The 576,716-nt window shown below is 41.8% G+C and overlaps 4 protein-coding genes across 10 annotated transcripts; 1 reads left to right on the top strand and 3 right to left on the bottom strand.

Moving 5' to 3' along the window:
• Positions 1 to 123,417: 123,417 nt before the first annotated feature.
• IPO11 (importin 11) lies at positions 123,418 to 422,819 on the bottom strand. The gene is made up of 31 exons (XM_074952611.1): positions 422,687 to 422,819; positions 421,096 to 421,240; positions 412,229 to 412,372; positions 402,435 to 402,535; positions 387,117 to 387,189; positions 381,819 to 382,022; positions 372,556 to 372,688; positions 370,586 to 370,644; positions 362,501 to 362,549; positions 361,007 to 361,077; positions 357,320 to 357,512; positions 354,460 to 354,612; positions 354,096 to 354,139; positions 351,331 to 351,421; positions 342,747 to 342,794; positions 341,986 to 342,091; positions 325,406 to 325,532; positions 312,007 to 312,040; positions 311,768 to 311,808; positions 310,125 to 310,241; positions 299,571 to 299,684; positions 279,638 to 279,753; positions 278,200 to 278,276; positions 241,818 to 241,897; positions 234,328 to 234,408; positions 223,095 to 223,190; positions 211,271 to 211,384; positions 206,338 to 206,459; positions 148,456 to 148,551; positions 143,003 to 143,087; positions 123,418 to 125,013 (listed from the first exon to the last, which is right to left on the bottom strand). Exons 3-31 carry the CDS (start codon positions 412,364 to 412,366, stop codon positions 124,849 to 124,851), a joined length of 2,928 nt encoding a protein of 975 aa, XP_074808712.1. The 5' UTR covers positions 412,367 to 412,372; positions 421,096 to 421,240; positions 422,687 to 422,819; the 3' UTR covers positions 123,418 to 124,848.
• LRRC70 (leucine rich repeat containing 70) lies at positions 158,964 to 160,944 on the bottom strand. The gene has a single exon (XM_074953962.1). The coding sequence runs from the start codon at positions 160,942 to 160,944 to the stop codon at positions 159,019 to 159,021; it is 1,926 nt and encodes a 641-aa protein (XP_074810063.1). The 3' UTR covers positions 158,964 to 159,018.
• A 3-nt stretch (positions 422,820 to 422,822) lies between the features above and the next one.
• DIMT1 (DIM1 rRNA methyltransferase and ribosome maturation factor) lies at positions 422,823 to 433,996 on the top strand. Of its 3 annotated transcripts, XM_074952612.1 has the most exons (12): positions 422,823 to 422,961; positions 424,419 to 424,492; positions 425,065 to 425,151; positions 425,676 to 425,737; positions 425,840 to 425,933; positions 426,031 to 426,080; positions 427,205 to 427,328; positions 427,452 to 427,544; positions 428,569 to 428,633; positions 429,024 to 429,087; positions 430,728 to 430,834; positions 433,490 to 433,996. In XM_074952612.1, the coding sequence occupies exons 1-12, from the start codon at positions 422,901 to 422,903 to the stop codon at positions 433,530 to 433,532; spliced, it is 924 nt and encodes a 307-aa protein (XP_074808713.1). In that variant the 5' UTR covers positions 422,823 to 422,900; the 3' UTR covers positions 433,533 to 433,996. The 3 variants fall into 3 exon arrangements, with proteins under 3 accessions (XP_074808713.1, XP_074808714.1, XP_074808715.1); XM_074952613.1 differs by lacking the exon at positions 424,419 to 424,492 and having other exon boundaries at positions 422,845 to 422,961; XM_074952614.1 differs by lacking the exons at positions 422,823 to 422,961; positions 424,419 to 424,492; positions 425,065 to 425,151; positions 425,840 to 425,933 and having other exon boundaries at positions 425,694 to 425,737.
• A 2,888-nt stretch (positions 433,997 to 436,884) lies between these two features.
• KIF2A (kinesin family member 2A) lies at positions 436,885 to 530,646 on the bottom strand. 5 transcript variants are annotated; one of them, XM_074952606.1, is made up of 21 exons: positions 530,433 to 530,646; positions 498,213 to 498,307; positions 497,388 to 497,507; positions 496,775 to 496,829; positions 492,710 to 492,832; positions 492,029 to 492,129; positions 490,210 to 490,305; positions 489,215 to 489,269; positions 485,240 to 485,402; positions 481,084 to 481,174; positions 480,793 to 480,856; positions 477,236 to 477,327; positions 476,881 to 477,023; positions 475,875 to 476,079; positions 474,604 to 474,714; positions 459,122 to 459,189; positions 454,705 to 454,788; positions 453,065 to 453,215; positions 450,325 to 450,426; positions 442,961 to 443,096; positions 436,885 to 439,276 (listed from the first exon to the last, which is right to left on the bottom strand). In XM_074952606.1, exons 1-21 carry the CDS (start codon positions 530,494 to 530,496, stop codon positions 439,191 to 439,193), a joined length of 2,205 nt encoding a protein of 734 aa, XP_074808707.1. In that variant the 5' UTR covers positions 530,497 to 530,646; the 3' UTR covers positions 436,885 to 439,190. The 5 variants fall into 5 exon arrangements, with proteins under 5 accessions (XP_074808707.1, XP_074808708.1, XP_074808709.1 ...); XM_074952607.1 differs by having other exon boundaries at positions 436,886 to 439,276; positions 454,675 to 454,788; positions 492,767 to 492,832; XM_074952605.1 differs by having other exon boundaries at positions 436,887 to 439,276; positions 454,675 to 454,788.
• Positions 530,647 to 576,716: the final 46,070 nt, after the last annotated feature.

The raw sequence follows: 576,716 nt of genomic DNA, 5'->3' as shown, positions 1-576,716 counted from the left end.
GATCTAAGGCAAAGAGAGGTTAACAGGATGTTTTTCAAAGGTGGCTAGCACACAGGATGTTGGGTCTACTAGCTCGGTATAAACACAGACTGGGGAATTGGAGCAAGGAACTGTAGTGCTCAGTTTTGGATGTTGTTAATAATCAGGAGAATTTACAGAGCTTTGAATGGAGAGCCCAGAGCAGGAGTCAAGTTTACAGAACTTCTGGGTGCTAAAGATGCCTGGACACTAGCTGAGAAGCTGAGAACAGCCTTAGAATTTTCAAAAGGTGTCTGCCATGTTAGTCTCTGGTACCCAGCCACTGCTTTGCCAACTATCTGACACAAACAGCAGTATTTCTGCCCTATTTTTGGACGCTATACAGACAAGGTCTATGTGATGACTACTGTGCAATCTGAAGGACCCACACACACAGAGATCCAGGAAACATGAAAGCCATAAGAAATGCAAATTTTGCTTGGATGAGAATGCACAATTCATCAGATCATTGATATTAAGCCTGCTTGGAACAGCTGCTGGAAGAATGTTGCAGAATACTTGTTAGTGAAATGTACATCAGGTAAAGAGGTTTCTGCAGCATATTTTTACCCCAAATTGACACATTTCAAGGAAAGATACAGGAACATAAAAATCGTAGAAATGTTGGATTGGAATGGACCTTGATAGGTCATCTAGATGAGGGGCCTGCACTGAGGCAAGACTAAATATGGACTCCACCCTATTAATCACCTCAAAAAAGGGGAGATGAGGTGGGGCAGTGGCCCATTCCCCATTATACACTGGCCAGCAGATCAGCCTGGTTATGAGGGGAATACATGCTGCACCACTGTAATGGGTGTTACAGCACCCATGCTCTCCCTGTACATTCTGGAATTCAGGGAGGCATTGTACATTGGTCACTGGCTCTATATTGACTATCATGTAAAAGGTACAATTGAGCATACAGTTTGGTTGGAGATACTTTTCTGCAAAGCTGAGTTAACTAGGCTGCAGCATATTGATTTACGTTGTGGTGTGTGCATCTTTGTGACAGAAAAAAGACAAAGATGGACACTAACAACAAAATAAAAAAAGGTAAAAACAAACATTGCAGAATGCAGCATATACTGCAGGAAGTCCCTAAACAGATAGGATCATAGAAATGTAAGACTGGAAGGGACCTCGATAGGGTCATCTAGTCCAGCCCCCTGCACTGAGGCAGGACTAAGTATTATTTAGACCAGTGGTTCCCAAACTTGTTCCACCGCTTGTGCAGGGAAAGCCACTGCCGGGCCGGGCCGGGCCGGTTTACCTGCCACATCTGCAGATTCGGCCGATCGTGGCTCCCAGTGGCCCCGGTTCGCTGCTCCAGGCCAATGGGAGCTGCTGGAAGCAGTGGCCAGTACTTCCCTCAGCCCGCACCACTTCCCGCAACCCCCATAGGCCTGGAGCAGCAAACCGCATTAGCCATTTTGTATTTGTGCAACTAATTATTCCTTCCTAAGTGTAGTACTTTGCATTTGTCCTTTTGAATTTCATCCTATTTATTTCAAACCATTTCTCCAGTTTGTCAAGATTATTTTGAACTCTAATCCTATTCTCCAAAGCACTTGCAACCCCTTCCAGCCTGGTATCATCTGCAAACTTTATAAGTGTAATTTCATGTCTCATGTCAAGGAATCACATCAGGAACTTCCATTGATAGGAATAACTTGGATCAATAAACAACACACAGTCTCAGAGGACACAGTCATCCACATTATGGTAAATTCTGCCTGTGATCTGCACATGAACAAGAGTAACTCTCTGTGATATGAAGTCCAGGTATTGATGACACGCTGTTTGCTACAGGTGCACAGACACAGGGACAAACAAATGGTGGATAGCACTAGTCAGTATTCCCTATATGCATCCTCGAAGGGACCAGGGATCTGGGTCCCCTAAGAATTAGCAGCAAGCAAATATCCCTAATGCCTCATTCAGTACTAGCTGCACACTGTACTGAGAGGCTTATATATGAGTAATATCACCATACTAAATTCTTGATGTATGTTTTATAATAATAGGAATGTATAGCTCCTGCCACCAATAACTCAGCACCAGGCATAATGAATTGGTCTTGGTGCAAGGGGATCTGCAGCAGTTGAGGCCCTGAGATTGTAGTAGCTCCCACTACTCTGATACCCCCTGCCCTGTTCTATTGAAGGGGGGGGGCTGTGGTGCGGGGTAGGGGGGGTGAGCAGTGGAGTCCTTATACTACTATGCTCACTAGCATACAAGGGCTGTGGAATCCCACACAGGCTCCAGAAATCCTGCATGACAGAACTCCGCCACAGTGAGGGCTCTCCACAGCCACAGGAGAGGTGGTAGAATTTTACCCTTTGTAAAATAGCATCTTAGACCATCAAGAATGTTTACACCCTCAATAAAAATAGTAGCTAAAAATGATTTATATTTAGACATCAAAAGGGTTGAAAAATGAAGTGATACATTTCCAGGATGATTCAGAGGGATCCCACTGCATGGCTCCTATTAACCTTAATCAGAGAGCCATGTATAATAGCTAACTCCCTATGATTTATGCTGAAGATTTAGTACTGAAGGCTTTTTAAACTCTATCCTCAGCCACTGAGGGACTTTAAACTCTGAAATATTAAAATTAGAAAGTTTAAATACCAAAAGGATTCTGAACATTTTTACAAAACATTATCTAAAGGATACGGAACTCCCTCAAGGAACAGCATTGCAAGTCTGCAGCAATTACAAAGGACTTGCCAAAGCGATAGATGGCACAAACTACCTGAGCAATTAAAGAAAATTGGTGAAAGTAATCCCAGCCCTGTGCACTCTGAATAAATGGTCTTTGCAAAACAAACTCTGGGCAGGGTTGATGGAAAGAAATTCATCCCCAAATTGTGGTCACAGAGTAATTCCACAGCCCCTTCACAGCTACTATTCCAGACCTTGAAATAGCATTTGTACCCAAAAATCTGTGCAACCAGCAGTCATGATACTGCTCTTTCCTAAACCAACTCCAAATTGTTCCCATGCACTCAGCCATACACATTTGGTGCAGAACCCTGCTCGATCATTTGCAGTGGTTATGGAGTTCGTCCCTGTACCCATTCAAGAGCTGCCATTCCCCCAGCCCCCTGGTACATCAAACCTCTTAGGGTTCCATTCCATTGAGGTCTTCCACAGTTTGTGCTTTGCTGGGTATATTTATATGTCTTTCTCCTGCTTACTGAATGTGCTGAAAATAACTAGCTGAGCTAGGAGAGCCTGCCTGGTTAGCAAACTTTGCTTTACATTTTAAAAGAGCTCAAGTTCAGCAGTGTCTCAAGCCTGGGGTGAACCCAATGAAAATCTGCGAAGAATACAAGCAAAGTGGGGAAGAGAAGGGAGGAATGTCTTGGCTGAGCTGGAAGCTACCAAGAAAAGCCAGAGGGACATGATCCTGTTCTTCATTAATGTGAGTGATGGAGTGTATCAAGGATAAATGTCATGTGGGATCTGCAATGAAGCAACAAAAAGGAGGGGCAGAGGGGCATCGTCTCACCCACCTTATAACAGCAGAATATGGATGTAGCACATTTGACAACCTACCAATTAATGTTACAAATAGAGATACTAGGACAAAATACCACCCACATTGTTAGCTGCAGTACTTTGCTTCCAGTGTCCAGTGAATCCATAATTGAAGTTATTCCCTGTACCCAAAACACACATAATCTGATGAAGACAGAGGACAAAATTAAACAAGTACAGTCATTTTTCCCTTACCAGTTTTGCAATAAAATGAATGCCTTGCCTGGCTCTGTCAGTATCCAAATCTATATTAAAATCTTTACCAATACGTTTTGGAGCAGCAGTTTCATCTACCGGATAGAAGGAGAGGAAATAAAAGGGGAGAAGTGAATTTATATATATAGAAAGTGGTGTTTGCTTTTTAATTGTGCAAGAGACTGTCTCTCAACCCACCACAGTAAAATAGCCAGCATGTGATGCAGATAGATCAGACGACACACTTGTTTCCTAGCAAGCCAGATTTCTGGTGAGAGAACCTCTCATGCTCCTGGATGAGTTTGGACAAATCAACTAACATCTCTATGCTTCAGGTTCTCCATCTGTTTAATGAGGACAACAATGCTCACTTACTATTATAAAGCACTTTGGGAATGTCTACACGGGATAAAAGCCTCAGATTACGGTTTTGTGGGGCCCTAGCCAGAGCAAGTGGGGGCCCCTCCCCACGTCTTCTGTGTGCAATCCCCGCTCTGCCCTCCCTCCCAGCAGTCCTGCTGGGGAAATGGGGTCAGGGTGCAGGGGCTTCCCCCGCTCCCCAGCAGGAGCGCCAAGTGGGCAGAGCGAGGCAAGCTTCTGCGCCCTGACCCCGCTCTCCACCAGGAGTGCCGGGCGGGCAGGTTGGGGCCTAGGGGTGCCCTTTTTTCCAGGGCCCCCCAATTGACCATGCTCCCTGGGAATGGGCCCAATTGGCCCCATGGCTAATCCACCACTGAAGCCTCCACCCTCGCAGGGTCCCAAAGCTCTGGCTCCAGCCTAAGCCCAAATGTGTACACAACATTTTTTCTGCCCCATAGTCCGAACCCAATTCAGCTGACCTGGGCCAGCTGCAGATTTGTTATCCTCATGTAGACATACTCTCTGAAATACATACAGATGAAAATGTAACTTAAGTGCTCAATATTATTAATACAATGAATACAGGGTAAAATTTGTCCCTGTATGAAGGGTCAGGATAAAGTTTTTGCACCATTTAAATCCTCTTTTGGGGAATTACATGGGACTTGCGTAGGCTTTGTGCTTACTCTATGCATATGGGTGAATTTCACTGACAGAGAAATAGTCCACTGACACTTGTAGGATTCTCTACAATAGATGTAAATCTAGATCCAGAGCTACTACCTTTTCAACTCCCTGCACTCCAAATCTGAGATACTATTGGAATCTCTAACCTTCTCCACATCTGAATACCTATGTAAAATGCAGAGGGAGAGGGCATCAGGGGCATCCATCCCACCTTGCACAAGAATCACAATATTAATTCTTCCGCACCATGAACACAAGGATCAGAAGAATTTATCACCACAGGTGACACTAAAAACTCCACCAGGAGGGAAAGGCTGGGGAAGGTCAATTCTGCCCTGGCAAGCAGAACTCAGCACAGGGAGAAGTGTATCATGTTTAAGGGTGCAGGAGTGGCTACTGTTGTGTGTGCATTTTGTCTATCTCAGGTTCAGGGCTTCCCGAAGCTGTCATTGGCTTCTCTTCACACATACTCCATCCCCAACCATGGCTTATAATATAACCCCTACCACCATGCTACAACAGAGTCCTTAAAGAAGTTGTGTACCAAGGTTCAAACAGTGGACAATTACCATATAGTATATGCAATGCTACAACAGTGATTCCGATTCCCAAACAGAATTACTGTTGATTCAGCCATTTTTTTGCAAATTATACCTATATTCCCTTACTGAGATTGGGCAGTAACTTGCTTTCTTGAATACTGGCAGTGAGGTAGGGAAAGGTTATGCGTATACTTATTCATTCAATGAGTGACAAGTAGAATTGCGGTGGACAATCTGCAAAGGCACCTTCATCTAATATATGCTTCTAAGCCATTGAAATAGCCATGGTCTACTGATACAGAAAAAGTCTTTGATAGAACTATAACAATTAAAGATAGAAAAAACCTATTAAGTCATTCAGTCCATACCACTGCCAACTCAGAGCAGAATTTGAATGGATGTAATCTCATTCACATACAAAATATATTTGGTTCTAGGATCAATATCTGAAAATGGATTTAAAAACTCAGTTGTAACCAACAAACAGATCTATCTCCCTATCTTTCTTTCTCTAGGAACTAGCTGTCTTTGCTTTTTCCTATTATTTTCCTTGTCTTTATAACCCCTTTGCAACTGAGATGCATTCTGGGATACAAATGGGAAAGAGAACATCCAAATTAGTTGTGCGTCCATATGATATTTTATTTATGTGAGGGAATCCTGCTACCTCTCTTTTATCTGTCTTGGAATTAACAGGCAACTTCAGGGTCCTCTCAAGTTTTTAGGATTAATTTGAACAAAACAGAGTTGTACTCTATTCAAAGAGTAACTGGATTCATATATGAGAGCTGCATATGATTACAGTATTATTAATAAGTAGGAGATATTTGGAGGATTCTGATTACATTTGATTTGTAAAGGTTTAGTTCAGAAGAATGTAAACACTCCACTAAGATGAAAAGGTAGTTTATTATTTAATTTAGAGAGGTAAATGACAGATTTCTCAGCTTAAAAAGCTGAAAGCATTTAAAATGGTGGCAATGCACAATTAAATTATTTTCTTTCTTAATATTTTAATACACCAAAAAGCTGGACCTGTAAATTATCATGAAAGGTGCAAGATTGAAAACCCTGAGGACTCAAATGTGTTATCCACTGGGCAAACAGGACACAGCAATAAAGATAGTTATGCTAGTGCAAGTTCCCTCACATCAGGTTTTATGTGACTAACATGGCTATAATTCACTTCAACCCTTACTTAGATCAGTGGTTCTCAACCAGGGGTATGTGTACCCCTGAGGTTACACAGAGATTTTCCAGGGGATACATCATTTTAAATAGATATTTGGCTAGTTTTACAACATTGCATAAAAATCACCAGCAAAGTCAGTACAAACTAAAATTTCATACAGATAATGACTTGTTTATACTGTTCTATATACTATACACGGAAATGTAAGTACAATATTTATATTCCAATTAATTTATTTTATAACTATATGGTAAAAATGAGAAAGTAAGCAATTTTTCTGTAATAGTGTGCTGTGACACTTTTGTATTTTTATGTCTAATTTTGTAAGCAAATAGTTTTTAAATGAGGTGAAACTTGGAGTACACAAGACAAGTCAGACTCCTGAAAGGAGTACAGTAGTCTGGAAAGGTTGAGAGCCACTGACTTAGAGAGATCACATCTAGTGATACCAGAGAAACTCCATTTTATGTTCCTGACTTCCATTTTAAATATGCAAGAGTAAAACCACCATTAAGTGGTCACATAGCACTAAATAACAAATTGGCAGGAAAAGTGGTAAACAGATGATAACACTGCGAGGTAAATAGAATGTAGGCGAAAGGTCACATTGTAGAATTGGCGGGAAAAAGAAGGCGGTAAACAATGATTGACAGATCATGGAAATAACAGTCAAAGGGAATGATTGACAGGTGACCGTTAGCAAAGTAGGGTGAGGCAGCTGACAGAGGAGAGAGAAGAAGGGCACAGCAGAAAGGTTTGAGAGAGAGAGAGAGAGAGAGAGGTGAGAAGGAGGTAAGGGTGAGACAAAGGAAAAGAAGAGGTGAGCTGAGAGGAAACAGAAGATACTGTGCAGTCAGCTGAGTATGTCAGACTAAGGAATAGTTATAGCATAGTATAGTGGTGTTAGTGTGTGTGTGTGAGGGGGTTCATACAGATGGATGGATGGATGGATGTGTGTTGACTGTGAGAGGGATTTATATGTGTGAAACCAAATGAACATCTGAAAATTGCTGTCAACTACCTGTGAATGACTGATCACCGTAAGCAGGGAACAGCCACTTAATATAATTTCAAATTATAAGGCAATGTGGTTTGAAGAGTTTTAACTTGTTATAAGGGATTTGTGTTTAGATTGTTATTGTATCAGGGATTGTTACTTGTATCAGTAAAAAGGTGCCTTGCTTTGGAAAGAACACGGTTTGTGTCAATCATTTATTTATCGTAAGGCTGTATCTGTGTCCTCCAAATATTTCCTTAGCCACCCTGGAGATCCATACCTAATGAGATCAGATTAATTACATTCTGGTGTACCCTAAATCTGTTTTCGGGGTAACACTAGGGATGAGAAGGTAATTCAGTTTCCAGTTCCATTTAGTCACTGGCCACTCAAATTGCTAGCAAGATGCCAGTTCTGGTGGTGGTTTTGTGATAGGGGCATCTTTCTATTAATAATGGGACTATGACCACCAGCAGTGGTGCATTAAGATGAAATGGAGCTTGTGTTTTGTCTAAGTATTCCCAGACTTGAAGAAGAGCTGTGTTAGCTTGAAAGCTTATCTCGGTCACCAATTGGGTTGCCAGGTGTCCGGTTTTCAACTGGAACACCCAGTCAAAAAGGGATCCTGGTGGCTCCAGTCAGCACCACTGACCGGGCCATTAAAAGTCTGGTCGGCAGTGCAATGGGGCTAGGCAGGCTCCCTGACTGCCCTGGCTCTGCTCCCAGAAGCGGCCGGTGTCCCTGTGGCCCCCTAGGCACAGAGACAATCAGGGAAGCGCTGCGCACTGACCCCGCCCCAAGTACCGGCTCCACAGTTCCCATTGTCCGGGAACTGCGGCCAATGGGAACTGCGGGGATAGCGTCTGCAGGTGCAGAGGCACCTGGCTGCCCCTGTGCCAAGGAGCCAGACATGCTGGCTGCTTCTGGGAGCCGCGCGGAGCCAGGGCAGGCAGGAAGCCTGCCTTAGCCCTGCTGCGCCGCCAACCGGGAGCCACCTCAAGGGCCAGATTAACCTTTTGTGGGCCCAGCACCAAACATATTTGTGGGCCCCCATAGGGGCAAAGGAGCAAGGCGTGGGGAGGTCAGTCCTCAGAGTAAGGGGCAGGGAGCTGGGTGTGTGTGAGAGGGGTGCAAGAGTCAGGGAGGGCAGGGGGCTGGGGATGTGTGAGGTGGGTGCAGGAGTCATAGAATCATATAATATCAGGGTTGGAAGGGACCTCAGGAGGTCATCTAGTCCAACCTCCTGCTCAAAGCAGGACCAATCCCCAACTAAATCATCCCGGCCAGTGCTTTGTCAAGCCTGACCTTAAAAACCTTAAAGGAAGGAGATTCCACCACCTCCCTAGGTAATGCATTCCAGTGCTTCACCACCCTCCCAGTGAAAAACTTTTTCCTAATATCCAACCTAAACCTCCCCCACTGCAACTTGAGACCATTACTCCTTGTTCTGTCATCTGCTACTACTGAGAACAGTCTAGATCCATCCTATTTAGAGCCCCCTTTCAGGTAGTTTAATGCAGCTATCAAATCCCCCCTCATTCTTCTCTTCCGCAGACTAAACAATCCCAGTTCCCTCAGCCTCTCCTCAAAAGTCATGTGTTCCAGTCCCCTAATCATTTTTGTTGCCCTCCGCTGGACGCTTTCCAATTTTTCCACATCCTTCTTGTAGTATGGGGCCCAAAACTGAACACAGTACTCCAGATGAGGCCTCACCAATGTTGAATAGAGGGGAACAATCACATCCCTCGATCTGTTGGCAATGCCCCTACTTATACAGCCCAAAATGCCATTAGCCTTCTTGGCAACAAGGGTACACTGTTGACTCATATCCAGCTTCTCATCCACTGTAACCCCTAGGTCATTTTCTGTAGAACTGCTGCCTAGCCATTCGGTCCCTAGTCTGTAGCGGTGCATGGGGTTCTTCCGTCCTAAGTGCAGGACTCTGCACTTGTCCTTGTTGAACCTCATCAGATTTCTTTTGGCCCAATCCTCCAATTTGTCTAGGTCCCTCTGTATCCTATCCCTACTCTCCAGCATATCTACCTCTCCTCCCAGTTTAGTGTCATCTGCAAAGTTGCTGAGGGTGCAGTCCACGCCATCTTCCAGATCATTAATGAAGATATTGAACAAAACCAGCCACAGGACCAACCCTTGGGGCATTCTGCTTGATACCAGCTGCCAACTAGACATGGAGTCGTTGATCACTACCCATTGAGCCTGATCTAGCCAGCTTCCTATCCACCTTAGAGTCCATACATCCAGCCCATACTTCTTTAACTTGCTGGCAAGAATACTGTGGGAGACCGTGTCAAAAGCTTTGCTAAAGTCAAGGAATAACACTTCCACTGCTTTCCCCTCATCCACAGGGCCAGTGATCTTGTCATAGAAGGCAATTAGATTAGTCAGGCATGATTTGTCCTTGGTGAATCCATGCTGACTGTTCCTGATCACTTTCCTCTCCTCTAAGTGCTTCAGAATTGATTCCTTGAGGATCTGCTCCATGATTTTTCCAGAGACTGAGGTGAGGCAGACTGGCCTGTAGTTCCCAGGATCCTCCTTCTTCCCTTTTTTAAAGATGGGCACTACATTAGCCTTTTTCCAGTCGTCCAGGAACTCCCCCGATCGCCATGAGTTTTCAAAGATAATGGCCAATGGCTCTGCAATCACATCGGCCAGCTCCTTTAGCACTCTCGGATGCAGCGCATCCGGCCCCATGGACTTGTGCTCGTCCAGCTTTTCTAAATAGTCCCGAACCACTTCTTTCTCCACAGAAGGCTGGTCATGTTCCCCCCGCCCCCATGCTGTGCTGCCCAGTGCAGTAGTCTGGGAGCTGACCTTGTTCATGAAGACAGAGGCAAAAAAAAGCATTGAGTACATTAGCTTTTCCACATCCTCTGTCACTAGGTTGCCTCCCTCATTCAGTAAGGGGCCCACACTTTCCTTGACTTTCTTCTTGTTGCTAACATACCTGAAGAAACCCTTCTTGTTACTCTTAACATCTCTTGCTAGCTGCAACTCCAAGTGTGATTTGGCCTTTCTGATTTCACTCCTGCATGCCTGAGCAATATTTTTATACTCCTCCCTGGTCATTTGTCCAACCTTCCACTTCTTGTAAGTTTCTTTTTTGTGTTTAAGATCAGCAAGGATTTCACTGTTAAGCCAAGCTGGTCGCCTGCCATATTTACTATTCTTTCTACACATCGAGATAGTTTGTCCCTGTAACCTCAATAAGGATTCTTTAAAATACAGCCAACTCTCCTGGACTCCTTTCCCCCTCATGTTATTCTCCCAGAGGATCCTGCCCATCAGTTCCCTGAGGTTGTCAAAGTCTGCTTTTCTGAAGTCCAGCATTCGTATTCTGCTGCTCTCCTTTCTTCCCTGTGTCAGGATCCTGAACTCGACCATCTCACGGTCACTGCCTCCCAGGTTCCCATCCACTTTTGCTTCCCTACTAATTCTTCCCGGTTTGTGAGCAGCAGGTCAAGAAGAGCTCTGCCCCTAGTTGGTTCCTCCAGCACTTGCACCAGGAAATTGTCCCCTACGCTTTCCAAAAACTTCCTGGATTGTCTGTGCAGCGCTGTATTGCTCTCCCAGCAGGTGTCAGGGTGACTGAAGTCTCCCATGAGAACCAGGGCCTGCGATCTAGAGTCAGGGCTCGGGATATAGGGTCTGGGAGAGAGTTAGGGTGCAGGAGGGGGCTCAGGTTTGGGGCAGGAGGTTGGGGTGTGGAGCGCTTACCTGGGGCAGCTCCTGTTTGATGCGAGGGGTGCAGGTGGGAATGTGGGACGTGCAGGAACTCCCATTTGGTGCTCAGGGTGTAGGGTGGGATACAGGAGTCAGGGCATGGGGTGTAGGGGGCTGGGTATGTGTGGTGGGTACAGGAGTCAGGGCTGGGGTTGTGAGGGCAGGAGGGGGTGCAGGAGTCAGGGCAGGGGTCTAGGGGTGTGGACTGGGGTCGTTTGGGGGTGCTCCCAGCCCGCCACCCCACCCCCTGCCCTGAGCGGCTCACGGCAGGAGGGGGGTGGTAATGTGTAGGGGGAGTGCAGGGGTTCCGCCTTTGCTCTGCCATGCCACGATTCCACCCCCTGCCCAAAGACCCCCACACACTTCTTCTCCGCCCCCTCCCCCGAGTGCGCTGCAACCCCACTCCTCCTCCTCCCTCCTGGAGCACCAGCAAACAGCTGTTCGATGGTGGGGGAAGCGCTGGGAGGGAGAGGGAGGAGCAGAAATGCAGCACACTGGGGGAGGAGGTGGAGAAGAGGCGGGGAGGGGACAGCTTGGCTGCCGGTGGGTGTAGGATGGAGGCGGGGGGTGGAGAAGAGCTGGCAGGGCCTTGGACTGCAGCCCAAGCAGAGCGAGCCAGGGCCCCTTTGGAGCCTGGGCCTGGTGCCAGTGGCACCATTGTAAACCCGGTACTAGCCGTCTGAGATAAGCACCACCTGGCTGGAATCTGCACCCCAAACTCCCTCCCACACCCTATCTCTCTCCCAGAGCCTGCACCCCCTCCCGCACCCCAACCCGCTGCCCCAGCCCTGAGCCCGTTTCTACACTCCAAACCTCTCAGCCCCAACCCAGAGCACCCTCCTTCCCAGCCCCACCCCAGAGCCCACACCCCCAGCCAGAGCCCTCACCCCCTTCTGAACCCCTGCCCGAGCCCAGAGCCCCCTCCTGCACCCTGGAGCCCACACCCCCAGCTGGAGCCCTCACCCCCTCCCGCACCCCAACCCACTGCCCCAGCCCAGTGAAAGTGAATGAGGGTGGAGGAGAGCGACCAACGGAGGGATGAAGTGAGTGGGAGCGAGGCCTCAGGAAGGGGTGGGGTAGGGCGAGGGTGTTCGGTTTTGTGTGATTAGAAAGTTGGCAACCCTAGTCACCAACAGAAGTTAGTCTACTAAAAGATATTACTTCACCCACCTGTCTGAGTATTCATGGTAATTTAAAATAGGTCTGCTGTACAGCATGCCAGAACTCACCTTCAAATACTTTTAAAAAATTAAACATTTCCAAAAACATAGCATCACCACTGCAAGAAACAAAACCCAAATAGATCCAGCAGTGCATTACAAACCACCCCATCCATAAGAGATCAAAACCACATAAAACATGAGCAAAACCAACGTCAGTAAAACGCCACCGAAATCCACACACAATACATGAAAAGAGACCATCAACTTCCCTTCTAGAAGCCCATATAGAAACACATGAGAAACAATTCTGGTACTACATGCAGTTGAGAGTCTGTATTAATAAATATATGAAAAAGATAAGAACCGATGATACAACTCTATGAATTTGTAAAGAGAGGAGTCAAATTTTGAAAACTAGCATCACAACATTATGTCTCAGTTTCCCCAGAGTTACCCTTCCACATTTGCAAGGAAAGCTGAATGATGGGATTTGAAAGAATCATATATTCAGGGAGAGCTGGAATGATGTTCTTACTAAGCTGCACGGGTTTAAGGGAAGAGAAAATAATATAAGTTGAATTTACTGTAAAATTATTCATAGAATATATTGGAGTCACTGAAGTTCTAGAAATTGGGTCCAAAGTTATAACCTAGGTTATGCTGGAGACAACACAGGGAGGCAGGATCATACATGCATATGCTGTGGAATTTACAAGCATCCATCAATTTTAATGAAAGGTCCGGCCAAATATGGGAGAAGTTGCTATTTCAGAAATACCTGCCTGTATAATCACCCAAGTTTATGATTTTTCACATTGGGAATGTAATTTACTAAGTCAACTTAGAAATCTGAGAATTGGTACGGTTTCCATTTGCACTGATTGCCTTACGGGTGAGTCTAGAATAGTGAAAATACATTAATAAATACTGTGACATGTTTAAGAAACAGCATGGCTTTATCTCAGGTGACAGGATTTAACAAAATGATATATAAGAGAAGGGATAAAATTGAGGCGCTTGTATTAATTTGGGTAGCCATTTTATTTCATTTTTCATCTACAATTGCAGGACTCTGTCTCCTCCATTCACAACTTACAGTCTACTCAGCATGATGCTACTAGGTTAACTTTTTTTCCCCTTACTATTCTCATATCACTTCTTTAGTTATCTACATTAGCTGCTGATAAACTTGAAAGTTATATTTAAAATTCTATTTTTGGTGCTTAAGAAATGTTGTACCTTTGCCCCTTCTCTGATTTGATTCTTGACACATCCCAGTCACATTTCTTGTACTCAGTGGCTCCCCCACTTCTCTCTTTTATGGTCTCTACATATTGTATCTTTGCCCAGTTAGCCACTTGAGTGATAGAATGTTCTTCTGAGAGAGATTCACCAGGCTGACGCCATTATTTCTATTAAAATCAAATTGAAAACATTTTTGGCTGTTAAATTTGATTTCTGACTGTCATGTTAACTTTTATTTAAACTGGCCCAATTGATGTGATTGGGGAGAAGTGGAATATCGTCTTCGCCTTTGAGTATTTACATTTCTTTTATTATCAACTGTAGCTGATCCATTGCCTCACTGGTCAGTTAGTACAAAACTTATCATATGCAAAAATGAAAATAAGAAAACAGAACAAACATAAACTTTCATATTCACTTAGGGCCTGATCTTATCAGGTCCTGAGCACTTCACAGAATTAGGCCATCACTAAGTGGGATTTTATACAAGTCATTAATTTATATTTCAAGTCCTTTTCTTTCACTCTCAACGTTTCTCTTAAGGTCTTTGTATTTAAACATGACCTTTCAATTGACAGTTCATCTACACCTGAAGATAAACTTTCTTTTCCCTGTTATATCAGATAAACTGTCCAGTTCTTCTTCAGATTACATCAATGACAACTCATCTAAAATAAGTTTCCAATTCTGGTATGTGATGAAAACTTGAACTTCACACATAACCAAATAAGTTTGCAACAAAATTAATTCATTGCTACTAGACTAGAACAGATGGTTGAATAATAGATCAAGTATAGCTCCTCATGCATATCTTTAATCACTTTTTTGTTGATATGTTTTTACTATTTATGGTTATGTTTAATATGCAAAGATGGAAAATAATCCTATCCATTCCACAAGGTCTACAAAAATTATTTCTCAAAATGTTTTCCTTGAATCGGACTGAAAAATATTTCCCTTTTGTGAGTGATCACCACCCTGTTTATAGAATCATTGAACCACAGAAGATTAGGGTTGGAAGAGACCTCGGAAGGTCAACTAGTCCAACCCCCTGCTCAAAACAGGACCAATCCCTGTTCATCCCAGCCAGGACTTTGTCAAGACCGGCCTTAAAAACCTCTAAGAATGGAGATTCCACCACCTCCCTAGGTAACCCATTCCAGTGCTTCCCCCACCCTCCTAGTGAAATAGTTTTTCCTAATATCCAACCTAGACTTCCTCCAATGCAACTTGAGACCATTGCTCCTTGTTCGGTCATCTGCCACCACTGAGAACAGCCTAGAACCATCCTCTTTGGAAGCCCCCTTCAGGTAATTGAAGGCTGCTCTTCTCTTCTGCAGACTAAATAAGCCCAGTTCCCTCAGCCTCTCTCATAAGTCATATGCCCCAACCCCCTAATAATTTTCGTTGCCCTCCACTGGACTCTCTCCAATTTGTCCACATACCTTCTGTGGGAGTTGAGGGGGGCAAACTGGATGCAATACTCCAGATGTGGCCTCACCAGTGCCAAATAGAGGGGAATAAATCACTTCCCTCAATCTGCTGGCAATGCTCCTACTAATGCAGTCCAATATGCCGTTAGTCTTCTTGGCAACAAGGGCACACTGTCCAGCTTCTTATCCACTGTAATCCCCAGGTCCTTTTCTGCAGAACTGCCGCTTAGCCAGTCGGTCCCCAGCCTGTAGCGGTGCATGGGATTCTTCCGTCCTAAGTGCAGGACTCTGCACTGGTCCTTGTTGAACCTCATCAGATTTCTTTTAGCCCAATCCTCCAATTTGTCTAGATCACTCTGGACCCTATCCTCCAGTGTATCTACCTATCCCCCCACCTTAATGTCATCTGCGAACTTGCCGAGGGTGCAATCCACCCCATCATCCAGATAATAAATGAAGATGTTGAACAAAATCGGCCCCACGACTGACCCCTCAGGCACTCCACTTGATACTGGCTGCCAACTACACATTGCGCTGTTGATCCTGACGATCTAGCCAGCTTTCTATCCACCTTAGAGTCCATTCATCCAGCCCATACTTCTTTAACTTGCTGGCAAGAATACTGTGGGAGACTGTATCAAAAGCTTTGCTAAAGTCAAGGAATAACATGTCCACTGTTTTCCCCTCATCCACAGAGCCAGTTATCTCATCATAGAAAGCAATCAGGTTGGTCAGGCATGACTTGCCCTTGGTGAATCCATGTTGACCGTTCCTGATCACCTTACTCTCCTCCAAGTGCTTCAAAATGGATTCCTTGAAGACCTGGTCCATGATTTTTCCAGGGACTGAGGTGAGGTTGACCAGTCTGTAGTCCCCTGGATTCTCCTTCATCCCTTTTTTAAAGATGGGCATTATATTTGCCTTTTTCCAATCATCCAGGACCTCCCCCGATCGCCATGAGTTTTCAGAGATAATGGTCAATGACTCTGCAATCCCATCAGCCAACTCCCTCAGCACCCTCGGATGCATTGCGTCCACCCCCATGGACTTGTGCATGGCCAGCTTTTCTAAATAGTCCTTAACCTGTTCTTTCACCACTGAGGGCTGTTCACCTCCTCCCCATACTGTGCTGCCCAGTGCAGCAGTCTGGAAGCTGACCTTGTCTGTGAAGACTGAGCAGGGGTGAAAGTAACTTAAAGGACTTGCCGGTACTCCGGAGTCCTGAGCAGGAGGGCGTGGCCCAGACCAGAAAAGGCGTGGCCTCAACCAGAAGAGGTGGGGCCTTTAAATACCCAGGCCCTTTAAATCAAGATTTAAAGGCCCAGTGCTCCGGCTGTGGCTGGGAGCCCCCAGGCCTTTAAATCACCCCCGGAGCAACCAGCTGCAGAGGCAGCTGGGAGCCTCGGGCTCAGGGGCAATTTAAAGGGCTCCGGGCTCCAGCCACTGCTACCACAGCGGAGCTCTGGGCCCTTTAAATCACCGCTGGAGCCCTGCCGCCACTACCCCCGCCTCCGACAGTGGGGCTGTCGTAAATATAAAGGGAAGGGTAACAACCTTTCTGTATACAGTGCTATAAAATCCCTCCTGGCCAGAGGCAACATCCTGTTACCCGTAAAGGGTTAAGAAGCTAAGGTAACCCCGCTGGCACCTGACCCAAAGGACCAATAAGGGGACAAGATACTTTCAAATCTTGGGGGAGGGGAAAGGCTTTTGTTTTGTGCTCTTTGTTTACGTAGTTGTTCTCTCTTGGGACTGAGAGAGGCCAGACAGAAATCCATCTTTTCCAACCCATCCTAATCCAAGTCTCCAATATTACAACCAGTATAGGTAAACCAGGCAAGGTGGATTAGTTTATCTTTTGTCTTATGTGAATTTTCCCTGTGTTAAGAGGGAGGTTTATTCCTGTTTTCTGTAACTTTAAGGTTTTGCCCAGAGAGGTATCCTCTGTGTTTTGAATCAGAATATCCTGTAAAGTATTTTCCATCCTGATTTTACAGAGATTTTACCTTTCTTTTTTTTTTTTAATAAAATCCTTCTTTTAAGAACCTGACTGATTTTTCCATTGTTCCAAGATCCAGAGGTTTGGGTCTTTGATGATTTTGTAACAAATTGGTTGGGATATTATTCTCAAGCCTCCCCAGGAAAGGGTGTGTGTAGGGCTTGGGGGGATATTTTGGGGGAAGACGTCTCCAAGTGGTCTCTTTCCTTGTTCTTTGTTTAAAACGCTTGGTGGTGGCAGCATACTGTTCAAGGACAAGGCAAAGTTTGTACCTTGGGGAAGTTTTTAACCTAAACTGGTAAGAATAAACTTAGGGGGTCTTTCATGCAGGTCCCCACATCTGTACCCTAGAGTGGGCTCAGGTGGTACTTTAAAGGGCCCGGAGACTCCAGCCACTGCGGGGAGACCCGGGGGCTCCTTGCTTGGGTGCCACTTTAAATGGCCCAGGGCTCCCTGCAGCAGCTGGAGCCCCTGGCCCTTTAAGTCACCCCCGGAGCCCTGCCGCTGCTACCCTAGGGGCTCCAGCAGCGGGGCTCGGGTGGCGCTTTGAAGGGCCCTGGGGCTCCAGCCGCTGCAGGGAGCCCTGGGGGCGCTTTAAAGGGCCCGGGGATCCCCGCAGAAGCCAGAGCCCTGGACCCTTTAAAGCGCCACTGGAGCCCTGACGCCGCTATCCCAGGGGCTCCAGCAGCAGGGCTCAGGTGGCACTTTGGCTGCTGCGGGGAGCCCCGGGACCTGTAAAGTGCCACCTGAGCCCTGCTGCTGGAGCCCCTGGGATAGTGGCGTCAGGGCTCCAGTGGCGCTTTAAAGGGCCCGGGGCTCCAGCCGCTGCGGGGAGCCCCGGGCCCTTTAAAGCACCCCCCGAGCCCCGCTGCCAGAGCCCCTCTGGCCACTGCAGGGAGCCCCAGGGGCACTTTAAAGGGCTCCAGACTCTGGCTGCTGCGGGGAGCCCTGGGACCTGTAGAGTCTGGGGCCCTTTAAAGTGCCCCTGGGGCTCCCCGCAGTGGCCAGAGGGGCTCTGGCAGCGGGGCACGGGGGGTGCTTTAAAGGGCCCGGGGCTCCCCGCAGCGGCTGGAGCCCCGGGCCCTTTAAAGCGCCACTGGAGCCCTGCCGCCGCTACTCCAGGGGCTCTGGAAGCGGAGCTCGGGCAACGCTTTAAAGGGCCCAGGGCTCCGGCCACTGCGGGGAGCCCCGGGCCCTTTAAAGCGCTAGCCTGGGGAAGCCAGTCCGGTCCGGCACGGCGTACTGGCTCTTGCCGGTACACCGGATGGGACCGGACTGGCTTATTTTCACCTTTGAGACCAAGGCAAAAAAAGCATTGAGTACTTTAGCTTTTTCCACATCATTTGTCACTAGGTTGCCTCCCCCATTCAGTAAGGGTCCCACACTTTCCCTGATCTTCTTTTGTTGTTAACATACCTGTAGAAAACCTTCTTGTTGCCCCTCACATCCCTTGCTAGCTGCAACTCCAGTTGTGCTTTGGCCATCCTGATTACACCCCTATATGCTCGAGCAATATTTTTATACTCCTCCCTAGTCACCTGTCCAGGTTTCCTCTTCTTGTAAGCTTCCTTTTTGTGTTTAAGCTCACTGAAGATTTCTCTGTTAAGCCAAGCTGGTCACCTGCCCATATTTGCTATTCTTTCTGTACGTCGGCATGGTTGCATTCTGCGCCCTCAAAAAGGCTTCTTTAAAATACAGCCAGGTCTCCTGGATTCCTTTCCCCCTCATATTAGCCTCCCAGGGGATCCTGCCCATCAGCTCCCTAAGGGAGTCAAAGTCTGTGTTTCTGAAGTCCGGGGTCCGTATTCTGCTGCTCTCCTTTCTTCCTTTTCTCAGGATCCTGAATTGGACCATCTCAAGGTCACTGCTGCCCAGTTTGCCAGTACTTCTACTTCCCCTAGCAATTCTTCCCTGTTTGTGAGCAGCAGGTCAAGAGGAGCATGGCCCCTAGTTGGTTCCTCCAGCACCAGGAAGTTGCACCAGGAAGTTGTCCCCAACACTCTCCAAAAACTTTCTGGATTGTCTGTGCACTGTCATATTGCTCTCCCAACGGATATCAGGGTGACTGAAGTCCCCCATGAGAACCAGAGCCTGTGATCTGGAACTTCTGTTAGTTGTCTGAAGAAAGCCTTGTCTACCTCATCCTCCTGGTCTGGTCGTCTACAGCAGACGCCCACCATAACATCACCCTTATTGCTCTCACCTCTAAACTTAACCCAAAGACTCTCAACAGGCTTTTCTCCAGTTTCATATTGGAGCTCTGAGCAACCATACTGCTCTCTTACATACAGTGCAACTCCTCTACCTTTTCTCCCCCGCCTGTCCTTCCTGAACAGTTTATACTCATCCATGACAGTGCTCCAGTCATGTGAGTTACCCCACCAAGTCTCTGTTATTCCAATCACATCATAATTCCTTGACTGTGCCAGTACTTCCAATTCTTCCTGCTTGTTTCCCCGGCTTCTTGCGTTCATGTACAGGCACCTAAGATAACTAGCTGATTGCCCTACTTTCTCAGTATGAATCAGGAGGCCTCCCCTGTTGCACCCTTCTTCTTGTTATCCTCCCAGTATCCCACTTACCTCAGGGCTTACGTCTCCATCCCCCAGCTAACCTAGTTTAAAGCCCTCTTCACTAGGTTAGCAAGCCTGCCTGCGAAGATACTCTTCCCCGTCTTCGTTAGGTGGTTCCCATCTCTTCCTAGCAATTCTTCTTCCTAGAACAACATCCCATGGTCAAAAAATCCAAAGCCCTCTTTCCGACACCACCTGCATAACGACGCATTTACTTCCACAATTCGATGGTCCTTACCTGGACCTTTTCCTGCAAGAGGGAGGATGGACGAGAACATGACTTGCACCTCAAACTTCTTTATCCTTCTTCCCGGAGCCACGTAGTCTGCAGTGACCCTCTCAAGGTCATTCTTGGCAGTATCATTGGTGTCCACATGGAGAAGTAGGAAGGGGTAGTGGTCCGAGGGCTTGATCAGTCTTGGCAGACACTCCGTCACATCCTGAATTCTAGCTCCAAGGAAGCAGCACATTTCTCCAGTTTCCCAGTCTGGATGGCAGATGGATGACTCCATCCCGCTTAGGAGGGAGTCCCCGACCACCACCACCCATCTCCTCCTCTTGGGAGTGGTAGTCCTCCAAGCCCTAAGATGCACCCTATGCCTTCCAGTCAATGGAGCATCCTTCTGATCCCTTCCCTCAGATGATTCTTCCACAGCATTCTCCACGATAGTACCTGTGTGGAGTGCCTGAAAACGGTTTATTTCCTCTATCTGCATTGGGGGTACATGGGTTCTCCTTTTTCTTCTTCTGGAGGTCACATGCTGCCAATTTTCTTTCCATTCTGCATTGCCCTCTGATTCTTCAGCATGCTGTGCCTGCAGTACCAAATGCTGACTTCTATCCAGAAAATTTTCATTTTCTCTGATGCAACGCAGGGTTGATACTTGGGTCTCTAGTCTTTAACCTTCTCTTCCAATATGGAGACCAGCTTGCACTTCGTACAGACAAAGTCGCTTCTATCCTCTGGGAGAAAGACAAACATGGCACATCCTGTGCAGGTCACAACAGCTGATCATTCACTATTCATATAGACTTCCTTCTAAGAGCCTCTTCAGATGTAATTACTGCTCACAGAAGCCTGAAAGGCAAAAACTCTGTGGGAACTCCCCCCAGGCAAACTCCCTCTGTTGGCTTCTCCTCTGTTCTCAGCTCACTCAGTTCGCAACTGGCTGCTTTTTTAAAAGGCTGCTGGCTCAAAGCAGTTGCCTGGGCTCAAAGCACAATCAATCACTCTCAGCCCACCTAGAACAAAGCACTCCCAATTCACACTTTTCAAACAAACAAACACAGGGTCAAACAGTCCCTGCAACTAGCACTAGTCAAATAAATGGTCACAGCAGACGGACATTCAGATATTCACCCCACCAGCTCACAACACAGACCCCCCAATGCAGCACTCACCATAGCTCCTCTCAGACCATTCCCAGGCAAACTCCCTCTGTTGGCTTTTCCTCTGATTGCAGCTCATTTGGTTTCTTTTTTTAAAAAAGGAAATAAATCTAAAAAGACTTAAAATGAAACTGATTACACTGTAATACTATAGAAAAACAGCACATTGCTGTAAACAGTGTCAGAGGAAATATGGTTATATGTAACATATGTCCAAGTAATTTACTCATTGGCTTCAGGTGGCAATCCTTGCAGGGGTGGAGATTAAAAAAGTGTACATGCAAGAAGGACTTCACACCCGGAGATGGATTCCACACCAGATGCAAGCGGAGAGAACATTCTAAGTAGCCTGGCATTGCCCAGTGGAGTGATTTGTAGATCCAGTGGCCAGCAACCCCCCCTCAAAATTCCTGTCCACTCACCCACCCAAAACCTCCTTCCTTAACTTATGCCACCTTCTTTCCTTACCCCAGTGGAACCCACCCACTCTCAGTTGCTTAGTCCATTAATGCTTGTCCCTTCTCCTTACCCTTACTTAATGACCTTCTTATCTTTCTGAGAATCTCAAGCCCTCCATCAAAAGACCCCCTTACAGTCTCATACCCTCCAAACATACATACCCACACACAATCCCGTGTCACATGTATCTTCTTCTCCCTCTGGGGAACTGTTGTCATTATTCAAAAGTCCTGTCATGGTATATTTGAGTATGGATTATTGAGGAGAGAAACTGAACTGATCTGAGTTATGCTTCTGTTCTTTGGAAAAAGATACAAAGCTTATTCAAGCCTTTCGAGGGGGAACTAGGCCAATTTACTCTCACTACAAATCCTTTCCTCACTACATGCTGTTGTCTTCTTCCTGGGGTGGGCCAGAGGCTTCTATTTCCCTCTGTTGCTTGCAAGGTTTGGCAAGGGGGCTAATGGAAGGCCTGCTCTAACCATTATGGAACCCAGGTCTCATTCAAAAAAGTCCATTTAATCATTACAATCACTTCCCAAGAATGAATTGCGGCATTGTGAAATATCCAGTCCCACTCCCTGGGCTCCTGGTTGGCCTGGAGGGAGGTTACATAGCAGGCCACCAGGCTCCCCACAAACAAACACACATGACTAGAGATGGGTGAAATTTTTAGATGAATAGTTTCTTCACTGAAAAATGCAGTTTGGGTCGACTTGAAACTATTTGCAAATTTAACATGAATTTAGTGAATAGTTTCAGTCAGAAACTTTTTTTTTTTTGGTGGGGGGCAACCTAGATTCACAAAACAGTCAGAGAAGGTGGTGTCTATCTTACAACTTTTAGCCCCATGGTGAGGGCATTCATTTGGTATGTGGGAAACCCAAGTCTCCCACCTCTGAAGGGAGTGCTCTAATCATCAGGCTATTGGCTATTCTGAGAACAGACTCTCATTCTCTCCTATTGAAATTGTTCCACTTGGTATAAGTAATCATATTCATTGGAACGGGTTCTTGGGGCTTCCCCCTCTCAGGTGAGTATCCTAACCAATAGGCTAGTGAGTCATTTTCATACACATGCTCTCTTTCTTTCTGGCTCAATGACTATTCACGTATTTTATTGAAAGTGGAACAACTTCAACGGGAGAAAGTTGGAACTGCCAGCACACCAAAAAATCAGTTATTCACCTAGCTCTGCACCTGACAAGAAGCCTTGCCACAGTGGGTAAGCAGAAAAAGCTGAAGATAGGAGAGTGAATGATAGATGGGACATGGCTGTTCAGGGACAGCTGTGTACTCTGCAACTGCAGGAAGACCCTAGCTCCCAGGTCCCTTTAATGGAACTAGGGCCAGTACTGTATACTAATTCTCTTTTTATTTTCCTTCAGTGTCACTAACTGAAATAAGACCAAAGTCATATCTCTTTATCGGGAAATAAATAAATGGCAAACAAATATAACTGATGTATTAACTCACACTTACTTCTTTTAATCTAATGCAGTTGTTTTCATCCTTTTTTCATTTGCAGACCCCCTAAAAAATTTCAAATGGAGGTGTGGACCCCTTTGGAAATTCAACCTGTGCTCCGTGGACTCCTACCATAGAAGTCTTAGACTGAAAACTAACTGAACAGAATTCACCTATAAATGTTTCACATGCTCAGTATGGCATTTGACGCAGAGTGAGAAAGTCAACAAGGAGTCCGGTGGCACCTTAAAGACTAACAGATTAATTTGGGCATAAGCTTTCATGGGTAAAAAACAACTTATTCAGATGCATGGAGTGAAAATTACAGATGCAGGCATTATATACTGACACATGAAGAGAAGGGAGTTACCTCACAAGTGGAAAACCAGTGTTGACAGGGCCAATTCGATCAGGGTGGATGTAGTCTACTCCAAAGAGTGAGAAAGGGTACTAAACTGTGGGCTTCTATGGTAACGACAACATTTCTGGGTTTTTGACCTGTAGGTGGGGGTATTCACATACTTTTGATTGATCAGAAAAACAGAATGCCTTTTCTGGGATCTGAAACTTTATTTTCATAGTCACCTGTTGTGGATCCCTTATACCTAGTCTGTGAACCCGAGGGATCCACAGACTACAGGTGGACAACCATTGATCTAATGCCATGACATCACAAGGAGCACCCTAAAGGTCTTCCCAGCCCGGGCTATATCAAACATCTGCAGATAAACCCTCGTCATTTCAATTTCTTTTGTATTTTCTGCTGTGCCAAAATAAAATGAAAAAGATAAACTCACTAGAAAGGGAAGTGGTCATGCCTTCTTATCAGTAGCAGCCTTAAATACTTTTTAGGTTCCTCTTGAAGTTAGAATGGTGGATGCTACAACCATCCTATTGATTCTCTCTGGCTTTGCCATTCTTTATCCCCAGAAGAAGGCCTGAGCCCAGATTCTCAAAGATATCATAATCAGTAGAAATTAGGAGCCTAAATACCACTCCGGGAGCTGCACGGAGATCTGGGACCTTCTGAATAGTAACTTATCATCAGTGCCAGCAGGAGGACACTAGATATATTATTGAACAACACCAAGGACCACTAAGCAAACTGTTGAAAGACCAAGAGGTATGTACAGACGAGGGTACCAGACACTATGTATCACTTTTTCTCATCTAACTCAAGCCAAAACAATGTTGTACCCCAGCTAGGGTTGCCAACTTTCTAATTGCACAAAACTGAACACCCTTGCTCTGCCCCTTTCCCAGCCCCCTCCCCGAGGCTCCACCCCTATCCCACTGGAGCCAAGAATTTCGGAGTGCGGGAGTGGGCTCAGGGCTGGGGCAGAGGGTTGGGATGTGGGAGGGGTTGTAGGCTCTGGCTGGGGGTATGGGCTGTGGGGTGGGGCCGGGGATGAGGGGGCTGGTGTGCAGGAAGGGGCTTAGGGCTGGGGCAAGTGGTTGGGGGTGGGAGGAGGTGTGGGATGTGGGCTCCGAGAGGAGTTTGGGTGTGGGAGGGGGCTTGGGGCTGCGGTGCGGGAGGGGGTGCGGGCTCAGGGCTGGGGCAGGGAGTTGGGGTGTGGGCTCCGGGAGGGAGTTTGGGTGCAGGAGGGGGAACATGGCTGGGGCTGCGGTACGGGAGGGGGTTCCGACCAGGAGCAGGGGGTTTGGAGTGCAGGAGCGGGTTCAGGATGCAGGCTCCAGCTGGGCAATGCTTACATCAGGCAGCTCCCGGTCTATGGCACAGCTGGGCTAAGGCAGGCTCCCTGCGGCCCTGGCTCTGTACAGCGGCCGGCATGTCCAGCTCCTATGCGGAGGGGCCAGGGGACTCTGCGCACTGCCTGTGCCAGCAGGTCCCATTGGCCAGAGCTGCGGAGGCAGTGCCTACAGGCATGGGCAGCACACAGAGCCGCCTGGCCGCCTCTGTGCCTAGGAGCTAGACGTGTTGGGAGCTGCATGGAGCCAGGAAAGGCAAGGAGTCTGCTTTAGCCCTGCTGCACCACCGACTGGACTTTTAACGGCCCGGTCAGTGGCGCTGACCAGAGCCACCAGGGTCCCTTTTCGACTGGGCATTCCGGTCAAATACCGGACACCTGGCAACCCTAACCCAGCTATGAAGGAAAGTGAATCTGACAGCAACTTTGAGATGAAAAGGGCAGTGAGAGTAATGGCTCTGCCTTCAGCACTCAACCTATTATGGAGGAATAGTCATGCAAATGTAACATGCCTTTCACACTTCCTCTCTTTGTGGTGCCAATACTTAGTACTATAGCACTTTAAAAGTTCAGTTGTAATCAGTTCAGTTGAGTTGCATTGTAAGAACATTGTTCTTAATGAATTCGTTTAGCATTCATGTAATTAGTTCATCCTGTAGGTATTCCCTAGTAAATTACCACTGAGCAATGGACTTGTGAAGCATTACTTTTGTGTACAAGGAATGGGATTAGAGTTATTGTTATTGAGCTATGGTAGAGCAAATAAGCAATAGATTCCTTATTTAATTTTAGCATATTTTCCATCCCTTGTTTTTCACTTACTGTATTAAATTTGCCTTTCTACCCTCCACTGGTCCTGTTTGTTCTCATTAACAAACATGTAGTGCTTTTCAAATTAAACAGCCTGGCAATTTTGTACTTCACCAACTCAAATAATTACCTATGAAGTCAATAGGCTCAGCTGGTATTACACTGGAGTCCCATGCAAGATGTTGAGACATCTGATTTTTTTACATTTTCAGTGGTCCAGTTGAGTGATTATCAGCACCATAGCTGTTGAATTTAAGGGTCTCATTTCCTGCACTCACACATACTACCTTGATGGTGCAACCCAGACCTTGATAGACTTACCGTGTTCTGCCGCTGACCTTTTTTATTTGAAAATCCAATTCACATCCCCCTCATGACAGCAGATTGTATTTACTTTGGACCATCAGATCAATCCTATCCATGGAGATATTTTTATTTATTTATTTATTCATTTATTGCAATTTATATGTGAATGAAATGTCTATTTGGGAACCCTCATTTATGGGGTTGTCTGTTGTCCTAATCCTTTACAGTAAGTGGCCAGTCATTATTAATTTAATCTGCATCCATTGTAATGCTATTAATCATGATGTACTAATTTGATACCAATGTGGCTATCATAAATAATATATAATATCTCCACAAAACATAACTAGCTACTTCACTTGTGCATTAAAAACTGTTTGCCTCAGATATTTTATTAAATTTTGTGTCCCTGTTGCCAGCAGCATTCCGTAGGGAAGGCGAGCAGAAATCCTTTCCATGCATAGTGACTTAATGACCTTGTATTATGTATAAATTGTTCAGTGTTTGTGAACTTAACAAAGTTTAGGTGGATAGAATTTATAATATTAAGCGTGCTTGTGGGTGGCTAAATGCTTTTATTTAAGACTGATAACCCCCTCCTAAAACTTCTTGCAGCACTCCAGAAATTGCACTCCATGTGTGGCTGATAACTATAAAGCATTTCTGAACAAGTTAAAGTAATTTGATATCTTGAACTCAAGCACAATACAAAATCTTAACTGGGAGGAACAATTATCTCTCTTGATCCTAGAAAACACAGCAGACTTAACTGCATGCATTTGGCAAAATGGTATGCAAATTATATTTCTTCCATAGCACACAGCTTCTATGTGACCACATATACTCTCTGTAATACAGTTCTTAAGAGCATACATGTATTCACGCATACAGTTACACTTCTGGAATATAAGAGCATCATGTTTTTATTTACAAGGGTAAATTTTCATGTACCTTTTAAAGTTATTTTAATATCATTGCTGAATAATTTGATGTTTGCCAAAGGCCAGATCTGTTATAGCCTAGATCAAAAGACTAATGAAGAAAATATGTTAAAATATTAGTGCACGAGGGATTCTTTTTTCCACATTGATGCATTTGTTTTTTCTCAAAATACAGACATTAGGACTCTGATAGGTACAATACATCTAAAAGTATGCCAGCCCTGCAGTGTGTTTTTCGCCTGAGCCAAATGTCATTTTCCCATCGGGGCACTTAAACTCAGCATGAAATAGGCAGGCTACACTTTTAAGCTACTCTATATGTAGTGTGTGTGTACTGTAGGTAGCTAGAGCTTCAGAGTTCTGTTCTTGAAATAAAGTCAACTGCTGTATCCTTCTGTGAGTTTTCATTTACCAGAAGCAGGAATTACCCTGAAGCTGCGTTTTAGAAGTGGAGAAAAATTAAGTTTTTTTAATAGGTCTCTGTTCCACTGGGCTGGGCCATTAAGGGCCATGAAGCCTATGGGCATGGTCGCTCTGATTTGGGGGACCCTGAAATATAAAGGAGAATCTCAGCTTTCATTTTTAAAACAGAATTTGCTAGCCTTTTTCCTTGTGAAGATAGTTTTGAAAACATAAACTAATGCAATAGATTGCTAGGGATGAAAGGAAAAGACAACTGAGCTCTACTTCTGCAGCAGGAGGTTGAGGGGGAATCTAAAAATACAAATATGTTTTAAATTAATTTTAAATAAAAGCATATCCCAAACAATAATTTCACTAACCATCCCCCAAATCCGATGCCAGCCCTGTCCATGTGATTATAGAGGACAGAAATCAGTTGCATCTGAAGGAAAGGGAAGCAAAAATGTGTTTCTTGTGCCTGTCCCAAAATGCTAAGTCTGCCCTGCTGTTCTGTCTGTTAGCTGTGGCAAGACACTTGTGTGGTTTCATTCCTTAAGGGAAGTTTCTTCTGGTGGTGTATTGTGTGTTAAGACCCTGAGCGAGCTGCATTGTTAGGTTAAGTATCTGTGACTATCCCCATGTTCCAGCTGATTTCACAGAGCCGGCTGATAGAATGTACTGTATCATAGCTAGCCGTCTGTATGCTGCATTAAGCTCACAGCTTTTATAAATCTTTTCATTGCCATATTTGTGAAATAAATATTCTTAAGGACAACAAGCTGGTATGATTACCAGAGCTGGTTGCTTGCTCTCTTTATTTGCAGAAGGATGGTATCTCAGCCATCTGCTCTTACTGCTTGTTATTTTTCAGTCAGAGAAAGAACAAACTCTTTAGGGTCTAGTGGGCCTCTCTTTGAATCATAGGCCAGAAGCAAGTTTTATGGTAACACACTATGACAGCTTAGCAGACTTAACTAATTAGTGAAGTCAGCCATGCAATGTCTGGACTCGCTGGGTATTCCACATATTGCTGCAAGAGAGATTCAAAACACGACTCTTTGTCCAAAGCCTGGTGCTCTACCAGGAAGCCCAAAGGGAATCTTTTGTTCTGACCAAACCAGTTAGAGCTTGTATTAGCTGAAGGTCAAGTCATTCTTTTCATATCCGACACTCTCTACCAAGAACATGCTCTCTCATGGAATGTAAGCAGACTGCCCAATAACCCTTAAAGAAGAGGGTCAAAATAGTTACATACAAAATCTGTAGCAATAGTTTTTCAAGAAACAGAACTCCAGCTATGAGACTTCCTTCTGCAAGAGGCACCCTTTACTTTATGGGAATGGGAGATATTGTAAATCCTTGGGACTAATTCTCCTCTCACACACAGAAATACCTCTGTTGAAGTGAATGGGGTTGCAGTAGTGTAGATGAGTAGGTAAACATTTTTCTTCATGTAAGCAGAGTCAGGATGAGCTCCACCCTGACATCTGGTGGTGAGGTGTGGCAAGTTGTGGAAAAGAACTTCAGGGGCTGATCTCATTTGCATAGGCACACCCACCCCGCCTAGAATGAGGCCATAACTGCCCAAATGGTCACTTTGGCTGTTGTGGGATCCCCAGTGTCTCTGTTATTGGGGCGGGAAGAATAAATTGTTATTACCCTGATTATGGGAACTGTGCTTGGAACTGTACTTGGCCTTTTGTTATGATGGAGGGACTCACCATCAACTAAGTAGCACTCGCTAGGCAAGGGACATGGGTTCCAAAACTCTGTGAATGGAGAGAGGCTTGAGACAGGTATTTGTACCTGGTGGTGTGGGCCCCTTTGTGAGGGCCTGAAAGACCAATTGCACCTCTGTCTCTCTCCACTGTGGAATGTCAGAGCTAATTTTGGGTCTATTAAGAGTCTTGCTACAGGTACTGTGCTGAATTCACTTTGGCCTTATGGTGCACCAGCACTAAGGCTCCCACTACTATGAGCTGGAATCACTGAGAGCTGGAATCACTGAGCACTGTGTCAAGTAGTGGGGAGCCAGAAGAACTAGAGTGCAGTGATGCTGTTTGTGGATAGGCTGGCGGAGCGTTCATGAGACGGCGAGGTGAGCTGTGCAGAGCGGAGCCGTCCGTGAGACGGCGAGCTGAGCAGAGCTGTTCATGAGACGGCGAACTGTGCAGAGCGGAGCCGTTCGTGAGACAGCGGAGCGGAGCAGAGCAGAGCAGAGCCCTGTGGGGCAGTCAGCTTCAGGACACGGTGCCCCTTCAAGGTGCCCCTTCCTCTTTCCCCCACACACAGGCACATTTTAGCCAGACTGGGGAGTAACACTCTGCAGATGAACTTTTGAACTCTGGGGCTGGACTTTCTGAACTTTGGGTGATTTGTGGATTGCTGGACTCAAGAGATGTTTGGGTTCTGGGACTCAAGAACCCGAGGGAAAGGATGTGGCCCAATTTGCTGGGGTGTGTCTTTGCTCATGGTTTGGTTAATGAACACTAGTTGTGGTGTTTCCCCAATTTAATGCTGATGTCGTTTACCTCATGTTATTAAAGATTCTCTGCTACACCGAGACTCTGTGCTTGCGAGAGGGGAAGTATTGCCTCTTTGAGGTGCTCAGGGGGTGTGTAAGATTTTCCCAGGTCACTGGGTGGGGGCTCGAGCCAGTTTTGCATTTGCTTTGATGAGAGGGAACCACTGTGTACTGAACCCGGCCCTTGCTGCTATCAACTTGGCCTGGCAGAAGGGTTACATTTATTAAGGCCTTGTCTACAATAAAGGGAAAAGTCGATCTAAGTTACGCAATTTGAGTTACATGAATAGCGTAACTCAAATCGACGTAGCTTAGATCTACTTACCACGGGGTCCACACTATGTGATGTTGACAGGAGACGCTCTCGCATCGACTCCCCTTACTCTTCTCGATCCGGTGGAGTATAGAAGTCGACGGGAGAGCGATCGGCAGTCAATTTAGTGGGTCTTCACTAAACCTGCTAAATCAACTGCTGATGCATCGATCACCACAGCGTCGATCCTCCGGTAAGTATAGACAAGCCCTAAGAAATAATTCAGCATAAGCAATTATATAACCGTAATCCATGAAAGTTACAGGGGCAATATTTCTTTATTCTTGAACCTTTTTAGGCATGTGAAAAATTTTCAAAGCCAAGAATTTCTTAAGTGAAGTTTAAAAAATTCCTCAAGATGAGAACTCCTCATGCCAACATAAAATGCTCTGATGGATTAGCCTCTCTATACTGTAAGATTTCTTAAATAGTGAAATCACCCCCCAAACACTGAATTTCAGAAGGAACTAGTTCAATGATATGGAGCCTTGGAGATGAAGAAAAGTATGTATTTTTAATTTGTAAGTGTAGCTAAAATATATATAAGGAAATATTTCCACATTCATCATGAGCAAGGTTCATATTGACTTTCTCGGGAAATTCTAAATTGCATGTACACATTTGTTACTTATAGCATCAATAAAAGTATCCCATCTCTGTTACTGAAACAAAATGTTTAATGTTGCACAAAAGCCCACAGGTAAGTCCAAAACATGGAGACCTGGGAGAAGGGTTGGAAATGCGGGTGCGGGGGGGGGGGGGGAAGGAAGCATGGGCCATTATAGCAGGGACAAGAGAGAACACAGAGGGGAAATCAGTATCTTAGATGTCTGTATACTAATGCAAGAAGAATGGGGAATAAGCAGGAAGAACTTGAAATTCTAGTTAATAAACACAACTATGACATAGTTGGCATCACAGAGACTAGGTGGGATAATATGCATGACTGAAATATTGGTATAGAAGTGTACTGCTCGTTCAGAAAAGAGAGGCAGGGAAAAAAGGGAGGAGGTGTTGCCTTATATATTAATTAATTAATATATATTTATATATATATATTATGTTGCCTTATATATATATATATACACACTTGGATCGATGTTAAGATGGAAAAAGAAGACAGACTTGTTGAACGTGTCTAGGTAAGGATTAAAGGGGTAAAAAACAAGGGTGATGTCATGGTAGGGGTCTACTACAGACCACTTAACCAGGAAGAAGAGGTGAATGAGGCCTTTTTTAAACAACTGACAAAATCATCCAAAACACAGGACTTGCTGGTGATGCGTGACTTCAACTACCCAGACATCTGTTGGAAAAATAATACAGCAGGGCACAGATTATCCAACAAGTTCTTGGAATGTATTGGACACAATTTTTCAGTTCAGAAGGTGCAGAAAGCTACTAGGGGAGAGGCTGTTCTAGGTTTGATTTTGACAAATAGGGAGGAACTGGCTGAGAATTTGAAAGTGGAAGGTAGCTTGGGTGCAAGTGATCATGAAATGGTAGAGTTCATGACTCTAAGGAATAGTAGGAGGGAAAACAGCACAATAAAGATAATGGATTTCAAGAAGGCTGACATCAGCAAACTCAGGGAGTTGGCAGAGAAGATCCCATAGGAAGCAAGACTAAGGGGAAAAACTGTTCAAGAGAGCTAACGGTTTTTCAAAGAGACACTATTAAGGGCACAAGAGCAAACTATCCCATTGCATAGGAAAAATAGGAAGAATGGCAAGAGACTACCCTGGCTTAACCAGGAGATCTTCAATGATCTAAAACTCAAAAAAAAGTTCTACAAAAAGTGGAAAGTAGGTCAAACTACAAAGGATGACTATAAACAAATAATACAAGTATGTAGGGACAAAATTAGAAAGGCCAAGTCACAAAATGAGATTAAACTAGCAAAAGACATAAAGGGTAACAAGCAAATGTTCTATAAAAACATTAGAAGCAAGAGGAAGACAAAGGACAGGATAGGCCCATAAGTCAATGAGGGCGGGAATAACAACAGAAAATGTGGAAATGGCAAAAGTGTTAAATGACTTTTTTCTTTCAGTTTTCACCAAAAAGGTTTGTAGCGATTTTAGGTCTAACATAGTGAATGCCTGTGAAAATGAGGTAGGATCAGAGGCTAAAATAGGGGAGGGGGGGAAACAAGTGAAAAATTACTTAGACAAGTTACATGTCTTCAAGACACCAGGACCTGACAAAATCCATCCTAGAATACTCAAGGAGGTAACTGAAGAGATATCTGAGCCATTAGCAATTGTCTTCGAAAAGTCATGGAAGACGGGAGAGATTCTAGAGGACTGGAAAGGGGAAAATACAGTGCCCATCTATAAAAAAGTGAAGTAAAGACAACCAGAGGAGTTATGGACCAGTCACTTAACTTCAGTACCCAGAAAGATAATGGAGCAAACAATTAAGCAATCAATTTGCAAACACTTAAGTAACAGTCAGCATGGATTTGTCAAGAACAAATCATGTCAAACCAACCTAATAGCTTTCTTTGACAGGATAACAAGCCTTGTGGATAGGGGGAAGCAGTAGATGTGGTATATCTTGACTTTAGTAAGACTTTTGACGTGTGACCTTCTTATAAACAAACTAGGGAAATACAACCTAGGTGCAGATACGATAAGGTGGGTGCAATACTGGTTGAAAACTGTTCCCAGATAATAGTTATCACTGGTTCACAGTCAAGCTGGAAGGGCACATTGAGTGGGGTCTCACAGGGATCCAGTTCTATTCAATATATTGGAATTGGAAAATGTTCAGAAAAGGGCAACAAAAATTATTAGGGGTATGGAATGGCTGCCATATAAGGAGGGAAAACAGCACAATAAAGATACTGGATTTCAATAAGGCAGACTTCAGCAAACTCGGGGAGTTGGTAGATAAGATCCCATGGGACCTTTCAGCTTGGAAAAGAGACAACTAAGGGGGGATATGATTGAGGTCTATAAAATCATGACTGGTGTGGAGAAAGTAAATAAGGAAGTGTTATTTACTCCTTCTCATGAGAACTAGGGGTCACCAAATGTAATTAATAGTCAGCAGGTTTAAAACAAACAAAAGGAGTTGGTTCACACAGCGCACAGTCAACATGTGGAATTCCTTGAGAGGATGTTGTGAAGGCCAAGACTGTAACAGGGTTCAAAAAAGAGCTAGATAAATTCATGGAGGATAGGTCCATAAATGGGTATAAGCCAGGATGGGCAGGGATGCTATCCCTAGGCTCTGTTTGCCAGAAACTGGGAATGGGCAACAGGGGATGGATCACTTGATGATTACCTCTTCTGTTCATTCCCTCTGAAGCACCTGCCATTGGCCACTGTTGGAAGACAGACCAAAGATCCATCTAGCCCAGTATGGCCGTTCTTATGTTCTTTATATCAACCCTTTAGATAGTGGCATAGAGAGTACATTTATAAACTTTGCAGACAACACCAAGCTAGGAGGGGTTACAAATACTTTGGAGGATAGGATTAGAAATCAACATGATCTAGACCAGCGATTTTCAACCAGGGGCTGTGGCCTCAGGGGGGCCGCAGGGCCCTGTGGTTGAAACCAGGTGCCCCGAGCCCCAGCGCCGAAGCTGTCAGCCGCACTGGGAGCCCCCGCCCATCTTAACACAGCCCCTAGCTACTCCCTATCTGCACCCTGAGCTTCTCCCCTCACTTCACACAGCCCCTAGCTACCCCCTCCCTGCACCCTGAGCAGTTTTCAAACTTTTTGAACTGAGTCCCCCCTTCAAGCTATATTTTTTGTTTGCAGGCTGGGTGGTCCCTTAGTGAGTTAGAGGGTGGAGGTGGTGCTCCCTCTCTGGACCCCACTGAGTGGAGCTGGCTTGAGCCCCACCAGACCTTGCCCCTCCAAAATAGAAGTAAAACTATGCCTATGCCCAAGGGTACCCACCCCTGGCCTGGAGCCCCGAGTCCCCCTCCCCACTGGGTCTTGCAGTTTTTATAGCATGTTGAGGGTGGCCTCAACAAGGAAAAGGTTGAGAACCCCTGATCTAGACAAACTGGAGAAATGGTCTGAAGTAAAAAGGATGAAATTCAATAAGGACAAATGCAAAGTACTCCACTTAGGAAGGAACAGTCAGTTGCACATACACAAAATGGGAAATGCCTGATTAGTAAGGAGTACTGCAGAAAGGGATCTGGGGGTCAGAGTGGATCAGACAAGGTAGATAGGCAAGGAGCCAGAATTAAGGTTGCACTTTCATCCTTAATTTTGCCTTCCTGACTTTTGAGTGCTTGAGTTTTCCACCTCAAGTTGCACATCCTAACTTCTGAAAGCTTTATTCCCGAATATTAATACCATATTCCCCATGAGTGGCAGAGAGGTCAGCCCAAACATGTGTAACTACATGTCAATAAATTAAACTAAAACCACAGTGGAATCACACTTCAGTAGGTTTATCTGTTTTTAAGTCACTAATTAAATTTTCATAGATGATACATTTGTTAGTGCATGGTTCATATCCTTTGAGATCCAGACACTATTCTGGAGTGTTGTATTGCATAGAACACATAACGTGAGAGAAGAATCATGGCTTTTTAGGATTTTTCTTGTAATTTTGAATCCTAAATATCATCCTGTGTTCTCCCTTCATGCATAGGAACAACAAATCTAATAGGGCATAATGAGTACATTAGATTTATTTACTGATAACCAAACAAACAATTGATGAGTGCTCAAATCTGTCTTTTCACATTTAAGTTCTTGTGACTAACTGCATAATAGTTTTATCTGCAAATACTTGCAGTTTGTCCACACATACATTATATATTATAGAAATTACAGGCTTTGTGATTACCACAGATATTTTACTGATATTTTCACATATCCCCACAAGTTAAAAAGGAAAAAAAAGATGGCTGCAGAAAATTCCACTAGAAGCCTTTATGCTCATAAGCATTCTGAGCAAAACATCTTTTAGGAGGTTCAGATCTTTAAGAAAGAGGTGAAAAACATTGGGCCTCCAGGTCAGATCAGGCCTGCATGATGCATGTATCAGACATGCACCACAGATTCAGGTTCTGCAGAATGCAGAGAAAATAGTCACGACCAACCCCCAACAACACATGACATCAGCCAACATCCTGGATATCTCTAACACTGCTAAAGACAATCCCCTCTTGACCAAGGACACAGGTAAGATTTCCAAGCTCATACAGCTGGACCTCTCCGCAGCCTTTGACACAGTAGAATCAGTGGTGGATTACCATATGGGCCGACGGGGCCCATGCCTGGGGGCCCCGCAGGAGCACCGTCACGCTGATCCTGCCCCCGGCTGCTCTTCCACCCTCCCTGTCCCGCCCCTCAGCTCATGTTCTCTTCCCTGCTCCTCCTTCCGAATGGCTCGGCAGCAGTTCTGCAGAAAAGGACCCAGGGGTTACAGTGGACGAGAAGCTGGATATGAGTCAACAGTGTGCCATTGTTGCCAAGAAGGCCAATGGCATTTTGGGATGTATAAGTAGGGGCATTGCCAGCAGATCGAGGGACGTGATCGTTCCCCTCTATTCGACATTGGTGAGGCCTCATCTGGAGGACTGTGTCCAGTTTTGGGCCCCACACTACAAGAAGGATGTGGAAAAATTGGAAAGAGTCCAGTGGAGGGCAACAAAAATGATTAGGGGGCTGGAACACATGAGTTATGAGGAGAGGCTGAGGGAACTGGGGATGTTTAGTCTACGGAAGAGAAGAATGAGGGGGGATTTGATAGCTGCTTTCAACTACCTGAAAGGGGGTTCCAAAGAGGATGGATCTAGACTGTTCTCAGTGGTAGCAGATGACAGAACAAGGAGTAATGGTCTCAAGTTGCGGTGGGGGAGATTTAGGTTGGATATGAGGAAAAACGTTTTCACTAGGAGGGTGGTGAAACACTGGAATGCGTTACCTAGGGAGGTGGTGGAATCTCCTTCCTTAGAAGTTTTTAAGGTCAGGCTTGACAAAGCCCTGGCTGGGATGATTTAATTACAGATCGGTCCTGCTTTGAGCAGGGGGTTGGACTAGATGACCTCCTGAGGTCCCTTCCAACCCTGATATTCTATGATTCTATGACACTAAGCTGGGGGGAGAGGGAGATATGCTGGAGGGTAGGGATAGGGTCCAGAGTGACCTAGACAAATTGGAGGATTGGGCCAAAAGAAATCTGATGAGGTTCAACAAGGACAAGTGCAGAGTCCTGCACTTAGGACGGAAGAATCCCATGCACCGCTACAGGTTGGGGACCGAATAGCTAAGCAGCAGTTCTGCAGAAAAGGACCTGGGGATTACAGTGGATGAGAAGCTGGATATGAGTCAGCAGTGTGCACTTGTTGCTAAGAAGGACAATCACATATTGGGCTGTATTAGTAGGAGCATTGCCAACAGATCGAGGGAAGTGATTATGCCCCTCTATTCGGCACTGGTGAAGCCACACCTGGAGTATTGCGTCCAGTTTTGGTCCCCCCACTATAGAAGGCATGTGGACAAATTGGAGAGAGTCTAGCGGAGGGCAACAAAAATGATTAGGGGGCTGGGGACATGACTTACAAGGAAAGACTGAAGGAACTGGGGTTATTTAGTCTGCAGAAAAGAAGAGTGAGGGGGGATTTGATAACAGCCTTCAACTACCTGAAGGGGGCTCCCACAGAGGATGGTGCTAGGCTGTTCTCAGTGGTGGCAGATGACAGAACAAGAAGCAATGGTCTCAAGTTGCAGTGGGGGAGGTCTAGGGTTGGATATTAGGAAACAGTATTTCACTAGGAGGGTGGTGAAGCACTGGAATGGGTTACCTAGAGAGGTGGTGGAATCTCTATCTTAGAGGTGTTTAAGGCCCGGCTTGACAAAGCCCTGGTTGGGATGATTTAGTTGGTGTTGGTCCTGTTTTGAGCAGGGGATTGGACTAGATGACCTCCTGAGGTCTCTTCCAACCCTAATATTCTATGATTCTATAAGACAGACAGACAGCCTGTGTAGAGAGTGAGGTTCTCCCTGCCTCCTGCGTGGAGCTGGCTGAGCCGCCTCTCCCTTTCACTTCCCACTGTGTCAAGCTGGCCCAAGCCCCCTCTCCCTTTCCCTCCCCCAGCCAGCCACCCCCACTCCCTTTCCGCCCTCCCAGCCAGCCCCCCGCGCAAAGCTGCCCCAAGCCCCCTCTCCTCAACCTACATGGAGATACGATAAGGTGGGTGCAATACAGGTTAGAAAACTGTTCCAAGCTGGAAGGGCATATTGAGTGAAGTCTCACAGGGATCAGTTCTGGGTCCAGGTCTGTTCAATATCAGTGATTTAGGTAGTGGCATAGAGAGTACAGTTATAAAGTTTGTGGACTATACAAAGCTGTGAGGGGTTGCAAGTACTTTGGAGGATTAGAATTCAAAATGATCTAAAACCGGAGAAATGGTCTGAAGTAAATAGGATGAAATTCAATAAGGACAAGTGCAAAGTACTCCACTTAGGAAGAAACAATTGGTTGCATGCATACAAAATAGGAAACGCCTGCCTTGGAAGGAGTACTGCAGAAAGGGATCTGGGAGTCAGTGTGGATCACAAGCTAAATATGAGTCAACAGCGTAACATTGTTGCAAAAAAAGTAAACATCACGCTGGGATGTATTAGCAGCAGTGTTGTATGCAAGACACGAGAAGTAATTCTTCTGCTCTACTCCACGCTGATTAGGTCTCAACTGGAGTATTGTGTCCAGTTCTGGGCACCACATCTGAGGAAAGATGTGGACTAATTGGAGAAAGCCAGGAGAGGAACAACAAAAATGATTAAAGGTCTAGAAAACATGACCTATGAGGGAAGATTGAAAAAATGGGGTTTGTTTAGTGTGGAGAAGAGAAGACTGAGAGGGGACATGATAACAGTTTTCAAGTATATAAAAGTTGTTACAAGGAGGAGGGAGAAAAATTGCTTTCTTTAATCTCTGAGGATAGGACAAGAAGCAATGGGCTTAAATTGCAACACGGGTGGTTTAGGGTAGACATAAGGAAAAAGCTTCCTAACTGTCAGGATAGTTAAACACTGGAATAAATTGCCTAGGGAGGTTGTGGAATCTCTGTCATTGGAGATTTTTAAGAGCAGATTAGACAAACACCTGTCAGGGATGGTCTATATAATACTGAGTCCTGCCTTGAGTGCAGGGGACTGGACTAGATCAGTGGTTCTCAAAGCTGGTCCACCGCTTGTTCAGGGAAAGCCCCTAGCAGGCCGGACTGATTTGTTTACCTGCCATGTCCGCAGGTTCGGCCAATCGCGGCTCCCACCGGCTGAGGTTCACCGCTCCAGGCCAATGCGGGCTGCAGGAAGCGGTGTGGGCCAAGGGACATGCTGGCCGCCCTTCCCGCAGCCCTCATTGGCCTGGAGCAGCGAACTGCAGCCAGTGGGAGCCGCGATCGGCCAAATCTGCAGATGCAGCAGGTAAACAAACTGGTCCGGCCCGCCAGAGGCTTTCCCTAAACAAGCTGCAGACCGGCTTTGAGAACCACTGGAGTAGATGACCTCTCCAGGTCCCTTCCAGTCCTACAATTCTATGACAATTCATTGTACCTGAAGCTGAATGTGAATATGATGCACAGGCTCCAGCTGGTACAGGAAGTGGCTGCACCACCATCGAGCTTGTCTCATGTCCCTTCACTGGCTCTGAGTCAAGTTCTGATGCCAGTTTAAGGCCTTAGTTTTAATCTTCAAAAAAATTAATAAATCAAGACTCACTGCATCAGAGACCACGTTTCAATCTGTGAACCACAACAACAGCTGCATTCCTCGGTGACAATGCAGATCAGAAAGCCCAGGACAAAACTCATAAGAACTGGGCAAAAAGCATTCTCAGTCAAGGGGACCTAGCGATGGAACAAATTGCCAGAGGCAATAAGGCAAATCCAGAGTCCGGCCATCTTTAGGAAACATATCTTTCTCTTTAGCAAAGTCTTTCTACCATAAGTCTACCTCACGATTCAAAGCACTCCTTTTCCCCCCAAGCTCCTCCCAGCCTCCCCCACAAAAAAACAAAAACCCTACCTCAAGCAGAGTTCTGACCCCTTAAAAGAGAAGTGCCAAAGACTTCAGGCAGTCCACTAGGAATTTCATTATTGCTATTGATTTTATATGGAAGGTGCTCAGATACTACAGAGGTGGGTGGCAGTATAAAAATTGACAGATAGACAGACGGACAGACAGATAGATAGCAAACAAACTTCAATTTAAAAAAAAAGTAAGATTTTTGTTTTAGTAGGTGCGAAGAAAACCTTCTGAAAGGAGGGCTAGAAAGACCCATGTAGCAGCAAAGTCTAGTGTCCTTCCCCATCCATGTCCTAATACCTGTTCACTACTTGTGTGCAAGGGACCTATGCAGCACAGGCTGTACATGCTGCTAGCGTGCCCTCTCCCCCCGACATTTTCAGGACCCTGAGTTCACACAGCTGAAATGCTCAAGTGTCACTACAAAGAGCCACTGAAGAAGGGGTTTGATTTGTCCTTTAATATGAATCTGTTACTGTTGCCCTCAGGCAACTACATCATAGTGCTTGGAACAAAATTCTTGCTAATACTGTTAATATAACGGACTAGAAATTCACAAAGCCAAAATCTTTTGACAATTTGTCATTTTTTAAAAAAAGGAAAAGCATAACAGTGATACAGTAATTCCCAAGAAATGTTGGCATGCTGTGTGGGATTGCTGGACTATGGATTTCATTCATTTTGGACCAAGCTCTTGAAATTTCTTGAAAACCCCTGGAAATTCAAAACACATCAGCAATGACTTACCATCTTTCCCTAAAATTTAGATACAAAACTAAATTTTTAAGCCAGGTGGTGTTCATTTCTAGGATCTGTTCATTAGACTCTGCCAAAAAGGTTGATTTATTAGTTTGTGGATGAATGACTGAAATTTATAGAAGACAGCAGGGTGGCCTCCCCCACAGATGCTCGTTCTCCTCCTGGCTGCGGGGTCTGTGCTCTACTATTTGAACCTTCACATTAGCCAAATCCCTTCCTTGTCCCCCCAGTGTGAGATACATGCTACAGAAGGCATTTATCTCAGGCGTCTCATGCTGAGGGACAAGGAAGGGATTTGGCTAATGTGGAGGTTCAGATAACACCGTTTTGGGTAAATGGAAATATACTGCACATACTCAAATGTTGTAACAGTGGATCTATAACTAGGCTATTAGTCATTTTCCCAGGTACCAAGACAAGTCCAACTGTTTGTATAATAGGTCCAATGATCCTTTGTAAAGCATTTTCAGATCTATAGATGAATTATTGTAAATAAGTCTGGGGATATTGTTAATGATTTCTTATTTTGATGTTTAGGTACTTTTCTTCCTTCAAGGCCTTTCAACCCAAATATAGTATGGGCTTTGGCATACTTCCAAAAAGTACATGGAATGGGACAAAAGGATTAATTATTCCATCGCTGGGAAGCCCAAAATGATGTTCTGGCTCTTGTTTTATTGACTAAAGGCAAAAAAAAAAAAAAAAAAAAAGAAGTAGCAGCTAGTGCTCCATTGTGCAAAGCACTTCATTGATTAACCATGTTTGTATCTGAAAAAGGTCTGAGGCAGGAGGCGTGTGTTTGCTTTCACCAGGATTAAAAAGATGACACAAGATTATATCTATAAGGCAAACAGACACTGTCCCAATAGGACAACTGCTCCTTAATGCCTCCCAAAATAACCGACATACTGCAAAGTCATTTCTATCTTTCCGGACAAGATGACATAAAATTTATAAGAATACATCAACACTTCATAACATAAGGCTCAATCTGTACACGTTCCTTCCCTGATTCTCAAAGCCATATATGCAGCAGTGTTTACAACTAATATTACAGGATCTTCCCATGCTCTAAGAAGTGAAAGGACCGTTGCTTCATCTGTCATCCTATATCCATTTACTATTAATATTAAATACTAGGTTTTTTTTCTTTCAATAAAGTCTCAGTCCATTTTTTTCCCCTAAAGGGAGAATAAAAATCAAATATTGAAGTGGATCCTCACCCACTCCATGGGGCTTGTTCCCAAAGATTATTCCCTCTGTCACATTATTCTTGCTATCTAAGGGCCAAATCCTGCCCCATGTTTATGCAGAAGTAAAAGCCACGTAAATCTATTACTCCTGCATATGTCAGCTGTGCACTAGCTGGACCAAGCCTTGATAGGTCAAATTAGTGTGAAGTCCAACAACCTTTGTAACCTCAGTGAAGCTGCTGGAGAGAGAGAGAGAGAGAGACAGAAAGGTGTATGAGCAGACTCCTGAGCTGGAATGTTCCACCCGGCCCAGCCACATCACGCCATGCCACACCACACTTCACCCCAAATAAACTTTGTATCTTTTCAGAAGGAAGGATGCAAAAACTCTTTACCAAAGCAAGTCCCCATTAGCCTGATACATTTACAACAATCTTAAAATGGGCTTTTGAAAGCCCCTAAACATCAGGGAGAGGTTCAGATCCAGGGTTAGGGCAAAGGTATGTGTTACTGTATCCTTAAAGCCATAAAATTCCTTGTTCAATGTTATAAGATATTGACTCTTTCTGGATTCTTTACCTTTGTCACATTTCGGTTTCAATGAGCCCAATACAAAGAGAAGGGGTATATATAAAATTTGCATCCAGTTTCATATGTGCTAAAATACCCTTTTCCCCACCCTTGAAACGGACACATCTCTAATCATTACAATGTCCATTATAGGATTAATAAATGCATGCAAACCTTACTGAGACAGTATTCTCCAATCTGATCATCTGACGAGACAAAATGATCATTATAGATGGTGGCTTCAACTGAAAATGGGCACCTTGTTTTTGTAGAACTGAAAACAAGGAGAGGTGATTACAAAACACCTTGGTAACCCTTACAATCCTCAATGTGTCTCATTGGAGAAGCTTGCAATTATATTACACACACGGGATTTTCTGTCAGGCACTGCATGTAAGAGGCAATGTAACAGGTATTTGCTTTTTCAGAGAAATGACATTATTTAAGCTTCATTGATCAATCCAAAAAGGAAAAAAAAAGCCATGTTATATTTTAAAAGTGTATGCTGAAAAACTGGAACAAGATTCCTTCACCTAAATTTGAATCAAAAGATACTTTAGCAGGGGCACTCATCTCTCCTGATAGCAAAAAGAGCAAGAGGCTTAGCTCTGACATACCTGCTGAAGTTTTATGAAAATTGTGAAAATATGAAAATATTCTCCCCACAAAAAGAAAAGGAGTACTTGTGGCACCTTAGAGACTAACCAATTTATTTGAGCATAAGCTTTTGTGAGCTACAGCTCACTTCATCAGATGACTGTAGCTCACGAAAGCTTATGCTCAAATAAATTGGTTAGTCTCTAAGGTGCCACAAGTACTCCTTTTCTTTTTGCGAATACAGACTAACACGGCTGCTACTCTGAAACCTGAATTCTCCCCACAGTGTACATGTCATTTGTGATCTTTTGAATTGCTCTTTGCAAAATTCCTTGATCTGGTGTGCTTTTTTAACCTAAGTAATTCTGAATATTAAATTTACTTCTCAGAGATTTCAAAGATTACACTTCAGAGATAAAGAAAAAATTGTACATGAGCATATAGATTTCAAAGGGCTGAAGTGAGTCTTAAGCGCTGAACAGGCTTTTTGCTGGCCTTCTGCACAGAGTTGAATTTCATCCATATTAAATAGTGAAATAAAATTGTTTTGAGCACTTTGAGCTGAACTTTAGAGCCCTTGTTTGAAGCTTATTCCAAATATACCTAGTCCAAAATCCACAAAGAAAGAAAGCATTCAGAGCTGATTTAAAAAGCCAGTTTCATTCTTATCACTTTTTTATGTTGAACTGCTCAAAGTATTTTTTCCACTTCCCCTGTACAGCAGAAGGCAAAAGAATGCTTTCAGGGGATGTTTTATTTTAAGTCTTCCTCCTCTCCATTTCCCCCCTTCTTTAGATGATACAGACACATTTCAAATGGATAATTTCAATCTAGAAATTCTTCAAAACCATTACAAATTCAGTCTGAACCCCCCCCCCCCATCTATAACCTTCCCCATGGGAGGGGAGAGGGAAATAGGCTTTGTAATGTACCTTGGAGACTGTATTAATTTCTAACTCCTCAAAATAATGATGAAGCACATTGGCAGGGCACCGAAGCAAAGATAGCACTACGTTTTTTCTGTGCTCCACACCATTTATCAACAGAAGGCTTCACTCTCCAATGCCATCTAGCTACCACGTTTTTATCTTTTGTGGTATGGAAAGTAAATTATTGTGTACAGGGAAGAGGGTTTAGAGTACATCAAAGCCTTCAACCTGAGTTGTTACAATGTGTTCTGTATTTTTTAGTACAGGTTCTTCACTACTCATGCAATGTGTCCATTCTAGTAGTTATTAGCTGTTATCCCAAATGTTCTTTGGGGTAAGGTAACTCAGCAGCTGACAGCTAAGGTATTTTAACAGTGAGCACTATCGGATGAGAATACCCTCTGTGCTGAGGTTTATTGTAATCTTTACATAAATATTATTATAGCGACACCCGCTGGTGCTCAAGTGATAACAGTCCATAGACATTTCCAGGGATTTAGAGCTTAGCTCTGAAAGTTTGGGCTGAAGTTTAGCATTAAGGCCTTCAGTCCAGGAGCAATACTTCTGAACAAATTGTGAGAGAGACAGAGAGAATTTTATACAATTGTGTAGTGAAACTTCTTAGGATGTATTCTACCACCCTTTTGCATGGGGACTACTTGCAGTACTACTCAATGTAAGTGCAGGTGGTAGAACTGAGTCCTTATTGAATTTTTCTTAAAAAGAAAAATATAATAGGAAGTGAAACATTACAATGAGAGCTGCACATACATACGTGTGTGTGTTGACTACTGAATTAAAAAAAATGTCGTTTTTGAAATTTAATTTTCAGGAAACTGAATCCATAATGTGAATAGTTTCTTATTATTCTTCTCTAAGATAATATAAGTGATCAAGGAACTGAGCTTTAAAATTGTAGTAAGATGATCACAGAAATCAAAGATTTAGAGACACACAATCTATACTAGTGACAAAGGCCATTTTCCTGCCTATGCAGGATTGTTCCCTTATTAGTAGTGCTAATTATTTGTATGTTTTATAGCATAGGGTTGGAGACCCGTTATACTAGGTGCTGTACACAGTTATAACTAGATATGTTCTTTCCTGCAAAGAATTTACAGACTAATTTAAGACAAGACACTGTAAAGTCTTGAATGGAATGAAGAAAAGAAAGGAAATGGGAAGGGGAGTATGAGGATAACAGTGATACTTGTAAGTGCATTGTCCCAACTAATTTTGATCATCCAAAGCAATGGAGTTATTGTTACGTGGTTCAGGGATGGAGCTGTACCTTTGCCCAGGCTCTTCTTCCAAGCAACACCTGCATTCTCTCAGAGTGGAATCCCATGAGTCACCCGACATTTACAGTGGATTTACCAGGCTACAGCACCCCTGTTTACCAACCATATTACTTCAGCAGGCCTCATTGGGTTTGGACCCTGCTATAAGTGTGATAAGTATGAAACTGCAGTCACTAAGGACAGCCTCTTTAAAACCAGTACTATATATTTATTCACAGCAACATTAAGAGAGAGGAAAGGGTTAAAACAAAAGCCGAAATGCATATCATCCCACCCAAACTCAACCTATCCTTACCAGTTTATGTAGGTCTGATTTAGCTTTGGGCCTTGGAACCCAGGTGCAGCCATTGTCTCTGCAGACCATCTGTCTCTCTTGACTCACTGAAGGTTCAGCTTTTAAATTTCTTTCAAGGTATTTGTTTGAGAGTTCCTGCCTAAAAGCCTCTGAGGTTTCCATACTGGAGTCTTCAATTCATACTAAATTACAGATTACTTTCAGAGAAACAAACAAAAACTGAATAGCTTACACCCCTTGAAAGCTCTCTGACCACTTTATTCTACCTGTCTGTACCACTTGCTCCCTGGACAGCAACTCCCTGCTGTGAAGAGATCTCTCTTACCAAGCCCTGCTCCTGTGCTTGCTGATTCTGAGCAGCTATCCCTGCTTTCCAAACAGTTTTCTCCAGAAACCTAAACACATAATGGGGTCTGGCAAACAGTTTCAGTCCCCATCATCCAGGAGACGGTCTACTGAGGAAGATAAATCTTACCTATGATTACAGGCTCAGACAACACCTTTCACAGCCCATCATAGCTGGCTCTAGCCAGTTTCAGTCAAACCTATTGGTAAGCCCCACTCAGGAGGGTTTTTTTCCTTTTGTCATGACCTGTGGATTTTGGACAGAGGCCCAGACTCTCTGTCACACTTGGTGTTTGGCCAGGCTATATAAACTTAATTCTTTTAGCATTAGCTCAGAAGTCTCTTTCCAGGCCCTTAACAGTTTTGATTATTTTCCCTGAACTTCTTCAAGTTAACATCTCTCTGCTAATGAATTTAGAAGAGTTGTAGTCTGAAAATTAAATAAAAGTCTTCAAGATTTTGAATGAACACCCATAATGCACCAAGAAAAATACAAATTAAAGCCTTTATCCTGCGGTAAGATCCAATAGCATGGATTCTGGCAGCTCTGCAGAGTCCCATTAAAGGCCAAAACAGCAAATTTCATCACAGGATTGAGGCTTTGGACTTATCTACAGAAGGAAATTTCCCAGTATAATTATACTGATATAACTTCCTGTGTAGCACTCTTATTCTAGTATAAGTGTGTCCACACTGGAGTTATACTGGTATAACTACAGTGATATAATCAGGCCAGTAAATTTCCCTGTATAGACAAGTCTTTTGTTTCGTTTAAGGAATCTGCTAAAGACCAAACATACTGACTGTACATATTGACTATCCAAACTTTCACAAGCTAATAGGGAGCTCTGTAATCATAATCTTCTTAACCATTCCACACTGTAGAATTGAATTTGATCCAGTTTGTAGTGAAGCAGCATCAGCATAATAATCAGCTGTCTTTTTTAGGGTTGTTAATAACCAAAGGGAATAGTTTAAATCCAAAAAGAAACATACGACTATAGTTGTTACAACAAACTAGTACTTTACTTCTGCACTTCCTAGCATTTTCATAGGTTAGCAACAACTGCAGTTGTGACATAAGATGTCCAAATTCTAAATATAAGCAAAAGTGCCAGTCACACAGTTATCTGCTGCCATTTAGAGTTCTAAGAGCAACAATAATGAGATTAATATGACCACAATGAGACACAATAGCTTAGGCTGCTATAATTCTTCTTCCTGATAACACATCAGTCTAACAACCAAAACAGTGGCACTGTAATTCCAAGGTTCAGAAATAGTGCATATTATCATTTCATGAAAGAAAAGCCTTTGAGTTTTGGCACTCTTTGTGCTCTCGTCTCTGTAACTGAATTAATTAATGCAACTGACACTAGATACAAATTGATCTTTTGTGTTCTCATTATAGTACCAGATCTGCTACAGTTAAGGTTAAGAACTCCTTTCTGTTTAAAGAACAATTCTTCTACGTGCTCTAAAATACTGAGACTTAGTTGGATTGTCTTGAAATTTTCTTTGTTGCATGGGGAGTGCAGGATAGCATTAGTGATCCAAATTTGGGGTAATTTCAGCCAGAAGTTCCCAACATACAGACATTGGGGGGGGGGTGGAGGAGAAATAGCATTTTCATAAAGTCAACGGACTCTACCCTTTTTTGGACACATCTGGGACTCCAACCATGGGTCCCAAAGCTGATCTCAGTCACTCGACATTTAGTTCCGCTTGTACATGGCACCCACTGCCCCTTTCAGAAAAGAATATTGCAGATTGCAACGCACATATGCAGAAAGACTAGCTAAGAGGATTTCAAGTATGAACTTTATGGCACAAGAGAACATGTTGTGGCTATTGAACCTATGCTACAAGTAGTTACGGTAAGTTCAAACCCTACCCCGGATAGAGATCTGAGAAAGAGCTATAGGCAAGTTACTATTATCACCTTTGTCAATGGGGCTTTTTAGTTTGAGGGAATATAATCTGGATACAACAGATAATTCAGAAGTAGTTCAAACTATTTACAGAATGAAAATGGATTACATGTGTAAATGCTTGCTGCATGGTGTCAGGGGTGGGAAAGTGCAGAGAGATGAGAGAAGTTGATGTATTAATTTAGAGGGAATAAATGGGCCCAAAGAGTCAAAGTCTGTTTAACCAAAGTTCACAGTCTGTTAAATGGTATTAAAGATGCTAATAACTGGCCTCTTTTAGGGAAAAAAGAAGTTGGTTGAGATGGGCTGGAGATGCTGTTGTTGTTAAAGGCCAATCCCAGTTCCTAAAAAAGATAAGACAAGACAAACACACACAGGAGGGAAGAGAGAAGAACAGCAAAGATAGCAAATGCACTTTCTGTCTCTGGTGTCGATTTTTACTTGCAGTCTCATTGTTGGAAAAACCCATGCCCGGCACATAGTCTTATTAGCCGCTCCGAGACCTGGCAAACTTGTACCAGCATCAGGCCGTGTAGGACATTGGCTTTAGCTGCCTTTCTGGTCACAGGGTTTCAGCAGTGCTAAGAATATTGTCTTGGCTGGCTGGACTAGACTCTTATTAGACAGAAGCGAAAGCAAAGAGATAGGAAAGAGAAGAAACAAGCGGGGAGGAAAAGGACACAGGGGGAGGGATGGGTATGTGTGACAAAGTCTGACATCCGAGGTGGTGTTTGGGATTTAGCCAGAGCCAGTAGAGATGACAATGTCATTGGGGTCTCTCTCTCTGGTCAAGTCTGATCAGGATGAAGGCACAATGTTGTCATGCTGAGTCCTGGGGTCCCAGAAGATGGTGAAGGCAGCAGCCATGATGGTGATGCTTGCTCCTTCCCCTACCTTCAGTCAGCCAGCGTCACAGTACCCAGCTTCCCTCTCCCCTCAACCCCGCACACACACAAATGCTCTAATGCTCTTCTTTCAATGACCCTGTGATGGGGAGAGCTCCCCACATTAGCCTTGCAAGAGCTGGGTCTGGCTGGGTGTGCCCAATCATCTAATTAGGCTGCAAACAGGGAAGCTTTAGGCTGGAGACAGCTGATTGAAGAGAACAAGAATGACCTATAAAGCCAGGTAGCAGGCTACAGACTGGGTGGCTGAGAAAGGGCAGTCGTTCCCTGGGAAGAGGGAGGCATGTTTGGGGGTGCTAGGAAAGGCTACAGGAAGCCAGGCAGCAGACACTCCCTGGGAAGAGGGAGGAAGATTTGGAGCTGGTATGCCCAGAGAAAGGAGGGGAACCGGAAGTGTGGGAAGAAGCAGTGAAGACAGAGAGAGGAAGCCCAGAACTGCTGAGCATCTCTGGATGGAACCTGGAGAAGAAGACGGGCCCAGGTTCCCCTACCTGCAACCGAGAGCATGGCGTAGACCTGAGGCAGTGAATGGGAAGACTGCCTAGGACCAGTGATGGACTGAACCCCTCTGAAGCGGGAACACTGAGGGTTAGGTCACAAAAGAGGCACTGAGGGTCCTGGTGCAAAAGGAGCTGCAGACCAGAGGCAGAGTGATGGCATGCAAACCACGGATGGGTGTGTCTACCTCAGGAGCTAATGCCCAGAGTGACCAGGAGGAGGTGCCAGGGCAGCAGTGACTGGAGAACCCCATGATAGACCCCAAAAAGGAGTGATGCATGGAATAGCTCATCCCCTCATTATTTTGTTCACCAGTTAGGCTTACTTTCCAACACATCAACTTTGGTACATTCATTTCCAGTCCCACACGTCTCTTGTTTACCAGGCATGATCTTAACACAGTCCTCAAGTTATATCAGTAGGCCTTTTTGTTTGGACTAATTCAGCCTATCGTCCTTGTACACCTTTTCCCATCAACATGTGTTTAGGTTACTGTGATATGTTATAAACTTTCACTCCCTTTTTACATTTGAGCTCACAATTAGGCTAAATTTATAGGCTTACTCATCACAACATAAAGGAGCGTGGGGGATAGTGTTGAGATTCCCTCTAAAACCTCTTTCCACTTGGCTTCCCAAGAACTGAGTTCAACTCCAGCCTTCATCACTCAGGTATCTTTATTTGGCATACAGCAGTGCTAAACTGTGTTGATCACACTCAAATGCAGAAGTGATGGATGCAGTGTATGTCACAGCTCCAAAGTTACACAGAAACTTCTCCCTTTATACAGGTTCCACATCTCACTGCATTTACTATACATTGTATCACACATGTTTGGATTGGATTGGTTACTTTGCAGGAACAAAACCCTGTGCATCATGCGCTGTCTATGCACTGTCCATGCTTCGACTTCCTCTTTACTTGAGCTCTACACTCCTAATTTATTTTGTCCCTACTTATCTAGTTCATAGTAAATAGTTTCCTGAGTGTTTTGCCTCTTATCTTAGCTGGCTCAGACATTTTGTCTTCTTAGCCTACTGACCTATTTACTTATCTTATTTAACACAAACATTCTGTTTTCAACCTAATAATTTATTTCCTTCACAAATCCTATCTTCCCTAATCCTATCCTATTTCCTTCCCTAATCCTATATTACTCATGTCAGTCCAGGCCTCAGCTACAGATAGGGAAAAAGGGGGTTGGGTCAGCATTTGGGGAGTAGGATAAAGGGAATGGAGGAGGGGAGAAGGGTTGGCAATTAAGAGGAATGGGGGGAATTAGGAGTGGGAGCACCTATCAGCCTTACTTTCTTCCTTTCTCTGTGTGCCATGATCTGGGGGCCCTCCCACTCGGGAGGGGGGAATATTTGAGTCCCTCTCCCAAGTGCCCCAGTATCTGGGGGATCTCTGCTCCTCTAAGTGGTCAAAGCTCATCTCCCTGCCTCTTGTGCATGCTGGGATCTGGGGGCTCTGACCCTCTCGGGGTGTGTGAGACCCTTTCCCTGACATCCTCCCCCTCATGTGGGAGCCAGGATCTAGGGAGACCTTGCCCCTCTGGGGCAGGTCTGAGTCTCTCTCCTTGTCCCCCATGATGCGAGCCAGGATCTGGAAAAGCTCTGAGGTTACACAAATTGTATACCTCTGAAAATGAAGAAATACCAAGTTAATGTACACATCGTCCCTGTGGAGGGTTGGCTGGATGTGTCAGAGGCACAGTTGAGAGTCTGTGTGAAGAAGGGATGGGGAGACCAATTGCGAGGCACAGTGGGGTATGGGGCCCAGTTCTGTATACAGCTCAGGCTATATAACCAAGAAAGTGGGCAACCTCCCAGTAAGCTGCTGCCTGTGATATGTGTAAGCAGCAGCAGAGGGTTCCAGACCACAAGGAGCAACTTTTCACATGCTAACAGCTTCTACGGTGCTAATGGCTCAATGAGATGGAAAGGGGAGGGTCAGCAGGAAATATTGGCAGGGGGGCTATGTTGCAGGGGGATGGCGGGAACACAGGTGAAGAGAAACACAAGTGTCTTCTCTCACATGCTTAAAGTTACTGTAACCACCAAATAAAAAAACTGTCAACATTTTGGGACATAGACCACATCTGTGATTTCTCTCCCTGCCCTATCAGCAACTCCACCCTCCAGACATTATCACTATAATGAAGTATACAGAAGGTGGGGGGGACCACTTAGGAATCACACAGCATCCTTTACCTTTAGCTAGCTACAGTAGCACTTCGACTGCAATCCTACGGGATATTACATCTGCCTAAATTAACACTAACTCCTACAAAAAACATTTCTCTTTCTGTTTTAAAAAAAAACCTAGGAAATACACTGACAAAGACTTTTGTTAACACAGAGTTGAAGCTGCCTAGTGGTATCTTGTGCTCTCCCGGAACAGTGAGTTCAGTGCAATTCATGCTTCTGCAAATCGCAGGGGGTTGGGGGGAGAAAGAGTTAATGCTCACAACACACATACTCATGCTCTGACTTTGCAGACAGTGCAGGACACTCAAGTAATAGAGCATGTGATTACTGCAGGTTAGAGTCTACTGCTTTCTCTTTGCTATGGCAGAACCTGCTTAGGTGCTCTACACTCAAACTCTTTGCCTGCTAAATGTTATAGCCCTTTCACCCCTTTTACAGCTCCTTCATCCATACACACAGGATGCTATTTAACACTATAGGTTCACTCAACCATCATTAAACACACAGATCACTCTCATATCCCACCTTACTGTTGATAATCCCCATGGCAAAAAGACCCCTGTTCCCTATTACTGATAACCTACACAACACAGTGCTGGAATGATGCACACTGGGTCTCTCACAGTACACATGCATTTAGGGAGAGAGAATCGCTCAGACACCTCCCACAAAAGGGCAGAGCTCCTCATATCACAATCATGACTCTGCCAAACTGCTCCAACTAATTCCTCCACCATTCAGTACAGCTCCACTTAATACAGTGAATGAAGCTGAAATGCATGGAGATAATTCCCAGTGGCTATTGCCAGCCCCAGGGAGGCAGAGTTAAGCTTGTATGGGTGTGTACCATAACTCTATTTCCTGGTTTCCAGGGATCTGAGTTTTCCTAAACTTGATGTTCTGGAAGGGCACAAGATCCCACGGGGCAACCTTAACTGTGCATTAATGATGATTTTGGGCAATTACTAATACCTCCAGTTCATACACTTACCACTTTGTCAATAATTTCCAAGCTCCCTTTTTTTAAAGCCACTCAAAAATGTGGCATCTTTTCTTTCAGTAAATTAAAGCAAATGTACAGAAACAGTTTTGCCAATGTTTTCATAGGCAAATAATAGGGTGTAATATTGGGAGATTCCAAGTACCTTTCCCTTTTCACTCCATGGATTTATACAAGGAACAAACACAATCTAGTTCTAGTATAGTATGTGGCCTATTGTTCTTTCCATCAGTGAAAGGTTAGGGTAGAAAAGCACTATTCTTTTATATTCCCATATCATATCCCACTGAGAGCTGTGCAGGGTTAGCAGAGATTCAGTTTAAATAAAAGCAATTAAGTTAATTAAAGTACATACAAAACTTGCAGCACGAGAAAGTTGAGTATAATATTTATCATCTAGCTACGTTAGGGATCATCTAGCTACAGTGGGGATAACTACAATGTACATTTCTTACAGTTTCTCACTTACTTCAGCTTGGCTAGATTATTAGTGCAGGTAACCTATGACCAATAGTCATAGGTGATTCAATCTCCTTTTTGAATCAATCCTGTGGGGAGATAGTTATAGCAAGTGTTCATTTTCATTTATTGTAAATAAGTATTAATCATCAGCCAATTAGTCATTTATATTCTCTAATTTTCCTCAAAAAAAGAGTCACTAAGTCCTGTTCTCACAGCCCTTAGAAAGCAAAGGTACTGGTTTGGTTTTAGTTTAAACACTTCCCTGACAGAAAAACAATAGAGTAAAAATCAACTGGCCATTCAGCCTTCATGCTGGGATTCGGCTGTTCTGTTCGTGGATTCATATAAAATTAAAGAGGAAATAAATACTTGAAAGGCTAGCCGGAATACAAAAGAGGTTGATGTGCACAGAACCATTTGTGTGTACAGTTTGGAAAAGTTCACCTTGAAAATTTGACCAATATTTGTAATATGCTTTCAAGGGTAAAATTTTCAAAAGTGTCTATGTGACCTATGATGATGATGATGAGGTTGTAGATAGCTCACAGCAAGCAAGCGGAGAAACCGGTTTTCCCGACAGCCAGGAACTGTTTCTCACCCTGGACCTGGAGCCAGTACCCCCCGAACCCACCCAAGGCTGCCTCCCAGATGCGCCAGGCGGAGAAGGGACCTCTGGTGAGTGTACCTTTTAAAATACTATACATGGTTTAAAAGCAAGCATGTTAAATGATTAATTTGCCCTGGCATTTGCGGCCAGTACAGCTACTGAAAAAGTCTGTTAACGTGTCTGGGGATGGAGCAGAAATCCTCCAGGGACATCTCCATAAAGCTCTCCTGGATGTACTCCCAAAGCCTTTGCAAAAGGTTTCTGGGGAGGGCAGCCTTATTCTGTCCACCATGGTAGGACACTTTACCATGCCAGGCCAGTAGCACATAGTCGGGAATCATTGCAGAACAAAGCATTGCAGTGTATGTTTGCTGGAGTTCAAACAACATCCGTTCTTTATCTTTCTGTGTTATCCTCAGGAGAGTGATATCATTCATGGTCACCTGGTTGAAATAGGGTGCTTTTCTTAAGGGGACATTCAGAGGTGGCCGTTCCTGCTAGGCTGTTTGCCTGTGGCTGAACAGAAATGTTCCCCGCTGTTAGCCACAGGGATGGGGGAGGGGTGAGGGGTTAGCCACGTGGTGGGGGGTGGCAAAATGCGACCTTGGAACGAAAACACATGTGCTATGTATGTAATGTTAACAGCAAGGTTTATCATGAAAGAGAGTGTACCCATTGTTCTATAAAATGTGTCTTTTTAAATACCACTGTCCCTTTTTTTTTTCTCCACCAGCTTCATGTTTTTCAAGGATCACAGGATCTTTTCCTTCCCAGAGGCTAGCGAAGATTAGAAGACGAAAAAAACACACTCGTGATGAAATGTTCTCTGAGCTCATGCTGTCCTCCCACACTGACAGAGCACAGACGAATGCATGGAGGCAGACAATGTCAGAGTGCAGGAAAACACAGAATGACCGGGAGGAGAGGTGGCATGCTGAAGAGAGTACGTGGTGGGCTGAAGAGAGGGCTGAAGCTGAAAGGTGGCAGCAGCGTAATGAGAGGAGGCAGGATTCAATGCTGAGGCTGCTGGAGGATCAAACTAATATGCTCCAGCATATGGTTGAGCTGCAGGAAAGGCAGCAGGAGCACAGACCACTGCTGCAGCCCCTGTGTAACCAACCGCCCTCCTCCCCAAGTTCCATAGCCTCCTCACCCAGATGCCCAAGAATGCGGTGGGGGGACCTCTGGCCACCCAGCCACTCCACCCCAGAAGATTGCCCAAGCAACAGAAGGCTGGCATTCAATAAGTTTTAAAGTTTTAAACTTTTAAAGTGCTGTGTTGCCTTGTACTTCCCTCCTCCACCACCCCTCCCGGTGCTTCCCTCCTCCACCACCTCTTCCGGGCTACCTTGGCAGTTATCCCCCTATTTGTGTGATGAATTAATAAAGAATGCATGAATGTGAAACAACAATGACTTTATTGCCTCTGCAAGCGGTGATCGAAGGGAGGAGGGGAGGATGGTTAGCTTAGAGGGAAGTAGAGTGAACCAAGGCGGGGGGGGCAGTTTCATCAAGGAGAAACAAACAGAACTTTCACGCTGTAGCCTGGCCAGTCATGAAACTGGTTTTCAAAGCTTCTCTGATGCGCACCGCGCCCTCCTGTGCTCTTCTAACCGCCCTGGTGTCTGGATGTGCGTAATCAGCGGCTAGGCGATTTGCCTCAACCTCCCACCCCGCCATAAGCGTCTCCCCATGACTCTCACAGATATTGTGGAGCACACAGCAAGCAGTAACAACAGTGGGAATATTGGTTTAGCTGAGGTCTAACCGAGTCAGTAAACTGCACCAGCGCACTTTTAAACATCCAAATGCACATTCTACCACCATTCTGCACTTGCTCAGCCTGTAGTTGAACAGCTCCTGACTACTGTCCAGGCTGCCTGTGTATGGCCTCATGAGCCATGGCATTAAGGGGTAGGCTGGGTCCCCAAGGATAACTATAGGCATTTCAACATCCCCAACGGTTATTTTCTGGTCTGGGAATAAAGTCCCTTCCTGCAGTTTTTGAAACAGACCAAAGTTCCTGAAGATGCGATCGTCATGTACCTTTCCCGGCCATCCCACATTGATGTTGGTGAAATGAACCTTGTGATCCACCAGTGCTTGCAGCACTATTGAAAAGTACCCCTTGCGGTTTATGTACTCACCGGCTTGGTGCTCCGGTGCCAAGATAGGGATATGGGTTCCATCTATGGCCCCACCACAGTTAGGGAATCCCATTGCAGCAAAGCCATCCACTATGACCTGCACATTTCCCAGGGTCACTACCCTTGATATCAGCAGATCTTTGATTGCATTGGCTACTTGCATCATAGCAGTCCCCACAGTAGATTTGCCCACTCCAAATTGATTCCCTACTGAAAAGGTAGCTGTCTGGCGTTGCAAGCTTCCACAGGGCTATTGCCACTCGCTTCTCAACTGTGAGGGCTGCTCTCATCTTGGTATTCTTGCGCCTCAGGGCAGAGGAAAGCAAGTCACAAAGTTCCATGAAAGTGCCCTTATGCATGAGAAAGTTTCACAGCCACTGGGAATCATCCCAGACCTGCAACACTGTGCGGTCCCATCAATCTGTGCTTGTTTCCCAGGCCCAGAATCGGTGTTCCACCACATGAACCTGCCCCATTAGCACCATGAGGCCCCCATTGCCAGGGCCTGTGCTTTGAGAGAAGTCTGTGTCTATGTCCTCATCACTCTCGTCACCACGCTCATGTTGCCTACTCGCCCGGTTTCACTTTGCCAGGTTCTGGTGCTGCATATACTGCTGGATAATGCGCGTGGTGTTTAATGTGCTCCTAATTGCCAAAGTGATCTGAGCGGGCTCCATGCTTGCCGTGGTATGGTGTCTGCACAGAAAAAAGGTGCAGAACGATTGTCTGCCGTTGCTCTGACGGAGGGAGGGGCAACTGACGACATGGCTTACAGGGTTGGCTTACAGGGAATTAAAATCAACGAAGGGGGTGGCTTTACATCAAGGAGAAACAAAAACAACTATCACACAGAATGGCCCCCTCAAGGATTGAACTCAAAACCCTGGGTTTAGCAGGCCAATGCTCAACCCTCTGAGTTATCCCTCCCCCCAGTATTTCAGGCAGGACTGAATCTCCATTAAACTTTTCAAGGTGCCCCTGACAGACCTCACGGAAATGATTGTTGGCCATTGATTTCACGGAGGGAGGGGGGAGCAAATGAATACAAAACAAATCTGGTGTATTTCTTGTTTTGATCCACTCCATCTACCTTTTACATCTTTGGCTGGCAGCAGACGGTGCAGTAGGACTGCTAGCCATCCTCATCTCCTGGCTTCTCGACAGAACACAGTACAATAGGACTGCTGGCAGGACTAAAGAGAATGACCTGGTCGAGTCATTCCTATTTTAGTCCCTGCGCCCACGTCTGCCCAGGCACTCCTGACTGACCTTACCGAGGTGGCCAGGAGCACCTCGGACATGATGATGATGGTTATCAGGCCTATTGTACCATCTGCTGCCACAAGGCAATGGGTTGCTGCTGTGTAGCAATGCAGTACCGCGTCTGCCAGCATCCAAGAGACGTACAGTGACAGTGAGCTGAGTGGGCTCCATGCTTGCCGTGGTATGGCGTCTGCACAGGTAACTCAGGAAAAAAGGCGGGAAATGATTGTCTGCCACTGCTTTCACAGAGGGAGGGAGGGCCTGACGACATGTACTCAGAACCACCTGCGACAATGTTTTTGCCCCATTAGGCATTGGGATCTCAACCCAGAATTCCAATAGGCGGCAGAGACTGCGGGAACTGTGGGATAGCTACCCACAGTGCAACGCTCCGAAGTCGACGCTAGCCTTGGTACTGTGGAAGCACTCCGCCGAGTTAATGCATTTGAGCATTTTGTGTGGGGACACACACAATCAACTATATAAAAACAATTTCTAAAAAACCGACTTCTATACATTTGACCTAATTTCGTAGTGTAGACGTACCCTTAGGTTTCTAAATCATTTTTTGAGTATGGGACTTAGGTACTTTTGCCAGGATAATTAGAAACATGTCTTAGAACAATTTCATGAATATAATTATTTGTAGTCCAAACATTGCCATGCTGTGTGAGTACGTGGGAACCAGAAAGCAAAACTGACTAGAAACAAAAGTGAAGTTAAGTCATCTAGTTCCATTACATAAGATGAGTAAGAGGCAAAAAGGTAAACAAACAGCAACATGAGAAAAGGAAACAGGACTTTTAGTATTCTTTCATTTGTAATAAGTTAAGATGATCTTGATGATACAGGAGAGGAAACATGTAGGGTTCTCTTCACCCCCATCCAGCCCCCATCCTGCAAACGCTTATTACTGACTTCTCACAGCAGAAAGCACTATGTCTGCTAGTACAGTCAGGGCCTGATTTTTAAAGGTGCTGAGGACTCACAACTCCAGCTCAAGGGAATGGGAGCTGCAAGTGCTCAGCACCTCTGCAAATCAGGCCTTAAGTGTTTGCAGGATCAAGCCCATAATGTTTAGCCTGAGAGTGTTCCCGTAAGTATCTAGCTCTGGGTTTTATGAAACTCATATGGTAGCTTTTCAGTTCTCCTTTTTGGAGAAAACTAAACTCTCTCTATATCTTCCTGAAAAGATTATTACATTTTTGATATGCAGAAGTAAACATCCTCTGGTTTATAGAGCTTGATCCTGTAAGATGCTGAGGCACCACCCCACAAGGTGCTGAGTGCCCTGAACTCCCATTGAAGTCAGTGGGAGATCTGTGGGCTCAGAGTCTCTCAGGAAGGTGGGATCAAATACTTTGTCTGTGTTAGGGTTTAGTGTAGGTAACGTACTTATGTAAAACTGGAAAACTGTATTTTCTGCCCTTTAACTAGCTAAAGGTCATGTACTGTCACAAGCTTTAAAAAAAAAACCTGTTCTTTTCTTCCTCCCATTATTAGGATAATCTTCTTTAACACAGTCAGCTCCAATATATGCATGACCTCTATTAAGAGCAATGGCCCATGACAAAACTTAAAGAGATTTGTAATATATTATTAAGCACATAGATCATAGGACTTAATGAACTGTCGAAGATAATTTTTCAAGACAGCCAAAGGTCTTTATAAATGGCAACCAAACAAAGTTGTATACGGAGTGTGATATTTTCACAACCTTATTTTGAAGGCCATTTACATTCACCTCTTCCCCATCTTTCTCAACAGGGCAAACCCTGACCTCACTAAGAGTATGTCTACACTCAAGCTAGCGATGTAACTTCCAGCTTGGTTGGCATTCCTGGACCAGCTTAGATCAAGCCAGTGCACTAAAAGAAAAGTGTAGCTGCAATGGCAGGTCTGGCGGAATGAGCCAGCTGCCCAAAGTACAATCCCACCAAGGACCCTAAGTACTTACTCAGGCAGCAAGCCCATCCTGCCATCGACACTGCCATGGCTATGCTGCTATTTTTAGCGGTATAGCATGCGTACATCAACCAGAACTGAAAACTATACTTCCAGCACTACCTCCAGTAGACATACCCTGGAGCAATGCTATGTAAAACCAGCTGGAGCTCTGCAGTTCTGGCTCACTTCTGTGAGGTGCTAAGCAGTCTGGCCCGAAACCAGAAAGACTCGTAAGCATCAGCTTAACTTTAAGTCTGTGAGTTGTCCAATGTAAATCAATCAGACTACTCATGCATTTAAAGAGAAGCAGATGTGTAAAAGTTTTGCTTGGACTAAGACCACTATTCTCAGAACCCTGCAGGATCAAGCCCTGATTTCCACATGCAGTTGCAATAACTGCAGGTATAAAAAGTGTGCACATGCGTGTGAATGGATCTCTTCTCTTTTTCATAAAATGTGTTACAATGGACCTAACTGTGCCCTCAGTCTATAGGATTTACACCTGTGAAGTTGTGGCCAGAATCAAGCCCTGGCAGACTTAAAGCAATCAAATGCTGGGCCTGTGCAGGAGTTACATGCATGCCAATGCCTTTACATTGCAAATGAAAAATTAAACAAATAGTTTAAATCATTAATTTTCTAAAGTTTAATTAACTTTGACCAACTTTCCCTTTCTCCTAAAGAGAGCTGTTCTTTTGTAGAACTTGTCTTGGCACAAAATATAATTTCTAAAGTTAAAGGTGATCTGCAAAGGATATTTAAATTGGGTTTGTGCCCTTTTTTGTTTTTAGTTCCTGAACCTGCACAGATTTACACTGTATGGTACCCCACTGACTTTAGTGGGACTGTGAATGTATGCAAGGGTCCTCATTAGCGGATCATAGAATCATAGAAGATTAGGGTTGGAAAAGACCTCAGGAAGTCATCTAGTCCAACCACTGCTCAAAGCAGGACCAACACCAACTAAAGCAACTAAGATCTTGTTGCAGGATTGTGGCCAACAACAAAGAAAGGTCTACAGCAGGGATCATCAGCCTTTGGAATGTGGCCCATCAGGGAAAGCCACAGGCGGGCCAGGATGGTTTGTTTACCTGCAGCATCCACAGGTTTGGCCAATTGCAGTTCAACAGCTGGCAGAACCTGTGGACTGGTCGTGGTTCACCGTTCCAGGCCAATGGGGGCTGTGGGATTTCCCTGATGGGCCACGTGCCAAAGGTTGCCGATCCCTGCTGTAGACCTTTCTTTGTTGTAGGGCCAATCCCTAGTCTACAGGGTTGTCAGTGAAGGTTGTTTATCACCATACCCCCACCCCCAAGAAAACCTGGGGTATCTTAGAAAAATCAGGAACATGAATTCCAGATTTCCCTGGCTTTGGTGGAGGACTTTGAGAGACTTTTCTGTGACATTTATTGGGAGATTTCACACATTAATAGAAAGGAAGGGACTGCTGATTTTTGTTAACTTCCTTTTCTTCCAAGCATTCATTAGGCTTTGAGTCAAATGTTAACATTTTAACTATATCTATTGATTCTCAATAAAGACCCTCAGTTTACATTCCTTTGTAACTTGCCTTTTTGTAAACATTCATCCTTTGGCTTTAGCAATGGAGAACTTGAAACTCCATGCATTTCCCCAGTCAGAGGTCTCTTGTAATGTTTTGTTGATTCTCTTTTCTGCCACCTCAATATTACTGCTCCTAACTCACAGAGCACAGTCATTTGTGAATACAGTAAGACCTACCCTGGCACTTATTTGTTTTGGGAGATCATTTATCATAATATTAAATAAGGTTGGTGTGATAACACTTCCCTGTCATGTACCATTTTTAATTTTATTTATATATATATATATATATATATATATATATACACACACACACACACACCCATTCATTCTGTACCCATTCATTCTTCCCCTTATCCCTAGAGCACCTACTCCATACGAGCCTTTCCTCCACTGAATGTCATAAGCCCTTTCGATATCTAGAAAGACAGCTATCGTTAAACCTTTTGTGCCACATACATTTTGTATTTCATTTTCTAATTTAACAACATATTCAATGGTGCATCTTCCTCTCCTAAAATCACTCTGCACCTTATTTGTACTGCCATTGTTTTCAAGATAGGCAACCAATCTTTCATCCATCATTCTCTCCATAATGTTACCCAGACAGGAAATATGGGCAATTGGACAGGATGTAGTGGCATCCACTTTTATGGATAGTTTGCCTGGTTTTCCCATTGGAATTTCCACCCTTTCTTTATCACTCCTTTTTCCCATATAGTGTTGTACAATTCCAAGAGACCCCTCAAACTGCTTTCAGAGAGAGATTAAACTTTATGGTATGTATCTTATATTTACCTGGGGATGTATTCTTGCTGTTATCTATAGCCTTCTCAAGTTCCCACATACTAAACCATTAACTCAGTATAGTATCTTCCTGGTTACCCCAACTATATAATAGATCATGACTCTCCTCAATTAATTGTCTTTTATTCTGGGATGACTGATCAGGCTTAAGCAGTAACATCACAATTTCTTGGATCTCTTAGAAGGATTTTGCCAGCCTGTGTCACAATATTTCCTAGCGCTCCCCCAGGGGCACTGGGTCTCCACACTATTCTCAGTGAAGGCCAGTGCTTCAAAGGAAAATGGCTAGTGGTTAGATCACAGGACTGGGAGCAAGAAGAGCTAGGTTCTATTCCTGACTCTCTGTGTTACCTTAACCAAGGCATTTAACTTCCCTGTGCATCAATTTTAGAGCTGGTCAAAAGAATGGGAAAAAATTTTCTGCAAAAAATTTTTATTGAAATTTTGTGTCTTCCATTGACATTTAGAAACGATTTGAAATTTTCCAGCCAGCTCCCCTAACTGGGAAATAGGGATAACAACACTTATTCATCTTTGTAAAGTGTTTTGTACTCTTCAGATGAGCAGCACTATGTAACTAATCAAAACCCACGTGCTTGTAAGCTGTTTAGATTTTTCTACACACACACACACACACACACACACACACACACACACAGAGCGACATGGATTGTCCTTTTGCTGTATGTTTGTACATTGTCTAGTACAATGGAGCCCTGATCCCTTGTTGGAACCTAGAGGACCCATCTCAGTACAAATAAATTAATAATAAATAACAATAATGATGATGATGGAATGCTGAGTTGCCAATGTTATAATTTGAACTCGTGATTCCAGAGACTCTTTGTGCTTCAAGCCAGTTCCTGTACCACTGAGTTATTCCCTTAGCTAACCCCCAAAAGAAGACAGACAACCGCATACCAGCATGGAAGGACATAAGCAAGAAAATCATTTGTTAAAGGTATCTTGACTGTCAAGATGTAACATTAAACAGGAAACGTGCTCTGGGTTGTGATGTGATTATTAGGAACTTGAAGCAAGATTATTTTAGTCCACAGAAAGCTTGGAGAACATGCAGCTGAGAAGATGCTATAAATCAGTTTGGAAAAATGTGATTTCCCCACCAGCAAATGCTGCCAGAACAGGGTACAATAACTGGAGATTTGTATTCAGTATCCAAGGTGTTAATATATTTTTTTTTCTAGAGTTTTGATCTTGCAAAAGAAAGATCAAAACTATAGCTTAAGATACATATAAGCTCTCTCCCTCTCTCTCTAAAACTCTAGCTTAAGATTTTTTTTGCTCAGTTCATTTTGAAATCATGGTCTTAAGCTAGAGTTTTATATATATAAAACCACAAGCAAGATCAAAACTGTAGCTTAAGACCATGATTTCAAAATTAACTAAACAAAATAATTTGAAAAAGATGGGGGCACTCCTTCAGCCCAGCTACAGCCTCAAGGAAAATAAATAGCAGACATACCAAATACACCACTGACCAATCCCCTAATGCCTTGTCCCATTTTAAAAAGTTGAATGGGATGATCTGGGCAATCAAAGGCCTGTCAGCCTGACACTGATCTTGGTCAAACTAATGGAATAGCAGATATAGGCACATGACTAATAAAGAACTAAAGTAGGGTAATAGAAATAATTTCAAACAACACAGGTTTATAGAAAATATAAGATAAATATAAAAATATAGAAAACTTGTCAAACTAACTTGGTAACTTTTTTGATGAGATTACAAGTTTGGTTGATAAAGGTAATAGTGTTGACATAATAGACTTCAGTCAGGCATTTAATCTGATAACCACATGACATTTTCATTACACTAGAATGACACAAAATCGATTACATGGATTAAAAAAATGAGGGATCATCATCAATTGGTTGTGTTTCTAGTGGGGTCTCACAGGGATCAGTTCTCAATGCTGTGCTATTTAACAATGTTACCAATGAGCTGGAAGAAAACAGAAAATCACTACTTAAATTTGCAGATGACACAAAGATTGGGGGAGAGAGAAATTCTGAAGAGAATAGGTCATTGATACTGAACGATTGCTTAGTTAAGTCAGTCACAAGTGAATAATATATTGATTTAATATGCCCAAATGTAAAGTCAAGCATACATGGAAAGCAGCGATTGAAAAGGAATTGGGAGTAGTGCCCATTGAAACTCAGGATTTCTGATTTGCAAGACATTTGGGCATTTTGAAGTGTCTTGCGAACCAGAAATCTTTCAAAAAAATTGCTTTGGAAACACCAACACACAGTGTTTCTGAAATGAAATTTGCTTCCCAGGACCTGCAGCTGCTGAATGAAATTGACATTCTTGTCTGTCTTGTCTGACCAGCCCTACTTGGGAGTAATGACAGGTTTCAGAGTAGTAGCCGTGTTATTCTGTATTCGCAAAAAGAAAAGGAGTACTTGTGGCACCTTAGAGACTAACCAATTTATTTGAGCATAAGCCTTGGTTTTTCCTACGCCCCCCGCCCCCCCAACTGTTCCTTAGAAGTTCTTGTTAAACCCTGGATTTGTGCTGGAAATGGCCCATCTTGATTATCATACACATTGTAAGGAGAGCGATCACTTTAGATAAGCTATTACCAGCAGGAGAGTGGGGTGGAGGGAGAGAAAACCTTTTGAAGTGATAAACACCCAGTTTTTCATGGTCTGTGTGTATAAAACATCCTCACTGCATTTTCCACTTTATGCATCCGATGAAGTGAGCTGTAGCTCATGAAAGCTTATGCTCAAATAAATTGGTTAGTCTCTAAGGTGCCACAAGTAATCCTTTTCTTTTTGGGAGTAATGGTGGCTTATCAGCTGAACATGAGCTCCCCTGCAACAATGTAGCCAAAAGGGCTAATGCAATCCTTGGCTACATAAACAGCGGAATAGCAAATAGGAGTAGAGAGATCATATTACCTCCATTGAATACTGTGTCTAGTTCTGGTGTTCACAATCCAAGAAGCATGTTGATTAAATTGGAGAGGATTCAGAGAAGAGCCACAAGAATGAGTAAAGGATTGAAAAATATGCCTTCTTGTGAAAGACTCACAGAGCTCAGTCTGTTTCCTTAATGAAGAGAAGGTTAAGGAGTGAAGTGATCAGTCTATAAGTAGTTACAGGGAGAACAAATATTTGATGACAGGACACTTTTCACTCTAGCAGACAAAGGTATAACAAGATCCAGTGGTTGGAAGATCAAGCTAGACAAATGTAGACTGGAAATACATCTTAACTGTGAAGGTAATTAACCACGGGAACATCTTTCCAAGGCTTCTGATGGTTCTCTACCACTGGCAATTTTTAAATCAAGATTGGGTGCTTTTCTAAAAGATATGCTGTTGTTCAAACAGGAATTAATTCAGAGGAATCCTATTGCCAGTGTAATACAGGGGCTTGAACTAGATGGTTACAATGGTCCCTGTCCCTACTGGTTTCATAAGCATGCTGGCAGAATTTGATCTTTTTTTACTAATTTCAATAATTTTTATCAGTTTTAATTTTTAAGATTTTTCCTCTATTTTTATTTTTACATTTGTGGGGGGAAGGGTTGGTGTTAGAATTAGGGCAGCGCTGGTGGGAAAGAGCAGAGATCCCCGAGCTGGTGAGTGAGAGAGCTGGTCCATGACAGCAGAGCTGCAGAGGGCTCCCTGCATGGCCACAGAAGTCTTTCAGCAGTGGGGTGGCCTCTCCCACAGGCAAGGGCTTGTCCTCCTCCTCCTCCTTGCAGTCCTGGCTAGGAGTCTCTGCTCTGCCCCACCAAAACCACAGCCTCCCCACTCCCCACCCACCCCCGTACCTTATGCCTTTGGGGCTTGGGTATCATCAGCCCTGAGACAACACAGGGATCCATCTGCAGATCTGCTGTCACGGACATGCTCACTCAATCCCATGTCAGGAGGGCTGCAGAGGGCTCCTTGCATGGCCGCAGGACCAGCGACAACTGATCCCTTCAGGCACCCCGACTGTTACTGATTGATTTTGGGGGGTGGGTGATTGCAGTGCGTCAGCTGAAATCAACATTTACTGACAGTTACCAATTAAAATTGAATCCTGCCACGCCTATTATAACCATGCATTTACGAATTTGCAACGTGGAGAAATACATTATGGATCAATGCGCTAAGACCACTCAATATATATTCACTCAAAGACTGTACTGAATCTCTGCTGGGCTACACCTCTTATGTAGAATACCAAAAGCTATATATTAGAGATGTGGTGCTGATAAATCTATATTCTTACAGACAGTATGATACTGCTGCTCCTTTGGGCAATGAAATAGAGTTTTTCATCTTAGAAGATTTCAATCCTTCCCATAATTTATATAAACTGAACAACAGACCATTTCCAATTATGTGCATTGTGACGTCTGAGCAAGTGGTTAGCAAAATAACAGTAATGAAATCTGGATTCTGATACGTAATTGAGATCCCTCCCCAGAGGGAAGGGGTCAGAATCTGGCCCCTAGTGAAGAGATTACTAATAAGGAACTAGAATGAGTAAGACTATAATTTTGGTAATCCATCTGTCAGAAGTCACAGTGCCCAAAGGACTCAAAAGCATGGATATACAGCATTATTAAATACAAAGAAAGCCAGCTACATGTTTTTCCAGCAGACCTGATGAAGTTAATGTAATGAATCTTCTTCAAACTGAAATGGAAACCTAATAAATATGGTTACATTATCTTACATTGAGACTTAGATTTATTCTTATTTTCCTTTTCCCCATTTGCCTAAGGATATCAATTTTTTTAAACATAACTTTTAAGGTCTGAAAGAAAACTGGCCTAATCCTAAAGCTTGAAATAGCCCTGTTGCTGTACATTCTGCTTGATAATATCTGCCTTTTGGAGCTTTAACAGCTCATTTTTTCTGCAGTGAAGGTCATTACATGCCTACAAATAACTTGAGAATGGTTAGGCTGCTGGAACCACTGCCTAACCACAGCCCATCACCCTTACCAATATTGTCTTATTGTTTACTTGTACTCCCCCATCTGTTTGTATCCAGCTGTTGTCTCTTGTCTTATACTTGGATTTCAAGCTCCTTAGAGCACAGACTGTCATTTTGTTCTGTGTTGGTACAGCACCTAGCACACTGGGGGTCCGTGTTTATGACTATGGCTCCTAGGTGCTATGGTTATAGAACTAAATACATTAATAATAATAAATATCAATGTATTTGAATGTTTCACAGAAAGACATGTTTGTATTCATCTTAAGGTACCTAAGTGTTAAACAGAGCTGATAAGTGCTCTTCTATAAAGCAAGTATAAGTAAGTCCAACTCCTATGATTCTTTCTAAGTGAGTAGCCAAATAAGAACTATTACAAGTATTTTGTGATAGACTCTATCAGTACACTGCATTATGGTTACCTAGCTGAGATTTCAACCTCATGGGAATTCCACAAAGACTTAACTAAATGATCATATCTCTATTCTTTGAGCATTTGATTATCTAGTGCCATCATTTCTCCTTCACACATCAATCCACGAGGCAAATTAAGCCAGCATTACTTGACATGAAATTAGAAATACTGTGCATATACTCTAGATGAAAGATTACAGCACCATCAAGCATTACAGCACTACTAACACACCCATTTATGTATTCATTTTGCAGGATTAACTGGGACCTGAACGGTGGACAGGCCTTGGCTGAACCCTCCAGATATACACAGATGTCACAGTCATTGATAAAAGGAAAATTCTACCTTAGCATGAAAAATCTCAGTAATATTGCCAGAGACTGAGGATCACAGCCAAATGCTGCAGCAATGGTGCTGCAGTGTAACACGTCAACCACACAAAGCATGAAGACAACTAGTAGAAGATGAGATTTTGACTATCACCTTTTGAAAATAAATTAATTTGGCTGTAAAGCAACACTGAAGCTCTGTAGCCTACCCTTTTGATGATAACTCCAACTAGCCTAATAAATAATTTTAAAATGTTTCTTTGAAAGCAGATAGTCAAGTAGGAAAACTGGTTTTTGCCAAATGGTCAGAAGGCAGGTCAAAATATTAACTACAGCCACTATTTTCAATCTTGGGTTCCTAAAGTTAGGCACCTACATCCATATTTAGGAATCTAAATAAGTAGCCTCATTTTCAGAAGTGCTGAGCACCCAGCAGCACATACTGATTTAGCATTGCAGAACTTGGGGGAGCTAAGCTTCTTGGTAAATATGACCATATCTCTATGGATGCACATGCCTAATTTTAGCTTTAAATGTTGGCCTATGGCATCAAATGGTTCTCTCTTTACCAAAGTGGAGGTGCTAATTTACCAAATAGTAAACAACACTCACAAAGAAATAGTTTTTTTAAAAGTAACTAGTGATTTCTATTTTTTATAAACTCAAACTTTTTGTATCAAGAGTGTGGAATAGGAAGCGAAGTAGAAAAGAACACTTGCGCTCCAAAGCGGGAAAATAACAGCATAATGGCATCTGAGTGAAAACAAAACAAAATGAAATGAAATGAAATAAAATAAAATAAAAAAGGAGAAAAAACTGGGGGCAATTGTAGGATCTAGAATAAGCTACCAAATCAGAAGGAGAAGGTGGATAAGGTATTTTTAGAACAAACAACAGAATTATCCAAAGCACAGGACCTGATGTTAACAGAGGCCTTTAACTACCCAGATATCTGTTGGAAAAACAATATAGCAAGACACATACTGTCCAACAAGTTCTTAGAACATAGAGGAGTTAAGCAACTAGCCAAAGCAATCTTCAAGAACTCATGGAGGATAGGTGATATCCCAGATGACCGGAGAAGGACAAACATAATACCTATCCTCAAAAAGGGGAAAAAGGAGGACCTCAGGAAATATAAACCAGTCAGCCTAACTTTGATATCTGGAAAGACACTGGAACAAATTATTAAACAACCAAATTGTTCAAACCTAGATGATTATAAGGTGATAAGCAACAGTCAACATTGATAACCAATGATTAACCTTATCATCACTAAGGATGATAAGCAACAGTCAACAAGAGAAAATAATGCCAAACCAACCAAGGATGATTAACCTTATCATCATTAAGGTGATAAGCAACAGTCAACAAGAGAAAATAATGCCAAACCAACCTAATTTCCCTCTTTGACGGGGTAACCATAGTAGTGGATGGGGGAAACAGTATACAGCATATATCTGGACATTAGTAAAGCTTTTGACACAATCCACATGACATTCTAATAAGCAAACTAGAAAAATATGGTCTAAATGAAATTACTATAAAGCGGGTGCATAAATGCATGAAAGACTGTACTCAAAGAGTAGTTATCAATGCTTCACTATCAGATTTGGAGGACATATCAAATGGGGTCTTGCAGGGATCTGTGACTAACCCAATACTATTCAATATTTTCATTAATTACTTGGACAATGGAATGGACAGTATTCTTATAAAATCTGCAGATGTCTACAAGCTGGGAGGGATTGCAAGCTCTTTGGAGGACAGGATTAGAATTCAAAATGTTCTTGATAAACTGGAAATTTTGTCTGAAATCAACAAGATGAAATTCAATAAAGACAAGGGCAAAGAACTACTTGAAAGAAAAATCAAATGCACAACTACAAAATGGGTAACAACTGAATAGGCAGCAGTACTGCTGCAATGGATCTGGAGGTTAGAGTGGATCACACACTGAACATAAGCCAACAAAGTGATGCTGTTGCGAAAAAGGCAAACGTTGTTCTGGGATGTATTAGCAGGAGTGCCATATGTAAGGTCATGTCTAGATGGTGAGTTAGTGTGTGGCAAGCTGGGGTGTAAATCTATAGTGCATACACGTGCTGCACACTAACTGTCTGTGTGTAGCCTGCTGCCAGGTGCTGAACATTCCCTAGTGTGCTTTGAACCCATTAACATAAGTTGATTTTATAGCACACTAGGGAACATTTAGTGCATGGCAGTAGGGTTCACATGGATAGTTAATGGGCGGCATGCTACGGCACTCTAGATTTATATCCCAGCTTGCTGTGCACTAACTCACCATGTGACAAGCCCTCAGACATGGGAAGTAATTGTTCCACTTTACTTGGCACTGGTGAGGCTTCAGCTGGTGAATTATCTCCAGTTTTGAGCACCACACTTTAAGAAAGAGGTAAACAAATAGGAGAGGCCAGAGAAGAGCAACAAAAATTTTAAGGGATTTAGAAAACATTACCAGAAGGAAAGGTTGAAAGAATTGGGCATGTTTACTCTGGAGAGGAAAAGGCCAAAGGGGGACATGACAACAGCCTTCAAATATATTAAGGGCTGTTATAAAGAAGACAGTGATCAATTGTTTTCCTTGTTTACTAAGGGTAGGACAAGACATAATTGGCTTAGTTTGCAGCAAGGGAGATTTAGGTTAAATATTAGGAAAAACTTTCTAACTGTCAGCTTAGTTCAGCTCTTGAAAAAGCTTTAAATGGAGGTTTTGGAATCCTCATCATTGGAGGTTTTTAAGAACAGGTAAGACAAACACCTGTCAGGGATGGGCTAGGTATATTTAATCCTACTTCAGCACAGACGGATGGATTACATGATCTCTTGAGATCCCTTCCAGTCCTACATTTCTATGATTTTCTGATCTGACAGAAACACCTCTGTACACACTACAGTCTGGTACTTTTGACAAAAATATAATGGCTTAGTAGAAGTGACTCATTTCTAACAGAGAAGATTGAAGCAACACTTAAGGTGACAGCATGAGTAACTGGAAAGGGCTATCTGGGTATATTGAGAGATTGGACATTGGCATGAATTGTAACTCATTGATTTTGAGGATTTATATAACCTGCTGAGAGATTACACAATGATGAAAGCATTTAAAGTTTTTCTGAATATTAGGTATAACCCATTAATCCTGAGCTGTTACCTGACTTAATGATCTTTTCTTCAGGAAATCTCTTTGGTTTGAATTTTTTAGGTCAGTTCTTCAGGACTGTAATTTAAGTTTATTGGCTTCCTTCCTGCACTGAAATGCAAGTCTTTCTTTTCTTTAAATTCAGATGGGCCAGATATCAAGAGAAGATATCTCAGTGGACAAGAAAGGCATCTATATTTCTGGCAAAACAGAAAACAAGAATCAATAAACCTTTCTCTTTGTGCACAATCCCCTTCTCATCACTACTAACCTCTGAACACTTGTTTTAAGGATCGCTGCAGATTTGTACTCTCTGGGCAGAGACTCTACTGAGACCTGACTAAAAGTGACCTTACAAGCAGTACAGCTGTGCAGCTTTACTTATTTTCCAATCAAATCAAACCTCCTTCAGCTGGATTCCTGGACATATGGCACAACCATTTTTAATAAGAAGTTTTCCCCAATATAATGATTGGGATGGAAGAGTTTGAGTCTGGCAATAAATGGGCAAATTGACATGAATTATTTAGTAGCCCTGTTAAAAGTACAGTATTCATAATTCAAATGGTTGCTGTAGAGTCCTCTGCAGGGGATGTGGAAAAAGCTCATGAACAAAACAGCTCTGGTGTAACAGTAAATGGAAATCACTACATTGGATATCAAATCTTTTTTCTTTTTTCCACTTTACCTTTGGACTACCCAGAAACTTTCCTTTGTGCTAATGGTAGTGAGAGGAAAAAAATCTCTCAAAAGACTTCATGTCTGCCTCTGAATTTAGCCTCAATAAAAAAAAATAAATGAATGAATGAAACCTCTCACCATTGTAGGCCACTAGCTAGTGCTCCCACTTCAAAAAGCCAGTGGAGTATTACATCTAACTTATAATATCCTCTCATAGCCTTACTGTGCCAATCTGGTTATAATATGTTCTGTTACTCTGCTTAAACCAAGAAGTTCTTCCATCCCAAGTAAAAAACAACAACGGTTACTTGCCTTTTTATAACTGTTGTTCTTTGAGATGTGTTGCTCATGTCCATTCCATTCTAGGTGTGTGCGTGCCCACGTGTGTGGTCATCAGAGATTTTTGCCTTAGAGGTATCCATAGGGCCGGCTGTGGCGCCCTCTTGAGTGCCGTGCTCATGCATCGCTATATCACATGCCGCCGAACCTACACCCGCTCAGTTCCTTCTTGCTGGCAACTCCAACAGAAGGGCAGGAGGGCTGGTAATGGAATGGACATGAGCAACGCATCTCGAAGAACAACAGTTACGAAAAGGTAGGTAACCGTTTTTCTTCTTCGAGTGCTTATTCATGTTGATTCTATTCTAGGTGACTCACAAGCAGTGTCCATGGAGGTGTGCTCGGAGTTCACAGTCTTGCAGCTTGCAGCATTGCTCTGCCAAAGCCAGCATTGTCTCGAGCTTGCTGGGTAAGCGCATAATGAGATGCGAATGCATGGACAGATGACCAGGTAGTGGCCCTACAGATCTCTTGGATTGGCACCTGTGCCAGGAAGGCCGCTGATGACACTTGTGCCCTAGTCGAGTGTGCCATCATGATTACCAGAGGAGGCACCTTTACCAGCTCATAGCAGTGGCAGATGCAAGCCGAGATCCAGGAAGAAATCCTCTGAGCAGGGGGCGACGTTTTATTGTGTCTGCCACCGCAATGAACATCTGCACTGACTTACAGAACAGCTTTGTTCTATCTACGTAAAAGGCCAGCACTCTCCTGACGTCCAGGGTGTGTAGCCTGCGCTCCTTATCTGACATATAAGGCTTTGGAAAGAAGACTGGTAAGTAGATGTCCGGGCCAGCATGAAACTGGGAAACAACCTTGGGCAGAAATACTGGGTGCAGTCACAACTGGACCTTATCCTTGTAGAAGACCATATAGGGCAGTTCTGAAGTAAGCTTCCTGATCTCAGACACCCTGCGGGCCAACATTATCAAGACCAAGAATGAAACTTTCGAGGAGAGAAGCAGGAAAGAGCAGGAAGCCAGAGGCTCAAAGGGAGGCCCCATGAGCCTCAACAGCATGAGATTCACGTCCCAGGGAGGGAAGGGATCCTGGATGTGCAGGTAGAGACGCTCCAGACTTTTCAAAAACCTTGCTGTCATGTCGTGAGCAAGATCGACGTGACTTTGAATGGAGGAGATAGTGAGATAGGAGAAAGCCGAGATAGTGGCTAGGTGGACCTTGATCGATGACAGGGACAAACCTTGGAGTTTGAGGTGCATCAGATAATCCAGGATCTCCAGCAGGATCTGCTCAGCCCAGATATGCTGTTCCAAGGCCCATCACATGAACCTTTTCCATTTGGCCAGGTAAGTCGCTCTGGCAGAGGGTTTCCTGCTACCCCAGCAACACCTGCTGAACATGGGCTGAATATGTCCATTCATCCGCATTTAGCAATGCAGTAGCCAAGCTGTCAAGTGTAGCACTGCCAGGTTTGGGTGCAAAAGGCTGTGTGGTTCTGGGACAGCAGATCCAGCCAGAGGGGCAGCTGCAGCGGGTCGGCTACTGAAAGGCTCAGCAGTGTGACGAACCAATGCTGGCAAGGCCAAGTGGGGGCTATTAGGATAATTCTCACCTTGTCTTGCTTGATCTTCACAAGGACCCTGTGAATCAACAGCACTGGGGGAAGGCATACATCAGCGCCCCCGTCCACAGAATGAGAAAGGTGTCTGATAGGAAGCCCCGGTCCATCCCCCAGAGTGAACAGAACACTTGGCATTTTCTGTTCTGCCTGGACACAAACAGGTCCACCTGGGGAGTCCCCCACCTCTGGAAGATTATGCTGACCACCTCCAGATGGAGAGACCACTTGTGGTGAGATGAGACAGTCCTGCTGAGGTGGTCTGCTAAGACTTTCCTGGTTCTGGGCATGACTTTTTCCTGGTTCTGCGCGGCTATCAGATGAATGGCATGCCGCACAGAAAAATCCCAAAGGTGGAGAGCTTCTTGACAAAGGGCTGAAGACCTGGCGCCGCCCTGCCTGTTGATGTAATACATCGCAGCGCTATTGTCCGTCAGGATCTGCACCACCTTGCCCTTCAAGTGGGGCAAGAAAGCCCGGCAGGCCAAACAAACCGCTCTGAGCTCCCTGACGTTGATGTGGAGGGCCAGACTGGCCTGCAACCAGCAGCCCTGGGTGCTCAGCTCGCCCAGGTAGGCTCCCCCGCCCAGGTCCGAAGCATCAGAGACCAGGGTCAGTGACGGGGTCGCGAAGGGAACACCCTCCAACACCAACCTGGGGTCCAACTACCAATCCAGGAACAACCTGATATGATCCGATACCCTGACTACCCGGTCTAGGTCATGCCTGTTGGGGATGTAGACCAACGCCAGTCACACTTGCAGATGCTGGAGATGGAGCTGAGCACGGCTGACTGCATATGTACACGCGGCAATGTGGCCCAACAACCACAGCCAGGCATGAGCCCTGGCGAGCAGGTGACTCTTTACATGGAAGATCAGGTCCGACATGACCTGAAAACACTCCTCCGGAAGGAAGGCTCTGGCTCGCGTGGAGTCGAGAACTGCCCCAATGAACTCTATTCACTGGACTGGTGATAAGGTGAATTTTTTCTCATTTATTAACAGGCCCAGGTTGTGGCAGGTGGAACGGACCAGATCGAGGCTCCTCTGCACTTGCTCCTGAGACTTACTCTTAATGAGCCAGTCCTCAAGACACGGGAAGACCTGAACGCCTCGACATCTCAGGTAAGCAGCCACTGGCGCCATACATTTTGTGAACATACTCGGGATGCATGTCCATGTGGCTCTGGAGTGGTAGCACGGCCCAAACTGATGCCCCATGGCTTTTCTTGCCAGGTGCCAGGGAGCCGTGCTTCTTCATTTGTTTCTGGGCACCGGTGATGGGGAGCGGTGCCGGGCAGAGTCCAGTGCCAGGGGTGTGCTGTGCACTGAGGCCAAGGTACTAGGTGAGTCATGGTGGGATGGCTTGGAAGCCGGACGAAGGGCCACCTCCATGAGGAGAGCCCGCAAATGAATCCCGCTCTTTCTGAATCCGGGGTCAAAATTTTTTACAAATACGGCACTTGTCCTTCACATGTGACTTCCCAAAGCACTTGGGGCAGCTGCTGTGGGGGTCACTTACAGGCATAGGCCTGTGACAGTCCGCACAGGGCTTAAACCTTGGAGACTGGGGCATGCTCCACCTGGGGCAAAGTCCCTGCTGGAACTCTCACTTTTAACTCCTAACTACACTTAACAATAACTACTATAAACAACTATTTACAAGGCCCTAAGGCTCAAAGTCAGGAGAGACAAAACTGCTAGACCTTGCAATGCAAAGATACGTGCTCCGACTAACCACCATGGGCAGTAAGAAGGAACTGAGAGGGCTAGGGCCGGCAATGCCTGATATGCTGACGCATGAGTGTGGCCCTCAAGGGGGTGCCACAGCCGGCCCTATGGATACCACTAAGGCAAAAACCTCCGACAACCACGCACATGGGCGCGTGCACAGCTAGAATGGAATCAACATGAGCAAGCACTCAAAGAAGAACTAGAGAACATGTGACAGTCCCTGGGCTATTTGGACTAGAGAATACAACTAAAATAATAGACTTACAAACAGAAATATGGAGTTGTGAGGACCCATATTTAGAAACATGAACCAAACTTTTTTGTCCCCTTGTGCATAAGAAATTACTGCTGTGATTAACAGCACTAACAATCCTCTTAAATATATCCCTTTGGCAGCTTAGTTTGGTCTACAAAGAAACACTGAACTATCTGCTACAGCAAGATCAAACCTCAAGGAGAGACAGGCCCAGTTTAGGCTGAGGTTTTCTTAAGTGAGATATCACAGAGTAAGTAAGCCTTCCCATTTCCAATCATCATTAGTAATGGTCTGCACTTTGTGACTATAGTATGGAGGGTACTTGTGATTATGTTTTGAACTAACATAAGCCAAGAGGAAAATCTGTAAAGGGATGGAATTGTTACTTGATATAATTATGCTATAGTGGTACCTCAATAAGGCCCCAGTTCAGCAAAACACTTATGTCCAGAAGTGAAAGTAAGTCGGTACAGGCCAGTACGGCGTACCAGTAAGAAAGTGGCCGCTGATATGGGCCGGTACGCAGCCAATGTGGTCTGATTTAAGGACCATACCGGCATGGCTACTGATGGGGGGTGGGGCAAAAGGGGCAGCTGCCCCGCGGCCTGGCAATTTAAAAGGGCCTGGGGTTCCCAGCAGAGGTCGGCGTCCGGGGCCGTTTAAATCACCACCAGAGCGCTGAGCGGCACAGGCTGGGCAGTGCAGTGCTGAAGGGCTGGCTGCGGGAGTCTGGCCCCAGCCCTGCCCCTTCCACCTGAGGCTCCACCCCATTCAGGGGCCCAGAGCCGCCCCCCCACCTTGCCCAGGAGCCTGGACACCCTGCATACCAGTTAGTCCTTTAAGTTACTTTCACCCCTGCTTATGTCCCATTTAAGTCAATGGGATTTGGGCCTGAGCATAAATATAAGCATGTGCTTATGTGCTTTGCTGACTCACAAACTGGGAAGAATTAGCAGGAGAAGCAAAAATGGATGGGAACCTGAGAGGCAGTGACCATGAGATGGTCGAGTTCAGGATCCTGACTCAAGAAAGAAAGGAGAGCAGCAGAATACGGATCCTGGACTTCAGAAAAGACGACTTTGACTCCCTCAGGGAACTGATGGGCAGGATCCCCTGGGAGAATAACATGAGGGGGAAAGGAGTCCAGGAGAGTTGGCTGTATTTTAAAGAATCCTTACTGAGGTTACAGGGACAAACCATCCTGATGTGTAGAAAGAATAGTAAATATGGCAGGCGACCAGCTTGGCTTAACAGTGAAATCCTTGCTGATCTTGAACGCAAAAAAGAAGCTTACAAGAAGTGGAAGATTGGACAAATGACCAGGGAAGAGTATAAAAATATTGCTCGGGCATGCAGGAGTGAAAGCAGGAAGGCCAAATCACACCTGGAGTTGCAGCTAGCAAGAGATGTCAAGAGTAACAAGAAGGGTTTCTTCAGGTATGTTAGCAACAAGAAGAACGTCAAGGAAAGTGTGGGCCCCTTACTGAATGAGGGAGGCAACCTAGTGACAGAGGATGTGGAAAAAGCTAATGTCCTCAATGCTTTTTTTGCCTCTGTCTTCATGAACAAGGTCAGCTCCCAGACTGCTGCACTGGGGAGCACAGCATGGGGAGGAGGCAACCAGCCCTCTGTGGAGAAAGAAGTGGTTCAGGACTATTTAGAAAAGCTGGATGAGCACAAATCCATGGGGCCGGATACGCTGCATCCAAGAGTGCTAAAGGAGTTGGCGGATGTGATTGCAGAGCCATTGGACATTGTCTTTGAAAACTCATGGCGATCGGGGGAGATCCCAGATGACTGGAAAAAGGCTAATGTAGTGCCCATCTTTAAAAAAGGGAAGGAGGAGGATATGGGGAACTACAGTCCAGTCAGCCTCACCTCAGTCCCTGGAAAAATCATGGACCAGGTCCTCAAGGAATCAATTCTGAAGCACTTAGAGAAGAGGAAAGTGATCAGGAACAGTCAGAATGGATTCACCAAGGGCAAATCATGCCTGACTAATCTAGTTGCCTTCTCTGACGAGATAACTGACTCTGTGGATGAGGGGAAAGCAGTGGACGCATTGTTCCTTGACTTTAGCAAAGCTTTTGATACAGTCTCCCACAGTATTGTTGCCAGCAAATTAAAGAAGTATGGGCTGGATGAATGGACTCTAAGGTGGATAGAAAGCTGGCTAGATTGTCGGGCTCAACGGGTAGCGATCAATGGCTCCATGTCTAGTTGGCAGCCGATATCAAGTGGAGTGACCCAAGGGTCGGTCCTCAGGCCGGTTTTGTTCAATATCTTCATTAATGATCTGGAGGAGGGCGTGGATTGCACCCTCAGAAAGTTTGCAGATGACACTAAACTGGGAGGAGAGGTAGATACGCTGGAGGGTAGGGATAGGATACAGAGGGACCTAGACAAATTGGAGGATTGGGCCAAAAGAAATCTGATGAGGTTCAACAAGGACAAGTGCAGAGTCCTGCACTTAGGACGGAAGAATCCCATGCACCGCTACAGACTAGGGACCGAATGGCTCGGCAGCAGTTCTGCAGAAAAGGACCTAGGGGTTACAGTGGACGAGAAGCTGGATATGAGTCAACAGTGTGCCCTTGTTGCCAAGAAGGCCAATGGCATTTTGGGCTGTATAAGTGGGGGCATTGCCAGCAGATCAAGGGACATGATCATTCCCCTCTATTCAGCATTGGTGAGGCCTCATCTGGAGTACTGTGTCCAGTTTTGGGCCCCACACTACAAGAAGGATGTGGAAAAATTGGAAAATGTCCAGCGGAGGGCAACAAAATGATTAGGGGACTGGAACACATGACTTATGAGGAGAGGCTGAGGGAACTGGGATTGTGTAAGTCTGCGGAAGAGAAGAATGAGGGGGGATTTGATAGCTGCTTTCAACTACCTGAAAGGGGATTCCAAAGAGGATGGATCTAGACTGTTCTCAGTGGTAGCAGATGACAGAACAAGGAGTAATGGTCTCAAGTTGCAGTGGGGGAGGTTTAGGTTGGATATTAGGAAAAACTTTTTCACTAGGAGGGTGGTGAAGCACTGGAATGTGTTACCTAGAGAGGTGATAGAATCTCCTTCCTTTGAAGTTTTTAAGGTCAGGCTTGACAAAGCCCTGGCTGGGATGATTTAGTTGGGGATTGGTCCTGCTTTGAGCAGGGGGTTGGACTAGATGACCTCCTGAGATCTCTTCCAACCCTGATATTCTATGATTCTATGACTCTGGGTTAGACTCTCTCCACAGAAGAGACTGTACTGTACTGTATTGGGCTATTACTTTCAGAAAAACATTAACAAACTCATCCGAGGGCAAGGCATATGAGAGAGAGAGATTTTACAAGATGAGAAGTAATCAAGGAGCAGTAGTGATGTTGGGAACTTCTCAGGGTAGTTTGAGCTGCGGTGGTAGTAGGGGTAGTTGTAGAGCAAAGGAGCAATGAGGTAAAGAGCCATTAAGAAGATACCGCTGTCTCTCCAATGAAATGCCTGGATATTCCTAGTAACATAGAAACACTCCTGCTGAAAGCTTTCATGTGCCTTTTCTTTGTTAAACTGAACCATCAAAACTCAAATTCTAAAGCACTTATTAGAAAGATGGCAATGCATCAGTCAGTGTGAGGTGACTCTCATCCCCGGTAGCGTTCTGGGTTCTGTTAGCCTTTGTAATTTTTGCCAGTCACTTTTCAGCTGATTGAGAATTCTAATAGATAAATTTTCATTCCTTTCTCTACAGAATATCTGACCCTGAGTTTTCCAGAGAAGAACAGGCTCAATAATCTCACTACTAAAAGAAGTTTTGATTGGGGTAAACTTGGACTTGAGGTTGTTAGGTGACCTGCCACTGATCTGTCAGTGATATTGTTTAACAGGAGAGGTTAAAGACTCAGTAGTAAGATACTGGTGTCCAAAGTTGACTTTTGAGTAGAGGCCTGACTATAAATTGTTTGACTATAGGTTTCTGGCAGTTCAGGATCAAAGGACGTGGATGTGAACTATACACCAATCTTTGCACACATGTCTTCTGCTGATCTGCGCTTTTGTCTCCTCTCCCATATCCAAGAATCCAGCTGAATATTTCTAACAGAATTGTAAACAGAAAATAATCTGTCCCATCAGATTATTTAAAACTCAATATGTTAAAGTCTGTTACATTTCCAGAATACACTTTTCACAGCCCTATTTTTATGACATTAATATGCAAATGCTTTGATCGCCAAAACTAGCCTTATATAGTTATAATTAATGTAATACAAACATTATTCAAGTTTTATGACACATTGACACATGTAAAAGAATAGTTATTTTCTATATCTGCAAAGAAATGTAATTCATTCTCTTAACAAACTTTTAATGACAGTTTCCTGACACACTGTACCACAAACCTAGGAGATCCAACTTCTGAAAATAGCGATGAATCGCCTAGGGGAACTAATATTACCCAGCAGATAAGTAATGAGGAGGGCAGCAAAAGTTAGCATGTACACCATCAAGAGAAGTGTTCAAGAACTTCCATGATATACCCTTAATACCACAAACACAGAACTTTCTGAACTCTATTTTTCTTCTTCTGTTAGGGTCCTTGTTCGTCTCAAAGGGAAATGAAACTCCACATTTCCAGTAAGCATATTTTAAAAATGTAAATATGTGTAATTAGTCTCACTTTAAACCAGGGGTGGCGAGTTCTTTGGGCCTGTGGTGCCCAGGCTCCATCAATGTTTGGTGCCGGGTCTCTCCCCCAGCCCCACCTGCCACCCCCACGCATGTCCCCCGGAGCATCTTGGCCCTTCCTGCTGCCCCAGGACAATTTAAAAGGCCCAGGGTCCCCCGTCCGCCACCACTGGCAGTGCAGCGGGGCTAAGGCGGCTTCCTGCCTCTCTGCTCCGTGCTGCATCTGGAAGTGGCCAGCACGTCCCTGAGGCCTCAGGGGGTGGGTGGGTGTCTCTGCGCGCTGCCCCCGCCCCAAGCCGCTGCCAGACTGGTGTGCAGGTCACTTTCAGGAGCCAGCACCACCCAAGGTAAGCGATGATCCCCGCACCCTCTCCTGCACCCCAACCCCCTGCCCCGGGGGGGCGGGACTTGGACCCATTCTGGGCACCACCAAAAATTATCCAAACCTGCCGCTAATGCTTTAAACAGCAATACCTCACTTTTGTTTGCAGCATTGCTTGGAAGAATAGAAGGATGGTCTTTTGAAGAGCTGACGTCCCCAGGTGAACCAAGTCTGAAAACAAGTCATGTCATATCACTCACTCAAGTTAATTGGGAGATTCTGTTATGAAAGGCAGTAAGTCATAAGCAAAGGAAATAACTAATATCCACAATGGATCTGGATATTACAGAAACAAAATATCACTGCAAAACAAAGAACATAGCTATCTCATACATCACACAACAGACTCCAGCTCGGAAAGTCATAGGATTTGAACAGAAACATAGACAGAAAGCCAATGACAGCCACCTTATAATTTTGAATATTGAATACAAACAAATGTCTATATAGAATCATAGAATATCAGGGTTGGAAGCAATCTATAGACCAATAATTATTTACAAAAATTATTTGGCCAATAATTTCAAACAACATGCAAATGTAAGAAAAACATAATCTTTTTGCAGTCAATATGTGATCCAAAAAGAAAAAAAAGAAGGCAAAAAACTCAAGATGTCACCAATCCAGATCCCCAGCTTCCACAACATTTAGGAGTTCAGCAACCTTTCCTCACAACTGCCATTCTTCTGATTGTCTGGTCACCAGTCAACTTTCCAGTATGGTTTCACTCCTTTTAAAGGGCATTTCCTACTCAAGTTGAATAGTACCCTTACTCTACAAATAGCCATATTGAAATCAGTAGGGACACTAAGGGTATAGGGAACTATTCCTCATAAGTGGAATATGTGGTCCAATGCAAATTAGGGGCTTCATTTATAGACACTTCCTAATGCACTATATTATCTCAGCATAATTCCTCAGAAGATTTGGCTTCAAAATAGCCTGAAAGCCTCTTTTCACTGGAGCCAACTTAATCTTGCCTTCCTCCTCTTTACGCTCCCCTTGAGATCCAGAAATTTCAGTTTTAACTATTACAGCAGTGTCTAATTCTGAATACTTAAGGGAAAGCAGCCATACAGTTCTAAAGATTTTTCATTATGGTATTTCATATTCCTTTCTGAACAATACTTCACTGTGGGATATGCATTTACACAGAGACCATGAAATGAAAGGCTTCCCCAGGGGGTCAGAATGCTTCCTTTCCCCTGCAAAGCTTTACTGAAGGGGAGCATATCAATCTACAGTCATATGGCCTCCTACCCAACCATCTGGAAAAGAGGGGTGTAGCGAAAGAATGTATCTGGTAGGTTGTGAACCATAGGGAATGGCAAGGCATATTTCATTGGTCTCTGGCTACACGTGGGGGTCTCCCGTTGTCCTTATTCGGGCGTTCCTTCCACCCACACACCAAAAATGGCAAAACAGCTTGCACATGTACCATACTGCAATGGCTAAACCCCTTTGCTGCCTATCTCTCTCTCCTTGGTAGGCAAAAGCCACAAAAAGTGAGTTTCAGACTAACAGCCGTGTTAGTCTGTATTCGCAAAAAGAAAAGGAGTACTTGTGGCACCTTAGAGACTAACCAATTTATTTGAGCATAAGCTTTCGTGAGCTACAGCTCACTTCATCGGATGCATACTGTGGAAAGTGTAGAAGATCTTTTTATACACACAAAGCATGAAAAAATGGGTATTTACCACTACAAAAGGTTTTCTCTCCCCCCACCCCACTCTCCTGCTGGTAACAGCTTATCTAAAGTGATCACTCTCCTTACAATATGTATGATAATCAAGTTGGGCCATTTCCAGCACAAATTCAGGTCCCCCCCCCCCACCAACACAAACCCACTCTCCTGTTGGTAATAGCTTATCTAAAGTGATCACTCTCCTTACAATGTGTATGATAATCAAAGTGGGCCATTTCCAGCACAAATCCAGGGTTTAACAAGAACGTCTGAGGGGGGAGGGGTAGGAAAAAACAAGGGGAAATATGTTACCTTGCATAATGACTTAGCCACTCCCAGTCTCTATTCAAGCCTAAGTTAATTGTATCCAATTTGCAAATGAATTCCAATTCAACAGTCTCTCGCTGGAGTCTGGTTTTGAAGTTTTTTTGTTGTAATATCGCAACTTTCATGTCTGTAATCGCGTGACCAGAGAGATTGAAGTGTTCTCCGACTGGTTTATGAATGTTATCATTCTTGACATCTGATTTGTGTCCATTTATTCTTTTACGTAGAGACTGTCCAGTGTGACCAATGTACATGGCAGAGGGGCATTGCTGGCACATGATGGCATATATCACAGTGGTGGATGTGCAGGTGAACGAGCCTCTGATAGTGTGGCTGATGTTATCAGGCCCTGTGATGGTGTCCCCTGAATAGATATGTGGGCACAGTTGGCAACGGGCTTTGTTGCAAGGATAGGTTCCTGGGTTAGTGGTTCTGTTGTGTGGTATGTGGTTGCTGGTGAGTATTTGCTTCAGGTTGGGGGGCTGTCTGTAGGCAAGGACTGGCCTGTCTCCCAAGATTTGTGAGAGTGTTGGGTCATCCTTCAGGATAGGTTGTAGATCCTTAATAATGCTTGGAGGAGGTTTAGTTGGGGGCTGAAGGTGACGGCTAGTGGCGTTCTGTTATTTTCTTTGTTAGGCCTGTCTTGTAATAGATGACTTCTGGGAACTCTTCTGGCTCTATCAATCTGTTTCTTCATTTCCGCAGGTGGGTATTGTAGTTGTAAGAATGCTTGATAGAGATCTTGTAGGTGTTTGTCTCTGTCTGAGGGGTTGGAGCAAATGCGGTTGTATCGCAGAGCTTGGCTGTAGACAATGGATCGTGTGGTGTGGTCAGGGTGAAAGCTGGAGGCATGTAGGTAGGAATAGCGGTCAGTAGGTTTCCGGTGTAGGGTGGTGTTTATGTGACCTAGAATCCTATTTTCGACGTCTCCGACTCAAGGAATATTTCCAACACACCTCTGAACAACATACTAATCCACAGAGACCTCCCTACCAACACTACAAAAAGAAGGATTCTAGATGGACTCCTCCTGAAGGTCGAGACAGCAGACTGGACTTCTACATAGAGTGCTTCCGCCGACATGCACGGGCTGAAATTGTGGAAAAGCAGCATCACTTGCCCCACAACCTCAGCCGTGCAGAACACAATGCCATCCACAGCCTCAGAAACAACTCTGACATCATAATCAAAAAGGCTGACAATGGAGGTGCTGTTGTCATCATGAATAGGTCGGAATATGAACAAGAGGCTGCTCGGCAGCTCTCCAACACCACTTTCTACAAGCCATTACCCTCTGATCCCACTGAGAGTTACCAAAAGAAACTACAGCATTTGCTCAAGAAACTCCCTGAAAAAGCACAAGATCAAATCTGCACAGACACACCCCTGGAACCTCAACCTGGGATATTCTGTCTACTACCCAAGATCCATAAACCTGGAAATCCTGGGCGCCCCATCATCTCAGGCATTGGCACCCTGACAGCAGGACTGTCTGGCTATGTAGACTCCCTCCTCAGGCCCTACGCTACCAGCACTCCCAGCTACCTTCGAGACACCACTGACTTCCTGAGGAAACTACAATCCATCGGTGATCTTCCTGATAACACCATCCTGGCCACTATGGATGTAGAAGCCCTCTACACCAACATTCCACACAAAGATGGACTACAAGCCGTCAAGAACACTATCCCCGATAATGTCACGGCTAACCTGGTGGCTGAACTTTGTGACTTTGTCCTTACCCATAACTAGTTTACATTTGGGGACAATGTATACCTTCAAATCAGCGGCACTGCTATGGGTACCCGCATGGCCCCACAGTATGCCAACATTTTTATGGCTGACTTAGAACAACGCTTCCTCAGCTCTCGTCTCCTAACGCCCCTACTCTACTTGCGCTATATTGATGACATCTTCATCATCTGGACCCATGGAAAAGAAGCCCTTGAGGAATTCCACCATGATTTCAACAATTTCCATCCCACCATCAACCTCAGCCTGGTCCAGCCCACACAAGAGATCCACTTCCTGGACACTACAGTGCTAAGAAACAATGGTCACATAAACACCACCCTATACCGGAAACCTACTGACCACTATTCCTACCTACATGCCTCCAGCTTTCACCCTGACCACACCACACGATCCATTGTCTACAGCCAAGCTCTGCGATACAACCGCATTTGCTCCAACCCCTCAGACAGATACAAACACCTACAAGATCTCTATCAAGCATTCTTACAACTACAATACCCACCTGCGGAAGTAAGGTGCCACAAGTACTCCTTTTCTTTTTGCAAAAAGTGAGTTGGTGTTGCTTGGAGGAACAGTAATTTCAGTGTATTTTGCATCATAATTTATACTGTCCTGTGGGGGGAGAGAACTATTGTTCCCCAACTCCTCCTGCCCTCTTTAGCCACACACCCAGTTAGACAAATCTGAGAACTCTCCACAGCAGCTGCAGCTAGGAAAGAGAAAACTACCTAGTTGGGAGTCAAGAGTGACTCTTTCTCCCTTCTGCACAGACCTTCCCCCTCAACCCCTTCCCAAGTATTTCTTACGATTTCACCCTGTCCCATCACTCAGAAAAAGACTGCAAATGAAGCATTAAGAACTTATGAAAGTCCTTTTGTTTGTCATCTGCTGTAGGTTAACTTATTTCCACATGTGGAAGTTGTGAGACATTTTAAGTACGACATACATTTCAGTAACACACACACACAAAATACAGGTGCATCAAGTTGGTTTTATAGGGGTGCCAACAACCTGCCAATCTGAAGATTCCAACAAGGGACTCCACACAGGACCAAGGGCCCATCCACACGCTACCTCTGACATTAAAGTGACCAAGCAGCACCTTCCTGCAACCTTTTGGTTTTATTTTCAATTGCTTTGAATTTTTTTTAGATTGATGTTGGTGACTTCTATTTACAGAACCTCCCTTCTTTTAAAGTTCTACTGCTGCCTCATAAAAACCTTGTCAACATTCTCTGGCGAGACAGCCTGCGTACGTACATACGTTTATTCTCTGTGTGCTAATATATGGCATTTCTGATTTTATTTTCCCTGGTTTTTTATTAGCATGGACCTTTGCACGGTCATTTTTTCCCTTATCAGGTCACCTGCCTCCTGGCTTATTCCTCCCTAATTGGTAACTCTAGTAGTAATCTAAATCCCTCTGAAAGACTTGATTTTCATGCAAAGTTCACAAACATGAAAAAGGAGGAAGGAAATGAAAATATTAATAATTTACATATATCCAATTTTTATATTTATATATATATAATTTACATACATATTTTATATGTATTAATAATAAATACAAATATAAATAAGTAATAAAAATATATCTAAGTTTATTCCCTGCTGTGAGTCTGCTAGTGCGTCCTGTCTTCTAGGCTACTGCTCTGATATAAACTTGTTTAACTTTATGCATTGTGCATCTTTCCATTGAGGTGTGGGCCTACTCACAGTTCATAAAGCTAAGCCCTTTTGTAAGTCTTTACAAGACCTGGGAAGGCTTTAGACTGTACCTTTCTTTGGTGGCAAGTCATCTTTATTTTTGGGTCTTGTGCTAGGGTGACCAGATATCCCGTTTTTAAAGGGACAGTCCTGTATTTAAGCCCTCCTGCAGATGTCCTGACTTTTTCTTAAAAATGGGCAAATTGTCCCATATTTTCTCTCCTCCCCCCACGCATCAGTACTGGTGGGCCCTACTGCTGTCTGGATCCCTGCTCACCAGCCACCCACCCACCAGCAGTGAGTGGGGGGGGGGGGGGTCCAGTGGTTCACGGTGGGGGTGGGGGTGGAAGGCTGGTGGCGGGCCAAAGCTGCAGCGTGCAGGACCAACCGCTCCCCCTGCTGGTGTGTCAGCAGGGCCCCACCCCCTGTCCTGTTTCCAGCCGTCACTGGCTACGCACTGCGAGCTGCACTGGCTGGTGAGTGCGGGCAGGCACCAGGCAGCGGCTAGTTACATGTCGCCTCTGCTGCCCACTCATCAGCCCTTTACATGCTCCCCTTCTTGCTGTCCTCTCCCTGCTTTGCCCCTTCACCTCCTGCCCTGCTGCTCTTCCATATCCCCCCGGAAGGGCACGTCCTGCTCCCAACACTGTGCAGAGAACCAGTCCCTGGCAGGAGCACTCAACTCACCAAGAGCCTGACCGGCAGGCTCCTCCCTTCCCCCACCGCCTCTGGCTGGGCCGGAGCCCTGGGAAAGCCCAAGACCCTCCAGTCCGGGGTGCTGTCCAAGAGGAGCTGAGCCCTGCGTGTGCCAAAGCCTTGCACCGCTATGGCAGGGGGAAGCCTCTCCGCCCCTCAGCTAAGCTCTGGAGTGGCGGGGGGAAGTGATTTCCAGCATGTTCATGCCCCAACCTTGCCGGCTCCACAGCAACCCCCCCGGTCAGGGGCTTAGCACCCCCTTCGCCACTGCCTTGGGTCCTGCCCCCTGGGAGAATGGAGCTGCTCCATCCCATAGGCACCCTCCCCTCCTGAGCCACCTCTCTCCAAAGCCTCTACATCCTTAGGGCTTAACCCCTTCCTGCCCATGCAGTAGCCAGGTGACAGGAAGTGGCTGGGTTGTGCCGGTGCTCAGTAGCAGCCTGGAGGTGTTAGTTGCCTTTCGACACTGTGCAGGCAAGAAAGGACAAGTTGCTTCCAGCCACAGGGGAGATGACCTCTGCAAAGACATGGGCCATGTCACCCCTTCCCCCCCTCCTCCTTCCCTGTGGCTGGAAGCAGCTCCCGTCCCTTCCCTTCTGCACAGTGCTGAAAGCCTGCTGCTGGCCACATTCTGGTGTGAACCTTGGCAGAAATCTGGGGAGGACGGGCATGTGACTTTGTGTGCCCCGCCCCCCCGTGTGTTGCTTCGGGAAGACATGGCAACAGGTACCAGGAGAGGAGAGTCCATGCCAGCCAGGCATGGAGGGCGGAGAGCACCAGGCAGGGAGGGGTAGGTCAATCAGTCACACACCCCCATGTGAGAGAGGTGTACAGTTGTGGGGGGGGGGGGGGTGTCACCTCTCCCTGTGTGAATCCTAAAGCCTTAAGGATCAGAAGGTAAATAAAAAGAATCCACCTACACAGTATTTCTTTTTTACAGTGGTTCAGTCAACTTGATGTTAATTTGAACATTTGTACTGCATAGTTCTGACTGATTGCCAGAGAACTCACTTGAATAGGAGTAATTTTACCAGGTGTCCCATATTCAGCATTGGGAAATATGGTCACCCTATCTTGTACAGAAATGAGCACAGCACTGGAGCTTACAAATATCAAACAATTATTTGGAGATGATTAGATCACAAAGAGGAGTATAACTTCCAGTGACAAACAGAAAGAGCAAATGAAATTCTATGGAACAAAAATCCCATTTCCAAAGAAATGTTCCCACAGAGAACAAAAGAAACATGAAGTACACTGTTGTTCTGAGTTTTTCAGAAGCTTATTTACCAGTATTTACCTGCAAATATTTTGCTGCAACTCTCAAGAAAGAGGAAAAAAACGTAATTCTCCCTGACCCCCCCCCCAAAAATGCAGATAAGTGTTCACGATTTTACCCTTCAGGGGACCTGGGTAGTACACAGTAGAAGTCATTACCACATTGTGCATGCAGACATTACAGTGGCTCTGCCTCAAGCACCAAGGCTGTTGTGGAGGAAGATTATTGTCAGTGGACTAATTTCACTTGTTTTTGCACAAACGTGGGTGGTCCTCCCAAAATCTCTGACTACAGGGGCAGAGTCAAACACCATTTGTGCCAGAAATGAACCCCTGTCTGAAGTGCAGAACATTCCACATGCTGTAAGTTGTTCCAGCAGGAATACAAGCTATTGGAGAAAAAATCTACAGTAACTTTAAAACTAAATTCCTATACATCTGTAAACTTGGAAAATATTCCCTGGGGGAAAAAACAACTTTGTCAATCAGATTTTTGGTATGTATCTTAAACCTGTCAATTACCAATGAAATGTGATAAGGTACTTTCTAAATGCGCTCTGTCCTGAGGTGCTCCAGACAAACATGGTATGTCCACATCTCTCCCCAGCCTTGGGATTTCTAAAGCTGGAAGTTGATGTCACTTCTTTATGCCTCAGTTCCCTACCTGAAAAATGTGGTTGGTAGTACTCATTCACACACCCCCTTCCTTTGACTGCTTGGTATATTTAAACTGACATCTCTTGAAGGCAAGGACTCTCCCTTACTATAAGTTTGTATAGCATCTAGTGCAATGAGGCCAAATTCTCAGCTACAGGATGTCCTGCAAATCAATCAATCAGTTTCCCCACACAGGATCTTTAATACTGAACAAGAGTTTGTACTATGGAAGTATACTTTTTAGAAAGTATATTTCCTGGTCCTTGTTGGTATTACCTTGCAATACCACCCTAGTGCATTTATTATGCCCTCAGAAATGCTGCTTATGTATTAAGATGTAAAACTAGTAATCTTAAACACTGATTTCCTTGCTGATGCTCTTTGACTAACTGAAACAGTCTCTTTTAAAAAAATATAAATAAAAGGAGCAATATATATTCTTAACACTCAGAAAGTGAAATTCAATTATAAGTCTAAATGTTAAATATTATTTTTTTTCCAGCTGAATTCAAAACACAACTTTCAGACTCCTGAAGACTTATTTAAATTACCTCTCCCAACTGCTCTAGTGTTAGTGAAATAACAAACAACTCTAGGAGACAGTGAAATATGTGGCAGATATCAGGATCCAACCAGGGATTTCTGTAATGAGGAGGGATGCTGATCCCAAAGGACATACCAAACTACAGTCTCCCTATGAATTTCTTTGATGCTAGAAGGAATAACTTCTTCCCAGAGATTCCCAGTGCCAAGCTAAAGAGGGACCTTAATTCAAAGTTTCATGCTGCCAAAGTGAGAACCAAGCCAGCAACGACCTCTCCATGAAGATCTCTGCTATTGTATGCCAAAGACCCCAACTGCCAGTGGGAGTAGAAGGGCCTCCAGAGGCATACATCACCTTTAGCACATGATAGCTTGTTCCCTTTGTGTGGAAAGGCAACATATGGAAGCATACAGCTTGGCGTAGCCATTTCTCTTTTTTCACATCAACGTTTCTACCAACTGATCATTTCCAAAGTAAAGTTGGATAACATTAACAGCTACAGAAGACTGATCCTATCTAGAATGGAATTCTTGTCAGAGCTGACTCACTTGGCTGCTCCTGATTTCTTGTTACAGAAAGGCACCTGGTTGAAATGGGCAATAGTGAATTAAAATGAGTTGCATAACGAGACTAGACTTTATTTAATCTACATGAGTTTCTGTTTCATAAAGCATCTTTAACGTAGCATTATGAGCACCATCTGGTGTCTATCGCAGCTGAACTGTAAGCAGGGAAGATGGTAGGAGGCAGGTGGACTGTACAGAGCAGGAAAATAATAGCTTACTATTAAACTGTATAATGAAATAGCCTATCTATTGTGTTAATTGCAGTAACTATTGTAATGCCAGCCCTCCTGGGGTAAATGCCATTATGATTGCCAATTCTGTAAATAATTTGGCCAAAGTATAATAAAATACCTGACCTGGAAAAAATGCAATAGCTTTACTAAGGAGTTGTAGAAATAATTACCATGATTAAAAGAGAAACAGTGAATCTGTGATTTCCCGCAAGCAGTAGTATAAAAAGGTGGGAGGATATAACCCAGCCCGTTAAGATAAACCAAGCATCAGGCCAAATTTCTGTTTGTCACTGTAGCAGCTTAAGCTGAAGGCCAACTACCAATGAAAAAAAATCAGCCCTTGGCAAAGACATCTTCTTAACAGGTCTTTGTCATAATGCCTGAGAGAGCAGGTCTGGACGCTTGGGAAGCGTCCATGGGGCGCTGTTGCCAAGTCCATGAGCATGCCGAACCAATGCCGGTGCGATCATGATGACCCTGTCCTTTTCCCTCTTGATCTTCAGGAGGGCCTTGCTGATGAGTGGGATTGGCGGGAAGGCGTACATCAGGTCACCTGTCCAAGACAGGAGAAAAGCATCGGAAAGCGATCTGCTGTTGAGCCCCTGAAGGGAGCAGAACAGGTGGCACTTCCTGTTTTGCCTGGTGGCAAACAGGTCCACTTGGGGAGTTCCCCACCTCTGGAAGATCATTTTGATGACCTCCGAGTGGAAGGACCCACGGGCCACTTTCCGCAACTCCCATTGGCCATGAACAGCAAACCACGGCCAATGGGAGCAGCAGGCGGTCGTGCCTGCAGATGGTCAATGTAAACAAACCATCTCATGGCTTGCCAGTGGCTCCGACCTTGTCCCCATGGGTCCCGCACTTCCAGGCGGTTTATGCTAGCTTCAGAGGCTCACTGCAACCCTCCACATAGCCCTTCTCTCTCTAGGGCCAGGGATACAGTCTACTGAGCCCTTTTCATCCTCAGCCATCAAGGAGGTTGGTGAGAGAATTCCCACAGTCTCTGTTGCTCCTATGACCTCATACCAAAACAGTTTAGCCTCCTGTTTTCCCCTCCCAGGAGGTGTTTCTGTACTGGTGAGTTGGGGGGAACCTGGGCCCACCCTCTACTCCGGCTTCCGGCCCAGGGACCCTAATGGTAGCAGCTGTTGGCAGCCAACCTTTCACTGCCAGAGTTGCTACATTTCCCTGGGCCACTTCCCCACAGCCCTCCTGCTTATCCCTTCTTCACCCTTATCTTAGGGCTCCCTTACCAATGACTTGAGGGTGTCTTCATTAACCAGCCCTTCAGCCAGACTTCCTCTCCTCTGGCTCCCCTCTGCCTGACTGGAGTGAGCCCTTTTATAGTATCAGAGGGGCCTTAATTAGAATCAGGTGGTCACATTAGCTTAATGGCCTCACCTGACTCTTTGCAGGTTAATTGGAGTCAGGCGTTCTCATTAGCCTGGAGCAGCCCCTGCTCCGGTCAGTCAGGGAACAGAAAACTTAATCCAGTGGCCAGTATATTTGCCTTTTGCTACTCTGCCGTACCAACTGGCCTGGGTCTATCACATATCCTTTTGGGGTCCATTCTTAATATGTGTCCAAATCATCACAGTCATCTTTCTGGAATATTAAGTACAGCATTGTTTCATTCCCTGGCCATTATCTTATCACTTCATTTTTTTATTTTCCGCAGTCTTGAAACTGTCAGTAATCTCCACTCAGCCAGTTCACTTCTGCAGTCAGCTTTCCTCATACTCCAACACTGACTTGACAACTGTCTCATGTACACTGATTTTCCTTTTTATCAAAATGTCTTTAGCTTTCCAGATCTTGCAGTTTTCCCAAATGCAATAGTAGCAGGTTCAATTCTCCCTTTTATGTTATGTTCACAGTTCCATTCTATGATACTAGTCTTTCAAGATACTCACATTTTTCCACTTGTTCTAGTTCTTTGACTTCAACTTTGATCTTTACCTTTTCCTCTTATCTTCCAGTTGCCATAGATTTTGTCTTCTCCATGCTGCTCTTCAGTCAGAATTTCTGCTTTCCCAGTCTTCCTTGTCAGTTATTCTCTATAAATCCTCCTTGGTCAATGTATGAGGTCAATATCATCTGGGAACATAAGGTTATTCACTATCCTCTATTGTAATATGACGCCTCTCATTTCATTTTTTAGTACTACTGCCATTGTACTGCTTCCAGTACAAAGTTGAACAAAACTGGCAAAAGCGTGCATCTTTGGTCATCCTGAACCACACTACCAGCTTCTTGCCTACTTTCACCATGCCCATTGACTTGATGTAGGTATGTTCTATCAGCTTGATCAATTTCTTGGGGATCCCAAACATTCTGAAGACTTGTCATAACCCTTTCTGACAAATGCTGTCAAATGCCTGTTTCAAGTCTATAAGTTTGTTGTAATCATTACGTTGTGTTCTGTGTACTTCTCAGATATCTGTTTTATCACAAATAGCTGACCTACTTGTACTTTGTCTTAGTCTAAATCCAGTCCCCATTCCTCTGCAAGCGCAGCTTCCATGTACCTCTCCATTCTCCTCTGCAACATCTTGGTGTTTTTACTACAGAAAACCTGAAGTAATCAAACAAATTTTCCTACTAAACTTCTGACAATTAAAAAAAAATCAGTTCCTGACATCTAATATAACTTTCTACTTGTAACTTCAAGAAGCCTGGGGAAGTGTGAGAACTGAAATTCCAAAATTTCAGAAGTCCACACATCCCTAATAACAAAGATACACCTTAGTTGTCTGAAATGTGTATCTTTGATCTGATGTGTATTCTGTTTGGTTTTAATGGATGTCTTATTTCACTTCCTTGATTGTTCACAGGATCTTCCTTTCCTAAACTGGAGTTAATGCAACCAAACAAGCTGCAAGTCTTACATTCCTTTTCATGTCTTTATGAGCACTCCCCAGGTCATGCTTGTTTTATTCCATCATTATTCAAATTCCTGTAATGTTATCACACTGAATGCAAGCCCAAGAGCAGAAATCGTATTCCACCTCCCATAGATCAATTTTCATATTCTGAAAAAAATCTCACAATACCTCCTCTGTGGAACATGCATGTAATCAGCCAGGCTCCTGTACATAAGTTGTTTCTTTCTCCCTCTCACGATCGCAAACCAGGTAAAGAAGGAGATGCAAGACAAGGAAACAGAAGAGAAAGAATGAAGTGAGATGGGCACAAACACCCAAGTGAAAATGTAATAGAGTTTGGAAAAGTTGCTGGATTCCAGGCAGCTTTATTTTGTTTAAATTTTGTACCGTGCCCTATCAAGATTCAGACCAAAGGTTTTCAAGAGTGGGTGCCTAAAATTAGGCACCTACATTTCTATTTAGACACCTTAAGAGTGTCTTGTGTTTCAAAGGTGCAGACTACCAAGTGATCCTAGAGAAAGACATAATCAGAGCAGCATGTAGTGAAGACTAGTTTGGCTGAGACATCTTGAATGCAAGGAAGTGGGGTGGGTGTAAGGTAGGGCAGAGAGAATGAGGTGGGAGAAACCTAAATGAAGATATTGATGGTAGAAATAGCAAAGAAAGGATGGATTTATAGAGATGTGATAGGATTTAGCAATGACCTAAATGTGTGGTCTCCTGTGGTGAGGAGGCTGCTGTCTCAGGGTATGTCTACACTAGGTCGAATTTATAGAAGTTGGTTTTGTAGAAAGCGTTTTTATACAGTCGATTGTGTGTGTCCCCACACAAATGCTCTAAGTGCATGTAGTCGGCAGAGCGTGTCCACAGTACCGAGGTAACCATCGACTTCCGGAGGGTTGCACTATGGGTAGCTATCCCACAGTTCCCACAGTCTCCGCCACCCATTTAAATTCTGGGTAGAAATCTCAGTGCCTGATGGGGCTAAAACATTGTTGCAGGTGGTTCTGGGTACATATCGTCAGGCCCCCCTTCCTTCCCTCCCTCCCTCTGTGAAAGCAAGGGCAGACAATCTTTTTGCACCTTTTTTCTTGAGTTACCTGTGCAGATGCCATACCACGGCAAGCATGGAGCCCGCTCAGCTAACCGTCACCGTATGTCTCCTGAGTGCTGGCAGACGCGGTACTGCATTGCTACACAGCAACAGTTTATTGCCTTTTGGCAGCAGACAGTGCAATATGACTGGTAGCCGTCGACGTAGTCCAGGGTTCTCTTTTAACCGACCTCGATGAGGTCAGGGGCGCCTGGGCAAACATGGGAGTGATTCAGCCAAGTCATTTCCCTTTCAAGTTTCGTTTCATGGTGATTCAGTCCTTCCGGCAGTGCACTGTCTTTTAATCTGCAGCCAGCAGAAGACGATGGCCAGCAGTCATACTGCACCGTCTTCTGCCGAGCACCCAGGAGATGATGATGGCTAGCGGTCGAATGCACAGTCTGCTGCCAGTAAGATGCATAAAGATAGATGAAGTGGATCAGAACAAGAAATAGACCAGATTTGTTTTGTATTCATTTTCTCCTCCCTCCCCCCGTGAAATCAACGGCCTGCTAAAACCAGTTTTGAGTTCTATCCTTGAGGGGACCATTCTGTTGCTCGCAAAGCCACCCCCTTTGTTGATTTTAATTCCCTTTAAGCCAACCCTGTAAGCCATGTCGTCAGTCGCCCCTCCCTCCATCAGAGCAACAGCAGACAATCGTTCCGCGCCTTTTTTCTGTCCCCTTAAGAAAAGCACCCTATTTAACCAGGTGACCATGAATGATATCACTCTCCTGAGGAAAACACAGAGAGATAAAGAACGGATGTTGTTTGAACGCCAGCAAACATACACTGCAATCCTTTGTTCTACAATGATTCCCGAGTACGTGCTACTGGCCTGGAGTGGTAAAGTGTCCTACCATGGTGGACAGAATAAGGCTGCTCTCCCCAGAAACCTTTTGCAAAGGCTTTGGGAGTACATCCAGGAGAGCTGCAAATGCCAGGGCAAATTAATCATTAAACATGCTTGCTTTTAAACCATGTATAGTATTTTAAAAGGTACACTCACCACAGGTCCCTTCTCCGCCTGGCGGGTCCGGGAGGCAGCCTTGGGTGGGTTCGGGGGGTACTGGCTCCAGGTCCAGGGTGAGAAACAGTTCCTGGCTGTCAGGAAAACCGGTTTCTCCGCTTGCTTGCTGTGAGCTATCTACAACTTCATCATCATCATCATCATCTTCTTCGTCCCCAAAACCTGCTTCCGTGTTGCCTCCATCTCCACTGAAGGGAGTCAAACATCATGGTTGGGGTAGTGGTGGCTGAACCCCCTAAAATGGCATGCAGCTCATCATAGAAGCGGCATGTATGGGGCTCTGACCTGGAGCGGCTGTTCACCTCTCTGGTTTTCTGGTAGGCTTGCCTCAGCTCCTTAAGTTTCACGCAGCACTGCTTCAGGTCCCTGTTATGGCCTCTGTCCTTCATGCCCTGGGAGATTTTGACAAAGGTTTTGGCATTTCGAAAACTGGAATGTAGTTCTGATAGCACAGATTCCTCTCCCGATACAGCGATCAGATCCCGTATCTCCCGTTCGGTCCATGCTGGAGCTCTTTTGCGATTCTGGGACTCCATCATGGTCACTTCTGCTGATGAGCTCTGCGTGGTCACCTGCAGCTTGCCACGCTGGCCAAACAGGAAATTGAAATTCAAAAGTTCGGGGGCCTTTTCCTTTCTACCTGGCCAGTGCATCTGAGTTGAGAGTGCTGTCCAGAGCGGTCACAATGGAGCACTCTGGGATAGCTCCCGGAGGCCAATACCATCTATTTGTGTCCACAGTACCCCAAATTCAACCTAGCAAGGCCCATTTCAGCACTAATCCCCTTGTTGGGGCTGGAGTAAGGAAATCAATTTTAAGAGCCCTTTAAGTAGAAAAAAAGGGCTTTGTCGTGTGGACGGGTGCAGGGTTAAATCGATTTAATGCTGCTAAATTCAACCTCAACTCCTAGTGTAGACCAAGGCTCAGTGTTTGGGTGATTTATTCCTCTGGGCAATACAACATTCATCTTCGCCATGGTACTGAAGGTCAATAGGGCATAGGATTGTGTTTCAATTCCAAGCAATTTTATGGAATAACCCTTCAAGGCTCAAGAGAAATAAAGCTATTAGGGGTGTCTAACAGCCATGCACAGCAATGGAGTTACATGGAACAAGAGGAATATCAATTTCCCTCATGCTGTCATGTGGTTTGGAGCCTACTTCTTCACCATAATCTCTGACATGGAAGACACAAATGCTAGCACATGTTTAGCTGTCTGACCACACTACAAATCAAATGAAGATGTGTAAGTAAAGAATTTGCACCTGTAATTAACCATAAGTGAAAAATTGCACCCACAAAATTGGAGGCCAAACTAAGGACCTTTACAAAATCAGGACCTTCTGAAGTCAACAGGAACTAAGGTTACTCAGCATCTCTGACAAATCAGACCAACAGTATCCTCCTTGACCCTGGTTCATAGCAGTTCACTGGCACTGGGAGCAGAGGATGTGAGTGAGAGCAGTTTTCCTGGCTTCAGGATATGGCAGCATCTGAAGTTCCCCAAGTGTAGGCTGCTCCAGTACATTCTATGCTCTATATTGTGAAAACAAATAGTTTGTATACACTAATCCTGATGAAGTTTGACTCTGCATGGAGCGCAAAGTTTGGGTTTGATATAGTTTCTATGTATGGCCCTGTTTGAAATCCACTCAAGTATTGCCTGAGGTTGGCCAAATGCTTCACAATTGCTGGTATCCTGAAATATGTTAAAAGAAAGTGGTTCTTTTGGTTGAATATGGTGGATTTGTTGAATTTATGAAGGAAACATAAATTACTTTAAAGGTATTTGATGACAAGTCACATAGTTCTAAAACTGTACCAAAATATGCAATATTTGTACCAGGTTTGCTACAGTGAAGATTTGCTAGAGATACAGAGCAACCCTCTCCTTCCCCAGCACGTACTCCAACACAATCCATTATGAATTTATAATTGCACTTCTCCCTACCAGAAAAAACCTAAGATTTTTGTTTATAGTCTCTCACTTAATAAACAATATCTCTCTGATCAGTGACAGGGCTCTATTGAACAGATGTCTAGCCTTTATCAATAAGACTGCACAATGACAAACAGATCTCTCTTGAGCATCACAAAGTTTAAAGAATGCCCATAATATCCTGTGGAATAGCTATCGTGTATTTTCATGTTATTGCTTTTAAGTAGTAGTCCACACAATTATCTGGAAAAACCTCAGTTCACATTGCCTAATGCAGTGCTTTCAGTAAACACTTTCTCCATAGCAATGACAAGTATCCTACTGCTGGCCACCATTACTCTGACATTTACTTCAAACACTTCACCAAGATCATCAGAACTCTTTATTCTTGCTCCTCCAACTGCTTAGCTAATTAGCACTCATTTGACTGATTTTGGCACACAATTTGGGACTAACTTTTTCATTTTGAATCTGAAACCCCCTCTTGTGCTACTGTGGCTGCTACAGAGTATAAACCATATATTTTATAGTTATTCACACACTGTGAAGTTAAACTGTGGAAGTCAGAGAGACAACAAAATTCAAAAAGGGATTGGATACTTATGTGGATACCAAGAATACCCAGAGCTATCATAATTATAATGATACATTTTGTGGAAGGAGTTCAGGGTTTAAGGTAATCTCTATTAGAGATCAGGATGAGACCTATGTGTGACACATATTATCCCATATCTGCCTGCTGTGAGGGTTCTTGCACCTTTCTCTGACATATCTGGTATCAGTCACTGTCTGAGAACATAAGGACGGCCATACTGGGTCAGACCAAAGGTCCATCTAGCCCAGTATCCTGTCTTCTGACAGTAGCCAATGCCAGGTGCCCCAGAGGGAATGAACAGAACAGGTAACCATCAAGTGATCCATCCCCCGAGACAGAACATGGGACTCGATGGACCTCAGGTACGATCCCGTATGGCAATGCCTATGTTCCTAACTTTGTTTTGGCATTTTTATTTATGATAATTATTATTATTTTAATAATTCATTCCCCTTACAAATGTTCAGCTAAATGTCTGTGTGCAATTACAGATAGAGATGACATGTTATTATTAAGGTGTTAATATCATGAGTGTGGGATAATTGCATTACTCAGAACTAACAAAGGCAGTTATTCAGGCCATCCCAAACAAGTACCAAGAAAACATTTATACCAGACCGCATTGGGTGTTCTATGTATGTCACGTATTTTACAGAAAAACTGTTTTAGAGCATTTATTGGGACTTTTTAAAAATATCCTCCAACTGTAACACCAGCTGCACTAGTCACTATTTGCCTCAGACGGAGCCAAAAACCCTATAAAAGTGACCTAAAATTGCTTTTCTAGACGCATTTCAAAAGTCAGCCTTCCTCTGTAGCATGGGGCCCGGGTCACATGCAGGTTTATACGAGCGTAAATGGTGAATTCTCTGTAACTTGAAATCTTTAAACCATGATTTGAGGTTTAGTAACTCAGCCAGAGGTTAGCAGTCTATTTCAGAAGTGGGTGGGCGAGGTTCTGTGGCCTGCAATGTGAGGAAGTCAGACGAGATGATCACAAAAGTCCCTTCTGATCTTAGAGTCTATGAGTGTTAAGGCCCAATGCTGCTGAATCTTTCAAAGCTAGAAGCAAGTGTGCGGCTCTGCTGGAAATTTGGGACTGTCCCCAATAAAATAAAGCCCTGACGGGTCAAGGTTACCCTTAAGCCCTCCATTGGTGCAGACCTAAATATTCCCTACCCTGGGCCACGGGCTGGTATAATTTGGGGGGAAATTCCACATTGTGGTGAAAAAAGCAAATGTTTCTCTGACAGGTTGGTTTTCTGTTTGAAGTCATGCCTGTTTGTAGCTGCTCAAAAGTTTGGAATATTAGACAGTCCCAGGTAGATGGAGTAGAGGGCAGAGTTCAGATGAACCAGTCAAGATTCATGATAAATACAATTTGTTACATGGTAGTGTATATTAAAGATATACATATGTTATAAGGATATATATGCAATACACTGAAGAACCGTATAATTAATTGCCCCCTGCATCCTTCCCACCCCCAAAGAACTGAACAATTTTTCTGCCACCCCAAATTACTCTAGTCTGAGGCCCTCTTCAGGACTCACTAGATTCAGTCTTGAACCAAATCCAATGTCTCATGAATCATTTGGGCTAGAAGTGGAAGAATATTGACTTTCTTGTGGGACATACAACATATGCTACTAGCACTGGAAGGGTCCAAGATATCAGTCCTTGAAGCCACAATATTATTAGAGAGAGAAAATATTGTAGAAGAAACTTTACAAATTACATTCTATTTCTCTCCCTTCGTCATGTACAGTTAAGGTCATGGTAACTAAGGCACATGGCTTTGTGGGCAGAAGGATACACCTGATAATGTTTCAAACTCTCACACATTTCTAAAATATACATTTTGCATGTTGGTGGTGTGCTGCACAAAGATTTTATTAGTATTTGTTTTAACTGAGCAATTTCATTACTCATGAGTAATGGAGTCATCCCAAACTCATGCCCGTAAAGTCTTCCTGAGACAATTTGTTGTGTCACTGTTTCACAGCTAAATATTTTGTAATATGGAATTTTTTTAAAAGTAGCAGAACATAAGTACTATTTAGTCTCTATTTTAATAGAAAAGAGGCAGTACAATACAGTACCAAGACGAGATGACTCCAAGGGTGAATGGCACTGTCCATTCACCTTGAGAGAAGAACTTGAGTTCTGGCTGTGCAAGAAATCAGGGCCCACAGAAGAGCTAGTCTCCAAGCAACCTAACAAGTGCAGCTGGCATGTAGTGGCTACACCTCCTGTCTGGTGGGAAGTCAGCAGACAAGCTCTTAAGTCCAGCAGCTGTGCAATGGCTGCTCAAATCATCTGCCCATGGCTGTGACAGCTCCTGCCTTGCCCCCTGAACCACTCCCCGTTACTCAGCTCTGACCCTTGGCTCCAATTCCTGACTTCAGCTGTCACAGCCATGGGCAAATGATTTGAGCAGCCATTGCACAGCTGCTGGACTTAAGTGCTATCATTTATCAGGATAGAGAAACATTACTGCATATTTTGGGTAGCTGAACTTCTGTTACAACTAATTACAGTGAATGAATTATTTTTTCCTTCCCCATGAGTACTCTCACCTAGCAAATCCTATAAGCATCTCACTTACACTGCTTCTCTCCTTCACCATTTTGGTAGCCAAGACAGCAGTCTTTACACAAGAAAAAACTCCCTCTATTTTTAGCGGGAGTTTTGCCCGTTTGTGGATAGCAACTTTAGGCCCACAATGTCACTCTCTTTCTAATCAATTTTGGTTATTGCTGTAGTATTTATGAGATGTTTTGTGATACGTCACAAGACAAATATAGATATGTCACACACAATGACTCAGACACACCTACCGTGTTCTATACTTCACTCAATTATATTGATGTAACTGAGAGTGGAACTGGTCTCTGTATTTCAGATATTTGCAGTGGACATACTGGTGATACTTTGTTATATTGTGACATATTATGTAGGAATTCATAGGTTAACATGTGCCTCACTCTATTTCTCACATATCCCATATTTCTATATCCCACAATGTCATGTTCCCACTGCACCATCTGAACCTCTTTCTACACAGGGATAAAATACCCACACAGCTGGCACAGGTCAGCTGACTTGGGCTCGGGCTTTGGTGCTGAAAAATTACTGTGTAGATGCTTGGACTGGAGCCCAAGCTCTGGGACCTGATTTTTAGCCCCACAGCCCGAGCCCTGCGAGCCTGAGTCATCTGTCTCTGGACAGCCATGGCCCTGCTGTGGATCTTTTATCCCTCTGTAGACATATCCTATGTCACATCACTCTCTCTCTTGCTCCCATGGGGCCTGGTAAATGACTAATCTTCTTTAGAGGCAGTGTTAGTGCTTGGAGGCATTAGGTCTTTGAAATGCATAATACCCCTAAGTCCTGAGGGGCAGGAGTGTTGAGAGATGTGTAATATATGTAGCCAGAGCTCTACCTGGAGCTGATAGGAAGCCTGGGGCAGGGCTATGATCCTGCTGCTGTCTAAATAACCTTCCCGACCAATTTCTGGTGTCCCTTATGCTGTTGGCAGCAACAGCCAGTCACACCGCCCCCCCCTTACACACCCAAGGCCAGCAGGTGAATGATGGCTGAATCCTGTAACCTCTCTCCATCTCATTTGTTCATGCTGAAGCTGCCATAATTTGGCCCTAAACATTTTTTTAATTTAAAAGTACTAAAGATTATAAAGGAGACCAGGAGAGGTAGGTTGAGATAAATATAAAGGACTAACATGTATGACATGGCATTTTCCTCCTCAGCAATTCTTTGTCATACAAATCCTCTGACTCCTAAATATCTATGCATTACCAAGTTTCTCATATCATACACCACAAGTTAGAGAACAAACAGAAAAGGATACCTCAAAGTCGTACAGTATTTTGTTTGGTTATGTCTGCCAATACTTCTTCCAGTGATAGTGTGTTTCAGCTACAATATGATTTGTTACATAATGCCATAACCTTTATATTTTACACTGCACCCCAAGACAGAATAGATTTTTGTTTGGACTAAGCTATCATATTTATGGGCATTCACTTGTAGTTTTAATAGTATAGTCCCCAGCTTTATTGGAAAACCAAGATGAGTTAGCACTTCAATTTGACTAGGAAACTGCACACAAGGAGAGCATCCTATACTAACATGGACATGTTTGAACTATTTGAGGTTTTTATTACTGAAATATTTTATTGACATTTTCAAGTATAAACACAACTACTTGCAGTGGAAAGTAGCTCAGATTTTTAGATTAATATGGGATTTTTCAGTAAAAAAAAAAAAAAAGAAAGTGTAAAGTAACATACAAAAATTAAATTCAATTAAAAAACTTAAAGGTGATGGACTGACAGCTCTAGAGATTAAAGTTCCACCACCCAGTCTCTGTGTTTAAAAGAAAAAAAAAAGAAAAGGACAATAATTTATATTGTCCCAGAAGGAATCAGTTCTTGGTCTGGTTCTCTTCAATATCTTCATCAATGATTTAGATAATGGCATAGAGAGTAAACTTATAAAGTTTGCAGACAATATCAAGATGGGAGGGATTCCAAGTGCTTTGGAGGATCGGATTAAAATTCAAAATGATCTGGACAAACTGGAGAAATGGGCTGAAGTAGATAGGATGAAATTTAATAAGGACAAATGTAAAGTATTCCTCTTAGGAAGGGACAACCAGCTGAACACATACAAAATGGGAAATAACTGCCAATGAAGGAGCAAGGGATCTGGGGACCATAGTGCATCACAAGCTAAATATGAGTCAACAGTGTAACACGTACAAAAGAAACAAACATCATTCTGGGATGTATTAGCAGGAATGTTGTGAGCAAGACACAAGAAGTAATTCTTCTGCTCTACTCTATGCTGATTAGGCCTCAACTGGAGTATTGCGTCCAGTTCTGGGTACCACATTTCAGGAAAGATGTGGACAAATTGGAGAAAGTCCAGAGAAGAGCAACAAAAAATGATTAAAGGTCTAGAAAACATGACGTATGAGGGAAGACTGAAAAAAATGGGGTTTCTTTAGTGTGGAGAAGAGAAGACTGAGAAGGGACCTGATAATAGTTTTCAAGTACATAAAAGGTTGTTACAAGGAGGAGGGAGAAAAATTGTTCTCCTTAAATTCTGAGGATAGGACAATAAGCAATGGGCTTAAATTGCAGCAAGGGCAGTTTAGGTTGGACATTAGGAAAAATTTCCTAACTGTCAGGATGGTTAAGTATTGGAATAAACTGCTTAGGGAAGTTGTGGAATCTCCATCACTGGAGATTTTTAAGAGTGGGTTAGACAAACACCTGTCAGGGATGGTCTAGATAATACTTAGTCCTGCCATGAGTGCAGGGGACTGGACTAGATGACCTCTCGAGGTCCCTTTCAGTACTATGTTTCTATTCTAATAACTGACTGTTTTTGATTTGAATAAAGCTTGTAGATCAAGTCCAAGTTTTTTAAACTGGGTGCCTAAAGTAAGGCTTCCATATTTAGGCACCTATATAATGCTCTGGTTTTCATAACACCTGAACACCCAGAAGTTCCCACTGACTTCTGAAAACCAGATCACTCATTTAGGTGCTTAAATATGGACCCAGAAGCTTACGTTGCCAACCAGCTTTGAAAATCTTGGTCTATATCCTTGACACCTGTCCCTGAAACAAAGACAAACAAGTATAAACATGTATTAAACACGTCTTACCATAATGTAGTTAGAAGAAAAGGAGTACTTGTGGCACCTTAGAGACTAACAAATTTATGTAGTTAGTCTCTGTCTTTTCTTGCACCTCACCCTTTCTTTTCTTGTCTGTGTTCAAATTCCCTTCTCCCTTCTTTCCGTCAGTTTGCTTGTTCCCTCTCTTCGTTTGCCCCCTCTTATTTATTTCTCCAGGGCCCACATACTCTATTTTTTCCCCACTTTCCTCAGTCCATTTCCTCAAATTCCTACTCAGGAAGCCCTTGTGCTGGCTGCATTTACTTTCTGGAAGTGGGAGCACTCAAACTGCCCAAACACAAGCTACACAGTAAAACCACTCATTTGAGAACAAAGATTTGTTGTTTTGGAAATGCAGTGTCTAATGTGCAATTCTATGCTGAGAATTGACTCTGTAAAAGTGGCATTGTGGGGTCCCTGCTTATTGTCCGGATTTCCAACAAAATGTGTTTTGTTTACAAGTAAAACACAAACATTCACCATTGATTCCAATGGGACCTGAGAGCTAGAAATATATTGGAAGCTTTTGAAAGTCCCATCCTCTGGTTCTAACTGCCAACCCTACAACCTGCCCTGGGGATCTGAGGCTGAAGTGGGTTCTTTCCTTCTTGAGCATCAGCACTAACTAGAATTCTACAAGCTACACTAGACCCTCAGTGACAACTAGTACGCAATTGTCTTCAGATTATGGCCCCCAGAATCACCTGTGTAAGCCCATTGTCTTCAGTGGGTTCTCATGACTTTAACTAACTGGAATTTAGTAAACTACTGTGCGAATGATGCACAAGAAGGAAGAGAACCCAGTTTACTCTCTTAGCAGATTTCACTGGGACTACTCATGCAGTCGCTTGCTAGTCAATGGGAGGTTCACAGTCTGACTGTAGCCATCACTGACACAAGCTTAAGCTCTAATCTTATCATAAGTGTCAAAAGAAGCGAGTTTGGAGGTTTCAACTAAATTCTCACAAAACTACTGCATATCATCCAGAACTGGAGAAGCAGGGATATTATAAATTAGGGCTGAGGTGTATAGGCAGAGCCATATCGGGAAGCTTGTACAGTTTTCTGAGCAGTCAAGTCACACCATTAAAAATAATTTTTTTCCTTTTTTTTAGTAAACAGTGTTTGATTTCTCTTGTGATGGTCCAAGTAAATAATGAATATTCCTGTCTTTGTAGCCACTTTCTGTTAGCTCCATTGAGTTGGATCTTGGCAAAACATGTCTGTATTTGTGGCACATTCTGTTTTTTCTTGCTACCTCAGTTAACAGAGATGACTGTATAGAATATTGACATTGTATTCTATGCACCCTCAGACTCACGTGGATTTCAGGTACAGATTAACAAGTTTGGTTTGGTTGATTCTTTAGACGAATTATGTAAATTATTCTTTATACTATAACTTTAACGGGTAATTAATGATACGTGTAACACTGGCTTAAGAACTGTACATGGAAAGGTAGAAGTATTGCAAAATTAATGAATGTCTTAAACCTTCTGAATATGGCAAGCAGCGAAATACTAGTTTAACACAGTGCGGGAATCAGAAACAGCATCCTGAAATACATTACAGTAAATGATGAAAGAAGTTCAGAATAAAATATTAAAACAAAATACTCTGATATGCTCTGCTACTTTTAAATGTTCTATAAAACTTTAATGGAACGTAAGAATGCTAATAAAAAGACTGGAATAACATAAGTCTGATTTTAAAGCTATTTTCTGTCATTTTACCTCTTACTATTTATAACTGATTTACACAGTGTAAATTAAACCAGATTACTTTTGTTGATTCTTTATTGGTAATAACACATTATGTTCTAATTTAGTGAGTGACTTTTAGTGCTTACGAAAATAAGGAGCTCATACACGAGGTATAGTGGGAGTAGATGCTGTGAACACATTCCCATGAAACTCTGCCAATGCCCATACATCAAAGCATGCCCAGAAGCCCTTCCCCTATTCTATGTGTGGGCATATTCTGAACTAAAACAGTTAGTTTTGTGCTTTTTTGCCATGTGAGTAATCTAAGAACTCAGGCAAAGACCATTACATGCATTTCATCAGTGAAATGAATTTATATTTGAACCCAGAGGCAGTGCCTTAAACCCTTAGCCACAACTGTGTCATTTGTTGCAAACATAGGCCTTGCTCCTGCAAAGATTTAAGTAGTCCCATTGAAGTCAGTGGGATGACTCACAGTGTGCAAAGATAAGCACATGCATAAATTTTTGAGGATCAGCGTCATAGAGTCTGAACCTTCCTAGGAAACACTATTCAAAAAGGGCTCAGTTGTGCCTGGTCTTGCAGCGAGGTCTAAGTAGAAGAGGGCTAAAGGAGCCTACCTTTCTCCCCTATGTCTCTGTCTATGAGCACCGTCGCAGTTCCTACATACAGAGTGGCTACAGTTAATTTAGAATCCATACATCTATATAGAGTAAATCCAAACACTCTCTCCTGCAGTAGATAGCTGTGTGGGTGTAGTTCACCTCTCCATCAGCTATGTGGCCATGCCTCAGTTTCCTTGAGGAAGCCTGTCTTTTCCAGGCTGGTGGGGTGACTTGGCCCTCTGGCCAGATCAAATCTCCTCTTCTGGGGTAAATAAAAAGCCAAAACCAAAATAACAGTCCATCATTCCTTGGTTGGTGCAGGGGCTCCACCAACAGAACCTCGCCTTCTCTGGGCAAAGCAGTCCCTTTCCCTTTACTGGACATTGCTCTCTTCTCTGGGTCCACATAACCTTCCTGACTTGTTTAGTCTAGGGGTAGCTATAGTCCTTTTTTGTTTTACCAGGGCTGAAATATCTTCACCCTCCCATCACAGGGTTTCAACAGCACCTCTAGTTATCAGAGTTGGCTCATGCCCCTCAATTTACTAGGAATCTGGCTCTGGGACCCTAAACCATGGAGCAGTTCTTTGTCCTAACCACAAAACTGCCCTGTTTCATTGCTCCCCATGGCCGCGTCTTAGGAGGCAGTCTCCTTCAAGCCCTTCCTCAGGCCTCATCAACCGATCTCTGTTCCCAGCTCCCTCTCCACAGAGAACTATGTCAGCCCTAGAAGGACTTTTCCAACCCACCATTAGTCAGGGGGCTCTGTCCCCACACCCCTGACAATAGAAAGCTTTTCTCCCTGACCAGCAGGTCTTTCTCTGTCTCAGCAACTTGATCTCTGGGCTACAAATATGCAAGGAAAATTAGGCACAGGTGAGGCCTTGATTTCAACTCCTTTGAAAGGCCTCACTTACCCTGTAACACGAGCATTTTCCAACGCTCAGTTTCATGTACCATTGTGCAGCCTATTCACCTAACTTGGTTAAGACTCTTGAAAGTTCCTATGACGTTTGCAAATTTTGCCACCTCACTGTTCATCCTCTTTTCCAAATTATTAATGAAGATATTAAACACTGATCCTGATACAGAATCTTGAGGCACCCCTCTATTAGTCTTTTATCATGTTAAAAACTGACCACTTATTCTGTCTTTGTTTTCTGTCTTTGCCTCTTAGTTAGCTTCTAACTAGGGCTGTCAAGCAATAAAAAAAATTAATCGCGATTAATCGCACTGTTAAACAAAAATGGAATACCATTTATTTAAATATTTTTGGATGTTTCTACATTTTCAAATATATTGATTTCAATTACAACACAGAATACAAAGTGTACAGTGCTCACTTTTTATTTATTTTTATTACAAATATTTGCACTGTAAAAAAAGAAATAGTATATTTCAATTCACCTAATACAAATACTCTTTATAATGAAAGTTGAACTTACAAATGTAGAATTATGCACAAAAAATAACTGCATTCAAAAATAAAACAATGTAAAACTTTAGAACCTACAAGTCCACTCGGTCCTACTTCAGCCAATCACTCAGACAAACAAGTTTGGTTACAATTTGCAGGAGATAATGCTGCCCGCTTCTTGTTTACAATGTCACCTGAAAGTGAGAACAGGCGTTCGCATGGCACTGTTGTAGCCGGCATCGCAAGATATTTACGTGCCAGATGCGCTAAAACTTCATATGTCCCTTCATGCTTCAACCACCATTTCAGAATATATGCGTCCATGCTGATGACGGGTTCTGCTCGATAACGATCCAAAGCAGAGCTGACCGACACACGTTCATTTTCATTATCTGAGTCAGATGCCACCAGCAGAAGGTTGATTTTCTTTTTTGGTTGTTCGGGTTCTATAGTTTCCACACTGGAGTGTTGCTCTTTTAAGACATCTGAAAGCATGCGCCACACCTCGTCCCTTTCAGATTTTGGAAGGCACTTCAGATTTTTAAACCTTGGGTCAAGTGCTGTATCTGTCCTTAGAAATCTCACATTGGTACCTTCTTTGTGTTTTGCCAAATCTGCTGTGAAAATGTTCTTAAAATGTACATGTGCTGGGTCATCATCTGAGACTGCTATAACATGAAATATATGGCAGAATGCAGGTAAAACAGAACGGGAGACATACAATTCTCCCCCAAGGAGTTCAGTCACAAATTTAATTAATACATTATTTTTTAATGAGCATGGAAGCATGTCCTCTGGAAAGGTGGCCAAAGCATGAAGGGGCATATGAATGTTTAGCATATCTGGCATGTAAATATCTTGCAATGCCGGCTACAAAAGTTTAAATTATGTCAAGTGTTTTCTCTTTATCTGCTAGTTTGCTGACATGCTCAAAGAACCCTAACAGAGTAGAGAGGCACTGTTTTCCTTTAGTCATTTCCAAAACCGGATTGCCAAATGTACTTGTTGATTATTACATTGATATTCTATGGGGAGCTGCTCCGACTAATAATGGCAATAGCCCTGCTGCTCCAGGATAGATGGATGCTGGCTGCTGTGCTAGATGCTTGGCTTCTAGAGTGAGCAACTATGAAGCAGTGCACTTCAAGAACTGTAAGCGAATGGGGATCATAGCGGCAAGGAGCCAAAGAGCTTTATTGCATTCAAAGGAGCAGGATACTCCTGTGTGATTTCCAGAGCATTCAAAGCTCACTTGGGATCCTCCAGTTTGTGGGAGACACTGTCTCACAGGCTCTATCCAGGAACTATGGAGGGTGGCTTCTGATGGGATCAAGCTATTACTTGATACCAAAAAAGTACTTAAACTGCAGATGACCTCAGCAAGGTTCTTTTCACAGTGGGCAGGCCAGCACTAATGGTGAGGAACTAGAGATGACAGTTCTTTACTACAGAGAGAATTTATGTTTGCAGTGTTATTGCAGCCTGTTGGTCCTAGCATATGAGAGAGAAAAGGTAGTTGAGGTAATATCTTTTATTGGACCAACTTCTGGTGGTAAAAAAGACAAGCTTTTGAGCTACACTGAAGAAGAACTCTGTTTAGATCGAAAGCTTGTCTCTTTTACCAACAGAAATTGGTCCAAGAAGAGATATTACCTCATCCACCTTGTCCCTCTAAAAAAAAATTTCCGGCATTTCTCCATCTAAATTTATACAAAGTAGCCCATATGATATGGGTAAGAAGAAGTAGGATGAGGCCGAAGAGTTTGTATTCAGGCTTCTCTATTTTTATAGTTGTAGAAATCTGTTTTTTAACATTTTGTGCAATTCCATGATTAACAATCACATGAAAATACACACATGTACATGGCTAGAAAGCTCTGTAGGAATACTACCATGATGTGATGGGTCTCACTAGAGTGTTTTATAAGTTAGAATATGTGTGGAATTTTCTGGAGTCTCATTTATGAATTAAACACCATCTTTTCTTTAATATAGCAGACAGGCAGAGCTACCTGGGAAATAAAGTGGCAAATTTTGGAGGAGTGGAGAGGGGGGACCCACTTGTTAAATTTATATTTCAGATTGTTTTGGTGATCTGATGTGGCTGATCCATCTCCTTAAGAGGTATGCTTCTAAAAATATTTGCCAAAGCTGGTTCATTCTCTGCTCCCTTTAGCATTCTGGGGTGGAACTTTGAATCTTTTGATAGTTTCAGATGTCACTCACCTCTACACTTCTTATCTGTCCCCATAATTGCTTATTTCAAAAAATTGAGTTCTCTCTGATCTTCCTTTCAAGGAAGGAGGTAACACCTTTATTTTCATTATCTTGATCCTCTAACTCCCTGTCAGATTTTACAGAGCAACTTCCCTTAAATTGTGCTTCTGGGTATTATAAAGTTCTGTTTTGTCCATTGCTTTTTAAATCTCAATTTCAGGTCTCTTGTTTCCTAGAGGCAGTATGGATTTGTTATTTATCCTTAATATTGTTCTGTATTTCCATATTTCAATTCTTTCAAAAAGCCAGTGGCTTATTAAAACAGTGTCTCAAGGCAGGCATCACTGGCAGACAGGAGGAAACAAAGTTTGAGCCTTTAAATATACATGTGTATCTAGTGTTGTTGTAGCCATGTTGGTTCCAGGATATGAGTGAGTCAAGGTAGGCGAGGTAATATCTTTTATTGGGCCAACTTCTGCTCGTGGAAAGGACAAGCTTTCGAGCTTCACAGAGCTCTTCTTAAGGTCTAGAGAAGAAAACTAGAGTCTCCAAATTAAATATAAGCTCATTACCTTGTGACACAATGACATTACCTATAACTAAAGAAAAACCCATCTGTGCTGAAAACGTTGCAGATGTAAGGATTGGCAGGACTTGAGCCCCGGCCTGCAGGGCTACCAGGCAACCAACATTACCAGTTGGCAGCAGCTGTAATGTTGGCACCCCTTGTGACCCACAATCCACAGAGATTGCATTCCACAGGCAGTCCCACCTTGACTGATCTGAAAGACAGTTACCATAGTGATCCCCGATTGGCTCCTTGATCATATATAAGACCATGGAGTGTATCAGGAAGTTTTGAATCATAAAAGTTACATATACCTCTTTCTCACTTTCCTTTGGCAAGCACGCAGCATGGCCAAACCATTAAACATGGTGAGTTTGGCTGGGATTGGGGGAGGTGCAAAATGAGACAAAGGATCTGGGTGGTATCAGAAGGGGATCACCTACAAGTGCCTAGGGACACTATTCTGAATACTGGCACCATTTTCTACAGGCAGGGGTGATCAAAGCTGATATCTCACTACTGAGGGTAACCAAGGATACATCTCCTGCATGCATGCGGCTTCAGACTAGGTCCATATGCTGTTTGCCTGGTGCTCCTTTGGTTTCTGCAGAAGTAATTGCCAATTAACATGGCAAAGTTTCCTACAATAGGGGAAGAAACAAAGCAGCTCTGTCAAGGAACCTCCAGCAGAGGATTGCAGAGTACCTTCAGGAAAGTTTCCTAGCGATCTCTATGGAGGATTTCCAGGAGATTCCAGTGTGCATTAAACTTTTCTGCATGGCCCCACTGTGTAACTCCAGAGGGGAATGAGAAGCAGATGCAAACAGTAACTAGAGTGTTGTTAATGTCTATCCCTTCTCCCACTTGCACCATGTATCAAAATAAAGGCCACCTCTGCCTCATGTCACTGTACAGCATCAAAGCAAAATAAGTACTTACCAGAACTCCCCTCTCCTGCTTCAGGCACACCAGAGCTGGAGTACTGGGATTGGCTAGTCCCCTCTGGAGTCAAAAAGAGATCCTGGTTCGTCACGCCACCAGACAACCCTGTCACCTGTCTCACATCCTCCTCCAACTCGACCTCCTTGTCTATCACTTCATTCTTGGGGTTGACTCTGCTGGCCATTGTCTCCAGTCCCTCCAAAGTATCCATAGGGCTGTTGGTGGTGGCGTCACTGCCGAGGACAGCATGCAGCTCTTTGGAGAAGTGGCACCAGAGTAATGGTTGCCCTTCCTTGCCTTCTGGTATGGCGTGCCTCAGCTCCTTGATCTTAGCATGGCACTGCTGCTTGTTCTTTTGTGCTCTTTCTTCTCCATGTCACGTGCAATCTGCGCATAGGTAGCAAAGTTCCTATGGCTGGATTGGAGCTGCGACTGCACAGCCTCCTCTCCCCACAGACCCAATAGATCCAACAACTCCAGTGTACTCCAGGCGTGAGCATGTTTTCTGCGGAAAGCCGGCATGGTGAGCTGGGAAGATGCTATGTGAACTCTCCAAGCCGAGCAAACTGGAAGTGGAAGTTTAAAAATTCCCATGGTTTTAAATGGGGAGGGGCACATGCCTCTGTACCTGGCTGCAGGGCAGCAGAGTTGAAACTGCTGACCAGAGCAGTCACAATGGGCATTGTGGGACACCTTCTGGAGGCAACTTAGGGCAACATAAGCAAGCACAGTGTCTACACGGACACTGCCTCACTCTAATTTTGTCTCAAAAAGCTCTTTGCAGCTCATCAAGGTGGTTTTATTATGTTGGCATAGCAGGAGAGTTAAATCAGTGGGAGGAGCGTTGCAGTGTGTATACCTCCACTGTTTTGTCGACAAAAGTTGACTTTTCTTGACAAAACTGTATAGTGTAGACAAGGCTTATATCTTGAGGGATTAAGTTTTAGTCTTTTAGATGTATATTTTCACTTTTGTTTGCTTGTAACCATTTCTACCTTTATCCCTTTTACTTATTCCATGGAACATGGATTAATCACTTAGTCCATGTTCTTTTGTTAATAAGCTTGTTTTGCTTTCATTTTATAAATCGTCAGTGCTGTGTAAGTTCCGTAAAGCGTGTTCATCTAGAAAGCTAAAAAGTTGGAGTGTTTTATTGTCTCTGTAAAGGCAGTAAACCTAACACTTTCTCTGTAAGGGTCCAGTGAGAGAGACTGGTCCCTGCAGTAAGACGATTTTAGGGAGAATTCGAGGCTTAGTGTACAGCCTGCAAGGAGTAAACAAGTTGGGCAAAGCCAGGGTGAACTTTGTGGGCTGCTAGAAGGCTATTGGGGTCAGAGTTCTAGACCAAAGCTGTACAGCCACAAGACACCCAGGTTTACAAGGCAGATGGCGACCAAACCCTTTACTGACCTGGGTGAACCCCAAAACATCACATAGGCACACAGTCATCCTAACAATGGCAGACTGACTAAAAAAATGGCCCACTTCACCCTCATGGCACATGTGCCCTCCACAGAGGAAACAGACCAGCTCCTGGTGATACACATTATCTGTCTCCACAGACTCCCTCAATGGATTATGTATGACCAAGGACCACAATTCATATCATGGTTTTGGTGCGAAAATACTGTTGCTCAAGGTCCATGCTCATATGTCCTCCACAGACTAATGGCCTCTCTCATCAGGTTTTGGAGCAATACCTGCGACGCTTTATGAGTTATGAAAATGACTGGTCAGTTCTTCTGCCCATAGCAGGTGCGTACAACAACACTTACCATGTCTCCACCAGCCAGAGTCCTTTCTACATGAACTTCAAGTTCCATCCCCATCTCTACTTGACTGTACCTACCACCTCTACAAACCCCACAGCCCAGTGCTTAATTTGTAATGAAAGAGGTGCCGGGGCTTAAGCAATTAGGTGCTGGTGCTCAAGCAATATTTTTACATTCAAAACTGATGCAGCAAGCCCAGAGGTTACAGGGAAATGAACTGCCAAGCCTAGAGGTGCTGGGGTTCAGCCCTGGCACAAATTAAGCACTGCCACAGCCACACACTGGGTCTGGCAGGTCCAGGAGGAGCTTAAATCACATCTTGGGAATGCAAAGGACTACAAGTGACATGCTGACTGCATCAGGAAGGCTCAGTGTTTGCTGTGGGACAGAAGGTGTGGCTTTCAGCACAACACCCCCATGGGGACCATCCCTATCACAAACTGGATCACCAGTACCTTGGCCCATACTTGATTAGCCAGGTGATCAACTCTGTGACTGTTTGTTTGGCTCCGACTACACAGATCTTTCATGGGTCACTCAACGTTTCATATATCTTTAATGAAGCCATACACCAACAATCTCTTTGCACATTGAATACAACCACCTCCCCTGCCAAGTTCAGGTCCAGGATCATGACAAATATGTGGTCAACAAAATACAGGCTCCCTCTGGTATCTCACTGTGGGAGCCAGCATCCCAGGTCCATGCACCCGACCTAGTGGTAGCCTTCCATACAGTCCACCCAGACAAACCTTGTTGCCCCGACCATGCACCTCCAAGCATGGGGTGGGGGTGGGGTGATGTAGGGATCAGTGGGACTTGAATATGGGCCTGAAGGGCTACCTGGCAACCAACATCCCCAGCTGCATCCCAGACACTGCCTGTGACCCACAATCCACAGAGGTAGCACACCACAGAAAGTCCCATCTTGAGTGATCCAACAGATATTTGTCTTATCAATCTCCGATTGGATCCTTGATCCGCTATAAACCCCTGGGGCATACCAGGAAGTGTCCAGACAACAAAGCAGATCCCTAACTAGCTGCCACGACCACCCAGCTTCCGAACTCCTGTCTCTGACTTGGATTCTGGTTCCTGGAACCCGAACACCAATCCCAATACCTGGTATTGATCCTCAGCCCTATTCCTGACTCCATCTCTGGCTCTGACCCTTGGCTTGTGTGATGGGGTGTCTACCCCACATTGAATTGAGCAGGGTAAAGGTGGCCAGGTATTTACTCCACAGGCTGCACCTGGAGCAGGTGCAGGGAGCAGGAGATTGATTAGGAACAGGCAAGGCCATAAGCCAGCTAGCGGGCTACAGACTGGGCTGCTGTGGGAAAGGGAAGTCACTCCCTGGGAAGAGGGAGAATGGTTTGGGCTATAGAGGCGTGCAGGCTGCAGTCACTCCCTGGGAAGAGGGAGAAGAGTTTGGGCTGTAGAGGCATGCAGTCTGCAGTCACTCCCTGGGAAAAGGGTTTGGAGCTGGTACTCCCAGACAGAGGAGAACCAGAGTGGTAGGAAGCAGTCCAGGGAAGTAGCAGTGAGGACTGAGAGAGGAAAGCCCAGAACTGCTGGGTTGAGGGTTCTTGGACTGGAACCTGGAGTAGAGGATGGGCCCGGGTTCCCCTACCAGCCATTAAGTGCATGTCACAGACCCGAGGCAATGAATCGGAAGACTGCCTGGGACTGGTGATGGATTGTACACTGAAAGGGAGAATGCTGAGTGACCTGACTGGAGGGCTGAGTCATCAGGAGGATGCTGTGGGTCCTGAAGCGAGAGAAGCTGCAGAGCAGAGAGAAAAGAAAAGGAGTACTTGTGGCACCTTAGAGACTAACCAATTTATTTGAGCATGAGCTTTCGTGAGCTACAGCTCACTTCATCGGATGCATACTGTGGAAGCTGCAGAAGACATTATATACACACAGAGACCATGAAACAATACCTCCTCCCACCCTACTCTCCTGCTGGTAATAGCTTATCTAAAGTGATCATCAAGTTGGGCCATTTCCAGCACAAATCCAGGTCTTCTCACCCTCCGCCCCCCCCCCCACAAACTCGCTCTCCTGCTGGTAATAGCCCATCCAAAGTGACCACTCTCTTCACAATGTGTATGATAATCAAGGTGGGCCATTTCCTGCACAAATCCAGGTTCTCTCACCCCCTCACCCTCCTCCAAAAACCACACACACAAACTCACTCTCCTGCTGGTAATAGCCTATTCAAAGTGACCACTCTCCTTACAACGTGCATGAAAATCAAGGTGGGACATTTCCAGCACAAATCCAGGTTCTCTCACCCCCCCACCCCCATACACACACAAACTTACTCTCCTGCTGGTAATAGCTCATCCAAAGTAACCACTCTCCCTATAATGTGCATGATAATCAAGGTGGGCCATTTCCAGCACAAATCCAGGTTTTCTCACCACCCCCCCCCCAAACACACACAGAAACTCACTCTCCTGCTGGCAATAGCTCATCCAAACTGACCACTCTCCCCACAGTGTGCATGACAATCAAGGTGGGCCATTTCCAGCATAAATCCAAGTTTAACCAGAACGTCTGGGGGGGGGGGTAGGAAAAAACAAGGGGAAATAGGCTACCTTGCATAATGACTCATTATGCAAGGTAGCCTATTTCCCCTTGTTTTTTCCCCACCCCCCCACCCCCCCGACGTTCTGGTTAAACTTGGATTTATGCTGGAAATGGCCCACCTTGATTGTCATGCACACTGTGGGGAGAGTGGTCAGTTTGGATGAGCTATTGCCAGCAGGAGAGTGAGTTTCTGTGTGTGTTTGGGGGGGAGGGGGTGGTGAGAAATCCTGGATTTGTGCTGGAAATGGCCCACCTTGATTATCATGCACATTATAGGGAGAGTGGTTACTTTGGATGAGCTATTACCAGCAGGAGAGTGAGTTTGTGTGTGTATGGGGGTGGGGGAGTGAGAAAACCTGGATTTGTGCTGGAAATGGCCCACCTTGATTATCATGCACATTGTAGGGAGAGTGGTCACTTTGAATAAGCTATTACCAGCAGGAAAGTGAGTTTGTGTGTGTGTGTGTTTTTTGGAAAAAAGGGGGGGGGGTGAGAAAACCTGTATTTGTGCTGGAAATGTCCCACCTTGATTTTCATGCACGTTGTAAGGAGAGTGGTCACTTTGGATAGGCTATTACCAGCAGGAGAGTGAGTTTGTGTGTGTGGTTTTTGGAGGAGGGTGAGGGGGTGAGAGAACCTGGATTTGTGCAGGAAATGGCCCACCTTGATTATCATACACATTGTGAAGAGAGTGGTCACTTTGGATGGGCTATTACCAGTAGGAGAGCGAGTTTGTGTGTGGGGGGGGCGGAGGGTGAGAAAACCTGGATTTGTGCTGGAAATGGCCCAACTTGATGATCACTTTAGATAAGCTATTACCAGCAGGAGAGTAGGGTGGGAGGAGGTATTGTTTCATGGTCTCTGTGTGTATATAATGTCTTCTGCAGCTTCCACAGTATGCATCCGATGAAGTGAGCTGTAGCTCACGAAAGCTCATGCTCAAATAAATTGGTTAGTCTCTAAGGTGCCACAAGTACTCCTTTTCTTTTTGCGAATACAGACTAACACGGCTGTTACTCTGAAACAGAGCAGAGAGAGAGAGAGTCAGAGCAACGGCGTGCAAACCATGGAAGGGGGCGTCGGCCTTGAGAGCTAATCTCCAGAATGACCAGGAGGAGGCACCAGACAAGCAGTGAGTGGAGCACCCCGAGATAGCTTGACTCTGGCACTGACCATGACCCCCTGGCTTTGGTTCCTGGCACCCAAACTCCTGCCACTAGTTCTGCCTACCTTTACCCAGGATCCTGACATGTTGTATTATGAGGCACTGCCACTGAGAAAATAATTAGTACTGTAATTATCCTAAAAACTTAGGGGTTTTTTTTGTTTGTGATCTGCCTATGAGCAACATAAGTTATACTCAAATTTAAACATTATTTGAAATTATTTGTCAAATGTGTGTAACTAATTCTTGCCCAGCAGATTGTTCACAAGTAGGTCACTGTAAATATTTGATGTTAGGGTCATAGTCATTGGTTCTGAATTGACACACAGGCTACGTGGTATAATTTCTGTTCTTGACTAAGTAAAACTGTGAGAATCGTTTAATGGTGCAAACCCTGGAAAACTGATTCTAAGTTTCTGATTTCAATATAAAAATTATATAAAAAGTTGCTTTGGACATATTTGCTTTCCCCCCGATTCTTTCTTCCGTTCTTTTGCACTTGGTGTAAGTTTCCCATTGTATAACCAAAAATCCATATTTCATAGTATCAGTTTTAAGGACGTTTGAAAGGAAATTCTTGCACTAAATAATTTTTCTTAAACACAAATTATGTGCTAAATGCAGTAAAGCACAGCAGAATCTTAGCTAGTGAGTGGGAATTTAGAGGTGATAATCTGTATCATTGTCCTCTAACTGCCCCAAATAGCTTCAACAATAGATATTTGAACAAAAGTTAATTGTAGTCAGTTTTCTTCCATTCATTTTGCATTCCCCAAGAGTCAGCAAAATCCAGTATGTATGTGCAACTACTGTACCTTATGGAAAGTTTCTTCTGAAGCAGTTAAAGCTGATTATATGATGATTACTCATCATTATTAATTATAGCTAGGAAGCAAGATGGAAGTTGAGAACTTTGAAGAATTAGCAATTAATCATTTACTTTCTGAAGCAGCAGCATTCAAGCAAGACAAGTAAATGAGTCTGGAAAGCCCTCAAAATGTGCACCTTAATTATAAATATGCTGTATTTGCTAACTCAAGACATAGTATGTTCAGTTGTTCAAATCTCCTTAAAATCTCTAAATTAAGCATTATAAAGAGTTTGGAAATAAACAATCGAAAAATTTTTTTTATTAAACTATAGCTAATACCATTGAGTAAAGATCTGACAATGGATTTGTGATTATCTTGTGAACTATAAATGGAATTTTATAATTGTTGAGCTGTCAAAGAAAATGAAACATTGGTTATGCAGATAGGTGATGAGTCATGTCCATGTGGATAACTTGTCTGTCATTCAGTAGTCTTATCATAAAAGGATCTAAATATCCATGAAAAAACAGATTTTTGATGGACAGCTAAGCTACAGGAATAGACTCCATAAAGTAGACAATTTTCAAACAGTCAGGATGGCCTGGCCATGGTTAGAATCAATAGGATTTGTTTTTTTTAAACTTAACTGGTGGGCTGTTTACAACTTTTATTCTAGATTTATTTTCTTCACATTATAATTTAAATTCTATCCAGATTAAATGCTCTTTAAAGCAATGCCAATATGAAAATGCTAGTCCAGTTGTGGGTGTGTAATAGAATTTAATTATCAATGGAATTGCAGCGTGCTATACATGGCTGTCTATTTTTTTATTTATACTCATACAGCAATGATCCCACAATTACCCCTAGACTGTAAGCACTTTGAGGCACAGTGCCTAGCCCAATAGGGTACTGATCAGTGAGTAGGGCTGCTAGGTGCTATAGTAATAAATAAATTAATTAATAATAAAATAATGTAACTTGAAGATGGCAATACAGCACAATCATGATGAAATATTTAGCACTTATACAGATCACACCCTATTAGCAAACCAGTGGATGCCCTGAAATGAGAACTTAGCACACTTCCAACTGCCTCAAGGTAGAATATTCCTGCTGAGCAAATGGTATTGGGTGGAAATCATGCTACCGTTAAAAATGTATGGGTTTTGGTAAACAACTCTTAGTACGTACACTATATCAAAGCTTTTGTGAACATGGCAGTTATGAAAAGCAGGTCTCTTGGCACTGGTCATACCATCTCAGGCTGTGAGCCTGACCAATCAGAAGTTAAACAGGATCCAGTTTGATCAATACTTAGGAAGCTTCCAATGAAAAGTCAAGTGCCATAGAAAGAGGTGGTGTCAATTCAATACCTATAACAATACCTAGGTCAGTACCAAGTCAACATCAAAAACAGGATTTACTTTTAGGGAACAGTGATATAAGCTGGTGCTTGGGTGATAAGTAAAACCAAGAGTCTGGCCCCGGGCCATTAATGATCCAATAGCATATTTTGTAAGAACAAGGGTACTAGCCTTAGTGTCCTGGCCAAATTCCTTCTGTAGTTTCATTGGACATGCTTGTATCTCCAATTTCAAACAAACAATTATGTGGAGTGTTGCTATGCACTGTTAAATAGTTTTACCCCAAAGCTGGCTGTACTTTATTGACGGCCAAAATAATTACTGAATAAACAGCATTCAGGGCCTAATCATTCATGAGCAACCCGAGGTGCACATTAGGTTAGAAATGGAGCGCTTCCACAGCTTTTCACTGTGTTGATGGTCAGTGCAACAGAGATCTGTACAAAACAAAACCAAAACCATTTGTTCCCCCCCACAACAACTATTTCTCAAGATTCCAATTTAAAAACCAACAACAAAACTCACATATTTACTTGGCTACATGCTAAACTTCTTATTTAATCACACTGCTTTCACGGCTTCCCACTACCATTCGGATTATAAACTCTTTTGGTCAGAACCTTGTCTTCACATCTGTATGCAGTGTCCAGCATAATGGTCCCCAAACTGTGGGGCGTGCCCACTTAGCAGGGCATGGAGGAACGTTTGGGAGGGCCTGGCGGGGCCGGGCCAGCCCCTATGGGGGGTGGGGATGGAGTGCCACCCAGCCCTGCTCTGTTCTGGCCCCAGGTCTACTCCCGGCCCCACCCCAGCTGTGGTCCCAGCATTGGCCCCTGGCTCCTGACCAGGCCGCAGCTCTGCACCTGGCTGTGGCCTCAGCTGGTGGCCCTGACCTGGCCGCAGCTCCACTCCCGGCCGCAGCCTCAGCTCTGCCCCCCCAGCCTCAGCCCCAACTTGGCCATGGCTTCACTCCTGGCCCAGACACACCCCTAGCCTTGGCCCCTGGATCCCATCTGCTGTGGCCCCATTCCCAGCTCTCGGGAGAGGAGGGGGTATGGACAGAGGTAAGGGGGAACGTAATGTAAAAAGTTTGGGGACCACTGGTATAGCACATTGTTGGTATGTATCAGTTGAATAATTTTGCCCAAAAATTGGGGTTGGGAGGAGACAGATACATTCCTTTGCAGCCCTGCAAGACCAGTCTTCCTCAGTGCCAGAATGAGAAATTTCTAAGCTGATTTTTTCCCCTCATTCATAACTAATATAGAAATTGGAGATGGTCAATATTATTGCTGGAGGCTCTGGACTAAACCCCGTTCTTCCATCAATACCACCAAACAAGTTTTCCAAAACTGGAGAAACACTCCAGCCACCAACCGTTAGCATTAAGATAAAAACTTGACATTACATTGACAAACCTTAAGGCAATTATATGTTTAAGTTTCCCTTTAGAGGAAAAGTTCTAAATGTTATATATTGTATTCTGGGTCATTACCAGACTATCAATGGGTTGAAGGAGGAAAGAAACTGCCAGAAGAAAGTAAATTATCAACAGGTAAGAAATTTCTCATTTTGCTGCATAGCATCTCTCCTGACTCATCACAAATAGGAAGTAGTGAGAAGTGATTCCCCCGAGTAGGTAGGGAGAAGGATAAAGCAGAATTTTAATGATAATAGTAGAATAATATGAGCAAGATGAAATTCCCCCCATATAAAGCAAAAGCTTAGTAATTGAAAAAAGTATTTGCGAAATAATCCAGTAACCTCTAGCACATTTGGTCCCCATCCTGGTCTTCCTCAAGGGCAGCCACATAAAGGTTTCAGGCTTCCTAGCTGTCAGCTCACTCAAGTGGAGACCAATGTCTCTCGCTCTCCAGACTGGAGGTTTAGGCTTGCAATTCCTCTGAACTTCACTGTGACTTCCCCAGGAGGTCTGACTAGGGTCTAGTGCTTGTGGTTAAACGTTCTCCAGAGGCTATAAGAATGTATACCAGTTACCAACCTGTCTTCAGAAAGAAAAACACATTTATTCTTAGGGTAAAAGCATTACAGAGAAAACATATAAAAAGAATAAAAGTTTCTATGCACATGTTAAAAGCTTACCAGCGGTCTCCCATAGGTTTTATGGGGTCCAGTAAGCCAACATCCTTTCACAAGGGTTGCGGTCCTCCCTTGGGCAGAGCATCCTGTCCATTTGCTGAATGAAAAGGCCTTTGTTAGTCTAAACTCAGCCATTTTATACCAAAAGCCTTTTCTTTATCTGTTGGTCTCTGGAAAACCCAGTTTGAACTAGTACATGCAAACCTCCCCAAGGGGTTGTATATCTAGAGGGGGTGGGGGGGGGGAAGAGGGGTGTTACAACCTGAGTGAATCACTTTAATCATTCCCCACTATTTTTAGTCCTTGGAGGAGCTATGGTAACCCCCTGCCCCCAGAGTTGCAAACAATCCCTGGCTTACAGTGATATATAAACCATTTATAAACTTAATACAATGTGGTCCCCAAAGAAACTGTGTACAATTGCACCTTTCTACCAAAGGATGCTGCTGCAGAGGAACAGAAACTTACTTTGCCATTCTTTCTCAGATGAGCCAGAGACGCACACTTCACACAGTATAACTAAGGACTGTGGAGAGGGATCATTGATTCCCATCTTTGAATAGCTTCCCAGATGCATAACATGCCAGCGAGTACAAGACTTTAACATCTACAGAGAGAGAGAGCGAGCATGCAAGCACTGCCAGCAGCAGCTTTGCCCCAGAGCAAGTGGGCAGACAACCAGAGGGCACCAATTTGCTAGAGGGCTAGAACTTCTGGTATCACCCGAAGACTGGCTCCACCCCAGCTAAAATCATGTCAGGGACGGGGGGAATTGGAAGAGCTGACAAAGCTCTAGATGCTTACAAGACTTCCCTACTGTTGTTGAAGGAGGAGAGGGAGCTTGTTGGAGTGGTGCTGAACAAAAGGGTTAGAGCCTCATTGCTCCTACAGGTGATTCCTCAGTTGAGGACAAGGAGAGAGGAGCTAGGAGCTTAAATGAAGTCGCTAATGCACAAAGATGAATAAAAATGAAAGTCATAAAACTTGTTACACTGCCAGAGGCAGAATTTCTGGTGGACTGAATTGAAGGGCACGGATTAGTCCTGGAGCCTCCAGCAATAATATTAAACCACCTCCAAACTTCCCAAGTGGAGGGGCCGGGGTGTTACGCATTTGTTATGAACCAGAAGTTGTGCAGCAGAAATATGTTCTAACACAAGCTACTTTCTTCCCCTTCAATAAAAACATATAAACAAGCCTCTAGCACTTACTTTGGCCTCTGCCCATCTCTCCTATGATACCTTCCTGGACAGGCTCCCATCTGGCGCTGCAGCAGTCTTCAGACAGCATGCCATATTTCCACCCCCTCCAGAATTCCCCCGTAGGTGTCTCTCCACGTGAAAGCTCACTTGGTTCATCTACTTCTCACAAACGCCTCCAATATGTTCTCCCTCTCCCCTCCTCACAAACATCAGTCTCTCCTCTACCAGCCCCTTCCCCACATGCTCTCCCTTTTCCCAAACTTACCTCATTCTTGCCCCAGCATACTTCATTCTGTCCTCTCTCTGAAGTTCCCCCAGTCTCTCGTTTGGACAGTTTCTTTTCCCTCTCCACAATCCCTCCAACCTCTATTCCCATTCCTCAAAATTTCCTTCTTCTTCCCCCAAACCAACCTCGCTCTCTCCATTGCTCCTCCACTTGTGATTGTCTCCTCCTCCCTCTCCCCCCCAACCCCATCCCTGTCCTCCATGCCTGTCCTTTAAGAGGAAGGAAGGAAGAAACTGCACTTCCTGTAGGACCTGCCTGCTGTACAGGCACTGAACCAGCAGGGCAGGGGCCCAGGCAAGGCGCTGAGCCAGGGCAGGCAGAAGCGAAAGCAGCAGTCTCCTGCTTGCCTTGCTGAATGTGGAGCAGGGAAGGGGACAGAAAGAGGCAGAGACCCTTTCCGGCCTTTCAGAGTCTGAGCCCCTATTCATGGCACAGCACGGTTTCTGGCTGATGCTTAGAGGGCACAATTCCCATTCCGCTGCTGCCTCAAATCTGAACCACTTTCCTGGCAGAGCGAGGGTCCATGGGCTGAAAGCCAGGCAGCCACAATTCCCATGAGGCTGCAGTCTGAGGCAGGGCTACTACACTGGAGGGACAAAGAAGCTTCTCTGCCTGCCTAGACATGCTGGAGGGTGGGGGAGGAGCGGTGAGCGTGCTACAGAGCACAGCAAGACTCTGTGTGCAGGAGAAAAGACCCAGCAAACACTCCCTCAGCAGGAGGGCGAAGGAGAATGGGCGCCCCTGTGCCCTGATCTGCTCGGTGCTCCTGCCGGGGAGCAGGGTCAGGATGTGGGGGCTTGCCCCGCTCTGCCCACCTGGTGCTCCTGCTGGGCAGTGGAGTCGGGGTGTGGGGGCTTGCCTTGCTCCACTGGCCCGGCGTTCCTGTGGGGAGTGAGAGAAGCCCCCATGCCCGACCCTGCTCCCCGGCAGGAGTGCTGGGAGGGGCGGGGGAGGGGCAAAAGTCACAGTCACAGTGGGGAGGGCCCCCTTCTTGCTCTGGCCCAGGGCCCCACAAAACCATAATCCGCCTCTGTCCACTAGTAATGAATGAGAATCTGTAACATAAAAGTACCTAGTGAGATTTTCAAAAGCACCCAGGTGCCTAGCTGCATCTTCAGTCACCTAAATACTTTTGAAAATCTGGGCCTAAGGGTTAATCTTACTCTCACTGAAGTAAATGGCAAAGCTCCCATTGGATTTAATAGTTCAGGGCTAAAATATGAAATCCCCCAAAATGGAGAACAATCATTTTTTTAATTATTATTTAAAGTAATTGATTAACAATAACAGTGTTGTGAAAGCCTATTACATTTTTAATCGCAACAGTCATTTAACATTAACAACTAGTCTGTTAATTAGCCAAGGGTGGATCAAGTCTCTAATATGAAAAACAATGACATGCAGAAAACAGAAATGTTCCCTGTCATTCCTGCATTTGTTTAGGTAATTAATAAATAATAATAATAATTAATGTTATTTCAAGCTGTCTTTGTGTCTAAGGCTTACAGATAATTATTTGAATTGTTTTTATCTCAGCTGGACTTTTCAATGGGAATTATGAGGAAGACAAAGACTAATTACATTTTGAATGAACGGGCAAGATCCTGGTGCTGTCCTCTGATGAATAACCAATGACCTGAGGTACCGGATTACAGCATTTTATGAAATCAGTCATAAGAGACTGTTAATTTAAATTAATTACTCAACACAGAGGGAAAGAGATACCATAGATTTAACCAAGGGAGAGAAAAACAAAAACTAAACACAAGAACATTTTCCTGATTATAGTAAGAATTTTGCTAATAGGGTTAGGATTTTTGATCTCTAAGAAGTCACTCTCAGCTCTGCAAACATAGTTCAAGAAGTACCAAAATCCTGTAAGAAAGAGTCTGTTCCATTTATTTCCACACCAGTGGAAATCAAGGTTAGCATAGCTCTCTTAAGAAAATGAAGGTTACTTACCTGTAACTGGAGTTTTTTGAGACGAGTGTCTGCATGGTGGGATCAAGGCACCCATGCCATCGGCTTCCAGAACCTTCTGGAATGCTGTGTCCATTGGGACCCTTTGCCCCTCCCATCATGGAGGGTTGAAAGGATACAAAAGGGGGAATGGCCCCAACCACCCTTGAGTTCCTGTTCCTTTCTAATCCATAGCAACCAAATCTCACAACTTTCTAGGATTTGCCTATCACACATTTCTTTTGAGGGGTGATTGGGTATGTTCCATACGCAGAACAAGAGTTAATGGACATACAATTACAAAACTACCAAAAAAGCAGTGTTAAACATGTATTGCTGGAATCAATTACAGACTAGTACACACTCCCTCAAGACATCTCTGTCATACAGCTCCAGAACTACCCATTTATAACATAACATTGTATGACATGCAAAAAAACTTTGTTTCGAAGCTCATTCTCCTGGAGAGTGGGCACATTAGGAATCAGCAAGGTATTGTTTTGACATTAAAGACCACATATTTTTCAAAATAACTTTTTGTTAATTTTGTGATTGCATTTTAAGAAAAATACTCTTAGAACTTAGGGTGTTTTTGGCACTTTGAAATAAAAGCTATATTTTTATTGAGGGATATTTAAATAAAGTAATAGTTAAAATAGCTATGTTAGTAAATCTGCTGTATCAATACCTAAGCTGAAAACCCATCAGGAGGTGGAAAGATGTGCATTCTGTGAGAATTTCTATCTTAAAAAATATTTATGCCTTAGTATTTATCATCACATTAACAGACATAGGCTTTTCTGACATATTCTGTAGACTGCCTATTAAATATGTTCTATTTAAATTTATTTTAGAATGTGTAATGGAAATATTTTAACAGTGGAGGGGGGGGATCATGCTAAGTAGCTTTTAGCCTGAATCACCAAGCACAAAAGTTAAATCTTTAGTGAAGAATTCAGAACCATAATATTGCCATTTACAATTCACAGCACTGTTATACCTTATAGGTACAACAAGACTCTTGAAGGACGTATGAATCTCTAAATTATTGAGAGTGTTTTGAATACTTAAGAATAAAAGCATACAGATTAAGACAGTCAGAGGTGAGATATCTTTGGAAAGTTTAATTGAAACTTTACTGTTTGTGTCTTTTTGGAAGAATCAACATTTCCAGCACATTTTCAGTTCTATAAGATTACAAAGGGGCAGTAAGTTCTCCAGTTACATACTGTACCCAGGTTTCTATACAAAATTCATACTGTACATTTTGCTACCATGTTTTCAACAGTTTCCTTTAAAAAAAAAAAACCAACCAAAATACAACAATCCACAACTAAAAAGGGTTTTGACAATAGAGGGCAGATAGGAAATGTAAAGCACCCCCAAACCCTCAAAAAAACAAACCACCCAAAAACAAAACAAAAAACACTTTTTCTCTCCTGGGGATGAGGACAGGAAAGAGGGATGGACAGAAACTTTCCTTTGTGTCACTGACAGAGCCCTGAACATTCCTTCCTCCATCTATCTTAATTTACCATTCTCATCACCATTCATCGTGTCTGAGCCGAAGTTAAAGCTCACGGAAGTCAAAGGGCTACGGATCAGATCCTTAATCTTCTGAAGAGCGCACTATTCAGCAACACAGAGCATACCTTTCACCCCAACTTCTCGCAAGGCTGGTAGTATATATCCACAATACACTCAGCTCCCACCAGCCTGAGAGAAAGAGACTAGGATCAGAAAATGAACTTGGGTCTCTGATACAGGACAGAAGTGCATTACCCCAACATCTTTGGGTTCTTACACTACATATTTAAGTAGAAAACATGTCTGCAGAAAATAAAATAAGACAATTTCCCTTTTCGAACAAGTTTACCCATACATGGATCAGTATCATGAAAATAAAACATTTGGCTGATAAATCTGTTTTCTTGTCAAACTGGTGTTTATCTCCCCAAGCATGAAAATCTTACGAATATGTACGTATATGGATGTAAGTAATATATAATATTAAAATCCAATTAAAGACAATGTCTTTTAGTCTCCTGCTGCAATAATTTCACTTGTTTAAATGGCTGAGCAGAATTGGGTTTTTTAATTATGGTGTAATAAACAATTAAAAATGTAAGGCAGCCAAATTGAGCTGCTGTTACACAAAATATCTCCAACATTAGCCCTCACTCTTCCTCAAAGTGTTAAACACACATGATTATCAGATAATGAAAACATTTCTTTTTCTATTAACAGTAAATTAAGCAGTTGTTTTCACTGTACACATTACCTCATGCTATTCCTCATATATATAAAATTACACTCTTGTGAAACAGGTTTGTAAACTCTAGTTAGGAGCCAATTTACGTTTATTGTGTCAATCCTTCAGAAAGAAAAAAAATCAGTTTCACTGTCTCTGCTTCTTTATTTTTTACACAAGTTATTTTTAGCTTTTAAGCAGGTTTTTGCATGTAAGATGGAAGGCTAGGTGTTTTCCCCTATTTTTGAACTGGAGAGTTAGAGAAACAAGATTTTGTTTCTGACTCTTTAGAAGCCTTGCAAGAATTCTTGTAGTTGTGTGACTATTTCTGTATCCACTGTTTCCATAAGTGCCTGAAAGGCTTGTTCTCCCAGTAATTCTTGCTGTGCCTTTAGCTTCTCATAGACGAATTGCTGCAGCGACACAGTGTGTACAGGGTCCTTCAGTGCAAGCTGTGGAAAACAGATAAGCGCAAAAATATAGTAATGCAGGCAAGAGGCAGTCCCAACACACCAGTGACTCATACATCTATTTTATAATCTGAGCTGGAGTAATAAAAAGCTTTTGCTTTCCTTTGTACTTACGCTGAGAAATGGTCTCACTGAGTCAGATTCTTCCAAGGAGAACTCAGTTACCTCCACAATGAAAATTAATCTGTAGTTTCAAACTAGTTAAATGACCATTCTCACCCATGGACTCAAACTGCTAAAATACTTTGCACTTCTATAACTTCTTCCAACTATTCTTATACTTTCAATCCCAACTTCTTCTTTTTAATGATCTCTGTATAGCAAATGTTTCCGCATCTATGTACATTAGTTTCCATATTGTAAAAGGCTTTGCAAATTGAAACACATTAGTTATTTCTAATGTGTAGTAATTTCACGTGTCTAGCAGTTTTTGTAATGTATATGCTAAGATAACACCATCAAGTCTTATTCATTAATATATATTAATAATGTTTAGATATATACAGTAGAAACTCAAGAGCTATGAACACCTCCGGAATGGAGGTTGTTCATAACTCTGAACAAAACATTATGGTTGTCCTTTCAAAAGTTTTCAACTGAACATTGACTTAATACAGCTTTTAAACTATACTATACAGAAGAAAAACGCTGCTTTTAACCATCTTAATTTAAATGAAAAGCACAGAAACAGTTTCCTTGCCTTGTCAATTCTTTTTTTTTTTAAAAAAAAACCTTTCCCTTTAATTTTTTAGTGGTTTACGTTTAACACAGTACTGTACTGTATTTTTTTTTTTTGGGCGGGGGGGGGGTGTCTCTGCAGCTGACTGATTGCGTACTTCCAGTTCCAAATGAGGTGTGTGGTTGACTTTTCGGGTCATAACTTTGGTGTTCGTAACTCTGAGGTTCTACTGTATGCAAAAAAGCAAATTCTATACTACACCCATTACCGCCAAGGTAACTTTTGTTCTCTGAGGGTATTGCTTTTGAAGATCTATATTGGTAGAGTGCATGCATTGCCACACAGTAGCAGAACCCATTTCAAAGCAATTAGCCCTTCTGGATGGGAGTGCATGACCCTATGTTCCAACACCCTGGAATCAAGAGTATAAAGCCCTTAACCCCAGCTGTCCCTCTGTTCCTCTCTGATATGTCTGCTAGATTGGAGGATGGAGTTTTATGTGAGTGTCAACCATATGGAAAATTTGAGTAGTCTACTATTTTGTTATTTAGATCTTTCAGCCTTAGAAAAGGTGAGATGGCACTGAATTTCTCAAATGTCATGTTTTTAATTAATTTTAACTCATACTAATTAACAAAGTTGCTTGTAAATACTCATAAAAATCATTCTGAACTCAAATAGCAAGTGCTAAAAGTTTGGGGCAGATACACTGTACTCTTCATACATAACAAGGAGTTCAAATCCCTGCTTTAGGTACAAAGCGCAACTGAACTTTAAACACTGGATGCACGTGTATAATAATAAATGCATTCTATGGAGTGACATTAGACGTTTTTAGAATCCACTGAATAATATATCTAATATTATTGATTTATACAATATTTAATGTTACTAAAGTGATTAATCATGAAAAAAACCAACGTGAGGAATCTCACAAACCTAAAAGTACCAGACAATCCAAAGTGACTCTTAATCTACCCACTCTGCCTAGAACAGTGGTCCCCAAACTGTGGGGTGCCCCCCCCCGGGCGAGGAGGGGCACAGAGGAACGTTCGCGGGGGGGAGGGGAGCATGCAGTGGGCCCAGGCCAGCCCCCATGACGGGTGGGGAGGGAGCGTCATTCTTTCAGCCCCACTCCGCCCCCAGACCAGCTCCGCCCCCAGCCTCGCTCCTCCCCCACCACCATTCAGGCCCCAGTCCTGCTCTGCCTCCAGGCCCGGGCTAGCCCCCATAGGGGGCAGTGAAGGAGCACCATGCTTCCAGTCCCACTCTGCCCCCAGACCAGCTCCACCACAGTCCTGCTCCGCCCCCAGGTCCACTCCACCCCATGCTCCACCCCCAGCTCAGCTCTGCCCTCAGACCAGCTCTGCCTCTAGCCCCAGCTCCTTCCCCATCCCCAGTTCTGACCCCAGATCTGCTTTCAGCCCAAGCTCCGCTGGTGAGGAAGCCTTGGCTGTCCAGTAATGGGCTGGGGGGAGTTGCACACAGATTCTGTTAATGGTAAACGGGGCATGACTGGAACAATTTATGAACCACCGATCTAATATCTCGAGGCCAAATATGACCTTCAGTACTCCAATGAATGCTTCTTATGTTTGAGCTACAGTCTTTTACTTTTAAAGATTTACAGCTTGGGGTACTACATTTGATTTCATTAAAACATACATGCTCCAAATAGGTTTGTTTGTTTTTTGTAAATTTAAAAAACCTCCACAGTGGGAGTTGATGTGCTTTAAGCATGTTACAGTATTTTCCAATATATGTTAGGATTTTTTGTACCTGATATCCAGAATCAATCTGAAAATTGAATTTTTAAAGCTCTTTTCAAGGATTTCTAGACAAAGCCCATCAGAAATCATAACTAATATATGATTATAATGATTGCCAAAACAAATCATATGGGCACCAATGCAGATCCCCAGTGTAATCAATGAGATTCCACAAATTGGAACACACTAGCTATTTCTAATGTGTACTAGAGGCACAGGGGTACTTCTTTGTGGATCCTTTTTCAGGGTCATAGAATCATAGAATATCAGGGCTGGAAAGGACCTCAGGAGGTCATCTAGTCCAACCCCCTGCTCAAAGCAGGACCAATCCCCTTGACACTAATAGTGGGGGAGGGAGGTTAATAACTACTTCTCAGGTATTATCTTTATAAACCAGATTAGTACCTGGCTTGAGGGAGAAATGTGAAATCTACTTCATACCATTCTCTTATATCTGAAGAAAATGTCCTTCCTTATGGAACTAAAGTCTTGATCCCACTAGGTTCTGAGCATTTTGGCTTTGATCCAGCAAAGCATTTAAGCATGAGTAGTCTCACTGGCTACTTAGGTTGTAAGGGGCAGGGTGCAACTTTTCCTTGTGTGTGTGGTTATAGTACCTAATACAATGGGGCTCTGATCCCAGATACAGGTGTTCCTGAATGTGAGCAGAGTGGAAAATATGTACTTTCCAATTTTTTTTAAAAAAAGCACTACCTTTTTTCAACATCTTTATTACCGAAATAGGTGAGTGATAGGATTGACAAGGGCTGGCTTCTTTCTTGCCAGTCCTACAATCCCACTGCTATCCTTTGAGTCCCTGATGAAAGTTTCTTTGTTCCCTTGTCACTCCATGGGTGACAAATTCCACCATTCAGAGCCACTGTTTACTTCTTCAGGGAGATTTAACATGTCAAGAATGTAGACTTGTCTATAGGGTGACCATATTTCCCTATGCTGAATATGGAACACCTGGTAAAAGTACTCATATTCAAGCGAGTTCAACGGCAATCAGTCAGAACTATGCAGTACAAACATTCAAATTAACATCAAGTTGACTGAGCCCCTGTTAAAAAGAAATTCTGCATAGTTGGATTCTTTTTATTTATCTTCTTCTCTTTAAGGCTTTAGGGTTCACACAGGCAGGGGTGAAACCCCCCTACCCCACCACACATGGGGAGAGATGACACACACACACTCCAGTACACCTCTTTCACATGGGGTGGGTGGTGGTGTGACCAATCCACCCGACCCTCCCTGCCCGGTGCTCTCCGCACTCTATGCCTAGCTGGGCTTCTGGGACAGACCTGCCTCTCCTGGTACCTAGCGTCGCGGCTTCCCAAAGCAACAAGTGGGGGGCACACAGGGTCACATGCCCCCTCCCCCCAGATTTCTGCCAGGGTTCACACCAGAATGTGGCCAGCAGCAGCCTTGTGGGAGGGAAGAGATGGGAGCTACTTCCAGGTGCAGGGAAGGAAGAGCCGGGGAAGGGATGACCTGGCCCCTGTCTTTGTAGAGCTCATCTCTTCTCCCCTCCACATCCCTACCCCATGTGGCTGGAAGCAGCTTGTCCCTTCCTGCCCACACAGTGTCAAAAGGCAGCTAACACCTCCAGGCTGCTGCTGGCCACCGACATAACCCAGCTGCTTCCAGCTTCAGTGCGGGCAGGAAGGAGTTAAACCCTAAGGAGGCATTGTGCACCAGGGCCCAGGGAACCAGACTGCAGGGGCTTCAGCAAACCTGTCCAGAGATACAAACTTAGATACAAACGAAAGGCTGCAAATCAGCAAAGCACTTATGTGCATGCTTCAATTTTAACAGTGAGGTGGCTCAGCTGGGGAGGGTGCCTAGGGGACGAAGCATCCCCGCACTCCCTTTGGGCAGGAGCAGGAACAGGTTGGAAATTGCTTCCCACCCCACTCCAGAGCTTAGCTGATGGGTGGAGAGGCTTCCCCATGCCAGCGCTGTGCAGGGCTTTGGCACATGCAGGGCTCAGCTCCTCCTGGCCAGCGCCCCAGGCTGGAGGGTGGTGGGCTTGGACTTTCCAGAGGCAGTGGAGGAAGGAAGGAGCCTGCTGGCCAGGCTGGTGGTGAGCTGAGCGCTCTGTCCGGGGGCTGGTTCTCCACACAGCACTGGGAATGTGACGTACCCCACCTGGGGGGATATGGAAGGGTAGTGGGACTAGGGAGGGTGAAGAGGTAAAGCAGGGAGAAACTAGTGAGAGCAGGAGCACACAAAGGGCCAATGGGTGGGCAGCAGACTCAAAACACCTTTTGAGTCATCCAACATTTCCCTCACAAATGCTGGAACTACATGAGCACCTCCTCCCTGCTCACACCATTTAACAAATGAAAAAAGTTTTAGCACACTCAGGGCCTCAAACACTAGATTCAAGCTGTGTAGAGCAAGGCGAATCACTTACCGGCAAGCATTTGATCTCCAGTACGAGCTGCATACACCTCAGAATCAATAAGAAGGACTTGCAATGTGATTTGTCTAGGTGAAAAGCACCCTGACAAATCACACTGGTACCAAGTTCATTTGGGGGAGTCCATGTCACTTGCTGAGCAACAGCACAGAGCTGCTGATCTATGGTCTGAATGGCATGTAGCTGTCCAACAGCTGCTGACATTTCCTTACGTTTCAGCATTCTGGCATAGACTGTGGCCATGACAGCTGGTTGGACATCCACAATAAGTGCATGTGCAACTGCTGTGTAGGTGCTATTCTTTGTTGCAAGCTTGTGGTTTAAATCAACCCAAAATAGAATCACCTGAGTGTTAACAATATCACCATCATTTTGCTATTGGTCGGAGGTAGTACTGTTAAAAGTCACCAAGAGCGAGCTCAAATGGTGTTTATTTGTAGGTGACAAGAGTTTATTTTCTCAAGTACTTTTTCATGGGGAGTTGGTTCTGGACATGTTCTAGGTTCTCAAATGCTGCACACTGTATAAAAGACTTGGGTTGCCCAGGAAGAGTAGGTGACTTCCTTCCCACCTTCCATGATATTTCTTGTGATGCTGGACTATCTGCAGACTGTTTTTGAATTACTATTCTAGACTATGAATGGAAGGTGCTTGTTCCATTACCGGCCTCTGTAGTGATGTCTATATTATCACCTTCTTTATGGATGAGATTACAACCAGCACAAAGTGGTATAATTCAATTTGGAATTAACAAATCTACCTGGAGTCTTTCTATTTCAGTTTTTGCAGCATTAGTGATTAACCGACTCAGCTCATCATCACTGATAAAAAAAAATCCATTGAAGTGTAGTATCTCTATTAAATTCACGGTGTAGCTGTGCGGCAAGGCTTATGTGCAGTGGTGTCATAATTTTGGACCAGTTAAATACTATGTACTCTACAATTTGAATGTCTTCTGAATGATGATACTCATTGCTAGCTGAATTATATGGCTCTTTATCTATCAACCAAAGGACAAACTTCTGCTCCAAGTGGGGCATAAAAGTAGCTGACCTCTATAAACTACAATCAACTGGCTTTAGATAATACAGAGTCTTTCCTTCTGCCTATTTCAGAGTGAAGGATTGAAGCAGAATTATATAAAACCACTTGTTCATTTGAAAGCTTCTCATCAGGCTCACTCGCCAGAAGAACATTCACAAAATGTGAATTTAAATTCCTGTCTCAGATTACTAGCAGCTTGGATAGCATCAGTTAATGTTACTGAACGGCACAGAACAAGGGTAGACTTGCTTTGTCCATGCTGTGCATGGAATGAAATTGCAGAACATAGTGTCTTCCTAATTTTGCCTGTAATTTGCTACTGGAATAGCTTGCATTTTCTACATCTGAGGGAAGTAGGGCTTTATATCTTTGTAGCAGCTTGGAGAGGAGACGAGCCTTGTTGTACATGAGACCATTGTCTAGCTCTTCCATCACCTGATAAAATGCAATGTCATCAGGTGCATGTATTGTTGCAGTGTAACTAGATGGTTTTGCTTTATGATTTGTTTTACGGACCTAGGAAGAAAGGTACGTTGAGTGATAAGCTGCATTCTTAGCAATCAAGTCTTCCTCAGATATTCTGCACTTATGTCATCATATTTTCTTTGAAGTGCTCCCTCCCTTTGATTGGTTATTCTGAACTGAATATCCTTACAAAATCTGGACCCTCTTTCCAAGCTGAATTAAATTGTTAGCAACCGTGGTATTAGGTTTGCTTACCTCCATGTCAGCTTCATGCATATGAATTGTGCTCACCTGGAAGTCTAATATACTAGTGAAGCTTAATTTTAAGGTTCAACTTTCCCTGGGATGTAAGGCAGCTAGGTAGGCCAATCTGTAGGAGACCCACCAATAACTCAGCTGCTAGGAATCTTTGGATGAGAAATTTAAAATGACAAGAATGCTAAGATTGGTTAAACTAATCTCTCTGACAGAATAACTGATAATTTCTCATTATTGCCTAGAGAGCTGAGATACTATTCAGAAGTTACCAGTTACCGTACATTGTAAAGTGTGAATGAGTTGTTCCTTACAGGTCTCTGTTCAGATGACAGTTATATGAAAGGCACTTAATATTATTTTTGTAAAGCATTTTAATATTTTGTATAGCAAACTGACAGATTTGAACAATTTGCATATATTTAAACTGCACCGTCTTCTAAGATATTGTGATTTTGTATCAAGAATTTTTTTTTTAAAGTTTGTATTGAAATTGACCTTTAGTTAGGGATCTTTGTTTAAATTTTGTGTTGTGATTTTATTGAAGTTATTGCATTATATGAATGGAAACTTTTCTACATGATCATAAAATAACAAGCTTGGTAATGTATATACACCTGACAAGATTCTTGGTCTTCCTCTGTACATGAATCAGGAAAACTCCCCATGGGAAAAATAAATTTGACATGTAATTCAGATCGAGTATCTGGTTTCTATTTCTAGTTCTTCCACAGACCTCCTGTGTAACCCTGGGCACTTAATTTCTGTGCCTCATTTTCCACACGGGGATAAACGTGGGGAATAATACTATTTAATTCTAACTAACATGTGTTGTGTTTGGAGATCTTCATAAGGTAGGCCCTACAGAAATACATATTATTATTGTTATAATTGGTCTACTAAATTGAATTAGGATATTCTTAATAAGGACAGCAACTTAAGTGAGACATTTTCCTGAAAACTGAACTAGCCTAATTATAATGTACGGCATTGATTGTTACTTAATTGGGACAGCATTAGCAAAAATTCTGCTCAATGAGGATTCAGTCAGTGTCAAGGGGTTAAGTAATATTTACATTTGAAATGCTTAGCCTTCGAATTCAGAAATGGCCAAGGAAGGATTAAAAGAAGAAATGTATTGAATATCAGCTCAGTATCAGCCTTTTTATTCAGTTCAGTGTTAACCCTCACTATAAAGCTTTTCAGACTGTTTATGAAAAAAAGATCATCAGAACAACTGCTTAATCACGATGACAGACACTCAGTAAAGGTTTCCCAATAAAGCAGATACCATTGTAGTTGGCATATGAAACACTGCTGCATAGCTTTCTAAAAGGCTGATAAATAGTACTTTTAATGTTGAAACGAGTAATCTTTGTCTAGGTATTTATCGGGCTACCATCAATGTACTATCTAAGTACCTCAAAGCAGTCACTAATTTATGATGATGCCACTTCTCTGAGGTCAGAACTGACTCAGAAGTGTGCACTGGAATCAAGTCACTGAATCTGCTATAGCTCTCATTTCCCAGTTATTTATATTATGAAAGCATCCAGAGGTCATGATCAGGATTGGGTGCTGTACAAATATAGACGTATAGAATATAGAAGTCCCTTTCCCAATGAGCAGAGACAGTGGGTGAGGTTCTGGACTGAGCCTCTTAGAGACCTAGCACAGAACTTGCAGCACACAGGGAGAAAGGTTAATGTGGCTTTAAGCTTGAAAAGAGATAAAATTCATGGGTTTTTTTTAAGCTTAAGCAATGAGGGTTCAACACCAGTAGAACTTTGAAGATGTTAAAGAGAAATAATCCACAGTTTCGTTGATTAACACCAAATTGTTCTCATGCTATCAACAATACTGTTGCACTGTATGGGAAACAATATTTTACCGTGTGCATTGTATTGCAAACAAGCTAATAAAAAAACAAATAAAGTTATTTATAATTAGTACTGTACCAATATTTTTCTTATTGATTTCTGTATACTTTTTATAAATCTATATTTGTGTGTGATGCACTATATTATGTACAAAAAATCCCAATAAAAATCATTTTCCAGCAAGATGGCTGCAACAAGGAAGGTCTCTCATGGGTTCCTTATTGTGAGAAAGTTTCTTTATTTTAAAAAATTTCAGCCAACATGCCTATGCAAACTGGATTCTGTTTTCCTTTAAGTATCTTGAGCTATCTACAGTCTCATCAGAAAAACGGCATTGCATGACTTCCCCAGCGATGAACTTATCTCACAGGAAAGGATCAGACAAATACTTTAATTCAAGATCAGACAGGGATGAGTCAAGTGCAGCCTAATCCTCAGAGTTAGATTTACAATATAATAAGAGAGACAAATCAATAGTCTCTTTATAATCACAGTGGTTAACTTTTTTTTTATTATTATAAGCAGTGAACAAGTACAATTTCTCACAGTTTATATATGTTATTTTCTCAGCAAATTATAAGAAATACTAGGCAAGAGAATAAAAAAAAAGTTCTAAATACATACCCATATGAAAGTAATCTAACTTCAACCAAAAAATCATTTACTTCAGTATAAAGTTAAGCATTCTCAGACCCCTAGTATGCAGGTTGCAGAGTAGCAGCCGTGTTAGTCTGTATCCGCAAAAAGAAAAAGAGGACTTGTGGCACCTTAGAGACTAAGAAATTTATTTGAGCATAAGCTTTTGAGAGCTACAGCTCACTTCATCGGATGCATGTAGTGGAAAATACAGTGGGGAGATTTTATATACACAGAGAACATAAAACAGTGGGTGCTACCATACACACTGTAACAAGAGTGATCAGGTAAGGTGAGCTAATACCAGCAGGAGAGCGAGGGCGAGGGGGGGGGGGGGATAACCTTTTGTAGTGATAATCAAGGTGGGCCATTTCCAGCAGTTGACAAGAATGTCTGAGGAACAGTAAGGGGGGGAAATAAACATGGGGAAATAGTTTTACTTTGTGTAATGACATATCCACTCCCAGTCTTTATTCAAGCCTAAGTTAATTGTATCCAGTTTGCAAATTAATTCCAATTCAGCAGTCTCTCGTTGGAGTCTGTTTCTGAAGTTTTTTTGTTGAAGAATTGCCACTTTTAGGTCTGTAATTGAGTGACCAGAGAGATTGAAGTGTTCTCCAACTGGTTTTTGAATGTTATAATTCTTGACGTCTGATTTGTGTCCATTGATTCTTTTACGTAGAGACTGTCCAGTTTGACCAATGTACATGGCAGAGGGGCATTGCTGGCACATGATGGCATATATCACATTGGTAGATGTGCAGGTGAACGAGCCTCTGATAGTGTGGCTGATGTGATTAGGCCCTGTGATGGTGTCCCCTGAATAGATATGTGGACACAGTTGGCAACAGGCTTTGTTGCAAGGATAGATTCCTGGGTTAGTGTTTTTGTTGTGTGGTGTGCGGTTGCTGGTGAGTATTTGCTTCAGGTTGGGGGGCTGTTTGTAAGCAAGGACTGGCCTATCTCCCAAGATCTGTGAGAGTGATCGGTCGTCCTTCAGGATAGGTTGTAGATCCTTGATGATTACCTGGAGAGGTTTTAGTTGGGGGCTGAAGGTGATGGCTAGTGGCGTTCTTTTATTTTCTTTGTTGGTCCTGTCCTGTAGTAGGTGACTTCTGGGTACTCTTCTGGCTCTGTCAATCCGTTTCTTCACTTCAGCAGGTGGGTATTGTAGTTGTAAGAATGCTAGATAGAGATCTTGTAGGTGTTTGTCTCTGTCTGAGGGGTTGAAGCAAATGCGGTTGTATCGTAGAGCTTGACTGTAGACAATGGATCGTGTGGTGTCTGGGAGTGGATGTGTCATTACACAAAGTAAAACTATTTCCCCATGTTTATCTCCCCCCCTACTGTTCCTCACATGTTCTTGTCAACTGCTGGAAATGGCCCACCTTGATTATCACTACAAAAGGTTCCCCCCCACCGCTCTCCTGCTGGTAATAGCTCACCTTACCTGATCATTCTTGTTACATTCTTGTGTATGGTAACACCCATTGTTTCATGTTCTCTGTGTATATAAAATCTCCCCACTGTATTTTCCACTACATGCATCCGATGAAGTGAGCTGTAGCTCACAAAAGCTTATGCTCAAATAAATTTCTTAGTCTCTAAGGTGCCACAAGTCCTCCTTTTCTTTTTCCCTAGTATGCAGTGCACACTGTTATGTCACTTTAAAAATGTTTCAGTTATGTTGTGATACTCATTATCAGAAGAAATCTGTCTCTAAAACTATAAAGCAATGAATTAACATTCTATTCCAAGATAAACCTCAGTGGTGTTTAAATTAAATAATCCTTAACTGACCAGAAAGTATTATTTAACCTTCACTTTACAGAGACTTTTTCCATTGTGTTCCCAACATCTCATGGGTCATGGGACTACTGTTTGAATTCAGACCATTTACTGCAAGATGGATTAAGTGCAGCTGAGAGTCTGGCCCTAGATTTACAGTTAACGGAACATGATGTACTTTAGAAAAACTTTTAACTGCTGTACTGAAACACTCTTAAATATAGAGAGAACAACACTCTAGTAACTAACTTGCTATCCTCTTATAAAACTACATTTACAAATAAAGTATCTCTCCATAATGCATGAAAAAATAATACAGTAGATTTCTGACAGGCTGCACTGTCAATCATTCAAAAGTAAACAACAGTTACCTACCTTTCATAACTGTTGTTCTTCAAGATGTGTTGCTCATGTCCATTCCATTCTAGATGTGCACGCGCCCACGTGCGTGGTCATTGGAGATTTTTGCCTTAGCGGTATCCATAGGGCCAGCTCTGGCACCCCCTTGAGTGCTGCGTTTATGTGTCGGTATATCAAGTGCCACCAGCCCTACGCCCTCTCAGTTCCTTCTTGCCGACAACCCCGACAAAGGGGTCGGAGGGCGGGTAATGGAATGGACATGAGCAACACATCTCGAAGAACAACAGGTACGAAAAAGATAGGTAACCGTTTTTTCTTCTTTGCGTGCTTGCTCATGTCGATTCCATTCTAGGAGACTCACAAGCTCGTGTCCTTCCCCTTCTCCTTGCATACCCTTGACGAGGCTGCCAAGGTCTTGGTGGCAGGGGCGGCCATAACTGCTTCCATGCAGACTGGGGCATATGCATGCCCAGCGAGTGAAGGGTGGCCCGAGTGTCCTTTAACCAATGCAGTGTCGCATCAGTTTGCTCTGAAAAGAGACCATTCCCATCGAATGGGAGGTCCTGGATAGACGTCTGCATCTCTTGGGACAGGCTGGGAGTCTGAAGCCAGGAGCTGCACCTCATGACCACCCCGATGCAACCACCCTAGCTGCCGAGTCTGCCACATTCCTCGCCATCTGGAGAGAGCACCTAGCTGCCGTGGTGCCCTCCTCCACCAGGGTACCGAATTCCTGGGCTAGATCCTGAGGGAGGGATGCCTTGAACTTACGGAGGGAGTCCCATGAGTTAAAATTGTACCTGCCCAAGAGGGCCTGATGGTTCACCATCTGGAATTGCAGGCTGGCTGTTGAATACATTTTTCTCTCCAAAATGTCCAGTCTTTTGGCCTCTTTATTTGTGGCAGTTGAACTAGATTGCCCATGCTTGTCCTTTTCATTGGCCACAGAGACAACCAGCAAGTCTGGAGGTGGGCAGGTATAAAGGTACTCAAACCCTTTGGCTGGGACGAAGTACTTTTTTTCAGCCCTTTTGGAGGTGGGAGGGATGGATGACGGGGTTTACCAGAGGGCCATGGCAATTTTCAGGACCCCGTCATGCACTAGTAGTGCAACACATGCCGGAGTGGAGGCTGAGAGGACACTGAACAAGGTGTCCACCTGCTCAGCCATCTCCTCCACTGGCAGTGCATTACCAGCATGACCCATGCACTCTTTTAAGGCCACTGCGCTGGCCACTGGCTCTGCTACCAAGGCGACTGTAGATGTCGACGCGGCCTTAGGTGACCATTCGCGCTGGTGGGGTCTTGGCGAGGGGCTGAACTGCCCTTCCGTGCCAGAGGAATCCCCTTCTGGTGACCACGGCGGGGCCATTGACCCCTGTGTCTGCCCGCTGACCGTCGCTGCCGGAGACCGATGTTTGGAGTGGGAGGACCTGTGCTGGTATCAAGAGGGCCAGGGGGACTGGAATTGCGACGGGGAGCGCTCCCACAGGGCAGGCAACCGAGAGCTGGGCTGAGGATGACCGGTGGAGGATGAACGGTGTGCCAGTGCAACGGAGACTGGCGCCTTCCCTGAGGTGATCTGCATTGAGATGGTGGGGATCATGATTGTGGTGCCAGTGACCGACGGTGAGCCCCAGAATATCTGGGCTGTGCTGCGGGAGATCTGTGGCATGGAAATAGAGAATGCTGCCTGTCTTGGGCTTCTTCATTTTCTTTCTGGGTGATGGGGAGAGGTGCCGGGCGGAGCCTGGTGCCAGGGGTGTGCTGTGCACTGAGGCCGAGGAACTAGGCGAGTCTTGGCGGGAAGGCTCGGAAGTCAGACAAAGGGCCACCTCCATGAGGAAAGCCCGCAAACCAATATCCCGCTCTTTCTGAATCCGGGGTCAAAAATTTTTACAAATATGGCACACGTCTTTCACATGTGACTCCCCCAAGCACTTGAGGAGGCAGTTGTGGGGGTCACTTACAGGCATAGGTCTGTGACAGTCCGCACAGGGCTTAAACCCTGGAGACTGGGGCATGCTTCACCTGGGGCAAAGTCCCCGCTGGGACTCTAACTTCTAACTCCTGACTACATTTAACAACTACGTAACACTAACTACTATTAACAACTATTTACAAGGCCCTAAGGCTCGAAGTCGGAAGAGATGAAACCGCTAGCCCTTGCTATGCAAAGACAGGTGCTCCGACTAACCACCACAGGCGGTAAGAAGGAACTGAGAGAGCATAGAGCCGGTGGCACCTGATATACTGACGCATGAGTGCAGCACTGGAGATGGCGCCACAGCTGGCTCTACGAATACCACTAACTTCAAGAACCTTAGTGGTGTTTAAATTAAATAATCCAGGCAAAAATAAGGCAAAAATCTCTGACGACGGCGCACGTGGGCGTGCGCATACCTAGAATGGAATCGACATGAGAAAACACTTGAAGAACCATTCATTCTTAGAAGTCAGCTGACAAAACAATGCAGACAAAAGAAGAAATGCACATGCTTAATATCATGATGTCATTTTCAAAAACTGATTTTTGGCGTACCAGATGCAGCCCTTTTATCTAAATGTTCTGTTACTCAAAGAAATATTTTGTCTAATAAAATAACAAAATTACACTAGAGAGATTTTACATTCCCTCTCACTGGCAAATTTGCTTTCGGTGGCTCAGTTGCAGAAGTGCAGATGCTGGATTTCTCCTTGTCACTTACTGTGACTACTAGGATGACGACCAGTTACCACTGAAGATTTCCCTGTTATCTAGGACTCCCTCCTCTGCTTCTCCACATTACTTCCTTCTGACCTGAAAGAAATATGTTAAGCTACTCTACCTCCCTATATAAGATGGTGGATTTCTTGTAAACACCAGTGCTTGGAAAGCCTGGTTGGTAGTGAGTCTGCATTGTCTCAAATGAGACACACAAAGTAAATTAAAAGGTGAATGGCATACAATGTCATTCTGTGGCTTGGTCTATGACAGTTCAGATGACGGGTTCTATATATTAGTACCCTATCAGGAAAAAAAAAAAACCTAGGGAGGAAGAACAAAAATTCAAGCTTGGACTAAAAGACAACAACTAAGGCAAAGGGAAGAAGTGGATTATTTTATGCAATAGCAAATATATCCTGAATTAGCATTGTTGGGTCTGGGTACCTGCTGTCAAAAAGGGAGCACTTAGCATAGAATTTTATTGCAAACAGGTCTTCAAAACAATTTACAAGCATTGCATTCTTACTGAACTTGGCTCTATTAAAGCAACCAAACCACTATCATTATAAAAGGATACAATAAACCTGCTATGTATCAGTAGGATAATATTTTTGTGGATTGTGAAACTGTTTTATTATTTCTTTTAATGAATATGTTCTAATTAACTTAAACTATGGAAGTTTAGAATTAAAAATACAAAATTAAAAACAGCTGAATGGGATTATTGTAATTAGGGATACTGCAATCTTAATGAAAAGTGGATTTAGCTAGATTAATATGCAGAGTTGACCTAAAACATTAATCGGCTCTAGTTAAAATTAGCATACAATTTAAAAAAGGAGGACTTGTGGCACCTTAGAGACGTCTTGATGTCTGATTTGTCTGATCTGGTGAAGTGAAGAAACAGATTGACAGAGCCAGAAGAGTACCCAGAAGTTACCTACTACAGGACAGGACCAACAAAGAAAATAACAGAACGCCACTAGCCATCACCTTCAGCCCCCAACTAAAACCTCTCCAGGGCATCATCAAGGATCTACAACCTATCCTGAAGGACGACCCATCACTCTCATAGATCTTGGGAGACAGGCCAGTCCTTGCTTACAAACAGCCCCCCAACCTGAAGCAAATACTCACCAGCAACCGCACACCACACAACAAAAACACTAACCCAGGAACCAATCCTTGCAACAAAGCCTGTTGCCAACTGTGTCCGCATATCTATTCAGGGGACACCATCACAGGGCCTAATCACATCAGCCACACTATCAGAGGCTCGTTCACTTGCACATCTACCAATGCGATATATGCCATCATGTGCCAGCAATGCCCCTCTGCCAAGTACATTGGTCAAACTGGACAGTCTCTACGTAAAAGAATCAATGGACACAAATCAGACGTCAAGAATTATAACATTCAAAAATCAGTCGGAGAACTCTTCAATCTCTCTGGTCATTCAATTACAGACCTAAAAGTGGCAATTCTTCAACAAAAAAACTTCAGAAACAGACTCCAACGAGAGACTGCTGAATTGGAATTAATTTGCAAACTGGATACAATTAACTTAGGCTTGAATAAAGACTGGGAGTGGATGTGTCATTACACAAAGTAAAACTATTTCCCCATGTTTATTTCCCCCCTTACTGTTCCTCAGACATTCTTGTCAACTGCTGGAAATGGCCCACCTTGATTATCACTACAAAAGGTTTTTTCCCTCCCCGCTCTCCTGCTGGTAATAGCTCACCTTACCTGATCACTCTCCTTACAGTGTGTATGGTAACACCCATTGTTTCATGTTCTCTGTGTATATAAATCTCCCCACTGTATTTTCGACTACATGCATCCAATGAAGTGAGCTGTAGCTCACGAAAGCTTATGCTCAAATAAATTTCTTAGTCTCTAAAGTGCCACAAGTCTTCCTTTTCTTTTTGCGGATACAGACTAACACGGCTGCTACTCTGAAACCTTTCATACAATTTAAGGAAATTAAGAACCACCTGAGAAAACTGCCAACTATATACCAAAAAACACGAAAGCCAAATGTTTATATAAGATGTTGGCTTCCTACCAAAGAAAGAATGAAATATGACTTAAATCATTACAGATATGTACTGTCACTTCTTTCTAGAGGATAGAAAATGTTTCAAGTTTCTAACTACTATTCTGTGCTTATACTTTTTTTTTTCCTGCAAGAAAGGCTAAATTTTTGGAAATCCTTAGTAATGTTCCTGTTTGAGACATAGGCAAAAACTGGAAGACATATTGAGGGATTTTTTTTCTCCTTCCCCCCATCACTTCTTGGCAGCATTTCTTTAAGAATATAAGAACGACCATACTGGGTCAGATCAAAGTTCCATCTAGCCCAGTATTCTGTCTTCTGACAGTGGCCAGTGCCAGTTGCCCCAGAGGGAATGAACAGAACAGGTAATCATTAAGTGATCCATCCTCTGTCACCCATTCCCAGCTTCTGGCAAACAGAGGCTAAGGACACCATCCCTGCCCATCCTGGCTAATAGCCATTGATGCACCTATCCTCCATGAATTTATCTAGTTCTTTTTTTGAACGCTGTTGTAGTCTTGGCCTTCACAACCTCCTCTGGCAAGAAGTTCCACAGGTTGACTGTGTTGTGTGAAAAAATACTTCTTTTTGTTTGTTTTAAACCTGCTGCCTATTAATTTCATTTGTTGACCCCTAGTTCTTGTGTTAAGAGAAGGAGTAAATAACACTTCCTTATTTACTTTCTTCACATCAGTCATGATTTTATAGACCTCAATCATATCCCCCCCCCTTAGTCATTTCTTTTCCAAGCTGAAAAGTCCCAGTTTTATTAACCTCTCCTCAAACGGTAGCCGTTCCATACCCCTAACCATTTTTGTTGTCCTTTTCTGAACCTCTTCCAATTCCAATATATCTTTTTTGAGATGGGGCGACCACATCTGCACGCAGTATTCAAGATGTGGGCATACCATGGATTTATATAGAGGCAATATGATATTTTCTGCCTTATTACCTATCCCTTTCTTAATTATTCCCAACATTCTGTTAGCTTTTTTGACTGCTGCTGCACATTGAGTGTATGTTTTCACAGAACTATCCACCATGACTCCAAGATCTCTTTCTTGAGTGGTAACAGCTAATTTAGACCCCATCATTTTATATGTGTAGTTGGGATTATGTTTTCTGATGTGCATTACTTTGCATTTATCAGCATTGAATTTCATCTGCCATTTTGTTGCCCAGTCACCAAGTTTTGAGAGATCCTTTTGTAGCAATTTGCAGTCTGCCTGGGACTTAACTATCTTGAGTAGTTTTGCATCATCTTCAAATTTTGCCACCTCACTGTTTACCCCCTTTTCCAGATCATTTATGAATATGTTAAATAGGACTGGGCCCAGTACAGACCCCTGGGGGACACCACTATTTACCTCTCTCCATTCTGAAAACTGACCATTTATTCCTACCCTTTGTTTCCGATCTTTTAACCAGTTACCAATCCATGAGAGAACCTTCCTTCTTATCCCACGACTGCTTACTTTGCTTAAGTGCCTTTGGTGAGGGACCTTGTCAAAGGCTTTCTGAAAATCTAAATACACTATATGCACTGGATCCCCCTTGTCCACATGCTTGTTGACCCCCTTAAAGAATTCTAGTAGATTGGGGAGGTATGGTTTCCCTTTACAAAAAAACGTGTTGACTATTCCCCAACAAATTATGTTCTGCTATGTGTCTGACTATTTTGTTCTTTACTAGACTTTAGAGTCTGAAAAAAATGCAAAAGTATAATTGTCTATTCTATGCAATTTGTTCTAAAGGTTCCTGACCTCTCAGATTGGGAGTAGAGTTTTTAAAGCGTACTATAAATGACAACAATGGATGAACCAAAACCAGTGGCAAAGACTTAAGGTTGACTACTGTATTAAATTATAACTCCAAACATTTAACTAAAGATATAAAGAACTTACCGTCTTCTTCCTTTTGTCCTGTTCTGTAGGAGGTTCCTCATCTTCTGTCATTTTGGGCTCCTCAAAATGAGACATCAACATGCAGCTAAGAACAGGAATACAGATATTGTAAATTCACACTAAGAATTAAAACACTCAAGAAATAAATGGCAGACTAGGTCTTCAAGATAATGGAAAAATATTTATAAGTTATTTAAAAACTAGCATTGCTTTTTAACAGTAGCCACCTCAACAGGATTATCAACAGATAACATAAAGGGTCCCATGTCACTCAAGAGGTTTAGCGGTACCTATTTTATTGTAAAGGGGTGCTTCCACTGTTAGAGGCAATAGTGTCCTTTTTAAATTGCCAAACTGCTTAGACAATTTGTTTTCAGCTAGAATATATTGAGCCAGTTTTTAAAACATGTATTCCTACATCATATGTAAAACCAAGTCCCGTTTTTTTTCCAGTTTGTTTGCTACACTAAATAGACATATGGATTTAGAAGTTACTGTGGTTACAGAGAGGGCTCCAATGTTTTTCTATTTAAGTCTCTGGTTTAAGTCAGGTTTTGAAGTAAAATTTAAAAATTTCAGATGCTGAGGGGATTGCTTCTGCTTTATAAGAACTGTGCATGTGCCAAGGCTGCAAAGTAAGCCTACTGTTGAATGCTGCTTACTAATAAAGTTGTCTCTACTTTTGTGCTCTGTGGTGGTTTAACTTATTCTTTCATTAAGGTTTTTCAAGGTTCAGTTTAATAACAGTGCTATATAATCCCAGTATTTCACGTCACAAATGCTTGGTGCACTTTAAAAATGGCTCTCAGAGGTTTGTTTTATTACAGTAAAAAGTGATTAGGGTCTTCAGTAAAAGTGAATTGGTGAATAAGAAATTTATTTTCAAAAGGAGATGTGTGTTCCATAATTTGATGCAGATCGGTAGAAATGAAAGGAAAGGCACACATATGGATGTGGGGCTGCAAATTTCTGACCCCAAAGTTATGATGAGCCAATAAATAATGTAATAAGCCCCCTGTGGTGAAGACGCTGCAGTCCAAGTGCTCCTCAATGAGCTAATGAAGAAGGTGTCAGTTCCCTTTGTTTCAAGACTGTTCTCTCAGGACATATCTATACTTGGGAAATGTATCACAAGACTCGCATCAGTTCTGACACTAGTTAGTTCACAGATCCTTTCTCTCCCCTTTGCAAGTCAACAGCATACTACAAAACTATATATATTAGCAATGTGAAAGAGAAGTTTGAGTTTGAACAGCAACCACAGAACCCAAGGGTTTCCCTTGTTTTATGTTTAAGATAAGCAATGGAGTCTGCACCATTGTAGTGTAAACCCAAGTTGCCAATGAAAGTTCCAGGCTGCATTATAATTGAAGTCTAAGATTTTTGAGTATTTCTTCCCTGGGGATAGTAAATAACCTGTCTCTGGGATGGGGGGGAACAAAAACAAAAACTGCCCTTGACAAAACATTAATACAACCCTATCCCAGTTCCTTTAGTGTCTAAATAAACACCGGGGAAGGCAATTAGAGAGAGATTCTTAACCAGTAACAAATAACCAGATCCACAGAGCTCTTTGCAAAAGCCTATGGTAAGGAGGTAGTAGTATTATGGACCATCTGGCAGTTAACAAAATCAGACTTTGCAACTTACAGCTGAAATAATACTTTCAGAAGTTACACAAAATGAAGAGACAGAAAATGTTACTAAGTTCTAACCACACAAAAACTTGCTCTGATAATGACACATGAATCAATAGAACAGAAATTGGATTTGATTCATACCTCAGCATGGAGTTTAGGTGACTTACACAAACCAGTACAGCAAATAAACTTGCTTCTTTACATGAACAAACTGAGACTTTAATTTAGGACAATGAATCTCTGAGAAGCAGAGTGGAACAAAGAATATTCCATGAAATTTAAAAGTAATATATAAAATGTGATGAAAGAAAATACTCTTTTTACACAGCACATACTTAACCTGTACAACTCATTGTCACAAGGATTACACACTTGGATGAAAAATGGGAACATCCACAGTTACATACATAGGGTAAAAAAACTTTTTGTACCAGCTATAAAGACCTCCTGCTTTAGGGCATAAACCAATTAAAACATACAAACAAAGCGGTTAGAAAGAATTGTCCCCTATCAGGCAGTTTATCCTTATTTATCTACTATGGAGTTTATTGCAACCTTCCTCTGAAGTATGTTGCATTGGTCATTATCAACGACAGGATATCAGGCTACACAGATTACTGGTTTGATGTGGTGTTCAGATATGCTGTGTTGCAATGGAAAAAACAAAATATTCAATCAATTTATATTTTGTACATTTCTCTTCCATACTGACAGTTACTTAATTAACAAACCCCTCAATGTGTTTAAATTATATCTAAGAGATGCTTGAAATTAAAGGAACGCTCCTCTCCTATAGTAAGACCTTTTTGATTCCTGCATTATAACGCTTAAGCTCCATGCTCTCTTCACAGGTACAAGAGGGATCTGTTGACAATGGATAATCCATATTTTGAACCAATGTCAGCTATGACATCACACTCTGCTTTCATTGTGATATCTGTTTTTTTGTCAGATTGACATTGAATTTTGGAGCTGATGAGATAAAGAAATTATGTGTTATCTCTGAGTTTTAAAGTTCTGTTTTTTCTTGTAGGGATGTGTTTGATGTAGTTCAAAGGGAACACTTTTTAATTTTATTAGCAGGGGGTTAAAATATGTAGCAGAATTTAACTTCTTCCTGTTTAATATCCCTGTTGCTGCCAAATTAAACAGAGGAACAGTGTATATTATTTATGAGCCTGAACAACACTGATTTTTTGTAATATAAAGTTGTAAACTGAATTCAAATTATTTTTCAGCTAGAACATCCTCTAACTTGACCGAAGATAAACATGCTGGAGAAAATCTCAATAATGACACTCTTGCTTTCTAGAATACATTGAATTTTGATATCCTTAGAACCATAGCATTGGAGAACAGATTTTTCCCCTTCATACATATGTGTGAGTGTTGTCAATAGGAAGATATTTATATGTAAAATCCTGCTTTCTCTCTCTTGTAGCTGATATGGTCTCTGCTTGGGGAATAAAATATGATGGCGGCTTATATTGATGTGTTATTGCTAGTCTTTGTTTTTTCCATTAACAAAAAGGTTTACTCTTCACGATTGTTCATTTTATTTTATTTATTTTTATATTTCACTGTAAATGTGTAAGGAGGATTAAGGCATAAAGGAATTGGATGTGTGAAAGCAGTACCTACATTTATTTTTTTACACTCCGAAATACCTCTGTAATTTACATTGTTTTAATGCATTTAGGCAGAGCAGCACATTCAGAATTACAAAGGCTCTACCTGACCATAAATACATTGTGACTTAGAAGTACTTCTAAGGTTGTTAAGGAATCCTTTGTAAGTCCGAAAACACCTGAGTCACAGTGCTTATGACCTCTGTAGAAGGAAAATTTCTTACCAATGACTAGAGTTCTCAGAATATATAACCTCCGCAGAGACACACTGGCCTTGCAATTTCACAACCACTCTAACATTTTAAACATGGGGGGGAGGGGGATTTCCATCTGCGGACCCAAGAACCAGGCCTCGTCACATAAGTATTCATTTCTCTACTTCGTCTAAACTAGCTGCAGTACTCCCAAGAAGCAAGGAAGGAGGATGGATAAATGTGGATCTGCAGCAACAATATATTTTGGGAGCTCCAGTCACTGATTAATAACGTTCCTTTCTCTCTCAAGAAACTGCATTATCAGATATGCCTTGCAGAAGATTAGCACACAGTAATTCTCGTGAAGAGGGATGAGGACCATTTAAATAAAGACTTTTACATCTAAGATGCAGATACTATTATGTAGACAAGCTGTGGAGGAAGGGTTACTCTTGTAGAATGGGCTCCCAGTCTCTCCAGTGCTGTAAGTTGGGTACCAAATTTCATCCAGTCTTGATTTTCTCCCCAAACACTAGAAACAGGACATCTTGCAAAAACACATGGTTCATTTTAAGCAATAAATCAAGGTCATTTTATGTCCATTTTATACAATTTAGTCTCAACAGGCAAGCTTTGTTGCTTTGGGAACAAGCCTGAAAAACTTATGCTTTCATTGATACACCTCTACCCCGATATAACGCGACCTGATATAACACGAATTCAGATAGAACGCGGTAAAGCAGTGCTGCGGGGGGGGGGGGGGGGGGATGCTTCAGTGGATCAAAGCAAGTTCGATATAACGCAGTTTCACCTATAATGTGGTAAGATTTTTTGGCTCCTGAGGACAGCGTTATATCGGGGTAGAGGTGTACCACCTTAGGAGAAACACTGAATGAAGTACATATAATTTATAAAACAAATGCTCTTTAATATATACATAGGGGTGTAAGTGTACACATGCTCATGAAAAGCCATGCAATAAAGAGATCAAGTTAATAAAGCTGTCAAGCGCTTAAAAAAATTAATCGTGATTAATCGCACTGTTAAACACTAATAGAATACCATTTATTTAAATATTGTCCTCTGGAAAGGTGGCCTATGTATGAAGGGGCATACGAATGTTTAGCATACCTGGCATGTAAATACCTTGCAATGCCGGCTACAAAAGTGCCATGCAAATGCCTGTTCTCACTTTCTGGTGACATTGTAAATAAGAGGGCAGCATTATCTCCTCTAAATGTAAACAAACTTGTTTGTCTTAGTGATTGGCTGAATAAGAAGTAGGACTGAGTGGACTTGTAGGCTCTGAAGTTTTACATTGTTTTGTTTTTGAGTGCAGTTAGGTAACCGAAAAAAATCTACAGTACTTGTATGATGTGAATTTAAAAATGCTATTTCTTTTATAATTTTTACAGTGCAAATATTTGTAATAAAAAATAATATACACTTTGATTTCAGTTACAACACAGAATACAATATATGAAAATGCAGAAAAATGTCCAAAATATTTAATACATTTAAATTAGTATTCTACTGTTTAACAGTGAAATTAAAACTGATTAATCACGATTAATTTTTTTAATTACAATTTTTTGAGTTAATCGCGTGAGTTAACTGCGATTAATCGACAGCCTTACAAATTAGACATTGCCTCATACATTTACCTACCACAATGTCTTACAAATCGGAGCGCACACACACACACACACACACGCACAATTTGTAAAACCATGTGGTAGGTGAATTTATTAGCCAAAGTCTAATTTAGTCTACTCCCACTTCAAACTTGTTACAAAACTTTTCTCATGCTTCAATACTCCCATGAAACCCCCCACAAAAAAAATCTACTATTGTGAAAACAGACTTCTTCAGAACATGCAACTGTCTCAACTCCCCAAAGCAGTTTTTCCAGGGAGAGGGAGAGCGAGAGCACAAATCTTAAACTGCTAGTACTATTCAGCACACATGGGTTAATTAGATTTTCCACTTACTCTTTGTATGTTCTTGTTTCAGGATCTTCAGTCATAACATCATGCAGCCCTTCCACAGAAATGTTAATGATGCCACAGAATTTATCTTGGATAACACTGGAAAAAAACAGGAAAATGTTTTAGCTGGACTAGCTAAACAGGAAATTTGCTTGATAAGCATAGGGCACACCTATATTACAATGTTTTCATTATTTAATGCTCAGCTGAACACATTGTCAAGTAGCTTTTCAAAACTTTTAAAATAAATTACACAAACAGCTAAGAAGCAACTGGCAAAACAAATGACCAAAAGTATCTAAGAGGTAAATAACTAGAAATGTAGAGTTTTCTTTTTTTTCCCTTTAGAAGAATGAGACTGCACTATACGTCTACCAATAACTTATACCATACAACTTTGTAGACAGTTACAAAACTGGACAAAAATTGAAGTATCTTAAATAAGGGGAAAGCATTTATCATTACTATATGAGTGCAATTCATCTTTAAATTTGGAGGATAGGATTAAAACTTAAAATGATGTGCACAAACTGGAGAAATGGTCTGAAGTAAATAGGATGAAATTCAGTAAGAACAAATGCAAAGTACTCCACTTAGGAAAGAATAATCAGTTGCACACATAGAAAATGGGAATTGACTGCCTAGGAAGGAGTACTCTGGAAAGGGAGCTGGGGGTCATAGTGGATCACGAGCTAAATATAAGTCAATAGTGAAACACTGTTGCAAAAAAAGAGAACATCAATCTGGGATGTATTAGCAGGAGTGTTGTAAATAAGACACAAGAAGTAATTCTTCTGCTCTACTCCACGCTGATTAGGTTTCAACTAGAGTATTGTTTCCAGTTCTAGGCACCACATTTCAGGAAAGATGTGGACAAATTGGAAAAAGTCCAGAGAAGAGCAACAAAAATTATTAAAGGTTTAGAAAACATGACCTGTGAGGAAGATTGAAAAAATTGGGTTTGTTTAGTCTGAAGACGAGAAGACTGAGCGGTGTGACATGATAACAGTTTCCAGTACATAAAAGGTTGTTACAAGGAGGAGGGAGAATGTATTTTGGTCTTTTAAAAAAAGACTATGTAATCCTAAGGAAGATTAAAAATATGGGAGAAAGAGTGATACTGGGACTGATTCTAAGAAGCATGGTTTCTAATAGCAATAATATATTTCACAGAATTGTACACCTGGAAGGGACCTCGAGAGGTCTTCTAGTGCAGTCCACTGCACTCAAGGCAGGACTAAGTATTACCTAGACCATCCCTGACAGATGTTTGTCTAACCTACTCTTGAAATCTTCAATGACAGAGATTCCACAACCTCCCTGGGCAATTTATTCCAGTGCTTAACCACCCTGACAGGAAATTTTTCTTAATGCCCACCTAAACCGTCCTTGCTGCAATTTAAGCCCATTGCTTCTTGTCCTAACCTCAGAGGTTAAGGAGAACAATTTTTCTTAAACAACTTCTAAAATTTGCTATTACAGCAGGAGCATACCAACATTGTCTTTATGAAAGATGGCTTTGTACTAAAATACTGTATATAAGCTTGTGAACAAATTGTGGCTACCCCCAAAATGCTTTCCTTCTTGAATAACAAAATTACTTAAATTTAATTTTTGAATTCAACAGTCATGTGAGAAATGAAATTCAAGAAAAATCTTGGATTTGAATGAATACCCTTACCAGCAATAGGCTGTTTTTACATCAAGGCCAATATGATATTGTTTTGACTTACTGTGTAACACAGGGCACAGAATTTCACCCAGCACATCTTTTAGAGCATCATCCAATTCTGATTTAAAGACTTTAAGTGATTGAGAATCCACAACATCCCGATGGTTAATTATCATCACTCTTAAAAAACTGTGCCTTAAATCTAGCCTGAATTTATCTAGCTTCAGCTTCCAGTCATTGTATCTTTTTATGCCTTTGTCTGCTAGATTGAAGAGCCCTCTACTAAAAGTTTAATTTTTCAAAGTTTTAATTTGAATGAAGCAGCTAAGGGAAACAAGACCTTGTACCTAGCTTTGAAGACAGCTATAAAACAGTCTTTTATACTTCATTGTGACAGGTTGATGGTCGTGACTCTCCTGTTCTATTTTAAGGCCCATTTCATCCTTTCATAGCTTGCAAATGGATTTGTTGAACTGGCCTCATAACTTTCACTATTTTGGGAAGGGCGATATTGGAAGCACGTAATACTTTAGGAAACATTTTTGTCTGATACAGATACTGCAGTGCTTGCTTAGTCTCATGAAGGCACTAGAATGCTCCTATCGACTCTGCTGGAGCATCCAACCTCTTAACAAGCCACTTTAACAGCACATGGCTTACATATATACTATTCTGTTCTATACAGGTTCTTATACCGCACCTTTAACCATAATATCTGAGTACCCTCCAGTAATGCATTAAGCAATGTGACGAACATCTGTTGCTTGTTTGTTCTTTCATCTCCTCCCCAGGGGAAGATTGTGTGCAGTGGAATGTTTTACTTTGGATTTAAAAAAATATATTTACACACACATACACACAGAGCTATATGTTTATATGAGAAAAGGCAAGGCCAAAGAAATATGCCTTGCTCTTAGAGTGGAAAGTAGTGAGGTTTGTGATGGTTATTAGTTCTTGTGGGAGTTCATTCTTTTGTCTTGGGCCAGTTCCCAAGAAAGAGCTATCATTATTGTAGAAAGTTCCACTGTGCCAGAAGAGCAAAGTTCACAGCCTTGGACTTTATCTTCAAACTGGGGTGGATCTTTTAGATAATCTGGGCCTCAGCCATTGAGCACCTTTAAGATAAGGATGAAGACCTTGAACTTGATTCGAAATTCCATGGGAAGCCAGTGTATAGAGCGGAGGACAGGTGTGATGTGTTTGCGGTAGCCTCTGTTGCTGAGGAGACTTACCCCAGTGTTTTATACTAGCTGGAGTTTCCTAACTGTTGAAGGCTTCATGCCCAGGTATATTGCAGTTGGCTTACCTCAGTCCTATCTTCTAAATATTCTATTTTATAAAGTAAAACTGTATTTAAGTGGTGGTAAAAATAATCTAAAATTGTTTTTTTTAATTGAAGTTCTACTTTTTAATTCTTGTCAGGTTCTCATTTTACTTTCATATTTAGAATGAGAATTGCTTATAAAAGATGATAAAATGCAGCTTTCAGATTACTTATAGTTATTTGAATATGTTCTCTTTTCATCCAAAAAAGGAAGAAAATATACTACATACCTAGGAAAAAGAGAGACACTGCATCTAGCACTAGGATGTTTCATGTCTTTGTTTCTGAAGTTTTATAGTGAATACATGAAAAGTTTTTTTAAAACCTGCTTTGATATTACTTTATTTAATCTATGAATAAATAACCATCCTGACATCAAAAGCTTTTGTCCCATCTTTCACTCAAGTCTAGAACGTGTCCTCTAGGAAATGAACTTGTAGCTTCGTGTTAAAATGTCTAACACCAAAAACCCACATCAGTTATCAAATGCTTCAGTATGAAGCGTAGAATAGTCTAATTGTACACAAAATGACGCAACAAGGGGACACAAGCGGGACACAGTATAGCAGATATGGCACATGGCCCAAGCATGCAAAGAACATACAGGGCTGGTTTCAACGAGTTCCTGCATTTGAATAGCTCTGGGATTCTGGAGGTGTAAGACTATACCCTTTGAGCATATGACGCTCAATCAGAAGCACCAGAAGGTTCCATTGGGAACCTGAGATCCTGTCATCTGGAGCTAGGGTGGAAGCAAGAAGCAAGGAGTGGTATAGAGCTTTGTGGTAACATTGTTTGGTCAGGAACATTCTGAAAGGGAGGAATCTGGATTATAAATTTGTTTCATCATCGTTTTCTTCCTCTTATCTGGGAGTGGAGAAAGGATCTTTCTATTACATTTATATATAAGAGAAATTATCATTTTTATTCTTTGTGCTTGCAGGATCTGGTAAAAAGATTAAAAAATGTAGACTATTACAAAGTTGAGAGTCAGGGAATGCAGAACACTTGCCAAAAGTGGGTAAAAATTATAGTGCTCAGTAAAGATGTGTGTGACTTTTCAGCCATGGAACAAAAGGAACAAAGTTTCTTTTTCTAACTATGCCAAAACCCTTACCAAATATAAAATAATTAAACAGTACAATTTTTTTAGAATACAAGACACATATTGAAAAAAACAAGTCTATGCATGGTTACCATTGTCTAAAAACAAACCTACATTAAAGATCAAGGGCAATATAAAATGTGTTATGTCTTACTCTCACTTATTCTCAAGTAAACCTCTTGCAAATCAATGTAACAAAATAAAGGATTTCCAAAATTAGCCAGTGTCTGTTCCTAGAAAGGTACTGGCAAATCAAAGTGGAAGGCCGATTCAAGACAGCACTAGGGACACTGTGTTTAAATGAGGGGTGGGCAAACTATGGCCCGCAGGCTGGATCCAGCCCCTCAGGGCTTTGGATCCAGCCCGTGGGCTTGCCACCCCTGTGCCGCTCCGGGAAATGGCTGGCACCACGTCCCTGCAGCCCCTGGGGGAAGGGGGAAGAGGGCTCCGCGCACTGCCCTTGCCTGTGGATACCTCCCCCGAAGCTCCCATTGGCCAGGAATGGGGAACTGCGGTCAATGGGAGCTTCAGGGGAGGTACCCACAGGCAAGTGGTGCTGGCTGCTTCCCAGAGTGGCGCGGGGCCGGGGCCAGCGCGGGCAGGCAGGCAGAGAGCCCTCCTGCACCCCGAGCCCTCTGCTGCACCCCACACTCCCTCCTGCACCCAAACCCCCTGCCTTGAGCCCCCTGCCACACCCCACCTGCACCCCAACCTCCTGCCCTGAGCCCCCTGCCGCATTCTACCTTTACCCCTCCTGCACCCCAACCCCCTTCCCTGAGCCCCCTTGTACACCCCACCCCCCTCCTCTGCCCCAACCCCTTGCCCTGAGCCCCTTCCTGAACACCGCACCCCCTGCCCCAGCCCTACATTCATGGCCCTGCATGAAATTTCCCCACACCAATGTGGCCCTCGGGCCAAAAAGTTTGCTCACCCCTGGTTTAAATGAACTTTTCTTTCAAAAATTAAACAATGAATATTGTCTATAGTAGGAGTTTAATACAGAAAAAAGTACGCACCTAGGCCATACCCTTCTCCTCTTATTCCATATAGTTCTATTTCAGCCAATAAAAATACTTTTATTACTAGCCAGTGGTGCTTTCATGATAATCGCATTTCCCTCATTATTCAGAGCACAACTTTTCTCTGGAATCCTGTGAAAAAGACTTAGGATCCAGCACCGCTGGTTTATATCTCCTGTTAGTAAGGACTGTAGGACCCAGCTCCAATGCTCCATAAACACTATTTTAATTGGTGGAAGGGCCTGTCTGCAAGTAAAAACTTATGTTATAATTAAAATTACACCAGGATGTAGTATGTGTACTTGTGACATGTTTAGGTTTACAGCTCTTGTTTTAATATATATTTACTTTCTCAGAATAAAAATGGAAGTGAGATGTAGCATCCAAATGGTGTGGGTTCCAGGGAAAATATTATAAATGTTTGCCCTTTCTCTACTCCACCAACCAAGCTATTCACAATTTTTTATTATTCTAATAAGTTTGTGCAAAAATTCAGCTTCACCATATCAACAACATACCAAACTACTGTAGACAAAATTCTGTCACCATCATTTTAATAAAACACATACCCCGAAGAATCAAAAAGTGGGTACTCAACCACATTGCCCCTGCCCCTAAAGTGTATATCCTGTTAGTCTGCCAGAAAGGGAGTTGTGAGATCACCACCTTGGTGGGGGGGAAGGAGGAGGGAGGGGGACGAGCTGGATTGGGAAACTGGAATCTTTGCTTCCCTTTCTTGAAGATCAGGAGGAAAAGTACAGAGGTGAAATCTTCAGTGCTCTTCCACAATGGCCCAGAGGATTGATGTAGGAACTGATAAGTCAATGGGGAAGAACATTCAAATTACTTCCCTATTGGCCAAGGGTAGCAGAGGTGGCAAGGGTAGATTAAAACTTCACTCTTTTTCTCCATGGGCTAGGAGGATGGGAATAACTCCAGAAATACACCACAATGAATATACTTCTTTTCATTTACTAAAATAGCATTTGAATTAAAAGTACAGTGTCTGTTCCTAGAAAGGTACTGGCATATAAAATGTTACAGACTGTTTAGGAAGACGGAAATATTTTAAAATATCCACTCATTTCATATTCTGTAATTGTTACTAACCCCACAAGAAAACCTACCACCACCAGATCAGTGAATTCTATATAAGAACCAGAATGCGACAATAAGCACAATGGGGCAAGAAGAAAGCTAAGATGTTGGATAGCTCTGTTTCAGCTTCAATGACCATGATATATAAATCTCATTTTAAATCTGAATCCAAGGCAGTAAATATTTTCCATGCTTTCCTCCCCTCTAAATACATGTGCATATTATACTTAACATCTCTATAGCACACAGAGTTGTAAAAGTATCCTTCTAATGCCAAATAAGCCAATTGGTTGAAACAAGGTCATGTGACCCATAGTAGCTGTTGCCTTAGTAGCATATCAGTGATCCATTTTTAAACTTAAAATGGATGACCTAAAATAGAAAAGTCTCATTAAAGGATGCTGATGCTGCACCACATTTAATACAAAGAAATCATGGGTCACACACTCAGCTATAGCAAGGAGTATATAGTGCAGCGTAGGTTGAGAGCACAGGTCTGAAGGTAGTGGAAAGCTTGTTTTTGCACTGGGGCTGTTGTGAACAGGAGCAGTCCTCAATAGCAGCTTAGAGTAACCTGAGAAGCTGAAACTGCAGCTGGGGATCAATCCAACATAGAGGAATCTCAGACATGTGCCCTATGCTGCCAGCAGGAAAGTGGGATGATACAGGAGCCCTTTGGTGGTTCTATGCCTTTAGAGCAGTGGTTTTCAAACTTTTTTTCTGGGGACCCGGTTGAAGAAAATTGTTGATGCCTGCGACCCAATGGACTGGGGTTGAGGGGTTTGGGGTGCAGGAGGGGCTCTGGGTTTGGGGGGGATCTCAGGGCTGGGGAAACGGGTTGAGCTGCAGGAGGGAGTCAGGGCTTTGCGCTGGGGGTGCAGGCTCTGGGGTGGGGCCGGGGATGAGGGGTTGGGGGTGCAGGAAGGGGTTCCAGGTTTGGGGGGGGAGGGCTCAGGGCTGGGGTAGGGGCGTGGGGTTGGGGTGTGGATTTACCTCTGGTGGCTCCTGGTCAGCGGCACAGTCAGGATGCAGAGGCAGGCTTCCTGCCTGTCCTGGCACTGCAGACTGTGCTGTGCCCCGGAAACAGCCAGCAGCAGATCTGGCTCCTAAGCAGAGGCATGCAAAAGTGGCTCCGCACAGCTCTCACCCACAGCACCGTCCCTGCCAGCTCCCATTGGCTGGGAGTGCAGAGCCAGTGCTTGGAGCACGGCAGCGCGCGAAGCCAGACCCGTTGCTGGCCGCTTCTGGGGAGCGGCGTGGTGTTGGAACAGGTAGGCACTAGCCTGCCTTAGCTGGGCAGCACTGCCGACGGCACTTTTAACGTCCCAGTCGGCGGTGCTCACCAGAACCACTCGGGTCCCTGGGTGCTCAGCAAGGTGACCCAGTGCCTTACATGCCGCGACCCAGTACTGGGTCGTGACCCGAACTTTGAAAAACACCGCTTTAGAGGATGCCCTTTACACATTGTGGTGATCGTCCCATGGCAGACTGACCAGAATCTACTGGCAGCATGATGAAAAAGGGACGTGCAACACTAAAGGATCTTAAAAAGAAAAGGAGTACTTGTGGCACCTGAGAGACTAACAAATTTATTTGAGCATAAGCTTTCGTGAGCTACAGCTCACTTCATCGAATGCATCGAATGCAAGCTCACAAAAGCTTATGCTCAAATAAATTTGTTAGTCTCTAAGGTGCCACAAGTACTCCTTTTCTTTTTGCGAATACAGACTAACACGGCTGGTACTCTGAAAATAAAGGATCTGGCTCTATAGTTGAACAACATGAATTCATTTCACATTTGGGAACACATTTTCAAACACTGGTCTCCATTTTTACTGGCGCAAAACTATAGGCACAAATATTGTGCTTGTAGATTTGGTTGCTTTGATACATAAATGATCTACATTTCTGGGCACTACCTATGGATGCAAAACTGCACCTACAAAAATGGAGACCCAGTTTAGGGTTGGCTGAAAATCTGACCCTAAATTAGTAGTTGTGGCAAACTTTTATACCTACCTTTTTTAGTGCTATCATTCACATTGTTTGGGGAGGAAAACATCAAATAAATATAGCCCCAAAATAAAAGAAAATTAAAACAGTTTAAAACACACCCCAGGCTACCAGCAGACATAATCAAACAATATGCTGAGTAAAAATAAATAGCTAAAACAGATGCAAGGTACGAATTAAAAACTAATTTACATTTATTCAAGATGAATCCTGATCTTAAGAGCTAGATCTCTGGTACTGGCTGAGACAAAGTCATTTCACCTTGTGATTCAAAATGGACCACTCAGCCAAGGCTATCTAATAATACGGCGCTTTTAATTAAAAAAATCTTAAATGGGATGATGAATGATACATAAACTGGCATTTACAAGTTTATAGGAAAAAAATATTAACCTTGGGATGAAAAAATACCTCCTACTAAGCAATAATTATCTAGGCCTCTGATGCTGGATATTATGAAGTACAGGAAAATTTATTTCTCTATATACCCTATTTTCCAGTTAGTGTGATATGCAGAGAGAAGATATATACATACATGAACAAACAATATACAGTTCACTTCTGTTTATCCACATGGCCTGGGAGGATGGTGATATATTTGGGGCGCAGGGGGAAGGGGAGGATGACCACGGGCATAGCCACACGTAGGCTTATGTGGGTGCAGCTTGTGTCCATGTGGGAGCAGAGAAGAGGCAGGAAGTAGTAAGACCCTGCGTGCCAGGTCACAATGCCACTCAAACATGGCCTGGCCACCGCTCCGTTATGACAACAGGGAAGTGGTTCTGCCATTACACCATACAGCTCTGGTTACTGCTTCCCCACTGGCTGAAGCGTGCCTCAACCCATCCATGGCCCTGGGTGGGTGGCAGATGTTGGCTATAATCAGATTAGCTATGGGAGATGGGAGCCCATGGGAAAGGAGTAACCAGAGCTAGGTAGTAAGGGGCAGAGTCCCTCTTTTGCATGAGTGTGAGAGAAGTGGTTGCACCAAGGAGTGGTCTTGAGACCTGGTAAACAGGCTCGTGCTGCCAGTCCCAGGCTTTGTTCCGTTCCCCATCAATACAAGCTCCATCTCTAGCCAATGCCACCCAGCTTAGGTTACTTTCTTTCCTATTGCTGGAGGCCCTGCCCTCATCCATTGCTGGGTGGCCACCCTGGCCAAAACTTGATTGGCTTTCAGCTTCCAAACAATCAGAGCCTGTGTTGATCGGGAAGCAGAGATGTGCAGAATGATATGAGGTGGCAGCATTTCTACTAGAAGACTATGCCCCTTGGCAACCTGGGTCAATCTTAAAAAAATAAAATAAAAAATCTAGGGCTGAGACCCCTCCATAACCGCCATCACTTTAAGAACTGTGGCTGGTGCTCAGATTTGGGTGGGCCTGGGTGCTAAGACCCACCCAACCCACTCGTGACTATACCACAGAGGCAGAGATAGATTTAGGGAGGCCGAGCGCCGTCTAGTCTTAGCCACCTGTTGCCTATGCCTGGGGGACAGCCAAAACTTTTGGATAACTGGGCATTTGGATAATGGAAATGCTATTAACTAACATAGGGGGACATACTGTGGATTCGGATAACTATGATTTTTGGATAGAGAATTTGGATAATTAATTATACTGTATATATTGTTTTAATATACATACTATACACACTGTAACAATTACTCCGAATATTAGCAACATATATTTTGTGTTTAAATACAAATAATGTATAGTTTATTTTGCCTGTTTCTCAGAAGATTTAACCTAATCCAAGTTAAATGAAAAGGAATGCTCATCCCTTTTGTTTTCTGCTCCATTTCAGATAGTCATTTTGAATTACTAGTCACATATTAAGAGACTATCTTCCTAAGAGAACCATTTTCTCACACAAATATTTCAGTTTCATGATGCTGACAACAACAATCACCATCAGTTTTGCTTACTCATTTACAAGCTATTTTATGTTGCTTCTATTAAAAATAATAAATATTTGAAAAGAACACAACCTTTTAAAAGCATAGTTTTAGCTTCTCACACAGGGTGAACACTCATTTTTAGCTACAGGAGTTATGAATGAAGGATTTCCTCATATGGGGACAGAGTAGAATGAGATTTGTCCATGACACAGATTTAAGATTCAAATGACCATATAGCTATTAAAAGTTAAGAAATTTTGTGACATTTGGAGTAAGAATCATGATATCAGTTCCAAATTATAGCATTTTCTACAAAACCATCAACCAGTTAACTGAACAGAAAAATTTCAACTATTTTTAAGAGAATTTAATACACTTGATTTCTTGACATTTCAAACCACAATAGATTCAACATCAAAAGTCTAGCTGAGTAAGTTACAATACTGAATGTTCAAACAAGATGACTTGTGCCTGACTTTCAGGCATTGTTCGTTTGATAAGCCTAATTTGGTCCAATTCTGAACTTCTCATTGGATTTTGAGGTAGGGACTGAACTGGGTCAGTTACATTGTATCTACCAGCCTCGTAAAAACTGTAGTACTCTATTCCCTTTTCCACTGAGTCTCCCAGCATCTTCAGCTTCTGTCTAAACTGGACGATTTTATAGATTAGAAAAAGGATCACAGCACAAGCCAAAATGAAAAAGGCTAATAAAATGTCAAATGCCTGATTCAGTTTCTCCATCTGTTGTGTACAGATTAGAGATGTTTTTAAGGATACAGATGCAGCATCTGGAGGAAATACACTTTTCTGTTCCATGGTCAAGTTAACTGGCACAATCTGTGCAGCTGTTTGCACTGGTAATACTGATAACACTGTTGTTGCTTCTGATGGATTCCCAGCAGCATATTCTTCATAAAGAAATTGACTGGCAGATGTGGTTGGAGCTCTTCCCCAGAAAGTAACATGTTTAGTTCCAGCATTTTCCAAATGTACAAGTGTATCATATTTGGTTACCATATGCCATGCCATCACTAAAGTGGAGGTGCTATGATGGATACCTACAGATGCTACACTCCAGGCGGTTTCTGGATTAGTGGTAGTGATAGCGCAATTTGTAAATTCGGTCCATTTAACATAATGCAAAGGTCTACCACGCAATCTTGAGGGATTTTGACAATGGATTTTGACAGAGATTGAAGATGATGCTAGCCAATTACGTAGCCCAAGCAGTGTGCAGCTACAGTTCCAAGGGTTGTTATTTGCCTGTAGATGAGTTAATGAAACCAAAGGCTTGAGCACTTTCGGCTGCAAATAGGTAAGGTTATTAGATGCTAGATCTAGAATCTTCAAAGAAGATCCCATTTTTTCAAATGTATTATCACCAATACTAACTATTTTATTCTTGTCTAGTTGCAGGTACATTAAATTATGCAACAAAGTAAAAGTGTTGGAATTTACATGTTCTAAATCATTATGGCTTAAAATTAACTTTTTAAGGTTATCTAATCCAGCAAATCCATTCATGACAATGCTTTTTATTTTTGCACTTTTTAAAGACAGATATTCAAGCCTGACAAGTCCTTTAAATGCAAAAGGATGTATTGACCCAACAGGGTTGTGAGACAAGAAAAGTCTTTCTAGATTTTTAAGTATTCCAATGGCCTTTGATGGCACGTGTGTTAAATTATTACCTTCAAGGTACAAATACACAAGGTTTCCAAGGTGATGAAATGCTGTATCTGATATCCGTGAAATCTTATTGTTGGCTAGGTTAAGCGTTTGAAGATTAATCATTCCCAAGAAAGTGCCACTTCCAAGGATACTGAGGCGATTTCTTTTAAGCGTTAAGTATCGAACTGAAATAAGACCACTAAATAATCCTCTAGGAACAAAAGATATTTGATTATTCTGAAGGTATAAACAATGAAGATCTGAAAGCCCTTCAAATATTCCTGGATCCAAACGTTTTATGTGATTATTATTTAGATGTAAGTAGCACAGTTCACTAAGTTCAACAAAAGCCTTTGGATGCACATATGAAATGCTGGAATTATCCAAATAGAGCACAGCAAGCTTCTGAAGGCCTGTTAATTCATTTGGAATTACATGCGATATATTATTTCCACTGAGGTATACAAGTACTGTACTTTTTGGAAAGTTCTTTGGAATGCTTGAAAGACCTAAGTTACGACAGTTAACTTGTTTCCCAGTGCAGAGCTGGCAGACGGATGGACAGCCAAGTACCTCTTTCTGGAGCAGCAACAAAAGAAAACAGTTAAGGATATGGAGGAATACTCGTGTGCAGGGTACAGAACTTTGAAGTCCACACACATCCCTGTCTTTGGCTTTTCCAGTCATCTCTGACTTAGCTATTAGAGATAAAAAAAAATCAAATTTGTAAAAATTGCTCATTTAAAGTTCTAAGATTCTATTCGTGTAATTTTAAAAAACAGATGCAACTCTTTGTGATATTTTTAATATTCTCAGACAACATGCCATATAAATGAACAAACAGTACTTTTAAATACTGTATTCTACATCTTCTCTCTTTGGACACTAAATAGTTAAACATCATAAAGATTATACTGCTTCTTAGGCAATTACCCTATATTAGAAGGGCACTAAAAATAGAGTAAAAGAATGGTAAAATGAATACGCTTGCCAAGCTAGTTGAAATATATTTAATCAGTTATCATTTCAAAGATTTAAAAGCAACTAATTCTGTCATAACAATGGCTTTCAGTAAGTTCAACACATTGCAAATTCTTTTCCTTATTTTTATATATTTGAAAATGCCTAGTTTTAAAGCTTTACTGGCATTCATAAAGAAATACTTACTGACTTATTTTATACATTGAAACAAGTTTCTTTTCATCCATAACCTTTCATTCCCGTTTTGAATTTTAGTTTCAAGTGAGCCCAGTTAAGGTCAAAATATATACAAAAAAAAAAAAAAAAAAGTCTTACCGCAAACCACAACTTCATATTATCGGTTGGCTTGTGAGGCAGTTCATTTGATTTACTTACAAGTTTACTTTTTAGACTTGCTGTAAGACTTTTGTTAGCAACATTCCGGTTTATCAGAGCACTCACTTTTTGCCCTAGGATTTGCAACTGTTCACTCAGGAAACAGTCTTCCTATAGGCTCTTCCACAGTGAGTGGTTAAAGAGAGGTTACCATGGATACAGGAAATAGTGAGACAGGAAGTCATTTTATCTGTGCTTCTAAAGTATTGTTGGAAAGGAAATCTCAGCTATTTATTTCTAGAAAACCCAGAAATAAATTCACTTGTTGTAGTACATAGCCGTTACAGTTCATACATGCTTACTTTTTAAAAACTGGTGGTGCACAATAAGAGTTGCATGTCAGATGGCTAGGTAGATCTAAATATTACAGAGTAAAACTTATCTATTGTGATAACACACATCGTAAGTGTAAAAGTTATTTTCACAAACAGAAAATAAATCATTTTAAGCATTTACACGCTTCACTGACTACAGAGAAAAGTTGTTCCTAATGCAAACAACATAATTAATGTACTCTTACCAAGTAAGAAAGTACTGTCTATAAAAGGGGACTTGGGCTGTGATCTCATCAGGTCTCACAAATTAAGCAAAATCAAGTCTGGTCAGTATTTGGATGGAAAAGCAACGAAATCTTAGATTGTGTAGGAAATGGTGTGGTGAGACAATAGAAAGCAATATTTTATCTAAGTCATTTTTTGAACTTGATCCAGCATATCATAACATGCCATTATGTTGCTGGGGGTGTCCGATGCAATTTTCAAAAGCACGCAAGTGACTTTCAATGAGATATGTGCTACTAAATCACTTAGGTGCTTCTGAAAATACTACGCATCATCTTTGGGAGGTATAAAAACGGAAGTTGTGAAATCTTGCGATAATTAAAAGATCTTGTGATAATTACTGTTAAACTGGAAATCTCTGCATCCATGTTCCAGCCAAAATTAATATGACTGCCTAAAATTCTCCCTGCAGCTTCAACTGGAGAAGTTATTCTTGTCCCCTCTTAAAACATAGTTTTGTAGTTATGTATGTACAATTCATGACATATCTCACATATAACTTTTTATGTTTCAGCAGCAATTCAGTCATCCCTATGATAAGCAGGGCTGGTAGCACCGCCCGATATTAAGGTTGCCTGACACTTCCCACATGATTCAGTTGCTTAAAGCTTTCCCAAACTGCAGTGTTAAGGCTGAAATTTTCCATGCTGCATATCTGCCTGATGCTGAACTTTTTTTGGGGAAAAATTCAGTTAAAACAGTTCTGCCATTTCCATGAATGAGGTTAGGGATAAACTCATTGCTTTGTCCATATTAAAACAAGCTGGTAACTTTTTCTTTGAGGATATCTAATGTCCCCTTGCTTTGGAACAGTGACTTAAAGTTGGCTGGGGAGGGAGGGCTTTGGCTCAGAGATGTGTGTGTTTGCCATCGCTGTGAAAATCCACTCAAATTTGGCCAAATAATAAATAAGCCTCTGAAAAATATCACTTCACACATGATCTCTGAAGAGTCTGTCCTTATTGAGAATGCATATTACATACAGAAACACTGTGCTAATAACATTAAGGCTGCAAAGTCAAACACTCAAAAGTCAGAAAACTGCCAAAATTAGGTTGCTTGTTGAACCTTAATTTGCTCCTCTGTCAATGTGCATTAAGATAATCTTTATTTATAGGATTGTGCGCTATTTTTCTATAGGACTTTGCCTCATTTAGTGCACAAGACGAATAATATTCTCTGAATGGGTATCTAGTCACTATTCCATTTTATCCTCATCATTCAATGTATGTCCCCAGGTCTTATTTACTGCATAGTATTTAAAACCTGCACTGAATAAAAAATTATTAAATTTCCTCAGAGGCTTTTCTATGACACCCAGAACCATTCACAAACATTAATGAATTTATCTTTACAACACCTCTCCAATGTAAGATATTATCCCCACTTTACAGATAAGAAATTGAACCATAGGAAGATTAAGAACAAATTTTTCAAGCGTCCATTAACTTTGGGAGCCCAACTTGAGAGGCCTAAGGGCCTGATTTTTCAAAGCATGTAACATTTTATAAGCATTTTATTCACCTAGAACCATATTGACCCAACATGGGTCATCAGCAGAAATAGGAACTTTAGATCCACAGCACAGACCTTTACCATTTGAGCTAACAAGTAGCAGTAGTAAGTTGTTATCTTCTATGTGGCTCAGCTACCAAAGGGGGCTTTGCCAGTAAGTTTCACAGCTATTTGCTAAACAGCACCAGAATCAACTCAAGTCAATTGCAGATTCTGGATGTTAGCATGCTCTAGCTATTATAGATCCTTCTGCCTGTTTCTGGCCTCAGACTGCTCCTATCCCTTCCCTGGTTCCTACTTCTTTTCCCCCCTTGACTCCTCACTCCTTTGCATTCTAGTCAGGCTGCTTTCTCCTTTTCCTCCTTGCAGCTAGGAGGGGAGAATTTATAGCGTAGAAGAGTGTGTCTCCCTGCTTTCAGTTCTGGCATGTGGCACCACAACTGCTCTTGGCAGCTAGAATGAGCAAGTCCAGGAAAAGTCCTGCCCAGTCCCTGAATCACCAAAACGGACCACACAGTCCCTCTGTGGGGATGTCCTGTGTGCACTCCAGTTATCACACAAAAGTTGTGTGGCAATGGAGGATTCTCAGTGCAGATGAGTCTTTGGAATATAATGCTGCCTACCTCTAACAAACCTCTACAGTGGATGGGCAAACTGTAATTTTTCAGCAGAAACAACAAGGAGTACTTGTAGCACCTTAGAGACTAACAAATTTATTTGGGCATAAGCTTTTGTGGGCTAAAACCCATTTCATCAGATGCATGGAGTGGAAAATACAGTAGGCAGGTATATATACACAGTACCTGAAAAGATGGGAGTTGCCTTACCAAGTGGGGGGTCAGTGCTAATGAGACAATTCAATTAAAGTGCAAGTGGGCTATTCTCAATAGTAGAATACCAAGGGAGGAAAAATCATTTTTGTAGTGGTAATGAGGCCAATGTAATCAGGGTAGCCCATTTCAAACAGCTGACAAGAAGGTGTGAGTAACAGTAGGGGGAAATTAGTATGGGGAAATTAATTTTGGGTAGATTTTCATGGGGACAGCAAAAGGCAAATGCTCAATATCACGGTGAAACCCCCAGACAAATTTCAAGTTTCTGCTCCAATACCTGGATGCACTAAAGCTTCTCAATGAAATGGTTGTTAAAAAAATCAACCAACCGACCAACCAACCAAACAAAAAACCACAACCAAACACAGGCAAAACAACATACTTTTCCCCAACTTTGTTCTCAGAAACCACTGAACTGTCTTTGCTAAAACTTTACAAAAAATCTTCCCAAGGCACACATCTGGCAGGGAAAATTTAAGCCCTAAATTTGGCAAGGTTGTAAGCAATTGAACATAATGTCTTATAATGGAAACACCTTAACTACAGGTGTTGCTACCAGCCTCGCCTATTAAAAAAAGGTATTTTTGGCACAAAAATGCTGACATGGAAATAACTTCCAGCCACTTTAAACTCTGCTCCAAACTGCATTATTCATCTCAGTAAGGTTATGCTAAGTATATGTATAGTCAATGTATATACAAGTTTAAAGGGTTGATTTATCATCTTTCCTACATGTTTGCTTCATAAAATTATGGACGTTTCTTTGCAGAAGGTAAATTGGTACAAATTCTTTGTAGAAGGCCAAATTCTTTCCATTACTTTAACAGAGTAACATCCTCAGAGATTTTTAACCTGGGATTTTCAACAATCCTTCCCCTCTGTATGAAATTTTGGTTTCCTAAGGTTTGTCACCCTTTTAAATAATCCCAACACTGCAAATGGAACAGATGAACAGCATTCCAGCTGCACAGAATGTTGTTGACAGATCCTTGGTATGCCCAATCAGTGGGCATTTTTATAGAAGCTTTTGTAGAGTACATAGTAAACACTGAATAACAATGAAGTGGGTTTTAGCCCAGGAAAGCTTATTCGCAAATACATTTGTTAGTCTCTAAGGTGCCACAAGTACTCCTCGTTTTTTAATGATTTCTTATGTTTCTTGTCCCTTCACTGAGCATATAGATCTTTTGCAGCAATTTGTAGTAGTAATGTAGTTTGCCATTTTAGTACAAATTGTCTTTTGTGCTTAATTTCACAACTGTTGTAACTAAACAACCAGTAGTACCAAAAGTTAATTTCAAACTATTTTTTGGAGAGGATTAAAAAAGTAACCGTCACTTTTTTTGAAACACGGCAATTCCAACATAAATGGAATGTACATGAAAAAGAAGTTAGAATGTCTTGTTAATTCATGGACAGAGCACTGCAAATGTCATGTACACACCAACTGAGTAGTCTGCAAATGATGGTGTGTGGTTGCAACAGCTTGCTCATACACTGTCATTTGCAAGATCTGGGCCTAAAACAACATTTCCTATAAAAACAGCCAAAAGCCTACATTTTTCATTTTCACCTTATAAAAGCAGTAATGGCCTTGTAACAGAGTATCTCTTGGACAAATAAATGGCTGGAGCAAACAGGCTGACGCAAAATGAATTATGCCCACCTAGCCTTTTATCCCAACTAAATGCACCATGGTTTGGTCATTATTGCTGAAGTAATTACTGTGATTTTGCAAACTGTATTTTGGATTTTTTTTTCCAGATTTATTTCTCAATTTAGCAAATATTATTTATATAGTGCCATAAATATGCATGATATGTTACTGACAAAAAGTACAATACTTGCCCTGAAAATCTTTCAATCTTGAGTATTAGTTCTGCAAGCTGTTTTGTAATGACAGATGCTAACACAAATTTCTAGGGAAGCAAAAATTAGAATGTCCAAATCTAGTAGAATAGCGGCAAGGCCATATTCATAAAATGCATGCTGTGCTTCTTTTGTACATTAGAAGCAAACACTGTCTTGTTGTCTTTAAAAGAAAACCATAAATTACTGTCTGAAATTATCTTGTTGTACATAGGCATAATAATAATTCTATTTTAACATTACAGGTAAAACATAGCTCCTTTTGGGTTTTACTTTCCAAATTCCACTTAAGCACATTGCAGAATTCCCCATCAGAGAGTATAAAGAGTGGGGCAACCCCAGCTGTCTCGCAGTTCCTTTGCCTATTACAGAATCCAGGTTTTAAAGGACTTCACAGTAGTGGGAAAGGATGCTGGGTCATTGAATATTTATGGAAAATGCATCTTGAAAAACAGTAATAACTTTAAGGCAATTAACCGTTTCTTCTTTAAGTGCTTGTCCGTATGTATTCCACTCTTGGTAACGCACAAGTAATAACCTAATTTTTAAGAAGGGGGTGCTCAGACTCTAGCTGAATAGTGATTATAAGACAGCTCTGCCAAAGTGGGAATCAGATCTTATTGCCTCTACTAAGGAGTAAAGTTTTGTAAATGTACGTACCAAACCACATATTGCTGTCCTACAGATTTCTAAGTTTGCAAAGTTTCAGAGTAGCAGCTGTGTTAGTTTGTATCCGCAAAAGGAAAAGGAGTACTTGTGGCACCTTAGAGGCTAACAAATTTATTTGTGCATAAGCTTTCGTGATTGAAGTAAGCTGTAGCTCATGAAAGCTTATGCTCAAATAAATTTTTTAGTCTCTAAGGTGCCACAAGTACTCCTTTTCTTTTTAAGACTGCAAAGTTTCTCAGAGAAGATGGCAAAGCTGCCAAATCCCTGATGGAAAGGGCTGTAATTCTTCATGGTGGGTCTAAGCTAGTTAAATCACAGCATGTCTTAATGTGTGTAGAAATCCAATTAGATAATTTCTGGGTCAGTATAACCTGACTTTTTACCCTATCTGCGAAAACGACAAAGTTCCCAGGGGAGGGGAGCACCCTAAAAGGCCTAGTCCAGTCTACATAAAAAGACAGTGTCCAAAAGGGTGTGAAGTCTGGCTTCCCCCCTTTTGTTGGAATGAGGTTTATGGAAGATGACAAGTAGGTGTAGCAATTGGTTGAGAAGGAAGTCACAACCTACCTTTGGTAAAAATTTTGAATGAGGTGTCAAGTACATAGAGAGGTCCTAATGAAACACAGCGTAGAGAGGTCCTGTGATAAGTGCTTTTATTTCTCCCACCCTTCTAGCAGATGTTATTGTTACTAGGAAATCTGTTTTGATGGATAGGCAGAAAAGGAAATTTGTAGCTAGGGGCTCAGATGGTGAATGCATCAATCTGGTCAGCATTAACATCTCAAGGAAGGGGTGGCTGCCCAAGACTACATATGCACAAGTCGTTTCAGGAATCTAACAAGTGTAGGGTGTGAAAATACTGAATTGCAGGATAGTTAGCTGTATTGCTGCCACGTGGTCCTTTAAGAAGCTCATAACTAGTCCGGAATTGAATAGGTAGTCCTCAATAGCAGGTATTGGAGCCTCAGTCAGAGATAACTGATGTTAGAATTACCAAAATTTATAATGTCAATGAGGCCAAAAGAGCTGCTGGAGCAGCTCCATGAACCCTGATGGGATAGAAACCAATTAAGGGAAAGAGACAATATGGAGGCAAAACCCCCTGAAACATGTAATAGAGATTACACAAAGACTGTGGTTTTGAAGGCACTGGAGAGCTATTTAGCACAGACCATAACAGTAGGCAGTGCTGTAATTCAAAGAGCCTAGGATCTCAGGAGTGGGAGATTTAGAAACCAGGGATCAATAACGTCCTGCCATCCATGATTTCATGAAACTGTGCTCCTTATCTCTTGATTTTTCTCTATAATCCAGGAGAAAAAGAAGGTGGACATTTGTGAATCCTCTCCAAACCATGACAGGAATCAGCTTCTATGCTTCCTGAAACAGGAAGTAAGAAACAGAGATAAGTCCTGAATAGTTCAAAATTTTTGGGAAATATGGGAGGGCACACTGGAACTCAGACTTATCTCTAGTGAAAGGGTGTGATCAGAAATGGGGAAGTGCTAAACTTGCAAGCAGGAGAATTAGAATTAGTTTCCTCCTATTTCCTACTGGAAATGCCATATTCCAGTATGGTATTTGGATTACCCTGTTTTTCCTGTTTATGGACTGGTGTAGAAGAGACAAAAAAATATGCTTATTAAATTGATATTACTGATTCTTAATACAAAATATCCATGGGTGTAACTGTAAATAAAGAGATCAGTGTTACCAAAAGAGAGTCTTTAAATGTATTATTCCAAAGGAAAAATTTTAGCAACATGCGAAGAAGATTCCAAAAAAATTTCAAAAATGCCTACATGACTTAGCTTCTCAAGTCCCATTTTCAAAAGCAACTTAGGGCTTGTCTACACAAACATATAGTTTGTGGCAAGCTGGGGTGTAAATCAACCCTGCACTGGCCTGCCATGCACTAACTGTCCATGTGGGCCCTGCTGATGTGCACTAACAGTTCCTTAGTATGCTTTAATCCATCCCACTTGGCAATGGGGTAGTAGACATCAGCAAGGTCTACACAGACAGTCAGTGTGCAGCAGGTTAGTGTGAGGTAGATTCCCATCCCAGCTTGGCGTGAACTAAATGTTCATGTAGACAAGCCCTTAGGCATTTAGGAGTCTAAGTCTCATTAAAAGTTAGTGAAATGCCTATAAAAGCCTTCAATATCTTCAGTCTCATTTTATTTTAAAAAATGTATAACATATCTGCAGCATCACAAGAAAAAAAACAACCCTGAAATAATAACCAAGTCGCTGAATTATGGTTTTGTGGTTAAGGTGCTGAACTGAGATTCTGGAGATCTGGGTTCAAATCCTGTCTCTGCCACAGGCAGCATTCATGCCACTGTGGCCCCGAGTAAACCACTTACATCACTCTGTCTCTGTTCCCCATCTGCAAAATGGGGACAATAATGCTTCCTTTCTCTCACCGTTTGTTTTGTCTTGTCCGTTTACATAGTAAGATCTTTGGGACAAAGACTGTCTTTCACTTTGTACATTCAGCACTGAACACCGTAGGCCCCTGATCTTGGTTGGGACCTCTAGGTGCTACCACAATGGTTAATGTACTGCAATAGTATTTGATGATAATTAATTCCTTAGGAAAGAAGGTGCAAGCGGGGAGAGAACAAAAATGTACCCACCATGAGATTGGTACACAACTGAAATAGCTGCTTCCCAAAATCTTAGGTCCCGCTCAAGAAACAACATTCATAAATGGCTGAAAACCACACTTTGGTAAATTAAAAAAAAAAATCACAACTTTTAAAAGAATTATCCCAAATAATGTGGCGCTAGAGCACTGCATTTCAACTTATTACTGATCTTGTTGTCCAATGGTAATGGAAACGTCAAGTCTTATACGTTAATAAATAACATTTATTTTGAATGCTGTAGTGACTTCCACCTAAATATGCTCACATTACAATTGGATAAAAATTACTAATGTCATTAAATTTTACATGTTAAAAGTTAATGTCAGAAGGCATAAACAATGCATATAAATTACTATAATATCTGTTTCAGAGTAGCAGCATTGTTAGCCTGTATCTGCAAAAAGAAAAGGAGTACTTGTGGCACCTTAGAGACTAACAAATTTATTTGAGCATAAGCTTTCGTGAGCTACAGCTCACCTCATCTGATACATGCTGTGGAAAATACAGTGGGGAGATTTTATATACACAGAGAACATGAAACAATGCGTGTTACCATACTCACTATAACAAGAGTGATCAGGTAAGGTGAGCTATTACCATCAGGAGGAAAAAAATACAAAAAACAACAAAAAAAAAACCCTTTTGTAGTGATAATCAAGGTGGGCCATTTCCAGCAGTTGACAAGAACGTGCACAGGTTCTTGTCAGCTGCTGGAAATGGCTCACCTTGATTATCACTACAAAAGGTTGGTTTTTTTTCCTCTCCTGCTGGTAATAGCTCACTTTACCTGATCACTCTTGTTACAGTGTGCATGGTAACACCCTTTGTTTCATGTTCTCTGTGTATATATAATCTCCCCACTGTATTTTCCACTGCAAGCATCCGATGAAGTGAGCTGTAGCTCACGAAAGCTTATGCTCAAATAAATTTGTTAGTTTCTAAGGTGCAAAAAGTACTCCTTTTATAATACTTGTAAATTTTTATACTAAGTTTCAGACACAGTAATTTGTCAGATTTAAATGAAAAGATTGGTCTACAGATGCAGGCTGTGAATACACAATTGTTGCATCAACTGTAATCTTTCCAAGCCACCTGTATCTTATCTCTACCCGCCAACCTGTGTTAGATTAAAGCTAATATAATTCAGGCTATGAATTTTAACCAATTCAGAGTATCAATTTATGCATAGCAGGAAATTATGCAGTAAATTCAAAACAAGAACTAAATTGATCCACCTCTACCTTATTCAGAAAATAACATTAAAGATGATATCAAAGTGGATTTTTACAGAGAAACCCAAACCTATAATTATTACAAATTACACTAAACTGCACACAATAGATGAAAAACAATTCATATCGCCACAATTATTCTTTTGAACTTACAAATTCTGTACTGATCTTTTTCCCTTTGTAAATTTAAGTATGCTAGACAGGAAAAATCACAGTGAAGCTCCTTAACTTGCAGAGCCAACTTTGCTTATGGCAGTGTTTATTTTTCATAAAAGGTAGGAAAAAAGTATGTAACAATGTAAAAATAGTATACAATTGTGGTTTCAGCTGCAATACACTGTCAAGATCTCAGTATAAAATTTAGGGTCAAATTTCAGGGTCTCTATACCATCTTCAATCTCCTGGACCTCTCTACTGTTGCCACGATCAATCACAACCTACAAAAAATATTGTCCTTCCTTGGCTTTTGTGACTTAAATCCTCCTACTACTCTGATGATTTGTTCAATGCTTCTTTCAAGATTTTTTCCCCCTACTCTCCAGGGGATTGCCAGAGAGATCTCATCAACTCACACAAATTCAACCGCCATCCATCTATATCTGGGGCGGGCAAACTTTTTGGCCTGAGGGCCACATCGGAATATGGAAATTGTCTGGTGGGCCATGAATGCTCATGAAACCGGGGGTAGGGGTGTGGGGGGGTGTGAGGGCTCCAGCTAGGGGTTCGGGCTTTGAGGTGGGGTCAGAAATGAGCATTCAGGGTGCGCGAGGGGACTCTGGGTTGGGGTACCAGGAGGTGAGGGCTCTGGGGTGGGGTTGGGGATGAGGGGTTTAGGGTGGAGGAGAGAGATCAGGGCTGGGGCAGGGGATTGGGGTACGGGGGAGGGGTGTGAGGGCTCCAGCTGGGGGTGCGGTCTCAGGGGTGGGGCCAGGAATGAGGAGTTTGGGGTGCAGGAAGGTGCTCCAGGCTGGGACCAATGGGTTTGGAGGGCAGGAGGGGGATCAGGGATGGGGCAGGCTTGTGGGGTGTGTGAGGGCACTGGCTGGGAGTGCGGGCTCTGGGGATGAGGGGCTTGGGGTACAAAAGGGGGCTCTGGGCTGGGATCGAGGGGTTCGGAGGGCGGGAGGGAGATCAGGGCTGTGGCAGGGGATTGGGTCGTGGGGGGAGGGGGCCCTCAGGGGTGCAGGCTCCGGGCGGCGCTTACTGCAAGCAGCTCCCGGAAGCATGTCCCCTCTCCGGCTCCAAGGTGCGGGCAGGCGGCTCTGCGCGCTGCCCCGTCCACAGGAATCACCCCAGCAGCTCCCATTGGCCGGGACTACGGCCAATGGGAGCTGTGGGGGTGGCAACTGCGGACAGGGCGGTGCGCATGGCCGCCTGGCCCCGTCTCCACGTACAATGTAGGAGCCCGAGGGGGCGTCGAGTCAAATCCTGGGAGCCGCACCAAGCGGGGCAAGCTCCCGATCCCACTCCCCAGCTGGGGCTGAGGGCTCTATTAAATGGTCTCTCCCACGAAAAACCCTTCCCACGCAAAATAATTCCAATAATGTATGCGCTCAATCAATTGCAAGAATTTCTGATAATGAACTGAAAAATCTAAAGAAACTGGCACTTTAATTGAGCCAATTTATTTCCAAAAATGCCTCCAAAATCTCAAGACAGTATACTCTAGTGAACAGAGCACGGGATTGGGAGTAAAGAGACCTCGTTCTATTCCTGGCTCTGTTACTGATCTGCTGCACTCTTGGGGAAGCCACTGCACCTCTCTGTACCTCTGTTTCCCCTCCCTACCCTTCATTTGTCTGTTCAGCCAACAGACTCTTTGAACCTGGGACTGTTGCCTACTATGTAACTGTACAGAGCACAGCCCAATCCTGATTTTGGAGCCTCTAGGTACTGTTGTAACATAAAATAAGCAGCATCTCCTGGAACATTTCCAAATCAACTTTCAATTGGCATATCAGCTCCCCAAATAAAAATATTTCTTCCCATAAATGAAATAAACATTTCTGTATGATATTGGAATATTTGGATTCTTCTATTTATATAATAATAATGTTAATTTTTGTGAGATGGACACTCTCACACCATCTCACTGAAAATATAGGACATGAAACAGCTGATGGATAATTTATTTTTCATCGCTAGCAAACAGTGATTAATCCAAATAGCAAAAAAAAATAATCTCAACAGTTCTCAGACTTTTTAACAATATTTATATCCAGTTAACAACCTTTCACAAACTAAAACCACTAGTTAAAAACACAGCAACACTACTAACTGATATTTTTATCCAACATCATAAAATCCATTGCAAAATTATGATGCTATCCTATTAGTTTAATAATAAATAGTAAATTCCAATTATAAAAAGAAACCCATAAAAGTAAACCTGTCATTCAAACATGCTAGAAACAATCATAATCACTACTATATACTCTACATGCAGTAACTGTGGAATTAATACACATTTTTTTTCTCCCAAGTAGCAAAATGAACAAGCTCTATCTTCACAAGCCTTTTTCAAATTTAATCCTAAATCAAATCAACTCACCGAAAGCATCCAATAAAATGTAAGATTTCATCACCAGAATCATTAATTAGCAAGGCTCTAAGGTGACTTGGCAAAGTTTGTACCCCAAATTATAACAGCTGTGTACAAAACATCAATTTTTACTAGAAAGTTCTAGCAAGCAATAGTTGCCAAGCAAACTGAGCAGAATAAAACAAGCAGTTATATACAGTAAATATATAACATACTGCATTTAAATAAAGCAGTATATATGGCATCAAGAAATGTTACTCACTAGTTTAGTGAGCAGCTGTGGCACACTAAAACAAAATACACTTAAATAAAATCATCAAATTCAGTTCAAACCACAAATGGGAAAATCTAATAAATGTATCTAAACAGTAACACAAATGTCTTTTGAAAAAATTATAACATGTCTACAATACTGGAAAGGTCTTGTCATTATTACATTACCACCTAATTCTTTATAATACTATTGAACATCTGGCTTCCTTGATGCTGAGTTCCAATTGCACAATGACAAATGATGGCAAGTTAAATTCAAAATGACAGATTTAAGTATATTAAGGTTAATGTCTACCTTTAAATCATAATAATTTAGCAGGTCTTCTGGGATTGGACTAAAAACTGAAACAATTGAACTTTCAGCTTTCAGCAACACTTCACTGCCTAATGGCTCAGGAGACAGCACTGATATGTAGAGCCCTGTGTGGATACAAAATTTGTAACCGCATTCAATCCATGCTCTGCAAACGTGGTCCACACATATCTGTGGATATAAAGCGGATATCCGCAGATTTGCAAGGCTTTACATATAAAATTTGGATCTGCATCCACCTGCAATCTGCAAACATGATTCGCGGATATCCGCAGATATAAAACAGATATCCGCAGATTTGCAGGGCTCTACTGATATGCTGTCATCACAAGTAGCTGTGAACGTCTCAAGAGCCAGGTAATTACACAAAACAGAGGAAGCACAAAAAGCTTAGCAGACTTCCTGAAAATTGAAGACAATACAAACTTTCCATAACTAGTAATATATTGTACAGTTTTCCTGAAAAATCAAAATGTTAACTATTTCAGTGTTACTAGATATTGGGAAGTTCCTGAATATTAACTCATGCAGTACATAATCTCTTGCAAGTCATAGTCCGTCTAAACACAAACATTCATTCATAGGACCAGACTAACTAGTATTTCAAGAAATGAGACATCAATAAGTTTTGGTGAACCCTTGCAATTTTATTGAGAATCTTGTGATATTTGGTGATTTTTTTTAAAGTTCCAGATGCTAGAAGAAAGAAATACTCATGAAATCTCTCTCTCTCCTTTTTTTTAGTTTCTAGTCCGTATGGTTGTGGAAATAAAGCTTGCAGACATGAAGTGAGTGCACCCTAACAGCTCACAGAAGGCAAGACAAATAAAAAATACCCCAACTTTATTATTTTTTAAAAATCCAGTTTTTTTACCCAATCTCTTGATTCTAAGGGGCTTAACTCATGAGTTTTGACTCCTGAAGTTAGCAAAAGTGTAACAGTTTCTCTGCAAACATGTCAGCAATGAGTAAATTCTGTAGCACAGAAAAGGCTTTAAGTGACCATTCAACTGGCAATCCCTGCCTCAAGAAACGTGAACAAGTGCCAATAGAGGGGTAGCTGCATACATACATACATAGAGAGCTATATAAGAAAGTTTGCATAGTGTCTGCCCATTGTATATATGTCCACAATTCAAGAAGGATGTTGATATAAACTGGAAAGACTACAGAGAAGAGCCACAAGAATGATCAAAGAACTAGAAAACGTGCCTTGTAGTGACAGAGTCAAAGAGCTCAATTTATTTACCTTGACAAAGAGAAGGTTAAGGAGGGACTCAATTACAGTCCATAAACACCTACTTGGCGAACAAATATTTGATAATGGGCTCTTCAGTCTAGCAAAGAAAGATATAACATGATTCAATGGTTGGAAGTTGAAGCTAGAAAAATTCAGACTGGACGTTAGGCATAAATTAACCATTGGAACAATTTACGAAGGGTAGTGGTGGATTCTCTATCACTGACAATTTTAAAATCCAGATTGGACATTTTTCTAAAAGACATGCTCTAGGAATTATTTGTGGGAAATTCTATGGCCTGTGTTATACAGCAGATGATTACCACAGTCCCTTCTGGCCTTTAAATCTATGTCTCCTGCCAGTGCCATTAGAGAAAACACTCACCATCCTGAAGAGTCTTTGCTTACGACACTCAAGTAGATGCAGAAATAAAACACATTGGTAACTAGACTAAAGGCTGAGGCCATAATTCTTACTGAAGTAATTCAAACTGTCCCATTATCTGGCAGTCAACATGTCCACCAGTGCACATAATTACAAGGGCAAAGGGTATTCATCTTTTGCCACAGACATTACAGAGATGTGTCCCCACCTATGCCACAACTCCCCAAATGTACCAATATCAGAGGGGAACATTTCTGCTAGTGGGGTGAGTGAGTGTGGGTGGGTGGGAGGGGTAAGGGATGTATGCTAAAATTATTTATTCTTGTGCCTGTGAAGTAACAAGCCTGTTATGTAAGTACCTTGAGGGGGCATACACAATTTTATAAAGCAGTTTTTATCCTTTTCTTAAATTGTGTATAAAACCTCTTGTGGTGAAATTTTATTTTCATAATTTAAGTTGACATTACCAAGTGGCAGAGGGAAGCAAAACTACATAATAATTAACTGTAGTTACCTAATGAGGATTTATAATTGCACACTATAAATACATATACTTGCAGTGTACCAATTATGTAATTGGCAGTACTCAAGTTGTAAAACTAAAAGTATGGGGATGTTACTCTCGACTTTGGGAGCAGGCTTCTGTTTACAGCAGAAGCTGTCATGAGCAGAACAACCTAGGGACCCACTTCTCATACTGGTGGTGGGAGTTAAGTGCCAAACAGCCTACATCACTTCACTTTAAATACTGAAATTGAGGTGTGTAAATTATGTTGCAAACAAGTCTGTCCATGCAAAAATAAATAAATAAATAAATTGGAGAACCTCATATGCATGCAGACTATAATAAACAAATAATAAAGATGTGAATAAATATAGCCTGAAAATCTTCTCACTTCAAGATAATTCAGTAAATTTGTGGCTTTTAAAAAATTCTGTTTTACATAAAAAACCTCCAGGATTTCACCTGAAATTTTCTCATTAGGAAAAGTCAGTTTTTGCTAAAACCATCTTTTTGTCTTGGTTAATATTGCATACATGTAAGTTTTCCTTCCCAACACTGCATAAATAAAATTAAAAAACTAGGCAAAAACTGTTCCAAATACAACCCCAAAGATCTTTTAATATTGAGCATGTGGAGAATGACTTCACCAGGATGGGAAAACGTTTTTATAAGACAATAGGATCATTAAGGTGGAACTCCCTCATCTTCTTGTAGAGGAATTTTGGATGTTTCTGAAGCCCTGACATATCCTGGTAAAATTTAGATAAGTTGGATAAAAGTCACCAGGACTTGAAATTTGCTCACTCTGCAAGCTGTCTCTAGGAAAATCATCTTTTATGTAAGGCTACTGACATAGACCCACATGACAGTCTCATAAATAAACAAGGGAAGGGTAGTCTAGATGAAATTACTATCAGATGGGTGCACAACTGTTTGACATACCATACACAAAGTGCAGTTATCTATGATTCGTTGTCAGACAGGGAGGGTGTATCTAGTGGAGTCTCACAGGCGTCAGTCTTTGGTCTGGAAATATTCAATATTTTCATAAACTACTTGGATAAGAACATAAGATAATGGATTGGAAAGTCTGTTTATAAAATATGCAACTGATACCAAGCTGGGAGGGGTTGCAAGCACTTTGTGAGACAGGATTAGAATTCAAAATGACTGAGACAAATTGGAGAATTGGTCTGAATTCAACAGGATGAAATTCAACAAAAACAAGTGCACAGTGTTTCACTGAGGAAGAAAAAATCAAAAGCACAACTACAAAATGGGAAATAGCAGGCTAAGTGGTAGTCCTGCTGAAAAGAATCTGAGGTTATAGTAGATCATGAATTGAATATGAGTCAACAATGTGATGCAGTTGCAAAAAAGGCAATTTTGGGGGCTATTTGCAAGAGTGTCGTATGAAAGACATGGGAGGTGACTGTCCCACTCTACTTGATGAGGCCTCAGCTGGAGTACTGTGTCCAAATCTAGACACCATACTTTAGGAAAGATGTGGGCAAACTGGAGAGAGCCCAGAGGACAGCAACAAAAATGATGAAAGATTTAGAAAAGCTGACCAATGAGGAAAGGTTAAAACCAACATGGTTAGTCTTCAGAAAAGAAGATTTTACAGGATCTGAGTGGTTCAAAAGAACCTTTCATCAGTTTTATCACGCCCACATTAACATCCCACATCTCAAGGGACTTTTTAGTTGTTGATAATTACTTATTTTTATTGTTGTTATAGTATTTGGGATCACTAGTTACCAGGATCCCATTGTGCTAGGTGCTGTACAAAAAGAGAACAAAAAGACAGTCTTCTGCTCCGAAGAACTTACAATGTAAGTATAAAGCAATAGATAACAGATGGATAGAGAGACAGATAGAGAGACAGATGTGGGGATACAAGGAAACAGTGGGTCTCACCACACTAGCAGCCTAGCTTTTGTCAGATTTTTTGTAGGCATCCTGGCAGAGAGCTTTATGGAGCGATCTGAAGGAGGATAATGAGGTAATTTTGCAGATTTTTACAGGAAGCTCCTCCCAAGCATGAGCAGCAGCATGGGAGAAAGCATAAAGGTGCCTGGTTGAAGATTTATCAAGTGAGTGACAAATGTTGGCTTCAAAAGCCAACTGGAGGCAGGAGTCGACACCTCTTTGAGTAGGGTGGGGATAGTCTGTGAGAGGCCTTGAAAGTGAATACAAGTAGGTTATAATATATGTGATAGAGAGTGGAAGCCACTGGAGGATGCAAATAGAGGAGTGACATGGTCAAAGAGATCGGTAGAAGACTGATCTTTGCAGCAGCATTCTGAATGGATATGAGCAGGGCAAGACTGCAATTGTCAAGGCCCTAGAGAAGGATGTTGCAGTAATCCTGATGCAAGATAAGTACCTGGAGGAGAGTTTTAGTTGTGTGGATGGATATCAAAGGTTTTATCTTAGCGATGTTATGCAGAAAGAATCTGCAAGATTTAGACACAGCCTGGATGTGAAAATCTAGAGGGGTTTGAGTCAAAGGTCACACCTAGATTACAGGCCCTTTGTGTCAGGCAGGATGGTGGTGTTGTCCACACTGACTGAGACAGGAAGTAGCAGGAAGGGCTTAGGGGGAGTAATATTAAGAGCTCTGTTTTAGCCATGTTGGGCTTGATATGACAGCTAGACCCTCACAAGGAGATGTCAGAGAGACGGGTCAAGGTTTTAGTTTGAATAGAAGGTGATAGATCTGGAGCAAAGAGGCAGACTGGTGAGTTGGCAGCACAGAAAAGGTAGCTGAATTTATGTTTGCAGGTGATATTACAGAAATAAGATGCAGAGGGGGAAGAGAAGTGGACAGAGCCCCGTGGAACTCTCACAGAAAGTTGAAGGGGGATGAGGAAGAACACTAGAGGACACACTGAATGAGCAATTAGATAAGTAGTAGGAGAACCAGGAGTGGACAGAATTATGGACACTAAAGAAGGAAATGCCAAAGCTGGCTGACAGGCCAAGGATCATGAAGGTGGTATATTAGTTCTGTGCTTTACCAAAGAATAGGTTACTAGATATTTTGGTGAAAGTAGTTTCAATTGAGTGCACATTGTAATCAGTGTGTTTAAACAGCTGAGATGAAAGGGAGATGGGGTAGTATTTGGAGAAACAGTGGAGTCAAAGGTGAGTTTTTTAAATCTGGGAAAGACTAGAGCATGCTTATGTTTTGAGGGGAAAGAGTCATGGGAAAGAAGTTCAGGCGAGGAGTAGGGAAGGCATGACAGTGGGCACAAGGGATATCAGGGGAGGGCATGGGGTTCACTGATGCAAGTGGAGGGGTTAGAGGAGGAGAGCAGATTAGAAGCTTGTGTGTCTCATGCTGGAGGAGGTGTCACAACCCAAGGGCCCCCTCCCTTAGGGGGTCCCCTGGGGAGGCAAATCAGCATTGTATGTTGCTAATGCTGTGAAAGCATTACAAGGCATGTTGGGGAAGGTTTAAAGGTGTGAGTGTGGAGTGGAAGATTCTTTTGCTGGTTGCGAGAGGCCTAAAGTGGGGCGGAAGGAGAAAGGAATGGGTTAACTTGATGATCCAGGTCCGAAGATAAGACGCCGGCTCCCGCCCAAGGCCACAGCACACAACCGACGCTGGGCTGCCTGCCCAGAAAGATGGGGGCCTGGATTCCCCCACCCCCGACCGTGAGAAAGGAAGATTCAGCTGCACAAACCTGCAGGGGCTGTAAAACCCAGCGAGAAAGTGAAGGCCGGTGAGGGGGTAAACAACCGCTGTAGTGTCCCTGAAGCCGATGCGTTTTGGGAAAGCTGAAGAAGCCAATAAGGCCGGTTTGGACTGGTAGAACCAGCATGGGGAACAAAGGGCCCTGAAGGAGACGCCCCCAAGAGACTCCATGACTTAAAAACCCTCCTGGGAGCTGAGGCAAATCGGAGATCAACAGTGGACCCTGGACGACCTGTGAACAGGACAGAACTCCCGTTCACCCTTCCCCCTCTCCTTCTTACGTTACACCCAGGCTTGGCCAGCCTCGGGTAGTGTGGGTGTGAGTATGAAAGTGGGTTAGGGCTTGGGGCACTAACGTTTCTTCCTTCCTTTGAGTGATCTGAGTGACCACTCCCCAGCACTCTCTCCTGTTATTATTTTATCAATAAAGCTTAGTTACTTGGTATGCTCCGTCATCTCCTCCCCCAACGATCCTGCGGCCTCAGCCTGATCACCTGACGCCTCAGGCAGATTGGTAAAGGAAATCTGTCACAGAGGAGAGAGTGTAGGAAGGGAAGGCCTCGTTGCATTTTGTCATTTTTCTTTTGGAAGAAATTGACAAGATCCTGCACAGAGAGACAAGTGGAGGCAGAAAGAGGAGAGGGTTTTGAGTCGTGAGACAAAGGTGTCAAAAAGGCAGCTGGGATTGTGGGTGTGGGATTCAATTCAATTTGCGAAGCACAGTTGCTTAGCAAGGAAGATGGCAGAATTGAAGAAAGAGAAATTAATTTGTAGTAAAGGAAGTCAGTCTGGTCACAGGATTTCTGTCAGAGATGCTCTGAAATATGAGAGCAGAAGCATTAGAAGTGGATGTTGGAGGTGAGCCAGGGATGGGGGCTGGCGGGGCAGACTTTGCAATGGGAGAGAGGTCAAAAGAGTTAAGGATGGGAGAGAGTGAATCTTGGAGAGAATCAACAGCCACATCAAAGGCAAAAAGGGAAGAGAGGATAGGGAGGATATGAGAAACCACTGATGGACTGGAAGTCATGGAAAGGCGAAGTCACCGGATGGCAGTTAAAGTCAGGCTCCACTTTGTAGCTGCAGCAGGAATTCAGCCACTTTGATATGAAAAATAAAGTGAAGCGTTGCAGAGCATAGAGCTAGCCTGCTACTACCTATACTTCAGGGCTCACCAATCTAATATACAGATTTTGTATAGCACGCGTAGTAAGCATTGCTGGAGACTAGGAGTAGTGAATACCCTTAATGGCTCCTGGTAAGCTTGGACGCCTGGGTACTGGGCTTCATTTAGTGGGGTTGCAAGATCAGCAGCTTTACAACAATCTGCTGACCTTCTGCTATTGATGACTTCACAAAACTGCTCTTCTCCTCCCTATCTTAAACTAGAGTAGATAAAGTGCTGTTCTAACTAGCACCAACAAAACTGCCCTCAAGGGACCAAGATTGCCAGAGTACATCATACTCTGACCCTGACCCTTCTCACCCCATAATCCTCCCCATATTGTTGTTGCTGGGTGCTGGAATTTATTCAGTCCACTTTATGATTATATAGATAAAAACTTGAGGTGGTATGTTTATTGTAGGATCAATATACTTTGGCTCAAATGTTTATCAGTCTAGGACTAGGCAGGTTATTATCAAGCTAAAAGGGAGCATCCTCATGCCTTTGAATCCTGCAACTCTTAACACACATGCTACCTAGAAAGGATTAGCCACCACTCCCACAAGGAATTCACTTTTTAAAAAACAATTTACTAATACACAAACTATGTGTTGCATATTATTCAAAGCTGTTCTGCAATGCACATACTTTTCTACAAAGATGATGTCTTTCACTAAAGTAGCCAATGCTTTGTCAAAGAGCCTCTTCCATAAGGCCCCACAACTGTCCCCAGACTAGAAAATCCACTCCTTCCACTGTTTTAGGATAGAGGGGGCATTATTGAAGGGCTTCTGGCAATAGACAATATATTGGTGAAGTGAAGAAACAGATTGACAGAGCCAGAAGGGTACCCAAAAGTCACCTACTACAAGACAGGCCCAACAAAGAAAGTAACAGAACGCCACTAGCCATCACCTTCAGCCCCCCAACTAAAACCTCTCCAGCACATCATCAAGGATCTACAACCCATCCTGAAGGATGATCCCTCACTCTCACAGACCTTGGGGGATAGGCCAGTCCTTGCTTACAGACAGCCCCCCAGCCTGAAGCAGATACTCACCAGCAACTACACACCACACAACAAAAACACTAACCCCAGGAACCAAACCCTGCAACAAACCCCGGTGCCAACTATGTCCGCATATCTATTCAAGGGACACCATCATAGGACCTAACCACATCAACCACACCATCAGGGGCTCATTCACCTGCACATCTATCAATGTGATATATGCCATCATGTGCCAGCAATGCCCCTCTGCCATGTACATTGGCCAAACAGGATAGTCTCTACACAAAAGAATAAATGGACACAAATCTGACATCAGGAATTATAACATTCAAAAACCAGTAGGAGAATACTTCAATCTCCCTGGTCACTCAATAACAGATTTAAAAGTGGCAGTTCTTCAACAAAAAAACCAGACTCCAACAAGAAACTGCAGAACTGGAATTAATTTGCAAACTGGACACCATCAAATTAGGGCTGAATAGAGACTGTGAGTGGATGTGTCACTACAGAAACTAAATAAATTTGTTAGTTTTTAAGGTGCCACAAGTACTCCTCATTGTTTTAACAAAAACTAATTTTCCCTTGCTAAATACTCAAACCTTCTTGTCAACTGTTTGAAATGGGCGACCTTGTTTACATTGGCCTCATTAACACTACAAAAGTGATTTCCACTCCTTCTTGTCAAATGTTGAAAATTGCCTACTTCCAAGTTAAATTGAATTGGCTTGTTAGCACTGAACCCAAACTTGGTAAGGCAACTCCCATCTTTTTATATGCTGTGTATTTATATCTCCCTACTGTATGTTCCACTCCATGCATCTGATGAAGTGGCGTTTAGCTCACGAAAGCTTATGCCCAAATAAATGTGTTAGTCTCTAAAGTGTCACAAGGACTCCTCATTGTTTTTGCTGATACAGACTAACACGGCTACCACTCTGAAACCTGATTATTATTTCCCTCTCACAGTGTTTGCAAGTTGTTCAAATGTTACATCAGAGAACAGAAGGCTATCTGTGGTACCTAAGTTTTCAATTATGATGAATATCACTAACAATTTTTGTTACTTTACCTGTCCTTCAACTATCCTCATGAGCCAACAGAGAGCAAATTATAACAATTATCTCAATGAAAATGAAAATGCACATTTTCTTTTGTTGTAAATAGACTTGCCAGAGGCTTAGCCTACTCATCATTAAAAGATTCCTTTGTAACTCAAGTCCTTCTGTTGGACAGAGAAAAATGACAAAGTCAAAGATTTAGCAATGTGAAAAACCGCAACTTAAACACCAATCTTTTGTTCAGTAAGCCTTTGTGCTACAATTACTTTATCAAAGTAATCACAAGTTCCTATTATAAATGAAAAGAAGAGTCTGAACTATATTATGTCTGTATTCAAAGTTCTACAATATTTTCTCATTATATTACAACGGTGTGGCAGTGCCACTCTAATTGAGCTTTCGTCATGACATCTGTTGAAAGGTCGACCTTTTTAAGTCCTCTAAATTCAACATGCTTCGTCAGATGTCTTTGGAATTTGGTATGCCTCAGAAGGGTGCAGGTTAGAGTTAGTGATGCAAATTTACAGTTATTTGAGCCAGAGGTTTTGGAGACACAACCTCCCCCGACCCCCCACCCCTTAGCCATTTTTCAAAAAGTTTCCAGGTTTGGAGGGTGGAGGGGGGTTTGCCCAGTGTTAGAGAACAAATTATTGATATGATGCACATCAAAATGGTCCCAATCTGTCGAGTTTTACCCAAGGCAGTGCGTGGCACCCACTCAATATTTGGAGGACCCAAACTGAGAATAGCATTTACGAAAATGTTAATTTTTTACACATTCACTAATACAGAAAAGCAGTGAAAGGATTTCTATTCCCACCATCTTTATTCTCTGAAATCCAAGTGGTTAATCAAAATACTTGAAATTTGGCGTTACACATGGGAGTGTGAGGTAGTGTTAATGATCCCCATTTGGGGTCATTTGACCAAGGGGTTCCTGAGTTATAGCTTCCATAAAAAGCTTTCCTTCTGCTGCGTTTTACTGTTAAACAGAGGTACTAATGACTGCATGAATCACAGACCTCTTGATGGTTGTGAACTCACCCTTCAACTAACATGTAAAGATAAGTTAATCACAACTCCCCACCTAAGACAAAAGGAGTTTTGGACTAAGTGGCTGGAAGTGAGTCAAGGGTTGCATTTTTATTTTGGTGGAAATCTAATTAATGTCTTCAGAGGGAGAGAATTAGACCTAGAATCATAGAAATGTAAGGCTCAAAGGGCTCTCGAGAAATCATCAAGTGCAGCCACCCTGGGTTGAGCAAGGATCAAGTAAACCTAGATAATTTTTGAAAGGTGTTTGTCTAACCTATACTTAAAAACTTTCAATGATGGGGATTCCACAACCTCCCTTGCAAGGCAATTCCAGATGCCAACTTTCCTTATCGTTAGAAAGTTTTTCCTAGTATCCAACCTAAATCTCCCTTACTACAGATGAAGCCCATTACGTTTTGTCCCACACCTTCAGTGGACATGGAGAACAATCGATCACTGTCCTCTGTAGAACAGGACTTAACATATATGAAGAGTATGATCAGGTCTCCCCTCCATCTTCCTTTTTCAAGATTAATCATGCACAGTTTTTTTAACCTTTCCTCATAGGTCAGGTTTTTGAAATCTTTTATAATTGTGGTGCTCTCCTCTGGACTCTCTCCAGTTTGTCCACATCTTTCTGAAGTGTGACATCTAGAATTGGACACAGTACTCCATCAGAAGCCTCACCAGTGCCAAGTAAACTGGGACAATTATCTCTTGTGTTTTACATACAACACTACTGTGAATACACACTAGAATGGTATTAGCCTTTTTCGCAACTGCATCACGTTGTTGACTCATATTCAATTTGTGATACACTATAATCCCCAGATTCTTTTCAGCAGTACTACCACCTAGCCTGTTATTTCCCATTTTTCGGTTGTGCATTTGATTTTTCCTTCCTAAATTAAATATTTTTCAATAGTTTTTATTGAATTTCGTCTTGCTGAATTCAGACCAATTCTCCAATTTGTCAAGGTTGTTTTGAATTCTATTCCTGACCTTTAAAGTGCTGGCAGCCCTTCCCAGCTTGGCATCATCTTCAAATTCATAAGCAGATTTTCCACTCCATTATCCAAGTCATTAATGAAAATGCTGAATATTTCCAGACCCTGGACTGACCCTAATGGGACACTACTAGATATGCCCTCCAAGTTTGGGAACAAACCATAACTATTCTTTGAGTACGATCTTTCAACCAGTAGTTTCATCTAGACCACATTTCCTTAGTTTGCTTCTGAGAATATGGTGTCAAAATCCTTACTTAAATCAAGAAACATCATGTCTACTGCTTCCTACCTATCTACCCGGCCAGTAACCCTGTCAAAGAAGGAAATTAGGCTAGATTGGCATGATTTGTTCCTGACAAATCCATACTGACTATTCCTTAAACCCTATCATCCTCTAGATGCTTACAAACTGACTGTTTAATAATTTGTAGCATTACATTTCCAGGTATTAAAGTTAAGTTGACTGGTCTATAATTCCTCAGGTGCTCTTTGTTCCCCTTTTAAAAGATGGGTGCTATGTCTGCCCTTCTCCAGTCATTGGGGACCTCACCTGTCCTCCATGGGTTCTCAGAGATAATTGCTAACAGTTCTGAGATTGCTTCAACTAGTTCCTTAAGTACCCGAGGATGAGGCCCTGATAACCTGAATACATCTAATGTATCTATATATTCTTTAACCCGTTCTTTCCCTTTTTTTTTTTTTGGCTTGCATTCCTCTTGTTGTTATTGTGTTGAGTATCTGGTCATCATTAACCATTTTTAGTGGAGACTAAAGCAAATTAGGCATTAAACCCCTCAGCTGTCTTGATGTCCTCAGTTATTAGCAGTCCTTCCCTACTAAGTAGAGGACCTATACTTTCCATTGTATTTCTCTTGTTCCTAATATAGGAGCAAGAACCTCTTCTTGTCTTTTATGTCCCTTGCTTGGAGTAACTCATTCTGTGTCTTTGCCTTTCTGATTTTGTTCCTAAATGTTTATACTATTCTTTTGTACTCCTTCTGTACATGTGAATGCTTCCTGGGAGGGGAAAGGTATTAGGAGGCAGAGGAGTGGAGAAACAGCGGGAGAAGAGTTTGGGGGCTGCCACGAGGGGAGGAGGATTATGGGGAGGGAAATAAATGATAGATGGTAAGGGAGGGGAGAGTGCTTTGGGGCTCAGATGAGGGAAGTGCCAACTCTGCCACTACCACCCAGCACTCCTCCCCCCGCACACGAACCTTCCTGCACCCCACAGCTGACAGTGCACCCCAATCTCCTGCACCCTAACCCTCTGCAGTCCCTGCTCTGCCACTGCACCCCAATCAACTTGAACCATAACCTTTCTGCATTTAACAACTCTGCCAGTGTATCCCTGCTTCCTTCACCCAAACTCCTGGAAGCCTGAGTTCGGAGAGTGCATCTCAGCTCCTGTGAACCCTCCAGTTCTACCAGTGCACCCCAACCCCCCTGCAGCCTTAGCTCTTCCAGTGCACCCCTACTTTCCTGCATCCCAGCTCTCCAGTGCATCCTAGCTCCCCTTCACCCCCAGCTATGCCAGTGCCCCCCGTCTTCCTGCACACCACCACTCTGCCAGTGCACCCCTACTTTCCTGCAACGCAAACTCCCTGCATCCCACAGCTCTGCCAGTGGACATCAACCCTCCCCGCACCCCAACACTATTCTATTGTAGCAGTTGTCCTTTGGTCAGGCACAGCATGAGAGTCAGGTTTTAGGAGGCAGGAAGTAATTGCAGTAGAATGTTTTTATATCAAGTAAAGACTTCAGGGAGATGCATTCCTTGTTCGTGGTGGGGGAGGCCTAGGTACAGAAGTGGGGAGGGGAAATGCAGTGAATGGGTTGAGCCATGGCTGGGGAGGTATGCCAAAGCAGGGCTGATGTGTCTGGCAGGTGGCAGCTGACTCAGTATGCTAACTGTGGGACATGTATGTACAACTGCCTAAATGACTACTAACTCCTAACAGCAGCATATCTTTTCCTGTTAAAAGAAGACTAGGAAATGAAATGACAAAAAACTATGTGAACGCAGAGTTAAGGTTGCTTGGTGGTTTGTCATCCCCTTGCAGAAAGTTGAGTTGAGCAAACCCTCAAATTTCTGAAAACTAGGAAATGCAGTGTTAAGGTTGTCAATTCAACCTTAACTCTGCCCTCTTTCAGCAATGCCCCAATACACCACATTCACACACATACCTTCACTCTGTCACTACTAGAGTTGCTGAAATGTACAAGTTCTTCACCTCCTTTTACATCCCATTCACTCTCACCTACAGGATTCCATCTAACACTACTAAAGGACAAAAAGGAAGTGTCACCTTCCCTCTGTTCCCCTAGTGCTGGCAGAAGCCAACTGGAATTATTTCAATACATTCCAGGTGCAGTCAGCATGTTAGGTGTACATGCACTAAAAGGTGGAGGCAGTTGTTGGGCCTGCTTGATAAAGGTGTGTTGGTGATGTGAGAATATGTGTGGATTACTTTAAGGTGTGTGATAGAGTGGTGATTATTATTATATGAGGAGATCTGTGTTTTGCATCCTCAGATGTGTAAGAACAGAGGGAAGAGCTATGTACCTTCAGGAGCCAGTGTACTTCATTTCAATGCAGAATTGTGTATGTTATATAATTAGCAGGGCACAGATTATTACAAAGGATATGGTCAGTAGCAAGCTGGGATACGAGAGCAGTCTAAGCATTTATTATCTGCATGCAAACCAGGCGCCTATCTCCCAGGGGGTGCCCTGCCCCTTCCTCCAAAGCCCTACCCCCGCGCTGCTTTTTCCAGCCCCCCCCAGCCTCTTTCCTGCCCAGTTCCATCCCCTCCCCCAAGCATGCTGCGCCCTCGCTCCTCCTGCCTCCCCCCAGCGCCTCCTGACACCGCAAAACATCTGATCTGTGGAAGGCAGTAGGAGGAAGGGGGAGATGCTGATCAGCAGGGCCCACCGGCAGGCAGGAAGCGCTGGGGGAAGGGGGATGTTCTGGTAGGGGGGGGGCTCCTCCTCACCCCCACCGCCGCTCACCTCTCGCCTCCCCTCCCCGCTTGCCTCCCCTGCAGGGCTCCCCAAAGCGTGGGGCCAGGGCCCTGATTCACTGTACCCAAGGGATGGCTCTGATACCAGGTGACGTGAGTATGGTCAGAGTCACGTGTAGCTGTACTGAATGGTGGAAGCAGTCAGTTCTGCTTGGCAGAGGTGTCTTTGCAAGATCTGTGTATTACTCTGACATGTGTGACAGAGCTGTGACTGTGATATAAGGAGACCTACATTTTCCAGTCTCATGTGTTTGAGGAAGGGGAAGGGGTACAACGCGTGCATAATTTCTATGCAGAATTGTGTCAGTTATGTCAATACCAGGGCATAGGGCTTTTATTATAAAGAATATTGTCAGCAAGGAGGTGGAATAAGAGAGCATTCTGATGCTTTCATAATGGTGAAGTGAAATGATGGTAATCTGTGAATAAGTATAAGGGAGTGTGAAGTTACCTAGGGAGGTGGTAGAATCTCCTTCCTTAGAAGTTTTTAAGGTCAGGCTTGACAAAGCCCTAGCTGGGAAGATTTAATTGGGGATTGGTCCTTCTTTGAGCAGGGGGTTGGACTAGATGACCTCCTGAGGTCCCTTCCAACCCTGATATTCTATGATTCTAAGTGGTCCTTCAACTGTACGTATGTGCTGTTCTTTCAGGGGATTTGGCTAGGTATGAGTGTATGCTAGGACCTGGAACCTCCTAAATCTTATAGTGCTAAGGGTCTCTGTGACTGTGCGCATATTGAGGCATTGCATGAAGATGATACAGGAACTCCTCACTTAATGTCGTCCCGGTTAACGTTATTCCCCAAGTGAGTTTTCCACATTATCCTACAGATACAGTTTAACAAGTTAAACAAAATATATGCAAGAATAATTACTACAAACACATTTATTATGACTAATTTAAATTATAGCAGATAAAGGCACATTTTTCATGCAGCATCTACATAATTAAATGCTCATCTTCCCTTTCAACAGCAAAAGAGAGTAATCCTACCATAATGTGATTCTGATCCTGATTGGGTAGTACCACAAATACGAACAACCACCACCAAAGCTGTAAAATGAGTAGTTTTGTAGCCTAACTTCGGCATCAGTCTTCTGAAATCTTGACCAACATCTTACCCAGTGACTAGATGTTCTAGAGGTTGAAAGGGAAGATGAGCATTTAATTATATAGATGCTGCATGAAAAATGTGCCTTTATCTGCTATAATTTAAATTAGTCATAATAAATGTGTTTGTAGTAATTATTCTTGCATATATTTTGTTTTGCAAACGTTTATTTATATCTAGCTAACTATATGTGCACATACATAAAATACCTTATGTTATTTAGGTTACAAGGTCAAGCACTCAAAAAGGTGAGGAAATGCCAGATTTACAGTTGCCTGTGCAACCCTTGTGAGTACATTCTGTACTTTGAATGAGGCATGGGTCCAGTGGATGAAATAGTTAGGTGTTAATGTAATTAAATACTGTACCATAACATATATACACAAAGAGACAGAATTAAGGTTGCGCAGGCAACTGTGAGTCTGGCATTTCCTAACTTTCAAGTGCTTGACTTTACAACCTAAATAACTTTCTTTTAACAAAGTTTTTTTGTAAGGATAAATATAAAAACTTTTTTTTTTATTATGTACAACTGTGACATTGTCTGTCCCATGATGAATTATGAGCACCATCTGAACCTTGAACTTTCACCACTGCAATACAGACTGCTACCACTTGAGCTACAGGACTAACAGTGCTAGTAACAGGAGAAGACTCTTATCAGAGAGGATGTCTATTGAGTTGGCAGGGAGAGCTCATGCTCTTCTGGCTCTCTCCCCACCGCCTAGAAGTTGAGGACCTCTTGCCCCATGTGGTCTAGAGAGAATAGGACAGGCTGCTGGGGACATGTGCTGGTCCAGGGGGTGTTTGGGAGGAATGAGGCCTGTGTCTGTCTTTTATTGTAATAGGAGTTGAGAGCTCGAGATGCATGGAATGCCTTGGGGTGAGGAAAAGACCGATGGGTCCAGCTGTTTTTTGTGGGGTTTTTTTGAGGGCTTGAGGGGGGGCAGTAGGGTTACCTAGACTGGTCATCTCTTCCCTCCTGCTCCCCAGGAAAGTCTGAGAAGGAGGCACGAGCCTAGCTTCAGAATGTTAGTGTGTTCAGTTATTTAAAAATAACTATTTTTAGCAGGCTCCTAGCATTTTCTTGAGCAATACAAGACAGAAAAGGAAAATGGAGATTTTAAACAATTTATATCTGAGCAAAGGCTGAACAAAATTTCATGGAATAAAATACGGCTGAAACTGAGGGTATTTCCCTGATGTATATTGAAGTCTTGCAGAAAACAAAGATGGTGAGACAGCTTCCCAGATAAAAGGCCACAAGAATCTTTTATAATGGGAAGTATAAAGCAACCTAAATACAGAGGTTGTTATCGGTGAGCATGGTCTCTCTTGCTGTCTCTATATAAACTATCTATCTATCTATCTGTAAAGCACTCCCTTTATTTAGCTATACACCTACACAAGCTGGTCCAGAGGTTAGGGTGCTAACCTGGGATTCAGGAGACCTGGATTCAATTTCCTCCTCTACCACAGACTTCCTTTGTAACCTTGGGTAAGTCACTTAGCTTCTCAGGGTCTCAGTTCCCCATCTGTAAAATGGGGATAATAGCACTTTCCTACTCACACAGGTATTGTAAAGATAAGTACATTAAGAATTGTAAGGCATTCAGACTGATGAACATACCCTGTGGAAGATACTTATTTCCTTGAGTGAAGAAATTAAATAAACAGAAGTTAATCTACAGATATTTCAGTATAATTAACTGAATGTGTCATTTAAAAGCGTCAGTGTTCTTGGATAGCTGCCATTTATTGGATTTTCAATGAGGTCTGAAGGACAAACGTTTTCAATTGAAATGTTATACAGCCCACATATTGAAACATGTATAGACTTAATTGGTTTTTAAACAACATCATTGAATGAAACAACATACCTTTCTGTACAGACAACAAGAAAAATATACAAATAAATAATTTGTTGACCTGGGAAATGGCGGGGAGGTTAGGGGGTTTCAGACTAGCAGAATTCATACAAAGTCTGCACTAAAAAATAATAAATACAAAGCCAAGAAAAAATTAAGTGTTATATTATTTTAGTAAGTCTTTACAATACCTGTAATATCATGAGTCTTGATTTTCTATTTTAAAATAATTAACGACAGATTACTGTGTATTTTCTTTCTGATTAAACCCAGAAAATAATTACATGCTTCTCAAATTATTAATGAAATGCTATTTTGTAACCACTATATATTGTAAGCAGCACTGATGCTGTTAATTGTTTGCTAAGTGCTAACAGTATGTTTAGCTCTGTAAAATGAACACAATTCCTACACTCAGGGCCCCGTTAACAACACATCATGATGTGGGCCTCCCTGCAGTCCTGCTTCTGCCCCCCCGCAACTTGAAGTGATGGTAACACAGGACCTCCTCTCCCTCTGAGGGAGGCAAGCCAAGGAACACAGGTCCCCTCCTCCTCTGCTCCCAAGACACAGCAGTGACCTCCTCTCCACAGCGGGGTGGGGTGAAGGGTGGCGGGCGGAGAATTGGCAGGGTAGGAGGGAGCCCTCCTAGTATTGACAGCCTGGCTGCTTTGGTGGAGGAGCTGGACCTGATGCTCTCATCAACTACCACACAGAATCATATTTTGAAGTGGTATGGGGAGGACCCCAAAGAGCTGTGGGTCTTGGAGGTAACAGCCCATAGAGATGAATGTGTAAGTTTATAGTAGTTAGAGTGACTGTTTCAGGCAGATCTCTCTCAGGGCAATACATAACCATATACAATTTTGGGGGGAGGAGGGGAGAAAGTGTGATGTTACTGTGAAAAGTGACTGTAAACACGGCATTGTAGTATTCCAGGTTTACTGTCTCACTGACTTCCATGCCAAATGTGCCAGGTTTACAAGTACATGTATGTTTTATTTCACTGCCAGCCCTATGCAAATATTTTAAATTTCTGGAGGGAGAGTGGGAGGCCTTTGTTTGATTTAGATGTAGGTCCCATTAAGTTTTACTCCACCTCAGGTGGTCTCAGTGCCATAGTTCAGATGCCCCAGAATATTCTAAGATGGATTAGTTGCGTTTAACAACTCCTGTTCCCTGAGGCTTGGTACATGACTAAGAGGGGGATCTGCACAAGCAATACTCAAGAAGGAGAATGGAAGATTTCTTAAGCGAGTTCTAAGGAGGTTAGTTTTCTAGGATCAGTAACCAACTACAGACACAGAGCCCCTCAAACCACTTTTATGAAGCCCTCAGGGGAGTGCACAGAAGTATTTGTTCAAGATTCCTGAGATTATAGTTCAACGTACCTTCATTCAGTGCTGACTTGCTTTGTTGGCACTGCCAGTCTTAATCATAGCACTCACAATAGCACGTTTATTTCCAAGCTAAAAATTAGCACTGAAACATTTGGTATGAAATGTCTATTTTCTCCATAACAGTGTGCAGAGAAGAGACCTATTGGGAACCTGGACCTGATAATGTAAACTCAGAATCACAAGCCTAAGGTTTGCACAAGTAGCCAGTGCCGCCCTTCCGACTATAAAAACTGGCCATCAGAATTTAAGACAAAAAAAAAAAAATAAAAGTCAAACCATAAAAATGCAAATAAATTAGATCTAGGCTATATGCAAACATGTATTGATTTAACTAAATTGGGTTCCTAAAACCAGCTAAGTTATTTCAATATCAGTTAGGGTTTGGACACACTTTCTTACCAACGTTAGCTAAATTGACATTAGCCAGTTTTATTCCAAAAATAAGATTGTCCACACAAAGACCTGGACCAAAATAACTAAATCACTTTTAGTTTACACTATTTGCTATTTTGGTTTGTGTGTGCGTGTGTAGATCAGCCTTTAAACTAGGTCCGACAGAGACATAATATGATATTAAACTCCTAATTAATAATATGGCATATTACAGTCCACACAGAAATGTAGTGAAATTTCTGCAATATATTTAAATGATCATGAAACAGTGAAAACAAATAAAAGCAATTGCATATTTCTTATTAACACCTTACATAATATTAAGAATTAAAAGTCAACGGCTATTCCAAATTAAGGTACATCTCACTAGAGAGTTTAACTGAAATGTAAGTGTTAACAGGCCTGTTCGTGAAAATGCTTCTATTCAGATAGAGGACAATTTTAAAAGAGTTTATGGATTAATAGATTTTAAGGCCAGAATAGACCATAATGATAATCTAGTCTGACCTCCTGCATAACAAAAGCCAAAGAACCTCACTCAATGATTTCTGTATCAAGATCATAACTTCTGGCTGAACTACAGCATATCTTTTAAAACAATATCCAGTCTCAATTTCAAGACTTCAAGTGATGTAGAATTTACCACAATCCCAAAATAAATTGTCCAAAGGTTATTTTCCCTCGCTGCTAAAAATGTCCGTCTTATTTCTTATCTGATTTTGTCTAACTTCAGCTTCTCACCACTGGATCTTACTATGCTTTTTTCTGCTGGACTGAAGAGCTGTCTACTATCAGAAGACTCTTCTCTATTTAATAATAATAAAAATACCACCTAGGTTTTATAGGTACTTGTAGACTGTGATCAAGTCTCCTCTCAACCTTCTCTTGGATAAATAAACAGATGGAACTTCTACAGTTTCCCAACATAAGGAATGTTTTCCAGACCTCAAATGGTCTCCCTGCTAGCTGGAGTGCATCTTTGATGGGGCTCAGAACAGTGAAGACTCCCTCAGGTGAGTGAGGGGTAGGGGATCTCAACCAGGAGCAATTAAGGCAGTGCTCCACATGTGCCTTCTAATTCCTTCTCACCCTCCCACTTGCCTTCAGTTTGTATGTGGAGCTGCTTCTCTTTCCCTTTTCCTTGTGCTGCAGAATGTGCGGTAGGGTGCTGCTTGCTGCATCTGACCTGCCCATTACTGTTGCCCCTGGACAGTGGGGGTGGTAATGGAGTCCCTGGCTCCTGTCGGGAGATGCTGGAGTGGAGGGAGATTGTTTGGTTTACTGTCGAGGCAAGTTGCCATTTCAGGCTCCATCCTTTTCACCCTTTAATTAGTTGCTGATCACACAGGAGGCCAGGGGACTACACTGATCACCAGTTTTGGGATCTGTAAGAGATATTTCCCATATGGCAAAACTGGCTAACTGCTGTATGGCTTTTCACCTTCAATCCAGCATCCGGGAGGTCTGGTTTGGGGGTGAAGGTGTTAAATTACAACTGTCCCAACTTTGGCAGGTTCTAGTGTGGTTAGTGAGTTTAAAGGGGGTCCAGTTTGAGGTCACTGTAACCCAATGTGATGCCTGGGCATTGGTCCAGAGCACAGCAATGCACAGTGTGGGGTTATGTCTCCATGTCTTGTGCAGCATTTGTCCACATCCTTTTTGAAGGACACAGTATTCCAGTAAGGGTCTGACTAATGCCATATACAAAAGTAATACCACCTTCCTACTCCTAATCAATATTCCTCTGTTTATGTATCTAGGGACTGTGTTTTCCTCCTTAGCTACAGAATCACACTGGAAATTTATAATCAACTAGTTATCAACCATGACCCCTAAGTCCTTTTAGAGTCACTGCTTTCCAGGATACAGTTCCCCATCTTATCAGTGAGCCCTGAATTCTTTGTTCCCAGATACATGACATTGCATTTGTCTGTATTAAAACTCATGTTGTTCAAATAAGCCCACCTTACCAAGTTGTCTAGATCAGTCTGTATAACTAACCTGTCTCCACCATCATTTATCACTCCATCAATTTTTCTGTCATCTGCAAATAGTATCACAATGATTTTATATTTTCTTACGGAGAATATGCACCTAATTTATTTTAACCACCTACAATTGCCCTGAAGCATGCCATATGATCAATTCAGCCACTAACTGTCACTTATTTTTCATGTTTATTTATTCATTTAGCAAAATTTCCACTCTATTACTTTCAATGTAAAGAGGGCAGGTATTAGACACATGGCTCAGATGTTACTTTTTCATTAGAATAGTACAAAAATGGGCAAAACACCACTAAAAGTACAATAGAAATACAAAATGAACAGCTTTGTATTTCTTTTATTTATAAGAATTTATTTTAATTCCTTTTCAAATTAGATGTTTACATAGCACTATGAAGCTGTAAAATTCTGCATGATTTCTGAGTATTTACATCTCGACAGATTCAATTTTAACTTTTAAAATGGTCCTCAATTCTACCGTTAGAACACCAAAAAAACCCAACAAAAAACCAAACACCACAATAAAGATCAAAAGACTTCTAGAAGAACTACTTAAAGAACTAATGGTGATGTTAATAAGAATAATGAAAGCAGAATCGCTGTGCTGTTTCCATCCCTTTGCTTTCGAATGCAGAAAGACATGTTGCATGTTCAATCTTTAACAATTTGAAATTTAAAAAAAAAAGATTTTGGTGTAACTTTCCCATCTATGAAATTGCAATGATGGCTTTGAAGAGATAGAAATTAAATAAGGAATCACAATCACTAATACAAGAAACTGCATTTTGCTGAAATGCAAGTCCCTTTTAAAAGATGAACTTTGTCTAAAGCAATTAATACTGGGTGCTAAAGTTGAAATGTCATAGTATAGAGGTGCTTTCAGACCACAAAGCAACAGAACAAAGAATTCTGAATCTGGAGGACAGGCCTAGTCTCAAAGAGAACTTTAATCTTATGATGAAAGTGCAAGATGTCAAAAAAATTATGGCTTTGAAGACAAAGATGAATAATTTGGTTCAGAGAAATGTTTCTGAAAGAAATCTATATTTACAACTGGAACCAAAGGCATGCTTTTATGATTATCTGTCAATTTCTATGCAATTATCTTTGAAAAAACCTTAAAAAGATACGTAAAGAAACAAACAAGATATAATTTCCACATAAAAGAAAATTTAACTGAAGAAAACACAATATCTTTGTTTATATGAATAATATCAAATTGTATTGACAAAAACTCTCACAGTTGTACCAATGCATGTGTGTATTTTTGAAACCATCTCATTAATCACTCAAACAAGCTCCAAGCCTTTGTAGCTAAAACACAAACATCAAGATGAACAGATACATAAGAGTGAAAGGAATACTTCATTCTTAACTGTAATATTTTAATCAGTAAATCTAACAAATGTAGAATCATGGATCAACTTAAACGTAGTGCACTATGGGGAGGGTGGAGGTGGAAAGGGGTAGTTTTAAATGGTTGAGCACCAAATAATTTTATCCCCAAATCCGTAAAAATATCTAGTCTAGAGAAACCAGAAATGGTAGGGCAGCTCTTAATTGTTTTTTTTTACCGGCAACTCAACACTGTGTCTCCCCCTATTTTAATCATAGGGGTTCCATCGACCTATCTACCACCTCTCAGGGAGGTGGATTACCTACACTGACAGGAGAATTCCTCCTGTTGATGTAGGTAGTGTCTCAGGTGAAACACTACAGCAGTGCAGCTGCAGCGGTGCCACTGTAGCATATCTAGTGTAGACAAGCCCTAAGTAACTTATTAAACCATTTTCTTTGATATCATAGGATTTAATTAAGGTTGTTTACTTTGGCCAATTAGATATTGTTTAGGTTATCGAGGATATACCAAACAGGACTCAGCTGTCCTTAAACAAAATTCTTTTGATCCATTTATAAATGGTTTTAGTTATCGGTGATATATTAAGACTAAATGCAAAATAATTTTGAGAAATAATACCTTGGTTTTAACTTACCAAGAGAAGAATGCTCCAGAGGCAGGTCTCTCTCAAAGTTGTAATCTCTGTTGAAAGCTCTCCACAGAGAGACATACATAAGAGACTGTACCAGAATGGGCCAGAAACCATTGTTTATCGTTTATGTTCTGTTTTGTGGTGTTTTATATGAGCCTTAGTCAGGGGGTGGGGCTATCAAGAAGGCCAGGGCTTTATAAAGCAGTGAGGAACTGACCAGGGAGCTTTGCAAACGGGCCACTAACAAGGAGTTTCGAGAGGGAGTTTGGAAGGGGAGTGAAAAGGGGGCGAGGTACACTTGCCATTCTTTAAAATGTTTAAACTAAACTACAATCAAAACTTCTTGATTTTAACAAAAACCCTATCATTAACCTAGGTAGCTGTAGGAGAGAATGCAGGCAGAAGCCCAGCAGTAGAGTAGGGGCTATCCTGTTTATCGCACTCAGTGTAGCATGTATGATTACCTGCCCTGTGGGTGGGTGGTGTATGTGTGCATTCAGTGCAAGGAGCTCCTGGCCCTCAGAGACCACTTACGGGCTTTGGAGGCCAGGGTGGCGGAACTGGAGGAGCTAAGGGAGGCAGAGAGGTATGTTGATGAAGCTTTCCGGGACACTGTAGATTTGTCCCACCTCCGGTCAGACAGCCCCTGAGCTGTTGAAGAGGATGAAAGGCCCAGAGAAGGAGAGCAGTCAACAGGAGCAGAGAGAAACCTTCCCATAGTTGGGACCCTCCCTTCCAGATGATGTTGGGGTATCCTCTCGCACTGAGGTTACCTCTCTGGGGGAGGGAACTCCAGTCACTAGGAAAAGGCAGGTGTTAGTAATGGGAGATTCGATCATTAGAAACATAGATAGCTGGGTTTGTGATGACCAGGAGAACCGTACGGTGACTTGCCTGCCTGGTGCAAAGGTTGCGGTTCTCTCGAGGCATCTAGATAGACTTATGTGTAGTGCTGGGGAAGAGCCCGTGGTCGTGGTACATGTAGGTACCAATGACATAGGGAAGGGTAGGAGAGACATCCTGGAGGCCAAATTTAGGCTGCTAGGAAAGAGACTGAAATCCAGGACCTCTATGGTGGCATTCTCAGAAATGCTTCCAGTTCAATGCGCAGCGGCATGTAGGCAGGCAGAGTTTCAGAGTCTCAATGCATGGATGAGACGATGGTGTAGAGAGGAGGGGTTTAGATTTATTAGGAACTGGGGAAACTTTTGGGAAAGGGGGAGCCTATACAGGAAGGATGGGCTCCACCTAAACCAAAGTGGATCCAGACTGCTGGCACTTAACTTTAAAAAGATTACAGAGCAGTTTTTAAACTAAGAGATGGGGGAAAGCCGATTGCTGCAGAGGAACCCGTGGATTGGACAGAGACTTCTCTTAGAGGAGAGTCTATTGATAGAGATTTTCTAGGTTTTACTCAGGAGGAGGGGATGGAAGAGGATAAAGTATTGGCCAGATCAGATGAGAAACAGTCACATAAAAAAGAATCTGACACATCAGAAAAGGGCAGACAAATAAACAGTGACAAGTTTTTAAAGTGCTTGTACACAAATGCTAGAAGTCTAAATAATAAGATGGGTGAACTAGAGTGCCTCATGTTAAAGGAGGATATTGATATAATAGGCATCACAGAAACCTGGTGGAGTGAGGACAATGAATGGGACACAATCATTTGGGGTACAAAATATATTGAAAGGACAGAACAGGTTGTGCAGGGAGTAGAGGGGAGTGGCACTATATGTGAAAGAAAATGTAGAATCAAAGGAAATAAAAATCTTAAATGAATCCACATGTTCCATAGAATCTCTATGGATAGTAATTCCATGCTCTAATAGGAACATAACAGTAGGGATTTATTATCGACCACCTGACCAGGACAGTGATAGTGACGATGAAATGCTAAGGGAGATTATAGAGGCTATCAAAATAAAGAACTCAATAATAGAGGGGGATTTCAATTATCCTCATATTGACTGCGTACATGTCACCTCTTGACGAAATGCAGACACAAAATTTCTCGATACTTTAAATGACTGCTTCTTGGAGCAGCTGGTACAAGAACCCACAAGGGGAGAGGCAACTCTCAATTTAGTCCTGAGTGGAGCGCAGGATCTGGTCCAAGAGGTAACTATAACAGGACCGCTTGGAAATAGTGACCATAATATAACAACATTTAACATTCCTGTAGTGGGAAGAACACCTCAACAGCCCAACACAGTGGCATTTAATTTCAGAAAGGGGAACTACGCAAAAATGAGGAGGTTAGTTAAACAGAAATTAAAAGGTACAGTGACTACAGTGAAATCCCTGCAAGCTGCATGGACACTTTTCAAAGACACCATAATAGAGGCTCAACTTAAATGTATACCCCAAATTAAGAAACACCGTAAAAGAACTAAAAAGGAGCCACCGTGGCTTAACAACCATGTAAAAGAAGCAGTGAGATATAAAAAGGCATCTTTTAAAAACTGGAAATCAAATCCTAGTGAGGTAAACAGAAAGGAGCATAAACACTGCCAAATTAAGTGTAAAAATGTAATAAGAAAAGCCAAAAAGGAGTTTGAAGAACAGCTAGCCAAAAACTCAAAAGATAACAACAAAATGTCTTTTAAGTACATTAGAGCAGGAAGCCTGCTAAACAATCAGTGGGGCTCCTGGACAATCAAGATACTAAAGGAGCACTTAAAGATGATAAAGTCATTGCAAAGAAACGAAATGAATTCTTTGCTTCAGTCTTCATGGCTGAGGATATTAGGGAGATTCCCCAACCTGAGCTGTCTTTTGTAGGTGACAAATCTGAGGAATTGTCACAGACTGAAGTGTCACTAGAGGTGGTTTTGGAATTAATTGAGAAACTTAACAGTAACAAGTCACTGGGACCAGATGGCATTCACCCAAGAGTTCTGAAAGCATTCAAATGTGAAATTGCAGAGCTATTAACTATGGTTTGTAACCTGTCCTTTAAATCAGCTTCTGTACCCAATGACTGGAAGATAGCTAATGTAACACCAATATTTAAAAAGGGCTTTAGAGGTGATCCCAGTAATTACAGACCGTTAAGTCTAACATCAGTCACAGGCAAATTATTTGAAATAATAATAAAGAATAAAATTGTCAGACACATAGAAGAACAAATTGTTGGTCAAAAGTCAACATGGTTTCTGTAAAGGGAAATCATGTCTTACTAATCTATTAGAGTTCTCTGAAGGGATCAACACACAAGGGACAAGGGGATCCAGTGGACATAGTGTACTTAGATTTCCAGAAAGCCTTTGACAAGGTCCCTCACCAAAGGCTCTTACGTAAATTAAGTTGTCATGGGATAAGAGGGAAGATCCTTTCATGGACTGAGAACTGGTTAAAAGACGGGGAACAAAGGGTAGGAATAAACGGTAAATTTTCAGAATGGAAAGGGGTAACTAGGCTCTTACATAAATTAAGTTGTCATCTGGATGGGAAGGAGGCAAAGTCTGCAGCAAGCACAACCAAAATGGTGACTTTAAATCTGCAGCTGCTAGTCTCTGTCAGATTAAAAGGGCCACAGACTAGAAGAGCATACTAGGAAAAGCACACTAGGAAAAGCATCTACAAAAAGCCAAAGCAAAACTAAGCAGTTCAGAAGGCAGAAAGGGGAAGGAAACAAAAGTCAGGCTGTTTTCACCATCTCCATTGTGCCATTCCTCTCCTTCAGTCCCTCCTCCTCATTCTGGATTAAACTGGTGTTCTCCACAGTAAGAAACACGAAGACAGATCAAACCCACCTTGTCACATGGCTGAAGCATCAAGTCAACTGAATGAGAAATCTTTAGGGGAAAAACTTACTCACTTTTTCTGTGTGTGCATGTGCTTGGATAACTCAAAAGGGTTTTGTTTAAAAATTTCCAACTTAACTTGTGCTTGAATGACTAATGAATTCGGAAGGCCTTTCTTTTAATGCAAGTTACAGACCTGTGTACTGAGTACATGAAGTATAAGTTCCTGGAACTGCAGAAGATGTATAGGACCATAATCTTCAGTAGTGGCAGGGCAGTTATTTGATCGGTGATTTTCATAGCCCAACTGATTCTCTTTGAGAGGGTATTTTGGACCTGGCAATCTTACTAGGTGTCATATAGGAAAATTGTGAAATTTTATGATGATCTGATTTTGTACATGTGACATAAATTAAATAAATATGCTTGCTAACGACTGAAGTTTTACTCAAGGATAGAATTCCTCAGCATCTTTTTCTTGCAACAATGACTTGGAAACCCCACAAAAAGAACTTGTAATTTGCTCACTACATTTATAAGATTTTAAAGTTAATGGTGTAATAAACTCAAATGTTATAGCTAGTATATCCTGAAATGAATACATTATGGGAATCACAAATATGTAATTGCAGAAAGTTGAAAGAGCATTGCTTGCTGGCATGAATACTGTGTGCCTCACCTCATTAATATCATCCTGCAAGCCCATCCTTACTTGAATGAATAATCCTATTGATTTAAATGGTGTTATTCATATGAATAAGGCTTTTCAGGTATAGGCCCAATATTTTCAAGTTAAGTAGGGCTCGTCCCCATTAGTATTTGGAAGGAAGACTTCTAGGGGAAAACAAGACTATGTGCAAACCACATATACTTTCCATACCATAATGTTGCAACTAGGTCTCAGGTAAGGTAAACAACTGAAAATGAAAATGTTAACTTAAGAAGTAGCCCAACTTTTGGAGATGGAGAGAAAAAAAATGGGAAAGTATTCCCCAAAAGTAAAGAGCATCCTTCACTTGAGGTTTACTCAGATTCTTTTATATTTTGTGCAATTTTCCCATCTTCAATAACAAGCAGCTTAATAGTTTTCAAAAATACGCTTAAGTTCATCTGTCCCATGGTCACAAACAATACTATAGTTTGGAATCCTCATAATTTAATCAGACTATACATTTTCCCCCCTTTTAGATAACGCACCTTTTCTCCTCAAACAACATTCAGCACAGAACATGTTATTGTGTATAAAACCCACATACTGTCAACACACAATCAGTATGATAGAATGTAAAACACTCATTTCAAAAGTACATTTTGTCTGTCTTAAGTTATATGAAGACCCAACATTAAATGATCATATAACGAAAAGCACATTTTATAGTAAACCATCACACCTGTGACAGGCAAGGTCAGCTGAAAGGGACTACACTGTGTTGATATGTACTACTGCACTCAAATCTCTTCTTCTGAATGTTGGATCTGAAGAGAAGTTTGAGTCAGCATGTTAATGCCTATGGAAAATGTACCAAGTCAGACTAAGAAACGTCACTACAACTGAAACAGAATTACCATATGTTCAAGAAGGCCTCTGGCAGAGTGTGAGCTCACAGCAAGGAGTGAAATGACCCCCTTTAGCATAATAACATTGCTTGATACAAGATTGTATCCCATTAGCTAAGGATGAGTGACTTTTTGGCAATTCTTAAGACATTAGATTACACATAAGGGAATCAGATTTCTTGAGTTCTGCTGAAAGACAAAACTTTAAAGCTCTAAGTAAATCCAATGAATGTCAACTTTATTTTGTTTTTTGCTTTAAAAGGGAAATATTGGGAAAAGCCAAATTGGGATTAGACCAAATAAATGTTAAATGAATATCCCAGACCTTGCTCTAACAATAATTATACCTCAGCAAAAGCAATAAAAGAGAATTTACAAAACAGGGCTGCTAGTATCCCAGATACAAGGCTAGGGTAATTCCTTACTGGAACACTACCTTGAGGGCTGCCCAAGAAAGAAAAATGAGTCAACAGATTCAAGGAGGGTAGGCAAATCTTCATAACACTAAACTGATCCTCCAAGCAGGTAATCATTGCTAAGGTGGGCAGCCAATTTCTCTAATGCCATGAAAAAGAAACTAACTACTGGACTGGGGACCCAACAGACTGGTCTTCAATGTACCCTGGAGTCCTGTCTATGACTGATGCTGACCTTTGAGAGTGCATAAAAAACACTTTCCTGCAGTAATTCATCTTTAAGGCTCACCAGGAAGGTTTGATCTTTGCAACAGGAAATCTGGAGCAACTAGAAGCAGAATGAGATAACTGTGGTTCAAAATGTTTTTAGTACCAGGGTTGGCAAGACCAGTCTAAAGCGATCAGCCTAAGTTTTGCTCCCTACATTCATGTCTTTCAGAGACTCTTTGAAGGAGGAAAGACATGCATCAAAGATTCCATCCACTGCCAGAACTCCCGACAACCTGAATCTACGATAAAACCTCTTCAGCTAAGTTTTGAATTTGGTTACAAATAAGTCCACCAAACTCTATTCTGTGCAGACCTGCTGAAATTTTTTTAAGAGCATTTCCCAAGAAGCAATTGAGGCAGTCCACACGCTGGTTCAGACTCATGGCTAGATGCCTTGCCCTGGTGGACTGGAGATAAGCTTCTGTTCATTATAAAAGCAATGATCCCTCCTGAGCTGAGCTATTCACCCAAATGCTCCCCATTTGGGGAGATATGACTAGGCCTATGTTTTCTATAATTTCATGGATACAGAACTGACTGTAGAATTTGGCCGCATTAAAAAAAAATTATGGGGCTAATGGAAAAATTGTGAACCCCAAGTTTAACTTTATGCCATACTGACTTCCTGAGTCTCAAGGCAGACTGAACAGTATTTCTCAGGTAACTGTGAAATGCCCTTTCTTATCTATCTATCTATCTATATGTGATAACTATGAATTCCAACAGTGATAATTTCAATGCCAGCTATTACACTGTTCATCATTTTAGCAAAAAAACAGAACAAAAAACCCCATCCAGTTTATGTACTTATCTATCACTGGTGGATGTAGTAAGGGCATACTGAGGAAGGCGCAATGATGTAGCTGGTTGCTGGTGTGGTCTGCAGGGGGAGGAATTCATGTTTTTCCATTTTTTTGTTCATTAACAATATATTAGATATTCAACCCCCCCATCCCTCCCTAAAGATAAATCAACTATGTCCTGCTCATCAAAGGAGAATGGAAGAGGAAGAACATTCACTCCCTAATGGCAAAAGCTTTGAACACCTAACAGATGTTCAAACCTTAAATAATCTCCCAATTCCTGCCTGATGCTGAAAGTCCAAATGCTCCCTAACCAGCTGCCAAAATCTCCAGCTTTCCACATAGCAACTTCTATACAACTACATGTTGTAAATGCAAAATTCTTTGGCACTAGCCCAGTATCCTATCTTTGGACAGTGGCCAGTGCCAGATGCTTCAGAGGGAGTGAACAGAACAGAGATTGAGAGATCCATCCTGTTGTCCAGGATCCATATTGTGGTATGTAACCCATCACTTAAATCAGCTTCTGTATCAGATGACTGGAGGATAGCTAATGTGATAAATTTTTTTAAAAGACTCCAGAGGCGATCCTAGCAATTACAAGCCGGTAAGCCTAACTTTTGTACCAGGCAAACTGGTTGAAACTATAGAAAAGAACAGAATTATCAGACACGTAGATTAATGTGATATGTTGGGGAAGAGTCAACATAGCTTTTGTAAAGGGAAATCATGCTGCACCAGTCTACCTGATTTCTTTGAGTGGGTCAACAAACATGTAGACAAGGGTGATCTGGTGAATATAGTGTACTTGGACTTTCAGAAAGCCTTTGACAAAGTCCCTCACCAAAGGCTCTTAACCAGACCAAGAAGTCATGGGATAAGAGGGAAGATCAGGAACTGGTTAAAAGACAGGAAACAACGGGCAGGAACATATGGTCAGTTTTCAGAATGGAGAGCGATAAACACTGGTGTCCTCCAGGGATCTGTACTGGGACCAGTGCTGTTCAACATATTCAAAAATGATTTGGAAAAAGGGGTAAACAGTGAGGTGGCAAAGTTTGCAGATGATACAAAATTACTTAAACTAGTAAAGTCCAAAGCAGCCTGCGAAGACTTACAAAGGGATCTCACAAAACTGGGTGCCTGGGCAATAAAATGGCAGAGGAAATTCAGTGTTGATAAAATTATTGGAAAACACAATCCTAACTATACATACAAAACGATGGGGGTCTAAATTAACCGTTACCATTCAAGAAAGAGATCTTGGACCCACTGTGGCTAGTTCTCTGAGAACATCCACTCACTCTACAGCAGCAGCAGACAAAAAAGCTTAGCAGAATGTTAGGAACCATGAGGAAAGATGTAATAATAAGACAGTAAATATTATAATGTCACTATATAAATCCATGGAATGCCCACACCTTGAATACTACATGTAGTTCTGGTCTCCGCATCTCAAAAAAAGATATATAAGAAATGGAAAAAATACAGAGAAGGGCAACAAAAATGATTAGGGGTATGGAACAGCTTCCACATGATAAGAGATTAAATAGACTGGGACTGTTCATTTTAGAAAATAGACAACTGAGTGGGAATATGATCGCAGTCTATAAAATCATGAATGGTGTGGAGAAAGTGAATAAGGAAGTGTTATTTACCCCTTCACATAACACAAGAACCAGGTGGTCACCCAATGAAATTACTAGGCAGCAGGTTTAAAAGAAACCTAAGGAAGTACTTCTTTACACAACATACAGTCAACCAGAGGAGCTCATTGCCAGAGGATGTTGTGAAGGACAAAAGTATAACTGAGTTCAAAAAAGAATTAAGGTGGTAATAACTACAAACCTTGGATGGAGGGGTACAGTTGTTCTTCTCTATATACAGGAATAGCTGAATCAGATTTGGACCCATGTTCTCAACCTGAGTCCTAGGCTCAGAGTCCATGGAAGATCATATGGTGGTGGCGGCAATGCCTCCATACGCACAGACAAAGCTGATTTAGAATGCCTTATTTCTCCATGATAGGTCCCAAGAGTAAAAGGAGCAAAATAAAATAAGCTGCACCTATTGGGTTCACATACATCTACACATGCAGCTTTTCCCCCCCTGCCTTATTGTCATGTTGAAAAAGATCCTATAGCAGACAGATCTGCTCTGATATGAAATGAGACTAAACACAAACTGTTCTCACAAGGGAACATCAAAAGCCTAACGAGCAGATTGATCCAACTACTTAAATGTGGAAGAGAGAAGCAGCAACTCTTTAGTTTTAAACTGGGGGGAACCTGAAGCACAATTATCTACTTCATAATTCAATATGTTCAAGTAATGCTGTCCAGGAGAGAAGCAGACAAATTATAGTAGCTATGCAGAACTAAAAAAGAGAAGAATTATTTCATACTATTTTATATTAAGCTTTTTCATTTCTTTGGTCACTAACAACAGATACAGCAAAATTATTTATCAATATATTCTTCTTAAAATGTTTAAAAATCATCAGGCAAGTTCTTTTTAATTTGTTTTAATATTAGTGATAAAGAGTGATATCTATTAAATTTTGCTTACCTATTGTCTGATGGCAGAAGTGAAAGTAATGCCAAAGCTGAAAGCTTTCTTCTTTCTGGCTGGGTAATATTATCCATGCGGTCAACCCACATTTCAATCATGTTACCAAGAAGCTGGTCCAACTGCAAAAACAATCCCCGCCAAAATATTACATATATAGTCTACACATGCAGTGTTAAACTCTTGATGTAGGAAAGTATTTCCCTGTATGTGAATATATGTAAAAGTGAGACTTGTTTCACATAATCTGAATGTGTATATTTCAGTATATTAGAAATTCAATTATTTAAATTTTGCTCTTAATTTAGATCATCTAATCTGACTTCCTGTATAAAGCAGGCCATTTAATTTCTCTCACTTACCCCTGTTTTGAGCATAATAACTTGAGATTGACCAAACATATCTTCCAGAAAGGCATCCAGTCTTGATTCCAAGACTTCAAGATATAGAAAAACCACCACTTCCTTTGGTAGTTTGTTCTAGTGATTAATTACCTTACTGTGAAAAATCTTTGCCTTAATTCTAATTTGAATTGGTCTTGACTTCAATTTCCAGCCATTGGTTCAGTTCTTGTTATACCTTTCTCATCTAAATTAAATGGCCCTTTAGTATCAAGTATTTTCTCCCATTTAATTCAAACTAAAAAGATTGAACTCTAAGTCACTCACTGTAAGGCATATTCTTGGGCCTTGGTATTATTTTTGTGGCTCTTTTCTGAACCCTCTCCAATTTTTCAATATCCCTTTTAAAATGTGGACACCAGAATCAGACAGTATTCTAGTACTGGTCTCAGCAACACCATATACAGAAGTAAAATCACCTCCCCACTCCTACTCAGAATCTATATTATGAAGTTTCAGATTAATCTGTGTGAATTCATGCTTTTCAATTAATAATTAACTCACTGCACAGAAACAGCATTTTGGATGCTAGGGAATACATTAGGTAAGTGCACTATATTTTCACCCTCTGAGCAATGGTTTCATGGTAAATTTATACTATAGTACACTGTAAGCAAATCAAGAATGATTAAATTCTTAAAAAACTAGAAAAGAGTATGCATTTTCAGTTGTAGAGTAAATAGTTATGTTGAACACAACTGTTGGGCAGTATATTTAAAGAAGGAAAGTGCATCCTCTACTTTCACGTTGCTTTCTTACAGTTCCTTGGAATGTTAATTCCACCCAGGTGTGTGATTGCCTTTCAAATGAGTGACCTGGATGGTGTGTGTGCGCGCGCATATATTTTCTTTTTGTTTTGTTTTAAACACATTTCCTTAACAATCTGAGGTGATTATGTGATTCAACCTCAGAGCTAGCATACACGTTTATCTTCAAGAATCAGAGTAACTGCTGACACTAAAAGGCAGATTCCTATTCCTATTGAAGTCAATGAAAAAAAACTCCCATTAACTCCAATAGAAGCAGGATCAGTAGACCGAGAGAGAACTAGCACAAGCTGGCAGGCCAGAAGGGAAAAAAAGGGAGGTGAGAGACAGACAAAGAGAATGAATCAATTGATGGAGAAGCCCAGATGCTAATCTGAGTGCAATATAAGCAAGAAAAACCCAAGTGAAGAGTGAAGGGACATGATGACTTCAGTGGATGAAGGTCAAGAAGGTGTGTGTGTGTGTGTGTGTGTGTGTGGGAGGGGGAGATATTTGGCCTTGTAATCCAATGGCTATGAACTGAGACAGAGGAAGAAAATAAGTCCAAATCTGAAAGAGCACCCTGGGGAGGATGTACAGTCCGAAGTGAATTGTATGTCAGTGGTCTGGCTATGGGGAGGCGCCGAGTCATCACCCACGCCAGCCCCCACTCAGCCAGGGCCACCTCCTGCCTGCGCTGGGTGGTTGCAGCTCCTAGCCTTGGCTACGCAGGCAAGTCCCTCCTGATCAAGGCAGGGGGAGTTGGAGGGGGAAAGCAGCGAGCGACAGGTGGAGGGGGTGAGAGGAGTGGATGGGGGCAGGGCTTTGGGGGGAAGAAGCAGGGTGGGACCTGAGGAAGAGGCAGGGCTTTGGGGAAAGGGATAGCTCAGTGGTTTGAATATTGACCTGTTAAACCCAGGGTTGTGAGTTCAATCCTTGAGGGGGCCATTTAGGGGTCTGGGGCAAAACTTGGGGATTGGTCCTGCTTTGAGCAGGGAGTTGGACTAGATGACCTCCTGAGGTCCCTTTCAACCCTGATAGTCTATGATTCTTGAAATAGGCATGGCATGGGCGGGGCTTTGGGGGAACAGGCGGGCAGGGTAGGGTTTGGGGGGAATAAGTGGGGCAGGGGAGGATCCGGCACTCCTGCTGGAGTGTCTGTTTTTTAAATATTACCAAGTTGGCAACCCTACCACCAAGGACCCTACTACAGAGGATTTCAGTGGTGCATATATTGGTGATGTGGCAGCCCTAACCTTTCTTATTCTTGTGTGGGCTTTTGGTAGCACGCTACAGGGTAAGAACTGGGAGTAATACTGATTGAGATTGCCTTTTCCTCAGTTTTTCAGGCTACTCCTGCTGGGTGAATTGGCATTATGAGTTTGGTGGAGGCCAGGTACAATGATAAAGGATAACTGACTACTAAATCTGAAAGACTGTCCTTTTCTCTGCACTTATCTGACCTGACAGCCAGTGGACAGAACATCTAAATTTGTAGATTGAATAGTTTAAGGGAGTGAGATTCACCATCATGTTTGACACCACCTCCTGTAATCCCAGTTTCTAATATCACAAAACTGGGCTTTAGGTTTCGTGAATGGAGAGAGAGGATGCAATCAGAGAACATAACCACCAATCAGGAATGGATCAATTTTGAAAAACATACAGCATTGCCAACATGCTTTGACCCCCTCTCCCTAATATGTAATTTTTCTTTCCCCACTTTATATCTCCTATTTCTTCTTTTCTCTGCTTGCTTTCTGTCTAATAAGAGTCTAGCTTAGCTGGCAAAGAGACATCTACCTTTTGTAACATTACTGAGTCTGACCAGAAAGGCAAACTAAAAGCAATGCATTAAACAGACTGACACTAATTGTTTGATAGGTCACAGAATGGCTAAGACGACCAGGAGCTATGTCATAGTTTCCCAGCAGCTAGTTTGCAAGTGAAAAAGATACAGGAAGAATGGGATCTCTTATCCCAGACACAGTTCTGGTTATTGCTGATGTATGCCAGTACATTTGAAGCTAGTGGCATCTGCGGCAGTTCATCCTGGCAGCATGGGTTAGATTTTCCTCCAAAGAGTTAAACTGATGGGAAGGGTGGCTGCTGCTCTTAATCTTTCAGTGTTCAAGAGTTGGGGAAATAACCCTTTGTGACACACTGTACCTCAGAATGACACCCTGTAACCCCCATATTCATTATTCATATATAGTTGTGATATTTCATATAAAACATGCCATGTAAGGTACCATATGAAAGTCATGATCTGCTGAAACCCGTTGTTCTACCCAAACGTACGTATCATTAGTGTGCTATGGTTGTTACTGAAATGTGCTGTCACTTTGCTAGTGACACACAAAGAATCCCTGCCCAGGTAGGTGCTGACCACTCATTAATCAACTGTGTGACTCAACTATGCAAGCACCACACAATGGGAACTGACCATTCCCAGTGACTTAGGGCTTGTCTACACTGGCACTTTACAGCGCTGCAACTTTCTTGGTCAGGGGTGTGAAAAAACACCCCCCTGAGCACTGCACGTTTCAGTGCTATAACATGCCAGTATAGACAGTGCACCAGCGCTGGGAGCTACACCCCTTGTGGAGGTGGTTTTTTTAGAGCACAGGCGCTGTGCCGCAACTACACAAGCCAGTGTAGACAAGCCCTCAGCAAAGCCCACCAGGACATGCCTGGGCTAGTATCTGCTAGAATGCCAGGCACAAGGGTATAAAATAAAGGACAATTGCAGCAGGCAAGGGCCTTTCTCCTCTATCACCTACACTGGAAACAACCAGGACGCCAAGAAGACAAAGATCATCTGAGGAGACTGGTCCAGACTTCAGGAGGAAAGTCTGTACATTAAGGACTGGAACATCCATTGTGGTGAGAATATTGCTTGATTCAAATCCTGTTTAGTTTATAGAATATACATTGGGCGCTTATTTTTATTTTATTTGGTGACCATCTCTGTCCTTTTATGCCTACCACTTATAACCACTTAAAATCTATTTTTCTGTAGTTAATAAAACTGGTTTTATATTTTACCTAAAACAGTGTGTTTTGCTTGAAGTGCTTTGGAAACCTCAGCTCAGGAACAAAAGCTGGTACATGTCTTCTCCACATTAAGGGAGGGGCAGACTGGGTTATAAACTTACACTGGTCAGGCTTCTGATCGGGGCAGGACGGTACAGCTATGAGGTCCTAGGCTGGGGAGCTGTGGGGAATTGGCAAGAACCTCTCTGTTGTTGGTCCATGAGCAGCATTCATGTAACTCCCTGTCTGTGGATGTCTGTATAAGTGCAGTACCTGGAAAAGTTTGCAGCTTGTCACAATATCACAGTGTGAGAGGGAGTCCAGGTTGGTAAACCAAAGGGCCCAGCAGTACCCCAGTTCCAGGTTTCACCACGGGGAACCCCTCACAGCCTTCCCTGCAAATTAGACATCAGTCTGACTTCTCTTAAAAGGGATGAGTTGTCAGAAATGCCCAGGCCTGATGGTTGCCTTGTCTAGTGGTCTACACAGGGTTGTGGGCAGTCCTTGGTATTCACAACAGGAAAATATTTCACAGACATTTCAAAATGTTTTAAAACAAACTTTCTTGGAGAGTGGGAGAAGACAGAAGGTGAAAACAGAATGACCTTTTATTTCCACTTGCACATTTGGGGTATGTCAACCAATAAAGTGTGAGAGTAACTTTACTCTTGTGAATAATAGCACTTGGTGTTCATAGGATCAAGCCTTTCAGAAACAGTTCATTTGAAATGCCAAGACAAATCCTCTTACCTCTTGACCACACTCACATGCCATCTGGCTCAGAAGCAGTGAAAAAAAACTTGCATTTTGTAGCAGAACTCTACCTATGACTCCCAAGTAAGTAGACATCACCACTGGATACCTCTGAAACAAAAGTAAAGAAAACAGAAGATTTTTATTTTAATGTAGAAAAAATACATACTACACTACAGAAATACCAAAACAGTATAGGGAATATAGGGAGAATGCTTGCATGAATTCCCTTTCTTGATGCCTTACCTTCCTTTACCAAATCAGGAATTATTGACGTGTACTACAGAAGCCACCAGAGATACAGTATTGACCTACCATTACCACAAAGGTAGCTCCTATTCTACCAATCTGGACAAACTATTGTAATGTTAGATTCTATACCACTGAGTAGTAAATGCTGTCAGATGCAAACTTTCAAGGTACTGTACAGTTTAGACTAATTGCATCTTACACTATGAAGCATGTATTGTACTGGTAACATGGCATTCTGTTAGCAAATGCAAATTTGGAATGTATTTTTGTAAAATGAGTATTTATTAATTATATCTAGAACTGTTTAATCTCTCTTAAAATATTGTTACAGTTCTCTTTGATAGCTTTTGGCAAGTCTATACAGTGGCTAATTTGCTAGTCTCCCAAAATTCAGTTTATATTTTTAAGATGTGCCTTAGCTAGTTACAATAATGGCCTTAGTATTCAGAAGCTCACAGGACTGTTGTAAGATATTTGTATCAGTTAATATTGTTCAATTCAGGAGATATCAATGGTATTTCTGGTATTGACTCTTGCATCTAGCAAGTTATAAACAAATATTTTACAATATTTTGTACTTGAAAAATGAAAAAGCAGATACCCCACAATGATATCTGAGATTGTTTAGATATGGGCAAGTGAATTTATTATAATTATGAGAGAGAAAACATCTTTTATATCCACATCCAGTTTTTTTCTGTGTATTTTGTCTTGTGCATCTTTTAGATTATATTTTCTTCTGGGCAGAGACTGTCTTTATTTTTGTGTTTTGTAAACCAACAAGCATATTACTGTCTCTAAATAAATACATAAAAAGAGGTTATTTAGCTTACAGTAATGGACGTTCTTGACATGTGTTGTTTATATGTTTTCCACTCTTGGGTGTTTGCATGGCCCCAGCACCAGTGAGTTGAATTGTTTTCTCCAGCTTGCGCCCTAGCTACCCTTGTATACCCTCACAAGGGGAAAGCAAAACAGGTGGGGCCAACCGTCTCTCAATTGTTACAGATTTCAGTGTTGTAGGAAAGGAGGGAAGATCGTGGAACATATATAGACAACACATCTTCAAGTGATTGCCTATACGGCTGTTGTCTAAACTGGCCATCAGTAAGTTTAGGCTTGAAATTAGACAAAGGTTTCTAATCAGAGGAGTGAAGTTCCAGAACAGCCTTCCAAGGGGAGTAGTGGAGGCAAAAAACCTAATTTAAGAGTGAGCTTGATAAGTTTATGGAGAATGCCTATAATGGCACAGGGCCCATCTGAAACTGCTACTAGCAAATATCTCCAACAGTTGGAGATGGGACATTAGATGGGGAGGGCTCAGTTACTACAGAGAATTGTTGTCTGGCTGGTGGGTCTTGCCCACATGCTCAGGATCTAACTGATCGCCATATTTGGGATCAGGCAGGAATTTTTCCTCAGCTCAGACTGGCAGAGACCCTGGGGTTTTTTTTACCTCCTCTACAGCATGGGGCATGAGTCACTTGCTGGTTTGTACTAGCGTAAATGGTGGATTTTCTATAACTTTGAAGTATTTAAATCAAGATTTGAGGGCTCCAGTAACTCAACCAGAGGTTACGGGCATATTATATGTGTGGATGAGGTTCTGTAGCCTGCAACATGCAGGTCACTTTAGATTATCATTATGGTCCCTTCTGGCCTTAGAATATACGTAGGCTCCCATGCAAGGATGTCGGAAATCTGAATCTTAAGTAACTAAAGGCTGAAAAACTGCCATGCCAAAAGACGTGCCAGCTCTGGAAACCTTCCCTATTCATAGTGCTATTGCATACTGTTTAGTAAATGTATGGATCGAACTCTATGTGGCAGCTCTACAAATTCTGGCAATAGGAACATTTCTAAAGAAAGCCACTGAAGTAGCCTGACCTCTAGCAGAGAAAGATTTTATATGAACAGAAGCATCCTGTTTAGCCATTTAACAGAGACTGGCTCTGTCAATCTGTTTCTTCACTCAGCAGGTGGGTATTGTAGTTGTAAGAACGCTTGATAGAGATCTTGTAGGTGTTTGTCTCTGTCTGAGGGGTCAGAGCAAATGCAGTTGTATCATAGAGCTTGGCTGTAGACAATAGATCATGTGGTGTGGTCTGGATGAAAGCTGGAGGCATGTAGGTAGGAATAGCGGTCAGTAGGTTTCCGGTAAAGGGTGGTGTTTATGTGACCATCGCTTATTAGCACCGTAGTGTCCAGGAAGTGGATCTCTTGTGTGGACTGGTCCAGGCTGAGGTTGATGGTGGGATGGAAATTGTTGAAATCCTGGTGGAATTCCTCAAGGGCTTCTTTTCCATGGGTCCAGATGATGAAGATGTCATCAATGTAGCGCAAGTAGAGTAGGGGCATTAGGGGACGAGAGCTGAGGAAGCGTTGTTCTAAGTCAGCCATAAAAATGTTGGCATACTGTGGGGCCATGCGGGTACCCATAGCAGTGCTGCTGATTTGAAGGTATACATTGTCCCCAAATGTGAAATAGTTATGAAGTGAGCTGTAGTTCACGAAAGCTTATGCTCAAATAAATTTGTTAGTCTCTCAGGTGCCACAAGTACTCCTTTTCTTTTTGCGAATACAGACTAACACGGCTGCTACTCTGAAACCTGTCAGAATTCACTGTATCAAAAGTATCTCCAGATAAGCATACATGAGTCCTCTTGACCACAGAATTAGAAAGGTATCTGAAAGAGACCCTGGATTCTGTCTGCCTCTCGAGTAAAAGCTGTTGACTATCAATGCCACGGCAAACAGATCTATAACTGGGTGACCCCATTTCTGAAAAAATCTGCTGAACAACAGATATTTATGGACCACTCATGGTCAGAAGAAAAGTTCCTACTCAGACAATCTGCAACAGTGTTCATCAGTTCTGGGAGATGAATAACTTCAATAAAAATTCCATGTTTGATGCACCACTCACAAAGCTGGATTACTTCTTGGCATAGGGGAGATGACCTTGCTCCTCCCTGCCTGTTTATATAAAAATAGCAGTTGTGTTGTTTGTCATTTACCTGTATAGACTTGCCATGGGTTAGAGACAAAATACTAGACAGGCGAGAAGAATCGTCCTGAGTTGTAAAATGTTTATATGTAGAAGGGATTCATCCTTTGTCCATGGTGCTTGTGTTTGATGATGCCCCAGGTGAGCTCCTCAGCCTTGTTTGGATTCATCTGGCAACAGAGTTAACATTGGAAATAGGTGTACAGAGAAGATCCTTGCATACATGAACTGGATCTTTTCACCACTGAAGCAAAAAGACAACATACTGTGGGATCTGCACTAGCATGTCTATACGGTAACTTGATGGAATGTAGACTGATTTCAGCCATCCTTGCAAACAAAGGCGAAGTCTGCCACGAGGAGTAACAAACATGCACAATGCCATGTGACGCAAGACTCTTAACTGTATCTTATAGTTTTGTGTTGGATGTTCTGTAATTGAATTATCATTTGCATGATCTTCTTGAATCTGGACTGAGGTGGGTAAGCTGATGCCATGGGGTCCAGAAGAGCACCTATGAATTCTATTATTTAAATGGAATCAGTACAGACTTTTCCTTGTTTACACTTCGTCCAGAATGGCCAAGAGCTGAAGAATGCAATGAATATTTTCCAAGACCTGCTGAGGGGAGGACACATGTATCAGCTGATCACTGAGGTAAGGATAAACTCCAATGGTCTGCTTTCATAGAAATGCTGCAATGACCACCAGGCACTTTTGTTAATGCCCTAGGGGCTAAGGAATAAATAAGAATAAAAACCTCTTCCCCTGAATCGATGAGGAACCTCATCTTTGCCCTATTTGTCTGATGAAATATTATTCCAGATTTCTCAAAAATATAATAGATGGTTTCCAAAAGGGGTAAGTAAGAGAAAAAGATGCATAACAATCAGTTTTGAGTTCTCGACATGACCATCAAACTTGCTGCCTGTTGATAGACGTAACTGAAGCAGATGGATACCTTTGATGGAAACACTGTTTTTTACTAGCAGGCCAAAAGATTTGTGATACAAGGTTTGTAATAGACACATCATCTGAGGCTGCAGGAATTCCCCACCCCCAACTGCCTGTATTCTTCCAAATGACCTTAAATTTTCAAAAAAAGAAAAGGAGTACTTGTGGCACCTTAGAGACTAACCAATTTATCTGAGCATAAGCTTTCGTGAGCTACAGCTCACTTCATCGGATGCATCTGATGAAGTGAGCTGTAGCTCACGAAAGCTTATGCTCAAATAAATTGTTTAGTCTCTAAGGTGCCACAAGTACTCCTTTTCTTTTTGCGAATACAGACTAACACGGCTGTTACTCTGAAACCTTAAATTTTCAGTGGATCTTATGGAGGTATGTAGGATGTCATCTGTTTTAAAGCTAAGTAGCTCTCAGCTCTAGAATGGTAAATCCTCAGTAGTGCTCTCAACTTCATGTGGGATACCCAAAGACTGGAACCGAGACACTTGCCTCGTTGTTTTGGCAGTCATCATGAAATACACAGCAGCATCTGATACATCCATTGCGGCTTGTAATGGGGTTTTGGAGATAGTTGTTCATTAATCAGAGATTGCAGTTCTGATCTGGACTCCTGGGTATCTTGTCAACGAACCTGGAGATCCTACTCCGGCAGAGATAGTTGCCTTTAGAAATGAGAGCTTGATAATTTGAGATTCTCATTTGAAAACTGGCAGAGGCAAAGCTCTTCCTTCTCAGCAAGTCTAAATGATTGGGCTCCTTTTCCTTTGCAGTTGACTTGGAGCTTAGCTGTTTAGTATGCTTCTGACCTGCTACAACTACAAGAGAGCCTGGTATGGGGTCAGTAGAGAATAATTCAAACCTTGATGATGGTACCTGATACCTGCTATTGATCTCTTTTGAGGAAGCAGGAATTGTGATGGTGTTTGCCACAAAAGCTGAGCCAATTCCAGCAGGTCCTCACTAACTGGCATTGTCAGCCTTTCTAGAAGTGCAGTATGTAATATGTCTAGATGTCTGTGGGATTTTTCACTCACCACTTCCACCAGGCTCTCTTATGTTTCAGCCAATCTCTTCAGAAGCTTCTGAAATGTATGAGAGTCCTCAGGTGGTGCTGAAGAAGATGGGATCGCAGCTTTGGCAGGCTAAGAAGATAAAAGTGCAGCTGGAGGAAATCAGTCTGATGAAACTGCTCTTCTTTAGAAGTTTGGATTTGCTGCTGACCTGGAGAAACATGAGGCTGCTGTTCTGCACAAGATGCATATGGCCTGACTGGAGAAGGGGACGATGGTCTAGAATATTTTCATGACACAGTCTTCTCAAAAATTGAGGGCCCCGAGAAGTCCGGTATAACCAGGAGTATGAAGCTCTACAGGAGTTGAAACCAGGTCCGTGGGTCCCCAGGCAATCTTTGCACCTGGCCACCATCCCTCTTGTTAGTAACTGATGGACTGAGTGGCTAATGGAAGCCTAACCCCATCTGAGGCACTACTCATGGGAGTACTGATTACAGCAGTGCCCGACCCCACTGATTGGTCCAGCTGTGCTATTTAAGCCAGAAGAAGGCAAAGAAAGTTGTCCATGCAACTGGGTGAATTCCTGACTGGCTGCTACATAGACCCCTGTCTTCGCGCCTGACTCCTGAGCCCTGCTTCTCTGCCTTGTCCTGGTCCCTGCCTTCCTGCTCCTTGGTTTGAGTCTCGACTCCAACCCACTTCTGACCCTTGGCTCGACTCCAGATTCTGACTCTGGCTCCGACTACTAGCTCTGATGTCCCAAGCCCCAGTTGTGATAAGGAGTATGCAAATTGATAGATCAGGGAAGTGGTATCAGGATTAGAGTGTATCTCTCTGTTCCCAATGGCTGACAAGCCTGACTCCATCATTAGGTGAGATGGCTGTGTCATGTGGGTGACCGTATTTAAAGCCAGGGAATTTTTGTTCAGCCATAAAGACTGAAGACCCAGGACTACGTAGCAAAGAGCTACATATATAGAGAAAAGTTGCCCAAATGAAACCTAACCTACTAAAAACTAGTAGAATACTAACTATAGTCAAAATTTACTGTAAATAAATTATGGAAATAGACTTAGCTAGAGTAAAGACACTGCTTTCATTGCATTAGAAGAAACTAAGATTGGTTGACCCACCTCTTTATGTCCTTAGAATAGGAAGCATGAGATCAGATAGAATGTGGGCCAATGGGAAGTGGTGATCAAAACAATTCCAGTCTCCAATGCTCAAACACCCAAGAGCGGAATACATACATCACATCTCAAAAAAGAATAAATAATACTTAGACTTGAAAATATCTTTGCTAACAGGTTGACAATACTGACTTCTGAAAGTATAGTTTGACTCTAAAAAATTGACTGTAAAACCAGCACCGTTTTACTCAATCTATCTGCTATTCATAATTATATGTGCTGACTGTAACAAAATTAAGTTTTTACTGCTTTTTTCTTCCTATTAGCATAGCAGGAGTCAACATCGTTCAAAGAGTAAGCTGTATTTTGTTCTTTCTTGTGCATCAACAGTTGTTTAACATGCTACAATCAATCACACCTTTGTACCTGTATTGAAGTCCAAGAGTTACACAGGTGTCACTGAGGGTATGTTTACACTTTGAGTTGGGAGTGTGATTCCCAGCTCAAGGAGACATACCCGTGCTAGCTTTCATCAGGATAGAGCACTAAAAATAGAGTGTAGCCATGGGAGCACGAACAACGGGATGTGTTAGCCACTCCTAGTACATGCCTAGGGTCTCAGACGAGTATGAATTTGGGCTGGCTAGCCGTCCTGCTGTTGCAGCTCCATTCTGCTTTTAGTGAACTAGCTTGATGAGAGGTAGCATAAGTATGTCTCCTCAACCTGGGAATCACACCCTCAAGCTCAAAGTGCAGAGATACTGTAAGAGAAAAATGCATATGCTACAAGGTACAGAATTAAGATGGTTGTAGGAACATTCTGAATTAGTGGAATTTTTGTGCAGCGATATAAGAAGGATACTAAGCCACCATACAAGTATTCTGTACTTCTTGCACGCTGTGTTGTGCTTTGTAGCGATTCCCTGAACTCCTCTAGCGCATTGGAGCAGTATGTTGGACAGCAAGGAATTCCAAAACCCACAAAGGCTACACAACAGACACTTTCCCAATTCCCATGAAATTCCACATTCCTTTACTTAGGCTGCACAGCTCATTTATTCAGGCTATTGATTGAATTAAAATTTGCCTCTTAACCGTTATTTTGAATTTAGGAATGACATTGCCCCCATTTTAAGAAATGCAGAATATCCTCTCAAAGTTCAAGAAAAATGCCGGAAAAGCAGTGTTTAACCCACTCAATCTACGCAATGTTGATACAACAGCACCACTGAAAGGGAGAACATGGAATTCTGAGCACAAAACAAAAGCAAAATAGCATACTTCTCTCCTATCTCAGTTAGCATTCTTATTCAGTGATACTTCAAGTCACTGAGCTATGCAGAACATCAGTAGCAGCTTGATACTGTCTCCTTTTCCTTTTTTATCTAGTTCATTTGTCCCTGGCACAGGGGACTCAACAAATTGTCAGTAGTAGTTTGGTTCCTTTCCCAATTTATCAGCCCTTTTGTTGGCTTTATAAAAGTGCTGTTGGTCTGGCAACAGCAACTCATCACGGTAATTCTCTGTGGTGACACTTCCTCATGGTAACAGTTAAGGAATAGCAGCGTGCAAATACACAAATTGGTGAAATAACAGATGACAGAGAAAGTGCTGAAATATGTTATTTTACCACTTCATGGTATCACCTACTGGTTATTTCAAGTCTTTTTATTCAATGTGAGAAAATAATAGGATTTATCAGGTATACTTAAAAACCACAGAGAGAAAGAGAAATGAAATGAAAACCTTAGGTCATGTAACAGAAGGGGATGAAGTAACCCCCTGAAACTCTATAGTTGTTCTGTCTGCCAAAGTTTAAACAAAAGGAAGAAAAAACTTACTGACAAGATAAATTTCAGTGCACAAAGATTTAAAATAAAGACATGGTATTTATTTATTTAGTATATGTTTTCTTTAAACGCATTCTCTTAATTCAATATTCTAATATCTAAATTACTTAGAATATATAATTATATGGGTATATTTTACAGTAACAAAATGGAATCAAGTGTGTACAGTAAATGTAGGTTTTAAATGACTGACATTCCTTATTAAATGAATAGGGAAGTGTTATTTACTCCTTCACATAACAGAAGAACAAAGGGTCACCCAATGAAATTAATATGCAGCAGGTTTAACACAAACTAAAGGAAGTACTTTTTCCATACGATGCACAGTCAACCTGTGGAACTCGTTGTCATGGGACGTTGTGAAGGCCAAAAGTATAACTATAATAAAAAGTATTAGATAAGTTCATGGTGGATAGGTCCATCAATAGCTTTTAGCCAAAATGGTCAAGGACACAACCCCATGCACTGAGTGTCCCTAAACCTCTGATTCCAGAAGCTGGGACTGGATGATAGGGGACAGATCACTCAAAATTGCCCTGTTGTGTTCATTCCCTCCGATGCATTTAGCACTGGTCACCATCAGAGACAGGATACTGGGCTAGATGAACCATTGGTCTGACCCAGTATGGCTGATATTATGTTCTTACGTTCACTAAAATTGAAACCTGAGAGGTACTTTAAAATGTTCACTTAAAACAAAAGGTTGCTCCTTAGTCAAAGGCGATATTAGAACTCTACCCAAATAAGTGATACTAAAGATGTTATAACTTCCCAGACTACCACATTTTATCTACACCATTTCTTTGCTTTATTTACTTACCTATGCATCTTTTTTGAATTTGAATTAATTAGTTGCTAACAAAAAAACTCAAAACACTTCTAATTAGTGTGGAGAACCTTATTGTTCATAAGGTGCTGTATAAACTCAATTAATACAAAAAGAAAAGGAGTACTTGTGGCACCTTAGAGACTAACAAATTTATTTGAGCATAAGCTTTCATAAGCATAAGCTGTAGCACGAAAGCTTATGCTCAAATAAATTTGTTAGTCTCTAAGGTGCCACAAGTACTCCTTTTCTTTTTGCGAATACAGACTAACATGGCTGCTACTCTGAAACCTGTCAATTAATATAGTATTGTATAATAGTTTACAATACACACCATGTTTTGGGTGATATTATGAGTACATATAAACTATCATTTTTTAAATCTATTTTCAACATCAGCCACATATTCTGAAACAAATTAATTTTGGCTGAAATTTTCCCTACTTAGTATCAGCCTAAACATTTTTTTTTTTTTAAGGTCTGAGCAAAATCAAAGAAGTCATTTGTTTTTGGTTCTGGGTTAAACTGACACACACTTTCCCACATAGTATGATCAGAAATTAGACACACACAACTTCAATGCTTTAACCAATCACAAATTTGCTAAAACTTTAAGTCCCAATCCTGCAATGCATTATAAAAGGATCCCTGAAACTACTACTCCTGAGGGAATTCTGCACCACTGTGCACGCGCAGAATTTATGTCTCCTGTACATTTCTTTGCTTCCCCGCAGAAAAATGACTTTCTGACAGGGAAGCAAAGAGAAGCCACAAGCGTGGTCATGTGACCCTCCCTAGCAGTATATTTCAGGTGCCCAGGGCAGCCGGCAGAAAGGTAAAATCACTGTGGGGTAGGGCGTGTGACTGTGGAAGACGCAGCTGGTGGCTCCCACCCTCCAGTTGCTAGTCCCGGCTGGGCTGGGGAGGATGGGACTTCCTCTTCCCCTGCACGGCATCTGGGGCCATGTCAGACCCACCCCCAGATTTCTCCTCCACCTGTAGGAAGCAATGCAAACTCCCCCTCCCCAAGCTTCCTACACTCATTGCTCCTCTGCTGCAGGGGGAGGGGTCACTGTAAAGGGAGCTGCTCCTCCCAACCTCCATGCAGCCAGACCCTCCCACTGAGCCTTACCCTCCCTGCACCCAGAACCCCCCAACAAGCACCACTCCCCCTGCACCTGGACCACCCTGAGGAGTCACCCACACCTGGATCCCCACCCTATCGAACCCCAAACAACCACACCTGGATCCCCACCCCACTGAACCTCACTCCCCCAGCATCTGGACCCCTCACTGAGCCCTCCACACCCAGACCCCCCCTGCTGAGCTCTCTCTCTCCCACACCCAGATCCCTCTCCCCCGCTGAGCCCCAACCACCTTCACCTGGACCCCCCCTTCAGAGTCCCATTACCATTGCACCCAGAACCCAACAACAAGCCCCTGTGCATCCAGATCCCCCCTGCACCCGGATCCCCCACTGAGCCTCCCATGCCCAGATTGCCCCACACAGAACCCTTTCAACCCACACCTGGATCCCCCCACATTAAGCCTCTCCACACTTGGATCCTGCCTTGCTGAGCCTGCCTGCCCATACCTGGTGCACCTGCCATGGAGGGGCAGGGCCCTGGGGTGTTTCTGGGGCAGGCCCTGTCCTTGTGCTGTGTCAGGGTTGGGTACAGCTTCATCGCTGAGTCCGTGTCTTGGGTGGAAGCTGCACAGTGATCTCCCACTTCTATGCAGCCAGACGCCTGTGCTCCCCAATGCCATGCTGGAGTCTCCACATTTATTTGACAAATAAAATTTACAGAATTTTGCAGTTTTAAAATAATATGCATGGAATTTTTATTTTGTTGGCACAGAATGTCTTCAGGAGTAAACTACACAGAACTCCAATGACTTTCCTGAGGCTCTGCACAAGCACAAAACTCTGCCTGCATGTAACACATTTTAGGCTTGTTTTATAGATCTCACTGAGATCTCAGAAGTGAGCCAAGTTTAAATAATGTTTCACTGATTTAAAGTTTTGAGATTTAAATGTATTTATGCAAGAATAGATTTTGCTTTTTTTTTTAAATGGCTGGACAGCTGGGAAAGTGCAGACTGCTGGGGGGTTGTGGTGAAAAACATTAGCTTTGAACTGATCTTAAGGCTTAGGGGCCTAATGCTTAGGCCCACAATATGAGCTGGTGGGGTTCTGATGAGACTTGCCAAGAGCAGCAGGGATCAGTAGACATTATAAGAAGGCTCTAGTAATGAGAAACAAATGCCTTAAGAACTTTCATAAAATCTGTATTTTCTATAAATCCTGCATTTTATATACAGAAGAGAGTAGAACTACTAATATCAAGGGTAAAATCAATTTAATATCTGTAATTAAATTTGATACTTCATCTATTCTTCATTATACCTGACTCCCAGGGGGATGTACTTGATGACTTGAATTTCTTCTATGATGTTAATATACTACACACTTCATAAAACGTAATTAAAAACTACCCCAAATAGAATATTTGAATTTGTAACACTGAATTCAGAAGGGCAGAGGTGAAAAAGTATAGTGGTGTATATGTTCATTTGGAAAGGTAAGAAATAAGCCTGTGAAATCACAGGAAATATTCCAGTCACAACATTTCATTTTCCAGTTGTTGCTTTTTAAAATTAAATCTATTACTTACTTAATATAGGTATCTGGGTACAACCGTATGGAAAATAAGTTGAAAGCAAATACATTCGCCATGAAAAACTAAAGTAGTTTTAAGAAAATCATTCTTACCTCCCCCTCTATAATCCCCCTGAACACAGATGGCAAAAGGGGTTGAAACATTTGAGGCCCCAATGCTGGGTTTACTTTTAGGACATTTTCCACAACCTAAAAAAACAAAAACAAACAAAAACATAAAAAACAAGCAAAAAACTACACTGAAAAACTACAATGGAAGCTCCATGACTTATGCATATTAATGTCTATTAGTCTGGGTGATAGAATGTGGGCTATTTCATAAACTATAAAAAATAGACATTTACAATACTCTTCAGAAATGTACAAACCTTAAAATGTTATCAACTGCATTCATAAATATCCTGCTAAACTGAACAGTACAACTGAACCAATACATATGTAAGCAGCTGATTGGTGACGTTTTGCTGTTTCTAGCTGATTTGCATTTGGAACAGAGAAAAAATACCACATACAATCAATTTTGAAGACTAAAGTAAAAAAGCGTTTGGTGGGAGGGAGACACAGGACAGTAGGTTCCACAGCTAAGTAAAATATTAGCTAGCAAGCAATCTGTGACAATTTATTTAGTATAAGCCCCATCACATGGGATGAACTCTGTCAATAAAGCAGATACAGTTCCCCTGTGCAAGAACAGGTGCTCCCAGTTTGGTCTATTAAGAGGGAAGGGCAGCTCCTGGGGCTATATAGGATCAGGGAGAATCTGAGAAAGGAAGAGGCAAAGGGTATGTCTACACTACCCACTGGATTGGCGGGCAGCGATCGATCCAGCAGGAGTCGATTTATCGCGTCTAGTCTAGACGTGATAAATCAATCCCCAAGCGCTCTGCTGTCGACTCCTGTACTCCACTGCTATGAGAGGCGCAGGCAGAGTCGACAGGGGAGCGGCAGCAGTTGACTCACTGTAGTGAAGACACCGCGGTGAGTAGATCTAAGTACGTCGACTTCAGCTACATTATTCACGTAGCTGAAGTTGCATAACTTAGATCGATTCCCCTCCTAGTGTAGACCAGGGCTAAGGGCTTGTCTACACTTACCGGGGGATCAACAAGTGGCAATCGGTGCATCGGTGGTTGATTTAGCGGGTCTAGTGAAGACCCGCTAAATTGACCGCAGGTTGCTCTCCCGTCGACTCCTGTTCTAGCCCGGATCGAGAAGAGTAGGGGGAGTAGACGTCTCCCATCAACATCACATAGTGTGGGCCCTGCAATAAGTAGATCTAAGCTACGTCGATTTGAGTTACACTATTCACGCAATTCAAATTGTGTAGCTTAGATCAAATTTGCCCTGTAGTGTAGACAAGGCCTTAGTGAGTAAGGGTCTCCTTACAGCACAGACTCGGACAGTCAGGAAAAGGGCAAGTGAGAGCTGCCTGGGAGTCCAGGGCAAGTGAGCTGTCAGAGATCAGGAGACTGTGGAAGGTCTTAGATGGGAGCTGTAGATGGTTCCTGGGAAAAGACAAAGCAAGAGCACTAAAAAGGATTTGCAGGTTGACTTTCTGAAGCCAGGGCTGAAGAGGGCTGAAGGTCAGAGAGCAGCAGAGAGACAAGGTGGGTAAGGTGTTATCTTTTACTGGACCAGCTTCTGCTGGAGAGAGAGAAAGCTTTCGAGACACACAGAGCTCTTCTTCAGGTCTGAGAAAGGTACTCCCAGCATCACAGCAAAATGGTAGGTGGAACAGATCTGGAGCCAAAAGCAGTTAAGAAGGAACTGAAATGGTGGTGAGTTCACGTCTCCCTCTTGCACTGGAGCACGCGGTTATACAACAAACAGGTGCGGACCTGCAGACACTGCTAATTTAAGTCTCTGATCAAGAGCACATGGGCATGCACATATCCAATGGTAGAACACCCATAGGAACAATAACTTGAAGAATCCACAGTTACCATTGAAAAATTTCAGTGAGGAATGGCCAAGCCCTTTTCTTTTATAAATGGAGTAACTAAGCCTCTTTCTACTACTCTAAGCATAACTTTTAGAGTAGCAGCTCAAAATAGTACAGCTTTGAGCAATGTCTCTCCTTTAAATATCTTGAGCCAGATTCTCTGCTGTGACTGTGATAAGCTCAGGACACAAAGGGGGTGGAAGAATGGCCATCAAAGCCAATTACTACTCCTTCACTTTCTGATCAGCTCCAATCCAGTGTAGAGTAGTTCTAAAGGCTGCTGTAACTTGTGCCAATAGGCAATGGGGCCCCCAAAGGGTCATCTAGCAGAGAGGATACCCAAAGTGCAGCACAATCCAGCCAAGACTCCCCTACACCCCAGGCTGCATAGGCGCTTAATACTCCAGGTCTGCATCTGCTGGAGGCCTCCTTGTGTTGGGAGAATGATCAGTTGCACAGATTACATTCCCTTTCTACCCTTGTAGCAGGATGGAGTGGAAGAGAGAATTTTGCCCTTCCATCTCCAAATCTTTCATTCTTCTGAATGTCTCCAAGTGAGAATCACAAATTATCAAGAACAGTAATCCAGTACTCCATGAGTTGACACCACAAATGTACATGCAAACCATCTGGTCATCTTAATTCAAGATGGACATCTTGTACTTCAGTGGCTATAAACACAGAATAACTCTATTTTAGATTCTAAATGCTTAGTACACAGAGCCTTTTTAACCCTACACAAAAATTATAAACACCCAGAGGAAACTGACTGTAGATATTAAGAAAACAAAATTTTGTCAGGAAAGCTCCAGCCTATCTAAATTCAACAGATTAGTTTACAAGATTATTCAAAATCAATGTATTCAAATTACTTTCTTTAAAGTATAAATTTTCATACAATATCTAAGCCCCAAAGTTGCCTTAATATTAAAATGTTGAGAGGAAAATATGGCATGTCAATTTTTGATATGGAAGGAAACCTTAACATGACAGTTTGCTGGTCAGTAATTTATGGGATTTAATGTAAATTAGATTGTTGAAATATACACTGAGAAAGTTCCCTGAATTACAAAGTAATTAAAATAAAGCATGTGTCTTTAAAAACATTATGCATAATTTGTAACGTTAGTAGTATAAGACAGATGTTTGCATACAAAATACTGGTGCATTTTTCAAAACAAAGTAATTTCCTCCAAGTATATTTCAGAGATACAACCAGATAGAAGACTAAGAGGGGAGACTAAAAAAAAAAAAAAGAATATAAATTGATACCACATTGCTAAGCATCAGAAGACTAAAGTTGTCTCTACTTGTTCACAAAAAGAAGGTGAATGAATGAGGCAGTGAATGAGATGGTATCCAACCTTTTCAGCTTGAGGGCCAAACATGTTATTTCACAAAGGTCAAGAGGCTACAATCAATATTTTGGGACAGATCCTCTGGGCCACTCTGCTCCATTTGGCATCTCTCAGGGTGCAAAAAGGGAGCAGAAATCACCCACAAATCTCTTTTTGGGACTTCCCCCAGTGCGTGAGAGTCACTAGTAGGGTACAGAGCCAGTATATGTGGCTCTGATGTCTCCCTTCCTCACATTATCTATCATAGGGGAAATGTTGAGATGTGCAGAAGCATATTGAAGATGTGGAGAGGGAATGGCTGGCGTACAATGCACTCTGGCTATAGTCAAGTGGCATATGATTTCTTGGGGATCATAATCAGCTGGTGCTGCAGCCACAAGCCACCTAGGAACCGTAGGTATGACTGTCAGCTTCTTCCCTTTTTCCCCTCCACCAGGCTACTGTGAGTAAGGGAAGCCATTTAAAAACCATCTGGGCTGCAATCTGTTCCTTCTGTGGCTCTCACATCCCAACAGTGATTGAGGGTGGCCAATGAACAGCCTAATGGAACTGTTTGAAGAGATATGGGATCCCATCAGAATTGTTGTTGGGGCTGCAAGAAGGCAATGAGAGGCAGGTGGGAAAACAGTGTCCACTACCTCCTCCCAGGGTACATCTACACTGCAATTAGATACCCACAGCTGGACCATGCCAGCTGGGTTGGGTTTGCTGGGCTCAGGGGCTGTTTAATTGCGGTGTAGATGTTTGAGCTCAGGCTGGAGCCCAGGCTCTAGGACCTTGTGAGGTGGGAGGGTCCCAGAGCTTGGGCTGCAGCCCAAGTCTAAACATCTGCACTGCAATTAGACAGCCACTTAGCCCAAACACTGTGAGCCTGAGTCAGCTGGCATGGGTCAGCCACAGGTTTTTAATTGCAGTGTGGACATAACCCCAAGAGTGAGATGGTTGATTCAAGTACTTCACTTTAAAAATCACAGGGCCTGGCTCAAGAAACACATTTTCAATTAATAATCAAATAATTTTTTTCTTCTGAATAGAAGTGCCCTCGAGGGCCACAATTTAGCATCTCAAGGATCAAAAGTGGCCCCCAAACCAAAGGCTCCACACCCCCAGCCTAGGTACATTAAGTGACAAGTACTGTATGCAGAAAATTGTATACAGCTCAGCTTCTTCTTCCAGGCACTGCATCTCAGTATGCCTTTGTCTGCCAGATAACAAAGGCCTCTACTATTGGAAATCTTCTCCCCATATAGATAGTTTTTTGGGGGGAGGGAGATGGGAACTGGAGTGAGAATGGAAACAAAGCTTCTGCAGTATTTTGGTACCAAAAAAGGAGCTTGTTAACTTTCAAGTTCCATCATGAATACTTCAGAACAGAAAATGTTTTTCTTGGCTTTCCTTGGGACAAAATACACTGCAATTTTTTTTATCATAAATAGTATATCACAATGAGAAATCAGTTCATTGAAGACTTCTGCTATATGAATAATAATGTTGTATTAATAAAATAGAATGCAAGTCAAACTAAGACTTAAGAGACACAGTTAAACCTCCTAGCAAAGACATCATTTTTTCAAACAGTGACAGTAATAAACCATAATTATTCTAACATCTGAATTGCACAGTATGAATCTCTTATTTTCTTCCAAGTTTCCTCAAAAGGCATATTTAAAGTGTCAATACTTGTATTTTTAGATCTCAGAAATGAATTTACCAAGATTTGTTTTTCACAATATCTATTTGGAGTTCCCAAAAACTTTATTAAAAAAAAAAAAAAAAAGGTAACATGAATGAACCCAACAATACCATTTATAAAAACAGCTATTTATATTACATTAGCAACTAGTACCCTAACCAAGATTGTGCAAGGCACTGTACAAATGCAAAGTAGGAGATAATTCTTATCTAGAAGAGTTTACAATCTAAATAACAAAACAAAGGGGGTGGGAAAAAGGGAGTATTATCCACTTTGTTAAAGATGGGAAACTGTGGCATTGAGAAATTAAATTAGATGCCCAAAGCCAAATAGGAAATCTGTGGCAGCACCAGAAAATTAACCCAGACCTCCCAACTCTCAGTCCAGTGCCTAAATCACAAGACCATCCTTCCGCTCTAAACAGTGCTCACCGAATGCGCCATCTACAATCACTATCTGGAGTCCCTCTCCTCTAACTCTATCCTAGATTCTTGCATGCCACTGAAACTGCTCTTGCCAAGTCTTTTATGAGCTCTGCCAGCTAAAGCTCAGAAGCAGTACTCCATCCTCATCCTCCTTGACGTGTCAGTCACCTTTGACACCATCAACAATGCTCCTCTTTTTGAAATCTTATCCTCCCTTCACTTCCATAACTCCATCCTCTCTTGGTACTCCTCCTACCTCTCTCATCACTTCTTCAGTGTGTTGTTCAGAGGATCATCTTCATCTGTCCTTCAACTTTCTGTCAGGATTCCACAGGGCTCTGTCCTTAGTCCTCTTCTCCTCTCCCTTTACACCTTATCTCTGGGAAATCTCAATTCAACTACCATTTCTATATTGATGACTCACAGATCTACCGCTACTCCAGACCTATTTCCTTCTGTCCATACTAAAAATCTCAGCTTCTTTCTCTAACATCTCCTTGTAGATGTCTAGCTATCAGCTCAAAATCAACATGGCTAAAACGGAGTTCCTAATCATCCTCCTCAAGCCCTCCCTGCTATCTCCCTTCTTGATCAGTGTGGACAACATCACCATCAGGCCCATAACCTGGGCATCATCTTCAACTCCAACATTTCTCTAGGTCCTCACATCCAAGCTATACATAAATCTTGCCAATTCTTTCTCCATAACATCTCTAAGATATGGCCTTTCTTAACCATCCATCTAGCTAAAAATCTTGTCCAAACTCTCATCTCGTGTCTTGACTAATGGAAACACCCTTCTCTCTGGGTTTGACAAATGCAATCTTGCCCCACTCATCTCCATTCAGAATGCTGCTGCAAAGATCATTCTTCTACCGTGTCGCTTTGACCATGTCACATCCCTCATTGCATCCCTACACTGTCTTCCCCTTCTCTAGTACATCAAACATAAGCTGAGTGTATTCACTTTCAAGGCCCTTTACAGTCAATGTCCAGCTTACCTAACATCTCTCATTCACTACAGAGCTGTCAAAGCTTGCTTCCAATTAGCCTATGATGACAAACTTCTTTGCCCATTTATTAAATTTTCAAACATGCACCCTTGTGCTTTCTCTCATGCTGCCCCACACACTTGGGAAGCACTGTCTGTAAACATCTGCAAAGCTATCTCATTATTCACCTTCAAATCCCTCCTCAAAACTCTGCTTTGCCACTGTGCCTATAAAACACTTGACAGTGGTTAAGATGTTGGTGTGTTGTCACAACTGCCTATTATGACCACTATTGTCTCATTGTTTTCTTATATTCCTCCAACTGTATCCATCTGTTGTCTCTTGTTTTATATTTCGGATTGTAAACTCCTTAGGGCAGAGATAATCTTTTTTCTCTGTTTTTATACAGTGCCTATGAACTATGTCTAGAACTCCTCGGTGCTAAGGTAATACAGAATCTACACACATACACTCATGCCTCCCCCCCAAAATTTTTCTGACATTTCTCGCTTGGTTGTACTTGTATTTAAAATAATTGAACTGGATGACATTTTTGCATGCTGAAAGTATACTAAAGAGTGCAACTAAAATATACCACATTTAATATTACATTTACAGAAAGGAAGCAGCCACAAGATAAAATAGTTTTCACTACCCACATGAACAAATACTTAGATGTATGGGAAGAACCCTAAGATTTCTGGAGTGTTAGACAAAGTTAATTACCTTTTAATATGTCAGTGAGAAACATTTGTTATTTATTACAAAATAATCTAGGTTAAGAAATATTTTAAGCAATTTTAGAATTAAATACAATTTCTTAATGTTGCACTTTTATCCAAATAATGAAAAGTAAAATATTCTAAAACTATAACTAAATTCAGAGCCAAGTTTAAAAATAAAATAATAACAATTTTCTAAAATGTATTTGGAGTTGTGAATTATTTTTTTGCATTTTTTTTTTTAGTTAATAGTGATGTGTATCCTCTATATTATATTCTAGGCCACATTATACTAAATACCTACCTATTTAAACCTATGTCCACCTCACACAATATCCCTTTCGTATCTGAACTGCCATGATAGTCAAATACAATTGTGATTAGCTTCCTGCAGATTCCAAGATTTCACTGCTAGCCATATATTAAATACAATAGTGCTGACCCCCAAGGTCTTTCTTTGAACGTGAAATGTTCCAGTGTGGTGAATTGTTAACGTAGGTTTGTTTGTTTTTTAAAAAAGTATAAATAGCACAACTATCTAGCTTCCATTAGTTCTCTCTCATCATACCCAAATGTAAGTAAAGGCAAATGTAACTAGCTCCCTAAGATTTCCTGAGTACAACAGCTTTACAATACAATGGTTGGCCACTCACAAATTTGTCTCTACAGTGTAAAAGTATTGCTGCTAGGCTATAGAACAAACCAATACAATTATTTTAAAGTCACATTACACTCACTGGGCCACTACACTCACATTACACTCAAGTCCTCACTAAGCTCCATACTCCAAGCTGCCTGTAGAGTTAAGTGACTGGGGAAAAAATCTCATGACCATTTTAATCCAGCTCCATCAGTGCAAAGAACAGATGTGTGTGAAACATCTGGGGAAAGCATGACCAGAGCACTAGAGCTGGTGCCTTTAGGCTACTCCAAGATAGGCCTGAGCAGGGGACAAGGATTGGGGGAGATAAAAAGGTAGCTTAGAGCCACCTTTGCCTCCGACCCTGAGCTGTGTTAATTGACCCAAACTTTTTTTTTTTTTTTTTTTTTTTTTGCAAGTTCTGTGTTGCATCATGACATTCTTGCTTTTATGGGTCAGTGGCTTAATAGCATTATTCAAGATTTCTTCCATCTATCAACAAAAGAAGGAGAAGAAGAAAAATAAGTTCCATTACAGAAGTGAAGTCTTGTACAGTCATATTTGGATTAAAGAGTACATGCTTATTAATGGCTAAACTGCTTAAAATGGTCCAGTGATCATACAGCTTGGTATGCTTCTTAAAATGGGGATCTTCTGAAGACATTTCACAATAGAAAATTACTAAGTTAAATCTTGATCTTTACATCTACACTTGGGTTTTCTGCTGCTGTGTTTTACTTTCCCTCTCTAGGACTTCCATCCTCTAATCAATACTTTAACCAACAAGTAGCATCAGACTCACCATAAATAATAGCATACAGAAAATCAGTCAAATCTTAAGAAGGACATTTGAGCATTATACCTTAACCACTATATGACTGATAATTTTCTGTTAGAGAGACAAGGTGGTTGAGGTAATGTGATATGGCTGTGAAAAAAGCTAAACACTGAGGATGGAGTGGAGGTCAAGGATAATCTATGTATGGCCCAATATCTAAACAAATACTTTGCCTCAGTCTTTAATAAGACTAAAGAGGATCTTAGGGATAATGGTAGCATGACAAATGGGAATGAGGATATGGAGGTAGATATTACCATATTTGAGGTAGAAGCAAAACTCATACAGCTTAATGGGACTAAATCGGGGGGCCCAGATAATCTTCATCCAAGAATATTAAAGGAATTGGCACAGGAAATTGCAAGCCCATTAGCAAGAATTTTTAATGAATCTGTAAACTCAGGGGTTGTACCGTATGATTGGAGAATTGCTAACATAGTTCCTATTTTTAAGAAGGGGAAAAAAAGTGATCCGGGTAATTACAGGCCTGTTAGTTTGACATCTGCAGTATGCAAGGTCTTGGAAAAAATTTTGAAGGAGAAGGTAGTTAAGGACATCGAAGTCAATGGTAAATGGGACAAAATACAACATGGTTTTACAAAAGGTAGGTCGTGCCAAACCAACCTGAACTCCTTTTTTGAGAAAGTAACAGATTTTTTAGACAAAGGAAACGCAGTGGATCTAATTTACCTAGATTTTAGTAAGGCATTTGATACTGTGCCACATGGGGAATTATTAGTTAAATTGGATAAGATGGGGATCAATAGGAAAATTGAAAGGTGGATAAGGAATTGGTTAAAGGAGAGACTACAACGGGTCCTACTGAAAGGTGAACTGTCAGGCTGGAGGGAGGTTACCAGTGGAGTTCCTCAAGGATCGGTTTTGGGACCAATCTTATTTAATCTTTTTATTACTGACCTTGGCACAAAAAGTGGGAGTGTGCTAATAAAGTTTGCGAATAATACAAAGCTGGGAGGTACTGCCAATTTAGAGAAGGATAGGGATACCCTACAGGAGGATCTGGATGACCTTGTAAACTGGAGTAATAGTAACAGGATGAAATTTAATAGTGAGAAGTGTAAGGTCATGCATTTAGGGATTAATAACAAGAATTTTAGTTATAAGCTAGGGACGCATCAATTAGAAGTAACGGAGGAGGAAAAGGACCTTGGAGTATTGGTTGATCATAGGATGACTATGAGCCGCCAATGTGATATGGCTATGAAAAAAGCTAATGCGGTCTTGGGATGCATAAGGAGAGGTATTTCCAGTAGGGATAAGGAGGTTTTAGTACCGTTATACAAGGCACTGGTGAGACCTCACCTGGAATACTGTGTGCAGTTCTGGTCTCCCATGTTTAAGAAGGATGAATTCAAACTGGAACAGGTACAGAGAAGGGCTACTAGGATGATCCGAGGAATGGAAAACTTGTCTTATGAAAGGAGACTCAGGGAGCTTGGCTTGTTTAGCCTAACTAAAAAAAGGTTGAGGGGAGATATGATTGCTCTCTATAAATATATCAGAGGGATAAATACCGGAGAGGGAGAGGAATTATTTAAGCTCAGTACCAATGTAGACACAAGAACAAATGGATATAAACTGGCCACTAGGAAATTTAGACTAGAAATTAGACTAAGATTTTTAATCATCAGAGGAGTGAAGTTTTGGAATAGCCTTCCGAGGGAAGCAGTGGGGGCAAAAGATCTATCTGGCTTTAAGATTAAACTCGATAAGTTTATGGAGGAGATGGTATGATCGGATAACATGGTTTTGGTAATTAAATATTCATGGTAAATAGGCCCAATGGCCTGTGATGGGCTATTAGATGGGGTGAGATCCGAGTTACCCAGGAAAGAATTTTCTGTAGTATCTGGCTGATGAATCTTGCCCATATGCTCAGGGTTTAGCTGATCGCCATATTTGGGGTCGGGAAGGAATTTTCCTCCAGGGTAGATTGGAAGAGGCCCTAGAGGTTTTTCACCTTCCTCTGTAGCATGGGGCACAGACCACTTGCTGGAGGATTCTCTGCTCCTTGAAGTCTTTAAACTACGATTTGAGGACTTCAATAGCACAGATATAGGTGTGAGGGTTTTTCTGTAGGAGTGGTGGGTGAAATTCTGTGGCCTGCGTTGTGCAGGAGGTCAGACTGGATGATCATAATGGTCCCTTCTGACCTAAATATCTATGAATCTATGAGCATTATACCTTTACCACTACATGACTGATAATTTTCTGTTAGAGAGACAAGGTGGTTGAGGTAATATCTTTTATTGGTACAACTTCTTTTGGTGAAAGACAGGCTTTCAAGCTACACAGAACTTGTCTTCAGATATTTCTGTTACCCATGACAGGTTTCAGAAATTTACTTACTGTTTCTTATAAAAATCCCAAATCTTTCCTGTTCCATTTTTATATTACAATAGACTTCATAACTAAATGTACTAATATTATTTCATCAAGTGAGCATGTTAAAATTTGTATGGTTAAAATGTCAAAAAAAAAAACAAAAACAAACAAAAAAACAACCGGTGCTTTCACTAGTAATTACTACTGGAAACAATGAGAGGTTTTCTTCTATCAGGCCCCTTGAGTATTGAGATGATTGTAAGAGCTAAATGCTATACCTAAAGGTGTTACAAAGGCCTGCTGTTTGTAATAAGTTACTGATTTTTTTACTCACTTTAAGTGAAACACCAAAAATGACAATATACACTACCTTCAGCACTTGAACTTGACCTTCAGTAGTTATGTCCTTTAAGAGCTCACAAAATGATCGGCATAGGTCACCTGAATACACCTGAAATTAAATGAAAACCAAAATGAAACGTTTGCTATTTGCATTATATGAAGGGCAAAAAAAAACCCCTTAAACCTTGACATATTATGAATTCTGTAAATCAATTTTATTTACAACTGTTATTCCGAGTGAAACTCAAAGAGCTAATTCTGTCATAAGCTGCAGCAAGATGTACATTTAAATTGCATGACATTTAAACTTTACCCTCTACATTGTAGGAAAATGGTAGTTATTGAAAAGTTATAATCTACTGTACAGCCACAAAAAATCCAAAATGACCAGCTAGTGTCTTTGAATTTTTTTTAACATTGCTGAGAATTGTGATGATTTCATCAATTTGCATCACATTTTTTGTATCTTTCTCTCCCCTGATGTGCATTTCTTTCTTTTTTATTGCTAGCAATACTTCCATAGAGAGGAGGATCTTTGTTGTTTCTAAACTAATCGGTTGTTATTTATATGTAATCCAAAAAGCTATCAAAACTTCTATAATATTACAATTAACTTCTCCAAACAGCATTATAGATTAATCACAGTTAGGCAGTGAAGAAAGGCTATATACCTTACTTGTGGATATTTCTTGATCTGTATAAACAGGAATACTGAAGATTAGGGAGGTAATTTTTCCTCTGTGTTTGGTATTGGTGAGATCACTACTGGAATGTTGTGCTTATTTCTGGTGTCCACATTTTAAAAAGTTGAAAATTGGAGGGGCCTCTGAACAGCACCACAAGAAAGATTTGTGGTCTGGAAAATATTCTTTACCATGAGACTAAACAAGCTCAAACTATTTTAGCTTATTAAAGAAAAGGTTGAAAGGTGACTCCATTACAAGTACCTATACAGGGAGAAGACATCTGGTACCAGATGACTCTTTAATCTGGCAAACAGACACAAAAAAATCCAGTGGCTGGAAACAGAAGTTAAAAAACTCCAAATGTCTTGCCCTTGAATCTTCAGTACTTTGTCTAGAACAGCAGGGGAAAGAAAATTCTTGGCCCCATATAAGGATTGCCCGCCTCTGTTTTTCCTCCCCTTCTGAGCAGCACTCATCTTCCTCATCTTTCCTGAGGAGGGAATGAAAGGGTCTCTTTGGCTGATCGGCTGGTGTAGCATAAGCCTTATGGTTTTCTCACACCTAAAAGCTCCTACATATCTACATCACTTTTGAAAGTGGGACTTAAGCATTTTTGAAAATTTTGTCGTAGATCATAATGGTTCCTTCTGCCCTAAAGTCTGTAATGATTTCTGTAAAAAAAGAGAAAAAATGCCACCAAGGGCCAGGTTCTGTCACCTTTGCTCACAGTAGGCAGTACATTACTCAGACAGTAGCCCTAATCAGTGGAACTACTTGGTGAATAAGGTACTAGTTACTATGCATAAGAGTGACAGAATCTGACCTCCAGACACTATAGTGAGGGATGATTTAAAATCCATGTGATAATGGCAGTAGTAAGTATCAGGAACTGATAAACCGAGAAACAAAGATTGTGTTTTCAAGCAAATATCCAGGATAATTTAATATGCCAGCAGATGGCATGTAACTGTGAGAAGCCAAGTCTACGAGGATCAATGATCTAGAGGGGCAAGAAGCCGGAGGAGCCAAGTGGGGCAGGGCCTTGGTGGAAGGGAAGGACTGCGTTGTCCTGGATGTGGGTGAGCCCAGGATACAGGACTGTGATGGCCACTGCTAGACTGGGACAGGTGGTAAGCACTTTGGACTTAGGTTTGTGTGTGTGTGCGCGTGTGTGCGTCCCAAGGGAAGGTGAAGTATGAGTAGCTGAGGAGTATCCTATCCCATCAGGCTGGAGGTCCAGCCTGAGCAGACACTGAGCAGCAACCTCACTAGGCTATTGCATCTCAGTTCTATATGCACCACTGGTGGGATCAGAGGCCTTAGGTGGCTGGTGGGGTTGGATACTTCTAGAGGCGGAAGAATGGATTGTGCTTTTTTTTTTTTTTTTTTAAATATTTCACTGTTGCTGTTGAATTCCCCAGTCCTCTATCACATTTTGGCCCATTGGTCTGTACCTATTTCCTTGCCTAATATTCTTTTATATAAATGGTCTCAGAACTCCTGTGTGTGCAATTGGGTCTTTGTATCAGGGGCTTCCAGATGAACATAAACAAACAGGGTCTCTGCTCATCCCAAAGAGGAAAAAGGTGCCTTAGGACATCTATCAGCACCTGTGTCCAGATGGAATGGGGGGTGCATGTGTGTAAAACAAATTGGTGACAGAGGTCGGATTGTGGGGTTTATCCTGCAAGTGAAGCAAGTGAATGTCTGTGATCCAGGCCATAAGGCAAAAAATAAACTGCTCTGTTAACTGTAGAGATTTATTTATTTAATTTGTTGGTCTACGTTCAAAGTGTTCACCACCAGTCCCAAATTAGCAGTGTCCATCACAAGTCCTTTCCCCCCAGGTTTACGCTCACCTACATCCAGGACAACACAGTCCTTCTTCCTTTCTTCGAGGCCCACACCCACACAGTCCTGCCAAGTGGTGACCTCCACACCACCTCTCTCCATGGCTCCTCCCAACAGTCCTGGAATCCTCTGACTTCTTGACCCTGTAAGTCAGTGGCTTTCAACCTGGGGTTCGCAAAGGTTGTTACCACCATAGAGCAGTGGTTTTCAACTTGTGGTCCCTGGGGGTCCACAGGCTATGTCTAAGATTTCCAAAGGAGTTCGCACCTCCATTAAATATTTTTTAGGGGGCTACAAATGCAAAAAAGTTGAAAACCACCGCCCTAAGCCACTGAGCCTCCAGGACTTGGCTTCTTGCACTTGGGTACCATCTACTGGCTGATTACAGTAATAATAAATAAGGAGGAAAACTGAAAATCAGCAAAGCAGGAAAACATGAAGTTGATTTTGCAATATACTTCAATTAAATACAGTACAAAAATTCAGAGTTGTTTTATTCCTTTAAATTACAGGAGGTGTGACAATACAGGTATTTTTCATGCTGGCCTATAGCTCTAGTCCATAGGCTAATAGAAGCAAGATACATTTTTCAAAAGCTGCTGAAAACACTGTAAACCATATTGTCTCATATATAAACATGTCTATCACTGAACAGAAGAGGTGATCAGATTAATCCTGGAATCTATGAATGAAAGTCTTCAGAAAGGAACAGCAGCCAACCAAAACTAGTATCCGAGTTAGTACTGAGAGAAACAAGTGGAACTATTCTAGTTTAATTCAATCAGCTTTAAAAGGTCTTGTAGTCAGGTCAGCAATACCCTATGACCACAGATCACTGTGGCAGCCTGGCCTCTGTCCGTTGCCCTGAGATGGTCAGCCACAACTATAAGCACTCTTTCTGTGCCATAGGGTGGTCATACCTGAGTGGATGAAGTCCAAAGAACCTATGAGTGCCATATGTTGGAGTTGGCCAACAACCACCTTCTCAGGGATCTTTTCCAGAAAAGAGAGGCAAGCAGCAACAGTGTCCACAATTGATTTCTTGGGCAGTGTGATGAGGTGTTGCCCTCCACCATTCCCAGAAGAGGTTAAAGTGGCTGGATGGGCCAATTTATTCCCCAGATGCACCTGGAGGTGGAGCCAGGGATTAATTAGATGAGGTTCAGCTGGACAGAAACAGGTGGAGCCTGTATAAAGCCCAGTAGCTGAGAGCAGCTGGGGGCTGTAGGGAAGTAGTCTGCAGTCACTCCCTGGAAAAAGGGAGTTTGGGCTGGCAAATCCAGAAAGGGGGGAGAGCCAGAAAGGAGGAAAGACTCAGAGGAAAAGCAGCAAGGAATAAGATAATGCAGATCTTGGCTGCTGAAGAGAGGGCCCTTGATCTGGATCCTGGAGTAAAGGGTGGGCCCAGATTCCCCTGCTAACCACTGGGGATGTGGCACAGGCCAGGCAGTGGAGAGTAGACTGCCTGGGATGGTTTGCCCTGAAATACTCTGTTACCCCAGAAGGGGAGGACCATAGAGACCTGGCCTGAGAACCAAGTCACGAAGATAGAGCACATGGAGTTGCAGAGATGGGCTGAGAGACTGATAGAAGAAGGCACAGCACCTGGAAGGACTTAATGCCCAGAGCAGCCAGGAGGAGGCACCCTAGTGGTGAGTGGACCCCGTGACAGGCAGATGGCTGACCACAGCTTGTTTGAAAGTTCTTGGCAGCTTACCCTTTCTGAGGTAGGAATTAAAAAATCCCTCTGGTTTAGAGGCCATTCATTCCCTCACTAGTGAGGAACAATGGTCCACTCCACTGTAGTGTGGGTGGACTACATGCAACTCCATTCAAATTCTTAAGTATACAAGATTCTGTCATTCTCATTTGATTAGTATTAGCAGTGTACCAAAGCTTAGAATCTGGACTAATACCTGGAAAAAGCAGACTGATAAACCTGAAATCTTTTACTTCCAGTTGGAATCTTCAGATAGTGTAGAATGCAGCTGTTCAGAAATATTATTTGGCTGGAATTGAACATAAAGCCAAAGAGTGGATAACAATATGCATTTTTAAGTAATCAATGTTGTGTCTTTATTTGTTTATTGTTTTCTCCATCTTTGTCCTTTCATTTTCTCCTTTTATCTCTAAGGATTTTCTTCATTTTTTTTCTGCTTATTGTTCATTCTGTTTTAACTTTTGACTTTTTCCTCTACAGCTCTCTCTCCTCCCCTCCAATTCAGCATCCCTTTTCCTCTGGATTCTGCAGTCCCTTTGCCTCCTATATTATTCCATTCTTTCAATCTCAATTCCCATTCCATCAGTCACCTATTTATATTTTCTTCTGTTTTGTAGACTACCTAATTCTCAGTATTCAGAGTAACAGCCGTGTTAGTCTGTATTCGCAAAAAGAAAAGGAGTGCTTGTGGCACCTTAGAGACTAACCAATTTATTTGAGCATGAGCTTTCGTGAGCTATAAATAAATTGGTTAGTCTCTAAGGTGCCACAAGTACTCCTTTTCTTAATTCTCAGTACTATGTCTCTTTTTCTCCCTTCAGCTGGGCCCCAGCAGATCCCCCTTATTTATTTACCTTTCACAAGTACTGTATAATTAAAAATAGTACCAAAGTTTAGGATGTTTCATTTTTGGTTACCCAACTTGAGAAATCTTGATCTTTAAAAATGTTGAGAACTCAATTTCAACTGGGAAGTGCAGATACTCAGGACTTCTGCAAACACAGTCTTAACTCTAACTTCACACTTGTTCATTTACAAATACATTAAATTTAATGCTGCACATAATTCTACATGTAACATCTTAATTTAGCTGAAAAATCAGAGTTCAAGTTATGCATTTAATTGTGATTATGAGGAAGGACGTGTGTGCACTGTGGTTGGTTATATTATGGAATCAAAAGAGAGTCACCTGTGGAAGGACTGAGGACTATTTATTTTGGTATTATGATGTTTGGATGGGAGAGCATCTGAGATGAGGCTGGACTGGATGAGACTGTTGGTTTAACTGATGATTTCCTAGAATTTTAGTTATTGTACTAAGAAGTGTAGTTAGTAACCTTAACTACCCATTAGCAAAACCTGCATAGGAATAAAATATTCTTCCAGTGACAGCATTTCTGATATAATTTTCAAAAGAATCTTGAGGGCACTCAAAAATGTTTCTTAACTGAAGCGGTGCATAATATCTTTCTTCTTTAAAACAGTATTCAACAGATTTTCACCACTAGTCTCTTCTGTGAGAATCCTGTCATGTACAATATCTACAAAAATTTGAATTCTACACTTAAAAATAATGTTAATCAAAGAACGACTTAGTACTGTCCAGAAAGTAAGAATTACTTCAATAATTTCATTTCCTGTTAAACACTTGCTTTCCTAAACATTATCATGGAAATCAAGTCACAAAAAATATTAATTCTACAGCCAAATGGGGAAGGGGGAATACTTTTGACTTACGTTTTCAATGAAAACCCCTGCCCCTTTAAATGTTATAACCCTGAGAGACTATGATTCAACAATTTAAAAAATATGTATATAATCATAAATTTCTCCATTTAGAATTTAAGTAAGATTACATTTTAAATCAGATTGGGTACAGAAGTAAAATCCATTTAAATTGAACTCTGCAGAGTTTCATATGGAACATAGTTTAGTCTCCAATAATTTTCACTTGACATTTGACTTTTCTGCTTATTAAAGAAATTAAAATTATAGGATCAATATACACCTTATTTTAGTAATAGCTATTTAATAAGCAAATTAAGTTCCAAATTAAGCTTTATCAAAGTACAGGAATAAATTTAGATAAAAGAATACACAAAGCCCAACTTTTCTCAATTTTTCTGTATTTTACATCTTTCTTCTTGCAAAAACAGAGAGATTTAGGGGATGGCGTAACAAACAGGTCTGATTTCCTTCTCTCACAGTTAAAAATAGCCTAACAGGTGACAGTTCAGATTGTCTCAATTACAGTGAAATGGGGGATTCTACGCTATTCAAGCAATAACCAGTTTCAAGTGACAGAGGATGGTTGACCAGAAAACAAATGTAATGCAGTCAATTTTATTAAAATGAAAACTTCCCTTTTCTTTCCAATAAACCCTAGTTGATTCTGGATACATTAATTCTACTTCTGCACAGCTGAGCATCACACAGGCTATTCCTGACAACCCATATATAAACTTAAAAAATGCATGTCTCTTACACTCCTATTTAAAATGAAAGGAATTCAACCTTTGAGTTACAATCAAAATGGAATAGGAAGGGAGGCACAACAGAGAAAGAGATGGACTAGGATCATTTTATGGTTAAGTCACTGCGCTTGAAATCAGATTATCTCGATTCAATTCCCACCTCCGCCACAGAATTCCTCAGACGCTTTGGGAAAGTCATTTAGGCCCAGATTTTTAAAAGTATTTAGGCACTTAGCACCCATTGATTTCAGTACCTTCAAAAATCTGATCCTTAATCTCTGGGTCTAAATTCCCCATCTATGAAATGAGAATACAGTACTACCAACTTCCTTCCTTAGTCTGTCTTGCCTAATTAAATTGTAAACTCTTTCGGAGAAGGGATTATCACTTACTATGTATGTATACAGCACCTAGCACAATGTGTTTCAGAACTAACTTGGTGCCTGTGGGCACTAGTATAATAAAAACATTATTATTATTTTTATTAAAAATTTCAAACTATTGTTCCCTAATAAGAATGTTTCAATGGATATTTTAAAATTGTAAATATGGTTAATATAATGCTGTATAAGTCTAGAAACCAGAATCTTCAACTACATTATTTTACTGAAAGCCCACAATGTGCAATGAATCAGTTATTACAGCAAAATAATACTTTGATATGAAAAATATGTCCTGATATAGGAAAAAGTAGAAAAGTGTCTTTTGGCACAATACACTACTAACAATCAAAATTAAATGGTGAACACAAAGCTTCACAAAATAGTAACTTCATTTCCCCACATACCTGTAGAAATTCAGAAGATGATAAAAAAATATAAGCATTGATGATCTTAAAGCAGGTTCTGAGGTTTTCTGAACTTAGCTCTGCAAAAATAAGTGTCAGATGATTCAGTGTCTTTGCCAACAAACTATTTTTACAAGGATTTAACTAAAACAATTAACTTTTTAAACAATTAGTCATATTTACTTTTGTGTGATATTTGTTTGCTTTAGTTTCCTCTTATTATTTTGTTATATCACAGAATTACTTACCTGGTAGGATATTATTTTCCAAATAAGTCAGGAATTACAGATCCATATACCTGGATTCATACTCCCAATACATGGCTAATAAACTTTCTACAACCAAAACTTTGGGAAAAGCCACCTTGACAGCAAATGGTATATACCCACTAATTGAGGGGAAGTAAGTCTGCTCTCTAATATCCCATTCTATTTTTGAATGAAATATTACTACAAGCATTACAATACATCAACTGAGGGGAAAGGGCAGATGAGTAGAAATTTGTAATAAATTATTACCCTTTTAGTGTAATATTTTTCACAAAGGAAAATAATTAAGTTTATTTACCAGTAAAACAATTGCCTGTGTGGATATGCACAATTGGAATCTGTGTGGCACGTCAATACTTAGCAGTGTCCACTGAGGCCACACACACTACTCCTGGGTGAATTGTGTGCATCTGTAGACACGTGGAATACCTCTGTCCCACATAATTTTGTATTTTCTTGCATGAAATACATTTTGCCTAAAAAGTGCTGCAGTTCCGCCTTTTGCCCACGAGAGACCACTGTGATGTCAGAACAACCCCTGGTGGGCAAAAGGGGGAACTGCGGCACTTCTGGGGCAGAATATATTTTCTAGGGGGAAAAAAAGCTATGCCCAGTGCTGCAAATTCCCCGAAGAGTGGAAGTTCATCACAGCACCCTGCCTGCAGAACCAGGTTAGGACAGAGTGGGGCACACAGGGCTTTGGGGGGGGGGGGTCACAGACTGGAGTTCAGAATGGCCTGTGGAGGGGACACACTGGGGCATGGGCTTAGGAGCTCATATGATGACAGCACTGAGCCTGGGGACAGGAGAAGGGGGTTGCAGAGACCATGGGGTTGGGGGCTGTGGGGACAGGGGCAGATGTGCCTGCCTAAATGAGAGAGGGCTTGGGTCAGCCAGGGTTTGCATCAGGGGAGGCTTCCCAACTACTTAAGAATCTTCCCCCCCCCACCCCAAAACAAAACAAAACAAAAAACCTACCACCCACACCCAACAGGTTCAGTCCTAGGTTCCTTCCCTCTCCCTCAGCTCCCCCACTAATCCTGGCTCCTCCAAGCCTTTGCACTGCTTCTGACAGGTGCAGAAAATACAGTTCTGTATTAGAATTTAAATGAATTACTCAAAGTTCTGTATTAATATGCCTAGTAAGGAATCTATTTGTAAAAAAAAACAAAAAAAAACCACACACTTTTTTTTTTGGTCTGCATTGTTAGACATACTTGCCGACAGATATTTTGAAATAAATTATCAAAATAATTGAAACTGGCATGCTTATATTGTGTTATTTTGACAAATAAAATTTTCAAATATTGTGTGCAGAATTTTCAATTTTTTGGCACAGAATTCTCCCAGGAGTAACACATGCATCGTAGCAGCACCCCACAAAAGTGAGAAACAACAGTTTCAATTGCCACTCTGTTCCTTCAACTTATTCAGGAATCCATTTAAGAATCACCACAAAAATTGAATGAAGAGGTGGGATCTATACATGCAGTTTTCTTGAACTACAGTTACTGGTAAGTAATCTCCCTCTCTCAAAAAGTATCTGTAGATTAAGAAGCAATGATAAACACCTTATACAAAAGTTTCAGAGTAACAGCCATGTTAGTCTGTATTCGCAAAAAGAAAAGGAGTACTTGTGGCATCTTAGAGACTAACCAAATAAACTGGTTAGTCTCTAAGGTGCCACAAGTACTCCTTTTCTTTTTACCTTATACAAAGCAAATCTGAGTAGAGCTAGTGAAACAAAGATTGCAGGACTGCTCTTCCAAACTGGACTTCAGAGCTAGCTGTCAAGTCAAGAGAATACTGAGTAAATGTACTGAGCTTCAGGTAACTGCCTTGCATATTTCAGTGATGGAGACATTCTAGAGATATTATATAGGCTTCAGGTACTGATAGCCAACAGATTTGTATGAGACACAGTATGAAGAAAAAAGGAACAAAGAGGAAAAACAAAAACAAACAAAAAGTAAAAATGTGATGAAGTTTCAATAAAAAGCTTAACTAAAACAGCAGCTCTATTATGCAACATCTTCAATTAAATCATGCATAACAGACACTTATCTTTTACAGTTCAGAGTTGCCACCTGTCCTTCATTTTCTCCCAATCCGTGGTCTTTTATCAGACATAGAACTGATTCATATTGATTTTAACTAAGCTTTGGATCAAGAATAATTGCAGCTTTAAAATAAAGTGCACACATTTCAGTCTGCTATTTCATTGAGTCGCCAAATGATCTAATTTTTACTTAGGGGCTTTTGTCTGTGCAATGTAGCCTCCTCCTGATTTCCACAGAGGTCCTCAAGCAAACAAAAGGTCCTCAACCTTTTTCTGGGTCTACTCCAGATATTAGCAGCCAACCATATCTCTAAGAATCCACTCCTAAGACCGCAACCCTCATCACTGTGACTCCCACTTCATACACATGTTTGTAAACTATAAGCCTACAACTCAAACTGCCCTTTGGCCACATGGGCTGGGCAGGTAAGGTAGCAGTTGTACATCGGCAAATTGTTTGAGAAAAGATTGGCACTGAACCGCAGGGTTCTGGGTTCAGTTTGTCTTCCCCCTAAACCATAGCTTCTCCTCAATCACTAAGCTCGTGTGGAGGTGTGAAACCATTAGAAATATCCTTGAGCAAAATGTACTCTCTTTGACCTCCTGAGGGTGGGGAAAGCAGAGAAGTATGAGTTATTTACACATCTTTCAACAAATCAAAAATATGATGCAACTAAACAGCAATCTTACTTAAAAGGCTCTCTTGATCCAGGTGCCTATTGATCTTTGTTCTTGCAAGTGTCTACATCAGGGGTTGGCAACCTTTCAGAAGTGGTGTGCCAAATCTTCATTTATTCACTCTAATTTAAGGTTTCGCATGCCAGTAATACATTTTAACCTTTTTAGAAGGTCTCTTTCTAAAAGTTTATAATTATTGTTATATGTAAAGTAAATAAGGTTTTTAAAGTATTTAAGAAGCTTCATTTAAAATTAAATTAAAATGCAGTGTCCCCTGGACCGGTGGCCAGGACCCAGGCAGTGTGAGTGCCACTGAAAATCAGCTCGCGTGCCGCCTTTGGCATGTGTGCCATAGGTTGCCTATCCCTGGTCTATCTCTTTGTTCTTGCAAGTGTCTACACTGGCTACACTTGTTAAAAAGGTAATAATCACTCTTAAAAGACATATTCAAATAATGCAAAAATATGACTATGAATCACAATGTAAAGGAAATCATTAAAAAAATCTGACTGCTTTTAATCATGCGTTAGGTCTACTTTACTGACTAATACCATGTATAAGCCACTTACAAAACTCCCTGTGCAACATGGGAGAGGCTAGGCAACTAAAAATGGTTATTCCCCTGGGCTGTAAAATTGCAGCTGGAATGGAGGTCAAGTCTGCTAGCAGGAATGTTTGGTAGCTAGAAGGGCAATCAGCACTTCTTGGGAAAAATCACGAGAGGAAACAACAAATGGGTTTGCAGGTACTGGTGCTTGAAGGATTGCTGGTGGGTTAGGAATCCGAGGAAAGAAGGGCAAGTGCTTCTACAGTGAGCATTGTTAAGTACAAAACTTAATAGCACTGCACTGCAATTTATAGGCAACATTTTCATATGTAGTCATTAATCAAAGCAAGCACAGAACTCTGCAGTAAATCTACTGATATCTATCAACACACTTCTTGATAACCAGGTGCATATTTTGCACAAAGTATCTTTAATTCTATTTATGCCACTCCTTTACATCTTTACTGAAGGAAAACATACTAGCATGAGGAAAAACATGTTTATACATATTACAGGTCAAGATTTTTAAACAAAAATGGACACATTGCTAAAGAGGAGTACACAAGAATAGCACAAGCATGTAGGAACAAAATCAGAAAGGCTGAGAACTTGTCTATACTTAAAAGGCTGCAGCAGCACTTCAGTGAAGATGCTACCTAAACCAACAGGAAAGCTTCTCCCATTGGCGCAGGTAATTCACCTCCCTGAGAGGCAGTGGCTATATCAATGGGAAAAGCCCTCCCATCGACATATTGCTGTCAAATCGGGAATTAGTCATTATAAGTGTGTGGATTTTCCACAACGCTGAGTAATGCAGTTATACCAACATAAATTGCTAGTGTATACCAGCCCTGAGGAATAAATGGAGTTATACCTAACAAGAAACATAAAAGACAATAAGGGTATGTCTACACTACAAAATTAGGTTGAATTTATAGAAGTCGATTTTTAGAAAGTGATTTTATACAGTTGATTGTATGTGCCCCACTAAGCGCATTAAGTTGGCGGAGCACGTCCACAGTACCGAGGCGAGCGTCAACTTTTGGAGCATTGCACTGTGGGTAGCTATCCCACAGTTCCTGCAGTCTCCGCCGCCCATTGAAATACTGGGTTAAGCTCCCAATGCCTGATGGGGCAAAAACATTGACGCGGGTGGTTTTGGGTACATGTCGTCAGTCACCCCTCCCTCCGTGAAAGCAACAGCAGACAATCGTTTCGCGGCCTTTTTCCATGCGGGAGCCATACTGCTTTCAGCAGACGGTGCAGTAGGACTGCTAACCATAGTCATCGAACCACCGCTTCCGCTGCCACTCTGCTCTCCTGCTAGTCTTGACAGCGAATTTCTCCATGTTGTCTCTCATGGGCTCCCGCTTCCGCTGCAACTCTGCTCTCATGAATCCACCTCGCAGGTCGTCAGCCACTGCTTCTGCTGCCACTCTGCTCTCCTGCTGGTCTCACAGGGCCGCTTCCACTGCAACTCTGCTCGGCTGCTCTTGTCTCGCCATAACACGGCAAGCATTCAGCCCACTCATCTATTGTGTCTTGGCAGCAGATGGTGCAGTAGGTCTGCAAACCATCGTCATTGAACGATCGCTTCCGCTGCCACTCTGCTCTCCTGCAGATGTCATACCATAGCAAGCATGGAGCCTGCTCAGATCTCCGTGGCAGTTATGAGCATTGTAAATACCTCATGCATTATCATGCAGTTTACGCAGAACCAGAACCTGCAAAAGCAGGTGAGGAGGCAATGGCAGCACGGTGACGAGAGTGATGAGGACGCGGACTTCTCTCAAAGCACGGGCCCCAGCAATTTGGCCATCCTGGTGGTAATGGGGCAGGCTCATACCGTGGAATGCCGATTCTGGGCCTGTGAAACAAGCACAGACTGGTGGGACCACATAGTGTTGCAGGTCTGGGATGATTTCCAGTGGCTGCGAAACTTTCGCATGCTTAAGGGCACTTTCATTGAACTTTGTAACTTGCTGTCCCCTGCCCTGAAGGGCCAGAATACCAAGATCACAAGCAAGTGGTGATAGCCCTCTGGAAGCTTGCAACGCCAGACAGCTACCGGTCAGTTGGGAATCAATTTGGAGTGGGCAAACCTACTGTGGGGGCTGCTGTGATCCAAGTAGCCAGCACAATCACTGAGCTGCTGCTATCAAGGGTAGTGACTCTAGAAAACGTGCAGGTTATAGCGGATGGCTTTGCTGCAATGGGATTCCCTAACTGTGGTGGGGCCATTGACGGAACGCATATCCCTATCTTGGGACCGGACCACCAAGGCAGCCAGTACATAAACTGAAAGGGATACTTTTCAATGGTGCTGCAAGCACTGGTAGATCACAAGGGACGTTTCACCAACATCAACGTGGGATGGCCGGGAAAGGTACATGACGCTCGCATCTTCAGGAACTCTGGTCTGTTTCAAAAGCTGCTGTCCTTTATTCCCAGACCAGATAATAACTGTTGGGGATGTTGAAATGCCTATAGTTATCCTTGGGGACCCAGCCTACCCCTTAATGCCATGGCTCATGAAGCCGTACGCAGGCAGCCTGAACAGTAGTCAGGAGCTGTTCAACTATAGGCTGAGCAAGTGCAGAATGGTGGTAGAATGTGCATTTGGACGTTTAAAAGCATGCTGACGCAGTTTACTGACTCGGTTAGACCTCAGCGAAACCAATATTCCCACTGTTATTACTGCTTGCTGTGTTCTCCACAATATCTGTGAGAGTAAGGAGGAGATGTTTATGGCGGGGCAGGAAGTTGAGGCAAATCGCCTGGCCGCTGATTATGTGCAGCCAGACACCAGGGCGGTTAGAAGAGCACAGCAGGGCACGCTGCACATCAGAGAGGCTTTGAAAACCAGTTTCATGGCTGACCAGGCTACGGTGTGACAGTTCTGTTTGTTTCTCCTTGATGATAACCTGCCCCCTTGGTTCACTCTACTTCCCTGTAAGCCACCTGTCCTCCCCTTTGATCACTGCTTGCAGAGGCAATAAAGTCATTGTTGTTTCAAATTCATGCATTCTTTATTAATTTGTCACACAAATAGGGGGATAACTGCCAAGGTAGCCTGGGAGGAGTGGGGGAGGAGGAAAGCACAGGTTGGGGTGGGAGAGGAGGGGGGGGGGAAGGACAAGGACACACTGCACTTCAAAACTTATTGAATGCCAGCCTTCTGTTGCTTGGGCAGTCCTCTGGGGTGGAGTGGTTGGGTACCCAGAGGGCGCCCCTCTCCCCCCCGCGTTCTTGGGCATCTGGGTGAGGAGGCTATGGAACTTTAGGAGGAGGGCAGTTGATTACACAGGGGCTGCAGTGGCGGTCTGTTCCTTTCCTGCACTTCAACCATACACCGGAGCACATCAATTTGATCCTCCAGTAGCCTCAGCATTGTATCCTGCCTCCTCTCATCATGCTGCTGCCACGTTTCCTCTTGATCCCGCCACCTCTCCTGTTACTCCTGCCACATGTCCTCTCGCACATCCCTCCTGTCCTCGTGTTCATTTTGTGCTTTCCGGGACTCTGCCATTGTCTGCCTCCATGCATTCTGCTGGGCTCTTTCAGTTTGGGTGGACTGCATGAGCTCAGAGAACATTTCATCGCGAGTGCGTTTTTTTCGCCTTCTTATCTGTGCTAGCCTCTGGGACGGAGATGCTAGTCGCAGCGTTGAAACATTTGCAGCTGTGGGAGGGGAAAAAGGGAGATTAAAATTGAAAAAGACACATTGGCCATTTAAAAGGAGGGGCTGATGTTTTCGGGTTAACGTGCAGCACAACCCCCCCCCCCATTTCTCTGGGATTAGCGCTTCACCCCTCCCCCCACCGCGCGGCTAACAGCAGGGATGATTTCTTTTCAGCTACAGGCAAACAGCCCAACAGGAATGCCCACCTCTGAATGTCCCCTAAATAAAATTCCCCTATTTCAACCAGGTGACCACGAATGATATCACTCTCCTGAGGATAACACAGAGAGATAAAGAACGGATGTTGCTTGAATGCCAGCAAACACCGGGACCACACGCTACCATGCTTTCTTATGCAATGATTCCAGACTTCGTGCTACTGGCCTGCCGTGGTAAAGTGTCCTACCATGGAGGACGCAATAGGGCTGCCCTCCCCAGAAACCTTTTGCAAAGGCTTTGGGAGTACCTCCAGGACAGCTTCATTGAGATGTCCCTGGAGGATTTCTGCCCCAACCCCAGACATGTTAACAGACTTTTCCAGTAGCTGTACTGGCCGTGAATGCATCCCAAGTCTTCAGGGCAAAGTAAATATTCAACACACTTGCTTTTAAACCATGAATTATATTTACAAAGGTACACTCACCAGAGCTGCCTTCTCCGCCTTCAAGGTCCGGGAGCCCGGGTTGGGAGGGTACTAGATCCATGGTGATAAACAATTCCTGGCCGTCAGGGAGAACTGTTTCTCCGCTTGCCTGGTGTGCGCTATCATCTTCCTTGTCCCCAAAATCCTCATCCCTGTTGCGAGAGACTCCCCCCTTGGAGGAGTCCATGTACAGGGGTGAGGCAGTGGTAGGGGCCCCCTCTAGAACTGCATGCAGCTCATCATAGAAGCAGCATGTCTGGGGCTCTGACCCCGAGTGGGCGCTTGCCTCTTGGGTTTTTTGGTACGCTAGCCTAAGGTCCTTAAGTTTCACGTGGCACTGCTGCGGGTCCCTGTGATAGTCTCTGTCCTTCAGCCCTTGGAGATTCTTTCAAATATTTTGGCATTTCTTCTTTTGGAATGGAGTTCTGATAGCATGGATTAGTCTCCCCATACAGCGATCAGATCCAATACCTCCCATTTGGTCCATGATGGAGCTCTTTTGAGATTCTGGGACTCCATGGTCACCTCTGCTGATGAGATCTGCATGGTCACCTGTGCTGATCAGCTTGCCACACTGGCCAAACAGGAAATGAAATTCAAAAGTTCGCAGGGCTTTTTCTGTCTACCTGGCCACTCTACGGAGTTCAGAGTGCTGCCCAGAGCGGTCACAATGGAGCACAGTGGGATAGCTCCCGGAGGCCAATACCATCGAATTGCATCCACACTAACCCAAATTCAACCCAGCAATGTCGATTTCAGCACTAATCCCCTTGTCGGGGAGGAGTACAGAAATCGATTTTAAGCACCCATTAAGTTGACAAAAATGGCTTCGTTGTGTGGACGGGTGCAGGGTTAAATCGATCTAACGCTGCTAAATTCGACCTAAACTTGTAGCGTAGACCAGGGCTAAGAATAGGTTCTTTAAACACATTAGGAGCAAGAGAAATACTAAGGAAAGTGTAGGTGCCCCACCCAGCAGGGAAGGAGGCTAATAACTGATAACATTAATAACGCTGAGGTGTTTAATGCCTGTTTTGCTTCAGTCTTCACTAAAAAGGTTCATGGTGACCAGATATTAATATTGACAAGTAGGGGGAAGGAATGCAGCCAAAGTAGTGAAAGAACAGTTTAAAGACTATTTAGATAAGTTAGGTATATTCAAGGCAGCAGGTCCTTATGAAATTCATCCTAGGATACTTAAGGAACTAGCTGAAGCTATCTTGAAACTATTAGCAATTATCCTGGGGGGAACAAAGAGGATCCGGGAAATTACAGTCAGCTTAACTTCGACCCCTGGAAAGATAATGGAACAAATTAGTAAACAATCAATTTGTAAGCACTGGGACGATGGCCAGCATGGATTTGTCAAGAACAAATCCTGCCAAGCCAACCTAATTTCCTTCTTTGACAGGTTTGCTGGACTACTGGATGGGGAGGAAGCAGTAGAAGTGATATATCTTGAGTTAAGGCTTTGACAAGTCTCACATGACATTCTCATAAGCAAACTAGGGAAATTAGGTCTAGATGAAATTATGATAAATTAGCTCCACAACTAGCTGAAAAACTATACTCAAAGAGTAGTTATTAACAGTTTGCTGTCAAACTGGGTGGGTGTATCTTTTGGGGCCCACACTCCTGGGTCCAGTACTATTTAATATTTTCGATAATGGAGTGGAGAATACGCTTATAAAATCTGCAGATGACATCAAGCTGAGAGGGGTTGCAAGCATCTTGGAGGACAGGATTAGAGTTCAAAATGATCATGACAAATTGGAGAATTGGTCTGAATTCAACACGATGAAATTCAATATAGACACATGCAAAGTACTTCTCTTAGGAAGGAAAAAATCAAATGCACAACTATAAAATGGGAAATAACTGGCTTGGTGGTAGTACTGCAAAGAAGGATCCGAGGATCATAGTGGATTACAAATTGAATATTGCCTCTATATAAATCCATGGTATGTCCACATCTTGAATACTGTTTGCAGATGTGGTCGGCCCACCTCAAAAAAGGTATATTGGAATTGGAAAAGGTTCAGAAAAGGGCAACAGAAATGATTAGGGGTCTGGAACAGCTTCCGTATGAAGCGAGATTAATAAAACTGGGACTTTTCAGCTTGGAACAGAGACGGTTAAAGGGAGATATGATTGAGGTCTATAAAATCATGACTGGCGTAGAGAAAGTAGAGAAGGAAGTGTTGTTTACTACTACTCATAACACAAGAACAAGGGGTCACCAAATGAAAATAATAGGTAGCATGTTTAAAACAAATAAAAGGAAGTATTTCTTCATACAACACACAGTCAACCTACGGAACTCCTTGCCAGAGGATGTTGTGAAGGCCAAGACCATAACAAAAAAGAACTAGATAAATTCATGGAGGATAGGTCCATCAATGGCTATTAGCCAGGATGGGCAGGGATGGCCTCCCTAGCCTCTGTTTGCTAGAAGCTGGGAATGAGTGACAGGGGATTGATCACTTGATCATTACCTGTTCTGTTCATTCCCTCTGGAGCACCTGGCCACGGTCAAAAGACAGGATACTGGGCTAGATGGACCTTTGGTCTGACCCAGTAGGGCCATTCTTATGCATCAACAAGGTGATGAGGCTGAGAAAAAGTCTAATATCATTCTAGGGTGTATTAACCAAAGTTTTGTATGCAAAGCACAAGAGATAATTGCCACAGTCCACTTAGCAGTGGTGAGGCCTCAGCTGGAGTACTGTATACAGTTCTGGGCACCACATTTTTGGAAAGATGTGGACAAACTGGAGAGTGTCCAGAGGAGAGCAACAAACATCATAAAAGGTTTAGAAAACCTGACTTATGAGGAAAGATTAAAAAAAGGGGCATGTTTAGTCTTGAGAAAAGACCGAGGGGGGACCTGATAAAACAGTTTGGACAAACACTTGTCAGGGATAGTCTAGGTTTACTTCCTCCTGCCACAGTGCAGGGGGCTGAATTTGATGACTTCCAGCCCTATATTTCTGTGATCCTATGAAACAACATACACGCTGAGGCAGTTGATCAGTAATAACCCAAAGAGAAGAGCACTGCCTAATGAATAACTAACACTAATTCCTAGAGGTCTCTCATTCAAGTACTGGCCAAGCCAGACTCTGCCTATGGGAGATCCAGATAATTTACAACCCAGTGTTGTACAGATGTACTGTGACCAACACCCTCTGAAATTTCATCCCCATCTTGGTCCTTAAGACTTCTCCCCTTGTGTTCATTTCTTGCAGCCTGATTGCAACACAGCTCACTGGAAGAGGACACATTTGCCCATTGCTTCTTGACCAAGAGAGGAATTAGGTGTAGGTGCCAAATACTTTTTAGCTTGTAGCACCTCTAATTACAGGTTACATTGGTTTTCTACTCTTTAAGGATGTCTGCCTTAAAGATAAAGGATAAATACCCATACAGTAATAATCAATAAAAAAACCAAAGATTAATTAAAAACAGGATATTGTCTAGCCCTTTGTCACAGGTACCAACTCTGCATTAGTGTTAGTCTGACATCAATGTAGCACTGCTGTGCTCCCACAAGACACCACATTGCAGGAACTATTAAATCCGATCAAACCATTTAAGCAACAAATCCACAAAACACTTTCACAAACTCCTGCATTTTGCCCTAGAAAACTGCCAGTTCTCCAGTAGTCAGTGGTGATGGATCTTGGCATCAGACCTGGTCAACCTGGACAGATCTAGGCAACTTGGTATTACTTCTGCTAGGCATAAAGCCACTTTGACTGGGCCTTCAAAGTTGATGGGGGGTTTACACATCGCCGGATTTAGTCAACTGAACCTAAAGAGTCTCTCCCATCTTTTGAGATTTGAGGCTTTAATTTTCGTGAGTTCTAATAATAAGTTAGGGCTGTCAAGTGACTAAAAAATTAATCATGATTAATTACACTATTAAACAATAATAGAATACCATTTATTTAAATATTTTTGGAGGTTTTCTACATTTTCAAATATATTGATTTCAATTATAACAGAATACAAAGTGTACAGTACTCACTTTATATTTATTTTTGATTACAGATATTTACACTGTAAAAAACAAAAGAAATTGTATTTTTCAACTCACCTAATACAAGTACTGTAGTGCAATCTTTTTATCATGAAAGTTGAACTTACAAATGTATGTACAAAAATAATGGCATTCAAAAATAAAACAACGTAAAACTTTAGAGCCTACAAGTCTACTCAGTCCTATTTCTTGTTCAGCCAATTGCTCAGACAAAGAAGTCTGTTCACATTTGCAGGAGATAATGCTGCCTGCTTCTTGTTCACAATGTCACCTGAAAGTGAAAACAGGTGTTCTCATGGCACTGTTGTAGCAGATATCACAAAATATTTACATGCCAGATGCACTTCATATGTCCCTTCATGCTTCAACCACCATTCCAGAGGACATGAGTCCATGCTGGTGACAGGTTCAGCTTGATAACAATCCAAAGCTGTGTGGACTGATGCATGTTCATTTTCATTATCTGAGTCAGATGCCACCAGCAGAAGGTTGATTTTCTTTTATGGTGGTTTGGGTTCTGTAGTTTCTGATTCGGAGTGTTGCTCTTTTAAGACTTCTGAAAGCATGCTCCACACCTTGTCCTGTTCAGATTTTGCAAGGCACTTCAGATTCTTAAACCCTGGGTCGAGTGCTGTAGCTATCTTGAGAAATCTCACATTGGTACCTTCTTTGCATTTTGTCAAATCTGCAGCAAAAGTGTTCTTAAAATGAACATGTGCTGAGCCATCATCTGAGACTGCTATAACATAAAATATATGACAGAAGGCGGGTAAATAGAGCCGTAGACATACCATTCTCCCCCAAGGAATTCAGTCAGCAGCACGGAAGCATGTCCTCTGCAATGGTGGCCGAAGCACGAAGGGGCATACGAATGTTTAGCATATTTGGCAAGTAAATACCTTGCAATGCTGGCTACAAAAGTCCCATGTGAACACCCGTTCTCACTTTCTGGTGACACTGTAAATAATTATCTCTCGTAAATGTAAATAAACTTGTTTGTCTTCGAGATTGACTGAATGAGAAGTAGGACTGAGCAGACTTGTAGGCGCTAAAGTTTTACATTGTTTTGTTTTTGAGTGCAGTTATGTAACAAAAAAAAATCTACATTTGTAAGCTGTACTTTCACGATAAATATTGCACTACAGTACTTTTATGAGGTGAAATGAAAAATACTGTTTCTTTTATCATTTTTACAGTGCAAATATTTGTAATAAAAATAATATAAAGTGAGCAGTGTACACTTGTATTCTGTGTTGTAACTGAAATCAATATATTTGAAAATGTAAAAAACATTCAAAAAAATTTAATAAATTTCAATTGGTATTCTATTGTTTAACAATGTGGTTAAAACAGCAATTAATCGCGATTAATTTTTTCATTCGTGATTAATTTTTTGAGTTAATCACGAGTTAACTGCGATTATGGTGTACTAAGAGTTTGAAATATCTTCAGTCATGACAAAATTGAGTAGAGGTTGGAACCTATTTCCTTTTATTCCCACGGAACTCTACTTGGGAGGAAAGTGGATCAGTCATAGGTTAATATAAGCCACATAGATTAGCTAGCTAAATTCCTTCCTTAACCGTCTTCTTTTCTAAAATTCCTTCTAATTTAACTCTATTCTATATAAACATCCCTAAGCTAGAACAAGCATTCCACATGCAACAAATAAAATGAATTTTGGTACAATGTATGGTATTAAACAAGAAACAATTAAAATCTGAGCCACATATTTTCAAAAGAGGCTTTACCAAAAGCCAAACAGCATAAAGTACTGTAGGGAAACACCTGAGAGACAAACAGTGCATGACATGAATCTTGAATTTCCAATTGGTTTAAGCAGTTCAGGAGGAACAGATAAAAAGACTGCTGTCATATGGCTGCTGGCTACACCTTAAGTGTATAAACTGGATCTTAATCTTCAGGATACAAAAAGTCATCTCATGAAAAAGGTCATCCCTAAAACCGTAAAATTAATTCTTTAACAGAAGCTAAAACAGATTAATAATAGTGGGTGGAAATGTTTAGCTCATTGAACACAAGATTACAAGAAAAAAGGAATGGATTTTAAGGTAAAATTAAACCCTGCAACAGAAAAACCAGAATAAAAATTACGAAGAATTTTACACTACATCGATTTATAAATTGTATAGTACATTACACATGTAGTATAGTATATGCAGGCTCTAAATACTGCAGCATAGGACAGGACATGTAAAACCACATTCTATTTACAGATTGCTGTAATATCTAAATGAAAAAACATAAAAGGTAAATTAGAGGTAAACTCCTATGAATTTCCTCATCTTTCTCATTTAAAGGAAAACCTAAAGATTTGTTATACATCTTTAACTAAATGTAATTTTCAAAGCAGCTTTTAGAAAAAAAACCCTTGTGATTACTTCAATATCATTTTTTTAAAGAAACCGCGAAAGCTACAGTTATCACGAAAGCTTATGCTCAAATAAATGTGTTAGTCTCCAAGGTGCCACAAGTACTCCTTTTCTTTTTGCAGATACAGACTAACACGGCTACTACTCCGAAACCAGTTATCACTACAGAGAGTCAGGTTGACGTAAGGCAGCTTATGTCAACCTAATTATGTCAGTGTCTACACTATAGCCTTTCTCCCACCAACTTAAGTGTCCTACTACACTGACATAACTACTCCACCTCCATGAGAGGCGTAGGGCTTATGTCGGTGTAGTTAGGGCGACACAGTGGTCATGTAGACACTGTGGGATACTTACATTGACAACAACAGCCAGCAGCCAATTTCATGGCTCCTTGCTGGAGCTGTGAAATTGACAAGAAAGCCCAATTCTGATTCTGCTCCCAGCCGGGCTGCCACCCTGGCTCACACTGCCTGCAGGGCTTTCTGCTAGGAACCTTGCTGCCCCCTTGCGATCATGGCTCCTCACTCCCAGCCAGGCCGCTTCTAATGCTCCCCTCTCTGAGCTGGGTGACGATCATGCTCCCAGCTCCCCGCTCTGAGCCGGGGCTGGGGGAAGGGAGGAGGTGGAGGGCAGCTGAGCTCCTGGCATGGAGTGGGGACCCAAGAGCCTGGAGGGAGCCAAGAGCCCTGGGGGCAGCCAGGCTGGAGCCAAGAGTCCAGGCTCTCAGCCCCCAACACTGCCCCTCTTAAGTCGGTGGAAGCTCTCCTGGTGAGGACGCATACCACCGACAGAGGGAGAGTAGTGTGGACACAAACAGCTGAATTACTGCAGTGGCTGTAAATCAACCTAATATAGGTCGACTTAAGTTTGTAGTGTAGACATGACCTCAGTGAGAGCACAGTGACCATTTTATCAATGCTTTCCGGCTGATATAGTCCAATCAGCTAAATTAGGGCATAAGAAATCCACTACAACCAATATCTGACCAGCAGGGACCTTAGAAGTTATTCTAAGTTAAGTTCTATTATTTTTAGTAGTAAATTTAACTTTTCTGTTATCCTACATTTATAAAAGGAATGTACATTAAAACATTTTTAAAAATTTCTCATTCTTTCTTATGCATTCAAATGGAGACAGATGTTAAGAAAGAAGCTTTGTACTTGATAAGAGGCCCATCTGTACTGGCAAAAATGGCTTTAGAATGGGATCACTACATTTTTGCTTGGAATTGACAACTGTGCTGTAAGTTAAGTGAGTGCATGTACAATTACTAAGTATCTAAGTAGTCAGTTACACATACAGATGTACACATGAATTTGCTTGCTCAGACTTTGGACCCTGTACTGTAAATAAAATAAAATAAATTTTATTTACAGTACAAAGGTGTTTTTCCTTTAAATTTAATGATTACCTTTTCCCTGAGAACTGAATCAAAATCCAGGCTCATGGCAACCAGAGACGAAGTTAATTATCTAAGTGCTAAATTGATAAGATTTTTTTTTTTAACCAGAGCAACAAATAACTGAATTATGAGTTACTGCAATGCCCATCTTCACTTTAAATCAGAGAATCACCGCCATGCCACTATGACAACTGCAGTATTCTGGTAGCACACATAATTTAGTCATCCAGCAAAAGAACATGGAACAGAATAGTTACTAAGTACCAATATGTGCATGTCACTGTAAAAGACACAAATACAAAAAATCTTAACATCTTCACCTCACCTAGGAGGCGGCACAGCATCAGCCACCCGAACTGAAGGAATATCATCACAGTCCCAGCAGTAAGATGCTGTCATCTGGACGATGCTTCAGTGAAAAGTGTCTTTCTTGATTTGATTATATGGTGCTACTGAGGGAAAGGGGAATCTCATTTGGAGTTTCAGTTGAGGAAGCTGTGACAAGTGCTAAGTTCTCTGACCAAAGCTGGAGATAGCTCTAATAAGGAAGGGAAAAGTGGGACTGATATAATGATCAATAAGAATACCATAACATTAACTTAAAATATAAAAAGGGTTAAAATAAAACAACAAAAAAATGAACAAAAATCAGCAAAAGTTTTAAAATAAAATAGGTATGGGCCACAAAGGAACTGATAAAAAGAAAATGGGCATTATCTAAATTAGAGAGTGTTCAGAGCTACAAGAATGTTTAGTGGTCTGGAAAACGTGTCTAATTCAATAAGAGACAAAGGAAGCTCAAATTATTCATTTTATTGAAGAGAAGATTAAGGGGCAATTTGATTATGGTCTGTGTATATCATTACCTAAACAGGGAAAAGATATTTGATATTAGGGGACTCTTCTAGCAGACAAAGGTGTAAGATCGAATGGCTGGAAGTTAAAGTCAGCAAAGTTCAAACTAGAGATAAGATGTAATTTTTTAACAGTGTAGGTAATTAACCATTGGAACAGATTACCAAGGGATGAGGAGGTTACTCACCCTATGCGGTAACTGACATTCTTCGAGATGAGTGTCCCAGGGGGTGGCTCCACTCCAGGTGTTGGTGCATCCCTGCGCTTTCGCTTGGAGATTTTTACAGCAGCACTTGTGTGTGTCGCGCACGCACAGAGCCTGTCCCCCGGCTCTGAGTGTACCTTAATAGTATGCGTGCGCAACCGGTCTCCTCAGTTCCTTCTCTACAACAGAGGTTACCCCAACTCCGAAGTAGAAGGGAGGAGGGTGGGTAGTGGAGCACCCACAGGGACACTCATCTCAAAGAATGTCAGTTACTGCACGGGGTGAGTAACCACCTCTTTTTCTTCAAGAGATGTCCCTGTGGGTGCTCCACTCCAGGTGACTGAAAAGCAATGTATCTCAAGGAGGTAGGGACTTCGGATTTGGTAGGAATGCAGTAGATAATACAGCTCTGCCTCATCATGTATTAGAGACAGGCCCTTGAGCAAGGGACAGTGCTTAACAAATGTGTGTTCAGAATACCAAGTGGCCGCTTTACAGATGTCAGCCGGGGAACTTTGCATAGAAAAGCCACGGAGGTAGCCACAGATCCAGTGGAGTGAGTTCTGATGTCGGCTGGAGGCATCACTTTCTTTATCTGATAGCACAGTCGGATACACTCAGAAATCCAGTTTGAAAGACTCTGGGTAGAAATAGGTGTCCCTTTGGAATGCTCCATGATGGAGACAAAAAGTCTAGAAGACTTCCTACAGGGCTTGGTTCTATCCAAATAGAAGGACAAAGCCCTGCGTACATCTAATGTATGCATGGTGGATTCAAAAGAGTTTGCATTTGGTTTAGGAAAGAACATTGGTAGGTGTAACAACTCATTGATGTGGAATGATGAATGCATGTTCGGAAGGAATTTGGGGTGTAATCGGAGGGTAACCTTGTCCTTAAAACTTAGTGTATACGGTGGGTCTGCCATGAGAGCTGCTATTTCTCCTGCCTGTCTGGCGGAGGCGATTACCACTAAGAATGCTTTTTTCATAGAGAGGTGTAAGAGGGAGCAAGTGGCTCGAATGGTTGTTGGGTTAAGCAGGATAAAACTAAGTGAAGGTCCCATGGAGGGGTAGGAGGTTTAATGTCCGGGTATAGGGATTGGAGTCCCTTGAGAAAATGCTTGGTGATTGGATGAACAAAAACAGAGGTATTGTCAATCTTGTCATGAAAAGTTGTAATAGCAGCTAAGTGGACTTTGATGGAGCTGAAAGAAAGGCCTGATTGCTTGAGGTCTAATAGGTAGTCAAGTATGAGCGGAAGAGGTGAAGAAGTAGGAGGATGTTGTTTAGTTGAGCACCATTGTGTGAATCGCTTCCACTTTTGGAGACAGGTGATGCGAGTAGATTGTGTTCTGCTATGTAGGAGCATTCTTTGAACCTGCTCAGAGCATGCTAGTTCGTTTTGGGAGAACCATATAGGAACCAAGCTTTGAGGTGAAGCATGGACAGGTTGGGGTGAAGAAATTGGCTGTGTTGCTGCAATAGGAGATTCGAAGTGAGGGGCAATGAGATTGGTGGGTGGACTGACATTTTGGTGAGGAACGGAAATCATGGTTGTCTGGGCCATGACAGGGCAATCAGAATTATCATGGCACGATCTGTCCATATCTTTGTGAGAACTCTGTGGAGAACCGGTATCGGAGGAAAAGCGTATAGCAAGTCCTGTGCCATCGGATCATGAACGCATCTCCCAGAGAATGTTTGCCCAATCCTGCTCTGGAGGAAAATTTGGGACATTTGGTGTTTTTTTGCAGTTGCGTAGAGGTCTATGGTTGGGTAGCCCCACATGCGGACTATGTTGTGGATGATCGTCTTGTTTATCTCCCATTCGTGATCCCAGGGAAAGCATCTACTTCATTCATCCGCTCTGGTATTCATGGTTCCGGGAAGATAGGTGGCTGATATCCGAATGTTGTTCGCAAGGCATCAATTCCAGAGTTTCATAGCTTCTGTGCAAAGTGAGTGAGAGCAAGCTCCTCCCTGCCTGTTTACACAGAACATGCAGGCCATGTTGTCTGTCATTATCTGTACACGCTGGTTCCGGACTAATGGGAGGAAGTGACAGCAGGCATTGCGTATGGCTCGAAGTTCTAGGATATTTATGTGGAGGGAGGTTTTGATTGAAGACCATAGCCCCTGGGCTGTGTGGTGGGACATGTGTGCACACCACCCTGTGAGGGACGCATCGGTAGCCATTATGATGGATGAGGCATCCTGGAGAAAGGGGACTCCAGAGCAGAGGTTGGAGGGAACTGTCCACAATAGAAGAGAGTCTTTGACTCTGAAAGGTATGGATAGAGGCTTGTTTTGAGCATGCGCATTCGGTCTGTAAACCGTGGCCAACCAAGCTTGGAAGCACCTCATGTATAGTCATGCGTTTTGGACCACGAAAGTGCACGAGGCCATGTGACCTAGTAGTTGCAGACAGTCTTGAGCGGTGACCTGCGGACTGTTGCTAAGTCTCATTGCCAATAGTTTTATGTTGTTGAAGCGATCAGGCGGGAGAGATGCTATTCCCGTCCGGGAATCGAAGATGTGCTCCTATGAACTCCAGGTGCTGGGTAGGAGACAATTTGGATTTGTTTTTGTTTATTTGTAGTCCGAGGGATAGGAAACAATTGACGGTGAGCTGTGTGAATCGAAGTGCTTCGTTGAGCATTGAGGCTTCGAGGAGACAATCATTGAGGTAAGGAAATATTATGACCCATTGTTTCCTGAGGTAGGCAGTGACTATGGCTAGGAGCGTGGAAAAAACACGGGGGGGGGGGGGGGGCGGTGGCTAGGCTAGGTAGTACCCTGTATTGAAAATATGTCAATCCGAGGGTAAAACGAAGGAAACGTCTGTGGGCCAGGTGTATAGTCACATAAAAATAGGCGTCCTGTAGATCGAGGGCTGAAAACCAATCGCCCTGCTCCAGCGCTGGGAGTATGGTGCTGAGGGTAACCATTTTGAACTTTTGCTTTTTGATAAATTTGTTGAGCCGCCTGAGATCCAGGATCGATCGCCATCCCTGGTTTTCTTTTCTGTTACAAAATAAAGGGAATAAAACCACTTCCCTCTGTGTCGTTTGGGCACAAGTTCCACTGCTCCCAATAGAAGGAGAAGTTGTACTTCTTGGAGGAGCAGTTGCTCGTGAAAGGGGTCCCTGAAGAGGGACGGGGAGGGTGGGTGGGTAGGAGGCAAGGATAGGAAAGGGATGGAATAGCCAATTGTGACGACCTCTGTAACCCACTTGTCGGTGGTAATGTTCTGCCATTGATGGGAGAATGGTCGTACATGGTGTCCAAAAATAGGGACATGCGGTAAAGCACTGAAGTGGGAATGTTGTTTTCTAAACCCTCAACCAAGGCTTCAGATCTGCTTCTTAATTGGAGAGGGTTGAGACGCAGCCGAGGAATTGGGATAGTGACACTGGTATCTGGGTCTCTGGCGTTCCTGTTGTTGTTCTTGCTCATGTGATCTATGGAATTGCTGGGTATATATGGGGAACCGTGGATGCTGCTAAGGTTGATATCTATCTTGTCACCTTCTGGTCGTAGGGGTTTCAATCCCTAAAGACCGGAGAGTTGCCCTGGAGTCTTTCATTGAATGAAGTACGTCGTTCATCATGGAGGCAAAAAGTTTGTCGCCGTCGAAGGGAAGATCTTCAATGGTATTCTGGACCTCTCGAGGAAAGGAAGAGAAGGAAAGCCATGACCCTCAGCACATGACCACTGCTGTAGCAGTGGATCTTGCTGCAGTATCGGCTGCATCGAGGGCCGCTTGAAGCGCGGTATGTGAGATGATCTGTCCCTCAGAAACTTGAGCCATGAATTGTTGTTTCTTTTCTTCTGGAATATCATCAATAAAGTCCATGAATTTGTGGTCATATTTTGTAATTTTTGTGGTCATATTTTCCCAGAACGGCAGCATAATTAGCTGTGCGAAATTGTAATGTAGAAGATACGTATACTTTACTTCCGAGCAGATCTAATCGCTTACTGTCCTTGTCGGATGGGGTGGAGGACTTTTGTTTAGCTGCATCTACTACCAGTGAGTTTGGGGCTGGATGAGTGAAAAAGAATTCAGAGCCCTTGGAAGGGATGAAGTACTTGCAATCCGCTCGTTTACAGGTAGGTAGGCTTACAGAGGAAGTCTGCCAGATGGCCTTAGCAGGTTCCAAAAGGGCTGCGTTGAGCGGTAATGCAATCCTAGAAGAAGACGGCTGCAGGATGTCCGTTAACTCATGCTGCTGTTCAGGAACCTCCTCCAAGTTAATTCTTAACTCACTGGCAACTCTTTCTAAAAGGTCTTGAAATTTTGAGAAGTCATCTGAAGATGTTGGGGAAGGAGGAAGTAAGGCTTCACCAGGCATTACAACTGGGTCTACTGGGTTTGAGGCAGGTCGTGACTGATCCTGCAGTTGTGACGGTGCTGCCTGGTCTCCGACGTCAGTGGCAGGTTCATCAGCTGGGGGTGCCAGGCAGGTATCGTGCCTGGCTGTGGTGGCATAGCAAGTGTGGTCTTGAGAATAAGTTGCCCATGGAGACCAATATTGTCACTGTGGTGGGAAGGGCATAGGTGGTGCCATCCAGGGGTTTTACGCACCACGGGGCAGGATCCTCAGAGTAGAATGAGGTAATTTTTCTATGGCCTCTATTGATTGGGAGCTGAGGATGGTGGGGTTGATATGGTGAAAATTCCCCCTTCAGTCCAGCTTCCTCCTCACTGGAGGAAGGCTGTCCGGACCCTGACTGAGCATTTGGAGAGAAGTAGGCATTAAGTAGGGGTGACTGCAGGATAGGTGACACCAGCAGGTCCCTAAATTGTGGTGCTGGAGCTCCTCTGTGAGGTGAGGGCTGTGCAAGGGGAATCTGCTGTGAAGAAAAGTTCCTCTGCACCGGTGTCCTGAGCATTGTTTCACTGCTGGCCAGATCAGCAGGGAACTGGAAGCCTCAAGCCTCGGCACTGGAGTTTTGCGCTATCGCTGCAGCCGCAGGTGGGTTTTGCGCGATGCCGGAGGAACCTGGAGCGTCAAAAGTACTCAGCCGGGGAAGCGCTGGGAGGGAGGCTGTAGACCTGCCCGGGGAAGGCTTGTGCCGCAGAGGGAAGGTGCCGTTTTTTAAAAATTTTCTTATCTTTCTTTGAGGTGGGGGGGCTGTGGTGTGTAGTGGAGTCGGCGCCTTGGTCTGAAGCTGACCCTAAGGATTTCTGGAGGAGGAGCAGTTTTAGCTTCAGCTCCCTGTCCTTCTGTGCCCTGGATTTAAGTTTGCTGCAGTGGGCACATTTTGGGTGGATGTGGGACTCCCCCAAACATTTTATGCATTTTGAATGGCCATCCGACAGAGGGATGGCATCATTGCAGGTAGAGCAGCGCTTAAAGCTTGGGGAGCCAGGCATGTCGGAAGTGGCTGCCACTGACAGGAATGAAGGAATTTTTTTTTTTTTTTTTTAAGAGAAAAGATAGAAAAATGGTAACTAAGTACTACTGGTAACAACTAACTAACTAGAAAGGTAACTGTAACAAAGGGAGAGGAAAATCTCTAACGAGTCTGCTGATCTCCGTCTCAGGCCAGGACGGTAGAGAAGGAACTGAGGAGACCGGTTGTGCATGCGTACTATTAAGGTACAATCGGAGTGTGTGTGTGTGGGGCGGGGAGCAGGCTCTGCATGTGCGCGACTGACACGAGTACCATTGTAAAAATCTCTGAGCGAAGGCGCAGGGACACACCAACACCTGGAGTGGAGCACCCACAGGGACATCTCTCTCGAAGAAGTGTAAATTTTTCTTCACTTGGAATCTTTCAAAAAAGATATGCTTTAGTTCAGTGACAAGTTGTTGGGCCAGACACAATAATCACCAGATGAAACTCTATGGCCTGTGTTTTATAGGACATCAGACTATACCATCATGAAAGTCCCTTCTGGACCTAAAAATCTATTAATCTAAATCTAATTAGGGGCAAAAATAGAACTACAATGTAGGAAATAGGAGTGAAAAAAATCTATCTTCATTTTGATTGTAAGCTGTTAAGGATAGGTAACTGTTTTTTTATCTGCCCAAGCAGATAATTAATGACTTTTAGACAAAGAATAGGACTCTTAGTAATATTAATAACTTTTCTTCATTTCAATTTATCTGAAAACAAAGAAAAGCAAGAAAGTTGGGGAAAACATCAGTTTCACACTCAAAATTGGCAGTTTCAAGAAAAACAGTTCATTTGCTCTACCTGTTCATTCCTTCAGTCTGAACTGTCAAATATATAGTAAGATAGTATATGCACTGTATCAGTGTGTCCTTAATCTTCTCTGTCAAAGCTGTTTTATTTGTTAATACAAGGAAACATGTGCAGAAGTCATTTCTGACTGATTCAATTGGACAGCCATATAAAATCCTGAAATTATTTTTCACAGCAATTACATGAAATGACTACTGAAAACTATCACACACTATAAGTTATAAATACACAGACATACACACAAATATATCTTGAGGAGAAGCAAAGAGATAGGAGATGTTTTCCCTGCATGTTCCTCAAGGAAAGTGGAGAATCTCAGAAACAGGTCTGTCTACAGATTTTTCAGTGAGAAAAAAGTAAACTTTAATTTAAAGAAAAACAGATAAAGGCCACCTATAGTTAAGAAATTCTTGACATGTCAATCAATGCATATTTGTTTTCTTGAGTCTGCAAGCCAGAAATAATGCAATATCTTTCCTAAATCCCTTTAGTGTCATTAAGAGAAGTGTGATCATCCGAACTTTGAAGTTTAATCATTAGTGATAATGACCCTCACTATTTATAGCAACAAATAGGAGCTTCCATTAGCTCAGTGAAACCTCTCTTTCTCAATTAGTGCTTGACAGGGGGTCCAGTTTGAAACTTTATCACTTCCTCTGGATTCCCAAACTTAATCTCATCAGTAACCTCTACAGTAGTTAATTTCAAGCTGTGGGACAGTGCCTTGGCACAACAACCTACATAGAATAAAATACAAGTCACCACTGTTCCACTGGAAGTGAACAGTAGTGCTACTTGCACTGAAGTCTAATGCTACTAGTATTTCAAGGGTTAAATGTTGGAATCACTGCTAACATATTATCAATGCGGTATATGAAAATGTAGATACACTAGAACAACTGGAACACATTCAAGAAGATACAACATCTTCTTAGTTATTCATTCTATGTCCACCCTGCCTTATAATATAGGCAAACATATTTCCCAAGAGCAGCGACATGAATAAGATGACAGGACTCACAGAGGCAAAACACAGTCAAGTATGCCCCCATCCCAAGGAGTCAAAAGCTGGTGTCATTCTGTCTATAAACATGAGTCTCACAGATATACTGCTTAACAGTAAAATCACATCAATCTCAGCTGAGACCTTTGATATGAGAAAATTACTTATCACTGATTCTATGTCATTGTCTTCTCTTCATCTTCCTACAAACAGACACATGTGTGTCTGATGTGGACATGTTCACTGCTCCTGTGTTTAGAGACCAAAAAGGGAGGCTTTTCTAGATCACTGAAATCCCTGAACTTTTAAGCACCCAGTCTCTCTGCCCCTACCAAGTCCCTTATTCTTCTGGGTCCCATTACCCCACTGAATACACAGGTACCTCTGTTAACCCAAGGATTGTTTGTACCTTGGATGACCTCAACCTTTTTTTACTTTCAGATGAAAAATGCTACAAAAACCTCTATATTTCAACTGAATACCTCAAAGCATTTCTTACAGAAGAGATCACAACAATCTAAAGATACTCTCCCCATGTCCTGCCAGCTGTGCTTCCTCGTTTCATGATTCTATGATTCTCCCACCCTAACCAAAGTGTAAAAAGAGGAAGTTACTCACCTTGTGCAGTAACGATGGTTCTTTGAAATGTGTCCCCCTATGGGTGCTCTACTGTAGGTGTATGTGTGTCCCTGAGACTCTAATCAGAGATTTTTGTGTCCCGTTGAATCCGCGCATGTGCCCGCCCTCCCTCCCTCGTGGTTTGCCTCGAGGCTATTTAGCACTGCATGGGCGAAACCCCCTCTCCCCCCACTTCCTTCTCTACCACAGAGCCCTATAGAGAACTCCGAAGTAGAGAGGAAGAGGGCGGGTTGTGGTGCACCCATAGGGACACACATCTCGAAGAACCATCATTACTGCACAAGGTGAGTAACTTCCTCTTCTTCTTCGAGTAGTGTGCCTATGGGTGCTCCACTGTAGGTGACTCCCGAGCAGTACCCACCACTGGAGGCTGGGACTTTGGAGTGGAGTCATTTACTACAGAGAGTACTGTGGGGTCGAAGATGGTGTGAGCAGCAAAATCTTCAGTGATTGCATAATGTTCTGCAAAAGCATGGGCAGAGGCCCAACTTGTTGCTCTATAGATTGCTGAGATGGGGTATCCCTACGGAATGTGACTGAGGTAAAAACTGACATCGTGGAGTGCATATGGACTCTGGACGGAAGCAAGTTGCACCCTTGATAAGTGATTAATGCAACTAGAGACCCATTTGGATAGTCTTTGAGCTCATATCACAGAGCTTTTCGATCTTTCTGTGGACAAAAGGAAGAGTTATGGGGATTTCCTGAAGTCCTTAGTCCTGTCCAAGTAGAATGCTAATGACCTTCTAATATCTAGCATATGCACAATTATCTCCCAGTTGTCACAATGTGGTTTTGGGAAGAAAACAGGGAGATGGATCTGTTGATTCATATGGAAAGTGCAGAGAAAGTAGGGAGAAACTTGGGATATGGCCTTAGAGGTACTTTGTCTTAAAAAAAAAAAAAAAGGCCGTGAACGATGGATGTGCCATCAGGGCCACTATTTCTCCTATGTGCCTAGCTGAGGTGATGGCAATTAGTAATGCTGTCTTCATGGACAGGTACAGGAGAGAACAAGTTGCCCTGGACTCGGAGGGAGGTCTAGTCAAAGCCCTGAGAACTAGGTTAAAGTGCCAGGCTGGAGCGGATGGTGTCCTATGCGGGAAGAGATTCCCAATCCCCTTAAAGAATCTACGCAAAAGTGGGAAGCTGATTTTGCCACGGGATGAACCTTAAGGAAGCTCAGTGAGAGTTTAAAATGTAGTGCAAAATCAGAGGGAGGAAAGATGAGGTTGGGTCTGTGTGTTTGAAATGACACAAACTTGGAGTAGTTTCCAGTTTGTAGATAAGTATGTTGAGTGGTCAACTTTTGGTAGTGTTGTAACACATCCTTCCGCTTGTCAGAGCATTCTGCCTCTAAGCCTTGGAACTAAGAAGGACCCAAGCCTGGAGGTGGAGGACCCGTGGTTTGGGGTGAAGGGTCAGCTGGTTGTTTTGAGAGAGTGGGTGAGGGATGGGCTGAACAGAAACAGGAGGGCATATTGCCATCTGTGTCAGCTAAGGGAGCCAGACTTGTCATGGTTAAGAGGGGCAATCAGAATAACTCTTGCCTTGTCTCATTGAATTTTCAACAGAATCTTGGATAGAGTAGGACACTGGGAAGAGACATACAAGTGGGCCCTGCTCTGTGGGAAGATGAGGGCAACTGCCAGTGAATGTTTCCCCAGGCCAGCCCTGGAGCAGTAACAAGGACCTTTCTTGTTCCGTTAAGTAGTGAAGAAATCCATAGTCAGGGTTCCCCAAAGGGCGGACATATCTTGAAGCACCTCTGAATTCAGTACTCTCTTCAGTTGCCAGTGAAGGGTATTGGCAGTATACAGCCCAGTGCCAAGAGTGATTCTGGGTGCCAGGATGTGCTCGATACCAAGGTCCTGGTGCCAAGTAATGGGGATTGCGGTTCTTCCCCAATCATCAGGTCTCCAGGGTACCAGAGCTCATGCAGTACCATGGGTTCATTTGGTACCACAAAGGAGTGTGCGTGGTACGTTGTCAGTACCGATAGTTGGGCAGAGCACTCCCTAAATAAGAATTTGGTTGTGCCCAGTACAGAAAGTTTGTTGGCGCCACTATTTTAGAGATGGTACGGTAATTCTCTCTCCCTGGGTACTGAGGCCACAGGTCTCCAGAGTATCAGAGCACGTGTGTTACCATGGGCTTACATGGTACCTCAGAGGAGCGTCTGTAGTATGTTGTCAGTATCGATGGTTGGGAAGGTGTAGAACACTTCCTAGATGGGAGTTTTGTTGCACCTGGTACCAAAGGGTTTCTCTGTGCCACTCTTTTTAGAGATGATATGGTAATTGTCCCCTCTCCTTAGGGGGCAGTACCATTGCCTGAGAGCCTGACTCTTGAAGCCCCTCAGTGCCCTGTGGATGGTGGGGCAGCAGAGCTCACAGCAGGAGACCCCTTTTCGGGTGCCTGCTTCAGAGCTGTGGTGCAGGTGCCCCAGCAGAACTCACAGCAGGGGGCCCCTTATCGGTGAGGTGCTTCAGAGTTGCTGGTGTCGTCATACTGAAGTGGCCGCTCTGGGGAGCCCCACTGGCTGGCCAGCTAGTCGGAACCCATGTGCTGGGATCGGTGCCAATATGGCCGCACTGGGGAACCCCTCTGGCTGGCCAGTTGCTTGGAGGAGCTTTTTTTATGAGGCTTTCCAGGGGGAGTCTGCTGGTGGCTTCCCCGCACTTCTTCTTCTCCTCTTCACGACTCGACCCCTTTTGAAGTGAAGGCTCCAGGGACGGGGACGATCCGGGGTCAGCACCCACTGGAGTTCCCTGCAGACTGAAGTGTTTTCTCCATAGGGAGGAGTTTTAACTTCAGCTCCCAGCTCTTGTGAGCTCTTGTTTAGCTGTGGCAGGTAAAGCACTTCTGTGAGGCTCTCCCAGGCACAGTGAGAGTGTCTGGCCATTACAGGAACTGACTCCTGGCAGGAGAGGCACCACTTGGAGCAGAGAGAGCCAGGCAAGCTCCTGGGCAGGGGGCATCATCCTCTAGCAGGGAGGAATGCAGAAGAAGGTGTCTTTAGTTTTTTGTTTTTTTTTTTTAAACTGAAAATAAAAAATGATGAGTCTACAGATGCCTGGGGGGGTGGAGTGGGGTGGGGTGGAAGGGGAAATGCCCCCAGACAGGGCAGGAAACTGAAGTTCTTTTCCTTTCTCTCTCTAGCTCTTCTTCTTTTTTAACCCAAAGGAATAAAATAAAATAAACACACACTAGCCTACCTATTTTTAAGGAGAACAAAGGAGAACAAAACAAACAAACACTACTTATGCTAATGACACAGATAAGGAAGGGACAACTGCTCATTCAGTCTGAGGCCAAAGTGGTAGAGAAGGAAGGGGGGGGCGGGGTTTGCCTGTGCAGTGCTAAATAGCCTGGAGGCAGACCATGAGGGAGGGAGGGCACATGCGCGGGCTCAACAGGACACTGCTACCAAAAATCTCCAATTAGAGGCGCAGGGGCACGCATACACCTACAGTGGAGCACCCATAGGGACACTACTCGAAGAAGATCAATGCTACCACATTACTAAAATTGGTCCTACAAACTATGAATCACCTTCAGGATCAGATAAATTATGTAAGATATCAGCGGACGCTCTAGAAGAGTAGGAGGATAACAATCATAGGAACAGGCTCTGGGAATATCATTGTCAGACCTATTACCTCTTCTGGTTTGGAAGCCAAAGGTGCTTTTAAGAGAGGCCGACTCCTGATCAATCCACAGTAACATTCTACTTGCTTGACGATATCCTGGGATTAAACCAAGATAGTTTCTTTCTTTAAGGACTTTGAGAATAAGTACTGCATAATCCTAGGAGCCAGATGCAGCCATTCCCACCTCAGATTCTCAGTGGCTTATCCTCTATAAACAAGCTTCTAATGGTGGCAGCATACAGCTCAAGGACAAGGCAAAGTTTGTACCTTGGGGAAGTTTTTAACCTAAGATGGTAAGAATAAGCTTAGGGGGTCTTTCACGCAGGTCCCCACATCTGTACCCTAGAGTTCAGAATGGGGAAGGAACCTTGACAGACCCACTTAAAGACCACTCCAGATTTTGGTAATTATTGATGTGGGGTGCTCTAACAACCTATTGCAGACATGTGTAAGTGCCTGAGACTAAATAAAATAAAAGCTTTAAGCGAAAAAACACTCTTGTTTGCACTGTTTATACCAACTACCTATCAGACAAATGTGCTGTGTCCCCATTGATTTATTTCCTGACACTGCCTCACAAAGAATAAAGTTACCAAGACCTTTGGGTTCAGAAAACCCTGTGTAACAATACCATGGGGTGAAGTGACTTTTGACTAAGGTCATGGAGTACAAAAGCTTAGGAACAGAACATGACTCAATGTTCTAAACGATAGGAAAGTGGGAGAAACATTTCAGAACGTGGACCAAACAGAATTTGTGGAATCCACAGTAAACCCCTCTGTTCAGCACTCTAAATTCCTGATCCTTTCCCTAACCTAAGGGGGAGGATTGAAATTCAAACCCTTCTCCATACAGTCAACCCATTCTCTCTCCAGAAAAGTGATTAGTTTCACCAAAAGCGATGATCATGACTGTTTCAAGACTAGCAGACTCTAGGCAGGAAGAAGCCACTCAAAGAGTTCCTCTGTCTGGATTTTATCCTGGGTTTTCAAGCATCCTGTCTGCAGAGATCCTGGCACAGTTTTTGCTAGCCCCAAAACAAGCCTGGTCAGTCAGAATAAGATTACGATATTTTACAGACACCCGGAACAATTCTAATACAGACTCTTGGGGCTTAAATGGGAATAAGGCATGGATACCCTACATAATTTTGTCTTTCTGCCCTAAGGATCACACCAAAACAAGCTCTGGAATTACAGAGTTTGCAGAATAGGCCATTGCTCCAGAACCTTATAGGAAAACAGCTTCTATTAATACTAATACTGCTACATTCTCTTCCTCCACACTCTGAGTAATAAGGTTGGGGTTCTACCTTATTTTAAATCTCTGACTCCTAAATAAGATTTTCTGAATGATATCCTTCTGTAAATGCAGTAGTTGTGGCCATGTCAGTCCCAAGATATTAGAGAGACAAGATGGGTGAGGTAATATCTTTTATTGGACCAACTTCTGTTGGTGAGAGAAACAAGCTTTCAAGCCACACAGAGCTCTTCCAAACCTCAAGAAGAGCTCTGTGTGGCTCAAAAGTCTGTCTCTCTCTCCAACAGAAGTTGGTCCATTAAAAGATATTACCTCACCTACTTTGCCTCTCTATACTTCTTTAAAGAAATTTCCCACACAATACTCCAGATACTATACTAAGGGAATTTCTTGTGTCCATCAGCTCAAAAAATTCATTACATTCCAATTATGTAGTCACATCATTGTTACATTACTAGTACAATAGGTAACTTTTAATCCATTCTGGATATTGCCTTCCCCCTCCCCCTGATGACAGCCAAAAGATGTTTAACAATTAATCTGTGGTCATAATCATCAGGACTTTGCTAGGGGAGTGTTCACTTACCATGTGGAAATCCCCCTGGCCAAAGCAAGTTACACATCAATTTGGAAAAGTAGCTCTTGGAACTTAATCAGTCTTTTTCCCAGATGGCTGAACGACTTCATTCTCCTGAACAGCTCTGGGGTCATTATATCTGAAAATCCTCTATCCTGCCTCTTCAAGAAGCACTGTCAAGTCACACAAGATATAATATGGTGACTGGGACACTTCATCTCATATGTAGACTGAATTTTAGAGTCCACTGAAATCTCAGACATTTGATGAAATTTCATTAGTCCTGCTAGTGCTCCCTAAGGCCTGGGGGTGGTGTGTGTGTGTGGGGGGGAGGAGCGTGCAAGAGAGAATGCCTGGATACTATTAGGATCTACAGGGATTGGCCAGAATAGTGGCTACTAGAGTGAAACATTCTCTATAGACTGGATTTATTGTACCCAGTTAAAGACATTAGTTAGCTGAAGAACAGGTGGTTTCCTTTGTTTAATCCTATGTTCAATTAGATTTTAATTCTTTATGCCCTACAGTACACTCTGGCCATTTCTTTCTGGAGCCACAAATGAGCCAATTATGCACCCTGAACATCTTTTGCATCTCAGGATCTTCCTTTTGGCTATCATGCGGCTAAGTTCAGCTTGAATGGAAATCTGTCCATGACTGAAGCAGGTCTTGCATGGTGGTAATATTTATGGGACTCTGGACTATAATTTGCCCTATTGCAGAGAACTAGGACCTGCATAACTAGCACTGACTCATTTAGAACTTGCTTTACTGACATTTGTATACATAGAATAGAATAAGATAGGAAATGGATGTGTATACCCAATACTACCTGTGAGAAAGATAAATGGGTTTCGGTCACATATACTGACATGAATTCCTCAGGTAATATTGCTGCCAATACTGCAGGCAGAGTTTCAATCTTGAGGATGGTATGTTGTGAATAGCAGTGCCCAAGACGTCTTGAAACCTACAAAGATGATGAAATACAACCAGGATGAACCTTTCCTTTCTGGGCACTTTCCTCCAGTGCTCCGATGTCCTAGAGATGCTCCATAGCTCAGTCGATTGGAATGTTTCAGGAAATTCCTGGATTGGGGACTTGACCTTTCCTAGTGATTTCATCAAGAATTCCAAGCCACATCCTTGTTCATTATTTTCTACAACCATTTGTTTTCAGAGTTATTGTGGGTTCTCCTTTTGAATAACAAGGAGCAGAAAGCCACAAGGTCTAGCTTCCATTAGGTGGTTTTATTAATTAAGTGCATTTTAACATGGAATAGAAAATTTGTTGAACTAAAGAGTCTAATTGCTTACCTTCCCCTCCCACCATCAGGGAAAACAGTTTTGTTTGCCTAAAGAAAAAGCATTACACTCCATAATAAGTCGGTGCAAAAATAATATTTGCAAAGAGTCAAGTCAAAGCCATATTTGTTTTTATGACTAGTAATGGCTACTCTCGACTAATGGTTATGACATTTTTTTTTAAACAAAGTCCTGAATTCTAAAAGATCATTGCTGAAGCACATCGAACTCCTTTCCATCAGATGATTGACAACAACTTGAGCAAAACATTGAAACTTCAGTTGAGAACTTTTATCAAATTGTTGAATGTGGCACTGATTCTCAATACAATATGGATTTAATTATTTTGCTCTTTGTGGGGCTATACCTAAAGCCCATTCAGAAGTGAATTTTAAGTGGAGTGTCCTGCTACAAATATACCGAACCAGTGGTCCATGATCTGTACTGGCTGGCTGGGAGTTTCTGGGCGTAATTTAAGGTGTTGGTTTAGATCTATAAGACCCTATAGCACCATCCTACCTGAGATACAATCTCTCACCCCATGCTGCACTGCCATAGCTGAAATCTGTGGTGGTATTTCTGTTACACTCCCCGTGATGTAAACAATAGTGGGCTGCTGGCAGGATGCTCTGCATGAAGGTCTCTTTCCTGTAGAAAGCACTCCCCATTTTGTTTTACAGCGACCAAAATGTGTTGACATGAGAACAAGCTCAACGGCACTTCTTTCTCAGAAAGCTGTTTACAAAAGTAAATATTGCCTAAGGGTTGCATACGGAAAGTGGGAGATTTATCTTATTTTTGTTGCACAGTTATTTAGCTGCTGGTGGTGGTGTTTTTGGTAGGGTGGTAAACAGTATCAAAATAAAATCTTAATAAAAATATGAAATTAATTACTGTAGACCCATAGCATAAAGTTAGCTCTGATTAATTTTAACTGTGGCATTTAAGTACATATTTAAAGAATTTCCTCCCCAACTTGAATTCTTCCAAAGAGAAGCATCAGTATGCTCTGGGGTAAATTCTTAAAATAAGGCAGGCATCACAAATATAGGAGATTTCTTAACAACTATTAGGAGCGTGTACGAAGGTATGAGCTGCTCATTCCATACCTTTTACTTCCCTCCATCTAATGCAGACGTATGACTGAGAAAAAACACGGGTAATCTCTGAATTTAAGATACGTGGAAGGGCAATGTAGGATAACTATGAAAATCAAGACCACTTCGACAATACTATGTTACCAAATTTATACCCAAAAAGAGATGTTCAAAAGATACAGAAGGAAGATTAACAGGAAGCGTCTAGCAATTACAAAGATGGTGGACATGTAAATCTGAAGTTAAATAGTGAACCATCTACAAAACCTTGGCTCTTTGTAATTGCAGTACTTTTCCTTGAAGCACAATTTTGGTCATTAGTGTTAAGATACATGGGAAGATCATAGGAGAGGGACTACGTTAAGCCTGCCTACTATAAGGAACACATCTCATCAACCTTCATAATAAAATATGAAGTACTGAAAATAATCTTAGAAAATATGATAAAAGGTCATGACCAATTCAGAAATGTTAACTTCTACATTTTCTTTTATGATTTAAAATTATTCTTCTGAAAAATCCATTTGCTATAGCAATTAGCTCATCAATCTCCAAAAGCACATAAAAGTGCAGAAAATAATTAAAGGAAAGCAAAGAAATATTTGCATAACAAAAATTACTGTGTACAGTGTTGTTGTAACACACGCAAAACTAACTTCACCAAACAAGGACATCCCACCGGAGAAGTAGATCACATCATGGAATGGGCCATCCAAATACTCCAAGAGAACCCGCTCCAGTACAGAAATAAAACCCGCTCCAACGGCATACCCCTAGTTGTCACCTACCACCCCACAGTGGAACCCATATGGGGTATCAAACAACTACAACCCATATTCGATGGGGACCCCATCCTGAAAGAAATCTTTCCTGAACCCCCTCTTCTGGCCTTCAAACAACCCCTCAACCTCTCCAAGCTCATCATCAGAAGCAAGCTCCGCACAGACCAGGACACACCAACTCAAAGCAGCACCAGACCCTGCTAGAACAACAGATGCAAAATTTGCAGACATCTCTATGGCTACGATTATCAACATTCCCCACAACACATCTTTCAAGACTCATGGGTCCAACACATAGAATCATAGATTATCAGGGTTGGAAGGGACCTCAGGAGGCCATCTAGTCCAACCCCCCGCTCAAAGCGGGACCAACCCCCAATTTTTGCCCCAGATCCCTCAATGGCCCCCTCAGGGATTGAACTCACAACACTGGGTTTAACAGGCCAATGCTCAAACCACTGAACTATTCCCCCACCCCCAAAAAAAGTCAGACACTCCTGCATTCCCCAAAAGGGAAGTTGACCCTGGTCCAGCTGTGGGCTCACAACATGCCTATCACAACATGTGGTGTACCTCATCCAGTCTATTAAATGCCCCAATAGCAACATGGGTGAAACCAGACAAACAATATGCTTTCAAATGGATTCAAACAGGAAAATGATAAAAGACAAAAACACCACATAACCTGTGGGTGAACACTTTTCACAAAATGATCACTCTGTATCCGACCCATCAGTCTTCATCCTCAAAGGAAATCTGCACATTACTTTCAAAAGACAAACCTGGGGGCTTAAACTCATAACTGTGTTAGACACTAAAAATCATGGATTGACTGGAGACACTGGATTTATGGCTTATTACTACAATGTATAACTAGTGCCCTACCAAATTCATGGCTGTGAAAAATGCATCACAGACTGTGAAATCTGGTCTCCCCCGTGATATCTGGTCTTTTGTGTACTTTTACCCTATACTATACAGATTTCACTGGGCTGGGGGTAGGGGAGAGAAGACCAGCATCTCTCAAACTGGGGGTCCCAATGCAAAAGAGGGTCATGGGGGGGGGGGGGGTCGCGATGTTATTGTAGGGGGGTTGCGGTATTGCCACCCTTACTCCTGCACTGCCTTTACAACTGGGTGGTCAGAGAGCAGCGGCTGCTGGCCAGGCACCCAGCTCTGAAGGCAGCACCCACTAGCAGTGCAGAAGTAAGTCTGGCAATACCTTATCATGCCACCCTTACTTCTGAGCTACTGCCTTCAGAGTTGGGACAGGACCCTTACAGTTACAACACCATGAAATGTTAGATTTAAATATCTGAACTCATGAAATTTGTGATTTTTAAAATCCTAGGACTGTGAAATTGACCAAAACAAACCATGAATTTGGTAGGCCCTATGTATAACCCACAAACAACTCCCCTTCCAGCTGTTTACCCTCCTCCTTCCTTTTCTCCCTATTACTAGAGGGGTGTTAATGGGCCACTTCACCTTGAATGGTCCCTTGAAATGTATGTTAACTACTTATGGCAAACAATCCATTCCACCTTGTGTTTAGCTGTGACACTCTAAAGGGCAAGTCTACACTTAAAACTTTGCATCAGTGCAGCTGTGCTTCTGCAGCGCTTTAATGAAGACAATCTACACTGTCAGGAGAGAGCTCTCCTGTCGGCATAGTTAATCCTCCCCTATGGGTGTACTTACCTCCCCGAGAGGCGGTAGTTATGTCGGCAGGAGACCTTCTCCAGCCGACATGCTGTCTATGCCATGGGGTTAGGTCAGTATAACTATGTCGCTCAGAGGTGTGGATTTTTCACACTCCTGAGCAACGTAGTTATACCCATATACATCTGTAGTGTAGACCAGACCTCAGTAAGTTTCCCAGACCTGAAGAAGAGCTCTGTAAAAGCTCAAAAGCTTGTCTCTCTCACCAGCATAAGTTGATCCAATAAAAGATATTATCTCAACCACCTTCTCTCTCTAAAAATTACTGCAGTATTTTTAAATTCTCAAAAGAGTTATACAAAAAGGTGAAGAAAATCCATTTCCTAAGGATTGAACCCCCTAAAGTTTCAGCAAGAAGTTATATTTCACTGACACACATACAAACCTACCCCATCCATGTCATTACTGTCTGATTGGATAACTTACTTCAAGACACACACACACACACACACACACACACACACACAATTAGAAAATTTACTACCTGAATATTAATGATTTGGAATGGAGCCATTAATTCTTTATGTTCTCCTGAGTAGCAAGTAGGATTATTATTTGATTAAGCAAGTAGAATAGTCAGCTATTCTCTACACACAAACGCAATGTTATTATTTGATTTGGTGTTAAGCTTTGAGGGGCTTTATAAAATCAGTGACTGTGCAGTCTTGATGGAACACTATGAAGTCCAACTCAGTTGATTTTTTTTTGCAATAAGTAAGCAAATAAACTATATATAGCTGAATTATATTTCCAAAATTAATTGTCAAGTAACATTCAGTTGCTAAGCAACTTCAGTTAGTTCTACATTTTAATAGCACTCACACTGCATGTATGAATATACATCATATAGTCTCCAAACATAAGACCCACAGAATCTTTTGTGAAACATATGCCTCCAAGAACATACAGCCTCATAAATAAAAATTACACCATGGAGAATAAATGGATATTTGTGCAGAGATACCTATCAAAATTAGCCTACCAACCAGCAAATATTTTGGATGAAATTTTGGACCCATTGAAGTCAATGGCAAATCTCCAATTGACTTCAACTGGTCCAGAATGTCGCCCTTTGTCTTTAACTAGGAAACAGTCCATTAATAAAAAGCATCATCTGCAGTTTGTTTCTTTGCCTTTTTAAGTACAAAGCACTTAAAATGTTGATTGATTTAAACACAATCAGGGTGCAAGAAAATGGGAAATTCTTTAAGTCAGTCAAAGCTTGTTCAAGCATTTTGAATAGTAAGAATTTTTATATCTCAACTTCTTACGGCCTTAGTTATCTTATTAATAGAACATGAACAACGTTGTTAGTATAGCAAACAGAATCCTTATTATGAAGACTCACCAAGAAGGGCAGACATATTCTGAAAGATTCGCAGCAGCTCAGGAGTAAGACAAGGGCTATTCTCCAATGTCACTAACCTAAGAGTAGATTAAATACAACATTGGTTATATTTAGTTCCCTGTTTCGCATAATAAACATGATAAGAGGAACAATTTTGACAGGTGTAAAAATACTGTAATCTTCTAGTATCGATATAAAATCTCTCCAAATGAAGAATGCCACAATTATTTGAAATGATTATCTTTCAAAAGAGTATTTCCCACGCTGCTGGTCTGTGGAATACTTGCTTGTTCTGTCATCTCAAAAGAATGGGGGAAAGAAGGAAACATTTTTATGCCTCTCTATTTTTGTTTTTAAATGATGACTGTTTGAAGCTGCTCAGCAGTTTGGAATGTTCAAAGTATCCACAAGGGAGGGGGATTAATGGGCAGAGTGCAGGTAAGGTGGATAAAGTTGCATGTTACATGCATCAAGACAACACAGTAGCATTCTAGACCTCTAAGAAATTTCAAAGAGTCACCAGTTAAAGAAACCCATGCTACAGAAATGTTTCCTTATCCCCTCAAAATATCGTTGTTCTGAGGTGTAATATCCTGCATTGGTGACAATCAGGTGAGAGCAGACTACATTCATCATTCTGTGTTCCAATTTATAATTCCTGTGGATGGAAAAAATCAATGAAATTTCTCATTATGTTTATAAGCAAAGCACATGATTAAAAAACACACTACATGCTCAGACAGTCAAACCTTCTGGATTGTTCCCAACACCAGCACTGCTATAAAATGTCCAAGACCCATGAATTGGTAAACTGAAAGGGTATTATGGCACTTGACTTAGAAACAGCATCAAGCACCCTATGTTTCACGATTACTGCACCCAGTACTCCCATAAAAAATGTTTTTAAACTTACTGTTTGCTATAGATAAAAAAGCTTGTTTAGAGACTGGCATATGTGGTTTGTAATTGGGATGCCAATTTATGCCATAGGAACCTCTCACTACAGAGGAGGGCAGTAATTCAGCTTGAATCACTATTTTTTGTCTTTAGAATTTTATCTACCTCTGATATTATCAGCAACTCATTCTTCCCAGTAAACCCGGTTACTGAGGGGTTTTTTTTTTTTTTTTTTTTTTACATTAATTCATTCAACAGACAGCAGGAGTTCTTAAAAATTATTAACCTGTATTTCACCCCTTAAAACTTAGCATCTCCTCCACTGGTCAAAGCAGCATTAGTCCATAGTTTGCTTGATCCCAAATCTGAGCTTGCCACATGGTCAGTTTAGTGTACATATTACATATATGTTTCTAAGCAAGTCTTTTTTTTTTTTTTTTTGTAATAGTGATAGAAATGTTAATGTGCACTGTTCTCTTCTCTTGGGGAAAATAAGAAAAAAAATAAAAAAATATCTGCTGAGCAAAGTTCTTCCACTTACCATAATTCCAAGCCATCTTCCAGAAGATAAACATGTGGAGGCTGGGAAACATCTGTACTTAGCTGAATAATTGGAAGTAGGAAAGGGTAGAGGTTCTTGCTCTCTGCTCCTAATCCCTGCAGGAGGAACAAACAAAAGAAGGTAAAACAATTTTAAAAAAATCTGATCTGAAACAGAAAATTCAAGATATTTTCTTTTTAGGCCACACCTATTTTCTACCATTACTCATTACACCAACGAAGTCAGATGGATTTCATTTTTTACAATTAGTAATGGAACACAACAAATTCTAGCATACTGGCACTAAAAATAAAACCATAAGCCTAGCACACACAGTCGCTACATTTTTATGCCACATATTACACTAGAGCACATATATATAAAACCACACACTTTAAAATGTCTTGGGCAACAGACACATCAGCAAACCAATTTAGACTTTCACTACTTAGGGAAAACTGATTAAGATTTGTCTTTAGATCCATTCAGGTTTAATCTTTAAACCCACTGGGAGAGTAGAAGCAGCAGCATTTGGGGATGGCCTGTTCTCTTCTCTTTGAGGTAAACTGTCAAGGTTCCTCCCCCACTCTGAACTCTAGGGTACAGATGTGGGGACCTGCATGAAAAACCTCCTAAGCTTATCTTTACCAGCTTAGGTCAAAACTTCCCCAAGGTACAAAATATTCCACCCTTTTGTCCTTGGATTGGCCGCTACCACCACCAAACAAATACTGGTTACTGGGGAAGAGCTGTTTGGACACGTCTTTCCCCCCAAAATACTTCCCAAAACCTTGCACCCCACTTCCTGGACAAGGTTTGGTAAAAAGCCTCACCAATTTGCCTAGGTGACTACAGACCCAGACCCTTGGATCTTAAGAACAATGAACAATCCTCCCAACACTTGCACCCTCCCTTTCCTGGGAAATGTTGGATAAAAAGCCTCACCAATTTGCATAGGTGACCACAGACCCAAACCCCTGGATCTGAGAACAATGAAAAAGCATTCAGTTTTCTTACAAGAAGACTTTTAATAAAAATAGAAGTAATTAGAAATAAGAAATCCCCCCTGTAAAATCAGGATGGTAAATACCTTACAGGGTAATTAGATTCAAAACATAGAGAACCCCTCTAGGCAAAAACCTTAAGTTACAAAAAAGATACACAGACAGAAATAGTTATTCTATTCAGCACAATTCTTTTCTCAGCCATTTAAAGAAATCATAATCTAACACATACCTAGCTAGATTACTTACTAAAAGTTCTAAGGCTTCATTCCTGGTCTATCTCCGGCAAAGACAAAATGTAGACAGACACACAAACCCTTTGTTTCTCTCCCTCCTCCCAGCTTTTGAAAGTATCTTGTCTCCTCATTGGTCATTTTGGTCAGGTGCCAGCGAGGTTACCTTTAGCTTCTTAACCCTTTACAGGTGAGAGGAGATTTCCTCTGGCCAGGAGGGATTTTAAAGGGGTTTACCCTTCCCTTTCTATTTATGACACGCCCCCCAAATCTCAGCTAGGGTGAAACACTGGCTGGGATTTCTTCCTGGAGCTCTAGGAAAACAGAGTTAATAAGACACATGCATCTCTAAATATACCACCAAGTACATAAAGACTAACAATATTTTCCACATCTCAAGGACGATTTTAACCAGTTGATTCTGGGAAACTTTCACGTGAGAGTGCATCAGCCACTTTGTTAGAAGCTCCTGAGATGTGTTGGATGTCGAAATCAAAATCTTGGAGAGCTAAACTCCACCGAAGAAGTTTTTTGTTAGTTTCTTTGACGGTGTGAAGCCACTTCAGTGCAGCATGGTCGGTTTGCAGGTGGAAACGCCGTCCCCAAACATATGGGCGTAGCTTTTCCAGAGCGTAGACAATGGCGTAACATTCTTTTTCAGTGATTGACCAGTTGCTTTCCCTCTCAGACAGTTTTTTGCTGAGAAACACTACAGGGTGGAATTCTTGATCAGGTCCTTTCTGCATTAAAACTGCTCCCACACCACGCTCGGACGCATCTGTGGTTACTAGGAACGGTTTGTCAAAGTCTGGGGCCCTTAGTACAGGGTCAGACATGAGTGTCGCTTTAAGCTTGTTAAAGGCCTTCTGACACTTTTCGGTCCACTGCACAGCATTTGGCTGTTTCTTTTTGGTTAGGTCTGTCAGTGGGGCGGCGATTTGGCTGTAGTGCGGTACAAATCGTCTGTAATAACCGGCCAAGCCTAAAAAGGATTGAACCTGTTTCTTTGACTTTGGGACAGGCCACTTTTGGATAGCATCCACTTTGGCCTGTAGGGGGCTGATAGTTCCTTGACCCACCTGGTGTCCAAGGTAAGTCACTTTGTTTAGGCCTATTTGACACTTCTTAGCCTTAACAGTTAGTCCTGCCTCCCTTATGCGCTCAAGGACTTTTTGTAGATGTTCCAGGTGGTCTGCCCAGGAATCCGAAAATATGGCCACATCATCAAGGTAGGCGACTGCATATTCTCCTAATCCCGCTAGGAGACCATCTACAAGTCTTTGGAAGGTGGCGGGTGCATTTCGCAGCCCGAAAGGGAGTACATTAAATTCATACAGCCCGAGATGTGTGGTGAAGGCTGACCTTTCCTTGGCAGATTCATCTAGCGGTACCTGCCAGTACCCCTTGGTTAAGTCCAAGGTAGAGATGAACTGGGCCCGTCCCAGTTTCTCTAATAGTTCATCTGTGCGTGGCATTGGATAGTTGTCTGGGCGAGTTACAGCATTTAGCTTACGGTAGTCCACGCAAAAACGTATTTCCCCATCTGGTTTGGGAACTAGAACCACTGGAGATGCCCATGCACTTTCAGAGGGGCGGATTACACCCATCTGTAACATATCCTGGATCTCCCGTTCTATAGCAGTTTTAGCTTGAGGAGACACTCGGTAAGGTTGGACTCTAATTGGGCGAGCATTACCTGTGTCAATGGAGTGGTATGCCCGTTCAGTCAGTCCTGGGGTGGCTGAGAACGTTGGCGCGTAGCTAGTGCACAGCTCCTGGATCTGCTGTCGCTGCATACGCCCAAGGGTCATGGAGAGGTTCACCTCTTCCACACCACCAGCACATTTCCCTTCGTAGTAGACACCTTCAGGCCACTCAGCGTCATCTCCTCCCTGGGCTGTAAACTGACAAACCTTTAATTCTCTGGAATAAAAGGGCTTTAGAGAATTAATATGGTACACCTTAGGCTTTCGGTTGAAGGTGGGGAATGCTATGAGATAATTAACAGCTCCCAGGCGCTCCTGGACCGTGAATGGCCCTTCCCACGATGCTTCCATTTTATGGGCCTGGAGCGCCTTTAAGACCATGACCTGGTCCCCTACTTTGAAGGAACGCTCTCTGGCATGTTTATCATACCAGGCTTTTTGCTCTTTTTGAGCATCCTGTAAGTTTTCTTTAGCAAGGGCTAAAGAGGTTCGGAGGGTGTTTTGTAGGTTGGTTACAAAGTCCAGAATGTTAGTTCCTGGAGAAGGTGTAAATCCCTCCCATTGCTGCTTCACCAACTGCAATGGCCCCTTAACCTCACGGCCATATACAAGTTCAAATGGGGAAAACCCTAAACTGGGGTGTGGTACAGCTCTGTAGGCAAAGAGCAACTGCTGCAACACTAGGTCCCAATCATTGGAGTGCTCATTTACGAATTTACGTATCATGGCCCCCAAAGTTCCATTAAACTTCTCCACCATGCCATTTGTTTGATGGTGGTAAGGAGTGGCAACCAAGTGATTTACCCCATGAGCTTCCCAAAGGTTTTTCATAGTTCCTGCCAGGAAATTAGTCCCTGCATCTGTGAGGATGTCGGAGGGCCAACCTACCCTGGCAAAAATGTCTGCTAGTGCCTGGCACACACTGTTAGCCCTGGTGTTGCTTAGAGCTACTGCTTCCGGCCATCGGGTGGCAAAATCCATGAAAGTCAGTATGTACCGCTTTCCTCTGGGTGTCTTTTTCGGAAAAGGACCCAGAATATCCACAGCTACTCGCTGAAATGGAACTTCAATGATGGGGAGTGGCTGGAGAGGGGCTTTGACCTGGTCTTGGGGCTTTCCCACTCTTTGGCACACCTCACAAGACTGAACATAGGTAGAAACATCCTTGCCCATTCCCTCCCAGTGGAATGACCCCCCCAAACGGTCTTTGGTCCGGTTCACCCCAGCATGACCACTAGGGTGGTCATGGGCTAAGCTCAAGAGCTTGGCCCGGTATTTAGTTGGAACTACCAACTGTCTCTGAGGATGCCAGTCTTCCTGGTGTCCACCAGAAAGAGTTTCCTTGTATAAAAGTCCTCTTTCTACAACAAACCTGGATCGATTAGAAGAGCTGAGAGGCGGTGGGTTGCTCCGTGCCGCCGTCCAAGCTCTCTGGAGGCTTTCATCTGCTTCCTGTTCGGTCTGGAACTGTTCCCTCGATGCTGGAGACATCAGTTCCTCATTGGATTGTGGACCTAGGCTTGGTCCCTCTGGAAGCGATATAGGGGATGGAGCTGTTTCTGTTGACTGTGAACCGCTCTCCGCTGGTGCACTATGTTGGGATTCAGGCTCCGGCTGAGCCTCTTGTGTCGGGTTATCGGCTGCTGCCAGTTCAGGTTCGGTGGGGCCCTCTGGTGTTGAGGTTGCAAGTACTGGATTCAGTGCTGGCAATGGGTCTGGTGTTGGTTGTTCGGCTGGTTCCGGTTCTGGGACTGGTTCCGTCTGGGTCTCTGGGACTGGATCCACTACTGCTGTTGCAGACATTGGTCTGGGGTCCAGGTCCATCACCTCTGACCGGGTCCTGATAGAAGTTTCCGGAACAGAGCTAGGCCTCACGGCTTGTTTAGCCTGGCTGCGGGTGACCGTTCCCATCCTCTTGGCCTGCTTCACATGATTGGCCAAATCTTCCCCCAACAGCATGGGGATGGGATAATCATCATAGACTGCAAAAGTCCACATTCCTGACCAGCCCTTGTACTGGACAGGCAACTTGGCTGTAGGCAAATCGAAAGAGTTGGACTTGAAGGGTTGAATCGTCACTTGGATCTCTGGGTTGATTAACTTGGGGTCCACTAAGGAAGCATGGATAGCTGACACTTGTGCTCCGGTGTCCCTCCACGCGGTGACCTTCTTCCCGCCCACACTCACAGTTTCCCTCCGCTCCAAGGGTATCTGGGAGGTATCTGGGCCTGTGGACCTCTGGTGCGATTCCGGTGCAATGAACTGTAATCTGTTGGGGTTCTTGGGGCAGTTGGCCTTTACATGCCCCAGCTCGTTACATTTAAAACATCGTCCAGCTGACGGGTCACTGGGGCGAGGAGGGTTGCTGGAGAACGGGGTGGTGGGACGATAAGGGGTCTGGAGGGTTCTTTGGGAGGTAGGTGGGGCTTTGGGCGGCCCCCGGTAATAGGGTGTGGCCTGGGGTTGTCCCTTCTGGTCTCCGCTCCAACTGCGACCAGTTTTTTTCTTCTCTGCCACCTCCACCCATCTGGCTCCAATCTCTCCTGCCTCGATTACAGTTTTGGGCTTCCCATCTAGGATGTACCTTTCTATTTCTTCAGGAACACCCTCTAAGAATTGTTCCATTTGCATTAGGAAGGGCAAATTTACTGGAGATTCAACACTTGCTCCGGATATCCAGGCATCCCAATGTTTCACAATGTGGTAGGCATGTCGGGTAAATGACACGTCTGGTTTCCACCTTAGGGCTCTGAACCTCCGACGAGACTGCTCGGGTGTTATCCCCATTCTGACTCTCGCCTTGGATTTAAACAGTTCATACTTGTTCATGTGTTCTTTAGGCATTTCAGCTGCCACCTCAGCTAAGGGTCCACTGAGCTGCGGCCTCAGCTCTACCATGTATTGGTCAGTAGAGATGTTGTACCCAAGGCAGGCCCTTTCGAAGTTTTCTAAGAAGGCCTCAGTATCATCACCTGCCTTGTAGGTGGGGAACTTTCTGGGATGGGGAGTGGTACCTGGAGAAGGATTGCTAGGGTTTGTTGGTATATTCTGCTGAGCCTTTACCTTCTCCATCTCCAGTGCATGCTTCCTCTCTTTTTCCTTCTCCTCCTCCACATGCTTCCTCTCTTTTTCCTTCTCCTCCTCCACATGCTTCCTCTCTTTTTCCTTCTCCTCCTCCACATGCTTCCTTGCCTCCATTTCCCTCCTGTGGGCAGCCTCCTGTACCTCCTTTTCCAGCTGCATGAGTTCTATCTGTCTTTCATGTTCCTTTTGTTTTTCCTCAGCCTGAAATCTGGCTAATTCCATCTTTTGTTGTGCTGTGGATTCTGTCATCCTAACCTCTCTGTTTTTAACTAACTTTACACCCGAGGCTTAGAAATAAACAAACAAAACTTGGCTGTAAAATTTTGCTGTGCTGGAATAGAATACCTATTCTCTGATAGTGATTGTCAGCCTACAGAAAAAGACAATTCCCTTGTCTCTGCTCTGGGCCCAAATCAAAGCAAAAACTTCCAACTACTTTGAAACCTGTTTACCCAGCCCAAAGAAAAAACAAGTTTCCTTTTTAAACTTGTGCTCCTTGTAAAAAATCAAAATCCAAAAAAAAAAACCCTGCCACTTTTGTCTCCAGGCAAATGGGTAGAACACCCCTCCTTCTATTTACTTTTAGGGAAACAAAAAACTCTGGGTTGGAAGACTGTGAATTTCCCTGCAGGAGTTAAGTACCCTGCCTCCAGGCAAAGAAAACCTGCAATTCACAAAGATAATCCTCTTTTGTCTCTGCTTGGCCACAAAGCAGAGAAAAACACGCTGCTTTCAGTTTCAGCTGCTTCTGGACTTCCTTTTTTTTTAAAATCTGTATTTCTAGTTCAAAAAAATCTCAACTGGATCTCAAAATGATTTCAGGTTAATCCCACCACTCTGCCACCATGTCAAGGTTCCTCCCCCACTCTGAACTCTAGGGTACAGATGTGGGGACCTGCATGAAAAACCTCCTAAGCTTATCTTTACCAGCTTAGGTCAAAACTTCCCCAAGGTACAAAATATTCCACCCTTTTGTCCTTGGATTGGCCGCTACCACCACCAAACAAATACTGGTTACTGGGGAAGAGCTGTTTGGACACGTCTTTCCCCCCAAAATACTTCCCAAAACCTTGCACCCCACTTCCTGGACAAGGTTTGGTAAAAAGCCTCACCAATTTGCCTAGGTGACTACAGACCCAGACCCTTGGATCTTAAGAACAATGAACAATCCTCCCAACACTTGCACCCTCCCTTTCCTGGGAAATGTTGGATAAAAAGCCTCACCAATTTGCATAGGTGACCACAGACCCAAACCCCTGGATCTGAGAACAATGAAAAAGCATTCAGTTTTCTTACAAGAAGACTTTTAATAAAAATAGAAGTAATTAGAAATAAGAAATCCCCCCTGTAAAATCAGGATGGTAAATACCTTACAGGGTAATTAGATTCAAAACATAGAGAACCCCTCTAGGCAAAAACCTTAAGTTACAAAAAAGATACACAGACAGAAATAGTTATTCTATTCAGCACAATTCTTTTCTCAGCCATTTAAAGAAATCATAATCTAACACATACCTAGCTAGATTACTTACTAAAAGTTCTAAGGCTTCATTCCTGGTCTATCTCCGGCAAAGACAAAATGTAGACAGACACACAAACCCTTTGTTTCTCTCCCTCCTCCCAGCTTTTGAAAGTATCTTGTCTCCTCATTGGTCATTTTGGTCAGGTGCCAGCGAGGTTACCTTTAGCTTCTTAACCCTTTACAGGTGAGAGGAGATTTCCTCTGGCCAGGAGGGATTTTAAAGGGGTTTACCCTTCCCTTTCTATTTATGACATAAACATATGAGAAAATAAAAACTAATGGATTGACGAGGAAGAGAGGCTGGGGTTTCACAGCACCTTCCATCTAAGTCCTACCACCCATATATCCCTCTGCAGTTAATCACCTGAGTCAGGAATCCAACCACCACTTTTTAGAGGATAAGGCCTAAGACAGGTTCTGGGGCTTACCAGAGCAGCATCAGCAGAAGGATCTCAAACCAGACTTTGGAACTACACCTTTAACCCGATATAACGCGACCCGATATGGCACGAATTCGGATATAATGCTGTAAAGCAGTGCTCCGGGGGGGAAAGGGGGGAGCTGAGCGCTCCAGTGGATGAAAGCAAGTTCGATATAACGCGGTAAGACTTTTGGCTCCCGAGGACAGAATTATATCGGGGTAGAGGTGTATATGACTAATGATATACAAACTAAAATGTATCAATTGTACACAGCAAGTAAATATAATTATTATATCACTCCTGATCCCTCTTCAAATATTTAGAGGACAGTAAAATTATGAAAAGTTTGCAAAACTGATTATAAACAGTATACACATTTTAAAATCATTTCAATGTCAATCATGCTTTCTCTAGAAAAACTTTAGAGTAGCACAGATGGAGCCTATAAATACTTAATGGAAACAAGAGGATACAAAATTTTAAAGCAGGGAAAGCTGTCAAAATTTACTTTGTGGATTTATCACACCTTAAAGCTTCTGAAATGTTCTTGTAACAGGAATAATATAAATTCTTCTAACAAGGATTCATATTTATAATGACAGTAATTTCTCTAATAACTAATATAAAGAACGACCTCTACTTGTGGCTATAAGGCACAGAAAACACACCACACAACCTAACACATCTTTAAAATCATTTTAATCTAATCTGGGACTAACATGCCTTAATTTTAAAACATGGTTATTGTATATTCTCACTACGGAGCAGAATTAAGGAAGTTTGATATAGTAACTCTCCATTTCCATAAGCTAATGTTTGGATTTATTTTATGCTTTAATTTTATCTCAGAAATTCCTGGGTGAATTCTTGTTTTTGTAATAATTATACCTTGCCTGTAACATATTTCACCCTAAATTACTGCATTGTACTCTCAACCTTAACTCTATCTCAACAGTTCCTTTCTTTGACTATAAGGTGGTATGGAGATACACCTACTTTGGACTTCCTCTTTTCCGATAATAGAGATGAGGTACTATCAGAGATTGACGTGTCAGAAGAAAAGGTGCTTGGAGAAACTAATATTTTGGAAAGTAATAAGTCACCAGGCCCAGAGGGTATACATCCAAGAGTTTGAAGGAGTTTAAGTATGTAGTGGCTGAACTTCCAACAAATATATGCAATCTCTCACCAAAAACATCTCCTGCACCACTGTAGCAAATGCTGTACTTATATTTAAAAAAAAAAAAATCTAGGGGTGAACTGGGAAACTACAGTCCAGTAAATCTTAAATCTGTACCTGATAAACTGGTTGAAACAATAATTCAAATTCAAATGATAAAACACCTCAATCTCTGATAGTACCTTATCTCTATTATCAAATTACTCCACTCAAGCTAGCCTAGCTCGAGAGAGACCAAGCTCTAGAGCAGGGGTGGGCAAACTTTTTGGCCCAAGGGCCACATCGGGGTTGCACAACTGTATGGAGGGCCGGGTAGGGAAGGCCATGCTTCCCCAAACAGCCTGGCCCCCACCCCCTATCTGCACCCTCCCACTTCCTGCCCCCCTCAGAACCCCCAACCCATCCAACCTCCCCCGCTCCTTGACCCCTGACCGCCCCCGCCCCTAACCACACCCCAGGACCCCACCCCCATTCAACTCCCCCTGTTCCCTGACTGCCCCAACCCCTATCCACACCCCCTGGGACCCCATCCCCTATCCAACTCCCCCTGACCGCCCCCCTCCCCTCCCAAGAACCTCTGCCCCATCCAACCATCCCCTGCTCCCTGTACCCTGATTTCGCCCCGTGACCCCCTGCCCCTTTATCCGACCCCCCTGCTCCCCTCCCCCTTACCATGCCGGAGCCAGCCATGGCGGGCCAGAGCGCTGACGGCGCAGCGAGCTGAGGCTGTGGGGGAGGAGGGACAGCAGGGGAGGAGCTGGGGGCTAGCCTCCCTGGGAAGGAGCTCAAGGACCAGGCAGGATGGTCCCGTGGGCCAGATGTGGCCCACGGGCCGTAGTTTGCCCACCTCTACCCTCTGTAGCCAGGGCCGGATTAAGACATTCTGAGGCCCTAAAGTGTGTCAAGTGTAAGAGGCCCCATACCATTAAAAAAATAATTTATTATTTTCACAGAAAAGGCCATTTAACATATAAACACGAAAGCTTTATATTTGCATATATACAAAGTCAAAGTTGTAAAAATAGAATAATAATCTAACTAAAACATGTCTTGCAATATGCTTGTTTACATTATAAAATAGTTTCAAATGAACATATTTTTGTCTATGATTTCTTAATTAGTAGATATGAAAACTTTATATCTACAGCAACACAAAAGCAGTTACAGTTACACAGACCAGCTTACCTAATGGAAGCAGTACAACATACAGTATGTCTGTTTGCACATCAAATTAATTTTAACACTGAAATTTAAAACATTTTCTTTCATGATTTTTGGAGAGCAAAGTCATTGATGACATCCTCAAATGATAAGCTACGGAGTTTGTCACTTTCAATGCACAGAATGCTTAGGGCAGATGTCTGTCTAGAAAATGCTGCAAGAAAAGCTCTCTCTCTTCGCGTTTGCTTCTCTGTCCGCTGTCTCCCCCAGAGCCACTAATTAATCTCGAGTAAACACCTCGGGGACACAGACTCACGCATATAGCTTGTTGTCAGAGAAAGAATTTACCAGAAAAACGACTGGTAATCAATAGACAGACATTGAGAAAGTGAGGAAAAACTAGCCTATATTCAAGCAAACATAATGAATATTATAGGCCTTAATAGCCTATAAATCATATATTCAGATAGTTTGAAATAACTTGCTCACCAAGTACTCAGAATATTTTGATATATATGTATATCTTCCTTCATTTTTCTCAAAACCCTTTATTTATCCTTTTGTCAGCACTCTCTGATATTTACTGTGAAGGTTCCCAAAACTGACGGAGGGAAGCCAACACAAATTTATTCTCCTCAAGATCCACTTGACCCAAGTCCATAAGATGCTCACCTGCAAACTCAATCATATGAAGCATGGATAGTGCATGAAGCAGAAAGTGGTGTGCACACTAAAATACACAATTGTACATATGTACAGATCAAAAAAGAAAGAACACACTAACACTTAAGAAAACAAAGAAAAACAGGAATGAAGACACTATATGACTGAGCGTGCTGGACCGTAAGCAAAAGATGGCAGCTTTCCAGCTATTACCAGCCAAGGGGGACGCTATATATGACATCACTCCCAGCACAAGTCCCATACGAGTATGAGCTCGGCAGGATTTCTTCACGACACTGCCATCTCCAACTTCACTTTTTCCCCGATTTTATCGGTAGTGAGATTATTTATTTATTTAGATATGTTATGAAGGCACAGTCAGAATTTTCCCAGTAGCAGCTGGCCAACAAAACACTGCCTTAGGAGACTGATAGCAGACTTACTCGTAGAAATACTAATTTTACCAGTGCAATTATCATTTTTTTCTTAGCCTTGGCCTCCTGCCTGTCAATAATGAACAATTAGTGAAGGGTAAGGGTAGCCAGATGTATATATTTTTGTCATTATTTAGAGAGAATCTTCTTTTTCCCAGATCTCCTTTATTTATCAACCGATTCTGATAAAATTTGAAATGGAGTCAGTTTCTTTATTTTTTAGAGGCCCCTCATACTGAGAGGCCCTCAACTGTAGCTTAGTTAGTTTATGCCTTAATCTGGCCCTGACTAGAGCTACACAGAGGAATTTGATAAGCAACAAAGAGTGATTGGATTAGCATCTGTTGAGCTGCTATAACTCGAGCTGCCGTATTTCCGCTGTATTACTAGCTTGATAATCAGCAGCATTTGAGTTTCAACCCTGATAGGCCAGCTAACTCTAGTTTAAAGCACCATTTGACTCAATTTAGAGATTTTTGTTTGTAGATGGGAATTAGGCTAAGGGCAAACCTCAAGCTCAAGCTAACTGTAGCCAATTAGTTCATTTTATCCATTTATCATTATGTTATTTAGTATTGTGATCAACTCATATGCTATTTCATATATAATCAATGTATGCTAAATAGATTTAAATTGTAAGAGTATATATGTATAAGATTGACAAGCATTTAGGAATGATGAGCGTCTATTAGGTACATAAGTAAAACATGGCTGGAATGCAAGGCCAATAGGCTGAGGCATGTAAGATTTTAGCTTAGCCATACTGGGGCGTAGGCTTAAAAATGTCTGAGATGAATGTGTGACCTAGGAATAACCCTATGCTGGTAGGGTTACAGGGTTACGGTAAAACAGTGGCTCTCAACCTTTCCAGACTACTGTACCCCTTTCAGAAGTCTGATTGTCTTGCGTACCACCAAGTTTCACCTTACTTAAAAACTACTTGCTTACTAAATCAGACATAAAAATACAAAAGTGTCACAGCACACTGTTACTGACAAATTGCTTACCTTCTCATTTTTACCATATAATTATAAAATAAATTAACTGGAAAATAACTACTGTACTTACATTTCAGTGTATAGTACGTAGAGCAATATAAACAAGTCATTGTCTGTAGGAAATTTTAGTTTGTACTGACTTCACTAGTACTTTTTCTGTAGCCTGTTGTAAAACTAGGCAAATATCTAGATGCGTTGATGTACACATACCCCTGGCTGAGAATCAATGCTGTAGAAGTTGTGCCAATACGCGATGTAGACCACAATGTACTGTCCAAGACCACAAGACACCTGATTGTAAGATCATAGGACATCCTGGTCTGACTGCAGGTTATCACGGACACACATGAGAATAAGGGCAACTAAGAAAACAACCTATGAAAAACAGGGCACCCCAATAGTCAGGGGCTGTGGAAGTACAGATAAAGAAAAGAGGGTTGAAACCCTCATTCATATGCATAAGGTGTTAGGCAGGGTCAGAACAGCAATATAAAAGAGATTCCCTGGTTGAATAAAAGTGGGAAGACCCCAACGGAAGACACACAGGAAATCCCTGCAGGAAGCACCGCTCTATCAATGATCATCCGTTGAGAAACCCATCAGAGCCTTGAATACCTTTGGGGATACATTCTTAGTCATTGCTTGGGTTTTTGTATGATTTATATATGCATGGGTAATTGTACCTTTACTTAATGCTTTAACAAAACTTGTAGTAGAGATAAGACTTTGTACTTGTGATTATGGTCACTATTCTTGGTCTTCCTGGATTTGCCAAATTTGAGAAAAGCACCAGAGGTGATTTTCACTCTGTTGAGCTTGGAACTGTAGAACAGAAACTGAACCCGTTGTAGGTTAATATAAAATCACTAAATTAAATTTGCATTCTTATGTAGCCTTTTTTTTTATTTAGTGAAGACAAGCCTACAATGCCATGCCAAGACAGTTATTTGACCCATATTGGTTACATTTCTAAAATTATGCAACATACTGTTACATCTAGATTGTGTTCGCTTTCCATTTCATGAAATATGAAATCATGTATAATGAAACTATTAATATCCCAAACTGCAAAACTTAGTAGCTGCCTTAGAAATTTAAGCAAGGGATATGTAAATCTTGTAGTTCTAAAACAAATATAAAATTGTAAAGATATCTGCTGATAAAGCTGCTTTATAAAACTTAACTACTTAAATATAATGTGCTTAAAAGCTCTCATTTATATACTTCTTGTGATGTGTCATTCCATATTCTTTATGAAAATATGCTTATGATAGGAGTATGACATAACTAACATGTACCATAAGCAAGATGGACCTTGTAAGGTATCATTGGACAGCTTATGATTTACTGAATATGATTATCCTATTTGTATGCATATATCATTTTTGTATCTGAAATTAGGAATATTGACTATGTATCTATATTTCAACTATGTTACTTTGGGTGACGCCCCCTGCTAACACTTCAGGTACAACAATGAAAAATCCAGACAGTGCTGATGGCCCATCAGCAAGAGACAATGGACTGCAAAAGAGCTTAATCTTCCTGTGAACATGTGGGTCAGCCTGTAAAGAATGGCTACAGAGGCCCTACAGATGCATGTGACCATGTCACCTGACACTGGAACCCATCTTGAATTCCGTACTTTTCCATGAGAAGCTGGAGGGGTGGAGGGTGTCAAACTAGAAAACAAATCCTTATGCAAATCCTATTTAAGGGTGGGGAGTGAGATAATCCAGGTCGTCAGTTCTCCCCTCTACCCCACCCAAAGATGACTGCTGGAAACAATTAAGACTGAACTGGGGGAAAGAACTGGACCCAGGCTCGAAGGGCATCTAGCTGTGAAGATGATGATCAGAACCACGTTTAGAGTGAGAACTTACATGTAACCAGTTTCTTTAGTGTATTAACCTTAGTTTGCTTGCTCTGTTTTATTTTCTTAGTAATCTGCCTTGTTCTGTCTGCTACCTCCTTAACTACTTAAAATACATCTGTTATAGTTAATACATTTATTTCTGGTTTACAATATAACCCAGTTTATGTGATTTCTAACTAGGGGGCGAGAAGTTGTGCATACCTTCCTCCACATTGAGGAAAGAGGTGAATTTCATATAATTTTGGGTTTGTACTCCAAGGGTGGCGGTTCACATCTAGGTGCCATGGCAAGCCCCTTGAGCTGAGTCTTCCCAGAGCTGATGGGCAGCTTTGTGTGGCCCGGCCTATGTGCGTGATAGAGGAGGTTTTAAGAGCCTGGCTCAGCAAGACAGGTTAAAGGGGGCCCATGCTGGCAGAACAGGTAGTCTCAGTGATATCTCAGATCAGGTGGCTTCCCAAGGGGTCCAACCTATCACACTTCTGCATGCAAGGCAAATAAGTATTCACTTTAGAAATTCCATCTGGTGGAAAAAATCTTAGATGAAAACCTGGCTCATTTGAAGTCAATGTCAAAATTCCCCTTGATTTCAAGGGGACCAGGATTGCATCACTTCTAGACTATTTTCTAATCCAACTGGTTAAAATGTCTGTTTTAACCTGCAATTTTCTAGGACCAGATTAAGAGTGAGTAAAAAAAGAAAAAGCGTCCTAAATCTTCATGATGTTTATGACAGGAGCCTTTCATTATCATCTTATTTATAGAATATACGACTGAAGAATTAATGCACTTCTCCATAAAATATATTTGCATGCCTTTATGCATTGGATCCTGCCACGGTCTCAAGCCTACTTCTGGTTCTTATTCCCGTATCACTGAGAATTACCCTTTTAGAGCATGCTCTCCATCAACACCACAGACTTTGGTGCATATTATTTGCTCCACTCTGGACTTCATGCCTGTTTTTGAATTATTTTGAGGCTATCATTTGGATAACCCTTTTTAGACCTCAGGCCCCACTTTGGTTTTGAATTATGTTGTATTTTCTCTTTCGGTCCTGTATTTAGTTTTGTCCTCTGTCCATATATTGTTAACTAGTTTGTTTTTTAGGAGTTTATATATGGAAGAAAAGAAAACAGGAAGTTTTCCAACTTTCATAACTTGTTGCCTTTATTTTAGATTCCTTTTTCAAGAGGGTTAACTGCTTTGACTTCCTGGGGATACATACAGAGCTATATTTATTAGGACATCTGGTAAGCAGTAGTCTCCTGGAAAGTCTCGGTGAATTCCTCTGAGCAAATTCCCTATGAGGTAGAAAACTGCTAAAGCATTTATTTCTAGAGCAGATGCTTTCTCCTTTGTCTTTCCACAGAACGAACACAGGGAGAAGTGCTAAATCTGAAGTATCTTTGGATGTCAGGAAAGAACAAAAATGAGGTCCTTAGAAGAAAGAAGTGTTTCATGTAGCAGGCGGCATCTCAATATAAAAATTGCAGATGCCTCTGCAAAAGGGAGGAAGGACTTCTCTATTTAAAGACTCTGAACAAAGAAAACAAATCAAAGGTGCTACACAAAAATAATAAATATATTCAGAAAGCACAATCTTAGTATACAAATGAAAATATATTTCATAGGTGCATAGGACTTGCCAGAATGGATCAGGCCTGTGGTCCCTCTAGTCCACTATTCTGTCTCCAAAAGTAACCAACACCATAAGCTTCAGAGGAAGATGCAAGAAATGCCACAGAAGAAAGATGAGAGATAATCTGCACTCTAGGGAAATCTCCTCCTAATATCATATAATCAGATATTGACATAAACCCTCAAAAATGAGGTTTTATTATATGTCTTGCCAAACTCTACTTTTTAAAGTTTACTATCAAAACTCTGGATAGATCCTCCATTGTTGACTGTACTTTTCTTGGGATTCTGACACTTTGGAGCCAAGAAGATTGCCCCATTACTACAGATACTACCATAGATCACAAGGCATCATCTGCTGCTTCCAGTGCTTTTTGCAAACTAACTGTCCTTCATTAATCAGGAATTTGAAGTCTTTCCTATGTTTCTATATCAACTTAATCTGTGAATTTAGTTATAATTAAAAAAATAACAGGCAAGTATGGCCTGACAATTTAACATTCTAAATTGTAAGCTTGCCGATGAATTTGATGATCAAACAGATCTAGTTATTTTCAGCTCTTCCTCAAATGGAGTAATCTTGGGTTGGGGCTGTATAATCTTCTCGATTGCAGCAGCCACAGATAAAGAGCCTGGTACCAGATTTGAACAAAGATATTCTGAAAAAATGGCATTTAGTATCTTTTGTCTGGGGTTTTTTGTTTGTTTGTTTTTAAACTTGCGGTGACAGTTGCTGCTGTTTGCTAAATATTTTTAGCAAGTTCCAATAAACCCTCATTAATAGGAAGAGCTACTCTCCTTTGCATCAAAGTATATAGGATGTGGAACAATTTGTGAGGGGTCTCCTGCACCTCCTCAAATGGAACAGTTCTCTGAAAACATTCGCTTCATGTGCAGTGGCAGTCAAAAAAACCTAACAGAATGTTAGGAACCATTAGGAATGAGACAGAAAATATCTAAATCCATGGTATGCCCACTCCTTGAATACTGGGTACAGTTCTGGTCGCCCCATCTCAAAAAAGATATAGTAGAATTGGAAAAAGGTTCAGAGAAGGGCAACAAAAATGATTAGTGGGATGGAACAGCTTCCATATGAGGAGAGAGTAAAAAAACTGGGACTGTTCAGCTTAGAAAAAAAGACGACTAAGGGGGAAAATGGGAGAGGTCTATAAAATCATAATGATATGGAGAAATTAAATAGGAAAGTGTTTATTTACCCCTTTGCATAACATACTAACCAGGGGTTACCCAATGAAACTAACAGGCACCAGGTTCCAAACAAACAAACAGAAGTACTATTTCGTACAACACACAGTCAACCTGTGGAACTAATTGCCATGAGATGTTGTGAAGACCAAACGTATAAGTGGGTTTAAAAAAGAACTAGGTAAGTTCATGAAGGATAGGTCCATCAATGGCTATTAGCCAAGATGGTTAGGGACACAAGCCCATACTCTGGATGTCCCTAAACCTCCAACTCCCAGCAGTTGAGAGGGACAAGAGAGGATGGATCACTCGAAATTGACATGTTCTGTTCATTCCCTCAGAAGTATCTGGCACTGTCAGAGGCAAGACCCTGGGCTAGATGGACCATTGGTCTAACCCAGTGTGGCTGTTATTAATCTCAGCAACCTTTCTCAGTAAATCCTGAAAATTTATAGTCATCCAAATGAGACTGTGCTAAACAGATTAACATCTCCTCCAGACACAGATGAAATACCCAACTGGGGTGTAATGTCCTCATTTTGGAGCTGTTCCTCCTTCCCAAAGACTTCCTCTGCAGGCTGAGGATCATGAGGAGATTCTGATATTGCACTGTTATGTTCTTCTGATAGAAGTCTCATTATGAGGTAGTGCATGAGGAGGGTGCTCATGATAAGGACCCCAGGGTTCCAGTGTGGCCATACAGGAACATTAAACAGGTAGAAACCAGCGGCGCAAGAGGAAGAGTACCAGAGAATATGGCTACCCTCATAATTCCTTCGGAGCTTAGGTTTATAGGAAATGGTAGACTCCCTTTCCAACCCAAGAACTCAGAAGAAAGGGGCCTAAGAGAACATGTGGGAGATCCTTCCCCATTGTGCTATGAACCAAATGAAGAACAAGAAAATTCTACCTCTAAAGATGGGCTGCTGAGGCAAGAGTATTGGGTTGTAACACAGTAGTAGCAGCTGGTGCCAGAGAGGAGCCCATTACTGATGAAACAGTGAGCGTACATATGGTGGCAATGCTAAACCCAACTGAAAATAAAGATGACTCAGGTTCCTCAAGAACTTGGAGTTCCTCTGGTGCCATGTAACTCCCCTTTACTGAGATGCCGTGAATCTCTGCTCAATCTCAATATCTCTGTGTGTGAGCGTTTTTGCAGTCCCCTACTCATTCTTACTGATCATCTCTGGACTCCCTCTAATTCTGGAAAATCCTTTTTGAGATCAATGACCAGTATTGAATGCAGTATTCCCAGTAAGGGCAAAGCATTGATTTAGATAATAGCATTAGGACATTTTCCATATTATTCTCCATGCTATGCTTTATGTATGCTATTTTATTAAATACTGCAGCTGCACATAGAGCACACTTTTAACTATCATATATACAGCTCCCTCCTGCCCCCATTAGGGTTGTAATATGCCTTTTCTTTTCTAAAAGCTAGTAAAAACATATTTCAAAACAAGTACTTGGTCCTGTTTGGGCTGGCTTGGTATTGTGTAAAGATGGAGTTGTCCAAGGTGTGATTTTCCAAAAGCTACCATCTCATTTTCTTTTTGGTTCTTGTCAAAACCAAGAATACGCTATATTAAAAACATCAAGGAAAAAAGAGGCAATCACAGTACATTTTCATTTATTAAATAGGAAGGAATGTGTTGAGAGCTCCTGAAAAAATTGAATAGATGAAGGCTAAAGAAACTGGAGTCACCCTCATTATCCTTCTATAAACGTTTCCTATAAAAACAGGTGTGAACGCACTGAATATCATAGGGTGGGCAGTCCCCAAAAGCAAAACGGTTTGTATTCAGTTTATACACAGTGGAAAGAGACTGACGCTCAGAACTGTAGAAAATTAATGCAATTTCAAAGAAGTGGATTGTTAGTTATCATTTGGCAAAAGCCAAGCAGTGCAGTACAGAAAACTAACTGTTTAACTTGACCTGAAAATTCAACAGATAAACCCTTTACCTAGGATAGCCCTGCTGCCTCAATCTGAGGTAGGATAATAAGAAAATGTCTGTGTTCTAGGACCCAGCACAGAATCTCTTCATTTTCTCAGGAGTTTTCCATTCCTGTTTGATTACATCTTTGTCCTTGCCTTTAGCTTGCTTATTCTCTCTCCATCGCCAGTGGCTGCCACCTTCCTCATGGATCCAAACATGTCTCAAGGGCAAGAACTCTTCTTACTCTGATTTGGGTCTTAGCTTTTAGAGTGAGAGGGGTTGGACAGGGTCTCAAGCCTCAGAGCTCTCCATCCTTTGAGATATAAATGAGGAGTAAATGAAGGGATACATCCTCAATAGGCAAAGAATGTGGTGCAAAAGTGGAAGAGATGTGGCCAAGCCCAAGAGTTTTGTGGACAACTCTGAACTATCTCCAGTATTTGCAAGAAGAGACATGCAACCTAAACATTTGGATTAAGGGAAGGAGAAGAAGCCAGAAAAAAGCAAATTGTTAAAACCTTTCAGGCATTCTTCATTACGTCATAAAGAAGATTAAAAGGTACAATTCCAAATTTTTTCAAAATGAAGAGTTAACTTGATTACCTTAACAACAACAAAACTCAAAGCACCTTTTAATGGCCAAAACTATGTAAACAAAACCGTTGAGTGTATAATACTTGCAATTCTTGCCAACACAATTATAGCACTATGTTTCTAATATACTATTATAAAGCACTTAAGGATAACTAAAATGTAAATAATACTCTATAAAGCTAAATTCTATCTTCAGTTTACCAGCATAAAATATTACACAGAATATACAAATGTGAGAAAATATCAGGAAGATTTTGATACTTTACCTGAATAAGATGAATTAGAGTGGTTAGAATGGCACATCTCAGCATATTGTGCTCCTCGCTTTGTTTCCAAAGGAGAGGTAAATACTGAACCAAACATCCTACATATGGTCGTATCTACAGTCAAAAAATCAAAAGGACAATATTTTTAACAGAGTAAAATATTTTACTTAACCATGAAACTACAAAAAGCTATTAAATACAAAAGCTATTAAATCTCCAAAAATTTCACACATTATCTTTGAGACAAAATTGCACAAGCTAGGTTCAGTTGGTTTTGTCACAATAGTAAATATAATTTTTGTTTTGAACTTGCTCCTTTTTTTTCCATTAACAAAAATACCTAAGATTTCTTACCAAGAGAGTTAAATGGTCCATGATTATGTAACTATTACACAGAACATGTTATTCATAGCAGACTTTATGAAAATGTGAGTAAAAGCTTAAGCATGCATGAAAAGAAGAAAATGTATTTTGGTAACTGACGATATTTTCATATTGAAGTGGTTTTGCCTAAAGTAGGGATTAGAATAGTTTATATAATTCAATTGTGTGGGAAGAAAGAGTCCAAGAAAAACCAAGTTCAGTAAAAGGAAAGGAGAGGTTACTCATCTTGTGCAGTACTGGACTTCTTCAAGATATGTCCACTTGTAGGTGCTCCACTTCAAGTGTGCATGTGCTCTGTGCCTTTGACTGGAGATTTTTGGTAGCAGTGCCCACTCGACTCATGCATGCACCCTACATATATGCTTATGCCACATACTGAGGCTATATAAGGCTCTGTGTACAAACCACCCTCAGTTCCTTCTCCACTACAAAGTCCCACAGAGGAAACTTCAGAAGCAGAGGAGGAGGAGGGCAGGTAGTGGAGCACTCACAGGGACACACATCTCAAAGAATTCCAGTTACTGCACAAGGTGAGTAACCTCTCCTTCTTTGAGTAGTATTCCTGTGGGTGCTCCACTTCAGGAGACTCCTTAGCAGTAACCCCCTTAAGTAAGCAGGAGTTTTGGAACAGAGGCCAGCACTGAGGAGAGAACTATGTTGCCCACAGCAGCATCCAATTTAGCAGTGTGAACTACAGCATAATGGCTGGAAAAAGTATGCACCAAAGTACATGATGCAGCTTTGCCGTTTTCAGCAACTGGAACATCCTTGAGGAGGGCTACAGACATAAATTCTGATCTAGTAGAATGTGCAGTCACTCAGAAGGGGGATGGCATATGAGCCAAATTATAACAGGTAATAATACATCCAAAGATCAATCAAAGTCTCTGCATGGAGACAGTGAATCCACTAGACCAAGGGTGGCCAACCTGAGCCTGAGAAGGAGCCAGAATTTACCAATGTACATTGCCAAAAAGCCACAGTAATACATCAGTAGCTCCCCCCATCCCCACTCCCAGGGCCTCCCACCTACCTGCAGCCCCGCCAATCAGCGCCTCCCTCTCCCTCCCTGCACCTTCCGATCAGCTGTTTCATGGCTTGCAGGAGGCTCTGTGGGGGGAGGAGTGAGGGCATGGCAGGCTCAGGGGAGAGGGCGGGAAGGGGTGTAGTGGGGGCAGGGCCTGTGGCAGAGCCAAGGGTTGAGCAGTGAGCACCCTCCGGCACGCTGGAAAGTTTGTGCCTGTAGCTCCAGCTCTGGAGTCGGTGCTGATACAAGGAACCGCATATTAACTTCTGAAGAGCTGCATGTGGCTCTGGAGCCACAGGTTGGCCATCCCTGCGCTAGACCTAGCCACAACAGAAACAAAAAGTCTAGGGGATTTCCTGAATGATCTGGTTCTGTCCAAGTAAAAGGCCGATGCCCTCTTAATACCTACTGCATGGAAAGTAGCTTCCTGCATAGACTGATATGGCTTAGGAAAGAAAACTGAAAGGTGAATAGTATGGTTAATATGAAACACAGAAGAAACCTTAGGTAAAAGTTTTGGATGTTGTAAAAGTTGTAAAGATGCCGTTTTTCTTGAAGAACACAGTAAATGGAGGGTCTGCCATTAGAGCCCCAATCTGCCCAACCTTCATGCAGAAGTGATGGCCACCAAAAAGGCTGCCTTCAGACAACTGTAACAGAGAGCACATAGCCAGTGGCTCAAAAGGCTGTTTCATGAGATGGTTACGAACAAGTGAGATCGCAAAGCAGATTAGCATTTCTAATCTGCAGAAAAAGGTTTCAGGAATCTCACTATGGTCAGTTATGTGAAAACTGACATACCTTCTTCTGGCAAGTGGAAAGCTGTTATAGATGCTGAGTGAACCTTGATGGATTACCTATTGGGATTGAACCTAAGACTATGGAAAGAGATGGTTGGACAGGCAAAAGATGACGGCAGTTACACCAAAGGCGATATTGTCTCTATTTCTGAAGGTAAGTGTATCTTGTAGTTTCCCTCCTGCTATTTAAGGGAACATTTGTACTCCCAATGAACAGGATGCTCCTATATAGTCCCAAAAAACATTGAGGAGTCATGTTTGGAGTTACAGAACACTCAGATTGGGGTGATGTGTTCAACCTGCATTCTGAGACAACAGCTGAGAACTGATCAAAAGCTACCATGCATGGTGAGAAGTGAGTCTGATGAGGTAAGGAAACCAAAATTGTCTTGGATGAGTTGGTGCAGTCAAAATGACCCTGGCTCAGTCCTTCTCAATCTTGTTGAGACGCTTTATGAGCACTGGAGTTGGTGGATATGGATAAAAAGACCCTTTGCCCACGTAAAGAGAAAAGTGTTTTCTAGAGTCTGGGGATTGAGTCCTCCTCTGGAACAGAATTTTCTGCATTTTGTGTTGGTTGCAGTGGCAAAAAGATTGACCTCTGGAAACCCCCAAGATAGGATCATTTTGTTTGAGGACTTGAGAGTCCAACTCCCAGTTGTAATTTAGGGGGAAATTTCTGTGGAGACTGTCTGCCATGGAATTTTGTATATCCAGGAAGTAAGAAGCCAAAATGACTATCTGGTTGGCCAGCCACCAATTCCAGAGCTTTATCACTTAAGTGCAGAGAGCGGAGGAATGTGCTCCTCCCTGATGATTGATATAATATACACAAGCTATGTTGTCTGTTATGATCTTGATTGACTTGTTTTTGATTAGGGTAAAAATAGGAGGCAGGCATTTCTGACCACCCTTAACTCCAGAAGAGTGATGTGCAAGCATTGTTCTTGCTGTGACCATTTGTCTTGGGCTGTGTGAGGACCTAAATGTGCTCCCCATTCCAAGAGGGAAATGTCTAATGTTATCATGACCATAGAGGGAGTCTGTATGAATGAGATTCCTGCACATACTTTGGAAGGATCGTTCCACCAGGTGAGTGACTGTAGGACACCACTGGGTACCGACACTTGCTTGTTCAGACCTGTTTGTTGGATATATAAGCTGTCCGGAGCGACTTCTGGAGACATTGAAGATGGAACCTGACATTTTGTGTTATGAAAACATAAGGTGCCACATTTCCCAGAACTTGCAGGAACTTGAAGACTGAGCTGCATTCTTTGGATAACGTTCTTCAGAGTGAGGAACCTGTTGGAAGGGAGATAAACCTGCCCATCATCTAATCCAGAAACACGCCTATAAAAAGTATTTATTGTGTAGAGGTCAAGACCAATTTCTTGAGATTTATTTGTAGACATAAACAGGGGAATAGTGAAATTGTTGTTTAACTGCCAATAGAACCCCTGATAAGATCAGCCCTCAAGAAGCCAGTCATCAAGGTAGGGAAAGACTGTTATTCCTAGACGATAGAGGTGGGCACCTACAACTGCCATGTTTTTTGAGAGCAGAAGAAAGGCTGAAGGTTAGGATCCAGTACTGGTAGTGATTGTGCTCGAATGCGAAATTCAGAAATCTTTTCTGAGAGGGATGAATTGCTATATGGAAGTAGGCATCTTTGAGGTCAAGAATTACAAATCAGTTCCCGGATTCCATGGAGGGAATTACAGCTGCTAGGGACACCATCTGGAATTTCATGGCTCTGACATACATGTTTAGTTGTCTGAGATCTAGTATTGGCCTCCAACCCCTTTTCTTCTTAAGTATCAAAAAATACCTCGAACAAAATCTTTTTCCTCTGTGTTGAAATGGAACTGGTTTGATGGCCGTGGGACTTAGGAGTAATGTAAACTTCAGTCTCAGCAACAGATTGTGAGAGGGGTCCCTGAAGGGGGAGAAGGGGGCTGGAGGGGGCAGAAGGGAGGGATGAAGGTAAAATGATTTGTGTAACCAGATATATGGGCTCCAAAACCCATCTGTCCAACATTAAAGCCTCCCATGCCTGTTGGAATAAAGAGAGGTCCTTGTTATATGGAGTAGCTTTTAGAATATGCTGTCTCCACCTTTCATTAACTGTGTCCACAACCAAAGAATTTATGAGTCTCTGTTTTCACATCCGGCACAGACCCTGCCAGGATGTAGCATTTTTTTTAATTGGCATGCTTGCATTTAGGGGGTTCCTTTGCTGGAGTTTGCCAGATGGTCTTAGCTAGCTCAAGAAGAGCTTAGTTCATCAGCAATACCACCTGTGCTGAAGAAGTATGCAATATGTCCAGGAGCCTGTGATGGAAGAAGTCCCAGCAGAATCTGAAGCAGGTCTACAGCTCACTTCATCAGGTCCTGGAACTCCCAAAAGTCATCAGCTAATGATGGCAGTGGTGGCTTTACTGCCTTATCAGGTGATGAAGAGATATTTGTAAGAGGGGTGACCGCCTAGTATGCCCTCGCCTCTTGCTCCTCAAAGGTCTCCTCTGCTGATTCAGACTGGAGGGGAGGGATGGATGGATAGTACCAGGGAATGAGGTCTTCTGTGTTCCTTATAAGATTGAATCAGGGCCCCTCAAAACTGCTGGCTGTAAATAGCCCACGGGTCCCAAGAAGGCCAATGAGGAGGACCATAAGGCATGGGGAGGAGGGGGAAGTATCCATCACTGATCATCCCAAGTATTAAGATGCAAATGTCTTGTATCCTTTCTTTCTTGCATCTGCAGAGGGAAATAACGACTCCCAGAGTAAACTGGAGAGCCTTGAACTGAAAGCTCTGAGTCTGAATGCTCCTCCACATATTGTACAGAAAGTGACAACCCTTCTTTCTGAATAGTGGAATAGTCTCACTACATGATGTATGGTCTGTGACCTAACAGATCTCACTACTGAGAGGTGTCCAGCGATCCCAAGGAGAGGAGACTCAGGCTCATTCACTACCATAAGGTCTTTAGGGTACCACAACTCCTACGGTACTGGGAGCTTGTTACCAATGTCTCTGAGGTGCTGGTGCTGATATTGAGGGTACCACAGATTCCAGTAAGGCTGCTCTCTTCCTATCATGGGCCCTGATGGTGGCAGTAGCGGTCTTCAGTACCATGGCCATTAGCGCAGAGATATGGAACTTAGATGAAGTCTTAGAGTACTCATGTTACCCAAAGTACTCAGAGCCTCAATAGCACTCCTCTCATGGCCTGAGGTCTCCTGTGACAAAATCTTTTTTTGAGGGGGAACTCTTAGTTCTGCTCCTCTTATGCCCCTCCTTAATCTCTGAATATGAAGCTCTCAGTACTGATGGCACAGTTATAGTTACCTCACTCAGAGAGTGTTGTATACTATGGTCTTGACGCTGCTTTCATCTTGGAAGCTCTCGGGTGCCATGATCTCAGTGTAGATGGGGCACTAACAGAAGCAGAGGGCTCCTGTACATGGGGGTTTTCTGTATCAGGGTCCAAAGCCGGTCTTAAGGCTTGCTCCATCACTAATACTCTATACTTCATTTCCTTGTTTTTACGGTATCTTCCCTTAAAAGAAGTGCAAATTTTGCACTTGCTGGGAATATGCAAGTCTCCCAAGTAACGTATACCCAGAGAATGTACACATGAGGGGGAAAGGAGTATAGGAGAGCTGGCTGTATTTTAAAGAATCCTTATTGAGGTTACAGGGACAAACCATCCCGATGTGTAGAAAGAGTAGCAAATACGGCAGGCGACCAGCTTGGCTTCACAGTGAAATCCTTGCTGATCTTAAACACAAAAAAGAAGCTTACAAGAAGTGGAAGATTGGACAAATGACCAGTGAAGAGTATAAAAATATTGCTCGGGCATGCAAGAGTGAAATCAGGAAGGCCAAATCACACCTGGAGTTGCAGCTAGCAAGAGATGTCAAGAGTAACAAGAAGGGTTTCTTCAGGTATGTTAGCAACAAGAAGAAAGTCAAGGAAAGTGTGGGCCCCTTACTGAATGAGGGAGGCAACCTAGTGACAGAGGATGTGGAAAAGCTAATGTACTCAATGCTTTTTTTTGCCTCTGTCTTCATGAACAAGGTCAGCTCCCAGACTGCTGCACTGGGCAGCACAGCATGGGGAGGAGGCAACCAGCCCTCTGTGGAGAAAGAAGTGGTTCGGGACTATTTAGAAAAGCTGGATGAGCACAAGTCCATGGGGCCGGATGTGCTGCATCCGAGAGTGCTAAAGGAGTTGGCGGATGTGATTGCAGAGCCATTGGACATTATCTTTGAAAACTCATGGCGATCGGGGGAAGTCCCGGACGACTGGAAAAAGGCTAATGTAGTGCCCATCTTTAAAAAAGGGAAGGAGGAGGATCCTGGGAACTACAGGCCAGTCAGCCTCACCTCAGTCCCTGGAAAAATCATGGAGCAGGTCCTCAAGGAATCAATTCTGAAGCACTTAGAGAAGAGGAAAGTGATCAGGAACAGTCAGCATGGATTCACCAAGGGAAAGTCATGCCTGACTAATCTAATTGTCTTCTATGACGAGATCACTGGCTCTGTGGATGAGTGGAAAGCAGTGGACGTGTTGTTCCTTGACTTTAGCAAAGCTTTTGACACTGTCTCCCACAGTATTCTTGCCAGCAAGTTAAAGAAGTATGGGCTGGATGAATGGACTATAAGGTGGATAGAAAGTTGGCTAGATTGTTGGGCTCAACGGGTAGTGATCAATGGCTCCATGTCTAGTTGGCAGCCGGTATCAAGTGGAGTGCCCCAAGGGTCGGTCCTGGGGCCGGTTTTGTTCAATATCTTCATAAATGATCTGGAAGGATGGTGTGGATTGTACCCTCAGCAAGTCTGCAGATGACACTAAACTGGGAGGAGAGGTAGATACGCTGGAGGGTAGGGATAGAATACAGAGGGACCTAGACAAATTGGAGGATTGGGCCAAAAGAAATCTGATGAGATTCAACAAGGACAAGTGCAGAGTCCTGCACTTAGGACGGAAGAATCCCATGCACCGCTACAGACTAGGGACCGAATGGCTAGGTAGCAGTTCTGCGGAAAAGGACCTAGGGGTTACAGTGGAAGAGAAGCTGGATATGAGTCAACAGTATGCCCTTGTTGCCAAGAAGGCCAATGGCATTTTGGGATGTATAAGTAGGGGCACTGCCAGCAGATCGAGGGACGTGATCGTTCCCCTCTATTTGACATTGGTGAGGCCTCATCTGGAATACTGTGTCCAGTTTTGGGCCTCACACTACAAGACGGATGTGGAAAAACTGGAAAACATCCAGCAGAGGGCAACAAAAATGATTAGGGGACTGGAACACATGACTTATGAGGAGAGGCTGAGGGAACTGGGATTGTTTAGTCTGCGGAAGAGAAGAATGAGGGGGGATTTGATAGTTGCTTTCAACTACCTGAAAGGGGGTTCCAAAGAGAATGGCTCTAGACTGTTCTCAGTGGTAGCAGATGACAGAATGAGGAGTAATGGTCTCAAGTTGCAGTGGGGGAGGTTTAGGTTGGATATTAGGAAAAACTTTTTCACTAGGAGGGTGGTGAAGCACTGGAATGCGTTAGTTAGGGAGGTGGTGGAATCTCCTTCCTTAGAAGTTTTTAAGGTCAGGCTTGACAAAGTCTTGGCTGGGATGATTTAGTTGGGGATTGGTCCTGCTTTGAGCAGGGGGTTGGACTAGATGACCTCCTGATGTCCCTTCCAACCCTGATATTCTATGATTCTAATGCCCATTGCTGATGGGAATGGCTTCTTAACAGAAAAGGCACCTTTTAAAATCTGGGGAGCCCAACCTCCCAGATCCCCCCCCACCCCAAAAAAAGAATTGTACACCCCCTCAGTAAGAGAAAAACAATTGGGGGAGTGGAGGGGAAGGAGTAGAAAACAGGAACAACAGTTCCAACAACTATAAGATATAAGTATTCTATAAATTGCTGAAGAACTAACACTATATACTATTCTAACTCTAGAGAAAACAAGAACACACTGAACTCCATGTCTGGCTGAAGGGGGTTGAAAAGGCACTGTTGAAAAGGTTGTAAGGCTGCACATCCCTATATAGCCTCGGTATGGGACACAAGGATGGGCAAGGAACATGCACGGATCAAATGGGCACTGCTACCAAAAGTCTCTAATGAAAGGCAAAGAGAGCATGCATACTTGAAGTAGAGCACCCACAGGTACATTACTCAAAGAAGGAATAAACTTCCTAGCAGAATATCAGATTATATGAAAAGTTTCAGTCAGAACAAGTATTTATAGCAGAATTATAAACTGGAAATCTGAGTTCATAACATTAAATCCACCAACAACAACACAACCATGAAACTAATGTAACTATAATACAGCATGTTGTATTTAACACCAATTCAAATAGTTGAAACATGGAATTACTGTTTTATTTGCACATCCTTATTGCACATTGTAAAAGTTCTTCCTTGCATGAGTTCTATGACATCATAGTAGAAGAAATCAAAAGGCGTTTTAACAAAATGTACAATAAAAACAAGATGTATAATTCTTAACACCTTGTGCATGTTGTATAATTATCTTTCTTTATAAATTTCCAGATTTCCAATTCATTTTGTTAGCTACCTATACAGAGTATCATAAATTAACAACTTCTACATATTAGTTTTTAATGCTGAAAGGATAACTTCCTATAAAGCAATCATTTCACATAACTTGTTTTTTCTTCACATGGTATGTTCAACACAAAGTATGGACAAAAACTTTGTAAATTTTGCCTCATTTATTACATATTTTGTATGCTTCTTGTCCCTATTTTAATAATCTCATACAGAATTAAATTTAATGCTAGGATACACTAAATCATCAGCTTAATTAAGCATGGTATACTATTTCAGCCAGAAATGACAAGAAAAATATTGCTTGCCAGCAGTTTCCAGTTCATGGAGCCAGTCATCAATCAACACAGCTGGCTAGCATAAATTAGGAGAGATTAAGGGCTGTGCTAGATGCTTGCATTCATGCAAAACTAATTCCAGTGATGAAGGAGTCCAAGTGAGAGGATCTATATGTGCCTCAAACACCCACATAATCCAGAGCAGCATCAGTATTAGTGCCAAAGTAAATCTCATGTGAACTTCATCTCTTATCCAGACACTCTCACAATTTACATACCTTTATTATCTGCATTACAACAGCACTCAGAATGTGCTATGTGCTTTCCACATGTAGAGTAAGATGCAAACCTCACCGTGAAGAGTTCGCAATCCAAGATGATGAGCAATGCACACAAAAGCGTGCCAGGATATAAAACAATCACTTTAAAACTATTTTAAATGAAGCATCACTTATCCTCCACCACCCACATCGAGCCACTATCAGCCTTACTGCTCCTATCACTATATCAAGACCTCCATCAACGGGTAAAGGAAAAACAGGAATCAACAGCACTCTTTCCATGGAGAGAAAAGGAGATGCCACTAGGACAAACTATTGTGGAGGGAGAAGAAACAATTATGAAAGGAGTGAGGAGCCACTACCAGTCTCTCTGTTCATACAGGGGATAAACAGAAAAGCTACATTTGTCTCAGAAATTCACAAAGAAAGCTGCTGCTTCGAGGACCACTTACAGGTCAGAGGAACTGCTACTACCCCTACCTTGCCTTACTTTTCTCTATCCCACTTGAGGTGAGTACCCTAGAAAGTTAAGAGATGACTGCAGACAACAATCAAACTTTACTTCCTCAGGAACATCTTGAATTTCCTAAATTTAAACTGAAAATATACTTCCATACTAAGGAAAGAAAGTAGTAACGGTGAGGCCAACAATTTTAACCTTATAACCTTGTAGGAAACTGAGCTCCATGTCTTTGAACTGCTATAAACTAAACTGCCTAGACACTACAATGATGGGCACCTCAAAAACATATCTTGTAATTAGATACAACAAAAAATATGAAAAGGCAGAAGTGAGAGAGGGTGATTAGAGCTGAAAGTCTAAGACAAAGAAGGGAATTATAAAAATTAAATTAAATTTTGCACATCGGAACAGGAAGAACTGTTCCATATGTAGGAACAGCAAAAAAATACAGAAAGTTGAGTGGGAGGAGACCAGGCAGAGCAAGTATGTTGGGCAAAAAAAGAGGTTACAAATGTGAACAGGGGAAGTAGAAGCAGAGCTGTGTAGATTACTGAAATAAAACAAACACTGTGGGGTAATTACTAGATAGATTATATATATACATAAAATCTCTTCCATCATTTTGATATAATGTAATAGCAATATATAGAAAAAAAATCTTCTTTGCTCTCATCAATGGACAAGTGTGCTAGGCTTCAAATTTCATATTATAGTCTGTAACAGTTACCTGTATATTGACTCTTTCAATCACACAAGAAAGAACATGAAGAACATGCATCTTTGTGTCACATTCTGTGACTTCTTGAAGTAGCTGAAAGAGTAGAGTGAACATGGATTCCAGATACTACAATAAAAAGAAATTCAAAAACTATGGATTAGTTAGATTATCAAGAATACAAATAGAAATCTAAAACAGCAATTTTCTTATCTGTCTACAGCACTGGCCTGAAATTTCTCATGAACTTTTAGTGTGTTGGAAGTTCTGCAACATGTTGGTCTTGCATTTCGAAAAATAGTCTAATACATGTTGACCACTCATAATCCAAAATTGAACTTTAAAAAGTTTCAGTACCTAACATGTACTAGGCTTGCATAAGAATTCAAGTGTGGGACCAGTTTCAATAAGCTTTGCTCTCAGGTTTAAATGTATTAAAATTACTTCAAAGTTTAAATTCCTAAAAGTTGGAAGCTATCAGCATCTCTGGAGGTAATGATATTCAGAGGCCACTTTATCTATGGGAAAACGAGGCAACTGCCTAGGGCAGCAGGGGCCAAACTTGAGCAGCGCTGTAACCCTGTGCACCAGGTCACAATGCCACTCTCAGATTTGGCCTGGCTGCCCCTTTGTCATGACAAAGAAGCAGCTGGGCCAAACCTTAGTGAGTGGTGCTGCAAGGCCCCCTCTCCAGTTATGCTACCATAACCACCAAAAGACCAGAATACTCACTGCAATCGCCTTCCCCCAACCCCGAAAGTCCTACGTGTGCCCTCCCCCACAATTTAGAGTCTATTCTAGTGGGTGGCAGGGATGGGTGGCACACAGAAGTTTTGCATAGGGCAGTAGATTCTCTTAAGCAGTCTCTGATAATTTGCTAGAGGTCTGGCAAAAGTTATAAACTTTGACAAAAATTTTGTTTCCTAAAGTTATTAATGATGACATTTTTCTTACTTATCCCAACAGTTTCAAACAGCTAAACCAAAAATACCAAATGCATAATGCATGTAGACACAAGTGGTCAACAGTATAAATTATAAGATGATACTTTTTATAGCTTATCAAATATATCACACCAAAAAAATATGAATTGAAACAGACAACAATCTACTGTACAGTAATTACTATCTCATTATTTATTTACTGCCAACACTGTGTTCACAAAGATAAACGCTGGGGAAATTTTGCTACATTCCTAATATATTGCATTACACCAAACAACTGCAACTAATATTTCTGGCAAAGGGTAGTTTAGGAAGCAGTGTGTGCAGGAAGGAGCTCTGAAGGGAAATCAGGTATAAGTGGAAGAGGTAGTTTAGTGAAGACTGGCACCCATACTTGGAATAATGTTTAGTCTCAGATGTGTGGTAACTGTGGTAATGACAAGGTGTGTACCTGTGGGTGGAAGAGTGGAGTATATATGTATTGCCAGGAGGCTTTTCCTTGCTTCTGTGTCAGGTAAGATGTGTGTGTGGAAACCTTAACTGTTGCACAATAAAGTCTCTGTGCAACAAAAGAACAGCTTTTTTCTTGTTATTGAAGTTAAATAAATACAGCAACCATTGAACAGTTTATTCTGAAACGGAACTGGAATTGTTTCTTTCCCTCCCTTCCTCCACCCACACAAGCACTCACACTCACATAAATGCCCTTACCGGTAAAAACTGGTCAGTTCTAAACTCAAAGTCATCTACAGGTGAACAACAGTTAAAGAAAAACTGAAGATTGAACACCATTATTACAATATCTTTGACTCAATCTGATATTCAACTGTTAGTGAGGCTACACAATTACTATTAAAATGTGAATTATTAATGATCAAAAATCATTAATTTCCAGTAGCTTTGAATAAAGTAATAATAAAATAGAAAATTGTAGTTAATGAAAAGGATATTTAACTTCAGTGTTGTAGCTGTCTCAATGCGGACCTGAAAGACAAAAATCAGGAAATACCATGCTGTTACCCTTATTAAATATTACTTTGATTATCTCACAGAAGCTAGTGTAATATTTTCAGATCTGAAATTGTTAAGCTTTCACATATACTCTACATGTTTCCAGAGATAAAATAAAATTAATTTAACCCTGACATATTTCTGTATTTTCCCAGGGTTTTTAGCTTTATATTGTTTATAAGGAGCAGTTTTTGCATAAATTAGAATTTTTCAGGATTTAAAAAATGACTACAAATTGCCAAGAACCACACCACCTGCAGGACCTGCTCAGCATTCCCTACTCAGGCAAAACACTCAGTTAAGTCAAGTAAAGATTCAGAAGCGGGCCCTATGGCTGTGATGAGAATTCTTGAGACAGAGGGGATCACCTGTTTGTGGGATGGTTCTCATGGGCTACCACCAACAAACCAACTACAGGGCCATGAACACCCTATTTCCAAGAATTCAGACAATTATGAGAAGTAGCACTCAAGGAAGCATTAACTGCAACCTCGGCCATAACCAGTTACACTCAGCCCTACCCCATCTAGATGGTAAGACAGAACACTGGGACCCCTACTAACAGAGAAAATTTAAGGATTTTATTGCCTCACCTTATACCAGGGGTGGCCAACCTGAGCCTGAGAAGGAGCCAGAATTTACCAATGTACATTGCCAAAGACCCACAGTAATACGTTAGCAGCCCCCCAACAGTTCTAACTCCCACCGCTCCCAGCGCCTCCTGCCCACTGGCAGCCCTGCCAGTCAGTGCCTCCCTCTCCCTCCCGATCAGCTGTTTCGTGGCATGCAGGAGGATCTGAGGAGGGAGGGGGAGGAGCAAGGGCATGGCAGGATCGGGGGGGGGGGGCGGGCAAGGAGGGGTGGAGTGGGGGCAGGGCCTGTGGCAGAGCCAGAGGTTGAGCAGTGAGCACCCCCAGCACATTGGAAAGTTGGTGCCTGTAGCTCCAGCCCCAGCCCCGGAGTTGGTACCTATACAAGGAGCCACATATTAACTTCTGAAGAGCTGTATGTGGCTCCGGAGCCACAGGTTGGCCACTCCTGCCTTAAACCATGCACTAGGCCACCGAGCACCACAAAAATCATTGCTCAATGCTACAGAGTTCAACCTAATAACCAGTGTCTAACTAACGAAGGCTAGTTTTTTTTAGGTTTTTTTTTTTTTTTTTTTTTTTGCTAGCTTCCCAAATGCCAACTGTCAACTACTGGTATCCTGCTCTGGTCCTGATCACATACATGGAAATAAAACGTATGTTTATTCTGTGGGACCTCGCTGCTGCATATGATATTGTTGATCACCAAACAAACCTGTCCAATCCACAGGAAGCTGCAGAGGTGAAAAAAATGCCCTGATATGGTTCAAGACCTTCCTCTCAAACTAAATCCAGATAGCTATTATTGGCATCTGTTCTTCCACCTCAAAAACAGTAATGTAGAATCTCCTATGATTTATTCCTCTCCCCCATTATTACTCAACATCTATGTGAAGCCATTAGGAGAGCTGGTAAGAAAATATAAACTGAAGGGCCTGCATCATAGAGATGACACCTAATTCTACATCTTTTACATCAAACACATAGCACCATTTCTCAGACAGTTAAGTCAGTCCCTGCAGCCTTGGGGCCCTCTGGGACTCAGTGCCACTGAATGACGAAAGAACCATGGAAAGTAGGATTTAGCAGGCATCCTTCAGTCTCGGGAGACTATGGGTATGTGCCCTGGAGAGGTAAAGAATTTACTCAGTTGATTTTATGGCAGCCACAAACGTGGCTGAAGAGACCCACTCAAGAGAGACAATCTCTGCCGCATCTGTCACATTTAATGGTGATGTTTCGACCCTTTGGGGTCTGCCTTCTGCGAGCTCTTCTCCTCTACTAAGCTGGACTGCTTCCTCTCGTAACTCCAGAGACCTCTGTTAAGTTCTTGGTTCTAAAGGCTGCGGTCCTGAGCGTGATCTTCCCCCATTTGTCCACATCCATGTCCATTTCTTTGAGGTCTCGCTTGCACGCATCCTTGAAACACAATTTGGGGAGTTCTTTGAGTCTTTTTCCAGATGCCAATTCACCATAGAAGATGTCCCTTGGGATGTATCCATCATTCACTTGACACACATGCCCAAGCCAGCGGAGAGGTCTCCGTTTGAGGAGTGTTTGCATGCTGGCCTGTTTGAGCACCTCAGTGTTGGTGACTCTGTCCCTCCAGGAGATTCCAAAGATTCGACGAAGGCAACGCATATAAAAGCTGTTGAGCCTCTTTTCCTGATGGGAGTATAAGGCCCTTACAAAAGTGTGCTGATAACATATGCACGATACGCACAGATCTTTGTGTGTTCTGTCAGTTTGTTGTTTTGCCATGCCCTCTCGTTCAGTTTAGGCATTGTTGTGGTGGCCTTTCCAATGGAGATATTGAATTCTGTTTCAAGTGAAAGGCTGACTGCGATAGTGGAGCCTAGGTATGTGAACTCGTTCACCACTTTAAGGTCACAGCTGTTGATCTTGATGGAGGGTGCTTCCTCAACTCCTGGGCACATTATGTTTTCTTTTTTAGGCTTATAGTAAGCCCAAAGTCTCAGCAGGCTTTGGAAAAACTGTCCATTAGGCTTTGAAGATGAGCGTCTGTATGGGTTGTCACTGCTGAGTCATCAGCAAAGATAAGGTGATGGATAAGGGCCTCCCGATTCTTGGTTTTAGATCTGAGTCTTGCAAAATTGAACAGCTTTCCATCAGATCTTGTGTGTAAGTAGATTCCTTCAGTTGAGGAACTAAAAACCTATTTCAGTAGCAGGGAGAAGAAGATCCCAAACAGAGATGGGGCAAGTTCACAACCTTGCTTAACTCCACTACAAATCTGGAAAGTTCAGACACTGAGCCATCATATTGGACTGTGCCGTACATGTTTTCATGGAAGGAATGAATCATGCTTAAGAGCTTGGGGGGACATCCAATCCTTTTTAAGAGCGTGAATAGTCCACTTTTACTGACAAAGTCAAAAGCCTTTGTGAGATTGATGAAGGTTAAGTAGAGGGGCCTTATTTGTTCTCTGCATTTCTCTTGTAGTTGTCTCAGAGAGAAGATCATGCCGATAGAAGACCTTTCAGCTCTGAAGCCGCACTGTCATTCAGGATAGATTCTGTCTGAAAGGGTTTGAAGTCTGTTCAGGCAACTCGGGCAAAGGCTTTTCCCATAATACTAAGAAGGGAAATAGTTGTTACAGTCGCTCCTGTCACACTTATTTATTGCAACTCATATCTGGAATGAAGCCACACATCTTTAAAAACTCCAAATACTGTAATATAAACTAGCCATCTGCTTAATTTAAATTGAAACAAGGGAGATTTAGGTTAGACAAGGATTCCAAGAAACTGAACCTCTTTAGACAAAAGGCCTATTAATAGGCATCCTACAATTCAGAATTGCAAACTGCCACACCCTGTTCACAAAGTACAGTTTTTCTATGTGGGAAAGGGTGACACCCCTCCTCTCTTGGCCTCCGCTGGAATGCAGGGAGGAAAAGGAAGTTACTCACCTTGTGCAGTAACAATGGTTCTTTGAGATGTGTGTCCCTAGGGGTGCTCCACTGTAGGTGTGTCTGTGCCCCTGTGCCTCTAATCGGAGATTTTTTCTAACAGTGTCACGTTGAACCCGCGCATGTGCCCTCCCTCATGGTCTGCCTCAAGGCTATTTAGCACTGCACGGGCGAACCTCCCCCGCCACCCCACTTCCTTCTCTACCACAGAGCCCTACAGAGAGCTCCGAAGTAGAGGGGAGGAGGGCGGGTTGTGGAACACCCATAGGGACACACATCTCAAAGAACCATCGTTACTGCACAAGGTAAGTAACTTCCTCTTCTTTTCGAATAGTGTCCCTATGGGTACTCCACTGTAGGTGACTCCCGAGCAGTACCCACCACTGGAGGCTGGGACTTCGGAGTGGAGTCTTTTACTACAGAGAGTACTGTGGAGTTGAAGATGGTGTCAGTGGCCAAATCTTCAGTGATCGCATAATGTTCTGCAAAAGCATGGGCAGAGGCCCAACTTGTTGCTCTATAGATTGCTGAGACCGGGATATCCCTACAGAATATGATTGAGGTAGAAACTGACCTCGTGGAGTGCGTATGGTCTCTGGACAGACGCAAGTTGCGCCCTTGATAAGTGATTAATGCAACTAGAGACCCATTTGGATAGTTTTTGAGCTGATTATCACAGAGCTTTTCGATCTTTCTGTGGACAAAAGGAAGAGTTATGGGGATTTCCTGAAGTCCTTAGTCCTGTCCAAGTAGAATGCTAATGTCCTTTTAATAGCTAGCATATGCACAATTGTCTCCCAGTTGTCACAAAGTGGTTTTGGGAAAAAACAGGAAGATGGATCTATTGATTCATATGGTAAGTGCAGAGAAAGTAGGGAGAAACTTGGGATATGGCCTTAGAGGTGCTTTGTCTTTAAAAAAAAAAAAAAAGGGCCGTGAATGATGGATGTGCCATCAGGGCCACTATTTCTCCTATGTGCCTAGCTGAGGTGATGGCAATTAGAAATGCTGTCTTCGTGGACAGGTGTAAGAGAGAACAAGTTGCCTTGGAGTCAGAGGGAGGTCTAGTCAAAACCCTGAGAACTAGGTTATAGTCCCAGGCTAGAGTGGGTTGTGTCACATGCAGGAAAAGATTCCTAATGCCCTTAAAGAATTTACACATTTGCGGGTGAGCAAACACCGAGTGGGAAGCCGTTTTCGCCGCAAGATGTACCTCAAGGGAGCTGAGTGAGAGTTTAAAATGTAGTGCAAAATCAGAGGGAGGAAAGATGAGGTTGGGTCTGTGTCTTTGAAATGACACAAAAACTTGGAGTTGCTTCCATTTTGTAGATAAGTATGTTGAGTGGTCAACTTTTGGTTGTGTTGCCTCTAAGCCTTGGAACTAAGAAGGACCCAAGCCTGGAGGCGGAGGACCTGCGGATTGGGGTGAAGGGTTAGCCCATTGTTTTAAGAGAACGGGTGGGGGATGGGCTGAACAGAAACAGGAGGGCATATTGCCATCTGTGTCAGCTAAGGGAGCCAAACTTGTCATGGTTAAGAAGGGCAATCAGAATAACTCTCGCTTGGTCTTGTTGAAAATTCAACAGAATCTTGGACAGTGTAGGAAACTGGGAAAAGACATACTAGTGGGCCCTGTCCCCTGGGAAGATGAGGGCAACTGCCAGTGAATGTTTCCCCTGGCCGGCCCTGGAGCAGTAACAAGGACCTTTCTTGTTCCGTTAAGTAGTGAAGAAATCCATAGTCAGGGTTCCCCAAAGGGCGGACATATCTTGAAGCACCTCTGAATTCAGTACACACTCATTGTCATGAGAAAATTGCAACTGAGACTCGGCTCTGACGTTCTGTATCCCTGGTAGATAGACAGCTGAGATGAACACATTGTGATGGGTGCATCAATTCCAAAGTTTGAGTGCTGTCTTGTAGAGGGAGGGAGATCTGGGAGCTCCTTGGCAGTTTATACAAAACATACAGGTCACATTAAGTCCATCCTGACCTTTGTGTGTTGTTTTTGATGAAAGGCAGAAAGTGCGCACAGACACTCCTGATAGCCCTTAGCCCCAAAAGAGTGATATGGAAGGTCATTTCAGTGGAAGACCATTTGTCTTGAACCTTGTGGTTGTGTATGTGATCTCCCAGTGCATTAGGGAGACATGTGTCCTAGGGTGGTGAATGTGGGTAGCGAGAGGAACGCTCTCGCTTGTACTGTATTAAGGTTGGTGCTGATAGAGTCCAGTCACTGTACCGGGTTTAGTATGCCACTACAATGAAGAGAACCTTTGAAAATACCCTGTGTGGAGCAGTCTGTACTGAAAATGATCCTGCCCCAAAGGTAAGCAGCAGGAAATCTGCTGTACGATGGTTGTTTTGAGATTTGGAAGTAGGCACCCTATAGGTTCACGGCTAGAAATCAATCTCCTTGCTTTAGAGCTGGTCCTAACTGCTGTGAAGTAGGGCAAGGTGACTTCTGAGTGATGTGACAGGTGTATAGATGGCAGCTGATGCTGTAAGGTATCATTGTTCAGGCCCTCGACCTGCTCATCAACAGTGCTTATAAGAGGCAGTTTGAGATGTCACAGACTGAGCAATCTAGAGAGGTGTAGCAAAACAAAAACACACACCCACCTCAGTACCACTGTCATGGAGACTGGGAGGGCAGCTGTCTCTACAACCAGTCTGGCTATTAACTGACTGTTTCTAAGAATGGTCTGAATCTGTTCTTTTCGTGTTTCCAGTAATATTCCAGAAATACATTGGGTTTCACATAATTAATAAAACTGTATTTGACCATGACAGTTTGGTAATTTATGACTCTAAACAGTAATGTTGTTGACAAATACACCATCTTGCCAAGCCTGATCGTATGGAGTTGACTTGGCATCATGTTGCTTGCTTCATGCATTAACCACATCCACTATGATGGAGTTGGGTTGCGGATGTTGAAAACAAAGTCTGTCTCTTCGGGTAGAGATGCAGGGGGTTTTTTTGTGTTTGTTTGTTTTTTGGTTTGTTTGTTTTTTACACTCTGTTGCTGGATAGTGCGATAGAGGCAGGTGTCTGCCAGATGACTTTGGTAGGATCTAGAACCACCTCATTAATTGGGAGGACAATTCTAGATGAGAAGGTGGTATGCAGAATTTCCACTAACTTGTGATGTGTATCTGCCACCTCCTGCAGGGGAATCTGCAGCTCGTCTGCAGCCCTCTTGGTAAGATTGAGAAAGTTCTTAAAATCTTCACTTAGTGATAAGGGCTGGGCAGCACAGCCTCATCTGGGGCTGGAGGGGTTGCTTCCTCTTCAGGTTCTTTTTCCTGTTCTGAAAAAGCTTCCTCTTGCCCTGGCTTAGGTGTTCTGGACAGCCAGGCTTTAGCAAATCATCTGGTGGACTCTCCCTGAGAGTCACTGGGGATGGTCACAACTTGTGTGTGTATGTCACCCAAGAATTACAATATGGCCTTGGGGGGGGAGAGGGAAGAAGCCGGGCATGGGCGGTAGGCTTACCTCAGGGGGCCCCTACCACGATTGTAGGTTGGCTTGATGGAATTGGGGAGGACCCTTGTAGTGTGACAATAGGCTACAATGAGGGGCCAGGGAAATGATCTCCTCCTGGCCAGTGTCAGATTCTTCAGTGGGTAAGGGTGGTGCTGACTGGGGTATTGGCAGTATACAGCCCGGTGCCAAGAGTGATTCTGGGTGCCAGGATGTGCTCGATACCAAGGTCCTGGTGCCAAGTAATGGGGATTGCGGTTCTTCCCCAATCATCAGGTCTCCAGGGTACCAGAGCTCATGCAGTACCATGGGTTCATTTGGTACCACAAAGGAGTGTGCGTGGTACCTTGTCAGTACCGATAGTTGGGCAGAGCACTCCCTAAATGAGAATTTGGTTGTGCCCAGTACAGAAAGTTTGTTGGCGCCACTATTTTAGAGATGGTACGGTAATTCTCTCTCCCCGGGTACTGAGGCCACAGATCTCCAGAGTATCAGAGCACGTGTGTTACCATGGGCTCATGTGGTACCTCAGAGGAGAATCTGTAGTATGTTGTCAGTATCGATGGTTGGGAAGGTGCAGAACACTTCCTAGATGGGAGTTTTGTTGCACCTGGTACCAAAGGGTTTCTCTGTGCCACTCTTTTAGAGATGGTACAATAATTGTCCCCTCTCCTTAGTGGGCGCCACCGTTGCCTCAGAGCATGACTGTGGAAGCTCCTTGCGTCTCTGGAACAGTGCTTTGGGGACGGTGCTACAGAGCAGAGCTCACAGCAGAGGGCCCCTTCTCGGGTGCCTGCTTCAGAGCTGCGGTGCTGACAGTGCCACAGAGCAGAGCTCGCAGCAGAGCAGAGGTCACAGCAGGGGGCCCCTTCTCAGTGCCCTGCTTCAGAGCTGCTGGTGTTGTCCTTCTGAGGTGGCCGCTCTGAGGAGTCCCACTGGCTGGCCAGCTACTCGGAATGCATGTGTTTGGATCAGTGCCGAGATGGCCACACTGGGGAACCCCTCTGGCTAGCCAGTTGCTTGGAGGAGCTCTTTTTATGAGCCTTTCCAGGGGGGAGTCTGCTGGTGGCTTTTTTTTTCCCCTTCTTCTTCTTCTCCTCTTCATGACTTGACCCCTTTTGAAGTGAAGGCTCCAGGGATGATCTGGGGTCAGCACCCACCAGAGTCCCCTGCAGACTGAAGTGTTTTCTCCATAGGGAGGAGTTTTAACTTCAGCTCCCAGCTCCTGTGAGGCTGCCGTTTTAGCTGTGGCAGGTAAAGCACTTCTGTGAGGCTCTCCCAGGCACAGTGAGAGTGTCTGGCCATTACAGGAACTGACTCCTGGCAGGAGAGGCACCACTTGGAGCAGAGAGAGCCAGGCATGCCTCTGGGCAGGGGGTGTCCTCCTCAAGCAGGGAGGAATGCGGAAGAAGGTGTCTTTACTGTTTTGTTTTTTTTTAAACTGGAAAAAAAAATTATGAGTCTACTAGATGCTGTGGGGGAGGGGGGGAGGAATGCCTCCAGACAGGACAGGATACTGAAGTTCTTTTCTTTTCTCTCTCTCTCTCTTTTTATTTTATTTTTGTTAACCCAAAGGTATAGAATAAAATAAAATAAAGAAACACTAACCTAACTACTTTTAAGGAGAATAAAGGTAACAAAACAAACACTACTTATGCTAATGACACAGATAAGGAAGGGACAACTGCTCATTCCATCTGAGGCCAAAGGCGATTGAGAAGGAAGTGAGGGAGACCATGAGGGAGGGAGGGCACATGCGCGGGCTCAACGGGACACTACTACCAAAAATCTCTGATTAGATGCACAGGGGCATACACAAACCTACAGTGGAGCATCCATAAGGACACTACTCGAAGAAGAACTGAGACACACCCTCAAGGAAGGGCAGGTGCTAGCCACAATAGCAGTAGTCTACCACTGGATTGCCCCACTGGTGGAATAATACCTTGGTGATCGATTTCAGCAGCGACCACTTGCGTCTCTTTCTGAGTGGTTATTCCAGTTAGCGACCATGGAAATAAGATGGTGGTCTCTGTCTTTGAGGTGGCTGGTACCCGAAGGGTTTATGGTATGGTGTGAGCGTGTAAATTCCCTGGGATCTAAGGGTCACACTCGAATTAGTAAGGGAATGGAGTGCCTCATCCATTCGGATGCTGAATAGGGTCCAGGCCCTCAAAGAGTACAACCTCAATTGTCAGCTGGACCTGTTTTGGGATTCCAGACTCCTGTTACAAGGAAGCACAGAGCATTTTGACTGCTGTAGTCATGGACTGAATGGCCGCATCGGACATGTCCATTACTACCACTACAGATCTTTTTGGCTCGCACCTGCCCTTCCTTGAAGGTGTCTCTCAATTCCCCCCTGCATTCCAGCAGGAGCTAAGAGAGGAAAGATGTCATCCTTTCCCACATTAAAAAACTGTATTTTGTGAACAGGGTCTGGCAGTTTGCAATGCTGAATTGTATGATGCTGATTAATAGGCCTTTTGACTAAAGAGGTCCAGTTTCTTGGAATCCTTGTCTTTGGAGTCCTCTCAGTGGACCTGGTCTCTTAGACTGCAGAAATGGCAAGAGACCCTGGTGTTGGATACATGTAGAACTGCTCAAAGTTCATACGTGGGACTTGGTAGCACTTTTCTACTCACTTTGAAGTTGGGGAAGAGAGGCCAGAGCATGGCATAGCACCTTCCCTAGGTCCAATATATCCTCACTGATTGGAAAAATAAGACTTCTGGGCACCGAGGAGCTAAGGTTATCAAACAGCTTGTGCATAATCTCTTGGATCACCATTGCCTCAACAGCCAAGACTTTAGCTATTCTTTAGAGAAGTTCTTCGAAGGCATGAAAACCATCGATGGCTGGTGTCGGGGCCAATGTGACAGCTTCATCAGGGAGGAGAGGGATTCTTTTGGCAGGCAGGAGAAGGTAACTGAAGTGTCTCTCAAGCCACCTTTGCTTCTTCACCAGAACTCCTCCAGTTTCGATGAAGGTGCTCTACCTACCAAAGCCAATAAAGACTGGGACTGCCTCTTGGGACATATGAAGGGGCTCCACTCTGGGACTTAATGCATCGGGAGCCCATGATGGGGCTCTTCTGAGATAACCATCTCTCAGGAGAGGGTTCCATGCTTGAAGTGAGGAAGGAAGAACAACCTGGGGTCACAAACCATAAGTACATCTCCAGGAACAGCAGTGCAGCTGGATGTAGTTCCAGCGCTGATGTTGCTGGTGCCAGTACATAAGATATCACTTTTGATGGCAAGAGGAGGTGTAAAAGTGAATCCTCTAGAGTGTACCTCTGTATCAGAAATGGCTTAGTGGTCATTCCAGAATCAGTACCAAGGAGTATCTCAGCACTGATGTTGGTATTAGTGCCACAGGTTCTCAAGCCTTCTTCATAGATAGTGGCTTGCTACCATCCCTCAACATTGTACAGGATTTAGAGGGTTTATCTCTGGCCCTCAACTCCTTGAGTAATGGTCATGTTGACCTGTTCTAAACTGTGTTTTCTCGCAGTGTGGGAGCATCATTCAGCACCTGAAGAGGACAGCACTGAGGGCCTCTGCTTGGGAGATGGTGCCGAGGTTGATGTGGTCACAGCACTGGGGATCCTGGCAACAGTGCCAATGGTCTTGGCATTCTTAGTTTTCTGCTCCTTGCTGGAGACAAGGCAGAGTGACTAGCAGCTAGGGCACTTGTCAAATATAATCTCCTTGGCCCCAGTTTGAAGGACAACTCCTCTCCAGAATCAGATGTGATCTCCAGGCATTGCTCCAAGAGGTTTAGTTTGACTCTTGTATCTCAAAATTTCTGGGTCCAGAATGAGAAGCAGCAGTAGATGGAACACCTATCAGGAATATATTCTTCCTTGAGGCAGAAGAGGCATCTGCTGTGTACATCGATTAAGGGCATCAGATCATCTCAGGGAGGACACGGTTTAAATGCAGTGGGTTTAGAGTCTACTATTAGCAATGGGGTTGGCATGAAGTGTCCACACCGACAAATGAGGGCATGCAGGGGATGGGGTGTCAATGGATTTACCATAAATTTGGCCCTCAATTCAAAAATATTCATTTAACAGTGATAATTCATGATAAATATTTTAACAATTTAATAACTTCAGTTTGCATAGAAGTTTTTAAAGTATTGACAAATTGCAGATCTGTGTGCACCTTCTCTTCAAATCTGTTCTAATGAAGTCAATTAAAAATATACGCTTCATTCACTATAGCATTCACGATTCATGCTGGAAGAGACAAGACCTTTGGAAATGATAGTATGTGATCATGTGAAATCTTAACTATTGCATTTCCTGGCTTGAATGCTTTGCACCATTAATTTTCTATTAACGAAGTTTTGACTTATTTCCTAGTTTTTAATGAAAAAAATTAAACACATTTTATTTGCCTAGAACGCCAAAACTGAAACAAGGTTTTCATTCATCTTAGCTACTAATCTCAGAGTCTTGGCTATATTGGTACCCAGGAGCCAGAAGTCACCACTTTTATGTATATGATCTAAAATTCCACATACAAGTGAGGAAACAACAACACTTTTCTTTTTTTAAAGCCATCCTGAGATCTGTTTAAACAATTATTAAAAATTTACTGTGCAAGCATCTCATCCTAACATTCGTGGCCTTGAACAACTCCCCCACACCTTCAGTCTGTTCTCATTTCTTCAATATCAAGTCTGACTCCCTTCAGTCTACCAATGCCTTAAACATCATTGTATATATTGCTGAAATAAGACTTTTTTAAATACCTGTCACTATTTCATTACTAACTAATTTACGAGTGATATAAATAGTATTTCAGTGGAAACTGCCAATACTGGTGATGTGAGTTAAGACAAAGAATGCAGTTTCTATTGAAAAAACACATTGAAAAGCAGAAATTTCCAAAACTGTTGTAAGATTAGATCATTTTAAATAAGTAATTTTAAGATGGTTTAACTGTGAACCAAAAAGGCAATAAAAATAAATCTTACATACAAATTTTAAAGCTAAAGTTTTCTTACATATTCAAATAGGAGCCTAATTCTCTGACTCCAGTCCACATCAGACTGTCAATGACAACAGCTTGAATTAATATGCAAACTAGATACTATTAACTTGGGTTTGAATAGAGACTGGGCGTGGCTGGGTCATTACACATATTGAATCTATTTCCCCATGTTAAGTATCCTCACTCCTTATCAACTGTCCATATGGGCCATTTTGATTATCACTACAAAAGTTTTTTTCTCCTGCTGATAATAGCTCATCTTAATTAATTAGCCTCTTACTCCACTTTTTCATGTTGTGTGTGTGTGTGTGTGTGTGTGTGTGTGTGTGTGTGTGTGTCTTCTTACTGTATGTTCCATTCTATGCATCTGATGAAGTGGGCTGTAGCCTACGAAAGCTTATGCTCAAATAAATGTGTTAGTCTCTAAGGTGCAACAAGTACTCCTGTTCTTTTAACAGCTTCCTAGTGAACTTAAATAGTAACACTATAACTGGTAGAAGACTGATCAAAGATGTGAGTTATCAAACTCATTTTTCTAGAGCAAATTGCTACCTTTTAGTATTTTTAAGAAAAAGCACATTTTTTAAAGACATTTGTGTACTTTCAAAGCTGGTAGTTCATTGAAGACATGAGACAAGTTATGGATACAATTTATCAAACTCTCCATCACAAACACCACTATACTTTTAATTCATTTGCAGAAAAGACAGTGAAAGCCGTAATCCCAGAAGTGATACAGTAATACACTGTGAACTAGCTATGTAGCCTTCTCTGTAGCAATACCATCTCTCAGGGTAGTGTTTGTAAAAAACACAGTTGTGTAGCAGAACACTGTACCAGAAGGTATGAACAATACCACGCAACTCTATGTAACTAGTATGACTGTGTGTTTGTTAAACAATTTGTGAACCAAACAAGTTCACTGAAGTACAAAATAGGTGTGCCTCGACAATCACAAAATGCATGTATATTGATTAGCTACTCAGCAGGAGAGAGAGATGCGTATAATTAATACAAGATGAGGATTAGCGATGCTTGAAAACAGGTTATGAATAAGTCAGAGAAGTGCGGATTTGGAAATTTTTCCCACAACTTCTAGGCAGGATTGAAAATGAAATCCAATGCCTTGCCCTTGGGCAGATATTTTTAGGGAAAGAAGAGATACACCAGAGATCTCCCTGACAAGATAATTTTGCTCCTGAAGTATATACTGTTCAATTCTAAAGTGTAGGGAATTAAAACTTTTCATCTAAATGTAGGTAAGAAATAAATGAAACATAATCTAAAATATTTGTTAAAAATAGTTACTTTTATGTATACATACCACTAAGTCTTGGTCTTGAAGCAAGTTACGAATTGCCTCATATAACATTGGTCTCAAGTCAGATTTGAATTTTACAGAAATCCATTGTCCGATCAGCCAAATTACTCGCCGGCGTATTGGCTTATACCTTTAAAACAAAAAAGAATTATTATACCAGATTCTTACTATCCTTGTTAATAAACTTCTGTATTAAGAAAAACTGTTTTAGAAGAATACTGGAAGACAATGTCCAACAAACCCATTTTTCACATCTTTCCTTAAACATGACTGGTGAGAACTACACCTTTAAAGTTCTGAAGTATCAAGTGATACTGCCTCACTAGCAGGCACCATTTTCATTGAGAAAACTGCCCTTCCTTATTTATCAGCCTTGTCTTATTACATTGATTTCACTGTGCCCCTTGTTTTTCCATGCCCCCTCTGCTCTGCCGAGGACATCATCCAAAAAAACCTTATTCATACTCTTCTCCCAAACCATCTCAGTGTTTTCTTTCAGATCACGGCCAAACATGCTAATGCCCTTCTTTAAATGGAATGCAAGGCCACCACCTTGCCGCATTCAAGTCCTTCCTTCATACCAACATCTCCCACAAAGCTTACAAGGAAATAGTTTAAGACTTCTATTTATTTTATATAAAGCTCAGCTTTATATTTACCAGGTTCCATTAGAGAGAGAATCTACTCTGCATACAATAGATCAATGTCAATATATTTAAAAATAAAACTACCCCTTTATTATCATGTTGTCTGCTAGGATTAACTATAACCCAGGAGTCTCTCCCTTTGTAGGCCCCCCATTCCTCCTTCCCCCCTTTTAGAAAGAGATCATCATTTCTATAATGCCCACCAGGGTAACCAGAGGGTCCACTTGATCTCCCTGATTCAGTCAGAGCCAAAGGTATAATCCATTTTGAGTGCTCATTGGCACTAGATAGGAAGTTAGGATGAAGCACCTGAAGGCCTGATTAGAGGATTCCAGGGCCTTCTGCCTTAAGAAAACCCCTTGACAGAAGTCATAGCTCTGAAATGCTTGCCTCAGAACCTGCAGCTTGCAGCAACATTGAAACATGGATCCCACTGCCAGCACTCATGGTCTACCCTCAGAGCTGGTATACACTGAAAAGTTACATAAGCATAGCTACGTGCCTCAGGGGTGTGAAAATCTGGTGAAGACAGTACTAGATGGAGAGAAGCCACGGATTATTTCCCGTCGCTGTAATAGGTCTCTACACTGAAATGCTGCAGCTGTGCCACTGTGCTGCAGCTGCACCACTGTAGCGTTTTAAGTATAGACATAGCCTACAACTACTAAGGCAGTGAGCAGAAGGAAAGCCTAAGGAATACCTTGTTAGAAGATTTCGACCTGCTAATGAAGCAACAAAATTACTTTACCGCAGCACTACAGGTGTGGGAAGCTCTTCTACAATCGGCATTAATTATACTTACATGCACTGGGGGCTATACTATCTAAACAAGGGTTGGAGCAGTCATTTGATGCTACCGATTATCTGTTGTAAGACCAGGTCTCCACTCTGTACATAGGACTGTGAAGAAGGCACAGTGTGACACTACCAACTCTCAGGTTTGAAGAAGAAAGTGCTGAAACGCTAGGATCCCTACTCGTGCAGAGTTAGGAGGATATACTGTTAGAAGCATTAACTTTTATTTGCTTTGCTTTTTAGGTTTTCTTAGGTATGCTATAAAGAAATCTTAACTGACAAATAAGGTAGCATTTTTGTGCAGTGAGCGTAACAGGTGGAGTTATATGGAACACCACTAGCTGGATCAAAGAACACTATCTCCTCTGCCTCAAGTGTTATCAGCCCTGTCTCTGAGTGGGGGACATGACATTCCATCCACAGAGATTTCCAATTATATATATGCTAAACTAAGTAACTAAGGAAAATGAACAGACCATAATTCATGTAAACAAATAAAATTAAGAAAGTGGATATTATCAAACCAAAGTAATCTAATTAACAGGTTGATTAAACCATATCACGTATACACTAACAATTCTTTATAAGCTTTATTTAATAATTTGAGAAGACAGCAGTCTTTTTTCAGCATGAGCGCTAAAAGTAATAACGCATTATCAATCTCAATGTCAAGTGATACATTTATATTTCAGTGAAATGGCTGATTTGGTGTGCAGGAGGGTAGGTTAGGTTATGGTGTTCAAATCACTCCCAAATAGAAGCTAGTTTTGAAACTACATTTCTTGTGCCAATTAAGGCAGACTACCCATATTACAGGCAGCTAGGGGACAATCTCCTCCCATCTCATCTCTAGCATAGGCTATATGGCACATAAAGGATCTGATTTTGGCCCCTGAATATGTAATTTTGATATTCTTTTACTTAAAAGTTATAAGGTAATGATACCATGAAATAGCTCCCAATCTGAATCATGCACTCTTGCATCAAAATCTAACAAAGGCCTGATTTTAAGCCAAGTGACATTCAGTTGAATCCTGAGCTGCTTTAAATGGTTTTATGATCCTTTTCCTGTATCTTGAACTAACAGACCTTTTAAGTGCATAATGTTAACTTGATATCTTCAAGTGAAAATGTATGGTTGTAAGGGAAGAAACTAAGGCCTCTTAACATTCCTATGCATTCCAGACACTAAAAGAGTGACCTGTTCCTTCTTCCTATCTTTTTCTGTTTAGATTTCAATTTAACACTTTCAATAAGCATGTATTAAATTAAAACACTGATAAAATAAGATGTAATACACCAAAAAGCCTCAAAATGTACTTAATATACAAACAGATGTTTTAATTCATCTTCTTACAAGTGACGCAAAAACCTACACAAACGATACTGCAATTTGGTTTCTCTGTGTCAGTGCATGCAATTCCTCCTAGTTAAAAAGTCAAGATCCACATAAAGAAGCTATAAAATTAAAGCTTAGCCAGCAAGTGAGACCATAAAGCTGAGATTCTCTAAAATAAACACCTCCAAAGCTGTTTTGGGAAAAATTTCTTATCTTCGAGCAAACTAGATACTATCGTCCCACATGACCATTAATGCACCTCTTTACAATGTGTAAAGGAATACATTAATTGAAGTTATCTCACAATATTCCTGAATTCATAATACAGTAAAAGCTGTGTTATCTGGCACTTTACCAACCAGAAAGCTCTATAAACCAGCATATAAACCAGTCTGGTTTATAGTCTGGTTGGCGCAGGGCTGACAAGCTCCCTACCTGGCTCCACGTGGCTATCCCGGAAGCAGTGACATGCCCCTGCGGCTCCTAGACAGAGAAACAGCCACGAGGGGTTTGGAGTGTGGGAGGAAGTTTGGGTGCGGGAAGGGGCTCGGGACAGGGGCTTGGGGCACAGGAGGAGTTGTGGGGTACTAGATCCAGGTGACACTAACCTCGGGCGGTTCCGTGTGCCTGCTGCTCCCAGGAAGAGGCACAGCTAGGCGGTTCTGCATACTGTCCCCGCCCCAGTGTTGGCTCTGCAGCTCCCATTGGCTGGGGACCGTGACCAATAGGAGCTGTGGAAGTCGCCCCTGTGGGAGGAGGCAGTGCACAGAGCTGTCTAGCCTCGCATCCACCTGCAGGTGGGTGGCTAATGGAATACAGATGGGGACCATACATCTCAAAGAGCTCCAATTACAAAGCGTAAGTAACTTCCTTTTCTTCTTCAAAGTCTGGAACTTACGTATATTTCACTGTGGGTGACTGATTAGTAGTACTCACATAAGAGGACGGTGTAAGGATGCAAGTGATATGGCTGTCTGTACTACTGAGGTTTCAACAAATGTGTCAGGACAGGAGGCTTGGACCAAGGTGTCATGTCTTGTGAATGTGTGGATGGAACTCCTCGTTGCTGCCTTGCAAATATCTACTATTAGTAAGTATAGCTTAAGCAGTTTCAGAACAGGAAGGTTATAGGTCCAACACCCATCCAAATACCAAACTGTGAAGAGCTTCCGGGACAGGATGTCTGACATTGCCATTCTCTTGAGTCAGGAGGTGTGGAAAGGGATGAATGCTGATGAGTAGCCAAGCTGACTTATGCAGACCTGGGAATCAGATCTGCCTGGGCCATTTGGACATGATGAGAAAACTTGTTCTTTGTCCTGTCAAATCTTCCACAATACTTGAGGAAGCAGTGGGATAGAAGGAAAGACAACGTTCAAGTGGTCTGTCGAAGGGAGCAGGAGAGCATCGCCCCCCAGGAGAACTGGCCCTGAGCTCTCCTAGAACAGTATAAAATATACTTCCTTTTTGTCTAGAAGAAGAACAGATCCCGGGTAGGTGTTCTCCACTGAGTGAAGATGCTGTTCACCACTAAGCTGTGTAACTCCCATTCATGGTCAGTGGCAAAGTGCCTGCTGAAGCTGTCTGCCAGCAAATTCTGGGTTCTTATAACAGTGGCTCTCAACCTTTCCAGATTATTGTGCCCCTTTCAGAAGTCTGATTTGTCTTGCGTACCCCAAACCTCACTTACAAACTACTGTAACAGTGCCCCTCATAAGGCTTTACGGAAACATGCTTATGAATATACATGACATAACTGGAATATGTTCTATGATACATATGCCATGTAACATATCTTTGTAAAGGTTATGACCTACTGAATCTATTAATCCTATTTGTATGCATGTATCATTTTTGTATTCGAAGTTATTCATATTGGCCATGTACTGGCTTGATTTCTAAATAACCTTAGTAGAGCATTTGGTCAGTTCCTGGAGAAAGGAATTCACAAAGTTAAGTGCCCAATCAAGAAGCACTTAAGGAACAATGCATCTTGGAATGCTCCAATCCACATAAAAAGTTTACCTGGAGACATTCAAGATACCATGTGGCCAATGGCTTCTGCCTGTAAAAACTGAGAGTCATGCATGGACATGTGACTTGCCCAGGTGACTCCAGAACTCCATCTTGGAGCTGGACTTTGCATAGCAGAGAGAGTCTATTTAAGCCTGTGGGAGACCCCTCCATTTTGTCTTCAGCTGGCTAAGGAGATAGCCTTTCCACCCCCAAGGATACCTGAAAGAAACTGAAACAAAGGACAGTAACTACAGGGGGTGTGAGTGCTTGCTGGACCCAGACTAGAAGGAGGCTAGTCTGTAAAAGAGAGCTTACTGGAACTGGTGAGGATTTTATCTGTATTCAGTTTGATTAGACATAGACTTGCGTGTTTTATTTTATTTTGCTTGGTAATTCACTTTGTTCTGTCTGTTACTACTTGGAACCACTTAAATCCTACTTTTTGTATTTAATAAAATCACTTTTTACTTATTAATTAACCCAGAGTATGTACTCGGAGGGACAAAGAGCTGCGCATATCTCTCTATCAGTGTTATAGAGAGCGAACAATTTATGAGTTTACCCTGTATAAGCTTTATACAGGGTAAAAAGGATTTATTTGGAGTTTGGACCCCGTTGGGAGTTGGGCATCTGAGTGTTAAAGACAGGCACACTTCTGTAAGCTGCTTTCAGTTAAGCCAGCAGCTGTAAGGGGACGTGGTTCAGACCTGGGTCTGGGTTTGCAGCAGGCTAGCAGGTCTGGCTCAAACCAGGCAGGGCACTGAAGTCCTAAGCTGACTGGGCAGGAAAGCAGGGGCAGAAGTAGTCTTGGCACATCAGTTGGCAGCTCCCAAGCGGGTTTCTGTGATCTAACCCGTCACAACTACTTGCTTACAAAATCAGACATAAAAATACAAAAAAGTGTCACAGCACACTATTACTGACAAATTGTTTACATTCTCATTTTTACCATATAATTATTAAATAAATCAATTGGAATATAAATATTGTATTTACGTTTCAGTGTACAGTATATAGAACAGTATAAACAAGTCATTGTCTGTATGAAATTTTAGTTTGTACTGACTTTGCTAGTGCTTTTTCTGTAGTCTGTTGTAAAACTAGACCAACATCTAGATGTGTTGATGTACCCCCTGGAAGACCTCTGCATACTTGCAGGGGTACATGTACTCCTGGTTGAGAACCACTGCCTTATATCTTCAGCATGAAGCACAAGTAGAGAAAGGTTGCAGGCATGGACCAACAAACACCAGTTACTAGAATTCTCAGTGTTCAGTGATTTTACTCTTCCAAGAGAGTATCTTTTAACTAAAAGTCCTTTATGAACAAAAACCTGGGCTTTAGAACCTTCAAGGTTTAAAGTCTCAAATATAAGTAGCCTTAAGAAAGAAGGTGCTTTCCTGAAGATCGAAGAAATCATCACCATGCCAGAAGACTCTCTGGACAGCAAAAGGAAAAATTAGATAAATCCCACTTTGCTCTAATGTGTAGGAAGATTGAAAAGTCAGAATTTGGCCCTGGAGAATGAAAATATTGCCTTTCTAGAATCTTGAACCTTGTAGTTCAGATTCTTGTACCAGAAGTCCAAACAATTGTTCTGGGTCCTTGAATTGAAATTCCAGATTAATAAAATTCACTTCCACAGATACTATCAAGATATTATAATTCCACATAATTACCAAGAAAGATTATACTACCAATAGGAAAGGAATAGAGTCTTAAAGTAGGCTTAAGATTTGAAATACACCTCTACCCCAATATAACGCTGGTTCACATACAAAGCGGCAAAGCTCCGACATGCTGCTCTGAGCAGCATGTAAAGGGGGCCGGGCCGGGCCGGGGCCAAGAGGTAGGATAAGGGGCAGAGGGTCTCAGGGACGGTCAGGGGCTCCCGCCCCCCCAAGGTCTGGGAGGCAGGCAGGAGCTGTGGGGGGGCACTTTGGGGAGTCCCGCAGTCCCAGAGTGGCCCAGGGAATTAGTGGGGCGCCAGGAGCAGCCCACTCTGCTTCCCTGGCCCCGGCCCCAGCCCCAGGTGTGTCGCTCGGAGGAGGGGGTTGGGGGAAGGGATCCCCCCATACTCACCGGGAAGTGGAGCAGCCCGACCCCAGCAGGCTCCACTCCGCCAGCTCCCAGCCACGGCACTCTGCTTCCCACCACAGGTGAGTGTGGGACCTTTCCCCAAACTCCCCTCCTCCCCACAGCAACACGGCTGGGGCCAGGGCAAGGAAAACAGAGCAGGCTGGGCTGCTCCGCTTCCCGCCGCTGGTGAATGCGGAGGGTGTCCTTTCCCCAACCTCCCCGCACTCACCGGCGGTGGGAAGCGGAGCACCGTAGCTGGGAGGTGGCGGAGTGGAGCAGGCTGGGGCCGCATTGCTTTGCTTCCCGCCGCTGCCAGTGAGTGCCTGTCAGGGGGCGGGGAGTGTGGATAGGGGTTGGAGCAGTCAGGGAACAAGGAACAGGGGGAGCCAAAGCAAGTTCGATATAATGCGGTCTCACCTACAATGCAGTGAGATGTTTTGTCTCCCGAGGACCGCGTTATATCGGGATAGAGGTGTAGTCTCCTATGAATCGTAATTGGACTGATTTACAGGATTTAAACCTAATGCCTTGTAACTAAGTACTTGTGCCTAAATTCAATTGTCTGTTTTTCATTCAGAGCGCATAGTAATTGTGAGGAAATAATATCTGAATTTTTATATGTTAAGGCTGATCTAACATTACTAGCTTACCAAAGCTATTTTGCTGATGCTTAAAGAATGGACCTCGAGCTCGTAACTGTCTTGTTATGTATGTTCAAGTATCTGGAACTGTACAATACACTGTAGATCTCTGTGAACATTCATTGTTTGATAGTTAATTTTTGTTTTGTTTAAACTTATTTCCTAACTTTAAGTACTACTGAGACCTGGTAGCTTTGTTAAATCAATGTTCTGCTCTGCCCTTGTTACTAAAAGTCAGCATGTGTAATCCGATGAAGTGAGCTGTAGCTCACGAAAGCTTATGCTCAAATAAATTGGTTAGTCTCTAAGGTGCCACTAGTACTCCTTTTCTTTTAGCGTGTGTAAACACTCTCTGTCAGTATTTTGTCAGTACTTTTGCCGACAAAATACTGCCAGCCCCGCGAGCGGCGTTAGCTTTGTTGGCAGGAGAACACTCTTGCCGACAAAGACACGTTCACACTGCCACTTGCGCTGGCAAAACTTTTGTCTTTCGGCGGGGCGGGGGAGGGGCTTTTTTAAGTACCCATGAAAGACAAAAGTTTTGTCAACAACATTGCAGGGTAGACAAGCCCTCTGTTACTATCTTCCACCATTTCCAAACTTTAGCCTATTAGTTCCATCAAACCAGAGCTAACCCCACTGGCTCTGCGCTGTTGATTATATTGGGTGATTCTTATATCCTAGATTTTCCATGTTGTCTAGTAACACTTCAACTGGGCATATGTATCTAAACATTGCTTAATTTCAACCTGTAGTGCTTATATGACTGAATTTGCCTTATGAATCAAGCTCAGCCCTTAGAATACTATTTTTAAGACAGAAATAAAAACTAGTAATGGTTTTGTTAGCTTTTAAGTTGATACTACTTTCAATTACATTGTTCTATCCAGTCTATCTAGTTTCATCAAAATAGTTTCTCTTCAATTTAAGAGATTTTTTACATTAAATTCAGTAATAGTGTTTTAATCTAGTTACCTTCATTCAATTAACCTTGGTTATTTGATATTATATTTACGTGTTTATTAAATTGATATTGATGCTTAACCATTAACCTCCCTCAACAGGAGACAAATACCCTTTGATATGTTTAGTGCCCTGGAGTAATTGACTGACTTAGCATGAGAGTTGAGTCTCATGGCTTTTGCAGTTTTGCCCATCTATGTTACTAGTTCTATCATATGAATCACATGCTTTCTACAAATTCACCATGAAACCAGTGATATATACCTCAGATATATTGATGCTATTTTAATCCTCTGGATAGACACCCTAAACTCCCTCACAGATTTCCACCCCAACTTCAACCTCCACTATCCATCCATCAAACTCTCTCTAGAACAATAGTTCTCAAACTTTTGTACTGGTGACCCCTTTCATATAGCAAGCCTCTGAGTGCAACCCCCCTTATAAATTAAAACCATTATAAATGCTGGATGCAAAGCGGGGTTTAGGGTGGAGGCTGACAGCTCACGACCCCCCATGTAATAACCTCGTGACCCCCTGAGGGGTCCCGACCCCCAGTTTGAGAACCCCAGTTCTAGAATATTCCCACATCAGCATCAACTTCCCAGACATCACAGTCAGTTTCAACAATGGAACCCTATGTATAACTATATATCAGAAACCCATAGATCTCCACACTTCCCTTCTCAGATCCAATTACCACCCCAACACACCAAGAAATCTGTTATCTACAACCAGGCACTCAGATACCACAAAAATATGCTCTGAGAAGACAGTACAGGATATACACCTTAACACACTTAAGGCCACCTTCACCAAGCAAGGACACACCACCAGAGAAGTAAACTGCATCATGAAATGGACCACCCAAATACTCCAAGACAAACTGCTTCAGTATTGGGGGAAAAAAACCCTCCAACAGCACAACCTTAGTTGTCACCTATCACCCCACACTAGAACCCATATGGGGTATCATTAAACAATTGCAGTCCATACTCATTGGGGACCACATCCTGAAATAAATCTTTCCCTCTTCTGGCCTGAAAACAACCCCCCAACCTCAACAAGCTCATCATCAGAAGCAAGCTCCCCAAAAGCCAGGACACACTAACTCAAAGCAGCAACAGATCCTGCCAGAACAATAAATGCAAAACCTGTAGACATATCTCCACTGCTACTATAATCAACAACCCCCCACAGTACACCTTTCATGGGTCCTATACATGCCTATCACAACACACAGTGTACCTCACAAAGTACACTCAATGCTCCAGTAATGACTATGTGGATGAAACCAGACAATCCCTATGCTCTTGAATGAACTCTCTCAGAAAAATTATAAAAGACAAAAACACCACATCACCCATTGTGTATACTTGTCAAAAAGTGATCACTCCATAGCTGACCTATCAGTCCTTGTCCTCAAAGGAAACTTGGACAACACCTTCAAAAGGCGAGCCTGGGAGCTTAAATTCATAACTTTGCTAGACACTAAAAAGTATGGACTTAATAAAGACTACGGATTTATTGCTTATTACAATAATCTGTAAGCCTCTAGCCCCCCTTTTTGTTCCATGACCCTATAATGTTAAATGGGCACTTCATTTTGAATGGTCTCTTACAATACTTATTACCTACTTATGCTAAACTATCTGTTTCACCTTGTATTTAGCTGTGACATTCTGAATACCTTTCCCAGACATGATGAATTCTATGTCAGCTCAAAAGATTGTCTCTTTCACCAAAATAAGATAATCCAACAAAAGATATTACCTCACACACCTGTCTCTCTGTTCTACCAGTTAATCGATTTTTGCTACAATTGTCTTATTTTTCAGAATTTCATAAGTAACGAGCAGTCGATTTTAAGTATCAATGCCCCGTACTACTCATTTATTCACTTTTCATTATATATACTTAATTACATACTCAATGTGTGTATTCATTTTATTTGGTTAATTTAATTACTTAAATCAACATTTTCTTTCAAAGTCAAGTTCAATTGCTTACTTCGGGGATAGTGTATTGGAAAAGAATCCTTGGTAAATTTTGTGTGGTTACCCCTTGAATGCACTCATTAATAAAAGTTTGGCTAGAGGTTTTCTTGGCTCTGGTGATTAAAGTCAATGCAATGGACATTCTGGCTGGCCACAGGTTGGCTGTTTGTAGAAATCCAATCAGGACCCCTTCTCATGAGTGGCCAGTCAGGAAGATGGAAAAAGCATGGGGCTCTTTACGAGGAACGGTGACATCACATGGTCAGAAGCCAGCAGCCATGGCAGAAGGCAGATGCAAAGGATTCTTCATCTTCCAAGTTCTTGAAGTTGGTGGGTAGGCTGGTTCCTCCCCCTTAGGGTTCTTTGTCAGGAATTTTTTGGTGAATCAGAATGGGGCACTCCCCTTCTAAAGTCATTGGCATGAGTAGGTCACCTGTTTGCAAAACAAAGAACTTCCCCGCTCCAGTAATTTCTGACTTTGAAAGTGCAGAGATCCAAAAATATATACCCACTAGCTGGTCAGTCAGCTGGCAAGCGCATAGGTATTTTAATATATGCAGCAGTGTTGCAGCTGTATTAGTCCCAGGATATTAGAGACAAGGTGGATGAGGTAATATCTTTTGTTGGACCAACTTTTCTTGGTCAGAGAGATACGCTTTCAAGCTTACACAGAGTTCTTCTTCAGGTAAATAGCTCAAATAGCTCCATAGAGATCCTGGTAATCAAAGCAACAGCTATTATATTGAAGACCCAAGTCTTTACCAAATTGTTCAGATCTCTGATGTAACACAAACACTTCTTGACTATTTTGTTCTTTATAGGTTTTTATACCAATATTATCATATCTGAGTGCATTCAAGTAGTGCATTAAGCATTAAACATCTGTCACATGTTTGTTATCACATCTTCTCCCTAGAGGGAGAAGCATATGCAAAGAAGTCCTTTTGGTAGGGGGATTTTTATTATTATTTTTTAAATAAATCTATCTGTTGCTATGTGTTTATATCAGAAAATGCAAGGTCAAAGAAACGTGCCTTGCATTTGGATTGGAAAGTAGTATGGTTTATAATAATCCATATTTCCTGAGGGAGTTCATTCCACAGCCTCAGACCACCCCAGGAGAAATGTTCTGTTTCCTATGGAGAGGAGCTTTACACTTACGGTGAGAATAACATTTGGCCATAGGAGTGAAGCTGTTAACTATGGTCTTCGTCCCAGAGCTTTTGACAGTCTTTTAGGTATCCTAGGCCAGGCCATGGATCTTTCTGAAGATAAGGAACAAGACACCTTAAACTTGATTTGAAGTTCTATGGAAAGCCAGGGCAGAGTGTGGAGGACAAATGTGATGTGTTCCTAGTAGCCTGTGTTGCTGAGGAGACATTCTGCAGCATTTTGTAGTAATTGGAGTATCCTAAGTGCTGCAGGTTACGGGTCCAAGTACAGCGTATTGCTGTAGTCCAGCAAGAGGTGGCAAAGGCATGAATAACTGAGGCTAGGTCTTCCTCTGGTAGGATGAGATGGAATCTCTTGGCCAAGCGAAGATGATAAAAAATAGAAAGTGCTGCTCATGGCCATTGAGATGTGAGAGTTCACTGTCAGCAAGGAATCCAAGAGTATTCCTAGACCAGTGGTTCTCAACCCGGGGTATGTGCACCCCTGGGGGGACGACATGTGCAGATGTCTTCCAGGGGGTACATCAACTCATCAAGATATTTCCCTGGTTTTATAACAGGCTACAGAAAAAGCACTAGCAAAGTCAGTACAAACTAAAATTTCATACAGACAACAACTTGTTTATACTACTCTATATAATATTCACAAATGTAAGTACAATATTTATATTCCAATTGATTTATTTAATAATTATATTGTAAAAATGAGAAAGTCAGCAATTTGTCAGTAATAGTGTGCTGTGACACTTTTGTATTTTTATGTCTGATTTTGTAAGCAAGTAGTTGTTAAGTGAGGTGAAACTTGGGAGTATGCAAGACAAATCAGACTCCCAAAAGGGGTACAGCAGTCTGGAAAGGTTGAGAGCCACTGTCCTAGACTATGGTTTGATGACGTGGACTCAAGTGCCAGTGATATGCAGATGACACACAGCTGTATTTATCCTTCATTACATATGACCGCCACCAAGATGGCCCATGAGATCAGCTCATGGATGAAGAACAGCTGAAGGAGACTAAACCTGATTCTCTTTTAAAATGCTTTGGCAAAGTGCATAAGAGGATAACAGCACATAAGGGGAGGTTACTTACTGTAACTGGAGGTTCTTCGAGATGTTTGGTCCCTATCAGGATTCCAGACATGGGTGCGCACGTGCACCATGCACCGGAGCCGGAACTGTTTTTCACTAGGTGTTCACTGACCCACACATGCATCGTCCTTGTGTCTGAGTCCAAGGCTATAACAGGGCATGAGAGTTGATACCACTCCAGAATCCCTCTTACCCGCAAGTAATGGAGTCCACAGCAGAGGGGATGGAGGGCAGGTATTAGAATCCAAATAAGGATCACACATCTCGAAGAACATCTAGTTACACTAAGGAACCTCCCCTTCTTCATCGAGTGATGGTCCCTATATGGACATGGGTCCAGATGTGGGTGTGTAGAAAGCAGTGTTCAGCGTGGAGGCCAGGTGCGTGCTTATTTGGCAACAGGATAAATCCTACTCCATTACACACTCCCTTCTGACAGACAGCAACAGCTGCAAGAGGCCAACTTCCTGGGAATTTAAAACTTTTGGAGAACTTCTAAAGATCATGTTACTAGAAACATTCCAAAAAATTTTCAAGCTGCTATTCAGACTCTTGTTCTCTGATTGCCAAAATTAATCCTACATCATCTCCACTCTATCTTACATGATATGATTAAAAACTCAACATTAAATCTGCATTACAGGGTGGATAGAAATTGACAATTTTCTCTTAGTATTTTAAAATTGATTTTATCTATTTTAATTTTATTTAAATAAAAAACAATATCAAATTAAATTTGAAATGACAACCTCTATTACGGCCTACATTTAGTATAATTTATTAAAACAATTTAAATTAAATAAAAATAAAATTCAAGCAGTCCATGTTTGCTGCGGATGTTTTAAAGAAAGTCAAACCACTGAAATGGTTTTGAAATTGAAGTCACTGGCTAAGCAAGCTGGAACCATAGTTTTCTGGAAAGTTAAACCATCTTTTGATGGCAGTAAACTCCTCTTAAATAAATGTATGTTAATCTATATAATAGCTTAAATAAATGTGTATAGATAATATATCCCCCTGGTTAGCAAATTCATACCAAATTAAGTGTAAAGGGTTTATTTAATTGCAAATCAATATGTTTTAATGTTTGTACTATCCAGGGGTGAAAGTAACTTAAAAGGACTTAACCGTACGCAGGAGTCCTGAGCGGGTCCGTGGCCACAACCAGAAGAGGTGTGATCTCAACCAGAAGAGGCTGGACCTTTAAAGATTTAAAGGCCCCGGCTGCGGTTGGGAGCCCCAGGGCCTTTAAATCATCCCTGGAGCTCCCAGCTGCAGAGGCGGCTGGAAGACCCGGGACTCAGGGGAGATTTAAAGGGCCCGGGGCTCCAGCCACCACAGCAGAGCTCCGGGCCCTTTAAATCGCTGCCCCAGCCCGGCTGCCAGAGCCCCAGGGTAGCAGCGGCAGGGCTCAGGCGGAGCTTTAAAGGGCCGGGGCTCTCCGCAGCAGCAGGAGCCCTGGGTCCTTTAAATTGTTGCCCGAGCCCGGCTGCTGGAGCCCCAGGGTAGCGGTGGCAGGGCTTGAGCAGCATGGCATGGCGCCAGTACGCCGTACCAGACCGTACCAGCTTACTTTCACCTCTGGTACTATCCCATGAGAATCAATCTTTCTTTAGCAAAAGTACTGTAACTAGAAAGTACAAATTCAAAACAGGATAAAAATTAATTTAAATCAAGGTTTCCTGTTTAGATCATTTAGATCATTATTGATATCAGTGATTTAAACCAGTTTGATTTAAATCAATCCATCCTGTTACATTAACATTCTTTTTTGCATTTTATTTTCTTACAAAATATTAAAAACTTGTAAAAATAAAGGAAATATATGTGGTGCATTTGAATGTGCAATCATCTCTACCAACTGAAGATTTCAAACCAATGCTATGACAAAATTTGTCTTGAATTAACATCACACTGGGAATGTAAGGCTTAAAACACATCCAAGATTGAGAGCCAGGCTGTGGAAAGCCCACCCAAAACAAGCTCTGTAGAGTCCTCTATTCTTTCATGCTGGCTTTCTTCAGAGAAGCACAAAGGTGTGCGGCTCGCAGGCTGCAGGTTGCCCACCACTGTTCTATGGACTATGAGCTGAAGTAGCCGTGGCTAGCCTCTACAGAAGCAGCATGCCTTGCCTCTGAGTTGTCAGGTAAATAAATATTCAGACCCCCTACTCTCTCCAAAACACTTAGATAGCTTGCCACCCAAAGCTCTTTTACACAACCCTTGAGCAAGGGATCAGGAACTGGCCCACAGAGGGATTTTAAGTCTCAAAATTTTTTATATTTCTTACTCAAACATTTGTAAAATATAATCTTTTATATAGCCCATTTCCTGAAATACTTCACAGTCAGCTGGAGAAACAGCAACAAAGAAAAATTAAGAGGTAAGTGCAATAATCTATATAATTTTTACAATTGCCATTTACACAGACCATACATCCAAACTATGTATGACTATGTTTCAGCTGACCTGTCCTAGATACACTCCCCGTATGTCATCAGTTTGAAAGGTTCAGTAGCAGCCGTGTTAGTCTGTATTCATAAAAAGAAAAGGAGTACTTGTGGCACCTTAGAGACTAACAAATTTAATAGAGCATAAGCTTTCGTGAGCTACAGCTCACTTCATCAGATGCATCGGGAGCTGTAGCTCACGAAAGCTTATGCTCTAATAAATTTGTTAGTTTCTAAGGTGCCACAAGTACTCCTTTTGTAAAAAAGAAACTTCCCTTTACCTCGTTGAAGCACTGTAGTGCAATCTCTATCAGGAAAGAGGAACTTACAAATGTAGAATTATGTAAAAAAGAGTAATTGCACTGAACAATAAAACAATGTAAAACTTCAGCGCCTACAAGCCCACTCAGTCCTACTTCTTGTTCAGCCAGTCACTCGGAGTTGGGGGAGGACAGGGGTGGGGGGAAGTATGCAATAACTTGTGCAGGAGGAGGGTGATTAAGGTGTCTTGCTGCTGCTTCTGGAAGGGTGGTTTCTGGTACTGGGCTCACCAGGCTCACCTCCTTTTACTGAGCTAGGTGGGCTCCCTTCAGCTGAGTGAACGGGAGTTGTGTGGGAGAAATCAGCCTCAGCCAGGGGAGGCGCTGAACTTGGGGGTGGTTAGCCCCTGAGCTTGGGATGGGGGCCAGTCCCAGCCCTGGGTGGCACGGGGCTCGTGTGGGGGAGAGTCAGCCCCCGCTGAGGGCAGCACGGGGCTTGGGGCGGGGGGAGGGGAGATCAGCCCCAGCTGCGAACAGCACAGGGCTTGGGCAGGGGGATCAGCCCCAGCCCCGGGCAGCATGGGGCTCAGGGGTTGGGGTCTGCCCCTGAGCTCAGGATGGGGGTCAGTCTCAACCTTGGGCAGCACAGGGGAAGGGGTCAGCCCCAGCTCCGGGAGGCATGGGGAAGGCGGTTCAGGTGAGCCCTGCAAGGGAAGGGGGCACTCTGGCGAGCCCCTGGCCGTCCTGTTTTTACTTTAAAAATGCAGGGATGAGAACTACTTTCTCAAAGTGAGCTGAATGATTAAAGGTGTTATTTACTGTACTGAGAAAATTTAATAAAACTCAGATGTATAAAGGAAGAAAGGTGTACATTAATTTTTACAAAAAAAATCAAAAGTAGCCATCACATATGCATTGAAAAGCATTAGATCAAAAGTGAAGGTCTTCAGGAAGCTCACCCTTCCGTGTACACATCAGTCATCTGTAAATATTTTATACCTTTTTGCTCATTTAGCAGGTATAGTTAAACAATGAATATTCACCAGAGCTACACTTGCTTCATACCACATCTTAACAAACTTGTATCAACAAATTACATAAACAGCCAAGATACAAAGAAAGATTAGGGTGCTTACCTGTTATGAGAGACCTGTAGCTCTGCTAATAGCTGATTTTTAAACCACTGATCAAAATCCACACTGTCAAATAGCTCATAAGCTGCCAGCCCAACTGCATTGTAGACTGGAGAAAAACAGAAAAATTAGATTTTGCTCTAGTCAAACTTTGTTCAAATTCTAAAAACTAAAATTGAATAAATGTTGAAAATTATGCTTAAATCACTTTTGTGCAGTAAGGAATATTATCCAACATTTATATTCTGAAAATTAAGAAATTTAAAAAGGAGTATTTGAGTAAAACAATGACAAAACCTTACAAAACTTCCCTCAGAGTTCTCTTTAGTTACAAATAAATTCAGTTCTCCTGAGAGGGGTGTCATGTAGTGTTCACAGCAGTTAAAGGAGTCAGGAACTCCACAGCTCTAAACCTAACTCTACCAATGATTCCATCAGATGCCTTAGACAAGTCATCTGTACTGCCCTCAATTTCCTTGCTTGTGAAATGGAAAGAACATCTCCCTCGAAGAAATGCTGCAGGATTAAATTTTTGCAAAAGTACTGAAAAGTACTATATTATTATATACCCTATTTCTAAAATTCTTGCCTATGGTTTCTGCTGTTTGAACTGCTCAAACTCAGGTCTATGAAAAAATAATTTTGATTCTGTTTTTCAAAATGTCAAAATTACATCTCACAAATTCTTCTCAGACATTTTATAGAACTCAGGCACATATGTAAACAGCTTTGTTCCTTGAAAGGCAAAGTGAAATTTAATTTACCAGCATCTTTAATCAGTAGAGCATTAGTATCTTCCACATTCGTAGGTCCTGCAATAAAGTTAAAATAAAAGCAATTATACAAAAAACAAACAATGTAAGACCCATGGATATTTCAGTGAAGTAGTACATAGCAAAGAATCGAAATATACACGCCTCTTTATAAATACAAACCTAAAAGTAATGCATCCTGTATTTAAAAAAGTACAGCACTGTTATGCTGATGCTTTTGGTTTTTTCAAACCTCTAAGAGAGGACCCATTCTGATTAAGAGAATATACTGCATATCAAGAATATTTCTGTGCCTTACTGAAATACTGAATTTGTGATTGCAAAGTATCTACAATATGTTCATTGAAGAAAGCAAAGGAAATTAAAATCATTATTGTACCACACTTTGTCATCTTGGCAGTTGTAGTTAATTACATTTATCATAAAATATGCAGCTACAGAGTACTCACAAAGGTAAGTATTTTATAAAAAAAAACACTGGAAAAAAAACAGGAATTGGTAAAGAATGGCCATCAAGTAATGATTATTTGCAGAAAAAGTGACCACCTGGTTACTTCTACACATTACATAAAAAAAGACAGTTACCTTTTCCGTAACTGGTGTTCTTCGAGATGTGTTGCTCATGTCTATTCCACAATAGCTGTGTGTGCTCGCCACGTGCACCAGTGCCGGAAGTTTTTCTCCTAGCAGTACCCCTGGAGTGGTGCTTCCATGGCGCAGTATAAGGGGAGCTGAGCACTCCCCACACCCTCAGTTCCTTCTTGCCAGACAACTCAGACAGAGGGGAAGGAGGGTGGGATGTGGAATAGACATGAGCAACACATGTCGAAGAACACCAGTTATGGAAAAAGTAACTGTTTTAATTCGAGTGATTGCTCATGTGTATTCCACAATGGGCAATTCCAAGCTATATCTGTTGGAGGTGGGTAGGAGTTCACAAGTTCCCAGGACGGAGGACAGCCCTGCCGAACCCAGCATCATCCCTGGTTTGGGAAACAATTGCACAGTGCAAGGTGAACGTGTGAACCGAAGACCACGTGGCGGCCCTACAAATGTCCTGGATTGGGACATGGACCCTGAAGGCAGGCAACGAGGCCTCCACCTGAGTTGAGGGTGCCCTCACGATAGGTGGCGGGGGGACACCCGCCAGCTCATAGCAGGAGCGGATGCGCGAAGTGATCCATTTGGAAAGCTGCTGAGTGGAAATCGGCTGGCCTCTCGTGCACTCAGCCGAGGCAACGAACACTTGTGAGGACTTTCTGAAAGGCTTGGTCCGCTCGAGGTAGAAAGCCAGAGCCCGCCGCACATCAAGCATGTGGAGACGGTGCTCCTCACTGGACGAGTGAGGCTTAGGGCAGAGGACCGGTAGAAAAACGTCCTGACCCATGTGGTAGGCGGAGACCACCTTTGGGACGAACGCGGGGTGTGGGCGGAACTGGACCTTGTCCTTATGAAAGACTGTGTTTGGCGGCTCAGAGGTCAGGGCCCTGAGCTCTGAGACTCGCCTGGCCAACGTGATTGCAACCAGGAAGGCCACCTTCCACAAGAGGTGAGACCAGGAGCATGTGGCCAGAGGTTCAAACGGGAGCCCCATGAGACGAGCCAACACCAGGTTTAGGTCCCACTGCGGGACCGGGGGTCTAGAATACGGAAAGACAGTCCAAACCCTTCAGGAACCAGCCAGTCATAGCATGGGAAAATACCATGTGCCCTTGCACCGGTGGATGGAAGGCCGATATGGCTGCCAGGTGCACCTTGACTGATGAGGGCGCCTGGCCCTGGGCCCTCAGGTAGAGGAGGTAATCAAGGATAAGGTGGACTGGGGTGGCCACCGGGGAGAGACCCTGGTCCACTGCCCACCTAGAGAAACAGGACCACTTCGCCAAATAAGCACGGCGAGTGGAGGGCCGTCTACTTTCGAGGAGGACATGCTGAACCTGTTCTGAGCACGTGCTTTCCTCTCCACATAACCACTGAGCAGCCACGCCACGAGGTGAAGCGCCACTAGGTTGGGATGGAGGAGGTGGCCCTGGTCCTGAGAGAGAAGATCTGGGCGGAGCAGCAGCGGCCTTGTCCGTCTTTATCTTCTCCAGGACCCTGCTGATTAGAGGGAACGGGGGAAAGGCGTAGAGAAGTCGGCCTGACCAGGACAGGAGAAAGGCATCAGAGATAGCACCCCTCCCCACGTCCCCCTTGGAGCAGAACTGGGGGCACTGCCAGTTCTTCCGAGTTGCAAATAGGTCCACCTGGGGAGTTCCCCACCTTCGGAAGAGCTGGTGAGCCACTTCCGGGTGGAGGGACCACTCGTGTTGCGAGGAAAAGTCCCTGCTCAAGCGATCCGCCCTCTCGTTCCAGGCGCCCGGTAGGTGGAAGGCCTTCAGGTGGATGTCGTGGGCTATACAGAAGTCCCACAGCCTGAGAGCTTCGTGGCAGAAAGCAGAGGATTGGGCCCCGCCTTGCCTGTTGATATAGAACATCGAGGCCGTGTTGTCCGTGAGGATCCTTACTACCTTGCCCTCCAAGTGGGAGCAGAAGGCCATGCACGCCAGCCGCACCGCCCTGAGCTCCTTGACATTTTTATGTAGGGTCAGGTCTTGAGCCAACCACAGGCCCTGGGTCTGAAAGCTCCCCACATGCGCCCCCCCTAACCCAGGTCCGACGCATCGGACAACAGCTCCAACAACGGGGCCCTGTCCCTGAACAGGACCCTTGGAGCATGTTGTTTGGGGCAGACCACCACTGTAGGGAGGTGATCACAGGGTCTGTCACGGTGAGAACCTTGTCCATCCTGTCTGTGGCCTGGGAGAACTTCGAGGCCAACTAGAGCTGGAGGCCATCCTGAGTCTGGTGTGACGGACCACGTACGTGCACGCCAACATGCGTCCCAAGAGTTGCAGGAAAATCCTGGCTGTTGTCACCGTGAACCTTGTGACCGAGTTGATGAGACCTTTCAGGGTCTCGAATCTGTCTGGCAGGAGAGAGGCCCTGGCCAACACTGCATCCAGGAGCGCCCTGATAAACTCTATGGAGCGCCCTGATAAACTCTATGCGTTGGACTGTTACTAACGTGGACTTGGTGTTGTTTACCAACAGGCCCAAGGCGGTGCACGTGGACAGGAGGAGCACCACGTGATCCCTCACCTGCGACCGGGAGGTGCCCTTGACAAGCCAATCGTCCAGATAGGGAAATATCTGGACCCCCCACAGTTTGAGGTAGGCCGCTACCACCGACATGCATTTTGTAAACACCCTGGGAAGAGTGGACAGACCAAACAGGAGGACCGTGAATTGGTAATGACTCTGTCCCACCACAGAACAGAGGAAGCACCTGTGCCCCTCGAATATGTGGATGTGGAAGTATGCGTCCTGTAGATCAAGGGCAGCATACCAGTCCTCGGGACGCAGGGAGGGGATGATGGAGGCCAGGGAGACCATGCGGAATTTGAGTTTCACCATGTACTGGTTCAGACCTCGCAGGTCCAGGATGGGCCTGAGCCCCCCTTTGGCCTTCAGGATAAGGAAATAATGGGAGTAATACCCCTTGCCCATGAACTCCTCGGGCACCGCCTTTATCGCTCCTAGTCCTAGAAGCCACCCCACCTCCTGCTCAAGCAGAGCTTCGTGCGAGGGGTCCCCCAAGAGGGACAGGGGCGTTGTTGGGCGGGGAGGAAGTAAACTGGAGGATGTAACCCCGGGAGATGGTGTTGAGGACCCATCGGTCCGAGGTTAGCCACGACCATTCTGGGAGGAAAGCATACAACCAGTTGGAGAAGGGTAGCTTTACTGGATCCCTGGTGAGGCCTGGCGGGGTGCCCCCGAGCGTCCCGTCAAAAACGCCTTTTCCCCGCCTGCCTGCCCTTGGAGGACCCAGGCTGGGGGGCAGGCCGAGACTGCCTCTGAGGCATCTCTTATAGTCCTGCTGCTTCTTATGGGCAGCCCCATACTCCGGGAGGGCGGCCTGGGCGGGAGTCTGCTGTGGCTTGAACTTAGGTTTTGCCAGAGCCGGGACATAGAGGCCCAGAGTCTGGAGGGTCGTGCAGGAGTCTTTCATGCCATGCAGTCTTGTATCTGTTTCCTCCGCAAACAGAGCTTTCCCATCAAACGGGAGATCCTGCATGGAAGACTGCGCCTTGCTGGACAGCCCAGAGAGCAGGAGCCATGTCCGCAGCATCCGAGGCTGCCTGCAGGGACGCCCTTGTGGCTGCTGCCCCTTCCTCCACTAGCGCTTTGAACTCCTTCCTATCGCGCTCCTGGAGTGAGTCCTCAAACTTGGGCAGGGAGCCCCACAGATTGAATTCGTACCGGCCCAGGAGAGCCTGATGATTTGCAACTTGTAACTGGAAGCTCGAAGACTAATACATTTTCCTTCTGAAAGAGTCCAGTTTCCGAGAGTCTTTGTTCTTTGGGGTCGGAGCTCGCTGACCCTGCCATTCCCTGTGATTGACTGACTCGACTGACCAATGAGGCTGGAATTTGCACAGGGCGTTTGAAATCTTAGCCACCCCTTCATGGAGGGGCAAGGCCACCCTACCCAGTGCCGACAGGGACAACACGTTAAACAGGGAGTCTGAGGGCTCCTCCATCTCCTCTGCTTGGAGGTGGAGGCTTGCTGCCACCCTCTTAAAGAGTTCTTGGTGGGCCCTGAAGTCCTCCTGCGGGACAGAGGAGGGTGGGGCCGCAATTGCCTCCTCCGGGCGGTGCGAGGAGGCAGGTGCGGTTCTCTGGGTGTCATCCGGCATCGGTGGGTCCACCACCTGGTCAGAATCCAGGCACGGTGCCGAGGACGTACGTCCCACCGACTCCTTTCTTGGGAGTCTTTAAAAAAAAAAAAAAAAAAAAAAATGCCGACGGTGTCTCTGAAGCTCCAGCCACTGAGCAGGCTCCCACCAGGGGCTACACTGGAGGCCACGGTGCCCACCGGTACCACTGGGCCGCCCACGATGCTCGGTGCCCCTGCACCTGCTGTTGCACCGGCTGTTTGGGTTGGCTGGCCTGGCCCATCGAGGGACGGCTACGACTGGAGACCGGGCTGGCATAAAATCTGCTGCTGTCACTGGACCGGAAGGAGTGGCAGTGCTGGGATCTACAAAGGCCATGGGACCGCGATCTTGACGTGGAGGACCGGTACCGACGGTAACAGCTGCTCCGTGAAGGGCCTCAACAGGTGGACCCGCAACGGCAAGATGATGGCAATCGACACCCAGGGCTGCAATGTCTTGGCGGAGACTTGGAGTGGGAGTCCAAGTGGGAACAGCATCGACAACCGTGCCATGACCAACTGCAGTGTCCTCTCCGAGACAAGGACTGTTGGTGAGACCTGCTGCAGTCCCGTCAATATTCGCTCCTTGAGGACGAGCGGTGCTGAGAGTCCCGGACGGACGGAACCCAGCCAGACAGTCTGGTCGGCGTTGAGAGCGATCCACATGGACTCTGCCCCGAGCGGTTACTGGGCGGTGAACGGAGTCAGGAACATTCCCTCGACTGAGACCGGTACCGGGCCGGAGGAGACTGCAGAGATCCCAGAGGCGGTTTGCCTCTGGAGCATGGGGCTGACATCAGCGGTGCTGCGGGCACCAGCATGGACATAACGTCCTGAGCCACCTGGAGGGCTTCAGGAGTGGATGGCATCCGGACATCCAGAGAGGCCTGTTCTGAAGGGGCCAGCTTACTCCACTCAACATGAGTCGGAGACCTGGGGCCCAGTTGGGATCAAGGACTGCTCAACATGGGCCTAGCCTCTGTCCCAGACTTCTCTCGGTGCCGCTGTGAAGAGGGAGTCTTCCTGGCCCTCTTGGCGTGCCCCGCGGAGGGGTAGCAGTGCCGCTTGGTCAATGGCACCGGAGGGTCACTGTGTACCGACACCGTGGTGCTGGGTACCGGTTCTGAGTGGCGTGCTGGAGCCGGGGTCAGCACCGATTCCATCAGGATGGCCCGGATCCTAATGTCCCTTCCTCTTTTGGTCCGAGGCTTAAACGACTTGCAAATCTTGCACCTTTCGCTGATATGGGTTTCTCCCAAACAGAGCAAACAGTCTGCATTCAGGTCACTTCTTGGCACAGAATGCCTACAAGAGCCGCACAACTTAAACCCCGGGGCGTGGGGGATGCCCCAGCCCGGGCTCACTGACTAAACTAACTAAACAGCTAACGAACTACAGGTACTAACACTGAATGAATGAACAATTCTGGGGACGAGCTACAGCAAAGCTGGAGCAGAGCAGTTCGGACGCACCTTCATTGGTGGCAAGAAGGAACTGAGGGTTGGGAAAGCATGCAGCTGCCCTTATACCGCACCAGGCAGGCGCCACTCCAGGGGCCACGGGGGGCACTTCCCCCCACGGGTAAGTGCTAGGGGAAAAACTTCCGGCACCTGTGCACGTGGCGAGCATGCGCACCTATTGTGGAATACACGAGCAATCACTCGAAGAATTGTTATATAATTAAATGTAATAAAGTTCTAACAAGTTAAACATTTAATTTTGACTTTTTTATGCCTTAAACAATTTTGGCAATGGTAATTCCCATGCTGACAATACTTGAGACCTCAAAAATTTCAGGTGTATTTACAGCTAATAATGTGGAGGCCCTACCTTGGGAACACAAAAAAGCTTTTGGCAGAGGAGTGACGAACATTTCCAGATTTTTACCTTAAGGGAGTCTAATTTTGTCACCTCCATGCTAGAAACCTGTAATTCCTACAGTACCAAAGCATTCAAACAATCTAAGATCTTAAATATCCAAGGTCTGTGCACAGAAGTTGTGTCTGGATGTAAAATCTATTCCTCGGGTAAGAAGTATTTCTTTATTTCTATTTATTTAGAATTCAACATCCATTACTCTAGGTACATATTAAAAATATAACCTAAAAATCCATAACATAGTTTTGGACACCGATCCAGGTTGCAAGTTGAGACTGATGGGGAAGAAATAGAGGCAGCTCCCTCTAATAGCTCTGATGTCCACCTTCTGAGGTTATTGAGATCATATGGTATTCTCTGGCACTCCTTTGTGAAAAACTTTGGGGATTGGAAAAAAACAGGGAAAATGCTGAAGGACATCCCCTCACTATTAAACTCTAGTCTTTCGGGAAAGCGTCCATTGATACTCTTTGACAACTTCCTGCTCGGAAGCAGAACTAGTGACATTTATTATTGTTTTCTATGGCAAAAAAGATCAGTTTCCAGGAAATCTCAGAACAGGCATTGTCGCTAGGTCTAAGAACAAAACTATGTCAGTAGAAACTGAATTAACCTATCTGTAGTAAAGAGTGCAGCCCTTTCACAATCTTCAAAACCTATCAATCCAACATAATGAAATAACAAGCCAAGAAGAAAGAAAGATGTGTTAATTCCCCAAAAAGTGGGAAATGGAAAGTAATTGGGTTGTGAAAATTGATTCTCGGGTTTTACGGTTCATCTCTCAAAATCTGTGCTTGGCTAGGAATGAAGCAGATAGAGCTAGCAATAAGGCCCAACTTCTGCAATCATCCATTAAAATGTCTTGACTCCTGATCACACAAAGACAACTGATTGCTTGGGTCTACAGGGTAGACAGGTCTACAGACTCTTAAACTGTGGTCTATGGATCACTGCTAGTCTGAGGAGAGAGCTGGTTGATCACCAACAGGCTCCTGCTCCTCCTTTCCAACTATTAAATGGCACTGAAAGACAGCTAACCATATACAAATATTTTTCTTTTTTTATGTGCCATAAGGAATTGTTGTCAATATCACAAATTTTTTATGACTGCAAATAAGAATGGAAGTGATCCACAAGAACCTCTTCAATAAACTGTAATGCACACTATGGGGGAAAACAGGGTACACGGGGTAAAAACAAAGGTTACCATCATGAAAAGTATGGTGAGGCCTGCTAACACCTTTAGGTTGACTGTAAAACTCAGAGACTGAGCTGCAGTCCTGGTTATTTTCAGATTGGCCAAGAGGACCTCTGTCTAACTGAAAAGGATTGAACTTTTCTAACCGAAGATTCTTCACCTCAGCTAGAACATCTGGGATGATTGAAAGCTCTGGCATCATCTCCTTTAAGTATATTCTGTGGCTTCTGCAGTGATGTCAGACACATCATAAACTCTTTCGGAGTATTTAAACAAATCAAGGACTTCTTGGTAAGCCCCTTGTAAAATAACTTACGGGACTTATGAAGGTGCTCAGCAACTGTAGAAAATCCTACGAGTTCTAAATCCTCACTAAAGAACAGACCTTGCTCCAAATTTTGCCCCAGCTAAAGAAATCTAACCATAAACACTGAATAACCTCCTTTTCAGCCATGAAACCCTATGTTGTTGATATAGTTATTAAAGACACCATACAGTCTAGGTCCATGAAAACAAAAATTCATAATATTTCCTTTCTGTAAATATACCCTTCATTTTTATCACAATATACTTACAAAACATCTCCAATATCATTTAGAATTATTTGAAAGATGGGGGAAATATTTTACGATACAAATTTAGAGTTCACAAATACATAAACTTTAGGATTAATATACAGTCTGCACAAAATGAAATAGCATAGAAATTCCAGTATATTAAAAACATTTTTAAAATCTTACCTTGTAGACTGTGAACCATTTCTAAAAGCACAGGAGTAAGGGTCTGATTATATTCATGGAAAATATCAATAAAAAGAACCTCTGTGCATGGCTGAAAAAGTAAAACAAATCTGTTATAAAAACCTAAATAAGACAAGTCTAGCCTAGTTCTAAGATACAGTAAAATAAATACATTTAAACTACTAAATAGCTCATAAGGAAAACACTCCAACACTACAATTTACTGAAAGTAACTTTGTCACAATATGGCATGTTCAATTAGAGCAAGATTTTGATACAGTCATATCACATTCACAATACAAGGTTTACATTCCTAGTTTGCTAATCAGTTACTAAATAAATCAGAAAATAACGGAGAGAAATATAATTAGCCAATTTTTATTCCTATAGCATGCATAACAAACAAGTTACACCTTTATACTAGATTTCCAATATTTAACAAAGCTACCCAAAATGTATTCTTCAGGTCTCTCTGCTCTATTTTCACTTAGCATATTTTTCAGTTCTTTGCTACTAATGTCTTGCATACAGTAGATCTTTACACAAGTGGCTCATAAACTGTGGTCTATAGATTACTGCTCATCTGTGGAGAGAGCTGGCTGATCACAAAGAGACTCCTGCGCCTTCTTTCCAATTGTTAAAATGAATTAAAAGACAGTTAACAATATACAAACATTTTTTCTTTTCCCATGTACAAGGTATTGCTGTCAATATCACATGAATGTTATATGATTGCAAATAAGAATGGAGTTGATACACAAGAATTTCTAATACAACATGGTGCGCACTATGGGGGGAACAATAGGATAATCCCAGTTCTCACAGCAATTTAAAACCGAGACTTTTTGCAATTTTAGTGTTGTGTATATATTTAAACTGAAGTAGGGGGAATCAAGATATTAGTAAAATTTTACATACATAAGGATATAAGCTGCCTCCTTTAGTGTATTTTGGACTCCAATAAAAAGCACAGAGTATAACCCTGTGTGCCCAGCAAGTCCTGTGTACCAGTATTAAGTGATCAATGAATATGGAATATCTGTTCTTGAAACAACACACTGCTCTCGTTTCTACAACCAAAGGAGAACGATAAACGAAACAATGAACTGAGGAAGAACAGGGCAGAACTGTTTAGGGAGGGACCAAAAAGAGCTCTTTGCAGCCCTCATTCTAATAACAATCTAATTCAATTCTCTTCCTTTCTAGGAAAACAGAGTAGAGGTCCCGGAGGAAGTATTCTGAGTTACGCATGAACATCCAGGCTCCTAAGTGTAGTACCCAAAACTGGAGTTCAAAGAGCAGCATGGATTGAAATTTCCCTTAATACAGTGGGATAACTGGGAAAGCAGTTTCCTAGCAGCCAGCTGTAAGCCAGGACTGTATAAGGCATGCTGGAAGACAAGTTTATATAAATCCGGCCCTCACCCCAGAAAAAGGAGAGTGTTAGAGGAAGCCAGAGAAGCTATGGAATCACTCTCTGAAGAAGGGAAAGTAAAACTAATATTTGTTTGGTGTGTTTGTTCCACATAATGGTCTTTTTGACCAAGGAAAGGATTGTAAAACAGGAATATTAACTCCAGAATCTGGCAAGAGCTGATGTAGAGGAGGCTGGAAAAATACCACTAAAAGCCTCCACTAAACAGTCATGAAATGTATGTAACTAATCTAAATTAATGTGTAATCTTAATAATGTAACTGTGCCCTACTCCCATTGCTTAGCCCTTTATGTTTCTAATCACCATCAGTTTTATTTCATGTTTTGATCTAGACTGCATACTCTATAGAGCAGAGCTTTCTCTGCGTTTTGTAAGGAACCTGGCACATCTTTCAGCATGGTATAAACATTAAATAAAATTTTCTAAAATTCTCTGACTTGATTTGCTCAAGTGTGTTATGTATATAAACCAACAGGCTTAAAGAAAAAATATATAGAAAAACGTGTGTGTGTGTGTGTGTGTGTGTGTGTGTGTGTGTGTGTGTGTGTGTGTAAAATGTACACACACACACACACACACAGTTTCTGTCTTTTTTTGTTAATTAGTTTGTTTTATACAATGAGGTGTCAACTGACACAGTGTATGCTCTTTTGTCTTCCAAGACAGCATACGCAACCCTTACTGACGTATGCTCTATATTATGCCTTTTTGTATCATCATGCTTTTGAAATCAAAGGATACACCTTTGAAAGCTACAGATGCTGACCCACGGAAATGCTACATTCTGTAGGGGGTTTTGGTTTTTAAATATGTGCATCTTCTTCCTCTGATCTTGTTTGTTACAATAGTTTGGTTTTAAAAAATGTAACACTTGAAAATGTTACGCCAAAGAATCTCAGGAACCTTTATTTAGTATTTATTTTGCAGTACTCAAAGATGTGCTAAATGTCTCAAAGAACAGAGAAAGGTAGGTCTCTGACCTAGAATTTTTACATAAAACATGAAAAATATGATAAAGAAATTACCTTCACTCACTCAATATTTTTACAGTACTGTATAGAATATCAACTCCACCTCTTTTACCAAAGCACACTGTACACTTACTTTCTAGTGTATTTAAGACTAAACATTAGTCAATATCTTAACACAAATTCAAATATAATGCTACAGATTGAAGTTCACAGTAACTAAGTTCAGATTCTTCTGCAAATGTTGGTATATACTTTTTTAATAAATGCCACATCTTTGGGCTACAGGCCACTCAGCAAAGGCATGAAGAACAACTTTTCCTTTTAATTAATCTTTTTTCATTCAAATTGAAATACTTACTCTGAGACTGTATTTCCAAGAATCTCCTCCTGTCTCCTCTACAGCTACAGTCCATAAAGAAAACAAGAAAACATTACAGAAAAATACGAGTATTTTAGTTATGGTTTTAAACAATATTAGTGACTTATTTAATCAGTATGAAAACATTATGGATAGGTAAACATTATGAGTTACTGCACATCTCAGGTTATGTAGAGAATCTCGAGAATGTAATCTCTCTATACAAGACTGTACAAAGAAAAATGCCAGCCACTTTCTCCTGTGGATCTTACTATGAGCATTTTTTGGATGCACTTGTCCAAAGGGAACAGGTAGTAATAAATATCTTAATAAAATTAGATGAAAATACAATGTAATTTCTTACTGAAGCCTTCTGGGTCCTCTTCCCACATTGTCAATTCTTCCTCTGTTAGCAGGAAATAGTGAGAGACTAATCTCCTACATATCTCCATTAATGTTGGGTATGTGAAGAATGATGTCTTTATCTTATGTGCTTCAAGAGTTTCAGGACTGCTATCTGTAATAGTAATACACAATTACTATTCCGTGACTTAACATTATACCAGAATCCTATTTATCAATAAAGAAAGAAAATGCTGGACAGAAGACTCTCATACTGAAAGGAACAATTACATCTCCATATTGACTTAAAGACACTTTCTTATAAAGCACCTAAAACTGTTTAGCAAGTAAGATTGTTCTATTAGCTGAAAATATTGGTGAAAGTGATGCCTCATAAAATAAGCCCTGACTGCTATTTAAATTATTCGGAATAATAGTCTTTTTTGTTGTTGTTCTTCATAACTGAAAGATTCTACCCTCAGAAAAGACCGTCATCCTATCCTGTCAGGAGCCACCATCTTCCCTGAATCAGCTTGGCTCCACTGTGATTGGAAACAAATACTAGACTAGGAGGCCATTCTGAAAGAGGACATTTTTGTTAGTGGGTAGCCCTACAGCTACATCATCACTGAGAATAATACAAAATGACAGCTATTGTGAAAGAGGGCAGTTCATTGTGGAATTCTCAGAAGAAGAAAAATATCCTTCATCTTTGATAAAAATTAAAATTTCAGATATGAAGAATACACGCAAAAAAATGACCATTAAGCCTAAAATAATTATTGAATTGTACCAAGTCACGAGATTCCAGTGAGTTTCAACCACATGTGAAGTTTGAAAAGTTTATGTTGCTCCATTATTAAGATCATTCAGGACATAAAAATGGCCTGACAGGATGCTAAATTTCTTAAATAACCAATTTTTTTAACTAATTTTAATCCAAACTAATTAACAGGCTTACTTTCAAATTCTCAGAAAATTCATCGGGTGCCCAAAGAGTAAGTGCTGTAATTTTTAGCAGGATACATTGTATTCTTCATACATAAAGTGTTTTAACTCCTCCTTTAATTCCAAAAAGTAAAACATAATTATGGAACTGCAAGTAGCATTTCCATAATAATTAATTCTCTGTTAATAGTTCATAATCCAAAATGTTACAATTTGTTCACTGACATTTTAATACCTGCGACAAGAATATCAAAAAACAATTGAAGATCTGCAGTTCATCCTGCAACATATTTTTAAGCATTGGATTTGATAATCTGAATTAAAATCATTAGAATTTCTGAACCTCTTGAAAAATGTAGTTCCATCACTGGATTATTTTAATTTGGAAAGGAAAATTACATATGGTGTCAGGGTCAGGCCAATGGTTACAGGAGAGTGACAGAAGGTAGATACATTAGCCCCCAATTAAGCAGGTCCCTTTTCCCTAAGATAATGGGCTGTTCCAGAACAATCAGGAAGTTGCTGGAACCAATTATGTCAGGCCAGCTAATTCGGACACCTGAAGCCAATTAAGAAGCTACTAGAATCAATTAGGACAGGTAGGCTAATCAGGGCATCTGGCTTAAAAAGGACCTCACTTCAGTTAGTGAGGTGCGTGCGAGAAGCTGGGAGCAAGAGGTGCACAAGGAGCTGAGAGCGAGAAGGCATACTGTTGGACAACTGAGGAGTACAAGCTTTATCGGGCATCAGAAGGAAAGTCATGCAGTGAGGAAAACAAAGGTGTTGGGAGGAGGCCATGGGGAAATAGCCCAGGGAGTTGTAGCTGTCACACAGCTGTTACAGGAAACGCTGTAGACAGTTGCGATCCACAGGGCCCTGGGCTGGAACCCGGAGTAGAGGGCGGGTCCAGATTCCCCCCATCTTCCCAACTCCTTATTTGATACAAGAGGAGTTGACCTGGGACTGTGGGTCCCACCAGAGAGGAAGGTCCTTGGCCTGTCCCCCGACCCACTAGGTGGGTCAGCAGAAACTGTGGGGATTGTTCTCCTCCCTTTTCCCCATGCTGGCCAGTGATGAGGTTAGCTGAGTGAACAGCAGGTTTGAGCCACTAGCAAAAGTGACCAAACTGAAGGCTGCCGGGAATCTCTGAGGGGAGCAAAATCCGCCAATAAGCGCAAGACCCACCATGGCAGAGGAGGAACTTTATCACAATACTTTTTTTCTGAATCCAATTAGATGCTGGTGTCTCATCATATGCAAACATGAAACTAAAACTAAAATTAAGTAATCTTTATAGACAGATTTGTTTCAACACTAAGGAAAGTAATTGTAACTATCCATGCATTAAATTAAAAAAATTTTAGCTCGAGCCAGCCTCTTGTGAAACAACCATATAGAGTCAGAATTGCAGAAAAAGTAACTGCATTCAACAGCATGCTGAAACTTTTACTTTGATTCTGTAGCTCAGACAGTATTGCTGTGAACTATGGTACACAGTAGAAACATTCTTTTATTAGACATTTTCCTAGCAAAGGAAAAAGACATCAGTGAGTTTGATGAACCATAAATTAACTTGGCCCTTGAACTAAATACGGGCTCTTTATTTTATATGGTTAATGAAAGCCAAAGCAGTAAGTAATTTCTCTGCATTTTTATGTGGGAAAGCTGTTTTGCTGCATGTTCCTTATGGATTTAAGTGGTAATTATAAAACGATTTGGAGATTCTTTCCTAAAGCTTGGTTTTCACAGTCAAAATATTAATAATATGCAATATTTATTATATGATCATGTTAACTAGTACAATGTTAAGAATTTTAAACACCTTTTAAAATGGCTTTCTTAAGAACATTTGAAGTTAGTGTTGTGTCACAGCTGGCAAGCTTTTTCTTTTTTTCCAAGAATGGGAAAACATGCTGAGGAAAGAGCAGCAGTACCTTCGAAACGTTTTGATGGCTTGTAAGCATAATTTTTTACAATCATCTTAATGAGATTCATGCACTGGACAATAAATCGCTCAAATGTAACTCCTTCACCGGCCTCTGTGAAAACATAGCTTACAGCAAACTCCAATGATCTCTGAATCAGAGGGGTGAATGAAAAAGGATGTTGGTCCAGGAAGTCCAAAAGCTAAAAAGTGAGGGAAGAAAAACATCATATGACTTAATTCACACACATTTTATGTGCACAAAGGACTTTCATAAACCATCTTGCAAAAACAGGAGCACATTAATGTAATGTGCAAATCTAACAGTTGGCCACAAAAATTAAATTAAAACAAAATCAGTTTTACGGTGCTTACTGATTCATTCATTTTATCTGTTGGCGTTCTAATTCTCAATTCCAAAGCAATGTTTTGTTTATAAGAATGACAGTTTAAGGAACCATGTACTTTTTCAACTATTCAGTGCTATTTTATTGATAAGTAACAATTCACAGATGTAAGAACTGATTTTCCCTAAAACAAGAAAAAAGCTAGCCCCCAAATTAACAATATTCTTATTAGTAACCCACCATTCATACCCGCTTCCAACCATATTTAAAGTACTGAACATTTACTTTACCAGTTTACTCCACCTAGATGCTTTTTAGACACTGCATTGGTCATGACAAATCCCAGCTTCGGAGAGGGCTGAACATTTTAACAAGCAGAGCCAACCCGTGGCATTTCTTTTTAAATCAGACCTACAAAATTTTTTTGCCAATCCTATGTTCTCCAACTGTGACAGGTGCCCCATCAATCAAGCATCATACCAGTATGCACAGGAACAAACTGAGGATTTTGGGATATGCCTGGAAGATAATATTTTGCTGCCCATCCCCTAAATATTAAGAGATTTCTGTCTATGATAATCACACCAATATGTACTGGGGCTTGAGAAGGATTAGTGATTTGATCTGTTGGGATACTCTTCCATTATAACTGAATAACTTTTTCTGTAAAAAAGGTGCTGTCATAAATATAATGGGAAGGGTAACCACCTTTCTGTATACAGTGCTATAAAATCCCTCCTGGCCAGAGGCAAAATCCTTTCACCTGTAAAGAGTTAAGAAGCTAAGGTAACCTCGCTGGCACCTGACCCAAAATGACCAATGAGGGGACAAGATAATTTCAAATCTGGAGGAGGGGGGACAAAGGGTTTTGTCTGTGTGATACCTTTGCCAGGAACAGATCAAGGATGCAAGCCTTCCAACTCCTGTAAAGTTAGTAAGTAATCTAGCTAGAAAATGTGTTAGATTTTCTTTTGTTTTTTCGCTTGTAAAATTCACTGTGCTGGAGGGAATGTGTATTCCTGTTTTTGTGGCTTTTTGTAATTTAAGATTTTGCCTAGAGGGATTCTCTGTGGTTTGAATCTGCCTGCCTGTGAGATTATCTTCCATTCTAATATTACAGAGTGTTTCTTTTATCTTTGTTTTGTTCTTCGAATAAAGTTCTGTTTTTTAAGAATCTGATTGGGTTCTTAGGGTCCTAAGAAACCCAAGCTGGTCTGTGCTCAACTTGTTTATTCTCAAGCCTCCCCAGAAAGGGCTTGGGGGGATATTTTCAGGGAAGACGTCTCCAAGTGGTCTATTTCCCTGTTCTTTGTTTAAATTGCTTGGTGGTGGCAGCATACTGTTCAAGGACAAGGCAAAATTTGTACCTTGGGGAAGTTTTTAACCTAAGCTGGTAAGAATAAGCTTAGGGGGTCTTTCATGCAAGTTCCCACATCTGTATCATAGAGTTCAGAGTGCGGAAGGAACCTTGACAGGTGCGTACAAAGGAATCTTCAGTTTCTTTCCCCCTCACTCCTGTCCAGGCATTTGTTCCTTTAAACCTTAGTAATTAGTTATAAAAACCATTTTAAACTATGTATTTTCAAAGGTATCTCTGCAAGGTTGGAAACTTTTTAAAATGAAATCTGATTCTTCTTTGCAGAGCCAAAGGCTGGGCCTGTTAACAAAAGGCTCACATAAGCCCCTATTAGTGACTGTAATCATTCTCTACTCTGAAATTCTTTCTAAGCGGCAGCAATGGAAATTGTCTACTTGAATGGGGAAAGTTAAAAGTCTTCCCCTCAATTTGTTCAGTGCTGTCTCTGCTATTGCACTCTAGATGTGCTTTCAACAAACTCAATCTCAGCACAAGATTAGACTTCCATTCATTTTCTATCTGTAGCAAGCTTATTCAGAGTTAAAGATCACAGGAGACCAAGAAAGATAAGCACAACAGGAGAGAGACAAAAGAGGAAGAAAGACTAGTCTCCTATATGAATCAGGCTTTGTTCATGCGGTATATAGGCTATGTTTTCTTCCATGAAGCCTTCGAATCCATAAGGATTAAAATTCTGAAATGTTCTGAGTTACCTAGCTTCCTGGCCTTTACTCTAGAATTTTCTCTTCAGCTCCTTCAAATTTCTGTAGCACTCCAAAAATGACTGAGTCAGACATGTTGTCTGCAGTTTTCTTGTAGCTGTTTTGGTCCCAGGATATGAGAGAGACAAGGTGGGTGAGGCAATATCTTTTATTGAACCAACTTCTGTTGGTGACAGAGACAAGCTTTTGAGCTATACAGAGCTCTTCTGCGACCAAGAAGAGCTCTGTGTAGCTTGAAAGCATGTCTCCTTCACCAACAAAAGTTGGTCCAATAAAAGATATTGCCTCACCCCCTTGTTTCTTTGAATCACACACGGTCACCTGAGCCCAAAAGGCTTGCACCCATACAATCCTCAGGGAGGCTAGTCTGAGGAGAATGAATTGCTTCTTCACATGTACCAAGAAAATAAATGAAAGATGAATTTGGGAACAGTCCCTGTACTCTCCGGTTGTTAGTTTGAAAGAGAAAGAAAGATATATGAATGCTTTGTTTGCAGGAGACATCAAAAAACTATGGGCCTAATTTTCAGAGATACTGACTGCCTGCAGCTTGACTTCAATTGGAACTGCAAGTGCTTGGCATCTCTGATAATCAGGCTCCATGTTTAAGTGAGAAGTCATATGGGCCAGCAGATGGAATCCTCAAATACTGGGAATGTTACTGGTGTTGCATGTCTGAAAGATGATGCACCTAAATCTACTAAAACTGTCTTCTGCCATAAGCACATACTCCTTGTGCAGGCCTAAAATACTAAATTGCAGCTGAAAAGTCTGGGTTGGTTTTTGTTTGTTTTTTAAGTAAACTAATCAAGAACGGTCAGTTACTTAATATGATCATGACTATTCTTATTTGTTACTCACAACCCACATTTTCAAGTGAGTGCAGATGTTTAATAGAGAAGACTGGAAAATTGTTTACAATCACTTATATTAACCTTTTTTTTAAATATGTCTGTCAACAACAGGCTCCAAAACAGTGGCTATAAATTTTACTTCTGAAATACATTTAATTTTATTTTAGGTATTGAAGTGTATGTTACATTCTGACAGTTCACATTGGTGTCCTGAGTAAAGCAGATACTCTTCTCTTAAAAGGAATACATGTTTTCAAGATTATATTTTGAGAGAGTGAAGCTATGAATTACAATTAACTACTTCTTCACAGTATATAAAACGAGTTTTAAAGAATATATATTTAACTTAATGTGGATTATTCATTCAAAATGCTGAAAACTCCATTCTAGTAAAGGAATTGTGAACTTGAAACTTACCACTTTAGTGAACAGAATAATAGTCTTTTCCAGACGGTCTCTGCATACATTTTCTGTTCCTATACTTCTACCTGGTAAATCACAGATATTTAACAAACATCATTTCTTAATCTTTGCTTTATTTCCTAATATCCACATTTGGAAAAATTATCTTTGGAGACACAGCTCACTCTTGCTATCATATCTTCCTAACTGCAGATGAAGCAAGGTGAACAGGTAGCACTATGGCAGATGAAATTCAGTGCTGACAAATTCAAAGACCCAAATATTGGGCAAGCAGCTACTTCTAAATTAGCTATAAAAGCTCAGGAAAAAAATGAGCATCATTATGGACAGCTCAGTGAAAAAGCTGTCATAAAAGCAGACAACGGCTAGGAGGGACAAGGAAGGGGGTAGAAAACACTGACAAGCTTATAATTCCATTATTAAAAGTCCATGGTACACCCACGGCATGGAATACTATATTCACTTCTGGTCACCTTATTGCAAAAAGATATAGCCAAAACAGAATGGATTCAAAGACTGATTACAAAAATGATTACAGGCACAGAAACATTTCTGAATAAGTATACAATGATAAGACTGGGACTCTTTAAGGAAGACACAAATAAGAAGAGACACAGTAGAGGTATACATATGACACAATGAATCGTATAGTAAAGGTAAACTCTGTGCTAATTTACCCACTTAACAAAAACAGCATCATTCAATGAAACCTATGGAACCCATTGCCACAAGCTATCATGTATGCAAAGGTCTTAATAGGATATATATGTAGATATCTACATAAGAACATTCGCTGCTAGATTAGACAGGATAAACACTGAGAGATATATTAAACACTAATGTTTCAAAGCATAAGCTAATCATTAACCAAATGTCAGGAAGAAACTTTCCCTATAGGTAGGTTGTTCCCTAATTGTCCCCTACAGGGTTTCTTGTACCTTCATCTGAAACATCTGGTACTGATCATTGCCATAGACAGGATATTGGACTAAATGAACCACAAATGTATTTTTGGACAAATGTACCTGAAAAAAACATCTGTCACAATATTTCCTGTCACAGTAAATGAAATTTGAGATTAAAACTACTGACTGTTTCATGATATCATTGGAGGCAATAATCACAAATTCTCTCCCATTTGACATTTTCCAAAACTCATCCATGGCATCTTCCAAGGAAAAGCTTGAGATGGCTTAGTTTCTTTTTACATTCTACATATGTAATCTTTTTTTGTATGTTTCCTCTTTGTTCTGTGGTTTATATGAGATATATTGGTTATTTAGCATTCAAAATTAAGATCTGTATTATTGCTGAACATCTTTTCTGTACACTAGGATTGAGAAGTGCATTGAAATACAGTTTGTTTTGTATTCATGAGAAAATGTCAAAATGCCTTAGACACCAACTATTTGTTTAAATATTAGAGGTTGGGGGAATCTTAATATTAATGTACCAGAAGAGGACAGCATGCTTGAAAAAAGTACTTACTACATTCCAGAAACTGTTTTAGTCGCTCAAATATTGCATGTAGAAATCCCTGAAAAATATCAAAGTCGCATTTCTTTAAAAAGTGAAGCCCATTGTGAACTGTATGAAGGGAGGAAAAGTATTATTTGCATATAAAAGATGGAGGATTTCACTAAAGATCCATCAAACTGAGAAGTCAGTTCAGAAGCAATTGCAGGGTTTAAAATAATTCCCTACATTACTTCATTACTGTTAGAAAAATTAAATACAAATATAATGAAAAGTACATTCTTCTATTTGAATTATATATTTTATATAAATACAATTTTGTTTTGATTTTTACTATTTTTCATTCACAATCCAATCATTTCTCAAGAAAAACAACAAAAACGCTGCTGCAGAACTAATAATGACGATCTTCCTCCTTTGAACCTCTCCCTTTGTAAGCTAACACTTTGTTGAAAACGAGAGGTGAGGGTTTTCTCCAGTAAATGAAATTTCAGTAAATCATACTTAATCCTGAAGCTATGGCTAAATCCTGTGGTTATTTATGAGTAAAAATTTTTGCCTTAGTGATAGAAAGAAATTAGCTATTTCTTTAACATTACATCAGTCTCAGGCTAAGCACTTTAATAAACTTAAGTCATAAAGAAACATTACACTGAGATTCTAAGTGCTTAGAAGCAAAATTACTGAATGTGCTATGACCCCTGAAAATAAAAATATGTCCTGTGATCTGGGTAGAGTAGCTCACTCCATTGCCAATTTATATATAATTCATTCCACCAACAGTGTGTGTCTAATATACTCTTATGAAATCCAAAATCATAAGAAATTTCTCCACCAGGAGTGGCTGCACCTTAGCATTCACAGTGTTAACAAGTGGTATCATACACATCAATAAATGGGAATGTCGCACTGAGCAAATGACTAGCCCAAATACTGATACTGCAAAATAAACATAAGCCAGATATAAGCTTGATAAGCACTTATAAAGTGAATGGTTATTTTCATCCATTAAAGTCTGAGCACCTATAAATATATCTATTAAAGTAATCGGACAGTCTCTCTAGTTGTTGCTTATAAATTACACAGTTTATAATTACACATCAACTACTTAAATCAACTGTTCTTCAGGTTTCAAAGATTCCTGAATTCTAAATCTAATAAGACAAGTGCAAAAATACCACAAAAAGGTGTCATTTGAAAAGGTTCTTTCAGAAACAGTGAGAGGCTTTGCAGAGGCAGTATAGATCAAGTACTGAATAATCAGAGGGAATTCAACTATTTGGATGAAATGTCAGCTCAATCAGAAATCCTATTTTCAATGGTTTTGGTTATGCCTGCCTGTTGGCTTCTTGCCAAAAATAAATGATATCAGGAGGATTGATTAAAACCACTGATTTTAATCATGATTTAAATCAGCAAGCAGCAAACCTTGATTTAAATTATCAATTTACTTGTGTTTTGCACTTTGCACTTGTGTTGTACTTTTAAGTTATTTTCCTAAAGAAAGGTTGACTCTCATTGGTTGATAACCTTTAAAACATGCGGATTTGCAAATAAATATCGCCTTTACATGAAATCTGGTGCTTCTTTTAGATAACCATTTATTTAATCAATAGCATAGCTTAACTTACATTTATTCAGATTCTTATTTACTAATTTTAATCATGTTAGAAAATGGCAAATGAGGCATTTCTTGTTTACTAGATTAATTTTTTACTTGCTATTTGCGTCAAGCTCTTTTTGGATGGAACTTCAAATTAAAATGCACAAAAACGGTATCTAAAAATTGTTTTGTTATTAGTTAACAAAACTTCCTAAAATGTTCTGGATACATGAAAAAAAAGTAAATATCAAAACATATTCTGTATTTAAAACTATCGGATTTATTAAACAAAGGAAGTAATATCTGCAGTGAATTGAAGTGATTATTCCTAGTCATCGTGTCCCTAAAGATTTTAAAACTAGTAGATCTCATCCTCTCACATCTAGTTTTTATTCATACTTTGGAAGAGGAAAACAAGCTTTCTTGCTTTTTCAACTCCCACTTGGTTTCTTAATTTTGAATTAACTAGTGACTGAACTGAACTAATTGAATAAACTGAAATTAAGAAAATACTCTCTCTGCACCTGCGGAAGAGACGACTGCTGTCAAAAGCTGGTCTTGCCCTTCAACAAACTCTGGTTCCATGCGCTTAACCAGTCACTCAAACCACTGAACTGGCTCATTTAGAACAGGATATCTACCTACCCAGACCACACGGACCAACAAGTTTGGGTGGCAGTGCTCTGATGGTGGATAAAGCTGGAACATGTCCACTGAAGTATACCTATTATGCTAATTTTGTCATCTGTGATGATAGTGACTGATGTTTTGGGGCACAATGGCCTCCCACTGTGTCCCAGTGCATCCATGGCTCTGTTTCCTTTTTCTTCCTTGGCTCAGAGAAGGAAGAACATTGCTGAGAAACAGAGTCTTCCAAGGACTCAAAGGGCCTGCCAGTGAAGCATGAGCCCATTTCCTGATTACATAATGTTGGCCTTGTGGAACATGAAGGTTTCCTAAAGTGTGTGGCTTTACATGGGCCTCAGCATCAGACTCAAGAAACTTAATGGAATCCCTGCATACTGAGCTTCTCTGGGCATGGAGCTTGTTTTGTTACTCATTCCAGACAAACAGAACACAATAGGGACCCAGTACCTAGTTCTCAGCCAGATAGATGTCTAAGAACAAAAGACCTGGCAGCAACTTTTATGAGGTGAAGCTTAAAGCACCTTTGTAGTGCTCTACCTGTACAGTTGAGCAGGAACCTGCATACAGTGCTCAGGAACATGCTTCTCCCAAATTAGAAGGCACACCAAGTTCTTTAATCACTGGCAGACAGTGCCATCACAGGATGGGCACAGCTTGAAAGTGATAGATTTGCTTTTGGCTATCTTAGTTAGGTCCACAACGTCACACATGCACTCATAACCCCGTAGCTCTGAGGAGAAAGGGACCAAGTAGGTGGTTTGGGTGTTACCCTAATATAGGTATTTACTACTACTACAAATTGTTGGGCCAGTTTGAATTTAAACTGTATGCTGCAAACACCAGAACTTAAAATATATACCCAACTCATGTTCACTTACATACACTGTGTAAAGATAATAGAAACAGAAAACCACAACAGGTATAAACCCATCCATTTCCTTTGTTACTCATTTTGTAAAGGTGATGGTGAAAGTACCACCTATTTTTACAGAAGTATGCAAACGTAGAAATTTTAAAGAACACCTGACAAGTGGGTTTTAACACAGGCATTCTACATCTTAAAAATATAATCAACAGCAAAAGCAAGATGATGAACTTTATAAAGATTAATGATTCAACAGTCTGCTATGACATTTAGAGAAGTCTCCTTGTTACGAGCACATGAGGATTCCTAGGCGGCTCTCTAGTCTGTTTTATAGTGTGTTCAGAAAAGACTTTTCTATAATTCCTGCACTGTAGTGGAGATATATCTTCTCAATGTAGTGTTGACAATAGGGCTCTGAACACTCTAAAAGAAAAAACATCCAACTCTGAGGCCACAACTGTATGTGATTGCAATGCCCATGAAAATTGTCTTTAAAAACACAGCAAGATCCTACCCAGTTCATGATGCTTTTCCTGAGTCCCATGTCTTTAATTTCCTTTATACTGTTCTGCTCATTTAATTGCTGTTGAAAATGTGTTCTCTTGATTGTGAATGTAAATTCAACTTAAGTAATTCACCCATATGACTGTATATCGTCCTTTCCTTTATTGTTCTGTTATTAGGCTATTCATTATATACTTTAATCAGAGGGCCTCAGGGTACTGTCACTCTGGGTCACTTGGGAGGTACTTCCTGTGCCTACTCTCGACACTGCTCCCTGGCTGTGCCTCTGCAAGGCCTCTTAGTGGCACTGCGGGAATATCAGCTGCTCCAGGCTCTGCAGACCTGGGTTCTAACCTCCAGGTCCTTACATGGACTCTCTCCAATTTGTTCACATCTTTCCTAAATTGTGGTGCCTAGAATTGGACTGGGTACTCCAACTAGGGCATCACCAGTGCTGAACAGAGCAAGACAATTACCTCCTGTGTCTTACATACAACACTCCTGTTAATACACCCTAGAATCATACTTGCCTTTTTCGCAGCTGCATCACACTGATGACTCTCATTCAGTTTGTGGTCCACTATAACCCCCAGATCTTTTTCAACAATCCTACCACCTATTCCCCATTTTGTAGCTGTACATTTGCACTTGTCTTTACTGAATTTCATCTTGTTGAATTCAGACCAATTCTCCAATTTGTCAAGGTCATTTTGAATTTTAAATCTGTCCTCCGAAGCGCTTGCAACCGCTGCCAGGTTGGTGTCAACTGCAGATTTTATAAACATACTCTCTACTCCCATCATCCAAGTAATTAATGAAAATATTGAATAGTCTCAAACCAGGACTGATCCTTGCAGGACCTCACTAGATAAGCCCTCCCAATTTGACAGCGAACTACTGATAACATGTTGACTACCAAGCTTTTTAAAAAGCCAAACTAGTGAATTGGTGGAAGTCACTGATTAAGAACCTGGAACCAGGATCCACTGAAGTGCTGAACCAGCTTTTGACAGCAGTAGGTGCAGAGAGAGTACTTTATCATTTCAGTTTATTCAGCTAGTTCAGTTCAATGACTATTCATTCAAAGTTAAAAAAAATGATGCGGGAGAGTTAAGAAAATGATGAGAGAGTTGAAGCAGAAAAGCTTATTTTCTTCTTCCAATCTATCAATAAAAACTAGGTGTGAGAGAACGAGATCTACCAGTCCTCAAAACCTTAAAGAATATGCTGACCAGAAACAACAGCTCTAGTTCATTAGCTAAGATAATACTTCCTTGGTTTAATAAATCAGTTTTAAATGCAAAACATGTTTTGATAAAGAAAATTTCTCGTATCTCCAGAACATTTTAGGTAGTTTTAATAAGTGATTAAAAACCATTTAAAATGCCATTTTTGTGCATTTTAAATTGAACTTCCATCCAAGCGGAGCTTAGCACAAATCACTAGTAAAAAAAATGAATTGTATAGTAAACAAATGCATTATTAACCCTTTTCTAATATAATAAAAAAATGTAAAAATTAAGAATCTGAATAAATGTAAGTCCAGCTATAATTGCTTAAATAAATGTGTAAAAGTATAGTGCATCCTCCTGGTTACCAAAAAAATTTAGTGTAAAGGCTATATGTAGTTGCAGGAATACTGTGTGGAATAACACCCAAATACCAAATGTAAAGTCCCAAGCTATAAATATTAACATGGCCAACTAAACACAATTTCTTTTTAAAAAAATCCTATACTAGAAAAAGGGGGATTTCTTCAAACTTAGAGATTTTTTAATACATGTGGATTTACGCTTTAAAACAAAGTTGTTTTTTTGTTGTCGTTAAGGTCCTCATCCGGCATAACTCTTAACAATGTGTTGAAGTACTTTGTTGGATCAGGGCCTTAAATATTATTCCCTCAGAAATGTTAAGCCAATCCACAAAGCAAACTCTAGGAGACTGTGTAAATATTGACCACTCATTTCATACAGTCATAAAAGAGTTCTTGATACGATGATGAAAAGGCTGTGATTGTAAGGACATACTGTTATATAATTGGTAGCTCTGTCCATTAATAACTGAATTATGGAAAGCAGCAGGTATACATCTTTATAATCACAAAAGAAAAATCTGTTTTTACATCCCATAGTTTATTTAGCAAGGCTTCTTCCTATTGTACTAGAAGTCTGATTACACAAGGAGCTACATACACACTCACGAAGTTATGTGAGTGAAACATACCTTATGGAAATGGTAAGATCCCGTGATCCTTTGTCTTAAACACTGGGGAAGGATTTAGGACATCGTAGCCTTATAAAATTTGTTATATTGTAGCAAAAATGCATTTACTAATTATGTCCTTTGGCAGCCCTTCTTTGAAATAGTAGTGGAAACTCCCCTATCCACTAGATCTGGTATCTCTTAATTTTGAAGTATGTATGAGAAGCATAAGGTGACTGCAGTGTACTAAAAAAAGGAGGATAACATATATGAGGGCACAATACTACTTGCTAAAAAGAAATAACGTTCTGAAAGTTTGGTCAAATACTTGGTTGGTATTATATTGCTGGGGTTTACTTTGCTGAATGTATAGTAATCATGCTTCTGTGCACTAAGACAAACTTAAAAATAATAGGAAAAAAAAGACAATTGTAAAAAATGATGAACATACATGGTTAACTGGGAATTCCTCTTAGGGAGGAAGCTGTCTACATATATTTCAACGGCTTTGAAATTATAGATATCACTTGAAATTCTGAAGACAGTCTGGGTATCTCTGCAGGGCTAAAAAAATGACTGCTTAGATCTGCAGGCCCTCTTTGAGAACCCTGTGTAGTAAACAGAGCTACTGGTTAACACTCATTTATATGCCAATGGCAATATTAGTATTTTGTGTACAATCTATTGCCAAACCTAATATTTTCTGAATATCAGCAATAAAATGGTTAACAATACTGCCATTGAAATGATCATATTTTATGTTTCACAGTGAATGACTCATTAAATTAATGGCAAAGTCCACACATGGCAGAACTATGGTTTCAAGATTTGGAAAGGAAGACAGAAATGCAGCAATTCACATTTGGTTCACAACTGGAAGTTCTGAGTCAGAAACATAAGAGATATCCTCCTTTACACAAATTTTTTTAGATTTAGCAGCTCTCGTGACCAATTCTACAGCTTGTGCATCCACCACTACGAAACTGACATAGCTTCTAAAATATTCTAAGCTCAAGGCATCAGAGACTGCAACTCCTAAATTTGGGAATATACAGACACAGAACACAGAAGACATAAGGCCTTATTGACCCAAAGCTTATCACAACTAACGGATGCTTAGCTAAATGCAGTCTCAGAACCATTTAGACATGTTGTTTTATTCATTTATTAAAACTTGACTATTACCAGTTTTTTTGTTTACTCTTGAGTAAAAACCTGAAGAAAATAAAGACCTGCTCATAACCAGATTATTTTTGGAACATGAGAAGGTATCATCACTAGGATTGTTTGGCTGCTTTGCAACAATGTAAAAGCTTAACTCCCTGTACAACAGAACTCTTGGTCAACAAGTATATCAAATTAGTTATGGCAAAATTTGAATTAAGTAGTATTGCTTAGAAACATACAGAATTTCAAATAACTGCAATATCACCAGAAAAAGCTTAAGATGGTACAAAAATGATTTGATTTCTAGTTCAAGCAAAATATCAAGATGATAAAAGCCAAAATCATGTTGGAATTAATTAATTTAAAAAGCTAAACAGTAATCAAATAGTATGATTTTGCATTCCAGTACTTCAGCCTCAGGGCAAAAAATCAATGCTTTATTTTATAACATTCTGTAATGTGATGGGAAACCATATCAGCACTTAAATAATGACAGTTTTCACAGTATATCAATGGTTAACCAATAGTGGGTCATAATTCAAACAAGTGCAATTTTCAATCTGATACATATTGATACTTATTGGTTTCTAAAACTGGTCACTAAAATAATCCAAATGTTGGAAAGGGTGTGGAGTTTTCAGCTGTGGCTAACAGCTGCTGTAAACCAGAGTTATTTCAGTTTATCTTAAATTGATTTAAGCTAAACAGAAATAGGCCTGATTTACACCAAAACAGGAGTGTATACAGAGATGTTTGAACTGGTATAACTAAGCTGTTTAAAAATCACACCATATATTAAACTGCAGAAACTTTCTCATTTAGAGAAGGCCCGTCACTAAGTTCATACAGGCTATCTTTATCCAAATTGAACATTTCAGACTTTTCCCACCACCCTAGCCCTTTAAATACGTAGCATCAGCATAACATATTAAGCTTATTGTTTTATATTTATCAGGCTTGTCTCTTGAGCCATCTATACATAATATAATTATGCATCATTTTATAAATTTCAGATCTCTCTTTGAAGTGAGTGAAATTCTAACAATGCCTAGAATGTCATGGAAAGAATTCTGAATTATATCTAGAAACAAACACACATATCACTTACCATCACCTCTACATTCCGATGAGGTTCCACAAACCCATGAACTGTCAATTTACGAAGCACTGAAAAATACAGTAATATCTTGCTTGCACAGTCTATTTTTGTAGAATGCTGCCCCGCTCCCCACCCACCCAGATATCAAGTAATTAAACAAATAGCTACAATATCTTTTGCTTTGCTATAAAAGCCTCTAATTATTCAATTATGAAATAAATTGCATTTATTTTGCACCTTTAGACTCCTCATCTGCATTTTTCCCACTAATTTAAGTTTGGCAGTACTACTTTAAGGTAGAGCTGGGTAAATAATTGATTTTGTGATTAGCTGGCAGTTCTGAAAAATTAGGAAAAAATTTAAATTCAGAAAAATTTCAGTCAATTAAAAACGTCTGTTTCAGGTTGAACAAAACATATTGTTCAACCTGAAATATTTTGTTTCTGGGCATTTTTAAAGGGCTAGATTCACAAGCTGCTGGAGGGGGAGGAGAAAGGGGTGGTGGTTATGGTGCCTCCCATACAAGCTTTAGCCCACTTGTTAAGGCATTCACCCAGGATGTGGGAGACCAGGGTTCAACTCCCCTCTCTCCCAAATGTGGAGAAGGGATCTGAACATGGGTCTCACATTGCAAGAGCGTGCCCCACCCACTGAGCTATGAGATATTCTGAGGTGCATCCCTCAGTCTCTCCTGGTGAAGCTCTTCCATTGGGTCTAAATTAAATAGCCATTGGAGCAGGGACATCAAGTTGGGTGTCCCACCTCTCAGATGAGTGCCCTAACCACTAGAATATAAAGTCAGATTCTCTCTCTCTTTCTGGCCAAATGATTATTTATACAAAGTGGAACAGCTTCAGCACAAGAGACTGAAAAAGACCCACCCCGGACTACCCTAAAGTCCAGGGATCAGGACAGTCTTCCTCAATGTCGGAGATCCAATTCACCCATATGACTGTATATCGATAGTTAACGTCCCTGCTCCAAAGACTTATTATTTATACATAATATAATATACAGTGGAACAGCTTCAACATGAGAGACTGAGAGAGACCCACACAATAATATCAGAGAGCCCAGTGACTGGGGAACTCTTCTGCAATGTGGGAAACCTAAGTTCAAATCCCTTCTCCACATGAAGCAGAAAATTGAACCTAGCTCTCCCACATCTCACTTGAATGTCCTAATCACTGGACTACAAGTTATAAGATGGATAGTGGCAGCACCTCATCCTGCCATTTTGTGAATGGTGCCTTAGTGCCCCCCCCCCCAAAAAATTTTTTAACTGAAACTGTTCAGCAAAATTCATGTCAATATCACAAAGAGCTTCAGTACCCTGAAAAATTAATTTTTTGGTAAATTTACTATTTGCCAATAAATATTCACCCAGCTCTACTTTAAGGTTCCATTCATGCCAAAATAAAGCTAATAGACAACAATGAAAAAAAGGTAACTCCAAAGAAGTTCTTCTTTTCCTGGTCTACCAAAAAGGATCCAGTGCCCTAATTTTACCATTTCTGGAGTTTTCACAGGGAAGATAATGTGGCGTTTCTAGAAACTCCTGAATACTACAGCCCACAGAGCCTTCCTTTTCAATCTTCTGATGTTTATAACAGTTGTGTTTATAGTCCATACACAGAAGGAATAGAGAGATTCACAAACTGCATATCTTGAAACCCAACATAAGACTAGGGTCACCCATAGCACAAAGTAGAAACAGCAACTCTAAAATGTGCAACAGCTATACTAAATGGCTAACAACTATTAAAGAAGTTATCCAAAATAACTCAAGTTATAGCTATTTCCAATTGGTTTCTGATAAAAGCAGATCCAGGTAAACAGATCAAGTTTCCAAGGTTCACACAAGATGCCAGGGACACCGTAACCCAACAACAGGAATACACAAATGTCACCTGAATAACCTTATTTCATCTTTTATAGTACATTAAGCATACATATTTAACAATCTTTTTAATTATTACCTTTCAATGACAACAGAGTTCTTTCTAATGAATTTGTAGCTGCAGCTTCATCTCCTGTAAAGATCTGTTGTAGGAATGTATCTGTGTGATGATTCCATAAGGAACAGGCAAAACTATAAATTCCAGATGCTAACTGTAAAGAAAAAACAATACACTTGAATCCCAATATTTGACACTAGTACAATAAATGTATAGATTCATAGATCTTTAAGGCCAGAATGGAATGTAAAATCTAGTCTGACCTCCACTATAACATAGGCCATCATCACTCCTATATAATAGCTTGTTTGATTAAAAAAAAACAAAAATCTTCCATAAAGGCATCCAGTTTTGATTTTGAAGACAGCAAAGAGACAAAGAATCCCCCACTTCTCTTAGTAGTTTGTTTCAATTATTAAAAATGTGTTCCTTTATTTCCAATTCGAATTTATCTGGATAATCCACATGGCTACAAAAAGGGTTTTGCGACAACAATTTTTCTTGCTGGAGAACAAAACTGGAGAACTGGTTTCTTTTCAAACAAGTTTCAATGCAACATATATTGTAGACTGGTGAATATCTGTTACACTCTGCTCCAATTTCTAGTCATATTTATGTTGCGTAATAAAAAGTAGTAGTACTGTACAGTACGTGCATGTGTTGAACCCTGTTTTGATGACAGCTGCATAGTTATGCATATTCTTCACTGATGAAGCATATTAAACTGATTTTCTTCCCCAAGTTATTTAAGTTAAGAAATGATAGTGAGGTTGAGACAGATAGTTAGTTGCAAATTTAAAAGTGTGGAGCAAGTCTTTATATATAAATAACTCAATTTACATTTCAAAAACCTTAATCTTTTATCCATCCTGCAAAAAAGTAAAGGGCCATACTGTATTTAGAAAATATTAGAAGAAATAAAGGTTACTTTCATGTAAGAAGACAGGATGATACCCTAAATTTCCCAGAATGAGTTATTCCAACCTAGAGAATGAGGATTTAGTAGTCTGCACTGAGTTTCCTGCTCATTTATCCCATTAGATGGAGTGTATATGCACTTGATTCAGCCTCACAAAACACAGGTAAGCCAATAGAGACCAAGAATATTAATGCAGAGTCCTCGTGACTCTAACTTCCCTAGCATCTCATTTCCTCACTCTGGCTCTCTGGCAGCACAGCTCTGATGGAGCCATGCTGTGAGGGGCATCCAGCCAGCCACTGTTCCCAGAACACTTCTTGTGTATGGCACGCAACAGCTGTCCACACTGCCAACCAGGAGTCTGCGCAAGTTAATGCTAGTTCAGTCACAATAAATCTGCAGTGGGCAAACTCGTGGGTTTGGAGGTGAAAGGGAATTTGTACTACTGAAAGCAACTGCTCCTCAAGCCCCAAAATGCTTTGCATTCATGGAGTCTGAAGTCTGTAGAGAACCTGCAGAGTTTCCGTTGTTCCCTGGGAGGAGAATGCTGCAGAGATGGCCTTCCCTGACTGAGTTTGCATTCTCCTCATGTAAATGGAAAGGTGTATTTGAGCCTTTGAAACATTTCCAGGGGTAGTAAGGGAAAAGCACAAACATGCTTGGTTGAAAATTTAACAAGTGGGCAAAGGAGGCTGGCATCATGGGTCAATCAGAGGTGGGAGTCAACATTTCAATAATGAATGAGACAGGACAGGTATGATAGGGATAAGCTGTGAAGCGCCATGTAAGTGAATGCAAGCAGTAATTTATATTTGATACAAACAGAGAAGGGGGAGCCAGTGGTGAGGTGACGTAATGGGCTAGGAGAAGAATCTTTCCAGCAGCATTTTGAATGGATACGAAGAGGGTAAGGATGCATTTGTCAAGGCCAGACAAATGGACACTGCACTAGTTGAGACATGATATGAGGACAGCTTGGACAAGAGTTTTAGCTGTGTGGATAAGTAGAAAAGGTTGTATCATTGACATGTTATGAAGAAAGACGAAGCAAAATTTAGACAGGAGGATCTAGAACACAGACAGGAGGATCTAGAACACAGATCTGAGTTAAAGATGATGCACAGGTTACAGGCCTGAGTGATAGGCAGGATGGCAGTGTTGTCCACAGTGATCAAGAAAAAAGGAAAGAAAGAAGAGAGCCTTCAGGGGATGAGAGGATATGAGCTTTCTTTTTAGCCATGCTGAGCATGAGCTGACAGCTAGACATCCCCAGATATTAGTTTGAACAGAAGGAGATAGGTCTGGAATAAAGAGGAGGATCTGAGAGTCATCAGCATAGAGATAGTAGCTGAATTTGTAGATGAGATTATTCAGAGATAAGGTAAAGAGAAGGGACCAAGGACAGAGCCCTGCAGAACCCCAAAGAAAGCTGTAGGATGGATGAAGAGGACATTCTGAAGGTCACACTGAAGGAGCAATTAGAGAGGTAGGAGGAGAACCAGAGAAAGAGAGAGTCAGGAGTACAATATTTCAAGAGGAAGAACAAGGTTGACTATGTCGAAGGAGGCTGACAAGTCAAGGAGGATGAGAATGAGGTACTGGTTCTGAGCTTTAACTAGAAAGCAGTCATTAGAGACTTTGGCGAGAGTGGCTTCAGTGGAGTGCAAAGTGGGGAAGCTGGACTAGAGAAGGTCAAGGGTGGCACTGGAGGAGAGGAACCTCAGACTGTTATTGTAGACAGTGCCTTCAATGAGCTCTAACTATCCACAATGACTGCAAGATCTCTTTTGTGACTGGTAACAGCTAATTTAGTCACTATCATTTTGTACGTATAGTTGGGATTATTTTTATTAACATTAATTACGCTTTGCACTTATCAACACTGAATTCATAAACCAGAGTCTCACACAGTAAACCGTGGTGCTCATTTGGTCAACAGTTATGTAAACCAACAGTTATGATGAAAAACCCAATATTTTTTTGGCTAATTAACAAAAGTACATAACCCAGGGACCTCACCAACCTCACTATATGCTGTCGTGAATTAAGTTAAACTGCATTAAGACTATTTTCATTCAGAATGAGTGTGTCCACACTAGGATTTAAAGCAGTTTAATGAATCCACTTTAAATTTACACCTGTAGTTAATTTGGACTTTCCTGAGTGGCCCCGAATAGACAAGCCCTTAGTTCGTTTCACTCTCGAATCATGGGATCAGCACTAGCATCTTCACACTGGCCTCAGAGAGCAGTTTAGGAATCAGAGGCAGCATGCTGTATTTTCATACGGACAGCTGAACCAGATGTTCAAAATAAGCTTACCTGGGTTAGGGGCTTTTGCTCACCCAAACTCTTGCAGGTCATCTTATGCAGGAAGCATTAGGGAGTAACTTGTACAAGAAAGTGGGTCAATCAGATCACAAAGGCATTGCAGCAACTTGATGCGCCACCTTTGGCAGAATGACTGAGGAAACTTGGGTTTCAAGAAGAATGCAAACAGGTCTGTTAAGGCCACAGCTGCCCCCAATCAAACACAAGAGACCAAAAGACAGAGGAAAGGAAATTATATTTCCCTAAAAGCATTACACTGTAGCTTAGAACATCTACCACATAATTATATTTTCCCTGAAGGACGACTGACCACCTCAGCAAAGAGATTTTTCTGTCACTTTTTTTTCTGTGAATTTGGACACCTACTAATGTGTACTCAGACAGCCCCTATTTGTTCAGTTAAATAGTACTGAGCATCCTGAATACACACCCTTGCACAAAATGAACCTGAATATTAATAAAAAGAAAAGGAGTACTTGTGGCACCTTAGAGACTAACCAATTTATTTGAGCATGAGCTTTCGTGAGCTACAGCTCACTTCATCGGATGCATACTGTGGAAATTGCAGAATACATTATTATATACACAGACACCATGAAACAATACCTCCTCCCACCCCACTCTCCTGCTGGTAATAGCTTATCTAAAGTGATCATCAAGATGGGCCATTTCCAGCACAAATCCAGGTTTTCTCACCCTCCCTCCCCCCACAGACAAACTCACTCTCTTGCTGGTAATAGCCCATCCAAAGTGAGCACTCTCTTCACAATGTGTATGATAATCAAGGTGGGCCATTTCCTGCAGGAATCCAGGTTCTCTCACCCCCTCACCCCCCTCCAAAAACCACACACACAAACTCTCCTTACAACGTGCATGAAAATCAAGGTGGGCCATTTCCAGCACAAATACAGGTTTTCTCCCCCCTCCCACCCCCATACACACACAAACTCACTCTCCTGCTGGTAATAGCCTATCCAAAGTGACCACTCTCCTTACAACATGCATGAAAATCAAGGTGGGCCATTTCCAGCACAAATACAGGTTTTCCCCCCCCCCTCCTCCCAAAAAAAACCCACACACACAAACTCACTCTCCTGCTAGTAATAGCCTATCCAAAGTGACCACTCTCCTTACAACGTGCATGAAAATCAGGTGGGCCATTTCCAGCACAAATCCAGGTTTTTTACCCCCCCCCCACACACACACAAACTCACTCTCCTGCTGGCAATAGCTCATCCAAACTGAGCACTCTCCCCACAAAGTGCATGACAATCAAGGTGGGCCACTTCCAGCATAAATCCAAGTTTAACCAGAAGGCCGGGGGGGGGGGGGGTAGTAGGAAAAAACAAGGGGACATAGGCTACCTTGCATAATGACTTAGCCACTCCCAGTCTCTATTTAAGCCTAAATTAATAGTATCCAATTTGCAAATGAATTCCAATTCAGCAGTTTCTCGCTGGACTCTGGATTTGAAGTTTTTTTGTTGTAAGATAGCGACCTTCATGTCTCTGAAATGTCTTCAAATCCAGAGTCCAGCGAGAAACTGCTGAATTGGAATTCATTTGCAAATTGGATACTATTAATTTAGGCTTAAATAGAGACTGGGAGTGGCTAAGTCATTATGCAAGGTAGCCTATTTCCCCTTGTTTTTTCCTACCCCCCCCCCGGCCTTCTGGTTAAACTTGGATTTATGCTGGAAGTGGCCCACCTTGATTGTCATGCACATTGTGGGGAGAGTGCTCAGTTTGGATGAGCTATTGCCAGCAGGAGAGTGAGTTTGTGTGTGTGGGGGGGGGGTTAAAAAACCTGGATTTGTGCTGGAAATGGCCCACCTGATTTTCATGCACGTTGTAAGGAGAGTGGTCACTTTGGATAGGCTATTACCAGCAGGAGAGTGAGTTTGTGTGTGTATGGGGGTGGGGGGGGGAGAAAACCTGTATTTGTGCTGGAAATGGCCCACCTTGATTTTCATGCACGTTGTAAGGAGAGTTTGTGTGTGTGGTTTTTGGAGGGGGGTGAGAGAACCTGGATTCCTGCAGGAAATGGCCCACCTTGATTATCATACACATTGTGAAGAGAGTGCTCACTTTGGATGGGCTATTACCAGCAAGAGAGTGAGTTTGTCTGTGGGGGGAGGGAGGGTGAGAAAACCTGGATTTGTGCTGGAAATGGCCCATCTTGATGATCACTTTAGATAAGCTATTACCAGCAGGAGAGTGGGGTGGGAGGAGGTATTGTTTCATGGTGTCTGTGTATATAATAATGTATTCTGCAATTTCCACAGTATGCATCCGATGAAGTGAGCTGTAGCTCACGAAAGCTCATGCTCAAATAAATTGGTTAGTCTCTAAGGTGCCACAAGTACTTCTTTTCTTTTTGCGAATACAGACTAACACGGCTGTTACTCTGAAACCTGAATATTAATGCCCGGCTTATAATGAATTTGGAAATACCATCAGCACCTTTCTAGATAACCATTGTTTAATATAATTCTTGACAGAACGGTACTAATACAGTTCTCTGTGCCTAATCGTGCTAGAAAACAGCTTTACAAAATATACTTCATATTAGCTGACAGTGGGTGGAAGATGCACTATTCTTTAATATATAGGACAAATCTATATGCTATAATCAATAGATTTTTACAATGGTGAGAGCAGTTGCATGAGGCCTGATTTGTCATTTTCATTCAGACCTGTTAAATTAATACAGGCAGTTGAATGCTGCCTGGGATAATTGAATTTTATTTCTCCTCTGCCACAGAGATCCTATGTGATGTTGGGCAAGTTATTTAAACCAAACTTCCTACAGGCGGGGACTAATTGTGTTCCCAATTTCTGGGTGTTGGTCTTGAGAATCCAGAGTCTGATTTACAGAAATGCTGAGCACTCACAGCTGCAACTGAAGTCAACAGAAGCTGTACTTTGAACATATAAAGTGCTACATAATGTAAAGTACTCTGAAGAATCAGGCCATAGGTGTCTCATATTGGGCTCCCAAAATTAGTGAACAATTTTGACCTTCGTCTCTTTGTGCCTCTGCTCCCCATGTGTAAAACAGGAATAATAAAAACCCCTCAGGTCACAAGGATGTTGTGAAGATTAATTAATGACTGTGAAACACTCTGATACTAAAGTGATGAGTGTCACAGAAAAGCCCAAGAGTAAATTCATAATTTTGTATTCACAGCACTGTTTGAATAGCGTGCAGTAAATAAAGCTTACGGGGTCAGATATTATACAAGAAAACAAAATGTTGAATAGCTTCTTATTAACGGAGCCCCCTCCATCTTGTGCACTGAATGAGGCAGGGGTCCTGTGGCAAGAAATAGTTACTATGTAATTAAAGACTGTATCATAATGAATAACATAAGGGGATTGAATAAAGGTTGTACAGGATACTGTAATGCTGTCAATTTCCTAACTTTTGAGTGCTTCATTTTGCAACTTTAATATTTTTTTCAGTTTTATTTCTGTAATTTCCTAGGTTTTTAAAAAAGAAAACTGAAAAAACAAATTCCAATCACATCACATCACATTGACACCCTCGTGTTCTTCTGCAGAGTTGGAACCTTTGGGTCCACCGCACACAGACCTCTGCCACTTTAGAGGATGGAATTACTGGTAGCAATAATAGGTTGTTACCCTCTATGTAGAGCAGTATTAGAGGGAGATGACACACACATTTGGCCAGTGGGTTTCACAGATATTTACAGACAGCAAAGGAATGGCAAAACTTAGCAACCTTGGGTCCAGGCTCTGGAGAGGAGTACTCTAGAGATCGCAGTCCCTTCTGCTTGTCTGTTTTGTCCTCCCTAGAGCTCATCCTTCTACCCCATCACCACCAACCTGTCCTCCTATCCCATTTCCAGTCTCCACTTAAGTTTCTCATCCCAGTGCCAGTCTCCTTCCCAGCCAGTTCTAGTTTCCATCCTACCAGCTCCTTGTCCAATCCGTCTCTCCCTCACTGTGACGTGCACACATTGGATCCAATCTCAGTCTCCCTTTTCACCAACAAAACTCTTCCCTGACTCCTTGTCCCAATTGCCCAGCCAGTCCCAATTCTCCTGCTGTTCCTGGCTCATCCCCTCTCCATTCTCCTTCTCCTCACTGGTTCTCTCTCTCTTCCTCCAGACAATCCCACTATCTCCTCTTTGCCTGATTTTGTGTCTTCCCTCCCTCCCTCATCTTCCCCTAGTTTCCCTCACTGGCTCTCAATCCAAGCCACCCACACACACCCCAGCTCCCTGTCCCAGCCTCCAAGCCCAACCAGCCCCAACCTCCAGCTCCCATTCCCAGTCTCCTTACCCAACCAGTACCAACCTCTAAGCCCCATCTGCCAGTGCCAGCCTCCATGCCTCATCTCGAATGCCCAGTCAGTCCCCAAATCCCCTCTTCATGTCTCTCATTCACAGCTGCCTTGTCCACTAGTCTCCGTCATCCCCCAATGATTACAAGTCCTAGTTTCTGTCTTCCACCCCAGTCCCAGTCTCACCAGATTCCTAGCCCCAAACTATTCCTTTCCCATCCCCCCTGTCCAGCTCTTGTTCCCTCTGCATTCAAGTCAGTCAGCTTCCTCCTCCACACTTCCCATGCGCCAGCAAGGGGGTCACTGAGAGCACTGGAGACGCAGACTCCTGGCTCTCAGTTCCATTGCCCGACATCACTTTGGCACATTCCATTCTTCTGAGCCACACCTAGTGTGGAGCATGCGAGTCACTCTGTACGTATGGTGCACGTTCAGTCTGGCCAGCAGTAGGAGTTGTTAGGGAATGGAGCATGCTCAGGGTGGATGGAATCTTCTGGCACTTTAGATGCTGAATTCTAAGAATTCTCTACTGAGCATGAGCAAACCGAGTTTTCAATGCCTTGTAATTTGGCCAAACTTGGGGGGATTTTCACAGGACAAGCAAAAGACACATCCCACCTGATAAATTTTAAGTCTCTGCTCCAAAGCAGGGAGGCTATGATGGGGTAGTGAATCATAATGGTCACCCACCCCGTCACGTGGCATGGCCCTTTAAGAGGCTGAAAAGATGCTGCTTAGGAAGGACTAGAAAACTTGATTAACAGAACCCAACTCCAGGGAGGAGAGCTGGGGAGACTCCTAGATAAGGAGAAAGTGTAAAACTAACCAATAAAGTTGTATTCCAAAGAGGAGGGCTGGGGATTCTTGTGAAAGGAAGGACTGAAAAGGGGTAATCCCGAGAAGGAACTGGGAAGGTTTCTCAGACCAGAGGCTGTTTACTGACATAGGAAAGAGTCTCCTGAAGGAAGGAGCCAGCCAGAGACAGCTAGTTAGACCAAGCCCAAGGTAATAAATGTCCCCGGGTGTGTCTGAGTGAGCTTCTATTTGTGCTTATGGCTGTCAATAGTAAATTATAAATAATAAATAATAAAACACTTGCAAGGAGGTTGCTCTTTGATTAAAAAAGATCTGTCTGGACTTGTTTATAACCCAGGTTAAGGGAAGTGAGGAAGGGTTCTCCTGTGATGTCATACCAAACCGAAAGGGGCACACACCGGACCTCCACACCATCACAGAGCCACTAAAGCTTCTCAGAGAATAGGTCACCAGAATTTTTTTTTTTTTTTAAACACAGCAAAGCAATGTATTTTTTCCTAGCCTCATACTTGTAATTACTGAATCATGTTGGTTAAAATTTAAACAAACAAACAAATCAGCCTGAGGAAGATATCTAGCATGGAAAATTTCAGCCCAATGGTTAAAAGTTTGTGAGAGTAATGAGCAACTGAAAACAGGATCTTATCATGGAAAGCATCAGGCAACCTAATAGGTGGTGCTACCAGCTCACCTTAGCCTACTTTTAAAAAAAAAAAATACATTACATATTATGACTTATGTCATGTATAGAGAATAAATAACCATTTATGACACCCTTTCACATGTAAACTTCCCATGTACCCACTTCCACAACCATCACAAACTTTTTTAAACAAATATGTAAAACTGCATTTTTACTCCTCTCTCAAGCCCAGAATATTACATGTTGCATTATCAATAGTGTTACTTACATCATAGAAAAGTTTCCTATCTGCAGCAAGTCGTTTAGATGCCAGAGTCTTAGTAACATGATAAAAAGTAAGTAATGCTCTGTGTTGGCGGAGGTCATCTTGGATTTTCACTGATTCTAGAAGAGTAGGAATAAGCTCTGGCCACTGTCTAGGGCAGTCCAGCCTAGCAACTTTAGCAATCAACACAGAGATCTGAGTGGCTATCTGCAGAGAAAACAATTACCAGAAAGACACACATAAGGCCAAGACAGATTTCATAAAATTTACATTCCAGAAACATAACTTCTGTTACATTTAATAAACCCGCTATTAAAATTTTAAGCTAGTTGTTTAGTTGAGACTTCAGCCAACATTTTACTGTATTACTGGATTTTAAAGGGCAACTAGAGTCATTGTACACATTTTAGCAGCCCTATTGTAGTTAGGATTCAATAATTTAGAGACCATTCTTGACCCAGTGAAAAGTTTTTAAGATGACCTCATTTCCCTTCCTGTTTAATTCCATAAAGTTTTTTTACACACACACACAGAAGATAAACACACATATATAGAAAGCTAGGTAGTGTTAACAATACATATGGCACTCATCAGCATAGTATATGAGCACCACTTCCTGTTTCTATACATGGCCTTTTTGCCTTCTCTATTTGTATAAAGGTAAGAAAAGTGCAGGCAGAACATAATGCTAAAAACAGGCTGTAGCCTCAAACAGCCACAAACTAAGTGCTTGGAGCAGCTAAGCATTTAAGCACATGCTTAAAGTTATGCACTCAATGCACTTTACTGGATCAAGGACTTAGCTTGCTAGTCTGCTTCAAGCAGCAGTAACTTGTCCTATTTCCCCCTGAGATTTGCCATGGATGACTATGTTTTGGGGGGTTTTATGGGTTGGATTCATGAGCAGACTCATCACCCTTTTCCAGCAGCAGCCAGTCTGTACAAATTAAAACTAAAGAGGATGGTGTGTGTTTGTGTAAGTCACTAGAACTACTTGTGGTTAAACTCATCCGTAAGTGCTTTGCTAAATCAGAACCTGAGGCAGCTTGCAAGCTTGCAGTACGAAGAGTTGCCCAGGTTCAAAAACCAGTATTGGCCCCTTGCTCCATCCAAAAAGACATCTTCCAGTCAGGAGGGTCAAAAGATATGCTCCAACCAGCCAAAGAGAGACAAAGCAAGCTATGGGGACAGAGGGAGTTTGCAAGGGTAAAAACATATAACTTGTTTCATTGCTTCTTTAATTGTCTGACCTAAGTTTTGATATCTCCAATTTCCCGTGCAACACCCCTTCCTGCCAGTTTTTTTATTATGTCATTGGCAGTAGAAGGAGGTAGAGTTGCTGGTGAAATTCAGATCCTGTTTTCTCTTCCTTCCCAACAGCAGCACAAAGGGCTAACAGGAACGGAAAGGCTGTCAGCAGCTTAGGTAGATCTGCAGGATAGCCTAAAAAAAAAGTATTCATGAGGGTTGGTTTTGTAAGCATCAGAATCAGCTGACTGATATCCACAGAAGCACTTTGATTCTTTGTACCCTCCATATGGTTGATTTATTCCTGGGGTGCAGGGCTGCATCCACATATCTTGTGGATTTCCAAAAATCAGAAACTCTACTACTCACCAGATAGTAATATCCTACTTATTTAATCTGTACGCACACACACCTTTTTCTATAATTTGTCTGGATTTATTTGTCTATATAATTTAATTTGTCAGAGTCTTCATTTCCCAACCTTATGAGCAACATTATGCACGACTGTAGTGTTCATGTTACAGACCTGCTGTCAGAAAACAACAATGAATACTGTTCACCAAGAACCCAACCCATCAAGCCGTACAGTTGTCCATGATAAATACACCAGGTAGACAGTAAACCAGATTATGGGCACTTAGGTACTACAGAGAAAGGTGCCTGTGAATTAAGATACAAAAGAAACTTCATACTACTGCAAAAGACAAAAAGGTTTTAATCCTTTTTAAAGGCATCTTTCTTGAAGCCCTAGCTATTTCACAAATTGAAATGCTCAAAAATGGAAAAAATGCTCAAGTAGTTTAATGAATAAAAATACACATAGGTGCCAGTGTGACCATGCAAAATTTCAGTTTGCAAATAAAGCACCTGAGATGGTGGAGATTGAGGAGGGTTCTCCAGCTACTCTTCATTTTGGGAACTAGGAAGTATGATGAGCAAAAACCCTTTCCTTGGTACTGAAGAGTTACACCCACTCTGTTGCTCCTTGTTGTAAGAGGGATTCTACTTCTTGTATGAGAATCTCCTCATGAAAATGGCCCCTGAAAAGGAGTGAGGATGGGGGTTTTGGAGGGGCAGAGAGGTAAATTTGATCACAAGCCTATTTTTCTGTTGTTATTGCATTCCAGAGATGGAAAAATAGTGCTAGATGATCCCCAAAGGGTGTATGGAAATTGGCAGGTGTTGGCGTCACTGGTTTGCAGCTCTTGAACACCAATCAAAAATATTGTTTAGATGGGAGCTGGAACTGGGATGATTATATTTCCACAGAAGGTGCATGGAAACACAGAAGGTGCATGGAAACAGAACTTCTGAAAGCTTTGCCTCTTATGGAGTGGCACATAAGGTTGAGCTATTGGTCTAAGCTTCTATGACTGGCTGTGGCATTTTCTCTTTGGGGCAGGGGTACATATCCCAGGGAGCAGATGATGGTCCTTTAGAGAGTGTAAGGATTCATCTGTCTTTTGGTTAAAAAGATGAGTTTCTTCAAATGGCAGGTCCTTTGTGATATTCTGGACCTCCCTGGGAAACCCCAAAGCATGAAGCCATGATTCACGTCACATCACAAGATGTATCTGCTGTGCATCTACCTCTGATTGAAGAGTGGTTCTGGCAACCAACTTGCCTGCCTCAATGAGAGCTTGAAATTGAGCTCTATATTGTTGCGGAAGATTGTCGACAAAGAGTGTGAATTTGCAATAGTTCAAGTAATCATACTTAGCCAACAGTACTTGGCAATTGGCTATTCTGAACTGGAGGCTAGTAGAAGTGAAGACCTTCCTTCCCAATAAATCAAGGCATATACCCTCCTTATTGACCAGAGTAGATCTAGAGTGTTGCTGTATAGATGTTTCTGTGGTAGCCTGGATGACCAAAGAGTTAGAAGCAGAATGAGAAAAGAGAAATTCTGCCCCTCTGGATGGGACAAAACAGTGTTTTTCTTTCCTCTTAGGGGTATGGATGCAAGTGACTGGGATATGTCAGAGTGTTCTAGTTAGTTCCAAAATGGTTACATTAACAAGAAACGCAATTTGGCTGGATCTGGAGGATTGGAGGATCTGTAGCTCCTCCGCAACCCTAAGTAACAGTTCCTCGAACTGCTTATAGTCATTGTGGGGATGGAGATGCAGTCATTGGAGTGACTGCTTCATCCAGAGATCCTGAGAACAGTCTTGAGGTTATGGGCAAAACTGCCAGATCCAGCTCATAATCATCCCTTTCCATCGGGTCAGGAGGACTCTCTTGCTGTCCTCTCACAGGGGAGGAGTGGACTGACCCCCTAATGGATTGTGTCAACTCTGCAAGGTGGTACAGGTCCCACAGTCTCCATTAAGGGCACTAAGCTGGGTCAAAGAGTGGTTGGGAAGGTCCCCATGGCATGGGGTACCAACGGCTTCAAGGCAGATGCTGAGGTGGGTGTGTTGGTTTCAGAATGATCCAGGTCCCCTATCTGGGAAAGCATGCCTCAGTAGAGGAGACATTGGTTCTTTGTGTGGTTCAGAGACTCCTGAGAAAGAAAACACTTATTCTGGATCTATCAGCAGTTCTCTCCACTGGAGGGAAACCATGGTTGGATGACGGAATAAGAAACAGACACCTCCCACAAGCTGCATCTCTTGGTGGAATCCAGACCTCCATTATGAGGTAAGGGCAGGATTGTGATGGAGACTGGGGATCCGGGAAAGCAAAAATGTTGTTGGGGTAGAGTAAAACTCTGCTCTCCCTGGAGCGCAAAGGGTCCTGGCCTGCCCAGAATGACAGAGCTAGCGCAGCTACAGTTTGTGCCACAGTTAAGTAAGGCAGAGCCAATGCTGCTGGTGGTTGAGGCTCCCTATGTTTGGCTTTTGTCAGTGCCATTGTTTATCGGGGTTTAGGCTTAAGTTGGTACCAGAGCACTGTCACTGGAGCGTGGTCTGGTAGCAAAGGAGCCCCGTATTTGGGGGCTCCCTTGTCATGATCCTGAGACTTAGGATTTTCTAAGTCCTCATGGGATGAGTGGGAAAACTTATTTGACTTATGCAGGGTTGCATCCAATTTTGAAGAGGTTTTGGAGGAGAATTTGCTCTTGTTTTTATGAGAATGCTCCTGCCCTCCCGACAAGACCCCAATGTGGGATCTGTGGGAGTAGATTCCCTGGCTCCTAAGTCAGACCTCACAACAGGATGTATACTCATTGCTGAGTCAGGCTGATGTACTGGAGGGGGATCCTCCAATCCGAGTCCGACTGCTTTCTCCATTAAGCAGTTCTTAAGACGAAATTCCCACCCCCCTGGGGAAGGAGCAGCACATACTGCACCTTGCAACAATGTGAGCTTCCCCGAGGCTGTACTGGCAGCACTGATGGTCATAACTGATTGAGAAGAAGTGTTGACAAGAAGCACAGATTTTGAAGCCCAGAGTCCTGGACATAGTTCAGCACCCGCAATGGGGTACTGGTGGAAGGGATGAAGAATCTAACTATCTAACTATAAACATAACTAAAAACTATCAAGTAAAATTCTCAACTATTTACAAAATATATACATATGATTGAACAATAAAAGGAAGATGAAGCTCTGAATGCTGGAGTTTCCAACCCAGACCGAGCAGCTGGATGAAGGAATTGGAGAGGTAGACAGTCCGCTCTGCCCTTTATCTCCGTGATTAGAGGCACAAGGAGAGAGAGGGCACATGTACGGACCAACAGACACTGCCTTCACAGTGGAATAAACTTAGGGAGCAGCACTCAAAGAATGAGTCTTTAGTCTGCCTCAGACAAACCCAGAAGTGCAAAAATTAGTTATTTTAAAACACAAGAAGATACAAATTTAATTCTGAAATATAAGAGGGTGTAATTATGGTAATCCATTCAAATTAAGAAAAACTTGATACTTAAGAAAAGCTTTATTCTGTGATAAAATCTTGTATCCCACATTAACATGAAATACTATCTGAAAGGAAACATGAAAATTCTGTCACATCTCATTTTTAAACTTTTTTTTTTTAATGAAAGTTACATCCCAATAAGAGCACTTGTTAAGAGAATAACTAATCATCATTAATTTCATTACTAACCTGATTCACTGGTTCATTGAAGTTGGTGATGAGCCCGGCACGCAATGTAGATTTCTCCTCTTCCGAAAGAGCACTGTTATAATAAGATGTTTAATTAACATGTTATATTTTCAAACTATAAATCCCCCCCAACTTTTAATGCATATTTATAGAGAGTTATTTTTATAGGTAGTATCAGTAAAAAAATTTGAAGACCCAGGATGGATAAAAATCAATGATTTTTTGAAAAATCAAAATATTAGATTTGTTAATTTAAATTGAACATTTTTAATTTAAATTGTTTTTACTACTTACATTAGATACAAGTTTATATTTTTAAAAATAACCTATTTAAAATTAAATTTGAAATTGACAACCTATTGTGAGACATATACTTATAATCTATTGAAATCTTTTAAAATTAAACAAAATATAATATTAAGCAGTATACGTTTGCTGCCAAGTTTTAAAGAAAGTCAGATCACTGAACGGCTGGAAGTCACTGGTTAAGCACCTGGAACCATAACATGATGAGCATGCTAAACCAGCTTTTGACAGCAGTAGCCTCTTCTGCAGGTGCAGTGAGAATATTTTCTTCATTTTAGTTTATTCAACTAGTTCAGCTCAACGACTAGTTTATTCAAAGTTAAGAAACCAATTAGGAACTGGAAAAGCATGAAAGCTTGTTTTTTCTTCCAATCAGAATCAAAAGTAGGTGTGAGAACATGAGATCTACTAGTTCTAAAATCTTCCAGGACATGACGACCTGAAACAACCACTTCAATTCACTAACTAAGGATAATACATCCTTTGATTAATAAATCAATCTTAAATGCAAAACGTGTTTTAATAATTTTTTTTCTCACGTATCTACCACATTTAAGGTAATTTTATTTAATTAATTTTAAAAAATAAAATGCTGGTTTTGTGCATGTTTAATTGAATTCCAATTTCCATCCAAATAGAGCATAACACAAATCACAAGTAATGTCATTCAACATTTTCTAACATACTGTAAAAATTAATAATCTAAATATATGTAAATTAAGCTACATAACTGCTTAATTGGTGTAGACAGAGCATATCCTCTGGCTTATAAGAAAGGAGAACCAAATTTAGTGTAAAGGCTGTATTTAGTTGCAAATTAACATTTTAATGGTTACCAATCAAAGAAAAAACCTTTCTGTGGGAAAATAATTAAAAAAGTACAAATGCAAAATATGATTAAAATCAATTATTTAAATCAAGGTTTCCTGTATCCTGATTTAAATCAAGATTAAAATCAGTGATTTAAATTGCTCTGATTTAAATCAATCCACCCTGAAAAGACCCATTTCCATTTGAGTTTAATACATCTGACTGGATGAAGAATATTTTCATGCATATAGTTTTCTTGCTACTAAAAAAACTTCAGCCTGGTGAAGTATAAAAAGATCATTATTCAGCTCATTGACATTTGAGAAAGTGGAGAGATAATAGGAGGACACAAAGATGGACGAATACATGAACTTATGAGACCTTTTGTCATCAACTTTTTATTGACTTCCAGCAGGGTATATAAATCACGTTGCAAGCGGTTGTGTGTAACTAGGTAATACACACAGACTTATGACAGATTTATCTTGGTTGCAATCCATTATTAACAGACTCAAACCCAACACATATATCCTTTTGCAAGTTATTTGTGAGTGTAAGACAAATATAGAAAACAGGATCAAACTGACACTGTGTATGAAATATTATGTATAGAACTGTAAGCTGATGTACAACAAGGAGGGATGAACAGTGAGGGACTTAATGCAAGTAAATAATACTTTTTACTTTATCTTTATACAGCACTGTACTTTTCACCAAGGTATTTTAAAGTATGTTTCAAACAATTAAGCCTCAAAACACCTATGAGGTTATTAGATATTGTATCATTTTCACATAAGGTTAAATTAAGCTGCAAAAAGATTAAGTGATATTGACACAATGCAAAAAACATTATAATTAAGTCATTCTGCTGATTTTTAAACATGGATTTTCTTGTTTTCCTTTCATATCGTCAACTACAGGGCAACATTAAAATTGTTTGGATTATATAACAGTAAATGTTTATAACTTAACATGTTTGGATTTCTTAAAAATTAAATCTTAACTCTGAATTTCCCTAGCTTAATACTTGATTTTGGGATAATTACAATATCCCAGTAATGTTTATTTTTATCCTAAATTGAGATGCGCTATCAATTTTAATTCCATTTTAGCATTGCTTTGTCTGGGAATTTCCTTGCTTTTACGTAATTAAAAGCTACGTACATGAACACTAAAACAAGAATCTCCAAGAGAATGTTATAATGTGATAGTTCTAATTATATGACAATATGAAGTATCAACATTAAATCATTTTAACTTGTATGACCAGATTCACAATAATTTACCCCACTCTAGGTTGTGCAAAACACACAGACCAATTCAACTGAGTTCAGAGCTGCTTTGTTTTGCCACAGCAGCAAATCCCAGTTTTCCCTGTCCCTGTTTTTGTACCTCCCTATATTCACTTGTGAACATGGAGAGACCTTAATTTCTCCCTGCCTCTCTCCCTGCATTCATCTGCATGCATGTTCCCCCTCTCTCTCACTTTCGATATTGAACAGATCCAGTGCCAACAGTAGCTTTAGAAAATAAAATTTTAGGATTAAGTCATTTGTGCCATTGCTTATCACAACTGAAAATGTATCTGTCAGCAGAGGCAGGAGCATAAACCTTCCTTCAGAGAAACTCAAGAACTGTCCTCGATCAAAATGGCCTCTAATCTCCCATTGTGCTCAACGAGAATGAACCAAGTTGCTTTCTGGGAAAACGGATACCCGCTATGCAAAGACACGGATACAATCTGAAGGCCCAAGTCAGTTGACATGGGCCAGCCATAGCTGTGCCAGAAGTCTTCTACCACAGTATAGACATACCCTAAGTCCTACTGAGAAACAATAGGAGAGAAAAGACCTTCTTAAAAAGGCCAACAATCAAAGGCAATTCTTCTATACTATAACTTTATTGGTTACCCCCTTTTGAAAGTAAAACTTTGATTTATGAATATTAATGGCAAAAAAGACCATTAATAGTAAAATTACAAAATCAAGCACTCAGAATTAGAAAATGCTACAATTTAGGTTGATTGTTCAACTTTAATTCTGACCCATCGGACATTCAGCTTTATTCAAGTAAAGTCTTTATACTACATGATCACAAACTATTTTTCCACGGTACAGGAGAAAGCCATTGCAGCAGATCTGTCTCATCTGGAGGTTTATGGGTGTGGCTGCTTCAGAAGAATGCAAGAGACTTAGCAGGGCCTAGGACAGAAGTAGGCAAACTTTCTGGCCCGAGAGCCACATCTGGGTGGGGAAATTTTATGCAGGGCCATGAATGTAGGGCAGGGGCAGGGGTGCAGGAAGGGGCTCAGGGCAAGGGGTTGGAGTGCAGGAGGGGGCTCATGCCAGGGGGTTGGGATAGAGGAGGGGTGCGGCAGGGGTCTCAGGGCAGGGGGTTGGAGTGCAGGGTGCAGGCTCCAGCCCAGTGCCACTTACCTCAAGTGGCTCCGGAGTGGTAGGGGCGCGCAGCGGGGCTAAGGCAGGCTCCCTACCTGCCCTGGCCCTGCACCACTCCCAAAAGTGGCAAGCATGTCCGGCAGTGGTTCCTGGGGCTGGGATGGGGCAGGCAGCTCTGCCGCACACTGCCCTCACCTGCGGGTACCACCCCCAAAACTCCCATTGGCTGCGATTCCCTGTTGCCAGCCAATGGGAACTGCGGGGGAGAGTGCCTGCAGGCAAGAGCAGAGCACAGAGCCCTCTGCCCCACCCCCCACCCCTAGGAGCTGCAAGGACGTGGTGCCAGCCGCTTCCGGGAGCAGCACAAGGCCAGGGAAGGCAGGGAGCCCCCCTTAGCCCCGTTGAGCCATGGGGCTGGCAATCCCGTGGGCTGTATTGAAAGCCCTGACAGGCTGGATCCAGCCCGCCGACGGTAGTTTGCCCTTGCCTGCCCTAGGAGTACGCACAGTGCAAGTGACACATGAAAATTAAGAATAAAAAGCTGTAAACATTCTACTGCACATGTACAAAGCAGTATTGACAACCTCTAGTTTTAAAAAAATCATGAGTCATGTCCCAAAAAGGTCAGACTGGCTTAAAAATCATGAGATTTTAAAAAATAATAAATGTCTTACTTGCTTTCCAATTTTTGAACCTTTAGGACTCACATTTATCAGCTTTTCTCTGCATCCATGAGGCTAGAAACATTCTCTTTTAAAAATGAGAGTTGATATTCTCATGAAATTGTATTACTTCAAGTCCTGGGGCTTGAAAACTCCAAAAGCTCAAACACGTCTCTTTCACCAACAGCAGTTGGTCCAATAAAATATATTACCTCACACACCTTGTCTCTAGAGATAGAACTGGTGAGACAAGTGGTGGTCCAGGAAGGTCCTGTCCTAGGTCTTCACAAGGATGGTGTGAGTAAACAATTGTCCTGATACTGATATAAGGACAATTCTGTACTGTTTACCTAATTGTTTGGCTTAGAGCACTTGTGCTTTTACTAATTGTGTTAATAAAGCCATTGCAAATTCAAAAGGATGAGCATTTCTCTCATGCATGTCAGGGTTCCAAATTAATAGTAACTCTTAAGTCCAGGCCTTATCATGGGACAAGAACTTGTCAAACCACAGAGTGTTAACTGGGAATTCTGAAGTAATTTCAATTTAATTAATACACAACCAACAAAAGTAAGAACCAACTGAAAACAAAGGATTACAATGGGAAGGGTTATGCAACTTTAATACACATATCACTACCACTCCAAGTATGATAAATATATAGCTAATCAAAAATTAGAAATTCAACATTTCAAACATTCTGACATTTTGTCCTTAAGGATACTTCTGTCTTGTTCTAAGGCATTACATCACCTACACGATCTCCCGCAAACTCTCACATTTGAACCCGTTACATTCCCCACCCATCACCAACATGTTGAGTCTCCCTCTCCCAGCCAAAAACTGAACACTTCTCTCCAGAATCAGCATAGGCACCAACTAGAGCCATGGTTCTCAAACTTTTGTACTAGTGACCCCTTTCACATAGCAAACCTCTGAGTGCGACCCCCCCTTATAAATTAAAACCACTTTTTTAGATATTTAACACCATTATAAATGCTGGAGACAAAGCGGGGTTTGGGATGAAGGCTGACAGCTCGCAACCCCCCTGTAATAACCTCGCAACCCCCTAAGGGATCCCCAGTTTGAGAACCCGTGAACTAGAGAACTGCTGAAGAACATGCCGAGTGATTTCCAGCGTTTAAGTCTCATGCCTCTACCAAATTTCCAGCTCTTGCCCATGAAAGTTAGCATAAGGTATGAACTCAAACATTAATCCCACAGCCTTCTACTCCTGTGGGAATTCTGTGCCACTGCACACGTGCAGAATACATGTCCCCCAAAGATTTCTTTGCTTCCCTGCAGAAAAATGACTTCTAACGGGGAAGTAAAAGGAAGCCGCAAGAGCAGTCACGTGCCCTTCCCCAGCACTGCTGGTACATTGTTTCAGGCGCCTGAAGCAGCCAGCAGAGAGTTAAATCACCACAGGGGGGTAGGGCTGGTGATGCCACAGCCAATGGCAGGCTCAGCTGCTAGTCCCAGCTGGGCAGGGGACAGGGAGAATGGAATTCCCTCTTCCCCTGTAAGGAGTGTCAGGGTCAATGCCAGGTCAGACCCACACCCAGAAATCTCCCTGCCTATGCACTCCCCCAATTCCCCGCTTCCTGCTCATATCGTGCTCAGCGACGGGGGGAGGAGTCACTGTACAGGGAGCTGCTCCATACTTCTAACCCCTATGCATCTGGACCCCCCCTCATGCTCAGATCCCCCTGCACCCAAACCCCCACCCCGATGAGCCTCACCCCGTGCATCCAGAGCCTCTCTGCATCCAGACCACGCCCTCCTCCCCGCCAAGCTCCACCAACCCTGCATCTGGATCTCCACCCCTGCACCCAGACCAACCCCCCACTGAGCCCCCCATATTGGAACTCCCACCTGGACCACCCAGATGAGCCCCCCTTACCCAACCCAACACCCCCATCCCACTGAGCCCCAACCAGCTGCACCCACACCCCCACCCCACCAAGCCCCACTCCCCCAGCACCCAGACCCCACCACCAAGCCCTATTTGCCCTACACTCAAATCCCCCCACACCCAGCTAAGCTCCAATCACCTTCACCTGGACCTCTCCCAGAGTCCTATTCCCCCAGAATCCCCACACAAGCCCCTGTGCATCCAGATCCCCCACACACCCCTTCCCAAGCTGCCCGCATCCAGATTGCCCCACACAGAACCTTTTCACTCCACACACTAAACCCCTCCACATTTGGATCCTGCTGCGCTGAGCCTGCTTGCCTCCACACCTGGATTGGGGGCCAGTGTTGGGCGTACGTGTGAGACTCTGGCCCTCTCAATTGATATCTTGGTGCATCTGGCACAGAGGGGCAGGCCCCAGGGTATTTCTGGGGCAGGCCAGGCACTTGTGCTGTATCCGGGTCATATGCAGCCTCACCGCCAGCCCATGTCCCGGGGTGTGAGGGAGGACTGCAGGGTGGGCTCCCACCTCTGTGCAGCCAGTGGCCTGTGCTCCGCTCTGCCATCCTGGAGCCTCCACATTTATTTATTGACAAATAAAATATGCAGATTTTTTAAAATATTGTGTGCAGAATTTTTATTCTTTTTGTACCAAAATTTTAATTTTTTTGACACAGAATTCCCTCAGGAGTAGCCTTTTGAATCACATAATAGATCTTGGTAACTGCAGTTCAACAAACAACATTTGTCATCCAACAACTACTGAACTGAAAATGCAAATGAAAATATTTTTCATAAAAATTCAGTTTTATCATAGAATAATTCCCAAAACTGAAGGAACGATTTAAGAAAATCCTAGAAGGAAGATACAGGAATGGCTGAGGGTAGGTCTACACTAGAAATGTAAGTCGACCTATATTAGGTTGACTTACAGCCACCGCAGTAATTACTGTGGTGGTACATGTCCACACTACCCTCCATGGGTCAGTGGAGCACTTCCACAGACCTATGAGGGCCAGTGTGGAGAGATGAGAGCCCGGTTTCTCAGCTCCACTGGCAGCTCCCTGCTGGGAGCCTGGCTGCCCTACAGGCTGCCAGCAGGATCTCAGCAGGCCGCCCTCCCACCTCTGCTCCCTGTTCCCTGCTGGGAGCGCAGAAGGCACCGTAAGCTGCTTGGGGCTTCACGCCACCCCATTTTCCGCCGGGCACCAGGGGAAGCTGCCTTGAGGGTTACGGTGAAGAGAGAACTCTAGTAGCCACTTATTTTGGACTTTTGCTGATGTGCAAATGCTGACAGTATATCATAGCCCAAATTTTTCATTCCAAATGTGGCACTTTTAGAATGCTTTCTTATACCATTAGGTCAATAATAAGAAAGGTTTTTGCTAAGTCCAGAAACATCTTTCACAGTTTACTGCCATGAAAACATATTGCTATATTGGAAAACTGAGGGTCCTTTAGAAGAGGCAGCATTTGAGTGAAAATTCTTCATATATATAGCAATAACATACTAGAAAAACAGATTAGGGAAGTCAACTTTTATGCAAATATAGTTTTAAGCTTTCCTTTCACATTTATTTAATGTAACTTCTTATACAATTTGAGTCTATCTATTACTATATAATTTAACCATTTCTCACTCCTGTAACATACCATATTGCATACGACTGTAGTTATATATCTTTTTTAGAGACGTCTGAATGAAAAAATTGTTAGACAATGGCATATTGTGCATTCAAAATAAGGAATTTTTAAAACACTTTATCAGGATTTACAGATTATACAGTGCCTGAAAGAAAAAAAAACCTCACACATTAACTGTTGGCACATGGAAAGATCTCTAGCAAAGGACCTAAATGATAATTTTCAGCAGAATGTAAGCTTTCACCTAAATCATTTCTATCAAGCCTTTATGGCTACAGAGAGACACTTACAAATGTTAAATGAACCAGTGTTATCTTCCTGAGTTTGCTGACAGTTCCAGAATCTACATTCCTTTTCATAGTTTTCTCAAGCAACAGAGAAAAACGTACCAGACACTAGCCAGACTGATTCCCTTCTAGGTTTCAGTTCTCCCAGCAAATACTACTAAGTTCCCTATTGTTTAAAATATGTTATCTTAAAAACATACCTTTTAGCCTAGTCTAGACGAGCCTTAAAGGTCTAAGTCAATACAATACAGAACAAAATGAGATGTGGTCTTACATCAAACATTTATAGCAATTTTCCTAGTTTTCAGTGACGTTCCTTTCCAGCTACATCACATATACTCTCCTCTTTCCTACTCCCCAGATTAACTTAGACAAATTTATAGTACATGGGTAAATTTTCAAAAGTGCTTTAAGTCTCATTTTCAAAATGAATTTAAGCACTTAGGAGCCTAAGTCCAATTGACTTGCAATGAGACTTAGATGCTTATGTATCTTTTTGGAAATGGGACGTGGATGCTTTTCAAAATTTTACCCTACTGTTTTTGAATAGCTCTATAAAAGTGGAAAATATGTTCAGGAAACAGTAATTCCAATTATTGATCTGAAGTATCCAGATTCCATTTAAAAAAACAGACATTACCATAATTTTATTTCGTTAGACCAACAGTTCTCAAATTGTGGGTCAGGACCCCAAAGCGGATCGCAACTCCATTTTAATGGGGTCAAAAGGGCCAGCTTTTGACTTGCTGGGACCTGGAGGTGAAGCTGAAGCCTGAGCTCCACCCCATCCCTGGACGACGGGGCTCAGTATCCGGGCTCCATTGCACCCTTCTCTCCCCCGCCCCACCCCTACTCCTCCCCGGGGTCATGTAGTAATTTTGTTGTCAGAAGGGGGCTGCGGTGCAATGAAGTTTGAGGACCACTGAGTTAGACATATCAAGTACGTCTTAAAAAATAGCCAATCACAAAAGCCTATACTTCTGAGTAACATTTTCTGATATTTGTAAGCTACTGTGCTTACAATTAAGAAATTTAATCTTGATTGTAAAAGTAACTATTTACAACAGGATACTCTTGGGAAAAACAGAAAGCATTAAAAAAACAACTGAATTGCTAATTTTCTGCATACTTTTTCATTTAGTTTGTGTGTTATTTAACAGGAACTCATCCCATATGCCAAATTTTCTTTCCACTCAATCCCACAATAGTCATATCTGTTAAATATATACACCCAACTCATCCTTCATATAAAAACCACAATGTGAAAGATTTAGAATTAGGGTTCTACTACAGGATCAAGTAGGAGAAGATGGACTATTCAGGAGAAAAATTTTCAGACACAAATATCTTCTGATAAGCAAATGTGGCAAAGTGCTGAAAAGCACTTGAAAAATTGATTTGTGCACAAGTTACGTATCTGAGGTTTATTCTGAACGTATTGATCTTTCTAAGAACTGTCAAGTGCACAAGAGAAGAAAAAAGCAAAAATATGCTCATTAATAATTACATGTAATAAAATGTCTCAAGACACTTTAAAAACAAGAAACTCATGTTTACAGAACACTTTTTTCTGAATTGATAAGCAGCTCATGTGATGCAACAGTGACATCTGCTGGATGGGAATTGCCCATTCATATTATGTTGAGCCCACTGCAAAAGACTTGCTGGAGAGTCAAAAACCGAGAGAGATTGTGATCTTCCCTTAATATTTTAAGTTGTAATATAATTATTTAACAGAGAAAATAATTATTTAACAGAGAAAGTGACTGTAGTACCATTTGCTAAATTAACTTCATTTCAGTGCTAAAATTCATGGACTGAAAAGCTAGGACAGGCAACACTATTAAATTGCTTCAGTTGGAAGTCAGAAAGATAGGAGTTGGCATCAGAGGTACTGAAATCATTAAGGTTTGGACAATTAAACACTTTCTTTCTTTTGACTGGAGGGGAGGAAGAGGGGGACTTGCTCTTGCTCTGTTATGAAGTGTGGAAAGAGGAAAAACAGACATTCACATTCAAATAAATATTTTCTTTTGTCATTTCTCTTTGGAACCATTTTAATAAACTGTTACTATTTCTAAACCAGAAATCCAGGATGAAAGACAAATTATCCTGAGCACTCACAAATCCAAGCATAAATTTGGTGTAAGAGATCATTATTCAAGTTGCTACCACAATAACCTAATTGAGGGGCACCAAATATACAAGAACCAAGTGAAAAGCAATCCACAATAGCAAGAAAAACAGTGCAGCAAAGGAACACAAGCTCAGAAAAGAAGACAGCTTTTAAAAACTTCCCCCAGAGAAAAAAGCAAGGAGCAGGAAAAGCACCAACTTAAGGAGGTGTTGAATGTGTAACAGATAGAATCCTAGAGACAACTGGCGAGATTATAGCCCCTGCCCAATTCCAGCGACAAACAGGGAGCTGTAAAGAGGCCATAGCAGCCTGGGCAATAACCCCTGCTCTTTTTCAGCCCCTGGCATGGGTGTTTTTTTGTAGCAGGAGGGAGAAGTGGCCATAGCATTCAGCACTACAGACGTTGATACTCCTGGGGGAATTCTGTGGGACTGCGTGCCCTCAGAAAACGCCCCACCCCCAACCAGAATTCCTGTGCTTCCCTGCAGAAAATATGGGTGCAGTTCGGGGGGCCCCAAACAGAGGCGAGGTATGGGGGGGGCACAAGGGGTTATGTGCCACTACCCTCCCTCTCATTTCTGCAAGGGCAGAGCTGCTCAGCTGAAGGAGGCTGAATCTCAGCTGTGCTGACTCTGCAGCTGAACACTGCCTCCTGGGTCCTAGTGCCAGTTGTGATCCCCTTCTGTGTAGTAGCAGCCTTCCTGTTTTCTGTGCAACAGTGAGTGCCTGCGGTGGGGCTGGGGAAATGAGGGAAGGTGGCTGATGGGACGGGGGGAAAAGGCAGTGGGGAAGGAAGGGGTGGTGGAATAGGGCAGGGGGCGGGGAATGTGGGAGTGACGGGAGGGGAATGGGGCAGAGAAGGATGAAATGGGGAAGAAAAAGGGATAGGGGAATTCCCCTGGCAGCAGCTAGGGCTCTTCCATTAAGCAGGCCCATCGACCCCTCACCCTGACAAGCCCTATCCCCCCTACACCTGGAACCCCCTATGACCCCACCCCACTGAGCCCCAACCAGCTGCACCTGGACCCCCACCCCATCAAGCCCCACTCCTCCAACACCCAGACCCCCACACCGAGCCCCACACACCCAGATCCCCATCTCCCCACACACACATCCCGCTGAGCCCCAACCACCTTCACCTGGACCCCCTGCAGAGTCCCAATGCCCCTGCACCCAGAACCCCCAATGAGCCCCTGTGCATCTAGATCTCCCACACCCAGACTGCCCCACACAGAACCCTCTCGCCCCATACCTGGATCCCCCACACTAAGCCCCTCCACACTTGGATCCTGCTGGGCTGAGCCTGCCCACCTACACCTGGTGCACCTGCCAAAGCGGGGCAGGGCCCCAGGTTGTTTCTGGAGCAGGCCCAGCCCTTGCACTGTGTCAGGGTCAGATGCAGCCTCACTGCCGAGTCCCTGTACCGGGGAGGTGGGGGCTTCAGGGTGATCTCCCACCTCAATTCATCTAGTGGCCTATACTCCCCACTGCCATGCTGGAGCCACATTTATTTATTGCCAAATAAAATTTGCAGAATTTTAAAATATTGTGCATGTAATTTTTATTTTTTGGCTCAGAATTCCCTCTGGAGTAATTCTAGGCTGCTGAACAGCCCACAGGAAGCCATGGGGAGGCAGCTGTAAGCCTCCATGTCAAGTAGAAGCTAGGTGGTACCTTCTGTGTTCTTGAGAGGCCCAAATGCTATGCTGTGCCTATGTCAGGAAGAGAAGTGATGACACTGCTAGAGAGACAACATTGTCAAAGTAAGTATATGCCAGACAAAAGGAAAAGGAGAAATCACAATCTCTCCTAGAATAGGGGATATGAAGTGCTGCAAAAAAGACATGTAAGTACATACTTATCAAGCTTAAGCAGCTGGACTACTATGCTTGCAATATATCCAGGTGCTGTACAAACAATTAAATCTGCTTTAGAGGAAGCCCATTACCCAGTCTAGCAGCTAGAACTAGTATTGCTTAGATCAGCAACTGGAAGAAAAGATGTTATAGTCAGCCCTGGTGTGAACATACATTAGTTCTTGGTATGTCCAAGTCCTTTTCCCCAGACCTGGGGAAGAGTGGAGGGGCCTAACGAAGTTCAGTGAGTCACCTTCTCATTTTCCAGAAAACTCTTCAACTATAAAATAGGGGCTGTTGTCTTCCCTGTGGCCCCAGCAGGTCTCCCATTCTCTTCACCTCCAACACAAGATGATTATGGTTACTTCCTCCAAAAGGCCATTATTAAAAATAGTTGCGTGTACAAATATATAGAATATTGTTATTCTTAATCTATTCACAAAGCAAACATGCCTTAGTCAGTCTTACTACCTGTTACATTTTTTTGAGAGCGCGCAGCAGAGATTCCTGGAGCTTTGTCTGAGAACCCTTTAAGAACGATATCTTTAGAAAACTGGTGTTGTAGTTGATGCTCTGCGGCAATATGTATTTTAATTGCATACCACTCAGCTGCCTTCCTCTGCAAAGAAGTTATGGTTATGTAATTTCTTATTCTTTTCCTGTTTTAGTAGTTTGTTGCAAGTAAGAAAAGAAGCGAAGGTTATTTTCAGTGTTCCAGTTACCTCAGCAGGAACAGCGTGGAGCTAGCTCTGGTAGAATCAATAGAATAGAAATTTAGATTTATGGGAGTTCCCACAAAGCCCAAGCACAGACCCAAGATTATTAATTTATTTAAATAATTTGTGGTGAGCAATAATTGGTGTTTCTTATTGACTCTCCACAAATATGTAAATAAGATGGCATCCTAGATGACGGATGTGTTAATTAACATATCTTGATATCCTTTTTGCTATATAAAAAGATTTTTTTAAAGCTACTCTTGTAGACTTCTTAAAGCACCTCATGGCAAGAACTGTACCCTTCATAAATTTAGCATAGAGCTCACAGACTTTAGAATGGTTCAAAGCTGATAGCAAACAATCCAAAATGAACCACTTGATCAGTCCAGAAATATTCAAATGGGCTGGTTCTCAAACGAAAGATGAACAGCATAAAATTAAAGTTAATAAACTGAACTGCTTTTACACCCTAAAATAGCATGTTTCAGACATTTCTCTCTGAAACACCTTCCCTGACTAATAGGGAGTTTTCTAAAAAAAAAAAATCTCCCTTGAAATATGTAAGAAGTTTCCAGAGGAAGTTAGAAATGAGATCAAAATAGGGCTTATAATGGAAATCTAGTAGCAAATTTAACATGGAGTCACACGCAAACAATTCAACTTGCAGCCAATTTACTTTTCCCAGGAGAAGACAATGGATTTTACCACTAAGATAAAGACTGGCAGATAAAAATGAAAATATACTATAAATATAAACCTCTTGCCACAGTAGGTTTCCACTTGTTGACCAGTGCTCCTTATTTAATAAGAACCATTGGTGTAAACCAAAGCAGCATTATCTCTCTGTGAAAAGAAATCTCAAAGGTATGCGCCTTCCTCCTCACTCAAACTGGTATTTGGCCCTGAAAGATTGGCAATTCCAAATGTAAGATGTCAGCAATGCAGGCCGATAAGAATATGCATTTAAGAATACCCTAGCAGTTCAATTATATAGTCATTGGGTGTTGTATTATGAACTTTTAAGGTCTTGTACACTGCACAGCTACATAAAATTGCCTCCCTCCCCCCAACAGCTGCATCTTCTCTTAACCTAGCTTGTAATCTCTATGAGGTGGAAACCATCTCTCTGTATATGTTTGGACAGCACAGTGAGGCGACGTTCTTCATTCTCAAATTTCTAACACAATGCAAACAACAAATGATCTTGAACATGGTCACAGTGTCCATCACTATTCTTGTCCAGAAGAACAGTTTATGTAGTCCCTGTGCAAAAGGCATTCCTATTAGCCACCTTAGATACAGCAAGGAAAATACAAAAATGCTGCCACATCTTCACCAACTGGTTCAGAACAGCCAATTCCAGAAAGATCGGGCTTGAGAATCCAGCCTACATTATCTACTATTCAAACTATATTGTGACTATAATATCCCACTATTAGTAGTAGAAGTAGTACTAGCAGCTACAAGCCCATGTTGTCACACAGGTGAGGCAGCTGGGCCAAGTGATCCACCACCTGTGAAGTCCCCCTCCTATAATCAATGACACTGCTATGTGCAAATTAGGTGTAGAGAAAGGGTGGTGATTGGTTGAGTTACCTCTGACATCACAATGGCCCAAGACTCAATGTCAAAATGGCTGAGAACTTAAAAACAGAACAGTAACAGACCATGCATCTCGGTGATGATCGACTCTGGTGATATTCGGGACAAAAAGAGCTCTCAACCACGCTCATAGCTGTTTCCCTCACTTCACACTTATTCAACAGATATTGTAGGCTTCAGTGTGACATAATGTGTGACAATCCTGGAAGCTTATTGTACAGATTACTGTACTGTATAGGAGAGCTACTGGATCAGGACCCCAAAATGCCTCCCTTATTTAACTCCTGATATAGTGCTGGGAGTCCTAAAAAAATCTGTACTCGCATCTACGCCTAAAAAGAAACTATCCTGTAAGACATATATAGTTATACATGGTTTCATATTATATTATGATAGCAACCCCAGGTAAATTTTAGGTATATGGTTTAGTAGACAAGAATAATGGTGAAATTTAAGTTTATTTGTGGAACCTTAATTGTGAATTTCCACATCATCAGAATGACCCAAAATTGGAACAGAAAGGGCGTAGGTCATAGATTTCGAGACATCTCCCTGATCTCTAATTTCCTACATCGATTGTAAATCTGACACATACACCTACAGTACAAGTTCTAGACAAAGAGTATAAGAGTAACCATAAAATATCCAAAAGAGCCTTTAATGTTTTCAAATGACTGTCATTACTAAGACTTTCAGATAGCCACTGTTCAGTGCCTACCACAAAAATCTAGTAAACATGACTAGACTGGGTAACACAGTCCTTAAAAGAAACACAACACAGACCAAATTGTAAGTGCCAAAGTATGAATAAACTAGTTCATTAATGAGTTATTTGGCTTTTTCACGTCCCTTCCAGTTGTCTTATCTATAACTTCCAGGCACATTTCTTCCCTCCTATCAGTTATATATATATTTTTTTTAAACAGTGGTGAAACTCTAACAAAATCTACTCTAACATGTAAACAAAGGAAACATACAACTTACTGTGGTGCTACACGCCTCCAATAGCGGTCAATTCCATTTTTAAAGTACAGCACAGCTAACCACCTTACATTTACATCCAGAGTATGATTTGTAAAGATATTCTGTAAAGAAAAAAAGTTAAAACGTTATTTACTTCTTGGTCTGGTCCACAAGTCTCCCAAAGTTAAGACTTCCCCTTTCTTCCAATCATCATAATGAGCGATACATTTTTCCCCATGTCATCTTTAATGTACATACACAGCAAATTAGACCTGTGTTTGTAAGATCTCATCCAGAAGAACCTTCAATACAGTAAATTGATTGAACTCCATTTAGTTACATCATGGGAAAATAATAGGCTAAGGCTAGCTGGATTTGAATTTTTCTTATTCCTTGGAGTCTAGATAAGTCAAACCTGAAGATTAGACCTCTAAGTGATGCCTCTGAGGATGCAACAACCTTCCCAGATTATCTTATCTTGCCATCCAATACTCAGAGCATGGTGAGGGAGGCAGTATAAGAACCTACATAGATCAACTGATTTAAACAACAAAAAATGGGCATTTTTGATTCATCACCCTCTAAGTATTTTTGCTTTGACTCGAGGAATTAAACAAATGAATCCAGAAAAGTAATATGTACTGTTGGCGTGAAGAACATGGAAGGCATTTGTATAAATCTGTGTGTGTGTGTTTTATATATATATCTTGTGTGTGTGTGTGTTTTATATATATCTATATCTAGCTATCTGCAGGTTTGGTGGTTATTGTATTGCTGGCTAACAACTGACCGTGGGTTAAATCCTGCAGGAACACAAAACAATAGTCGTAGACAGAATTCAATTGCCTGCCGTTCAGTTGCACAATACCTAGTCTCCTTGTCCAACCAATCCCAGCCCTCGCCCACCCAAGCACCTCATCTGATCCCAGTCTCTCCCCAACAACACTGTGACGTTGCACCCCATAATGCTTTATAGAAATATGCTTATAAGTATAAATATGATATAACTGGAATATGTTTTATGCTAGATATGCCATGTAACATATCTTTGCAAAGGTTATGTTCTTCTGCATGTATTCATCCTATTTGTATGCATGTATCATTTTTATATCTGAAGTTATGAGCATTGGCTCTATGCTTGTATTTAAAGTATTTGCTGTAGAAAGCACCTAACGCAGATTTAGTCAACGTAGTGTGAAGGGGTTATTCAAGTAAATGGAAGTACTTGGCTAACATTGGATCTTGATAGATGCCAATCCACATCTGAGCTTTCCTGGAAACGTTCGTGTTAACATGTGGGCAATGGCTCAGCCTGTAGAGAACTGAGTCATGCATGGACATGTGACTTGCCCATGTCACTCCAAAACTCCATCTTGTAGCTGTGATTCTACATGGGGAGAGAGAGGGGTTTCCACCCACAAGAGAGAGACTATATAAGCCCCTGGAAATCCCTCCATTTTGTCTTCAACTGGCTCAGAAGATAGCCTCTCCACCCCAAAGAGATGCCTGAAAGAAACTGGGAAAAAGGACAGTAACTACAGGGGTGTGAGTGATTGCTCGACCCAGACTAGGAGGAAGTCTAGTCTGTAAAAGAAGCTTATTGGAACATCTCTGAGGGTGAGATTTACCTGCATTTAGTTTCTTACTGTATTAGGCTTACACATGCGTGTTTTATTTTATTTTGCTTGGTAATTCACTTTGTTCTGTCTGTCATTACTTGGAACCACTTAAATCCTACTTTTTACATATAATAAAATCACTTTTTACTTATTAAATTAACCCAGAGCAAGCAATTAATTCCTGGGGGAACAAACAGCTGTGCATATCTATCAGTGTTATAGAGGGAGAACAATTTATGAGTTTACCCTGTATAAGTTTTATACAGAGTAAAACGGATTTATTTGGGGTTTGGATCCCATTGGGAACTGGGTATCTGGGTGTTGGAGACAGGAGCACTTCTTAAGCTGTTTTCAGTTAAGCCAGCAGCTTTTGGGGGACGTGATTCAGACCTGGGTTTGTGTTTGTAGCAGGCGAGCATGTCTGGAACAACCAGGCAAGGTACTGAAGTCCCAAGTTGCAGGGAAAACGGGCTCAGAGGTTGTCCCAGTACATCAGGTTGCAGTCCCAAGGGGGTTTCTGTGACCCAACCTGTCACAAGCACTTACTGGCTCCCAGTCTCTGCATCCCAGTTTCCCTCCTCAGCTTCCAGACCCAGTCTCTCCCAACCCGAACTCCCAGTCTCCCCCTCACTACTCCCCTGCCAGTCTACAGTCCCAGTCTCCCTGCCAGACTCCTCCTTTCAATTTACTCTCCCACACCCACCCTCTTGCAAGTCCAGCTCTTGTCCTCTCTGAAAATCAGCTTCCTCCTGTATATGCTGCATGGGCCAAGCAAGCAGGTGGTCACTGACAACTCAGAGGAAACCACAGCAGACCAGAATTGCAATTGCAAGAAGAGTTCTGCTCAGCCTGGAACATGCCCAGCCTTGTCAGAATCTTTGGGAATTTAGCAGCTAAAATCTAAGAAGTCTCTAATGAGCATGTACTAAGTGCGATATTTAAAAGGTTTAAAACGTGAACAAATTTGGACAGATTTTCATAGGGAATTAAAAGCCATATCCCTGAAAAAGCCCACCTCCCTTACCAAAATTTCAAAACCCTACCCCAAGCATGGGGGCACTAGGACTTTTCAAATTTATTTCTGGTGCCCTCAATTACGAGCAGAGCAACCTATCTTTTCCTTAGCTTCATTCTCAGAAATGGCTGCAATATTTTAGCTGAAGTTTTCCAGAAAAATGCATCCAGAAACAGAACCAGCATGGAAAATTTTGGCCCAAATGGTAAAGTCTAACAAAGTTATAATCAAATGAAAACAGAGTATTATAATGGAAAGTGTTGGTCAACCTTAACAAGTGATAATAGCCCCACCTATAATACATGTTCCTTTTATTTTTAATCTATACATAATTGGAACCTCTAACTTTGATTCAGACAGATGGCCTTCCTCCCCTAATAAGGCAGAAAGAGCCATTGCCTACTATACAGTAACAGCGGTTCTCCAAGATGTTGTTCGTGTGGATTTCCACTCTCCTACATGAGGCTCATATATACCTAGAGACTGGATTCTTTTAAAGAGCAGTGTACACTGAGGCCCTCTGTCCACAGTGTGCCCTGTGCCTCCTCATGCTCCCTGTGAGGATAGAAAGAACCCTTCCCTCAGTTCTCCCATAATTTGGAGTCTATGGTAGCCAAGACTCTGAAAGCAGGACAGAGGGTGGACATACTGGACAATATTTTCCATGCCATATTAAAAGAGGGCAATAAAGATCTCATTCAAATTGGAAGGGTTCACAAATCCCTTGTCTTCAGGCCCCCAGCAGGCTCCAGATATAGAGATGTAACTGTCTGTCTACACTATTATCAAGACAAGGATAAAATACTGAGGGAGAGATCTGAACCATTGACAATTGTTAATCAGCTGATACAAATTTTCAAAGAGCCCTTACAAAGTGAAGAGTGACCAGGTGACCACAATTCTTAGACAGAACTATATAAGATACAAATGGGGGTTCCCATTTAGACAGTCATTTAAACGGAAGGACAGATCCAAAACAAAGTAAACAGGTACTTATAGACATGGGAATAGGTGAATCAGCTCAAGAACAATCTGAATGGGATCAAAGGCATTGGTCCTAGAAGTCAAAACGAAATCACTGGGAATCAGTCAGATCAAAGAGTCCGGGCAGCTCAAAGATGCATCAAGACAAAAGGATAGACATGAGAGCAGAAGAAATAGTCCAGATGCAGAAGAACAAGATTAGTATATGGTCTAATCATAGAATGTAGGGCTGGGGGGACCCCAAAAAGTCATCAATACCAGCCCCCAGCACTGAGGCAGGACCAAGTAAACCTACACCATCCCTGACAAGTGTTTGTCCCACCTGTTCTTAAAAATCACCAATGATGGGAATTCCACAGCTCCCCTTGGAAGCCTATTCCAGAGCTTAACTACACTTTTCCTGGTATCTAACCTAAATCTCCCTTGCTGCAGCTTAAGCCCATTACTTCTTGTCATACCTTAGGTGGAAAACAATTGATCACCGTCCTCTTTGTAACAGCCCTTAACATATTTGAAGACATATCAGGTCCCCACTGCGTCTTTTTTCCCCTCAAGATTAAACATGCTCAGTTTTTTAAATCTTTTCTCACATGTCAGGTTTTCTAAACCTTTTATCATTTTTGTTCCTCCCCTTTGGACTCTCTCCGATTTTTTGGCATCTTTCCTAAAGTGTGGTACCCAGAATTAGACAGTACTCCAGCTGAGGCCTCACCAATGCCAAACACAGCAGAACAATTACCTCCTGTGTTTTATGTATAACAGTCTTGTTAATACACTCCAGAATATTAGCCTTTATCACAACTGCATCACATTATTGACTCATATTCAGTTTGTGATCTACTATAACCCACACATCCTTTTCAGCAGTACTACCAACTCACCAGTTATTCCCCATTTTGTAGATGTACATTTGATTTCTCCTTCCTAAGTGCAGTACTCTGCACTTATCTTTATTGAATTGCATCTTGTTGTTTTCAGACCAATTCTCCAATACAATAAATAATGAATATTATATCCATGTGGTTATGACAAAGGGATATAGCGAAATGGAAGCTGGGCTATACAGCACCCAGGATATTTTACTCTATATGGACACAGTATACTGAATGGATATAACATTATAGTTAATTTAATGTTGTGATTTATATTCTAAACAAGGTTAATAACAAAGTAGCAGAGACCCAGAACTCTCCTACTGAAATAAATATGACTTTAGAGTTAAACACAAACATCCCAAAATTTATATTAATTGGAGAAGGTTTATGGTGGAAATTTTTAAGAATAAGAGAATTCAAAATGATGTAATCATCTCATAATACCCAATGTTATTCATATATGTCCCCCCGCAGGTATTTTTTACGCCACAGAAAATAGATTCTGCTGGCGAGGGGCTACAGTTACACCTTTTACCCACCAGGGGCTGCTGTGGCACCAGAACAGAAGGCAGCTGGCTCTCGCGCTGGAGCAGCCAGCCACACAGAGGCAGGGAGCAGAGGCTGCATTCCTCACAGTGCCCTACCGCGGGGCCAGGTGAGGAGGCATGGGATATGGGGGGGGACGTACAGAATGGGACACATGGGGCTGCTGGGGATAGGAGGGTAACAGAAGAGCTAGTGGGGGGACAGACTGGGGTGGGGGAACAGGAGCTAATGGGGTGACAGCATTGAGCCAGGAGCTGAATGGTATTGGGAGTGCAGGGACACTTGGGGGGGGGGGGGGTTGCAGGGTGACATGAGGACAGGGGGAGGAGAGAGGCTGAGTGGGGTTCCAGGAGCACATGGGGATGGGGGAAAGGAGAGTAAAGAGACACATGGGGACTGCAGGGGTGGCTGAGTGGGGGTGCAGGGACACATGGGGACGGGGGCGAAGGGGTGCAGTCTCACATAGAGACAAGAGCAGATATTTTCAACTGAATGGGAGTGGCTAGGGGGTCAGACAGGGTCTGCATGGGGGAGGCTCCCCAACTCCCTAACAATCTCCCCCGCTGCCCCACAAAAAAAGAAAATCTGTTCCATACTTCTCCCACCCATACCCAACAACCCTCCAAGTTCACTCCCAACCTCCTTCCCAGCAATTACTTCCCTCTCCCTCAGCTCCTCCATTAACCCAAAGTGCCCCAAGCCTTTGCACTACTTCTGAAGTGCGCAGGAAATATGTTTCTGTATTGTAGTTCAAATGAATTATTACTCAAAGTTTTGTATTAATATACTAGTAAGGAATCTATTTGTCAAAAAGCATTTCCTGAATCTTTTTTGTTGTCTGTGTTGTTACAGACATATTTGTTGACAGATAATTTGAAATAAATTACCAAAATAATTGAAACTGGTGTGATATTGTGTAAATAAGGTATGCAGAATTTTAAAATATTGTGTGCAGAATTTTTAATTCTTTAGCACAGAATTCCCTCAGGAGTAGACTGTATACATAAGACATTCAGGAGGAGGAGTCTGAAGCTACACTTCCAGGCCTCAGAATTCATTCTCACCATGAAGGTGGATGTGCAAAGGACAATACTAGGCAGCAGACGTGTAAAGTGTAGCAATGGAGGCAACCCAATACAGGAAAAATATGTGTTTAAGATACCTTTTAGCCACAGCTATATGTGATTTTCTAAATCGTTTTAACACCACAAAAACTTCCATTAAAATACTCCTGGGGGAATGTTGCGCTACTGCGTGTGTGCATAATTACTGAGACCCGCATATTTTTATTTTTTTGTGCAGAAAAAAGCTTCTGCCGAATTGTTGCTGCAGTTCCACATTTTTCCCAACAGATGGTGCTGTGGCGTAAGAACTGCAGCAGCTCCCAGCAGGAAATAACTTCTGCAGTTCCTCCTTTTATCCACCAGACAGCGCTGTGGCAACAGAACAAAGCAGCAGATCCCCACCAGCAAGGAAAGAGAAAGAGCCTGCCTTCTTCGCCAAAGGCCAGGTCAGGAGACAGGCTATGGGGAGATAGCAGCTCATAAGGGCTAATGGAAGAGGACAGACTGGGGCAGGGGCTGAATGGAAGTGGAGGCACAAGGCCGCAGGGGGTAGGGAGATGCGGGGACACATGATGATGGGGGAGGGGTGCAGAGCTACATAGGGAGAGGAGATGGCTGGGTGAGGGCACAGAGACACATGAGAACGGGGGGGGGGTGCGGGTGCGGGTGCAGGGACACATAGGGCCAGGGGAGTGGTTGGGTGGGGGTACAGAGACACATGGAGACGGGGGAGGAGGTACAGGGACACAGGGACAGGGGAGTGACTGGCTGGGGGCACAGAGACACATGGGGAGGGGGTACAGAGCCACATGGGGGAGGGGGTGCAGGGCCAAATGGGGATGGGGGGAGTGGGTGTCTGAGTGGGGGTGGAGGGACACATGCGGCCAGGGCGTGCAAGGACACATGGGGGTGCAGGAACACACAGGGGCAGGGAAGATGTGCCTGACTGAATGGGAGAGGCTCGGGGTCAGCCAGGCTCTGAATGGGGGAAGCTCCCTAACAACCCCTCCGTGCCCCCCCAAAAAACCTGTTCCATACTTTTCCCACCCATACCCAACAACCCTCCAAGTTCACACCCAGGCTCCTTCCGAGCAATTTACTTCCCTCTCCCTCAGCTCCTCCATTACCGATGACTCCTCCAATCCTTTGCACTGCTTCTGAGGGGTGCAGGAAATACGGTTCTGTGTTGTAGTTTATATGAATTATTACTCAGAGTTCTGTATTAATATGCCTAGTAATGAATCTATTTGTGAAAATATATTTCCTGAATCTCTTTTGTTGTCTGTATTGTTACAGACATACTTGCTGACATGTATTTTGAAATAAATAACCCAAGATAATTGAAACTGGTGTGATTATATTGTGTTATTTTGACAAATAAAATATGCAGAATTTTTAATGTTTTGGCGCAGAAGTAATTAAAAGATTAACTTTAAAGACAGTATCTTGGAGAAGGTAATTGTTGGTACAAGAGAGCTGTTGGGGAATTAAACAATGTCAACTTTATGCCAGGAGACAAAAGAGATACATGGGCATCTTTAAGAAGCTTCTGATTTTGCAATGCACAAAAATACATCAGATCCCTAACCAAAGAAGTGCAATGTGCTCTGGCTGCATTACTGTCAAATGAAACAGTTCTTTTATCATTGCTGATCTTTTTCACCAAACGAAAAATATTCTGTTGAAAATGTGCTTTACCATTAATGGGTCCAATGTGTTGTGCAAAGACATAAAACCCCCTTTAAGTTTATAAGTTTTAGAAACAATAGAAAACATTCAATGAAAACAAAATTGTAAAAAGGAGATCACCATAGTTTAAAATGACTGCTATTGAAACATTTTAATTAAATATTCTTGTCTTATAGAATAAAAACAGGGCTAGCTCAACTTCTATTTTTCCATACACAGGGGATGAAAAACTATAGAAATGGACCAATTTCTGTCACAAGGGTGTGAGGAGTGGGGAATTGTTGAGTTTAAGTATCACCTTCCTCACCCTCAATTCCAACCAGATTTCCACAAGTTTAGGGCTCTGCAGTTTCAGGGAGTGTGGCTAGACAAGAGAGGCAGAGCGAGAAGACTGTTATTCAGCACTTATTATCTCACTTATTCCCCTTCAAATCTGCAGAGATTTCCTCAGGTAACATAGTGCTGACCCTCTCTAAGACCTTCCACAAATTGATCCCCTTATAACGGTGGGGAGGAGAAGTTTGGGACTGCTGTCATAATGGTTCCTGAAGAACCTTACTGCTATTTTGGGAGAGGGGAAGTGGAAACATTAGGAGTAACGCAGAGTCTTCTGGGCCTCCAAGCAAACATTTCAGCCCTCCTCAAATATAGTAAGATCTGTGGGAAAGCCCTGCGGATATCATGACAGCACCTGGTTTGAAGGGCCATGCTCACCCAGCACTCCACAAGAGGCAAACCACACACACCCCTCATGGGATGATTCCAAGGAAACTGCAAGATGAAATTTACTTTCCCCATCCTCTTCCTTTCCATGCAGATGTTATGATTTGGCCCACAGTCATATTTTACTATAATAGTCTGACATATAGCAATTGATTTGCCTCCTGTTTTTAATAAGAGTATTTTTATGCAGACATTTAAATACCACATCAACTCTTCTAAAAAAAACCAAACATGTGGAAGTTTAGAGTACTACATTCCCCTCTCTTTGTGATTAAGATATGACTCACTAAAGCAAAAGACAAGTACCTAGTCACTGAAGACCTAACTACATTAAAAACTTGACTTGTCACAGATGGCATGTTACTAGCAACAAGTACTCCTGAACCAGTGTTGAAAATAGTTTATTTGCTACCACTGATAGGAGAAAACCATTCTCAGACTATTACAGAAGCAAGATTAAGACTTACAGTATATACTTGTTCATAAGCCAAATTTTTTTAGTAAAAAAGGGAAGCACTAGAGAAGAGGGTCAGCTTATGAACGGTTATAGAGAGGGAGAGGTGGGACACAGCGCCTCTCCACAACAAAGGGAGCAAGGAGAGGCAGCACAGCCAGCAGAGCCAGAAGGGAAGAGGCGGGGCCTCTCTGCTTCTGGCCACGCTGCTCTCCCCACAACCTCCAAAGCAGCTGCAGCTCCGGAACCCGCCCACCGGAGCACGCTGCGGCCGCGCCGCCCGGCCCCGCCCGCCGGAGCATGCTGCGGCCAGGCCAGAGACATCCTCCCCTGGCCCTCCCCAGATAATGTGGGAAGGGATGGGATGGGGAGAGTGTGGGGGTCCCGGGCTAGGGATGGAGAAATGTGGGAGGTGGTCACAGGGGTTACTCCCCTGACTCCCAACTTCTCCCCCCCCAAAAAAACTTCCCCACCAGTTGCTGTCCCAGCCCATCAGGGTAAGCAGCTGGTGCAGGACACTTTGTTTACTTAGGTTTACCTCCATACCTGTGGACGCTCGAGGTAAACAAATCATCTCGGCCCGCCAGCAGCTTATCTTGATGGCCTGAGAGCCAAAGTTTGCTGACCCCTTAATTACAGGGTCGGCTTATGAATGGGTCATAAAAATTTTCCATTTTTACTTATCCATCATGGCGGGGGAGGGGGGTTGGCTTATAAACTAACCAGCTTATGATAGAGTATATATGGTACTTCCTCCAAGCATAAATAAGTGTCCTGCCCACCTCTTCAAAACTTAGCCATATATAGTGGAACATGTAATGAACAGCACTTTTCACTCCAGCTTACCAACAAGACTGAATAAAAACCCGGCTGTATCTCCCACTGCTTCAACTGTTCCTCAGCTGGTTTCAGCACAGCACTATCTTGACTGGTGGCTTGGGTCAAGACCTGCAGAACAACAGTGCTGGCACTATTGAGATCCATGAAAATCTGATAAGGATATTTAAAAAGGAAAAAAAACATTAATGTACAGATTAATGAAAGATGCTGAACACTACACTCCCAATCCAGCAAAGCACCTAAGCATACATTTGGTTTTAATCAACTTATAGGATCAAGCCCTTACAAAAAAAATGTACATAGTGTTCTATGGCACGCAACACAATAGTATTTAAGCACTTGAATATATAAATGAATTTATCCTCACGCCACCTATGCAAAGCAGAGTACTGCTCCCATTTTACAGATGGGAAGCCAAGTCACAGGGCAATTAAGTGACTTGTTTAAGGAAATCTGGGGCACCATGACAGAACCCGAATTTACTGAGTCCCAATTTAGTGCCTTATCCACAGAACTATTTTCCCTCTCTAATGCCAATTTTTCCACATTAGTAGCATGCAGCCCATCCTCTCCTAAAATGCTAAGAGAAAACTGGATGTGAGCAATTGTTAAGATACCAGAAAGAATATAAGTTTAGCAGCTTTCAACTTTCAGTGGTGCCTATTGACAAAAGAAAAATATAAACATTCATACTGTGATAAACTATATCCTTAACATATCCTTTTTTCCCTGGAATGGTACAAGTATTAGGAATAATGCTGTTTATTGCTTTTGTCTGGTAGCAGAGGATACAACTTTGGACATAAATTAGCCAAAGTTCTTCCAGTGTCTTCACTTGTATGACAGCCCTTCTGAGCGCATATAGGCTTCATAAGTTTCAGTAGGAGAACAAGCCCATAATCTATGTTTGCAAGTTTTCTCCATATCCAGAGCCTTACAAAAACAGTCAGGGTTTCTTGGAGGCGTTTTTTATTAATTAACTTTCTGCAAAGCGCAACAGGATCAGAGCAATACTGTAAGTAGCTTTAACTTTCACAACAGGCAGAGCACCGCCTGGGATGATATGAAAGTGTCAGATGAGAGAAAATTAAATATTAGCTCTTTTGCCTATTCTGAATAAAATGTTGCTTTGTTAAAAGTAACTGATCCATTTCCAATACTTAATTTACACAATCTCATCTATTTAAGCATTTTATATCTATTTAAATTAAGAGGCTAGATTGTAGAGCTTCAAAACTAGAGACAAAAAGATATAGAACTTTCTAGGCATATTTGCATTCATTAGGCATCCATGTTAACGCACATAAACCTAATTCATCTGAATAGGGAATGCTAATTACTTACTTTGCCACAAAATATAAATTTGTTCTCATAGCTCTTTCCCTTTTAAATGTGAATTTATAATGACCTTGCCGTCCGATTAAAAGAAGCAAATGTTACATTAACTACTTGTGGGGGAATTCTGCAGCAAAAAATTAAAAATTCTGCGCACAATATAAAATTCTGCATATTTTGTCAAAATAACGCAATATAATCACTCTGGTTTCAATTATTTCAGGAATTTATTTAAACTACAAAACAATGGATGGAGAATGGGAGTGGGGAGCATTGGAGGAAATCCCCAAACACCCGTGCCTAACAGTAATGCAACTAGGTTTGACCCTTTATTTCTAGTTATTAGTCAACAAATATATGCAGCCATATGCTCAGTGTTACATCATAGACAACTGAAGAGCAAGTGAGGGCTGGGGAATCAAACTCACAATTTAAATTGGCTACTGACCATCTCCAGAAAGGTCAGTAGCAAACAGTTTCTGGAGCACATTCTGATAGGAATTTTTTTCAGTCCAAAAATTTAGACCAGTTCTAATCACTAAAGCACCATAAACATTTAAAAGGCCATACTGTCCTTACACAACTCTGGCAATGTAAAGGAGCCTTAAAACTTTTACACCTGTTTTATACTCCTGGGGGAATTCACAGAGAATGGGAACAATTCAGTAAGCAGGCAGGCTGCTACATTCTGCTCTGTCTTAGGGGACATTGCCTGTCCACACCTACCTCCTCAGAAACATCCCAAAGCCTGCCCCTCCACACCCACACCAAGCATGCTGCAATAGCGAGCGAAAGGGACAGAGGGGGTCTCTCTTTCACACACAGGACTGCAAAGCACTCCTCGCTCCCGGGTAGTTATTTACGTCTCTACTGGCTGCTCCAAGTGCCCAAACCAATCTGCTTGCGCTGCCAGGGAGAGATGCGTGACCGCTCTTGCAGCTTACCTTTGCTTCCCAGTCAGAAGTCATTCTTCTGCATGGAAGCAAAGAAATCTGCAAGGGACATGAATTCTGTGCATGCACAGTGATGCAGAATTCCCCCAGGAGTAATTAACATGATTGCAGAAATACTGTTTTGTCAATTTAAAAAGGAAAACAACCTAGGAATAATTATAAATAAAATTAGATAGGACATAAAGCTGTTGTTCTAAGTCTGTACTAAACAAACATTTCAAGATACAGATGCAAATTAGCAGAAAATATTTTTTTATTTCATGCACCTAAATTATAGAAAATAATTCAGTCATTTAAAAAATAAAACAAAGCACAAGTTTCCTCTAAAACCTGAAACAGATACTATTTGCATACCACAGTGATAAGCACATGAAAGTCTTTTAAAGGTGAACAAGAAAGGAAAATTTTGGATGTGACCTTTCTGCTTCTTAATGGTTCCTAAACAAAGCACAAAATATTTTTTGTTCTTTGTTCACGCTCACCCCAGAAAAACACCAGACAATTTTTGGTTGTTCCACTCCCTCTGAAGCTTTTTGCAGTTAATATCAACAATGCTTCTTTAGTACAGAGAAAAACTGAATACAGGTTTCAAATAATTCAATGAACATGCAACTCCCTGTTTACAATCTTATCTCTTGGACTGTGGTAGGGTAGAGGAACAAGCAATGAAAAATGGCTTAAATAATACCTGTCCTGAGAGAGTATGCCTGACTTTTGTTAATCAGGTTCACAAAGCAGGGATATTGTAGGATTACAGTAGCTCTGTAAGTTCAGACAACAGCAGTCGTCAAGTGTGCTTTTTTTGATGAGGCTAGCAAGAAATTTACAACTTTTTTCTTTTGGACGCAGCTTTTACCACATTCATCCATAACTTTGTTGCATCTAGTTTGACTTACTGCAAGGTTCTCTACTTGGAGCTACATCTGAAAACCACACTAAAATTTTATCTACCACAGAATGCAGCTGCCTTTGCTTAGCAGCGTTTCCCACAGGCAGCATATATGAACAGCGCTCAGCATTGCTCTGCACTAAATTCCAGTAAATTTATACATGAATTTGAAAGTGTTTTATTTATAAAACTCTATATTGTTTGGATCTTGTATATCTTAGAGGCAGCACCTCCTCATGTTTTACCCCATCAGTTGAACAACCTGAGTGATCAAAATGTAAGGATCTAGATACATTGGTGGAGGGCCCAAGATGTGGAACTTGATCCTCCCCTTTGTCAAACAGATAATTTTGCATATCTATTTATGACGGCTCACTCTGAGATGAGAAGTTTGACTGGGTGGTGAGAAGGATTTTAGTGCTGATATTAGATCATGCAGATTTTCTATTTTTTAGTATATGAGGACTACATACATATTCTTGGATAGGCCCTTTACAACTGAAAGAAATTAAGTTTAATAATTACGTTATGTTCTACACTGACAAAATTACTTCCTTTTTAAAAATTATTCAATCAAATTATTATGCAAAGCATAATATTAAATAGGCAATCAACTTAACGAGTACTTCTAAAAACTTATCTGCTAGGTGTTGCATAACTGCCAGTAATATTACATAATTGAAAGATTAGAGACAATCTATTTCTCTCTTTTACAATTTAACAGTACACAGTTGACAACACTTTGTGTATAGTCAGTTTCCTTTGTGCGTGTCTTTCATACAGTAGGAGGAAAAAAACATTTTTGAATTATAGGAAAATTATAATAAAGCCACAAAAATTGGCAGAGGCAAGGGTAGAAGCAAATTATTTTTTAACTTTTTAAAAACTAACTAGATTTCAAGTTTAAGATTTCCTTTTAAAAACTAACCTATCTTTAAGAAGAAATTGATCCTTTAAAAGTTGGACAATTTAACTAGTATAGAACATGAATTAGTTAATATAACCTGTTAACTAAAACTCTAATTGTACAAATAAATTGGGTACAGCTACAGTACTGGCAAGGAAATTGATATAAAGAAATAAATCAAAGGATTACTTCAGCAAAAGCATGTAAATCTTGCATTTCCTGGATCCTAAAGAACCCAATATAACAACTCATTCATAGCCAAAAATCTCAATTTGTGATCAAATAGTATGTTATATTGCCACCAAGTGGTAACAATTCATTCACTCTCTTTCCAAACCCTTAAAGTTATATACTTTGTAACCTAAATCTAGCATTTAAACAGTGTTGCTATTTTATATTTAGGCTTGGCAGAATTCAATTTTTTTTTTCAATTTTGACAATTAAGTATTTTTATTTTTACGGTTGTAAGAAGTTATGGGGTTGTGTAGGGTTAGGGTAGCACAGACAGTTGGGCTGCAAGAGGTTCCCAGTACTGACAACAGGGCTGCAGGGGGCTCCCCACATGGTGAAGGGGTCCAAGATACCTTTCCACAAGGTGTGGGGGAGGTTGTAGTCCTGGCCCAGCAGAACAGAGACCCTCAATCACAGCTACAAGGAGGACAAGCACCTGAGCATGGGGTAGGCCACCCTGATGCTGAACAGTTCCTACTGAGCAAGTGGAGTCATGACAGCAGAGCTGCACAGCTGCAGGGCCAGTGACACCAGATATCTACAGCACAAGGTGCAAGGAAGGCTGCAGTATTGGTGGGGCAGAACAGAGGCCGGCCAGGACTGCCAGGAATAACTCCTGCCCAGGGTCAGAGCCAATCAGCAGCATGGTGGCCTCCCCTCTGACCAGGGTCTCATCCTCCTCCAGGTCATAGGTGGGAGGGACCACAGCCTTCCCCTTTCCTCCTGCATGCAGGAATCGGGGTCATCAGCCCTGTGACAGCACAGGAAGCTCTCTGCAGCTCAGCGTCATGGCCCTGCTCACTAACTCCCAGGACTTTCCCTGCTACCACAGGGCCGATGCCATCCAATCCCTGCAAGTGCTGATGCGGGCAGGGAGGCTGCACTCACATCAACTGTTATCAACGGATTTTTTTCCATCTGTTTCAGTATCTCAGCTGATAATTGATGTTTACCAACATCTATCACTTTAAACTGAATCCTGCCAAGCCTATTTTTATTTAAAATCAAGTCACACCTATCTGAATTATTTCCCTGTCTCACTTCTGAAACAGGAATGGAGCATGCCAAACATTCTGCAGCTGATCTTTCTGCTCTGGAATTTATTATTATTGCAACAATTCTTCCCAGCATTTGCACACATATAGATAAAGAGCTTACCAAAAGCCAGAATGTTGTGCAATATGTAGCTTTGTTGTATCATTTTATGGGAAAGAAAATGTCATGGATTAAGAAAACATGTATAATGTCAGCACCCAGAATGTGTTCAAGAAACACCAATGACAACAGCACTTCTTTTAAGAGAAACAGAGGCAGATGGTGTTTGCATCGAAAGAATTCATTTTTCCAAAAGACCAAAAAAACCTTCTGAAAAGGCATGTCATCGAAAACAAAGACTTTTCCAGAATGTAAGATTATACTTTCCCCATAATACACTTGGTAATAAAAGAGAAATACAGAATGCACAGAACTGTTGCTTAATAGAAGATTACATATGAACTATTCCATGATGCACCAGCAATTTCAATTATATGAGTTATAATTTCTTAAGAACACAGGCTATAGTTTTGCTAATTATTTTACCATTATCCCTTCTACAAGCTCCCATTTTTAGAATGATCCAAACACTATCCAGATATTAGATTGGCATGGTAACACTTCTATTATTAAGGGGGGTTAAGTTTCACACTTAAAGCTGGAATTCAAGCTCTCTGTTTTGTAACGCAACACTGTACGTTCCCTGAGCTTAGAGCACAGAATCTGAGAGTACATCATGAATTTTCTGGAGATTTTTCAGCAAAATCTGTTACTCAGTTTGTGAACTAAAATTAATTTAAAATGGGCCCTTCAAGAATTTTCTCTCCATTGTGTGATCTGTCTCTGTAGTCCTTTTGCTAACAAATGGCTGGTTTGTTATTCACATTTTCCATATAATTAAGACTTATCTGCCAACTTTGAATGTACATTTGAGGAATTTAAATTTACTTAATTACAGTCTATTAACTGTCTTTTCCTACCTTTCCCAATATAGTCACAATCTTCCCTTATTCAAAATGGCTACTATTTCCCATAACTTAGAATAGAACCAGAAATATCCCTGCCCTCAGTAAATTTCTTCACTGTGTGAATTAAGCCAATTATTAAAAAAATATATATATTATATATATATGGAAAAACAGGAATTCTACCATGTGAAGCCATAAGGACCCCTCCTAGATCTTCCTCTATGTGGATCACCATTAAAGTAGGAATCAACAAACTCTTTGGGAGTGGGTTAAGCAACTATTTACTAAACATCAGAAAAGTGCTAGAAATCAGGACTCCTAGGTTCTTCTCCCAGTTCTAGGATGGAGCATGTAGTCAAGCACACATATTTGTCAGATTCTATCAGAGAGGCAGTGTGGCCGAGTAGATAAGACTGGTCTATGCTACATTACATATCTGGGTTCCATTTCCAGCTCTGCTAGAAAAGATCATGTACTACCTCCGTTACTCTTATTTGTAAAATGGGGTGGCTGATACCTTAATTGCCTCCATATCCTCCTTTCATGCCCCCCAAAACAGCCTACATTTTCCATACAAAAATACAGGATATTCCACAACCAAGATATTTATTTAAAAGGGATTTAGGTAAGTTACGTGCTTCTTTCCACCACCAACCTCCAACATAAACCCTAAAACTCAAGGGAATACCATGTTATGAGACACCTCTCAACTATACCCTAATGCCCACACAGCACATTTCCACTGACATTGTCAAACTTCCTCATACTCACAAAGAACATCACTCTGCTTCTATTTGATAAGAAAACATACTATACATTAATCTCCTCAGAGCAAAACACAAAACCTTAATTAAAATGTCAAGCATCTTCCATGAGCACAAAACATACTTCACTCTTGGTACTTGTCAACCCAGAATAATTTGCAATTAAGGTTTTGCATTATCCCCAATTTAATTCCTTTTAAACAAAACTTTTGTTTATGGAATTAGCCCACATAACCTAGACAACATTAAAAGTGGGACAACAGGGGAAATACATAACCTGATTTCTGTGGCTAACACGCAGTCAACCTACATTTCTTTACAATGGACTGCACTTCCACTTACATCCTCCAGACTGGAACATGCAGTGTCCTCAAAGGACATTGCTAATGGTATTTCAAATATCAGCTAGTGTCATGGAAATTTACCAGCCCAGATAACAAAATCTTCTCACCAACTCTGACAATAACAATAATTAAAACACTAATATTATTGTACTTTTCATCAAGTAAGTGGGCAAACAGAACGTGGCATGGACTGAAGAATGCTCCAGAGCAATGCTTCTTCGATTCTCCACAATAAAAGCTAAGGCACTACAAGTACAACCATGTCTAATAATCAGCTTATGATTTACCTAAATTACAACAACCATAGTTGAGTTGTGTCCACATAGAAGGGTTCCTCCCCACCCCCACACACATAATAACCAAGTGCCATTCAGGTTTCTGCATTCATATATAAAAACATAATTACGAGACATAGTATTGGCACATTCTGGGAAACCTGGATAAGCAATCCCATAGATTCTTAGCAAGGACAGAGTGCACAGAGGTTATTATATCTTAGGTAGCTACTTATTTACTGATTTCTTTTATTTCAGAACTATTCATAAAAATATCTGTCATAATTTCAGTACCTCTATTTAGTGAGTGGCGCTAATCTCTCCTTTAGTAGGAATGCCATTTTACTCATGGTTCCTGGTTTGTCCCCAGGACTTCCCATCTGATTATATGATGCGAGACCAAAACTCCTTTTCCCAATAGAAAGCACTGAACATGTTGTTGTGCCTCCTATTTTTAAAATAACCTCAAATATGTCTAAAGCCCAAAATCAATTACTATGAAGTGGGTGCGTAACTGGCTAAAAAATCATAGCAAAAAAGTAGCTTAAATGGCTTCCTGTCAAAATGAGAGGATCTAGCAGGGTATCAGAGGGATCTGTCTAGGGCCCAGTACTATTAAATATTTTCATTAATTACTTGGAAAACAGGAGGGAGAGTGTTCTTATAAAATTTGCAAATGACACCAAGCTGGGAGGGGTTGCAATCAGTTTGGAGGACAAAAATAAAATTCAAAATGACCTGGATAATTTAGAAAACTGGTCTGAAACCAACAATATGAAATTCAATAAAGACAATGCAAAGTACTACTCTTACGAAGGGAAAAATCAAATGCACAAATACAAAATGGGAAATAACTAGTTAGGAACTAGTACTGCAAAAAAGGATCTGAGGATTATAGAACTCACCCATCAGAAATAACCCCTCCTTATAATGACTGTCATGGTTTTTATGCTGTAAACAGATTACAGTATCATTTGGAGATGAGGGCTAACATATACCCATAGTGATCATTTGTTCCAAAGGCTTCCAAAAGCAATGCGGCTATGAGTCTCTTAATTTTCAGAGAAGCCAAGATACCATCCAATACATACCATGGACAAGGTGGGATTATTATGTACCACGTGTACTAAGGTTATATTCTAATAAAATTAGAAAAGGGAAAAGTAACTCACCACTACTGTGACAGCCCTTTCTCCAGTTCTGGTGAAAAATGGTGTTGTGAATGGGTCCCAAATCCTGCTTTTTCAAAGACCTCTAAGAAGAGATGGCAATTCTCTAACTGGAAGGAGGAATCTTCTGAAGGAAGAGGGAAATAACCTAAAGTGAGAAAAGCACAACCTGTGAAGAAATATGGAGCTAATGCCTCAGTCCTTCCAGTTTCCCCAACAGGAAGCCAGAAGATAACTATGGGGCTGAAGGTGTGGGACTGGAGAAATGGATAATAGCCCACTTTCTCCTCCACATCAAAAGGAAGTACTTTGACACACCTAGACAACACAAGACTCGCTAAGCCTATGGCTACACTACAAGGCTTTTAGGGACATGGCTGTGCCGCTACAGCCGTGCCACTAAAGGCATGCAGTGTAGCTACTATTTGTCGGCTGGAGAGAGCTCTCCTGCCAACAAAAAACTTCCACCCCCTCAGGAGCGGCAGCAGCTTTCTTCACAGCTGTTCACACTGGCACTTTTTGTCGGGGGGAGGGGGGGCTGTTTTTTTTAAACACTCCTGAAAGACAAAAGTGTTACGGACGAAGTGCCAGTGTAGACAAAGACTAAGAAGAATCCTGAACAGTCTTCTTTGCACCTAGAACAGCAAATGGCATATTGTATCAGAAGAGTGATCCCGTATCTTGTCTCTGATCCTGAACAGTACCAAATATTTCAGAGGAAGGTGCAAAAAAACCCTGTAATGAATAATTATGGAATAACCTGCACAAAGGGGAAGTTTCTTTTACTTTTCTCTTTGCTTCTCCCCATCAACCTATGTTACAAACAAATCTTATTTTTTCTTTCACAACATACATAGCAAATCTGATCCTCTCTGTTCTAAGAGCTAAAACCTTCCTCCACGCCCTGATTATCCCCCATTTTGATTATTGCCACCTTTCCTCTACCCTATGCAGTACTCACATCTCCTCTCCATACAAAACACAGCAACTGAAGGCACGTTCTTGGTCTGACATGACCATGTCACACATGCCCTTGGAATCCTTGCACTGGCTCCCCAGTGATCACCACACCCGTTTTTTTAAAGGTTGTGCTCCCTTTAAGCCCCCACAATTACCACATCCAAGTCTCGGACCTCACCTCCTCTAGCATCCTCCTCTCACCCCCTGTGTTCCGCTAATTATCCCTGCCGAGGTGCAGGTATGAGCCTTTATCCTACATGCTTCCACGGGGGATAAACTCGGTGTACCGTAGCTTGGCAGGAGGGCGAGGGAACTAAGGGGCGAGCACCTCGATGTGCACTTTGGCGATCTCTCGGGACTTTTCACAGGCTGCACATTGGGGTCCCTGGTCCAAGTGCCCCGAGGCCGCTGGGGCCCTGCCGGCCGGGCTGTCCGGAGTCCGGCAGCGCCGGCTGGGACGTTGGCTCACACTCGGGGCAGCTCCCCCGTTCTGGGCGCTGGCACAGGTGAGTCCCGCTGCCCCTGCCCCGGCCACGCACAGTCCCCAGCCCGGCCCGCCCCCGACCCTGCCCCACGCTCGGCCAGCCCCCGAGGCCCGACCAGCCACCCCTCAGCGCCCGGGGCCCGCGCTCACCGTTGGGTCAGAGCCGCTGCACGTGACGCGACCCCCGCCTCTTCCGAAGCTCGCGCCACGAGCCGGGACCATTCGGCTGCGGCTGCAGCAGACACGCGCCCCGCTCCCCCCGCCGGCGCGTATTACTTACGTCATCGAAAGGCGACAATACTGTCCCGGCTTCCTCCTCCGGTGGGGTGTGTGCGACTAGCGTGCGTGTCTCCGGGGCGCCGCCATGCCGAAAGTCAAGACGGAGAAGCGGTGCCGGCCGCAGCGCCGCGAGGGCCAGGGCCCAGGTGAGTGCGCGGGCCCGGCGGGGAGAGGTCGGGCTGCGGCTGCAGGTCGCGTTCCCTAGGCCCGTTCGGGCGTGCGGGGAGTTGGCCCAGGGCTGGCGTGTGCCGCTGCTCTCCGGCCCGGGGCATGGCGGTGCCGGCGACAGGCGCCGGCGGGGGCCGCTCGGGGAAAAGGGACCGCAGACCGGGGGGTGGTGGCGACGGCGGCGGTGGCAAAGGAGCCAAGGCTCCGAGTGCCGCGGGGGGAGACGGTGTGGGGCCGTCACTCGCTCCCTGTGACGCTCTCAGCAGCCCCGCCGCCATCGGAGTCGCCGGTAGGAGGGCTGGAGAGCCGGTCTCTTGGGGGCGCTGCTGTATCCTTCCCGTCTCGGCTGCGGCCTGCGGAATGGAGCTGTGCGCGGGCAGGCAAAGCCCGGCGGGAGCCTTCAGCCGCCTGGCGGCTGCAGTCTACTCTCCTCGGTGGCCCCGTGTCCCTAGTGCAAGCTGATGAAGGCGCGGGCTCTGCTATGGCTCTGCTTGTTTTAAGATCTCCTTAGAACATGCTTCTTCTGCAAGCCCTTTGGCTGATGGCCTCCACTCCTGGCTCGTACTTGTACACGGGCGAGCACGTTGTTGTCACTCCGATTTTATTACTATGCAGCTGTGTAAAAAGACCAGGTCCCTATCCTAAAAGAGTTCCATCTAAATGCAATAGTGAAAAAAATAGTTGTGGTTTTAGGATCCTGGAAGTAGTGTTGATGTGTAATTTATTGCTTTAACCTGAGTACAGTGTCACCAATTTTCTTATTGTTTTACATTTGTTGTTCCCAGTATCACTAATAATGGTATTTCCAGCTACAGTGGTTGATACTATGGGCTCCCCTGCTTCTGAAATGTCTTTAATCCCAAGTGCCAGCCTTTACAATCACAAGGGCATTGTATACTCCAAGGGGATAAGTGTACTACACACACATCAATGGAAGGAGAGAAGCAGTGTTGTTATCGTTAATGTCTTAGAATATGACACCTGGAATTGGCCACTGTCAGGAGACAGGATCCTGGGCTTGGTGGATTGTGGGCTTGACCCAATATGGCTGTTCTTATGTTTACACTACAGAGGCACAATTGTGGCATTGCAGCTGTAGCACTGTAGTGTAGATGCTTCCTACCCAGTGGGAAGGGGTTTTTCAGTCAGTGTGGGTAATTAATCTCTTTGAGAGGCAGCAACTTTCTGTCATCCTACATGTGTCTACAGTGGGGTTAGGTCAACCTGTCACACAGGGCATGAGATATTTCAGAGCCCTGAGCCATGTAGCTCAGGTGTAGGTGTAGACCAGGTGTTAGACTGCTAAAGTGGTCTAGTTACAGTAAAAGAATGTGAATCACTGCTTTAGAAGTATAAAATTTAGTTTGCTGTACCAAAATAACTGTGATATTTTTAATGATAGTGATATAACTGGCTTGGTTATACCTTATTTTAGGTATCATGTTCAATACTGGAATTGGCCAGCACATCCTGAAAAATCCCCTCATTGTTAACAACATTATAGAGAAGGTTGGTAATAACTGGACCTAACCAATTAAAATAGCTGTCATAAGAGTTGCATTCAAACGTTCTCTGTCATAAAATCTTTTAAGGTAAATGCCTGTAAACAATTTACAGCATTACTTAAAATTGGATACTGTGTAAGTCTGAGGTGCTTAATCCCCTCCTGGCCTCTTGAAAGGTATGGGAAATGTTAATTCAAGATGTGCATTTGGTGAAAGATTTTCTAAGTGCTTTCTCTTTTCCTTAAGAATGGCCGCGGGTAAAATCCTGGCCCCATTGAAGTCAGTGGCAAAGCTCCCATTGTCTTAAGTGGAGGCAAGGTTACACGCAGGGTTTTGTGTGCACACAGAGATGTGATTACCTAATGGCTACGTTTTCAAAAGGTTGCATGCAATTAAAAGTGAAACTGTTGGGCAACTTTGCTTTTGCCTTGAAAACAGGTTCTCCAAATTTGTTAACCATATACAGGATTAGCTCCACTAATGTCTGCACATAGAATTCCTTAGTTAAGATTACTTTGCAATTTTTTTTTTTTTTTTTTTTTTGTATTGGTTTCCTACAATCTCATTTGTTCTTAGGCTGCCTTGCGGCCCACAGATGTTGTCCTTGAAGTAGGACCTGGAACTGGTAACCTGACAGTAAAAATGCTAGAGAAAGTTAAAAAGGTAAGAATGAGTTAGGAAAAATTCATCTTGACTTTTCACTGAACAAACTGCTACTTAGTAGATGAACAAATGAAAAGGTGTCCAACTGCTCTATTCAAATGGGGGTTGGGGGGGATAATGTATCTATTCCTTTCTGGGTGTTCATATCCTTCTCTCTGTACAACTCCACCGATAGAGTAACAACGGTGTTTCTAAAGTGAAGTTAAGAATATTTGATAATTGGATACGCAATGTAATTGTAATTGACTGCATTAACATTTGTGTGGATCTTTACCATTTTTACAAGGCATTCAACTACATTTAGGTAAAGAATTGTGCTTTACATGTGTAGTTCTCTTCAATGGCCTTGCTATCCTTCTGAAATTTTAATATAGTCTGATATTTTGGTGATAGAAAATGTGCATATCCTAATGTAAGATTTTTTTTAGATGTAACAAAAGCTATTCTTACTCTGAGATAATAGCAAGAAATCTATTCATAGTTCTGATTTAGTTAAAGTTGCAAATATAACTCCTTGTTTTCAGGTAATTGCTTGTGAACTTGACACACGACTTGTGGGTGAACTTCAGAAGAGAGTCCAGGGCACGTAAGTACTAACACTGGAAATAGCTCCACTGCATTTTAGGGGCCTGACCTCTTTAGAAATGTGTATTTCTAAGGTAATAACAGTGCGTTTTCCCACCCCTAGATGCCTAGCAAATAAACTAGAAATAAAGGTTGGAGATGTGTTGAAAACTGACTTACCGTTCTTTGATACGTGTGTGGCTAACTTGCCTTATCAGGTAGGGGCAAAGCAAGTGCAGTGGAATAACAGTTTACATGAATTTTTGATGGTACTTGCTCAGAGAGGACGTACTAACAGTGTTACTCTTTCCCTAGATTTCTTCACCTTTTGTTTTCAAGCTGTTGCTACATAGACCTTTTTTCAGGTATGTAGATGAAACTCTCTGGATTGTCTAATGTAAAACAAAGGCTAATTTTACAAAACATCTGATTTGGGATTATTGTTAAAGATATCAGCCCAGGAAACCACTAGTCAAGAACTCTCCCTAGCATATTACTCCCAATGGCTGTTGCCAGTGCCGAAGTGTTAAACACCTAGGAAGAATTTGAGACTTGGCATAACCAAGTGCAGCTCCCACTAAAGTAAATAGGAGTTTGCTCCTGCTTACTCTAGAAAGGACAACCCCAGGCCTAAGCAGGGTGTCTTAAGAGTTGTGAAGAAGTAGAGCAGATTTGGACTGGGCGGTTGTGGGGTGTCTCCAGGGAAATCAAAGCAACTGTATGTTTAATATATGGTTGCGTAGCTTGCTTAAGTGCTCTTGCTGATAGTTTAACTTGTTGGCCGTTAGCAGTGATACCATGAACTCGAGTACTGCTATTGTTGATGCCATTGACTGGATTTGAAGGACTAGTAGGAGTATCTATTTTTACTGTTTTTTGTTTTTTTTCTAAAATTAGATAAGTTTTGAAATGCAAATAGCTCACTTTTATTCTAGTTTGGCAGTTCTGCAGATTCAGACTTCTTGCTACAGTACTAATCAGTGACATTAGGTACCAGTATGCCTATTAGCAGTCAGGAAACTTGTCACGTACAATGCAAGATTGGTGATCAGCACTTCTTTAACTTGGTGAATTACCAAAAAGCAATTAAAATCAGTGGAGGCTGTTAATTTACTATTTTAACAATTTTACTCAGGAAAGTTCATTTCAAAAGAAACCTCTGGCTTTCAGAGGTCCAGAATGAGAGGTATAAGCAGGTGGAATTATTTCACACAGGTCATATATGTAAGACTGAGACTAAATTCTCTTAATTTCCTTCTGACCACTAGGTACAAATAGCCAAGTTCAGACCGAGGGTAAGGAGGTGCTATAGTGGGTTTGCTGTAGTTGTGCCTAACTTACATCAGGGCTGAGGCTCTCTAATATGAGTGTATGACACATCTCTATGCTTGCCTTTAAAATAAAAAGCCAATAATCTACAAGTAATAGAGCTTCTGGGAATAAATTATTTGCAATATAGCACTCATGTTTTCATTTCTTTAATTCTCAGGTGTGCAATACTTATGTTTCAGAGAGAATTTGCTCTTCGTTTGGTTGCAAAACCAGGAAATAAACTATACTGCAGACTTTCAATTAACACTCAGTTATTAGCCCGTGTGGATCATCTAATGAAAGTAAGTGAAACTACATCTATAATCAATGTAGGAATGTATGTCAGAGTGAGGAGGCTTTCTCAAGTATGTGAATATTTGCTTCCTGCTGTTTGAGATAGTTACCTACTTTTTAATGGTTAACAGGTTGGAAGGAATAATTTCAAGCCTCCACCCAAAGTTGAATCCAGTGTTGTCAGAATAGAGCCAAAGAACCCTCCACCACCTATTAATTTTCAGGTGAGATTCAAATACTGCAGACCATATCCAATAAAATAACTGAATAATAGTGCTGTTCAATGTTTTGTTCTGTATGCTCTTTCAAATGGTGTAAAAGCAACACGATACAACTCATGTAACTTACATAAACAGTGTTAAAGGATTTTTTTTTAGACAGTTTAAATAGGCCTAACTCCATCATATCAAAAGACTAGACCAGTGGTTTTCAACCTTTTTTTCATTTGTAGACTGCTAAAAAATTTCAAATGGAGGTGTGGACCCCTTGAAAATCTTAAACATGATCTGCAGACCACAGGTTGAAAATCACTGCACTAGACATTCATTGACTCCATTGTACCTCTCCCTTCTTGATCAGACTCTCATCGAGTATCTTTCCAACATTATCTGGATGCCCCAACAGCAATTCAAACTCAACTTTCCTCAAAACCCCTGTTCCTTTTCTAGAAGTGACACAGACCAGGATCGCTTTGGTTAGGTTTGTCTCAGACTGAAAGGTAAAAGCTCCTGGCTAGCAGGTGGTGGTGATAATACCTAGCTCTTTTGTAGTGCTTTTCATCTATAGACCTTAAAGTGCTTAAAAGACATTTATGGCTGTTGGCAGTATTTAATTGATCAAGAGCAAAGAAGAGTCCTTTAGGACTCGGAGACTATGCGCTCTTGCTGAAGATCAGCACTCCAGGGCAATATTACTCTAGACATTTATGTAAAAAAGGGAAACACCTTAATATCATCACCACAGTTGTGCCCAGGTTCAGCCAGATGTTCCTCAGCCATGTGACTTATAACTATCTAGAGATCTGGGTCATTATCCAGTTAGCAGTTCGGTAATGTCTGCCTGCCTTTGCCAGTGAAGTTTTTAGCTTGTCAATTTGTACTATATTGTACAGAACTAAGCCATGTTGTGCTATTACTAAGATTTACCTCTTTGTCATTGTGCTGTCATGAAATTAATAGTAGATAGTCTGGCCTGGTTATTAGCAGCTGTATATTGCTTCAGGCAAATGTTGTGCATTTTGTGTTTCAGGAATGGGATGGTCTAGTAAGGATAGCCTTTGTCAGGAAAAACAAGACACTTTCTGCAGCATTTAAGTAAGTTACTTCTATTGGAGGGTTTTTTCAAAGTTTAAGAGTTTATCGAATTGCTTGTTTCGCCTACAAAAATACCTAGCAATCCTCCAGTCTAGTTCTGTAGCAAGCCTTGCTTCAACAACCATATTAATCAGACCACTCAGGCATCCCCATAGTGCAGGGTTGGACAGTTTACACTGGTCATGGAAATCTTATATAGTGAAACCTTTACGTGCCAATTAGGCAGCTGCCTTAAGAGATCATCCATTGTGTTCAGTACAGCTGTTGAATATTTATTTTAAAAACCTCTGAACAGCCACTCAAATCACAACTTGTTTTTTAAAAAAACAGGTTTCACTGTAGTTAGATGTCTTTATCAATGGTTGACTCACTGTATTGACTCACTTTCAGATCAAGTGCGGTGCAGCAGCTGCTGGATCAGAATTATCGAATTCACTGTTCTATACATAACATTGTAAGTAGGATGTTTTTCGGTTTTAATGTGTTAAATGTAACATGCAAGGTGAGCTAACTATGAGATGTAAAATTCAACAGAGGCAAGATGGTACAAAAATCTTTCATCCAGAAGTTAAAACCAAAGAGTACCCTTAGAATAACAGAATATTTAAAAGAAACAGAATTCTAAAATTCTCTAAACTATAATGAAGGTTTACATGAAAATTTAGAAACAAAGGATATATTGAGATTCCATTGATGTCTCCAGGGGTGTAATTTACTCTCCTCCCCTCCTGGCCCCACGTTAGGACTGCTCAGAGCTTGGCATAGTATAAAACCATTGACACTGCATCTATTTGAAAATATTTCTAGTGACTCATCTGCAGTGAGTTTGAGGTTGTTTACAAAAATCTAGAAACCAGACCTACACTGATCCTTTTTTAAATTATTTTATAAATTATAAATATTTTATTATCTTATAAAATAAGATCTGATCCCTGGAAGAGAATGGTTAGTCAGGCTAATTTCAGCTACAGCGATCTGTTATGTATAGAATTGTGCTTAACATCTAAAGTACCTTTTTTTTTTTTTTTTTTCCCCAAAAATATACAATAGTTCCACATTTTAATACTGACTAATGTGACATTCACTATGCTGTACAGTTCTTTAGTCTTCCTAACTTGCATGGTGCTGCATCAAAACTTCCAATTTGCTGTGGGGATACACATTATTCAAAAATAAATTTCTCTTTAGACTTTATGATCTTTTATTTGTGCATATAGAGCCAACCATTGATATAGCATAAACAGTTTAATTAGGTAGAACCTAAGTAGTCTAATCTAGAAAAATAACTACATTATCTGAAATACTTATCCACCTGGCCATGCCTCCGTGTACTATGAATATAGAGGTAGGCATGGTTCCTGCTTCTTTCTCAGGTGTATACATACCTCCCAACATTCAAAGTAGCTAATGTGGGTTGGGTAATGCCTCCAGGGACTGAGAGGACAGGTTGGGGGGATGGGGCAGATCCTGACCCCTGCATGGGCTGGGGAGGGGAATTTTGCAGGGTGAGTGCAAAGCAGGTTGTTCTGCAGTGGCAGCTCCTGTTCTGCAGGGCTGGCGGGCCTCAAGTCCCTGCTCTGGGTACTGTGACCTGGACCCTGGCACATAAGTTGCAACGTGGCCCAGGTTTAGCCCAGCTGGACCAAATCTGAGCAAAGGGTGTTGCAACCCTGTGCACCAAGTTGCAATGCCACTCACTCAGATTTGCCACCCCCACCCCTGTCAGGGGCCAGGCCAAACCTGAGCAGTGTTGCAAACCTGGACAGCAGGGGCCAGGTCACAATGCCTGGAGCAGGGAGCCTAGTCCAGCCAGTCACATGGGGCAGGAGCTGCTTCAGCTGGGGGTTTGTGTATCAAAGCGGGACAGTACTGCAAAACCCAGGATTGTTGGACAGTCTGTGTACCTTGGTGAGAAAACAGCAACCTGAATTTTTTTTTTAAAGCATTTTTCATCTGGAATGGTCAGTCACCTTGATGCATAGCAAAGGTTGGGCATGGTGCTTAGATAACTGAAGACTTGTGGAATGCACAAGCTTTTAAAAATCATTAATACTGAAGAAATTAACTTATCTGTATTGCAACTTACATTGACAGGAAATACCAGAAGACTTCAAAATTGCAGAGAAAATACAGATGGTTCTAAAAAATACAGGTTTCTCTGAAAAACGGGCTCGCTCAATGGATATAGATGACTTCATTAGGTAAACTCATTCCCTCTGTGAATTCCCTTCATACTTCAAACACTGCTCTGTTCTAAAACTGCAGGGACATCTCTAGTATAAAACTAGTAGATTTGCATTGGGTTGGATTGGGGGAAAAGTAGTGATAGCCCAAACACCACCCACTTTTGAAATAAGATGTCGAACTACTGACATGTTATGGATCCAGTGAGGAAATTACTGTAAATATAGGGAAAACTACCTCTTACTACAGTCTTTAACTCTAGTAGTCTAAGATGATTTTAGGTCCAACAATTAATATATATGAAAACAATAGGGATTCTGAACAGAAGACTGAGTCTGTTGGAAACTTCTAGACTAACAGGAAGTGAAATTTGTGCTGTAGTTAGTTGAAAACTTACTCTAGACCAGGGGTTCTCAACCTTTTTTCTTGCTGAGCCCCGCGCCCCCACCAAATGCTATAAATACGCCAGGGCCTGGGGAGGGGTGGACTCAGGGCTCCAGGCCAGGGGGGACCCTAGGGCATGGGCATAGTTTTACTTCTCTTTCGGGGGGGGCAAGAGCTGGTGGGGCTCAAGCCAGCTCCACACAGCGGGGTCCAAAGAGGGAGCACCACCGCCACCCACGGACTCACTCAGGAGGCCACCCAGCCTGTCTGGGCTGTTGAGGGACACAACCAAAAAATATAATTCAAAGTGGGGACTCAGTTCAAAAAGTTTGAAAACCGCTCAGGGTGCAGGCAGGGAGTAGCTAAGGCTGGGGCGGGCAAACTTTTTGGCCTGAGGGCCTCATCAGGTTTCTGAAATTGTATGGCAGGATGGTTAGGGGAGGCTGTGCCTCCCCAAGCAGCCAGGCATGGCCCGGCTCCCGCGCACTCTCTGACCCCCCCTGCTTCTCGCCCCCTGAGGGCCCCCCTCCGTTCCCTGATGGCCCCCCCGGGGACCCCTGCGCCATCCATCCCCCGCCCCCCTTCCTGACTGCCCCCCTGGGACCCCTGCCCCATCCATCCCCTGATCGCCCCCCACTACCCCATCCAACCCCTCCTCTCCTTCCTGACTGCCCCCCGGGGACCCCTGCCCCCATTCAACTGCCCCAACTCCCCTGCCCTCTATCCAACCTCCCCCCCCCCCCCCCCTTACCGCGCTGCCTGGAGCGCCGGTAGCTGGCGGTGCGGCTGCACCAGGACAGGCAGCTATGCCACGCAGCACAGAGCACTGGGTCAGGCTGGGCTCTGCTGTCCAGAGCATTGTGCTGCATGGCTGGGGGCAAGCCTCCTGGGCCAGGAGCTCAGGGGCTGGGCAGGATGGTCCCACAGGCTGTAGTTTGCCACCTCTGAGCTAAGGACTGTGTGAAGTGAGGGGTGTAGCTCAGGGTACAGTGAGGGGGTAGCTAGGGGCTGCGTACAGGCAGGGGGGGCTCCCAGCTTCTGGGGGAGGCACCTGAGGTGCCCAGCTTCAGCCCCCTTGCTGCTCCTGGCTTGTGGGCGGCGGGGGAGGTTTGCCAGCTTCACCCCTGCGCTGCTCTCAGCTGGGGCGGAAGCGGTGCTGCCAGCTTCAGCGCTGGGGGCACCGGGTTTCAGTTGTGGGCCTCTGCAGTTTCCCTGAAAGGGCTCACGGACTCCCAGACCCCTGGTTGAGAACCGCTGCCCTAGACTCCAATGATCTGAGTCTTCTGTGAGGGGCATTATTTATATATCTTTAAACACATCTTTACTACACGTGATGATGCCACACACAGGCTGAGGGCAACAAAGCAACACACATTTCAATCAAATTTCTGTTGAAAAGGAGCTTGACAGTTGGATTACATAAGGCTGGGAGAAGTACTTTGTCACCAAAGATGAAGATCCTGATCCCTTAGTATGAAGAAACAGATTATATGGATTAAACTGCTGTTTACAGCATTCTGGAGTACCTAAATCTCCTTCCATAAATTGCATTATAGGACTATGACAAGTTAGCTTTAATTTTCATCTTCCCTGAAGTCTTCTACATCTCTCCCTTAGAGTTTCTAGCAGCATTAGACACACTACAGGATTCTGAAACTGCAGCTGTTATATTAATGACCATGTGTTTTCTTGTTGCTGGTCATCAAATTAGGCAGTAGAAATCCCATCTCTTAATGTGTAGCTTCAGAATATTTTGGACACATTGTTTACTCAAATGTAACACAATATGTTAAAGAAGTGGCCTAGAAGGCTTACGTACAAGGAAGTACTTGTTTTCCTTTCTATACTGTTGCCTGTTCATTGTTTAGGAAATGTGGCCAGCTAATCAGGCATTGAGCTCTTGACTCCGGTGGAGAGGAGCTACACCCAAAAGGGTAGGTTCCTAGGGGCATTAGTCTGCTATAACTAATCACAACTTCTTGGCAGAAGTGACTCAACATGTCTTGCTGCTGTGACCATCTAAATCAACTGCTGTTCTTTGGCTAGTAAAGGTTAAACTGAGTGGCAGACAAGGTTGCCCTAGCATTACATCTGTCCTGACCTCTCAAAGTTGAGGGCTCACTACTCGTCCTTACTGCAAACCTATTAACAGCTCTTTGCTGTAATGACTGGAACAGAAAGCCGTATTTTAAGACTTCTTATCCACTCCCTTCATCGAGGTAGTTTTTGACGTAAGTGTTACTGTGTGAAGTACAAATTCATGTAAGCTGACCACTTTAATTTTTCAGAGTGCTGCATGGCTTCAATTCAGAAGGCATCCATTTTTCATAAATGGCTGACCAGGGAGCATTTGACATTCTCTGGGAAGAACGGAAATGAGACATGGACCAAGGTGTTCATAGAAGAAGAACTCTCATGTTGAGAGCAATCACCAGCATACAAAGTACATCTGACTGTTTTGCAATAACTGCTCAGAAGTACTTGTTTGAAGACTATAGCTGTAAAGGTGCTGTGTTGCATTTTAAAATTGTAACTGTCAGGACTGAAGCTCTGTACCTTTTTTCCCCCATCAGAGCACTTTTTAGATGTACCCTGTGATATGGAGTGACCCCAAATTAAACCTTTCCCTCCCTGACTTTGCACCTTCTTCTGCCATTACAACATTCAGACCTCTGTTTGTTCGGTCACCACAGAACTATTTGTAGATGCCCATTCCTGGAAGTTTAGAATAAATTAACTTTTTTTTTTTTTTTTTTTTTAAATGAAGTGTGCATTTCTTTAACCTTTCCTTTCTGCTAGCTACCACCGGTCCTGGCCTATTAGAGAAATTTCTGCTACAATGAGCAGATCACCACTGTATATGTTCTAGATGTTGGGGCAGTTAAACTCTTGCTATCAGGTTGCACAGCCAAGGTGCCCAAGAGAATGGTAGGCTTTAAAAAGACAGAACAGTTCTTTTGCCTAGTACAGACCTCTTAAACATCCAAACTTGTTTTCAGCTGCAGTTACACCTGTTAACTGCTAGACCCTGAATTGCATTCAGAGGCAGCTAAGAATATGATACTACCATTTTCACATAAAAATCTTCAGTAACAATGCAGTTTGACTGAAACATTGTATGGTGCCTTTAAGCTTTCTTAAACTGCCTTAACCATACTGTACACTTAGGTATTCCATCTGTTATAGACCTTAAAGTGCTTTATAGGGCTGGGTAAGCAGTATTATCCCATTTCACAGACTTTAACTGAGGGGCACAGGTTAAATGTCAGTGGCAGAGCTGGGCACAGAGATCACCACTGTCCCTACCTCTTTCTTATACAAATAACCCTAAGATGTGCATTGACTGCTGTGGCTTTTCACTAAACTGCATACATTAAATACTATAGCCTATGTACATCTAGTCTCAATCGAGATCCATATACTTAAATATTTATCTCAAACTGTAGGCAGCTGTACAGTACTGAAGAGTGCTATATATCAGAGATTATTACCAGATTACTGCTCTGGGCAAGCAGGAGAGGCTGTTTCTTGCATGATTTTCCCCCTTAAATCTCCCTTTAATTTTTTAATTCTTAACATTGAATATAGGCAGTAGGCTTCTGTTACAATGCTAGCTGCATTATTCTATTTTTGTTAATGAAACTTACAAAATGTTCCAAAAAAGTATTTTAATACTCTTGGTATTGTAGGAGCTGGGCATGTTTCCTAGTTCTAAAACTGAGTCTTTGCTCATAGGCTGAATTATGGGTTAAGAGCTACTGGGTCACACTATTAACCGTTAAAGACAAAGTAAATGCACTTGTGCAAATTGCCCATGCTTAGGAGTGGTAGGTAAAGGTAGATCAGCCTAGGAACACTGATTCTATAACACTCTCTTCCTTCTGCCAATGAGGAGTTGGTGGATAGCCTTATGTGCAAAATCTGTAAATGCAACAGCTGGAGCTCCGCAGGCCTGGAACAGCATCTTACAAGGAACAAGCATGTCACTCTATCATAAGGTTCAAAAAGCAAGCATTGCTTTGGAGTCTAGACAAGAGAGCTTCTATTCACCTCAGGCTAGCATGACAGCCCTCTTCTCCCAACATGCAAAAAATAAGTTGCCCCTTAAGAAGCAATCTCTACAAAACTAGCAAAGCCTAGCTTGACAGACCAATCTGTAGCCCAGGGGTGGGCAAATTTTTGGGCCCGAGGGCCATATCAGGGTTGCAAAACTGTATGGAGGGCCAGGTAGGGAAGGCTGTGCCTCCCCAAACAGCCTGGCTCCAGCCCCCTATCTGACCCAGCCAACCTCCCCTGTTCCTTGTCCCGACTGCCCCAACCCCTATCCACAGGCCCCCTGGGACTCCCATGCCTATCCAGCCCTCCCTGTTCCCTGACTGACCCCCAGCCCCTTATCTAACCTCCCACCCCCTTACCATGCTACTCAGAGCAGCAGGAGCTTGGAGCCTGGCCAGAGCCAGCAGCCTGGCCAGAGCCAGCCACGCTGCCCTGGGAGGAGGAGCAGCAGGCCAGATCCCTGGTGGTGCGGCACGCTGAGGCTGCGGGGGAGGGGCCGGGGACTCAAGGGCCGGGCAGGACAGTCCTGCGGGCTGTAGTTTGCCCACCTCTGTTGTAGCCAGTAGCTGACTGGAGTAGCAGCACTGGTCCCATTTTAGGACAGGGGTGTTAGTAAAATTAAGGTTTTATCACACACACTTTGATAGGATTTAGACTCTATTCTCTAACTTCCCTCAATGCAAGCTGAGACAGCCAACGTTAATTGGTGTAGTATTCTACCCTTTTAAACCCTCAAATCAGCAAGAGTCTTGATTTCCTACTATAAACATCCACTTGCCCTAAGTGTAAGAGTTCCTCACCCGTTGGTGAATGTGTTTGCCACAAAGATATCACTGGCTGTCCATCATAGGAGAATGTTCCTAAGAAGCTACTCTCCCTTTTTTCTTTTAAAAGGGGAAATACACTAAGTGATCATACTACTTTCCTTTCCATTATTAACCCACATGAGTCCTTTTGTGATGCAAGGCTAGCGTAGGAGACAAGAACTAGTCCGTGAACAATACTGAAAACATTTTAAAAGAATCTCCCATCAGCAGTGATGAAAGTGTAAATAAAAGTAAAATATATTTGACAGGGGAGTTATTTTAAAAATTGGACATGGATAGAAGCAGGCATATTATATAAATACAGCAGATTCATATTTAAACTAGCTGCACAGTTTCTCATGAAACTTACAGCTGTCTGAATAGCATCTACCATTCTTAATTTGCAGTTTGATACAATAATCCAAAATGAATCACATTTAGATTACACTTTTCAGAGGATCTTAAAGCACTTTATGTATCACAAGACTCTTTACAGGTAGACAAAAGAAAGGTTAAAACAACGAGGAGTCCTTGTGGCACCTTAGAGACTAACAAATTTATTTGGGCATAAGCTTTCGTGGGCTAGACCCAACTTCATCAGATGCATGGAGTGGAAAATACAGTAGCAGGTTTTTTTTTTTTTAATATATATATATATATATATATATATATATATATATATATATATATATATATATATATATATAAAAAAAAGATGGGAGTAGCGTTGGGGGTCAGTCTAACGAGACAATTCAATTAACAGTAGAATACCAAGGGAGGAAAAATGACTTTTGTCATGGTAATGAGTCATTACAGAAACTAAATTTCCCCATACTGTTACTCACACCTTCTTGTCAACTGTTTGAAATGGGCCACAAGGACTCCTCGTTGTTTTTGCTGATACAGACTAACATGGCTACTACTGTGAAAAAAGAAAGGCTGTGCCTTGCTAAAGGAACGCCACCCATGTTATCTTGACTTCTTGTATATAAATCCTCTACATAATATGGCTCAAGCCTTGAGGAAAAGTGAGATTTAGACTTATCAATTCAGATCATTTTAATGAAAGCTTTTAAGAAACAGGGAATGCTTTTAACTAGCATCATCAGTTACTATGAACAGAAACACTTTAGCTAGTTTTACTTAGTTATCTAATAAAATTTCCTCTTAATTTTTGATGGATTGCATTCTTAGATGAATGCAGTGAAAGATCAGTACATTTTGATGTAGCTGTTTAAGGACTGAAGTCAGTGAAACCCAATATCAGCCTGTACAGGATGGTTATTACAATAAAAACACCCATTCTAGCACCATGTGCGTTTTAAGTATGATTTTTAAAAAAAATCATATACATCTAATTTCAGTAGATGTGATCATAAAGTAAATTCCTTCCCAAAGCAAATGTGAGTTACATGGAAGTAAATTCTCATCTCTAATTGATGTTTCATTGTTTAAATTTATTAAACACATTGTGTAAAATCTACATTGCTTTTTCAGCTTTCATGTTTACAGATAGGAGCTTTTTACCATGATGCAACAAGGGTCTCCCGTAACCTACCTTCCTATGGGAGTTACAAACATTAAATACTGAGAATCTCTGGCTCATTTAGCTCTCTTTTCATTGCCTTCCCTTTATTTCCTTTCAGTCTCATAATAAATGGGATTGTGTTCCAAAAACCAAGTTTAAAACCATTCCTAGGGTCTGCTGATATTAACTCCTGGAATCTGTCCTGGAAACAGGGAGAACTCAGAGAGGGCTACAGTTGTTTGACAAAGTTCTTACATAAAAGGTTGGGTTTTTTTCTTTTGGACACTGCCTTGCAAAAATAACTCAAGTGCCACCACCTAAAAAGTGCTGGATACGTATGGTGCTATTTGTGAGACTTCAGGTACCTGTGGGATTTGTATAGCGTTATGTAGAGTTTGTGCAGCCTATTATGCAAATCTCAAATGATAAAGCTTCACCCCACTTTTCAGCTGCTGGCACTGTACAAAGGGAAAAATATGCATTAGCTACTTTCTTTAAAGCAACAGTACTACTCCATACAAACTATCTGCAAACTACAGTTAATGCACATGTAAGTTGTCATGCATCAGAAGCCAAATTTTTAATAGTATGTGAAAAGGTATTTTGTTTATGCTATTCACTGGATCCCTGAACTTTTATAGTCCTCCTACCCATACGTAGAGATCAGATTGCACCTTTATTCTAGACAGCATTTATCACACTTATACACATACTGTATATCTGTATTATTCTAACATACAACTCTCCTCCATGTTACCTTTTATTATACATCAACTAATTTATATTGTTCTTTACAAAGAAAATGTTAGTATTATATAACCATTTTTTATGGTAGTCAAATAAATCATGATTCCAGATTTCTATGAGGATGGAATGTCCAGCTGTTTGGCCACTCTAACAGCTCTTTTAGTTCCTGTTCAATGATATGTTCAATGATGGTACATCCTGTGAAATGAACTAGTCACCAAAAAAAAAAAAAAAACCCTCACACTTTAAAGATGTACACACAATAAAAGTAACTTACATTGACAAATAAGGAATGTCATTTATTAAGGCTGTGCTTCAGAAAGGACATTTAGGGTCAAGTCGCCTTCATCAAGGCACAGAACGGGAAGAGGTTAGCACAGCAGTCTCTAGAAGAGAAGTTATGTACAATCACTGATGAGGTGTGCATGCACGCAAACACAATTTAAAACTGCACAGCTGGTCTTTGAAACAAAATTGAACATAGTTAAAAGGAAATAGTGAAGTTTTTAAAGTCCACAGTTTTACTTCATTATTAAAAAAAATGGCAAAGATTTCCAAAACATAAAATTCACAATTTGAATAAATGAAACATTTTAAACAAAGTGCTTCACAGCTCTGAACCCTACATGGTTGTGCTGTGCTGTCTGGTCTAGAAGCATTCTGGAGACATCATTGAAGTGTTTCACACAAAACTGAAAACGTCATTCAGGTGAAGGAGAAACTGGACATTTCCACAGACACTTCAAAAGTTTTTACGCTTTCAAGTAGTTGAGTTCTTACAGCCACCATCTCATAACAACTGTATGTTACAGCAGTAAGGTTCGGAGGGTCCATTAGCAGCAGAGGCCCATTTCAAAGGGCACGTGGTCTCTTCGGATTGATCTGTTTACTGGCCTGTTCCTCCTCTTGTAGAGCTGCCCGGAAAGATTTCACTTTATCTTTAAAAAAAAAAAAAGAAAGAAAGAAAGAAATGCCACTGTGCTCATATTCAGTGGGTGTTTTGTAGATAAGTCTTGAGGTTGCAAGTGTTTCACCAGCAAAGAGCACAAGGTTGTAGCATTCCTCCATACATGTGAGCAGAGGCTACAGACAACAAGGAGCCAGGGAAGATAATGGACGTTTGAGTACATAAGCTCAAGCGTAATATTCCTATATAAACAAGTTTCTTAGCAACCTGCTCCCCTCTTAGGCCTTACTCCTGTTTCTAGGAAACTTCACAGTGGCACATTCAATGCAGAGTGTTCTTCCCAGGCACTCCCTGTCCTCCTTATCATTTATACACACCTATACGCACCAAATCTCCAATTGAGCTGTGCAGGATTACAACTCTTACATGGTTTCTACATATTAATGCAACTTCCAGTGCTAACTTTAAAGTCTCTAGAATTGGATTTGAAACCATTCTTTATACTGACATGACTGATTTAAACATCTAAATGCAAACAATGCCTTCCAGAATCCACTGTTTTCCTGTAACATAGGAACTGACTTTTGTGACTGCAGTTACACAAGAAATGGAGAATTCCTCCATATTTATTTATTTCACTGCAAAACTCCAGAGGATTAAAGAACACTGAGAAACGGGCTGGAAGAAAAGGGTGTCTACAGGTTATTCTGTCACTGTCTTCCTTTTTGCACCCTGCAACACAATAATCCAGTTAGTTACACAGCTCCATCTCCCAAGAAACAAGGAGATCAGACTGTCAAGTTGGGACCAGTATAGGGAAACTAGTTCCCAAATCTCTGAGCAATAAACAAGAGTCCTCCAAGGGGGGGGAATAGGAGAAGTACAATCAATCACTGGCAATAATTTCGTTTTCCCTCTCTTTTTCCCCACCCTACAAAGAATTCATAGACAGCAAGTGTACCAGTCAGTATGAATAGAGGCAAGTGTTTATTCTAAATAGCTATGCTCGCAGCACCTTATTTCAAAGGCAGCCTGTAATGATTTTGAAAGAGAGTGGAGTTGCCCAAATTGCTGCTTTACCATAGCCACGGCCAACGTCTACCAACTTGTCTTCCTCAGAGGAAGCAATCCTCTAGCTAATGGGCTCACAGGTGGCACAAGGAAAGTATAACGTTCTTTTGACAGATCTATTTGAGTTACACTTAACCCAACATACAGTGTTAGAGCAGGAGCATTAAATATATAACTTGTGGGACACATGCAATAAATGCATTCATGTGGCCTGCAGGACATACTCAGATTGCAGTGCAAAATCTAAAACTTTTTTCATTTTTTAGAGGAACTTCCCAACATTATGGTTTCAAAGAAACCCAATATATCCAAAACCAATTCACGCTCCTTACTCTCACTGGAGTGAGCAATCATGCTGTGAGCAGTGGCTCTAGATTAGATACAGTTTGAAGAGACAATCAGGGGCACTGAGAAGAATCTGCATTCTGATGTGATTGAAAGAGAGGTTGAAAACAAGCTGCAGAGATGAAGGCTTTTGAGCTGAGGACATATTGGTAAGCAAGAGCTGTTCATAACTGGACCCAGAGCTAAACTCTGGTGGGAAGACTTAGAAGGGTGACAATGTAAGAGAAGCAGTCTCCCCAGCCTCTGTTACGCAGCTGGGAAATAAAGCAGCAGTTGAGAGTTAACTGGCAGACTATTTATTTCTCTCTGCCTTATTTTCCCTTTTCCTGCAATTCCATTGAGACTGTTTCCTTCCTTTGTTGTTTTGGATGGACTAGGACAGAGAGATAGACAAAGAGAAAAAAGCTGGAAGACTGAGCCTGGGTTCCATACTTCCAGGATCCAGGGGAGCAAAATGACGAATTTTTCCTCTATACTGGTACAGACAGATTATTTGCTTCCTTGATCCGGTGTAATGGAGCTATAGTGTTCTCTGTATTGAATATGGGTTGTAGGATGGAGGAAGAGAAAATTCATAACAATGTTCAGTTATAGCTCATTATTGTTAGTTAGTCCCTTTGATGTATAAGAACCCACAGCTAGTAATGCACACATAAATAGGGGTCTATTTAAATCACGGAGACATCACACATTTTTCACGGGTTGGTCATGGCATACATAGCAAGTTTCACAGATGTGTAACACATTTGTGAAATTTGCTATTTATGCCCTGTCCAACAAATGAAAAATGTATGATTCCTCCGCAGCATTTCTCAAACTGGGGGACCCGACCCAAAAAAAGAGTGTGACGTTACACTCCATATTCTTTATGAAAATATGCTTATGATATGGATGTGACATAACTGAGATATACTTCATGCAAGATGGCTCATGTAAGATATCATTGGAAAGGTTATGATTTACTGAATGTGATTATCCAATTTGTATGCATGTATCATTTCTGTATCTAAAGTTAGGAATATGGACTATGTAACAATTACAGCTGGAAGATACCCACCAGACAACAGGCCATCAAATTCTATGGGCCATCAGGAAGAAACAATGAGACTGTGAAGATTCTAATCTCTCTCCTTCCTGGGAGGCGCCTGGAACTAGCTGTGACACTACTAGGTCAGGTGGTTCTGCCACCTGGTACTAAACACCACCTTGGACTTCTAGTAATTTTCCACTCACAGGAAGAGAAGGTCAAGTTTGGGAAACAAAAGGCTTCCCGCCTTATGTAAACTGTATTTAAGGCTGGGAGGGAAGGCATTCCAGACTCTCCTCCATGGCCTAACCAAGGAGGAGGACTGCTGAAAGAACCTGAACGGACAAAAGAGACTAACCTGAAGGGAAAGGCAGGGGTGAGTCCAGACTGAGACAGGGGTCCAGTCTGTAAGAAGAAATAACTAGAACTCTGACCTACAGAAACTCTGCATTCTGCCTAATTCAACATTTAGGGTGAGAAATTATTTTTTGTAACCTGTTTCTTTAGTGAATCAAACTTAGTTTGCGTGTTTTGTTTTATTTGCTCAGTAATCTGCTTTGTTCTGTTTGCTATCCCTTTAACCACTTAAAATCTGCCTTCTAGAGTTAATAAATTTTGTTTTCTTTATATTAAACCCAGTTTCTGTAATTTCTAACTGGGGGCAAAAAGGGGGGGGGGGGGAGATGCAATTGTGCATATCTTCCTCCACATTGAGGGAGGGGGTGAATTTATCAGCTTATGTTGTATACATTTCTCTACAGCACAAGACAATATACTTTTGGGTCTGCACTCCAAGGGAGGTGGACACCTGACTGCTGCGGTAAATCCCTTAAGATGAGTCTTCCCAGAACTCTATGTCTGTGTCTTTCTGCAGCTGTGTGTGGCCCTGCCTGTGTGTGTGTATGCTAGAGGAGGTTTAAGAGCCTGGCTCAGCAAGACAGGTTAAAGGGGGCCCATGCTGGCAGAACAAGTGGGCTCAGTGGTATCTCAGCACATCAGGTGGCATCCTGAAGGGGGGCAACCCATCACAGGGAGTTGCAAGCTTATTACGGGGTCACAGTATTGCCACCCTTACTGCTCGGCTGCTGCTGACGGCGACACTGTCTTCAAAGATGGACACCTGGCCAGAAGCTCTCACTTTCCACTCTGCCTTCAGAGCTGAGTGACCGGAGGCCACATTTCATGGGGGAGACCAGATTCCACTGTCCATGATCAGATTTTCACAGCTGTGAATCTGGTAGACCCATAAATGGACAAAAAACACAGCCTTACCTCGGAGTTCAGTCAGAATGTCAATTTTTTGTTCTAGGATTGCTTCAAGTTGTGTAGCATAAGAATCCACATCATAATCTACTTCTTCAGTCATCTCTAGAAGAGCTTTTTCATCTTCCAACCATCGAATAGATTCCTGAAAAGACAAGAGATGCACAACAGCTGAATGCATTAGCCACGAGACAGGTTTGAAGGCAGACAGTTGAATTCACGAAGTCTTTCTGCTTTCCCAAAGCTAGTTATACCCTTTTACTAGACAAACAATTTCATGAACTGGTTTCAGAGTAACAGCCGTGTTAGTCTGTATTCGCAAAAAGAAAAGGAGTACTTGTGGCACCTTAGAGACTAACCAATTTATTTGAGCATGAGCTTTCGTGAGCTACAGCTCACTTCACGAATTTACTTCAGTATCTGAATTTTTGTTTTCTATGTAGCAAAACTAGGTTTCTAATGTTTTATACATGCTTCCTTCATTCCAATGACTGTGTCAGGAACGGCCAAAGATAGTAGCCCCAGTTCTCTGCTACAGTCTGGAGCACTCAGCATAGCCGCAGACAGGGGGGAAAAATCTCTGCTTTATGCCACCTTTGTAGCCCTGATATAAGGACACCATGCACTGAGCGAGACTGGTAATGCAAGTACATGTTGGTTGCCCACAAGTCCAAGGGACCATTCTGACACCCCGAGAAGGAGGACACGCAAGCTTTGTGGGAGGGGCTTGTGCCATAGGAGCCATTACAACAGCTCTATTCCACAAGAGGATTCCCCTACATCAGGGGTTCTCAAACTTCATTGCACCACGAGCCCCTTCTGACAACAAAAATTACTACACAACCCCAGGAGGGGGGACTGAAGCCTGAGCCCACCTGAGTCCCAACACCTTGGGCAGGGAGGCAAAGCCGAAGCCCAAGAGCTTCAGCCGCAGGCAGGGGGCCTGTAACTTGAGTTACCAAGGGAGACAGCAAACAGGAGCAGCTAACGGGAGTTTTGCGAGGAAGTTTAGAAGGGAAGCGTGGGGGGCTGGGCTAGATAAACGTAACATTCTTTAAACTTAGAGTCAAAAACACCCCCCGATAAAAATGAAACATCAACCAGGGAACAAGCTTCAGGAGTAAAAAGATACTGCAGGCAGAAGTCCAGCAATGGAGTTGGGGCTACCCAGTTCATTGCATCCAATGCAGCATGTGTGATTATCTTCCCTATGGGTAGGTGGTATATGTGTGCATTCAGTGAAAGGCGCTCCTGGCCCTCAGAGACCATGTACAGGCTCTGGAGACCAGAGCAGCTGAACTGGAGGAGATCAGGGAGACAGAGAGGTACACAGATGACACTTTCTGGGACACAGTAGAATGGCCCTACCCCCAGTCTGACAGCCTCTGTGCTATTGGAGGAGGAGGAAAGTCTCAGTGAAGGAGAACATCCAACTGGAGCAGAGGGAATCGATCCCATAGTTGGGACCCTCCCGTTCCAGATGATGGTGTGGTATCCTCTCGCACTGAGGATACCTCTCTGGGGGAGAGAACTCCAGTTATTAGGAAGAGATAGATATTAGTAATGTGTGATTTGATCATTAGAAACATAGATAGCTGGGTTTGCAATGACTAGGAGAACTGCATGGAGACTTCCCTTCCTGGTGCAAAGGTTGTGGATCTCTCGAGACATCTAGATAGACTAACGTGTAGTGCTGGGAAGGAGCCGGTGGTCATAGTACATGTAGGTACTAATGACATAGAGAAGGATAGAAAAGAGGTCCTGGAGGCCAAATTTAGGCTGGTAGGTAAGAGACTCAAGTCCAGGATCTCCATGGTAGCATTCTCTGAAATGCTTCCAGTTCCACATGCAGGGCCAGTTAGACAGGCAGAACTGCAGGGTCTCAATGCGTTGATGAGATGATGGTGTAGGGAGGAGGGATTTAGATTTATTAGGAACTGGGGAAACTTTTGGGAAAGGGGGAGCCTATACAGGAAGAATGGGCTCCACCTAAACCAAAATGGAACCAGACTGCTGGCACTTGAAATTAAAAAGGTCATTGAGCAGTTTTTAAACTAAGGGCTGGGGGAAAGCCGACAGGTGAAGAGGAGCACATGGTTTGGAAAGAGACATCGCTTAGGGGAGGATCTATTAATGGAGATTCTATGTCCTAGAAAGAAGGAGAGGATGGAAGATGATAAAATATAGGTCGGATCTGATGAGAAACAGTCAAATGAAAAAAAGTCCCATTCAATTATATCATGTAATGGCAGACAGCTAAAAGTGACAAGTTTTTAAAGTGCTTATATACCAATGCTAGAAGTCTAAATAATAAAATGAGTGAACTAGAGTGCCTCGTATTAAATGAGGATATTGATATACTAGGCATCACAGAAACTTGGTGGAATGAGGATGATCAATGGGACACAGTAATACCAGGGTACAAAATATACTGGAAGGACAGAACAGGTTATGCTGGTGGGGGAGTGGCACTACATGTGAAAAAGTGTAGGATCAAATGAAGTAAAAATCTTAAATGAACCAAACTGTGCCACAGAATCTTTATGGATAGTAATTTCATGCTCTAATAATAAGAATATAGAAGTAGGGATATATTACCGACCACCTGACCAGGATGGTGATAGTGACTGTGAAATGCTCAGGGATATTAGAGAGGCTACAAAAATAAAAAACTCAATAATAATGGTGGATTTCAACTATTCCCATACTGACTGGGTACATGTCACTTCAGGACGGGATGCAGAGATAAAGTTTCTTGACACTGTAAATGACTGCTTCTTGGAGCAGCTAGTCCTGGAACCCACAAGAGGAGAGGCAATTCTTGATTTAGTCCCAAGTCGAGCACAGGATCTGGTCCAAGAGGTGAATATAGCTGGACTGCTTGGTAATAGTGACCATCCCTGTTTATTAAATTTAACGTCCCTGTGGCGGGGAAAATACCACAGCAGCCCAACACTGTAGCATTTAATTTCAGAAACGGGCACTATATAAAAATGAGGAAGTTAGTGACACAGAAATTAAAAGATACCGCGCAAAAAGTTAAATCCCTGCAAGCTGCATGGAAACTTTTTAAAGACACCATAATTGAGGCTCAACTTAAACGTATACCGCAAATTAAAAACATAGTAAGAGAACCAAAAAGTGCCACCATGGCTAGCCAACAAAGTAAAAGAAGCAATGAGAGGCAAAAAGACATCCTTTAAAAAGTGGAAGTTAAATCCTAGAGAGGAAAACAGAAAGGAGCATAAACTCTGGCAAATGAAGTATAAAAATATAATTACGAAGGCCAAAAATAATTTGAAGAACAGCTAGCCAAAAACTCAAAAAGTAATACCAAAAAAATGTGAAGTACATCAGAAGCAGGAAGCCTGCTAAACAACCAGTGGGGCCGCTGGATGATCAAAATGCTAAAGGAGCACTGAAGGACAATAAGGCCATTGCAGAGAAACTAAATGAACTGTCTGCATCGTCTTCACGACTGAGAATGTGAGGGAGATTCTCAAACCTGAGCCATTCTTTTTAGGTGGCAATCTGAGGAACTGTCCCAGATTGAGGTGTTATTAGAGGATGTTTTGGAACAAATTGATAAACTAAACAGTAATAAGTCACCAGGACCAGATGGTATTCACCCAAGAGTTCTGAAGGAACTCAAATGTGAAATGTTAGAACTACTAATTGTAGTCTGTAACCTATCATTTAAATAAGCTTCTGTACCCAATGACTGGAGGGTAGCTAATGAGATGCCAATTTTTAAAAAGGGCTCCAGAGGTGATCCTGGCAATTACAGGCCAGTAAGCCTGACTTCAGTATCCATTTCTCTTCCCTCTGCCCCCATCTCTGCTACTTGGCTCACTGGGGGTGCGGAAAAACATTTGCAGGGGCACGGGTGACGAGCAGCAACGCCAGTTTCAGTTTAGAGAAATATGGTCACCCTAGATCTAGGTCCTCTGCAGATGATCCAAACATAACTATCTTGAGCAGTTTTGTATCTCACAAACTGGGCAACTAGATAACAAAATGGCAGATGAAATTCAAAGTTGATAAATGCAAAGTAATACACATTGGAAAACATAATCCCAACTATACATATAAAATGATGGGGTCTAAATTAGTTGTTACCACTCAAGAAAGATCTTGGAGTCACAGAATCATAGAATATCAGGATTGGAAGGGACCCCAGGAGGTCATCTAGTCCAACCCCCTGCTCAAAGCAGGACCAATCCCCAATTTTTGCCCCAGATCCCTAAATGGCCCCCTCAAGGATTGAACTCACAACCCTGGGTTTAGCAGGCCAATGCTCAAACCACTGAGCTATCCCTCCCCTTCTCTGAAAATAGCCACTCAATGTGCAGCAGCAGCCAAAAAAGCAAACAGAATGTTGGGCATCATTCAGAAAAGGATAGATAATAAGACAGAAAATATCATATTGCCTCTATATAAATCCATGGTATGCCCACATCTTGAATACTGCACGCAGATGTGGTCGCCCCATCTCAAAAAAAGATATATTGGAATTGGAAAAGGTTCAGAAAAGGACAACAAAAATTATTAGGGGTATGGAACGGCTTCTGCGTGAGGAGAGATTAATAAAACTCGGACTTTTCAGACTGGAAAAGAGATGACTACAGGGGGATATGATTGAGGTCTATAAAATCATGACTGGAGTAGAGAAAGTAAATAAGAAGTGCTATTTACTCCTTCTCATAACACAAGATCTAGGGGTCACCAAATGAAGTTAATAGGCAGCAGGTTTAAAACAAACAAAAGGAAGTATTTTTTCACGCAATGCACAGTCAACCTGTGGAGCTCCTTGCCAGAGGATGTTGTGAAGGCCAAGACTATAACACAGTTCAAAAAAGAACTAGATAAATTCATGGAGAATAGGTCCATCAATAGGTATTAGCCAGGATGGCCAGGAATGGTGTCCCTAGCCTCTGTTTGCCAGAAGCTGAGAATGGGCAACAGGGGATGATTACCTGTTCTGTTCATTCCCTCTAGGGCACCTGGAATTGGCCACTGTTGGAAGACAGGATACTGGGCTAGATGGACCTTTGGTCTGACCCGGTATGGCCGCTTTTATGTTCTTATGAGTCCTGCCACCCAGCACTAAAGTCCTCAGGCTTCAGCTTTGGCCCCGGGTGGTAGGGCTCAGGCTTCAGCTCTGGCCCCAGACCCCAGCAAGTCTAAACCAGCCCTGGCGACCCAACCCACTTTGGGGTCCCGACCCGCAGTTTGAGAACCGCCGCCCTACACTGAGGGAGACCTTTAGGGGCTGGCTAAGCCAGCTTTAGGGCAGCTTTCAAATACTCTGGAAATGCAAAGCTGTCCTGTAGCAGGGGACAATGGGGTTCACTGGCTTAAACTGGTCTACTCTGGAGACTACCCCTCTCCCAATGAGATCCTGCTTCAGCTATGATCAGGAGAAGCACTCCAGCTGAAAACATTTCAGTCTAAAAGAAAAAGCTGCTGACAGGGGGTTCTGGAGGATGGACCCACAACACTGGAATGAATTCTTTCCCTGTCCCCTAGTCCAACCCTCAGTAGCCCAAACTGTTCAATCATCAGGGCACACCACAAAACCCATCTACCTCAGGCTTTCGGGGAGGAAGGAGCTAGACAAGAGGTACAATTTTCAAAAGTGCTAAGTGACTTAGGAGACTAAGTTCCATTTTCAGAAATGACTCATGCAATTAGTCTCCTAAGTCCCAGTGGCTTTCAATGAGAGTTATGCTCCTAGCTGACTACTTCACATTTGAAAATGGGACACTTTTGAAAATTTTCGTGCAGTCTAATGTTTTGGGCCCAAGGTGAAGTTATTTGTATCCGCTGTGTTTTTAAAGTAAATTTATAAAAGGCCCTCACAGCGCAGAATAGGCGCTTGTTTAATTTGTTTGGGCAAATCAAAATAAATACATTTCCATATCTCTTCTAAAACCTGTTATTAAGAATCTTAAGAAAAATATACCTATATCACCTTAAAGCTTTTTAAAAATATTTTACCTTTCAATGGCCACGAGGATTATTCTAATCAGACACAATCTGCAAAGGAATATTTTAATAGGGAACTTCTAAATACTCATTTCCCCCAGAAGATTACTACATTGAGCACTATCCAGCATAAAGTTGGCAACATTCTTTAAACAAAACACAAAGCTCAATGTTTTTAGGGGGATTTTTGGTAGCAAGAAAATCAGGGTTAGCTTGTTACAATGTACATTCATAAGACAAAATATACCCAATATACAACAAAAAAAAATCTCAACAAAAACAAACAAAACAAACCTAAAAAAACAAAACCAAAAAACCATCCATTCATAGGAAAAGTGCCTGGATCAGCAAAAACTAGAAAAGAATGTAAGTGTGGGAAGTGCAATTTCTGCAACTAAGCAATGTAAATGATGCAAATCAACTCCGTCATAGTTAAAGGTTGTCCACAAAATGCAGTACCCATCTTTCCTCTGAACAACTGAAGGTGGGAATCCTTGGCAAACCACAACCCAGAAAAAGCAGATAGATGGTCAATATTTTGCTCAGCATAACCAGGACCATTTCTTTAGGAGCAGGTTTCAAGCCTGCCTGAAGACTTTTCCTTACCTGATCTAGAGGCCTTGAGAGCTGGCACTTTATTATTACTACTCATTATTTGTATTTCAGTAGTGCCTATGAGCCCTAGTCACAATCAGGACCCCATGTGCTTGGTGGTATTCTTCTAAATGGAGTGGCTTGTGGTGAAAGAACCAACCTACCTAGCTCCCACATAAAATAACTAGTCATGCAACTAGAGGCAGGTCTGTCTGATGAAACTAGCCTCTGAATTAGTTGGTCGTGGACGCTGGTGGGGGCGTCATTGTCTATAATCAGCCTTTGTTTGTACTTATAGTCTTTTGATTAGTCAGTCAAATTTCAAGCTCAGATTGTGGGGTTAGTGCCAAATAAGCTTCATCCCCAAAACATGCAGCCACTAACACTGGAAGGCATGGCCAAACCCAGAAAGGAACCAAAGCAGAAGGATTAATTCAATATTAAAAAAAAAGAACAGTAAATGCTCTATGGTAACATGACTTCTTGAAGACTATCAGCTTCTGAAAAGAAAACAACAGAAGTTACACTGGGTTTCCACAGACAATATAGCAGTATGCTTCTCCTTTGCCACTGTGACAAAGGAGCTGGTGGTTGGGGGACAGGGTGTATTATATATGATTCTGACTCTGTATCTTGCCACAATGGCCTTGCCCGTAAGAATTGTGTTTAGAAATCTGTGAAGGTCTGACTGCACTAGTATACCACATGACATCTTATGTCCAAAGAGTTAGAACTTCTCTCTGGCCAGTGTGAGCTATTTGATTAATACAATGCAGTGATCAATATTTTACCTGGAAGACAGCCCTGTGGTCTTCTACTACTTGCTCTTCCATTTCTACCATTTGTGACACAGCTTCATGGAAAGTAAACAACTGTGGAGAAACTTCTTCCTCCTTGAAAAAATAATAAAGTTTATTATTCTTTGATGAATTTTGCTTTAAAACTAATAAATTAAATAGGTGTTTCATCCTATCCCAAGATAAGAAAGGGAAATATATAGAGCATCTGAAGAAGTGGGTATTTTACCCACAAAAGCTTATGCCTGAATAAATCTATTCTGGAATAAGACCATCCACATGGCGTTTTATACTGTAATAATGATCATTATAATTATTCTGGAATAGCTATGTTATGTCTGCAAGTTTCAAAGTACAGACAAGCTCTCAGAATCATTCTAAAGTATTCTCTATGCTCTGGTTGTGAAGGCTAGGACTATAAAAGCTAATGTGCTCAATGCTTTTTTTGCCTCTGTCTTCACTAACAAGGACAGCTCCCAGACTGCTGCGCTGGGCATCGCAACATGGGGAGTAGATGGCCAGCCCTCTGTGGAGAAAGAGGTGGTTAGGGACTATTTAGAAAAGCTGGACGTGCACAAGTCCATGGGGCCGGACGAGTTGCATCCGAGAGTGCTAAAGGAATTGGCGGATGTGATTGCAGAGCCATTGGCCATTATCTTTGAAAACTCGTGGCGAACGGGGCAAGTCCCAGATGACTGGAGAAAGGCTAACGTAGTGCCAATCTTTAAAAAAGGGAAGAAGGAGGATCCTGGGAACTACAGGCCAGTCAGCCTCACCTCAGTCCCCGGAAAAATCATGGAGCAGGTCCTCAAGGAATCAATCCTGAAGCACTTACACGAGAGGAAAGTGATCATGAACAGTCAGCATGGATTCACCAAGGGAAGGTCATGCCTGACTAATCTAATCGCCTTCTATGATGAGATTACTGATTCTGTGGATGAAGGGAAAGCAGTGGATGTATTGTTTCTTGACTTTAGCAAAGCTTTTGACACGGTCTCCCACAGTATTCTTATCAGCAAGTTAAAGAAGTATGGGCTGGATGAATGTACTATAAGGTGGGTAGAAAGTTGGCTAGATTGTCGGGCTCAACGGGTAGTGATCAATGGCTCCATGTCTAGTTGGCAGCCGGTGTCAAGCGGAGTGCCCCAGGGGTCGGTCCTGGGGCCGGTTTTGTTCAATATCTTCATAAATGATCTGGAGGATGGTGTGGATTGCACTCTCAGCAAATTTGCGGATGATACTAAACTGGGAGGAGTGGTAGATACGCTGGAGGGCAGAGATAGGATACAAAGGGACCTAGACAAATTGGAGGATTGGGCCAAAAGAAACCTGATGAGGTTCAATAAGGATAAGTGCAGGGTCCTGCACTTAGGACGGAAGAACCCAATGCACAGCTACAGACTAGGGACCGAATGGCTAGGCAGCAGTTCTGCGAAAAAGGACCTAGGGGTTACAGTGGACGAGAAGCTGGATATGAGTCAGCAGTGTGCCCTTGTTGCCAAGAAGGCCAATGGCATTTTGGGATGTATAAGTAGGGGCATAGCGAGCAGATCGAGGGACGTGATCGTTCCCCTCTATTCGACATTGGTGAGGCCTCATCTGGAGTACTGTGTCCAGTTTTGGGCCCCACACTACAAGAAGGATGTGGATAAATTGGAGAGAGTCCAGCGAAGGGCAACAAAAATGATTAGGGGTCTGGAACACATGACTTATGAGGAGAGGCTGAGGGAACTGGGATTGTTTAGTCTGCGGAAGAGAAGAATGAGGGGGGATTTGATAGCTGCTTTCAACTACCTGAGAGGTGGTTCCAGAGAGGATGGTTCTAGACTATTCTCAGTGGTAGAAGAGGACAGGACAAGGAGTAATGGTCTCAAGTTGCAGTGGGGGAGGTTTAGGTTGGATATTAGGAAAAACTTTTTCACTAGGAGGGTGGTGAAACACTGGAATGCGTTACCTAGGGAGGTGGTAGAATCTCCTTCCTTGGAAGTTTTTAAGGTCAGGCTTGACAAAGCCTTGGCTGGGATGATTTGATTGGGGATTGGTCCTGCTTTGAGCACGGGGTTGGACTAGATGACCTCCTGAGGTCCCTTCCAACCCTGATATTCTATGATTCTATGATAACAGGGTTTAAAAGACAATGGGATAAATTCATGGAGGTTAAGTCCATTAATGGCTATTAGCCAGGATGGGTAAGAAATGGTGTCCCTAGCCTCTGTTTGTCAGAGGGTGGAGATGGATGGCAGGAGAGAGATCACTTGATCATTACCTGTTAGGTTCACTCCCTCTGGGGCACCTGGCGTTGGCCACTGTCGGTAGACAAGATACTGGGCTGGATGGACCTTTGGTTGGACCCAGTATGGCCATTCTTATGTTCTTAATAATGGAAAGAAAGGGCTTTACAGAATGCTGCCAGTTGCCTAATATGGGATGAAGGCATGCTAGGAAAAACTATCCAGAGAAAGAGCAGCAACTTCCAAAACAAACAGGCAGTGCTACTGAAGTGTCCTTAACAGCAAGGAAAACAGAACGAATCTAAAACTAAGCAAACCCCCCAAAAAACACATTTTTAGCATTAGCATTAACTTTATGACAATCTGAAAGAGTCCAGAGGCTAACTATACTCAACCAAGTAGCTAGTAGCCTTATAAACATATGTTACTCAGGATATGATCTACTGTTGAATTCAAAGACAATATTATATACACACACGCCTAAAATGATGAAAGCTACTCACATTTTGTTCACAAAGAAGTTTAAGATCATCTCTCTGAGGTGAGCTCCCTACACCCCACTGTGTCTCTAAATCATCAATTTGATTTGGAGCATGGTGTATAATTGGACGGATATCTCCTGCCGCACTAGGATCAACCGTCAGTTCCTTCACCCTACAATCATAAAAAAAAAAGATTTTATTTTAAAATAAATGATGCTCTATTTAAAATAGCAAAAATAAATTAAAGCCTTATGGATTCAGATGCAATTTAATTCATTTAATAAAGGTGATGTCAACTTCACAAATTTAATGTGATTTTAAGGCCAAAAAAGGACCATTGTGATCATCTAGTCTACCCTTCTATATAAACACAGGACACAGAATTTCATCAAGGCCAATAACTTGTGGTTGAGTTAGAACATATCCGTTAGAAAAACATCCAGTTTAGATTTAAAGATAGTGAATGCAAGACTGTCTTTGTAATAAACAGGTACAAGAAGGGAAAAAACAACCCTAACCATAAACATTAAAGAACTGTATAACAAGTCAATAATAGTTGTAATCATTAGTGTAAATATAGCTTCACAGATTGTACACCAAAAACTGGCCAATATATTTCTCTCTCTTTGTGTGCATCTTTTTGGTTAATAAATGATTCAGCACTTTTTGACTTTAAAAAACAAATCACCGCCAGTAAACAAACAAACAAACAAACAAACAAACAAACAAACAAACAAACAAACAAACAAACAAACAAACAAACAAACAAACAAACAAACAATCTAGTGTCCACAAAGAATGGACAGATCATTAATTAAAACCAATTTCAACTTTGAGATTCTTAGAAAAGTTGAACTTTACAAAATAGCAGCTGACACCATCCTTTCAAGCAAGGATGTCCACTTTAAAAAAAAGGAGTACTTGTGGCACCTTAGAGACTAACAAATTTATTTGAGCATAAGCTTTCGTGAGCTACAGCTCAATTCATCGGATGCAGTAGCTCACGAAAGCTTATGCTCAAATAAATGTTAGTCTCTAAGGTGCCACAAGTACTCCTGTTCTTTTTGCGAATACAGACTAACATGGCTGCTACTCTGAAACCCGTAACTTTAAAAAAAGTTTATGAACTAAATGAATCCAAATTTGCAAATAAACCAAAAAGGTTAGACAAATATCCTTCAGTAATAAACTAACCTTAACAACTTGCTAATATGGAGTATTACCACCACCAAAAACCCCCACACGTATATGTAGGATTCACTACACTAATGAAAATAACGAAGGTATTACATTCCTTTTATTTTTTATCAGGTAGCAAAATTCACAGAGTTAGAATTACTCTAAACAGACTTATGAGAATCAATCCACTAAATCTACAAAGGTGACATCACCGTTTTTATGTATGAAGGGAAAAGCAAGCCTGAATATGAAATATTCAAATGTTTAAGAAAAATGAACAAAAATTGGAAAGATGATTGCAGACCATGCAGTACCATCACCTGTCAAACAGGATGAAAACGAAGTATACGATGACTCAAGGCAAGGGAATAAATGAAGGTTTGGGTCTGTAAAATTATACAGCTAAACAGAAAAACTTAAAATAAAGATTCCATGTATAGAATGAAGTAGACCTGGTGATCGAAGGAGAAAAGTCGTCATACTCATAGGAAGGAGAGAGATCAGAGCGACTGCCACTACTCTGTGAGAAGGGAATGTCCGAAGGACTAATTCCAAATTCCTTTACTCTGCAGCAGCAAGATACAGCAGCATATTAAAAGAAAGTGTTCTTGTAAAGACATTCATTAAAATGACAACTTTTCATTTAGCATTCTCCTTTATAGTTTTGAAAAGAATGAAACAAATGAAGCAGTTTGTTTTTAAGATAAACCATGTTTTGAGACAGTGGTGAGATATTTAGGCCTTCCTCAAATTTGAGTTTCAAGCATGTTCCTAAGAAAATTTAACTGGCCAAATTCTGCTAATTTACAGCAGTGTAAATTTGTAATAATTCCACTGTCTTCAGTGGAGTTATTCTGGGTATACATTGGTATAATGAACAGAATTGGCCTGAGATGAATATTCCATGGAATTGCTCCTTTCAAAACATTAAGTGACTACAGTTATAATTACTTCAAACTGCATACTACCCAGTTTTATGCATATTGTAAACTGGGTACACATTACTATTTAGTGTGTGTAGAGTTTATATAATATCTGCAGGAAGTCACTTATTTATAAATTGATTAGCGCTGTCAAGCGATTAAAAAAATAATTGTGATTAATCACATTGTTAAACAATAATGGAATACCATTTCTTTAAATATTTTTGGATGTTTTCTACATTTTCAAATATATTGATTTCAGTTACAACACAGAATACAAGTGCACAGTGCTCACTTTATATTTATTTTTGATTACAAATATTTGCACTGTAAGAAACAAAAGAAATAGTATTTTTCAATTCACCTCATACAAGTACTGTAGTGCAATCTCTTTATTATGAAAGTTGAACTTACAAATGTAGAATTATGTACAAAAAAAAATAACTACCTTGAAAAATAGAACAATGTAAAACTTTAGAGCCTCCAAGTCCACTCAGTCCTACTTCAGCCAATCGCTCAGACAAACAAACTTGGTTACAATTTGCAGGATATAACGCTGCCCGCTTCTTGTTTACAATGTCACCTGAAAGCGAGAACAGGCATTTGCATGGCACTGTTGTAGCCGGCGTAGCAAGATATTTACTTGCCAGATGCGCTAAAGATTCATATATCCCTTCATCTTCAACCACCATTCCATAGGACATGCATCCATGCTGATGATGGGTTCTGCTTGATAACGATCCAAAGCAGAGTGGACTGATGCATATTCATTTTCATCATCTGAATCAGATGCCACCAGCAGAAGGTTGATTTTCTTTTTTGGTGGTTCGGGTTCTGCAGCTTCCGCATCTGAGTGTTGCTCTTTTAAGACTTCTGAAAGCATGCTCCACACCTCGGACTCTTAGATTTTGGAAGGCACTTCTGATTCTTAAACCTTGGGTTGAATGCTGTAACTATTTTTAGAAATCTTACATGGGTATCTTCTTTGCATTTTGTCAAATCTGCTATGAAAGTGTTCTTAAAACGAACATGTGCTGGGTCATCCTCTGAGACTGCTATAACATGAAAGATATGGCAGAATGCAAGTAAAACAGAGTCGAAAACATACAGTTCTCCCCCAAGGAGTTCAGTCACAAATTTCATTAACTCATTATTTTTTTAACGAGCATCAGCAGCACAGAAGCATGTCCTCTGGAATGGAGGCCAAAGCATGAAGGGGCATATGAATGTTTAGCATATCTGGCACAAATACTTTGCAACGCCATCTACAAAAGTGTCATTAGAACGCCTGTTCTCACTTTCAGGTGACATTGTAAATAAGAAGCAGGCAACAGCATCTCCTGTAAATGTAAACAACTTGTTTGTCTTAGCAATTGGCTGAACAAGAAGTAGGACTGAGTGGACTTGTAAGCTTTAAAGATGTACATTGTTTTTGAGAGCAGTTATGTAACAACAACAAAAATCTACATTTGTAAGTTGCACTTTCATGATAAAGAGATTGCACTACAGTACTTGTTTGAGGTGAACTGATAAACAAAAGAAATAGTATTTTTCATTTTTACAGTGCAAATATTTGTAATAAAAATAATAATATAAAGTGAGCACTCTACACTTTGTATTCTGTGTTGTAATATAAATCAATATATTTGAAAATGTAGAAAAACATGAAAATATTTAATAAATTTCAATTGGTATTCTATTGTTTAACATTGTGATCAATCACAATACTTTTTTTAATCAGGATTATTTTTTTGAGTTAATTGCATGAGTTAACTGTGATTGACTGACAGCCCTAAAATTGATATGAAAATGGCACATTGCTAAAAGAGCATTAAAGAGTTAAAATACAAAGGCAAGTGCAAGATTTAAATGTATGGACAAAGTCTACAAACGTTATTAGGTACATATTAGATTTTGGTATACAAAGAAAAATATAATTAATACTTCTGCACAGTATATGGGTCTCTCGAAAACGTAAACCAAGTTCTCTAAGAAACTTGTTACAGAAACATTAAACACACATTACAGGCTTGTAGTGCATTATTTTTGCAAAACATAATAGCATCACAAGCACAGGGACAGTTTTATATGCTTGAAATAGAACACAAATTAACTGCCTCCCCTGAATTATGAAAAAGTAAAGATCTTCAATGATCTCATATGTTTACTGCTGAACATTTATTTCAGAGGTCTTGTTCCAGCAGTATACTCAAATATACAGTAACTTTAAAACGTTTCTTAGATCTATAAAGTTTTTTTTTTTTTTGCGAACTATGGAAAAAGCACTATGCAATTGAGAAGTTCCTGACTATCCATGTCTACTCATATGCCCAATTCTTCTAAAAGGAGTAGTACAAAAATAAGAGAAATTCTACCTCCCCACTTCTCGACAGTTAAAATATATGCCCAGCAGCTTTATTCTATGCATTTACGGATCAAGTTATCAAGTTTAGAAGAAAACTTAAATTTACAGGTGACAAAAAATCCTATTTGTATTGCATACTTCTGTACTTGTGTCAAAAAGGTAAAAGCGAAGAAATTAAAGCAATACAGGATATCCATACTCAACCAGAAACATGTAAAAAGCATTTTTGTTTCTTGAAGGGAAGAAACAGTTTAAAAATAAAAACAGAAATAGTGGGGAAAAGGAGGAATCTAGAAGGGCTGGTCTACACTTAAAAGTTTGAGTGTTATAACTATATCAGTGAGGGGTGTGATTTTTTGCTGATATAGGCCTTGTCTACACTTGCAGTATGTTGATACACATGGCAATGAAAGACTCTGGCAATGGAAAGGGAACAGGGAAAGGTTCCGACAGCAGGGAGCTGTGAGAGTCTTTCCCTGCAGCAGGAAAAGGCTCCAGCAGTGGGACACTACACTGCTAAAAATAGCAGTGGGCATGTAGAAAGCCATGCAGGGAACACTATGACGTTGTGCTCAAGACACCCAGAGCTGTGAGCAACTGAGTTACCACTCCGCCTTAGCAAGAGTGAGAGCTTTGCTTCTGCCAAGCTGTGTGTCAGTTTGCTGACACATGAACCTGTCTGCCTTGTCAGCCAGCTCTTCAAGATCTACCTTGCCTTGCAGGTAACAATCAGGGAACCCCATCTCCCATGGTCCCCAGAGATGTCTCCCTGAAGCGTCCAGTCCCTCTCACTGGACGCACTCAGAAATCAGAGTCACAACTTCCAAAGAGACAGAGCAGTAACAGTGGCTCACAGCTCTGGGTGTCCTAAGCAGGACATCACAAGCATACCCTAAGGTTATGGCCTGTCCGTATTCTACTCCCCTAAGCAGTGCCTCACTGTATACCTGTGCTAGCTGAGCATGCAGGGTCTGTACTCTACACACCGCTGTATGTGTAGACATACCTATAGTTACACCAGTAAAAGCCCTAGTACAGACAGTTCTACACCAGTATAATTGCATCCACACTAGGGGCTTTTTGTGGATGTAATTATACCAATACAGTTAAAGCAGCAACATTTTCTATTATAGACCAGCCTGGAAGCTCAGGTTCTGGGAAGCAATACTGTGCCTTTCACAGCAACAGGGTCTCAATTCCTAGTGAAAAAGTGTACACGCTACAACTGACCATCTCAGCAGAGGTCCTCAAGGACAGAATCCACCTGGAGACTGAACCTGTCTTCTTACCCCAAAAGGTGACACCTCCAGAACAGGACTGAAGTATATTGGTCAGTGTGAAGGTGCTTACACACTGTTGTCATCCTGTCTACCAATAAATACTGGAATTCAGTTTCCAGTGCTGTTAACTTGTTACCTTTCACAAGCGTGAAATTAACTTCAAATAATGCTTGGATCAGTCTTTTGGTCTGTATTTTAGAAAGAAATGCAAGCATACTAAAAACAATTAGAAAGTGTCTAAAATAACTGTGTGTCACACAGTAACAGAATACCACAATTCAGAGATCTAATACAACAGCTAAATTAGCTATAAATAAAATATTTCCCATACCTATTTGCATATCTCAGTGTATTTAGAGTGTTTTCACAGGATGCCATCCCTGGAGAGATAGTAGCAATCTGGGGAAAACAAACCACAAGTCAACAAACTTTTTGTAAAAATAACAACGCTGCAGAATTTAATAAGTTTACCTTGCACTTCAGATGTCATATAGATTAACAGATTTTTAAGGCCAGAAGGGACCATAATGATAATTTAATCTGACCTCCTGCATAACACAGGCCAAAGAAACTCACTCAGTAATTTCTGCATCAAGCCCATAATTTCTGGCTGAGCTTCAACACATCTTTAAAAACAATACCCAATCTTGATTTCAGGACTTCAAAGTGATGGAGAATCTACCACAATCCCAAGGTAAATTATTCCAATCGTTAGTTACCTTTGCTGCTAAAAATTCCATGTTATTTCTAGTCTGATTTTGTCTAGTTTCAGGTTCTCACCACTGGATCAAACTATGCCTTTTTCTCCTAGATTAAGGAACTGTCTACTACCAGAGATCTCTCCCCTATGTAGGTATGTGTAGACTATGATCAAGTCACTTCTTAACCTTCTTTTGGATAAACCAAATTGACTGACCATTTATCATCTCTCCCTATAAAGGTATATTTTCCATACCTTAAATGGTCACCCTGCTAGCCAGGGTGAGGCTTTGATGTGGCCGGGAGCAGTGGAGACACCCTCAGCAGGTGTGACGGGTAGGAGATCTCAACTGGGAGCAGCTAGGGCAGTGCGCCAAGTGTTCCCTTTACTTCCCCCTCCCACTTGCCTCCTTGTGTATGGGGGGGAAGTGGAGGCTGCTTCTCTCTCTTTCTTCCTCCCCTTCCTCTTCCCCCTATTCTTCATGGTACAGGGCGTGGGCAGAGGCTATCACATTCTGCATCAAACCCTGACCACCCACCACTGATGCCATTAGGTGGTGGGGGCAGTAACAGGACCTGATGATTGGCTATGTTTGTTACCCTGGCAAATAGCTATTTGGGGCCCACTGTTTCAGTCCCACCCTTAAATTAATATAATGGGTCTCCCTTTGATCCCTGGGGCTAGATCTCCAGTTTGGGGATCTGGAAGAGATTTTTCCAATGGCAAACTGCCATATGGGTTTTCCCCTCCTATCCAGCATCCCTGTGGTCTGCTCTGACAACTACTGTTAAGGATACCGGATTTGCTAATAACAAGTGAAACAACCTGAAAGTGCTGTATGTCACTAAGTATTTATTTACGCACCCTATATGAACCACTAACATTTACTAGACCCGTAGCGCTCTTCTGATGTGGTACAGAACCCCATACAATGCTTGGGGTCTGATCCAAAAGCCTACTGAAGTCAGTCTTTCTGCAACCTTTAATGAACTGTGGATCAGACTGGGAGGGGGAAGGGGGTGTTGGGAGGAATTACCACAGACTCCACGTTTTAGGAAATTGACAAAACAGCATTAAACACACAGCATTATCATTTCCACTAAGTCCATCTCATTGACCGTACTTCATTATTTCAGCACCAGAGCCATGCACTGCAACTTCAAACAACTTCTTTTTTTTGTTGTTTTTGGTTTTTTTTTTTTAAACACAAAGTAAAATCATCACAGCTTTTGAGCTCCATCCATTTAACTCCATGGTTCTCTTTCATTCAGAAGCCTTCCCTATGTTCAGACTCCCAGCATTTACGAACATAAAATCTGATTTTAGGTGAGAGCCTGAGAAATGGGTGGTTGTTACTTCCACTCCCTCTCATAATACTGAGCATCCTAGCATTCTAATTTTGGTGCTTAAATTTCATCTCACTGAGCAACTCTAGCCTACAAATAAAATTAAACCTATATGTTACATGTTTAGGTTCTCTCATACATTGGCTACTTCTGGGGGAATTCTGTGCCACTGCACGTGCGAAGAATTCATATATTTTTTTTCTCCACAGAAAATACGTTCTACTGGAGAGGCACTGCAGGGGCTGCTGTGGCACAAGAACAGAGGGCAGCTGGCTCACTGGCCATAACAGTCAGCAGCCGATAGGGAGGAGGAGAGGCTGCATTCCTCACAGTGCCCTGCCTGTGGGGCCAGACAGACAGCAGGACACACAGGGCTGCTGGGGAGTCACATAGAGTAGAGTTCAGAAGGGCTAGTCGGGGAAGACAGACTGTGGTGGCAGCTGAATGGGAGTGGGCCACATGGGGACGGGGGGGCTGACTGAGGGTGCAGGGCCACATGGGGAAAGGGAGCAGTGGCGTGCAGGGCCACATGAGGACAGTAAGTGGCTGAGTGGGGGTGCAGGGACACATGGAGATGGGGATGGCTGAGTAAGGGGTGCAGGGTCACGTGGGGATGGCAGCAGATGTGCCTGACTGAATGGGAGAGCCTAAGGGTCAGCCAGAGTCTGCATGGGGGAGGCTCCCAAACTCCCTAACAACTCCGCCTTCAAAAAAAACAAAAACAAACAAACAAAAAAAACAAACCTCTTCCATATTTCTCCCACCCACACCCAACAATCCTCCAGGTTCCCTCCCAGCAATTACTTCCCTCTCCCTCAGCTCTTCCGTTATCCCTGACTCCCCCTTTGCACTGCTTCTGAGGCATGCAGGAAATATGTTTCTGTATTGTAGTTTAAATGAATTATTACTCAAAGTTCTATATTAATATGCCTAATAGGGAATCTATTTGTTAAAAAGTAATTCCTAAATCTTTTTGGTTATCCATATTGTTACAGACATACTTGCTGAAAGGTATTTTGAAATAAATTACCAAAACAATTGAAACTGGCATGATATTTTATTTTGACATAAAAATATGCAGAATTTTAAAATATTGTGCACAGAATTTTTAATTTTTGGCACAGAATTCCCCCAGGAGTAATTGACATAACAAGTACAAATGCAGAGTTACTCTCAACTGAACATTTCAGTTTAATCTTTATAAAAGAGCCCCAATCCCCATCAAATAGAGGGGAATTTTAGTTGATTTTCTTCCAGACGTCACAGAATTTTGCTTTTAAAAGCCAGGCTCATAAGTGGGAGGCCCAGTTTACTGGATCCTGGCATGAGTTACCAGATTTTTTTCTTCCCCCTTTCAAATTTTGTAAGAAACAGTAGAAAAAATAGTTACTTACTGTAAATGTGGTTCTTCGAGATGTGATGCACACTTGGGTGTGTGTGCGCCCAGCGCACTGAAGTTGGAGAATTTTACTTAGCAGTATCTGTAGAGGGGGGCGTTCACACCTCATGGCCGTAGCCTCTCCTCTGGCTTGATCAGGTGCCATCACCCAGACCCCCCTCAGCTCCTTCACACTGAATGCCCAGAGACATTCAGACGGGATGGAGGAAGGGTTGTGGAATGAATGTCTGCATCACATCTCAAAGAACCACAGTTACAGTAAAGTATTCTTCGCATAGATGTAGTCATGTATTCCACTTAGGTGACTCTCAAACTATACCCTCTGGTGGTGGGGCTCAGAGTCTATTTAAACAAGAACTGCAGGACTGATTCCCAACATTTGCATCTGCTCTGGATGCCACTGTAATGGCATAATGGTTTGTAAACATATGTATCAATGATCGTGTGGCAGCCCTGCAAATGTTTAATATTGACACATCACTTAAGAACGCTATGGGCTCGGACCTGTATGTAGTGTGCATTTCATATGCAGTCTTGACACAGGAAGTTATCCACTTAGAGATAGTCTGTGAGGAGACTGCTTGTCCCTTCATACAGTCTGTATATGACATAAAACAGAAGAGGCAAAGCCCAAAAGGGTTTAGTCCTGTGCAGATAAAAGGCCAGACATCATCTGACATCTCATGTGTGAAGGCACTGCTCCTCCAGGAATGAATGTGATTTAGGAAAAAAAACAACATACTGCTTGGCTTAAATGAAACCAAGAGACCACTTGAAACAAAAATTTCGGGTGTAGCTGCAACATCACTTCGTCTTTGGAGAATTCCACGTAAGAAGACTCCACCATCAAAGACTGCAACTCACACACTCACAGATGTTATTGCTATGAGGAAAGCAGTTTTTTGACATGAGAGAGGAAAGGGGCAGGATGCCAGAGGCTTGAACAGAGGTCCCCTGAGACCTGCTACAGCCATGTTAAGGTCCCACAAGGGAACCAGTTCCCCTGCCAGTGGATGGAGACGAAGAATTCCTTTCAAGGATCTTGCCACTACGGCATTGGAAAACACCGATCTTATGTGAAGGGGTAGATGAAAGGCTGAGGTCACCAACAGATGCCCCACAACGAGCTAAGTGTAAGTCCCAACAACTGAAGATGCAGCAAACCGTCCAAGATGTCTTCAATGCTAGTCAACATCGGCTGAATTCTGCAGGCCAATGACCACACAGTCAATCAGCAGGAATGCTCTCGAACGCACACAGTCTTTTAGGGCCCCAATGAACTCAATTTTCTGAGCAGGAACCAATGCGGACTTTCATGTATTGAGGATGTGACCCAGTCAAGTAAGTGCAGAGTGATGCATATGAGAGGATGGATTGGGCATTGGTAAGGGGATAGGGCATTGGTGGCCAGTAGGCACCAGGCCAGGGGCCCCCCATCCCGACTGCGAGACAAGTGCCAATCCTGGTGCCTGTAGTTCCCCATAAATGATGTGGGTCGGGTGATGAAGAACAGGAGAAAGATCCTGACCTCAATGCTGAGGTGTCTCAGGTTTCTGAGGATAAAGGTTAAGCTAGTCCTGAGGCAGCAAGTAACCAGTCTAACTCGTCTATCACCCAGAACGAGGCAGGGATCGGCACCAATAATGGAAGCAGCACCGCCAGCATCAAGTACACCAATGCCAGAAGCGGTGTTGACCCCGAAGTCAGCAGTGGTACTGAAACAGCTGCCAGTGCCTAAGTGGACAGTAGTGAAAGCCACCACTGTAACATCTGTGTTGCGGACTGCAATAGTGACAAGGAGTTTCCTGGTGCCGAGTTCCTTGCACTGAGTCCAGTCCTGCTTCCATAGACTGTGGAAGGGGAACACTGGGCTGTGATGTCAACAGACGCAAGGGTTCAGCAGCCTGTCCAACCAATGGCTATCAATGATGCAGCCCTTGCAAAGTCCTGGACCAAAGGAGAGGTTGGGACAAAAAGGCAGAGGAAGTCTGTAGCCCCTGGTATGCCACTGATGTGGAAATAGTTAGTGCCAGCCATCAGTACCGGACTCAACAGATGCCCTGAGGCCAGAACTGGAGTCAACAGTACAGTACAGTTTGAGAGTCACCTAAGTGGAATACATGACTGCATCTATGCGAAGATTACTAACCTCCCAACTTGGTACCAGGGAGCACTTAAGAGGCACCCGCACCATCCTGTGCACCGGCACTAACCCCAGGCCAGTCCACGATCTTCCTGGAGGAGGCAGAGGAGACCCCACGAAACCCAGAGTGGTCTCAATTGATCTTATGCGACCTTTCCCTCAATGCATTAGACAGGGAACAGCTCCTCCATTTCTTTGGAGAAGTGCCTGCTCCAGAGTGCGAAGCAACAGCATTCACGGAACCTGAGGGTGACCTCTGATCTGACAAGGGATCTGTGTGTCAAAGTATGCTGCAGGGCCTGTTTGAGCAGGTGCTGTTTTAGGCAAAGATCCCTAGCCACTTGAATCTGTTTCTACAGACCAAATCATCTACAGACAAAACACCATTCCTTGACATGGGTCTCACTCAAGAACAGCAAGCACCATGCGTGGTGATCATTATTAGGAATTGCTCCGCCACATGACAACAATGCTTAAACCCCAGAGAGGGCATTGCAGGGGAATACTTAACTAAATACAACTAACACTAATCTAACCAACATTAAGGGTACTACTAACTAAAAAAAAAAAAAAAAAAAACACACCACTAAAATAGGGAGAAGTTGTGAGATTAAGACCACACAGACCTCTGACTCCATCCCTGAGCAGTGTAAAAGAACTAAAGGGGGTTGGGGCGGTGCCACCTCATATAGCCAGGGAAGGAAGGGCTATGGCCACAAGACACAAGCACTGCCTCACCACAGGTTCTGCAATGCAAAATTGTCCAGCTCTGCAGTGCACACACCTAAGTGGAACACGTGGCTGATCTACTCAAAGAACTGTTCTCGGTTTCAGCACTCATGGTGACCTGACAGATGTACTGATTTGAGAGATTCATTTTGGCCCCCAATTCAGGAGTGTACATGAGTCTGTTTAAAAGTTAAATATATGCTTACATGCTTTCCTGAACAGAGATGCTTTTCTGAATTGGGAACTTTATAGAGAAATTTAAATTGCTAATTAAGTATCAAACAAAGCGCTCTGGATCCTATTCTTGTTTCAGTTTCCAATTAAGTATCAAAGTAAAATACTGCAACTGTAAGCATCTTTTCAACATTCAGGAAATTTAATTATGCTAAATCAAGTACTAGTGGCATAACTGTGTCCTAGCTCTTCCACATTATCTAGTTTGCCCCTCAAAGTGCTGTAGGAAAAGGTAAACATGGGACTACTCAGGGCAACTATGTCTATAATCCTTCACACTAACATTTTTCTGCCAATCCAGACATCATCAGTTTGAAACAGGTGAAGTGTAGTGTAGTGAAGATCATGTATTGTACAAGAGCACAGGCAATCATCCTGAGAAGAAATTCTCCTACTTCAGAAAATGGCAAAATATGGGGGTAGGGAAGGCTGGAAAAGTCTAGGGAGTCCTGCTATCCCACATCAAATTTAAACCTCTGATATTAGTACATACTGGTTGCTAAGAAAAACAGAAAAAAATTATTCATTTAAACAGATCACATGACTGCCACAAGCTTTTCTTTGTGAATTACTATGGGACCTAATAAACAAGATCTGCAAGTTTCTAAATCCTTGCAAAGCCATTACTGTGTAAAGGGATTATCAGGCAGTAGCTTGCATCAAACTAAGCCCTCACCTGACAATTGCTCCAGTACCTCAAGGGAGCTGAGTAACTGAGTTTTGTGAATGTACTACTGTATCATTCACACTGTCCTAAATACAGCTTTGGCATTTCTTTACACATTCCATTCTTAAAGAGTTCTGAGTGAAGACATCAATAACATCGCACACAGCAAGACTTTCAGTTTTTCTTTCACTCGCTACAATCAATCTATTCAGAAGATATTTGACAGAGGACTACATACGCTGCAATATTTAGGTATAAATGTTAAAATTTCCACTAGAGAGACAAGATCAATGAGGTAATATCTTTTGTTAGATCAACTTCTATTGGGGAAAGACAAGCTTACACACAGCAGCTGTCTTTCTAATACCCTGGGACCAATACTGAAAAAAAAAAAAAAAAAAAAAAAATTCCCACTAGTACTTTCCAGGTAAAAGTTAGCACGTTTCTTAAAATCATCAGGCACCTTTCCTTACTCCATTAGGTTACAGTTTTTGAATCTTTGTTCCTGAACTACATCTCTTCACTCTACTCTGGTAGGAAAAAAAAACCTCTCTCTATCATTTTGGAATGGCTACATTTGGAGAACAATTCTGCTCCATATTTCCTTTGGAAACATGAACCCAAAATCATTACAAAAAGCCCCATATTTCTAAATTCACATATCACAAATGAACAACAGATACAGACATGAGAGAGGAGAGACAAAGACATTCAGTTACAAAACAATATACATAGTACATAGACAAAACCAACAGGTTCTTAGTGTAATATAATGCCAAAGAAGATGATTTGTAAATATTTATAATGTATTCAGGTCTCAAGAGGAATGATTCACCTGTTGCTGCCTATTGTTTCATTACTTTAGCAAGTTATAATTTGACACTCTAGTTACCTGCCATGTACCGACAACCATAGTTGCACATTGATTTGGAAGCAGGCTGACATTATGGAGACAGTAAACAGCATTGGAGAAGACATGCTTGTTCCAAGTCTCTTTTATCAGGGTCTTATTTTCCTAAACTGCTACCCCTAGCTAATATTTCTCAAACTTGGTCTTACTCAGCAGAGGACTGCAAACCAAAATCTAATTTAATCTGTTCAATCTTTTCTCAGTTATTCGAGTGTGAAAAGAATGGTTACTTAACCTTATAGTAACTGTGGTTCTTTGAGATGTTGTTGCCTATGCAGATCCCACTCTAGGTGCTCACATGCCCCATGAGTGCAGCAAAATCAGAATATTCTGAAGAGAAATGTGTGTTGGGCCCCATCCACACTGTGCATGTGCCTCCCTGGATATGAAATGCCTCAGCAATCCCTCAGCTCCCTCACTATTTCAGAATCCCAGATAAGAAAGACTGGGAAAGCAGTGATGGACAGCACATCATGGGATCAACACAAACAACATCTCAAAAACCCGTTACTATAACGTAAGCATTTTTTGCTTCAAGTATGTGTCTGTGTGGATCCCACTCTAGGTGTGATTGAGGAGTTCTGTCACTTAACTAAAACAACTGAAACTGCTCTATCAAATTTGGTATCTGATCTAGCAGCCAGGTGAAGGGCACAGCTTTAATGAAATTAAGAGGATTAACTCTACGTAGCTGCCTTGAAAATTTCAGACACAGAAATCCTAAAGCATGGAGAGTTTGTAGCTTGTGCTCTAGTGGAGTGAGCTCTAATATGTGAAGAAATTGGTATAAAAGCCATACTATCCTATAATAGCGGACAGATATGCACTGTGCAATCCATTTTGAAATTCTCTTGAGAGGAGATGCAAAAAAAGAAGGGCGGAGGTGGGGGGGAAGACAGCCTAAAAGGGTTCATTCTGCCAAATTAGTATATTATAAGGCCCTCCCAAAGTATGGAATTCTCTCTCCCTCTGAAAGGTATGGAGTCTTAGGGGGAGGAGGGGAATGGATAAAGTAAGTCAAATGAAAGTCTGCCACAACTTTGGGAATCAACTTGGGATGAAGTTTTTATATCATCATATCTCTGTGAATGGATGTGTAAGGAGGGTTAACCATGAGAGCTTGGAGTTCAGTTCCAACTGATGTAATGGTGACTAAAATGGCCATCTTCAGTACAAGAGTAAAGATCATTCAGAAAGAGGCTCAAAGGGGGGGGCTCCATCAGGTTTGTAAGGATAATGTTGAGATCCCCACACTGGAGTGGTTTCTCTCACTGGTGAATAAGAGCTGGTCTACACTGAAAAGTTACATGGGCATAGCTACATCTCTCAAGGGTGTGAAAAATCCATAACCCGAAGATGCAGTTAAATCAACCTAATCCCTGGTGTAGACAGCGCCAGGTCAACAGAAGAATTCTTCTATTTATCTAATTCTAGCTATCACCTCTCAGATACATGGATTACCAAGAGCAATAGGAGAACCCCTCCCATCACTGTAGTAAGTGCCTACACCAAAGCGCTACAGCAGCTCGGCACACGTAATGTATGACCAGAATGTGCGGACTGCACATTCAAATTAATGGTCCTCTGTATTAATTTGAATTTGCAGTCAAATTTGTTTTACTATACATTAACAATTAATGCTCTGCTTCCTTGCTTTTATAAATACAGGGGATAAAGGATAAACAACTATGTTAATGCAACATTAAGACTTAAAACACACACATCAGTCAATTCAAATATTCCCACAGCAACTAACTTTGCATCCTTGCATAAACCTAACGTTTTTTGTACTTCATATAGTTAATTTGCCTTAACGTAATATTTTTGCAATGTAGCATAATTAGAAACATAAAACTTTTCAATTTACTGGCTTCTTATACATTTAAGTATCACCCATAACATTGCTTTAAGAATTTAAGAAGAGGTAGATAATTTTTTTTTTAAATCTCCATTCTGGCTTTATTTAAAAATACAGTGCAATGTGAAGTTTTTGTAGCAGAGTTTTTCTCTAATGTTTTTATTAAATTAGCAGTAAGAGCCAGGGGTATCGCTGATTTTGACTCATTACCTTATACATCTTATTTCAGGAACTTCAAATATTTAGCCCTTAACATTTGTAATCAGTAAGTTACCAAGTGTTAGTTCTGCAACCATGACGTTGTGCTAATACTATACACACATTTTAAAAGGCTATCCCAGTGAAGGCATGCTACTTTAACAAGTTAAATTACAGTGGTGGCTTTGATGTGAACAGAAATTAATACATGTTAAAAGCAGTGAGCCTTATATACACTAGTCTTTTCAAATATGCTAGCATGCATTAGTTAAAACATGCTAACATTGCACCTTTAAATCCTAATCCAGACAAGTCCCATATCTCATTGTGATTTAGTCTACCTTTGTTGCTTCAGAGGGCCAGTCAGTTTGGTATAATCAGTAAAACTTTTAGAGCAGTCAAAAGCTGGGGAAAATGGCTTTACATTCCAGTGCTCTCTTATATAATTAATAACAACAGTCATAATAATATATGCTTATGTTTAGACACACACATCCCTTAATATCCCACTTAGATTAAGCAATAATACAGTATTTACAAACTCAAAAAGGATGCCCTTACTAAAAGTCTGGAGCTACGCTGATGCTCCTTTGAAGCTGGAGATTTTGTTGGATGTTTCCAACTTCCAAATACTCAAGGTACTGCAAGAAAACTAGAACGAGTATTGTGCCAGCAAACCAGAGTTCTGCTTCTCAGAGGGTCGCAAGGTATGATTGCAACTTCTCCTTCTGAGCTCTGATAGCTCAAAACAATATCTTTAAGCAGATCTTACATCTGTGGCTTTCTTTATAGCGAAACAGGTCCCACTCATAACTGTCCACATTGAACATCTCTTTTTCAACTCTTGAAGCTTCTGGATCACATTCTGATTTCCTACATACAGTAGAGAACATTTTAAACACTAGGCCCACTAAGGCTTAATACTGTACTAAAAATTATAACAGAAAACCTAATAAACTATAAAAGGACAATTTGGATAAAACAATCCATGAATTACTCATAAAGAGCTTTTCAGGCTCAAAGAGCAGCCCTCCAAGGCTAATTTGTGCAAAAGAAAATGAACTAGTGGGTATGCACTAGCACATTTCAAGAACCTGATAGTCATGAATTCACATGCATACAAGATGTTCCTTAAGATGGAAGTGTATGGATAATATATACAACCCACATTTGCAAAATGTTTTGAATTCTAATGGCAAATTAGAACATTTGAGACAGATTTCTCTTGTAAACGAATCTCCTTACAAGAAAAGATTCTCTCACTGCCAACAGACAGGATAATTTTAAAAAAAAAAAAAGTGAAATTTTGGTAAAGTATTTTACATGATCAATAAAATGAGACTATTTTCTTTTAAAATATTTACTTTTTGTTAAAAACAAAACAAAACAATAATCCACATTGTAAGGCTAAAAATACTTGAAATCTTATGCCTCAGCAAATCAAAGGTGTGTTTGTATTAGCTGACAACCCATGTGTTCTAGCTTACATACCGCATAAGATGTTAACTTTGCACATATACTAAAGTTTTAATCAGAGTTGTAATTATTATTATGAGAACCATAACTTACAAGTTCCTGACATCTGTGTGTGTAAAATAATCACAAAGTTGCTCTAGCAGTTTTTAGAAGTTCCTTCTTTTAATAAATATATTAAAAAAAAAAAAAAAGAGAGAGAGAGACAAGGACACACATGATCATGGTATTCTACAGTCAAATAAATGTAGTCATTACATTGCATACTCACATTTTTCACACACTAGGACTTTACGCCCTTTACACAGAACACATTGTGCTTGAAAGTATAAATTCTGAAAACAGCAGTGTAGACAGTCTTAGCAAAAAGATCTGCAAGTTTGTTGCATCCTTTACAATGCATTTTAAAATATAGGGGTAAGAAAAAAGGCAGCATCAGATTTAGTTTCTCAAGGCTGGCAAGCCCTTTGCTACACTCTCTGCATCAGTTTCAGTTTTGCACTTTCAGTAGAGCACAGTAAATTAAGTTGATGTCCTAGACTAGAGCATGTGAAATTTGAACTGTGTCACCAATGACATGATCTAATTCAGCAGCTCTCAAACTGTGGGTCGGGACACCAAAGTGGGTCAAAACCCCATTTTAATGGGGTCACCAGGGCTGGCATTAGACTTGCCAGGGTCTGGGGCCAAAGGCTGAGCCCCACCACCCAGGATCAAAGCCAAAGCCCGAGGTCTTCAGCCCTGGTTGGCGGGGCTCAGATTACAGGCCCCTTGCCTGAGGCAGAAGCTCTTGGGCTTCAGTTTAGGCCCCACCCAGCTTTGGAATTGGCTCTCCCACCCAGGGCAGCACAGCTCGGGTGGGCTCAGGCTTTAGTCCCCTCTCCTGCGGTCATGTAGTAATTTTTGTTGTCAGAAGGGGGTCATGGTGCAATGAAGTTTGAGAACCCCGGATCTAATTCATAACATATCAATGGTTGGGGAGTAAGAGTGGTCAGAAGAAACAGAAAGACTATTTCGAGGGTAGGAAAGGCTGGCTAGGGTTTGTGGAGGTGCTGAACAGCTGACTGGTCTGTCCTAACTATATTTGATAATATGTTACTTCACAAGTGGTGCAATTTGTACATACCTGGAATTTTCCCATTTCTCTACTTTGTTAAAAATGAGTAATTTTCCAGTTACTTATAAACCTTGTTTCTACAAATGTTTTCATAAATACATCAACCATACAGAGTTTTAAAAATAAATCTTTAAAAAAAAATCTAAATGCAAAAACAGCATACAAGAAATAACTGCTACAAAACATTTTTTCACTGTTTAAAAAAAAAAAAAAAAAAAAAAAAAAACCCACAGCCAAAAATATTTGTTTAAACTTACATATACAAAAAATACCCCAAAACCCAACATCTTGTCTTTAGGCTGACAATAAGCATGAGAAAATTCAAAATAAAAAGTTAAGTGCCTGAAAAATATGTGGCTTATAATGAAAGGGTCTTCAAATTCCTAATTATGGGAATACTGTAATTATGTGGTTGGAAAACAAAAACAAAAAAAATATCATGCAGTCAAATTTCCAAACCCCCACATTCAGAGGCTCATTTTACAGTGAATATATTTCTGAAATTAAAAAAATGAATGTTTCATCCACAATTAAATCACAAAGAACTGATCAAAGAATCATAAGAACCACTCCTGCATTCTCAAAGCAATTCTCAATGCAATAAAAACAAAAAACAAAAATAGTAAATTCTTCTCACAGATGTCACAAAATTATAAAACTAAGCAAATTCAACCTGGGAAATCAGGAAAATAATATACAGATATCTATGTAGTACTCAAAGAGTGGTATGATTGTAATCAGAACTGCACTCTGATTCAATAACTCTATTGTATGTATTCCTATCGGTTTACTTTTTTGATTTAAACACGTTTTCACCACTGTTACCACAGCAGATCTAATACAGCTATGGCAAAGTGAGCTTGGTCTATTCTGGCTTGTGCCAGAATAAAACAATATTAAAGAAACTAACTGTAGGGTCAATTTCTGCTCATGGAAAACAGGCACAAGTAATGGAAGACTAACTTGCAGAATCTTTATTACTAGTTGTTAGGATATAGATATTCAGGCCTGTCTGTAAAGGCCTATGCTCTAAGAATTTAAGTGTATTCTTATCACTTGGCTAGTTATAGAGGTATAAAAGAAAGAAACAAAATCACTGTCTGCTGATGTAAGGTCCTTCTCTTACTGTGATAGTCTGAGGCCCTGTTCTTAGGCTAAGGCCTTTGGCTAAGCAACAGAGGCAGCCATAAGCTGGGAAGGGACTGGTCACATCCTCACATTCCAACCTAGTCATATTGAAATAAGGTGCTATTGGGCTGTTAGGAATACAATCCTGTCCTGATAATGCCTATCGCCTCCAGAGAAAGGGAAGTGCCTAGAAAATGTAAAAGGAAACTTAGTTTGATAGCATCCTGTCTGGCAAGAACTCACTTATCAATAGCTGGGATGTGAAATCCTCACTTCTGTATTGTTTTGTCATTATAGTTCCCACTTTGCTATTGTTTGTCTGTATAGTCTCTGTCTGGTTCTGTGATTGTTCCTGTCTGCTGTATAATTAATTTTGCTGGGTGTAAACTAATTAAGGTGGTGGGATATAATTGGTTACATAATCATGTTACAATATGCAACAAGAAAAGGAGTACTTGTGGCACCTTAGAGACTAACCAATTTATTTGAGCATGAGCTTTCGTGAGCTACAGCTCACTTCATCGGATGCATACTGTGAAAAGTGTAGAAGATCTTATTATATACACACAAAGCATGAAAAAATGAGGTATTTTTTCATGCTTTGTGTGTATATAATAAGATCTTCTACACTTTTCACAGTATGCATCCGATGAAGTGAGCTGTAGCTCACGAAAGCTCATGCTCAAATAAATTGGTTAGTCTCTAAGGTGCCACAAGTACTCCTTTTCTTTTTGCGAATACAGACTAACAAGGCTGTTACTCTGAAACATGTTACAATATGTTAGGATTGGTTAGTTAAATTTCAGGAAAATGATTGGTTAAGGTATAGCTAAGCAGAACTCAAGTTTTACTATATAGTCTGCAGTCAATCAGGAAGTGAGTGGGTGGGTGTGGGAACAGGGAATGGGGGTGGGGAAATTGGAATCATGTTTTGCTAAAGGGGGAAATGGGAACAGGGAATGGGGGTAAGGAAATTGGAATCATGTTTGGATAAGGGCAGGAATGGGAACAGGGACACAGGTGTAAGGCTCTGTGGTGTCAGAGCTGGGAAGGGGGATACTAAGGAAGGAAACTGGAATCATGCTTGCTGGAAGTTCACCCCAATAAACATCGAATTGTCTGCACCTTTGGACTTCGGGTATTGTTGCTCTCTCTTCATGCGAGAAGGACTAGGGAAGTAAGTGGGTGAAGGAATAAGCCCCCTAACACTAGTGCTCATGCACAAGCCAGAAAGAACACAGCTCAGCTTTCTGGTTCTGGGTGAAATTAGTTAAGTCAGCTATTCGGAGGAGGTTGAGGGGCGGGAAGAGCACCACATTTCCATTTATAAATTCAACATTTGATCCAGATGTTATTGAGAGAGAACAGTTATGGAACACCAAATGTCATTTTTACTAATTAGATTTCACAATAGAACCTTTGGTTCTCCTAATCTGTTCCCTCTGCCAATTTGGCAGAGCAACTCCTGCTTTTCAGAATGTATGCTGAGTAACGATATTGCACTTTGATATAAGTATGTCTCTATTCCCTTCTTTAATTCTCCTATACTAACTTCTCTAATACCTTTCACCTCCAAGCAGACTATCCTACAGACTGAGTACTCGACACTAGCTCTGAATTTATCTTTTTGTCAGGCCAGAGACTCTCATGCATTTTCACCCCCATCTTTTTCAAGATTCTGATACTACTGCCAAACACACACACGCTGAAGATATCTGGCTGGGGAGAAGGAAAAGGGGGAGGATTTTCCTGTTGAAAGATGATCTCTAGGTGTCATGCCATATGTTGGATACAATCAAGTTTAATACACGCTCTCAGTAGCAAGTTATCAAGACTAACCATAAGATCATTAATAGGCAGTTCCTGTTCTCTTTATAAACATATCACTTACAATCTAAGAAATAAACTTACCATACAGGTACGGGAGTTTTCTCCTATGAATGAATCTCTTAGCACCTGAGTAAGTTTGCTTGCTCTGAATGGAGTATGAGGTTTATTTCGGCCTAAGGCTCTAATGCACTCCTAAAAAACAAACAAGTTTATGTTCATAATCAAAGCAAAAATATTTCAATATAAATGCAATCCACATACAGAAAATATAAGCACTGGATGATATGTTGCTGTACTTTAAATTAATATTAAGTTAATGTTAGGAGTCCACCTTCAATGAACGTGATGACAGAAGTTCAGAATTAATACTAACGGTATTGTGAGCTGTAGCTCACGAAAGCTCATGCTCAAATAAATTGGTTAGTCTCTAAGGTGCCACAAGTACTCCTTTTCTTTTTGCGAATACAGACTAACACGGCTGTTACTCTGAATACTAACGGTATGTCTACACTCAAGCTGGGGGTGTAATTTTCATTGTAGGCAGACATATGCAGACTAGCTTTGATCAAGCTAACACACTAAAAATAGCATTATAGCAGTGGCGGCACAAGCAGCATGACAGGCTAGCCACCCTGAGTATAATCCCACCTGCAGCCCTAGGTACTAAGATGGGTAGCTCATTCTGCCACCCAGGCTGCTGCAGTTATGCAACTATTTTTAGCATGCTTGCTTGATCAAATCTAGTGTATACATGTCAACCTTAGCTGGAAATTACATCTCCAGGTCAAGGGCAGACAAACCTTTAGTCTCCAAGTTCACAATCACAGCACTGTAGTTATGCATTGAAAAACAAGCACACAACCACACTTTGTGGCGGAAGCGTGGTCTAGCAAGGAAACATATTAGGATTGTGAATCTGGAGTTCTAGGGAATTCAGTACATGCAAGGTTAGGTCAGCTGAGCAAGGGTTTTGAGGATCTCAATGGTGCTTAAGTGTTGGACTTAGGCACAAAATCCCTTTGTGGATCTAGCCCCCGAATGTCACTTATTAATAGTGTTGCCATCCCATGCTTATGCTAAGAAAATTTTTATACCATATTGCCAATTTTATGTTCTATATCATGCTTGTTACACAGTAATTAACAAGTAGAAATACAGTTCAAGTGTTCTCAAGCATTTAGAGGAAACATTTTAAATGCCATATCAATCAATCAATCAATTTATCAATTTAGTGGACAAGACCTACCTACACAAACACTCATCTTATCAGAGACTTTTTTTTGTCACGTGAAGAAGAAGAAGAATGAGAAGACTTCCATCTGCTCAAATACAACTGAGTGAATTTTATTTACCTTGAGTGCTAAAAGGCTCTTGTTAATTTCAGCACCTTCCAGTCGTGTTTGCCTGTCTGCACTGGAAGTATCTGCTCCTCTTTCATTTCCAGCCAAATCAATCAGAGAAAATTTACCATGCAGTTTCCCTTTCCTTCTGAGAATAATCTGAAACACTGCATGGCTCCGAGACGAGTGTGCATTTGCAGATGTCTGACCAGATGTTCTTAAAATAAAAAAAAAAATTAAAAAATTAAAAAAGTGGGGAGGGGGAATACTATTTAGTGCATATGAAGGACCACACCCACACTGAAGCATCCTGTAAGTTAGCTCTTCCGGGCAGGGAAGTTTTTTCTTATAAGTGTTGATAGTGCCTAACACGTTGTGGACACTACCAAAATACAACTTGACAACAACAGTAAAATTACATCTATTGCTCCATCTCTTCTACTGGGAAAAAGCGGGGGAGCATGAAAGAGAAAGAGCAGTATCCAAACATTCTTCCCCTCCCCTCGTTAAATGTATAATCAGACTCAGAGCATTTTAAAACTGGATCCTAGAAAGAACATTTTAAACTACTGAGAGCAATAATCATGGCAAAAGACCAATTTTTAAACATAGTAAGGCTGGATTTAAAAAAAAAAAAAAAAAAAAACATTTTACAGTTAAGAACCTCTGTCATATAACATAAATGCATGCTGGCTTTTAAAACCTAAAAATCTGGCAGTATTCCAGAGTATTAGCAAAGTGACATTAAGACAGTAAGCTGGTTACATAAATACATACAGTTCACAGCACACAGAAAATTCATCTCAACTCCTCTTGGCAGATGCAGACAACCAAACAACCTTTATCCAAAAGGGAGGCAACAGCACAACTGTAGTCAATCAACTCAAGAAAAGCTGTATTGTACAGTGTAGAAAGCTAGGACTTTGAAATGACAAACACACACGCTTATTACGGTGAAAGTGTTCTGATTCACTATAATTTACACTGAAAAACTAATTAAAAAAAACATAGTAGATACCTGCAGCTGTTGCCTATTTCAATAAGCTTGAGTACATCTTCAACACATTTAACCTCCCGTTCCTGTAATCCCACCACTTGGACCTGCTGTTTACCATCCTCCAGCACCCTTAATTTGGTCTTCCTGTTCAACAAGTCAAAAACCTTAAAAAAAAATTTGGGTATAATAAGAGGTCTTTAGGACACACTTAATTCTAAATAATAATAATAAAACTCAGAATAATTCAGCCAAACAAGTGATTAGAAAAATGCTCTAAATATCCATATGAAAATAAAATGAGAAATCCTTCTGTGTTCTGTTCACAACCCTTGTATTCTCTGAAGATATTTTTCCCGAATCAAGAACTTGCACTTACCTTCCCACTGTAAATCTCAAAAAATGTTGCATATACTTGAAGTTCTAACTTCTTATAGTTTGGCTTCTTTAGCATTAAAAAGACATCTCGAGCTGTGAATAAATTTTCAAATATACAGAAATCTAGTTATGCATTTTCATCTAGTCAAGAATCTTTAAATACACAAATTGTCTGTCTTATTAACATGTATCTAACATGTTAACTAACATGAAGGGGAAAGGAGTCCAGGAGAGCTGGCTGTATTTCAAGGAATCCCTGTTGAGGTTACAGGGACAAACCATCCCGATGAGTCGAAAGAATAGTAAATATGGCAGGCGACCAGCTTGGCTTAATGGTGAAATCCTAGCGGATCTTAAACATAAAAAAGAAGCTTACAAGAAGTGGAAGGTTGAACATATGACCAGGGAAGAGTATAAAAATATTGCTCGGGCATGTAGGAAAGATATCAGGAGGGCCAAATCGCACCTGGAGCTGCAGCTAGCAAGAGATGTCAAGAGTAACAAGAAGGGTTTCTTCAGGTATGTTGGCAAAAAGAAGAAAGCCAAGGAAAGTGTGAGCCCCTTACTGAATGAGGGAGGCAACCTAGTGACAGAGGATGTGGAAAAAGCTAATGTACTCAATGCTTTTTTTGCCTCTGTTTTCACTAACAAGGTCAGCTCCCAGACTGCTGCGCTGGGCATCACAGAATGGGGAAGAGATGGCCAGCCCTCTGTGGAGATAGAGGTGGTTAGGGACTATTTAGAAAAGCTGGACGTGCACAAGTCCATGGGGCCGGACGAGTTGCATCCGAGAGTGCTGAAGGAATTGGCGGCTGTGATTGCAGAGCCATTGGCCATTATCTTTGAAAATTCGTGGCGAACGGGGGAAGTCCCGGATGACTGGAAAAAGGCTAATGTAGTGCCAATCTTTAAAAAAGGGAAGAAGGAGGATCCTGGGAATTACAGGCCAGTCAGCCTCACCTCAGTCCCTGGAAAAATCATGGAGCAGGTCCTCAAAGAATCAATCCTGAAGCACTTACATGAGAGGAAAGTGATCAGGAACAGTCAGCATGGATTCACCAAGGGAAGGTCATGCCTGACTAATCTAATCGCCTTTTATGATGAGATTACTGGTTCTGTGGATGAAGGGAAAGCAGTGGATGTATTGTTTCTTGACTTTAGCAAAGCTTTTGACACGGTCTCCCACAGTATTCTTGTCAGCAAGTTAAGGAAGTATGGGCTAGATGAATGCACTATAAGGTGGGTAGAAAGCTGGCTAGATTGTCGGGCTCAACGGGTAGTGATAAATGGCTCCATGTCTAGTTGGCAGCCGGTGTCAAGTGGAGTGCCCCAAGGGTCGGTCCTGGGGCCGGTTTTGTTCAATATCTTCATAAATGATCTGGAGGATGGTGTGGATTGCACTCTCAGCAAATTTGCGGAGGATACTAAACTGGGAGGAGTGGTAGATACGCTGGAGGGGAGGGATAGGATACAGAAGGACCTAGACAAATTGGAGGATTGGGCCAAAAGAAATCTGATGAGGTTCAATAAGGGTAAGTGCAGGGTCCTGCACTTAGGATGGAAGAATCCAATGCACCGCTACAGACTAGGGACCGAATGGCTAGGCAGCAGTTCTGCGGAAAAGGACCTAGGGGTGACAGTGGACGAGAAGCTGGATATGAGTCAGCAGTGTGCCCTTGTTGCCAAGAAGGCCAATGGCATTTTGGGATGTATAAGTAGGGGCATAGCGAGCAGATCGAGGGACGTGATCGTTCCCCTCTATTCGACACTGGTGAGGCCTCATCTGGAGTACTGTGTCCAGTTTTGGGCCCCACACTACAAGAAGGATGTGGATAAATTGGAGAGAGTCCAGCGAAGGGCAACAAAAATGATTAGGGGTCTAGAGCACATGACTTATGAGGAGAGGCTGAGGGAGCTGGGATTGTTTAGTCTGCAGAAGAGAAGAATGAGGGGGGATTTGATAGCTGCTTTCAACTACCTGAAAGGGGGTTCCAAAGAGGATGGCTCTAGACTGTTCTCAATGGTAGCAGATGACAGAACGAGGAGTAATGGTCTCAAGTTGCAATGGGGGAGGTTTAGATTGGATATTAGGAAAAACTTTTTCACTAAGAGGGTGGTGAAACACTGGAATGCGTTACCTAGGGAGGTGGTAGAATCTCCTTCCTTAGAGGTTTTTAAGGTCAGGCTTGACAAAGCCCTGGCTGGGATGATTTAACTGGGAATTGGTCCTGCTTCGAGTAGGGGGTTGGACTAGATGACCTTCTGGGGTCCCTTCCAACCCTGATATTCTATGATTCTATGATTCTATGATCTCTCGCATACATGTTACAACTATTCCATTCTGTAGTGAGGAGCGATTGCCTCCCTTGGAGATTGACAGGGAGGAAAAGCCATATGCCCCCTGGTGGGTGGAACCTGGAAGGCCACACCCACTCCACCAGAAGAAGAGGGGTGGGACAAGAACAGAATGTACAAAAGGCAGGTCCTGCAGCTCAGTTGAGCTGGAGCTGCCGAGGAAGACATACACTTCCAACCTGCTGCTGGAACAGAAGTGTGCAGAAAACCATTGCTGTCCCGAGGACTCACCAGAGCTCCAAGAGGCTGAGGAGCTGCTGGGATTGCCATTGGTGGTGTACCCCGGGGAGATGGAGGATGATCCCAGGATTCAGGTACACCCCAAAGGGAGGGTAGGAAGTAGCCCAGGAATAGCCGAGAACAGTCTAGTTGCTTTGCTGCCTGAACCCAGGTCAGTGTGTTGCAGCCAGATCCCTGCCGACCTAGTGGCAGAACAGTCCACCACTGTTAGGGCCCTGGGCTTACCCCCTACTACCTCACCCCTGGGGTGGCAATCTCCCCACCTTAGGCCAGGGGGTCTGTGTTGGTCTACCATCTGTCAGAGCTAGGACACTAAACCCTTTATTGCTGTGCCCTGCCAGAGGGCCTGAGCCCCTAGATTATTCACTGCTCTGCCCTGCCAGAGGGCCTGGGCCCCTAGATTATTCACTGCTCTGCCCTGCCAGAGGGCCAGAGTCCCTTGTACTGTTTGGGTGCACCACCCTGATTGCGGGCTTGAGCCCCAACGACAAAATACTGTTCAGCCCAGAGGGCCTGAGCTCTAGAGACAACTAATTTTCCCCTTTTACAGATTACCATTCTAAGCGCATGACGGCTAGGAGGCATGGCCTCCCTTAGAGATTGACAGAGGGGGATGGCCAGGCACTCCTACATATTCCAAGGCCTTCTTTTTAAAAGAGTTAGTATATTTGTCATAAGAATTCCTTTTGGAGTTAAAACTAGTGTTTTGGAGAGAGTTACAGAAACCCCTACAAATGGGAAGCTCAATTCCTCAGCCATTTATACTCAAACTTTCTTAACTACACTGATACATATATTGAAATAAACAAAGTTTACAAGCTTAAAAGCTATTTTGGTGCCTCCCTTCTATAATAATGCAAAATATGCAGGCACTTAAATTAAAATGGGTAAACTAGATTTTTCTACGTTCTGTTTATCTCCTGCAACTGGCAAGAAAATACATGCACACACCAGATTACTTACCTGCAAGTGCATAAATTCCTTTAGAACAATCTTGGTTCTTTCCTGAAAAGTCACCACCCATAGTCTAAAATAAAAATGGCAAAACATGTTTATTATCAGAGACACAAGTTGGGTGAGATAATATATTTTTATTGGACCAACTTGTGATGGTGAGAGGGACAAGCTTTCAAGCTACACAGAGCTCTTCTACAAGTCTGGTTATTTAATAAGTGAAACAATTAAGTGAAAGTGTTGGCAAAGAAAATTGTATTGTGGATACATTGTGTTACTGAGCTTACAAGAATTGCTTACATGGGTTTTTCCACTGCCTGTTTGCCCATATGCAAAACATGTGGCCATTCCCCTTTCAAATATGGTCTCCACTAATGGTCGAGCTGTAAACCTTAAATCAAAAAAGCAGAAGCATTAGAGGTTTTTCATTGAAGTTTAGCAAAGTTAAATGTAAATCCAACATTTTCCCCCATCATAAGAACTCTTTTTTCCTACACATTTTCTTAAGTATTTGTTCAATAAGTTACTGTTAGAAAGTCAAGCTAAGAAAGACTGTCTAAATCAAAGGATTAAAACAATCTTTTAAACAGTTTATTGTAGTTATGTATACTGACAGTGGATTTGCATAAATAAAGTAATTTCTGACACAAGTTACTGCATCCCTAGTCAAATGTAACAGTCACATCATGTTTTCTGCCTAGGAACCAATACTTACACAGGCGCTCCAAAAGGGAGAAGATTTCACAAGCTCTCCAAACCCCTAACAACTTCTTTGCAGTTGAATTCTCTAATAGATACTTCCATAGCCAAGAGACATGGCAAAACAGAACAAGTCACACATTGTCCTATCTCTTCTATAACAACCAAATCAGACATGACACAGCAATACTCCCATCAGTAGAAAAATATAGCAGTCACTTTAGATGAAAATTGTGTTTAGAATGGAATTAATTTGTACTACTTGAAGGGGGGAGGGGGAGGAGGAAATGTATATTAAGTGACTATTAGGTATTTGCCTGGACAAACACCTTTGTGTACCTCTAAGTACACAGGTTTCCTAAGTTTAAGGGAAGGCCACTGAAATCTTCTTGTTTCAGGTTTTTTTTTTTTTTTTTTACCTGCCATGGGTAAAAGACAACTCTCAGAAGGAAAGAGCATAAGCATTTTAAGTTTATATTACAAAGGATCAGTGAGGAAGTACTCTTGAAAAATACATAATTTGCTATATTTAGGGGACATAAATTCTTTGCTTTTCATAGGATAGTGATCCCTTTTGAAAAAAACTGGCCAATTACTGTCAACCTAATTTACCATAAAAAGGAGACCTAAATTAATAAAAGAAGAATGAGCCCTTGATAACTGAGTAGATTTGGGCACAGGATAAGATCAATGGAAAAGAGCCTAACAATTATACAGTGTGTAATAAGCACCGGAACAGTTAAATAGAGTTTAAAAGTAACTAAAACTTTTTAGCTCATAGCTGCATTGAGCAGTAACACCAAATCCTGGAAATAGCCATTTATAGAGATTCTCTCCCCCCACCCTCAATTTCAGGATCTTACAAAAACACCACTAAAAAAATATTCTCTAGAGGTTTTGAAGAGGTCACAAATGCTGGAGACAGTGTTTTAGAAAACCCTAGATTACATAAGAAAAGCTTGAACATTCCTGGAGAATACTTAATTTGTTAGGGGACATCAACTATGCAGAAATGGGGTCACAAACTTTCCTTTCAAGTGATAATATTATTTCCCCTCCCCTGGCTACTAGGGAGGGAGAGAGGGAGAGAGAGAGATTGTTACAGGGAATATTACTTCATGAAAATCTCCAAGGCACAGGAGAGCCTGAAGGAAGACAGGTTTCAGAGTAACAGCTGTGTTAGTCTGTATTCGCAAAAAGAAAAGGAGTACTTGTGGCACCTTAGAGACTAACCAATTTATTTGAGCATGAGCTTTCGTGAGCTACAGCTCACTTCATCGGATGCATACTGTGGAAACTGCAGAAGACATTATATACACAGAGACCATGAAACAATACCTCCTCCCACCCCACTCTCCTGCTGGGAATAGCTTATCTAAATGATCATCAAGTTGGGCCATTTCCAGCACAAATCCAGGTTTTCTCACCCTCCCCACCCCCCACACACAAACTCACTCTCCTGATGGTAATAGCCCATCCAAAGTGACCACTCTCTTTGCTCAAATAAATTGGTTAGTCTCTAAGGTGCCACAAGTACTCCTTTTCTTCTCTTTACAATGTGTATGATAATCAAGGTGGGCCATTTCCAGCACAAATCCAGGTTTTCTCACCCCCCCACCCCCCTCTAAAAACCACACACACAAACTCACTCTCCTGCTGGTAATAGCTCATCCAAACTGACCACTCTCCTTACAATGTGCATGATAATCAAGGTGGGCCATTTCCAGCATAAATGGCCCACCTTGATTATCATGCACATTGTAAAGAGAGTGGTCAGTTTGGATGAGCTATTACCAGCAGGAGAGTGAGTTTGTGTGTGGGGGGTGGGGAGGGTGAGAACCTGGATTTGTGCTGGAAATGGCCCAACTTGATGATAACATTAGATAAGCTATTACCAGCAGGAGAGTGGGGTGGGAGGAGGTATTGTTTCATGGTCTCTGTGTATATAATGTCTTCTGCAGTTTCCACAGTATGCATCCGATGAAGTGAGCTGTAGCTCATGAAAGCTCATGCTCAAATAAATTGGTTAGTCTCTAAGGTGCCACAAGTACTCCTTTTCTTTTTGAAGGAAGACACTGCAACAAAGTCCCGTTTTTTTTTCCAAGACTGTTTACACTTAACAATGTATATGCAGCATCTTTCTTCTTCTGGTGCACTTACTTCAACCTGTTTTCTCACCTGGAAATATATGGAGGACATTTACCATAGGTTGGAAGTTGTATCTTTTATATTTATGATCTATTACAAAAAAAATGGTCTGTCTAGCCTGAGAATATGCACACGTAGCTTTCCATATAAATGGGTTTGACATTATATACTTACAATGTATATTGAATAGACTGAAGTTGTTTTAACACAAGGCAGAAACACAAATATATCTAAGAAATATTTAATAAAATAAGTCCTTGACTGTTCAAGAGCTAACATGATACCAAGCCCAAAGATACTCCAACTTTACTCTTGGTATGTTCCTTAAATGCAATCCTAGGCTTTCAGAAATACAAAGATTAGTCCTTCCTGAAAATCCAGAAGTAGTATCAGGTTTAAAATTAAGATGTGATAACTTCTTGTATATATTTAAGAAGATGACATTAGCCTGACTGCCATGAGTGTAGAAAACACTGCAATAGACTAGGTCATCAAAAATAGATAGACAGATGATTATGCGGTAGAGCTGAACACTCCTGATTCCCAAATTTAAATTTTCAGTATGAAAATATGAGGGGATTTAAAATCCTGAATTAAACTGGAATTCATCACACTAAATCGTCTTTTCTTTGTGCATTAACTAAATGGTGGTAATGCATTAAAATACATATCTTTTTTCAAATACTTCTTTAATGGGAAGGCTAAATTTGATTATCCTCCCAAATAAGAGAAAAAAAATGGAAGAAAACACACCACCATGTTGTACAAAGGGAAGAGAGAAACCTCTGTTAACATAAAAGAGATCTGAGATTTACTGTTTCAGTATAAGAGTGGGTGTACGCACGCATATGTGTATTATATATATGCAAGCAGTTTTTATTAAGTTTTATGAAAGAAACCATGCACAAGGATCTAAGTACACAAACTTTCATACAAACTTAAAACTCCTTTCAGAGTTAAACAGTACAGTTACAAAGATAAGAGAAAAATAATACCAAAGGAAGAGTGAGATTAAAGAGGTACAGAGATTGGAGAAATGCAGATTATTAAATAGGATGCAAAATGTTCTAGAGCGCGTGCACTACAGATAGAAGGTTCCCAGAGGGCAGACACTGTGCCAGGACAGAACAGAGGCTAGCACTAGATGAAGGGAGGGACTGGTGAAAGAAATAGAAAAAGAAACATGCAAAAATATAGGTATGCTCCAATCTGCATCAATAAAGGGCTTTTAAAATATGGAGGGTGATTTTTAACTGGATCCTAAAAGTGACCACAGGGCCAACAGACTGGTCTGATGAAAGGGTTAATGATACATACTGCATGCATGAGAAGGGAGGAAGCAACATTCTGCACATCCTGGTCTAGAAAGGTGTGATTTGAGGAAGGCCAGAGAATTACAATACTCAAGGCAAGTGGAGGTTATGGGACAGATGAATTCAGCACAAATTGAGTTAAAGGAAAAATATACACGGGCAAAGCTATGGAAGTGGCAAACAGATTTGAAGACCAATTGTAGGAGGAGGAGTAAAGTCTAGATTCAAAGATAAGCCCAAAAATAGAGAAAGTGAAAAGAAACAGGAAAATAGTCACAAAAAGTATAAACACATACCTGTAAACCATTTCATTAGGAGCAGTGTCATCAAAGGCATAATCAAAGCGAAAAGTTTGGTTTTCTAGGTACCTTGTTAAATCCACCTTTTGTTTGGGTTCATGTACCATCACAACATCTTTACTAGGAATTGTGATTACATCAAGGTCTTTCATTACAGTTTCTATAAAATAAATGATTGATATATAAATATGAATCTATATATACACTATCTATGCATATTAACTTTTACACCATTTGGTCATCTACATTCTTACAATGTCCAAGGTAATGAAACTGCTCCAAGTAAATGTGATGCCATGGATCTCGGCTTCTGATCCCTACATTTTAAAAAAAATCAGGCACATTATGATTCGTAAGTGTGTAATTCCATCGTGGAGTTCTAGTGATTATACAAATTACTAAAGTTTTGAAAATGCAGTTTCTGAGCACCTTTCTAGTATCACTTGAAAGAATGATAGCTTCATAATTCACAATTGCCTGTTTGTTCTAGAATTACTTTCTAAAAAAAATGCTTTAATTCTTCTAAGGGTTTATTTATGACATATCCAAAGATTATTGCCTTATGTTTTACTTTTTTTAAAATAAATAAATAAATAAATAAATAAATTCCTCATTACATCCCCTCCTCAGCTGGACAACTACAATCCAACACTATTTTGACTATCAGTCTTAAATTCATAAATATAATTATTACCTATATAGCTGGACATTTTTACAAACGCTACCATTTCTTTTTCACACATGCCCTTTGCTTAACTCCTTATAGCTATACCCTTATTATGTGAAGATTTTTCAACCATGGAAACTTTTTATTCCATTTTATATACAATATATCTTCATTCACAATCACTCCAGGAGCAGATTCTTTAGTCAGCAATCATAAAAATTGATCTTTAAAATTTTATTCTGCTGAAGTGAAAACCCTTTTTAAATGATTTTGTAAGAAGAAAAGGCTGCAAATTTCAAAGGATGTTGCCGGTCTTCTCAAACAAACAAAAGAAATGCATTATTAAGATCATGGGCTATAATTACTACACATCACTTCAGTTTGTTAATTGCATGAGATGTATGAATCAGTAAAATACACAGAGAACCCAGTCATCTACAAGATGCACAAAAATAAAGATCCTTTGTATGTACAGTCAAGACCACTGATGTGCCCTGCTTCTGTCTGTATATAAAATCTCTGAGGCACACAATTTAAGAATACAATGTACTTTTCCACAATTAGATGGAAGGTTTTGACTTCAATAATTATGTTTTGATTCTTGGCCATCATCTTTTAATTACACAGGTATTAGGAAGTAACTAAAGTATAAATTAAGTTACCAAGTAAATTACTCAGTTTTCAAGTGCAGTATTGCACATTTAAAATATGCATTATTCTGCAGTAAATGTGTAACTGACACACAGAAGAATATGGGTGAAAGGAGAGTTTAATAGGTCCATACTTTGCATTGAAACTGTACCTTACTTCTAAGTAGTCAGAATGTGTATAAGGGGTAGTCTTAAATACTCTTATAATGCCTGTCATAATCATCTGATATGGCAGCCTGTTCTACTTGCGGATAACCCTCTGGGATAACCTCTGAAATCCAAACTATATTTTTGCTTTATGTTAATTACTGGACATTACAGTTTAACACTGAAGTGTGAATGGATCTTGGCCTATATCCTAGGATGATCTCATCAAGCTATTGTAAATTATGAATACGTTTTTTCTTGAATCAAGATTTTACAAAACTGAACATTTTTCAATCTCAGAATCTGCCCTTTTCCTAAGAAACTAACAATATATCACACAAATGAAATCTTCTAATTACCCAAACCTTACTATTTTAGGGCCCAGCCCAGTTCTTGCAAGCTCTCAGTGCATGGAACTCCCACTGACTTCCGTGAATTCGGCCTGTGTAAGATTGGTAGAAATTGAGTCTTTTATGTCCCATTTTAAACTAGATGACTAATACAGTAAAAATATTCCAAACGTGGAGCTTGAATAGGGAAACACTACTTTTTAAATATATAAGTTATTCCTTTTTTAATACGATAAGCTCCCTGTTCACCTTCTCTCCTTTTAAGCTACCGTACACAAGTTTTCTTCAAGTCTTTTCTCTTCTCCAATTAGAAGATTGGGGCAGTTGAAAATATTGTTCCTTATAACCCTCCACAATAAAAGTGTGCATGTTTTTCAGAATGTTATTCAATGTATTATGTGTGCACCTGACTTTTTTTTTGGCTATGGTTCCTCCACAGTGAATCTTTTTAGTTCCTTCTGCAGATGCAAAACTTCAGTCTTGTATCCCATTTCCAACCAGCTGCTCATCTCCCCAGCATCCTGCACGGAATCAGTTCCTTCACTGATGTCAGCCACCAATACAGATGACTGGAACAGAACCAGACCCAGTTCTGCACCACAAGAGACCCATAAATCATGACTCATGACAGGCTGCCAATTTGCTGTTTCCTCTCTAATTAGCTTTGTCCAATTAGTTATCACCTATGACATTTTCCCCCAATGTATTAGTTTCCTAGGTCATACTTTATTCAAGATGAACTGCAATGCTAAAATGAAAATTGAATTGCTACCAGATTCATATGCTGAATGTCTCTAACCAACCAGGCTGCGGGGAGCAGTTTTAAATAACCTGATTTTGTGACTGCTTTCAGATCAATAAAACAATCAAGGAATAATGAAAGAAGAAACATGAAAGAAGGCGAGCTCTCACTGTGTATAAACAACAATGTACCTTTCTCTCCCACCCCTTCTCCAAAATTTTCCTGTCACTTCCTGTCTTGCTGAAGATACTCCAGAATGTGTCATTCTGGGACACAATTCCAAAAGACTCACTGCAACCCTTTGGTATTTTGAGGGTATGAAAATTATGCTCTGAAATCTTCAGCCAACCAAGATATCCCTGAAAATTTTAACAGAAGGGAAAAAAGCTTATGCTCAAATACATTTGTTAGTCTCTAAGGTGCCACAAGTACTCCTTTTCTTTTTTCAAAAAGTTAGTTAACTTATTTCAGTGATGACTGAACTCCAGTCAGTAGTGGGTAGTAAAGGAGAAGCTGGCAACTATATGAATACAGGACTATTAGTGTGGTCTCTCTGCCAGGTAGTTCTCAAATATTCTTTGTATCAGATGGAATTCTACAAGAGGTTTGTTGGAATATTGTTCTCATGTCTTCCATTGCACAAGTGGGGAACCATTTTGACCACACCTCGAACCATTATCTTGTCTGTTAAAATCCTGTACACAACTGTCCTCATTTAATGTCTTGACATAATACCACTTTCTACTCTAAATAGCCTATGAAATATTTCAATCAATCAATCAGTTTTCATCATCTTGGTTAACTATGGTATTTATGTTTCAGAAAGGATGTATTACTAAACCCACCACACATTTGAGTAAGACTGTGCTATGTATATATAATTATAGTTTAACGGCCAGTCATTTTGATTTTTAATTTTAGGTTATAAAGATACATATTTTCTATTATACAAATGAATATACTGAGGAAGAACTTTCATTAGGTGGTTACATGATAACGCAAGTTAATTGATCACTTAAAAAGAAAATCTGAGTGAATTAGAAAAAAAGGACTTTGTGGTCAAGGCACTGGAATGAGATTCAAGATATTACAGTACAATTCCCAGCTCAACCAAAGACTTCTTATGTGACCTTGTGCAAGTCACCTAATCTCTCTGTGCCTCAGTTTTCTATCTGCAAAATGATGATACTACTATTACTTTTCTACCACCTTTTGTCCATTTTGTCTATTTAGATTATAAGCTCTTTGGAGCAGGAACTCTCTCTTCCTACATGTATGCACGCACAGTGCCTAGTTCAATTGGGGCCCAATTCTGGTTGGTGCCTCTAGCTGATTCCATAATACAAATACTACCAAACACCACCAGAAGCTGCTGTTAAGTGAGACTAATACCAGCTAAACATTAAATGGTCATACCTTTTTTATTGAGCGGCCGTTTTCTTACACAAACACATATCCTGTGCTCATCAATCTACCAAAAAAAAAAAAAAAAAAAAATCTGAAGTAAGTACTAATTTTAATGGAGAGTATTTTAAAAGTCTGATTATTATAGCAATTATTCTGAAGGTAGTAAATCTGAACTTTTAAAAAGCGAAAGTGCTGAATGTGCAGTATCCAACAAACCATGGGCACAGCTCTATATTCACTGCTATGAGCACTTACGACCAGATCGTGCAGGGTGCAGCGCACATCCTGAAAGGTGTTGAGTAACTTCTGCTCATACTGGGGCAGATACTCAGCTAGTGTAAATCATCACAGCACCACTGATTTCAATAAATCTATGACATTTTACACCAGCTGAGGGGGTGGGAGATGGTCTCAGTACCTTTCAAGATAAGGCCCTAAATCTACACATTTAGAATTGGGTTTTCAAAGGAACCTAAGGGAGTTAGACACCTTAGGCTCCTTTGAAGATTCTGTCTTATAAATGTACATTGGTAGAGTTCTAATATTGTAGAGTTAGCACACATTTTAATGACATAAAATTTAATAATTCCTTTCAATGCAAATAGCATTCAACAAGTTAAAAGTTATAGATTTATAATCCTAGGGTACAAAAACTACTTTTAGGTGTTGAATCACTCAGGCCCAGACTTGTAAAAGGTATTAGACCCTGCAGCACTCAACACTGCAATGTCTAAGTCATTTTCAAAAGCAACTAAAGCACTTAATAGCCTAAACCTCATTGAATGTCAATGGGACTTAGGAGCCTAAATCACTTTTGAAAATGGGACTTAGACACTGCAATGCCTAAATACCTTTTAAAAATCTGGGCCTTACTGCTTCACAAATACATCAGTATCTTTAAAAAAAATTAAAGTGTGGTAAAATAATTTAAAGGGCTAAAAAAAAAAAAAAAGTCTGTGAAGAAAATCCTTGCCTTTTAAAACCAATTCCTGAGGTAAACTTACAGGATCGGCTGTTGTCAATGGTCTATAATCCAAACTTCCCCTGAAGTCTCTTATCATACACATAATTTCATAATTTGGGTTTGTAGCATCAACATCCTATGAAAAAAAATAGAGTTACAAAGTTTTCATTAACATGACACTTGCAAATACTTTCCAGATATAATTATAGAAAAGCTACAGAAACAAGAACAGAGGTATATGATGTTTGCTAAAGTTTTAACTTTCTTCAAAAGTCATGTTTTGCAAAATTTAAACCACATATTGTTCACACATCATTAGTTTTGACTATGTGACTATTTTACTCATCAAGAAACAAGCTGGATTTCTACGGTAAAAACAAAAGCAAAAAAAAAATACAATCATTCTGTTCAATTTTAAAATAAACTTTTGATTAATAGGCAACCCCAAACATCCTTGATAAGGACTCAACATAAGAAAACTTGAAAGGGGGAGGGGGAACCTCTTGCCCTTTTCCAAAATCTTCTCCATTAAAACAATACTGCCTAAAGTAATAATAATTAATAAAATAAAATAGCTCATCTACAAATTCATCATCACTCACTTATAAAAACTGAAAAATTATCTGAAAGAAATCTACATAAAACGTGTTACCTTCATGCCTGCTTCTTTCTAAGATTCAGAAAGTTACACTATTCATTACAAAAAAGTCTTGGCCTTCCTACTATTCTGAAAACTTAGCACTTGGGGGTCAAGAACTGAAAAAGCTTTGACTAAAGTAGTACTCTACTACTATTGCATTTTTAAAAAGAAACATTTGAAAACGAACACAACACACTTGCACAGTCACATAGATCAACAGAGTAACTCCCACATACAGAAGTTAGAAATGCTAGACACAAAAAAAGGCTTCTTGGAATCAATCAAATAATTTAAGATTTAATTCAAGATTTAATACGGGCAAAATCTCAAAAAAGAAATACTTTAAAAAACAGGATACTATGTATTATTTGTTCTCATAGAAAGAAACAGTACTTTTCTGATTAATTTAAATGGATGAAAAGTGGAGAGAAAAAAATCCACATATATCCTTTTAGATAAGCTTAGGCCCATCATAAAGCCATGAAATCAAGTTGCTTGAATCATTTACTTTCTGGTGGTACTTATTATGTCATTAGCAGATTGCTAGTATCTCCTTAGAGACTAAAACATACATACAGGACTGCCAGCAGGATTATGCTACTGGTCTTTCTAAATCTTTTACTCCCCTATGACAAAGTCATTAATATTAAAATCTTAATGTTACAGGATTAGCAACTTCACATTTTAACAAAAAGTTCTAACAACTTGGTGCCATGTTGCTTGTATGTTACAAAACTAAAATGTCTGTAGAGGTTTTTAAAAAACATTCTTCAAACCTCAAGCTCTCAAATATACCACTCACACCCCAACGAAGATAAGAAAAGGGTAATTTGTCACAAATGTGATGCCCCATTTTGAGGCGAAGAATCTTCATATTTTTGTCCACATGTTTTTCTGAGGCAACAGTTATTACTGAGATTGCATTTGTAAGTATTTACGGCCAGGCCAGCAAATGCAAAACTTAAAAAATAAATGTACGTGAAACAAAAGAATCAGACAAAATGATAAGGTGAGTTACCACAACAACACAACCATGCACCCTAAATGACTATGGAACTTGAAGACTAATCATGCAGTTTTGTACATAAGATGACAACATTTAGTTTCAAGCTAGTCATGTTTTATATAAACAATAAAAATCACAATAACTTGGCATAGATCTTCTTGACACAGGCTTTCTGCGATGTGTAGAATTCAGCTCTGAACTACCAATACAAACCTGAGCTCTTTTTTCTCTAAGTTCCTGCTGCTGTAGCCTTCTTTTCTCACGTTTCTCTTGCAATTTTTCAACCTCTTTCACACAATTAGATTTTCTACGTGCTTAAAGAAAAAGATACAATTTTGGAATATTCAGATTGTCACATGGATTGAATATTTACACTACCGGTTTTCAATTATGTTATCAATAATTATAATTTATTTAAATCTTTACACTGATTAGCTCCTCAAAACAGCTCAATACTTGCAAAGCATAACTACTGCAACTTTATTTCTGAAATTTACTAGCCTCTGAATTAAAAAACTAGTCATGGGAACTGGACAAGAAATACCCAAATAAAAAAATAATAGACGATGGCCCTTAAAAACATACTAACTGATTTATGTGATCGCTTGGTTTGAACTAAAAAAGACTGGACAATTTAAAATATTTTTAATGTGTTTTAAATGAACAGTCAAGGTTTAAAAAAATTGAAGGAAAAATTTAAAACCTAATTACCAATAGGACAATGACAGAACTCAACCTTTTGTTTCCCACAGTAATCTGAAAATGCTTCTTACGGAGATCTACAGACACAACTGTGTGTTTAGACCATTCAACAATTATGGATTACACAGATGTCCAAGAGAGTGTACATGTAATGCCTAGAATTAATGAATCCTTGATACGTGGTTTACATACAAGGGGGTCCAAATTCCTTTTTTGCAGCTTGAACTGGAGATATATCTGAAACACTACCATTCTGTTGTGCAGAGGAAGACTGTTCAGGAAGTTGAGTAGGTCGTGCACGTGCAGAACCAACCGCTGCAAAAGAAAAATATAAAATGGTCTAAAACAAATCTTGACATGAAAATTTAACACATTTTTCATTTAATAGAATGACCTTTTCACATTTCCCATATTACTGTCAAATTCTGAAATATTTTATGATTAAAAACACAACAACAAAAAGGTCTTTTAGTGACATCTAAGTAAACAAGTAGTTTACTAGAAAAAAATAAAAGGTGTGTTTTTAGTTAAGACAGACTATATAGTGAATTACTAATCCTAATGTTATAATTAAGGCTACGATTTAGTCACAGGTATTTTTAGTAAAAGTCATGGACATGTCACAAGCAATAAACAAAAATTCATTGCCCGTGACCTGTCCATGACTTTTATTAAAAATACCACTGACTAAATCTTAAGGGGGTTGGTGCTGGGGGGAGAAGGAGGAGGGCATCTGGAGGGGCCGCTGCTGGTGGGGAGCCAGCTGCTTGGGCGGCCCTGGGATCAGCTGCAGTGGCCACTGCAGAAGTCACAGAAAGTCACAGAATCCATGACTTTCGCAACCTCCATGACAAACACAGAGCCCTAGTTATAATCAACATAAACTAGCAACTCAGGCCTCAATCCCACAAACATTTAAGCAAGCATTTAACTTAAGGTAAATAGAACTATTCACATGAGTGAAATTAACCATATATTTGTATTTGTAGTACTGGGGCCTAAAATTCTGAGTTATTTATTTGCACTGTGATTACAGCTAAAGACCTGAGACAAGACAAGGGTCCCATTGTTCTAGGTGCTCTAACACATAATAATACATAGTCCCTGCCTCAGAGAGCTTGAAATATTTGGGGGTGGGAAGGAGTGTGGAGCAGAAAAGAAAGAAGGAACAGGATACATACACAAAGCAGAGCACTCTGAATGCTTATAGACATATCTCATTTTTATTTTGGCAGCTAAGGGCAGGTGACATACAAAGGGTAGGTGTCGAGGATACAATAAAAATATGTGCATTTTTTATATATCCATTTGGCCTGATTTTCAGAGGTGCTGAGCAATCCCATCTTCCCACTTAAGTCAATGGGAGTGGCAGGTGTTTAATGTTTTACACAGATTTATGGCATGATTTTTTTCAGAGACATTAAACTGTACCCATAACAGATGCTTAAAACTATCCCTTTTCAGTTGGCCAAGTTCCTGTAAGTATCACAGAAATAGTGGGTTATGAGAAGGGATTTGAAGGAGGAGAGGGTAATGGTTTGAGTAGCAGTTTGGAGAGGACAGTCCATGCATGAAAGACAACATGAAATTAGAGCATGAAGACAACTGTGGGAGCAGCAAACACATGGATGGACAAACAAACACTCCCCTGGTATAGTTGAGGGGAAAATATGATAAGACATCAGAGTTCCAATTCATCAACAAATGGGATCTAGTTTACAGTATCAATCAACTTACTGAACAAAATAGTATACTGACACAAAGGCTTAACTGAATGACCAAAAAAGGAAAAATTCTTAGGGTCAAAAGGTGGAGGATAAGAAGTGCAGCTCCCATCACAGTGAATGAGAGTTGTACAGCTCTCCTGCACCAAGCTGAAGTTACTGCTGTACAAAGGCACATAGACAACATTGACAATATCAACATTTGCAGAGCTAGATTTATAAATTGTTTCATGATATTAATTCGCTTTTTATTTTTAAAGGAAGGATGCAATTAAGTGTTTTAAATTTAGGTCAATCAAATTAATTTAAAACAAGAATTCTTTCCCTCCCCTGCCAATACACACTGAAATTTTCTTTTCCCCTTTTTATTCCAATGGATGTCTCTGCCTGGGGAGGGAGAAGGGACAGAGTGGTCCCAATTGCCCATCAGAAGATTCTGGAAGTTTATGATGCAGGTGCCTTGAACCCACAAATAGGAATATGCCGAGATCACTCAAAATTTTTAAGTTAAATCATTTAACAAAATTGTTCTAATGTATTGTCAGTAAAAATTAAATAATGTTAACACAATAGAGAGAACAAAAACACCCTTAGCTAGATAATACATTTTTATTTTGGTATTTTTTTAAGGACTTTATGCATCACATATTTATTTATATAATAAATATATATGTTTTTAAAAACACTCTTTTGTCATATTTCATGATTTCATGCTGTGTTAACCCCCTCATGCTGGACAGAGGTGCTGGTAGATACCCTAGGCTAGCGAGCCTGCACCTATTCCTCTCCAGGTTGAGCATTTTCTCCCTTTGTTTACGTGAGTCCGGAAACTCCTGGCACAAAACCCAACAACACACAGAGGGGTATTTCAACTATTTATATAAAAGAATGTAAGGCAAGGGAATGGGTACAGAACAATGGGATGGAATATGGCTGGGAAACTTAAGGGACTTCAACAACAGCACAATCCCTTCCCCCACCTCCAGAGGTGCCCAAAACCTTCACTAACCACCCCGCCCCCGGAGGCCTCTTATCCCACTAGCGGTGCACACAGAGCTGAGAGGTGATAGCCTGGTAAGGTATCAGTTCTGTGTCTGCTCAGTCTGGGCCTCCAGCCTGGTGAGGTACAATGTTCCCCGGGGGCCGTCACCTTCTCCCAGGACACACACAAGCCTAAGCACTCGCCACCATCCCCAGCCCACCACAGTACCGCTCCCAAGGCTGTCACACATTTGCTCTGCATGCGGCACAGTACTCCTTGCTTTCACAGAGGCTGCCCACAGTACTACAGCCAAGATTGTCCCTCACCTTCCGGGCTCCTTCCAGCCATCCCGGAATCCTCCGGCTTCTTGCCCCTCTAGGCCATTGAGCCTCCAGGACTTGGCTGCTCGCACTTGGGCGCCATCTGCTGGCTTTTTACAATACATTCCTTTGTGCTTTTGATTGTTGATCAATCCAGAATTTAAATACAGTAGTCACTAAAGTAGTGATACTCAAATCTCAGTGATTCAGGAGCCAAATTAGCGATCAGTATTAATCAAAAGACCCACAGTAATGTGAATTCATTGTTTCATTAATTAACTAATTGTAGCTGATAAAATACTTGGTCTTTTTTTTTTTTTTTTACATATATATAATCAACTACAATTGGTTAATAACATAGTAAAAGCATCCTGATTGGTTAATAATTAAACCACACAATATTTTATATCATGGGCTGCAAAGAGCTGCAGGAGACACATTAAAGAGCCACTTTGCAGCTCCTGAGCCTCAGTCTGTGTATCACTGCTCTAAGGGCATGTCTACACAGGGACAGAGGCAAGTTCAGCTAAATTAACTGAAGACATGAACCTGAAGTGCATTAAACTCCTGTGTGGATGCTCATAATTCAAAGGTAAAGTGACTTTAGTTCACTTTAGCTTAATTCACTCTTAACTTTCCTGAATGTCCTGTAGACATGCTTTTAGAGACTATTCAAATACTGAATTGAGGAACAAACAAAACTAGTATCAAAAGCACAAAGGAATGTCTGAAATGGTGAAATATGACAAGAGACTGCTTTAAAGAATATATTTATTAGATACATAAATATGTAAATACATCGATGAATAAAATATAAACATGCACTAAATCTCTTATACTGAACTTAGGCCATGTCTACATTCTAGGGACTATAGCACCAAAGCTATGGTATCATAGCTATGCCAGCATAACCCCACAACATAGACTCAACCTACAGCGACAGATGATGTTCCCACTGCATAGGAACATCACCTCCCCAAGTGGCGGTAACTAGGTCGATAGAAGTTTTAAGTGTAAATCTGGCCTTATATATAAAACTGATTACATACTAACTTTTTAAAAATACATTATCTTAATAGTTCCAGTAGTTACTCCCCCTGTCCATTAAATTTAACATGGCCATGTAATAAACCAAAGAGAACATATGATACTAGAGAACTTTAAATAAATGTCAGTTTAACATTTTCACTTTCTTGCTTTGTGGAATGGAAAGATACAACTGATTGTTTACCTCTGTTGTCTCTGGCAGGAGTTTCATTCTTAATAGGAGCCACAGTCCGTCGATTCTATAAAGAGAGAAATCTATATAATCTGTTCACTTTATCACCTCTTTTGTAAGCTGTAGCCCAATCTCTGCTTACTTTCAGTGAACAGAAGTAATCACAGATATCAGCATGAGCAGCATGGGGAGGTGGTGCTGCACAGTCCCTCCCAGCAGCACGTATGATGAAGAGGATACAGGATGCGAGCTAAATGTATCATTTAATAACCTCCAAAACCTTCTCTAAGACAAAAGGTCCAAATATCATTTCCTCAAGGTATACAAACATTTCACAATAAAGGTCACAAGCTATATTTAACAAGTTTAAAGTTGGTTCCAAACTAAGAAATTCACTCAATCCCCTTTGAAAGATCATTAAGATTAATCGCTGATTTCTTCTTTTTCCAGTTCTGCCCTTCAGAAATCTCTTAAGTTTTTTCATAATGAATACGGATTTCTAAAATATTCCTGAATTGGCTTATAATTCACAGAAATGAAAATTAAACTTAAAATTCTTAAATATTGCAGGTAAAATACTAATATGAATGGGACAACAGTAATTTTAATTGAACATATCACCAACCTTCACAATTTTGTTTACTTTGGCTGAAGGAGTGGGAGGTGGTGGAGTCTCTGGGCTGGGTTCAATATCTTCATCAGGCGCAAGATCTGGGTTAAGTGAGAATATACTCTCCAAGTCAATCTGTTAACAAGAAAAAAAAAAAAAAAAAAAAAAAGACGTGCACACTCGTGAGTCTGCTCAAGCAAATTCACCCATCTCTCTCTTTTTAAATTTACACACAGGCCAGCAGACACCTTTAGTGATTTTAGTCCATCATTCATTTAGCTTTGTAAACTTAGATACTTCGTGTATCCTCAGCTAAAGAAAATTTTGAACAATTTTGGTCCTTAGGTTGCCTGAAAATTATATAAATAAAAGAAAGCATCAATAGTTTGATCTTATTATATTGCAAAAAGGAGTTTTTCTATTCCCAGCTCTGACACAGGCCTGCTAGATGACATTATGCAAGTCACTTTCTTCACTGTGTCTGTTTCCCCTGTCTGTAAAATGGAGATAATGAGACTGACTGCCGGTGTAAAGAACATTGAGATCTATAATGAAAAGGCCTACATAATAACTCAGTATTATTATTCTAGAAATGTATACTCAGGAAATAAACTACAGCACCACAGAAACTGATGTCATTTGTTCTGTGATGCACATTAAACAATACCTGGAACCACGGAATCACAATTTAATTTAAAAAACAAACATTGTCCAGTAGTTTTACTGTATGAACTAATTCAGGTTCAAGATAAAATATACAGTTTTTAAAAAGAGCATTCCAATAGTCTTTATTCTACAAAAGTTTAAAAAAATAGATAAGTTCTAAAATATTTAGTGTACCTCTTTGCCTTTAGTGTCTCCATTTTCAATCCATTCAACAGTAACGCTTTCATTATCTTCATTGAGAGATGTTACCATAGCTTGATGTATTCGACCTAGAAGGGAGACATTAGCACTCATTTATTAGCAGTTACGGAATTTTCCCTGAAATTATTTTAGTCCCAGTCTGCATCCCAGAAGTTTTGGTTCTGATCTTGCAACTTCCCTCACAAAAAGATATGTAAGAAAAGGAAGTAGTTCCAATTTCCCCCAAACTCTTCCAAACAAAATGAATGTGGACAGTTTATTTTATTTCTATCATGGTAGTGCCTAGAGGCCTCATTGAACTAGGCACTATGCAGATTTTTATATAAAAATAGACAATCCCTGCCTCCAAAAGCTCACAGTGTAAACAGACAACACACTGAGACCAAGGCTGAGCCCACAAAACTAGCTTGTGACAAGACATTAGTATGCACAGAATCACAGGAGTTAAAAAATTAAAATCTGACTGCTAATTATGCAGGAGAGGTGCAATCTGGCAAACTTTCTTGGCTTAGAGGGGTTTCATTAGCAGTTCCTGTTTTGTGATCCTTTCACATTACCTGTGTGTACAGTATATAGTCAAGATAAACATATGTTTCTGACAGCTTTTTTGCAGTCTTCTCTTGAGTTCCTGAAATAGGCTCAGAGCCCCCTGAACAGCTTTTCTGATGCCCTCAGTTGAAAGGGAATGGATAAGCTAGTCATCCAACTAAAATGGAGAGGATTTCATCATTAGCACCACCATCAGATCGGAAATATCAAAGTGCAAGCAACATGAATTGGTCATTGTTGAAGAAGCAGAGGTTTTGTGGATATGACTTTGCAAACAGCATGTAAATCTTCATGAAGTATATTGAGACAGGAAACATTTTATATGGAGACAAGGACTGAAGAATTTTCATCATGAATATTTAGTGTACTACAAATTGGTCAACTGAGCTTGTAAGGCCATACACTCAGTTGATGGCATTTGTCTGTCTGTAATCGGACAACTTTGAATGTTGCATCAGATGAATTCCAAAATTTCAGGGATTGTTTAGACCTCAATGGCCAGAACCCTACTGATTTTGAGGGAACTGCAAGAGGAAAAATGAGGGACACATGGAGGCCCTGCCATCTGTTTAGTACAGCCACAACTTCAAGCACCTCTGCAACTGCCTACAGATCAAACTGGGAAATGGTACCCATAATGCCTTCCAACGTGACCATATCCCATCTCCATGCATTCTCCCAATATAGTTTAACGTGTTCAAACCCTGAATAACTTTTCTCCCAGAGAAACAACAATGGTGGGGGTGGAAGAGAAGTGGGGGTTGTGCATACAGTGCCCCTGGCCGAGGGGGGGGGGGGAATGGGAAGCACACAGAAATCCTAGCAGGGGGGAGATTGAGGGACTGTGGTATGGGTGTGAAGGTAGGGAGAATAGGGAGCATGTGGCAAGGGGAAAAGAGAATAGGGAGCACACAGAGACCCTACCACAGGGAGAGAAGAATGGCAGGCACACAGAATCTCTGGTGAAGGATACTGGGGGATCCTACTCTGGGAGCTGGGGGTAGGTACACTGAGCCCCTACCATGGGTGGGAGGTGGAGGAAGGGTAAAACAGAGGACTGACACAGAGCCACTGACATGGAGGGAACAACAGGAGGGAAGAAAGGACGCAGAAATGGGTTTGTACAGAGCCACTGGCATGGGGGGGAGATTGCGGACCCTGGTACGGGAGGAGGGAGATAGGCAGTACACAGAAGCACTGGAAGAAGAAATTGTAGGGAGTCCCTGAAATAGAGGGAGAATGGAGGAGTGCACAAAGCCCCTGGTGGGTGCAATGGCTAGAGAGCCACTTCTTCCAGACACCGCCTCCCTCTCCTGCACACCCCCCTCTATTTTTGAGAGAAGTCATAGATACTGAGGTCAGAAGGGACCATTATGATCATCTAGTCCGACCTCCTGCACAATGCAGGCCACAGAATCTCACCCACCCACTCCTGCGAAAAACCTCTCACCTATGTCTGAGCTATTGAAGTCCTCAAATCATGGTTTAAAGACTTCAAGGAGCAGAGAATCCTCCAGCAAGTGACCCAGGCCCCATGCTACAGAGGAAGGCAAAAAACCTCCAGGACCTCTTCCAATCTGCCCTGGAGGAAAATTCCTTCCCGACCCCAAATATGGCGATCAGCTAAACCCTGAGCATATGGACAAGGGTCACCAGCCAGATACCCAGGAAAGAATTTTCTGTAGTAACTCAGATCCCACCCCATCTAACATCCCATCATAGGCCATTGGGCCTATATACCATGAATAGTTAGTTAAAGATCAATTAATTACCAAAATCATGTTATCCCATCATACCATCTCCTCCATAAACTTATCAAGTTTAATCTTAAAGCCAGATAGGTCTTTTGCCCCCACTGCTTCCTTTGGAAGGCTATTCCAAAACTTCACTCCTCTGATGGTTAGAAACCTTCATCTAATCTCAAGTCTAAACTTCCCAATGACCAGTTTATATCCATTTGTTCTGGTGTCCACATTGGTACTGAGCTTAAATAATTCCTCTCCCTCTCCGGTATTTATCCCTCTGATATATTCATAGAGAGCAATCAGATCTCCCCTCAACCTTCTTCTAGTTAGGCTAAACAAGCCAAGCTCCTTGAGTCTCCTTTCATAAGACAGGTTTTCCATTCCTCGGATCATTCTAGTAGCCCTTCTCTGTACCTCTTCTATGTTTAAGAAGGATGAATTCAAACTGGGAGACCAGAACTGCACACAGTATTCCAGGTGAGGTCTCACCAGTGCCTTGTATAGCAGTACTAAAACCTCCTTATCTCTACTGGAAATACCTCACCTGATGCATCCCAAGACCGCATTAGCTTTTTTCACAGCCATATCACATTGGCGGCTCATAGTCATCCTATGATCAACCAATACTCCGAGGTCCTTTTCCTCCTCTCTTACTTCCAATTGATGCGTCCCCAGCTTACAACTAAAATTCTTATTAATCCCTAAATGCATAACCTTACACTTCTCACTATAAAATTTTATCCTATTAGTATTACTCCAGTTTATAAGGTCATCCAGATCTTCCTGTATGATATCCCGGTCCTTCTCTGAATTGGCAATACCTCCTAGCTTTGTGTCATCCGCAAACTTTATTAGCGCACTCCCACTTTTTGTGCCGAGGTCAGTAATAAAAAGATTAAATGACATTGGTCCCAAAACCGATCCCTGAGGAACTCCACTGGTAACCTCCCTCCAGCCTGACAGTTCACCTTTCTGTAGGACCCGCTGTAGTCTCCCTGTTAACCAATTCCTTATCCACCTTTCAGTGTTCATATTGATCCCCATCTTTTCCAATTTAACTAATAATTCCCTATGTGGCACAGTATCAAACGCCTTACTGAAATCAAGGTAAATTAGATCCACTGCGTTTCTTTTGTCTAAAAAAATCTGTTACTTTCTCAAAGAAGGAGATCAGGTTGGTTTGGCATGATCTACCTTTTGTAAAACCATGTTGTATTTTGTCCCATTTACCATTGACCTCAATGTCCTTAACTACTTTCTCCTTCAAAATTTTTTCCAAGACCTTGCATACTACAGATGTCAAACTAACAGGCCTGTAGTTACCCGGATCGCTTTTTTTTTCCTTTCTTAAAAATCGGAACTATGTTAGCAATTCTCCAATCATACAGTACAACCCCTGAGTTTACAGATTCATTAAAAATTCTTGCTAATGGGCTTGCAATTTCATGTGCCAATTGCTTTAATATTCGTGGATGAGGATTATCTGGGCCCCCCGATTTAGTCCCATTAAGCTGTTCAAGTTTCGCTTCTACCTCAGATATGGCAATATCTACCTCCATATCCTCATTCCCATTTGTCATGCTACCATTATCCCTAAGATCCTCATTAGCCTCATTAAAGAGTGAGGCAAAGTATTTGTTTAGATATTGGGCCATGGTAGAACAGACCCGGCCAAGCCTTATAAAAACACATCCTCCAAGGGATACTAAAGACAAAGATACAGCACACAGGATCGTCCATGTTAGATCTTCCGCACAGAAAAGCTTTTTCAGAGTTTTTCTGGCATAAACTCCCTTCCATCCACACACAGTTCTTTTTTCTATTTTTTTGGCGTCCTTTCCTGCTTTAATTAATCTTTCTGGAAGCAACATAACTTTGTTCCTGAATGAGTTATACTAGTATAAGATCTGTGTGGATACATTCCTATTTCAAATTGATAAAACCACTTTAGGCACTTGTCTTACTGCCAACCCATACTGTACTGATTTACACATGGACCCACCTGTCTGTTTACCTGTGTGCCCTCCAATGCTCAAAGGATCATCTTAACTAGCTATCACCTCCCTGTTTAAATGATGGCACACACGTAGGTGCACTCATTTGCAATTTCAGTTTGTGACAAGTATGCATACCCACAGTCCATCACAGTAGCCAGGCCCTATGCTTCCATGCTTCCAATCCAGAGATCCAGGACTCCCTTGCCCTCAGGGGGACAAAAGCACGTCCAGTCCCATCTTTCTAGGAGCCATCAGAGTGTGACAATCTATGAGCAGCTATGGAGCAAGTGCAGAAGAAGGGGCACTCCCGGGACATGGCCCAGTGCAACACCCAAGCTAAGGAGCTCCAGCAGAATTATGAAAACACATGGTACAAAAACAAGCACGCTGGTAACACTCCCAGCAACGTGCATAGTATGAGGAGCTGGACCAACTTTTGTGAGGAAGACCACCACAGAACCCTGCTGTGCAGTGGACAGTTTCAAAGGCACCCAGCTGACCACAGACCCCGGCAAGGAGGAGATTTCCCCGAACAGCAGTAATCTCTTCAGCACACCTAACTCCAAGCCAGACACTTAGGCAGAGGTAGCACTGGAGATGACCCCTGAGAGCCAGGCAGTGACTCAGCCTGACTATACTGCAGAGGGGACCTCAACCATAAGCATTATGTGCTGCATTACAATAAACTGTCCGAATACTGACTACATAGAGGGATTTAAACAACTTGGTTCCTGATACCACCTGGGAGCTGAGAGTAGACACAGGCCTCTTTCCACCTGCTCTCCATCCCACCCACTCCCCCAAATGGCATCAGCTCCAGAAGCTCAGAAGGGTTTCTTTACCGTTATGTCAAATCCCACAACTATGGAATAAGTGTCCTCACCCCCCTTCCCATTCTCCTTGATGCTCCCTCTCCCTCCTGGCCAATAGCAGGTCTCTCTACCCCCATCCCCTGCTCAAGATGGTGGCACCCTGTGGGCTAAAAAAAAAAAAATACCAAATGCATTGTATAGCAGGCATATTTATGGTCACAGCAGACAGAGAAAAGGCAACAGGAAAAGTAATTTGGATGACAGTCTGATCAGTGCCCTGAGCTTTTAGCTACCTTTACATTTACAACATGCACTGGATTATGAGGAAAATTGCCCAAATGGGGCTACAGAGATACGCTCAATGCACTGAGTGAATAAGGCATTGGTGGCTACACAAGTTACAGAAGCCCATGGTCATTTTCAGTCCGATCCTCAGAATCATTAAACCCTTTGCAGCAAAAGGGGTTCAGACCACTCACTGAAGAAGTCTACCTCTTTTGTAGTGCACTTTGTGCTGATCTGTAGGTGTTATACAACAGAATTCAAGGCAACGGCAGTGCTCTATTTTGGCACATTGATTGCAACGAGTCCTTCTTGCAGCTGCCCATATAGGTGGTGTTTCCCTTCCACTCCTGCACCAGCTGAGGGGCACCATCCTCATAAACAGCAGCACTCCCTATCTCCCAGTTATCCCACTGCCTTTTTAAAATAGAATCCTCTCCATCTCTTGGGGACACCCCTCAGGGTAACATCCTGCAGTGTAGAGACCGCCTGCAGACATAACATGCAGTTACTAACCTGCCTCTTGAGGGGCACACCCACCCTCACACCTCCAGCTCCATATACCCAGCATTAGTACAGGGGACTTGTGTAAGGGGGAAATAAGTTGGAAAGTGTCTTACCATCTTCAAGTGTACCCCAGAATTGGAAGAGCAGAGGGGAAAGGAATTCTGAAATTGACAGGGAAGTGATATTCTATCACTGTTGGCAGGGAGACTAGTATAGAATGGCTAGTGGCTTTCTGTAATAGGCCCAACAAACAAAATAACAGAACACCAGTAGCCATCACCTACAGCCCCCAACTAAAACATCTCCAACGCATCATCAAGGATCTACAACCTATCCCGAAGGATGATCCCTCACTCTCACAGACCTTGGGAGACAGGCCAGTCCTTGCTTACAGACAGCCCCCCCAGCCTGAAGCAAATACTCACCAGCAACCACACACCACACAACAAACACACTAACCCAGGAACCAAACCCTGCAACAAACCCAATGCCAACTCTGTCTGCATATCTATTCAAGGGACATCATCATAAGACCTAACCGCATCAGCCACACCATCAGGGGCTCGTTCACCTGCACATCTACCAATGTGATATATGCCATCATGTGCCAGCAATGCCCCCTGCCATGTACATTGGCCAAACGAGACCATCTCTACGCAAAAGAATAAATGGACACAAATCTGACATCAAGAATTATAACGTTCAAAAACCAGTAGGAGAATACTTCAATCTCCCTGGACACTCACTAACAGACTTAAAAGTGGCAATTCTTCAACAAAAAAAACTTCAAAAACAGACTCCAACAAGAAACTGCAGAACTAGAATTAATTTGCAAACTGGACACCATCAAATTAGGCCTGAATAAAGACTGGGAGTGGATAGGTCACTACAAAAACTAATTTCCCCCTGCTGATACTCATACTTTCTTGTCAACTGTCACCTTGATTACATTGGCCTCATTAGCACTACAAAAGTGATTTCCACCGCTTCTTGTCAACTGTTGAGAATAGCCCACTTCCACTAATTGAATTGGCTCGTTAGCCCTGACCCCCTCCCCTTGGTAAGGCAACTCCCATCTTTTTATATGTTGTGTATTTATACCCCCCTTACCGTATTTTCCACTCCATGCATCTGATGAAGTGGGTTTTAGGCCACGAAAGCTTATGCCCAAATAAATTTGTTAGTCTCTACGGTGCCATCAGGACTCCTCATTGTTTTTGCTGATACAGACTAACACAGCTACCACTCTGAAACCTGTCACCATGCAAGATAGTATAGAACAGTTACTACTTGTATTCTTTCTCTGTTCTGTTAGCATCTGATACGATGCAGCCCACACAGAGAGGGGCATTATCAGTTGCTCAACACCCAGCAAACCTGTGAGGGAAAAGAAAGAGGACAAGGGAAGACTTTTTGCTGATCTCATCACATAATCCCAACAGAGACTGAATAAGACAGTTAAGCAAAGATTTTATACTCCAGGATAAAAATGAAAGGACAGGGAGCAATCTAGGGAAACACATGGACAGAGAAGAGGACATCCAGGAAAAGATATCAGACATATGGCATACAACTTACTAGAGAACATTGTATGTGAGCAAAGCATAACAGCACCCCAACCTAGCCATGTCATGCAGTCTGCCAAGAACACAATACTGAGACACCCCTTTCACTTCCCCAACTACAAGGACAGGCCTTTCCCATGCCATTCTACCCCCACAAGACAAAAAAAAAAAAACCAAACAACTACATGCCTGTACATTTTTACACATTGTGCCTCCCCTCCCCCAAAGATTAGTGCACTCAGCACTTTAGGCACATCTGCCCCATTTCCACTAGTTTAAACTTTTAACAATAGAGAGCACACAGTGCAATCAATTAAAAAAAAATCAGGGCTGGTTTGTTTGATTTAAAAAAAAAAAAAAAAAAAAAAGCAGCTTTGCTGACTAATTTCATTGAGGTATAATTCCCCATAACAACATCCATTCCTAGTAAAACAGTCATACAAATCATATCAATTTCCTTCCGTGACTCTGCGGATACAATGCTGGTCCCCTGTCAAGTTGGGGAAATTTGTAGAGGCACCCAGTCCAACTGTTCAGAAAGCCCTGGAAGTCTCTCCACCTGTGCCTCCCAGCTCTCAGTGGGGCTCTCTCCCTTGCTCTCATAGATGTTGTGCAAAATACAGAGAGCAGTTATAACATGAGACAAATATTTCTCAGAAGCATCCAGCCTAGTTATGAAACACCTCCACCTTCCCTTCAGTCTGCTAAATGCACACTCTGTTGTCATTCTGCAGCTACTCAGTGTAAAGTTAAACAGCTACTTTCTTCTATCCAAGTGTCCACTAAAAGGCTTCATAAGCCAACGAAGCAGAGTTTGATAAGTGGGGTTTCCCAGGATGACTGAAGGAATCATAACACTATTAATCCTCCACAGCAGTAATGAGAGCAGAAGTACAATTTTTCCAATGCCTAAAACTGGTGTGATCCTGGGATCATGGACCTCTCCAGACCACCCCATGTTAATACTGGAACCTACTATGGTGATCGACTAGATCTTGCATCATCATAAAGAAATGCCTTTTTCTGTTCATGCACTCTGAAGCCTACTTTTCAGAGGTGGAGGGGGTTTGCAAAAAGAAAGGCATGTGGGGCCCAATGATCTGGATACAATTCAGGAACCCCAACCATGCAAATTTATCAATCTCCTGTGCACTGTCCAGCTTTATGACCTGGGGCAACGGCACCTTCTTAACAGTAACACAAACCTCCATGACAGCAGCCCTCACAGTTGACCTGCCATCACTGAACTGGTTAGCTACTGATTGACAACAACTGGGGATGGCAAGCTTCCAGATGGCAATGGCCACACACTTCTCTGTACTGAGGGGAATTCTCATGTTGGTTTCTGCCACTGTGGTATGTGCTCTACACAGATCTCTAGGAAAGCAGCCTTCTGTAACCTGATGTTCTGCAGCTGCTGCTGGTCATCCCAACTCTGCAGCACTATTTTGTCCCACCAATGTTGGCTGGCCAAGCCTAGAAGTAGCACTCCACCAAGTAAAGCCATTCCAGGAAAACATCATGCAAAAGTTCAATGCTCAGTTTCATCCTCCTCCTCCTCCAGTAGCATTCGCATGGCTTCAAGGAGACTATACTCGTAGCTGTCTCCCAACTCATGCAGCCAGACTGTCAATATCTCTGGAGCATACTGTTTGTATTAATGGTTGCCAAGATTGTGGCACTCAGCAGTACTTCCTCCACGTTGCCTTACAGAAGTTTAAAAATGGTACTGAATTGCTAAAACTGGATACATTGTGGGATATCAGGAAAGGAATCATGGGAGTTTACCACCTTGATCTCAACTCCCAGAATTCTAGTAGGTTCAGGTGAGTATCCAATACAATATATCCTTTCATCCTAAAGGCTAAGTACGTACGTATGTGCAGCTAATTAAATGTTGTCACACATGGAATGGAATACAGCAACTATTTAACATTACATAACAGTACACAGTCCTTCAACTGAGTAGTGCACAGGTGTAGCTCCACTGAACCACCACAAGGAAGCCGCAAACATACCGTGCATTATCTACTTAAACTGGAATTGGGCCAGGACAATGTGGCTAGTACTTCTGGGCAGGAATTGTGCTGTTTTATTATGTGTTTGTACAGTGGCTACCAAAACATAACATTAAATATTCAGTATGAAAATGCTAGGAGTTCATTAATGACCAGATAGTTAACCAATTTCTTCTACAGCACACTTTTCCCCTGGGATGTCTTCCATGCAAGGCACAGACCAACCCTGTTTAGTTTGGATGTAACCTTGTCAGATCTAAAAGTACAACTGCAAGCTTTAATCCCCCATTAAAAAAAAGCTAAGCAACTGTCTAATTCAATCTCCTTTTTTATCTGATTTTTCCCATCCCTAGATATTGTGTATTTACATTCTTCTACCCCACTTTTTTCCTGACTGCATCTCTCTCCTTCCTGGCTCCCTTAACTTTAATCTCTTCCACATCCTTGCTTCTGCATCACTCTCAATTCCACTTTGTTATGGCTGTTGGATTTCCTTCCATTTCCCAACACACCTAGAGCCAATCAACATCGTTTCTTAAGTTATTCAGATAGGATTAGATAGTGACACACGGTCTCCCTCTACACACTGGACTCAATTCACCTCTGCATCCATGGGGATTACAGTTTGCAACCTCTTGCACTGCTTCTGCAGATGCACCTAAAAGGAGATTCCAGGAGGCCAGGCAGTGGTACCACTGTCACCCTCTGCCAGCCTAGGTCAGTTCTCCTCTCCAGGAACCACATTAGCAGAGGCTGCAAGGAAGAAGTGCTCCCAGGAACTCTGGCCATGCCCTTCTTTGACCACAATTGTCCAATTTGTGGGCAGTGCCTAAGACTTTCTCCCCCTCCTTTCCCCTCAGCATAGCCTGCAGTGCCCATTCGGACTGTCTACACCTAAGGCCACAGCCCAGGTTTCACCTGTAGAATCCAAGTAAACTGGGACCACTGACTGTGCTTCTTCAATGCTAGCACAAATGGCAAGGGCACAAGCTTAAGCCTAAATCTGTATAGGCAATAACTAGGCTTTTTGACAGGGAAAAGTTTTACCAATTATACTGATATACAAGCGTAGATTATGTGAGGGGGAAAAAATTCAGTGTAACCCCAGGTGTGAATTCGAACAGGTATAGTAACAGCAGTATAACTCCCCTGTGAAGACACACTTATTGCAGTATGAGTGTGCCTTTTTTGTTTGTTTGGATTACACCTCTTCACAAATGACATAAGCTAAAGTAAAAAAAAAAAAGCTACCCTTACAAAGAGACAGGAATGTCCACACAGGGTTTAAACTGGTATGACTATATCAGTTTAAATTCATATTTTGAGTTATATACTGAAGGTTTTTTTCCTGTATAGACAAGGTCTAAGACTCATACATAGCCCTCCTTGCCTACCATAAGCCTCTCACCATTCCCGTTGGTAAGCCGAATGCCGCCTATAACAGGGACAGCCACCTCCTGAGCACCCCCTCATGACCAGACGTCATTCGCCACTGCCCTGCCACCAATTTCTCCCCTCTTCAAGGCCCCTTAACTCACAGACAGGTAATTAAAATATCCTCCCCCTCCTTGGGTTCCATTTGTTGAGTCCTTATAAACTGGCCCTCCAGACTTCAACCCCAGTTCATTCACTCCCCACCTTTAGGTAGGGAGTCCCCAGCCCTTCCTCCCAGAGCAAAGTCCCAATTCAAAGTCTCGCAGGCTTACTTCAGTATGGGTCTCTAGCAAAAAATCTTTGGCTCACTATCACAGCTTCCTCAGTCTCAGGGTATTCCCTGCAAGAGCCTTTTACACACTCCACAGTTTCTCTATAATTTTCTCAGTTTTCCCCCTTTGCTCTTTATACAGCAATCACCCTGATCTCCTCCACAAGTAGTTCATTCTGTAATCAGGGTTGGCTATTCCCATTCATTAAGGGATGAGCCACCCTGTTACACCCCACAACAGAAACCTCACTATAACAGCAGACCATCACACCTATGTTCTTATAAATAATTTCCCGGGACTATTTGCAGGAGCAGGCCTACCTGTAGGAACAAAACAGATAGAGACAACACAGTCCTAATCTATTTCACTTGCTCTGGCAAGCACCTCTAGGGAAAGTCTGGTGTGAGACAACAGGTACAGTTCTCCACTAGATTTTCATACACAGTTAATGACCTGTAACAATTTGAACTCTTGCAAAAGGATTTTCTTTCAAAACTGGTTTAACTAGTTATCTGTTTTCTTGGTAAAGAGAGTAATATCTGTTTTTGTTTGTAAAGGCGTTATCTCTGCTTGTTGTACAAAGAGTGTTTTGGGGGTTGATTTGCAAGGCTCAATCAGCCATTCTTTACAAATCCTTAAGACCTTTCACCAGTGTTTTAAAATTGGAAAATAAAATTTATTGAGATTACATTTTCTATAGTCTCAGGGGTACTATTTAATCTTTAGTCCATTTGCCAATCTAGAGTAAGGAGACAACTCAGAAATGAAAAGTTTGTTAGTTAATTAACTAGTGAGACATTATAGGATTATCTTTGTTCACTGGCTGATATTTTAGAACTGCTATTTCTTCCATCTGAAGAGAAGAAAATTAATATTCTATAGAACTGTGTAACAGGTCCAGTAGGCCTGGTTCAATCAGCCCCACCTGTGCTATAATTAACTGGCCCCCAAACTAAGGGGGCTGAACTAATGGGGGACAGGTGACAGACAAACACCGGGGCCTCACAGAAGGTGTGAGAAAACACCATTTGGAGAAAGAACCACAGGGAGTAAGTTGGGCTCCTTTGGAAGGCCCTGAAGTACAGTCTAGAACGACTTCAGCAAAATAGCCTGGAAGTCCATACTCTATCCTAAAGCGGGGAAGACTGAAAGGCAACCTATAGGGGACAAAACTGTGAGGGGACTCCAGAGAAGCAGCCTGGGAATCAAGCTCTATCCCAGAGTACAGACACAAACTGAGCCTGGTAGGTGGGTTGAAGAGGAGCCCAAGTGGGGCAGAAGAACCATTTATTTGGACTTTAATTACACCAGAAGGTGACTGAACTCAGTGATATCCAAACAGAGGGCTGAGCCATGGAAATCCTTGGGAGAGAGAAAATATGCTGCTGAGGGGAAACTGAGATAGGAAGTGCCTACAATGCCACATTTGACCACAGCAGGGGGATACTAGAGGGAAGGCATGCCCTAAGACAACTCATCTTTAATAAGAAACCATATTTTGCAAGTCTTGAAGGAAAAGCAGTTCTCAAAACTCAATCAATGGGCCATCTAAGAAAGCATTATTTATTAAACTAGGAGTCTATTCCACATTAGGTCATCCAAGAGCCAAAAGTTTTCTCTTTGCCATAGTAAATGAAAGAAGATCAAAGCAGCCTAGACCTGAAATGGAGAAGATTGAATTTTCTCACAAACAGAAGCCAGCAGACTATAATAAAACCTCACAATACTCATTCCAACTCTATGCCAATCATGATCTGCCTTGTGGCAAAAAAAAAAATAATTTTTTTAGGATTAGGATTCAATAAATAACACTACCAAAACCAAAAAAGTTATGTCTAGCTTCTAAATATTCCCAGCTAAACTAGTAAGCATACAGTGTAACATTAAAATAGATACTACTCAGTTTACTGCTCAAAATTTATCTGCTTTACAACAAAAAAAACTGGCAGAAAGTTTTATATCTTTACAATCGCCTCTTGCTCTCTGCAAACACTATTCCATTATATTTTTCTAGTACACAGCTGAATATAGCAGCTGTGAGACTAAGAAATGCCAGTAACCAATTAGGCTGGCATAAACCTTGTCTTGCATATAAAGTGAGATTCAATTTCAAATGCTGAAGCACAATAGCCAAATGAATCTTCAGAGAGTTGTTGAAAGGCATCAGTCCTTGATTCATAGTCCATTTTCTGGAGTTAAGAGTTTTTAAAATCTCAAATACAAGGATTTTTATTAAAATGCATTTGACAGGACAAAGATAGAAAATTCTTTATCTAATTATTTTTTCTACAGCATAGACTCTCCAAAAGGAAAAAAAAAAATGCAGCAGCTGTTCCTGATGCACTAGGATTTCAAACTCAGTGTTTCTTCAATTTCTCTTTCCTATAATCACAGGATTGTGATTCACATTACAGCACAACAGCTTCCCAGAAAGTCACACTGCTACAGATATCAGTCTAACTGAGAAGTTATGTAGAATGCCTGTATTATCTGTATAAATAAACCTGTGTTGCACAGTGTAAGGGATACCTATGTTTCTTCCCACAAGCTGGAGTACTTATACTATACCTCTCATATCTACACATTATACATGACATGTGGATTTAAAATTACTAAAATACAGTTAGCTTAGCTTTTAGCCACATTCTTCCAACACACATACCCTGTGTGTTCTGACACCCTAGGTGTAAAAATGAAAAATGTCAGCCACACTCCCTTCATTCCCCAGACACAGTAAGGAAAGCCTGAAGACAAGTGAGCAGATAAGGCAAGTGCAAACATTCAGAGAATTTTTTTGGAGACTGGATAACAGTGCAGGAGAAAGTTTAGGAATAAGGAGAAATTGCAAAAACTCTTGGGCCAAATTAAACATCCCAACTAACTCCTAAATTCAGTCAGTGATACTGAGAAAGTGTGTGTACTGAATTGTACATAGCTTTTTACCCACACCTGGATTGGATGTTTTTTACCCAAGAAACTCCTTGAATCTGCCCTAATTCTGGAGGAAATGACTCCATATGGGACCAACACTTTGGAATCTTTCTAAAAGATTTCATTGTATTATGCAAGCTACCTATCAGCACTAAGCCAGCATTGATAGGACGAAAAAATGTCAAGATGGTTGGTTAACAATAATTACACTATGTTAAGGTATTTTCCCCACAGGTGAATTTTAAGTTACTTCTCACTGTCCCAGCAGGCCCAAAGCTTAAGCCAGGAAAAAGGAGGGCAGCCCTTCCCCAAAAACAAAAAAGTTATAATGGTGTACAAGGAACACTGTATTTTCATTTTTCCCTGTGCAATCTGAAATCCTGACTTAAAGCACTGTGCTGTGGAGAAGCTTCTAAAGCCCTAGGAATACCTCTGAAACCGCACAGCCCCAAGTAACAAATGCAAAACTAATAGAACAAGTTAATTCCAATTCCACACAAAGATTCCATGTCTGACGATACACAATAAAACATCACATTTGCTCTCTAATCCTCTCATTACTCCCTACAAAAACTGTAGCAGGAAGGAGAGCACTGGAGCCAATCTATAAGTATCATAGGGTGTGTGCAATTAGTCATGTGACCTCAAATATCAGCTAACTGTTTGTAATAGTTCCAGGTTAAGGTGGCATGAAAATGAAAATTGCTGGAGGCAATTTTCATGAAAGAAAACAAAGAACTTTAGTGTAATATTTCTGACCTTGTCTCTTAAAGAACGTGGGAGGTGTTACTCTAATTCAGACCAGTGGTCTTTGACAGTGGTCAGCACTAGATGCTTCATAGGAAGTTGTAAGAAACCCTAAAGCAGACGTTTACCTATTCTAGGTATCTATACAAGTACCTGCATAGGCCTCATCACTGTAGCATCCATGTGCCTCCCATTCCTTAAAAGAAGACAGTGTCTAATTGTGAAATAGTTTGTCAATAAGCAAGAGGTATCCTCACCTCATCAGTCAATGGTTAACTAACAAGATAATGTTCACGTTAAACATATCTGGCCATGTTATAATCCTCTGAAAATTCCCATTTTAATTTCCACAGTAAAAGTGCAATTGTACATTGAAAAAATTATCCTTATAAATATACTGGAAATAGCATATAAACATTTATGTTAAAAGAGACAATACTGAGGTTGTAAAATCAAACCCAAAGTTAGGATATACCAGAATTACAGTAGTCCATGCAACCTTAACTCTGCCCCCATATGCACATTATAATATAGAGACTAATTAAAATGATGACATTGTTTTCTTCCAAAGAACCTCAGCCTCATTCAGTGCTTAGGATAGATAATGCTCAGTGAATTAACCAGCTTTAGGTAGAGGGCAAGGCTGTTGCCTATGAAACACTACCTCATTCGCTACTTAAATTGGAAAGTATGTTGCTAATAAGGCATGGGTCTGCAGGAAGAAAAACAATGGTCTTGTGGTTAAAGCACTTAAATACATAGCAAAATAACTGGGATCTATCATTGGCTCTGCCACAGATTTCTTACGCAATTCTGGGCAAAACATCTAAGACCAAAATTTTCCACAGATGGCCTTTACTGTGGTTCTATATTTTGGCATCCAATCTGACACTCCTGGAGCCCAATCTTCTTCAAGTGCTCAGCAGTCACACGAAGTTAAAGTCACTGAGAGTTATGAATCTTCAGCAACTCTGAAAAGTCAGACCCTAATTGTCACCCAATCACTGAAACACTCAGATTTCAGAGACACTTGCAAATTTTGCCCTTAAATCTGGACCTCAGTTCCCCCATCTGTAAAATGATTTTGCCTCCCTACCTCACATGGGTGTTGTAAATATTAAGTGGTTAATGTCTGTGGGGTGCAGGGTTTGGCTGGTGTGCAGCAAAGAAAGCATAGGACAACACACAATGACGACAATAATAAAAAATATTCAACAGCTGCCTGAACCACTGAACACCATCTATGCTTTGCATTGAATGAGAGAGGAGTCCTGTGGTAATAAAGGGCAGTCTCTAATTACATTACATTATATACAATCATAATGCATATATTATTTTCCTCCTTGTGAAAGACTGCATAGGCAACCCTCAATTCTGACATTTCCTAACCTACCCCACGCAGCTTATTCCACAGACAAGAAGTGAGGCACCAAAACAGGTATCAAGCTCTGGAACACCAGCATATCAAGCCGATGCTGAACTACTGTACGTACTAATGCTGCTGGAGTACCAAGACAGGCACTGAAGCATCAACAGAAGCCAAAATGGAGGTTGAGCACCAAACACACACTGGTACAGAGGCACCGGTACCACCCAAAAATAGACACTGAAGTGCCAAGTTGAGTGCCAAAGTATAAAACCGCCACAGCTGGAGAGCTAAAGCTCAAGAGAAAGAACTAAGTTCCACTCCATTTCTTGCACTCATGCTACACTTTCGCTGAGGTAGTGGATAAGAAACATAGCCCAATCTTAGGAGCACCAGTCATACCAGATTCAAGCTTGCTACGTTGGTGCTCCTCCCCCATATGGATTACCTGGAACCGTATTCTATTTCTACTATAAATATTTTTTGTTTGCTTTTCCTACACTTTTAAGTCTTCCCAAATTTCAATCAACTGTTCTGCTGACTTTTCATTTTCCAAGTACGTCTATGAAGTTTCCCAGTACATACAGAACACAAGTTTGTCATAGTTTCCTCTTTTACAGAGGCTTTTTGGTTGCACACCCCTTTGACGCACGTCTGAGTTTTTTAGTTTTCATTTTCTTTTCATTGAAAACCCTGAGAGATTTTCCTGCTTCAGATTCCTAGACTCCTCTGAGAACCTTTTCTTCCATTTACTCAATTTGAACCAGATCCAATTGCCATCTATCCAGTGACTTCAAATGACACTTCACAAATTTTTCATCATTTTGACACAACAGATTTGAGTAGAAATCTGGATCTTCAATTTCAGCTACTAGAATATAAAGAAACAAACTTTTGTATCAAAAAGTAATTTTTTTTTAAAGTTACTTTTAAATTAGTTGCCTTTCAATTACACTGTATGTCCCCTACTACTGGTGTTATGAGACAGAGAGAATAGAAGCTCCAGATCTACCTTCTCTATGCCATTTATTGTTTTATATACTTGTATCATCTCCCTTTGAATTTCTCGCTTTTCCAAGATAAAAACTCCCAATCTTATTCTCTCCATCAAGTTTTTCTGTGCACCAATCATTCTCACTGCCCATCTCTGAACTCACTCAAATTCTGATATTTCTGCGTGAGATGAAATGACCAGTATTGTACACAATATTCCAGATGAGAGCAAACAGGAGTGAACAGGGAATAGACAAAGTTTACAAAAGATACAAAATAATTCAAGATAGTTAAATCCCAAGCTGCAAAGAGTTACAGGGAATCTCACAAAACGGGATGACTGCGCAACAAAACGAGAAATGAAATTCAACATTGATACTGTAAATGCAAAGTGATGCACACTGGAAAAAATAATCCCAGCTACACATACGTAATTAGGGATTCTAAATAAGCTGCGACTACTCAAGAGAGATCTTGGAGTCATTGTTGAGAGTTCTCTGAAAACATCTGCTCAATACACAGGAGTGGTCAAAAACGCTAATAGAATGTTAAGAACTGTTAGGAAAAGAATTAAAAAAGAATAAAACAGAAAATACCATAATATCAAATATATAAATACAATGTGCGCCCACACCTTGAATACCGTATCCAGTTCTGGTTGTCCCATCTTAAAAAGGATATATAGTGGAACTGGAAAAGGTTCAGAGAAGGGGAACAAAGATGTTCACAGGTATGCAATGGCGTCCATACAAGGAGAGATTAAAAAAATTAGAGCTGTTCATCTTAGAAAAGAGACTATTAAGGGAGGATATGATAGAGGTCTATAAAATCATAAATGGTGGAGAGAAAGTGTTACTTACCCTTTACACAATATAAAAACAAGGGGCCACTTGATTAAATTAATAGGGAGCATGCTAAATACAAATAAGAGTAAATACTTTTTCACACAATGCACAATTAATTTGTGAAACTCATTGCCACGGGATGTTGTGATGGCCAAAAGTATAACTGAGTTAACAAAAGAACTGAATAGGTTCCTGGAGGAGAGCTCCATAAATGGCTATTAGCCAAGATGGTCAAGGATGTAACCCCATGATTGGGGCTACCCTAAACCTCTGGCTGCCAGAAGCAAGGAGTGGAAGGGAAGAGTGGATCCCTCCAAAATTGCTCTATTCTGTACATTCCCCCTGAAGCTCTGGCATGGGCCACTGTCAGAGACAGGATACTGACCCAGATGGACCACTGGTCTGACCCATTATGGTAGTTCTTATGGTTTTCTTTTCAAACAGAGTCAATAGCATTAAGTAGAAACACATTTTTCCGATGAAGGTAGCCATTACCTGGTCAGATCCTATACCAGCCATCTTGTATTAATGTCACTGTTGATTCCTTTAATTTTTTTAATTTATTTGCAGAATCCAACAGTGGACCTGTGTGACAGGGTATACCTGGCCCTTTGAGGCTCCCTGCTTGAGGCCCTGCAGCCCTACCACTCTCTGCCCCAGGAAGGAGCAGCAGAAGGAGGTCCTCCAGGCCTTTTTAAAAGGCTGCACAGAAGCAGCTAATCTGAGCCCAGAATGCTCAGATAAAAGGAGCTGGAGGGCCTGAGCAGGTCAATTCCTGGCTCAACCCAGAGAAGCAAGGAAATGTTCTCCTGGCCAGTCACAGGAGCTTGAAATTGAACCAGAAGATGGGTTCTGGAGGTATTTTACATTCAGCAAGGAGGAAGAGGCTCTGAGAACTTCAGCCCTGAGGTATGGGAGAACAGAAGCAGGCTACAGTGGGAAACAGCCCAGGGAATAGCAGCAGCAAACTGGAGGGAACACTATGTGGTTGCTATGTACAGGGTCCCTGGGCCAGGACCTGGAGTAGTGGGCGGGCCCATATTTAACCCCTATCCACCACCACCACCAGCCAATGCTGAAGTGATCTAAGCCCGGAAAGGGGACACAGTTTAAAAGCCTGAGAAAGGGACTAGACACAAAGGGCTAAGAGACTGGGCTGAAGACATTAATAGGGATACACTGAAAGTTCTTGTTGGACTTTGTTACCCTGGAAGGGTTTAATCTATTGTTTATCTGTGTGACTTAACCAGAGGGCTGAGCCACTGAAGACCTGCCTATTGAGGCTGACAACGTACAGGGGGCACTAGAAGCAGAAAAAGGCCTGCAGTATCTGATGCAGCAGGAGGCGCACAAGAGGTATGTGTCTCATGTCAACTTGCAAGTTTAAATTTGCTGGAAGGAACACACCCAGGTTGCAGTGTTTCATTTATTATGGAGCTGCTGGTTAAAACTCTATAGTTGAGTCCAGGGTAGACCGATTTAAATCACTTTGATTTAAACTGGCATGCAGGAAGCCTTTTTTTAATAGATTTGCAGTAAAGGAGGTTTAGGTTGGACATTAGGAAAAACTTCCTGTCAGGCTAGTTAAGCACTGAAACAAATTGCTTAGGGAGGCTGTGGAATTTCCGTCATTGGAGGTTTTTAAGAACAGGTTAGACAAACACCTGTCAGGAATGGTCTAGTTATTACTTAGTCCTGCCTTGAGTGCAGGTGACTGGACTAGATGACCTACTGAGGTCCCTTCCAGTCCTACACTTCTATGATTCTAATCCTGTTTTGCATTTGTATGCTTTAGTGATTTTCCTAAAGAAAGACCGACTTATTTGTTGGTATAATTTGGTATGTCTTTTTTACTAACTAGTAGTATACACTATGTACACTTATTTAAGCAATTATATAGCTTAACATGAAACTTATGATAGAGAACAGTGAATAACATTTCTTATTTACTAGACAATTGATTTGTTTACTTGTGATTTGTGTCAGCTTTAAATAAAAACTGGATTTTTATCCACCCTGGTGGAGTTGGAAGTTTTCAGTTTCACAGTTTTAAATGTTTAGTTTGTAAAATCTCATTAAAATAGCAAATCACAGAAAGTAAATTGAGTACTATTTGGATTGTTCACAGTAGTTTGATGAAAACTGGGTTGATACAGAAAGAAAGTTTCAAAATTACACCTTTTTCATGTTTTTTCACTGAATTGTCTCACATTTTTTGGATATTCTTTGCAAGAAATCTAATGCTCTCTGGAATTTGTGCTTTGTCCCACTTGATGTTCCTCCTGTGCTCATTAATATAAGATCACTTATAGATGATGTTGTCTGTGCTGTGATTTTTCACCTTTTTTCTGCATAACTGATAAGAAATGCACCAACCAAAAACGTGTTTAGCACTGACAATGTACAACATCCACTCTTATCTATCTTATCTAGTTGTTGAACCGCTCCTTGCTGCTGTCAAGGTGTCCCATGTATGGCTTTATAAGCCCTGACATTAAGGGGTAGGCGGAGTCTCCCAGGATCACAATGGACATTTCTACTTCCCCTACGGTGATCTTCTGGTCCGGGAAGAAAGTCCTTGCTTGCAGCTTCCTGAACAGGCCAGTGTTCCAAAAGATGCGTGCGTCATCCACCTTTCCAGACCAGCCTGCGTTAATATCTGTGAAATGCCAATGGTGATCCACAAGCACCTGGAGAACCATTGAGAAATACCCCTTCCGATTAATTTACTCGGTGGCTAGGTGGTCTGGTGCCAGAATTGGAATATGCATGCCATCTATCGCCCCTTCACAGTTAATACAGCCCATTTGTGCAAAGCCATCCACACTGTCACGCACGTTGCCCAGAGTCACATTCTTTCGAAGCAGGATGCGATTAATGGTCCTAGACACTTCCGTCAACACGAGTCCAACCGTCAACTTTCCCACTCCGAACTGGTTAGCAACTAATCGGTAGCAGTGCGGAGTACCCAGGTTTCACAGTGCAATCACCACGCGCTTCTCCAATGGCAGGGCAGCTCTCATTCTCATGTCCTTGCACAGCAGGGCTGAGGTGAGTTCATCACACAGTGCCATGAAAGTGGCTTTCCTCATCCAAAAGTTCTGCAGCCACTGCTCATCATCCCAGACGTGCATGACAATGTGATCCCACTACTCAGTGCTTGTTTCTGAAGCCCAAAAGTGGTCAGCACTGTGGACACAAGCAATCTCGTGTCGTAGCTAGTTCATGTGGTGAGATCAATGTCGCACTCCTCTTGCCTTTGTAGTTTAAGGAATAACTCCATTGCCACTCGTGACGTGTTAGTCAGAGCAAGTAGCATACTGGTCAACAGTCTGGGATCCATTCCTGCAGACCGAAGAGGCAGAGCACGCAGGACACAAACCGTTGAAAGATGGCGCCAAATGCGGACGGAAGCACAGGGATTGCTGGGATGCGAAGCAGTGCATCACGGGGGCATTGGGACAGGACCCAGGATGCCCCATGACCCCCTCCACCTTCCCATAACTCTTAGCAGCAAAAGAGGAAGAGATGCTCTGTGGGATAGCTGCCCAGAGTTCACCGCTCCGAATACTGCTGCAAGTGTGAACACGCTATTGCGCAGGCAAGCTGACAGTGTGAACACACAACAGCGGTTTCCCTTCAGCGCTCTCTGATCGGCGCTGTAACTGCCGGAGCTGTAACTCTGCCAGTGTAGACATACCCTTAGACTGGGTTTTGTACATGAAAGCGCTCAGACCTTCAAACTTCCAACAAAGTTAACACTTACTGAAATCTAATCTTATGTTTAGAATCTTTTTGGAGTGTAGCCTTTTAGAATGGTCCTCTTTTGCCATTATTGTTCATAACTGGAAGACTCTCCTTCAGCTAAAGCTGAACATATTCTTCTATATAATGAATTCCATGAACTAACTATCCTCTTCCAAAATTGTTGCTATCGCATTTAAGCAAAAATGGCTGAACATGATGGGGTTTCTTTTAAATGTAATCTTAATTCAATTTCCTGGGTTTGTAATACTTGCTTCTGGGATACTTCCAAAATCTCTATAATTGTTTTTAACCTTGCATTACTGATGTATACACTAAACCCTCCTGCCACTTTTGCATAGTTTTCCTCTGTGACTAAATATTTAAATCATACACTTGCTAGGAGAAGTAATAAGCCACTTTTGCTTGGATTTGTGCTTACAGGGCCACTATCAACCTGTTCAGATACCTTAATTTTAAGGTCTCAGAAACCCAAAGACAGGGCCTACATTTCAGCAGCTTTTAGCTTACAGCCTAGTCTATTTTTTCCTTTGTGCAATTTTATACCTCTACTCATTATTCTTGCCACACCAACCTGAACAGGTCTTTTTCCTCCTTGATGTTGACACCTTTCAGATATTTGTAGATGTATGTCACCGCTTATTCTTTCACTCTCCACCCCAAGCTATACATATTAAATTATCTTAATCATTCTTCATATTTTAATTGCTCCAAGCCCTTTTTAGTTCTAGTTCTGTATATCCTTATCCTTCAAATCCCAGTGGACTGAAATGCAACAATATTAATTTAAAAAAACTACCAAAAAAATGACGCAACAGTTCAGGGCTGCTATTCATCTTTAGTCAAATTTTATGGTATAGAAAAATAAAAACATTCTTTCAAAATGAAAGACATGGTAAGAGCTAAATGGATTTAATTTCTCCCACAAGCCACCTCTTCGTATGCGTATCTTCTCTTTCCCCACGCACCTGTATCCTTTTCCCTCTTGTATTTCTCTTACACCCCTCATTCACTGACATGCTTTGAGTAGCATTTATCTCAGCAATTCGGGAGAGAGGTGCTTCAGAGGAGAACTTAGTGCTTCTGCAGCCACACCAACTCCATAATATGAGAGGGGAAGATCTTAATTTTCTGAAGGGAAGCTTCAGATCAGCTCTTTAGCCAGTGGCTGGGGATCCGGAGAGTAGCTTTCTAGCTGCTCCCCGACTAATAGTTCCATCTTGTAAGAGTGGGGGCTGAGCCAAAATCTTCTACTCAGCAGGTTGAGCTACAGCATGGGTTTCTCCATCAGGGAAAAAGAACTGGGAAGGGAGAGAGACCATGATTATGTAATCCCAGTGATCACACAGGAGCTTTAAATCCACCATTAGAAATAGCTTTACACTAAACAAGCCTGTGGTATAGAAGTACTGAAGAAAACAAAATTTCTCTAAGGAAGAAGATTTCTATTTTTGACTTTGAAGAGTTATTTATAATTGACAAGGTTCTTTCCCCACTCTGAACTCTAGGGTACAGATGTGGAGACGTGCATGAATACCTCCTAAGCTTACTTTTACCAGCTTAGGTTAAAACTTCCCCAAGGTACAAACTATTTTACCCTTTGCCCTTGGACTTCCACTGCCACCACCAAACGTCTGACCAGGTTTATTTTATTAGGAAAGAGCCTGTTCGGAAACGTCTTTCCCCCTAAAAGCCTCCCAACCCTTGCACCCCACTTCCTGGGGAAGGTTTGATAAAAATCCTCACCAATTTGCCTTGGTGACCACAGACCCAAACTCTTGGATCTTAAGAAGAATGAAAAAAAAGCATTCAGTTCTTGAAAAGAAGAATTTTAATAGAAGTAACAATAAAAAGAATCACCTCTGTAAAATCAGGATGGTAAATACCTTACAGGGTAATCAGAGTCAAAACATAGAGAATCCCTCTAGGCAAAACCTTAAATTACAAAAAGACACACAGACAGGAATATCCATTCTATTCTCAGCCATTAAAAGAAATCATAATCTAGCTAGATTACTAACTAAGTTCTAAGACTGCATTCCTGTTCTGTCCCCAGCAAAAGCATCACACAGACAGACAGACATTTGTTTTCTCCCTCCCCCCAGCTTTTGAAAGTATCTTGTCTCCTCATTGGTCATTTTGGTCAGGTGCCAGAGAGGTTATCCTAGCTTCTTAACCCTTTACAGGTGAAAGGATTTTTCGTCTGGCCAGGAGGGATTTTAAAGGTGTTTACCCTTCCCTTTATATTTATGACGACAATAATCAAACAGTATAGAAAAGCAGCACAAATACCAGGAAAGGCTACACGTTACATCTTTAACTTTAAAACCAATGTACAGCACAGTAAAAAACTAATGCTTTTTAAAGTTTGAATTACACATGATATGCCACCAACAAGTAACAACAATCTTTGTCATGTCGTCTGCAGGGACTGAAACCAGAATGCCTGAATCTAAAAACATGAACCTTTACTACTCAAGTTAAAGGGTCACGTCCATTAGCTCAGATGCAGTACCAGACTCAAAGCTCTTTATGTGGTCTGGCCACTAGTTGGAGGACAAAGATACATTGTGTCAGCATGGATTATCCAGGATAAGGTAACTGAGTCAAGTTATTTGTTAGCACATTTGAGTAGTCTTAAAACCAACCAGGCCTGGTCCACATTTAAAAATTAGATCAACCTAAACTACAACACTCAGGGATGTGAATTTTTCCCACCCCTGACTACCCAGTTAAGCCATCCTAATCCCTAGTGTAGACATTGCTAGGTCAATTGGTAGCATTCTTCTATTGATCTAGCTACTGCCACTCAGAGAGGCAGATTAACTACAGAAACAGACAAACCCCTTCCATTGTTGTAGGAAGCGTCTACACTACTGCTCTATAGAGGCACAGCTAGCTACAGCTGCACCACTCTAGAGCCCAAAGCAAAGCCCATGGCTTCAATCACAAAACATATCTGTCACCAAAGAGGAGAGCAAAAGTGTGCTCTGACTTCAAGTTATCCATAAGGGTCTGCAAAACAGCAAAATGACCCAAACTTAACACAATTATATAGGGTCATATTGGACTTTCAACCTTAATATGAAATTCCCAATGATATCAGTAGAAGTTGAACATATAAAGAATATGACACAGGAGATCTTGACAAATTGAGGCCAGCAGCGCTCTTTCAAGGAGGAGCAATATCAAAATTCTGCAAAATCTATGGTTTTATTTTAAAAAAATTAAGTTTACAGCACTTATTGTTACAAAAATTACTCTCAGGTCATGTTTTTAAGATTAACAGGTGTAGTAACATCGCTATAAGTCTAGGAACTGCCACACAAGATCAGACCAGAAGTCCATCTAGTCCAGTACCCTGTCTCTAAAAATGACCACGACCAGCTGCTTCAGAGAGAAGTACAATAAACCCTACAGCAGGCAACTGCAGAATAATATGCCCAGATGGAAAGTTTCTTCCTAAATTCCATCAGTTAGAGGCCAGCTTATGTCCTGCAGCCAGTGGTTTATATCCCTTCCAAGACTCTTGGGGGGTTTTTTGTGTTTCACTAATTCTTTGTATAACACCCAATATTTCTTCCATCCATGTCAACATTCAATAGTTTTTTTAATCCTACAAAGCTCTTTGCCTCACTGATATCTTGTGGCAAAGAGTTCCACAAGCTAATTGTGTACTGCTTATTCTCTTTTATCTGTTTTAAATTAGCTGTCTTTCAATATCAAGGAATGTCCTCTTGTTCTTGTATTATGAAAAAAGGTGAATGGAAATGCTTGATCCACTTTCTCCATATCATTCATAGATTCCAAGGCCAGCAGGGACCACTATCATCTTCTATGGCCTGTGTTATACAGGAGGTCAGACAACTTCCCCAAAATAATTCCTAGAGGATATCCGTTAGAAAAAAATCCAATCTTGATTTTAAAATCATCAGTGCTAGAGACTTCACAACAACTCTTGGCAATTTGTTCCAATGGTGAATTACCCTCACTGTTAAAAAAATTATGCCTTATTTCGAGTCTGAATTTGTCTAGTTTCAACTTCAAACCATTGTATCATCTTGTACTTTCTCTGCTAGATTAAAGAGCCCTTAAGAGCAGTCCCTTGGGTATGGCAAATCGGGGAGACCGCCCTGGGCGCTGCGCTTTGGGAGTCCCCATGCTTCGATAAAATCGCGAGAAGGCAGGCAGGGAGGTGAGGCAGGCGCAGAGTGGGGTGAAGAGGCAAACGGGGAGGCGAGCGGTAGGCGGGTGGGGAGAAGCCTCCTACCAGAACCTCCCCCTCCTCCCATCGCCTCCTGCCTGCCAGCAGACCCCGGCAATCAGCACCTTCCCCTCCCTCTCAGCGCCTCCCGCCTGCCACAGATCAGGTGTTTCGCAGCATCAGGAGGCACTGGGAGGAAGGGGAGAGAAGCAAGGGTGCAGCGCATTCAGGGGAGGGGGGTGGAACTGGGCGGGACGGGAAGAGGCAGGGCGAGTAGGGGAAGGGGTGGAGTTGGGGCATGGCTTGGGCAGAGCCGGGGGGGGTAGGGGGGAGTACCCCCCAGCTGATTAGAAACTCAGCACCTATGTCCCTGGCCCCGCACCCCTCTTAGGGACGGCCCTGGAGCCCATTATCAAATATTTGTTCCCCATGTAGATATTTACAGAGTGTATAACCAATTAACCCCTTAGTCTTCTCTTTTTTAAGCTAAGTAGACTCAGACCTCAATCTATCACTGTAAGGCAAGTTTTCTAATCCTTCGTATGTTCTTATGACTCTTCTCTGAACGCTCTGCAATTTATTATCCTTCTTGAACAGTGGGCATCAGAACGGTACACGGTATTCCAAAAGAAGTCACACCGGTGCCAAATACAGAGGGAAAATAACCCCTCTACTCCTCCACGAGATTCCCCTGGATCTTGCATCCCTGGATCAATTTAGCTATAAGAATGGCCATACTGGGTCAGACCAAAGATCCATCTAGCCCAGTATCCTGTCTTCCAACAGTAGCCAATGCCAGGTGCCCCAGAGGGAATGACCAGAACAGGCAATCATCAAGTGATCCATCCCCTGATGTTTTGGTGACAACTTCACACAGGTCGCTCAAGTTCAGCTGATTATCCATCATGACACCCAGATCTTTTTCAGAGTCACTGCTTCCGAGGATAGAATCCCCCATCCTGTAAGTATGGCCTACATTCTTGGTTCCTAGATGTACACATTTACATTTAGCCACATTCAAACACATACTGTTAAATTGTGCCCAGTTTACCAAGTGATCCAGATCACTCTGAATAAGTCCTCTTCATTATTTACCACTCCCCAATTTTTAGGTCATCTGCAAACTTTATCAGCGAGGATTTGTTGTTTTCTTCCAGGTCATGAATACAAAAGTCAAATAGCATAGGGCTAAGAAATGATCCATGCAGGACCCTGCTGGAAATACACCCTCTCGATGATAATTCCCTGTTTATTGTTACATTTTGAGACCTATCAGTTAGCCAGTTTTTAATCTATTTAATGTACGCTATGTTAATTTTATATTGTTCTAGTTTTTTAATCAAAATGTTGTGTAGTACCAAGTCAAATACCTTACACAAGTCTCAGTAAATCATGTCAACACTATTACCTTTATCAAAGTTGTAATCTCAAAAAAAATCAAGTTAGTTTGACAGGATCTATTTTCCATAAACCCATGTTAATTTGTATTGATTACATTACCCTCCTTTAATATTTATTAATCTAGTCTCTTATCAGCTGCTCCATTAGCTTGCCTGGGATCAATGTCAGGTTGACGGGACTACAATTACCGGGTCAGCCAGTTTACCCTTTTTATAAGCGGGCACAACATTAGTTGTCTTCCAGTCTTCTCAAACTTCCCTAGTGCTCCAAGACTTATTGAAAATCATCATTAACAGTACAGGAAGCGCCTTAGCCACATCGTTATTGTGTCAGCTCTTATTCATCCCCTAAGGTAAACACTCCCAGTCTTTACATTCTCTTCATATTAAAGTTTTTCTATGCTTTTATTCATTCTTCCCAACCACCTGTGAGGGCTCTCTATTTCTACTAAATCATTTTTGAAATAGTGAGTAGCATGAACAGAGTATTCCACGTGGGTGGAAAACACCAGTATGTACAATGGTATTGTAATAATTTAATAATTTCAGTGTTCTTTCTCATACTGTTCCAAGCCTGCAGAGACACAGCTCTAATACTGTTTGGGCGAGGAGGGAAAAAAGTGGGGTGAAAAAGCTGCTGCTCTGAGGGCTGGACTGGGCAGGGAGCACCATGGGGAGGGGAGAGGGATTCCAGCCACCCCAGCAAAGGGATGCCAGGCATGGGGTAAGCTTTGCCTATCTCACCAAAAGATTGTACTTGTAGAAGGAAAGCCAACATACGATGATTTATTATGGAGAAGAGTTAGCATAAATTGATTTACTGAGAGTGGCCATCATTAGCTGTATTACTGTGTGAGTGAAATGGAAGCAGCATTAATTGATTTGGTGTAGTTTTTGTGTGTGTGTGTATATATATATATATATATATAAATAAATAAGTGGTGGGCAGCTATTACTCAGGTGTATTACTCAAGCAGGAAACAGGCCATGTTTGAACCCCAGCAACATGGTACATGCTGGTGACCAGGAAACATGGGCACAACCTGTGGCACTGGTATATTTTGGTCTGGTGAGCAGGTTTAGTCCATAGGGCTAGGAGGTAATGGGAACGTTGTTCAAACTGTGCAGATATGGCACATAAAATTCAAACGATGTTAAGTTATTCATGTGATTGAGGTTTTGCTTCTGAGCAGAGCTGTTACTTGTCAATGGGGTTAACAGATGCTCTTTTCCAGCTACATGTTCATTATTTTGAAACATGAACATTAAATTTAAACATAATAGATGCTTTTTAAGTAACTGAATTAGTTGGCTGGTTACTGCTGTTCCATTCTAAATGAAGGGAACTAGTTATTCTCTACAATTATAATTCAAGATACCAAGACGGCATTTGTACCAACGCTCATCTGAAGAAACCAACAATTCCCTGCAAAAACTGCTATAACGTCTCTTCTTGGAAATGTTGAGTTTCATCCAAAAGCTGTCATGATATTTTGGTTACTGATTCTAATAATATATTTTATTTCTATTATACTTATTTTCCATTTGCATCTTACAACAGACCACTGTTGGAGTGGGTGGGTGAGATTCTGTGGCCTGCGTTGTGCAGGAGGTCAGACTAGATGATCATAATGGTCCCTTCTGACCTTAGTATCTATGAAACTGTGAATCACAATGAAAAACACAATAATTCATCTTACTGGAGTATTCTGATGCCCTTGCTCTCAAGTGTATTATTCCATCATTATACTTATTTTTTGTTGCAATATGTAAGACCATCAAGTGCTATATATGAATCAAAATCAAGGTATTTTATAGAAAGTTGATATTCCTTACAATAATTTAAAAAAAAAGGGGGGGGGGGGCTTAAAATGTTACAATTTCAATGCAGTTCTGTGCACAGAGAAACATTTAAAATGACTGGTGGACAAACTGGAGATTCTTCCTACCCTTTGGTGTCACCCCAGAAACTGATCAAAACTTAGTTGTCTGATCCTAAAGAATATTCAGGTAAACAAACAGGTAAATAAACAGCTACTTGATTTTTAGAGATCATACTTACCATTCAAATTCGTGTTTTGTTTTAGAAAGGGTGTGTGTTCACTTGGAGTTAGCCTGGATTCCTACCTGAGCATTGCCCTAACCCAGAGGTGGGCAAACTACGGCCCATGGGCCACATCCAGCCCATGGGATCCTCTTGCCGGGCCCCTAAGCTCCTGGCCTGGGAGGCTAGCCCCCATCCCCTCCCCTGCTGTTCCCCCTCCCCCACAGCCTCAGCTCACTGCACCACCGGCAGGGCTGCGAGCTCTTGCCGGGCAGCGCAGCTGTAGAGCCTGGGGCTCTGGGCGGCGCGGCTGCAGCATCGTCAGCCACTGGTGTTCCAGGCAGTGCGGTAAGGGGGCGGGGAGGGTTGGATAGAGGGCAGGGGAGTTGGGGTGGTGGTCAGGGGGTGGAGGGGTGGATAAGGGTCGGGTCGAGGAACAGGGGGGTTGAATGGGGCGGGGTCCCAGGGGGCAGTCAGGAAGGAGGAGAGGGTTGGATGGGGTAGCAGGGGGGAGGGAGTGGTCAGGGAACAGGCTGGGTTGGATGGGGCAGGAGTCCCGGGGGGGGGGGGGGGGTGAGAAGCAGGGGGGGAGGGGGATCAGCTAGGGGACAGGGGCCGGGCTATGCCTGACTGTTTGGGGAGGCACAACCTCCCCTAACCGGCCCTCCATACAATTTCAGAAACTCTATGCAGCCCTCAGCCAAAAAGTTTGCCCACTCCTGCCCTAACCTTTCACTCAGGCTGCTAATCTGCCCCTTTTGCACCGAGACATAGGTTAAATCACTGCAATGCTGACAGTCCTCTGTGCCTTCCCACAGTTCCCCCATGTGCCCAGAAGGACAGTTTTTCCTCAATTCACTGGGAAATATTCAGAGTGGGAGCAAAAATAAACATGAGATATGCCCCAGAAGTTCTAGAGGCACACCAGGGTGTGCAGCACCAGTGAGGACACATAATTTGGGTATAGATTCACAGCACAGCTGCACCCTGTTGGGCTAACCCAGCTGCAGATCACCCATGTTTTTTCTGTGTATATGAAGAAATACCCAAAATGTTTTACAGAAATCAAATACTTTTATTGGACTATATGTAACCATTACATATTTTGCTGCATCACTTAAACTAATTATTAATATGGGTATTATATACAAGACTTAACTGTTCTCATTTCTGGTGTCAATAGTGACCAGAAGTAGTCAGGAAAACAATTATTGTATGAGGCAAATATTTTTAAATGTAAGCAAGACACACAATCCCCAATTATGGCTACTGAAAGCTCACAGAGCTCTCAGTGAAATCATCTGACAAGCACAATGAAGTATAAAAAAATAAAACAGTATCTATAAAGAAACCTGCAATAGGTTACACACACAATCAATGAAAAGCCTATCCGGTTCTTTGTGTCACACACAAGTCATTATTCGCAAACTGAGATGTTATGTATAATGAGTGATGGCAGTGTTAATGACAAAACAAAAATGCAGTGTTTAAGAACGTTCAATCTAGAGAGTGGGAAAGAAAGGTAGCTAACAGCACATCCTCATGCAGCTTATATGCTGCTTCATGCTCTAGCCATACTCTAGTTTCAGCACCCTGGATCTCCAGGTTTTTCTCAGCTGCTGCACAAGCATCTGAACTTTCCCAGAATGGTTCTGAATAGTCACACTGCTGGAGAATAAACTGATTTTCCAGAGACAATCCCAACATGTCCCCACCCCACGGGACTTCCGTTCTCAACTGGTCTTGGGGATGTGCTGACGTATCACCATTCAAATTACAAAACTGAAGGTATGAGAGGCCTGCCCATTGATACAGACACCAAAATCCCCATCCAGCCTCTGCCCATAAGCCTCCATCCAGACAACATACCCATCACACAAGGGATATCACCTCAAAACCCAGTCACTCATCTCCTAACTTCACGTGCGTCTCCCGAACCACTGCACATGCTACTGAGCAGGCAGGAGGGGAAACACTGGATCAGCAGCAGAGAGGTCTAAGTACAGAGCAGTGTATTTACATTGCAAAGAAGCACAAAATAGCCAAAAGAGCATCAGGTTTTTTTGTTAACTAATGATGGAGAGAGGGAGTGTCCCAAGCCATCTCTCTGGCACTGTACATTGCAGTACACTGTAAGTACAGTTAATCACAGCTTTTCAATATGACTGAGAAGTTATTGCTGTACATCACCCCTTCTGCTCCTTCCCCCCCCAGCCCATCTCTCAGCCGCACCCCCACCCAAACTTCCCTCTTCCGTCTTCACCCCAAACCAGTTCGTCTCCCCTCCCCCCGTTATCCACCGCCTCACCCATTTTCATTTTTGCCTTCCCTTCCCCTCCCGCCATCAGCCGATATCCCCCGACCCTTCTTCCTCCTCTAGCTCATTCCCTCCACCCCTTGCTCAGCCCACCCCCCGAGTCAGACCTTCTCCCCTCGCCATCCCCTTGCCAGCCCCTCCTCCTCTCCCCCCCCTCCCAGCACTGCAGCAGCCTCCCTGTCTCCAGCCACGGCGGCTGCCGCCCGTGTCCTCGCGCCGCCCCGCCCCCAGCGCGCCCGGGAAACGACAGCAACGAGCCCTAACAACCGCGGCAAACAGCAGGCCCGGCCCCTCCCCGGGCCCCATGCGCACAATGGGCCCCGCGCGCAGCCCCCTGCCTCGCGGGGGAGACGGCGGGGGCCGGGGGCTGCGGCCGCTCAGCCTCCTCCCCTTCGCTCACCATCGCTGCGCTTGATCTCCACATAGATCCCGATCTGGATCTTGCCGAAGTTGGCCGCTGCCATCGCTTCATGGGGCAGCCGGGGTCCGAGGCGCTGCCGGGCGGACGCGCAGGGGGCGGGGAGGGCACAGGGCAGCGGCAGCAGCTCCGGGGGAGGGGAGAAAAGGCGCCGGCCGGATACAACAGGCGCTGGGAGCCGCTGCGCCTGCGCACTTCACGGAGGCGTCACTCGGCGGGACCGGCTTAAGGGATGGGAGGGGAAGGTGGCGCCTCCGCCTGCCGCCTCCTCCCCTGGCAGGCGAGGGCGCTCGGCCCCTGCCCCTGCCCCTGCCCCTGGGGAGCTCTGCCCGGGAGCGTTCGCGGGGTTGTGGCGGTGAGCGCGACCATGGCCCCTGCCGACTGCAGAGCGCCTCAGGCACCCGCCCCGCCGGTTTGATTCCGCCGCCCGTGGCCGCTGAGCGCCCAGCCACGCCGGTACCGCCACCCTGTTCTAACCCGCCTCCCGCGCTGATCCCACAGCCACCCTGTTAGACACTGCACCTCGCACTGATCAGCCCTCCCATCCCAGGGTGACAGCCCGACCGTGGCGGTAAAGGCAGCCCGTTAAAACCAGCACTTTGCTCTTATCTTTTCCCTCCCCCAGCTCAGCGTTCCCCTGTTCAAAACCTGGCTCTCCCTGTAATGCACTCTCAGCAACTCCAGTCCGCCCTGTTAAAACCAGAGCTCAGGCTTATCCCCCCAACAAGGCCGCTGTGAGTCAACCCGTGCCCTAGCTTTATGCCTCCACCTCCTCCTGTCCCCAGTTTCACAAAGTCACCACCTCATCTGTACCCACACAGGCCTCAGCCACCCTATTAAAACCCTGCTTTATCTTCTCATGTGACAACTTCTCTGGTCTTATTGGCACTGCTAAAGGATCCTCCCCCCCCCCCCCCCCCGCCTAAGAGGGGGGTCCACAGGACCTGGAAAACCAGATAATTACGTGGGACAACTAATGAACAACAGGGACAGGACAACTTCTCTGGTGCTGAGCAAAACCACACCCTTACCAAATGCACCACCTCTCCTTGATTTATTCCCAGTTGCCAGCAATTCCTCCAGCCAGGCCAAAGCCATTTTGTTAACAACATACATCCTACTAGCTTCAGCTCACAAACGACTCCCCTAACCTGTTAAAACAATCCTATAAAAACACTTCATATTCATCCTTTTCTCACAATTATTCCCCTGCTTCCGGTGAGACACCCCATTAAAAATTGTACCTTGAGTTTATCCCTCCGGACATCACCACACTATGCCAAAGCCCCCTATTTACAATTGGTATTCACATTTATTCTCCTCCGCCCCACTCCCTGTGATATCCCCCACTGGAGCAAAGTATCTCAGTAAAAATTGACACTCTGCCCCTCAACACAAAAACACAATGACTTCCTCTCCAGTAAAGCCAGTCCATTAAAAATCTGCACCTCACTTTTAGCTCCTCTCTATCACCCCAGCAAAGTCACTGTTAAACATCAGCACCTCAACTTTATTTCCCCCACATACGCTTTGACAGCCTCCCCATTCTGACAAAGCCAACCCATTAGTAATGCACTCCTCAGATTTAGCTTCCCCCCGCCCCCCCAAAACCTCCCCCACTCTGTCAAAGAAGATGTAAAAACTGGCTCCTCCAATTTATTCCCACTACACAACTCCCTAAGTCGAGCAAAGTTTGTCACTAAAATTTGGTACCTCATGGTTCTTTCCATCAGAGAGTTATCTCTGGCACTACTTTAAACGTATATATTAGTGCTTTTCATGTGGTATTTTAAAGCACTTTACAAAGGTGATAAGTACCTTCCCCATTTTACAGATGAGGAAAATTAGGCAGAGATTAAGTGATTTGCCCAAGGTCACACATTGAGCCAGAAGCAGTGCTGGGCCAAAAACTCAGGCTGCTATTGCCCTGCCCTCTAAACACTTGACTATGCTGCTGAAGATCTTTATATATCACTGAGAAACTAAAGATAACAAACCAATTTTTTCCTTTGATGGGGAGGAGTATTCATGCAGGAATGCTCCACATTTGTATGTATGTAAATAGGTAACTAATAGGTAAGGTGCCAATAGATTAGGCCCAAGAATATGTAGCACAATTCCTGAGCTTCATAGGATCAATAAAACTCATTGTGTGCTGCAGAGAGCGTCCTCTAGCTGCTTTTTACATCAGTACTTAAACAGTATAACCACCCTTTAAAGTTGACCTGCACATTTAAAAATGGGGGACTGTTATGCCTCTTTATACTGTTGAAAGGTCAGAGATTCTTCCACCCTCCAACCCAAAAAAGGTTTGTTTCTCTGCATTTTTTACATGAGAAATTTAGGTTTTATTCATCCTGTTTCTATTTCTGGAAGACACTCTCAACTGGAGATACAGTAGTAGTATAGTAGATAGAGTTGCCATCAAAGGTATCAAGGGGAATGGACTTATAAAACTGCTAACAATACTTTAGTATTTTTGTTTTTGTTAATACCTATATAACTCAAACACTTGACAAACTGTTGGGAGGAAATATCTCTTGTTAACTAAAGGGGAAAAAATGTTGAATCCTTAACAATTCAGAAAGTACCCACTCCAGTTCTTGGATTTTTCGAAGGAGATCACCACTAATGAAGTCAAGACTTGATATTCCTAATATATATTAAAGCAGAAAGAGTGAATTAACAAATCTTTCAAGCCTTCATCAAAGTTCATAAAGAAGGATTATTTTCTTTTGTACACTATCTTTAAATCTGAGATTGCAGCACTTCTGTTATGCTGTTTATATTTTGTAAAGTACTCCAGGATGAAGTACTGCTGAAAAGGATCTGGGTGTTATAGTACGTCACAGATTGAATGTGAGCCAACACTATGATATAGTTGTAAAAAAAAGTCTAATATTCTGGGTGTAGTAATAAGAGTATTGTATGTAAAATATAGGAGATAGCTTCTGGTGAGGCCTCAGCTGGAGTACAGTGTCCAGTTCTGGACACAACACTTCAGGAACAATGTGAACAAATTGGACAGTGTTCAGAGGAGAGCTACAAAAATGAAAAAAAGGTTTAGAAAACCTGACCTATGAGGAAAGTTAAAAAAAACTGGCCATATTTAGTCTTGAGAAAAAAAGACTGCAGTAGGACTGGATAACAATCTTCAAATATGGTAAGGGCTGTTATAATGAGAATGGTGATCAATTGCTCTCCATGTCCTCTGAAGGTAGGACAAGAAGTAATAAGCTCAGTCTGCAGCAAGGGAGATTTAGTTTAGATATTAGGAAAAACTTTCTAACTATTAAGCACTGTTAAGCACTGGAATAGGCTTCCAAGGAGGTTGTGGAATCCCCTTCAGTGGAAGTTTTAAAGAACAGGTCAGACAAACAACTGTCAGGGATGGTGGAGAGATACTTGGTCCTGCCTCAGTGCATGGGGCTGGATTAGATAACCTATAGAAATCCCTTCCAGCCTTACATTTCTATGATTCCATGCTATATAAAAATAATACAATGTTATTTAAACTCTTTTTTTTCCAGTAAGGCTGGTAGAAATAATGCTTTCAGGTTTAAATATCCATTGCTTAATCTCAGTTTGATAGTGATATTTTGTGGTCAAATTGACAAAACATGTTTAGATGTTTTGAATTGTATATAAATACAAAAATGAAAATATGTGAATTTAAGATGCTTTTTCTTATTCTAAAATAATTTAAAAAGCAGCTTTGTTTTAAAAACCCAAACAAGGCGTAATATTAATTCTCATTCAGAACCAATTGTTTTGCCTATTAATTTTAAGGAATGTTTTACTAAAAAATTTGAAAGGCAAGTTACAGGTAAACAAAGAGATATTCTGTGTCTCGGCATTGATTCTGCAAACACACAAGTTTAATTTTAGACACAAGTAACCCCACAGAAATAAACAGGATGACTTGTGCGTAAAGTTAAGCACATGCATCAGTGTTAGCTGAACTTGGGCTTTGGTTAAAACAAAATACAGTAAAACAAAATTCAAATGTCATTGTAGACTCGATCTGGAAATATGTGAAGCAATTTAGCCCCAGCCTAGTGAAACACTTAAGCATGTGCTTAACTTTAAGTACATGATTAGCCCATTGAAGTTAGCACCTTGGAAGTTCACCGAGTTACAAATGAGATATTGCCATCACCACACAGTATATATGAAGATACAAGCAGATCAAAGTCCTTGCATGTCTGGGGAGAATGTATAATAGTAAAAATAAAATATCAATTCAAACGCCTTTAAAGTATGACAGAACATTAGAGAGAGTTGTCATGCAAATAAAGTTGCCTAGTAGTTTTCTAAGTGAGGGTTGATTTTTCATTTGCACATCACCTACAATTATTTTCCAAAGGACACAATAGCCTTTTTCCCTATTTTGAGTATATGCCCCTCTTTCAACAATTTAAGTTAACAATAGATGTTCAAACCAATGTTAACAGTAGAGGAATGCTGTGAGGTCCACAGCTACATTATGCGTTTTTAATTAAAGTACAGGAAAAACTAATTACATGGTGGGTTGCATATGGATGGCTGCTAATATGGAAAACTATCCTTATGCAGCATTTATGAGAAAGTACATCCAGAATTTGTATGATTTTTGCAATGTTTGCAAAACTTCCAAAATAGTACATTTCAATCCTTAGACCACAACACACGCTAGAAGTCTAAATAATAAGATGGGTGAACTAGAGTGTCTCGTATTAAATGAGTATATTGATATAATGGGCATCACAGAAACTTGGTGGAATGAGGATAATCAATGGGACACAGTAATACCAGGGTACAAAATACATCGGAAGGACAGAACAGGTTGTGCTGGTGGGGGAGTGGCACTATATGTGAAAGAAAGCATAGAATCAAATTAAGCAAAAGCCCTGACAAAGCCCTGTCTGGGATGATTTAGTTGGGGCTGGTCCTGCTTTGAGCAGGAGTTTGGACTAGATGACCTCCTGAGGTCTCTTCCTACCCAAATCTTCTATGATTCTATGAAGTAAAAATCTTAAATGAACCTAACTGTACCATAGAATCTCTATGGATAGTAATTTCATGCCCTAATAATAAGAATATAGAAGTAGGGATATATTACCAACCACTTGACCAGGGTGGTGATAGTGACTGTGAAATGCTCTGGGAGATTAGAGAGGCTATTAAAATAAAAAAACTCAATAATAATGGGGAATTTTAATTATCCCCATATTGACTGGGTACATGCTACCTCAGGACGGGGTGCAGAGATAAAGTTTCATCACACCTTAAATGACTGCTTCTTGGAGCAGCTAGTCCTGGAATCCACAAATGGAGAGGCAATTCTTTGATTTAATTCTAAGTGGAGCACAGGATCTGGTCTAAGAGGTGAATATAGCTGGACTGCTTGGAAATAGTGACCATAATATAATTAAATTTAACATCCCTGTAGCGGGGAAAATACCACAGCAGCCCAACGCTGTAGCATTTAATTTCAGAAAGGGGCACTACACAAAAATGAGGAAGTTAGTGAAACAGAAATTAAAAGGTACAGCGCAAAAAGTGAAATCTCTGCAAGCTGCATGGAAACATTTTAAAGACACCATAATAGAGGCTCAACTTAAAGGTATACCCCAAATTAAAAAACATAGTAAGAGAACCAAAAAAGTTCCACCGTGGCTAAACAAAGTAAAAGAAGCAGTAAGAGGCAAAAAGGCATCCTTTAAAAAGTGGAAGTTAAATCCTAGTGAGGAAAATAGAAAGGAATATAAACCCTGGCAAATGAAGTGTAAAAATATAATTAGGAAGGCCAAAAAAGAATTTGAAGAACATCAGAAGCAGGAAGCCTCCTAAACAATCAGTGAGGCCACTGAATGATTGAGATGCTGAAGGAGCACTCAAGGACAATAAGGCCATTGCGGAGAAACAAATGAATTCTTTGCATCAGTCTTCACAGCTGAGGATGTGAGGGAGATTCCCAAACCTGAGCCATTCTTTTTAGGTGACAAATCTGAGGAACTGTCCCAGATTGAAATGTAATTAGAGGAGGTTTTGGAACAAATTGATAAACTAAACAGTAATAAGTCACCAGTTCTGAAGGAACTTGAATGTGAAATTTCAGAACTACTAACTGTAGTCTGTAACCTATCATTTAAATCAGCTTCTGTACCAAATGACGGGAGGATAGCTAATGTGATGCTTCAGTACTGGGCAAACTAGTTGAAACTATAGTAAAGAACAAAATTGCCAGACAAATTGATTAACATAATTTGTTGGGGAAGAGTCAACAAGGTTTTTATAAAGGGAAATCATGCCTCACCAATCTACTAGAATTCTTTGAGGGGGTCAACAAGCAGGTGGACAAGGGGGATCCAGTGGATATAGTGTACTTAGATTTTCAGAAAGCTTTTGACAAGTTCCATCACCAAAGGCTCTTAAGCAAAGTAGGCTGTCATGTGATAAGGGGGAAGGTCCTCTCATGGATTGGTAGCTAGTTAAAAGATAGGAAACAAAGGGTAGGAATAAATGGTCAGTTTTCAGAATGGAGAGAGGTAAATAGTGGTGTTCCCCAGGGGTCTGTACTGGGACCAGTCCTATTCAACATATTCATAAACAGTAAACAGTGAGGTGGCAAAATTTGCAGATGATACAAAACTACTCAAACTACAAAAATACTCAAGATAGTTAAGTCCCAGGCAGACTTAAGTTAAGTTCCAGGCAGATTCCAAAACTAGGTGACTGGGCAAAAAAATGGCAGAAGAAATTCAATGTTGATAAATGCAAAGTAATGCACATTGGAAAACATAATCCCAACTATACATATAAAATGATGGGGTTAAATTAGCTGTTACCACTCAAGAAAGAGATCTTGGAGTCATTGTGGACAGTTCTCTGAAAACATCCACTCAATGTGCAGTGGAAATCAAAAAAGCAAACAATGTTGGGCATCATTAAGAAAGGGATAGATAAGACAGAAAATATCATATTGCTTCTATATAAATCTATGGTTTGCCCACATCTTGAATACTGTGTGCAGCTGTGGTCTCCACATCTCAAAAAAGATGTATTGGAATTGGAAAAGTTCAAAAAGGGCAACAACTAAGAGATACAACTAAGTTCAGATATGATTGAGGTCTATAAAATCATGACTGGTGTGGAGAAAGTAAATAAGGAAGTGTTATTTACTCTTTCTCATAACACAAGAACTAGGGGTCACCAAATGAAATCAATAGGCAGCATGCTTAAAACAAACAAAAGGAAGTATTTCTTCACACAATGCACAGTCAACCTGTGGAACTCTTTGCCAGAGGATGTTGTGAAGGCCAAGACTATAAAAGGGTTCAAAAAAGAACTAGATAAATTCATGGAGGATTGGTCCATCAATGGGTATTAGCCAGGATGGGCAGGGATGGTGTCCCTAGCCTCTGTTTGCCAGAAGCTGGGAATGGGAGACAGGGAATGGATCATTTGATGATTATCTGTTCTATTCATTCCCTCTGGGGCACCTGACATTGGCCAGTGTTGGAAGACAGGATACTGGGCTAGATGGACCTCTGCTCTGACTCAGTATGGCCGTTCTTATGTTTTTGGGCAGTCCAAATATGAATAATGTTTGGGTATTTGTATTTAAGGCAAGTTTTATTTGCTTTTGAAGGGATGAAAACTGATCTTTTTATGGAGGATATTGAGTGAATTCTTGCAGTATGACCATCCAGGGAGCTGGGCCTGATTGTGCACAGAGGAATCCTGCACTATGTTGCTGAGAGGAGGACAACATTGCCCGGAACCAAGAAGAGAAACAAGATGTGATCAAAAGCATGGATGAGATTATTCTAAGATTATAGCAAATTGACAGCACCCTTTCCCATTTCCCACCTTCCTGGCAAGATGTGCATTGACTTTCACTGGGAGTTGGGTGCCCAGCTGCCCTTTATGCCTTTGAAAATCTGCCCAAAGCCTGTTACAAAGTGTGGGCCAAAATTCAAATGTACTAACATACACATGATTAAAGCTGAGGTGGCTGTACCAGATGAGCCATGTCACGTGACTGGACTCAAAATGGCAGTCAAGCAGGAAAAAATGTACTAGTTCAAAAAGTCACAAAGACACAAATATTGAAAATAACAAAACTGGATATATTTATTGCAATAAGCTGATGAGTGATCACTATGGCTCTGATGTGTACATTACACTGTCTCATTCATTCCATATGGTATTGCTGGATCATTGGTCCGAGGCAGCTATGTATGTAGGATCATATTTCATTTTGCATTTCTAATGACTCCATGAAACACAGAATTATTGTTAGATAGCAAACTACACAAGCAAAATAGGGTGGAATTATGGCTCTGTCAAAGACCATTGCTGCCAACCAGCAAGTCCAGGCCAGCAATATGGTAGAGATAATTTATTTTAGCCCTAACTTCCGCCCACACCCACCCCATTCAGGGATAATCTCAGAAAATCTCTTGCTCAAACATTGCTCCTGTTTGGCAATAAAATTAAGTGGTAAAGATACTTCCCCTGCACGCCTGTGAAATCCAACTATGAGTTGTCCAGTCAGAGAAAGTGTTCTGTGTTATTATCCTATATAATACTAAATAATATTAACAATAATACTAAAGTGGATTTATCAGCCTGCTCCTTCAGCCCAAAAAACAGGGTCTTTCTTTCCCTCATCAATGGGGCTCCTCATGTGAGTAATGAAGTAGGATTTGCCCCCCAAAATAATGACCTGTTACATAATTTGTTCTTGTTCTTCTGTGTTTAGAGATGTCTCATCTTATAAGTGACTCATATATTTAAAATGTATATTTCAGAATCTTCCAAACTAACTTCTGATACCACAGATGTATCAATGCTTATATAAAACAATTTAACAAACCCTTGGAAAAATCTTTAACAAATTATTTCTATATAGAATTTCCAATAATTTTTGTTACACAAGACATTTGTTTAGAAGTCTTTCTCCTTATTACCTATGCCTCTATTCTAATGTCTTTTGTGATTACTTTGATACTACTATATTTATTATATATTTTTGCAACTCCTAAGTGTGTGCTAGGCACTTTACAGTACAAACAGAAAGAGAGGAGCTCAGTCCTCTGATGTGGCCAGTCTTCACTAAGTTCAGCAGAGGTGGAGAAAGCCACGAAGGACAAATTGCAGCTTCTCAGTCCTCAGCCAGTCAGGACTCCCTGATTAAAAGAGCCCTCGGGGGGCCATCTGCCAGCTGGAAACTGCCAGGACAGGAAACAGTGTGCTTTGACACTCTGCCTCCCCCCACCCCCTGCCCCTTTCCAGAATATGGGAAGTGGGTGACATAGGTCTGATTATGATGAGAAGATTCCCATTATGGCTGTTTGAGCCAGATATACAGACTCTTTGCACTGCCAGACATCTTTCTTGTGTTAAGTTAAAAGTGTAATTGGCACTGAGAAGGAACTTTAAAGTTTAAATGCAAATTATAATGGTGAAAATATAAGCCAAGTAAAAACAAAATATATATAATGGGCTAAATTCTTTGCTGGTGTAAGTAGTTACAGATCCACTGACCTTCCAGGGGTTTTACCCATTTACAACATCAGAAAATTTGGTCTAGGATCATAACATTTTTTAGGGGTTTTCTTAAAAATTTGGTTCACTTTGTTATAAAACAAAAAAAGTACATTTTAAAAAATCCATAACTACTAAATAATAATATTTTTAAAATGTAATTATGTACTAATAATCTGATAAAAATAAATATTTTATACTTGTACAATAACTTTCTTCTGAGGATCAAAAAGTGCTTTTACAATGTGAATAATTTTCCCACTAAACCAATAGAAAAACAAAAGTCATTTGTAAGATTTACTCACTCTTGTGTATACCTTAGCTAAAAATATGCTGCATATCCCAAATATTCACCAGAAAAAACTAGCCATGAATGATATATGCAGACTCTAGGATGAAAGATAAAGTTCTACACTATTCCCATAGCTCACCCTGCTGACTGATTTGTGTATTTGACGCAGACATAGATTGTTTATGCTTATCCTAACATGGGTTATTTATGCTTATAAACCCTTTTGAGTTATGAGTACTGCAAACATGCAGAAAGACTCATGAACTTTTTTGAAAAGGCATTTTTATTACTTTTTTGACAGCAATCAAAGAGCTTACAACAATGGACAAAGTACTAGAAACCACTATTCAGGTCATTCATCAATAAAACAGTAAACATGTTTGTTTATTAAAATAGTGGAAAAAAGTCAAATGACAGGCCCTCTTTCAGGACTTCAGAAATTGCAAAACTTATAAAACAGAGTGTAATTGTACTATCAACCTATCATGGGACAAATACGTTACCATTTTTCTCTCTTCCACCAAAACGAGGAGGGTGATGAAAGGAACAAGAATAGAATAAACTGCCAGTGTAGCTTCCCCATTACCACATGTGTCAACATTACTGTAATCAACATTAAGCACTGGTTGTAACTTCAGCTGAAATCAATGGTTCCTTTACAAATGTCTTAAATGGTAGGGCAACTACACCCTAAAAACAGCTGAGTCTCTGGTGGGTGGCATAGACACCTCAGAGTTTGAAAGGATGAGTTTAAATTTCTGTTACACCCAGTTTTCCTAATGAAAAAGAAGATGCACTGGCCTTGAGATTGGGGGTAAAAATTGGTCTTGTTCAAATCAATGGCAAACTCCTATTGACTCAAACAAAGCTAGGATTTCATCCTGATAGAGGCAGGTTCCAGCTGAAGCTAGGACTTTGGAGAGTTTCTCTCTGCTCAGAGAAGTGAGGGAGGAGTTCCTGATCTCACTGGAGCATAATTCACTAAAGGGAGCTATACTGCGTTATTGAAATAAAAACCTTTGAAGGGAGGTTGATATCTAGCGGAAGGACAGAGGCTTCCAGAGGAGCTGTTGTACTTGTCTCCCAGGAGATTAGGGAGTCCAATTGTGTCCCAGAAACTTTGGTTTCAGTCAACCCTGAGGTACTTGGGGTTTTGAGCAAGAATACGGTCTCCCACAGTATTCTTGTCAGCAAGTTAAGGAAGTATGGGCTAGATGAATGCACTATAAGGTGGGTAGAAAGCTGGCTAGATTGTCGGGCTCAACGGGTAGTGATAAATGGCTCCATGTCTAGTTGGCAGCCGGTGTCAAGTGGAGTGCCCCAGGGGTCGGTCCTGGGGCCGGTTTTGTTCAATATCTTCATAAATGATCTGGAGGATGGTGTGGATTGCACTCTCAGCAAATTTGCAGATGATACTAAACTGGGAGGAGTGGTAGATACGCTGGAGGGGAGGGATAGGATACAGAAGGACCTAGACAAATTGGAGGATTGGGCCAAAAGAAATCTGATGAGGTTCAATAAGGATAAGTGCAGGGTCCTGCACTTAGGATGGAAGAATCCAATGCACCGCTACAGACTAGGGACCGAATGGCTAGGCAGCAGTTCTGCGGAAAAGGACCTAGGGGTGACAGTGGACGAGAAGCTGGATATGAGTCAACAGTGTGCCCTTGTTGCCAAGAAGGCCAATGGCATTTTGGGATGTATAAGTAGGGGCATAGCGAGCAGATCGAGGGATGTGATCGTTCCCCTCTATTCGACACTGGTGAGGCCTCATCTGGAGTACTGTGTCCAGTTTTGGGCCCCACACTACAAGAAGGATGTGGATAAATTGGAGAGAGTCCAGCGAAGGGCAACAAAAATGATTAGGGGTCTAGAGCACATGACTTATGAAGAGAGGCTGAGGGAGCTGGGATTGTTTAGCCTGCAGAAGAGAAGATTGAGGGGGGATTTGATAGCTGCTTTCAACTACCTGAAAGGGGGTTCCAAAGAGGATGGCTCTAGACTGTTCTCAATGGTAGCAGATGACAGAACGAGGAGTAATGGTCTCAAGTTGCAATGGGGGAGGTTTAGATTGGATATTAGGAAAAACTTTTTCACTAAGAGGGTGGTGAAACATTGGAATGCGTTACCTAGGGAGGTGGTAGAATCTCCTTCCTTAGAGGTTTTTAAGGTCAGGCTTGACAAAGCCCTGGCTGGGATGATTTAGTTGGGGATTGGTCCTGCTTCGAGCAAGGGGTTGGACTAGATGACCTTCTGGGGTCCCTTCCAACCCTGATATTCTATGATTCTATGATTCTATGAATATTTCTTTTTGGTAATATTTAAAGCTAATTATGTTAATGATGCTTTGAAGTATGAGAAAGTAAAGCACAATCTGACAGAACAAACATGGAGTGGAGTTTTTATAGCAGGAATGCTTCAGGGAACAGGAAAATCCTAAGATAGAAGAGGGAAGGTGTTTGATAAATATTAGCCAAACTTTGAGCTTTTAATGTAGCCCACCTCTGAGGCAGTATTTACATCTAAATACAATTAGAGCTAGATGCAGGAACTCAACATCAAAAACCCTACTGTATCTAAGGAAATGGGAATGGAATATTTATTTTCATTAGATTATTGCAACATATTTAAACATTGTACATTGCAGAAGGTGCTAAAGCCACAGCCAAAATCTGTCAGAGACAGTAATAAATTTTCTGATTAGCTCAGCAAATAATTAGCCAATATTTTTATTAGTATTTTCTTTTTTATATAAATGGATTTGGATAATAACACTTGTAGGTTTTTTGAGTCTTTGCTTTTCTTAGAAATGCCTAATATTTTCCTCTAATTTCTTTTTTCCTATCACATAACTGAACATGTTTACTAAAAGTCTGCATGCAATTATTTTTCAGAAGGCTGCAGAAAGCCCATTTGGACACAGAATCTTCCCCAAGGGTAGATCATTTCTGATCTCCATTATTTCTTCTTACAAAAAAGGGTTTAACTAAATTTCCTTTTTCCATAATGGAACACGAGGGAAGGTTCTGATTAGTGGGGAAAAGTGTTTATTAAAGATAGCAGAAAGTCAGGTTTTCAGTCTGCAGAAGAAACTCTGTAAATTCAAATGTTTATATTTTGCAGTTTAGCCAACCTGTGATCTTTTTTGGACTTGGTGATAACACTACTCAACGTGGTATTATTTGATTTCAAGAGCCTACCCAGCAGTTTTATTCTTTGTTCCAAGTCTAATTCCTCTTAAAGTCATACCTCTTATTTGTGTTCTAATATACCATGCTGAAAATGAAAGAGCACTCCAAAAACAAGAAGGATTAACATTGTAGCTACCATTATTGCAAAATAATTCATGGATGTTACTGGCAAATATACTAAGACACTGAGATGGGCCCAACCTCAACCCCAAACCCTAGATTTGAACAGCCTTCAAGTCTGTGGAAACTTAGATTTGTTTCTGGCTCTAGAATTTTGCAGCTGGGCCTTATTTCTATAATGCATTGAATCACTACCCTGGATCCAAATACTCCTTCAAGCCATATGCTCAAAACCACACTGTATAGCTTCAGCTGAGCACTAAAGAAATTCATACTTCAGAAATAACAACAATATCACATAATTTGGGTAAAAATTTTTGTAAGGTATGCACTTTTCTAACATTGTCTCTTTGGTATCTCAGTGCCTTTCCTAATATTGACCTCTAGCCAGGCCCTCTCTAGGCCTCCCCTCCATTCTTGTCCCCTCTCCATCCTTCCCACTGACATCATAAAATGCATCATCAGGAGTTTAAGTCCAGACTAGTACTTGTCTATTGTAAGCACAGAAGATTAAGGGGATAGAGATTGTGCCTCTTCCCTAGGGAAGATGATTTACATCTCAGGCTGTTGCCTTCATGTGATAAGATAAGGATTTAACAGGAGGCTGTTTTTGTGTGAAAGTGATGTGACGGTAGGAAGGTACAGAGAAGGCATGGGTGAAGGGCTGACTAGGTGTCGATGTTAGGAGCAGAGCAGGTAAACCAGGAAGGCAGGAAATGTAAGGGCTAGGAACAGGCGTCCTAGCTACACGGTTTGCCTCATAGCTTTCTCAGTAGCACTGCTTATCTCTCCCCAGTCCGCTGCTCAGATGGGTGCCCAGTCCAAGCTACCCAGACCATTTCCTCAGTTCCATGCCTCTTCTTTCCATCTCCACCAATTCCTTGTCCCATTCCACAAAATAAAAGTGAGAAACACTTTAAATTTTGAAGCAGGGAGACAACTGGCTGCATGGAGGGGATATAAGACCATGAAGAGCCAGAAGAGGTTCAGGGAGAAAAAAAAACAGTAAATGGGGGTGGGGGGCGAAGGATCATGTGACCATCCCCAAAACACCGGGGGCAGGGGGCAAGGCTGGCAGCCAGGGAGATGAAGTGGGAGGGCCAGAGCCGGAAGAGAAGAGGTGGGGCCAGAGTCCCATCTCTTCTGGCCATGCTGCCTGGTGTGCCATGCAGCAGCTGCACTCTCCCAGGCAGTCTCCGGCCATGTTGCTTGCCAGCTGCTGTGTGTTACACCGGGCAGCGTCCCAGGCAGGCAGTGTGGCTGGAGGCTGCCTGGGAGAGTGCAGCTACTGTGTGCCGCTGTGACAGATTGGTAACATAAATCTGCCTGGGGCATCAGGTGATCAGGCTGAGGCTGCAGGATCTTTAGGAGAAGATGATGGAGCACACCAAGGAACTGAGTTTCAAAGCTTTATTGATAAAAGAATAAAATAACAGCGGAGAGTGCTGGGGGGGGGGGTTCCCTATGTCACTCAGAAGAAGAAAGAAAGCTTTAGTGCCCCAAGCCCTAACCCACTTTCATACTCACACGCACTACCCGAGGCTGGCCAGGCCTAGGTGTAATGTAAGAAGAAGAGGGGGAGGGGTGGACGGGAGTTCTGTCCTGTGTGTACAGGTCGTCCAGGGTCCACTGTTGATCTCCGATTTGCCTCGGCTCTCAGAAGGATTTTTAAGTCCTGGGTTCTTTTGGGGGCGTTTCATTCAGTGACCTCTGTTCCCAGTGCTCTTTGTACCAGTACAAACCAGGTCTCTGTGGCCTCCTCAGCTTTCCCAAAACACATCAGCTCCAGAGACGTGAAACTTTGTTTTCCACTGCTTTCTGCTGGCCTTTGCTGTCTCATTCATTTTTGCAATCTCTTCAGTCCTGCTCAGCTTAGTTCTCCTTTTCTTATGGCTGGCTGGGGTTAGCTAAGACATGAATACAGCTGCGGACTTCTCCTTAGGCTCCGTGACCTTTGACTGTGGCCAGCATCTTATCTTCGAACTGAGCTAGCTGAAGTATTGAGTTAACCCATTCTCCGCTCTCTTCCTCCCTCCCCCTTTGGCCTCTCGCAGCCTGCAAAGGAATCTTCCACTCCACACTCATACCTTTGACCCTCCCCAAAATGCTTTGCGATGCTTGCAACAGTGTTAGCAACATGCAGTGCTGATCTGCCTTCCCAGGGAATGCCCTGAGGTGTCGTGGGGGTGTGACACTGCACTGGATGTCGTCCCTGCCAGGCAGCGTGGCTGGAGGCTGCCTGGGAGAGTGCATTAGTGGCTCCACACATGGCAGGGGGACTGGAGCAGAGCTCCCCCCTCACCTCCCTCCCTGCCAGGTAACGTGGGATGGGGAGAGCTCGGGGCCCCCGGGCTGGGGGCAGTACAGGGACGAATCACGTGGGGAGTGGGGCGGGGAGGAGTCACGTGAGGGATTCATGTGGGGAGGTCACGTGCCCCTCTTTAGTTGGTGCCCCCTTTGTATCCCTCCTACTAGTTGCCTCTCTGAAGGGGTGAAGGGAAGGTGTACCGAGAGGATTACAGGGACATGGAAGAGGGCTACAGAGGACATGGGGCAGGCAGAAGGCTACAGAAGAGGGGGTTACTGTCATGTGACAATAGCAGAGAATCAGAGTTGCTTTTTTCTACAGGAATTTATTAGAATAAGGAAAACAGCATTATCCCTAGCTACCCTGTTACTCTCTGTTTCGCTCGCTGTTGCCTAGATCTTTCCCCATCCCCTTCTGTCAAGCTTCCTGACAGTTTTTTTAAAACTGTATGTTTCTCCTCACATTTTCCACATTCTTCACTGAGCAAACAGTCTTCAGGGAGAGCTAATAGTAGCAGAGTTGCCAACTCTAGTGATTTTATTGCAAGTCTCATGATATTGGCTGTTTTTCTTAAACTCTTAGTTCCTGGGGTCATGTTTTTGTGTAAGAAACTGATCTTTCGTTTGAAACCATGTTTCTAGCCCTCATGGTTGTAGAATAATATTAACACTTAGTATTTGTACGGCTCCTTAAACAGTCAAAGAACTGTTCAAACATTTATTAATCATAACCAAGCCCCATGTGATAGTCAGATAAACTTTACTATTCCTACTTTACAGGTAGGGAAACTATTATATATAGATCCAGTGATCATGTAAGTGATTTGCCGTCAGCAGCACAGAAGAAGTGCAGGGCATTAACAGTCAAGGTTCCCTGACTCCCAATCTCATGCTGGTTCCTGTAGATTACACTGCAGATATGCAATGTGAATTGTGACAGACTAGACCAGATTATGATGAAAGTTGAAGTAGAAGGAGTGAAGATGAAATGTGAATTGGTGCAATTCCCCACTTAGGAAAAGGGCTACTGGTGAATATTTAATACAGCCTCGTTCTACTCAATTTGAAACAGTCAACATATATGTAATTAACATTTGTAAGAAACTTAATTCACTCGGGAATTGTTTCTTTTACATTGTGTGAAAAATTGCTTAAATCTGATTTCTGAATTTTAAAACCTATCTACATCTTGAATGCCCCTGTATCATACATCATAAGCAATGGTGTAGTTTTACATTTGTATTGTACACCATGTTGTCAGCAAGTGTTTTCAGTAAGTAATAATAGTGAAAAGGGAAGAAGATAAACATGGAAGAGGAATAAAAGGAATAAAAATAATAAAAGGGAAAAGAGGGAACAAATTAGTCCACATGCACTTCTATATTCTACGATGGTGATAAATTTGTTCAGTGCACAGGCAATACTGTGACAAGTGTGGTATAGATGCATAGACAGGTAAGATAGATATATTTTAAATGTTCATCAAATCCACTTGTAAGACACTGACAAGAAAACAGATCAGAATTCAGAATGTTCAAAAACACATTCAGTTTTTTAAAACTTTGAAAATGTATAGGTTGCAATACATTGGTTGAACCAAAAGTAATAATTGAGCTAACATTACACCTTATTGTATAGTGAAGTTGCCATTACTGAATATTGTGTAGGATACGTGGTCACTTTTTTAGTTTTGCAAGTTTATTTGAAGTCAGTGGGAGATGAGGGAGACTCAGCATTTCTCAGGAGGTATTCTTCACTTTACAGGATATGAACTTAGAAAGGTCTCCCTTACGAGCCAATATTTTGGAGAATGATTTAAAATATTTTCCTATTTCTCATGATGAAGAAAATAAAATTTTAATGCTCAGCATTACAATATCATCTTAGACACATGAAAAGAAATCTACTATGTCTAATGAAAAAACTGTCACTAGTTGGAAGCTGAAACTTATTCTGCATATTCTCGTGCCCTAGATTCTCTCTAAACATCCAGTACATGTTTGGAGATTCAATTTGTTCTTTTTTAGAATAATGGGAATTAATCTATATTATTAAAATAATCTCAGATGAGGTAATTGTAATAGTTGTAGCAATCTCACCAAATGCATAAAACACAGAGCATCTAAAATTCTTTAAAAAGACAGGAAAAGATATTAAAAGATTTTTCCCCTCTCACAATATTGATTTCTCCCCCATAAGGAATTAATTGTGGAACCCTTAGTCTCCCCTTTTGTTTGTCACTCTCCAAATACAGCACAGGTATTTAAGTACTAGCTGAGGCACAAATAATTATTGGACATTTCACTGTAGCTACTGCACATTTCTTTAAAATGCATCAAATTGTAATTGCTCATTACAAGTGGTAGCCTGGTTATGATGCTACAGTAATACCGACTAGATGGTTATGATGCAGACATTTTGACAGCTCCCTTTTAAAATTATCACAGCAATGAAAATGTATACTGATATTTAACTTGCTAAAGTCAGCTCTGATTAGTCTACCTCTGTTTAATTCAGAACTCTGCTTATTTGAAAAGACTGAGGTGATAGCCAACTTATAAAATGCATGTCACTAATTTATTAGCCTTAGTTTAAAAATGTTTAGTAAGAACACCAATTTTATATTTAAACTAACTTTGTAAGACTAAAGTGATCTGCAATTGTATTTCCCAGAGCTTTAATTCACAATGTAACAGGGTACTTGCAGGGCCAGGCTGCCTAGCAGTTAGCACACCTGACTTCCTGGCAGAAGTGCCTGTTTCCTTAGGCCAGGAACCTTCTGGCCTCCTGTTGCATCTCTCTCATGTAGAAAGACGGGGCTACCTCCTGCCTCTTTGCCAGTCAGCCCTGAACTGAGTCAGGTTCTCACCTTTTCTTTGCCCTTCAGACCTGGCATTGACAGCAGATATAGTGGGACAGGGCTAGCTAGGCCCATAGGCTCTCTTCAACTCTTTTCCTGCTGATGTGCCATTTCTCTGCTCCATCACACGCATTACAGGATCACATTATAAAATTAGCATAAAATATGCAACATACATTTTACTTGTTTAACGTAGAATGCAGTGCTTTAATTCATGTGATAATTATACTGCAAATAATTGATCATATATGCACCACTACAAATATGAAAAAGTTAGAACCATACAATGGGCAGTCTCAGTCAGATTCTCTTTCTACTGAGCTCTACCATTTTAGAAGCCTTTTAGAATATACAGGCTGTTCACATTTTTAAAAAACCTCTTGCTATTCTGTATTCCAGATGTTCTCCTCTATTGCTTTTAGATCACTCTTATAATATTTGATGGTATTACAGTTATTATAGGTTCTATGGACAGATAATGGACCTTGATGCCTTTGTTTCCTGAACGGAGTCACATCCTGATCTATTACTCACAGGTAGTGCTTGCAACAAGAGCATGATCCAAATCCCATTGGAGCTAATAGAAGTCTTTTAAATGACTTCACCGGGAACTGGCTTAGGTCCCAACTGCATGGATTGGACACTATTGCTTAAGTAAAATGTAGATAATAAAATTATATGTCTGCTGCATGCCAAGGGAGCTATGTAACGTTCACAATTTCTAGAGATGTACACTTAACCATAGTCTGCTCTCAGTTGCACAACAAATCCAAAGTTCCGATAGTATCTTCAGTGGGTTACTCTGGATTTACAACTGCATAACTGAGAGCAGACTATGGCACAAGGTCAATAGAGGTATGGCACTCAAGGATCTGTTAAGGATCTAGTCTGTTGTGTCTAAAAGAACTAAGAAGGACATACTCTGATGCTGACAAGCTTAAATGTTTGAAGTCTGCCATTATATTGATTCAAGCTACTACAATTTTTGTTGTTTCTGAGGGAAATTTCCCTACAAGAAACACAAAAGAATACAATTGGAGTAATAGTCACTAGGACAGTGAATACTGACTGGGTGGAGCAGGAGGAAATGGGTCGATTAACCTGAAAAAACATTTAGGGCCGCTCTTATCAGTTCCACAGGCAGCAGAGTTTGTTGCAAAAAACCATCCCAAAAACAAAAAAACAGTAAGATTCCAGCCTGGATTCTGACACTGATTTTTGAAGGGAAGACACAAAAGGTGTCTTTGATGTTTACACTGCAAAGCAAGATCAGAGTTGTTAATCAGACAGCTGCTGACAAGCTCCCTTAAGAGTATAGCACAATAAGGTCGCTATATTAAAAGCCTCTCTCTCTATTTCTGCTGCAATGAGGCTAATTTGTTTTGTAAAATATTAGAAGAGAATAATCAAAGTGAAGCTTGGAAGATTCAAATTTAGATTTCATTACCTGTTTACTCATTCTTGTTGCTGGTGGGCTACCTAATTTCTTAACTATTAGCAAAATTGGGGGTTAAATAATTACCCTTCCAAAAAGCTAGCAGTTTAAAACTGAGAAATTATATGCTTTTAAAAAAAATGTTAAAGCAGTTTCTCTAGATATTTGGCTTTAAAATTATCTGCACCATTACTAAAAGGAGGAAAGATGAAAAAAGAATCTTGAAAAGAAATGTATAGGAGGAAAAAAGAAAAATAGCTTAGGGTGGTGGTGGAGAAAACTCCACCAACCTCATTCTCCAACCTCCCTGTACACCAGTGAAGTGGATAGAGGGCAGAAAATATCAAAATGTTTGAGATGTCACTCTTGCAATAAAGAGGTCATTATAGTTGATCTTCCTCTATTGTTTTCCTATCTTGCAACAGGTTTGCTACTGGTCAATTGTTTAGTAAAGACTTACAAAAGAGTAAGATGTTTACATGCAGAATTTACACTCAAAATAGCCTGGCTAACATTACAAAAAGTATCAATTCTCATTCTTCAAGACCTAAAGTGATGATTGGCCGGTGTAAAGAAGAAATGTGTCCTGCTGGTATATTGCAGTTATTCAAGGGCATTATGGGGTGGGAACTTTTTTTCCCTGAAACATCTGGTACAGGCAATGATTGAAGACAGGATACGAGAAGATATATGTTGAAATAGATCAATGGCCTCTGTTTCCATGTAATTAATCTGATCTTCAAAAGAAGTTAAAATTGCATTTCAGTGGCATTCATGGATAATGACTGGTAGGTTATAAGGTATTATAGATTGATATTGTGTCACTTTACATTTGGAAGTATTTTATTGTTTAAAACAGCTGACTAAAACTAGCGACATCCAGCACATGGATACAAAGGAAGCAGTATTACTTTCCACCAACTGAAAAGCTTGCGGGAGAGGAATAGTTTAGAACAAACTTTCGTGTTTCTGGATATACACATGATTTCTGAATCCCCTGGCATAGGGATGGACCTGACAAAGGCTAACAAAGAGAAGAAACAACTTTAGATACAATCCTATTGCAAGTGCTTTGTGCTTAGCAGATGTTACATTGTATTCAAATGGAACAAAATTACTCTTTAAACATTTATTTTTGCATGGCAACATACAATCACATTACTGAAGCACAAAAATATATCAATGCTACATTTTTGCACCCACCAAGCTAATATAATAACAAAGATGGTTTTGCAACACTACCCCATATTAGGAATCTGGCAGACTGGAGGAACATTATTAGCAGTTGGGGCATGATATTTAAGCACCTCTTGACTTGACTAATCATGGGTAGATGCCATTGGAAGAGACCACCTTATATCCTGGCATCTACTGTCAAATAGCTTCTGCCAGACCCAATGATTAGATTTACACATGTACATTTCTGCAATGCATACTTTGGTGCACAGGGAGATGACAAATTTTAACACCTGCATACACAGATGACAGAATTTTCAGATACAAACCCCATTGGTCCAAATAGATTTTGCTGGTGACATTCTAAGAACTGTGTGTGCAGGTGTTAGAATCGTTAAACTGTGCATGTAGATGTTATTGCTCCAAAATCTGTGTGTGCGCGTGCACATATAAAATGCACATACTTCAGTGGACGTCAAGCCCCTGGAAAAATTTGATTTGTACTGGTGCATTTTTCAAAATACAAGATTGAAGCTTTCCTTAGCACCTATTGTTATGAATCAAGCATTTCATCCATCTTTATGTAAAATTCTTAGGACACAAAAGCATATCTAGGTTTTATAGGACAAAGCTGGAATGGTATACATATAAAATACAATCATGTTAACATTGCAATCACAGTGTTGCAATGATTCAGTTCACTTTCATTATTTGGTCAAAATATCTTCAGAGAATTGATATACAGAAGGTGTTATGGCAAATTCAACGGTACAGTCTATAAGAAAAGGAGTACTTGTGGCACCTTAGAGACTAACCAATTTATTTGAGCATGAGCTTTCGTGAGCTACAGCTCACTTCATCAGATGCATACTGTGGAAATTGCAGAAGACATTATTATATACACAGACACCATGAACCAATACCTCCTCCCACCCCACTCTCCTGCTGGTAATAGCTTATCTAAAGTGATCATCAAGATGGGCCATTTCCAGCACAAATCCAGGTTTTCTCACCCTCCGCCCCCCCCACACAAACTCACTCTCTTGCTGGTAATAGCCCATCCAAAGTGACCACTCTCTTCACAATGTGTATGATAATCAAGGTGGGCCATTTCCTGCAGAAATCCAGGTTCTCTCACCCCCTCACCCCCCTCCAAAAGCCACACACACAAACTCACTCTCCTGCTGGTAATAGCCTATCCAAAGTGATCACTCTCCTTACAACGTGCATGAAAATCAAGGTGGGCCACTTCCAGCACAAATACAGGTTTTCTCACCCCCCCACCCCCATACACACACAAACTCACTCTCCTGCTGGTAATAGCCTAGTGGTCACTTTGGATAGGCTATTACCAGCAGGAGAGTGCGTTTGTGTGTGTGGCTTTTGGAGGGGGGTGAGAGAACCTGGATTCCTGCAGGAAATGGCCCACCTTGATTATCATACACATTGTGAAGAGAGTGGTCACTTTGGATGGGCTATTACCAGCAAGAGAGTGAGTTTGTCTGTGGGGGGGCGGAGGGTGAGAAAACCTGGATTTGTGCTGGAAATGGCCCATCTTGATGATCACTTTAGATAAGCTATTACCAGCAGGAGAGTGGGGTGGGAGGAGGTATTGGTTCATGGTGTCTGTGTATATAATAATGTCTTCTGCAATTTCCACAGTATGCATCCGATGAAGCGAGCTGTAGCTCACGAAAGCTCATGCTCAAATAAATTGGTTAGTCTCTAAGGTGCCACAAGTACTCCTTTTCTTTTTGCGAATACAGACTAACACGGCTGTTACTCTGAAACCGGCACAGTCTATATCATTGTAATTAATGTTATCCAAACCTGATTTACGAGTCAGATTCACTGAGCTTTTCTGCCAAACTAGCAGTTTTTGCTCTCTTCAGACGTTTTCAACAATGTGATCCTGTGCATATTTTTATTTCCAGCTTCCTTCAGTTCACACTTTATTTTTTAAATGAGGCTGATTATTTGTTTCGGTCATTTATTTTGTTTTTGTTCTTTAGGATTCTTTTTCCATGCTCAAAACATGCTGAACACAAATTTAGGATTAACATAGAAAAACAGGGGACTTTAGAAGAAATAAATATAACAGTCAAGTTGTAACCTACTGTACATAGTCCAAATTATTATTAATATTGTTACTGTTGGCCTGAGTGGTTAGCCAGTATTCTAGGCCTTGCTGGACTGTTTCCATTAGGAGATAGATTGATGAAATGAGTCAGGTGCTTCTTTGGTACAGCACTGTTTGTTGACAAAGAACATACATGACGTCCTTGTTTCCACTGCATTCAGGGAAATAAAGAGCAGAAGCAATTTCCTTTCTCACAGTTTCCATACCTGCCTTTTCTGCATGTTCTATGCCCAAGAAGCTCTGTCCCCCTGCTCTCTCCCAGGGTCATTACGGCTCTGCCTATACTAAGGGGACTATATCACCATAGCTACAATGCTGTAGCTATGCCAGCATAACCCTGTTATGAGGATGCAGCCTACAGCCATGGAAGGGCTTTTCCAGTGCTGTAAGAATACCATCTCCCTGAATGATAGTGATTAGATCACAATAGCTGTAGTGTGCAAGTGTGTGGATTTTTCACATCTGACTGACATAGCTATTGACCTAAATTTTAAGTGTAAACCAGGCCTCTTGTTTTTTGCATCTCTCTCTCTCACTCACACACACACACACACTCCTTCCATTTAGCCTGAAAGAAAATAGATAGCACCCCAATCAACTTTAACCAGAGGTGTGATTAATTTATAGATCAGAGACATTCTTGATAGCAGTCGCTAACACCTCACAGCATCACATTAGTATTAATTTTAACATTACCCAAGTTTTTGTTGGCTCTCTATTTAGAGGCACCTAAAAGAAGATCCCTGCCTCAGAACACTTATTTAAAATGAGCAAGAGAGATCCCCTTCTTCCCCTGGCTGATCTTGTGGCACCATACAATATGGTCCCCAGTGCAAACCTAGTGTAAATCCTAGAGTAAGTTCTTGTTAGGAAGTCTCCTACAGGTATTGTGGAACATCTACTTTTGAAGATCAAGCATGCCACTTCAGGAATGAGATTACCTACTCTTTGCCATAATAGGAAATAGAGTTCCTTAGGTTGTTCCCACATGTATGTCCCTTGTATTATATAGCATGATACCTTAATGCCATTAATTTGGAATGAAACATTTAGATGGAGATTTTTGTTCTCTACAATGTTACACTGACCCAAAACTGAAGTTACTATTGATTTCAGTGATGTTACAGCACTGTGAAAACAGGAATAGTGCTATGGTGACTCAGGCCTAAAGAATATACAGGAACAAGAAACCAAAAGTAACAGACCACTTCTGTTTATTTCAGAGAACAGTCTGAAGGAAAATTGATATTTCACTACAACTTGGTACAATGTCCCTGCACTTACATGCAAAGAATGGGTGGTATATTCAGTTGTCCAAACAGCCAAATTAGTTATCCTTGCCCAAGATGAACTGTCCAGGGAGCTAGAGAATCCTCAGTCCCTCCCAACTCTTCATGGGTTGAGGTCCAAAAAGCAATACCAGACCTGCCACATCTGCTTTTTTCACCTGTACAATAAGGGTTTCTGGCCCTTTTAACAGGTCTGGAAGGAAACCCAAACTACTCTGATGCTCAGCAGGCTCATAGCTCATTGCAGAGAGACTTCATATGAAATCAGAGTGTGATTTGCATGTGTTAAGAAAGAATCCTGACACCAAAATATTTCAGAGAGTCTTCTCTTTCCCTGACTTATTTAATAATTTAGAGGATACAAATCCAGACAGCCCAGGCTGGCTCCAGACAGAAACTGAAGCAAATTTTTCTCTTTTTTTAATGCCCACACTCTTTAGATGTCTCATTTCATCCTATTCAGATTTGGCAGTTGCAATAAATTAGATTGTAGTGTGAAAAGTTGTCCTGTGTGGGGAACTGCACATAGCTGCCCTGCCCAGCAATACTCCAGGACAGAGACAACCTGTACCTGCTGATGGAGGGGTGTGGGGGGTGGGGTTTAGAATGAGGGAAGTGGCCTCAGCAGCTGTTAGTGAGCACGCTCCATCTGTGTGAGCATCCTCAGTACAAGACAAGCAGCTAATCTCTGGCACATATGCCACACACCCCCCGGCCTCAGCTCCAGGAAAGGAATTGAGCCTCTCCTTTTTGCTCCAGAAGGCTGGAGGCCAGGATTGTACCTAGTATCAGCCCATGTCCAAAAAAAGTTATTACCTCACCCAACTTCTCTCTCTAATATACTGGGATCAACCTGGCTACAACAACACTGGATACAATATTAATAGGCAGCAGTTTCATATTTTGAAAAAGATAATCTTCTATCATTGTAGACCATTCAAGGAATGCACACTGTTAGACTGGTCGCCGTATCCTCATCCTCGCTTCTCCTTTGGTTACACTCCCTTGTTGCTTCTTGTCTTAAACTAGATTGTAAACTCTCCAGGGCAGGGACCATGCCATTCTATAAATTTGTACAGCACCCAGTATGAGGGAACCTTGATCTTGACTGTGTTATTTGGGGTCTACCTGAATAATAATAATTAACGGATCAGATGATGGCTGCTCTGATCTAGTATGATGATCACTGCTCTGATCTAGTATGGCAGTTCCAATGCCCTGGTTTCCTTACCTATGCTATGTAGAAATATTACTAATAAAATAATAAATTGTTAGAAATGATCATGCCACAAGGTTGGGGAAAGTAAGCAATAATCGGCCTGAGAGGGCTAAACATCTAAAAGTTAATAAGCACTTGTAAAAAAATAAATAAATCCCAGGTAAGAGCCAGACATTTTTAAAGTTGAAAAAATATGCTGAATAAACACACTGTTGATTATTGATCAAACATACCACCAACATTTTGAATAAACATTATTAATAATTCCTTGTCTTTCTTTCCCTCAGGAGAAAAAGGCTTTGTTTAACCTCTCTCTTTTTGGGTAAAAATGTCATATAATATTTGTTGTATCAACAGGAAAATTGAAATTGTGTTGGCAAGAGAACTCTGCACTAACAATTGTTATCTTGGAAACTATATTATGCAATCACACTTACAATTAACAAGCCACACACAAAAGGGTTGATACTTATTGCATTCACCTCAAAGAGTGCTGTATACTGTTCATTGGAATAAACTGGCTATTATTAGTCTCCTTTGATACATCCCTGTTCAGATGTAGGTTTTTTGAGGTAAGTATCTTCTGTGTATTTTTAAGGCATTTTCTTTACTGATTGTTAGACTGGAGTTGTAACATACTGACACATCACACAGAGTAGGCCAAATGTTCTTTAGCTGACCATCAACTAACCTTTAGCTAAGAGTACTGTAGAGACAGCCTTGAAAACCCATTTAAACTAGATCTAAAAAGAAACAATGTGGTGGAAGTGTGACCCATAAGGTTTCACCTATGATGTTTACAGTGGTATAATGTTAAGTATAAGATACTCAACTCAAGTGAAAGTGCTGCAACATCACTATAAAAAGAATAGTTAGATATATGATTTTATTCAGTTACTGCTACTGGACTTGACTCTGGCTGCCAGTTTAATTATTATGTAAGTAGTCTCTAACTCATACTTTAGTGTCAAAGGAGATGAAGTTCAGAAGAAGAGCAGGGGATTCAAACCAATCTATCAGGTGAATCCATTAGCATTTGTCTGTCCTCTCTATCTTGAATATTTTGAGGAATTTGACGAACAGCCTAACAAAGGGTCTGTGGCTCGCACAACAGTATGTGAACAGCTTATCCTACACTAAGGACTAGAATTGTGCAGTCAGGGATCTAATGCAGACAGAAACCCCCAGGACACTTGAACCATGCAGTGACATGATGTGCCTCTAGATAGCGATTCCAAAAGTCAGTTCCAAAAAGTTAGAGACTTTAGTTAAACTCCTTACTTTCTCACCCATCAGTGTAATTCCTCTTCATTAAAACTACTTACAGCCCTACAAATAGGAAAGTCCAGTGTGGCACAATCCCTTCCTGAGCAACCATGTGTGCCAAGGAGGCCTGGGCAGAATGCATCTCTCTTTGGGTGAAAATCAGTCTTGCAGGTAGAATGTATCCTTTCATGTGTAAAAGAAACTGTGGGTCTGTCAACCAGGGGATAGGGTCCCCTCATCTGAAAGCAAACTGTTAGCAAAGTGGTAGGTCCCTTTGAAATCATGCATCATGTTGGAAAAGTGGACTATGAGATCCGCACAGTAGAAAAGTAGCAAGGGTTACAGATATATCCTATAAATCTACTGAAACCATGGAAAGAGAGGGAGGCGTTCTATGTCCACGTGGTAACACAAAAACTAGATTTAGGGTTTAACACACAGTTGCCTTTGAGAGAAAATCTCTCCAGTGCACAAAAGGAGAAAGCCTGGGAGCTGATCGAGTACTTTGAAGATGGCTTTTCTACCATCCCAGGGAGGACTTTTCTGGTGGATCACCATATTCCCCATAAGCCCTGGAACTCTGTTCAGAAGGGATGGCTCTGAATCTCTGTGTAGCTGAGGGATGCAGTGAAGGAGGAACTGGAGATTATGCTCCAGTTTGGGCAATAGAGGAGTCCCAGAGCAAATTGTGCAGGACGATTATGCTAGTTCTGAAGCCGGGTAAGAGTATCCACTTCTCCATTTACTTAAGGAAAGTGAATGCAGTTTTGAAGCTTGATGCCTAGACCTGGCTGGATGAGATATTGGAGACAGTAGGAAAGGCCACATATATAACCACTCTGCACCTCACCAAGTGGTATTGGTAAATACCTTTACCCTCAGAGTCCGGGGAGATAATAGCCTTTGCTACCCCATTTGGCTTATAACAGTTTCAAACATTTTTCTCCGGGATTCATGGGCCCTGGCCATGTTTCAGTGGCTAATGGAGAAGATCTAGTTACCAACCCCTCCCCACCCCATGAGTAATGGCTGCAGTCTATGAAGGAGACCAACTCTAGGCTGATGCACTGACTCTGCAGTCCTATGCCATCATGGTATGCCACAGATCTGGTGCAACCCATGTGAATGTACATTTCTTCTCGCAGGAAGGGGGAGGCTTGTTAGATGAAGACTGTTTCCTGGATCCCACTCTTGTGTATGCTTACGACACGGTGAAACACCAGGAAAAAGTAAAGAGCCTGTCACAGGATTAAGCAGGGGTATATCCCTTTTCCAGAGGGGAAGAGAGAGACAAGAGGAAAGGAGGATGGGTGCAGTCAGGAGAATAGCTTTGTTTTGTGTTACTTCGTGAGTTTTGTAAACTGTTTCCTGAAGCCAGGGCCTGAAACAGACTTGGATGTAGCACTGGTTCCTCACTAGGCTAGTGCAGGAGCCCACTGTCTGACAGAACCCAGTTTATGAAAAGAGCAGTACTTTTATATAGACAAGAAACCTATAACAATCAGACACAATGGATTACATACAGCCACCATAAGTAAATAGACCTGGGATGTCTAACAGTTTGTCATTACCAGTTTTATAGACACAAGATCAAATTTACTGAAGACAGAGAGATGTGTAATTTACACTCTCCCATACTAGCATACTGGCCCATTGTGTTCTCCCAGAGGGAAGGTAATGTTACTGTTGCTGTTGAAACAATGTAAATGACTTTACTCCACCCTGATCACAATGCTATGTTCAATGACATCTTTTATGGATATAGGGAATGGTCAGTGAGATGATTTAGGGGCAGCCCTAAACTTAAGATTAATTTTCTATTAAAAGGGGGGCAGGGATTTTCAAGCCATCACTAGCTTGACACCTTTGTCCAGCTTGTCCTTGTTCATCCCTCCATGAATGCAAGTTGACACCACACCATTCCGTTTTGTTGCGAGCACGTTCTTTCAATTTCTAGCTAAAAAGTTTTGTCATGGGATCAGCCCAGTGCATTTTCGGTCTGCCCAGCGGTCGCTTGTGGTCTCTGGGGATTCAGTCACTGATGTGGGTTGTCCACCTATTGTCTTGCCTGCGGACTACATGACCCGCCCATCTCCACTTTGCGTCGTACATTGCCTGCACTACATCAGTCACCTCAGTATGCCTTCTGATCTTCTCATTTGCCTTTCCATTGCTCTCTGGGTGATCGCAAATTTTTCTTCCTCCGCTTTCGTCGTTGACCAGCTTTCCGCTCCATATATCATAGCTGGCAGAACAATGGAGCTAAACAGTTCTTTCCTTTTCTTCATGGGCAGTTCATCATCCATTAGAGACGTCTTTATTTTGTAGAAACTGGCCCACCCTGCCTTTCTCCTCTTACTGCATTCCCCTTCGAATGAGTTGTTTCTATTCAGCTGCTGACCCAGGTAAATATATTTGTCAACCTCCTCAATTACTTCCTATTTACAGTGATGATTCCTGTTGCTCAGTGCTCATTCCGCATCCACTTAGTCTTTGACGTGTTCACTTCCAACCCAAAATCATGCGAAAGTGTTTGTAGTTGCTGCAATTTGTTCTCCAGTTCTGCCGTGTCCTTTGCCAATATTACACAGTTGTCAGAGAAGAGAAGATGCATTAACTGTTCTCTGTCAATTCTGATTCCTTCTTCCCAGTTCAATTTCTTGAACAGTGACTCCAATACTGCTCCAAACAGCTTCTGTGAGATTGTGTCACCTTGTCTGACTCCTCTATGTATAGTAATAATGCCAGGGACATTGAATAATGTTATCTCTGTCGAACAATTGCAGTTAATTTCTTCCAACAGGTCAACGTACCTTGTATCGATTCCCATTTTGTTGAGCACACTGAGTATAGCGTTTATCTCCACCGAGTCAAATGCCATTTTGTAGTCGATAAATGCAAGACAATGGTACTTTGTATTCCTTGCATTTTTCGATGAGCTGCCGAATTGAGTGGATGTGACCAATTGTCGAATACCCTGAGTGGAAACCAGCTTGTTCTCTGCTTTCATGCATTTCAAGATCCTTCTTAATCTGATTGAGTATGACACGGGTGAAGACCTTATACGCTTGTGAGAGGAGTGTGATCAGACGGTAGTTGCTCAATTCTTCTGGATCATCTTTCTTCATCAATTATATTGTTTTTGATTTCTTCCATGCATCTGGAACACACTTGCTATTGATGTAGATGGTGAACCATTGCACCAACTATTTGAAGAGAAGTATCAGGGGGTAGCCGTGTTAGTCTGTATCTACAAAAACAACAAGGAGTCCGGTGGCACCTTAAAGACTAACAGATTTATTTGAGCATCAGCTTTCGTAGGTGAAAACCCCACTTCTTCAGATGCATGGAGTGAAAATTACAGATGCAGACATAAGTATACTGACACATGAAGAGAAGGGAGTTACCTCACAAGTGGAGAACCAGTGTTGACAGGGCCAATTCGATCAGGGTGGATGTAGTCCATTCCCAATAATAGATGAGGAGGTGTCAATTCCAGGAGAGGCAAAGCTGCTTTTGTAATGAGCCAGCCACTCCCAGTTCCCATTCAAGCCCAAATTAATGGTGTTAAATTTGCAAATGAATTTTAGTTCTGCTGTTTCTCTTTGAAGTCTGTTTCTGAAGTGTTTTTGTTCAAGTATAGTTACTTTCAAATCTGTTATAGAATGTCCCCTGCTTTAAGATATTCTGGCCAAATATCATCCACTCCCAGGCTCTTCGCTCTCTTTATGTTATGAACTGCATATTCAATTTCTTTCCACATAACGTTGGGAACTTTTTCCGTAGCCTGCTGCCTTGCCACTGTACGCTGGATGTTGACATATGAGGAGTAGAGATAATTGTAGAATTTTGTATATATTTTGTTCATCTTGCTCCTTTCTGATGTCCTTTCACTAGCTTCCTGCTACAGAAAGGGTGGCCAGCTACTTGTTCTCAGGTTCATGCAGAATTGCTGACACTTAAAAAGGGAGAAATGGTCCAACTAAAGTGTTGGTCAGCCCTCCTCTCCCCCCAGCCACTGGAATGTTTTGCGTGCCTTCAGGTGAATTTTAGCATTTAGGTAGCAGAGCTTTACAAACATGAACAAATTAATCATCACAATATTCTGGGGCAGATAGGTAAGTAAACATTATTGTACTCATTTTACTGCTAAGGAAACTGAGGAAAAGTGATTGTCACCTGATGAAAGATGAGTGAGCCATTATCATGAGAAGAATCCCTTGCTCTTAATCTTATGCTTACTCCAATAGACACTACACTCCTCTGACACTATTGAGTTACCCTTCATTATTGGTAGACAATAATAGCTATTAAGCAGAGAAGGCTGGCTAGTGACAGCCTTTGCTGCATCAGTTATATCCTACATGGCACCATGCCCCACAACTGTGAATTGGTCTAGGGCCCCTTTCAATATCTGGGAGATCTGTGACTGTGCCACATGGTTTCCAAAGCACAACCCTAGGCAGTGATCCCCCTAAAGCACCCCATAGTTTGGTCAGCACTCAAGAAGCCATCTATGGACCCTGTGGACTGAGCCAGTTACTGCCCCATAACCAACCTCTTTACCTGAGCAAATTAAACTGAAGAGCTAGCAAAGAACTTTCTCCAGCTATGGGTCCACTATCAGTAGGGTCTCCCCTAGTAAGGTTTCAGGCTTTGACATTGAAAGGAAACTGGACTAGCTTCCCTAATGGATCATCTCTTCTTGTCCCTATAGGTAGGGGAAGGTTGACTAGTTTCATATTACTAGCTATTTCTATGACATTTGATACCATTGATCTTTCCTTTCAAGCCACACTTAGTGTGATGACAGTCACCTTCTCCTCTGCTACCCGACTACTCACTTGTGTGGCTGCTCCTGGATATATACCATTACCCATCCTGTTCAATATCTATATGAAGCCATTGGGGAAACTGTGAGACATCACAGTTGTCTCAATTGGGGAAACTTGTCTCAAACATCAGCAACATAAGGATGACACCTGGCTATGTCTCAACTCACATTCAGTGCCAGGAGTGCTATTGCTCAGATGTGCCTATGTCTGACAGACCAACAAGTGGATGAAAGGCAGCAGGCTAAAGCTAAACTTGAGTAACACTGAAGTGATATTGGTGGGAAGAGGAAAACACTGAAGGTTTAGTCAGCACCCTAACCTCTCTCATTATGTGGACATTACATTTGTAAATAGTGAGGTTAGTCCATAATTTGGGTCACCCGGTGCCAGAACTGGGGAGAACCAGGAGACCATGCCCCCCTCAACACTTTTAAACAAAAGAAACATAAGTGCAAATCCCGTCCCCCCAGCAGAATAATAGATTCTGCTGGGGAGGGTCTGCAATTACACCTTTCACCCACTAGGGGCAGCTGTGGTGCCAGAGGAGAGGGCAGCTAGCTCACCACCAGAGCAGCCAGCCACAGATGGGGAGGGGCCCCCCCCCCCACTACTTCTGGCACCCTTGATGTGGGTGTTCTTCTGGACTCCTCCTGGCTTGTAACTACTCAAAGTGCTATGGTTACAAAAAAGGCCCCCTATCTGGTGCTGGCAAGAAAGATGTAGTCTTTAGTATTGGATGATGGCCTAGTCACAGTGATCCATGCTTTTGTCAGGTTTTTTGGTGTACAGTGCAGCTGACGTAATGCATGTGCAGTACCATCTGCTGCCACTTGGGAACTCCTTTTAGGGATGGAGCTGCTCCAACCCCTAGAGGATGCAATTCACTTGGCTGCTCCTGTGGGACTTCTAGCTGCACAGCACATAGATGCTAGCAGAGAGAGAGAAGGCACAAAGCAAGGAATACAGGCTTCTGTGGGTATATTTTAGATCTTATGCCCATGGTTTCTGTGGCTTCTGCTTCTGCTTCTCCAGACCAAGCAACAAGTTGCAGGAAGACTCCTAAGCCTGCTGGCGATGAGTATCAGATACGTGGGGGAGGAATTCTGAGCCTGGTGTTGGCTTTTCTCAGCCTGGAGAGAGGGTGTGTAGGAATCCATGCACAGGCGAGTGGTGGCGGGACACTGTATTCTGAGGCAGTTAGTGTTGGGTGAAAGAGGATCCAGAGCTCAGGGGTAGAGTTACCTGTAGCTCCATCATTTAGTCTGGGCAGCAGCATCCACTGGCTTTTATGATTTTCAGGCTGGATTACAACATTTGCGATACTAGGGAATGAGTGTCTGTTGGAATTATTATTAATAGTAATAATTTCTAATGTTATCAGGGAGACCACCAGACACTAATTTAACCACAAATTCCTTTATTTAGTCCAAAAGCCAAATGTTATTTAAACAATTACTCTAAACATGCCTGACTGCCTAAAAATAAACTGTGTCTACACCCAATACTGTAACATGGTATTTATAATCATGTGATCAGTATACTTACAAATAGGCTAGACCTAGGGAAAACCATCTCATTCTGGCATGCTCCACATGATCAGGTAGGATCTGACAAAGAAACTTCAAATTTGTAACTCTTTTTATACCCTTCAGAGAATAAATGTCATTGCCAATTACTGACTTCAGCTAAAAACCAATATGAGACCATTCACCCTCAGTTCCAGACTTAATCCAGATAAGATTTACAACCTCCTTTCTTCCCAAGGCCTTTCTTCCCCTCGTTCTTGCTCACCAACAGTTTTTTCATTCCACCTGGGTTCACAGAGGCTTTACTTTTAAAATAATACTGGGGTGTGGGGTGGAAAGGTTTACGCTGACTCCCTTTAAAACAGATTCTTTTTGTTTTATTTAAAACCATCTGCAGTCACCCCTTCAGTCAGAGGCCTTCTTTTTAAAAACTTCCCCGTATCTCATTAGTTATTATTTGATCCAGACCTCGTTCCTACTTCATTCTTTCTCCCTTATAACTCATCATTTTCAAGGCCTTCCTTCTTCTTGCTACTTAGCTCCTTTCTTTACAACACATATGTATTTCCTTAACCAAACTTAAGATAACTCAAAGTCTGTAGGATAAATACGAAATTAAAGTGTCCCAATCTTAAAAATGCTCCAATTGCTCCACAGGGCAGCAGCTCACCTCTCTAGCAACAACAGCCAGTGAGAGCACATCAACCTAGTGATCTACTCCCCAGTGAAAACCAGGTACATTTCAAGGTGTTGGTCACACCTTTAAAGGTCCTCTATGGCACTATATAAAGTTACCTAAAAAAAGCACCTTTTGATTATGGACCATGACTTTCCTTTAAAGTAATGTTCTTCAGGAACTGTCAACCTCAAGAGTCAAGCTCATAAGAGCAGGAGACAGAGCATTCTTGACAACTGGCCAAGACTATGAAAGTCTCTTCTAGAGGAGATGAGAGTAACCATAGACCTCACTGCCTTACACATTAAGGACTTATCTACACAAGAAAGTTACACCGGTCCAGCATCACTATGATCACTTTTAGGTCAATTTAATTAAACCAGTGCAAGAGGCCGTGTGGACATTTATTTCAGTGTAAGACTGATTTGTTTTGGTCTAATTAAACCTTTTACTTATCACACAGCCTTTGGCACTGGTTTAACTATGTTGAGTTAAAAACTTGAATCTGTTATGACACTGTAATTTCCTCATACGGACAAGTCCTAAGTGAAAACACAGTTTGTTAACCTAGCCTTCCCATAACAACAACTGAGAAAGAGAGAGAGAAGCGAGAAAAGAACGTGCAAATGGGCTTGCGTACATGCACCCATACACAGAGGGGAACCTGCTGGGGAAGAGGGAGAAATCTATTCCACTTCTTGGGCCCTTCCTTTTTTTTTTTGTTCCATTTGGTTAGCACTCAGGCAGTAGGGTATATTACATTCTAAATAGCCTGGAAAATGTCAAACCAGTAGAAATCTGTCTACACAAAGACAAGGGCTAGACACTTTTTTTTAAAAAAAAAGAAAGTTGAGATTACTCGACAGCTTCAGGTTTCTTAAAAAATAGAAAGCTCATGTGTGGGCTTTGCAGTCTCCAAAGGGTGGTTCTTAACATGCGTGTACGGTGCACTACAACCATCTTTAATAATAAATGACGATAATAAAAATGTTGGACGAAAACCATTCTTGCACAGGTGACTTGATAAAAGGCCAAATGTAGTCAGCTTCCTGAACAGTTTTCACAGATTTTATTGGGTTATAATTTAAATTAAACATTATACATTTACAAAGAATATAAGTGTCTTGCTTTTTCCCAAATTAGATCTGTGAAATCTAAAACCGAATACAAGTCAACTTAGTTGTGAGCCTCTGATCACCCACATTTCCTGAAAATAGAATGCTATTGTGAAATTGTATTGTACCAAATACTTTAATAGCTAAAAAGGGATGCTATCATATGCATAGAATTAAGCATACTAGATCAGACCATCAGACCCAATGTCTGTGTTCAGAAGTAGATAATAACATGGTGTTGTAAAGGAAGGCAATTTCCTTCCTTTCAGTAATGTACCTAACCAACACTGAAATGCTGTAAATATGGGGCAGGAAGGGTAGGGACAGGGTGAAGGTTTTTCAGCAAACATAATAATTATTTAAGTTGAACTGTAACTCTGAATTTCCAGGCTGTTTTATGTTTCTTGAGAGTTCTCTTAATGGGTTCTCCACTTTTAATTACATTCTTAATTCCTTATTAAGCAGGATTTTTGCCTGGAAGTCTACTACATTTCTCCTGGGTCCCTACAAAACAAAACAATAAAATCTGCTGACCATGTTTTCCCATCTATCCAGATGATGGCACTGTAACCCTTATTTTTCTCTAAGGGAAGAAAATCAAATATCCTGAGAGAAGCAAATGTTTTGTTGCTTATCATTTGTTCCATCAGTAAATAAGCATTTAAACTTTGTTTTTTAGAGTAACACTTAAAAGGAAAAATTAGCAAAGCAAAACAAGGACCTCTTATAATTCTTACCTGTGATACTTCATCTTTCTTCTTCAAGCAGTTTTTTGAAATACTGTATCCTTCTGTGCATAAAGACTGTTTATTATTTCATGCACTATTTACTCATGTTAAAATTAAAGTGACAAAGAATGGAGGCAAAGGTCTCCTGCTTGCAAGGAACAGTGGATAATATATTTGTTTGTACTATAGGATGGCAGTTCCACTAGAAGGAACACTTGACATTTTGATGAGTGCCTCCAGGGAAAAAAGGTACTAACTTCAGAACTTAGTTTTAATTATACTAAGGAGATTACATTATTCAAAAGTATCCCACTGGTAAGGTGCAACATTTCCTGAAACAGTTTGGTGGAAAATGCCACATTAATCAGTTCAATATTTCACTCAAATGGCTTAATGATAGGGAAAAGTTTAAAGCACTGCAGTGGGAAACAAACAAACCAAAAAAAAAAAAAAAAAAAAAAAGAAAGACACAGAATGTTCATTTAATAAAGTAGTAACAGATTTAAATCTCTTTTCAAAGTAAGGGGGTAATGCCAGTGGGGAAAAAAGCAGTGGGACATATTCATTTTAGTAATAGTATTCTCTCTGCACATACAGGAAGACACAGGCTTGATCTACACATAAAAGTTAGGTCAATATAGCCACGTCAGTCAGGGGTATGAAAAATCCACACCCTTGACCGACATACCTATGCCAGCCTACCCCCCAGCATAGACACAACTATGTTGATGGAAGAATGCATCAATGTAGATACCTTTGTGCAGGGAGGTGGTGTTCCAACTTCTCTTGGTGTAGGATGAGTCTATACTGTGGGGGTAATTGGTATAGCTACAGTGACCTAGCTATGCCAGTATAGTCTCTGCAGTTTATTCATCCCTGCCCCAAAGGAACTCACAATCATACAGACTCCGCCTAGTCTTGCAATAGCTTAATGGTTCTACTGAGGAGTGATCAGCCATAAAACAAATAATATTGGCATTTACACTGTCAGAGTTAGCATCCCATTTAGATGTTTACGCCTCTCAAGAGCTATTGCTTCAATCTGTATGCTGACACAGGAATACAGCATTGCATTGGCTCACATTTAGGAAATTCTCTTTGCAAGCACAAAGGATAGACATTTGGGGCCAGATTTAAAAAAAAAAACATACACAAACAGAGTTGTTGTTTTTTTAAAAAACCCTTGTGAAATATGAATGAATTATGTGTGAAATTACTGCAATTGTGCACAGTGCACATGCATGACCAGAATTGGCCATTTGTATAAGTTTTTTCCCCACGTCCACCCATGGCATCCTTGGCAAATTAAACATGCAGTTGCACATGTAGTTTGCATCTCTGTGCCCAAAAGCTTTAAAAAGCTGAGCTTTATGGGTTCCCCCCACAACTAAAAGTGGATGCTTAAATTCTGCAGTTTTGAAGGGGACATCAGAAGAGAGCTTGTATGGCTTCCAACTTTGTAGTGGTTCAGTCCAAACCCTAGGTAATGTGAAACACAAAGTTGTTGGCCAGCCTAATATAATGAAGGATCAGAACATGGATCTCAAGTTTCCTGAGATGGTAGGTGCCAAGCATCATGCATTGTTCTGTCCACATGGCATTCTCAGCCCCTTAAGAGTGGAAATGCTTCCTGCTACTCTTAAACAGCTCGTCCTAGGAGCATGACTACACAGGAGCTGGAAAGTGTAATCTACAGCTTGAGCAGACCTATCATGCTAGCTCTGTTTGAGCTTGGGTGCTAAAAACAGAAGAGTAGTTGCTGTGGCAGAGCTGATGGGTGTAGCTAGATGCCTGAGTATGTACCTGGGGTCCTGAGTGGGACTGTACTCTGGCAGCTAGCCCATCCTGCTGCTCATGCTGTGGTACTACATTTCTCCTGGGTCCCTACAAAACAAAACAATAAAATCTGCTGACCATGTTTTCCCATCTATCTACTGTACAATTTTTCGCATGCTAGCTCAAATCAGAGCTAGTGTAGGTATGCCTACTTGAGCTAGAAATTATATCTCCCATCTCCAGTGCAGACATATGCTAAAATGCCTGGATCGGTGTTGATGATCTCAGGAGTGACCTGTGTCTGGTCCTTTTCAAGGAAAGAGATGGTGGATGCAACAAAGCGCCTTTTTGGGTTGTGGGGTTAGGAGAGAAAAATAAAGAGGAGGAAAAGAAAAGGAGAAGATCCTAGAGGTCCTTCCCAAGTCAACTACAAAAGAAATATAATCAGATATTACTAACCTGAATTTTGCTAATCCACCCACTTTGATTTGCACCCAGATATCAGGGCCCTATCCCCACTCTGCAACAAAGATTTAAGAGTAGAGTTGTAGAGAGGTCTCACATTAAGACATCAACACTTTACAAAATATGTTGCAGAACCTTTACTTGTATAGTATAAACCATTAAGTCTGAACTAAAGAGCAGAACAATAAAAATGATCGGGGACTGGAGAAAGTGATTTAAGAGGAAAGTTTAAAAGAACCAGATTCATATAGCTTCGTTAGGCAATGACTAAGGAAGGAGAGGAATATGATAATCTAAATAAACTGACAAGATATAAACGCCAAGGACAGAAAGGAGTAATTTCATGTTGCACAGGAGCATAACTAAAAGTATGAGAAGAAGGTCAGAACAGGAAAACTTAGGCTGTGTATCATAAAAAATGGCTGACAAAATGTATTAGGTTATGAAACAGTCCTCCAAAGAAAGTGATGGAAGCCCCTTTGCTTAGGACTTTTTAACTAAACTTTTCAAAATGCCAGAGAATTTACCGTAAGGAATAGTCCTACTTTTAAAGTGAGTGGATGATGTAACATGTATTTTTCTTCTCTATCTTCTAAGATTCTGTGAACAAAATATTCTGTTCTTTTTACTTCTTTTTGTCTATTTACTTGCTAATTTATAAAATTTAGTCTTTCCCATTTGGTATCTCAGACAATAGTGCAAATTAATAGACTCACCCGAAAACAATGATCCAGCCAAAATGAGACCATCATATTTGACGTTAACCAAGTAACAGAAAAATGGTTGCAATGCTTACATTGAGAATTTTTTCTTTATGTAGTCATTTAAAAAAACTGATGCAATAGAAATTAAACTGCAATTATAACTAGAGAAAAAATAATTCTAAGGATGGCATGTCCATTAAAGGAAATGATACACTGAGGAAAGAGATGGGTTGATAACGAGTTCAGTGATTGCATGGCTGACTATATTGGGCCCAAGCATGAAAGGTACTGAGTGTCCTACCACACCATATAACTGTTATTTCCCCTAGGCCTGGGGCTTCAGCTTGACCAGTTTAGGAAGTCTATGCTGTCTTGTCTACACTAGAGTTTTGGAACATGTCATCTAATGACTTGTAAACAACACACCTTTAAATCCCAGTCAAGACAAACCCTACTACGTGACTAACTCTCTTCAGATTCCCCCATGGCATGCAACACAGGAGGGCAAAAGGGCCTAAATGTGAAAACATGATTGTTCAAATATTAAATAAAATTGATGCATATATAAAATATAGCTAGAAGCCTGGATCAGAAGTGGGGGTCAGAATGCATTTGGTGTTTTACAAACATAGTGTAAACAAACAGTTCCCACCCAAAAGAGCTTATAAGGTAATTTAATGCAAAACAGCAAGTGCATGCATCAAACAGGAAAGAGTAGGAGAAGAAGGAAAAGGGAAACTCAAACAAGTTCTGGTGTTTACACAGGTCAGTTAAGTACATAGATAAAAAATTACTCAAAACTGCTTATTATATATTAAAAAAAAGAAATATCAGAAGCTCCTGCTAGCTGGCTGTCTAGCCACAGTCAGTCTGTTGGCAATTTACTACAGACATCATTGCAGAAGTAGGTCTTGAGGAATGGTGTGAGGAGGCCCCTCACTGGGTCAGCTACAGTCAAAGTTTTGTGCATCCCACTAGTTGCACCCCAAAGAGCATTGCATGTATATTTTTGTTAATATTAGAAAGCCAAACCCTATTTCTCCATTATCCTTTATATTTTGAAGAAAGCTGATCATTGAAAGAAAGACACTACGTATGAGCAGCTCACTGACCCATTTACATAACTGGTAATGCAAAACAAAATATAGATAATAGCTGTAGATTTACTTGTTCTTTTGAAATGTCAGCTTCCTCCCTCTCCATCTACAAGACTCAAGAAAGGAGGGCAAGACAACAGATCCCTGAAGCCCACCAAAGTGCACTGTGGCATGTGAGAACTGTAGTGTTACTTTCTGTTTGCTCCTCTCTTTTTAACACTGTTCTTCAAACACTTTCCTTTAGGGCTTGTCTACACATGGAGTTGTCCCTGATTAGCTCCATGTGGGGACACTCTTATTCTACAATAGAGCTAAAACAGCTCTGTGTTTAGACAAGCCCTTGAACTATCTTTTGACAGCTAGGAAAACAGAGCCTTATTTCTAGTCCAGAGAACCATGATAGGGTGAAAACCTGCCTTGCCCTAAACTGTGAACATGGCATCATCAGCTGAGAACAAGGCATTACATAAGCCATACTCCTCCATCCTGGAAACAGCAATCTTTCCACAGGACTGACCCTCTGCTGGCTCAAGGGTTGTAGGCTTTTGAGCTGCATGCTGAGAGTCGTTAATGCAGCTTTTTAGCCTTGAGGCTTGCTCCTTTCAAACCACACACCTCCAAGTTTTTATATTTTAGTCTTCACCTCATTTTCTTGTGCTTTAAAATGTAAGCTCTTCTTTCTTCTGTATGTCAGACCCTTTGAATGGGCATTGTAGTTTTAACGTCTTTAGGGCATTAAAATCTATATTTCAGAGTAACAAGTTTCAGGATTTCTAACTGGAATTCTTTACATCTTTTTTTCCCTCCTGTTGATGTTTGGAGTTTCATTGTGCTCTACTTATATCTAGTGCTACAAATAGGCAAGTTCTTACTCACCACCAACAGACTGTTAGCCACCACCACTTTTTCCTTGATTGTGAAATTGAATGGCTCACATGGGAAAAAGCTATACTTTTTAAAGAGTGTTGACAGCTTGGGGATTAACACTACAATTACTTTGTAACTACTGAGTCTTCCCACTGTCATTTCAAATAATGGTCAAAATTCTACTCTCAGGCATCTCAGGACAACTTCACTGACTTTAGCAGGCTTACATCACTAGAAAGAAGAGCAGAATTTGGCCCACACTCTTGTAAGAAGCTCTGCTGAAAGAAAAGAAAGAAAGAACATTAATTTAATTGATAGCAAATAGAAAATGACCAAATCCAAGAGGAGATATTGGGCTTGATTCTCCTCTCAACTCACCTTAATTTTCTATACTTGAAATTCATTGACTTCAATGGAGTTATTCCAGATTTACACCATTTTAAGTGAGAGGAGAATTAGGCTCATTACACATTAGACCACTTTGAACAGAGGTCATTGTAGCACCTTAAATTGAGAAGGCTGCTCTCTAGTTAGCTTCTTTGCACTGAGGTTGCTCTAAATTAGTTTCTTTTACCCCCACTGCTTCTTTGATGCACTGAACATAGCTCAGCCCTGTGTCCCCCCTCCCTCTTATAAATGCTGTTAAAAGCTATTAGAGAGATTTGATCCCTGTCAAAATAATGGGGAATGAAAACTGGTTCAAGAAAATTTTCATATTTGAAAATTAAAAAGGTGGAACATATTACACAGTTGTGAGAAAAATGAGAGACCAGGCAAATATTTGGACTGAAAAAAAAGTCTCATGGTTAAAGCTCTGGGCTGGGCCTCAGGAAATCTGGGTTCTCTTGCCAGCTTGGCTACAGATTTCCTGTGACACCTTGGGTCAATCACTTAGCTCATGAAGTCAATGGGACTTGAGATCTCTTAGGATCAGGCCCTTAATCTCTATGCCTCAGTTCTCCTTCTGAAAAAGGAGGGTAATAGTTACTTTCTCCCACCCTGGGCAATTTAGGTCATAAGCTTTTCAAGGCAGGAGCTCTCTTACTATCTATATGTACAGCACCTAGCACAATGAGGACCCAATCTTGGCTGTGGTTTCCAGATGCTACAATAATGCAAATAATAAAACATATTTCACAAAAGGACAAAGGATGCTAGGAAGGAAGGTTCACAGAAGGGAAAAAGTGATATCAAGCTTCATAAATGACCATAGATGAGTTTTTAATTAAAGGGTGTGTAAAGAGAAACAGCAGTGAAAAAGCTAATTGGAGCAGGAATAAAAAGGTAGAGAAGCCTGTTTCTGAATTTTTTTTTAATGCTTTTCATTGTTTATGAAGCAAATGCTTAAACAAGCATTACTGGTGTTGTCAGTGATACTGTGTAACATTTGCCTTCAGTCCCTTTGTTGCTCAGGGAACATGTTGGATTTTCAGCACATTTAGCCTTGCCATTTACTTCACAAATCACAGCTGTAAAGTGGTACAACTGAGCCAGTTTTACTAGAATGAAATGCTGATGAAATGAAACTTCTCCAACAGTATTCCCAGATAGGCTAAGGCTAGTTTAGTCTTTTCATTAATCTGGCTGCATCAGAAAAATTTGCTAAGAAACATTGTTTTCCTGCAAAATTAAATATAAGGATTTTGTTAGAGCTAGTTACCACAATGACACTTTGCATGTTTCCAACATTATGGGGCCTATTGCCCATCATTACAGGTTACTACTGAAAATTAAAGAAGAAATTCTGTAAGTTTGTGCTTATAGAGTATCCCTGTTAGATGGATGGGTAATAGGAGGCAGTACAGAGTTCAGGTTGTTTTGAGAGTGTGTAGTGTGATACTTTACAATGTACTTTCATTTAAAAGTATAAAGTGTGAAGAAACTTGAATATTTAGCAACCTTCTCTTGTCCAGTCATTTCTATATGTTTAAATGCATGTGTTTCTACATGCAATGTTTCTTGCTATAAATATTTCAACTTGAATATTAATGAGCCTTATTTTTAAGACATTTGCAGTGACCTTCATGGCAAAGAAGAGATCTAGCTGTAGTGAATGAAAAGCTGTTTCTTTATTTCAGCTTCTCTCTGCCCTTTTAGCTCCTGATTAACAGTACAATGGAAATGTACCAATTTACACCAGGAGGGAATCTGGTCCCATGTTTTCGTCTGCACAAATTAGAGATCTCAGTCAGGCGCTGGGGACATGAGGAAGGCAGGCTTGTTTCCTTCTTGATGTTGGGTGCACAGATAACTCCTATTAATATTAACAAGACTTAAATGCACACTGTATCCCTTACTAAGGAGAGGGCCATTATTGTATTCCACTAACAGTGTAGTAGCACTATTATAAATCCAGGCTGGAATTTTCAAAAGTGCTTGATGTTGACTTAACTCTGCTCTCATGGAAGTCAAGGAGAGTTTTAGCAGACTCAATGCAGTCCACTAGGGACTTTGCTATTCATATTAGTTTTACTTGGAAGGCACTCAGTACTGACGTGATGGGTGGCAGTATAAAAGCGTAAGGTAGACAGACAGGGAGCAGAGTTAACCCAATGCTGAATGCTTTTGAATATCTTACTTGTAATGTTTTGGGCCATTACTCTGTAGCATATCGTGAATACGGTACCTTTTCACAACTGGAATATAGTATCCTACTATTGGTGAAGTTCATGTGTTTTCTATTGGGCAGCTTGGTGTAATTTTGACATTATAGAGACAGTAGTATTGCCTTCTTTTTTAATAACTGTAAGAACAATTTTACCAAGTTAGCTGGATGATGGTATTACCTTTTTAGTCACAGTATAGTTGCTGTAGTGAAATCCAAGTCAGAACTTAGGCAAATATCCACTACAAAAGGTTGAAGGTATCTAAAAGCAGTGTTTAACCCACTGAACAGCTCTCTCTCTCTCCCCATTATTCTGTAAATTGGCAGATAATAATTGGTACTATGTGATAGGTAAAGTAATTTTCACTTTTTTTGGTCAGTAAAAAAACCCAGTACAAACCCCTCTCCCCCCCAGTCAGACAACATATGTAGGACCTGATTCAAAGACTATCATACATTTCTATGTCATATTTTGGGTATTGTGACTCCATAAGAGGATTAATTCTTTATTCTGAATAATTTTTATCCATACAGCATATGTATTCTCACAGCTGTTAGCTTCAGTACAAACATTTTTAAGTAATTAAACAGGTTTCAAATATTATAAAGAGATGTCAATGCCTCTTGGCAAATTTTAAATATCAGTCTATTTAGGAACAGCTCTGCGTTCCTGGATCTCTCTCTCTCCCTTCCCCTTTTTTATGGTTCCTCCTTTTCCTTTATCCTTAGCTGAAATCAATTCATTATGTTTTATGATGACTTATATGTTGAGGGAAGAGAAGAAGAAAATGCATCAGGAAAAGCAAATGAATGTAAGAGATAAAGAAGCCCCCTCTGCTTTATTTTACAATCTCCTGTAAATTGCTTTCCAGGTTACAACCTCTTTTCCTTTAATCTGTAGGATACATGGATTTTCATACTCACAGAATGCCAAATCAGTCGAAGTTGTAATACCCAGTTCCTGACGTACACCCATATAGCTTCCACCACTGTCTTCACCCCTGTGAATTTGTCAGATGGTCCATCCCTACTCCTATGGAGGTAAATGGGCATTTTGCTATTGATTCTAACAAGAGCCAGAGCAACCTGAAGGCTTCATTTTTCTAACTTGCCTCCATATTAACAGTTGCAACAAAACAAAATATGACTCAGGAAGCAGGGCTAGATGCACGACATTCAGTAAGCTTCCATTTTTAGAACGCATATTCTAATGTGTTTGAATTCAGATGGTCAGTAGATTGGTCCTTCCAACAGTTCCAGGGGTGGTTGCTGGTCCGAATTTAGTGTTTGTCCTGTTTTCAGACTCAGTGTCAGCTTTAGTTGTTCAACCACAAGGGCTGCAGCATTGGACAAACGTGTCATCTTCCCTGTTTAATATCCTGTGCTCTGCATCAGTAATCTGTTCAAAGTTATTCAGTTTAGAAGTGACATCTGATTCACTTGACAGACCATTTTTCAGCAGGGCACAAACTAATGACAAAAGGCAATACGAGAAAAGGGAAAGTCTTTAAAAGCAAATTAATCCTGTTTGTTATTAGCAGCTTGTGCGAAAGGAAATAGCCTGTGAAGGAAATCCAAGCCCTTCCAATTGGACAATGTGATGGCCCCCTCATGGAGCGTGAGGGTTCATCAGAAACACTCAGTAACATGAATAAGACAACCAAACTTTGTCATACTTCTTTAACAATGTTTCAGAGATTTTTAAGAAGGAAAGCGCTTTTCCTCCAAACAGGAACATTCAAATAGGCTTGATGCTCCAAAGCAGGCTACAACAACATTTTAATCAAAACGTGTAGCCGAATGAACGAACCCATTTAGCAAACGTTTCATGGTGTTACAAAATAGGAACACAAGGAAGACAATGGAACTTCATAGATTCAGGAGGTAATTTATTGACAAAGCAGTAGACATTGTTGAACATTAAAATGGTTTCTTTGCTTTTATGTCCACAAATATCAGACGGGGAACACAAATGTTTTCTAGGAAGAAGGAGACATACTTAAGGAAATCAGTATTATCCCAAGAAAAAGGCAATTGAATATCTGAGGAAGACAAAAGCCAAGGATTCATTCTCACGTTTTGAAAGTAGAAGCCAAAGAGACAAAGGAAGCTAGTAACAGATATTTAAAAATTCACTGAAAATGAATTATAGTAATAGACAGCTGAAAAGACAAATATAACTGCTGTCTGCTGTATTCTGTATTTATAAATGGACTGACATGAGATCAGGGAAGCTTCAGAACTGTGGACATTACTTCATAGTGGGAACAATTCTAGAAACTGTTTTCACTGTGCTTTAATTAGAGCTTAACCATACCTTCCTTCACTTCTAACCTCAATAAACACACCATCTATGACTATTGTCTCAAGAGCTTCTCTTCCAAATCCATCCTGGAACCTCTTCAGTTTGGCTTCTTCCCTTTCCTCTCTACTTAAAATCTTCTTATCAAAGTCTCTAATGACCTGCTTATGGCCTCCTCCTTCTCCACCTCCCTGCTCTTTTTGACATTATTGATCACACTCTTCTTCTCAGGTTCTTATCTTCTTTTCATGCTGCCCTCTTTTGGTTCTACTCTGCCTATCTCTCTGGCGATTCCTTTAATGTCACTTCCTCCTGCCTTCTCCTGCTCTGTATGGGAATACCGCAGAGGTCTATCCTTGGCCATCTACTCCACTTGCTCGACATCCTTTCTTTGTATGATCTCATATATTCAGACATGCTTCAACTAGTGTATTTAATCTGATTCAAAAGCGTCTTCCTCTGCTACTGATCAGCTGCCTCCTAGCCAGTCTAGTAGTTCAGTTTGTGTCTGACTTCTTCTGGATGTCATGTCACCGGCTTAAATTTAAGGAGTTCAGTTTTAGCCATGTTATCTTTCCTTTAAATCCCTCACTGCCCTACTCCCAGATTCCCCTCTGTTACTGTTCACAACACCATCATCCTTCCTGTTATTCAGGCCTTATCTTTGACTCCTCTCTCTCCCTTGCTCTGGATATCCAGGCTGTATTTGTATTCTACCACTTCTTTCTCCAGTGCATTTCT

The sequence above is a fragment of the Natator depressus genome, chromosome 5 (assembly GCF_965152275.1).
Source record: "Natator depressus isolate rNatDep1 chromosome 5, rNatDep2.hap1, whole genome shotgun sequence".
NCBI classification, from domain to species: Eukaryota; Metazoa; Chordata; order Testudines; family Cheloniidae; genus Natator; species Natator depressus.
Note: the sequence above shows the minus strand (reverse complement) of the source record. Positions and strands in the feature narration are given on the sequence as shown.

Bases quoted from the DNA above. Each gene is read 5' to 3' on its own strand.
- DIMT1 (XM_074952612.1), top strand. From the start codon at position 422,901: ATGCCGAAAGTCAAGACGGAGAAGCGGTGCCGGCCGCAGCGCCGCGAG. The intron at 424,493-425,064 runs GTTGGTAATAAC...ATTTGTTCTTAG, and splicing joins TTAACAACATTATAGAGAAG to GCTGCCTTGCGGCCCACAGA. The intron at 427,545-428,568 runs GTGAGATTCAAA...TTTGTGTTTCAG, and splicing joins CACCACCTATTAATTTTCAG to GAATGGGATGGTCTAGTAAG.
- KIF2A (XM_074952605.1), bottom strand. From the start codon at position 530,496: ATGGCAGCGGCCAACTTCGGCAAGATCCAGATCGGGATCTATGTGGAG. The intron at 476,080-476,880 runs GTATCTACTATG...TTTTATTTTAAG, and splicing joins GAAATAGGCAACAGCTGCAG to AACATCTGGTCAGACATCTG. The intron at 453,216-454,674 runs GTCTACTTCATT...TTATGATTGTAG, and splicing joins TTTTCTCCTTCGATCACCAG to GGTGAAGGAACTGACGGTTG.
- IPO11 (XM_074952611.1), bottom strand. From the start codon at position 412,366: ATGGATCTCAATAGTGCCAGCACTGTTGTTCTGCAGGTCTTGACCCAA. The intron at 310,242-311,767 runs GTAAGGGCATTT...TTTTTATTGTAG, and splicing joins GAACTGACCAGTTTTTACCG to TATCTGGAATCCATGTTCAC. The intron at 278,277-279,637 runs GTAAGTGGAAGA...ATCTACTCTTAG, and splicing joins GAAGATGGCTTGGAATTATG to GTTAGTGACATTGGAGAATA.
- LRRC70 (XM_074953962.1), bottom strand. From the start codon at position 160,944: ATGACTGGAAAAGCCAAAGACAGGGATGTGTGTGGACTTCAAAGTTCT.